We start from the raw sequence: 528,843 nt of genomic DNA, 5'->3' as shown, positions 1-528,843 counted from the left end.
CCATGCCACCCAAGGCTCTGTCCAGCCTGACCTTGAACCTGCCAGGGATGGAGCATTCACAACCTCCTTGGGCACCCATTCCAGTGCCTCAGCACCCTCACAGGAAAGAATTTCTTCCTTATATCCAATCTAAACTTCCCCTGTTTCAGTTTTAACCCATTACCCCTTGTCCTACCACTACAGTCCCTAACGAAGAGTCCCTCCCCAGCATCCCTGTAGCCCCCCTACAGATACTGGAAGGCTGCTACCCTCTTTCCTGGGTAATAAAACCAGCTGAGAAACACTGGAGATAGGAAATGTAACAGGAACCAAATACAAGCAGCAGGGTTCAAGTTTACCCACGTGCAATAAAACACACAAGTAAATGCAAACATTTTTTACATCACTACATTGGAATAAGCTCTCACACTCTGGGCAAACACCAGCTGGGCATCACTCTTCTGCTTTGCACCAGCCCCACCTTGGGCCAATGCCGGTGGCTGCCATTCACCCGGGCTCCATTAGCAACATCTGTACCAGACAGCTGGAGAATTCAAAGATAATTACCTCAGCAGCATCACAGGCATTTGTTATTAACATATTGATTAATTGTATGTAATGTAAACTACACCAAGTGACATTGAAAACTTCAACACTGCCTTTGCTACCGGCACAAAGCAAAAATAAACTGTAAACCCCTCCAAGCCACCCCTGTGCCTGTTCTTAGCTGCACTGTAGAGTTTAGACTGTTAAAATGGCTTTATTTTTCTTTTAAAAGTGATATTTAAGTGTTCTTTTGTAATACTGAATCAGAGATGCTGGAACTGCAGCACTACTGAGGTCAGTGATTTCTTTATAAAGCATGCACTCCCCGAGGCTCTGATTTCTCTTGTTGCATGTGGAACACAGAGCTGTGCCAGCTGATACTGATGGAGAAATACACTGCCCCAGCACACATCAAGTCCCATGTCAATGTTACCATGCAGGGCTCTATGCAGAACCCCCCATCTACTTCCACAGGTGCTATTCCTTCACCAGAGGCACAGCCCAAGATGCAAACACCAGCCTGGCATCATTCTGTTTCCATCGATATCCCAAACTTTCACTTCCCACACTGTATCTGAAACATGAAATTTTTCCCTCCATTCATTTTCATTATCAACCCTTTCATCCTTATGGGGATTTAATTCCCAGCTTGCTCCTGGGCAGCAGGTAGCACTGAGAGCTGTTCAAATGCATTGCAGTGATTTATCCGATAGCCATCTGACTCTCCTTCTCCCCCATTGCAGAGGGACTAGAGCTGAAGGAGAAAGAAAAGCTGTTTCTCACCCACCCAGCTTCACAGCTTCCGAGTCCTGAACTTGGTCCTAGGGGAGAATTACAGTTACCCCGTGAGCAAACTTCCCCTGGTCAGCACTGAAGGTGAAAGCTACACAGCAATAAAAGTACCTCAGATTAATACCCTGTCACCTCCCTCGGCTCTGGTAACTCTCGCATCTCTGCTGAGGGGTCTGGATTCCCACCGGCAGCTCTTGAGCAGCGTTGCACCGGGCACTGTTCAAGCCACTCCACTGATCTCAGAGCTGATTTCCAGCAAGGTTCTAATAATCCATCACTGTAATCCTGCAGGTTGATGAAAGAGAAGAGGCAAAGGGATGGTTCCAGCAGCTTGAGGAGAAGGGGAAAGGTGAGACTTGGCTTTACTCACTCTGCGACAGCAGCAGCTGGGAACGGGTTGGACAGAAAACGTCAAACTTTGGGGCTTTTCAGAGCATTATGTTTTTTAAGGGATTGCTGTGCCTGTGCTGAGAACAGTTCTTTGAAAAGCGTCCCTGTTCAGGGACACTCCTCCAGTGCTTTCTTCCAGGAATTACACCATTTCTGAGGCTCAAAACCAGCAGTTTAGAGGTGATCGCTCAAGGCAGGAGGTTTAAAGATGTTGCAGGTGTTTTACTTAGCAGCTCATTGAATGCCATCTTAGACTATCCCATTCATTAACCCACCGTCAATTCCAGCACCTCTCTCTTAAACCTTCCTAGGGTGACCTCATTGAAATTTTACCCAAAAAGCCAGGGTAAGCAAAGACTTTGGCTTCGCCTTGGGTGGAAGCTGGTGGCAAAACATTTTGGGTCATTTCTCTCCTTCCTCTGCTGGGGAACACATTCACCAAGGGCAGCAGAGCTCCCAGGCACACCAGCCACTTGTCCTCACTGTTGCTGAAGCTCAGGGTTCTCACCAGTAATAATAATGCCCTTTTATCACCCAAAACGTGACCCAGTGCTACAGCACATCACCCATTGCTTCTCCAGCACCCAGAGGAACCCAGCTCTCAATGGCTGCAGTGGAACATCAAAGACATGTCTGCAGTAAGAATGTGAATATCCTCTTTTCTGGCTTGCTCTATTTCCCGGCTGTCCCCTTTACCATTGGATGTTATTAGTCCAGCAGAAGGATTCACTCATTATACACGCAGAGCCTTGGGGAATGAGTTTCAAACATCTACAACAAAGCGAATGCGTCCTTCAGAGCTCGTCTTGAAATCGGCATAATACCATTCAGAATTAAACCAGACCGTGGTTTAATAAATCATCGGATCATGCTTCATGTGCACACTACCTGTCACATATCAAGCTTGGCTGATACCCTGTGGGGCTGAGCACTCAGCCAGACAGGAGCAGCCTTTCAGGTGCAATTAAATCTACTCGTACGTCATTAAATAAGAGATATCCTTGAACAACAAGTGCATCACCATCACTCGGACTGATGGGGTTCACATCATCACTAGACAGCTGGTAAACTCCAGGTTATTTGGCCAGGAGATGAAAACAAAATGCTTTACAATGAATCTTTTCTGCTTATTAGGAGGTGGTCAGTCCTCATATGGTGCTTTGGTAATGAATATAATTGCTGTTCTCTCCTTTACCAGAGCTTATCTCAGGCACAGCCAAGCAGCTGAGTGCACTCACCTTTGAGTATGTCTTTTCAGCAAATCATAACCAGACCAGCAGTGAAGCATGCCCTTGCTGGTTCAAGCTGGGCATTGCTTGTCTTGCGTCAGAACTAGAAAGCATATGTAGTAATAATAACTCAAAAGGAGTAAGCCTCAGAGAGAGGAGGAGAAGGAAGCAGAGCCAGCCCCATAGCATCCTGAGCCTGAGCAGCCAGACCCAGAGCTGCCCCTTGGGCCCGTCTGTGTGTGCACAGACACTTCAGCAGTGTAAAAGTCAGTGCACAGGGGAAAACAGAGCAACTGCATGGCCTGGCATCATCAGCTTGAAACAAATTGTTAAGGGTTCAAAAGCACTTTTGGTCTTTTCTCTCCACAGTGCCCATTACTCAGCCTTGTGCACAGAGACACTGTCAAGCACAACACGGAGCAGCAGCAAAAATAAGGCAGATTCCTGCAATCAACAGAAGAGGCTTCTCACGGCAATCGGCCAGCAAAAGAGAAAACACGGAATAGCAGAGATTGTGAGGCAGGCTGTGCTCATGCAATTTTCAGCTCAAGAGGTTCAGAGGATGTGGACAGCTACGCTAGCTTTTGGGTCCTGTATGAGGAACAAATCAAAGCTTTGAATGCAGTACTACTGCAAACTTGTTTGCTTTAAAGTTCCTGACACTGTCTCAGTTAGCAGAGATGGGGCCGCCTTGAGCCAGGGGGTAACTGCCCTCCCCATCAGTGTGTTTCCCAGCAGAAATCAAAGCTCCCCATAGGATGTTCTATTGGGGTCAGGGAACTTTGATAGCAAAGAACCCCTGAAAACCTGCTCTGAAAGACCCCACATTCCCCACATTTTTAAAGTCAAGAGAGAAAGAGACACAAAAGTGCATAAAGGTTAAAAAAACCCAACCAAATGTCCTGGGTTCAGCAGTAGCAATCATTTTTGTCCTTCTTAGTAGCTGGTGCACTGCTGTGGTTTTGACTTTCGGCCTGGGAACAGTGCTGATAACCCCGATGGTTTTAGTTACTGCTCAGTAATGTTTGGTCTGATCAAGGACTTTGTGAGCCTCATGCTCTGCCAGGGAAGAGGGGAAGCCAGGAGGAAGCAGAGACAGGACACCTGACCCAAACTAGCCATTGGTATTCCATACCACAGCATGTCATGGCCAGTATATAAACTGGGGGCAGTTACCTGGAAGGGTTAGATCGCTGCTCGGTCAAGCTGGGTATCGGTCGGCGGGTGGTGAGCGGTTGTATTCTCTTCCCTTGTTATTTCCCTTATCATTATTATCATTGGTGGCAGCAGCAGTGGTTTGTGTTATACCTTAGTTACTGACTGCTCTTATCTCAACCCATGGGAGTTACATTCTTCTGATGCTCCTCTGCATCCCTCCTGGAGCTGGGGGGAGGAAGAGGGAGGAGTAAGAGAGTAACTGTATTGTTCTGAGTTACCACCAGGCTTAAACCATGACATCAAATAAACAAGAAAACCCCAAAATACACCCCCCACTCCCCCAATAACAGAAAACCAAACCCGCCCCGCACTGATTTCAAACACACTGGTATGGGTCTGGCTGAGCAAACCTTAAATGGGGTTAAATCCTCAACTCATAGAAGTTTTATCTCCCAGGCAGAACAACCTGTATGGGTTGAATCAGTCACTGATACTTTTCTGTATCTCATATTTTCCAGGGTAAACCCAACATTTTCTTCCATGTTCTCATAGTCTTTCTATGGCACTGCTGGAAATTAGAAGTTAGTATGATTATAATCAGGATCTGTCAAGGTATTTATGCCCCTAAGACCTCTTTTATTACCTGGATTTAAGCATATAAAGGTCCAACACTTGACAGTTGTGTTGAGTGACTTCTTTATTAGAAAACCCCCCTAATCCTGTTATTCTTGTGCCTACTTCTATGTGTGGTTCCAGCACTCTGCCTGCAGAGAGTTGAGGTATGTGTTTTATTTAGTTAAGCTTCTAAATATAAGTTATTGCCCTTCCTAGAACTAGGGCAATGCTCAAAAATTTAACCAAAAGACTTTCTGTGCATTAAAATCAGCTCTAAATTCAGTGAAGTTTTGTGCTGTGTGTATCTGCTTCCTATGGGTGCTTTAGTCAGTGAGTTCCCTTCTGGATACTGGAAGAAGCAAATCCCTGTTGCATACTCTTTGGAAAGTTTCGGAGGCCATACCAAAACTGAAGAGTCTTTGTAATGAAACCTCATTGTAAGTCCAAGAATGCAACCATTAGTTGGAAGCCTGAAGAACCAAACCTCTGCCACAAAATAATCGAACAAATTCAATCATCCTAAGAGTCTACTTAACCAAAAAGACAGCAGAAGAACTTCCCAATGTGCCTACAAGGTATGCCTTTCATTTGATCTACTCTGCACTGAGCATAGGTTACCTGTGCCACTGAACTCTCCTCTCCCGCCCAGCGCAAACCAAGATTAGAGCCCCAAAGGGCAGTAAATTCTCCCTAAAGGACACATCTTCCTTATCTCACCAGGAACATGACTCAGTCCTACATCTTCTAGCAAGAAAACCTGTTTTTTCTGATGTGTACTGCCTCAAAGACAAACTTCATCTTCCTTTCAGGTGTATATATACATTAGAATCACTCAGTCAAAGCATTGGTGGAATGTGTGAAACTAAGAAGTCTTTTAAGTTCAGAACAAAGCAGAATCCATGCCCCAAATGTTGTATTTTCCTACTTTTAAGATAATAGACTGAAATTAATGCATGTGTTTCAACAGTGTAAGACAAAATTGATAATTAGAGGCATTAAAAGCTAAAGTTACAACACAACATTAGCAAATCCACTAACATGAAGCACAGCTTCCTTCATCATTTCCAGGCTATCAAACTGATCAAAACAAATGTGGCCCAAGAGACCAATTTTAAGGCCTCCTTTCCTCCCACTCCCCCTGATGGTTGCAATCACTTATGTATTATATCCACCTATTTAGGTGCAGCATCTGCATCTCTGCAAGTTTTTCCTAGTAGTTGTTAGCTACATCTAGTTTAGATCATTAAGAGAAAGCGAGGGAGTGCCTAACGGGTACCCTCACATCTCTGATGCATTTATTGCTGCTTTGATGATGAGACAGGAGAGAATCCTCCAAACTGATTGCTCTTGTGAAATACTCCAATAACACTTCATAGAATCCCAGCCTGGTTTCTGTTGCAAGGGACATTAAAGCTCCTCCAGCTCCAACCCCTGCCACAGGCAGGGACCCCTTCCACTGGAGCAGCTTGCTCCAAGCCCCTGTGTCCAACCTGGCCTTGAGCACTGCCAGGGATGGGGCAGCAGAAAATAAACTGTAAAGGAAGGGCAGGGTTTTTGCTGCCTGGTGCTGTGCTTTGAGCAGGCTTCACACAGCTGACTCAGTTATGTGCTTGCAATGAAAAGCCTCCAAATATCCCCCACCTTTGTTATGTTTGCCATTAATAGTATCCAAGGCTGCACTTTGACTTTCAAACATTTCAGACACAAACAATAGAAATTTTCCAATTAAAAAGCATAATCTCCTGTCAGACAGAGAGCAGTAAGCACGGTGAATAATTTAAAAGCTTTGGGGACATAAAGATTTATTCTATTTCCCAATAAGCCAGAAGCTTTGAGTATTAGTTAAAAATTTTCTAAATAGGAATGGAATCGAGTTGTAAAAGATCCCCCCAAATAATCATTTGTATACTGTTAATAGAGAATCACAGAATAGTTAGGGTTGGAAAGGACCTTAAGATCATCAAGTTCCAACCCCCCTGCCATGGGCAGGGACACCTCACACTAAACCATATCAACCAAGGCCTCGTCCAACCTGGCCTTGAACACTGCCAGGGATGGAGCATTCACAACCTCCCTGGGCAACCCATTCCAGTGCCTCAGCACCCTAACAGGAAAGAATTTCCTCCTTAGATCCAATCTAAACTTCCCCTGTTTCAGTTTTAACCCGTTACCCCTTGTCCTGTCACTAGTTTGAAATGTTTTCATTGTATGAAACAACCTTCCTGTCTCATTTTTCCTATTATAATAAATTGATCAGAATTCATTTTTAATACACTCATTTGGAATTAACTTCCAGATTCAGGATAAAAATTGCAAAACCAGCAAAGTTTTGTGATATTAAATACTAGGGGTTTAAATCTTGAAAATAAGAAATTGAAATGCATAAAGTCTCTTCTTGGAGATCTGACCTTGCAAAACCACCCATCACAGCACTGACCTGCCCACTGTGCCCAAGCACATCAGCATGGAGGGCACCACACAGATGCCATGGGGTTGCTATCCACAGCACCAAAATCCTAGAATCCCAGCCTGGTAGTGCTGGAAGGAACCTTAAAGCTCCTCCAGCTCCAACCCCTGCCATGGGCAGGGACCCCTTCCACTGGAGCAGCTTGCTCCAAGCCCCTGTGTCCAACCTGGTCTTAACAAATATATTCATAAATGGCAACTTGTTCTACTTAAAAACCAAAACTAAAAATAAAGCCTTGTTTCAATCTATTATGTAGCCAAAGGCCTCTATAGGAATTGTCAATCATTTTGTTCAAGTTTTCTTACTGCAGGCTTCTCATTTGCCATCAGTTCTGCGTTATTTCCCAAAGCAAAGATACACTTCTGTGTTTTCTCCATAGGGATGCTCTGTTTATAGCCAATATCATTATTCAGTAGCTCTAAATACAAATGCTTTGTAAAATGCGATTAACTTTCTAGTGCTACATATGCATTAGGATAGTTGGATCCTGCATAAAGTGTGCTGCTTAGCAGCATGTAGCAGTGGCATGTAGCATATAGAGGTAGGTGGTATACAGCAGTAGGCATTATATAACAGTATATAGCATATAGCAGTTTATAGCAGTATGTAGTACATAGCACTATATATTATATATAACATAGAGCAGTTTATAGCAGTATATAATATATATCAGAACTGCTTACAGTGTATAAACAATATGATAGTGTGATTTCAGCTTATTATGAAGAAGAGCCCACATGCATTAGGATACATATACCCTACCACTGGCTTAGGGATATGTTTGCTATCTAAGCTGTCACAGCTCATCAGCACAGTGGTACTTGGTGTTCTCGCACGGAGTCTTTCCGGAGTAGGTCAACAGACACATGAGCTCAGTGGTAGTGAATACAAATCAGCTTTTCTCACCTTAGATGTTTTTGGCACTTCCAGCACATCCTTAAAGGTGCTATAACAGAAACTACACAAACCCTTTTTGTCTAAAGGTAATTTAAATGGGGCAAAAAAAAAAAGGTGAGTGCGGAAAGAGACCAATGGATGTGTGTGAAAAGCCATTCTCAAGAGTGTGGTGGGAGGAAGCATCCCTCCTCCTCCTCCCTGCTCTGTGCATGGGCAGCCAGCATCAAACCCAGCAGCATGTCAGCAGGTCCCAGGGGATCTGTTCCCATGCAGGTATCCCCAGCCCTCCTTCCTCAGCCTGGGGGCAGAGGGAAGGTGCTGGGATGAAGATAATTCCTTCTGTAGTGATCACAGCACTTCTCCTCCCAGCCCAGCCTTTGCTCTATGAGCAGCTGCGCTTTGTATGCCAAAGCACTGCAAGGTGTTTCCTCGTCTCACCATTGCAGCGTGGGCTTTTCTTGGTGTCTGAGGAAGCAAATGGAAGAAGGATGAATTAGAAGAGGGTTTGGGGACACACCGACAGGTACTGCAAACTTTTTGTTGTCTTATAAGCAGCAGCTGGTGCACAGATCACTTCTTTCAGAACAACTTCTGGGAACTGAGATAGGGACAGCACCTCCAGCTTCGAGACAACTGGATCTCACAGATTCTCCAATCCAAGCTGTGTTAAAGTCAAAGCCCCGCTCCAGCTTTCTTGAGGGCCTTGTTAGGTACTTGAAGACTGTTATAAGGTGTCCCCAGATCCAAAGGATGCAGCACTGCTGCTTCAGGAGGGTTTCAGCTCACGTTTGGCTTTGCTGAGTCCATCCTCCTTGCAAGGTCCTTTTATTTAGACTTATTAACCCCTAAACCTCCTCAGCCCTTACTGAAGAGATGGTGGAGAGTTCTGACAGTCTTCCTTAGCCAGGGACACATGTTCCTGCTGGTGTTCTCCTGCAATCAGGGATATTACTCCTTCTCAGGTGCTGTCAAGAGGTGTTTTCTATCCAGTGACAGTCACCCATTAACAACACACTGTGTAGCTCCAACAAAGGACAACACCCCTGGTGAGGCATCCCAATGGCCTTCTGCATGGCTCAGTCACAACCAGGGCATCCCTGGGCAGCTGAGTGCATCTGTCACCACATCTGACTGCACTGCCGCAGTGTGCTTCCATGTGTGGGATGGTCACCTTAAAGTAATTACTCCGGTCAGCAACAGAGGTGAGCCTTCCACCTCCCCACAAGCAGAGTGAATGGGTCTTTACAGAGCTGCTGCCTCTGGAATAAGGGTTACAGAGTGCCTGTTCCCTAGAGAAAAGCCCTGCTTTATGGGAAAGCGAAGTCCCCGCTTAGGGGCTATTTAATGAAGGCAGACAGAGTACAAAAGGCACAGGCGAGAGAGAAGGCGGATGCAGCTCTCCCAGTTTGGGGAGTGATGCTACAAGCGTAGCACTTCTTTCGCACAATATTTCCCACTCATCTTTGTCATTAGTGTTGGCTGGATGCCAGCTCCCAAGGCTTTGCAGCTTTGCAGTAGTTGGATGTGTGTGATTGTGGAAGTGATAGGACTTAAAACTCACAGGCCTTGCCTGAACACACACATCCATGGGCTGTGCTGTCTATCTGGGTTTAATCAAATGAAAAAATGCTGCTATTCACTAAGAAAATTATGTGTGTTTTCTTACTCTAGCATGTAGTTTTGTTGCAATGCCACACTTAAACAACAGTGTGACGGTAATGGAGAAAGCTTAATAGAGCTGAACTTGCACTTTGGACAAATAAAATGGATGTCTTTTCTTAGAGGCCCAGAAGGCACCATGCTTTCTCCTATCCAGGTTCCCTTCCCCTTCCTCTCATTGCTGGTTTTCTCTGTACTTGGTTGTTCACAGAATCCCAGCCTGGTTTGGGTTGGAAGGGACCTTAAAGCTCCTCCAGCTCCAAAGCCTGCCCAACACTAGAGCATTCATTGCTGTTTAATAATGAAAGAGGCACCCCTGCCCAAGGAAGGTTATAAACTTCCTCATAGTCTGATTATTATGGGTTTAACTAATTTTTCACTGCCTGAACTGCTTAGAATCCAGAATTTATGTTCACAAATCCAAAGTCTTTGTGGGCAGGAAAGCTTTTTCCTTTTATGTTTTCCCTTGGGAATTGACTTTCCCTGCACAGCAGCAGGATGCCTTTTTCACGTGAAGATCCCCATAAAGGTGTGCTCGTGCCCTGTGCATTTCAGTGGCAGAGCTTTTACCTGCGAGGCCATCAGGAGAGGAGAGGAGAGGAGGGACTGAGGCTCCATGTGTCCTGGTGCTGGCCCTCACAGCCATCAGGGAAGCTGCCTCTTTTGAAGGTTTGGTGGACGTACACAGGTACTCCAAATGCTTGTGTGCACAAAGCATCCCTCAGCCTCTGTTCACGTGCTCATTTCTGTATCTCTGATCCAAGAGGTTGCTGCTCGCGGCCTCTCAGGGCATCATCAGGGTGTGAAGCTGGTGCTACATGCAGGGGAGGTATGGAGGACCACACGTCGATCTGCTCTCAGAGAACACTGCTCAAGAAAGCTGCTAACACAGCCTGTTTTCTGCTCAAGTGAGCAAAATATCCTCAGAGGAGAAGTTTGTTAGCTTGAAAATAGCAAAGTTTTATGCATGGTGTCGTTCACTTGAAGCTCCACTGAGCTGAAATTGCCTGACCTTTTGATCTTCTGCAAGTAAATGAACAGCCCCGGGGAAGTCTGCAAGTGCTGCACCTCCAGTGGAGGAGGACCGGGTGCCTGAAGGACCTGAGGAATTAAAGCTGCTTGGTTTTGTTTTCATGTTGCGGATGAACACGGATAGTATCATATAGTTCAAACGCTGACTGAAAAACCCCAAAATATATTTGTACAAAGGTTCAAAGAGGAGTTACCTTTGCAAATATTGCCCACCACAGCCCTGCCCTTGGGGCTTGCTCCACTACTCCCAAGCCCTGCATCACTGTCATGCAGAGTGCTGCCTCTGCAAAATGTTGAGGATGTATTTAAACCCCACAAAGGAGCCAAGTCTTGATGGATAGGCTTTGAAAAGTCATTAAGGTAAGAGATAGAAAGATGAAGCTGGTTTGAACCAAGCAGCACATGAATGGCGTGGTCACTACGTGACCTGTCAGTGAAGCGAGGGAGAGCCTGGTGGGGGTTTAGATGGAGAGACTACAGCAGCGTACCTGAACCATTGTATGAATTGGCCATAATTGGTTGGATACATCCCAAATGGCCAATCTCCTCCATTCTGCAAGGCAGGCAATTCCTATGAACATTGTTCAGCTATTAATCAAGACACGAAGGGGGGGATTTATTTTGTTTTTAGCCATCACATCCACTTTGATAAACCATCTAGCAGAGCATGATCCTGTTTGCAGAGTGATGACACAGGAGGATCTCTCTCCTTCCTAGGAGATTTCTTTAAAGAAGGAGTTGTCCAAGTGCTCCTGCTTCTCCTGCAGACATACACCAGGATGAAGGAGACTTTTGCAGACTTCTTGAGGTTAAACCCATGGTGCATGTTCATCAAGTTTCTCATTTATGGCCTAAAGGGGCTAAAATTTGGATAGTGCAAAGATTCTTTCCCAATCAAAATAGAGGATATGAGTTTCAGTCATTAGCAGGGGTCAAAGCTGTTGGAAAGCCTGTCATTTCCACCTTCTGCTAGGAGTTTCAGAAAATGCATTGTGAAACAAGGAATTGTGAATGAATATTAATAACATAATTATTTAAAACCTAACCTGGGAAAACCGGCTGTGAATAAAGCCATGACTGGGGGAAACAAGACCTCCAGCTCTCAGAAAGACAAGCAAGAAGATAATGAAGCAGGACCCTGCAAATGGCAGGGGGTTGGAACTGGGTGATCTTTCAGGTCCCTTCCAACCCAAACCAGTCTATGACCTGCACAGCCTTTTGCCTGTGGGTGCTGAAGGTGAAAACAGATGCGTGCTACCCCCGACAGCTCGGCAAAGCCCTTGTGCTGCAGCTACCACAAGCGGGTGGAGGAGTGACCTTGCAAAGGAGACAGCTTCCCTCCTGAGAAATGCACTCGTATATTCACACCAGGGATAGCTCGTCCCTTGGGAATGGTGGTCTGTTCCCATAAGAACATCACAGCTCTTGGGAATACCACATGGGTCTCATTTTCTTGCTCCAAGCTGGTATCCCCACCTGTCAGATGAGTGCACTACACTGAGCGCCAGTGGGATCCCGTGCTGGAGCTCCTGCTGACCCAGAACATTGTAAGATCCCTGCTCATGCCTTCATGATTTAAGCATCCCTGTGATATTTTTCCTGTATTCCCGAAACACGGAACGCTTGCAGACATTGTTTGTGAACACACTTGCTACTGAAACACTGAAATCCACACCCACGTGGTGCTTCCTGACAACAGCTTTATGGATCGAAACTACCCAAGAATAAATGAAATGGCCCAAGTCGGTCATGGCACGATGCACAACAACAACTTCCATTGCTCCAGGTAAGCAGAATGGAAGGCACAGGTTCAACACTGCATCCATTGGACAATGCTATCAAGGCTTATCATCCTTCCCACTGGAAAACAGGTCCACCCCAAAGTGGAAGTGGATCAGAGAAAATCCAAGTCATCCAGATACACAGATCTGGCTTACACCACATGCTCTCTTAAAAAGGAAAAGCACAACAGGAGTATTAAACCAGTATCTTGTGAATACTGTTATCCTCTCATTGGCTCTTCACATCAAACCTGTGGAAAGAGCTTCCTCCATCTATGTGGATGGGCCAAGAGGAAGGAGAGGTGGAGAGAGTGAAAAACTGGTCTGAAACCACAAGAGAAGAAATCACAGGGAAAGCAAATGCAAGGCAGATTTTACCCTCCCTTTTGCAATCGTTCTCCCTTTCCCTCTCCCTGCCTTATGAATATGCACACAGAGCCTTTCAAAATCAGCCAAGACACTTTGGTGTTTGGTACTGGTTTCTCCTTCTAGTTATTTAAATTATAAACAGGGCTATCGATGCTAAACCTGAAGTGCTAAAATTATTACATGCAATGCATGGCCAACTCGGAAATTCTGAAGTTAATTTAAAGCATCACTTTTAAGAACAGGAGGCCTTGTACTAATAGATCCATGTTGGCCATATTGTGGGGAGAATTACTGATATGTGTATAACTTCTACATGCAAGTAAACTAAAATTATCATCATATTGATTCAGTAGCAACTGCTCTGGTAAGGACTAGTCTAAATGACCAATAAATCACAAAGCCTACGAAGCAGAAAGGGAGAAACATAAACGAATATTTGGCTGTTATCTGCCATCTCCCATTGTCCTGGTTTAACTTGCTGAACTTCTTTTTAAACAGAAGGAACCAGTAGCACGTTTGTTTTCCAGTCACCAAAGCATTAAGCAACATATTGCCAACCCTGCTTTGGCGACTGGCCACAGAGATGTAACATCGCATCCTCCTGCCTGGCTTTGGACTTGGCTTGGCATCAAAGCTCACTCTTGCATTCCAGAAAGTGCTCTTCTGGGCTTCGCCCTATCCTCTACTAATGTCTCTCCCTAGCAGCTCCAGGACAGTTTTCCCCTCAAGTACCTGGACAATGAAGCAGTTCAGTGCTGGTCCATAAATATTTAATACTTTATATCAGAGTTGGGCTTTCTCCAAAGCAGCATCTGTCGTCTTCAGGGGTTTGCAGCTTGTGCATATGCATTTATGGGGACATCAACCCTCCCACTTGTACAGAGCTGAAAGTAAAGAATAAAACAAATGTTCACAGATCTTTATGTCTGTGAAACCAGAATTTCTCTGAGCTTTAAACCCTGCATAGTTTACTGAATGCCAGAGCTGGAAATTACCCAGCAAGGTCTCTCTTCTGAGCTACTCTGCATAAACTCAGTTCAGTGCTTTAACTGTGTTTCCACAATGTACTGACCTTTTGCTATGGCCTCTTTTTTTCTCCCACTACCCAGAAATAGGTGTTTGTCTTTCACTTCGCACCATGTCTCACACTTCAGGTCTAGCAGGATCCAAGGGAGCTCTACAGGTAGGGGTGATGGAATATGTGCTGCTCTCCAGGAGGGGATGGAAGTGACTGGAGGAGAGAGCGGAGCTCATTCAGGAGCCAGTGATGCAGAGGGGGTGACATTTCCCAGAGCTAATACACTGCTGGAATAAATGGCACGGCTCAGCAGAATTAATCACACACATTAACCCCATTGCTCGCTCACAGAGTACGTGGAGAGTAGTGGATAAGGTGCTCCTACTTGAGAGTGCAGCCAGGAGTGTTTCACTCTCTATGTTCAGCTTCCAGTGGTAGTTACAGAAATGCCACACAAAGGATTTCCTGTTAGATCAAACAGTTCAGTTTTGCCTTAAAGACATTATTCACTTTAACATGTTACTGTCAAATAACAGCCCTGATTCATATACACCTGGTGGTGCATGAGCATGCATACACAGGCACACCAGTCCAATGCACAAGGAAGAGATTAAGTGACACAACATGATCATAGAATAGTTAGGGTTGGAAAGGACCTTAAGATCATCAAGTTCCAACCACCCTGCCATGGGCAGGGACACCTCACACTAAACCATATCACCCAAGGCTCTGTCCAACCTGGCCTTGAACACTGCCAGGGATGGAGCATTCACAACCTCCCTGGGCAACCCATTCCAGTGCCTCACCACCCTCACAGGAAAGAATTTCCTCCTTATATCCAATCTAAACTTCCCCTGTTTCAGTTTTAACCCATTACCCCTTGTCCTGTCACTACAGTCCCTAATGAAGAGTCCCTCCCCAGCATCCCTATAGGCCCCCTTCAGATACTGGAAGGCTGCTCTGAGGTCTCCACGCAGCCTTCTCTTCTCCAGGCTGAACAGCCCCAACTTTCTCAGCCTGTCTTCATATAGGAGGTGCTCCAGCCCCTGATCATTCTCATGGCCTCCTCTGGACTTGTTCCAACAGGTCCATGTCCTTTTTATGTTGAGGACACCAGAACTGCACACAATGCTCCAGGTGAGGTCTCACGAGAGCAGAGCAGAGGGGCAGGATCACCTCCTTCGACCTGCTGGTCACGCTCCTTTTGATGCAGGCCAGGATACGGTTGCTTTCTGGGCTGTGAGTTCAGTAGAACTCACTCAGTTTGGGTTCTCTGTATGCCAGGCAAGAGGCTTCTATAACCAGTATGAACAACATCAGAAGGCCAAACTGTGAGCACAGCACAGTGGGTAATGCTGGAAAGTTGGTGTCCAACCTAAGAAAATTAATTTTGATTTTTCTTAATTTACAGATTAATTTGATTAATAAATGTTATTAATTTCAAGATTAAATCTAAACTTACCTTCAACCAACAAACCCAGCCGTGCTACACTAAAGTGTCCCTGGCTACTGAAAAGCTGAGCAAGCTGGGAAAACAAATACAAGTGCTGCAACCTACAAAAAGTTGGGTTTTTTCCATGCTGCTGCCTCTTCCATTCCCCAGCCTTATTTCTATGCTTAATTAAGCAACCTCGAGAGTTATCCAGAAATAGAAGGAAGCAGCTGAGTTTAGAGACATGGAGGAATGTTTTAGTGTCCTGCTTTTTGCCTCAAAACCAGCTTCAGGTGAAGAAGTAAAGGAGTAGAATACTTAGTTTTTATTCTACACTTACAAACTGCAATTCCATGACGTGGAGCTGCTTCATTCTCTGATTTTAGATCTTCTGTAGCAATGATTTGTTGAAATAGTTTGATTACTGTATTATGCCAATACTACACTCATAGAAGTTTCAATCTCTTTAGACAGAAAGAAGTGCAAAATTACATTAATGGCAAGCATAAGGAAATTTAAACCCTCGGTGTCTCTATTTCATGCTGCTTTCCTGTGGGTTCCTTTAAAACATCTTTCTTTTAACAGCTTGATGCTGCCTCTTTAATGCAGCTTGCTTTTTACAAGGAAAACAGTTGAATACTTGGAGAGAAGAAGGAATAAGCGCTTCCCTCCCACTCCTCCTCCCTCGCTGCTCATAGGGACCACAGACCCCACTGCCTGACGCAGCAGGCACTGGGTGAGCAGCTGCTGCTCCATGTCAGCCCAGCCACCACATCAGTGCTTGGATGGAGCCAAGGCTCTGCCTGGTCAGACTCCTGACCAGCTTTCATCGGCTTTGCCCACCTGAATGCCTTTGTCCCTCTATTTCTCTCCCCTTCTATACACACTGTGCATGCTTTCTGTGAAAGAAGTGTCACCAAATCACAGGATCCCAGCCTGGTTTGGGTTGGAAGGGACCTTAAAGCTCCTCCAGCTCCAACCCCTGCCACAGGCAGGGACCCCTTCCACTGGAGCAGCTTGCTCCAAGCCCCTGTGTCCAACCTGGCCTTGAGCACTGCCAGGGATGGGGCAGCCACAGCTTCTCTGGGCACCCTGTGCCAGTGCCTCAGCACCCTCACAGGGAAGAGCTTCTGCCTAAGAGCTCAGCTCAGTCTCCCCTCGGGCAGGTTCAAGCCATTCCCCTTGGCCTGTCCCTACATTCCAGACCCTGAGGAGCCATTGCTCACTGTGAGGCCCTGCGTCTAGAGCCCAACCAGAGGATCCAGAGGGAAAGAAAGACCTGCAGCACACAATACTGCTGTGACCCGACAGCTCCTCAGCAATGAATTCCACTTCACCGCTTTCCAAAGATAAGTTAGGAAAAAATTCAATAAAACTCATGTTAAGCTAATTCCACGGTGCCGTACAAACAATATCTGGAACAGCCTAATCCTCTTACACCAGGGAGCGGGCTCCTAAAGTAGTTATTTAATAAGATTAAATACCACAGGTCATGAAACTGAATTTATACAACTGTCATGGTTTAATAAACTACGTACCTACAGAGTGGGACAAACTTCTTCCTTGTGGGAGAGAGGATGCCAAGCACAAGACCAGCCCCAGAGCATCCTTCACAACACTCACATAGCACAAACCCTGCTCTCAACTCAAGCCGCTCAAGTGAATAACTGCAAAATAGGATTTAAAGGAGTAGGAAGCCTGCCATGTGAGGAAAGGCTGAGAGAGCTGGGACAGTTCAGCCTGGATAAAAGGCTCCATGAAGACCTTAGCACCATGTTACAGCATTTAAAGTGTGGGTACAAAGAAGACAGAGACTGCCTTTGTACAAGGATTCCCATGGGAAAGGTGGTGGGCACAGGTTACCCCTGGGGAGTTTCCAACAGGACACAAAAGGGGAATTTTTCCCAATGAGAACAACCAGCCATTGGAATAATCTCCCCAGGGAAGTGGTGACTCCCCAACACTGGACACTGTAAAGGCTCAGCTGGACAGGGCACTGGGCCATCTGGTCTAGGTCATGCTGTGCCTAGAAAGATTGGACCAGATGATCCTTGAGGTCCCCATAAAACATGGTATCCTGTGATTCTATGAAGCTTCTCACATTGGACAATTTGCCAAACAATTGAACTTGACAGAATTCCTTGTGAACAGCAGCATTCATGGCTACCGTGCTTATACATCCCATATGAAGATAGGCTGAGAAAGTTGGGACTGTTCAGCCTGGAGAAGAGAAGGCTGAATGGAGACCTCAGAGCAGCCTTCCAGTATCTGAAGGGGGCATATAGGGATGCTGGGGATGGACTCTTCATTAGGGACTGTAGTGACAGGACAAGGGGTAATGGGTTAAAACTGAAACAGGGGAAGTTTAGATTGGATCTAAGGAGGAAATTCTTTCCTGCAAGGGTGGTGAGGCACTGGAATGGGTTGCCCAGGGAGGTTGTGAATGCTCCATCCCTGGCAGTGTTCAAGGCCAGGTTGGATGAGGCCTTGGGTGCCATGGTTTAGTGTGAGGTGTCCCTGCCAATGACAGGGGGATTGGAACTGGATGATCTTAAGGTCCTTTCCAACCCTAACTGTTCTATGATTCTATGGTTCTTCAGCAAAGCAGAGGGAAACTCCACATGGAAATCTCCACGGGAGGCACCCGCCTGCTCTGAACACTCAGGTCTGCTTATGCTGCAAGGCAAAAACAATCAGCTCCCTGGTTTTATGTGCAAAGCAGGACTCTAATAGCTCTGCATACTTACACAGGTACAACAATGAAGACAGCATCTTAACTACCCTCTCTTACACCCCTCCTGCAGTATATTCTAGAGGGATCTGCCATTGGCACCCACAGCTAGAAAGCAGAGCAGGTGCTATAAATACCTCTTCTCCTCCATCCCACAGGAAGATACACTAGAGGAAAAAAGGTTTAATCTGGAAAAACAGACAGCACACAGGAAGGTCACGGCCTGCTAGAAACTGGGAGAGGGGGAAAACACATTTTTGCTCATATGATATGCAGAGGTATTAAGAATAAAAACCTTTATAACTCAGAAAGTGCTGCACAGGGCAAAGCAGTGCATCAAGGGCTGCAATATGGCTGGGGAGGAAGCAACAGTAGGAAACTGAGAAGGAAAACATAGCCACTTATGGAGAAAGTGAGACAGAAATAAGCTGGTTAGAGGAATGGGCAGGACACACGGGATTTCTTCTCACAAGGAATTAGAAACAAATTTAAAAGAAATAAATCCATCAGAGAAGAGAAACAGGCTTGCAGAAGTGTTTCAGGAAAGTAAAACACTTCAAAATCAGAACAAAATCTGCATTGGGCCACAAAAATCAATAATACAGCAATGCAATAGACTCAGCTAGAATGGGGAAGATCCAGGTTTCTGCCTCTGCTCCAAGGCAAGAGGATTCACATCTGTTTTGCATCCCTTGATCAGTAATAGCAGAACAACAGAACTAAAAGGTCTATTTGAACAAGCTGCTCTAGTGGAAGGTCTCCCTGCCCATGGCAGGGGGTTGGAACTTGATGAGTTTTAAGCTCCCATCAACCTAAACCACTCTGGGATTCCATGATTCCAAGTTTTGCCCACCTGCAGTTACTGGGCAGCCCAGCGCTATCGAGTGCCATTGGCTAGGGGAGCCAGCAGCCACACAACTGACAGTATCCTGGGTGCTGCTTTGCTCCATTTCTCACCACTGACTTTTTGTTAAAGCAATACTTCAACAAGAGAGAAAGATACTTATATCAGCTCATGGAAAAGCAAGCCTGCGGTGAAATAAATATCGCTTTGTATCAAAGAGATTCACAATTCCTTTGATAAATCTTATCACAGCAGAGTTTTTCTGCGCTGGAACAACCCCACGAAGGGCTGAAAGCATCATCTAAACACATCTGAACATCTCTGTTTATTTTGCATTCAACAGTGCATGGCACAAGCACAGCGTTGCCCTTAGTCTTTAAAAACAGTATTAAAGGACATTCCCATCTATTTAAATCATGCCTATTTTCATTTTAATTCGTTGCTAAATAACAAGTTCTGTACCACCATCGTGCTGGAATGTGTGACTGCTGGAAATACACTTCAAAGGAAACAAATTAAGGAACCTGGAAATACATCCAGCAGAGCAAGGATGTATTTTAGGTGAAAGTAAACAGAGAACAACGGCAAGTCATCAAAAATATAACAACAAACCAGCCCTTAGTTAAGTGAGCAGAAGGATTGGCCCATGGAGAATGTCTCACTTTACTCTTACAAGGGCTCTTTTAATTCATAAAACAATGCATAAAATATACAGTATTCTTCATTAATTTGAAAAGGATTAATTACATTTTGGGAGGCCTATTTTATTGTACCTGGGGCTTTTGGGAGGTTTGAGCCATCTCAGGGCAAGACAGCTAGGGCACATCCCACAGCATCATCCATCACCCTGGTATGGCTGCCATTCCCAGCAGGAGCCAGGGCTTAGACCTGGACCACCCCACCCCACCACCACCACCTGCAGAACCAGGGCTCAAACTGATACCGGGGGGGTTTAGCTGGAGTTCCAGTGGCAGGGTCAAGGGCAGGATGGACAGTTCTCCCATGGGATGCCTCATTACTAGGGACAGCACTGGTGTGGGGTTTACAGCAGCCCAAGTGGAGTAAAGCGGCAATTTGTTGCTGAATGGTAGCAGTTCTCAAGGAAGACTTTGGAAGGGCACAGGCATGCCAGGAGCTGGGGGAAACAAAGCTTGAGGTACGTAATAACAAGCGTGAGACTGCCTAACCCATCCCTCAGCCAGGAAGCCCCTGCAACAGCTAAACCTTTTCCCTGGAGGTGACATGAACTGGAGACAGGAGGTTCCTTTACTCATGGGGCGGTGACAAACCTGAGCAGCATGAGCCCCCACCTTACAAACTCATATAAGGAATGAAGTCCGAGCTTACTGACTTACCAAAGTTTTCCTTAAACTAAAAACAGTCCTTCTATTACACATTATGAAAGCACATCATCACTATATCAAAGTGGGGCTAGAGAAGAAATGGATCTTGTAGCCTTAAACACATTACTGGAGTGAAAAACACACATGCAAATGTGTCTGGAATTTTAACTTTGCAGAGCAAGCTCAGCACCTCCTTCTCCAAGCGATGCCCGAAGTCCATTACTCTATCAGCTAATACCAACACTGATTTTTAATCACCACCAAAATAATTTAGCTCCTCATGTTTTGCAGCAAATTGAGGCCAGGCTCCTATTTAGCCACGTGCTGTGTTCTGCTTGGATATGGATCATTATTTCTCAAAGAGTGTCTGGAATATTTTCGTTTAGCACTGACTGATCTGGATCACACACCATCATTTGCATTCTCCAAAAGCCACACGGGTCTGGCTTCTAACTCCCATAGACCCAAAAAAAGCATCCCCCTACTCCTTCTGTCTTGGGAGCTGAGTTTTCTCAGCATGCTAGATATCTTCTCATTAGTTGTGTTGGGTTTTATAAGCAGAGTTCAGTTTAACAACAACAAAGCACATTAGTAAAGGCAAAGAAAATAAATCACAAAGTAACTGGATGTAAATATATCCCCAGACTAGCATGATAAATACAAATATATGAAACAAAAATGGGGATCGAAGTGCATGTTCTGACTCATTGCAGTTAAAACATATATCATTCCCACCCCTATTTCTAAGGGGATTCTCCCACAGCTTTGTCTTCCCTTTCAGCAGCTGGATGCCAGGCACCATTCTTTTCACACAATACTGGTCAGTTTGTAACTCCCGATTCAACAGCAAAATGCAATCCCTAAATCTGAAATGTTTCCTATAACAGGAAAGATTTGGGTCTTTTTATTGATATATTTCCAAATGCATCATCTATAAAGAGAAAACCTCAGAAGTGTTCTCAGTGCAGGTAATTTACATATATATTTACCCTCTAGACAATTCCCAGCTTCAACTAAACACAGAGAAATAATTTAGTGTAAGCATTTGAAACTCAAGCCATGCAACAAATCCTATGAATTTAATTCAGCAGTGCTCTAACAAAAAAAGAACTCCATGAGTAATCAAGAGCGTACTTAACCTTTCTCTAAGCAACAGAGAAAAAAAGTTAGTGTGAAATATGTGGCAATCCCCTAAAAATATAACTAGAGGGCAAGTGGTAAGGTATGCTGTAAAAACACAATCAGCACCAAGGAAACAAAAACCTGACAAACCAGAAGGAAAACCTGCTTATGCTCAGTAAGAGCTGATGGATGCCCACAATAAAATGAGATGGAGAATGCAAAACCTCCCTGAAAACCAAAGACAGGGTAGTTCCAGCAGCAAAGAGACAGAGGAAGGAAAACAAAGACAAATCTTTGGGTTTGCTTTCACTTAACATTAAACATTGACTAAAGTACTTGGAAGTGTGCAGGAATCCTGGATGTGCCATGGAGAGAAGAAGCACCTGGCTTTGTACTTGTGACTCAAACGGGGGGGGGACCTACCAATGCTTCTGAAGAGTCAGGATCCTGTTTTACCATGTTAGATCCTTCAGATATATATAAAAAGCATCATGCTTATCTTTCTCCTTCTGACAAGGCAGCCCAGCTCTGAGTCTTGGGAAGAGCAGGCTCATTAGAAAAGAATTAACTCAGCATCTCAGGACAACAGGGAAATGGTTGAAATGGAAAGATGAGCTGTATGGCACAGGAGTGCAGGGAGCTGAAAATCTGCTCATGGGCAGGCACGAGACCAAAGAACCAGACTAAACTAGCACCATTCTTTAACCATAATGATGTCTGGGGTGTGATCGGCTTGGACAGCATCTGATGAAGGGGAGGAATCATCCCATGCCTGGTCCCAGGTGAGGCTGGGCTGTAACCAGCACATGAGACCTGGTAGAAATGAAGGGTGGCTGTTTCCAGCCTTCTGCTGCTTAGGCTACAGTCGGCATGTTCCTTCATTGTGTCAGATAAAATCATCTTCTGCATCTTCAGTTCAATACAGAGTTGTCTGTCAGCTTAAATCACTGACTCCATTCAAGCCACTGAGCTACTGATGCCTATAGATTTTGAGGGAAAGAATAATTGGGAGTGGGAACAATGCAGAAGGTGCCCTGAAGGGAGAAAGTTGTGAGGAACAGCTTCCTCCTGCAGAAGACATGAAGATCTTGTTACGCACAGACTGCAGGGTCCATGAGCTGGCACCGCAATGACAAGGATGCTGCTGGAGCAGGAGCGATGCTCCTCTCCCTGCATGGGCACAGCAGAAGTGCTCTGAAGAGGAATCTCTGCTGCCTCCCAAATAGCAGAGAATAAAAAGTTAAAGTCACCTGAGAATGCACAAAGATTTCCCAGCTGTGCAAAGCATTCTCCTACCTCCTGTATCGCTGCTCCTGCTGAGGCCACCCACTGCAATTGGCTTTGACCCCTGCTGACAGCCTGAGCTGCTCCATCTGCTGAGGTACGAGGCAGAGCTGAATCAGGCTTGGGAGTTTTTCTGCAGATCTGAATTTGGTTCAAGCAGTTTTGGGAGCTTAGATAGAAAAATATATCTCTACTTGCTGAAGCCTCAGAAGTTTTTGTTTCTCAAAGGTAACCTGGAGCCAAGGGCAGGTTTCCCAGCACCAGGTCCTACAGGCTTTACTGGCAATTTGGTGCTGTCCCTGCACACAGTTTTAAAATGAAGAAATAATGGAATATTCAGAGCTTAAACTCCTGAACACAAGACTTTGAGTCTACATTTAGAAAATTAAGTGGTTTTATCTCCAGAAGTCCCAAATGATGAATAATTTCTGCCAACTTGCATCTTTCGTAGAAGGGGAGAACTAAGGCATTCTGATATATTTGAGCAAGCTGCTCTAGTGAGAGGTGTCCCTGCCCATGGCAGGGTTGGAGCTGGATGAGCTTTAAGGTCCCCTCCAACCCAAACCAGGCTGGGATTCTATGAGTTGTCAGGTGAAACACAGATTTAATTCAAGGGATCCATGCTACAATACGGTTCCAGGCAGGCACTTTAAGGCAATTACTGCATTTGCTTCCACAATTTCACAGCAAGATCATGGATCTTGTGTATTTAAAGCCTGAACTGGTACATTTAACATATGAAAACTGTCCTGCTCAAAGACACTTCTCCAGCAAATCCAAAGGGCCGACAGCAGAATGCTTCCCTGAGCATCCCGGTTTTGGGGGACCAGAGCCCAGCACTAGAGCAAGTGGGACTGGGCAACAGTGGAAACAGGAATCACAGCCAACCCCTTCCTGAGAGATTCTGCCAGCTTCCCACACAACTGATAGAAGGTTCTACAGTGTCAAGACCTTTAAAAGCAGCTGGCAAAACCACTTAGCTAAAAAAAGGGGGTCTGCATTCAGCTGGGAAGGGCAGTTCTGCTTAGTTTCATGCTAATAACCTCGGGGGGGCTCCAAGGGGTCATTTCCATCTGAAAACTCTTATGGAAAGGTCACAGACCTTATCACAGGGACTGGCCAAGCATAAATACTGACTGTGTTGGGGCAAATAAATCAGTTAACATGACTGGGCATCATGAGGCCAAACACTACCAGCAGCACTGCTTTCCCTCCTCCATTCCCACCATCTCAAAGTACTGTTAGCAGCAGGTCTGACTGACAAAAGGTGCAGAGGCTTTATAAAGTAACACAGGAAACTCAAAAACCCATTTCAATAAGGTCCTCATTTCTGGGAAAGCAGAATAAGCAGAGTAAATCATGTAAGGTTGGAAGCTGGATTTGGAAGTTGAAGTTGGAGCTACTGATCGTTCACGTGACTGTGAAATGATAATTACTGCGGCAATACAGGAAGTAACCAGCTGTTTTTAGTAGTATTAAAATCCAAACTAAAACCATAGATGCAGGTATAGGCTCCATATTTAAAAATAAATATATTAAATCCCAGGGCAAAATGTGACCTCTCACTTTTCTCATTTCCAAGCCAAAAGGTATGAAAAACACCCAAAGTGTAGTTCTGCTCAAGGTTATGTGTTCAGTACTCCATGCCCTCACAAACCCATAGCCAGAACCAGTTAGGGAGTGGGTCTTTTCCCACTTTTTCACTATTCCATCATTTTATCTGCTTGATCTCATTTCTCTTCCTGATTCCCTTCTCGATGGTGATGCTCTTGATTACTCAAGTTGTTCATCAAAACCAGAAAAGCAACTTTTTGCCACTCAGATGGGTGATACAAATTATGGTGGTCTTCAGACATAAAGGATCTCCAATTTGTCCTTTACTGGTAAATTGTAACTCTCATGTAGATACAACTTTAACATGTGAGCCCAATATCTCAGTTTAGATCCTTGTCTTTTCTTAACTTACAAAGTCTGTGGGTTTAGTCCATTTTTAAATTAAGGCAATTCAACAAGTGTCTTAACAATTCTGTGACACCTTTAGCTGTATTTTATATGTATTTTATATATCACGATATTTAAGCAAATAATGTAAGACAAATGATAAATAATAAAATCCGTAGATGAAAACATCAGGAATTTTACTGCTTAAACAGAAAAGCTGAGAATTCCATGCCTAAAACGTAATTTCAATTACAATGAAATGAAGTGGATATAAACCCAGCAGTGTTACTGCACTTATTTACATCTCAGTTACTATAAAACATGCAGTGCAGCTCCGAAGGAGAATTAGCATTCAAGCTCTAACCTGGTAACCCTATCAGTGGGATGAAATCTAATAGGAAAATTGAATCTCTAAAATTATTAACATTATGACACAAAACCCAGGTAATTTCAAGTCAGCATTCACCGGGCTGCTGCCTGGTTTACTCATTATTCCATGGAGAAGAAAACCAGTGCTTCATCTTACCTCAACAACGCTGTAACAATCAGTCACGTCTTGATCGAGTCAAATACTCCAGCATATGCTTGTTTACTCCAGGCGAAAAAAGACTGAATTTCTTCTTATTGCCTGGAAATGGCTTGGTTTTCCTCATCTTCCTTATCTTCACAGCAACTGTATTGCAAGGCTCTTCAAGGAGCATCATAGGGAGGATGCTGAGGATAAAAATTAAACCCTTACAAGAAAGATCATTTGATGGATTGTAAGGAAGCAAGGACAGGAGCATCAAAAATTGGGGAGTTGATTGTTAGTGTTACTTGACTGGATTTTCAGAGCTTACCAGCTCTCTTGTATAGTCATATAAGATCCAAGACAGATGCATTCCCTTTAAATGCTTGGATGTAGACACACTTATTTGCATAGAAATCCCCAATATTTGCATGGAAATCCCTAATTCTGGTTATTCATTATTATTTCTCTAACAAGTTAAAAGAAATACCTCAGGAGGAGGGGACTTTCCCAATAAGGGAAAACACAAAACTTGTAAGAGTTCCTCTTACGAGAAATGTGTATAAAATTAAGTCAGTATAATGAGATAAATAGTTTCTAAGATAGGAAATAATTCTGAGCATTACTTTAACACTCCACAGGGCAGCCTCATTATAACTCAGGATGCCAGTACTGTCATGGAGTAATGGAGTAATTGAACCATAGAATCCCAGATTGGTTTGTGTTGGAAGAGACCTTAAAGCCCGTCCAGTTCCAACCCCCTGCCATGGGCAGGGACAACTTCCACCAGGTTGCTCTGTAAAATCCTTCAGACTTGCAAAGAACCAACGGGAAAAATTAGGGGCAAAAAAGGAAACTGTAAGATTAGCTCTTTCCCTAAGCAGTTCAACCCACAGGAAAACCAGCACGGAACAGTCTACACAGCAGAAGCCAGAGAAATAAACCCAGAAACTCCTCAGCCTCTTGTTAATAACCACAGAAACCAAGCAAACTGCTTTGCAAATCCAATTTGCTGCTTAGTTTCTGTCTGTACAGACTGCAGGAGCAGGCAGACAGCAAACATTCTGGCACACATTGAGACAAGCAGGATTTCCAAGTGCATTCCCAGAAGGATGCTGCCATTTGTCATCGTTTCATCAGGCGGTGGAAGCGGCACAGCTGCTGGTGCGGCTCACACAGAGGGCTCTCCCAGCGCAGCGCGCCAGTTTGCAGGGACACTGGGGATGAGGTCTCAGCCTACCTGAGACATTAACATAACCAAAGTCTTGCCCTCTATTCCTTAACAGCAGTTGGGCTGCACAACCTCCTACGGCAAACTCCGTGCACACCACATTGCACCTCATTATTCTCTTTAAGCAAGAAAAGGCTCTAGAGACAAAGAATCAAGTTAAAAATACCAAGCTAGGGGTCAAACCTCCATCTGGCCTGAATCTATGTGGCTGCTTTGATTTCCTCTGATCCATGTGGATTTGGGCCAGTGGAGGATCTGACCTTTCAACCATGAGCCACCAGCCATCTTCCTACATGAGAAGGCATATCATCACTGGGTCTCCAGGCACAGACCTCCTAAGCCCTGGGCTTCCCCTGGGGCTGAAGGAGCTCAATATAAATCAACTGTATGTGTAAGGAGGAAGGAAGAACTTGGATTTCAGTTTTGGAAACCAAAGGCAGGATCCAGCATAGGTTACGTGAGATTCAAGCATCAGAATCATAGCACCACAGAATGGTTGGGCTTGGAAAGGAGCTTAAGATCATCTGGTTCCAACACCCAACAGTCATCTGAGAAGACCGTGGCAATGGCATACAGGGTATACTGAAAATACCAAGGAGGTTGATCATTCAGGGTCTTCATATGCAGTTTAACCACTGAATATGTTGTGCTTTCAGTCCTACTGCACTCTGGCTATAGCCAACTTGCCCAAAATCTCATTATACAGATTCAGATTTAAACCATTTGAAGCAATAAGCACAAGGTGTGCTCTGGCCAAAGCTGTGGGTGGTTCTAAAGAAAGCTTTAAAGAAAAAGCTTTCTCAAAGAATGTAAAAGCTAAGGAATTGAGAAATCAGGGTTTGTATTAGGGGCAAAAGACAAAAGACAGTCTCAAATACTAGGTATAGACTGAATATCCTTTAATGTCAATACTAAATTACTAAACAGTAACTGAAACACCAGCAAATTATTCTTAACCTGAGCCACTTCTGTTTACACTGAGGTGTGTCAGAAGATTTAAGCTACAATGGTCTATACAAGTACAAAGAAATATAGAGAAAATATAACTCAGTCTGGTATTTGTGTCTCCACTTTGATGCGTTTTGATCTCTCAGCCTTTCAGATTTTATCTCTACAAATTTCTCCTAATCCTTGAAAAGCAACAATTAAAATCCAGCCATTAAAAGAAACAGTGATTATGGGAAAAAAAAAACAGAAAAGTCCAGGGACAAAGAACTTTCACAGACTGTCCAGAGCGGAGGTGAGATGACATCTGACAGGAGATTTCTTTTTACCTAAATACATGCAGATCTTGAGTGGCGTATAAACAGAAATGTGCTGAACCCAAAGCCTGGAGGTGGGATGGTTTGGGGTTTATTTGGGTTTTTTTTTTGAGAGTCATCCCTTTATGCAATATTGCTATTTCTTTGCCGTTAAAAGGCAGCTTTGGGCTGCTTTGCTGCCATGCCAACACTGCTTGGAAGCACAGATTATGATTGAACAGAAAACAGGAACACCCAGAAGCTGCCACCAGTCAAACCAGCACCGACTTTCTGTGTCAGTGGTCATTTTTGGCGTGTTATTCCCAGGCATCTTTTTGGGATATAATTCCTTCAGAGCAGAGAAGCACACAGCTGGTCTTTCTTCAGACCCAGTGCTGCATGATCACCTCCATCATTTCATAGGATCACAAACTAGTTTGTGTTACAAGAGACCTTAAAGCTCCTCCAGCTCCAACCCCTGCCATGAGCAGGGATACCTTCCACTAGAGCAGCTTGCTCCAAAGCCCGTCCAGCCTGGCCATCACCTCCATCTTCATGTCACAGTGTCGATATCCAGGTGGCACTGAGTGGATACAGGTCTGCAGCAGACAGACACACGGCATCCCATAGCACACTCCAGAAGCAGCACCAGAAATTTCTCACAACACTGGCTGGTCAGGCAAAGACCAGCCCTAGCCTTCAGAAAGAGTCAGAGACCAACTTCGGTGGCCTCTTGCCTAGGAAGCACCATTCCATTAATGCTTCCTAATCTTGACTACAAGCCATTCCTTGCCTGAACTGTTCTCTTTGCAAGTGCCAAGCAAACTCCTGAGCAAAGCAGAAGTTGGAGGAGCCAGTCTTGACATGGCACTGCAAGAACTGGCGATGAGCATTCAGGATCCTCTGCCCTTCCTGAAGCAACACAAACTGAACGCACGTGTTAGTGCTGCAGTAAGTGACGTTGTCTTCAGAGTTATACTTCCAACAGAAGCATAATAAATAATATTCTGCCACAGCTATTGTGACCCAGAAAACTAAACATGAATCACAGCATCAGAAATCAGCACACAAAAGCAGCGGCTCAGGGGACAGGTATATGGTAAGTCTACTTCTTAGAGCAAGGTTAAAATAAATCCAGTGTTTTCCAGTGGTGCAATACATCACACTGACAAGATAGGTGAAAATACCATAAATAAAATGGATTTTATCATCTTGTATCAGTCTCCTGTGGATAATATTGGTTATTTCAAGAATACATCCTCCAATATCAAATATAATTCAGCAGTAAAATGGACTTTAGTTGCTCAAGCCAAGCAACGAAGCAGGGAGATGCTACACTGCACTTTTGCTAATGAATTAATAGATCCATATGCAATCTGTGCTTTAAGAAGTGGATGCTCCCAGCCCAGTCCCCATCTTGGTGCCCCATTGAATAAATTGTGACAGCAGAACAGATGCTATTTGCTTAATGATAGAGGCTTTCATTTCTGAAGATGAATTAGAAATCATTGTTTACCTTTTCAGCAGAAACTGCTCATTTTCTAACTCCAGAAGCCTGAACGCTCATTGCTATTGTTTGCATTGGGGGTTATCCTCAACCACATTCCCACTTATAAAACTGGAACTTCTGCTAAATTGCAGACTTTAACCAATACTTTGCTTTTAATTACTTTCAAAACTGTTCACTGCCTGACAGCACGGGTGCACTCCTCACTGTGTGATACATTTATTTACTCCACTGTGCTTTTGGAGCTCACTGAATGTTTATAATTAGGTTGTGTAACCATGCGAACCTTCAGCTGGTGTTGGCTGGTTTTAAAGCAGTTTTGTTCTGTGTTTTGAAAGAAGGAAGAGCTACAACACACCATGAAAAATATGCAGCAGACTTTGTATTTCCAGTGGAAAAAAAAAAAAAAGAATCCCACTTGACAATTATAATTGTGCTATTTTAAATGCCGCTTAGGTGCAAAGCAGAGTGATGTTTCCCATTGCAATGCAAATGGCAGCAGTGACATTCAATCAGCTCCAAAGCCATTGCCAGAGGTTTCATGCCCTGGGCCTACACCAGCTCTCACAGGGGGCACATCCAAGTGGGAAGTTCTGCTCCGAAACATGAGCTGCTGGAGCAGGCTCTCAGATGCTGCAGGCTTTAGGGGTCTGCTTGTGCATTTACATGCAATGGGAAAGTTCTGAGCTGGATGTGCAGCTCTAAGCACTTTGGCAATAGAATCAGACTGGTTTGGGTAAGAAAGGACCTTAAAGCTCCTCCAGTTCCAGCTCCCTGCTATGGGCAGGCACATCTTCCACTAGAACAAGTTGCACCAAGCCCCATCCAACCTAGCCTTGAACACTGCCAGGGATGGGGCAGCCACAGCCTCTCTGGGCACCCTGTGCCAGCTTTATTGCATTAAATAACCTGCACATGCTGCCTCCAAAAGCACTCAAAATGTGCAAGTCCCAAACAGTTTTCAGGTCTTCTGGAACTGTGACAGAGCCGGTGGCAGGGAGAGATCTTCCCTTGGGAAGCAGGACCAAGATCACCTGAAGCAGAGTCCTTCCGAGGCATCTTCCTCCTGGGTAATGGTGGTGATGACTGGTGATGCAATGTGCCAACCCCGAGTCCTGTATCACAGCACAGGGATGGAGCTATTGCTGCTTTCACCTACTGAGGCTGCACTGGGTAAAGCTTGTATCGGGTGCTGCATAAATCACTGCCACTTTCTGAGCCCTGAAGGACAAAGGGATTTCAAACATTTAGGTGGCTCTTGGCTGCTGCCACGCTCAGCAGTGGCATTGACACTTGCTGTGGAGACAGTCCTTGAGGATCAGGCTAATGTTAGCTTCTATCGAGCTCCTGAAGTCACAGTGATTTAAAATAGACAATCTCTTTTCACTTCAGTAGTTTCTAATCCAGAATTAAGAGTTTGTTTGGAGGCTTTTTCTTTTCATTGTCATGAAAAGATGATTTTTAAATTGTTCTCTGTGCTTTCTGCACTAAGAACTAGCATTTGGTGTCAGGTTTAACCATCTGTTAACACACACAGGACTGCAAGATTCTCCCTCACATCACCCACAAACAGAGCCTCCACCCCATAACGTGATGAAGTTACCTCCACCCAAGTGTTCCCAGTCACATCTCCACACATCTTGTTAATCCTCCATGTGCATTTTCTGGTAAGCACTGAGAAGCTGTGTGAGCTTCCCTTAGAACAATGACAAAGATTGAACATGGGCCATATGACACGTCTCTGTGGAAGCTTTGTCATCCTCCCGTGCTTCTGTTGCAGTTGTAGCTGGAAAGTTATGCAAATATGAGAGTTTTCTGTTCAGACTCAAATAGTAATCAGGCAATATCAGATGCATTATTAATTAATAATTCCTCTATTTTTTTTCCCTTCCCCAAAACAAACACACAAATTTCCATTTTCTTTCCCTTCAGAAGTTTTCAGTCAAAACCAAATCAACACAAACTGCAGGCTCTGCATTGGTATCATTGGCGAAAAGGGAACAGGAGGCAGATAAAGGTGCAGACACCTTCAACCCCAACCCTCTGCTCTCAGGAAGGATCTTGATTTTCCTTGGAGATACAGATTTGTACCTCTTGCCTCTTACGACAGTTACTGCATTTAACATCCTCACATGAATGCCATGGCCAAAGACTGACATATCAAACCTGAGACTGCCCCATCCCTGGCAGTGCTCAAGACCAGGTTGGACACAGGGGCTTGGAGCAAGCTGCTCCAGTGGAAGGGGTCCCTGCCCGTGGCAGGGGTTGGAGCTGGAGGAGCTTTAAGGTCCCTTCCAACCCAAACCATTTTAGGATTCTATGATGTGATACTCCAACACAAGCTGTGGAGGAATCAGGATTTACCCCAATGCACCCAGCAGCAGATGGGAAGATTCTGTACAGAATCCAAGTAACTTTGGGAATGTCTCCGTGAAGAGGTTTAGCTCCTCAGAGATCCCTGCAGCAGGCAAATAGTGGAGCTCAGACGCGATGGGGAAGTTCTGCTGCTGGGGGCAGCCCAAGGTGTCCTCATGCTGCAAAGACTTGTAGGAACAGGGGAAATGAGACGCAATTTCTGCCAGCCTGCGTGTCCCTCGGTGTTAGGAGGCAGCACAGCATAGTGCAGATCATCTTTATTCCCTTCTGAGATTTAAATAGGTCAATTCCCTCACTCAGTGTCATGCAGGAAATTGTACATCCCCACAGTCGCACTTCAGAATGTATAATCAGCCCATTTATGTATTATCATTACAGAGCAACAGCAAACTAGAGATTGATATGTACCTCAGCTTACCCACACACTCTTGTGCTATAATGCCTCTAAGTTATTCCAATATTCAGCTCTTTGCTTTATATCACTGCATTTCAAACATACAGAATAGAAATTGGATTAAATAATGTGCTGAAGAGAATACTTTGAGACTATGCAATATACGCTGTGCTTGGCAGCATACAGGACGCACGTGTCAAGATGAATTACTAAAGCTCAGGAGTTAAAGTACTCAGGCATGATAAGAGAAAATATGACACACTGATGGCTTCCAAACACCGCTCATAAAAACAGTGATTTTAGCAAAGCACAAGTAGCAACATATTCCCTTAACAAAAATAATGAATCAGGGAAGGGAGAGAAGTAGATGGTAGAAGGAGAAGTGAGAATATCTCCACAAGTCACTCAGTCTAGGACAATAACCCACTCCTTCGTTTCTGTGTCTGTAGCATCCATCCAAATTAGTTGCTGATGCACAAGTCTGTCACAGGCTGCAAGCCTGGCAGGAAGGACTGGAACATTATGTTAATGCAACACGAGCTGCGAATACTGAACCCAAACAAACAAACAAAGGAACCAGAAGACAGAGCTTTGGCACCACAGAGGCTGTCGTGCATGGGAACAGCAATAAACTGCCAAGTAAAAGGAAAGATGCGTCTGATCCTGATGTGTAGGAAATCACCCATGGCTGTGTAAAGGTGGAATCGGCCCTCGGGGGATGCACGGGTGCATCTGTCCAGGAAAGCTCACAGAGCTTTGTGTGCAGGGTAGTCCAGGTCTCTCTATCTGCTTCCATGAACTGGCACTGGTAAAACACACCTTAAAGTAAAAAGAGCATTAAGGTGAAGACATAAGTCAGAGTCAGTTGTCAGGGTGTCATACAAGGGATCAGCTACAGCCTGAGAGAGCTGGGCTGGGTCAGCCTGGAGAAGAGAAGGCTCCTGAAGGGGAGACCTGAGAGCAGCTCCAGTGCCTAAAGGGGCTGCAGGAAACCTGGAGAGGGGCTTGGGACAAGGGCCTGTAGGGACAGGCCAAGGGGAATGGCTTGAACCTGCCCGAGGGGAGACTGAGCTGAGCTCTTAGGCAGAAGCTCTTCCCTGTGAGGGTGCTGAGGCGCTGGCACAGGGTGCCCAGAGAAGCTGTGGCTGCCCCATCCCTGGCAGTGCTCAAGGCCAGGTTGGACACAGGGGCTTGGAGCAAGCTGCTCCAGTGGAAGGGGTCCCTGCCTGTGGCAGGGGTTGGAGCTGGAGGAGCTTTAAGGTCCCTTTCAACACAAACCAGGCTGGGATTCTGTGATACTAAAGAATAAAACAAACTGATGAGAATAAAGAGAGTAACGAAGCCAGCCTGCGCTGTGATTTCCTTTTATGGATCTAAGAGCAATACCTGGATAAAACACCAGTCCTGAAAGGACCAAGGTCAGAAGACATCCAATCCTATAGCAAATAAAGGAGGTACTGAAGCAGGAAACACTGGAACAAAAGAGCACAGACTTCAGAGCCTGCTGCACCCTTACCAAGCAGGAGGATGCAAACATGCCTCAGCTCTTCTTCCTTTATATTTTTGGGACTGGCCCATGCCACTGCCACATGAAAGCATTGACAAGGGAAGCGCATTCCAGGAGAGTGAGTCTACATGAGGAATACTTTGGCATGTTTTTCCTGCAGGCAGTTTGCTCAAAGCCAGTGAGCTGCAGTCACTGCGCTGCCAAAGCTTGGTTCTTATTGATTGCAATGGCAGCCAGGGGAAGGCACAAGAAACTTTGAGGTGACAGGGCTATCTGGGCTGAACACCCCAGCAGAGTCCCTGCACATCCCAGAGCCCAACCACAGCTCCTGATACAGTGGGGATGTTGCTGGAAAAGACATGGCCTGCCTGGATGGGTTTGGGCAGTGGGGTTCAGCACCCCCTGTCAATAACACAGCACTACTGAAGTCACTACAGGAGAGACACTGAGGGGCTGGAGCGAGGCTAGAGCAGGGCAATGGAGCTGGTGCAGGGCCTGGAGCACAGGGGTGATGGGGAAGGGCTGAGGGACCTGGGGGGTTCAGTCTGGAGAAGAGAAGGCTCAGGGGGGACCTGATGGCTGCCTCCAACTGCCTGACAGGAGGATGGAGCCAGGAGGGGCTGGGCTCTGCTCCCAAGGAACAAGGGATGGGACAAGAGGAACCGGCCTCAAGCTGCACCAGGGCAGGTTTAGATGGAGCTGAGGAACAATTCCTGCCCCAGAGGGTGCTCAGGCATTGGAACAGGCTGCCCAGGGCAGGGCTGCAGGCACCGTCCCTGCGAGTGTTCACACCCCGTGGAGACGAGGCCTCAGTGCCATGGGTTAGGGGTGGCCTGGGCAGTGCTGGGAATGGTTGGACTGGAGGAGCTTGAAGCTCTTTTCCAATGGTGCTGATTCTGTGCTTTTTATCCTCTTCCTGTAAATATTTTTCCTGCGGTGCTCCTGGGGATCTCACAGCTTCCCCTGTGCTCTGCGCTCCCCGCTGCTGTCCTCCTCGGCACTCCACAGATGCACATGAAATTTCAGTAAACTGTGAAATGAACTGTCATTCAGCAGAGCCAAGCTCTGAATAATGTGCGCTTACCAATACATATTGCCATCAGCTTCTGAAGCACAAAGTCCTCATCAAAATTGGGAGGTCTTTCAGAAAGCTTAACTGTAGAACAGGTTTTTAAAGGTACAGGGTTGATTTTGCCCCTCTTTGCCAAGGAGGGACATCCGTAAGAGCAAAGTTAAATCCTTTCCACTGATCCTAAGAGGAAGGAAATGAGAATGTTAAGCCCTACTAAAAGGATCCGGATGAGCTACCACGTTACAGTTTTTATTCTTAAGTGATATTTTTCCTAACCGAATGAAATTAGGATGCTTAAGCACTGCGTACCAGTGATCCTGATTAGTTGTATGTCTTGAGGGATGTCTGAAGGATTCAGATAACCAGCGCTTGGTATTACATTTAATTTCTATGTGAATTTTGGATTCAGGGGAAACATATGAATTTCAGATTATCCAGACTTGGATAACAAGGTTTCATGTATTCAAAGCTTGTCTACATTAAGAAGTTGCCCAAGAGCTGTTCTGCATTTTATGCGCAACACATCAGCAAACGAAAGAAAGATTTAGAGAGACGTTAATAATGCTGGGAAGTAAGAAAAAGAGCACCTATAGTGAAGCACATTTTGTATGTGATTCAGAAACAAGCACATTAACCTCCTGCATGAAAGTGCTTCACGATCCCTCTCTAACTGGATTCAGACTGGAGCCACTCCAGACCCTCTTGCACCAGCAGGGGTTTTACTCAGAGGTAACCAGCTCACTTGAACAAGAGGCAGTGAGGAGCCTTTATGGGGGAGATGCTGTAGCTGTACTTTATTTCTTGCACGTTCACATGTGCAGTGAGACTTCTGAAGGACCTAAATGGCCATAAAGCCTCAGCTGTGTTCAGTGCTTTGGAGAAGGCTGCCCTTGATAAACACATACGGCCAGTGCAGCCAAATGACAGGGATCCACAAGAAAATGCCCCAAAATCTACTTACAGTTGCTACCACTACTACATGGGGAATATCAAAGAGCAGCTACTGAAAGCAGATGATTTCTGACTTCTGAAATACTGACATCCTGTTATAAAGAACATTAGATAGCTCAAAGAATTTAAGAATACACAGCTATTGAATTATGGTGCCAAAAGACAAAGACTAAATGAGCAGAACCAGGCTGATTCACACAAGCTTTACTGTTGTACCCCAAACGTGACACCAGGCAGAGGGGGACACAGCACTCAACCAGGACCTCACTGTGCCATCAGTGGTGGCAGAGCTGCTCGGGAGAGTTTCCAAAGCTCCGTGCAAAAGCTTTTATATCAGTTTATTTAGCCTGAGATAAAACCAGTCTGAGTACTGAGGAAGACAGCTGTCACCTGAGCTGGCCAACTGCCCCCCGAAGCTGCTCTCTGGAGTCTTTACTTTTAAGAGAAGGAAAAACAAACACTGCAGAAGCCAGCGAGCCCCAGCTTCAGCCCAGGGGTGGTAACAAGTGCTGGCTGTCAGTGCATGTGGAAGATTCACTCATGAGGGTGCTGAGGCGCTGGCACAGGGTGCCCAGAGAAGCTGTGGCTGCCCCATCCCTGGCAGTGCTCAAGGCCAGGTTGGACACAGGGGCGTGGAGCAAGCTGCTCCAGTGGAAGGGGTCCCTGCCAGTGGCAGGGGTTGGAGCTGGAGGAGCTTTAAGGTCCGTTCCAACACAAACCAGTCGGATATTCCATGATTTCCCCCCTCCCAAAGTTTGCCAATCTTTGGATACAGTTTCCAAGGCATATTAAGAGTAAGCACTTCCATACTTTTGAAAAATAAGAGGTTAAAGATACTTTTTTTCCAGCATTTATTTACCCCAAGTGATCCCAGCTGTTGACATTCTGTCTCTATATTAGATGCTCTCACTTCTCGCCATCAAGCAAATGTGCCATCTTCAGCACAGTCATTTCCTCTTACTCCATCACCCTAGCAAAGATCCTGCAGGACAAATAAACTCTGCTTGGCTCTGTTAAAACTCCTTGGTCCCCAGGGCAGGCTGGAGCACACACCTGACTCTCAAATGCTCATACTAGAGAGCCTGCGAGCCTGCATCCCTGCACTTCCTTAAACAGCAGGAAAAGGGGATTCTAAATATTACATTAATTTCTCATTTAAATAAATAGAAAGAGGGTTAAAAACTGGAGTAATTGCAGTAGCACAGGGTGGAGGCTGAGCTTGAGCAACGGAAAAGTTGACCATCACTAAGAGCTAAAGCCTCAAATAGCTGTTTGCTCTGTGACAGCTGTGCTGCCCAAGGATCAGCACACCAGATGGGAAGAGGCAGATGCTGGAAGCCTTGCAAGTAGGCAACAGGGAAAACGCAAAGGGGAAGAAAGGTTGTCAATATTAAAGGAACATCAAACCTTCCTTGAGCACTGACACCAGGTGATCACAACGGAACAGCCAAACAATCCCCTGCCAGGGAAGCAGCAGCAATAAAGGTGAGACAGCAGCAGGAGTTATTGATTCCCGGCTGGTTGGAACAGCACAGGCTGCAGATGTATCCAAAGGCAGAGAAGGAACTCTGAGACCCAGCGAACAGCAGAAGTACCTACACATGGCTGTTCTCCAGCATCATGTCTCAGCGATGGTCAGCTCACTCCTCCAAAACACTGACAGACACAGCTCCCTGCACTGCTTTTCCTCAAATGCTTCCGCGCTTCTTTACTTCTTTCCATTTGTTTCAATGAAATGGTGATGGTAAAAGTGCACCAGCAGCAGCAAAGATTACCTGAGTTTTACCAGTCAGTTACTACAGGAAGGTGGCAAGTTTATAGGAGATATAAAGAGGAGGAGATTTTATATCTTTCTGGGCTAAAAGAATAAAACCTCAAAGTTTGATCCCATTCTTGCAAGCAGCCAGGAAAGGAAACTTCTGAAGCTATAGCAGCAAGCTGAATTCAGTCAGGGAGGTGGGTAACACCGAGTGTCTGCACCCCAGGAGCAGGGGGATGCAGATGGTGACAGCCCACCACCCTTTCCTCAGCCTCAAACCCACCTCCTGCCCCTGTCAAGGTACCTACATAAAACATTCTCCTTCTGCTCTGCACCGAGGTGTGACTTCTTTGGCCAGTCCAATTTGAGGTATTTTATCAAACAAAAGTATTATCCTTGCCCCTTATATATCCAAACTGCTGCTGTTCTGGCAGCAGCTGAGACATCAACAACATCTCACTGATGAGCCAAAGCCAATGCAGGCCCAAAGACTTCAGCCTAGAGGGGGTAAATTGACAGCAGGATTTGTCCCTTGTGCCATAGGGACTTTTTATATTATTTGGCACTGTACTTCAATAGTCTTATTTTCTTTGAACCCCAGCCTGGTTTGTATTGGAAGGGGCCTTAAAGCTCACCCAGGACTAACCCCTGCCACAGGCAGGGACACCTTCCACTAGAGCAGCTTGCTCCAAGCCTGTCACCACATGGCCCTGCAAAAAGTCCTTCTCAATAGATTGAGTCTTATTCCTTCGTTTAGGGTAAAATTAAGATGAAGGCAGACATGGGCTTACAAACTCAGGAGATGAGAGGAGCTGGGTTTATAGATCAGCGCTGCACCTCCCTGAAACAACAACGGCCTGTTGCTGTTTGCACCAAACGTGCTTCTGACAAAGTGAATGAAAGCAAATGCCTGCAAGGGGCAGTTAAACCCCATCCCACAGAGCCAGCAGACTACAGGCTGTTACTGTCCACCGAGTTAGTCAACACTGCAGAAAAGAAACCTCACCAAGAGAAATACTACCATGAAGGACACATAGAGAAGGACACATGCAAGAAGCTGCCTTGAGATAAGTGTTCTGACACTAAAGCACTTCAAACACTTATCCTTCACTTCTAAAACTTTTCTCCTCTAAGAAACGAGTTTCCTGATGGAAATCCCAATGTGCCCTGTTATTTCAAGCCACCTCACTGCCTAATGCAGACATAGCAAGGGCACAGCTATACCAGCAAGATTCATGATGCTGTCAGGGAAGCACTGGTTCAGAGCAGGCTCAGCACTATCAGCACACCCTGATGTGGGAACACTTGCGATAGTGTATTGTAGACAGCATGAAAATCCAGTCTGGAACTACCCTTGACACCTCTAGTGCCTAAGGTCCATCCCAAAGATATTAGCATCTGCTGGATTACTGTATGAAAGAAATCAACTCCCACTGACTTGAAAAACCTGTATATCCTCCTCCATATGAAACATGGAATGTAGTATGTCACACAATCATCACCCAATATTTTGTGTTGGAAGGGACCTTAAAGCTCATCCAGCTCCAAGCCCTGCCATGCAGGCTCCAGAGCAGAGCCGCTCCAGCCCTCGCAGCATAGTCATGGCCTTGCCTGGGCTCGCTCCAGCAGCCCCAAATCCCACATGTCCTGTCAAACGTGGTCAGTGTTTCCTTCATGGAAACTGTGTTCTCCAAGACCTGTCCCCTCAGACAGCCTCCAGGCTCCAGAGATTCCCAACAGGAGCCCAGTCCTACCCTGCTGCAGCAGCACAAGGACAATTTTAGCTCAGAATACATTAAGGACTCAAGATAATATACTGCTTCTGGGGAGAAAACTCATAAATGTGTTTTAACATTATTTAGGTAGCAAAAAGGAACAAACACAAGCAAAACCAGAGAGGCATGATTAATACAGAAATTGCTCATGAGTCAGCTCAGTTTACTGGTTTTTCCAGTGTCACATGCATTGAGCACTGCATCATTGTGGCATGCAGCAAGCATTATATCTTCCACAATTTTAGGAGCCAGAGGAATATTTAATGTAGGCCTTTAGCACACAGCCAAGCTCAAGCAATCTGAAAAGCAGCAATGCCTCTGTTATCAGTCAGGGGGCACAGTCCTGGAGAGGAGAGACACGGCCTTGGTTTCCTGGGCTGTAGAACACCAAACGGGGGACCAGAGCCAAGAAACTCTTCTTGCATTCATCACAAGTTTCTACTGTCTCAGACAAAGAAAGGCTCCACAAGAAAAAGGTAATTTAGGTCAGTCAGAGGAATGTACATTAAAACCACAGAGATGGGATCCAGAAGCCTGGGTCCAAAAGCCAAAGTCTAAATGAAATGCTTGAGGAAGTATTATTTACACCCAGTGTTTTGAGAGCAGCAAAACATTGCTCTAAAATGATGTTTCTAACCCCGTTTGATAAACCGGGTATACAAAGAATAAATTTATAGTTAGCTCCACGAAGGCTGTCAAAAGCCACAGCATTTATTTGCAGGAAAGAGGAACAATGTTTTGACTTCTCTTGAGCAACCTTTCAGGAAGGGGAGCTTTCGGTGACTTAAATGCACAAAGAAATGCCACATTAGTCAAAGGTCTATTTCCTCACTGCAACAGGAGCATTATTTTGCTGCGACCTCCAAAAGGCCTCTATTTTTCAGCTTGGATTGAACCAAATGTGAAGTTCAAGCCACCACCAGCCTTTGCTGTTGTGTCTAAGCAGCATTTCAAATGATGCTTATTCTCTTGAGAAATTACGTGACTCGCTTCCTGGTATCCTGCAATTACAGGTTTACCTGCGTTAGGATGGCACAAAGCACCTCATGGAAAGGGGATGATTCTCCTTCGTGAAAATGCTCCATCCCTGGCAGCGTTCAAGGCCAGGTTGGACAGAGCCTTGGGTGGTATGGTTTAGTGTGAGGTGTCCCTGCCCATGGCAGGGGGGTTGGAACTGGATGAGCTTAAGGTCCTTTCCAACCCTAACTATTCTGTGATTCTATAAAATCAGTTAAGGAGATAATATAGAAACAAAGAAAGCAAAGCAGGATGCATCCATGGTAGCCAAAGACAGTGTTACATGAACAAGTTCATAGAATCATGGAACAGTTTGGGTTAGAAGAGACCCTCAAAGGTCATTTAGTCCAACCTCCTGCAATGAGCAGGGACATTGTGAACCATTTAAGACAGAATTTAAGGAACCAAGCCTTCAAAGGCCACCAAGGGCTACCCCCACTGAACAGCAAGCCCCCCCCCCTTCAAAGAGCACCTGCCAAGCAAAGCTCTTTAGAACGAATAGAGGTGCTTTTCCTGCCTTACAGTTTTGAGTTTTCTTTGGTCAGACCAGAGCCTCACTGCGGGTCTTGCTCAGAAATCACTCACTAGTACGAGAATAGAAATCACCTGCCTGGAGACAGACCCCTCATTGTGTAACCTCTGCCACAGGGACCTGGCAGTTTTGTCTGCTGCTCCCCAGGAGCATCCCCATGCAGCAGCTCCCATTCCCTTTCCCATTACAGCACACACAGAGGTAAAGGCAACAGCCTCATCATCTACTGTGTTAGACCTGAAAGCACCTAAACCTGCCCCAAGGCAATGCACCCACACTCTGGGGCTCATCACAGGAGCACAGCACAAAGGACGCAGCTGTGAAGGACTCCTACAGCTGTTATGTCTATTTTTCTGTTTCTTTAGCTTTTGGGGATATGGATGCATTTGTTAAGACAAAAAGCTGTATTTTTTTATAGCTCCTGATGGGTTAATTTGGTGGGATGTTATCTTCCTTGTTAGACTTATTTTTTTAGACAAGACCTGAGATACCTCAGCTCTATTTTGTGTCTCTAGCAATGAATAGGCTCTACATGGTTGTGCAGCAGGTCTGCAAGCAGCATCTATTTCCATCCCCAGTCCATCACTGCCACTTTCTTTCAAGCCCTTTCCTCCACCTCCTCTTTATGACTGTAATCGTGTGATAAGTACGTGGTGCATTGTTGCTGCATTTCAGTGAGAGATTGAAGACCTATTTCTTGCTGGAAGCACACATCCACACCTACACGTAACCTCCCTTCCAGAAGAATAAATCCTCTCTTACCTGAAAAGCACAAGCCTTTTCCTTCCCTTCTTTTTCCATTTTTCACTTAAACAATTACCTCAGGTCGTTCAGCTGAAGTTAAATCTAGCTCACATGGGGGTGACCAGGCTGCAAACCCACTCTCCCAGAGTGATGTGATCAGCAGTAGCGAATGGGTGAATTAGCATCTGATGAGCTGTGCTAACGTGAATTACAGCCTGTATCTGTGTCGCAGCACATCCCTATTTCAGGCTCAGCAGGGCTCCAGCTTCAGCCTCCGTTCCTGGTGGGTGGGTTGACTCAAGTTTAGATGGAGGTTTTCAACTACAGGCAAGAGTTCAGCAGCAGCAACAGAGATTGTTTTAAATGAAGTCTTTGGAAAGACTTTAATTTTACCTTTCAAATGTTGACTGAGAAAATACCCTTGTGATTTAGAAGCCTTAGCACTTACCAGTAGAGCTTGATAATTTATCTTCAGTAATGGCCCACCCCACTGTTCTAGTTTCTGCTCAGGTAATGTGTTTATTGCAGCCTGTGAAGTGCTATGATTTATGTTATGGCTCTAGTACTAATAGATATGGATGAATGGGAACCAGAGCAAGACACCGATGTGATCTAAACAGCGCTGTCTACAGCCATCCCTCATTTGGATGCTATAGAGGGTTTAGCTGCTCCAATGCCATTGTTTTCAAACTAATGTTTCTTTGAGTTCTTCTGCCCCTTGGAATCTACTATAAAATGAATTTTTATGCTCTTGCAAACTCAGACTTCTCACAAGCCCCTGCTGGGTGCTGGTGAAGACACAGCATCCCTGAAGGGATACTGGCAGACATAGCATCTTTGGAAGAAGCAGAAGTGAAGGGAGATGTACTGGTTTCACATCCAATATTTATCAGAGCTCAGAAAATCTGTTGGCTGAGAAACCAAGGCTGGTAGACAAGCCCGGTGTTGCTCTTTTCGCTGTCCTCAACAGCAAGAAAGAACGGTGGTGCCATCAAATATCTATAAAAAGAAAAGATGGAGAGGTTTGAACTGAGCAGCAGATGCTTTGGCGTGTGAAAGTGTCTAGAGGGTCTTTAATGGAGAGTAAATTTTACCGGGGTCATTCAGAAGACTGGCTATTCACAGCACTTGGTTGTGAAAGAGGCAGGTACAGGCCTCCTTACTTTTCCTGCTTTAGAAGTAGGACTCAGACGTGAGTTTCACAAATAACCTGAGTTTTCCAGGATGGAGCCATGCTGCATCGTTCACAGCCATTTTGCAGGGTGGCATTTGCAAGTCAATGCTTTCCCACCGCAGCAATCCCACATCTGCCTGCACAAAACATGACACCACCAGAAAGCCATGAGGTGCCAGCAGCCATCCCAGAGCTGGGGATGGTTTAGCAGGGAAATGGTAGTGCTGCAGCTCTGCTTAGGAAGCCCCATTTGATTCTTGCCCACTGAAGGACTGAATAATTGATAAGGAAGGAAACTTCTTTAACACAGCACGACTTCATCAGGTGATTGTACAAAATAGCTCAGGCTCCATTCCTTTGTCTCCTGACATTTGCTTTTTGTACTACACAGCATTCCTGCTCTTCACACGCAATCTCTCGGCACTGGCAAAGGCGCAATACGACTGATGCAGAGCATAAATCAAAATAAACTAATCCCAGCAAACATCCAAAATAAGACTATTTGCCACCTTTTTATGTCTGACAACTTCTACCGCCACCATGCAGTAAAACAAAATGCATTATGCAACATGCTTAAGTTTAAGTAGTACTAAGAGGGCTCTGTGCAAAGACAGTAAGTAATGAACTCAACTATCAACAAACTTGCAACATCTAAACTCATGGGGGTGATAGAAGCTGAAAAGCATTTGGCTCCACTTCAGTGAAGACTCATTTTATACCCTTTAGTAGTAAAACTCATGAGCAAGAAATAAACTCAATTCCCAGCTCAGGACCATGCAGGCCAGAGGGGTGCACACAAATTCATAGTTTTTAGGGAATACAAAGCTTATGGTAGAAGCTTACAGAGCAGTAAAAGGAGTAAGGTCATTCTTTGTACAGGGAGCACAAAGGCTTGCCTTCTGTCTTCCCACATTACAGAATATTTCATTTCAATAGAAGGTTCAAGGAGACCACTTTGAGGATAGGGCAGGCTGACCACTTGGGGACATGCTTCTTAAGTATACTTAGGTACCAGAAAGCAGCATTCTCATCTGTTAAGAGTTAGCTTTAAATACACTCCTCAAGACTGTGTGCAGCATCTACCGCCATATTTTCAGTACTGTAAATGTATTTCACATGTAAAAGGACCCAAATACCCAAACTCCCTGTCCTGTTCCCCATTGCAGGAATATTTCCTCCTGCTGTTTCCCCTTAGTCCAAGGGACTCTGAGGTCTTTCCCACAGCAGGACAGGTCAGGGGTCCCCTTCCCAGCAGCCAGCAGTTGCCAAATCAGGCAGCTCAAGAGTGAGAGGTGTTGAGTTGAAGCTACTCGGGCAGAAGAGATCTAAAGTCTGTTTTTCCGTGTTTCATCTCGGCAATTTACCACCAAACAGCTTTACAATGAAGAGGATGAACTGAAGGGAAATAAGCACCACATCCTGTAGTGGGATCATGTGCTCTGGGTCTGATCTTGCAGGGTTTGATGGAATATGCTTCGAGAATAGCTAATGATCAAGCCTGATGGGTAAGATCCTCCCTGCTGCAGCCCTCTGTTCAAAGTACCACTTCAGGAGCTGGGGGAAGAAAGCAAAGGCAATAGGGACACCTCTGCAGCCTGTTGCAGCTGGTTCTATGTACTAGCTAAGCAGATGCTTTCAGAATACATGTGTGTGCTCAGTCACAGGGACTCAAGTTGGAGCTTGCTCTCACAGTCAGACTGATAGCCTGAATTTCTCTGCAAGGGTCCTTTCCTTTTGGAAATCTGCTGTTCTCCAGGAATGGGCATCGTAAAACTCGAGTAGAGCAATAAGTGGGTAAAGGGAAAGATCCCATTTGCATACATTGGCTGCATTATTTAACTCAATCAATGCTTCACCTTTATGACTATTCCAAGTTTTTTAATCGTCTCTATGTACTCCAGTAATCTTTCCACAGAAAAAATAGTCTCCTCATACACCAGTTAATGTCAAAACAAGGTGCTCACAAACGTAGGCTTGCTGCCTGTTGAAAGCAGTAACAGATGTCCTCTGATCATTATTTGTTGCACAGATGAACCGGCTACTGACAGGTTCTAACTCACAGATGCGTTAGTTTGATGCTTCCATTTTGTTTGGAAATACTTCTGTTGGCCAAGTGCAGCAAGACTTGATTTTGCAAAACAGATGGAGATTATCCTGCTGATCACTGATTCTTAGTCATAGCTCAGAATATTTACTCTGCTGCTCCTCTAAAGCATATTCATGCAAAACACCACCACTAAAACCCTCTTACAGTAAAATGTAGTAAAAGTTTGATGTTAACCCTTAAGAACTCCTAAGGAATTGATGGATAAAACTGATTTTTACTCCTATTAGTCCAATTCGGTGTTGTAGTTGACATGACACAAAAAGATGCACATTTACTCCGAGATAAATGCTTGTAGTGAAGGCATAGCTCATAGAGAGCACCAGGCAGACTGAAATCTGCCCATACTCCTTTATTAGCTATGAGCGCAGAAGGGAGCAAGAGAGATTTTGATGGTAGGAAAGTGTGTGCTCAACACAGGCAGCAGAAGTGACTCGTACATGCTCCGTGCTCTGCCTTCAGGACCTTCTCTCAAGATCATCCATTTTAATACCCAAAGCCCTCTTGAGGGCTAGAGCCACCTGAGCATACTTAGGAAAACATTGCATTTTGCCCTGAAAAGCTGAAAGAACAGAGCAATCACTATAGGAAACAGAAGCAAGGGGAAGCACTAAGATCAATAGGCAAAAGTAAGATGATTGCAGTGTCATGTAGGCCTGGAGTCTGTCAAACGCAGTTCTAGCGAACCCACATTGCTTAAGAAAACATTTCTGTGTAAAATGATGGTGCCCCAGGAGCAATAGGAAACAATCAATGATCAGTAGTAGGAAAAAAAACATGTTCTTAATAATTGTACCTTCACACTGTACTGCAGAATGAGGCACAGAAACATAGCTGTTGCCTGGACAAATATGAGATGCATGAATAAGGATCAGCAGGAGACTCAGCACTCCAGGAGAATGACTGGGGAAGGCACTTCCTGGGCATGGCAATATCTTTGTGGAAGGGTAGCTGGAACACGTTTTATGTTGATTCATAAATGTGTCATTTTCTGGATGGAGGCTGCAAAATGTGAAGAAAGGTGGCACTGGAATGCATACTGGGAGTATGGGAGACAGAGCAGGGAAAGCCAAGGAGAACAGCAGAATTCAGTTCAGAAGAACAGGATCTAGCCCTGAGGAATGATAGAGGGACAGGGGGAAAGAGACATTAGACCCTATAGCATGGTAGACCAGAGATGGAATAAATCCAGAGGAAGAGGAGGGGTTGTGTAACACTTGTATGAGGCAGAAGGGAGCGATGTGAAACAAACCCTAAACAAACATCTCCCAGCTGCTTTTAAAGGTTTGTTAACAAGGATGTGCACATGAAATTACCCCTCGGCCAATGACTGCAAAGTCTGTTAGGAAGGATGAAGGCAAAGAGAGGCAGGAGAAACAAGAACAGCTCTGGCTATACGGCCTCTTTTCCAGCCATCCGCAGCCCATGTTGCATGGAGTTCACCTCTTCCCCCGTTTCACCCTATGCTCTGCAACCTGCTGGAAACCCCACTTAAAATTCTGCTCCAACCTCTGCTAGTACAGCCCCTGCAGTCTTCTGAAACTCGACTACAAATTAAACCAGCTGCATGGAGAAGACAAATTCCGCTCGACTCCAGTAAAAGCTCCACATGACAAACCTCGTATCCTGCCCTGTAAAATAGTGATTGCCCAAGTAATTGAGTTTCCCTGATGGCCCAGGCTAAAACACATAGCCAAAACTCTGCCAGTCTCTTAGAAAGGGGACAAACAGGATGAGCTTCTTGTAAAGAAAGCAAGAGACGCCCTGACAGGGACTCAACTGAGCTTCAGACATCATGATGGCATGGCAAGGACCCCTGCCCAGGTGCCTTCCTAGCGGCTATGGAAGTTCATGCTTAGGGGAGGGATGGCTGCTAAAACACCTCTGCAAGCTCTGCATCTGGTTATTTTTGGACAAGTAAGCTTGCAGTAAGAAGAATAAATCAGACCAGGAGCAACTGTCAGAATTATGCCAGTTCCAAAGCTAATTAAAGTGAGACAAAGTCTGGTTGCTCAGGATATCCCAGCTATTGCTTTGTAACCGGCTTTCCAACAGTTCACCATAAAGCCAACAGGATTAGACTTCAAATAACTCTGGGTATTTCAGATGTCTTTACACCAGCTGTTGCCTGTTTCCCTAGAAAAAGGAGTCTGTACTCACCAGCAAAGGAGTTGGAACTTGCCTTCATTTTGGCTGCTGCTGCTTATTCCAGCTTCATTTCCATTTTCAAAGAAACAGCCTCAAAAGCACTGTAGAAACTCACGGGGCCATGTTGCAGGTCACGTACAGACTCTGGATTGATGCAGTTTCACTCAGTAAACTCTGGGTTTACATCAAGCCATTGCAATCTCGAGGTGGTCCAGATTTGCTCCTAGTTAGGACCAAGCTCATACAAGCCTCAAACAATCCTGGCTGGATTTTCAAGCCACAGTGAAATGCAGGAGGGGGATTTAGCCTGGGGTACCATCAGTACAAAGTTATGCAGGGTTTTGCATTGGATGAGTTCAGCCAAAACCCCCGCTTCAGTCACATCCAAATTGAAAACGTTGTGCACCATCTCCTCTGTAGATTAATCACCTTGGCAGAGCCCAAAGTGGGTTTTGTAAGCCAGAAAGAGCAGCCCAGCCTGAGCAATACCCAGCTGCTTTCCTTTATTCCACACAATTTTAAGAAAACAATGGATACATTCCCTCAGGAATAGACTTGGATGCAGCTCATGGCTTTTAAGCAAGATTTGTGAAGGACGGCAACAAACTGCATCTCAGAGCTCTGTATTCAACACCTCAAAGTCACTCCACTTGAAATCATATCTCCCCAGGACCTTCACAACTGTGCTACTGGTGAGAACTGGCTGTCTCAGGGAACTGGGATTTAACCAAGTGCACAAAGCTCTGCTATTTTGACTACAACCACTTTCACTCGGATGATGTTTTTGTACCAGCCACCCAGCTCAGCACAGCCTGGTCAGCAGTGCTTTCAGTATCGTGTCCTTGCTTATTCTGCACTTATTTCCTTCTGTTTGTGTTTCGTGCTAGTTTTAAGCCTGTCGCTATGTTCCTGAGCAGACAGAGTTTGAACTTTGATCCATTATGCTACACCTCCTTATGGTCCTCACCACTGTGTATTTAGGGCTGTGCTGAATGTCTGACCCATTTTGATTTTTGCAGACCTACCCTTTTTCTTTTGCTACCCATGGTAGCGCATCCTTTGTTGCTTCCACTGTATGAACTGAGAGAAAAACAGGATTTCAGATCAGAACACTGTCTGAGCAGAGACCCCTTCTTTCCAGCCATCAGCGATACATAACTTTGCTCTTACTCAGCTGATGAAGAACACTCCATTCACAGAAAATAGTCTTACAATCAACTTTACTCACCAGCTGTCTTGTCTCAGATAAAGTGTTTTTTTCTGTAGGGTATGAGTCTTACAGTGCTGCTATCAGAGAGCAAGAACACTGTTAAGACAATGCAAGAAGCCTCAGATCAATTGTGTGGGATGTATGATAAAGGAAACAATGAGCTGAAGCACCCAGGAGCTGTGAACTCCACTCAAGCTCAAGCACACAATTACAGTGCATTGCTCACCATGGTAGTCTGCTGCACAAGCAGAAGTCTGGGGGCTTCAGAAGCCATGTCCTCAGCTGACCCCTTAGATTACCAACAGGTCTTATCACACTGTGGAGAGTGTCTGCAGTGATTTAATTGAAGCACTTGGTGCTCACAGATTCACCATTGTGTGACTTTGTTTACTCTGGTGGTTTTCAAGGTCACTCAAATCAATACGTTAAAGTTTAATATTAATGTCCTTGTATGATCCGAGTGATAGAACTCAATCAAAATACTGCATTTATTGTAGATTCGTTGTTCAAACTGGGAGGAACATTTGAAATAAATCCATAACATTACCATATGCTCTCTATATATCAAATAGGGTGTTTTTTGTTTAAAACTTCAATAACTGAAAACGCACTCACATCATCAACATTTCATTGTGCTCCACCTTTTCTCCCTCACCACGTACTATATTTCCAGCAGCCCTCAAAATGATTAGGCATCTATTTATAGTTTCACTATGTTAAAACTTGACTATAGAGGAGAAAACCAGAAAGCAAATACTACAGAGACGCCACTTCTTAACCCTCTTCCACTAAAAAAGCATAACCAGTCTATGGTAGCCTCATAACTTGTTTCTCACATGGATCAGAACTGATGAGCGTGCAGACTGGAAACATCATTCCACAACAGACCAAGTGTTATTTAGTCATCAGCCAAATAAGAACAGCTTGACCAGGCTACAGGGGAAAAAAGGCAAAAGGGTAAGAGACAGATATGAGCTTGATAAGATCGACTAGGAAAGGGGATATACTCACTAACCTAAAAACCATAAACCACACAAACTGTTTGCAAGGCACCAATGTGATCTTGGACAAGACTGCAGCACATACTGTAAAAATCCTAGAAACATTGATTTCTAATAATAGCTAGGTAAAGAGAGAAAATAGAGCAGAATTGAAGTGCCTGATGGGGTTTTATTCAGGTTGAACGGGGCTTGGAGCAAGCTGCTCTAGTGAAAGGTGTCCCTGCCCGTGGCAAGGGTTGGAACTGGGTCATCTTGAAGGTCCCTTCCAACCCAAACCAGTCTGTGATTAGTGTATAGTATTTTTAGAGCACTGTAGTGCTAAATAAAAACTCAGAAGCATCAGCTCTAGCTATACAAGACGTGCATGGCCTTTCTTGTGTGCCTTGGAGACCCAGGCATTTTGTAAGGGGACAAAAATCAAGCTGACTTTCCCCTAAATAGGAATGGATTGTTGAGCCTATCCAGTCACCTTAAATTTACAGAAATGTAAGCAAGAAAGACATGGACCTAAGAAGTTTGCTTGACAGAAGTGAACTGCATAACAAGTGCAGTGCTCTTAAGCAGAAAGGTTACAGTGACCTACTTGGTCAATCACAAAGGAAGGAAACAGGATTCTGCCCATCCAGAGCATCGAGCATTTGCTAGAATGCTCTCAGGGAGAACAAGGGGTGGGCAACGACTTAAACATAGCCATAAGCTAATAAATGGCAACATAAGCAGCAGGAGCAGTCAATACCCTTGTGCTTGGGTAACATGGCAAAGAACAATGTGCACAACGGCTAGAATAAGCTATGCAAAGCAGCCACAGGGAACTCTGAAGCTTCCAGCAGCACAGCCTTCCCAGAACCCCACTTTGCTTGCATGAAGGCACATTAATGAATAGAAGAAAAACTGGTTTGATTTTGAAACAGTTAAGAAATGAGCATTTCTAATTGGGGATTCTTCTTTTATTGTGCAGCTTTGCAGCCTCATTTTGGAGTATCTGGTCAAACACCAATTAACAGTAAAATGAAGAGCTGTTAACTTGGCCACTGTCTAATAAAACAGGCAGATATTCAACATGGAAATTACTCCACTCGGGCATGAAAGGAGGTCTGACATATGGAAGGGGAGGGAAAAGCTACAAATAAATAAATACAAACTGAGAGCAATGATATCAGTGGTCTGGGCATGTGCTCAGGGTGGCAGGAGACATCCCTCACCCTCCTCTGCCATCCTGTGTGCTTCTGGAAGACACCACTCTTGTCTGAAGCACAGACTGAATCAACAGCACTGTCTCACTTGGTTTGCATCTCTCCAGTCAAACAGTCTCAGCAGGCTTTTTCCTTGTGCAGCACATAACTCAGTGTGGTTTTCCCCCTTTTCCACATCACATGCCTTTCTCCCAAGCCTTACAAGTGCTGTAAACACCCCCTGGCATGTGTGAAGTACAGCTGCTGCAGCTCAGATCAAGCTGACAGTCACAGGCGCTCGCACAGCAAGGTCACGTCTCCCTCAGCTGCAGCCTCTTTCTACCCTGTGCATCCAAGTCACAGAGCAGCTTTCTGAAAGGTTTTCAAGGCTTTGGTACCCAAAACAGTTTCTGGCTCACACACATCTCTGAATACTTCCCTTTATCACACAGGGCTTTTTGATGCATAGAGACTTACCCATCCCTCCAAGCTGCTCCTTAGATCACCCAGCACAGACCACAGCAGTGTAAACAGTACACACCAGCTAAAGACCAAGGTCTTCTCCTTCTGGAAGGCCCCATACAGCACATTCTTCATTCAGCAGAGCTGTGCACGGGGCAACAACCTCAGAAGAAGCAGAACATCTTCCTTAAGGACAGCACTCCTTTGCAAGGCCTGGTTAGGAAGAAGGCTCTGTACACAGATCATCAGCCCTACTGAGACCACCTTCCTAGTGTAAGGATGAGCTTGCTCCACTCCTTTTAAATAGTGACCTTAAGTCTGCATTTACTCCAGCTGGAACTTCCTGCATCCACTTACTATTCCCAGCCCTCAATTCTGTATTTACTCCAGCTGGGTTTTCCTGGATCCGCTTGATATTCCCCGGTGTCACTAACAAACTGGTGCAGTCACTGAGCCTCAGGTTATTTTGCTGCAGGAGTCGGTGAAAGAAACTGTGGAGGCAGAACTTGGTTATTGAAGCAGGGATTTTCCCATTAAACAAAAGCACAGGGAGGAAATTAGGAAGGGATTTTTGCCCCTTCAATTAGATGTGGAAAGAAGAGCTGTGCTGCTGTATGCTCTGTACTCCTGCCGCTCCTAGCATGAAAGGGAAAACAAGAACTACTGAAAGTAAAGGTGTTCTAGTGTCTGAAGCATTCCCCTTGCAGTGACCTTGGCATGAGGAGATCTGTGTAGAAAACATCTTCTGGGATGGAATCTCTACATTTTACCTGCAACACAGGAAACACCTGTGTGCTGATTCAAATCAAGTTAGAGTCAGATTTTGAAGCCAAAATCTGCTAAAACAAATCCTCATAAGCTTCATTTAACACTTTTATTTACAGTTTACAATGCTGACACACAACGATGCACTGATGAAAACAAAATGCTTTAAGAGAAGACAATAACAAATGAAGAGAGTTTAGAGAATAATCTTCACTCAGGGTTTCCTCTAACCTCTAAACCGTACAAACTAACTTCACAATCTCTGTGGCCATAGAAACCTTGAGCCACTGACGCCATAGCGACAGAAAAATCTACTCACGGTTTATCAGCAACTTCACAAAGTAAAAAAAAAAAAAAAAAAAAAAAAAATTGCACAATTTTAAAGCTTTAAAATGCAAATATATTTCTTTTTCTTTAAATTTTCAGAGTTTTGGAAAAGTGCCAAAATATTTTGTTCTTAAAAAATTGTTAAATTCCTTCATAGAATTATGTAACGTTGACTTCAGTAAAGATTTAATCAATTTGAAAACTGGTTTCTATTTACTGCATCTACATCTTTACTGTGAAGTTTGTCCTCTCTAAATCCATAGAAACTGGAACTTCATGATGGGTACAAAAGAATGGGGGTAAACAAGATAAGAATTAGAGACTGATGCAGACATTATGGCTCCTTCTGGCTTCACAAGTGAAGTCCCCCCATTTCTCCAACATTTGAGCTCTACTGCAAACAAAAAAATTGGAAATATAATCTTGTTTTGCATTCTTTGGGCTTAGTTATGGAAATATTATGTTTCTATTAAGAAAGCAAGCCGGTGGTGTATATCTTTCATCACTTATCACAAATGTGATTTGAGCAACAAAGCCATTATCCAGCTGTTTGCTGGCATTTCTGTTTTACCCTTAATGTCTTATATTTGATCTAGAGCATGAAAAACAAGATGTATCACACAGCATCAGTCCCCAGGGGCTCAGGTAACATCCTTCCCTCCCAGCACTGACATGGGCAGTGACCTGTGGGTGCGGAACGGGTGTTGAGGTGATGCTGCCCTCACCATGTTCTGCAGCATCAGAGCAGGTCGGGCTCCCAGTGTGGAGAGGGCTTTAACAGGAAGAAAGCTCCATCTCTCCTACCCAGGCAATGCAATGCTTTGGAGTGAAGACATATTCCTTCCTGCAAGGTTTGAAGTGAGGACCAGTAATTCAATAGCTGCAGCCTTCAAAGTGCTCATACAAGCACTTTTGGTGCCTCGCCTCCCCAGGCACCTCCCCAGGCAGCCAGGCTGAGCGCCTTGGTAAGAACATTGAACTACAAAAGAAGTGAAGCAAACTCAAAGTGATCCAACCGGGACATTTTGCTTCATTTAATGGATTTTTTACATCTTGTTTTGGAGCACGCAGGTTTCTGCACAGAGGTACCACAGAGAATGCAACAGAGGCAAACCCTGCCCTTCAGCCAGCGGTATCCAGCACAGAGCTGTCACCCCTGGACAAGGTGGGCAAGGAGCATCTCTGGATTCAAGTGGGAGCAACCTGAACCAGCGTCACTGTGTGCGGCGGCTTCAGATGCTCAGCAAGCACAGGGACTGCTGAGTGGGTCAGGTTTTGTCCCCAGTGGGTGCTGAGCTCTCAGGGGCAGATGCAGATGTTGCCCCTCTCCCAGGCATTGATCCTGAAAGCACCAGCTCTGCAAGAAAGCAGATGTTTTAGGAGAAGTTTGAGCAGAAAGAAAGCATTCAGCTAGGGCAAATACCTGAATATCTCTCAAAGAGCTCAGAGATGCTTTATTCTATTCTTTCTGAGCCTTTAGCAGGAATATAGAGCAAAATACACCTACTTCCCTTCTTAGATGTCTGGAATATGAGTTGCATGTAGAGTGAAATGGAATTGCTTTGTAAAATGATCGCCTTGGCATTGTTTCATTACACCCACTGTCTGCATTCAGTTTTCATTTCAGTCCCCAGACAGTTCCCAACACTGAGGGCTTGGCTGCTGTGGATACCTGGGGCCAGCTCTTGCCTTGCTTCACCGTGTGAAGTTAATGGGTGAGATGAACACACTGTGAGGCCATAGCACTGCCATGGTGGACATCACACAGCATCTTCCCTGCACTAGCTCTCCTCTGAGACCATGGTGCAGGGGGACACATGGTCAGTGGGAATGGGACCAACTGGAAAACAGGATATCAGGTAAGCCAGCTCCCAGGAAGAAACTGGGACACACACACCCCACAGTGGTGGTACCGAAGAGGGATGTGAGTAACTTCAGGTGGTTTCCAACGCAGAAAGCTTCCCGATTCCTGTGGTACAGCTTGTCACCTCCCAGCTTATATTCTCTGGTCTCTGTTAAGCACCATTAGGGTTAGAAATAATAACCCATTGCTCAGTTTAGCACAGTGTCTTTGATACACATCCATGAAGTCGAGTCAATTTGTACCACAGGAGTTTTAAGGGATGCTACAGTGAGGCAATAAAAAAAACCTCCTCTCTCCTGGTGTAATTTAAAGTATACCTTTTATTTTGCCTGACAACAGCTCTCTTCTATCGGTTTGAGTTTACTTTTTAATTATGTACATTGCTTTTCTTCATGTGAAACTCCAGATGAGAAATATGTATCTCATTATATTTTACGTTATTCAATTGACCTAAACACAAAGGCATTTTTCTTGAATACTGAAAGCTCATGTACCTTTTTAATTAAAGCTTAAAAAGCTTTTAATTAAAACAATAAATCAAAGACAGCAGGGTCTATCCAAATTGTTTTCTGGTCTGGGTGTATTCTTCCTTTTGCGATGGGGTTGACCTGAAAGGCAGCAAACCAGGTGTAAATGGGTTTCACAATTAACGGGTACAGTACAATACTATTCCACACAACAAACCAAGGAGCAGATTTGAAATAGTGCAGCTGTGACCTGCTTGGGATTACTTCAGACCCTCTACAGCCTTTTTCCTATGATTGCCCCTAAATATGCACCCATGGCAGCAATGAAGCCTTGGATCGCTGGCAAATCTTCTCACACTTTGTCTTCCATTCTAGCCCAAACCTTCCCTGCTCAGTGTAGGGACTAAACTTAACTTTCTGCTGTCACTTTGTTGTCTCTTCTTCAGAGCCAGAGTTATGCAGTCAAGAGGCCGTTATGGCCTCCTGGCCCGTATCCCCCCTATCCAGCCCATACATACCTAAGCAGAGGTCTGCAGGGGCATCAAGGCATGAGATGGATGTGGAGCTTCTCAGCAGTATCAAAACAGCATGTGTACCCAGAGGAGCTATTATTCTGAATGTAGGCAGCACTCACATTCTCACAGATGGATAGAATGGTTTGGCTTGGAAGGGACAGTAAAAAACTTTCAGTTCCAACCTCAGTTTGGGTTACTGCATTTCTTTGTGAATCTTGGTTTAGTTCAGAAACTCATTAGAAATATGCCTAGTATATCAGAAAACAATGCATCATGCACTAAAGTTGGGTAAGATACTTTTTGCCCCAAATCTATAATTATTTTTCAAGGTCTATAAATTCAATGCATTCTAAATAGCCACAACTCTGAACAGCCAAGACCTGTGCTTGTAGAACCAAGACCTTTTCAATTATAATTTCTGAAGTAACAAGATGATCTAATGAATTATTCCCTTGACTGGGGATAAATGATCAGTTGATCTTCATCAGCTGATGATGGTGAGGATGCTGAGGCGCTGGCACAGGGTGCCCAGAGAAGCTGTGGCTGCCCCATCCCTGGCAGTGCTCAAGGCCAGGTTGGACACAGGGGCTTGGAGCAAGCTGCTCCAGTGGAAGGGGTCCCTGCCTGTGGCAGGGGTTGGAGCTGGAGGAGCTTTGAGCTCCCTTCCAACACAAACCAGACTGGGATTCTATAAAACCCATGTCTTCTTAAGCGATATGAAAACCTTTTCCATTTTTGACATTGTTTCTTGCACACACTGAGTGTTGCAACCACTGAAGTCCCCAGCTGCATCTTCAGTACTGAGGCAGTAAATGTTACCCTTGTCACACTCCCCAAGATATATTATGATGCACTGGTATTTTTAGAGAACTATTTTCAGGAGTGTCCAATGAACTTGCAAATGGACAGAGGAAAAATCACTTGCAGAGGAAAATTCACTTGCACATGACAGATAATCAAACGTGCATTCTCCAAGTGGCACCACACACCAACTGGGACAGATAGAAAGGAAACTGCTTCAGAAAGCAGCAAACGGGGAGGGGGAAACAAGCTGGTGGGAGATGGGGGTTCCCTTGCTTCTTGTTCCCGATCTCAGTGGTAATGTTTAATGGTCACCTGCACGTACATAACGTGCTCAGCTCTCCCGATTAGCCTGTGCTGCCCAGTAAGCTCCCCATTCTGGAAATCTCATGCAATTCAAGGATATATGAAAAGGAAAACTGCAAAAGAGCAAAGGCTGGGTGACTTCAAGGAGAAACAAAATCTCCCAATAAAGCTGGCAGTAAATGCAAACTACTTGCCTAAAACTATGGAGTAGTAAAGCGCAAACACCTGGCTCTTGCCAAGTGCAATCCTTCTCCCCAGAGGTCAAGTGAATGAAACCCCAGAGCCAAGGCACTGCTGGTGGAACCCTCCCCTAAGTGTTACCCTGCTATGAGCCTGCTTTTTCCCTGTCTTTTTTGGATCTTGGTCTATAGCTCCTCTCCTTTGGGTTTCTTTATCCACCTCTGTTTACTGTCACATTAACTAGTTTGTAGGAGGGACACCCTCATGTTTCCCTCTTTGTAGCTGCAAGTTAAACCCATCATTTGTGTGGAGACCTCATAGCAGCCTTTCAGTGTCTGAAGGGGACCTACAGGGATGCTGGGGATGGACTCTTCATTAGGGACTGTAGTGACAGGACAAGGGGTAATGGGTTAAAACTTAAACAGGGAAAATTTAGATTGGATATAAGGAGGAAATTCTTTCCTGTTAGGGTGGTGAGGCACTGGAATGGGTTGCCCAAGGAGGGTGTGGAATGCTCCATGCCTGGCAGTGCTCAAGGCCCGGTTGGACACAGGGGCTTGGAGCAAGCTGCTCTAGTGGAAGGTGTCCCTGCCCATGGCAGGGGTTTGAGCTGGAGGACTTTAAGGTCCCTCCCAAGTTTCCCTTGTGTTTCCTACCTGAGGCAAACTGCAAATGCCCTGAGAAACGTTTATCTCATAATCAGCTGCAGTCACCCGGATGATGTACAACAGTGACATGTGTCATGAGAAAAGCTAGTTAATGTTGGTGATCTAATTTCATATTGATAAGTTATTTGTACTCATCGCCAGCTTTCGTGTTGGTGACCAGATGAGGTGTATTTAAATGTAATGTTCCATACAAAACATGAGAGAATTCCTACAGCTGCCAGTATTTCATTCTTTATGTGACCAAAGCAAAACTCGCTGGACTGTGAACAGTGATTTGCAGAAAAGGGTTAAATGGCCTAAGAGAATCTGAATTGGTGCAATGATCCCATACATCTTCCTTTGGGGCAGGAATGTCCCTGTTTGGTCCTTTCCCACCCACCCCCAGAACACTCCACGCTGATGATGCAACAAAGCTGATCAACCCAACCTCTGCACCAGCTTCTTGAACCAGTTTCTCAGCCACAAATGGGACATCAGGGTAAGGAATGGGAGATGGCTTCCCCCTGAGGGATGCTGGCTGCAGATGTTGGCACCTCTGAACCTGGAGAGCCCAAGCTGCTGTTGTTCAGGACAGACCTTTACCTGAGGACAGACAAAAGCTCTGAACTTTGAAAGTTAAAGAAATAGAAGTCAAAAAACACATGAAGGTGATGGTTTAAAACAATCCCTTTGGAGTTTGTTGCAGCTGGTGACAGGACAGGGAACATGCTGAGTGGGCAGGACTCCATAGACCCCTATAGGCAGGGTCTGGTGGTTGATAGAAACTTCCAGGGCAGGACCAGTTTAAGCAATGCCATCAGTGTTTTCCAATAAAAGATCTGTATTAACTGAGTGTTCCTGATGGTTTCGCTTAACTGCCTTGTTTCAACACAAAACAGGAGCCTAAGGTCTGAGTTCAAACCAGCTCCTTCCATACAAACGCTTGTTTTCACCTTCTGTGGATGAGCCACATCCCCTCACGGAGGGCAGACACAAACCTGCAGGTACCATCTGTGCTGGGAAACGTGCATGGGATTCCCAGGATGCTCAGGAAGACGATCACAGCTACTGCTCAGTGTGTTTGAACACCACGAGGGCAAACAGAGCGCAGGGTGGCCCTGGGCAGATCCTCACCTCTCCTCTGTTGCTCTTCCCCACTTCACTGAAGTTCCTCACTGTAGAGGAGCGTATCCGCTCCTCACAGGACGGAGGCATGAAGGAGAGATCACAGCTCTGAAAACCAATCTGATTTTTCTGGTTGAACTATTGAAGATGCCTCAGCCTGATTCAAAACCCACTGACATTAACTGGGTTATTTCCTCTGACTGCAGCACTCTACAAGATGAAACCTCGCCTCAAGGGAGAAGCGGTCTTTGTAGGAGCCTTTTGCAGGGAAATTCTAGTGATCTTACAATGCTTCTCATGCAGGAGCCAGTCTCCAGGAGGCAAACCCTCTGCTTCAGCTCAAAATATGCCTCTGTTGTTTTTCCAAGAACCTGTTTTCATCTGTAGTGAAAATAACAACCACGTTACTGTGATGGCTTATGTGTTTAAAAAAATCAGTGTGCAACCACTAAGCAGAGCACCAGAACATTCTTGGAAGTAATGAAATATGCCTTTTATCCACTACTGGTAAAGAAACAGCAGCATTTTAATCTCAACTAAGAGAAAAGGTGAATACCTTGATCAGAGGGGAGCAATAAATCAGCGGGAGGTTGTTAATGATAATGGTCCTCAACCTTTACTTATCGTGGAGGAACCCAGAATGTTTCCTCTTGCAGGAACAGTGATGGAAGTTTAAGTGACTGAGCAGCAGAAGAGGGAGGATGAGCCAGTTTGCTGGTTGGAAGGAGTTTTTGTGCATGGTGCTACTTGGCTTTTCCAGCTGTTTCCAGCCCATTGTTCATGCTTCACAACAAGACAGGGCTGTGCTGGTGGGGGCAGCACCCATGGGCGCTGGGCAAAGCCTACATGCACTGTCCAGTGTCACAGGACTCTTCTTGGGTGATTCACCCAATGCTACACATCACTTTGCTACCATCAAGACAGTTTCCACTGATATCTAACCATTTTATATCATGGCAGGAATGTAGAGGGAAGAGTTGTTACCATAATGTGACCAAAGGAGAGGAAAAAGATTAAGCCCATCTATTCTACACAGTATTTTGCAATTTATTCTGCTTTTGAATACCTCTTACAATTCCAGATTATATTGTGTGGTCTCCAAAACACAAAGCCAAAACCAAAGTCTGCAGATAGTTTCAGAAGCTGAGGCATTTGTCAGTTATTGGCAGTATCCATATTGCCACCAGCTCTTCTGCTCAGAATGATCCATCAGGATTCTTTGTCTTAAACCAGCTATTTATTTGCTCTTTTTAACGTTTACAGATGGCTTTTCCCCCTTTGCATGTATTTTCTGTGAAGCTACATTTCTTCCTCAGAATAATCTGAGAGGGGAAAAAAAAATCAATGTTTAGTTCTCTGGCAAAGAATTAGGCAGGCAATATTTTCCCAGCAACAGTTATCTCATCTAAAGCACAAAACTCACAGAAGACTTAAAATGACTGGATCACATTTAGAAAGGTAAATGGCAAGCAAAAGAGGGATCCTATTGGAAATAGAAAAAATATTGGTGGATAGCTAATTTTTATTCAGTCTTGAATGGAGAAGATGTCAAAGCTTCTAAAGAATTCAAGGACAAGTTTTTCATAGGCATCTGTGATAAATAAGAAGCACAGCCAGCTCATGTTGAGACACAAACTGCCATTACCCTAATTGAAGGCATTTAGCTCCTGAAGTGAATCTCTGCCGACTGTATTCATCATGCCCATGGCACGATGTCTATTATTTTTGCTTTTAACGTTCAGTACACTTTTTCATGTGTCAAACATATGGAAAATTTATTTCTTCAAGAGCGTGAGAGACAAATAATGCCTGCAAAGCAAATAAATGTCATTCAGCTGTTGCAGACTGTCCCTGGTTGGAGGTGGTAGGAGGCAGGCTCAGACTCAGACATACGTTTCACCCACTTCCTTAAGAAGGATAATGAAAGAAAATCTGCAAAGTGCCAATAGCACGACTAAATGCATTTTTAACTATGCAATTGCCTTTTAAAGGGATTTAAATCTCATTCCCACCTGTTACTGAGCAGCTAATAGCTTTCCTCTGAGTGAAACCAAAATGCTCAGAATTTGTTTCTTCCTAACTTGCTAACAGTGACAGTAATGTCACTGGTTTCTGCAAAGGCATTGGATCTGCTCACTTACATCAACGGGATGGTCACTGCTCACTTGCAAGGGATAAAATAGGATCCATAACCTCAAACCCAGTTCACTATCCAAAGGAAGAACTGCTCAGGCTGCCAGAGCAGCCTGCCTTTGTATGAACTTCTCAAAACCCCCTGTAGCTGGGAGTCCCAGTGCTCTAAATGCCCACAGAAACATGTCTCTAATCTACACATGCTGAGGGATCACATAAACCCATGTGGAATTTTAACCTCTTTCATGATATGAATGGAGCTGTACAGCCACGATCAGTCTTTGTGATGCATCGCTCCGTGGCTATGTGAAGCCTTGGTTCCAGGTCTCAGTGCAAAGCCAACTGAACTTTCTACTTTGCTTTTTCTGGCAGCAGTTTGTTGGTTGGCTGTGTCATTGGCTTGTTAGGGTTTTATCCAAAATGCTTTTGATAAATGAAACCAGGGAAAATAAAGCATCTGCAACCAGACTGGAGCTGAGGAACAATTCCTGCCCCAGAGGGTGCTCAGGCATTGGAACAGGCTGCCCAGGGCAGGGCTGCAGGCACCATCCCTGCAAGTGTTCACACCCCGTGGAGATGAGGCCTCAGTGCCATGGGGCAGTGGTGGCCTGGGCAGTGCTGGGGTAAGGGTTGGACTGGATGGGCTGGAAGCTCTTTCCCAACTGGATTGATTCCGTGATTCTATGACTATGGATGAGCCGCATGGGCAGGTGAAGCCCAGCCACACACAGGAATTGCTCATGAGCCTTTAAAAGGTTGTTGTATAATTCACTGTGCTACAAGATGTGGTTAAGCAGCTGTTTTAGATGCCTTCCACTTTTTTAATTTTCCTTTGCTTCCTTGTATTTGAACAATGAAATGTGAACAAGATAAATTTATGGAGAAAAAAAACCCACATTTCTCTATCTACGCAATGAAGAAACAAGTATTTTAAACTCTCATTTTCCTGCTAAATTGTAAAAGCAGTGTTATCTGCTTCATGTTTGCGTGTTTTCCACTTGGGTGAATTCTTCATTCTGTTCCTAGAAACAGCAGATTCAGTACAGGAAGGGAGCTGTAAATATAGCAATTGTAGACTTTTTTTTCCTAATTGCTTTTCCAGCACATTGAATGCCTGCAAAGAGCAGGAGGGTACCAAGCATCTGTCTCAGCCTGTTCGCAAGACAGTGACCCCAAAGCAGCATTTGCATCCAGCACCAAGCTGACACCCTCCCAGGAAGAGTTTCCATTCAGAACTTTCATAAATGAAAAAACCCTGATTTCATCCATCTCTTCAAATTCGAATTCTGACCTCTCTGGTGTTTAAACATCCTTGAGCAGCATCTCCTTTGGAAATCCAGCAAAAATGGGTCCGCTCTTCCTGTAACCTGAGCCATCACCTCATTTAATCATATACTCACACATAAAATTCAATCTTTGCCACAGAAGTAAAAATCTTATCTTCTGATGTCTTGTTCTTTGAAAACACTATCAGGGCAATGAAAATTCAGTTGTAAGTGCAAAATATTCTTAACCCATAGAAGAAAGGTTTTAACTTTTTATTGCCATAATGACAGGACTAAAATGCTGGTGTAAAATCTCTCACTGGCTTCACATCACCTCTTTTACAGCATTAAAAATGTATTAAAACAGAGTTGTTACTGCCTTGTAATACTTGCTCTTGCTGTCAGTCCTGGTTTTTGTGATCACAAGATCAAAGACAATCGTCAGGAAGCAGAAGGTTTAGTATCAGATTTGCAATATGCCTCTTGAAGCTGCCTACCCACAGCAGACAGGCAGAAGCCGATGCAGTGAAGCACCATGTTTGCCATCACTGCTGCCCTGATTATGAAAGCATATTTTTGATTAGCTTCATTAGATTTGAACAAAAGTCAATAGAATTTCTAAATTGACGTTTTCCATTTAACTGTACTGGGGGTTTCATCTCAGAGCGATGACATTTTCCTTTCCAACATCTAATTGGATTTCACAGAAATCCTGCAGCTACTTTTGGCCACTTTCCATTTTGTGATTGTTTAGCTTTATTGGCAACTAGATTAATTTGTCCTACCCATTTAAAACAGTCTGCTTCTGAGGAAGTCCCTGTTGACCCATGCATTCCCAAAAGCATGTTCACTATGACCCACGCGCTCGCAAAAGCATTGATCCCTCACAGTTTTTCTGTCTTGGACATGATTATAGATGCCTTTGAGTTATAGAGCAGATTCCTGATTATTTTAACTTTGTCTTTGCATTCTCAGTGTAACCTTGGCATTGTCAGCTTGGTATTTAGACAAATTAGGCTTTAGTACAACAAGCAACATGTCATTAATAACCATGGAAAGAATTACAAATACAAATACAGCACTGAAAATTGCTAGACTGAGATGGTCAAAAGCTTTGCCACTTACTCTTGGGCTCCCACAAACTTTTTCTCTACTCAGGAGCAGGAAATATCTTACGATTCTTTTTGGTTGGATGGATGTGTTTAATACTTCTGTTACCTGACCAGGAAGTTGAGGCCAGTATTACATCTTTTCCATCTTAACACAAAAAGAGAACTGAGGAAGACAAATCATGTTTCTCAGGAGATAATATACAGGGTGTTTTATCTAAACAGTGAGAGCACTCATCAAAGTGAAATTTAAAAAATCACAGAAATCTCATTTTTTAACAGGAGATTCTCAATGACTTCTCAGCTGACTCTTTGAGTCAGAAAAAATGACCCAATGCCTGATTACTTGGCTATTCCCCAGAGTGGTGATGGTGAACAGTAACTCTAGTACCTGGTTCCTTTCTCTTTCAATACCTCTACAGTCACAGGTGAGTACCCTCACCCTGATTTGCAGAACTCCCGTGAAACCCTTCAGCATCACAGCTCTGAAAACCCATCTCCATCAGCATCAGCTCTACCTGGCACAAATGCCTTTCATGAGCCCAAAGGGGCCTCCCATAAATCCCATATCCCTAACTGCTATCAGTATCTCATGCTTCACAAAGACCCGTCTGATCAGGGGTAAGTGCTTTAGGTATTTTAATTTACTCTGGTTAGTAATAAAGCTGCCGTGTGTTTATACTCTTGTTCTTAACAGCCAACATATCAAAACCAAACCCATAAACAGACCATCCTGATGCTTATCTTGTGATGCAGTGCCATAAAGAGAAGATTGGGCACTTGTTATTCTACGTTTATACCTATTTGCATTTAGATCACTTAAAAGTTGGGAGCATATAAAAGAAAACTGGAAGGTTTCTTCATCTCTTTTTGTTCATTTACATCAGAAAATCTGCATATCAATGCTAAATCAGATCTGAACATGTGTTTTCTGGAGAGACGGTATTAAAGCATACTTCTTAATGCTAATTGCTACCACTGGCATTAATTTGTGATTGCATATGTCGGAATTAGACCAAGTACATGACCTATAGCTCCAGTTTCTCTATGGTGTCATGGGCAGATGAATACAAAACGTGACTTTCTCTAACAAAATTCCTTTCTCCAAACAGATACTGCTACAATCACCATTGTTAGAAAAACTCGTCAGCAAGAAATGAGAGGAAATATGGAGGACAACTCTGCTTTATGGGTTGGCAGTAGGTTCTAGAAATACCATATCTTAGATCACCAAAGATCAACTGTATCTGAAGAGTAGACTTACTTTCTTTACTTTCTGTGCTTTAGGTTTCAAAATGTTCATGGTTTTAGCAGTAAGGTGTGGAAAACCACGAAGCTATTGTTCTGCTAATGATTAGTGCCAACCAGCAGTTTCTCTTTGCCCCTGACTCTTTCAGATATATCTCATCATTAACAACCCACCATGAGAAAAAGCCTTTCAGTTAGTTTGGATGTACACTTATCACTGCTTCACAGGCATCACTATATATATGCGTTAAAAGAATTGAAATAGCATTTATGCCTTTACGTTAGCACAAAAGAGGCAGCAAACGTTTGACTATTAATCTGCTTTTCCTTTCCCCTGAACAAAGGCTGAGATAAAGTGTGTGGCTCCGCTTAATTTAGTATGCAAAATCTTTCCTTTTCCTTTCTTACGATCACAATAGTACATTTTATTGACTCAAATTAATTAATAAGGCTTCTGAAGAACAAACAGAGCAAGGCACAACCTCCACTCAGAAGGACTTCAGAGGCAAGGTCTCCATGATGTTGGTGGCTGAGCCCCCACCACACACAGCCAGAGCCAGCACCTATTTGCCCCCAGCACACTCTCCTGGTGCCCTTCCTTTCAGGAATCTTTCACCATCATATTTCAGGTTTAAATCTGAATTAAATTCAGTTTTAAACTTCCTAACCCGAGCTGTTCATTGATGCACTATGGCTTGTGCTCCCTTGGCGCTCAGTAGCTTGATGTGCTGTATTAACTTCTCACCAGCTATCAGTCCTGTCCCCTGTCCAGAACAATATACTTTGAGATTGGCAACATTTAGAAGAGATTTAAAAAGCTCTGGCACATACGGCACAAAACCACTGCAAGTCCAGTGTCTGAATAAAAATTATCCCACAAAGGACAAGAAAAAGGAAGCTACTTTATTTTTCAGTTAGGATTTATTTCCCTGAAAGAAAAATGGTGCCAGAGTCATTAGTGAGAACAGTGCTAGAATGTAAAATATGTTTGCATAGAGACTACATTTCCCTTAGTGCAGATCTTACTTCTTGCTTTCAGAGGACTTTAAAGGAACTTTTGCAGATGGATGAACTATTTATTAGCGATAGTCAATGTGCGAATCTGCGACAGCTGGGCTTTGAGGGGCAAAAACCCACATCACAAAATGGCACCAAATACAACTGTGAACAGAGCTTTTAAAAAATGCTTTATGAGTGGTGCTTGAAATGAAGATATAACAAAGACGAACTTATACCATAGAGACAAAGGAGCTGGGAAAGGTGATTGGAATTAGAGGTTATGACTCTGCAACAGGCAAAGAGAGCAAACTCTGTGTTCTTCCTGTTGTAGATACATGGTATGACACCTTTATCATTATACAGGAAAATCAAAGAAGGCACCATCCAAAGAAAGGGAAATTTCAGTGATGCTGGAAGGAAATATTCCAAATATTTCACAGGCCTTTAATAACAATAATTATTCTAATAAAAAAAGCCCACAGATTATATTTATCCACACATGCTGTGGTTTCCTACCTGTTTCTGTATATTTATTTTATTTATTACATATTTGAGTTTGATAACACAGTTTCCAAAGGAATTTTGAAAATTAGTCTCCCTTCTTCCCCTTCTCCTCTCCTGCAGCTGGCTCTATGGCTTTTCCTAATGAACGTTTCAAGTGGGAATGAACTGTCTGGATTCTTACACCATGCATAAGGGCTATCTGTGCTAGGATGCACAAGGACAATGGTGGGGTTTTGCAGTCTGCTTTGCTTAAAGGCCAGGTAATTCTATGATTTTAAAATGTGACATTAAACAAACGCATGTTACAAAAGGAAAGCTCTCAAAAAATGAGGTGATGCAAGAACCGAGGTTGCTTTGAGTGCGAACATTATAACTGGATCTTGCAGCTTACCACCAGATGTTTGGCCTCCCTCACTGCCCCTCCGGCATCTCCCTCATGCAGAGGATTCACTTACCAAACCCAGCTTTTTATTGACCTGATATTTCCCATTTTCAGGTAGATACCCAGCCTGAGACACTGAGATCCAACTTGCAGAACTGCTGGTTTGCAGCTAGAGCTCTCTCTTATTGGGTGGAAACAGCATGAATAGGGTTCAATTCATCAAAGGGAAGTGCAAAGGGTTGCCTCTACAGAGGCATAACAAACCACAGAATCCCAGCCTGGTTTGTGCTGGAAGGGACCTTAAAGCTCCTCCAGCTCCAACCCCTGCCACAGGCAGGGACCCCTTCCACTGGAGCAGCTTGCTCCAAGCCCCTGTGTCCAACCTGGCCTTGAGCACTGCCAGGGATGGGGCATCATGACTGTGTTGAACCATCATTGTGTTGAATTCCATCAATACAATTGATTACATTACAGAGGAATTACTCTTTAAAAAGTTATTCTGCAGGAAAGGCTCTGGACAGCACAGACAATGGCAAAGTGAAGACAAAATCCCAAACACCACCCTAAAGCACATAGGGGGATAAAAGCAACCCAGCATGGCTCATTGGGCAAGGTACATTGCAAGAGGATGTATTGTACCCAAACCAAGCACCAAACCAGCCAGGACTGGGGAAAGCAATGCCTACTGGGAAAGAGAAAGAAGCAGGCTGGAGAAATAGAGATATGCATGGTGACAGTCTTCAAACATGTAAAGGAAATGGAAATAGCCTGGTTTTCCTCTTCCCCTTAATGGATTAAACTGAAGCAAGGAGCATAGAAGTCAGACATTAAGCACTTGAATAAATCAGCTCAGAAAGTCATAAAATCTCCATCATTAAGGGTTAGGCATTTATCCTACCTGGATATCCTGGATTTTATCCTATCCACTGCAAGGGGAATTACTGCATGACTTGATATCCCTTCCAGTGCTATATTTAACCATTTCTGTAATTAAATATGGAAGTAATTAATAGTGCCAGGTAGTCTGAAGAAACAGCTATGAGGCATGTCAGATTTGGCAAAATTAATAGATACTTTTGTGCTTAATCTTTCTGTACCTTAATTTTCCATTTAAAAACATGGGCAATGCCTTCTCCTCTCACAGGAGTGTTGGGAAGAAAACTAATTAACTTTGTGAAGCATTCTAGCACGAGCAGGAACAGCACTATAGGAGATCCCATGGAGAAACTTATTATTCTGGCTATACAGGAGGGTGTAATTAGTGTGCATAAGGATGTGCTGCATCAGGCAGTGAGCAGCATGGACAGTGTATCCGTCTCTATGTAATTAAAGGGTAAATCATCACAAATACAAGAATATATTAAGTCAAGAATGCTTCTCCCAAGCCTCGAGGACTTCATTTTCCAGCCTTAGCAGTTACTCTGCAATGTTACAGATGCATGATGAGAAATGACCCCATCGTGTGTCCAACAGCGCTAAATCCATTTGACTCCAGATTCCCACAGAGACCTCAAAACCTTCCCAGGGGCCCTGTCCACAGTGATAACCAAGTGCAAAGGATCCAGTATCATGCAGCACCTCATGACATAAAGCAGGAAGAGGGTTACTGCTCCTTTGGGCCTTCATACAGACAAATACAACCTGTTTCAGGGCACAACACAGCTGTACACAGAGTACTTCACATGTACAAAATCATCACACATTTGCGTACAAGAGAGGTGTGTTCTGCTGGGAAAGATCCAGAACTGAGCTGTGAGCACCAGAGCAGATTTTGAGGGATATTGCCTAAACTACACCAGATAAACTAGCCTTACTGGCTGTATGCACAGTGCACGTGTCCGTGCAAAGGTAGATATGTAGAGATTCATTTTGCAATTACTTGACAAAGTGTTTTCCTGTTATCCTAGTGAAGAAATGTTCATTTATAACCCACACAAAGACCAAGACAGCTGTTTCCAGAGACTTTGTATTTTCACTTACCTCTGGAGCATGGGAAGCCCCCGGTACAGCTCAGCAACTGAAAATCAGCGCAGGAATACAAGCGAAAGCTCCCACCTACAGGTGTGGTTTTATTTAGTTATCTTCTTTTAGCAGTGGTCAAAGCTTTATATTTTAATGTTTTCCTTCACAGGGAGTCAAGCTCCATCGATTATTGCAGATCTAGGAATTACTCTTTGAAATTAGGGAAATCACCTCAACTTTTATTAATTAGTATCCCGGGGTGCTCTGCATGCAGGTTTTCCTACTGACATCAAGTTTCTCATGTTCTTTGGGAAAATGTTCCTCCCTATATACAAACAAAGGTACCAATGGAAAGTGCAGACTCAGCTTGCCCTAGCTGGGCTGTTTAATGCTGATTTCTCCTCCACAAAAGTTTAATTTACCCACAAAGCATGAGAGCTTCTGCCTATGCAAGCACTGCAGAGAAAATCTTCACTGTACAGCCCCGAGGGGTAATGCCACACAGGCAACTTAAACTCAATTAACTCTAAATCAAACCATTTCCTACCCCAAATGGAACTGTAATGGAGTTATTTCTATTTGGCCAACATTAAACACATTATTGTGAAATGCTGACTCAGCTCCCAGAGTCATAGAATAGAAGCACAGACTCAACTGGGTTGGAAGAGCCCTCCAAGCTCATCCAGTCCAACCCTTACCCCAGCACTGCCCAGGCCACCCCTAACCCATGGCACTGAGGCCTCGTCTCCATGGGGTGTGAACATGTGCAGGGCTGGTGCCTGCAGCCCTGCCCTGGGCAGCCTGTTCCAATGCCTGAGCACCCTCTGGGGCAGGAATTGTTCCTCAGCTCCATCTAAACCTGCCCTGGTGCAGCTTGAAGCCGGTTCCTCTTGTCCCATCCCTTGTTCCTTGGGAGCAGAGCCCAGCCCCTCCTGGCTCCATCCTCCTGTCAGTTAGAAGAGCTCAGATCCATTATGACTGCGATCAACAAGAGCTGCACTGTTTGCACTGTGCGGGGCAAAACAATCATTCTGGGGAGAGGAACAGGAATTGGTAGGAAGCAAAGACATGCCCGTTACTCAGGGCAGCAATTAAGGCTGTGATGCTGAAAGCGATGGAGGTGGCTGAGGGTCCTGCACAGAGCCAGCGAGCTGCTCAGCGGCCAAGAGACCTCTGCAAACATGGATCTTGCACCTCCCGGCTCAATGGAGGGGTCAGCTGCTGTGCTCTGCTCACGTTACCTTCTCTGGGCTCACCAGCAGCACGAGATCTCTGCTGGGAATCCTGCCTCAGATCAAGGCTGGTCACATCTCTCTGGGCTGACCACATCTGAACTCTGTTCATATGGGTCCGCTCCTCCCTGTAAAGAGCAGTGTTTCCCAGGGATTCCCAAACCACCGCCCTTTCCTTTGGCCTTACTAAATCCTGAAAATTCCAATTACATTTTGCATACAGCATCCCAATGGCAAACACACATCACTGTTGCCAAGCAGAGATAAAATGTGGTCACCCAGATAACAGCATGTTGTCTTCACTTGCCATCGGAGGACACTGCGTGTCAAAATCATCAATGCTAATGATAATAATTTCATCTTAACTGACATTTTTCATGCACAGATCACAAGCTGGGGTTTGGGAACTGCAGGCTCAGAGCCCCACAGCAGCTCAGCACAGCCACGGCTGCTCCAGCTCACTGCTTCCCTTTCTATTTTATCAAATTTACTTTCTTTGTTCTGCAATGTCACAGGTTAAGTACACTGAACTAAAACAGGCTATTTTGAGACACTTGTGTTCTGCACCACAGCAAGGAAAAATCCTGCTCCAGGCTACCTTGCATCCACATCTCCACCTCCTGAGCAAATCAGGAGAGATAGCATCACCCCCACAGCCAGTTCTAGCCTGCAGAGAGAAACCTCCCTCATCCCTCAGGCACGGCACGGATCCCCATGTGCTCATGCAATGGGCAGGAGGGAAAGCAGCCTCCCCAGGGCTCCAAAGTTACACTTAATACCATGATTTCTTACTGTAAAATACCGACTAATAAATGCAGATCACTAAAAAAGCCAGGAAAGCTTAGAAGGAAGGAGCAACGAAGACCCCTGCAGCAGCCTCACCCTCATTCAGGCCAAGAACATCACAGATGCTCCCATTGCTATTTTCCATTTTGCAGCCCCACAGGCAATGTCTTCTTGCTTCAAGAGACCAAGTCAGAACTGATTACCATGTTCAGGCAGCTTTGCAGCACTTGGTGTGGAGGACCACATCCTGAAGGAGCTTTCCACAGCCAGGTGCTTTGCTCAGAGCAGTTCTTGCAGTTCCAGCACAGGGGCCAAGGATGCTCAGGGGCTTCCCTGCAAAAAACCCAAACAACTTTCCAGGTGTTTTCCAAGAAAAACTGTATCAGTAATGGTATAAAACTTACTGAGATTTTTCCCAAAAGAAAGATCTCAGAAATAGATTTTCCAATATTACTGGCAGTGGGAGAGATTTCGAGGCTGAGGAATTAGTGCAGATACAGCGCCTCAGAAGGATAAATGGATACAAGATGATTTAGGGCCGTTCTGGATCTATTGATGTTTACTGAACCTGTGTGTACAGATCATCACCGGGGACGGCTCTAAGCCAGTGCCAACAGTGAGATATACACCCTCATCAAATATCACCTTATGAGATTAAGCACTGAGCGAGACCAACTGAACACTAATTCAAGCATGCAGGACATAGCTTCAGAAACAACAGTTCCTGAACATTCGGGGTCTCTTGCCCCAACTTCAGTTATAAATAACAGGAAAGAAGAATAACCCTGAGTGAATTTTAACTGATGCACCCTTGCTATGATACAGAAATAACTCCCCTCACTCTCCACAGCCATGCATCTCAGGTACTTGCAGTGAGACAATTACTGGTCCTAGAAAACACCTTCATTTTCATGGTGTATTTCAAGAATTTACCTCACTTTTGTTATCTTTCAGCATTGCACTGGTACTGGGGATGTTTGCTAGCCAGGCATAGAATCATAGAATAGTTAGGGTTGGAAAGGACCTTAAGATCATCAAGTTCCAACCCCCCTGCCATGGGCAGGGACACCTCACACTAAACCATATCACCCAAGGCCTCGTCCAACCTGGCCTTGAACACTGCCAGGGATGGAGCATTCACAACCTCCCTGGGCAACCCATTCCAGTGCCTCACCACCCTAACAGGAAAGAATTTCCTCCTTAGATCCAATCTAAACTTCCCCTGTTTCAGTTTTAACCCATTACCCCTTGTCCTATCACTACAGTCCCTAATGAAGAGTCCCTCCCCAGCATCCCTATAGGCCCCCTTCAGATACTGGAAGGCTGCTATGAGGTCTCCACGCAGCCTTCTCTTCTCCAGGCTGAACAGCCCCAACTTTCTCAGCATCCGGATGTGCTGCCCTGCTCCAGAGAGCCCCACAGCAGAGGCTGCCGCTCTCTTGTCCCTCTCCCTGTAATTTCCTTCAGGGATCACGTATCTTAGGCTGTACATTTCTAGGTGCCCTGCAGAGGGGGCAGGTTTGGACTCTCAGGTTTTGCTAGAGGTGGTTTGAAATGTGTTGCTCCTGCTCTACAGTTATAGCAAAGAAGAGTTGAGGCATGAGAGGTGCAGACATAGAATTCTTCCTTAGTGAAGAGAACATGCATCCTTGCTTCAGCTCCCTGTGCAGTGCTCTTAGGTGCAAGACAAAACAACTGTGTTAAATCTCAATGAATAACGCATAATGAAATGAAAGAGAATACAACAAAGTAAACGGGAGGTTCCTGAATGTGTGGTTTTGTTCACCCAGAATACTGGAGGGATGCAGAGACCACAAAGCTGAACTGTGAAACGTACACATAGAAGCAGGGTGAGGTTTTAACGTCTGCGCTGATCAGTAGCACATGGAGCCCAGCATAACAGGAGAAACCAAAACCAGCTCCTTGCTTGAGTCAAGTCCTCAGCTGAGCCCCCCAGCTGTGTTGGGAACCCTTTGCCACCCACACAGAGGCTACAAACCTCTTTTTAGGAGCTGGTGTTGTGCTTGGGGAAGGAAAAGCGGTTGTTGCATCAAAATCGAGACTCTGAAAGCACAGGGATGCGTTTATTGAAACAGAACAAATGTGCCTTGCTTTGCCTGTGGCTTGTTTGGGTAGAACCTGAAGTGAGAAATGAAGCTGGGGGTTAGATTGGGTTTATTAATTTCAAGTTCTTTAAGTTTCCTGGAGAAGGACTTTCCTAAGGAAGAGTGATCTGTTGATTTGCTTTTATCGATTCCATTTCCTGTTATGCTGCACAAAGAAAATATGAACTTGTTACACAAAGGAAAATAACATCCCATTTGGCTACAGCTGAAACTGAAGGGAAATGGTGTTTTCTACCCCTGAGCCTGGCAGCCCAGCAGGCTGAGCTGCCCCACAGTGAGGACTCCCTAGCAAGGTCACAGTGTGCACCCACTGGTACCCACAGAGCAGCAGGGCATCAGCACATACTGAATGAGTTAGAGAAAGAAACAGGACCTTTCAGCACTACAGAAGGTTGACCATTGCTCCCATCATGGGCTCTGCGTACCTGGATGAGGTGGGACCTGAGGTTCAGGCTCTGGCAGATTGCCAGCAGGGCCTTGGGGATGAAAATCCCATTCCTGTATGGAAAACCTCTTATCTGCAGCCATACCACAGATTCCATCCTCCTACTTTAGTATACACCAGCACCAGAGACCTGCTACATGTGGTAAGGGAAGTCCCTGGGTATGAATCAGGTCTGGGCTATCCTGTAGCTAAGTCATTCCCTCATCACTCAGCTTCTCTTTCATAGGAAAAAAGGAAAGAAGAGAAAAAAAGCTAAAAATTCAATATTTAAAGCTAGTTTGAGCATTAATCTCAAGCATCATTGCTTCCTAATGCTGCTTAAAACACGCCATAAAATCTCTTTTGGTACTTGGCCCACACCATGTTGCATCTGTCCTGGCCACCCAGGCTTCCCCTGCTTGTGCTTTGAGATCCCCTCACTGCTCATGTAGTGGATCACAAAGGAAGGTGGATCAAATGGATTATTGAATCCAGCCAACCAGATAGATCAGATTCTCCCAGCAACTCCATAACTTTGTGCCAGAAAGAGCAGAAATTAAACTACACAATACAGTTTGTATCATACAACTGCACCCAATGGAAGCCCCAGAGCAGGGTCTTTTCCATACTTCTTATAGAAGTGAGATTTCTTTTACTTGTTTTTACTTTACTTTGCTTTTACTTTATATTTGATGTAGACTTCTTTCATAGAAAGATTTGGTGAAAAGTTCTAATCTGATTCTATGGAACAGGTGAAAATACAAATGATACTGTCATTATATTCAAGAAGACATTTAGGTAGGAGTAAAACTGTTCTACAGCCAGAAGAAAACTTAGTAAATAAAGCCAGTTAAAATTTCAGATCCAGTACCTTCTACTGCCCTCTTTTCTCTCACTTTGTTGCCTTTTCTTTGTCCTTTTAGAACCCTAGCACTGTCTGCAAGTCATACACTGGCCACGGGTTTCCATGATTCCCTGCGGTCTATCGCCTCCAAGAGACAAAGCACATCTGACACCCTCACCCTTCCTGGCGCTGCTGCTTCTCTGCGAGCAGCTGCTCCCTCATCCCACTGGCATGCTCTGAAGCAGCAGCACCCATCACTCCTGTGGGCAGCAGCAGCACCAGGGATGGGACCCTCCACCTCTCTCAGCCCCTCTCTCAGCCAGCTGCGCTCCCAAATCCCTGCCTACATTACACATAAACCATGGAGAACGGTAAAGATGTCACCAAAAGCGGCTGGCTTCTGTAAGAGCCCTGCAGAGCATAATACAGTCAATCACATTGGTTTAAGTTACTGGGACACAAGAGGAAACGTGTGGGTACTCTGCAACTTTTAGACATTCATATATAGCTTCAAAACACGCAGGCCTCTCAAACATAAGGCTGAAAGTTCAAATTGAAGGCAAGGTCACACTTGCAGCACTCTCATTACCTGGACAGACAGGTAAGAGCTGGGTGTACGGGAAAGCTCAAGCTATTCTGGTCATCTGAACACAAGCTGTGGGGTTCATAAAGCAGGTTCCAGAAGTGGACACTGATAATTCACTGCAGATCACTACCTTGGTGTTCACTGCCAGAATATAAGGGGTGAGCTCTTAAATCCATCAAAAATCCTTCGGGAAAACTAAGCAGGTTATTAAATGCCAAGTTTGCTGGGGTTTCTGTGTACTTGCTCATATAAAACATCCATCTCAAACTAAGCCCTTATGCTCCAGAGGAGCCAGTCGAGCATCTTCCAAGGGTATTTTGCTACTGATTTATACCCTTGCAAAACCTCATGCCAAAACACTGGTACCTGACAGTGTGTGCTGGCTTCTGCAGGGACCCCTAAATCAGCCAGGAAAACCCAAATGCATGGACAAAGCATTTAGAGACTGCTTGTACTGAACTACACAGTCATTAAGAAGTCAGGTAACCAAGCTCCTCCTCACAGAGGAAGGGCAGCAAATCAAGATCTTCACAGCCAAGTTCCCTCAAGCCGACAGAATTCATCTTGTCCCTGGTTCCCAAGGGCACTGCCCGTGCTGGGGGGCACCAGCCAGGGCAGCAGCTTGTGCCCGGGAGCTGCAGCATCCCTGCTGAGGGAGGCCTACAGGAGAGAAGGGGGGGTGAAACAAAGGGGAAAACTCTGTGCCAAAACTCAGCGGTAAGAAGGTGTTTGTCTTCTATCTGTACTCTTAAAAGTGCAAAGGCAGCGCTTCCCAGGTGGATTTCAGTTTACATGCTTACATAGAAACACTGACATGTTCTGCAATGCAAAGGTTACGGGAACACTGAGCTCAGAAAAAGGAGATTATCTAAACCAGTACTACCTGGATAAACAATCGCAGAGCAGCACATGGGGTAAATTCAGACAAACTCATCCCATACCGTACCCACATGCTGCGTTTCACAGAGCCAGTGAGGCTGCTCTTCCCTTCTGGCCTCTCCTGAGTGCTGTGGAAAGGAGATGAAAGGGGGAGGAACTGGGGAAGGTGGCCAAGTACCCCCAGCCCTGCTGAGTGAGCTCCATCACCCAAACGGCTGCCCTCCACACCTTCCCCTCCTACCCAAGCAGCATCCCCTGCTCTTAATGTCAGACAAGAACAGTTCTCATGCAAGCAGATGGCTGGAACTGGTGATTCTTTGCACATTTGTGAGGGGTTGTGGAGGCTCAGGTGATCCCTTAGACAAATACTAAACTGCCCATTGAGCTCTAGCAGTTTTCAGGGTGATAGGTGCAGCAAGGAGCTGCATTATGTTTTATTAAAGCCTGTTGAAAAGTTCATGGGCTCGCTTCTGAATGAGGCTTTTCTCCCCCCTAAGTACACTCATTGCTTCTCCTGAGCACAGCCTGTCACTTGTGTAATATGTGCAGATAGAAAGGATGCTTTATAGGTCATCTTATTTGTTGCATCATTAATATAACAAAATAGTGCAAATGACTAAATGCACTCACAGGGCTGAACAATAAGGAATCCCAAAAGCATCTCTAATTAAATAGGAGTTTCTTTAGAGATTTAAGTGGTGGGGTTTGCTTATTAGAGAAGCTCTTGTTAGAAAGCAAGTAATGCCCTAAAATAAAGTGTCTCCACTTTTCAATGGAGGCTGTTTAGGCTGAGATTTCTAATGGAATATTTTCAGTGTGTTTTATCCCAGACTGGTTTGGGCTGGAAGGGACCTTAAAGCTCCTCCAGTTCCAACCCCTGCCACGGGCAGGGACCCCTTCCAATAGGGACATGGGGGGGGTCACTGAAGCAAGGTCATGGGGAGCTTCTCATTGACCAACACCCCAGGCCCTTCTCCTCAGGCTGCCCCATCCAGTCTCCCCCAGCCTGTGCTTCTGCTCGGATTGCCTCAACCCAGGGCCAGGACCTTGCATTGGCCTGGTTGAACCCCATGAGGTTCACACGGTCCCACCTCTCCAGCCCGTCCAGGTCCCTCTGGACCTTTTAGGGTAGGAACAAGAGCAGTTGGCACTGAAGTGTGCACATCAGACACCCCAAAGCTCCTGCCTACACCCCCAGCAGTGCAGCAGAAGCTTTGCTGGACAAAGCTGGGCTCGAAACCCCAACCAGGAGATGCTGCCCCAGCCCTCTTCACAGGTCCCAGCCAGCCCAGTATGGGCTTTCCATGCACCATTTCCATACCTGGACACCTTTCCACAGCCTGGAAGCTCAAGCTGTTCAAATAACTGAGCTCATACAAGCAGTACAAAATGAAAGCTGTTCACTGCATCATGCAGCAAACAGGAGCAGGTTTAGTCCTCCATTGGATCCCATGTTATCTTTGGGTCCAGGATTTCCATAACCTCAGATTTTCAAAGTTGCTGATGTTTTCCTTAATCCTCTTATCACTGCCTGGAAGTCGTCTCTGCTTTTGCAGTTATGGTAGCATTTGCCCCTCTTGCAGCACTGTGCATCCCTTGTTGTGTAAAATACTGCAGGATATTTCCCCAAACCCTTTGGAGAACGTCAGCACTTAGGTATGAACCTGGTTTCACATGGCTGCTCCTGTATCAGTTAGCCAGCACCTTCACTCTTGTAGTACACAGTGTAAAAAGCCATTAAATTCAATAACCAACTTTCAAGAACCATTGGACTCGTTCCAGGATTCATGGACTCTTTGGCAGCCACCCCAGCAAACTGGGGGAATAAAGAGCAGGAATGCTAAGCAGCCAGGGCACCTCAGCTTCCCTTCAGCATTCACAACAGTCGCTGTGAACCTCTCTTCATTTTGCTTATTTGCTCCTTTTATGCTCAGGGTGCCTTATTTCTAGGAAACTGAAAATACCTGCACCAATAAGGTTCTCTATAATGGCCTCCAGCAGGAAGGGGAAGCAGAATAAAGTAACCCTAAAGCAGGAATAGCTCTGAAATAATAATATTTATGATGGGAATATATGGTTTTGTTTTACCAGGATTGCCACAGGCACAAACAGGAAGGTTTCTCTCTGCATTTACCTATGCTGAGCTGGAAACAGGCACCTATGTGTCATGGGGAAGATGTTTACTGCTCTCCTCTTTGGCATTTGCTGGGTGGAAATGTGGCTGCAATGTGCTCCTCTCCCTCCTGGTTCCATCAGGAACCCCAAGGTGTTTCCATTAACGTTAATCAAACATAAAGACCAGGGGCTGGATTTCAGTTGTTTGCCTGTCATGTAAATGAAACACCTCCTCATGGTACAATTACGTGCTAAGTGCAGGGGTTTATGTCTGGCAGCAGCTCAGGGCAGCACTGCTGGGGTTTCTCTAATCAGAATGCGTGGTCGCTAAGTGGGATTTCATTTAAACAAGGACCATCATCCCGCTTTCCTCTCCCAGGAGGCGAGTCTGTGATCCTGGTCTCGCACCCATCAAAACCAGGCAGAATCTAAATTGGGTTGCTGAGTGGATGCCATCACGATGCAGCCCACAGGGACTGGTTATTTCTCAGGATTAATACACTCACCTTAACGCAATGGTGGCTTTGTCTCCGGGGCGAGGCTTTCATTGCAGGCTGGAGTGATGGGACAGAAAGGTTAAAAATCCTTAAGCTCCAACTCATGACTACAAATGAGCTTCAATTGGAAACAGTTTTTCTCCATGTAACAGATTTGGTTGGAACACATTCATTAGTGAAACAGTTCTGTTGCATTAACGCTTCCCTGATCACACACATGGGATTTAAGCTGCCTCCATCCTCTGTTCCTGCCAGTGCTCAACAGGCTGCCTCAAAACAAAGATTATTATAAAGTTCTGCTGATACTGGTCCAAAAGGTGATGTGACTCTGTCCTGGGTTCAGCAGTAGCAGTCATTTTTCTCCTTCTTAGTACCTGGTGCAGTGCTGTGGTTTTGACTTTCAGCCTGGGAGCAGCAATGATAACACCGATGGTTTTAGTTACTGCTCAGTAATGTTTGGTCTGACCAAGGACTTTGTGAGCCTCATGCTCTGCCAGGGAGGAGGGGAAGCCGGGAGGAAGCAGAGACAGGACACCTGACCCAAACTGACCAAAGAGGTATTCCATACCACAGCATGTCATGGCCAGGATGTAAACTGGGGGCAGTTAACCAGGAGGGTTAGATCAGTGCTCGGTCAGGCTGGGTATCAGTCAGCGGGTGGTGAGCGGTTGTATTCTCTTCCCTTGTTATTTCCCTTATCATCATTATCATTGGTGGCAGCAGCAGTGGTTTGTGTTATACCTTAGTTACTGGGCTGTTCTTATCTCAACCCGTGGGAGTTGCATTCTTCCGATGCTCCTCCGCATCCCTCCTGGAGCTGGGTGGAGGAAGGGGGGCAGTGAGAGAACGACTGCATCATTCTGAATTACTGACTGGACTTAAACCACGACAGACTCAATTCACATCCCCTCAGGAGCTCCCATTGGCAGCAACCAGAGCCGTTAATTGCACCTGAGTGACCTTCAGGACCACAAAATCCCTTCATCCCCTCCCAGTCCCACACTGGTAGAAAGTGGAGCCCAGAAAAGAGCACACAGCACCTGGAAGAGACGTGGTGGCTGGAGCAACCTGGCCTCCAGTTATTAATAGCACAGCCATTAGCAAAAAGCAAATACCACTCTACAAAGGCTCAGGTACAGACCCCCAGTCTTGACTTCTGACAATATACGCTGCTCAGCTCTTGGTTAAACTAGAAATGGGTTACATTCTCTGTCTTTGAAAATGTCATACTCTGTGTGTGCATGGCTGAATACTGACAGCAGAGACCCACTGGCAGTGAGCAGGAGCTCCAAAGGAGGCTTTCAACACCACCACAAAGTATCTGTCATCAACAATTTCCCCACAAAATACTTATTACACTTATTCATCGGAGTGAACATCTTCATAGAAACACATCAGCTCAGTGAAGCTTTTGCTTGAAAACGGCTCTCGAGCCATAGCAGGATTTCTGACTCCAAGTCCGTGCTTTCACCTGCCCACCAGCAGTCCCATGGGACTGAGATTTCCCACCCTATTCCAAGTTCTGTTCCACATGGTACATCCCACTGTTCCCAAAGCCTGGGTGTGCAATTGCTGGTCACCATCCAATCTTCCCACTACCCAAACCAAAACTGCCCCTTTCCCATTTTCCAGGGGTCTAATCCCCACCAGAAAACCACTTCTAATCCTATTTGAAAGGGAAAGGGAAACAGCCCAAGCTGGATAAGGTTTTCACTCAGCTGTATCAGGCTTGTTGGTCAAGACCACTCCTTTTTACAAAGGGCTTCAGTCTCTGTCACAGCAGTTTTATGTCCTTGAAATTCCATTGACATCAGTGAAATAGTGGGTAAAGGTGTGAACTGTGAGTGACCCTATAATCAGTCACGAGGTGGGCAGCTCAAACTCCCTCAATGCCTGCATTACACTCTTCACATTCTTTAAATTATTACTTTTCCAGCAAAAACTCAGGCTAGTGTAAGGTCAGAGAGTGCACAACCACTGCGTAGCACACCACCACCCGGGTCAGGCTTCAGAGCAATTCCTATGTTCCACACAGTGTGGTGCCCATAATGGGAATTAAATGTTATGGCATGGGCTAACATCTCTCTGAGCCCGATCTCTGATGCACATCAACCCCTCACTGAGAGGCACACGAGAACCCTACATCAGAGCCTACCAAAACACACCCTTAGAAACCTCTTGGCTTCATGGCCTTCAACAACAGTGTGCACATAAAACAAATACTACTTAAGGAACAGCATCTCTCATATCTGGGTTGGAGGGGAAAAATAGCAACGAGGCACTCAGCAGTGTTCCTGTGTGAAAGCGCAGAAAGGGGAGACTCAGCACTGGTATCTTGAACTGGTATCTTTCTATTAGTGCATTGCAATGACAGTTTAGGGTTTATTTGAGCCCTGAAGGAGCTCAGAACAATCTCTTCTCTATACACTTCGAGTTAGAGGCACTTGAAAGCACGTATCTGAATCTCCAAAACGGGATTCATTTACCTTAGCAGAGAGGTTGGAGCTGGATGAGCTTTAAGGTCCCTTCCAACACAAACCAGGCTGGGGTTCTATGAAAATGGCCTTATGCTCCCCCTCCATGGCAAGTTATGCAAGTGGCACTGAATCAACTCTTGGGCTGGTGAAACCCCATTGCTCCATGCACAGCACCACACGCCTCATCCCTTTATATATATAGATAGCAATTTACAGGGTGAAAATAAAACCTGGCTTTGCTGATTCACAGAGATGGGAACAGAACAATTCCTGGTTTTCCTGTAAGGGAAAGTCCACAGAGCTCAGAAAAGCCCAGGGACATTTGTGCACATCACCCACCACCTCCTACCTCTGCCCCATGGAGAGGGACAGGGAAGGTGCCTTTACCACATAGCTCACCTTTCATAGAGAAAATCCAGGTGAGCTTTGATTTGAGCATGGGCAGTACCATGCTCAGTACCATGAAGATGGGTACTTGACTGCTTGCAGGGGCAGGAAAAGGAGTTTCCCAGCCTGCATAAGGGCTGTAGCAAACCCACCATCTTTCTGTGGCAGTGGCCAAATTCCCACAAACTCCCCCTTTTGGGGGGATGCCCAGAGATGGTGTGGGAAAAAAGCATCCATGTGCCCCAGGCAGAGGAAATGTTTCAACCAGATATGAACTCCACATCTTGGTTAAGAGTCAGCAGCTGAGCAGTAAAAGGATTAGTGAGACATAAGCATAGGAAAACTCCAGAGGGTTTGTTGAGGGGTTTTTAAACAGTTCTTAAGCTCAGAATTTCCCTTTCATTGATTTGTTTCTTTACTTGAAATGCTGTGAAAGACAAAAAAATACGACAACGTTTGTTGTTTTGCTTCTGCCAGAAACTAAATGGATTCTATCTGGGGCCAGTCTAAACCATGGCTTAATTTCACTGGGTTTATATTTGGAGAGAAAAGCAGGAACAACCAGAGCATCTCTTGGCCACACGTAGGGGGTCAGGATCGGGACCACCACAGACCCCTCTGGTCCCTGAGGGCTGCTCTCTGCTTCCAGCTGTGCAGAAGCACCCACTCAGAGCAGGAATCAATGACCTGCCAGCCTTTATGTAAATGCTGCAGTCAGAACACAGCGACTCCTGATGCAAAGCAAGAGAGTGCTGACACACTGCGGTAATTCAGGAGCCACTCCTTGCCATAACAGCTCATTATTACAACTTTTTTGTTAGCCAAGTGCCAGCTGTATTTATTTTCATTACATTGATTTATATTTCTAATAAAACACTGAACATTAATTACATAAAACTCTGGATGTCTGTTGGGGACCTACCCTCTTCTCCTTTAAGTCAATAAGCAGCACATTCAATAGCAGCCTGAAGCTTTGGGGAGGAATAATCAAGTTTTAAACATCCCATAAACCCAGATCTCCAAGCACAGTGTCAGCTTTTCAATACGCTTTGCTTCTGACCGGATTCATTTCTTACTTTCTGCTAAGTGAAACCAAAGAGCTGCTTTGTAATGGAATAGTCAATATCATCAAGGGGAAGCAGCAGCCTCTGTGATGGTTACAGCTTTGGTGCCTTGCTCTCCAGAAAGCCCTGTGTCTGTGTGTACACCTGCACGTGAGCGCCTACACCTCCGTTCCCAATCCATCTTTAGCAGGTGATAAGCCCCTTCTCGCTCTTCCTATTTTACTGTGCTCTTTAGCTGTCATAACTTGGCTCCTTCATGGTGATACATTCAGGTTCTTATTAAATCTATTCATCTATTCCACCTTTCAACAGCATAATATGCAAAAGCGGAGATCAAGTATATAGGAGATGTCTTTTTGTCATAAATCTGTAATACGAGAATAATGTAGTCTCAGAAAGGGAGAGGACATATACTGAAATGTCAGACATGAGAGATTAAAAATGCAGAGCCTCAGTTAAATAACAGCCTTCACATTTGCATCTGCAAGATAAATAAGGTGTTTAACTTTATTTAAGATGAATGCTCCTGGCCTCCCTCGCTGAGCATTGAGGAAGTATCTCCATTAGTGAACTTCATGATGCTCACACAGTCTCTTCCTGAATTAGGACCAAATTGGAAGTTTATAATGTAACTTCAGATAGTTTTTTACATGTAGTCCTGACAATGAAGGTACTGAAGCCTTGTCCTTATGCTTGCTAGAGGCTGCAGCTCTGGAAAACCTGGCTTTCACCTGGGTTTACGCTCACACCAGGTGGCAGAAGCTGCAGCCTCTCTCAGGTGCGATGCTCTCCTCCAAGACGAGGTGCAGCCTCATCCTCACTCTGCCCACGGTTCAGGGCTGAGAAAGCTGCGAGGTGGGAAGGGGCTTGCTCAGGCTGCTCTTACCTGTACCAAAGAGCCACACTGGAGTAATACCAGTGAAAACCAAACCCAATTAAACCCTTGCTTCTTACTATCACTTGACTTCCGTTGGCACCCTTGCACCTATTTCGTGGTGTTTCCATGCTCAGAAGTCTAAGCAGGACTGATGGCCTAAAAGCACCATCATAAAAGTTACAGTTTCTCACAGACTTTATGCAATCCCAGCCTGGTTTGTGTGGGAAGGGAGCTCAAAGCTCACCCAGCTCCAACCCCTGCCACGGGCAGGGACCCCTTCCACTGGAGCAGCTTGCTCCAAGCCCCTGTGTCCAACCTGGCCTTGAGCACTGCCAGGGATGGGGCAGCCACAGCTTCTCTGGGCACCCTGTGCCAGCGCCTCAGCACCCTCACAGGGAAGAGCTTCTGCCTAAGAGCTCAGCTCAGTCTCCCCTCGGGCAGGTTCAAGCCATTCCCCTTGGCCTGTCCCTACAGGCCCTTGTCCCAAGCCCCTCTCCAGGTTTCCTGCAGCCCCTTTAGGCACTGGAGCTGCTCTCAGGTCTCCCCTTCAGGAGCCTTCTCTTCTCCAGGCTGCCCCAGCCCAGCTCTCTCAGCCTGGCTCCAGAGCAGAGCTGCTCCAGCCCTTGCAGCAGCTCCATGGCCTCCTCCAGATAAAAGGAACCTCCAAAAAAGCCTCCAGGTTTTTATCTCACTGAAGTCAGCAGGTTCATCCTGGATAATGAACCTCTCCCAGGTAATGAATGAATGCCAATGAGCAGCAAGCAGGCCATTTGTTCAGGATTAATAAGGGGAATTAAATGCCTGTTGGTGTATTGATGGGCAAAGCCAATAGAGGTCTTGTCAGGGAGCAGCTTGTCTGGGCAGGCAGAGCAGGGGCTGTGGAGCAGGATCCAAGTGCTGCTCCAGAGCAGAGCAGCAGACAGGGTGAGGGCTCTCAGTGCCTCCCAATGGGCATCTGCACATTAGCTTTACAAAATAAAACAGAAGGAAGGAAACCCCAAGAAGCTGCACAAAGAAAGGGAAATTCAGAGCTTGATGAAGCTTGGGAAACGCATCCAGAGCTTTGGGGAAGAGCTTCTTCTGGAAGGGGTTTTGAGCTACATGGCAAAAGCTCTGGGGTTTGATCCCCACTGATACAGAAAAACAAGGGCAGATTTTCTGGAAGCAGTTGCAGTGATCTCACAACCTCCTAACACCATGGAAGGTTTTCCTTCTCATTTCAGGCAAGAAAGCCCAGATCTCCTTTGCCATTTACTTCTTTCTCAGTTTCTGTACTAGATATGACCTTGATAGCTGCTGATGGATCCTGTAGTGTGCCAATTCCAGAAAGCAGCAGAGAAAAACAAAATATTCCCAAGTTCTGCTCCATCTTTGTCACTTGTAAATCACAGAACCCCAGCCTGGTTTGTGTTGGAAGGGACCTTAAAGCTCACCCAGCTCCAACCCCTGCCACGGGCAGGGACCCCTTCCACTGGAGCAGCTAGCTCCAAGCCCCTGTGTCCAACCTGGCCTTGAACACTGCCAGGGATGGGGTATCTATGTATTTTACACCAAGCTTCGTTTCTGTCCATTATATACATTCACTAAATGTCTGATCTATACAACTAAATGAATCGTGGCATAAAAACATGCATTTAATCAACAAGCACATCACTTCTGGTTTCACTGTCGTTTTTCATGTGCATATGTTTGATCTGGCTGAGAGGCACAAAAGGTGAAAGAATAACTTTTATAAAGCATTTCTTTAGAAGAGCTGGATGCAGGTTTCAGAGGCTGGTTTGTCAGATCCCAAGAGGCTCCTCACAGCCTTTTCCTTCGGAAAACTAAACCTGGAAATTTGTATTTCTATTTCCAAGAAAGCTAAAGATGCTTCTTATTGCTTACCCAGCCCCTCCTTCTCTTTCAATGGAACCTAAGTACATGCCGGCAACCTCCCATGCAGCCCGAGCAGCAGCAGAAGGAGCAATCCCAGGGGATAAGGGACATCGGTGGGCAGATGCTCCCGTCCGCTTTGCACTGTGTGTCCATAGCAGACATCTGGACCTCCCAGAGCAACTGCTAAGAGAGGGGAAACAGAGAGAACGCAATTTTTCATACCACAGCCTTATCCTGGTGCCCTCTGCTCCTGCTTGGGTGCATCATTAGAGCTTTGTCTGTCACTTAAAGAGAAACACTCAACCCTTTTGCTTAATCTTAAATTAAGATCCAATGTTTACGGATATTCGGTGTAAATACAGCGCTGGAATATGTCTGTGCTCAGAAACCTTTTGTTCTCAAACTCCTGACAATTAAAATGTGCTAATGACATGCAGATTGTTACAGATTTTCCATGCTGATTTTATGTTGATGGGAGTTTAAATATGCACCGAGCTATCAACCAGAGCCAAGGGGGGGGATGCTCACACATCGTAACCGCAGTAACTCGGCTGGTTTCTGATTCTGACATGCCTCCAGTAGAAGTCAGAGCAGCTCTGAACACCCATCACTTGTCTGAATGGAAGCACATTACAAAGCCAAGATGTTTTATTAAAAGACAAGAGGGGCAAAACCAAAACAAAGACTAATTCCAGAAGATAGCCAGAGCTGCAGAGGGACCTTACACTTGCAGCTCTCCTCATTCCCTATGGCTCCACAAAAGGTTCAAACATACAGTAGAAAAGTAAGAACAAAAGTGGATGCATGAGTTCTCCCAGCCCTGGGACTCAATAGACCATATGCTGCATGGATAATGGGGGGTGTTTTACTTAATAAGTTATTTCTCAAGTAACTGGCATTCAACAAGTTCTGACTGTAAAGCAGCAAAAGGAAATTTCAAGGGTAAGCTTTGACAAATAATTCATTACTGGGTCATTCACAGGCCCTATTTGATCATTTCAAGTTGTACATTTCCTTCTTTAAATGAATGAATTCAATTGAAAAAAATACCTTTTGGGGTTAACAGAGAGAATTTTTAGTCCAGAAACCAAGACTAACGCCACTGGGAGCTATGGGCAGACAGCTCTGCCTGTAACGTGTAGAGACAGTGTCCAGGATAAGAAGATAAACAGGGAGAGATGAAAATCTGGGTGCACAGGGAAAGGGTGAGCAGCCACCAGAACTCACAAGTGGGTCCCTGGCCCCGTAGTGGCCGTACCCCTTCTGATTGGTGTCCAGGGACTGAACACACCATGATCCTGCTCAGAAGTGATGTGTCAAGCCTTGGAATCAGCTACTCCAGAGAGGTGGCTTGAAACCAGAAGAGAACACGTCTAACAATGACATGAAAGTTGCAGAATGTGTATAAAAACACTGAGGATTTTGCACAGAAATCAACTTACCTTAATTTTGTCATTATGACTTTTTCCAACAGGTTTTTATCACCTTCCTATTTCTTACATGTAATTTCATTACAGACTTTTCCCAAATTTGCTTCCTTTACAAACACAAGCCAGACCTCTCCTTATAAACCTCTTTGTCCCTCAGGAAAGATGCATGAGCTTTAAACAGGAAGATTTCAAGTGCCAAGTGCAACTTGTAGCACGTCCACAGCTTTCATTTGAAAAGCTATACCCAGCAAGACACCGCATACGTGGGTGCGATCATACCCATCAGTGCCCTGGGTGTGCTTTTTGACTTAATGTGGTTTAAGCTGCATTTGTCTGTTAGGGCAGAAACTCAGCCTGTTTAATTATGAGCAGCTACGTCTTGGTGAGCTTTGCGAGGAAGGGAGCAATGAGGAGCATGTCCCCTGCTGCTCCATTACACCGCTGGCACTGGGGAGCATTCACTGCTCAGCTCACACTGGAAATAACTCCTGAGACACACAACTCTCCCCAGCAAATACACCAATCCCCAGGCTGAAATGTGCCTGTAACCATCACTGGCACTACCTGCTCGTCCTGCTTGCAGTTTCTCAACTGCTAAATTACAGCACTTCTATTCCTGAGGAAATCCTCTCTTTTGTACAGTGCTCGCCAGCCCTCGTGCTCTGCAGTACGATGAAACAGCTGAACAGTTCACCTCAGGCAAGCCGCATGTACCCTGTTGGTGTGTGTTTTATCTCCATTCTGATCCTTTTTAGCAGGAAATTGGACCAACCCTCCCAGAAATGGTAATTTTCCTCATGTCACTTTTTACTGCTCAAGAATCTTTTTTCCTGCAGGCAAGAATGGATCAGAAACAGCGGCACCTGATTTCAAACACTTTCATTCTTAGATGAATAACTCTTTACTCTGAACCAACCTCATCTGTTCCTACCGAAACCACAACTAAACCACAGGTTATTCATTCAGACCCTCACTGTGGATTCTGCTCCTTCAGTTTCTATATAGCGTAGGTTAAAAGCAGAGCAACCGCACTGTCTGTGCAGCTGGGAGCAACTTGGGATGGAAACCTCAATGTGCAGCCCTGCAGAGCAGCAGGTGAAGCTGGAGTCTCACTCTCTCACATGCACACACCTCAATCACCCTCCGTAAGAATAAACTCCAAACTTGCAAGTTTTGTCCCACTTTGCTCCATCTCTATGCGCTTCACTGCTCCAGGGTGATGTTGATACAAAACCATGTCATTGCATTGCTAGTAAGGAGCTGAGCCCTTTAGGGGAAAGCCTTTATTTTGCCAAAACCAACCCAAATACTGGTTTACAAAAGCAATCACTATGCAAGAAAAGGCAAAGGAGCTGCTGGAGCCCATACCCTGCTGCAATGACCATGCACAGCTTACCAGGCAAAGGGGGAACAGAGAGTGATACTGGCCATCATTTCTTCTACTTGAGGGAGGGGACAAGCACACACACGGCACCACTGGAAAATGCTTTTGGGGTAGCTCAAACATTACTGGAGCCTGGCTTTGGACTTAATACTTACAGTCATTATATACTTCTTTATATAATTGAAACCCATGAGACTGCTAATCAGTATGTTAATCTTCACTGCCTGCAAAACAGACAGCCCCCATCCTTCAGAGAGAACTGATCTGTCAAAATAAATCCTCAGCCAACCTGCGCAACGATGAGTCAGAGCAAAGGAGGAAGAACCGAGGGAAGAGATGTACAGGGGAGACCTCGTAACAGTTTTCCAGCGCCTAAAGAGGGGCTCCAGGAAACCTGGGGAGGGGCTTGGGACAAGGGCCTGTAGGGACAGGGCAAGGGGAATGGCTTGAACCTGCCCGAGGGGAGACTGAGCTGAGCTCTTAGGCAGAAGCTCTTCCCTGTGAGGGTGCTGAGGCGCTGGCAGAGGGTGCCCAGAGAAGCTGTGGCTGCCCCATCCCTGGCAGTGCTCAAGGCCAGGTTGGACACAGGGGCTTGGAGCAAGCTGCTCCAGTGGAAGGGGTCCCTGGGTTGGATCTGGATGAGTTTTAAGGTCCCTTCCAACCCAAACCAGGCTGGGGTTCTAGGAAGAGCCCCCTGGCTTGGTCGGCAGCTGCTGCCAGACCTCACATAATTGAAACCCCTTTCTAGAGAGCAGCCAGGAAATAAAAAGTGTTACACAAAGAGGCGGGAGGGAATAAATGAAAAATTGCCATGCTTCAGGATCTGATGGCACACAGAAAATGACTTTGAGAAGTGCTTGCAGTTGAACTGATTACGAAGCAATTTGTTTCCCTAATTATTTGTAAATAATAAATGGCTAAATACCTCTTTTTATAATAAAGCAGCTAATCCTCAGTGTGCTCCGCTTGATTTGTGCATCAACAGATTTGTTTGAAGCAGTGTGGCAATGTTTTACTCTCAATAAATAATTTTACACATACTGTCTCCTTCAAAGATAAAATCCAAAGCCATCAAGGGAAGAAACAACCAATAATGTAGGTCACTGAGGATAATGGATTATATGGGCTGGGACCTGACCCAGCAGTGGGACTGACTGCTCTCCTTTTTGTTTTACACCAGGTTTCCCATTAGCTGCTGTGCCCTCTCGAGCAGTTGCTCACACTGTTTGACAGAGAAAGTTCCTCCTCTTCCTCTGCAGGATGCTGGCCTGAGCATGAGTGGTCCTTGTCCCCAAGCAGGTCATTCTCTACATCCTCAGAGAGACCCAGTGCTTCCCCCCAGACTACACAACGTGCAATGCTGCATCCTAATGGAGGGTTGGTGCAAGACAGTAATGGACAGAAGCAGCAGCTTTAAGCAGAAATCTCTTTCTAGCAATTGATGCACTGAGATTTTATGGATATAGAAGTTCCCTCAATGGTGGTGTTACAGTTTACAAGCTACAAGCTCCCTGTTAAATCTCCATGAACAGGAGGATTCTGTTAGGGGACTTGGAATAGGAAAGGAAATCTGTGTCCTGTCTGTGGGTTTACTCGTGCCCAGACATGATGGACAGGAGAAAAATGGCTTTGCAGGGTCCAAGATGCTGGTGAATTACACAGCTTAGTTCCAGCTATTGCTACAAATACTTATCACTAGGTCTGTACCAAAAATACCAGCAAAAGCACATCAGCATTTGACTTGCATTGCCCAGAATATGTTGCAGGGGTCAGGTATCACCCTGTGACATTTCAGTATTACAGGGAGGAGAGGCCTGAAAATGTAAGATATGGAATTAAAATAGAGGAAGGCCATCCAAGCACGTCTCAGAAAACAAATAGGAGCTGTTTTCTAACACAGACACTTCATTTGAGCAGTATTGTCCAGAAAAGAGTCCATATTATGAAAAATCTCTCTGATACATTTCCAGATTTACTAGATGGGGATCTTTGAAAAGCCTTAACTCTGCTAGATTTGCTCCTTGGTTGCTACTAATCATTTTGATAGTTGCGAGCCTGCGGTAGGGTCACATAAAACTGAATGAGAAAACAAGAGATTGAGTCATACCTGCAGTCCATAAAGCAGGTTCTACACCCACAGAGATAGCAGAATGCCCAATGTGAATATATGTTCTCAAAGAAAGCAGCTCCCAATTTGCTTTTAAATTGTCAGGATTACAGTTCCATCTGAAAACTTGGTATCTTTATTTGGGGGCGTATTTTGCCCGTCAGGGAAGAAAACTGATGTCTCTGAGTGAGGAACAAAATGAGCTCTGGGTTAAGAACTGGAAAACTGGGTTTGAAAGGTCACATCAAACCACACCAGAAGGTTTTAAGTCTGAATGATGAGTTTAACTGATTCATTCATTTCAACCTGCACGCTAACCCAGCATTGCATCTGATATAACAGCTACCCACTCACCCCTATGACCAGCAGAACCTGCTTCCTGGTTGGTTTCTAACATCAATATTATTTGTGGCATCTTCCAACTAATGTAAAACTGAATATGAATTCTAACACTTAGGGAGGGAAAAAATAGACTTATGTGGAATTCCGACTGGCTGCCAAAATCTGTTTCAATGGGAGCATGCAAGTTTAATGAGGGGTTTGTGATAGCTGGAAGCTTGGAGCTCTAAGCAAGCTTGAATTTTAATTTTCAGTTATTCAACAACAGAGCTAGGCACACATTAACAACAACGCGATTCCTCCTGACATCCCAGCCCTGCAGAACACAAATGGGAGATTAATGGGGACGTGAAGTGACAGAATGGGAAGTGAGAGAAGTCAAAGTGCTATTTTTCATTGCAAAAAGGTGGATTCAAGGTTTCAAAGCACAGGAGATGCAAGGATACTTAAAGTTGGGTATCCAGCCTTTCCCATCAGTGAGTCTGTAAAGCCACAGCAATAATGACAAGCTGCCTAGGATAGACATTGAGGGAAACCTTAGTCATGTGGAGCTACTGTGCCTTGATGCACAGAAAGAAGAAAGCTAGGTTCGAGCCAGCACTGGGAGCTGGGATGGGATAGGGGAATGGGGCCATGGGGTGCTCATCACCCACAGTCTGCGTCACGGAATCAGCCAGGTTGGAAAAGACCTTTAAGACCATCAAGTCCAACCATGCCCCAGCACTCCCAAATCCAGCACTAACCCATTAAATTAAACCAAAACACCCAACAGCTCACAAAAATGGCCCAGTGCAAGTCTTACATCGAAAATGGAATGGATTAATGAGATTTTCCTCTGGTCTAATACGGGGTGAAGCTGAACTCCTGCATGAGCCACCCTATTCCAGGTACCTTCCAGGATGCTCCAAAGGTCCTGCTTTTGAGATGGGAAGATTTGATCATTTCCAGGGCAGACCAGCAGATAAGAAGCAACAGTTCTCAGCAGCACTTCACAAGTTCCCCAAGCTAAACCTCCCGAGGAGAGCTGCTATATTTAGACCTGTATCTCGATGTATGTATAATTAAGTGCCTTACTACATTATTCAAAGAAATAGGCAAATTAGGTTTATGTGCAGTGCATTTTTTAGGCTCTAATTTGAAAAACATGGTTGGGAAAATTCATAGTGGGCTACAGCTGTTCCAGGGTGGAAATCAGCCAACCCATAACCTGCAACAAAGTGCACCAAAATAACTACAGGAGTTATTACAGCCTCTGTATTTGCACACAGCTTGAACTAAAAGGATACCAGGACACAGAAGGAATAACTAGTGTGCCATTCACAGTATTAATAGTACTTTAAAGTTGCTTCTCCTCATATCAGTTTGGTTTAGCATAAGAATCACCAAATAATCTAATAACTATGTGCAGAATTAGTTCTAGTGGGTACTGTGTCATATGCAAATAAAGCCTGCTAGTGGCGTTTCAGTGATAGCATCCAAACTAATGATATTTATTCTTCATAGAAACATCCACTGAACATTACTGGGCAAAATGGGATTTCATAAGAAAGGCAAAAAAAAAACCCTCTGTGTTTTCTTCCTTGTTCAGTATGCAACAAATACCTGCAGGAATATGTTACTGAGAATTCGATGTGCAGCCACGCAGAGTAGACTTCCATTACCAGTTGTACCATTACCCACTAATCCAAAACTGACACCGATTTTGCTGGAGTATTTGCAGAATTGTGTTTTACATCCCATGATTGGAAAAAATGCATATTACAATTTCTTTCTTCTATTTTCTGCTCATAGCAAGTGAGGAAGCCTTTCCAATTCAATAAAAAGCTCGTTTGTCACATTCTTTTTCAATTATCCCTGCCCCTTTATTTTCCATATTTAATCCATTTCTGAAATGTATTGCTTCCCATTAGCTCGAAATCTGTGCCTGCTTACCCCAGGACTAATCCTGATCCCATCCGTGCAACACACAGGAAAGTGAGCAGCAACAGTTGCCTAGTCCAGTCCTCTTCCATTACCCACACATTCTTCATGCTGGGACACTGAGCCACAGGGACACTAGCAATCCAAACTGCAAAAGCATCAGCCACAGGAGCAGGTCCCGCACATCCAAACCTACCTTCCCAAATCTGAGTGTTTCCCACATTGTGTCATGGAAAAGGCATAAAACCCCTGTTCACAGCCCCTGCTTTGCTTTGGACAAACAGAGATGCACTTTATTACTCCATGGACAAGGAATGACCCAAAGGCACAGGTTTGCTAAAAGCAAAGTACTGTTCGTGGTGCAGATCTCTCTGGTGGCTTATGTCACAACATGTCACAACACCCAGGGGACAGAAGAAGTGAGAAAACCCCAGGGAATGCCCCCCTCATACTGCAGAGGAGCAGTTTTCTGCTGAAAGCATGGAGAGGGAGGAAGGATTCTTGGAAGCATCAGCAAAAGCAAAGGATAATGACAAGAGCAAACAGAGTACCAGGCTGACAATAATACGTTATAGGGCTGTTAAGACTATTGTAACTCCACAGGAAAAGATAATGACCTGTGATTTATTCTCAGGACCTTGGAACCATTATACATCTATTTTCTTCACTACATTTTGTCTGTACTGAATGTTTTTTTCTCACTTCAGCAGAAGAGAAAGTAAGGAGCACTGCGAGAGTATCTGTTATCTGAGACAGCAACATTGCCTTTTGATTTCACAGTTGGATATTCAGGCTTCTCATAGTAAAGAGCGGGTTAGCCCTCGGTACGGGGCAATCTGTGGGGTCTGCAGCAAGGTGGTGACCCGGGAGAAGCAATGGGACAGTGCCCAGTGCTGTCCTCTGCCACCAGCCTCTGCATGGCAGAAATCACTGCCACCATCTCAGCGCAGGCTGAGGAGCTGATGGTGCTTTTGGGAAGAGGGAGGAGGAGGTGCTAAGCAGCTTCCTACCCCACAAACTGGCTAATTTTACATATAGATATAGAATTTGGAAACAAGTTTCCCCATTTTTTCCTGTCATCAGCTTTTTATCTGTAAAACACTGATTTTCAACCTAAAATAATAAATCTCAATTATTTTTTAATTACACCAGGTCATTTTAATACAGTGTGTGGTTTCTTACTCCTCCGTGTGCCTATTGGCCAGAATTACTCCATCTAAGCAAGGTCACCTCATCCCTGAGGGTTTGACTGCAGGGATACGTCACACACCTACCTTGCACACACGTCAGTCATTGGGAAATAGGGGGTTTATCACAAGGAGAAGTTGGCACTGTACATTCCTTCTCTCTACTGGGCTTATGCAGAAAATGGGAAAGTAGCATTTCAGGGTTTCCAAAATATTTGGTAGCTTTGAATGGAGAATGTCCTTTGCATGCAAAGCATCGTAACTAACACAAAATCAGGCAGCTTATCTGTAGGTTGTTGAGGGGGAAATAACATCAACAGGAAGCTATAAATGTTTTCATTTTTTGTATATCCTGTCTGCTATCAAATGGCATCTAAAAAAACAGGCTTAGCCTTTTAAGTGGCTCTAGTGCTAAGTAAAGAGTCTCATCTACATCCACAGAATCAGAGAATGGTTTGTGTTGGAAGGGACCTCAAAGCTCCTCCAGCTCCAACCCTTGCCATGGCAGGGACACCTTCCACTGGAGCAGCTTGCTCCAAGCCCCTGTGTCCAACCTGGCCTCCATGTTTTACTGTTATTAAATTTAAGTAGCTCTTCTTTTTTCTCTCCATTTCCTTGCATTTTCTTCCTCCTCCTTACTGCAGACCAGCAAGACTTAACCTGCAAAACCTGTGTCTCTCCATGTGTGCTTGTGTGACATTGCCTGTGAGATCAACAGACAAAAGGTACAGTCGTGTCTCATGTAAATGGACACAACACTCTTTATAGAAGCCACAAGCAGAAAATTATTGTGGGACCACCCACCTGCTGGTCAAAACCTGGGCTAGAAAATAGCTTTTTTTTCATGTTCTTCCAGGAGTTCTTCCCAAAAAAGCTCAGTACAAAGCTCTTTATGCAAATTAATTCTAATAGCTTCATGGAATCTTCTGTTCAAGCTGTAATACTTCACATTACACAAATCTTGCCACAAAGGAGATAATAGGCATGGGATATATCGAATTACTAGATGAAGTTCTTATCTGTTCCTTTACATTACTTCAGTGGGTCTGAAGTGACAAGTCCTGGTTATTAAAACCATGGCAAATTGCCTGTGATTAGCAAGGAAACCAATACATTATCCTAATATGATTATCTCCTCCATCTGAAGCCCATGACAATCACTAACAACTGTCCCCAGAACAAGCTCTCTGCACACCAGTTATTCACAATTCTGTGGAGAACATCGAGCTAGTAATGAAATGATAATTAAAGTACATCCTGTTCAGCACGGCGCTGTGCCTGGGTACGCTCTGCTGCAGCTCTCTGGTGGGATGCAGGAGGAATTCCAGGTCTCTCCTGAAGAAAAACCGTTTCTTCATCGGGGGGACCAAGTATGGAATAGCAGTGAAGTTAGTTATAATTGCCAGCATCTCCCAGGTTCTGTAGTACAACGATAAACATCCAGAGACCGCCAATGTGAAACTCCTCCTAGGGCTATCCTCTACTGGAAGCAGAGCAGACCAGCACACAGGGGTTAAGATGCCCAGGTAACAAAACCCCATTTAAGAAATGTCTATGAAAAGTGATCATTCTGGTTTTTGGTTATGCCAAGTAGGTTTAAAAACCAACTCAAAATTCAGATCTTGCTCTCCCATCCTTTGGAATAACCCCCACAAAAACCAAGCAACCCGAAATGCTCCCCAGCAAAGTTCTAGGAAAGGGAACACAGTGCAGTCTTCACCATGTACCTCCTGCAGCCTACAATGGTTTTAAGCAGATATTCCACAAAGAATGCTTCATCTTAAACAGCTAAAACCAAACAATTGTTATTACACTGAGGGAAGGGGTATTCTACAACCAGGTCTGCTGAGGGGTATTACAGGCAGCAGTAAGATAAGTGCTTTACAGAAGCACTGGAAGTGTTTTTGCAGTGGTTGTTGGAATGGGAATCCTGCATCTCTTGGCACCAAACATACAACAGAGTATTTTCCCAATAATCTGAACTCAAAGGTAGAAATGGGAACTGCAGAGAGGTGAAAGCAGACAGCCTCAGATCCCATTGGCCATTGAGGTGTGAAAGCCATCAGTTTAGCTGAAGCACAAGCACTGGTTTGTTTTTAACTAGTAGAGTCAAAGCTCCTGCAGAGAACATGTTACCCTGACAGATTTGGTTTCCCTGCAATCAAACCAGCCTAAAAAGCAGTCTCAACGTTCCTTTAATGGGCTTCCTTTAATATATATAGACCAAAGTATTATAATTGTAGTTATTAATTAGGCATTCCCTGTGTACAGCTCATCTTTGTATTTGACTCATTTCCTGAGGGTATCTTCATCAAAGCACCTGCTGACATGACTCAAGAATTAACATGCAAAACCAATCTGCATGTTCTAGCCACACACCCCATCTCCCGTTCTGAGTAATTACAACTTAAATCAATCAGCACAAATCCATAGCTCACTCTAGTACACCAGCGTTACATTAACATGGAAATCGATGCTTTCACATGCAAATCAATGACGAAGTGGTTAGTGACCATTTGTATTCAGAAGCATCAGATTTCAACCAGCACACTGACACCAGAGTGAAGGTGTCCACCATCAGTCGTTAAAGAATAAACAAGACAGAGGATTCCAGTAAAAACAAACAGAACCCAAGCACAACCCCTAGAGGATAATACTCTATCCCCTGTAAGTGCCATCCAGCAGCGCATTACTGAGCCAAAGTGCTGAGTAACCTTTGGAATCCAAGTAGCAATTATTCAGAGTAAATGATCCAAAGAACGGAACCAATATTGATTAAAAAAATCTAACACGTTTTATAGCTTTATTTCTGTGTCTCGATGCCAAAGCTGCTCTTTATTGCAATGCCTTGCTGATTACCTGGAACCTGTGGTTTAGAAACATTCCTCTCCTGATAGAAGCTCATAATGTTTAGTTATTATAACAGAATCAACCACAAGGGAGGTCATGATACTATATTTATATATATATGTATTTATATATTATATGCCCTTGAGCACTGCCAGGGATGGGGCAGCCACAGCTTCTCTGGGCACCCTGTGCCAGCGCCTCAGCACCCTCACAGGGAAGAGCTTCTGCCTAAGAGCTCAGCTCAGTCTCCCCTCGGGCAGGTTCAAGCCATTCCCTTCTCCCACAGGCACAGGCAGCCCAGTGAGCACCAGTGAGGCTGCTGGTGCTACCACCATCATCCCTGCTACTGTGAAGACATCCACCCTTAACGTGTGCCTTAACTGTAGGATCCCTTCTCAAAAAGCGGCCTCTGGGCAGGGAAGGGGGAGATGAAAGCCTGAATCAACCTGGGCTCAAAATTAGGCAAGATGTTGGGAAAAAAAGTAATCACAGTACCAAGAAAAGGCTAATGGCAACTTCTATATTAGCTCTTCATCGACGCTCAACATTTCTGCCATAAGCAAGGGTGTCTTCCTATCTTCGGCTGTAGTCATGGGGTTATTTTCTATTTGAAGGAATTTGTTTCCTCTCTGACCTGAGATGAAAACCTTAAATCTTTGTTTTTAAGCACCCAGCCTGGTAAAAACTCATTTTGCATTTGCAAAGTGACTATTTTCCTACACATAAAACGCCTCGAAAGGCAGAGGTCAGGCATCAGGTGAGCTTCACCTGCCCTTCAACCAGCCCGGGGGGGTTTGTTCCGCTCAGTTTGCCTGAGTAACACCCTCCAGGCATGGGTTGAAGGAGAAACCTGCTGAAAGGCCTAACTGCTCTCTGGTGCCTTCAATCCTGCCTTTGATGGCTTTCTAGTGGCAGCTGGCACCAACACTGCAAAAGCTACGAACTCTTAGTGCTGCGTGGTCTGGTGCTCCTTTATCCCAGATGATAAAGCCTGCTCCTGCAGTAAAATACAGCTCTTTTTCCTGCTCCAGCAGCAGAAAGGGTTTGAATCCAACAGGAAAGCGGACAACAGCAATGCCTTTAATGGAGGAAACAGCCTTTTGCTGCTTGAGCATGAAGGGCACCAGCAGAGGACATGGGGACATGACACTTCCACAGGGCACAAGGTGCTCAGAGGTGTCCCAGCAGTGGAGAGCAGAGGAGCCCATGGTTGCTGCACACAAAGCAAACTCCTCCTGCTCCTCTGAATTTTAATCTATCCCCCAAACCTCTGTACCGTGGCCTATTATGATCTTAACTTTCTGGAATTAGAATTAAACACAGCTCTTCACAGTTTTTTCCCCCAGCTCAGATAATATCTTATCTCCCTCAAGCAAATGCCAGGAGCAGCAGTCCCCATCACCCCAGCATCAGTACTCACAGCCCAAGTAACCCCAGGTGATGCCAGTGCATGGTCTTCCAAACAGCCAGCCATAATGTCCTGCTTCATTGCCTAATGAAAAATCCAGGTTTATCACCATCTGCAGCTGCTATTCCCAATCTCTCCTTATTTCCAGCCTGTTCAAAGCCTCCATTTCCATCTCCCCAGTGTGAGCTTCACTTCCTCAGTCCTGCTTCTTCCACTTGGTTCTCCTTGGAGTGATGCAATCAACCTTTTTACTGCTTCTCAAACCTTCTACTTTATCCCCCCTCTTATTCTTCACCTACATCCGCATATGCTAATCCCTGTGCTGCAAAAAGGCAGTGATTTTAGCCCAACACCATGTGCTAACCCTGCAGATCTGAACACCGCCTCCCAAGGACACCCCATGCTGCAGGTTCCACCCTCCATTTCCAGCAAGAAGGAGAGTTTTGGCCCCAAACATCTGCTTATGGCTCCCACCAGCCTCAAAATCCTCTGGCACTGAAGCAATAGCACCCTCTGCTCCCGTTAGCACATCTGTAAGTGATGGAAGCCATTTGAACGCCATAAGGCCTTGTGTCCTAATCCTACCTTCTCAAATTAGTTCCATTTGTTAAATAATGATCCTTTGTTTTCACACTAATTCTCCAGGCTCTAAAATAAGGTTCCTGTGTGGGTAAGTTCTTTTCTTCAGAAAAGCACATCCCTAAATTCAGTACTTCCTGTGCTGCTTTGTTCATCTCCCCTTCTTGGAGTGGTGTAACCAATTGTTCAGTTCTTGGCTTATTCTTCAGTTATTCTTCTGTTTTTAAGGACTTGCATAAATGCTTAAGGTTGGATCCTGCTTAGGCACAAAGCACACGATGCGTTGCAGAAAGACCCCTGTAAAATTAGCAGCTCACACAAGAGAAACAAACACAGCACGGCAAGCCCAGGGTTCAAATCAGAACATAAACCTAGAAAAAATATGAGCTTTAAATGGGTTTTTGAAAAGGGCAGGTTTTGAACTGGCAGTCGGCGTGCTGGAGTGAGGAAATTGCGTGCTCTCGCTGTGAGCATCACCTGCCAAAGGCAAACACTGAATTTCCCCTTTTTTTAACCAAGATAATGTTTTCCTCCACTCAGTAGTTTAATGCCAGCTCTGAAAGCTGAAGAGTCAGGAGGTTTTTTACAAGTTGCTCCTGAAAAAAAGACCAACTGGTATCATGCAATGTGTTTGGTGCCGTTTCAGGATACAGATTTAATAATACCCAGAGAACAGAAAGAGCCAGATTGGCCCCAGATTTTCTGTGAATCACAGAACCCAGCCTGGTTTGGGTTGGAAGGGACCTTAAAGCTCCTCCAGCTCCAACCCCTGCCATGGGCAGGGACCCCTCACACTATCACAGTATGTCAGAGATTGGAAGGGGCCTCAAAAGCTCGTCCAGTCCAATCCCCCTGCCGGAGCAGGAACACCTAGGTAAGGTTACACAGGAACGTGTCCAGGCGGGTTTTGAATGTCTCCAGAGAAGGAGACTCCACAACCTCCCTGGGCAGCCTGTTCCAGTGTTCTGTCACCCTCACTGAGAAGAAGTTTCTTCTCAAGTTTAAGTGGAACCTCTTGTGTTCCAGTTTGCACCCATTGCCCCTTGTCCTATCATTGTTTGCCACTGAGAAGAGCCTGGCTCCATCCTCGTGACACTCCCCCTTTATATATTTATATACACTAATAAGGTCACCCCTCAATCTCCTCTTCTCCAAACTATAGAGACCCAGCTCCCTCAGTCTTTCCTCATAAGGGAGATGCTCCACTCCCTTAATTATCTTAGTTGCCCTTCACTGGACTCTCTCCAGCAGGTCCCTGTCCTTCTTAAATTGAGGGGCCCAGAACTACTGGAGCAGCTTGCTCCAAGCCCCTGTGTCCAACCTGGCCTTGAGCACTGCCAGGGATGGGGCAGCCACAGCTTCTCTGGGCACCCTGTGCCAGCGCCTCAGCACCCTCACAGGGAAGATCTTCTGCCTAAGAGCCCAGCTCAGTCTCCCCTCAGGCAGGTCAAAGCCATTCCCCTTGGCCTGTCCCTTGCAAGCTTCCTTGCCTACCCGTGGTCAGTCACCTCCACAGAGAGGTGTCTCCACCATGGAAGTTGCAAAAAGCTGCAGCAAGAGCCAGACATGGATCATAGAACCATAGAATGGTTTGGGCTGGAAAGGACCTTAAGATCATCCAGTTCTAACCCCCCTGCCATGGATACCCAGCTCAAGTTAAACACAGGGGCCCTCAATGTCCAGCAGCTGTTATTACCCAGCAAAGCTGCTCCCAGCTGATCTCAGCACTATTGACCTCAATGGCTTTACCGGTACTGAAATTAAAGCTGGGTCCAGTGCTAGGCAACCCATCCTTTGCAGCCTTAAAGGAGAGCATTCACCCCCCCCAGCACGTTGGCAGGTGATGATTAAAAGCAGACATGGCCCAGACCAAGATTTCAGCATTACTGGCTTCATCCTACCTGCTATAAACACCCCCCTACTCCTTCCCACCTCTTTTGACCTTCCTAATTATTCACCTGATTTTGGTATTCCAAAGCAGTGAGAATCAGTTAGTGTTGGTAGGACTCCCTCTGAGCAGAACATCTCATGCATGCACAGCTTGCATTATCAGGGGAGGTCACGAGTCTGGAAGAGGGGGCAGCAGGACCTGCCCCGGCTACTGGTCAGGACATTTGGCTATCTTCACCCTTCGTTATGTGTGCACTTATTGAGGGTCTTGGGGGGGGGGGGGAAGTAGAAAGATGTTAAAAACTGGTGCACTGCGATGAATGTAAAGCAGAATCCCAGTAAGGAGCCATGGTGCTGGGAAGAGCAGACATACCATGCTGTCCCCTGGAAGACATGCACATCCTGCAATAGCAAAGATTGAACTGAAAAGAGATTTCAGGAATTAAAATAAGGAAAAGGAACCCCTTCCAATTCAAAATGTACACAATCTGATCTGATCCCCACCAACCACCACCTGACAAAGGAAGAGGGGGTTTAAGCTATCTTCAAAGAAGTCAGTTGTCTACAGCTTCTCCAGCCTTTTTCTCCTTTTGCTTCCTTAAATTCACATCATTCCATATGGTGACACAAAACTGACCAATTGTGTTCCTTTGGAGACGTCTCCTATGCAGAAATAATTAAACCCCATCATAATCTCTATTTACAGACCTTACTAATGCAAAAGCCAAACAAGCTTAACTCCAAAACCATCAGTATCAGGTCTCCAATGTCCCTTTGTTCCTTGCTGATTCACATGCCTGTGCTCACACAGGCACCAAAGTATCTGTGACAGAGACGAGGAACTGAAGTTCTTGGAAAGCCCTTGGAAAGTACAAACTCTCTCCTGTATTTCATGTTTTCTTCTTGCAACTAAAGGAAAATCCGGGAAGAAGGGTTCACCCCATTCCAGGCTAGGGGCCTACGCTCAAATTCAGGAGGCAACTTGGGGTATGCTTGATTCATCCCTATTAGAAAGCCAGCTTAAAACGTGCTTGCCCAGGTTCCCAAGGATAAGTTTCCTAAGGTGCCAATGTGCGAATACAGCTCTCCAGGCAGTCTGTAGCTCTGCACTGCTCGTAGCTGACTCCTCACTTCACTGCTTTCTTTCACTGTGCACAAACCCACCCAAGGAATTGTCACCTTTAGCAGATGAGTGAGCCCAGCTTGAAGCAAGCTCAGACACCAGGCAGGGGCTATGACAGAAGCTCTGCAGTGAAGCACCATGCAAGATAAAGCCGTATTTGAACAGTTTTATCCAGAAATAATTTCTATTCCCCCTCCTTATGTCTCCTTCAAAATAATAGTCCAGAGGAGGCCACGAGGATGGTGAGGGACTGGAGCACCTCCCATATGAAGATCGGCTGAGAAAGTTGGGGCTGTTCAGCCTGGAGAAGAGAAGGCTGTGTGGAGACCTCAGAGCAGCTTCCAGTGTCTGAAGGGGGCCTATAGGGATGCTGGGGATGAACTCTTCATTAGGGACTGTAGTGACAGGACAAGGGGTAATTGGTTAAAACTGAAACAGGGGAAGCTTAGACTGGACATAAGGAGGAAATTCTTTCCTGTTAGGGTGGGTAGGCACTGAAATGGGTTGTCCAGGGAGGTTGTGAATGCTCCATCCCTGGCAGTGTTCAAGGCCAGGCTGGACAGAGCCTTGGGTGAGATGGTTTAGAGCGAGGTGTCCCTGCCCATGGCAGGGGGGTTGGAACTGGATGATCTCAAGGTCCTTCCCAACCCTAACTATTCTACGATTCTATTCTATGATTCTGTTTATCCATTGTTCAGACTGAACTGTGCAAATCCAACAGCCCAGTTGGGGCTGACTTAGGTGTTGCTCACATGACAACCATAAAAGATGAATCTTTGAAGGAAGGGCTGCGAGTCAACTGTGACACGTGAGAGCTTGACGGAAACAGGACAGCTACCGGAGCTCCAAAGGATGCCAGCTTGGGAAAACAAGGAAATTAAGGGGGAAAAGGTTAAACCGCCCTTAACAGGTTATTAACTTGATTCTAATATTCCTGAAATTCCTTAAGGATGACTTCTTGAAGGTTTTGGGGAATTTCACCTCCGCTCCCTCTGTCTGATCCAGTGCTGGCTATACATTTAATCAACATGCTTTTTCATGTGTTCAGAACTACATCGGTTATGCCACATCTGCATTTTATTCCATGACTGAAATTGTTTGATAGGATCAGCTTTATTAGCTTACCTTTGCTACTTCAGAATTAGATTTGTTTTCCGTATACTGTCCTGGAGAGTGCTCTGAAATAGATTAACTTAAACGTTGAAAGGGACATCTTTGTACAATTCTCTTGTTGCTTTGGTCTGTTTGGATACTTTTAATCCATAAATGAAGCATCTTAAGTATTCTGCAAATCAATCCCGCTATCCGCTATGAAGATAAGGGCACCAAGCTTCCACATTCTACCCTGGAAATCAATCCACCAGCTGGGCAGAAATCCATTTCTAAAAGCCACAGCAAAACCTCCAAGACTGTCGTCCATTTAATCTCCCACCCTTATCCACAGAGAACAGCCACGGTAGCACTCCTGACCACGTCTTCTTCTCATTCTTCACTGCACAAAGCTGTGATTTCAGCTCTAACCTCTCTTTGTGAATCAACGATCTTCTGTAATATTTCTGAGTTATTTTTGCTGCAGGTTGAAAGACGTCTTCATTTTTTTGTTGATACAGCTCTCAATATGCTCATTGGCATTTACAGTACAAAAAGCCAGTGGGAAAATTAGATGTGCTTTAAATTAGGCGACACTGACTGGTATTGAGGGGGTTTGCTCTTAAACAGCAGCCACACTGGCTCCAGATGGTTCAATAACAGCTCAGAGCCAAGAGTGTGTGCTCCTGTCAGCACTTGGGCTCTGCACCACACAGAAGGAGATGTCCTATGGCATTCCCTTCCAGTGACATGACTAGGGAATTTAAGTACAGCTTTAAACAAGTGATGCAACCCTGGTTAGGGCAACTGTCACCCAGACTGCGGCCCCTCTGCTCTTCACTCCCCTGAGCAAGGAAGCTATCCCAGTGTGCTCAGACAGGGTGGGCTTGTTTGGTTTCCTTCCCTATTCAAGCATTGTTGTCACACTACACCTGAGGTTTTATGGGGGGTTTGGGTTGCTGCTGGTTTGGGGTTTCCTCCAGAAGTGACTCCCCAGTGACACAAAGAAACTCCAGGATTATTCAGGCAGGAGTCTGAAATAAAACTGTGCATTTAGACCTCAGAGCAGCTTCCAGTATCTGAAGGGGGCCTATAGGGATGCTGGGGATGGACTCTTCATTAGGGACTGTAGTGATAGGACAAGGGGTAATGGGTTAAAACTGAAACAGGGGAAGTTTAGATTGGATCTAAGGAGGAAATTCTTTCCTGTGAGGGTGTGAGGCACTGGAATGGGTTGCCCAGGGAGGTTGTGAATGCTCCATCCCTGGCAGTGTTCAAGGCCAGGTTGGACAAGGCCTTGGGTGAGATGGTTTAGTCTGAGGTGTCCCTGCCCATGGAAGGGGTTGGAACTGGATGATCTTAAGGTCCTTTCCAACCCTAACTATTCTATGATTCTGTTCTATGATTCTATTTATCCATTGTTCAGACTGAACTGTGCAAATCCAACAGCCCAGTTGGGGCTGATTTAGGTGTTGCTCACATGACAACCATAAAAGATGAATCTTTGAAGGAAGGGCTGCGAGTCAACTGTGACACGTGAGAGTTTGACGGGAACAGGACAGCTACCGGAGCTCCAAAGGATGCCAGCTTGGGAAAACAAGGAAATTAAGGGGGAAAAGGTTAAACCGCCCTTAACAGGTTATTAACTTGTATCAGTTTTACATGTAGAGCTACAGCTCCAGACCTGCAGGAGTACCTGCGGTGTCAAAGCCCTGTTACACTGCAGCACTGTGAGCACACTGTCAGCCCAGTGAAGCGACTGCTCTCAAAGCAAACGAGCAGTCCATTGACCCCTCAAGCGGTCAAGACAAAACTGAAGGCCAGAAGTACCCCGGCAGCAGCAGGCGAGCACTCAGAGCTTCTGCTCGCAATGGGAGCGCAGCCCTGAAGGTCACCGCAGAGCTTCACTGCAGCAGAACAAGGGCTGCACCGGCGTGCTGAAAACGTCCCAGGAACCCAAAGGTTTTGCCTTTATGCTCACTTAACTTTCTCTTACGACCACATATATCTGCTCCGCTGCTTCACTGCGATACACCAGGACTGCTGTAATTTGGGTTAAAAGAAATAGGGCCATTATCTCCCCATCCTGAAAGCATTTTCACACATGCTGATTTTTCCCCTCTCAAGCTGTGCTGTGCTGGCTGTTTCAAGGGGAATAGTTGTGACACTAAAGTTAGCTCAGAGCTCCAGAAGGTGTCTAAAACACAGAGCAAGGAAAACGCACAGAGACAGCACCAGTGACACTTCCACATCAGTCTATGGTCTGACAGTCATGGAATCATCAGTTTGTGTTGGGAGGGAGCTCAAAGCTCCTCCAGCTCCATCACCTTCCACTGGAGCAGCTTGCTCCAAGCCCCTGTGTCCAACCTGGCCTTGAGCACTGCCAGGGATGGGGCAGCCACAGCTTCTCTGGGCACCCTGTGCCAGCGCCTCAGCACCCTCACAGGGAAGAGCTTCTGCCTAAGAGCTCAGCTCAGTCTCCCCTCGGGCAGCATAAAACAAAGGGGAAATAGCTGCTTCTACATAGCCCTTTTCTCTGAATTAAGCTGGTCTCAGGCTGCTGCCCATACGCTCAGCAGTGGTTGGCAGCAGACACCAGAGCTGCCCACAGCTTGGGGCAGAGCATCCCATTCCCAGAAGCCACCACCCGCCTAACTCACACCCATCCCACTGGGCAGGAGGCTTGGGACAGCTCATGTGGGCTGTCACCCCCCAGTGTGCTCACACTCCATACCGGCATCATCAAGCAGGGGCTGAGTATCCTCCTGTGCATGCTCATGTGGGTACGGCCTGGGTTGAAGGGGAAGCCTTTACTCAAGAGGGGCTCTGGACCCGTTCATTTTACAGCCACAGACTTGCAGCTGCAGCTCTGTAGGTATTCACTGGCTGTGGTCTGTATCCCTGGATTAATCTAGTCACTAAGCAAACATTAAATGTATGAAAGTATTATACATACATAAGGAATTATATACAAGGAATTTAAGGCTGTATATAAGGAATTTAAGGCTGATCCCAATTCCCCACCAGCTGAGTCACCCAGGCTCAACAAAGCAGTCTCACACAGTTCTTTTGCCCCAGGGAGTATATAGTAAAGCTTCCCAAAGCAAAAGGTGTCTAAATCACCTCACTGCAACACACAGCCCAGAGCTTACTGCATTTCTGTATGTCTTCCCATAAGAAAGAATCTATTTCGGACCCAAGATTCCCCATATCATAGGCAAGACCTTCCAGTACTCAGCATCTCCTTCAGCCTCTTTATATGAGAAAAGCCAGATGTAGGGCACTTTAATGAGTTTCCTCTGGAAACACATCCTTGCAGCCCACACAACTGCCTGCTATTTCAGGAAAAAGAGTATTTTGTGCTTTCTCCCTACCATTAAAACATTCAGTTTCATGCTTCAGTTTCAGAGACATCCACCTCCTCTTCCGCACCATGCAGGGCTCTGGCCCTGACAGGTAACTCTGCCCATTGGGGTTGTGATTCCCAAGTCCATTTGGTGGACATGGACACTATTTCATGGAGGTGAGGAAGGATGCCATGCAACCACTGCATGCAAATGCTCAAAGGAATGATGGCCGTTTCAATCTGATCAACAAAAGCAAAACTGTGAATTAATGATTTGTAAGTTTAAAACTGAAATACGAGGGGCGAGCGTAAGGAAGATACTGCGTGTGCTTCATAAAAGTAGCAACACAAATCCTGGTTTACATCAGGAATACATAGCACTATTCCTGCTATTGAAGTGTATTAAATCCTGGTTTCTTGCCACAGGTATGATCATGCCCTTACCCATAGCTTGGGACTTTTAACACCCATTTCTTGCCCATGCTCAGGTCCCTTGGGTTTAGCAGGAGGGATGGCAATCTGTATGTCCATGTCCTCCTCCCCACCATGGAAAACGCACCTGAGGATCTGAGCTGAGCCTGGCACTCAGATACCTGCATGCTGCCCCTGCAGCTCAGCCCAGCTTAAACACTGATCTGTGCCAGTGATAGAGCAGCATCAGTTATGGGTTGCCAGGGTAAAGGGAACTGGATCAGGAGTTACAGCCACCTCCACCTGCAAGTGCCTCCTGGTACAAACAACAGCAGCATCCCTGGTGCCTCTCTGCAGCCACAGCTCCAGCCAGCACCATGCTCCCCCAGGAGCCCAGTGAGGGGCTCCAGAAGTCATCCTGCATGGGTCTGAGGGGCCAGCAGGGAGAGGCAGGGACCTCCCTCCCAGCAGAAGAGGCTGGGTTCTATTTAATGTCTTACACTGCCACCATCTGAGAGCTTCTTCGTTAGGAATCTCAACTGGTGCCTGTCCCGTGCTGCCCATCCATTCCCCAAGGTGCTGAGGAGATTCAGGCTGAGGCAATAAAGAAGCAAATACAGACAGGAAGAAGAGCAAAGGAGAAGCAGAAGGGACACGTTAAATCAGAGCTTCCAAATGCCCTTCATGTCTCACTGTAGTTATTCCCTGCACAAGTTATTAGAAATGGACAGATATAAATAACCTTTTTATTGACTTTACGTGGCTGTAACAGTGGTTCCTGTCTAATGCCAGTTAAACCCACAAGAGTTCACCCCCAAAAACCCATTCACAGAACCCAGAAGCCTCCCTGTGCAAAGGGAATAGTGGTGCTGGCTGCTACACAGCCCATGTGGGTGTCGAGACAGGATTTAGCACAGGTTCTCCTGAGAACAGGACTCACAGGGGAGCATGTGGTAGGGTATAAAAATCTGAGCCACTCAACAAGAGTTATCCCTGGCAAAGGCAGCTGAGAACCTGCAGCAAAAGGGGGATGAGGCAGGCGATGCTCTCTTCAGAATGAGAGGAGCTGACTCCGTCCTTTCAAGACACAAGGATGCTCTTGCCTTTGTCTCTTGTTTCAGTCTTGGAAAACATTCAACCAGCTCCTGCAGCAAGTCAGATGAGACTGCTTCTCTCAGTCTGTGTTAGGGAGCCTGCTGCTGGAGCCTCAGCTAATCTGAACACAGGAATTACAGAGCAAAAACCAAGGAGGGTGGAATTTGGAATTCAGGCTGCTCCGACCTAGTACTGAACCAACTGATGGTATCAGTCAGCAGCACTTGGGAGCTTCCAGTGTTAAGAGCTGCAGAAGCACAACCTGCACCGGCAGGATTCACCCCAGAGCCCTGGAACACACCTTGGGAAAACACCCTGGCATGAAATCACTGCAGATGAACCATCAGTGAGGCTCTGTCCAGCTGAGATAACCCCTGTCAGCACCAGCATCAGCACAGGCAGAGATCAGAGCTTTGCCCCACCGATAAAGGTGGTCGCCCTCCCCAGCAACCCGTCACTGGTCCAGCAAACACTGCACCAGAGTTCCTGGTTTTGCCCTAGCGCTGACATCTTTCATTTAGGAGTCACGGGTTGATTACCAATGTCACCTTAATTTCCCTTTTGCACAACAAACCTCTCTTGCGTTGGGACATTTCCAGACTGCTTTCATTAAATATGAATGCAAATGGATTCATTCAGATTCATTATTTGTCATTCATGATCCTACCACTGCCATGGAAGCTACAGAGACCTTCATCTACTCATTTCTTGTTAGGTACTGCCTGAGCAAAGGCAGCTACTTGATCTTCCAGTACACTTCCTTACCTTCTATAAAACACACACATGAAAAGACATTATCCAACCCTATTTTATGTTTAGCAGGAAGACATCCATGCTGCGGGAAGGGCTGAGTTACCAACCTGCCTTCTCAGTATAAAGGAGGAATTAAACCTTCCTTCCTGGCAATCCCTTGAAAGTTGCTTTTCAGAGGAATTCCAGGCAGCAGATGCCACAGGGACCCTTTCCACAACTCAGGAACTCCATCACAAGGGCTCCTTCCTCTGATCTTAAAAGCCACCTGGCCTAGATACTCACTTATTCTACTAAATCCCAGCTCACTGCCTTCCAACCCCAGTTTCAAACCATGCCCTTAGAGGAGGGAAGTGCCAAGCAAACAGCCACATGGGCTACCCCTATTTAACAGGCTTTCCACCAGTCTAAATGCTTCTTAAAGCAGGTAGGTGCCCAACCAGGGCCCACTGGCCACAGTCTGATGTGCTGCTGCTACCGGATTGATCCATCCAGGTTTGTCCCATATACTGGGAAATACCAATATATTACACCAATTTGATTATATACTATAGCAAAGCTGCAAAGGCAGCATTCAGGATAATGCTGAAATTCAGGACAGGATTAAATATGAACAGAATTGGTGAAAATAATCTACTTTCTCTAAGGGGCCAGGGGACATTTGAACTTTGGATGGAGACAAGGAACAAGGGAACCCCAAGGAGAATGGCACATTTCTGCACTGAAACCCTCCCAAGGATTAATGAAGCCACCACAACAGAAGCTGCAGCATTAACATGACTGGCATGATAAAATACGACTCCAGCTTATGACATGTTCAATCCCTCATTTAATTTTTATAGGAGTTGATTAAGATGCCTTCTCTTGAATTTTACACTGTTTGCTACAAAACATTACCATTTTCTTCAAAATCTATCGAGACAGACAAACCACATGCTTGCCAAGCCATTAAATAAATAGCATTAAATCAACACCACCCAGGGTCCCCAAATGCAAGTCATTTCCATGTATATTGATTTTATTTCCATTTGCTGCAATAAAAGTTTTGTCTCCAAGCAAGAAAAAAAAAAAAGACAAGAAATACAGCTATTTTGTCAAACTGCTTTGGTTTTAATTCTTGAAGCAATGTGCTTCGGCATCACTACACAGGGCAGCCCTGCCCTAAGTGCTTCCAAATAGGCATGATTCAAAACACCCAAGTGAACTTTGCTATGTACAGAGAGATGCTCAGTGGGTACCGGCCAGGGCGACAGCAGGCAAGCAATGGAGAAGCTACAGCAAGCAGCAATCGGCACCAATGAGACACTGCTCTTCGTGCTAACACATATAGAATCATAGAACAGTTGGGGTTGGAAAGAACCTTAAGATGATCCAGTTCCAACCCCCTGCCATGGGCAGGGACATGCAGGACATCTCCAAAATACTCCAAGGCTTTGCAAAAGGATTGCAGCAACACGGGACAGCAGGGCTGCAGAGCATTGTGCTGTCTGGGATAGCTTCACATCAAGATACCCAGCACAGAGACAGCCCCAGTACCCATGGTCCAGGCTGGGGGGGTGGGACAAGAACCAGCGCATCACAGCCCATCACTGCTTACCTGCAGCTCTGGGATGGAAAAAGGAACCCTGAGGAAGACTTGGGGTGCTGGGTGAGGAGAAGCTCCCCATGACCTGGCTTCAGTGAACGGTTGAGCCCAGAACCCCCCCCGTGTGCTGGGTGCACCCCCAGAGCGTGAGCAGCAGCTCAGGGAGGGGATCCTGCCCCTCTGCTGTGCTATGGGGAGACCTTAGAGCAGCTCCAGTGCCTAAAGGGGCTGCAGGAAACCTGGAGAGGGGCTTGGGACAAGGGCCTGTAGGGACAGGCCAAGGGGAATGGCTTGAACCTGCCAGAGGGGAGACTGAGCTGAGCTCTTAGGCAGAAGCTCTTCCCTGTGAGGGTGCTGAGGCGCTGGCACAGGGTGCCCAGAGAAGCTGTGGCTGCCCCATCCCTGGCAGTGCTCAAGGCCTGGTTGGACACAGGGGCTTGGAGCAAGCTGCTCCAGTGGAAGGGGTCCCTGCCTGTGGCAGGGGTTGGAGCTGGAGGAGCTTTAAGGTCTCTCCCAATACAAACCAGTCAGGGACTCCATGACCAAATTTGCCCATTCTCCCAGGGATCTCTCCACAGAAGTCTGTCTCAGTTTCTCACATTTCTATTCACTGTTCTTGAAGATTTTGTCCTAATTTCTTTAGAAATAGACCTTAAATGCTTGGAGACATTACAATTCTCTCAGGAGCCTTCATTAATACAACTTCTATTACAGTTCTTGTTGCCACAGTCTGTCTTCAATAAGGACGAGGTAAATTTCAGGCTAAGCAAGTTATAAGTATCCCAGTTCTGAGTGACGACACACAAAGCACTGCCTTCAGAATAAGGAAGAAACCAAGGCCTCATGGTCACATTTTTGTCCCTCTTTGCACAGCTGTGAGGAAAGCCCCAAGATGAGCACATCTTAGTCCTTGCAAAGCCTGAAGACAACAGGTTTCTCCTTTCAAATCATATAAAGGGAGCCACCTCATTAATGTACATCCCGAATGCGTATTTGCCCATCACCACTTCCATTCTGAAGTCAGTTGTTGGCTGGTAATTCCAGTTAGGATGATCTCGGATGAAAACCTTCTACAAGGGCCCTTTGTGGCAGGGTCTGAATTAGTCTGTCTCCTGCCAGCACAATACAAGGCTGCTCCCTTTACAATCCATACTAATCACTTTTGGTTCAGCTGCACCGAGGTACAGTTGGAACACAGCACAGCCTACTGCACAGAACCCACATTACCCGATACTCTCCAGGAGTTCTGCACAATTAGACCCATCTGTTCTCTATTCCTGAGCTTCACAAGCCAAAGGCTTGCACTTGCTTCTTGAGAACAAGAGGAGTCTGCAAAGCCGCTGCTTTGGAGAGCCATCGGATGCCCTCGTATTGAACCCACTCAATGCACATGCAGGAAAGGCTGTGGCCAGGTCCCAGCCCATCCGTTAAAAATCCACTTCCCTGCAGACTTCCACCTCTCCACATTCACCATCACATTACACAGGCTGTTTGGAAGTTATCGGTCACAAAGCAGAGCAGAGCAGTATCTCGCACTCCTGTTTTCATACTCACAGCATCCTGAGAGGCTCCAATGACCAGTGCAGGTTCCAGGCACAGCTCTCGCTGGGCTTCTCCATCTCCTGGTGTCCCCAGGCTCATGCCACCTCCCTGCCCCACCATGGGGCTGCCCAGAGCTCCCTCACACCACTGGGAGGCCAGAGGGGCTTCAGCTCCATCTGTTCCAGCCCTGCATCCAACCCCTTGAGGCTGCTTTCTGCCCCCTCACCCCATTGCCCTGCACCAAACCTGACCCTGACCTGATAATGCTGCCCCCAGTGCAAACCTCACTTGTTTATAGGCTGTGCCCAGGGGCAGGGCTTGTAAAGGCACCTGCCCGCAATCACATCCTCTGGCAGCCTGACCCTGCTGAATTCGGCCCCAAACACAGCTCAGCTGCAGGCTGAGCACTGTGCAGTGGAGCCCGTGCTGGGAGGATAAGCAGGTTTATAGCATGAGTGGCAACAGATCAGCAGCACGGATGAGGGGATGCCGAGAGATTTTTAACTTCTTACCTGTTCATAGACCTGTACAAGAGATTATATTAAATCCCAAGATCATGTCAATAACCGCTTCTAACGGTATCCAAGCCCCCACTAAATCTAGGTGAGCAGACACTGCCTCTCCTGAACCCAGCAGTATGTCCAGATGCCTTTTCTATGGCACATATGAGCGAACTGCTGCTACTTCCCACAGCAGCTCTTTGTTTTCCACCCATCGTCACTGTGCTCTGATCACAAATTTCTAGGAATAGCCTCATTTGACAAGGTGCCAGAAAGTTCCCTGTTCCTCCCAGTGTAGCAGCCCGGGTGCTTTACAAGCTCTCTTCCTTAGCTCCCTTTCCCGGGCTGTCAAAGGAGGATCCTGTAGCTCTGACGAGCAGCTTCTGACCAGGCAAGAAGGGATGACCCTAAAACGCACCGTGCACAAAGCCCTTACACTGCATCACCTTCCCAAGGGATGCAGGGAGGGCTGGGGGGGCAGGGGTTTTGTGTGAGTGAGAAAGAGGGGAATGAAGAGAAAATCTCATTAGTTCTGTACCTGTTAAAGCAAAGCCAGCGATGTATCATGATGCACAGCCCTGTCAGCAACAAAGGGAAACGCTCTATTTAAAATCTGGAAAACCTTGGCCAGAAAGTGGAAAAGTCAGAAAGAGCAGAAGGTTCAGGATGTAGGAGCCATAGGACATCCCACCCTACCCTCACCCTACTGTGTGCATGGAGGTGGTGCTGTGCCAGGAGCTCCAAACCCCTGCCCAAAGCCACAATGCCCTGGTGGGGCAGAGTTCTTACCCTGGACTCTTCCCCCTGGTAAAGAGCATCACAGGATCACCCAGTGGTTTGCATTGGAAGGGACCTTAAAGCTCCTCCAGCTCCAACCCCTGCCATGGGCAGGGACACCTTCCACCAGGGCAGCTTGGTCCAAAATGCCCGGTCTCCACCCCCAAAGCCAAGAGCACCCAGGCAGGGCAGGGTGAGGCCAACACAACAGCTCGGGGCAGGGGATCAAAAGAAATCTTGTTGTAAGACATGGATTTGAATCTACAGTGCAGGGAAGGATGGGTGCAGCTTCCCGACCCTTCCCAAAAGCACGTGGCACATTTGAAATGCAAACGGTTGTACCCTGCAGCCCTGCTGACCGCAGCTCAGCGCTGTTCCATCCAGCAGTGCCCTGCCTGGGTGTACTGAACAGAGACAACGACACCGCCTCCTTTCTGTTCCCATTAACCTCTAGCTTAGAAGCAAGATGACAGCCTAGTGCTATGACAGAGAATGGGATAGGAGAGCCTTTAGGAAAGATGGAATACCATTTTCCTTGGCCTTGGTATAACCCCCGTGCGTGGCACACGCTGAGCTGTTTGGGCCACTTAATGAACCAGGCAAGGAGCTCAGATACAAGCCAAAAAAGAAGCAAAACTTGCTTTTTTTCTGGTATCATGTTAAAAAGAGCACGTTATTTATGAAAGGAGATGAGGGATTTTTAGGAACACTCACCAGGCTTGCCTCCTGACCTGCATAACGTATATGTTTCTATATTTATGTAGCTCTGATCTTCCAAGAATCCAAACCTTCCTGAAGCACATGGGATATATCCTGTTTGCACAACGCATGTGTTGCTATTCTCCATCTCCCACAAGTGGAAACTTAGGTGTAAGATGGTAAACCCCATTCCATTACCGAGCAGCAGCTCTGTTTGTAGAGGACAATTTGTGGTTTAGCATTTGTCAGCACTTGTCAGACGCTGACACCTCCTCATAGGGCTCTTTTTCTTCCTCCTTAATGAGCAATAACCCATGTTGGGGTCCTAAATGCTTTGAGCCGCCCCGGAGCGAAGGCCGGTGCAGTCAACTCCATCCCCTGGGGAGGAAGGCATGGGACATGTTTTATCACCCCATTTATGTCACAGCCATCAGGAGGAATTACCCAGAGGGACATGGCCACCTCATCAGTCATTGACTTCCTCTCCATCTGCCAGCTCAGCAATTTCTCTGGTTTATTTTCTCATTCATACCACTGGTGAGGAATATTATACAGCCCTTTCATCCATCCTGGCACTCACCAGCATCTGCTAATGGCTCTTTTGAGACCATTCAAAGGGAACAGGGTTTCAGGTCCCGTAAATGCTCCCCATTGATGTGCCAGTAGCTCCTTTCTGTGCTGGGTAGCACCTTTTTCATCCCATGGTGACACCAGCTGAATGTGCTATTGCTCCTTTGGGGAGCCCCAAAGCACTCACAAAGAGCTGGCATGGGAAAGCTCATGATCCATTGCTCCATGAAGTCTCAATGGCTGAAGAAGAGCATCCCAATGCCCCACGTAGCCATAAAATCATAGAGCTAATAATGGCTCTGGAGTTCTCTAATGCTGAAATACAAACACACCTATGGGGAGAGGAGATAATCTGAGACCATCTACAGTCACAGTTCACAGTTTTCATAGTTCATAATGTTTGAGAGAAGAAATAATCATCCATCCCATAGGGCGTTTTGATAACCAAACCTTTCTTGTCTCTGCAGACCCTGAATGCAACTGTCCCTCAGGCATGCACTGCAGCTTCTCTGCCCTCCTTGCAGTCAAATGCAGCCTAGGCTCTTGCTGCCTCTGCCCTTGGAGCTTCAGTTCTTGCTTCAAATGAACCCAAACTGGAAGATGACAAAGTGCTCATACTCTGCTGATGGATGTCTCAGCCCCTTTAGCGTGCTTCTCCTTCTGAAACAGTGTATTTGTTGAACCTGCAGATTCATTTTCCCATTTTCCCTCCCATTTACTTTTCAAGCCCACTCCCTCCAACCAGCAGCTAAAGCATCTAGGATTTTCTTTCTCTGTAAGGAGTTTTCCAGCTGCATTACCTGAGATTCTGCCCTAGTGAGCTGCCAGAACAAGCTGTTGTGATGAACCTTGACTTCTTTACGGATGGTCTTCCATGTCCTAACTCACAGCTCTGATGGAAAATGTAAGGATGGGGCAGCCACAGCTTCTCTGGGCACCCTGTGCCAGCGCCTCAGCACCCTCACAGGGAAGAGCTTCTGCCTAAGAGCTCAGCTCAGTCTCCCCTCCGGCAGCTGTGAACCTGTACTTACCTATAAACTAAATATACAGAGTGGTTTACTAATAGGACGACTGAACAATCTCATCATCCAGATTGACCTCAGTGCTGAAAGAACTGATAATTCCTGGTAACTAAATCTCTGCGCACCTACTCTTGGGGTAGGGCTCCTGGAGGCAATGAGCTGGGCGATAGGAGCAGGACAGCAGAGCAGTGAACAAGGAAAAATGTGTCTCAATGTGACTGAAATGAGGCATTTTACAGAACAATTCCCTTCACAGTGTGCTTTTTTATTATCGTTATTATGTGTGGCTCAAACATCGAATGGAAAGAGGTCGTTTCCTCCTGGAGCGGCTGTTCCCAGGGAGACAGAAAACACCGGTTCACCTCCTGGGAATACTTTCCAGAATGAAGGCAACCCAGTGAATAAACTGAGTTAAAGCCAAGGGGACGTATACAAAACCAGGACCTGAAACAGCTCTTTTGCTGTTGTTACTTACGGCTGCTATCGTGTCTGTAAAGCACACGAGTTTTCCAAGGCACAAAAAGATCACACTTGACAGGACACCCACCAACAGCAGTCATACTGCCTTTTCCTTGTCTTTTCCTTAGGTTTTCCATCTGGCTGTGTTTCACAGGAAATTATCCATTGCTCCCCTCCCTGCTTAGCCTCATCCTTCCCACCAGGATCATTTGCTTCCAAGGCAAGCTTTGCCCAGAGTTCAGATCACTTCATCACTCTAAGGAGGAGAAAGTTCTTCCTGACAGCAGGGAAGGGAGCACTTTGCCAAGGTAGTAACAGGAAAATAAATGTGTGTGGTTGTAGGGAAGGGAAAAGCAGAGGAGTCAGCACTCCAGGGCTCCATTGAAACCACAGCCTCTGTGCACATCACCAAGCACTTCATCTGCCTTATTTAGTTTCCCCATCTGCAAAATGGGAATAGTGGCCTCACAGGATTGTCCTGGATCTTCATTAATTAATACACGACCAAAGAATCTTTTAATCTCAAGTCACATTTAATTACTAAACACATAAATATAGGAGAAATAAAAGTCAGATGTTAGTAGGACAAGGAACTGAAAGGGGCTCTGAATCCCTTAAATCAGCCCATCTTCTCAGTGGGATTATACAGATCTGAGCCATTCCCCACAGATGTTTTCTACCCCTTCCTGTAGCAAAGCTGCAGCCCCACAGCCTCCATGGGAATCTGCTCTTAAATCCAGCAGAAAACGTTTATCCATCCGAAGAGCTGTGATTTCAGCATCCCGTTTCCGCTGGGCCCTGAGTGCATGCGGATAACGGCTCAGGGCTTTGTTCTTGCAATCTGCTTTTACATAATTAAAGACTTCTCATGTCTCTCCTTGGGATTCTTGTCTCCAGCCTGAACAACGCTGGGGCTGGAGTTTCCTCCTCATTAGCATGTACAAGTGTTTTCTTGGGAGCCAGCTAGAATAATCCCGCTCTCCTGCATCACTGCCTGCAGTATTAAGGGAGGTGTGAGAGGGAGAATTACACTCACAGTATTCCACAAGCTCTTGCAGGGTTAAGCCCTCCCTGGGGTGAACAGTCTTGTGAGACACACAGTAAATACTATCGGGATTAGTATCAAAATGCTTCTCAACTTTGAAAGCTGACACTAGTCCAAAGCAGTCACAACCACGCTGGCTTGGTTAAGTCTCTGGGTTTAAATGAGCCCCGTCTCATAGGAGATGATTGCTCGGAGTGAGGTTATGTCCAAACGTTCCTTGCTTATGAGAGGAATCAGTTTAAAATCTGAATAAACAGATGTGGTCCCTCTTAAGTATAGGATATTTGTGGTCCTGTTACATCCCTGAGAGACTGGATCTTATGAGACAGTGATCCATGGGGTCTGGATAAACTCTTTAAAGGAGGAGGATGAAGGAGGAGCTTTCTTCCTCTGCTGTCACTGTTTAAGTTGGTGCTTGCTTTCTTTCATTAGACAGAAACCCCATATGGGTAAATACACAGATTAACAAAACAATCAGGCTTCCAAAAGAGAACCACAAGCTGACAATAACTAGATTCTATAGGGGGGTCATGAGGAGGAAGCCCAACCACCTGCAAAGCTCTCTGGGGACCTGAGTTCTGTCTGCTGTAACCTAGCTGGGTCTCTTTTAAAGCCCTGCCCTTACTCTGAGAAATGCCCATGTGTGTATGAGGAGATCCAAGAACAACAATAACTGGAATTATCTGTTTCAGGGTCCTGAATTCCTGACATTTATAAACTTACTTGGCTTCTTTTTAGCTCCTCAAGCACATGGAGCTTAAATTGACAGCAACCTAAGGCCATGCAACAGTGAGCAGTAGGCAAGCAGCAACAAAGACACTTGACTTTTAGAGCAGAGATTAATCTATGTTCTCCTTAGCTGGAAATCACCTCGCTGGCCCATTTTCTATGGCTGTTTTTTCACTGCTCTATTGTCTTTTTCAGAGGATATAAGAGTCTTTCCTCATTACTCTAAGAATTCTTGCAATATATCGATCTGGAGCCACTAGGAATAAACCCTTACTTGAATGAATGCCCGTTCCCCTGGGACAGCAGCAAAGAGAAGGCTTTGTCATATAACAAATTGGAGAATAAAGCCAATTTCTTAACTTCTGATTTAGCACATGTTGGTAGACGGGTGCTCAGTGTTATCTCCCTTCTATAGAGCTTTCATTTGCTTTCAAAACACTTAGTGGTGGAACATGAAAGAAATGAAAATGGAACATATGCAAAAGAAAATGACACTCAGTTAGACATCCCTTCCATGCATTTATTTGCATAATTACTTCACCCCGTTGTGAAATGCCTGCTCAGCAGAGCTTCCCCAAATAAAGAGCAAAACCACCCCTACAAACCTCCCCAGGGAAGAGGAACCGAGCCCGGTCCCATTGGAGAGGTTTGGTTTTCCTCATTAGTTAAAATCCAGCATTTGCTCAAGTTTTCCAAGCACACTTTGAAACCCTTTGCTGTTCCCTTTGGAGGCACGGAGCCAGGGACGCGGCACCTGCACTTCCCAGCAGGCAGAGGAGAGAAGCAACACATAAAACGAGTCTCCTGACTGCTTCCAACATGAAATAGATGGCACGTTATCCTGGATCCCCTTTACACACACACCACAGCTCTGGCCATCTTCTGGGTGCTTTGGCTTCTCCACTGCAACCACCTGCCCAGGACCTTCCTTTTCACCATCTCGGACAGAACTTAACGTACTGAGGAGATGTGCTGGTTTCTGCTGAGATAGAGTTGGTTTCCTGTACCAGCTACCAGGAAGGAAGGGAACTCTATCCCAGCTGAAACCAGGACAACAGTGAGCACATACAGAAACCTCGTCGCTCCAACCCTCAGGATTTCAAATCACTGCCATTTTTCAGAAGATGCACCTAGAATAGAATGGAATCACCAGAAAAAGAGAGGTTTTGAACTGAGCTGTCTCCTGAACACCAGAACTGTTCCTGCTGCTCACCCGGGCTACAGCCACTTGCCCCCAGCTCCAGCATTACACTGGGTGTCCAATGGACAACCCCTGAAGGGACCTGAAGGTACTGTTCAACAGTGACACTTGAACTGACACCATCATACAAGGGCCTGTGGGGACAGGCCAAGGGGAATGGCTTGAACCTGCCCGAGGGGAGACTGAGCTGAGCTCTTAGGCAGAAGCTCTTCCCTGTGAGGGTGCTGAGGCGCTGGCACAGGGTGCCCAGAGAAGCTGTGGCTGCCCCATCCCTGGCAGTGCTCAAGGCCAGGTTGGACACAGGGGCTTGGAGCAAGCTGCTCCAGTGGAAGGGGTCCCTGCCCGTGGCAGGGGCTGGAGCTGGAGGAGCTTTAAGGTCCCTTCCAACACAAACCAGGCTGGGGTTCTGGGATTCTATGATTAAAGCTGAGTGTGAAAATCTGCACTGTAATATTGCCCTAACACCGATGCTTCACAGTCCTCTAATATTCAGTCTCATAAGATGCTTCCTCCTTATGTAGTCCCACAAGTGAAAAAGCATCCTCCTCCTCAGGAAATGTGAGGACCAGTGGTTCCTGTTGTACTGTATAAAGCGTTGTTAATAGCACTGCAGTTTGCTGTAAGCAAATGACTCATCAGAAGCTGCTGCCTGAACACATGAAGAAAGAGATCTACTCTGGTGAGCAGAAAGGATGCGTCCCCTTCTGCTAACCCAGGGTGTCTCTGGTACCAGGAACCAAGGTTGGGGTGTGCAAACTAAGGGGAAACCAAGGGCAGGGCTGTGTCCAAATGATCCATAGAACACTCGTGCCTCTGCACATCTAAGGCTGCAGATCCCAGAAACTGCATTTCCAGTGAGGCTGGGAGTCATTTCTGACCTAACCTGCCTCCAGCAAGACTCATACCTGGTGGTTTGGTGCAGGTATGGATGGAGAATAACATCAGAAAACCTTCAAACCTCTTCTTTACAACCCTGTTACCCAGAAATGTGCTTCTTGCTTGAAACACTGCTTTTCAATCTCTGCTCAAAGCCTCAGCCTTTATTTCTCTTCAGTTCCCTGAGACTGAGCATTTCTGCTGTCCATTTAAACAGGCATCACACCCCTGCGACAGGCTGAAGCCTGACCTGCGATGTGCTAGCTCTGGGGCTCAAATGAACAAGTACTTTCAGCTTCACACAGGTTTGTCCAAATGCTCAGTGCTGCTTTTTACCATTTAGTATTCATTTTACAAACAGGACTATTGCTTATTAAGGCAAACCTTCCTTCACTGACATTTTTGGGGTTCGGGGGGGGGGGTGTTTCCATGCAGGAAAAAAGACCCACAAAAGCATAGAATCAGAGTGGTTTGGGTTGAAGGGAGCTTAAAGCTCCTCCAGCTCCAACCCCTGCCACAGGCAGGGACCCCTTCCACTGGAGCAGCTTGCTCCAAGCCCCTGTGTCCAACCTGGCCTTGAGCACTGCCAGGGATGGGGCAGCCACAGCTTCTCTGGGCACCCTGTGCCAGCGCCTCAGCACCCTCACAGGGAAGAGCTTCTGCCTAAGAGCTCAGCTCAGTCTCCCCTGTTCATGTCATCACTACAGGCCATCAGGTGCTGCAGGTACCTTGGGATCAGTTTAAGTGTGGGTCTGTAGCCGCTGTCTGACCAGGGCTGGGAGCTGCTTTGCGTTCAGACCCACATTTCATTTTCAGTGTCAGTACTAGAGCTAACAAGCAGGTTTGAACAGCTGAGAAACACCCTACTGCCCATAAGATAAAGGGGCTGCATGGTGAGGCACCCCTCTGCATGGCATGTATTAAATACAGGAGAGCCTGTGTGAGCACAGAAAAGCACCAGTTCATTGTGAGGCCAGGGAGCACTGGGGCAGGCTGCCCAGGGAGGCTGTGGGATGCCAGCCTTGGAGATGCTCAGCTCCCCTGGACCTGCTGGGATCCCCAGCCATGGGGTCTGCATCAATGCGAGCACTGACATTGGGCTTACACAGGAGGGTCCCCTTCCAAGGCAAACGCAGGTAACCCTGTGAGTGCAGCATCTGATTGAGAAACAAACCCACGGAGGGCTCGAGCTGGAGGAAACATTCCCACTTTAATTACCCCCAAAATGGGGCAGTCACACTCCCACTGACGTGCTTTTTTCAGCTCTTTTATCAACCCCAGTTAGTCACCTATTTTTGTCATCAGGATGTACAAGCAACACTGGAGGTGCAAAGTGGATGGGCAGGGATGTATAATTTATACAACAACAAGGAAGATAAAAAGGGAGTGCTCAAAGCAAGGAGAAACCAGGCTGTGCTCCTCTCACCAACCACCTTTTCCATCCCCCCCTCCCCGTGTGTAACAGAGGTCCTGCATCTTCTGTAATAAATAGAAGATGGGGAAGGAGAAAGATGGAGCTGTCATTTCAGTGCACTGCAGAACTGGGACTGCAGGGGGGGAGAGGGCTCTGCGTGGAGAGAGATAAAGTCAGAATGAAGCACAGCCTGGCATCTCGATGAGCCGTTCCCTTTGCTCAGCCTGGAAAAGGGATCAGCAGGAAGGGAGGAACTGAAACTCTTGTGATGTTTGTTGTGAAGCTGATGGAAGAGGTGACAAAAATATTTGTGTGATGTTAAAAGGAGGAGCCCTGGCAAGCTGCTGCTGACTGACAGCACACCCTGAGCGAGCTGCACTGATGATACATGAGGACAGCACTGCCCCACAAAGGGCTGCATTACACTGTTCTGTGCACCCGCGGCATTTGGGTTCTGTACTGAGAGCTGTTTGCCCATCTCCTCAGCAATGTGAGACCTCTCTCGAGCTCAGGGCTAACAGCGCATTGGGTTGTGCTGGAGACACAAGGAAATGTTGTTTCAGCTCCTCAGACATGTCAGAAGCAATATAAGATCCAACTATCGCTGCGTGGTGTCACTTCCATCACTCAGAGATGACCTCAGAGCACTGCGTGCTGAGGCTCGTGCCAGCACAGGCATGGGAATGGAAAGGAGATGCTCAACAGCAGCAGCGGTGAGCAGAGACTCATGGAATCCTGGAATGGTTTGGGTTAGAAGGGACCTTAAAGCTCCTCCAGCTCCAACCCCTGCCACAGGCAGGGACCCCTTCCACTGGAGCAGCTTGCTCCAAGCCCCTGTGTCCAACCTGGCCTTGAGCACTGCCAGGGATGGGGCAGCCACAGCTTCTCTGGGCACCCTGTGCCAGCGCCTCAGCACCCTCACAGGGAAGAGCTTCTGCCTAAGAGCTCAGCTCAGTCTCCCCTCGGGCAGGTTTGATCCATTCCCCTTGCCCTGTCCCTACATCCCTTGTCCCAAGCTCCTCTCCAGGTTTCCTGCAGCCCCTTTAGGCACTGGAAGTCTTCAGCCTTGATGTCCTGATGGAGCCAAAGCTCAGGGGTTATCCTCATAGCTCAGGATCAAACACTGAGACACCTCAAGGCCAGGTTGGACACAGGGGCTTGGAGCAAGCTGCTCCAGTGGAAGGGGTCCCTGCCCGTGGCAGGGGCTGGAGCTGGAGGAGCTTTAAGGCCCCTTCCAATGCAAACCAGGCTGGGACCCTCAGGATGTTTTTTCCATCACTCAGGCAGGGTTATCCCCCCCGAGGCACTCTCTGCCTGAGTCACCTCTCCCACTTTTCACAAGTGCCAGGATGGAGGGACACTGTGAACAGCAGTGCCTTGCAGCTGATACACCGACATGCACCAGCCTTTAACCCACCTGCTGCGGGCCCACAAAGCAACAGGAAGCTGTCTTCCAGGCAAGCAGTCCTCTGACTGCTGGGAGACTTCTGGTTTAAGGAATGGTCAGCAGGAGATGGGTGAATTTTCCCTGGCACAGTGCAAGCCTCACCGGTGCCATGGAGGCTTGAACAGCATCAAAGAGAAGGCTGCGGGGAGACCTCAGAGCAGCCTTCCAGTATCTGAAGGGGGCCTATAGGGATGCTGGGGAGGGACTCTTCATTAGGGACTGTAGTGACAGGACAAGGGGTAATGGGTTAAAACTGAAACAGGGGAAGTTTAGATTGGATCTAAGGAGGAAATTCTTTCCTGTTAGGGTGGTGAGGCACTGGAATGGGTTGCCCAGGGAGGCTGTGAATGCTCCATCCCTGGCAGTGTTCAAGGCCAGGTTGGACGAGGCCTTGGGTGCAATGGTTTAGTGTGAGGTGTCCCTGCCCATGGCAGGGGGGTTGGAACTCGATGATCTTAAGGTCCTTTCCAACCCGAACTATTCTATGATTCTATGACCATGATCATGCTGATCATGAGCCTGCACCACCTCTGCAGCCACATAAATCCTTATTTCAGTAAAGAAACCTGTTCCTGATGCCCTTCCCCAGCCCTGGTTGGTGACTGAGCCAGGCCTGAGCCCATCACCTCTGCACTCCTTCAGCCCTCTCTTATCGTTTTCTCTTAGTTCAGCCCACACCAGCATTTCAGTTAATAACTGAGATTAGGAACCCATATTCCCTGCATATACAGTGTTCTCACCAGTGCCTGTTTTCAACACCTTCTGCCCTGTTTCAGGTGTCCTTGCACTCCTCTCCCGGTTTGCTGAAGCCTTCTCTGCGGATCCCATTAGACTCAGAAGCCACGAGCACCAGTTGCATGCTTCAACTGTGCCTCACTTGAGTCCCGCACCTCAGATTCTAACCATGAACCCCCTGAAGCTGAAATTGATTTTTTTAAGTTATAAATCACACAAAACATGGGTTCAATTGGATGGGCAAGAGAACATTTGCAATGATGACCGAAATAAATAGTGTTTATAAGTAACCTCCCTGTACAAGCAATGCCTTTGAAGCAAATAGGCTGAATGGAATAACATGAACAAAAAGCATTTCTATATTTATTTCTTCATTTCTATCATTTCCAATGTGAAGAAGGGATTATTTTACTTCTGATCTCATAAAATCCAGGTGGGGAGAGGCTTTGTGACTTGTTCCATACCACACACAGTTAACAGCAGCCTGGAACTGAGCAGAACTGCAGTTCTCCCCCTGCAAGACTTGTCCTTCCCCTACTATTAGGTTTCTGCTATGGAAATTGGAGCCCCACCTTCATGAACAAAAAGCTGTTACCAAATCAGTGAAGTCTGCCTCTGGTTCCTGAGGAGAACAAGAGCCCTGGTCTTCAGATGCTGCTCTGGGGGAGGTCACAGCAAAGGCTGAAAACAACAGTTTGTGAAGTACAGAAGCAGATGCAATGGGGTGATGTGAAAAGACAGAATGCTATCATTAACGGGATAGGGAAAGCAGGAATACATCCTGGAGAGGTGGGAATTCCTCTTACCCACTGTGAACATGGCTCTGGAGCCATCTCCTCCATGGTCTTCCCAGAACAGGGGTTAGTGCCTGGCTGTCCATGCTGGGTGCTCCTGGGTGCCTGCAGTACCTGTAAAAGAATAAAACCATCCTTCCCCAAGTAAAATAATTAAGAGCTGTTAATTACCCATTGCAACGATCCATCCTGGCCACCCCTGAGGTTAACTGCACTCAACACTGATGCGATTACACTGAGCAGGGTCAGGAGCCTCAGGGCACCAGTGTTTGAGGAATTACATTAGGAGAAAGGAGAAAGAGGAAATCCTGCTCCCTTTGAAACTGCATCCCACAGCCTGGCTGCACGATGAGCTCTGGAAAGGTGCAGTGGTATGTATATGTATTTATACATATATATGTATTCTATATATATATACACATATATATAATATACATATATACATATACATACAGCTATGTGTATATATACATATAAATGCAATATCTATATGTATATATACAAGTGTATATGTGCATGCATCTAAATATATATACATATATATGTATATATACACACATATATATGTGTATGTAGACACTGATTTTTTATATATATGTCTATATATTCTGTATGTATACATAATTAATATAACTCCGAGTATATATATTCTGTATGTATCTATCTCGTTCTGTATACAGTATAATTCTGTATATAGGATTATAACAACTATACATCAACAGATACATGCTCCGCTTTGGTCTAATCATAGGCAGGGGGTACTGCTCAGTATTCCCAACACAGAGGTACCAAACAGGCGGACAACAGCTCCGAGCTTTGCTCTGGGTTTCCCTTTGCAGGTGGGAGACATGAATATTCCAGCTGGGCTCCCCTGGGCGCTGCAGGACATCGCTGACAGGGATGTACCCGACTTGGCCATTCTCACCCCGTGTCTGCACATCTGGCACAACCACGCCTGGAGCTGCCACATCCCCGCACACCCCTCATTCACACCGCTTTAGTCATGACTTTAATCATAGAATCATAGAATAGTTAGGGTTGGAAAGGACCTTAAGATCATCCAGTTCCAACCCCCCTGCCATGGGCAGGGACACCTCACACTAAACCATGGCACCCAAGGCCTCGTCCAACCTGGCCTTGAACACTGCCAGGGATGGAGCATTCACAGCCTCCCTGGGCAACCCATTCAAGTGCCTCACCACCCTAACAGGAAAGAATTTCCTCCTTATATCCAATCTAAACTTCCCCTGTTTCAGTTTTAACCCATTACCCTTTGTCCTGTCACTACAGTCCCTAATGAAGAGTCCCTCCCCAGTATCCCTATAGGCCCCCTTCAGATACTGGAAGGCTGCTGTGAGGTCTCCCCGCAGCCTTCTCTTCTCCAGGCTGAACAACCCCAACTTTCTCAGCCTATCTCCATACAGGAGGTGCTCCAGTCCCCTCACCATCCTCATGGCCTCCTCTGGACTTGTTCCAACAGCTCCATGTCCTTTTTATGTTGAGGACACCAGAACTGTACACAATGCTCCAAACTGACAAATACCCCATTTCTGAGGCTGATGACGCAAAGCTCCTCAGAGAAGGGAACCCCTTTCCATCCGCACCCGAGCCTTTGTTACACAGAACAGTGTGACCGCAGCACTTACCCCTTTCACTCACCTGTAAAGCAGCGCAGGGCCCAGATGTCAGTGACAGCTCTGCCGGGGCCGGAGCCCGGCCATGCTGCCCCGAGGTCAGCTGGAGGCTGGCAGTGGAGCTGAGCGAAACCATGCTTCTGGTTCATGGGCTCCAGTTCGTTTCCCACAGCGGGTCCGAGCAGGCACGGGCAGCCCCGCACTGTCTGCAAGGCCACGTCGGGCCAGCAACAGACACCCCTGGCACTGGAACATCCATCTGCTCCCATGGAGGAAAGCTCGGTTTTGCCGCAGCTCCCAGGTAAGGTCCTGCGAGCTCTGAAGCACCAAAACCAGACAAAGAACACACTTGGAGAAGGATCCCAAAGCAGATCTGGCTGCTCACAGCACCCACAGAGCTGGGATGCAGAGGAATGGCTTGAACCTGCCCGAGGGGAGACTGAGCTGAGCTCTTAGGCAGAAGCTCTTCCCTGTGAGGGTGCTGAGGCGCTGGCACAGGGTGCCCAGAGAAGCTGTGGCTGCCCCATCCCTGGCAGTGCTCAAGGCCAGGTTGGACACAGGGGCTTGGAGCAAGCTGCTCCAGTGGAAGGGGTCCCTGCCCATGGAAGGGGTTGGAGCTGGATGAGTTTTAAGCTCCCTTCCAGCACAAACCATTCTACACTCCTTGATGCTGACCTACCCTTGTCTGGAAGGGAAAACTAACCCAAGCAGCTCTGGTTGCACAAAGCATATTAGCCCTCAGGAACCAATTAGGTTCTTCATTACTGATGAAAAGAATAAGAAGAGAAAGTTCCATAGTAATCAAGGCAGTGAAGAAGGCCCTAGTTCACTAATTCAGCCGGCTGTTACAAGTGAGATCTTGCCTAGATTGTGATTTATGAAGGATGGCTCTTATAAATTTGAAATACTTCTTCAAAGAAAAATTAAACTCAAGACCTAACAGGAAATGTAACCACCATTTGTCTCATCTGCAGTGACCAGATGGAACAATTACTTTGCTATTTAGGCAATTCTGAACATTTTGGACATTTCCATTCCAACACTGGTCTTCAAAGGTCAAGCAAGTATATCATAATAACAGTAACAACTCTTCCTTGTGGGTAAAGACAGCGAGTGGACCTCAGCTGTCTTGTACAGTCTCTTCCTTACTGTTGTTAAGACGAGACGACAGCACATGCCTCTTTCCAGACAGTTTTCTTATACAAATTAAATATTGCTGCCCACAGTTTGAACATACTCAAACTGAGACACAGAGAGAAGGAAATAAGTTATCCCCGATGCCAGTGAGTCCATGGCAAGCAAATTCCTTTATATCATGTTTACATCATCCCACCCAACACCATTTCTGTGCTCAGCAACATCTATATATTGGCACATAAGAGAACATAACACTGAGGTCATCACAGCTAGGAATGGTTACAGTACCTGCGGATTCACTGAACAAACCTACCACATCATGTGGAGGGATGCTGCAAACTCCTCTAACCAGCATACTTCAGCTCTTCATTCACTTTAGATTACTAAAGCATGCTGAGATAGTGTTTTTATAGTTAATTCCTGTTGCAAAGACACATTATTACACTTTGGCTCTACCAAACACAACAAAATACAACAATTTGCTGTTCTCAAAATACCAAAAGTTTTATCTTGAAATAAAAGATTGAATTTTCAAGTGAAATAACACACATTAGTGCAAAACAATATAGAGCATCAGATGTCAGCACTCTCATTGTGTTAGACTGAGAGGTGATGTCAATGGGGCATCAAATGCAAGCGCCTGCTCTTGATGCTCATTAGAATTACTGAGCAAAGCCACCCCAACAGCATCTCAATCACCACCAGATCTCCCTTGCATCCCTGCCCACAGAAAACAAGGCTGGGCTCCCCCTGGTACCTGTGGTGAAGCACAGTGACCAGACACAAGAAGAATTATCCATGAACTAGCCTGGAGCAAACAGGCATGGCAAGCCTCCAACGCCTGAAGGACAGTGAATAAGGAATAATCCTGGTGGGTCTGTGCCTTGGTGTGTGCAAGCTGCAGACTGAAACCACAAGAGAACCCTTGCAAGGAACTGTCTGCATCGGTTGCTGCTGGCAAAGATAGATGGCTGTGATAACCATGGTGAATTGAGGCTGAAATTATGAATACATGAGGTTTTATGTGAGACAACAAACGTGTCACTGCTTACACACGGCTCAAGGAGCACTGCTGTACTCCTTCAAATCACCCGCAGCTCCACAAATGGGTCCTTCATGCACCTCTGCCTCTTGGTAACGTTTTGCCCAATGCAAATGCTTTTGCACCTGAAGAGCCCCCAGAATTCCACACTGGAATCTGGTTTGGAGCCAAACATTATTGAGAAGTATTTGAACCCCTTCTCTTGTTTGGCAAAGCCATTCTCCAGGAAAAAAACACAGTATTTGGCAAAACTTTTCAATCCTCCTCTGCAAGATGTCCCTGCTGAGGCTGCAGAGCTGAACACGAGTACAACCGTGGGGAGATTTGTTTCTGACTTCCTAAACGTGTACACAGCTGAGGAAGAAATTGCAGTGCTTGCTGACACGGGAGCTGGAGCCACGGTTTACATGCAAATACAGCCTGGATACTGTCGGACAATACCAATGCAGCCCTGGACTGAGGAAAGTAGATAAACACGGATCAGCGTGATGCGATAGTCCTCCTTCAGCACAGGTCTGTTGTGCTCTGTGGCTCCTCACTGGTGACCTAGAGGGTTAAAGCACTGCCCGGGTCCACCATGGGCACTGCATTGGGCCTCTCTGCACTGCTTTATGTGTCTTTACTGAACAGAGTCCTGAAATTCATCAATACCCAGGAGACAGGTATCCTTCACACCTGACAGCCATCTCTTTGCTACTTTACCACTGCCTTCTCACTGTAATTACCTGGCAGGGACCAACTTGGGAACCAGCATTTATGATGTTTTGCCTTCACGTTGCTCAATCCTCCCGTGCTTAAAACCAGAGCCGCCCTCTTCTCCCCAGTTAGAGGAATGAGCATCAGCTTAGAAGCAGCAGAAGTTATCCCCCGCTGCCTTGCAAGGACAACACAGCCCAAGACCACCATTGACTCCGAGCAATCTACAAATGAGTGTGCTGTGTCCCCAGCCAGAGAGGTGATGCAAGGTACAGGTGTGTGCTGGGGTACTGACACTGGCACACTGCACAGCCAAAGCAACACCTGTGTGCTTCTTAAGTTGGTCTTTAACACTGTTTGTGTCATCTGTGGTCAGTAGAAGTCTCCCTCTGCTATGCAAGACACAGACACTTCGTCACCCGGCTTCTGGCTATATGAATCTTCATACAATCACAGAGTGGGATTCCAGTGTTCTGTGACTGGGGTTTTCCACCAGCAGGGTGCCAGGAACGCTTGGACTCAGCATGGAGTCTGGAAGTTAAGACAGAGATGTGGGTTATTCTGTTTATCCAAAGCACTGATGTATTCCTGCACGATAAACAGCTCCTGGAAAGCGCTACTGTTTGTCTTTCTTGCCATTTATCAGAAGAGAATAGTTTACTGTTCTGGTAGAAGGCACAGGTAAGTATCTCTTCAGGAGGAAGGAAAATAAGCTTAGTGCTAAGGCAAATAGAAAGTATTGATCTACCTTCAGGTACTGCAGCTGAAAATCTCTTGCAAAATGTATCTTCACTTACCCTACAGAGCAGTGCCCTTTGTCTTTCACCGACTGATGCTCTGTAGTGGGAAGTTTAACCTTGAACACAGCAAAGGGGAAAAAGCCAGCAACAAACAAAACCTTACCTGAACATCAACTAAACTGCCACCACAGAGTATTCAGGCACCACAAAGATACAGCTGGAGTGAGATTCCTCTGTCCCTGCTGGTGTGGGACCCTGGCCCCACAGGCTCCCCCAAGTAATAGAACCATAGAATCACAGAGTGGTTTGTGTTGAAGGGACCTCAAAGCTCCTCCAGCTCCAACCCCTGCCACAGGCAGGGACCCCTTCCACTGGTGCAGCTTGCTCCAAGCCCCTGTGTCCAACCTGGCCTTGAGCACTGCCAGGGATGGGGCAGCCACAGCTTCTCTGGGCACCCTGTGCCAGCGCCTCAGCACCCTCACAGGGAAGAGCTTCTGCCTAAGAGCTCAGCTCAGTCTCCCCTCGGGCAGGTTCAAGCCATTCCCCTTGGCCTGTCCCTACAGGCCCTTGTCCCAAGCCCCTCTCCAGGTTTCCTGCAGCCATTTTAGGCACTGGAGCTGCTCTCAGGTCTCCCCTTCAGGAGCCTTCTCTTCTCCAGGCTGCCCCAGCCCAGCTCTCTCAGCCTGGTTCCTTTGCCTGTCTTGGTGAGACAATGCCATGAGCCTCCAACTCATCTAGAATTTAGCCAAGATGAAACTGGAAGGAAAATGAAGGCATTTGAACACACTGGCTGTGCTGGCAGCAGCAGCATCTCTCCAACGCGCCCCAACACCTTGTCCTGTGGGGGATGGAGATGGCCGAAGCTCTGCAGAGCCACATGTGACACACACAGGGCAGTGACCAAAGGAAACCAGAGCGGCACAATCACAGCCCTGCAACCTCAGCTCCTACTTAAGCAAATTTTCCATCAGAGCCCAAAGCAGGCAATCAACTCCAATTTAAACCCACGCTTGACAAGCTTCCTGTTTATTACAGAGCTCCTGATCTGGGATGGGATTTTCAGGCCAGCTTCTTTGTGTCTCCTCTCTGCTTTTATTACGAGTAAGCCTGTGCCATAATGTTATTTTTCCTACTCTCCTGCCACCGACAGCACATCCATCATTCTTCATAATTGCATCTAACAAATATCGATTTTGTCTCCAAAAGAGTATAAACAGAAATATTAAAGTGCTTTTGCAGAAGGCAGAAACACTGGTGGAAAGCACACTGAAACAGAGCGAGGAGGATGAAGCCCACGTCTTGTTGTGACAGAGCATATGGCTGCCAAAGAGCACTACCGATTTACACTGGCTTGAGAAGGGATTGGGCTGAATTGGGCAACCAAGCTCTGTGCCAAGAAGATGCTGTTGGTACAAGTGGAAGCTTCAGCCCATTCAGTCTCCAGCATAATTGTGTCCAATCATTTTCCCAGCACTCCCTAAATGGGAGGAAATAACTGAAGTTTAGACTCAGAAAACTATTAGGGCTGATTAAATGCATTGCTGGGCTGCATCTGCTGTGAGGCTGCTGCTGGGCACTGACCAGGCTGCCCAGTACAGAGGCAGTGTTCCCGGAAAGGGCATCTTGTCCCGGCAAAGAGGCATCCTGGAGGCACTCGGCATCCCACACATCTCCACAGCCACCACCCTGCTATGATACTGCTGCTGCCCTCTCATTCTTCCTTAGGCTCTAAACTTGTGCCTTTAGGTTGATGTTTGCTTCAGTATCTGCATATCACAGTATCACAGTATCACAGTATGTTAGAGATTGGAAGGGACCTCAAAAGATCATCTAGTCCAATCCCCCTGCCGGAGCAGGAACACCTAGATAAGGTTACACAGGAACGTGTCCAGGCGGGTTTTGAATGTCTCCAAAGAAGGAGATTCCACAACCTCCCTGGGCAGCCTGGTCCAGTGTTCTGTCACCCTCACTGAGAAGAAGTTTCTTCTCAGGTTTACGTGGAACCTCTTGTGCTCCAATTTGTACCCATTGCCCCTTGTCCTTTCATTGTTTGCCACTGAGAAGAGCCTGGCTCCATCCTCGTGACACTCCCCCTTTATATATTTATATACACTAATAAGGTCACCCCTTAATCTCCTCTTCTCCAAACTATAGAGACCCAGCTCCCTCAGTCTTTCCTCATAAGGGAGATGCTCCACTCCCTTAATCATCTTAGTTGCCCTGCACTGGACTCTCTCCAGCAGGTCCCTGTCCTTTTAAACTGAGGGGCCCAGAACTGGACACATATTCCAGATGAGGTCTACCAGGGCAGAGTAGAGGGGAAGGAGGACCTCTCTACCTACTAACCACCCCCCTTCTAATACTCCCAGGATGCCATTGGCCTTCTTGGCCACAAGGGCACAGTGTCGGCTCATGGTCACCCTGTCGTCCACCAGGACCCCCAGGTCCCTCTCCCCTACACTGCTCTCTAACAGGTCGTTCCCAACCTATACTGGAACCTGGGGTTGTTCCTGCCCAGATGCAGGACTCTACACTTTCCCTTGTTATATTTCATCAAGTTATTCCCCGCCCAGCTCTCCAGCCTGTCCAGGTCCCTCTGGATGGCAGCACAGCCTTCTGGCGTGTCGCCCCTCCCAGTGTCATCAGCAAACTTGCTGATAGTACACTCAATTCCCTCATCTAAATCGTTGATGAATATATTAAATATACTGGTCCCAGTACCGACCCTTGAGGCACTCCACTAGATACAGGCCTCCAACTAGACTCCGCCCCATAGACTACAACTCTCTGGCTTCTCTCCTTCAGCCAGTTCACAGTCCACCTCACTACCGATATCCAGACCACACTTCCTCAATTTAGCGCAGGATGCTGTGGGAGACCGTGTCAAAGCTTTGCTGAAGTCAGGTAGACCACATCACCGCTCTCCATCATCCATCCACCGGTTATTTCTCATAAAAGGCTAAGATTGGTCAAGCAGACTTTTGGTGGTGTGTTTTTTTGAGGGCTCTAGCAGCTCTGCTCTGGAGACAGGCTGAGAGAGTTTGGGCACTGGTGGGCAGCTCAGCGCTGCACGGACACACCGTGGTTTTCCAGTGTCAGATGCATAGGGTCCAACAGCACTCTGTGTTTATGCTCACTTTGTGCCTGATTAACCACAAAATCTCTTGTTAAAATAGATTAATTAATCCTGGAAGGCTTATAAATAACTTCTTTATTCTTTGTTTCACAAAACCCACCTCTCAAGTGATGGAGGTAACCCGAACAGTGGAGATGATGGGGTGACATCCCCCCAAACTGGTTGCCAGGCTCAGCTCCTGACTGAAAAGTGGGTATCAGGTTGGGTTAAAAGGGTGCTTTTTAATGGAGGAATATCAGTATTTCTTTTACTTGGGTACTCAAGGTCCCATTATTCAGCACTTCCCCTGTGCAGTTTGGAGGTGAAGGTGCAAGAAAACAGACAATAAAGCATTTGCTGCCCTCAGCCCTGCAGGAACAGCATCCACGGGGCTGTGTGCAGCCCGAGCTGTGTCTGTGCTGCAGCCCCTCCAGCTCCTCCGTCCCCAGCTGAAGGGGCTGCAGCTATCTGGTTCCCTCAGTGTCCTCACCAGCAGCAGTCCTGGGCTTTTCTGGGAAGAGGATGTGCTCAGGAATGTGATATCCCCCCACCCCTGCCTGGCTTCCTCCCAGTGACCTTCACTGACTCAGGAGCTGCTGTGTCAGACAGTGATCAGCTTTCAAATGCTGTTTGCTCAGAGTAACTTTTGTCTTTTGACTGACTTCTGTTGAATTCCTTGTTTAACCTTCTGTTAATGTGCATTTGTTTCGTGGTGAGAATCTCATTCTAACATTCACATTTAGTTATTATTACCTTACTGTATTCGGATTCGTAGAATCACAGGATGGTTTCTGTGGGAAGGGACCTTAAAGCTCACCCAGCTCCAACCCCTGCCATGGGCAGGGACCCCTTCCACTGGAGCAGCTTGCTCCAATCCCCATCCAACCTGGCCTTGAACAGTGGCTTTGTGATCATCACTGCCTTCCCCATAACACAATTCACACGTCCTCACTCCCTTACCCCAAATGCTGTTCTGAGGAGAACTGGATACTTGTGAAGAATCAGGAAGGAGAGTAGCAGAAACCCCGATTTTAACTAACACTATATGTCAAATACAGAAGTGGGTCCCTGAGTCTCCACCTATATCATTTGAGGTATCCATCACTTTTAAGAGCCTTTATTCCCTTCAGGTATCATCTACTGCTTTTTTAAATGACACTTGTCCATAACGAACATAAACCAGAGCTACTGCCCAGGTTAATGGTAATGTCTTCACATTGGTGAAGAGCATCAATAACAACTCTCTAACGTGTACAGCTGTAGAGGCATTAAGCAGTTACCACAACCCTGTTTGTCACTAACCACAGTAATTAAATGTACAGCTGACACTTACTATAGCAAATGCAATACCTGGTTATGTGTAAAGGCAGAACTTGGAGCAAGCAGTCTGCTAGGGAAGTGCTACCAGCCCTGTTTGCCCTGTTCAGGTGCTGCACACGGATCCTTTGGCAGCTCTTTCAGCTGGAACCTCTCCCCTTCACAGCCAGTGTCACAACAAAGCAGTTCTCTGCTGCCTGCTCTGGGTGAGCTGCTCTGGAGCCACCAAAAGCTTCATCAATTGGGTGATGGTTCCCCTGCTGCAGCACCTTTCCTTCAAATCCCTGCCTGTGCACTGCTTCAGCTGTGCTTTAAACAGATACAGGACAGAGCATCAGAGGCAGTGCACAAGCAAGGGGAAAATCCCACACAACCCTTTGAGAGACACCTTTGCTCTGCAGTCTGGCAGCACTGAAACACACGGAGCATCCCTGACCCCTGCAGTTGGTGTTCAGGGCATCAGCACCTCATAAATTGCATAGGATTATAAGCAGCAGATAGCACACCCCAGAGCTGGAGGTCCCCATCACTGGGGGGGGTGGGAGGGGGGGGGTGATGTCTGGGACAGTCTAATTTCCCTGTTTCATTTCCATATCCCTCTCAGAGACATGGCAATGAACCATTAGTTATGGCACAGCACCAGTGCAGGCTCTGCACCAAGCCCCTGGTTTGGCTGCTGACACAGCCCTACCTGCAGCCTCTGCTGCTGCCATCCCTCACGTACAGATCCATCCCAGAAGGCTCCTCAGTGTTTCTCCCCGGTTACCCTCTACATCGTTAAGAAAATACTAATATAATGTGTCTCTCTGGGATGTGCTAACTCAGCGCCAGCACTGCTTAATGCTCTATGACCTTAAGTGATAAAGAAGAGTTTAAGTGGTAATGCAGGGTTAAAACTCCACATCTAGCATAAACCAAAGGGCTGTTTCTTGTTTCTGTGCTAAAAGAGAGCCAGGAGTGAATGTATGTATTTTTCTGGGTACAAAGTCTCCCCAGGTTCATTTTCCTTATCCAATACCTCTGCTTCAGCACCCCCAACCTCTCGCTCTCTCCTCTGATTTGTCTCTTGCATTTCCTCTCCTGTTCCGCTCCCAGTTCTTTCTTAATTCCTCCTATGGAAGCATTCACAGTTGCAGAAAGTCAGGTCCTCATCTGCCCATCAGAGAACAGTTTCCAGTTCCAATGTGTGACACTGAAAGGAAAAAAGCTGCTTTCACAATCTATATTAAAGCTTTTATCCCATTAATATTTCATTACAGACACATGGGAGAGCCAAGTCATTCCTGGGTAGTTTCACCCTAAACAGCTGAAGCCAGCTCCTTCAGCTCAAATTCTCCGTTTTTAATAAGAAGTCTTTGCAAGTTACTAATTAGAACAATCATTTCAGGCACTGGTTTTGCCTCAATTGGATTGTTCCTCTTATTGCTTTTTGCAGAGTGATGAACAAATATTAAAACCATTCCAGCTCCCTGGCACTTGCTCTGCCTGAGCAGGGCTTTGGAAAAGGCAATCTGCCCGTGGTCACCAAGCTTACAAACTGCAGACAGGCTCTGCTCTTTATTACAAAGCTGATAATGAGTTTTGATAATGAAGCTGAGCAGGGGGAACTGGACAGGGATTTTCGTCTCACTGGAGCAGCGGGTACCAACACCCAGAGCCAGGGATGCCCACAGCCACCCCAGCACTCAGCACTGCACCTGGGTGAGCAGCAAACCCAGGTTCACACATCATGGAAACATCCCCATTATTGCCTGTCTATGTTCCCATTACTAGCAACTCCTTCTTCCCAAAGGAAACAAATTGCAGCTACAGGTTTACAGTGTATGTGCCAAAACCTGGAGGTACCGTATCTGCCTGTGTGTTGTTACAGGACTGCAGGAAGGAGGGGGAAACAGCTTCATCCAAGGTGTTTCCCTAGGAATGCTTCGTGAGCACAGTCTCCACTTACACCAATTTGGGTTTTTCTCAGCAAGAAGCAGAGTCCCTTTTGAGGAAATGTCCTGCAAAGGAACAGTTAAACCTCCCAAGCGATGCACTAAGGTGCTAGTGGAAACAAAGGAGGTATTGAAGGGGCAGGATGGCAAACCAGGAAAGGGAACATCACAGAATCCCAGCCTGGTTTCTGTTGGAAGAGACCTTAAAGCCCCTCCAGCTCCAACCCCTGCCACAGGCAGGGACCCCTTCCACTGGAGCAGCTTGCTCCAAGCCCCTGTGTCCAACCTGGCCTTGAGCACTGCCAGGGATGGGGCAGCCACAGCTTCTCTGGGCACCCTGTGCCAGCGCCTCAGCACCCTCACAGGGAAGAGCTTCTGCCTAAGAGCTCAGCTCAGTCTCCCCTCGGGCAGGTTCAAGCCATTCCCCTTGGCCTGTCCCTACAGGCCCTTGTCCCAAGCCCCTCTCCAGGTTTCCTGCAGCCCCTTTATGCACTGGAGCTGCTCTCAGGTCTCCCCTTCAGGAGCCTTCTCTTCTCCAGGCTGCCCCAGCTCAGCTCTCTCAGCCTGGCTCCAGAGCAGAGCTGCTCCAGCCCTCGCAGCAGCTCCATGGCCTCCTCTGGCCTCGCTCCAACAGCTCCACGTCCCTCTGGTCCTGCTGCCCCAGAGCTGGATCAGGGCTGCAGGGGGGTCTCCCCAGAGCTCAGCAGAGGGACAGGATCCCCTGCCTACCTGGTGGCCATCAGCTGCTGAGCTGTTCTGCCATTAGATCTATTACTTACATTTGTAACAGCAATGCATTTCCCAGGAAGAGCTGTCTGCACACTGTGCCAGGAATGCTCCACAGACCTCAGAGTTGGCGAGACAAATACTTTGGGACAAGACATTCACAGCAAATTGATTCATCCAGTCAATACTTAGCGTTGAAGGGTCAATCACCAGTGCATGGCCTGTCGCTATTAAGAATAAGCCCAATGCTAAACTCATCATTCAGTTCAGTTTCTCCTGGAGCAACAAGTCCTCCATATCGCTGCAGACCAGACACTTCCCATTCAATAGTTAATTACTGGAGTAAGCACCCAATTTATTGCAGCCAGCTTGGAAGAAAAATGCTGAACTGACGCAGTTTAAGTGAGATTAACACAGGGCTACCTACAGCTACCTGCACAGACCTGCGGAACAGAGACGTTCTCCATAACAGCCTCCAAGAGAAGAAATGGAGGGTCAAATCCCCAATAATTTGGAGCTGGACTAGATGACCTTTGAAGGTCCCTTCCAACCCAAACTATTCATAGAGTCATAGAATAGTTAGGGTTGGAAAGGACCTTAAGATCACCCAGTTCCAACCCCCCTGCCATGGGCAGGAACACCTCGCCCTAAACCATCTCACCCAAGGCCTCGTCCAACCTGGCCTTGAACACTGCCAGGGATGGAGCATTCACAGCCTCCCTGGGCAACCCATTCCAGTGCCTCACCACCCTGACAGGAAAGAATTTTCTCCTTATATCCAATCTAAACTTCCCCTGTTTCAGTTTTAACCCATTACCCCTTGTCCTATCACTACAGTCCCTAATGAAGTCTTAATCCTCTCAAGACCTCCTGGAGAGAGGCTTTGGACAAGGGCCTGTAGGGACAGGACAAGAGGGAATGGCTTTAACCTGACATTGTGGGCACTCGGCAAGTCATTGCCACGTATCAATGTAATGACTGTACTTTTATTTTTGCTTTAATTTCATATCCACATTGGGAAGGGTTATGCTTTGGAATGCAGCTTCTCAAGACAGCATTTGAGTATGTTATGGTAATCTTCATTCTAATGTCTCCATGTGAGCAAATGTCCTCACAACTGGCTGAATATGGCAAATTGCAGGTTGGAGTCACCTCCCAGCATGAGCTGGGTTAACCCAGGCACCATCACCTGGAAGCTGGTGGCAGGAGCTGCAGAACATACCGTTATCCTGTGGGATGAGCCTCCCTCATTCAGGTCACACAAGGAAAAAAGGAGACATGGCAGGTGTCAAGAAGAGAAAAGGTATCTGAGTGCAAGATGTCCTAGGGATCTGTCATCTGTCCTCTCTGTGGTGCCTTTTGGTCCTGTAGTCATTAATCCATCACTTCTCTCACTGAATTAGAAGATAGCAATCACATATTCCTCCTTACTGAGTACGAAAATGAATCCTTAACCTTTAACTTCTGATGGAGCGTTTCCATACAAACCCCTTTTCCTCTATTAGCATTCTACCCACTGCCTCGGAGGGTGTGAGCACTTGAAAATGGGTTCAGAGACATTTCCCCGTGTTTTACACATTCTCCACTTTAAAGAAAGATGAGGAAGCGTGACCTGGAGAAGCCACTCCATTATGATAAATCTCCGTGATATCATAACCATTAAATACAAATTCCTGCTTGGGCCTGTTTTCCTTCATGTGTGGAAGCCGCTACCGAGAGCTCCCGAAAGTTTAAACAGTTTTCATTAGAAAACGCGGTGATACAAGGCTGGCATCACAGGAACAATAGTGCCACCAAGTGGCTTCCATCGCAGGGGAACAAGTGAGTGAGTTCATACCTTTCATATAAACCTGCATTGGGTTCGGGTGGGAAGGACCCTAAAGCTCACCCATTCCCAGCCCCTGCCACGGGCAGGGACCCCTTCCACTGGAGCAGCTTGCTCCAAGCCCCTGTGTCCAACCTGGCCTTGAGCACTGCCAGGGATGGGGCAGCCACAGCTTCTCTGGGCACCCTGTGCCAGCGCCTCAGCACCCTCACAGGGAAGAGCTTCTGCCTAAGAGCTCAGCTCAGTCTCCCCTCGGGCAGGTTCAAGCCATTCCCCTTGGCCTGTCCCTGCAGGCCCTTGTAGTGATGCATGCTACATGTAGTTTTGATAGAAAGCCATAGAAAAACACATATAGCCACTTCAGTTAAGGAGATATATATACATATATTTACTTTTCCCCCAGTTTCTAGAAGGTTGTTCATCTGTTACTTATATTTTTAAGCACCATGAGTTTGAAAACACTGTAGAAATTAAAAGGTGCTTGAGAAGCTTTCCCCATCTCAACCATTGTCTTTCTCCATAAACAGAAAGGCATTGCAAGTCAGGTCATCACATGCTGCAGAACACGTCCCAGTGCTGCTTCCCTGCTTTTGGGTACAGAACATCTTGAGCCTTCACAACTCTGAGTTTACAGACACTGCCAAGTTCAGAGATAGGGAATGGAAGTAGCTGAAACTAATCCAAGAGTAGAGTGAACCCCAAACTCCTGCTTGTGCCCCTCTGGATCTTTAACCAACAAACGCACTTAAAGTCATTCCTGCTCTGCAAACACTGGAAACAAGTGGATTCACCAGTGTGAAGCACTGTGTTGCTTTCAGAAGGGCACAATGTCTCCCAGCAGGGACAACATCCTGGCCAGCATTTAAGTGCAAAGAAAGCAAAAGGCAGATTTTAAGTGCAGGTTCTTCACAAAGCCCTGCTGTGCTTTGCTGCCAGCAGCACGGGCAGCCCCTCTGAGTAAAGCAAGCTCAGCAAGAAACCCCAAATTCTCACCTGAGGTTGGTTCATAAAAATGCATCACCAACAGAAGGACACAAGCAGAAACAGGGAATGTTTGCTTGGGCTGACATAGGAATGATCCATGGATTTCCCACTTCAGGCAGCCCACCACAGACTGCCTTTTTATCACACCAGTTAGTACCCATAAGGGGGCTTCTGCACCATCCGGCAGCACCAACCCCCAGAGACCAGCTTCCTTCTCCATAAATGCAAGGGGTGAACTGCCTCCTTGCTCCTGCTTTTCATGAGCACGTTCCTATTTGTGCAGAGTGGGATGAGTGATGAACATACGACTGCTAAAGAGGATTGCTTTGGAGACAAGCTGGCACTTCAAGGGATGTTTTGTTCTGTGCCCCTCTACAACTTCCTTGTTTAATACCCTTGACCTCTGCTTTGATTATTTCATGATTTGTTTTGTTGATCCTCGGTTCTCTGCCTCTGTGAAAACAAGACAGGTTCATACTCCGGATTTCAAGTGCTGTTTCAGAGCTGGTCAAGTTCCTTCATCCTTGCTTAATCCTGTGATGAGACAGGATCAAATATTACTGTCCACAAAGAAAAGCTTTTTGTAACCCAGGAGGATTCTGTGCCAGAATAGAGACCACTCTACCATGAATGCCCCTGTATACCCCAGGCTTCAGGGGAAGGGATGGAGAGAAGGAGCCATTCCCAGAGGCACAGTCCCAGGCCCCAGCACAACTGCGGCTGTTTCCAGGCAGGGAAAACCACTTTAATCCCTGTTACATCTCATTAAACCCCACACTCCCTGCCCTCAACCACAGGAATAGCTTCAGGAGTAAACTTCAGTGCTTGAAAACTTTCCACTTCCTAAGAGCAGCATCTTTCCCTGCAAGCAGAGGTGGCTGAGAAAACGGAATGGCTGAAGTGCAGAAAATGCTTCAGCAACTAAAATGCCTTGTTTCTGTATGATCCACAAACTGCCTAGTGAGCCCTCCCTGCAGTCCTGCCGTCAGGGCCCACAGGAGCCGCTCCAGCCGATGGGACTCCCGTGCTGCAGTGATGACTCCAGGACAGCAGAGAGCACTACTGCACACAGAAATCAGCATCCGCGTTCCATGAGCATCGGGTACGCACCACGAGACAGTGGAAAAGCGCAGCAGCAAACGAGACAAACCATTCTCATCTTTTACAAGAGCTAAAAACATGCAATAGCTCAGCACCTGTGTCAATTATGCCATATAAACATATATATATATTGCAACCATTAAAGGTGCTACTTTAGGAAAACCACTGTATATTTGAATATTCCATAGCCTAAGGGCTGAACTTCCCACAAGAACTTTATTTAGTGTTAAGACTTACCCTAATGGTTGGTTCCAGAGCAGACAGGAGAAGATGCTTGGGTACAGGAAGCTTTGCATCACCAAATGTCCTAACACTGCTAAAGGAATCCAGGAGATCCCAGTCAAACGGGTCACTAACATCTGTATTAAAATAAAGTACAGCACTTCAAAGGGGAGAAAAAGACATTAAAATACTGCAGGGGTTTTAAATCTGCTGGGTGGATAATAGCATATTGTTATGAGGTTTAATTGCAGGCTAATTAGTCCAAAAGAAATCAAACCACAAGCCTTATAACTGCAGTCAGTATTTACAACTCCCTGGTCCCAGCTGCAGACAACACCTGATGCAAGCTTCCCAGCCCGCAGGGTTAGCCAAATCCCCCTTATCAGTGTAAACATCCAACCTGTGAATGACACATCATTCCCACTGACAGCATTCCTGCCCCCCGGGTAGTGCAAGATAAGCTTTGGGAACACGCTGTCCATCATGTCTTTAGCCTAAACAGCATTAAATGGATACAAACCACCCAAACAATGCCTGATGAGGATGAATCCATTGTCACTACCTCCTCATTCCCAGCAGCCAGCTTCATTTTCTGTCTGATTGCACAGAAGTGCCGGGATGCAGCATCTATCCCCGTTACTGTCAGCTCACACAGCAGTTGGAATACAGTCACCAGAGCCTGAATCCTCAGGACAAGGACGAGTGTAAATCTCCATAACCCAGTAATGGGAAGAGCCAGGGGAGAGTGAAAGTGCCTGCAGCAATGCGTGCAAGGTCACAACACCCAGAGGGAACTTCAGATCCTCTCAGTCCTCAATAGCAACAACCAGCAAATCCACAATCCAGGAACCTCTTCCTTGTCCAACAGCATGCTCTGAGGTCTCACCCAGGCCAGTTCAGGTCTCACCCAGTTCTGACCATCCTGGTGTGCCCGGACTTTCTCTGCTGTCTCATCCATACCTGTTGTCCCCAGGAATCTCTCTGGCTACTTCTGCTAATGAGCAGAAATGAATTTTGCTCCCACCTTATCATTGCCACATCTCAGCGTGCTTCTGTTGACACATAACTAAAAGGCAAAGGGCTGGAGTGGAAGAGAGATAGAGACAGGAGATACAGCCACCTCCATAGATGCTGCTAAGCCATTTCCAGGGAGGCAGCTTCAGAAAGGGACACCAAACTCACCCAGTCCTGCAAAACAACAAGCTATCAACAGCCAAGGTGGGAGAAGGCAGCTTTTTCAACCCCATCAGTTTGCCTCTCGGACAAGAGTAGTAACTTGTGATTTGCCCCATCCCTGGCAGTGCTCAAGGCCAGGTTGCACACAGGGGCTTGGAGCAAGCTGCTCCAGTGGAAGGGGTCCCTGCTTGTGGCAGAGGGTTGGAAGTGGATGAGCTGTAAGGTCCCTCCAATCCAAACCAGTCTGGGATTCTATGATTAACCCTGCTCCTGAACCAAAGCACATGAGCAGAGCACCCCAAGGGTTTATTGTAGCACTGCTGCTGGCGCATGCACTTCCTGCAGGAACTCACAACAGATGTAGAAGGACTTGTTAATCTTGTTTATTTTTAAGCCATGTCTATATGGCCCTTCAGTCTTTCCACCCTCCTGCAATCATCCACTGCAATCAGTGTAGTAAGAGATAGTAGATATCTCAGAATAGAAAAGCAGCATCAAGGCAAAAATGCCATTTGCTTCATTCATGTGTCTCACCAGACACAGGTCTTTTGAAGTGCTTCTCTTTGCAGCCTGCTCCTTTGTCCAAATAAATAAATAGGTGTTTCCCTACCTTGAGTGCTTACAGGAGAATTCAAGCATTTCATTTCAAAGGCAAGTGTTTCTTTTTGTTTTCACATCCACACCACTTCTACGCAGGAAGAAATACCTCAGAGCTGAGTAAGTCCTACACCCGGCCTGATGCGCTGCCCTGGCGATGTGGGGTGATGACTGACTCCTTCAAGCCAGGAAGAGGAGCCTCCATGCCACACCTCACTACACACCCGACCCAGGCCTTCGTCCTGACAGGTTTGTAACTTCTCTGGTGGAAACTGCACAAGTTGCAATTAAAAGCTGGGTGAGGCTGGACAAACCCAAGCTGGTTGGAATGATGCTGGAGTTTCAGTTGAAGCTGCACGGAGCGGAGCAGTGAGCTGGGTGGGAATCAGGCTTTGACATTTAGCAGTGTCACAGAATGAGAATCTTGCTACCCCAGAGGTGACTAATTCACGGCTGTGTCTGACATCTTCTTCTCCAGCTTGTGAATTCAACAGTTTTTTCTTTAATCCAGGAGAAGCAGAGGGTTGAGCAATCCCATTCAAACCAAATAATACACGTTCCCTTCAAAAGTAACTTGAAAATGAGTATTTCAGCAAATGTTCATAGTCCATCAGCTGCATAGGTCTTAAAAGAGCATCAAGGGCCATCTCCACATGGGTAGCACCAACGATCCCCAAAACAAAGCCTGTTTGGATCAGAGCCCCCATGTGCTGGGGAAGCCATCTGCTCAACTGCCAGTAGACCACATCAGAGAACACAGCGAGTGACAGAGCAGAGATCATCTGGTTTTCTCTTCATTGACAGGTTGAGGGAGGGGATCCTGTCCCTCTGCTTCTCTCTTGGGAGACGCCCCCTGCAGCCCTGACCCAGCTCTGGGGCAGCAGCACCAGGGGGACGTGGAGCTGTTGGAGCGAGGCCAGAGGAGGCCATGGAGATGCTGCGAGGGCTGGAGCAGCTCTGCTCTGGAGCCAGGCTGAGAGAGCTGGGCTGGGGCAGCCTGGAGAAGAGAAGGCTCCTGAAGGGGAGACCTGAGAGCAGCTCCAGTGCCTAAAGGGGCTGCAGGAAACCTGGAGAGGGGCTTGGGACAAGGGCCTGTAGGGACAGGCCAAGGGGAATGGCTGTTCCCCTTGGGAAAGGAATGGACAGCACCCTGTGATATTGAGGATTTGGAAACACAATGAGCAAGCCCTGAAGCAAAACAGCAGAGACTGGCTGTGGGCAGGACAAAGCAAAGAACCACTTATGTCAAAGGAAATGATCTTCCAGTTAACTGAGATGAACCCAATGTGAAGTAAGTCAGGACTCCTAGCTTTCATGGAAATCAACCACACAACCCCCCGTGGTGCTCAGTAACAAGGACTGTGCATGGGAAGGGTGCACATGGAAGGGCTTTCAAGAACTTTGCCTCCCGGCAGGGAAAACACAGACAAGAAGCAGCAGTTTGGGGTTGCTCTGCTTGTCTGCTCTGACAGAAGAAAACTGAACTGCAGGAACAGATTTACACCTGCATAGAACACACTATCTGAACCCCTCTGGGTGGGAAAGGATCTGGGGGTGGAGAGCCTGGCTGAACATGAGCTTGTGCCCAGGCAGCCAAGGATTCCACCAGCATCCTGGCCTGTACCAGCACCAGTGCGGCAGCAGGGCCAGGGCAGGGATTGTCCTTGTGTGCTGGAGACTGGTGGGGCTGCACCTCGAATCCTGTGTTCAGCTCTGGGCCCCTCACTGCAAGAGAGACATTGAGGGGCTGGAGTGGGGCCAGAGAAGTGAATGGAGCTGGTGCAGGGCCTGGAGCCCAAGAGTGATGGGGAAGGGCTGAGGGACCTGGGGGGTTCAGTCTGGAGAAGAGAAGGCTCAGGGGGGACCTTATCACTCTCAAGAAAAACTCTCCAGAGTTAATCCTGGCTACCTCCAACTCCTGTTTCATGGAAGAGGGAGTCACTGCACAAAACAATCCCTGCCTTGGTCCCAAGTAACATGCAAAACCATTTTGAAATTCACACCAATGCAGTTTAGTAGATAACTCTTGAGGCTCCTCAACCAGGCATCTGAAGTGACTGGTCCCAAGATCCTTTCCAAGTAGAAACATTTCTGACATTACTGAAGAAGGGGTTTATGCAGAAGTGTTCACAGAGTGCTGAGAAGTTTTTGTTTAGCTCAAGATCTTTCCTTATGATGCCAGAGAGCAGTGACTGGCTCGCAGCATGAAAAACACAATAACCCAGACATTTTCTCCAGTTGGATGGTGATTCAGCTATCACAGAGTTTCTTTCGTTTCTATTTTGGGGAAAAAAAAAATCACTGCTTTCAGCTCTCTAAAGCTGACATTCCCAAGGTACATTCATCATGAGTGCCAGCTGCAGCAAATGTCTCTGCTGCTCTTCCCTTCTCCTCACATTCTTTCCTCTCTAAACAGCCGTGTGAAACGCCTGCCAGTGCCAGTGGAAGGTGGGCAGGACACTAAGCAGGGCACATGCTGAGCTGTAAACAGAGAGCAAGGCATGTGCCATCATCCCTTCCCTTCCCTCACACGGAAGCTATCTGTAACACACCAAAGCAATGGGCACCAGCAGCCAGGCTGGTGCCACATACAGAGGCTGTGCTGCTGCTTCCTGGAAGAGCTGCCCTTGCTGAAGCAGTGATCAGCAGGGCCAGGCTGGTGGCTGCGAGGTGTCACAGGGACTTCAGCACAGGACATGCAGTGTGGTGGCAGCAGGGAAGGAACGGTGCTGCTGAGGTGTGGTGCTTGGAGAAGCTGGGAGCCAGAGAACCACAGGGTTAGGACATAAGGCTGGACATGAAGAAAGGGAATTACGTATGGAGGGGCGAGGATGCCAGGGCACTGTGGTGCAGAGAGAGTCCAAATGTGGCAATACCACAGAGCCAGGGGGTCTGTAGCTCAGGCTTTGCAACAGGCATCCACATATGAGGGGTGGGGGCAAAGACAGCACGGGCAGCAAAGCACCCTAATTAAACAGGAAAACCCAAGGTTAAGAACTGAACACCAGAACATGTTTATATACCATACAGATGAACACAGCATATACAGGTAGGATGACCAAATAGGGGGCTAACAAGTGCTCTAGTGGAAGGTGTCTCTGCCAGTGGCAGGTAGTTGGAACTGGATGAGCTTTAAGGTCCCTTCCAACCCAAACCAGGCTGGGATTGTATGAACAAGGTGACCCACCAACCTGTAAACCACAGACTTTCTCTGAAGTTTGGTAGACTGTCAAAAATCCATGGGGAAAAATATATATCTGTTGCTCATCTCACCTAAGAATAATCATGCTTTATGGCAGTCAGCCCATGACACGTATCTATGAGGGAAATCTGGTTCCCTATGCTAATAAACACTATTCCCAGGGCTTGCCCTATGTTTTTGAACAGGTAACTTGAGCATGCTTTGTTTCCAAAGCAAAAGCAGCAGAAGACACCCACCAAACCCCCAGCAGCACGCAAGGCTTTATTTAATCACAACCAGATAATGGGAAACGGGACAAGAAGCAACTGCTGCCGAGTTGGCAGCAACACTTCACACAGCATATGTCAGGGGGCACGAAGCAGCTGCCTGGGCAGGATGCTATTTTGGGAGCTCACTTGGAAACATGGCTCTCAGTCACTTTTCTTGCTCAGCAAGAGCAAAACGTCACTTACTGCCAAATGCAAGTCCTGAATCCATGACACCCAACCACACAACTGGGAACAGCCCCATAGACACGCTGTGCTTCAATTCTGAGAACTGGACAATAGTGCTGCACACGCCCATGGAACTGCTTGTGCCAGAGCCTGCCCCAGGGCATGGACAGCCAGGCCTGGAACACTTTCCAGCAATCCCATACAATCCAACACAAAATTCCAGGTAGAAGCAAGTGTGTGGAGTAGTATTTTAAGCAAGTCCCACGCAAGGGTCAGACAACTGTCAACAGGTCTATAAATGCACAACACCCAACAAATCACAGGGCTCCATCTATTCCAACCAACACGTTCTATTGAATTTGAGTTCCCAACTTTAGAGAGCTTGTAAAAACAAATGGAGCTGAGCTCTTAGGCAGAAGCTCTTCCCTGTGAGGGTGCTGAGGCGCTGGCACAGGGTGCCCAGAGAAGCTGTGGCTGCCCCATCCCTGGCAGTGCTCAAGGCCAGGTTGGACACAGGGGCTTGGAGCAAGCTGCTCCAGTGGAAGGGGTCCCTGCCCGTGGCAGGGGTTGGAGCTGGAGGAGCTCTGAGGTCCCTTCCAACACAAATTGTTGTGATTCATTTTAGTTAACCTATCCTTTGGATATAATCAATAAGAATGGTGCATTCTGCATATAAATTCAACTTATTAAAAACACAAGCACTTCATAAGAATATAACAGCACTTTAAAACAGATTCTGCTCATAAAACCACATCCATCAGAAAGTGAACAAATGCTTGACCCATTTCAAGAGGCTAACTTAGCTATTAGCCATTTTAACTTCAGTTTTCAATTAACAGGACATCCTCAGAACCGTTTACCCGTGTCAACACTTGAATTCTCTCTCAGGTCACACAAACTCATTAATTCACATGAGTTTACGGCATACAAAGGCATCCAGTTCACTGCAAACACACACATTAGTGCAGAAAAAAGTGAAAATAAAAACAACCACCAAACCCCCCCCCTACACACACCAAACCACTAAGGTAGGAATGGAGACTGAACACACATCATAGACTCCAGCCATTTGGGTTTTACTGATTATTGGAATTTTACCATTACACAGCTCACCATGACAGCAACACGACACAAGCAGAAAAGCTGGTAGGAAAGTCAAGAATCCACTGATTTTATTTAACTTTTAAATTGATGTTTCTTGTTTCAGCGTTCCTAGAAGCTCAGTCACAGACCTGATTCATGACCAGCAGCTGTCATCAAGACTTAGGCAGACTCAGGCCAACAGGGTGACATAAACCCTCCCCTCAGTTCCGCAGCGGAATGAAGCCAGGGTTTGGTTCAGTCATAAGCTTTCAAGGCACCAGTCCTGGTCTGCTGCTGAACTACACCTATTCTGCTCACAGTGTGCATGAATTGAATGGGTTTATTTCAGTGTTTCTAATTCAAAGCAATAAAGACACCTTCAAAAATAAAAACTTCCAGATTGAATTCCTTTAAAAATCAAATTAATCCTGTTTGGATTTCCATTACTAAGATACTCTGCACTGTTTAACACAAAAGTTACAGGTAGCCACAGAATGAGGACACGTACAACATCAATTTTATATATGGATATAGCTGGCTGCTCACTATGGGCTGAAGGAGCAAGTCAAATCAGAAAATGACCAGCTTTCAACAGACACATGGAAGCTTTTCTACGCACAGAACTTTCTCTGTGCGTTCTCTTTGACAAACAGAGACTAGATACTGAATAAAATGAAACTAATACGTGCCTTAAAAAATTACTGCCCTATACCTACAAAGAAGACACAGCCAAAAGACTAAGCTGAAAATACTTTCATTTAGATTCTTAAATACGTATTACACTGTATAAGGAATAAGCAACACCGATCAAGTAGCGAATTCATACATGATCACAGACACCATACCAAGCAATTAAATGAAGAAAACTAAAGTCAAATGCATTTCTGTATCTGAAGTGATGGGAAGAGGCTGCCAGCCAGAGTAGAAATGCCCTGAGAGGAACCCTACTGAACTGGGGCACATCTCAGACCTGAGCCCTTCTGCAGAGAGATCCTGAAGCATCTGCAGGTGACCTTCAGGTCAGTAAGAGAGGCAGTCTCACGGAAGGGCACATTATTGAGTGCCATTTATCACTAACAAGACTCTCTTTGTAAGGAAGAAGATAACTTCTTTTCTCAATTGCACTCAAGATCACAACTAACCAAGTCTGTTCATCAGCCACTTGGTTTCTATCTCCTACAACGAACCTGATTTAGGAAGCACACCTAAGGTTTAAGACACAACAACATAGACCTGTTACCTTCCTAAGCACTTAGCACTTCCCTAGAGTTAAAACATTCCCATTATACCATCTTCTGAGGGACTCAGATGTTAAAAATAAAACAACACAGAGGTTTGGGGGGGGGGGGGGGGATGGATAAATTTTTGCTTTCTTTTTGCTCTTTGGGATTTAGGGGCAAAAGTTTCATTTTTACAGCTTTCAGTATCTGCACCTACTTTGAAAAAAAAACGAAGAAAAAAATAAATTATAAGAGACCAAAACTGAGCAAAGCCTCAGTAACACAGCCCACAAAGGAGGGGGAGGCTCTTCCCTGTGAGGGTGCTGAGGCGCTGGCACAGGGTGCCCAGAGAAGCTGTGGCTGCCCCATCCCTGGCAGTGCTCAAGGCCAGGTTGGACACAGGGGCTTGGAGCAAGCTGCTCCAGTGGAAGGGGTCCCTGCCTGTGGCAGGGGTTGGAGTTGGAAGCGCTTTGAGGTCCCTTCCAACCCAAACCAGGCTGGGGTTCTGTGATCTCCGCTGACAGATGATGGGGATATGGGGATGGATGGATGGATGGATGGATGGATGGGATGGATGGATGGATGGATGGATGGATGGATGGATGGATGGATGGATGGATGGATGGATGGATGGGATGGATGGATGGATGGATGCTTCCTGAACACGGGGCTCAACCGGCCCCAGCGCCCAGGTGCGCACAGTTACACCGTTAGGAGCCAGACGCATCACCTCTGATCCCACCGCAGCCCTCTGAGCACCGGGGCTTCAAAAACCCGGCAGGGGACAGACCCCAGGGGCTGCCCGTCTGTGCCTCGCTGCTTCTGCTCCCCCTGACCCTCCGCGGGCCCCCGGGAGCCCAGGGAGAGCACAAATAAGAATCACGCTCATTTTGTCAGGCAGCCGCACAATTGAACGTCCGGGGGGTGAGAGCGGAGGAAGTAAAAGCAACGCAGGAGGCGCATGAACAGGGCAGTCCCCACGGCTATGGCAGCCCCGGCCCGCCGCGCCCCCTCACGTCAAGGTGCGTTCGTAACGGTGAGTTCGGAGCCCCGCTCTCGCTTCCTTCCTTCCTGCCGCCGCCCGGGGAGAGCGGACCTCCTCCCTCTGCTCCTCTTGCTCCTCCGCCCGCCCTGCGAGCGCCGGCCCAGCCTCGCCGGGAGCGCTTTGCCCCGGTGCCGAGCGGGCCGGGCCGGACCGGGCCCCGCCGCCTCCGCCGCTGAGGGGAGCCGGGGCGATGACGTCACCGGATCAGGCCGGCCGGCAATGGGCGCCATTTTGAAACCCCGAAGCCTCCCGCGGCGGCAGCTCCGTGCGGCGGCTGCGACCCGCTCCTGGCCGGCGCCTGCCCCCGCGGCCCCCCCGCCTCCGCCGCACCGGCACTGCGCGACATGGCAGGTGAGGCCCCGCGGCCCCGCTGCGGCTCGGGCTGCGGCTCGCCCGGCGGGCGGAGGGCGCTGCGGGACCGGCGCGGCAGGCCGCACCGCACCGCGCGGCCCCGGGAGGCGGGGAGGGGCGGCGGGGGGAGCATGGCGGGGAGCGGGCCTGCCCCGCGGGGCTTCGGGTCGGGTCGGGCCGCGGCTGGGGGCCGAGGCCTTGTGGCCTACGCTGGGCCGGGCCGTGCGGCGGAGGAGCGGGCCCCGCCGGGGAAGGGGCTGGGCCCGGGGCTCCGCGGGGCGCCCCGTCCCTCACAGGCCTCTCTTCCCGCCTCAGGGGTGGCAGGAGGTGGAGGCGTCGGCGGCAGCAACGACTTCCAGTGGTGCTTCTCCCAGGTGAAGGGGGCGATCGACGAGGACGTGGCGGAAGGTAAGGGGAGGGCCGGGCCGGGCCGCGGGCTCCCTGAGGCGCCGGTGGCTCCCGCCCGCCGGAGCCACCACCACCCTGTTTTCCTCTCCCAACATCGGTGTCAGGCCCGCGCTGAGGGAGCCGGGGCTGGGAAGGGCAGAGCGGCGGCAGCATCTCCTCGGTCCGTGCCCCAGGCTCGGAGGACGGGTGTGTTGCAATGACTAAGCTACTGCCTGAGCTCCTAGTGCAGCGTGCTGCTCTTTGCAGGAGAGCATAATAGAGAAGACACGGTGGCTTCCTCCAGTTGTTTAGTGCTAATCACTAGGGAGAAAAAGGTAATGACAGTGATAAAACACAGCGGGGAGGGGGAAGCATGAATGGAGACTGTCAGGCTTGTCAAGTTTTCCTCTGACGCAAAGAGAGCAGCAGAGAGCATGTAGGTTTGTCATTTGGGCTTCGTTTAAAAAGCAGAGTTTAAAGGTTTCCTGCAGCTGTGAAGAGATTTCAGTCCCACTCGTTACATTTGGAGCTATAAATAGCCGTGTTTCAGTAGGGAAAATGGGCACACCTTTGCATGGCTCTGAAACTTTCTAAGCACAGCATGCTTTGCAGTGATAGAAGCTAAGGAGAATATTTCAACTGGGCAAAACCTTTTTCTGTAGTGTGTAGAAACAACATGAAGTTTTTGCTCAGTTTTGATGAGAGTTCGTTTTTTTCTCCCTACATTTTCAGTGTTCAGGCTGTTCATGTTGGCAACACTGTTTAGGTTTTATTTAGAAAAGAGGGTGTGAAGTATGTGTGTGAAACAATTCTGTGCTGTTTACTTGATTTTACAGCATTAACTGAAATAGCTGCATGTATTAAGTGAAGCAGCTTGCAGTGCCAGTGTGTGGTTTGGGTTTGTGCTTTACTGGATGCAGTATTTTTCCTAACTGGCTACTACAGGGGAATTATGCTGACACTGTTTTCATTTTCATGCCACTTGTTTGGCATTCCATTCAAAAGAGTAGCTATGGGAGGAATGGACTTGAAAGCTGCTTGAGAAACAAGTGCTCAGGCTGCGATGTTGCTCTCTTCCCTTTTTCCTCTAAATACATGTTTTAGCTTCTGCTGTGGTTCTGAAGTTCCCAGAATTCTTATGAAAATGGATTGAAGTGGCTTTTATGAGTTTCCCAAGTGGTCCTTTTTTTTTTTTTTTAGGATTTGGCATCTATGTGACTGAAAATTCTCCCTGTTGCAAAAAGTATACTCCTATGAGCACCTTATTCCTAAAGTATACTCCTATGAGCACCTTATTCCTATGAGCATTTCACAGTGACATGTAGAGCTGCCCAGTTTTGAAACACCACCTTGTCCTAAACCCAATTTAATTGTTTAAGTGTGTAACAGGACTGTTCAAAGAAGAGTTTGTATTGCTGATGTGACACACCACTAAGGCACAGTGGTTAGTTAGAGAGAGGAAAACTGTGGTTTGAGTAACTAGGAGTGGTAGAGGGAATAGTGATGACAACACTGAACGCTTTTACCCTGGTTTTTCCCAGGGTAAAGTTCCCAGATGCATGTTATTAATGTGACTTCTCCTGGAGTGAGGGCTTCAGACTGTGTGTGATGCTGCTACATGTGGGGATTTTCATTTTCTCCATAGAACAACTAATATAATTTCTCAGCACCTGGTTTTGCACTATTCGTAGAGTTTGGTTTTCCTACTGCTAAACAAGGACTACTTGCAGCTTTTTGGACTCATGGTCTGTTTTGGTTTGTGGACTTCCCCCGTTAGGTTTGGTATTTTTTTGCCTTGAAATTGGAATTAAATAAAGTTGCAATATGTTTGCTAATAATTGCCTGAATTTGATTGAGCAGTATGCAGTAAGAGTACAATTACATTTGTAGTATTTTGTCCCCAGTTAAAGAACTATTTACTCATTACCATCTTCTAAAACATCTTTAAACCATCTTTTACCAAACTGCACATCTAAATGTATGTGATGGGCGACTGTTGCCTTGCTGGGAATATTGCATAAAACCCTGGGAGTTTCCTGTAAGACTTTGTGATGGTGAAAACTTACAATTTCTGTAAACAACTGTTTTCCTCTTTTTTGTGAAAAAGCAGCTCTGTAGATGCAGTCTGAAAAAAGACAGGTACCTGTCAGATGTATTAAATGCAGGCTTTTTGCAGACTGTTCTACAGTCAGTAGGTGAAATGACAAAGCCTGATAGTCAAGCATCTTAACCCAAAGTCACTTCTGTTGAAAGTGTAATTCTAGGATATCTTTATATTCAGTAGTTGTTTCTCACATGTATTGCTTTGATACACATGCCAGTATGGATATGCCAGATCCCTGCAGTTGGATGTGCTGCTGCCATCTTCATACCCAGGATTTTTTTACTAGGTTGCTAATCTATATATCACTTTGTCTCCTCCCTGTCTTCTGTGTATTCCCTTTCTGTGCTGAGTAATCTTTGAATCTGTACAGTGCTCTGTTTAAAGAAATAGAACAGTGTTTATGTGCCCAGTCTGGCCACCTCAAGCAGAGCAGGGATGATACACCAGTTACTGAAATACAGAGTTTTCTAATGCAGGACAGTTGAATTGGATTCAAGGAGGAGGAATGGGGAGTAAAACAGATGCTGAATGAAAGAGTTGATATTGAGACCATTTAATTTAAAAGTGTGTGGCAATTCTGTTGTTAGTGTAAAACCATGTGTCTACAAAACCCCTATTGACCGCCTGTGAAACTTGTTATTCCTGGATTACTTTTCTTGGTGGAAAGTACCTTTCTAAATGCAGGAATATTTTTAAATTATTATTATTTTTTTTTTACTGATCCTGCTGCCTGAGACCTCATCAGTTTTGAGATTTCAGTGTTTTGTTTTGTATGTTCAAAACTGCTCTGGGTGGTTGGTTTAGGTTTTTGTTTTGTTTTTTTTAGCAAGCAAAATCTAGTACAGTTTATTAAATAGTTTACAGATATTCCTAATTTCCTTGGGCCAGATGTGCATATAATCCAGGAGCACTTCTGGATGTAATTAACAATGTATTTATATATATAGAGAGAGAGAGAGAGAGAGAGTGGCACTCTTAAGTCTTCCTGAGTCAGTTGTGCCAGTGACAGGCTGGAACTGCTGGGCAGAATGTCTGCTCTTTGTCAGACTGGGAGCCAGTGTGCTGTGGAGTTCATTGTGGGTTTCCCATTGTGGACACTGGGGTTTCTTTGGGGTTTCAAAGCAGTCAGTGCGGGGTTTGGGATTGAGATGAACTATTCCCTTCACTAAATGCTGGTTAGATGTATTTTCCTGTTCCAGACACAAGCAGCTTTAAGGGTATGGTGACTCCACTAAATGAAACAGGTACTGCTTTCCTCTTAGAGCTGCATCAGCTTAAGCTTCACCTGCTTAAAGTGTGGGTTTTGAAACCTTCTTATGAAGCAGCTGAGTGTAAAGCCTGGTTCTGCACGTGAATGCTGTATACCACGCCCTTTGGTAGTAGACAGGGGCTCCTTGGAAGCTCCAATCCATTAACTTCAGGATGTACCTTTGTGAAGTATTGCACACGGGCAAAACTTCTGTTCTTCACAATAAATTGTCACTGACTTTCAGGAAACCTGCCTTGGATTTTCTACTTGTTCAGAAGCTTCATATTTCCATTTAAATATCAAAAATAAGTACTATTGGGGTTTTATAGAAGGTCTTCAAATAGTAATAGGTATAGACAGCACTGATAAAGATACCTGGTTGTCATCAAGTGAACAATTTCTTTGGTTCTCCTTCTAAAACTTGTTACAGTGCTAAGAAATCCAGCTCAGGAGCTTGTCAGAGCACAAGCAGGAAAGAAACCCACAATTAATATATTGGACTCTAATCCTGTAACTGTTCTCAAGTCTGGATACAAGGGATTTAAAAACACTTAGTGTTAAATCATCTTTATAAGTCAGTGGTTCAAAACTGTTCTGCTGTGGGGCTCAGGAATTTAACTGGCCTGTTCTTGCTGGTTTTAAAGGAAATGCTGGCACAATTTCAGGCTTAAACTGTTCCAGAAGAGGCACAGCTATCTGACACGTGTTTAAAACTGCATGGAAGGAGTGACAGAACTGGGTGATGGCTTTTAAGATTTGTTTTCTGTAAGAACTGGAAAATATGGTAATAATGGCTCTATCATTAGGCCATGCGTGTGGTCTCTTTTCATTGTAAGTAATGGGCTGTAGCTGAAGATGGAACTGGACAGAAGGTGGGTGTTTAAGCTGTGTTCTGGTTTGTTTTTTTCCCCTGAAAAGCAGTGTTCTGTCACAAACAAGACCTGAGGTACCTGCTCTTGCCCTCCCTAAAGCATGCGCTGCTCCCCAGTAGCAGTGCGCTTTACCTTGATCCTCTGACAGTTCACCACATCCCCACTGCCCAGAGGACTGTTGTGAGCATTCTGAAGAGCCCCCATTCCCAGCAGGGACCAAAGATTTTGAAAGTTTCCTTCATCTTCCCTGCTTTGTGTATGTTGTATGTGGTGATCTGCAGGATATAGCTGATACCGGCTCTGGGAAAGGTTTTTGATGGTGTTTAATTTGTAGGATCACAGAGTGTTTTTTGTTGGAAGAGAACTTAAAGCTCCTCCAGCTCCAACCCCTGCCACGTCAGGGACCCCTTCCACTGGAGCAGCTTTCTCCAAGCCCCTGTGTCCAACCTGGCCTTGAGCACTGCCAGGGATGGGGCAGCCACAGCTTCTCTGGGCACTCTGTGCCAGCGCCTCAGCACCCTCACAGGGAAGAGCTTCTGCCTAAGAGCTCAGCTCAGTCTCCCCTCGGGCAGGTTCAAGCCATTCCCCTTGGCCTGCCCCTTCAGGCCCTTGTCCAAAGCCCCTCTTGAGGTTTCACAACGTCTCCTTGATCCAACAGCTCCACATCTCTCTTGTGCTGTTGCCCCAGAACAGATCAGGACTGCAGAGGGGATCTCCCCAGAGCACAGGAGAGGGGAGAATCTTCTCCCTGACCTGCTGTGCACACTCTGGAGCTGGAGCCTAGCACATGAGGGGGGTTCTGGGCTCAAACGCACACTGAAGCTGGGCCATATTACTGTGCAGGCAGGTTTGACCTGTATGCATGTTGTATGTTGGTTTCCTGTTGATGAAAGTTATCTTAATGTTTCAGGTAGACTGCTTTAATCTCAAGTCATTGTACAAGCCATGAACCAAGAATTTGTCTTCACCCTTTATTCTACAACACACTATTACCTAAACATGTTGTTCTCTGCCAGTAGTATTTAATAATAAGTGTTCTTTTGAATTCCAGTCCTGCCAGACAGCATTAAAACCAGGGTGTTAGCCACCTGAAAGTAAATTGCACTCGCTTACTGTCTTACAGTCACCATCTCTGGAGGCATCTAAAAGCTGTGTAGATGCGGCACTTAAGGACATGGATTAGTGGTGTGGTTGGCAGTGCTGGGTTAATGGCTGCACTTGATCTTAAAGGTCTTTTCCAAACTATATGATTCTGTGATTCTGTTCATATGTTAATGTATAATATGTAGGTTTACTCTATATAATCAACTCTGGAGACTAAAATGTGTTGTGTGTGAGGAATACAACATTGGTGGACTTTTGGAAGCTTCTAGCTCGTAATTGTTAGACTGCTAATAGTGAGAAAGCCCAGATGTATGGGTGAGTAGTTATGCTTTAAAAGACAAAGCTACAGGTGATCTTTAGGCTTCATAGAAGTGGTCATTTGGGGTTTTTGTGGAGAAGAGACTCTGCCCTGCAGCCATCACACAGGGAATTCAAATCTGGGATCTTTACCATGGTATCATAGAATCATAGAATATTTAGGGTTGGAAAGGATCATCAAGTTCCAACCCCCCTGCCATAGGCAGGGACACCTTGGTTTTGATTCCTTGTTTTCCCTGACGCATGCACACCATGAGTTACTGGACCTGCATGGGCAGGAGGAGGAGCCTGAATGCAAGTAGAAAAATGTTTAGCTTATCTGTGCTTTTTTCAAGGGAACCAGGAAGTTTACAGCTGAGGTGGAGACCTCAAAGGCAGTCAGAAGTGATTCATAAATGCCTCAATTCACAGTTGAAGTTCACTCATAGCTTTTGCACCTAGCATCTTTTTCCTGACTTAGATGCATAACAAAGTTAGCACAGTCTGGTCAGAAAAGCACAAGGGTATAGGGTTGTGGGCATTATTAAGGGGAGAACGTTCTCAGTACCTGGGGAAGATGGCAAGTGGAATATTAAAGAACAGAGAAGAAAATCCTTTCAAAGACTAAGCCAGAACCGGCTGCAGGAGAAGGCAAACTGCTAGATGTAGCTGGATGATAGTTTAACGTGTGAAGCTGCAGGAGTGTGTATCACTCCGAGTGAGTGATAAACAGTTCGGGTAAGCAGTGAGTATTACACAGTTGTGGGGTGGGAAAGCAAAATACAACACACTGAGTAGCGGGAGTACAGAAGTTAGTGCAAGTCTTTGCAGCCATGTGTTACTGTGTGCAGAGTGAAAGCTGCTGCTGTTTGTCTCTGCAGTGCCAGCAGGTTGTGGTACCTGTTGATACAGTTCCACATGAGCTGTCACTATTGTGCCATTTGTGGAGTATTTTAACATCTGGGGGAAAAGCTTAAAACTGACAAACTGTTAAGTAAAGAAAAGGCAGCACTGCCAGTGGAAGAAAAGGTATTTACCCACCATGTTAAGACTTCTATTAACTCCCGTTAAAGTACAATAAAAAGCATGACAAGGAGCTACATAGAAGCAAACCTAACAGAATCACATCAATTCATTAAATATACTTCCAGTAGCAAAAAGCTCGTTGGAATTGCTATTCCAGAGGGGGGGAAAATAATACTGAGGCAGTGGGTTTGAACCCAGAATGCTGGACTGTGTCATGAATATTAAAAATAGCCTCCACAGTTGCTTATTGCTTGTAAGAAAAGGCACAGAAAGCTTTGGCAAGCGTGAAAGTAATGTTCATTACTACTTTCTTTTCTTGCTGCTGCTTTGCCCTTTCTTTGTACTAACATCAAACTGTGTATGTTAAACTAGGTGAAGATGGGGGAATTTAAAATATAATTCAGAGGACACTCCCAGCACCAGTTCATGATCTGGTGCCATTGAAAAGGAAGTGCAGATTGAGCTCCACGAGGGAATTGAGCTAGTTCTCCTTTGGGAGAGGCAAACTCCTGTTGTTGAGCCAGCTGAACAAGCGCTTGGTGTGGGGTGACTGCTGGGCAGCCTGGGGAGGACAGGGAACAGCTTTGGGGACAGGGCTTGGGGGCGGTTTGACACCTTCCGTTGCTGCTTTCCTGCCCGCTTTCAGGAGCCTGGGTGCTCCTCCCGCTGAAGTGCCGAGTGGCTTCGCTGCAGGCAGCCTCCGGGACGCGCAGGGCTGGCAGCCCGGCCGCAGGAGGGCTCTTGTGTGCAGTTCGCTGTGGCACAGCAGCGGCTGCGCTGGCTGCGACCGGCTCCTGCTGCTGCTGTGCTGGGCAGGCAGCTCAGTGCCCAGCGAGTGCCCTTGGTTGACCTTAGATCTGCTCGATAATTCAGATTCGCTCAAGAAGCAGGGTTATTTCGGGCTCTGTTAAACTCTGGCGGGTACTTAAAGGTAGTTCTTTGGCCCACAGCACAAGAGGGATGTGAAGCTTTTGGAGCAAGTCCAGAAGAGGCCATGGAGATGCTGCGAGGGCTGGAGCAGCTCTACTCTGGAGCCAGGCTGAGAGAGCTGGGCTGGGGCAGCCTGAAGAAGAGAAGGCTCCTGAAGGGGAGACCTGAGAGCAGCTCCAGTGCCTAAAGGGGCTGCAGGAAACCTGGAGAGGGGCTTGGGACAAGGGCCTGTAGGGACAGGCCAAGGGGAATGGCTTGAACCTGCCCGAGGGGAGACTGAGCTGAGCTCTTAGGCAGAAGCTCTTCCCTGTGAGGGTGCTGAGGCGCTGGCACAGGGTGCCCAGAGAAGCTGTGGCTGCCCCATCCCTGGCAGTGCTCAAGGCCAGGTTGGACACAGGGGCTTGGAGGAAGCTGCTCCAGTGGAAGGGGTCCCTGCCTGTGGCAGGGGTTGGAGCTGGATGAGCTTTAAGATCCCTTCCAACACACAAGGCTGGGATTCTGTGATCCCAGATCCTGATGTCCTGGCTGATTTAAGAGCACAGTAATTGCCGCTTTACCCGCTTCTGCACTCTCAGCTTGCTTCCCATCAGCTGTAGGAGGCTATGCGATGTCTCCTGCAGCTTTTTCCAGCCCTAGAATAAAACCCTCTGTAGAATAAGAGTGTGTCAGAGGGAAAGGTGTGTCACCTTTGATCTCCTGTGACAGGCACAGAAGTGTTCATTCTAAGTTTAGTTTCCACTGGCAGTCTCCCTTACAGTTCATGCCAGCTGCCTGGCTCTTGTCCAGATCCAGTCATCTCCAAGCATGGGCCTCCTCAGGGAGTTTCACAGTCCTTCGTTCCTTTGCTGGATCTCTAGGACACATCATGGGAAAAGGTGCTGTGTGTTAAAGTATTTTCCAAAGGGAGGGGTGGGACCAGGTTTCTGATACGTGTTGTTCTGTCAGTGTGTGTGCTGAATGTGAAGCAGTGTATTGCCCATTACCTGTTTGGAAAATGAAGCTAAAATCCCCTGGGAGTTGGATCTACCTCCTTTAGGTGGTGTTCCCCAACAGTGACTGTCTTGACTTCCCTGTTCATCAGTTGTCTGAGGAGTGGGCTTTTGACAGAAGGCTGTGAATAGTTTAGAAGAATGAGAGGGAAGCTGATGCTGTTCACATGTAGTTAGTGCCAGTCCTGAGCATGAGCTGCAGCTGCCCGTTCATCTGGGTGAGCTGTGCAGCAGTGATGCTTTCCAGGGTTTGGAGTTTAACCCAGGCAGCAATGTGCAGCCACCTGAGAGAGGAAGAGTTCACAGGTGTGATTTTTAAGCATCTAATTTAGGTGTTCTGGATCTCTTGGCATTCTTCAATACATAAAGAGAGCACAGGCATCAATATTGGTGTCAGAAGCACCCAGTGTGAATCCTTTGTGGGGTTAAGTTAGTTTGCAGGTCTAACCTTGCTCTCATCTCTGAATCCTAACAAACGGTGGTCTCTGTCCCCCTTCACTCCCCATTATAACAAGCTCAGGAAGCTTTGGAGGTTAGAACCTTAACAGCATTCTGGCAGGCATTTTGTGATAGAGGGAGATGATGGTGATGCTAAAAGGTTTAGAGCACTTGTACTCAATTTTGGAGCACGTGTGAAGACAGTCTCCTGAATCACTGAGGATGGTTTCCACTACATTGTTATAAAGGTGGATGGATGTTTGTAGCTTTCTCCTGTGTTGGGAGGATGTTTACTGCCCATGGAAGTGCTTTTGAAGTTGAGATTGTAGAGAGCCATAATTTACTTGTCCTTTAATATACCAGCTTTGAAGACAGCTAGGAGTTCCCTGCTCTGTAGCTAGACTAACTACAGTAGAAGTCCTTTCCAAAAGTGAGACTAAACATTTGTCATGACTGGAAAGCAATATTACCAGGTGAATATCTTACTGTAAAGCCATAGTTACTGCTGCTCTCCATAGTTTACAGGAGGGAAGTTCCCTTGCTACTTGCAGAACAGAGTTCTGGCCAAAGTGGAGCAGAAACGGAGGGGAAGTTGAACAGACCTTTGCTTCTGGACAATCAGAATCACAGATGTCTTGCATATGAGAGGAGTGCAGTGAGATGCTGTGTGTAAGCCAATGTGACAGTAGTTTGTCTTCTCTCACCCTTATGTACATGTCAGTGCAAGTTACTTTGTTAATATAGAGAAAAGGCTGGAATAAGGAAGGCTCCAGAGGACCTTACATCAGTTCCAGGTGCTTAAATGGGCTATAAGAAACCTGGAGAGGGGCTTGGGACAAGGGGCTGCAGGGACAGAACAAGGGAATAGCTTTAACCTGCCAGGGGGGAGACTGAGCTGAGCTCTTAGGCAGAAGCTCTTCCCTGTGAGGGTGCTGAGGCGCTGGCACAGGGTGCCCAGAGAAGCTGTGGCTGCCCCATCCCTGGCAGTGCTCAAGGCCAGGTTGGACACAGGGGCTTGGAGCAAGCTGCTCCAGTGGAAGGGGTCCCTGCCTGTGGCAGGGGTTGGGAATGTGTGAGCTTTGAGGTCCCTTCCAGCACAAAGCAGTCTGGGGTTCTATGATCATCCTGTTCTTTATCAAAATGGAATCTTTTCATAACCTTTGAAAGAAAGATGATTATAAAATCAGATGTGTCCAGAAGCAGGTTAATAATGTGGTTGGGAAGGCTGGGATACAGCTATAGAAGGTTGTTACTTGTTTATTTTTAATATTTATTTTTAATCTGAGAAGGTAAATCATTAACTTTATGCACTAGGAAAAACTTCACAGGCATCTGTTAATAAAAGATGAAATATGGATTATATATTGGGAAAACTGCTTAGACTTCTAATTGCCTTCCTCAAAAGAGTGGTGGCTTATTGAAAGGAATTTAAGAGAGAAGCAGTTTTCATCTACTCTCCAATTGCAAACTCTGAAACTAACTGGTATCATATAGTTCAGATCTTGCAGTTTCTCTGCCTGCATCATCCAGTGAAGCGCTTGGCTGGCCACGAGAACCAGCCCAGATGAGCGTGTCGGGGATGAATGTTTACTCACCATCTGATGCTGAGAGCTGTGTTGGTTTTGTTACCATGGGCTTGAAGCCTGACAGACGTTTACAGCCCCTTATCTCTCTCCCTTGGCTAGAGATTGTTAAGGGCAGTTATTTCTTTACTGCCACCTCCAGAGATTTATTGTGGTGAGCAGTGGTGAACCAACACTGGTGGTTTCCAGGGTTCAGTCCCAAGGGCACCTGACTCAGTTTGAACTAGAGGTGCTGCTCTCTTTTCCTTCACTCTCCCATTCCTTCAGGTGCAGTGAGCCTTGCCTCTTTGTGGTGTTATGTGCTGGTGCTTCTGCAGACTTGGTTTGGGAAGCTCAGCTGGAAGCACTTCCTTTCTTTCTTCCTTCATCCCACCCCTTCAGCAGAGGTGGATTCCCAACTCACGTTCCTGAACTAACTACATGAGTACTCAGCGTGAGGAAAGGCAGGTATGCCTCGGCCTCAGTGGGAGCAGTGCATGTGCAGTGCTGCTCCAAAGCACTACCAGTATCACAGGTGAACTGCTTCCCACAGGATTTATACCTGGGTCTGCACAGACTTCCCATCTCTGTTACGTGCTTCATCATTTACTGGCAACAGATAGAATACAGAGTCTGGATTCCTAAAACAATATGCCTTTTCTTTCATGATTGAAGGCCCTCAAAAGCTTAAACTGAGAAATGAAGAACTGCTTTAGATTATAAACCTAAATCTAAAAGTGTTGTTAGGCTCTGCAACATGGCTCAGTGTCTGGATATGATGATGTAAATGAAGGAGTTCTGTTGTTGCTTTAATACAAATAGTAATTTTGTGTTCAAGTCTTAAAACATCTTGCTTTGCTTCCCACATTACAGTGCTGTTTGTTTCTGTTCTGTTTACAGCTGATATTATTTCAACAGTTGAATTTAATTACTCTGGTGATCTTCTTGCAACAGGAGACAAAGGTGGCAGAGTGGTTATATTTCAAAGGGAACAAGAGGTCAGTGACTTGAAAAACAAAAGTGCTGTTACTCCACTGTTCTTGTGTTGCACTGTCTCACTTCATCTTTCCATGCTGTGAAGTTTCAGTGTTTGATGGCTTTCTCAGAAAACCCCAAGTTTAGCCAAATTGGTAAATATCTGCCCCATGCTGAACTTGGGAGGTTGATTTGTGGTGGTTAAACCACCCTCCACCCAAAAAAGAGTCCTCAAAATCCAAGGGAGTTCTTCACATCCATATCTACTGTGCTCTGTATCATGTTGCAGAATTGCCTCTGGACTTTCCTCTGAACTTTATACTTGGCAGGCTGATCTAAGGCAGGTTGAGAGAGCTGTCTTGTTCAGCCTGGGGCAGGGGAGACCTTAGAGCAGCTCCAGTGCCTAAAGGGGCTACAGGAAGCCTGGAGAGGGGCTTTGGACAAGGGCCTGTAGGGACAGGCCAAGGAGAATGGCTTGAACCTGCCCGAGGGGAGACTGAGCTGAGCTCTTAGACAGAAGCTCTTCCCTGTGAGGGTGCTGAGGCACTGGCACAGGGTGCCCAGAGAAGCTGTGGCTGCCCCATCCCTGGCATTGCTCAAGGCCAGGTTGGACACAGGGGCTTGGAGCAAGCTGCTTCAGTGGAAGGGGTCCCTGCCCATGGCAGGGGTTGGGAGTAGATAAGTGTTAAGGTCCCTTCCAACCCAAACCGTTTTATTCTGTAAAATTACAATGCTTTGAAGATAATGAAGGAAAAGTTTATGAATAAGGATACAAGTTAAGCTGCAAGAACAGCAGGGTGGTCTGATTAAAAACCTGAAGAATTAATCTGATATATTTCAGGATTTTATGAATCAAAACCAGTGGGAACAGCTTCTTGAGGAAATGCTCAAGCATTTTCAGTTCCGAGAGGGGAAGCCTCCTCCTGCAGTGGCACACTCTTGGCTGGCTCCTCGCAGTGCTGCTCAGTTGTGTGATAGCACTGTAGCCTCTGCTGCCCGTTCATCCCTGCAGAGCCATCTCTGAGCTTTTTATGTCCAGAGAAATAATGTGTATTGGAAAAGTGCACTAAATACTGAAAAATACTTGTTGTGCTTTGCCATGTCTGGGAGAAATCTGGAATTGTGTTCTTTAAACAGTTAATGTTCCACATAGATATTTTCACCTCTGCTCACCCACCAAAGAACCTGTTTATCCTTTCTTTTGAAGAACTCATGAGAATTTGAGCCTGTGGTTTGCTTTAAGCTTTTCCTGGGTCACAAATACCAAAACTGATCCTGGGATTTTAATTCAGCTCATTTGTGCATGAATTACACTGATTTTTTAGATGCTCCCAGTTTTTTTCCATCCGAATCCTGCTTCTTTTTGTGTGGCTCAGCTGATGCTCAGTATACTGCAGTATCCAGTATTACATATCCAGTAGCTCAGCTTCCAGTATATTGCATTTCATGCTCACTGTGATACTGTTTATAACCCCTTTTACCAAAGGTGACTTACTGTTTTACTGTGAGGATTTGAGAGGTAGTGACATGAAAAATCTGCTGAAACACTGTCCTGCTGCACCTAGACAGCTCATGGCTGATGGATCAGTTAGTCTGCTCTAGACACTGAACCAAGGCACAGAGAGGTCAAGGTCAGAAGTGTCCACCTGCTCAGGATCTCTGTCTTGATGTGCGTTAAGAGTGGAGCTATTACTGGTTGGCTTTCAGCTGTTCTGTAAGTCAGAACCCAGCTGGGGGGAAAAAACACCACCCATCAGACTGTTTACCCAGGAATATTCAGGTGTTCTCTGGAGCACATGCAGACTGTAGGGAAGAGTTGGGTGTAAGTGTCATATCTCTTGGCATGTGTAAAGCTACGTAAGTCATGGAGTGGAGGAATAGATCTCAAGTGAGTAAATAAAACCTTACAACCAATATTTTTCAACAGTGTGGACATTAACTAGGCCAATTTGGTTACCAGCAACTTAGGGTGGTTATAAAATTCCCCATACACTATGATTCGGGAAGGTGGGCTGAACTCTTGTACATCAAGCCCTGAACTCACATCACTCCTGTTCCAAGCAGCTGGTGATTCCAACCAAATGTGTGAGTAAAGAGCGAGACCACTGCCCAGTGCCACAGCTTGCTCAAAGCTTGGGTGGCTGTAAATGATGCAGAGTGATACTGAGCAGGGTTAGCTGGGAGCATCCTATCCAACATTTGGAAGAGTGACAAGTAAGGAATAATAATGTCAGGTCCCAGCATTAACTAAAACTCCATACTTGTGAGACAGTGCAGGAAAACCTCTCACTGAAGTAACCTTACCCAAGTCACTGTGTTGGAGCACAGGCTGGTCTGGTGGTCTCTAGGGCTGTGAGTCCCACTGTGTTTTCTGCCACCAGTCAGGGTGCAGGGTGGGCTTTCCTGCTCGCCTGCCTGCCTGCCTCTGCAGAGGATTGATCTGCTACTTCTCCAGCCTGTGATTTCCAGCTGTGTCTGGGGAGCTTGTTTTCAGGAGTTCTGGGCTCTGCAGCTCTCCAAATGTAAATCAGCATCTCTCATTAACCCAGTTGAAATCCTGATAACCAACTGTCCCAACTCTGATTCTGCAAATCTGTGGATGCTTGTGACTCTGATCTCTGTTCCTTGCCACCACATGAGGATCATACAAAGTGGTCTTCTAGTTCTGTGAGAGAAAAAGTCAATGTGTTTGTGATCATGTTTGTGAAACCATGATGAGCACTATAGAATGGCTTAGATAAAAATGTACTAATTCCAGCCTTCATGGTTTTTTGACAAACAAAAAAAGGTTGTCAAAGCTCAATTCTAAACCTTGATACCACTTCCGGGCACAGCAGGCTTTAAAAGGAGTAGGAGAGGAGGTAGATCTAGTGATCCCATTGATCTTGCTGTGCCTTCAGCACGATAACTTCTATAGAAACCATATTCAATTACTCCGTGTCTTGTGTCCTTTTACATTGATTTCCTGTTCTGGAAACCCACTTTATGTCCATATTGTGGTGATTTACAGGAATGAGTAAAAAGAGAAGGATAGGAATAGAGATTAAGTGAGGAGCAGAAACTAATGACATGGAGTTGGTGGTGTGGGACTTAATGTTATTTCTCTGCTCCAGCTCTGCTGAAACTGCCTGGGAGAGGTGGAGTAGCCTTAAATCCTTCCAGGCAAGCACAGGGACTCCTTTGTGGCCAGCATGCCTTGGAATGGGCTGTGTTCTATGAGTACACGTGTTAATATATAAAGAGATGCTTTTAAGTCTGTGTGCACTCTATTGATGCTAAACTAAGTACAGTATCACAGAGTAAAAATGTAAATTCAAAATCTATTGTAAAAGTTTCTACTTGACAATTTGTAGTCACGAGTTTGTATGTGCAGTTCCTAATGAACTCGTGACACTGCTTGCAGCTGATGTTACTGTTTCCTTGCAGAATAAAAGCCGTCCTCATTCCAGGGGCGAATACAATGTTTACAGCACCTTCCAGAGTCATGAACCTGAGTTTGACTACTTGAAAAGTCTAGAAATTGAGGAAAAAATCAATAAAATTAGGTGGTTACCACAACAGAATGCTGCTCACTTCCTGCTCTCTACAAATGGTAAGGACACGTCATTTCTGCGCAGAGGACTTCATCATTCGAATGTTCTCTTGCTGGAGGGAGAGTGTCTGCAGGTTTTGGGTTGGTTTAATGTCTTCTCTGTATGGTATGTTTTGTTTGTAATGCTCTAAGTACTAATGTATGAACGTAGAAATGAGGAAGCAGCAAGAGACAGTTCCAGAGCTGCTTTCTGGGGACAGACAGGCCGTGCTGTCACTTTACATACCCTGTTACCCTGCTGTGTAGTTCTTATATAGATGGGTTCCTGTGTGTGCGGAGCTGTAGCAGAAGTCTGGATTTGACTTCATCCTAATTTTGAAATGTAATTTTTTGGGATCCCTGGTGAATTTTTAACAGTTACATTTGAAACAGAAGCACTGTGGTTACAGTCTTTTTGTTTTCTAAATGCCAAAACATCACATGTGCTTTGGAGAGCAACTGTTTGAAAGACAACGGTCACTCAAGGAGGAAGTTTATACCATGTTCACTGTGTGCTTGTAATTTCTGCACAGCTTTCATGTATTCTAGGTTGGGAATGACAAGTTTTTATGCATTTCAGGGCTGTTTCTGTGTTTTTCCCAGTGTTTTAGCAGTGGTTCTTACATATTGGGTTGGTTTCATTTTGATGCACCGTGAAGCAAGCTGTAAATGTGAATGAAGAACTAGGGACATGGTTTAGTGGTGGCCTTGGCAATGCTAGGTTAATGGCTGGACTTGATCTTAAAGGATCTCTTCCAACCTAAATGATTCTATGGAAAAAGTTGCTGTTACTTTCAAAGACATACGCTGATTCCTAAGAGTCTGGATCATTTTTTGCCTTGTGCTTAAATGACTCTATAAGTGTGGATATCCTGCCTGCTATATGAAACTGTAAAAGCAGGAATGACTGTTGTCTGCTGCAATTTGAAACTGAGATAGCCTTAACTTTGATAATGATTTCCATGTACTGGTTCTGCTGAGCAACATAGCTGAAGGCACAGAGTACCTGGGGGGGGGGGCCCCCCCCCCTGTGTTACCTTGGTGTTAAAGGACCCCATCTGGGCCCTTCCTGTTGCACGCAGGGGAAACCAACACAGACAGCTAACAGCCACTGCTGCCTCTGTGGTTTAGTGATTTTATTTGACTTAAATTCATTCTCAAGCACGTGAACTTTTGTTTTCAGATAAAACTATTAAATTATGGAAAATAAGTGAAAGGGATAAAAGAGCCGAAGGTTATAATTTAAAAGATGAAGATGGAAGACTGCGGGATCCCTTCAGAATCACAGCACTGCGGGTACGTGTCTGCTTGCTGACTGTCAGTATCTTTCTTCATGTAATTCTCTACCTTTGTACTACCAAAGTGCTCAGCTGCAGTGTGGAGATTAAAAATGGTTTGGTAGGGGTCACTGAAAACACGTATTAAAAATGGAGACACTTTGGTATATATGTATGTAGTTATTAAATAAGGTTCCTCTGGAAAACTTGAGGCAAACTTCTATTATAATATTGTATTATTGGCTTCCCAATAGTTTGTTGGGTTTTGGTTTTTTTCTTGGGGCATTTTAGCCTGTTGAAAATGGATTGAAATTTAAGCTGTTTTTAAAATGAAAATACTTTATGTTAGAGAAGCCTTTGTCCACCTCAGTATATTAGAATTATAGAAGACAATGCTGATTTATTGACAGCAATGAAATATAACAAAATGTTGTTACTCAAGCCTGAGAACACAGCATTTTGGGGTATCTCTGGAGCTGCCCTACTCTGTGCTCAGTTCATAGCCAGCATGGGCTCATTCTGCTGTGCTCTTAATAGTCTGATGTCTCAGTGCAACACAAGGGAAAGTGCAGAGACTGCACATTGATTTCAGACTCTGACTTACCCTCCTGACCACAGCCAGTCAGCAGAGGATAGTGCCATAGTGTCTGTGCTGGTATGAAGGACCCAGTGCCCAGGTTAACCTGTACATCTTCCCCAGGGGTTCCTCTGAAGCTGGTATGTAGGGCTCTCTTCTTGGGGGCCCTTGTGAATTGGGGAAGAATTTGGCTCTGGTTATATTGATAGTTCTTTCCCCTCAGTATTACTGAGATTTAACAACTTGGGTCTTTTTTTCTGTAAGGACAAGACTCCAGTGTAAGCAGGGTGCTGAGTGTTCTGTGGTAAGGTAGAAGGGGGTTGTGTTAGAGGCAAGTTCTGAGCATTTGGAAAACCTAATATGTATTTGAAGGATCCTGACATTTCCACTTGCACAGTGATGCAGAGGTAGGGTTGGTGCTCCAAACTTGGGATCCCTCAAAGCAGGAGCTCAAGCAGTGAAATTGTGTGGGGTTGAGGGTGGTTCTTGTGTAGGTGGTGGTTGTTGCCATAAATAGGAATTGAACTGAGGCTCTCCCTACTTTCCAAGCCAATGCCACTGCTGACCATGCCAGGAACGCTTGTGTGATGAGACAGGAGACTTACCTAATAAAAGTAATGGATTAATTTTAACCATTCTGGCTTGATGTAAACAGACTGAGATACAAACATGGTGAAAGCAATTGGCAAGCTCTTGAGTTCATTTGCTTCTTGTTCTGGGAATACAGATTGTCTTGAACACTGTCATAAGTGTTTTTTCTTGGTTAGATGATGTAATTTGGTGTTCCATGAAATTCCATGTACTGGAACAGCTTAGGATGTCCTTGAGCAACCTTCACTTGCGGGTCAGTGAGAAGGAGCTAGAGGGAAGCTTAGTCCACTTGACCCTGGCAGCAGAGCTGCTTGTGACAGGGCATCTGGGTGTTCCTAAAGCTGTTCAGGAGCACAGTGGGGTGTTGTTTGCAAACTGTTCTTCCCAGTTTCACACCCCTCTAAGATGCAGGGGGCGTTTAAAGTGCTTGTTTCAAATGAACATGATCTCAAATGTCATAATAAACATCCACCACTGCCCTGTGGGACGAGGTACAAAGCTGCTGTATTTGACAGATAACTCCTACTGCACTCCGTGTCTGAGGTGATGTGTTGGCAGCAGCAAAGTCATCATTCATGGGCTGCTTTATTGCTTTCATGCTCAGTGGGTTTCAGAAGTGTTTATAGTCACTAAATCAAAACAGGAATCAGTGGTGTGCAATTAATTAATTGCCATCAACATTTATCAACACCCCTATGGTGTTCCCAGGGCTCAGTATCAAGCCTGGTTCTGTTAATACCTTTATCAGCTATCTGGATGTGGGGATTTGAGTGCCCCCTCAGTCAGCTTGCAGATGACAGCCAGGTTGTGCTAGGAGTCTTAGTTTGCTTGTGGGTATCAGAGCTCTACAGAGGAATAGGGACAGGATGGATCAATGGGACAAAGCCAATTGAACTTAAGCAGTGCACAGTGCTGCGTTCTCTACCCAGGCCACAATAACCATACAGTCTTGGGGCAGAGTGGCTGGAAAGCTGCTCATGGAAAAGGACGTGGGGGTGCTGATTGACAGAGCTGAACATGAGCAGCTTGTGCCCAGGCAGCCAAGAAGCCAAATATATCCTGGCTTGTATTAGCAGCAGTGCGGCAGCAGGGCCAGGGCAGGGATTGTCCTTCTGTGATGGGGACTGGTGAGGCCGCACCTCAAATCCTGTGTTCAGGTCTGGGCCTCTCACTACAAGAGAGACATTGAGGGGCTGGAACAGGGCCAGAGAAGGGAATGGAGCTGGAGCAGGGCCTGGAGCCCAAGAGTGATGAGGAAGGGCTGAGGGACCTGGGGGGTTCAGTCTGGAGAAGGCTCAGGGGGGACCTGATGGCTGCCTCCAACTGCCTGAGAGGAGGATGGAGCCAGGAGGGGCTGGGCTCTGCTCCCAAGGAACAAGGGATGGGACAAGAGGAACCGGCCTCAAGCTGCACCAGGGCAGGTTTAGATGGAGCTGAGGAACAATTCCTGCCCCAGAGGGTGCTCAGGCATTGGAACAGGCTGCCCAGGGCAGGGCTGCAGGCAGCATCCCTGCAAGTGTTCACACCCCGTGGGGACGAGGCCTCAGTGCCATGGGTTAGGGGTGGCCTGGGCAGTGCTGGGTTAATGATAGGACTCTACAGTCTTAAAAGTGTTTTCAAACCTAAATGATGCTGATTGTAATTAAGATCTTCTGAATCAGAAACCAGGTTTATGCCAAAACTGACTGTTCGTTTTCATGTTTCAGGTGCCAATCTTGAAACCCATGGACCTAATGGTAGAAGCAAGTCCCAGAAGGATATTTGCAAATGCACATACTTATCACATAAACTCTATTTCAGTAAATAGTGATCATGAAACGTACCTTTCTGCAGATGACCTAAGAATTAACCTATGGCATTTAGAAATTACAGATAGAAGTTTTAGTATCCTTTCTTTTTGTTTTCTATGGACACTGGGGCAATTCGAAATCGAGTGTGTTTAAGAGAATCACTTTAATTTTACTCATCAGAGTAGGTGTTTGAATCTAGGGATTAAAATAGAGGATTTGGAAGTCTGGAGTTTAATATGGTGAAAGCAGGCTTTAGGATGCTCTCATTCTTTCTGAGTGCAAGCATCATTGCAGTGGAAAACTGCCAGTACAATTGTCATTAATAGATTGATTTGTAAAGAGAAATGGAGGAATTAAGGAAGCATCCTTTATCTGTGGAATTCGGTTGACTTAAGAGTGGAAAGATATGAAAAGCAGCTCCTTTGTTACTTTAGATGTTCCTTTCCAGAGTCTGGTGTCTCTTTAACTGACACTTCTCTGAAATTTCAGGGGGGTTCCATGTAGATGATACCATTAACTGCAGAAGTAACTTCCAAACCTCTTTGCAAGGCTGTGTGTGCCCAGCCCAGGATGTTCTCCTCTCACAAGCCTGCACTGAGGTAGAAGTTGCAGAAATACTGAGTGTTCAGTAGGTCACATGTGAGTTTTCCAAAGCTTTTGGTAAAGAGAAAGAATGTGTTCAGTAGGAAGCATTAAGAAGGAGGCTTGGGAGGAGTCTGGAATTATATCCACCATCTATTAACGTTGACTTGGAACATCTAGACTTTATCTACTTTATCTACTCAAGTCACTGTGTGTAGATGGCACATGGTGGAAATTAAGATCTCGCCCTGGTTTTCTCCATTGTACTTCAGCATTTTTCAGTAGTCACCTGCCAGAAGCTGTCTGAATGTGAACTTGCCTTTACAAACCCCCTCCAGATATTGTAGATATTAAGCCTGCTAACATGGAGGAGCTGACAGAGGTGATAACTGCTGCAGAGTTCCACCCTCACCACTGTAACGTGTTCGTGTACAGCAGCAGCAAAGGAACCATCCGCCTCTGTGACATGCGGTCCTCAGCACTCTGCGACAGGCACTCCAAGTGTAAGTTGGGATGGGTCTTAGCTCCTGGGTTTCTTGCTTCTGTTTCATGCAAGATAGAGCGTGTAGGTGTTCTGCTTGTAAATGACCGTGCCAAGTTCTGCTTTTTGGTAAAGAGCATACAAGGTAAGGGTGGTAGTTTTGTAGAATGGAACATTTTAATTGTCTTGTTCTAGGCCATCACCAAGCAGAAGTGTAGCATGAGACAATTGACCATCTGACTCTGCTCCTGTTTACCCATTTATGCATCATAAAGTGATGGGAACAAGTGCTTTTGGCACCAGTGAGACCTGTCTTCTGTCCAGACTCAGTCTTGGTGCTTCTCAAAGGTATCTGCTTATCAAATGCCAGTTCAGGGCAGTTTATTCACCTTTGTGCATTAGGAACTGGGCTGATGCTGCCAGAATCCATTTACTTTGTGACATTTGTAGCTCTTAGCATAGAATTAATTCCTAAGGCCACATGCTGCACTTGAAATAAGTTTTGCTCTAGTCTGCTGAGCCACTTAAACTTCCATGGGAAAGGAAAGCTTTTGTATTGAAGCCATGAGGATAACTGCCTGTGCCTTGCACACAGCCTTTTGTTCGCAACTGTAGTGGTTGTGGTTTAGCCAGTATCACTAGCCCTATGGGGTGACCTGCCATACTGACACTTGCAGGTAAGCTCTCTACAGTGCAGATGAGGTTTTCCTGCTGGTGGAAGGACATATTTGTGCATTGAGAAATGCAGACTGTGAGGCCACTCCATGTATTCGAGTTAGAGTTGCATTCAGTTACTTGGAAGCACTTTGGTTTTTAACTGTTTGTGACTGAATAACATCCTGCTAAAAGGGATCCATTCAAAATTTAAATAGCTCTTGTGTCCTGAAACACTGACCTCAGCGACTGACTCCTCAGTTTAAATATGCATTTCTTTATCTGCTTTTAAAAGCATACAAACTGCATTTCAAGTGTAGATACTAATAGTTGAGCAGGTTGCATTGTACAGCTGTTGTTCAGATCTGAGGTAGGTTGTACAGGAGTCTCAGTGCATGGATCATGCATTAAGGTACTGTGTTTGGGGTGCTGAGGCTTTCACCAGCTCACATTCAGTGTGATTTGTAGCTCAGTTGTAATGTTCACTGCACCCGTGTGTGGGTGTTTTAGCTCTTCCCTCTGATGGACTTGTAAGACCCATGAGTTGTCATTTGCTGATGCGGTGCTCCACGTGGGAATCTTGGAGATGGGCATCTAGCATCTGATGACTCAAAAAGACATTATTCCTAAAGAGTGTTTACCAGCACCTGTCTTTAAGAAGCAGGCAGAATGCTGATGTAAAGCTTCGCAAGCACTGCAGGCGCCTGAGGCTGTGAAGGTTGGTGTTGGTTTCATTGTCGCTGTGTCTTCTGTCTGCAGTTTTTGAAGAGCCCGAGGATCCTAGCAGCAGATCATTTTTTTCAGAGATAATATCCTCGATATCTGATGTTAAATTCAGTCACAGCGGCCGATACATGATGACAAGAGACTATCTGTCAGTCAAGGTGTGGGACCTCAACATGGAGAACAGGCCTGTAGAGACATACCAAGTATGGTGGTCACCTTTTCTTCAATACCCTTCTTTCCCCTTTCTTTCTCTTTCTTTATGTCTAACACCAACTTCAATGTTCCCAAAGGTCCATGAGTACCTTCGGAGCAAGCTGTGTTCCCTCTATGAAAATGACTGCATCTTTGACAAGTTCGAGTGCTGCTGGAACGGTTCTGATAGGTAAGTTCAGGGCTTTGGTTTGGGATGTTGTTTTCCCTTAGCATCAGGGATTTGGTTTCCAGTCTGGAAAGCCATAAGCAGGACTTTCAGGTTGTAATGAAACAGCTATGGCAATATGAGCTGCTGTTAAAATGCTTTCAAATGACATAGATGAGACCATGGCAGGTCTTGATCTTGTGTCTGGATGCTTTGTGTTGGCTTCCCTTGGGCATTCTCACTTTGATGAAGATTGAGTAAATCTGAAACACCTAAACCAGGGACCTGTCTGCAGCCAAAGCTTGCAGGCTCTTCAGTGAACAGGTATCAGGGTTGATCAGGGTGGTAACAGGATCAGGCTGTGAAACAAGCTTTGTCCTAAACCTATCCACTGTTGGAGAGTAGGAGATCCACCACATAGATTAGATGGGGAGAGTGATTGGGGAAATCAAATCTCAAAGCTGTGCACAGGGGTCAGCAAAGAAAGTGACGCCTTCCTCCTGCATTGCTGCTGCAGAGGCAGGTGGGATTGCTACATGCTGCTTAAGTACCGATTCCCTAAGTGAAGAGCATGAAAGAGAAACCGGGAGAGGGGCTTGGGACAAGGGCCTGTAGGGACAGGCCAAGGGGAATGGCTTGAACCTGCCCGAGGGGAGACTGAGCTGAGCTCTTAGGCAGAAGCTCTTCCCTGTGAGGGTGCTGAGGCGCTGGCACAGGGTGCCCAGAGAAGCTGTGGCTGCCCCATCCCTGGCAGTGCTCGAGGCCAGGCTGGATGGTGGGGGGAGAATGACCAGAGGAACACCCAAGGGAAAAAGCAGTGGCGTGGAGGCAGTGCTGAAATGCAGATGGAGCAGAGCAGCGGTGATCATCAGGGAGGGGAAGAGTGTGATGGCCCATCCTGGTCATGAGCTGGGGCTGCACTCACCTTGCAAGCGTGAGGGAGGAGACTGGGGTTGATGCTGTGTCTGGCAGCCAGTGAGATGTGCCTTCCCTCTGCCCCGAACAGCGCTATCATGACTGGGTCCTACAACAACTTCTTCAGGATGTTCGACCGCAACACGCGCCGGGACGTCACCCTGGAGGCCTCCCGCGAGAGCAGCAAGCCCCGCGCCGTGCTGAAGCCGCGCAAGGTCTGCACGGGGGGCAAGAGGAAGAAGGACGAGATCAGCGTTGACAGTCTGGACTTCAACAAGAAGATCCTGCACACAGCGTGGCATCCCATGGAGAACATCATTGCTGTAGCTGCCACCAATAACTTGTATATATTCCAGGACAAAATTAACTAGAGATGACTTCCCCGAGGACGGAGCCGTCGTCTCACATAGTTACGCTCAGTTGTTTATCTGTAAAAGAGAAGGCCTTGTTGTCCTACCAGTGAAGAACATTGATGCACTTACTTCCCTTTAGCTCCAGGAGAGGATCTGGCCAGGTTTGGAGTCATGGATGTTCTGCTGTTGGGGTAGGGAGTGTCAGCCACAGCTTTCCAGGTGGAACCCTCAGAGGCAGAATGGATGGACAGTGCCCACAAAGGCCAGCGCTCAAACCCAGTGTATTTATTGAAGTCTGAGCCTTCCTTTCCAGTTGATAGACCAAAAATCTAACACCCAAGAAGGAAACTTGTCATGACAGTGTAATTTCTTCTCTCTCACGCTCTCTCTGCTGTAATATTTGGGCCTTTCAGAACATATATTGTGCTTAATGCCTGTGAACATTCCTCCTCTGGCCTTTTCGGGGCTTAGGTGGTTTTACCTTGGAGCACTTAGGTAGGTCTTGAGTTGGGTTCGTAGAAAGGTTTCCATGACTATTTACTCAGCACCTGTATCTCTAACCACACCTTCTGGTGTCAACCACTTAATAAAATAACAAGCTATAAAAAGTGTTTTTAAATCTGAAGGTATGTATCCAGTCCTCTTATTTTTTTCTATTGCATGTCCTGAGATTGTGCAGAATTAGTCTGAGGGGCAGGTTTGACAGGGTTTGCCCCCAAAACAGTGATTTTTGGCAGACTAATCCAGATGTTTTTGTGTAGTATCTCAAGGTTCCAAGGTTAGAGTTCCCACAAAGCTGTTGTTCAGTTCAAATTGCACTGGTTTCCTTGTCAAGTGCTCTCTGTACCAAGTAGGAGACTCAGAGGTCGGTATAAAGATGTCCACAGCCTTAACAGAAAGAGACCAGAAGGGAAAACCAAACGTGGAGCACTATTTCTTCTTTGAAGATAACAAATTGAGTTCATTGGCTGCATCTCAACGTTTGCTAGAGCCAAACCTCATGTGCATTACGGTTTTTAACCTTTATAGTCTTTGTCAGGAAGAGTTTATTTTAACTACTTGGCTTAATATATTGTATTCCTGTTGCAGTTCCAGGCCCAAACCCGACCCCTCTCGTGGCTGTGCCCAGCACTGGGGCACCCTGTGGCTCTGACACCCCAATGGCAGGAGGCACCAAGGCCACGGGTGGGTGTTGCTGTGGCTGCTGGGATCCTGCTCTCCCCTCCTGTTCTTAAGCCTTAGGTACTTTTGTTTTCTCCAAAGAGGCCTAAAATGCATCAACCTTCTCCTTGCCCTCGGGCAGGCTGGGTGAGGGCTCCTGCCGCCGCTGCAGCACGTGTGGGTAGCATCGAGTAGGTAGAGATGACGCTGGGAATGTGCCTGCACATTGGGAATGGATGTGAGACCCCAGCTCCCTGGAGGCAACAGCTCCAGCGTGGTTTGTGCTCCGCTTCCTTAAAACCAGGCTCTGCACACGCCACCGTGTCTCTGTGGAGGGCTGAGCGTCTGAAAGGCTCTGACTCAAACCAACCTTACTGTGTACATTGGTTGTGACACTACTGGAGGCTGCTGGGCCGGGCTGGCTGATGTGTTCAGGTGAGCCTGTTCCTGCCGTGCTGGCCGAGCCGCGCTGGGGCCGTACAAAATGTTCAGTTCTTTTGACCAAAAAGTTTAATAAATTTTAACTGTTTACCTGGCCTCGCTCTGTGTGTTCAGCCTGAGGGGACAGGGAGGAACTGCTGCCCTGGGGGGGTGAGGCGCTGGCACAGGGAGCCCAGAGAAGCTGGGGCTGCCCCATCCCTGGCAGTGCTCAAGGCCAGGTTGGACACAGGGGCTTGGAGCAAGCTGCTCCAGTGGAAGGGGTCCCTGCCCGTGGCAGGGGTTGGAGCTGGAGGAGCTTTGAGGGTTGGTTGTTCCGCCAGCACAAAGGGGGTTTGAGTGCTCTCTGTCTTGGAGCAGTTCTGTTAGTGCTGTTTCTGATCTATTTGTTCAGCAAATTAAGTGGAATACAACAAAAAGGAAATGATGAAATCTTCTGTTACATAAAACATGATTTCCTTGTGCCACTTCCAATTAAACAGTTCTTGTCAATTCATGACATTTTTAGCAGTTCTTTTTCTCTAAGCCCAGATTTTATTGTAAATTGATAATATTATTGTTTTTTCAGGTATTTGCCCCAAATAGCCCTTGGGCTCAGGGCTGGTTCAGGAGCATTGGACTGCTCATATGTGCAGTGCCCTCAGTGGTGACTTTCAGGGAGGGATGGTCTTATGGGGTGATGGGGGGATCCTGGCACTGGGATACATGGAGTAAGAGGGGAGGATCCATCACCCTGTGGCTGTTCCTGGGGGTGAGGTAAGCTCAGGCCTGGGCTGGTGCTGAAGTGATGGGGACACTGGTGGTTTGTTGGTGATGAATCCATAGTGCCACATGGGCTGGGGCTTGAGTGGTGCATCTGGGGGGGGTCTGTAAACCTGGTGGAGGCTTGGCTTCTGCTCCACTTCTGCTTTCAGTGCTCGGTCCCAGCTGCTGGTGGGATGCTCACCGGGGTCTGTCTGGGTGCTCAGTCCTGCCCTGGTCTCTTCTGTGTTTGAGGAGCAAGAACAGAGAAGGAACAGAGGCGCTTCCTCCGGTCACAGCAGGAGCATCACAGTGAGTATTCCCTCGGTGGGAGTCTAAGATGCCTTTAACAATGTCTGGGGTGGTTTCTCTTTAAACACCAGTGATGGACGGAGAGCCCAGGGACCGTCCAGCGCAGCCCCTGGGCCAGTGGACACAAGGACCCCACACACATAGGACAACGGTGAGGCCCTTGGACCAATGAACCAGAGCCCAGCCCTCCATCTGCTGTAACCCCAGGGACAGGGGTGAGCTGTGGGGTACATTGCTGGGGTTGTAGCAGTATTCAAAGAGAATCTTTTTATGTTCATTTGGATGCAGTGGTATAAAAACCCCCACCAATCTTAGTTCAAAGGGGGGGAGCAGCTGATCGAATTGTAATTCTGATACCAACATTTTCAATGACATTTTAGTGAAACTCTGAGGTTGAGCTCCAGCTGTAGTCAGATTGAAGTGTGTCCAATTCCATACCTAAACCTGGAGAGGGGCTTGGGACAAGGGCCTGTAGGGACAGGCCAAGGGGAATGGCTTGAACCTGCCCGAAGGGAGACTGAGCTGAGCTCTTAGGCAGAAGCTCTTCCCTGTGAGGGTGCTGAGGCGCTGGCACAGGGTGCCCAGAGAAGCTGTGGCTGCCCCATCCCTGGCAGTGCTCAAGGCCAGGTTGGACACAGGGGCTTGGAGCAAGCTGCTCCAGTGGAAGGGGTCCCTGCCCGTCGCAGGGGTTGGAGCTGGAGGAGCTTTGAGGTCCCCTTCAACCCAAACCATTTGTGATTTGATGACTTCACATGTGGGATCTATCCTTCAGGAATGAAGATAATTCTATAAACCCATTTCATTGCACAAAGAGTAAAGAAACCCCAAACAGATCCTGCCCCTGCTGTAAAATGTGCACAATTAAACTCCCATGAGAAAGGATTCACTCCTCCTGCATGTAGCACCCACAGCAGCAGGATGTGGACTCATGGTGCAGCACAGAAGAAGGAGTCAGTTCTGCTGAGTAAGGACAAAAATAAGAGTAGAAAGCAAACTGTCTGTGAACTGATGGCTGGAGTAGGGCACACAGTTGTGAGTTCAGCGAGTTTCCGTTCACTGAGTGACTTCTGCACCCAACTCAACCACGTTCAAGAGGAGCAGTGAAGTTGTTTCCCAAAGAAACTTCTTAGTTGTCAGTCCCAGCAGTAACCAGTGAGAGACTGCAGAGAGCCCCGTGAGCCGCCTCCAACGATCACCAGAGAAAAAGGCATGCCAGACCCGAGTCCACAAGGAACCTTTTTATTTAAATATATAAAACATGGTATTTGGCAAACATTCATCTTCTCATTAAATAAGGTAAAATCACTGGGAGGCATTCCCTCATAAAAACAATGAGCAAGTGACCCTCGGAAATCTATACAAGGCTGGGGCAGTATCAGCTGCTAATTCAGTATTTTACAGGTGAAAAGGCTGCGAAGCGATGGCCTGTGAGTAGATACAACAGGAGAACTTGAAGCACTTGGCGAGTTAGATCAATGCCTTCGCAAAGCAGCTACTTCTTACAGGCACCGGAGTCCACACTAACTCAGGCTGTTGTGTGCCCTGCTCAACAGTAAAAACTGGTGGAGCTTTACTCTCTCAGCACTGCTCCCAGCTGACAGTGTCCCCCCACTGCTCATAGCCCACAGCGAAAGAGCCCACCACAATCTGCCTCGAGTGAGGCTCAAGCTTCCCTGTGACACACGAGGCCACGCACCGTGCGGGGCTCATCCCTTATCGTCGCCATGGCAGCAGCAGTGACCAATACTCACATCTACAAAGCACAAAAGCAGCCACGGGATGAACACTCGGAATCACTACGGCTACACTGGAGCAGGGCTGGCTTTAAACATGGAGTTGTTCTGGTTTGCAAAGATACTGCACTACAAAGCAATGCAACGGACATGAATGCATCGGAACATGCTCTGGGAATGGCTGCAGGAGATGTCGGCGCCGGTGTCCCTGTTACCCTTACTAAACCAGGAGCGCAGCAGAACGGGTGTACATGGGTCATGGAGTCACGGCTCGCTCCACATCCCTGCCTTTCCCTCCTGCATTCCCAGGCTCGGCTCCGGAACCAGGCTTGAGGCGCCTCTAGAACGCGCTGCTGGAAGCTGTGGTCGTCAGGCGCCGCCCGATGTACACCCTGAGGAGGGAGAGCACACGGTCAGTGAGTGCTGTGCTGCCAGAGGCACCTGCAGCACGTCAGGAACACTCTCTTCCATCAGGATACAAGTCCCGCCATTCCCAGCAGGAGCAGCAGCTGTAATCAAGTAGGCAAACCAAGTGACTGCTCCAGGACTCGATTTCCAGTCACCGGTGACTCTCTGCCCACCCCTGGCTTATTCTATGGAGAAGTGTTTATTCCTCATCTTTAGACAGAGGGAATCGGGGTCAGAATTGGGCCTTGGGGAAAAACAGGTTAAAATATACCGTAGCACTGACCCCAGTCCAATGGCGAGCAAGTGGGAAAGCAGCAGAGATGGGAGGAAAACCTTGAGGAATTCTGCTGAGAATATCCCCCCTTTCTTCATCACACTGGTGTTCCTCATGCTCAGGGTGGCCGTGCGCCTGGGGTGCTTGAAGAGGAACTCCCTGGTTCGAGGAAGGGAACAGTGACAGCATTAAGGGATGTGTGTCTAGAGCAGGGGAAGGAAAAGCTGCATCTAAGCTGACCCAGAGGCCCAGAGCACTCACTTTGGGGGGATGTTCTCTGGCCTGCTGGACCAATCCCAAATCCAATCCGCATTCTTCTTCAGGAGCCTTTCCACTTCCCTTCTCCTTTCAAGGAAATCTTCTTCAGACTAGAACAAAGAACCACTGTCAAACAACTCAGAACTGGGAAAGGTGGGAAGCTGGTACTGCAAAACAAAGGTCTTGTTCTGTCTCTACGGCCACACGCCACACTGGCTCTGGAGCTCACCTCTCCCATCTCTGCCCACTGGGGACTCCATCACCTCCATGGAAGTGTTTAGATCCACAGGAGAAGAGGGAGATCTTTCTTTAGAGCAGGATCAGAGAATCCGGGAATGGTTTGGAAAGGACCTTAAAGCTCCTCCAGCTCCAACCCCTGCCACGGGCAGGGACCCCTTCCACTGGAGCAGCTTGCTCCAAGCCCCTGTGTCCAACCTGGCCTTGAACGGGGCCAGTGTTTAAGGATGTGCATTGAAAATATCCCATAGCCTTATCTGCTTAGTAAAGACTGCTCTGGAAATAAAACATCAGAGCTGTGCATTTAATCCTTCCATCCAGGATCTGAAAGTGTCCCAGCACACACATCTGACTGGCACTTGGCACAAGCAGCTTAGTGCCTGCATGCAGAACTGGATGGATGTCACTGCTCTGACAGCCCTGGATCAGGCTCAAGTGAAACCAGTCCCAGTGTGGGGCCAGTGCTGGGCACGCAGCAGCGAGGTGAGCCCGGGTCCCTCTGCAGAACCCCCTCAAACAGCAGGGACTTTGTTTGCAAGTGAATCACAGCATAAACACTGAGTAAGAACACAGCTTCTTGTTTAATACAAGGGCATTCAATGGAGCCAAGGCTTGAGGTAAAAATAGCATCTGAGCACAGAATGTGAATAGCTGTATCTGCACTCAGACACCCTGGAGATGGAAATGGGACAGTGCAGGCAACTGCAGCTCTGAGGGGTTTTGAGCTTTCCCCTACTGGTCCTCAAAGTCTAGGTAATGACCATGAGACACAGGAAGGGGTTTCTGGAAACACAAAATTACTGTTTTCCAGTACTGTGCTTTGCTAACCTCAAGGCTGTAACTCCTTCAGCTGGGTCCCTGGAGGAGCTGGGGAGACGATGCAGGGTTTCACATCAAGGAAGAGGCAACTGGACCAAGCAGAGTTCGTGTCGCTTTGAGAACTGATCACATCTATGCACTACTGATGCAACTCCATGGAGCTGGAGCTCCACAAGGCTAACTACTGACAGTGAGCTTGTTTTAAAAACAAGTGGGCAGGAAAAGATAACCCATAAACTACCAGAGAGCACCAAGGCCATCACGGAGAGCTCAAGATGACAACACACACTGTCCACTCATCTACATGACACAAGAGCAATGGGAAAACGGAGGTGAGGGAAGAAGTCTTTCCTTGTTTAAACTCAGATGTGAGGGTCCTGACAGCACTGCCCACTGGAGCACAAGGCCCTCAGTGCTGGTAACATTTGCAAGGTTATCACACGCTGCTACTTCTTTTCATGCAGAGGCTCCAAGTGAAATACAATCCTGATTCCCAGTTGCTGACTGGTAACCCTGTGGGAATCAGTCACAGGCATGGAATATACTTCAGTTTAATGAGAAAATACCATCTCTGTGCATAACAGTGCAGGGAGAGACTTACATAAGCTAGCACAGCAGGTCTTTGGAAGAGCAGAGACATTTGCAACTTTTAATACTTCACTCCCCAAAATGTTTTGTGAGTTTTGTCCTATTAGAGCCGATTAATTACAGTGAAAATGTAGGATTTTAGGCTGCCATCATACAGTAAGTTATGGATTGCTAAACCAAGGTTAACATACAGCATCCTCTTTCCCTACTCCTCTCAGAGATATTTATCCATTTTCTTTGCAAGCATGTAAATGTGCTAAAATGAAATTAGAAGGAACAGAGGAGAGAGAGGAAGCTTCTGAAGCTCTGATGGTCACTACAGAACAATGCCTGCACCTACCCTAGTGATGTGTTTCCTACACATCTCAATGCAAACCTCTGTTGTCTCCCATCTGTTGGACTCGCATCACAACCCACCCAGTGAGCAGAGCAGAGTAACCTCTGCTCCACCATAGATGAGAGCACTTAAATCCTTCTGGAAAATCCCAGTTACAGGTAAAAAGATAACCCATGCAAGTCACATACAAACACACAAGGCCTGATTCTGCAAAGATTACTGAGTTACTGTATTATTTAAACTCCACATTAGCAGCTTCACCTCTTACTGCCTAATGCTGGGTTTCAAACAAGAGTAAGGAATCCTTTCTCCCAGAGCAGGATGAGGTTTTTACCTGAAAGCTGTTCTTTTCTCCACTGCTGTGACTCTCTATTTCCAAAGCTCTGTGACTGTCCTGAGGTGTCTGGGAACGAGGAGGGCTTGAGAAAGGGAAGCACAAGGAAGAAAACTCATTAGTTTTTGATGACAGTTTATGGTATGCACTGCAAGCTCATCAGTGGAGCTCACCTGCACCCTAAGAGCTACAGAGCCCTGACCAGAACCTGAGAGACTGCTCAATCAGCAGGGGATATAATCCAGCCACTGTATGCAATTCATCTCTGATTCTCTAGCACTCTGCCAGGCACAGAGCTGTTCTCAGCAGAGCAGAGATGCCCAGAGGCTGGAGGGTTTGACTTGGGTTACTTACTAATAACAACAGACAGCAAATAACAAAGGAGATTGGGTTTGGTTTGAATTCAGCTGTCCAGGTAAGAGTAGGGAGTTGTGCATCCCACCGTCTATTCTGAGACCTGTAGCTCCCTCCCCTCCCTTCTTTCATTTAAACCAACTTTAGGGTGAAGACTTCACAGCCACCAAAATCCAATGAATGAATTTGTAACACGGACTGACATCCTGCACCAGACCTGAGTTGGTTTGTAGTGTTGTACTCATGTTTTGTATCTATATTGTAAACTTTATCTAGGTTACATATGAAGATCGGCTGAGAAAGTTGGGGCTGTTCAGCCTGGAGAAGAAAAGGCTGCGTGGAGACCTCATAGCAGCCTTCCAGTATCTGAAGGGGGCCTATAGGGATGCTGGGGAGGGACTCTTCATTAGGGACTGTAGTGACAGGACAAGGGGTAATGGGTTAAAACTGAAACAGGGGAAGTTTAGATTGGATCTAAGGAGGAAATTCTTTCCTGTTAGGGTGGTGAGGCACTGGAATGGGTTGCCCAGGGAGGTTGTGAATGCTCCATCCCTGGCAGTGTTCAAGGCCAGGTTGGACGAGGCCTTGGGTGATATGGTTTAGAGCAAGGTGTCCCTGCCCATGGCAGGGGGGTTGGAACTTGATGATCTTAAGGTCCTTTCCAACCCTAACTATTCTATGATTCTATGATTCTACAACTCTTCAGCAAGTGCATAGGAATTATTAGCTGATGTACCTCATTACAAAACACAAGCTGCTCTTCACCCTTGCTCTTACAGTCCTGCTCCAGGCAGCAGTGTGAGCAGCACTGTGCTCTTAAGGACAGCTCTGACACTGCCTGCACAAGGTGTGTTCCTTTAGCACAGCAGCTTCCAACTGCTCTGAGTATTTAATTTACTGGAACACGGCTGCTGCTTGTACATTAGCAGTACACCCATTGCTCAGCTGCTGGACACCTCTATGGGGGTACAGCAAAACCCCAAGGGGGCATCCTCATGAGCTGTGAGAAGCCTGAGTCCTCTCCCCTGTAAATTCCTTCTGGTTTCAGGACAGGCTCTAACGCAAGTGCTGCTCTAGTACTTAAATACCAACCTTTTCAATGCAAAGTTTTCCTGCTTCTCCCTCTTTGCACTTGTGTATATGCATGTGCACATGGAAATACACACGTGTATGTAAGCATTTCTCTCTCTACTTCTTGTGCATAAAAATGGCTCTGTGTAGTAGTGACCTTCTCTTTGCTTACAACAGAGCACTCTGGTTACCTGTCACAGTGTGAGCTTTCTCTTGAGCTGCTTCTTCCAGATTCGTGTTGAGCATCAAGGAGTATTTTCTCCATGTCACCGTTGTGAATGGAAATGGAGGCTGGCACTTGCTCCTGGCTCCCCGTGCTGACACTGCTCCCATTGCCGCTGCCGTTGCTGCTGAAGTGCAGTTCCACCCAGGAACCTGTTTGGCACAGTTGAAAACAGAACAATCAACCAAGTGCTTATGGATATGAGCCATGTGAACTCTGCCGCTGAGCCTCCCCAGCGCGCTGCTGCAGCACAACCTGCACAAGTACTAATGCTGGCACCTCTGCTCATGAACATGCTGGGATGCCAAAGGGCGACCAAAACCCCCACAGGGCTGAAGAGCTGGTGAGCACAGCCAGTGCCCTGCTGCTGCTGCGGAGCCTCTGGCTGGAGAGATGGTTAATTCTGATTGTTCAACAAGGGTGGCAGCCAAACAAAATAATCTCAAGGACTTTCTGCCCCACGCTTATTTGTTCATTTACTGAGCCTATCTGAGGCCCCAGCAGCCAGCAGCCCGGCTTTGTTTGGCTTTTGCAGTAAGCGTTTTCAGTGTCACTGTTAAGCAAGAGAGGATATGTGGCAAGGGCCGGATCATGTGTTTGCTCCTCACAGTATATTTACCACAGACAGTCGGTCACATGCTGCGTGCTGAACAACAACTCCCTCCTGGGCTGGCAGCACCCAAGGCACCGCAGGACCTGCGGCTGTTGCCTCAGTTACACAGCAGCTCAAGGCTCAGCTAATCTCTGACAGTGCAAGTCACCTCTGGACCGTGTCTGTGTGTGTAAACAGCAGCAGACAGAGGTATTGTGCCCATCCCATGGCAATACAGCAGTGAGTTCCCAGGCAATACAGCAATGAGTACAGGAGGGAGGGCAGGTGAAAGCCCTGCTTTCCGGTGAGCGCAGCAGAAAGCATGTGTGAGGCATGAGCAGGGAAAGGGAGAGACAGATCACGGTGTTTCTAAGGAAGAGAGGCTGGGGCAGAGCCTGGGAGGTCAGCAAAGACAACAGCAGGAGCAATAACACAGCAGTTTTGAAGGTATGCACAGAGGAGAAGCCAGGGCAGAGCCCTAGTGTGAAACAGAAACACCAAATCATGATGCTCCTTCCGTGGAGGGCCTGAAGATGCACTATTCTGTGATTCATAAATGAAATGAAGCCAGCAAAACACCAAACTGCTCAATCTGTGTTACAGGAGAGACACTGGTGTACTAATATACAGGTGACCCCAAAGCCCCTTGGACGGAAACGTGCTGGTCACCCAGCTCTGAAGGGTGGCTAGCTTCTGTTACTGATGGCTGCTTGGCTGGTTTGGTTGGGTTGTGTTTTCCCCTCCCTGTGACTGTGTGCTGTGTGCAAGGTATGTGTTTATACCCACACAAACTCTTTCCTGCCCTTTCCCCCCAAACTTCTGAAAGCACAAGCTGTTTCCAAGGGATGAGCACAACCCCTGCAGCTCAACTGAAGGCAGCATCCACCCTGTGAGTACCAGAGTACCTCTCCCCACTGCTCAGCACGTCCACCTCAGTTTCTCCCCTCTGCTTGTGAGAGCAGAGCACTCAGTGTTGGGGCACGGCTCTGCAACTCTCTGTGTGTGGCCAGAAGCTATTTTCTCCTGTGCAGACGTGTGACATCCGCGGCACGCTCGGGTTTCAACAGCATCAACACAACTGCTCCACACAACAACCACCACCTATGGAAACCGTGCTGGATACAGCGCAGGGAGTGTACAACAAAGCACGGGGGAGGTTAACTGTAACTGGGATCACACTGTATCACAGCATCACAGAGTGCTTTGGGTTCAAGGGACATTGAAGATCATCCAGTTCCAACCCCCTGCCATCTGGATGTGTGTACCCATGTCCTTTCCTTTCTTTTGGACACTTCAGAGAGTGAGGCTGTGCTGGCACACCAGGAATGGGCTGGTTTATTACCAGTTACAGATAAAAGAGCCCATATATTTATGGAGATGGAAATATAAACAGATAAACCCATGTAACGTGGCAGTACAGACTGAGCGGAGAGGAAGGGTTTCGAAAGGAGCAATCTTATGATATTCCAGCCCAGGAGACATCTGTGGGAGGCCAGATTAGCACTGAAGTACCCAGTCAGCGTTAAAGTACTCGATCAGCTCTGCACCACTTAATTTCTTAAGATACAGCTTTCAAAACTGGCAAAATTCCACCGAAAGACAAGAATGTCTCCTCAAACTGCTGAAGCCACCCCTGTAAATCACAGTTTCATCGAAGCCCAGCCTGGTTTGTGCTGGAAGGGACCTCAAAGCTCCTCCAGCTCCAACCCCTGCCACTGGAGCAGCTTGCTCCAAGCCCCTGTGTCCAACCTGGCCTTGAGCACTGCCAGGGATGGGGCAGCCACAGCTTCTCTGGGCACCCTGTGCCAGCGCCTCAGCACCCTCACAGGGAAGAGCTTCTGCCTAAGAGCTCAGCTCAGCCTTTAACACACCACTGCGCTCAGATCCTTCACCTGACACCTAAACCCGCTTCAGACTCTCTACACTCCGGTCAGTGCCGCTGACCCCGATGTCTCCTCAAAGGCACATCCCCACGGGACACAGACGGTTTCTCCTGGCGGGGAGGGTGACACTCACCACAGCGCACAGAGCTCACCAGCAGCGATGTGCACCCAGCCCCGCTTCAGCTCAGCCGCACAACCGAGACCCTGCAGCGCCCCGAGACCCGGGCTCCCTCCGCCTGCCTGCCAGCCCTGTGCGCGCTCTACCGGGCCGGGCCCGCCAGGCCCTGGGCGCGGCGGCCCAGTGTCCGCCGGGACCCACGGCCCAGCAGCAAGCCCAGTGCCCCCCGCTGCCGCCAGCCGCTGCACTGAGGCCTCCCCGCGCACAGCGGCCAGGCGGGGACCGGGACCGCCCGGCCCCAGGCCCATGCAGGCAGCGGCACCGCCCGTGCCTGGGGCAGGCCCATGGCGGCGGCCCCACCGCTCACCTCAGCACCGGCGGCCCCAGGCCCGGCTCCCCCCGAGCGGCCGCAGCCCTTACCCTGCAGGTTCTCCTCCTGCGGGCTCACCCGCGACATGGCGCGGCCACAGCAGGAACGCACTGACCGCTGCGCCCCGCTCCTGCCCACAGCGCCTTGACGTCAGCCACCGCCCCGCCGCTCCCATTGGCCAGCGCGGCGGGGCGGGGCGGGGCCTCCGGCGCTGCCCCAGGGCCGCAGCCGTGCCGGAGCCGGGGGACATCGGGAGCGGGCCCGGGTACGGGACGGCCCGAGCTGGGTACGCGGTGACCGCACAGCTCCTTCCCTTCCCAGCCCGTCCCCAGCCCGTCCCCAGCCCGTTCCCAGCCCGTTCCCAGCCCTTGCCAGCACAGCGTGACCGCCACACTCACCCCGTGCGCGTCCCCGCGCTGCCCGCGACTGCTCGCGGCGCTTCCCCCTGAGGGTGCGGGGCCGGGGGAGCGGAGAAACGGGCTCTGGCGGTGGGAGCCCGGGTGGTGCCGCCGGAGCGGGCTCTGGGAGCGCCCCCGGCTAGGAGGTGACTGAGTGTGCCCCTGGTGCGGTGCTGGGCACAGTGACGGGGGTCTCACATTGGGCACTGCGCTGGGAAGGTCGTGCTGCGCTCCGCAAGCAGGCATTGACCGACTGCTGGGAGTTTATGAACCCAAGTAATTACAATTGCAGTTTATTCGGCCAGAGGCCAGGTAAAGGGTTATTTACTTAATGAGAGCAGGCAGGCGTTTTATCCAGGCTGAGGCTGTGTCCATTGGTGTAGTAGAGCTTTCTGTAGTACACAGTCGTGGAGCCCAAGTAACATCATGTTTCATTAAATCCCAGCCTGGTTTGGGTTGAAGGGACCTCAAAGCTCCTCCAGCTCCAGCCCCTACCATAAGCAGGGACCCCTTCCACTGGAGCAGCTTGCTCCAAGCCCCTGTGTCCAACCTGACCTTGAGCACTGCCAGGGATGGGGCAGCCACAGCTTCTCTGGGCACCCTGTGCCAGCGCCTCAGCACCCTCACAGGGAAGAGCTTCCTTATATCCAATCTAAACTTCCTCTGTTTCAGTTTTAACCCATTACCCCTTGTCCTATCACTACAGCCCCTGATGAAGGGTCCCTCCCCAGCATCCTTGTAGCCCTTTTCAGATACTGGAAGCTGCTCTGAGGTCTCCACGCAGCCTTCTCTTCTCCAGGCTGAACAGCCCCAACTTTCTCAGCCTGTCTTTATATGGGAGGTGCTCTAGCCCCTGAGCATCCTCGTGGCCTCCTCTGAACTTGTTCCAACAGTTCCATGTCCTTTTTATGTTGAGGACACCAGAACTGCACACAATGCTCCAAGTGAGGTCTCACAAGAGCAGAATAAAGGGGCAGGATCACCTCCTTTGACTGCTGGTCACGCTCCTTTCGATGCAGCCCAGGATACGGTTGGTTTCTGCGCACACTGGAGCCGCTCATGTTCAGTTTCTCACCCACCAACACGTTCTTCGGTTTATGGTTTTTATGTCTTAGTCTTTAATGTGTGTTTACTCCGTCCCCATGTGCCAGGCCCGAGGCCGCTCTCAGCCGCGGCTCTGGAAGCGGACCGGAGCCTGCCCCGCTTTGGTGCTGGTCCCGTGGCTCTCTGCTGCCCTCTGCTGCCCACCAGTCCCGCCCGAGGGCCCCGCTGCGCACGGGCACCCAGGCGGCCTCACCGCGGGAGGAGCGCGTCAGCATCGCAGGGATGCGGTGGTCTCCTCCTCGTGTGCGCAGGGAACAGAGAGCTCAGCTGCATTGACTCTCATGCGGGTGGACGGGTCGGGAGGGAGGAGGGAGTCACCAAAGTGCCTGTGACCTGATGATGCCATCACTTTTCAGTCTTCCCCACTGTCCTGGGTTCAGCAGTAGCAGTCATTTTTCTCTTTCTTGGTAGCTGGTGCAGTGCTGTGGTTTGACTTTCAGCTGGGAACAGAGCTGATAACAATGATGTTTTGGTTTGGCCAAGGACTTTGTGAGCCTCCTGCTCTGCCAGGGAGAGGGGAAGCTGGGAGGAAGCAGAGACAGGACACCTGACCCAAACTGACCAAAGAGGTATTCCATACCACAGCACGTCATGCCCTGGAGGGAACTGGGAGTTACCCAGAAGGGCTAGGTGGACTGCAGGGTTGGAGGAGGTATCAGTCGGTGCTTGGTCGGGCTGGGGGGGCGAGTTATCGGTTGGCTGGTGATGGGGTGTTGTATTCTCTTCCCTTGTTATTTCCTTTATCGTGACTATTATTGGTGGTAGCAGTAGTGATTTGTGTTATACCTTAGTTACTAAACTGTTCTTATCTCAACCCGTGGGAGCTGCATTCTTTCTGATTCTCCTCTCTGTCCCTCCAGGAACAGGGGGAGGGCAAGAAGGGGGGGGAGTGAGTGCACAAGCTGTCTGGCTGGGGTTAAACCACGACACCCACAAACCTCCAAACACCTACATGGAGATTTACAGCACTGGACACCCCCCATCCCCAGGCCTGAAGAGCAAGGCGCTCCACTCTGGGAGCCAGTAGTTTCTCCACCATACTCCCCAGGGCAGAACCGTGCTGTGACCATGTCTCCTGGTAGCACAAAACCCCTGCAAGTATTTTATGTTCTGGTGCTGTGCAAACCCTGAGCATACCCTATGTGTATTCACCATGGGCTGCTGCCTGTTTCAGCAGCACAAGGGGACCGTCGTTTCCAAAGTGATTTCCTCTGTTATGGGTTTCTGGCAGCATCAGGATACAGGAGGAATCCGGGAAAACATCAATCTCTATTCGGGTTTCCTGATGAAGTCCAGGGAAGCAGAGAGGAGTGACCCACATTTTCCCCTCTGCAGGATGCACTTCATGAGAAGGCAGCTGTGTGGGAAGGTAAGAAAGACAAAATATTGTCATTTCAGGCCCACTGTGGTGGGAATATCAAGCTTGTGTCCAGTGTTTGAGGCTGCCTGCAGGTCCTTAGTTCATTCAGTTGCCCCTGTGTGCTGAGTGAAGCAAAGGCAGACGTGTAAGAGGGAACTTGGAGCAGTGTTAACCTGCTGCTGCTAACCCAGACAGGCTGTTCAGGGACTCCAGCAATGGTCTGCAATGAGGAGGTGCAGTTTGGGGCCAACTCTTCTAAAGCAGGGACTTTGCTCATACCGATACCTGGCAGTGCTCCCTTACCCTAAGCGCACAGTGAAGGGTGCTGGGCAGGGAGGCATGGCTGGGTGCTCACCAGCACAGCCCCGGAGGCTGAGTCCCACTGGGCCTGTTTCACTCAAATCACTTTCACCACCTCCTAGGAGGGGAAACTGAGTTATTTGGAGACACAGGAACAGCTTTGGTACCTGGGGCAGGCTTTGTTTCCCAGCAGGGAAGCACCAGGGAAGGGCGCAGTGTTAACCCCTGAACGCTCGATTATGATTTTACAGTGTGTGCTACCCCAACCACCACAGACCGGGGTGTGTGTGTGTGTGTGTGTGTGTGTGTGTGTGTGTGAGTGAAGTGCTGGGAAGGGATGGTTTAGGGCAATGAGCTCTGAGTGTGCTCAGTTTAAGTTAATGGTTAAAACATCACTGAGGGGCTGGAGCGGGGCCAGAGCAGGGCAATGGAGCTGGAGCAGGGCCTGGAGCCCAAGAGTGATGGGGAAGGGCTGAGGGACCTGGGGGGTTCAGTGTGGAGAAGAGAAGGCTCAGGGGGGACCTGATGGCTGCCTCCAACTGCCTGACAGGAGGATGGAGCCAGGAGGGGCTGGGCTCTGCTCCCAAGGAACAAGGGATGGGACAAGAGGAACCGGCCTCAAGCTGCACCAGGGCAGGTTTAGATGGAGCTGAGGAACAATTCCTGCCCCAGAGGGTGCTCAGGCATTGGAACAGGCTGCCCAGGGCAGGGCTGCAGGCACCGGCCCTGCAAGGGTTCACACCCCGTGGAGACGAGGCCTCAGTGCCATGGGGCAGTGGTGGCCTGGGCAGTGCTGGGGTAAGGGTTGGGCTGGAGGAGCTTGGAGGGCTTTTTCAACCCACTTCATTCTGTGATCCTACGCTAATTTCATGGGTAGTTATAATAAATACATGTCATCATGGCTTGACTTCGCGAACGAAGATTTGGGAAGGGCATTTACCCACGCTTACTACAAGCGCGCTGATGACTAAGAAGGCCAATGTGGGATAGGCAAATCCGGCTACAAAAAGCACAGCAGAAGGTCTCCTTGGGTGGAACAGGTGGGACACGATTCTTCCTGCGTTGTCTTTTCTCCTCGAGACTAGTTCTTCGTGAACTCTCAAAGGAGTCAGCGGCATTATGTATGGTGTGCCTCCAAGTCTCCCGATTGGAGGCCAAGGTGGACCACTGATGGTAGTCAATATGGCCAAGGCTAAGGTATTGTTTCAGGGAGTCCTTGTATCTCTTCTTTGGGGCACCTCTCAAATAAATACATGTAAGTGCCTGACATGCAGTGTCTGTGCTCAGGAGCTAGGATACACTGTTCAGTGACCCTGCTGGGCCCTGGGTGCACTGGCAGCCCCAGCCCTGAACACCCTCCCTCAGGCCCCCTCCCAGCCACCCTCTGCCCTGGTGAAGCCCATCCCTGGGCCTTTGCTCCTATTCAGAGCTGTGCTCCTGGCTCTGCTCCTGGAGGATTTGGATCTTCTGATGTGCTTTAGGGACATGTTTCTGCCTGGTGATGGCCGTGCATGTGTTATCAATCTAAGTCAAAGTCAATCTGTACCAACTTTGTAACAGAGACAGTGTGAGATGGGTGCAACCAGAGGGCACTCTCAGGATTGATTTGGAAGACTGTGCCTGCGTCACTTGGATGGTGGCATCACGGCACAGCACAAGGGATGAAGCTCATTGCTTTCATAGAATCACAGAACCCCAGCCTGGTTTGCGTTGAAGGGACCTCAAAGCTCCTCCAGCTCCAACCCCTGCCACAGGCAGGGACCCCTTCCACTGGAGCAGCTTGCTCCAAGCCCCTGTGTCCAGCCTGGCCTTGAGCACTGCCAGGGATGGGGCAGCCACAGCTTCTCTGGGCACCCTGTGCCAGCGCCTCAGCACCCTCACAGGGAAGAGCTTCTGCCTAAGAGCTCAGCTCAGTCTCCCCTCGGGCAGGTTCAAGCCATTCCCCTTGGTCTGTCACCTCCCTCCGTGCCTCCCTGTCTCTCCAGCATGGTTCTGCTGTTGAACGCTGTGCGGGGCACAGGGCCCCAAAGCTGCTGAAATCTGAGCACTGCCTGGTTTCATCTGGTTTTTCAGTGCCAGCAGTGGCATAGTCATTAACCTTCCTGCAGCCTCTGCGCATCAGACCAGAACGTGTGCTTTTATGCTGTGCTTTTCTTGGGCTGCTGTTCATTAACCACCACACTGCTCTCGGATGCTCATTCCTGAGCTGTTCATACTTACTCAGGCTGTTGACATGAGGAGATCAAATACACACTGAGTCTCTTGGTTTGGCTTCTTTACAGCTGAGAGTTAAAACCCATAACAATCTTGACACCGGGAATGTAATGGTCTGATTCAAAATACAGGCTGAAGAAGGAAGGGAATTAGGGGTTAGGTCTGCACATGGTCATCACACCAGTTCAAGCAAGCGTATTTCTGAAGTGGTTTAAATGGGGAGAGTCTAATGTGCACAGTCTGACACTGGCTTACACTAGCTTGGATGGGGCTCAGACCCCTGGGCACAAGGGGTTCGGTGGTGCTGGGGAGCCCGAGCTGCTCCGAGCCTCTGAGCTGCCTCTGGGATGGGCGGACCTGAGGCAGAGCCTGGCTCTGCAGCACAGCTCAGCTCCCGAGCACCCCGAATGTCACCAGTCCTGAAAGCTGCTGGTGGGGAGCCTGGGTCTGTGCACTGCTGCTGCCAGCCCTGCAGTCAGGGACCTGATGGGATCAGGCTGCAATGGGACAGGCATCTTACTTGTAATGAAAGAAGCAGAGAGGAGTGGGGGACAAAGATCCTCTTGCAGGTGAAATAAACCCAGGACTTGGGTGCAGAAGTGTCTTTTATCTGGGCAGTCTTGTTACTTTTTGGTGAGATTTCATTTCTTCAACTTATGGGCATGCATCACTATTTCTTGCATGTTGCCATCTCTTTTGTACATGCTAGCTCTTTCTCACAGCAGTTTCTGATGGCCCAGTGACATACATCTGGTCATTAGTATTGTTCATTCCTCACAGAGCCATCTGCTGGCTTTGCAGCCTGGGCAGGAACAGGAAATGGAACTCACTGTAAGTAGGACTTCATTGATTTTAGATGTTCAAACAGATACTCTACCAGTAGGACTCAGAAACAGCATTCTCTCAGTTGTAAAAGATGCTCGTGGAACCAGGGTTGACATTAGAAACACAGATTGGAGCTCACCTGGCAGGTAAGTGAAGGAGGAAGTGTCCTCAGGGCACCTTTTAGCTGGTGGTACCCCCCAGGTGTCCTCATCCTACTCCAGAGGATGAGGTGGGGGGCAGCCCCCTGCAGCTCAGCATCTGGGGCACGTGTGGCAATCTACAGCTCCTGCCCCCCACATGCTCTTCAGCAGAGCACTGTCCCTGGCTATCAGAGCATCACTCACTTCCCTGGCCCTCCACATCGCATTTCTTGACTGCGGTTTCAGTTTGTTCCATTTGGAGAGTAAAGGGAGCACCAAGCTGCTTGTGGTGTAACTGCCGCAATGGCAGGGCTTGGCTGTGTGCTGGTGCAGTGCCTTTCACAGCTACCGCTGGTGAGCCCTGAGGAAGAGGCTGAGGGAAGATCTGTGCCAGCTCCTGTGCAGTCACCTGCCTCACCTGCTGCTCCGTGCTGCACGTACACTGAAAAGGGCTGACGCCAGGATGTTCAGAACAAACCCAGGCTGGGGATGGACTCTTCATTAGGGACTGTAGTGACAGGACAAGGGGTAATGGGTTAAAACTGAAACAGGGGAAGTTTAGATTGGATCTAAGGAGGAAATTCTTTCCTGTTAGGGTGGTGAGGCACTGGAATGGGTGCCCAGGGAGGCTGTGAATGCTCCATCCCTGGCAGTGTTCAAGGCCAGGTTGGACGAGGCCTTGGGTGATATGGTTTAGAGCGAGGTGTCCCTGCCCATGGCAGGGGGGTTGGAACTCCATGATCTTAAGGTCCTTTCCAACCCTAACTATTCTATGATTCTGTGATTCTCTGCTTCTCAGCCTCTAAATCGGGAGTGCTGAGCACTTCAGTGGGGATCAGGCAAGTGCAGCATAAAGATGTTTACAGCTCTTGTTTACTTGCTGTGCTGGGGTTCCAAAGTTCATTAACATCTTAGTTCTGCATGACCAAGCAGTGCGCAGTGGAGTGCTCTGCAGGAGTGCACCCTGCAGTGGGTACAGCTCAGGGCGTGGAAATTGCCAGAAGGATGCCGGTTCCCTGCTCTTGCCAGCTGAAAAACAACCCCCCTTTGTGGGGGTGATGTAAAGCACCGATGGGCTCTTGCTTTGTGTCACTTACAACAGTGCCATCAGTGTTCCTTGTTCTACAAACTGCCACAAAACACTGGGATTCAGCTCCAGCAGCAGAGAACAGAGCTGTTTATCCAGTGGTTCTACAGCGAGTGTTTGTGCATCCCCAGTGGGACTGCAGCCAGCCCTGGCGCTGAGGGACGGGGCTCCGGGGTTCACCTGGAACCGGCTGGGCTCTGTGTGGTCTGGGGAGTGCAGTGAGCCCGAGCGGGAGCAGCAGCTCGGGGGGGGGATCCTGCCCCTCTGCTGTGCTCTGTGGGACCCCCCTGCAGCCCTGATCCAGGCCTGGGGCAGCAGCACCGGAGGGGCTTCAACCCAGAGCACTCTGTGATTGAGTGATGCTGTGAGAGGATCTGATTTAAAGCGCTGGTGTGCGCAGGAGCAAGGGAAATGCAGAGGGGTTGTCCGAGCTGAGACATTTATGGAGGGGGCAGCCCCCTTTGCCTGGGTCGGGCACGAGCCCCAGTGCCTCTGTGTGTGCAGGTTGAGGCGCTGACCCTGCAGGGGCTCTGCAGACCAGCTGGCTGCAGTGGGGTGCCCCAGGCGCAGGAAGTTTGGGATAAGCAGCCAGGGCTGGGGCTTAGGAGAACCCATCCCTGGAGCCGGTGTCCGCAGTGCGGGTGGGCAGAAATAAGGCAACGTTTGAGTCTGTGGCTTTGATTGCAACCCCACAGATCCTGCTCTGGCAGCCTCCTGTCAGGAGCCTTGCTGTCAGGTTTGTCCTTCTGGGGGTTCCTATGAAGTAAACAGAAACCTTGTCCTCATGGTTCTCTGCAAGTGCCACCACGTGTACCTCTGTCAAAGGGCAGCGGGCACATGAACTCCAGGAGCTGGTGACCACAGCAAGAGGAGCAGGTTTCCAGGAACATGGTCAGAAGTCACACACGTTTCTTGGCTTTGCATTGAGGTGTGCACAGAGCCACAGGCTCTGGGCTTTGGGAAAGCCAGGGATTTAAATGGAAAGCTCCAGGTACTGAGGTATTGTTTCAGGTGGTCCATGGAATGAGCCACAAAACTGGCGAGACACAGCAAGCTGGGGTTAAAGACATGCTTTCATCTCCAGTCATACCTTACAGGAGTGTGTAAAGACACCTCCCTTTTTGCCACCATATTCCCACTCCCACGTAATTCCAGAGCATGGGTTTCAACCAGTAATGACATTCCTGGGAAGCTCCAGTGCCAGGCTCTGCACTTACATATTTAAGGAGTCTATAAAATATGGACCCATTGGAGTGGGGCCGGAGTTGGCCATGGAGCTGCTGCGAGGGCTGGAGCAGCTCTGCTCTGGAGCCAGGCTGAGAGAGCTGGGCTGGGGCAGCCTGGAGAAGAGAAGGCTCCTGAAGGGGAGACCTGAGAGCAGCTCCAGTGCCTAAAGGGGCTGCGGGAAACCTGGAGAGGGGCTTGGGACAAGGGCCTGTAGGGACAGGCCAAGGGGAATGGCTTGAACCTGCCCGAGGGGAGACTGAGCTGAGCTCTTAGGCAGAAGCTCTTCCCTGTGAGGGTGCTGAGGCGCTGGCACAGGGTGCCCAGAGAAGCTGTGGCTGCCCCATCCCTGGCAGTGCTCAAGGCCAGGTTGGACACAGGGGCTTGGAGCAAGCTGCTCCAGTGGAAGGGGTCCCTGCCTGTGGCAGGGGTTGGAGCTGGAGGAGCTTTGAGGTCCCTTCCAGCCCAAACCAGGCTGGGGTTCTGTGATCCTATAGCCTGGTCCCATCTCCTTCGCTAGGAGCCAGTGGAAGCTGGTTCTGAATCTGAGCATCCCCCAGCAGCTCCCTGCCCGTTCCGTTCCGGTAACGCAGCCGCTGCCCCGGGAGGAGCTGGGCTCATCTCAGCCCGTGCTGGAAGCCGGCGCTGGGCTCCGGACGGCGGCTGCGGGCAGCGGGTGCCGGAGCTGAGCCTGCGCTGCCGGGGCGCTGCCGTGTCCCGCACACCCGGCTCGCGGCGCGGGGAGGGCGCGGTGGCTGCCGGGGCCCCCGCGCTCTCTGCAGTGACCCTGCAATGGCTGAGGGGTGGCTGCGGGCCCGCGCCCGGAGCCCTGAGCTCCTCCTGCCCGCCCGCAGCAGCGCTCCCCCAGCAGCACCCGGCGGCCGCAGCCTCCCCTCGCCCGGGCTGCTCTGAGGGCGCCCGCGGCTCGCCCTGCTCCCGCTTGCCTTCACTGCCTCCCCTCTTCCGTCGCTGCCCTCTGGATCCTCCCCTGCACCGAGGACCCGTCTCTCATCGGCTCCGCTCGCCAGAGGATGGGGATGGAGAGCACGAGCTCCCGCAGCGGGGATGGATTATGATGATTCCGTAGCCTTCTGCAGCAGGAATAGTAAAACCCCTTCTAGCTCTGCGTGCCAGGAGCAGCCTGCAGGTTTGCAATGAAGTGCCCTGCACCCGAGGAATGCTGCTGTCCGCAGGCAGTGCAGACAAGCAGTGTGCGTCACGCCGGAGCCTGCCGCTGAGGTTAGTTCTACGTGTGTCTGTGCATCTGAATATGTACATAATGTGTGTTATATGTCTGCGTGTTACACATGCATTGTCTGCTGCCTAAGGGCTTTGTATAATCCATTTCCAACTGTCCTGATTTGCATCCTCTGTTTGGGTTTCTCCCTTAGCCCCCAGCTCCTCCTTGGGGTGGTTAATAGCCCCAGCTCTGCTGTGCTGCAGCTTTGCTTTAGGATGCAGGAGCCTGGGGAAGGGAATGGCTCTGCCTTTCCTTGGGTACGTGGGCTGCAATTCCTGCTCCATTTATTCATCAGGATCTTCATAGTCTTGTCATGCGTGATGGAGTTAAATGTCAGGGCCTGAGCTGCTGACAGATCCCTGCAGCTGTAGGTGTTGCTGTTTCAGTGTAATACAAGTTATGCTCAATTACTGGGATGAATAATCTGGTTTCTGTGCCCACCGAGTAACTGATTTGGACGTTTCCTGTTTGCTGCGCTCCAGTGCACAGTGTGTGTGTGCAGGGCACGCAGTGCTGCTTAACCTGTTAGATCAGAACAGAGCCCATCTCCCCGGCTGCTCGCTGCCTCGGGGGTTGGAAGTGTCAGTTCTGTCACCAGGGTTCATTTCCCTTTGGTTAATGCGGCTGCACCTCTCCTGACACTGCTTCAAACGCAGACAGGAATTAGGGAACAAGTACACTGGGTCTGACTTCTCTCTGTTGTTTCTCGCACCATGATGCTGCCAGAGAAACGTGTATAGCATCAAGTAATAACTTCCTGGCAGGAGACTGCTGTCAGTGCGGGCTGGCAGCTGACACAGAGCATCCTTGAGCTGCCACCTATCCTGTCCTGCTCTGGGTGTTTAAGTGCATGGCAGGGGCTTAAATATGCTCCAAAATGTAGGGGAGACTGTCTTAATACTTTACTTTTGCAGTGGGCTGCATCTGGTTTGCATTGGCTCCTGTTAGCTCCCTGAGCAGTGACTGCTTGCCCGTCACCTGGAACAGCAGCTGGTAGCAGTTTAGGGTCTGTAGTGGTGAATTAAAGGGCAGATGACACTGGTGCGAGGGTACAAGAACACCTTGACCAGAGGAAGCTGCATTTGTCTCTTGAGCCCCAGTGAAATAATAGCAGCCCATGTTAGAATGTGCTCAGGGCCCATTGGATGGCTGGAGGAGAACCAGCCTCGAGTGTCTCTGTGGAGCTGTGCCTCTAAATCCTTCCTTACTGCATGCTGTGCAAGTGAGGGCTGTCAGCACCTCCCACGTGCTGAGGCTTCAGTTCCCAAGTGTGCTGTCAAAGGATAAAAATGGGCTTCACTTTCCCTTCTTTATCCCCCACAAATGCATCTCTGCAGTGTTACCTCTGCTGTGCATGGCTCAGATTCACTCTGTGTCAGCACATGAATGCTAACCAGTGAAGGCCTTTAAATATGTTCTTTTTAAACAGATCCCATTACACTATGTGTCTTCTAAGTTTGCCGCCTTCCGCAGTGCAGCTCTTCGTGTGCAATCGCCAGCAGAGGGAAAAACACAGGAAAAGAAGGTTCTAAAAGTGTTCCCCAAACCAGCTGCCTGGGCTGTGGGATCTGGCACACTCATCCTCACTGGTTGTGATGCTCTGACAGCATGCAGTCATTGAAAGACACATAACAGCATTTGTACTAATGCATGGTATGGTGAAAGCAGCCAAATAGTAGCCAGTGCTTCAGACTTCCAAATTAAACCACTCCCGAGATCCTGTCTCTGACCACAGCTGCATTTACCTGCGTGCAAACGCAATGGAGAGCTTCCTTGTCCCTAGAGCATCGAGTGTTGGCTTTATCGGTGGCAAAACATGAACCAGTCTCTACCAGTCACCTCCCCTCCAGATGTAGCTCCCTGATTCTCCTTTGGCAGTGCCAGCTCTGCAGTCAGATACATCCAAACCCCCCGAGACCTCTGGGATCAGCACAGTTCCGTAGCAATCATTCCAATGGCTGGTGACATCCCTGTGGGGTTTTCACAGCCTCCTCCCTTCCATGCAAAGCCACAGACTGCTGTCTCCAGGAACACGGGACCAGGGAGTTGTTATTGCGATGAGGCAGAATCAAGATGCAGGTTCAGTAAATGCCATCTGTGGCTTCCTGCATCCTCCAGCGTGACCCTGCCCTCTGTACTCCACAGAAACAGAGCAGTGCCTGAGGAGACAGAGGGCAGAAAGGCTTGAGAAGTGTCTGAGCACGTTTGTTTCCTCAAGCAGGCAGGAAGCAGCATGGTGTGGAGCATGGTGGGTGTCTCCAGGCCCAACAGGTACCTTGTGCTGCTTTCTGAGCTATTCACTGATGCCTTGGTCATTTAACCGTGCAAGGTCACATACAAATGGGGACCTTATTTTTGACGGAGCTCAGATGAAATCAAGAGCCAGTTTAAGATGCAGAATGTGCTTGCTGTCCTTCCAAGCAATGGTTCTGGGTTCTTGTGGTCCCTGTGCCTGGCTCCAGGCTGAGGTGCTGTTTCAGAGCACTGGCCTGGCTGCTCGTGGGGCTGGCTACGGGCTCCCAAGGGAGCTGATGCATCCTGAGCCTTCCCATCACTGGGGTGAGATGTACCAGGACTGCAACCTGCACATGGTCTGCAGAGCTGCTGCCCAAGTGGTGCTGGGTATTGTACGAGACTGGTGTTGTCACAGTGCACAGTCAGAGTTCATTCCATTGGAAGTAGCTTAGCATTTACTGTGGAGTGAACTGGTGGTGGTGGGAGACTGCTGGGGTGGGAGATGCAGCTCTGCCTGGACATTGATCTGGGGCAGTCCTGGGTCCTCTATTTCATAGAACCCCAGCCTGGTTTGGGTTGAAGGGAGCTCAAAGCTCCTCCAGCTCCAACCCCTGCCACGGGCAGGGACCCCTTCCACTGGAGCAGCTTGCTCCAAGCCCCTGTGTCCAACCTGGCCTTGAGCACTGCCAGGGATGGGGCAGCCACAGCTTCTCTGGGCACCCTGTGCCAGCGCCTCAGCACCCTCACAGGGAAGAGCTTCTGCCTAAGAGCTCAGCTCAGTCTCCCCTCGGGCAGGTTCAAGCCATTCCCCTTGGCCTGTCCCTACAGGCCCTTGTCCCAAGCCCCTCTCCAGGTTTCCTGCAGCCCCTTCAGGCACTGGAGCTGCTCTCAGGTCTCCCCTTCAGGAGCCTTCTCTTCTCCAGGCTGCCCCAGCCCAGCTCTCTCAGCCTGGCTCCAGAGCAGAGCTGCTCCAGCCCTCGCAGCATCTCCATGGCCTCCTCTGAACTCGCTCCAACAGCTCCACGTCCTTCTCCTCACCCAGCACCCCAAGTCCTTCTCCTCAGGCTGCTCCATCCAGTCACCCCCAGCCTGTGTTTGTGCTGGGATTGCCCCTACCCCGGGGCAGGACTTTGCCCTCAGCCTGGTTGAACTCCATGAGGTTCACATGGTCCCACCTCTTCAGCCTGTCCAGGCCCCTCTTCCCACCCTTTGAAAGTCATTACTGATGTTATGGATTGGGCTTGGCCTTTCAATACCAGAAAGACTTCTCGTTGTGCTGACTGCTCTGGTTTGTCTTGCATGACCCTTAGTTGCATAATAGATGTGTGCCCTGGCACCTCCCGTGGGTGAAGGACAGTGTAACTGAACTCCAGATGGCACATACCGTATTTGACTGGGTGTAAATCTGAAACAAGCTCTGTCTTAATGGGGTTTGACTAAAAACCAAACTGCACTCAAGAGGCCTGGTTCTGGTGCCACTGAGTCAATGTTGGCCATGGTGCTGACTTCAGGGAGTCAGGGTGTGCCCAGAGGAAGAACTCTGTTGAAGTGCCTGAAGATGTGCTACTCTGCACCGATTCCCATTCTCCTCCGAGGAGTTTTCTCCATTGTGCCTTCTAATTAAGTCTATAGTAAAATATTGACTTGATTCATGTGATAGTGGATTGCTTTTTGAGCTGCTCCATCACAAACAAAATCTAACCACAGTTTACAGTTAGAATGTGTCCAGTTTGGACAAGGACAGTGCTTTTAAAGCAAATCTCTTGATAGTTACCACGTGCTCTCTGGTTTGCATGATGGTATGGCCTCAGCACCCACCATCTGCATTCCTTTTGGATACCACTAGATCAGAAGGGGTTTTCCAATGAGTAACCATACCACAGGATAAGATGTCAAAGTTACATCAGAAAGTCCCACAGGGTTGGCTTTTTGTAGATACAGGGCTCATTCCTGTAGGCGATATTCTCTTAGCCTACCTGAAAAGAAATACTGACACAGAAAGTTAATGAGGATCTTGAAGGCAGAATAGAAACCCAATGTAAGCATCCAAAGCACACACTGTGCTCTGCCTCAAAAGCTCAGGTTCAGATTTCCATATCAGCAGGAATAAACATTCCCTAAATACAGTTAATGTGGTGATGTCTGTGTGTTAAAATAGAGAGTAAATCAGAGCAGAGCCTCTGTCCCCCTGGGGAGCTGGAAGTTCAGAGTCAGGAGGCCATCCGAGTGCTGGGTCCATAGCAGTCAGTGCCCACTGTGACTGATGAGGCAGTTTGTCTTGTCCTTGGCAAGATAAAATGATTTATCCCAACATTTTGTTATTGGGGCAGCAGCACCAGAGGGACGTGGAGCTGCTGGAGCGAGGCCAGAGGAGGCCATGGAGCTGCTGCGAGGGCTGGAGCAGCTCTGCTCTGGAGCCAGGCTGAGAGAGCTGGGCTGGGGCAGCCTGGAGAAGAGAAGGCTCCTGAAGGGGAGACCTGAGAGCAGCTCCAGTGCCTAAAGGGGCTGCAGGAAAGCTGGAGAGGGGCTTGGGACAAGGGCCTGTAGGGACAGGCCAAGGGGAATGGCTTGAACCTGCCCGAGGGGAGACTGAGCTGAGCTCTTAGGCAGAAGCTCTTCCCTGTGAGGGTGCTGAGGCGCTGGCACAGGGTGCCCAGAGAAGCTGTGGCTGCCCCATCCCTGGCAGTGCTCAAGGCCAGGTTGGACACAGGGGCTTGGAGCAAGCTGCTCCAGTGGAAGGGGTCCCTGCCCGTGGCAGGGGTTGGAGCTGGAGGAGCTTTGAGCTCCCTTCAACCCAAACCAGGCTGGGGTTCTGTGAATATCATAATTGCTTTGTGCATGCCAGGTATTGAGCTGATTATCCTGCCAGGATTCCTTGAGAAACATCGGGTGGGAAAGCCAGTTACATGTCTAGTTCTTTTCAATTGAAGATGGTGGGAGCACCTGTGAATATCTAAGGGGGGATGAGCAGAACAGGCAGCATGTGGCTGTGAGCACACAGGTACCGGGAGCGGCAGCACTCTGTGCTCAGCTCTTCCAGCCATTTCCCTGTCTGGAGAACCGGGTGACAGATGCACTGCACTGAAGCTCCCTGGCAGGGAACACGATGTGGCAATGAGTCACTTTGTGCTGCTGGGGCCTGTGCCATGTTCGCTGAGGTTGCAAGGTCTCTAGTTCGCATTCACACACAGTCGAAGGAAGCTACAGGCAAAGGAAACGTTTGCATGCAGTTAGTAAGGGTCCTGGTTTGGGCTGGGATAGAGTTAATTCTCCCCCTAGCAGCTGGTGCAGTGCAGTGTTTCGGCTTCACTCGGGAACAGTGCTGATAACACACCGAGGGTTTAGTGTGCTGAGTTGTGTTTACACTAAATCAAGGACTTTCCAGTCTCATCCTTGCCAATGAGGAGGGGCACGGGAAGCCGGGAGGAAGCAGGGCCAGGACACCTGACCCAAACTGGCCAAAGAGGTATTCCATCCCACAGCATGTCATGCCCAGTACACAAACTGGGGGGAGTTAACCGGAAGGCCCAGATTGCTCCTCAGATCGGGCCGGGTACCAGTCAGCAGGTGGTGAGCAATTGTGTTGGGCATCACTTGTGTTTATTTGGTTTATTGGGGTTTATTCCTCTCTTTTCCCTTCTTGCTGTGGTTACTATTATTATATTTACTTTATTTCACCCACTACACTGTTCTTACCTCAACCCTGGGTTTCACCTTTCCCAGCCCTCCCCGTCCCACTGGGGGGTGAGCAAACCCGGTTTAAACCACGCCGGTCCCTCCTGGCACCCAGCGCGGGGCCCGAAGGGTTGAGATACCGACGGCTCTGCCCGCACACGCTCGTTCCGTGCCGCGGCTGCGCTAGGGCTGCAGCCGGTGCTCGGGATGTGGGTGCAGCCGCTGTCGGAGCTGCTGCGCTGGCTGCTGGCCTGGCGGCACGCCGCGCCCAACCTGCTCTACGTGTTCCCGCTGGCGCTGTTCCTGTCCTCGGGGCCCTGCGGCCGGGTCCTCATCCTGGTGTACTTGGTGGTGCTGGGTTACGGCGCGATGGAGGCGGCGCTGGCGGAGCTCACCTGGGCCGTGTGCGCGGCGCTGCTGCCGGTGCCGTCACCCATGGACCTCGCCTCGGGAGCCATCTGTTGGGAGCTGTAGCGAACTGCAGTGCCCGCGGGGAGCCGGCCCATGGACACCTCCTCCCGCGGCTGCCCGGCCCCAGCGCAGCACGGAAGGAGAGCTCGGAACGTGGCAATGGCCCCGGCGTGCTGGCACCAGCTTGGTCCTGATGCTGGCAGCCAGCGCGTTCATGAACTTGGTTCACATCTTGTTTAGGCTTAAGCAGCGATTTGCAGCTATTGTAACCCCTGTGAGGGGCACTGCAGACACTGCAACCCCTGCGAGAGTCGCTGCAGCCACTGCAACCCCTGCGAGAGGCACTGCAGACACTGCAACCCCTGCGAGAGGCACTGCAGACACTGCAACCCCTGCGAGAGGCACTGCAACCCCTGCGAGAGGCACTGCAGCCGCTCCAACCCCTGTGAGAGGCACTGCATCCACTGCAACCCCTGCGAGAGGCACTGCAGACACTGCAACCCCTGTGAGAGGCGCTGCAGCCACTGCAACCCCTGCAAGAGGCCCTGCAGCTGCTCCAACCCCTGTGAGAGGCGCTGCAGCCACTGCAACCCCCACAGCAAGCACTGTGGCTACTCAACCCCCTGCCACAGGCACTGTGGGTACTCCAAGCCCCCTGACGGGCATTGCAAGAACTCCGACCCCAGCGGCAGGCACTGCAGCTGCTCCAGTTCCCGCTCCAGGCACTCCAGCTGTGGCAGCAGGAGCTGCAGCTACTCCAGCCCCAGTGACAAACACCGTGGCTCCTCAACCCCGAGTGCCAGGCACTGCAGCGATGGGTGCTGTGGCCGACCTAGAGGCACCTCTGTCCCGCTGCTGGGCCACTGGGGCAGCAGTCAGGAGCTAGAGGGGAGGGGAGCCAAGCGGCTGGGATCCCTTGCTAGGGAAAGGCTCCTTGACAAGGCTGGGAGAGGGACACAAGCCCTCAGCCCCTGGAGGCGACTGCTGTGAGCCGTGAGGGAAGGGTATCCCTGCAGGGAGCACACACACATCACCCAGGCGAGCGGGCCATGGGGGAGAGAGGTATCCAGTACCTGGGGGAACTGGCGCTGCTAGAGATGGTTTATCCTGACCCGAAGAGCACGCAGTTACCCACAGAGGAAGGCCCATGCACACAGTGCATGTGGTGAACCAGGGCGCACCGTCACCATATGCTAGCGCACTGCCTGCAGTGAGCTGGAGACACAGAACAGAACTAGCAGTGCATGAGGAGGCTCGCTGGCTCCTGCCATATAAAGGTGTTCTCTCTTCCTCCTTCATCTCGGCAGTGGGGGAACTGTCCCTGGAGTTCCAGCAGCTCAAAGAGGATCATTCCTACTCCCCACCCACACAGAGCCAACCTCAGCTGTTAGCAGTAAGCATCCTTTCGCTCAGGACAGAGAATGGGGAGGGTACCCCCCATGGGGTGCAGCCCCGGGTGTGCTGGACCGCGTGGATCGGGTGGCCGGGCACGTGTCACAGAGGAGTCAGACACATCGCTGAGGAGACCGAAGCGGCAGTTCCTGTACTGATAAACCAACAGTGATTGTGACAGTGGTTTGATGGGATTTAATGTCAGAGGTCACTGGGTTATGGACTTCATACGGGATGGGGTTAGACAGAGCTGTCAGGGGGAGCCTCCCCTTGAGCCATGAGGTTCAGAGTCCCCCTCCCTTCCTAAGCTCCTCAGGGGGCAGTTCAGGTGTGAGTGGATCCTCTCCTAGTCCCAGACTTGCTTGGTGGTTTATGTGTAAAGTATTATATATATACATGCACAGTGAATCCTTTAGATCACTTAGCTGAGACTCCAAGGGTTAGATGCTATTAGTCACTGTCACGGAGGCCCACAAAGCTCACTTAGGTAGTTTACAAGCCCCAGAGGAATCTTATTCACAACCTTAATTCATTTAATACTTAGACAACTTTAGTCAATTACCACTTGTGGATGCTGAGTGCAATCAAACACTGCGTGCCTGACTTACCTCTGGTTTAAAGGGAATCCACCTAACCCACGGTTCCCTCGCCAGTCAGGATGAGGGCTCTCGACCCAAGGAGTTACCTCAGGCAGCATCCCAGCCCCAGGGGAGAGTCCTCAACCCCAGACCCGCTGCTCCAAGGAGGATCAGCTCAACCCCTGCCTTTGACATGGCCCTGGTTGTGCCCTGCTTGGTCAAATAACAGGGTCTGGAAACCCCTGGCTTTCGAGTGTGGGTCCAGCAGCAGCCACTTGTGTCTCTCGCTCTGCCATTTGAAGCTGGGGAGCAGCAGAGACAGGACCCCAGACCTGAACCATCCAAATGGATATTCCATACCAGAGGAGTCCATGCTCGGTAACTGGGGGTGTTGGCTGTGAGCAACTGATCCCTGCGGGTGCTGAGCAGTTGTGTTGGGCATCACTTGGGTTTCCCCCTCTCTTCATTATCATTATGATTGTTAGTAGCAGTAGTGGTAGTATTGTTATTATTCTATTTGCATTTATTCCAGTCATTAAACTGTTCTTATCTCACCCCATGGGTTTGACCTTTTCCCAGTTCTCCTCACCCTACCAGTGCAGAGGGAGCAGGAGCTCCATGGTGCTTTGTTGCCAGCTGGGGTTAAACCATGACATAAAGTAAAACTGCAGAGGGTCTTAAAGGAAAACCTATTCGCTGGCTCTATAGGGAGAATTGCTAAATGTAATTACTGTACACAACCTTGACAGTCAAGATCAATCCGTTTCATCCCAGATAATGTGTGCAGTTAAAGCCCTGTCCCTCCGGTGAAAGCAGTTGGGGGATTTCTAGTGTTGTGACTGGATGCTGAGCTGACTGGGTACCACACTGATGGGTCCCAGCTTGTTACTGCAGAAGCCGTGCATCTTACCGGTTGTCTCTGGAGGAAGCAGGATGGGTTTGGGTTTGCTACCAGCCTCCTGGTGCTCCCAGCAGGACGCTGGCTTGAGAAGGGCAGCACCCAGAGCACTGCAGGAGACTTCCCTTGGCTCCAGTGGGTTCCTGAGGGTGCTGAGCCTGCAGGGCTGAGGCAGCCTTGGCACAGCAGGGTGCAGGCTCTGTTATTTATGCTGCTCGCAGGAGGGTTCGCTGTACGCTTTGGCACCTCCACCTTTTCCTTGTGCCTCCTTTCCCCCCCATGTCCCACGCGTGCTGTTCTCAGGTGCTGTTTGGGGTTGCCTGTGGATGCGCAGGGGAGGCTCCCTGCACTCCTTGCCCTGCTCTGCTCCTGGGCTTTCACCTTTGGCTCGTTTCCTGCTCTATAACATGTACTCTCATTCACCCAGTTCCAGCAGCTGTGGAACAGCTCAAGTAACCACGGGTTAGGTGCTGAGAAAGCCTTGTCCACATGAAAAGGCATAGGGAAGGCTGAGTTTCACATCCCAAGACCCCGGATCACAGCATGTCACAGCACAGTTAGAGAAGAATCAAAGCAAGCTTTGGGGACAAAAGGAGGGATTATGCTTTAGTTTTCTCTGCTTCCCCTAAGCTTTCCTGAACATGTAACTTATGAATTCACAGGGACAAAACCATCCCTGCCAAAGCTCTGGACTTTGCTGGTTTGCAGGCTTGTAGTGGAAGGGGAATCTCCTTATGTTTCCCTTCCCTTAGGATGCACTCAAGCTCAGCAGGAGTTAAATCCCAGTTATGTGCTCCCAGGTGTCCTCAATACACTGTCAATGAGCCCAGCAGGCTCAGAAGGGCTGACCCGGTTTTAGGCAGAGCCCCACAGGGCTGCTGGAGGAGCTTTGTCAGGTGGCTCTTCCTGAGCAGAGGCAGGTTTGCTGCTTTCTTTGGCTTGGGGTATGTGTTTCCCTCCCCTCTTAGTAAAACGTTGGTGTGTTGCTTAAGTCTGGCTTGGTAAAGTTTTATAACCACAAACTAAGCAAAACCAGTGGAGAAGCAACCCCCCTCCCCGAGAATGGGGTATGGCACAGATGTGAAGAGGAATGGAAAACTGAGGAATGCTTCACATGGCCCCGGAGTGTATCCTGTGCATGAAGTAAGTGGTGGGTAAGGGTGTCTGAACTGGCTGAGATGGGCAAAGCAGAGAGCACAGAGGATGGGGAGAGTGACTGAGTTTGGTGTCAGACTTACCACTAGGAGTAATTGTAACCAAATACTGGTATTTCCAGCAGGATGTTGGCTCACTCATGACAAGGAGCAGGGAAATACAGCTACACCCTTCCCCTTGACATTTGTTTAGGGTGTTTTGGTTGGTTTATTATTAATTATTATTTATTATTATGTTTGTTCAAATGGGAAATCTGAGCTGGAGGAGTGTGGGAAATGATTGAATCCAGCAGTGCCTGGTAACCAGCAGGATGGCAGTAGATGGCCAGGCTCAGCTTGGTATTAACAGAGATCGTTGAATCCCAGCCTGGTTTGTGTTAGAAGGGACCTTAAAACTCCTCCAGCTCCAACCCCTGCCACGGGCAGGGACCCCTTCCACTGGAGCAGCTTGCTCCAAGCCCCTGTGTCCAACCTGGCCTTGAGCACTGCCAGGGATGGGGCAGCCACAGCTTCTCTGGGCACCCTGTGCCAGCGCCTCAGCACCCTCACAGGGAAGAGCCTCTTCCCTCTCTCTAGTCTGGATCTCCCCTCTCTTAGTTTACAGCCATTGCCTGTTATTTAGGATGGGCCACTCTCACTAGTAACTAAAACGAATTTGACAGAGTAGTGCAGGTGTAGCCATCAATCTGTGATTAGACAAACCCCACTGTTAATGTTGGTAACTTGGTTTTGACGGAGGTGGCGCATCCAAACCCATGGGAGAGGTGAACAAAAGCCTTGGTACACCCCAGGCAGCTGAGTGAGCTCTGCTGCTGTGTGCTGTGAGGCTTGGGAAAGGACTTGTGAAAACTGGGGGGAATATAGGCATAAAAGTTTCTGTCCCTCCTTTACATGCAAAATACATTCACCACTGCCCTTCTGTTCCTGGTCTGTGCTGTGAACACAGCTTCCCTGTGTGAGAGCCCCAGGAGCGTGCTGAGGTGATGCTGTCCCCGATGCACTGGCCAGTGTGGGTGCAAGGACCTTGTGCTGGGCTGATGCCCTGCTCAGGCATCGCCTGTGCTGCTGCAGCCGGGAGAGCTGGGGCTCCAGGCAGTCTGGGGTTTGCTGCGGAGGAGGAAACGGTCGGTGTCAAAATCCTCTTTTCTCTTTGCCCTTCGTTATCACCATCTCTGTCTGGCACTAGGGAGGCATGTACGGCAAGGGATGCAGCAGGCCTTGGGGACGGGGCTGGCCTTGCAGCATGGCTTGTGGTTGCTCGCCAAGGGCTCCAGCCAGCTCTCACGAGGAGCATCAGGAGTGGGGAGCAAACAGTCTTCATGGCCCACGGTCCAGTCTCTTTCCTGGATGGGAGATGGGAGTTTTCTGTGAGCATGGAGTTCACATGAAGGAAAACCATGGAAGAAATCTCTTCCATCAGCTAAAGCCCTGGGCTGGAGAGCCCAGGTTACTGGACAGGAGCACACTCACACCAGCACTGTGTGCTTTACAGGAGTCTGAAGTGGCTCCCAACAAGTGAGATGCTCATTCGTTGCCATTGCTCTAGTGATTGGTACTGGCAAGGGGCTGGGCATCATCACCAGGGCTGGTTCAGTTGTCCATCTAACAGTGACTGCTTTCAACCTGCTTGATGCTGCCAGAAGTGTTTGCATGTATGTTACTGTAAGAGCAGTCTGTGAGGGGGGAAAGTTGCTGATTAACTCAGGGTTATGAATAAACATGTGGAAGTACAGAAAAATAGCTGCTTCTGCTAAAAATATCATTACTGTCGCTAAAAAGGAAGCCACTCGACTGCATCTGACACTGAAGACTCTTAGACAGGCATGAGTATTTTTCCTGTGCTTGTATTTCTGTGTCAATCAACAAGCAGTGGTATCAGGGAGCGTTAGTCAGCTCAGGAGTAGATGTACCTCCTGGGAAGGAATGTCTGCGCCAAAATAGATGTACATGGGAATGTGCCAATTGTGAGTGAAAGATGGGGAGAAAAAGGCTTTATCTGAGCAATAGATGCAGCTTTGGGACAGAGCTTGAGGAGGTTCCTGTGCACCAGTGCTAACTGAAGCCACATAATTCAGTCACTAATAAGAACCACCCTGGAAACTGTGAAATACATGCTCCTGCCTCCAGCCAGCCTTCGGGCTCAATGCCTCAGCCTCTCATTTGCCTTAGGATCCATTATCTCTTCATCACTTCTTTCAACCCTGTACTAGGAACTCAGGTGTGATCTAAGGGCACTGGAAATACCTTCTGTCTGCTGATCACAGCTTCAAACCCTGTGTTGCAGTCCCTGTGTTACTCGCAGCTCCAAGTTCATCCTGTAATGTATGGCTATAGCAGTCCCAGAGGTGGGGCCAGTGTTATCATAGCCACAGACCAGTTTGGATTGAAGAGACCTTAAAGCTCCTCCAGCTCCAACCCCTGCCACAGGCAGGGACCCCTTCCACTGGAGCAGCTTGCTCCAAGCCCCTGTGTCCAACCTGGCCTTGAGCACTGCCAGGGATGGGGCAGCCACAGCTTCTCTGGGCACCCTGTGCCAGCGCCTCACTTTCCCGGGTAACTCAGGGTAAGGAAGGACATTCCCAGTGGCCACCATGGCATGCTCCAGCATGGGTATCTCCAGCCCGGTGCTGGGCTGTGCCTGCTCCAGCTGCTGAGGATGTGCCTGCATTGGGTGCTTAGCGCAGTCACCGGCAGGATGGGCCATGCTCCGGTCCTGGCATCCTCGCTGTCCCCACTGTGCCTTAGCACTGCAGCCACCCAGCAGCTCTTCCTGCTGGGGGAGCTGAGCACGTAACTGACAATTACAGAGCTAATTGTGAGCAGAGCAGCTAGGTGCTTCAGTTTGTGTATCAGAACCCACTTCTGGGTGCATAAGCAAACACACGGAGGGCTCGAGTCCCCAGCGGTACCAGGGAAGGTTTCACCCTTTGAGCTTCCTGTAATAATAACCCCTAGTGCTTGGGCCATATGCAGAGGTTTGCACTGGGGATGAGCTGTGCGCTCCAGATTGCTGTGGGTGATTTGTTAAGTAAAGCCATAACAATAAACAATTAATATATAATTTATATAGATGCATACACAGAGCTGTGTGTGAGGCTCTCTATGAAGAGTATCAACCCTTTAGGAAAAGGGGAGTCAAGCTGTACAAAAGAAGAACTAATTTTTCCTCACAAAGATTTGTTCCTCACTATGATCAACACTAAGGAGCTGAAATGTTTCATCTTGTTCAGAGCAGTCAGCACTGGTTCACCCTAAGGATCTAGACATACACGTCAGTTATGTTCACTGATGAAATGGAGATGTTTCCTCACCTGGCAAGGAGCACAGTGAACCCCTTCCCCATGGTGTGTGAGGTGATCTCATGCAGAACCTTGAGTGCTCTTCTAAAAACAGGCAGTTTTGTGTATCGGTGACTTGTCATCAAACTCAGCTTCAGTTCCCTAGCTCAAGGGTGTCACTCTGAACCTCATTTCATACATGCTTAGTTCATATTAATGTGACTCAGCCTTCTAAAGTAACATAAGTGCAAGCTTAGGGCCCCACGTTTTCATGGGGTTTTGGATTCCAGGCACCAACTTCATTAACTTGGAGCCAAAATTTTGAGCCCTGATGTTCTTTATGGCCAAAATCAGTGTCATTGTCTCTAAATTGAGGCCGTCACTGATGCAGGTGGGATGAGGAGCAGTTATTTGTTATAAGAATGCAGTGACTCCATGACTGGGGTGGTTTCATGCGGAAGGTGAAACCAGGTTCTGGATTTGGGTCCTGTTCTGCCTGTCTCTAAAGTCTGTGTTAAACAGCAGAAGTAAGAAGAAGAGGAAAACCTGAATGGCCCAAACTTGCCCCTGGAGATCAGGGTATCGCTGCATTTCTTCTGCAACTCGTAACAGCTCTAGGTCATTGTCTGCCAAAACTGCCGTTGTGCAGTAACTCATGCGGATGTTCTGTCACTCCTCTGAAGAGGAGCAGGAGGGAGCTCCGAGCCAAAGCCGGGTGTAAAATACCACATTTGGGATGGTTACAGCACCTCGCCAAGAAGCCTGATTTGGATTCGGAGATACTTGTAATATTCTCCCTGGGATACAGGGGTATTTGGGTACAAATAGATTGTACCACATCTGTTTGAAGATGAAGCAGGAAGATTTATTTCTAGCATTTGCTGCTAAGAGATGATAAATGACAAAGCAGAACAAAATTCATGGGTTCCTTCTCTATGGCACTAGCAGGAAAAGGCACATCTGCATCCTGCTGGAAGCGGCAGCTTTCCTCTGCTCCCCCTGGAATCAGCCAGCTGGGGCCAGCAGTGTGGGGCACGGAGGGATCCGATCCTCACCCTGCCTGGGTTTAGGGGATTTGTGGTGTTCCTTTAGAACGGAAGTGCAGTGCAAGCCCATGTAGCTTGTTCCCTGCCTTGGGATCCAGTGGGCATGGAGACATGCTGGGGTCAGGTTGGAGTTTTGGCTGGATTCTTTGATATCTGGGTTTCCATGGAGGCATGGCCTATACCAGCACACAGCAATCCATTGGCTTAGTTGAGGCACCAGCCCACTGACACATCCCAGACATGTTCTTCTTATTGGGATGCTTCTCCCTTTAAGCCCCCCCCGGCACAATACAAACCCATGGCTCGACCCAAAGGAAGCAAATTATTAAAATAGGGCTTTTAAACTCTAGGGTTTAATTAAATGTAAGTAATCCAGTGCTGAGGCGCTGGCACAGGGTGCCCAGAGAAGCTGTGGCTGCCCCATCCCTGGCAGTGCTCAAGGCCAGGTTGGACACAGGGGCTTGGAGCAAGCTGCTCCAGTGGAAGGGGTCCCTGCCCGTGGCAGGGGTTGGAGCTGGAGGAGCTTTGAGGTCCCTTCCAACCCAAACCAGGCTGGGGTTCTGTGATGGCTGAAATGACTGAGGAATAAATCCACCACAGAAACTCTCTGCCAGCACAGTAGTTGCTGATGCCACTGTGGAATGCTGGCACACTGCGGGTGCTGCCACTTGCTCCTTCGGCCCTTGGAGATCTTGCTGTAAATCACGTTTACTGACCTGCAGCAGAGTTGTGCCTTTCTGCTTAACCAAAACCAGGCTCTGAGAGGAGGCAGCAGCAGCAGCAGCAGGGCTGCAGTCACTGTCTGCTGCACAGCAGGCAGGGGATGGTCTGAAACACAGCCGAGCACGTCCAGGGCTCCATAGCAACTGCAGCAGCTCCCTACGGGAGGGATTGGAGTGCTCTGCTGGGCTGGGTGTAAAGCTGCTGCGTGGGTAAGTTGCTCCTGAGTGTGTTTGTGTGTAAGATCCCTCTGGCTGCAGGCCCGTTTGCCAGTAAAGTCATCTTCACATCCGGGTGGGATGGGAAGATCCAACTGGATGTCACTGCAAACGGACCCTGCAAGCCCTGCCCAGCCCCGCAGAGCCCATCATGGGGCTGCCTCTGCCGAGAGGTAGAGTGGGTACAGAGGAGGCCATGGAGCTGCTGCGAGGGCTGGAGCAGCTCTGCTCTGGAGCCAGGCTGAGAGAGCTGGGCTGGGGCAGCCTGGAGAAGAGAAGGCTCCTGAAGGGGAGACCTGAGAGCAGCTCCAGTGCCTAAAGGGGCTGCAGGAAACCTGGAGAGGGGCTTGGGACAAGGGATGTAGGGACAGGCCAAGGGGAATGGCTTGAACCTGCCCGAGGGGAGACTGAGCTGAGCTCTTAGGCAGAAGCTCTTCCCTGTGAGGGTGCTGAGGCGCTGGCACAGGGTGCCCAGAGAAGCTGTGGCTGCCCCATCCCTGGCAGTGCTCAAGGCCAGGTTGGACACAGGGGCTTGGAGCAAGCTGCTCCAGTGGAAGGGGTCCCTGCCTGTGGCAGGGGGTGGAAGATCTCCATTTATAGCTGCAGAGGTGTCAGAATCATGCACTCACCTCTCCCGTGCCTGCTGCTGAGTACCTGCTCCTCAGCACCTGATGGTCAGGTGTTTTGTAACCCTGAGGGCTTTACTGAATCCCCTGGGATATGCAGGGGATGACCGGGATGCCGCTGTGGTAGCAGTGGAACAAAAGAAGCAAATCCTGGCTGTAAATGACAGCTGCAGCCTTGCTTCTAATTAAAGAACTGCAGGGAAACCCTCTCTGTAGTTCAAGTACCTGCCTGCTGCCTTGCCACGGGGTGAGCCCACAAGCACTCGATGCTTCTGCAAGTGAACTTCCAGCTTTCCTTCTCCATAAGCGTTCATCTGAACAGTTCCTCGCGATTTGAAGTTCCAAGGGCTGGGTCTTGGAGTGGACAGAGAAAGGGCTCCCACAGAGCTGGGGCTGCAGCATCCCTGACCCCGTGGGCACGTTCCCATGACCCTGTGCTGAGCCTTGTCCATGGCTGTGTCTCCTGCCTGCTGCACCCTGAGCACAACAGGGCAGTACCTCAGGCCTTTGCTTTCCCTCCTGAGCTTCTTTGTGTGAGTTCTTGGCAAACAGGGTTTGTAGTGGCAGTGGCAGCGTCTCAGGTCTTTGTTGTAAAAGGAAAGAGTGAAAAAGCATTGAGAAATAGCGAGGGGGGGGGGGGCAGTCAGTTCTGTGTTATCTGGTGTAGTGGGGAACTGGGACATCTTGGATTAGGAAAATAATCTTGTAGGATTGATGGAGTGGTGCTGGGAGGACCCAGGGTGCTGCTGTGGGCTCACAGGAGCTCTGTGCATCCCCTTCAGGTACATCCTCATGGCAGGGACCAGTGACAGAGGGGAGCCCAGGTATAAGATGGTGGCTGTTGGGTTTGTGTCTGGACCTGATGCATGGTTGGAGCTGCAGACAGTGCATTGCACCTGAGTGTGTGTTACCTAATGAGAGCCACGGAGGCTGCTGAGGTTAGTGTCAAACACTGGTGTTTACATTGGAACAGGCTTGGGATTCCAAGATGTTGAGGAGCTTTTCTGTTCCTGAGCGGCTGGAGTTCAGTCTCTTAACAGCGAGAGCCGGGTTAGTGCAGCCAGGGCACTGCACCCTGTACCTGCAGCTTTAGGTGGGCTCAGCCGAGCAGAGAGCAGCCCCAGCCTCTGCCCTGAAATCCTGCATGGAGATTTCCATGCGCAGCTTCTCCATGGTGTTTATGGTGTGAGCAGAGGGAGGCAGGAGCCTCGGTCCATGAGCAGGGCTGCGGCTGGGGTGAAGCTGGGCTGGGCTCTTTCCCCGTGCACCCCATGGCCCTGGCTGCTTCTCCCTCCACCAGCCCGCCGGGTCCTCGGGCAGGCGCTGCGCTCCCTGCGAGCCCGCAGGGCTGGGGGTGCCCGCCTGGGAGCAGCCGGGCCCCGAGGCTCGTAGCAGGACCCCTCCTTTTGGCTCAGGCACGGCGCGGACAGGGGCTGGGACCATTTCCTTCTCGCTCAGCCCGGCTACCGTGCAGGCTCGCGTTTGATGTTTTCCCCCTAAAGAAACCGTTTCCTGTTGCCGTCATGTAAGCAGATGGGGAGGGTTCAGTGGAAATACCTCAGGAGAGGCTGGCAGAGGAGTGGATCCGGGAAGCAGATCCTCCCCGTAACGCTGGCACGGCTTGGTAAGTTCCATCTGGAGCATGGGAAGCGGCTCCCTTTGCTGAGTCACAGCCCCTCGGAGCTGGAGCTGGGACAAGCCGGAGGCGCCGCGCCGCTGGAGGTGAGGCTGCCCGGAGCCCTGCCCCGGCGCGCTTCTCCCCTGGAAGGATGCTCAGATCCCGTTAAAGTACATTGGGAGCCGAATTCCAGCCGTGGCAGCGGGTGCTGGCGTTCCTGTGCTGCAGCGCTCGGGCTGCGTGGATTCGCTAAGGCAAGTGCAGGCAGCTCACGGTGACAGGTCCCTGCCCTCGGGATGCAGCCCCTTCCCGCATCCCCTGGCACGGGTGGGGAGCACAAGGGACGCAGCACGGGAAAGGGGTGCCGGTGTGTACGGGAACTCTGCCTGCCCCCCTCTTGCAGATCAGGGGATGCGGTGGTGAGGAGCGGTCGCATTCCCCCTCCACTGCTCCTGTGCACCCTGCAGCAAAGCAGCCACCGATTCCCTGGTAGAGCAGCCTCCCAGCGTCTGCTGCGCATCTCCCTCGCATTCCTGGAGCTCGGCACCCCTCAGGCCTGGTGCTTCTCCACGCTCTGCCCTGCTGTTCATTTGCTGGAGTTGTAGCAGCTCTGTTTGTGCTCGCTCCAGTACCGTGTTTCAGTGGTTCAGATGCACAGGTAAAGGTTGCTGTTGGAAGCGTTGTTGTCATCTGGAGTCTGCAGAATTGGTGTCAAATCATAGAGTCATGGAAGCTCTTCCCTGTGAGGGTGCTGAGGCGCTGGCACAGGGTGCCCAGAGAAGCTGTGGCTGCCCCATCCCTGGCAGTGCTCAAGGCCAGGTTGGACACAGGGGCTTGGAGCAAGCTGCTCCAGTGGAAGGGGTCCCTGCCCGTGGCAGGGGTTGGAGATGGAGGAGCTTTAAGGTCCCTTCCAGCACAAACCAGGCTGGGGTTCTGTGATCTTTGGGGCTGTGACTTGGTGCTGCAGGAGCCTTGGCCCAGCTCAGTCTTCCATCCCCAGCACAGGATGCTGCAAGCGGAGCTGATGGCCCCAGGGGTAGGAGCTGGGGTCTCACCCGGATGAGCACAGCTCAGGAAGCGGCAGGGATGTGCTGGGCTCTGTTTCACAGTCAGTAGAACAGGGAGGCCACTGGCCCTGCCCTTGTGCCTCAGCCCTGGGTTCCTTCCTTGCCCAAGCAGATCTGCTTCAAGCCAGCCTACGCAGGCTGTGCCCTGGTGCACTCGCTTTTGCACAAGATAAGAGAAGAAACCATGGGATTTCAATACAGAAATTGAAACCAAGGAAACCAGAAGGGCTGACATTCTCCTTAAAGGAAGGGTAAAGACACATTGCTGTTTCAGTCCTGACACTGATGCAGGTTGTGCACAGAAAGTCTGTATCTGAACAGGGGATACATTGCTGCTGTGCGGGGAGGAGGTGAGGTGACCCACTGCGTTGTACTGGGAGCCACGGCCTCTGCGAGTTCATCACACTCATTTTGTAGCTGCGTATTGCTGTTGAGATGTATTTCCTGGCCTGTTCTTTAAGCAGCTGATCGGTTTTGGCAACAACAAAGGCAAAGGGTGCAGATGGGGCCCAGAGGAGCTGCCCACCACCCGAGCAGTGCCTTGGAGGGGTGCATGGAGCTGGGGTGGATGGCTCTGCACAGTGCCTGTGCCACAGGGTGCACCCTCCTCCCCCTTCCCTGGGGCTGGGCCACTCGTAATACAGCAATATGTGTTTTCTTGTGCCCCCAAGGGGGCATTTTGTCACTGGTTTCAGGAGGAGCAGGATTGTGATTGTAATTATATTGCAGGAGCAAATGGTTGTCAAGGGAAAAATATGGTCTTGGGTGCAGGGCATGTGTTCTTTATGACCATGTAAATATGTTCTGGTTCTTTCCTAACTATAGCCTGATGCAGGGCAATGCTGAGGCCAACTCCTGAGCCTGATGTGGTACTCATAGGTTCCTTCTGTCAAACCAAAATTGCCTTAAAATACCTGTAAGCTGTGTCCATGTTCACATTCCCTTCTCCATCATGGAGCTCCATGGCCCAGAAGTGCAATGTGCATCCAAACTACGCTTGGGTCCAACATGTGAGACTCCAGTACAAATGTTTTGAAACTCTCTGCTGAGCACTGCCACTTGTTTGAGTCTGGATGGGGAGCTCTGGGGTGATGTCAGTGCTGGTTGGAAGCCAGAAAAGCAGCTGATCCAACCCAACTGCTGCTGGGATGCTCCTGTGCTGCTGGGCAGCACCAGGGAGAGGTACCATGATGGTTTTCCTGTGGATGATTTAACTGAGTACAAGTTTAAAAGCCAGTGTAGCCACATTAGCTCCATAATGCACACTCGGTGAGAGCTGAGATTGAGGTGAGGCATCACCAGAAACAAGGGCAATGTCACCCATCTCCTCATCACACTGTGGTTAGACTGGGAGGCTCCACAGCCCTATTTATAACCCATAATAAGGCAGAATATTACCCTGCATGGGCTCCATGGACTGAGTCAGGTGGGTCAGAGGGGTGAGCATCCATCCATGTGCATTGGCTGGCCTTCACCATGGTGTGTGAGGAGCAGAACTCGGAGTGTAATGATCCCCTGATGGAAGCACTGGTGAGGCTGCAGAGGGAGGAGCTCCTCCATGGGCTGTGTGTGCAGAGTTAGTTACTGGAGATCTCTTGACTATGTAGGGAGAGTGCTTTAAAGAACTGAAGCAGTGTGAAAGCTTAATTATACATCCAGAGCTGTGCAGAAATGATAGTTTACTGTGAGAAAAGAAGCTGGATCTTACTAATTATATGTGGCTGAAAATAGACTGAAATTGCAGCCAGTTTTACTATAAGCCTCTTAAAAACCCCTCAAACAAACCCAAACAAACAACACTCCTGCCCCAAACAGCAGCAGCCCCTGTGAACTACAAAGCCAGGCTGCATCATTTTAATGCAATGTATTTTACTTCTTTTGGCATCCTTCCACAGCCCAAATATGTAAGAGTCAGAACAGACTGGAGAAGCCAGGATCCCTGACCACTCTCCCTTCTAGGGCTGCTGTAGGTGCTACACATGCTAGTTAAACAGCTCTCTACCACATCCTGCTCCACTGATTCCCGCAGGTCACCTCGGAGGGTTGGCGTTGCAGGATGTCTAACCACATGCCAGCCCTGGGGATGCTCTGGAGCCTCATTTGTAAAGGGTTTGTGTATTCAAAGCAAGGGCTGCAGGGTGAAGGGGTTCTGCTCTGGGCAAACCTGGAGCCATCTGCAGCCAAACCTGGTGAGGTGCTGCTCTGGTTGCTGACGCAAGGGGACCGCTAGCAGAGTTGGTGTGACACCTTGTCCGATCGCTGTTGCCGGTCACGCTGGGGCTGGATGCTGCTGGTTCTGCCACTGTCACCCTGCACTTCCTGACTCTGCTCTCCTCCCCCACTGAGTCTGGCTTGTGGTGGTTTGAACCAGGGGCAGCAGAAGGATGGGGAGCTGCTGATGTGTGATACACAGTGGAACATCCATCTTTCTACTGGAAGCACCATGTTGCTATCATCTACCAGTGCCACACAGGGCGGCTTCCTGTTCTTGCATTAGTGTGAACAAGTAAATGAAACATCCTTATTTCCTACACAATATCAGTCATTTGCTAACTGCTTGACTGAGGGCTCTTCACAAAATCACAGGTCCCCGGTCTTTTATTACCTGGTCACAACAATTATGTTTCCTGTAGACGAAGGTGAATGTCATAATGAATACCTACCACTCATCTCTCTGCAAGGTTATGATGCTTTTCAGCTTATCTCCCATCTCCTGCTATTACAATCTAATGTCTTATTTACCTAGCTGCATACACAACAGATGTCCTCAGTGATGACTTGGTCTTTCCTTCTAAATCTCTGTTTGCAGGATATGTCAAATTGTATTTTTAAGCATAGATTATCTTGTACTTTCCCATACTGAAATGCGTGTTGCTTAGTTACCTATTTTTCTAGTTTGAGGTTATTGTTTTATTTTGTCTTCCTTTTTCTTGCTTTATATTCCCCTCCCATCCTATTGACCTAAATACTCCTCTCTTATCAGCAGATTTGTGTATCTTACACTTCCCTGCTTTTTCACAGGTCTCCAGCAGAGCATCACACGCTGTCAGCCCCAGCGCTGGTCCTTGGAGCTCACAGCCATGAGTCTCCTCGTTGTAGCAGTAATTCCTCTTCTGTTCCTATCCCCCATCTGTGATTCGAGTTTCTCACACATCAAGTTACTACATCTGCTTAAGCAGTTAATGACACAGGCGTCCAAGCCTTCGGCTGTAGTCTGTGAAGCTGAGATTCAGATGTACCTTCAGTTAGGTGCAAGGTCTCCCTGAGGACACGTCCGCTACCCAAACACTGCTCATGCTTCAGGCCTGGAAGTCCTTTGCTTCGGGCACGTAGGTGCCTGTGCAGATGGCCACCAGAGCTTCGGCATGGCAGCTCAGGCATGGATGGCTCCTATGGCTTTGATGATCCATGTGTATTTGCACACTTGTACAGATTGGTAACTGTTAGGTACATTCGCAAAGGAAGATAATAGTTTAGGATGTTGGGTGTGACAGGGTTTTGCAGTTTTGCTGTAACCATTGTTTGGGTTTTGGTTTGTATTCCCCAAGATACCCAGCTGACAGCAAATGCCAAGAAAGTTTTAGTTGAGTCAATTTAACACCATATTTTCTCCTGTTGTTTAACTTGTATGTCTGCTTAGATAGGAGTGTGAGCTGCTGTTGAAGAACAACTGGCGGCTGTTCCTTGTTGATCTAGTACCTCCTCCACATGTTTATCCTATGATTGTGTGCATGTTTTTTCCATGACTCTCCAAGTTCAGAGTGGATATAGATGTATGTGAAGCTGCTTACTGATCTGCTTTCACGGAGCTTCCCAATTCCACAAGCTACTGTGAAGTGAATGCAGGTAAGGAGGAAGTTCTTTATTGTAAGGGTGGTGAGGCACTGGAATGGGTTGCCCAAGGAGGTCTTGAATGCTCCATCCCCAGCAGTTCAAGACTGGGGCGAACAGATCCTTGGGTGCCATGGTTTAGTGTGAGGTGTCCCTGCCCATGGCAGGGGGTTGGAACTGGATGATCTTAAGCTCCTTTCCAGCTCTAACTCTTCTATGATTCTATGATTTTCTGTTAAAGCAGTAACACACTCGGGTTACCCAGGAGCAGCTACAGCTGTTGCTGGTTTGTGGTGGAAGGGACCTTAAAGCTCCTCCAGTTCCAAACCCCTGCCACGGGCAGGGACCCCTTCCACGAGCAGCTTGCTCCAAGCCCCTGTGTCCAACCTGGCCTTGAGCACTGCCAGGGATGGGGCAGCCACAGCTTCTCTGGGCACCCTGTGCCAGCACCCTCGTGGTGAAGCATTTCTTCCTCGTAGCTAACCTAAACCTCCTCTCATAGATTCAGAATGAGGGACTTGGCCACAGAAGTGAACTCCAGCAAGTAAACTGTGGTGACCCTGTAAGAGAGCACGAGCAGAAGCCGCTGCTGAGGTTCCCCTTTTCCCCATGTACGTATCCTGAGGTTGTCCCAGTTTTGTCCCTCAGCAGAACCAGCAAACTGACCTGGGCCTCAGCAATGCTGGTGTGCTCTGATGCCGGTGCTGCTGTGGTCCCAGCAGTGCCTTGGCCTTCGGGACCTCACGCCTGGGAGCAGCAAACATCGGGGGAGCTTTCAGAGCCGCTGCTCAGCTCTGGTGAGCCACAGGAGGCTCCTGTGGCTGCACTTCTGCTGCTGGGGGCTGGGGGGTTTGCACAGGGATTTGTGTGTTGGTCCCTGAGTGGCTTTTGTAGGCGGGTGGAGGCCACATGGTGCTGTTGGGGATTTAATCATCTGCCTGTGTTTGTCATTCCTGGTGGCAGGAGGCTCCGTAACGTGCATTAACTCCTATTAACTCTCATCACATGCACACACACTTGCTTTGGGTGGGCCAAGGAGGCCTATAGGGATGCTGGGGATGGACTCTTCATTAGGGACTGTAGTGACAGGACAAGGGGTAATGGGTTAAAACTGAAACAGGGGAAGTTCAGATTGGATCTAAGGAGGAAATTCTTTCCTGTTAGGGTGCTGAGGCACTGGAATGGGTTGCCCAGGGAGGTTGTGAATGCTCCATCCCTGGCAGTGTTCAAGGCCAGGTTGGATGAGGCCTTGGTGATATGGTTTAGTGTGAGGTGTCCCTGCCCATGGCAGGGGGGTTGGAACTGGATGATCTTAAGGTCCTTTCCAACCCTAACTATTCTATGATTCTATGATTCTGTATTCTGAGCTGCTCATCCCAATGACTTTTATAGTTCAGAAACTATTCCAGGTGTGTTCATCTTCAATGTGATGCTTATTGCACATAGTGTAGCGTTAGGAGGGTCAGTTTATGTTATGCTTGTAAGCATATAACTGGGATTATATCTTCAGTATGCTCATGTGCACAAACTGAATGAGGTTTTGCATCAGCTGTCTTCTGGTTGTTGGTCTTGTTAAGGAAAGTTCTAGGATCTTGTGTTGGAAATAGAATCATAGAATCATAGCATATGCTTTTTCCAGAGGAACTGATGCTCTGAGTGTTGAAGTGAGGTTGAAACAACCTTCCCCTCTTATTCCCTTCAAACACGAAATATTTCAGAGCAGGTCTGGTTTTGCCATGGTGCATGGAAGTCCTAAACCCTCTTACTGAGCTGGTCTGTGAAACTAAAGAGAAATGGGTGCCTGCCAAGCAAATTGACTGCAGCATCTCAAATCAAATCAGCTTTAAAAGACCAGATTATAGCTTAAACGTTCCCAGCCATGTACATCTGGTTAATGCAGAGGCACCTATGACAGCATCACCTTGGCAAGGTCAGCAGGAGCTGCATGGCCTCAGCGTGTCAGGACCTGGTTTGTGCCATGGCATTTCTCACCCCTCACTCTGTACTTCCCTCTGTGCCTCAGGTGTTTGCTTCCAAACTTGTTGCTGTTCCTCTCCTGTGAGAAGTGTGAGCTTTGTCCCTGCAGGGTTCGTGGGTATCTTATTTCTGTTTCACTACCTGGGAGCGCATTCTGGTTTTAGGATGCAGTCAGTCAGCTTCAGGGGCTGGGCTGCTTTGGCTTTAAAATCTTTTTTAAAACAGATCTTTTCTTTATAGTGACAAATACATGTACTTAACCAGATAGAGATGGGTATTTTTTCACCTTTCTGTGTAAATACTGGGTATTCCAAGAGCTCCTACGCATTATAGGATGTTGTGCTGGTTCACAGAATCATAGAGTCACAGACTGGCTTGTATTGGAAGGGACCTCAAAGCTCCTCCAGCTCCAACCCCTGCCATGGGCAGGGACCCCTTCCACTGGAGCAGCTTGCTCCAAGCCCCTGTGTCCAACCTGGCCTTGAGCACTGCCAGGGATGGGGAATGCATTTTTAGTTTAACCTTTAATTTCTCCTTAGAAGAACACAAAGATAGTCAATCTGTTCCGAGTTATGTCAGCAGAATGCCAAACTAGCCATTTAGAATTAGCAATGTCCTTGAAGAGATAGAGGGCAGAAAGCACCATTTCTGAAATTAGAAGCAAAACTGCAATAACCAATAACAGCAGGCAGTGCAGGCAGCAGGACTGCTTCACAGCGCAAGTGTCAGTGGGGTCCTTCCCTATGGACCTCAGTGCTCAGGCTGTGATGTACAGGAGCACACCTCGGTTCTGCTCTCCAAGCTGGCAGCCCATCATCCTGAGCACAGTTTGGCTAATCAGGATGGGCCTCTGTTTGCCAGAAGCAAATGCAAGAAAGTAAAGTATCAGAGAAAGGTGAATTCCCTCATGTTTGGTACAGCCATGGCTGAACAGGAATTTGCTTCCAGGTGTAAAATTGTGTCAAGGTGGTAGTATTTGTCACACATTTTTCATCTGGAATACCTATCGCCAGGACTGAGTACGGTCCTTACAGCTTTATAGACTGCTCTTCTTCAGAGCGCTGAGCCAGCTCTGCTCTGCTCTGCTCATTCTCCTTGACTCCTTCTCAGTTCTTTCCTAACGCTCCAGCCGCACTTGCCCTGGAGCTGAGTGGGCACATCCCCTCTGCCCTGTGCCCATGTGCAGCGCAAGGGTGCCATCCCTCTGCCCTAGGAGCTGGAGGAGATTCCTTGGGAGAGAGCAGTGTCCCCTCCAGCTGCACCAGGGCAGGGTTAGATGGAGCTGAGGAACAATTCCTGCCCCAGAGGGTGCTCAGGCATTGGAACAGGCTGCCCAGGGCAGGGCTGCAGGCACCGGCCCTACAAGGGTTCACACCCCATGGAGAAGAGGCCTCAGTGCCATGGGGCAGGGGTGGCCTGGGCAGTGCTGGGGTAAGGGTTGGACTGGGTGAGCTTGAAGGGCTTTTCCAACCTGATTGCTTCTGTGATGTTGTGATTTCTATGCCAGTGGAATCGAGGGAAGAGCCTGGTGTCAGGGAGCTGTGGGTGAGGCTGTGAGGGGACACGGCTGTGCCCAACTGCATCGCTCTTCTCCGGCATCCCTGTTCATAGAACCATAGAGTGGTTTGTGTTGAAAGGGACCTTAAAGCTCATCCAGTTCCAACCCCTGGCACGGGCAGGGACGCCTTCCTTGCAGAGATGCATTATTTCTAGAGATGTACTGGAGCTTTTGGCTCCCATGAATTTGGCCAACAACATTTTGTCCTTTCTGTCCACCCCTTTTCTGCTTGCTCAACGTTTCCATGCTCTCTCTTACCATGTGTCTTACTCAGTGTGTAACTTGCAATGTGCAGAATCAATGAGCTGGGTGGTTCTCATGGTGTCAATGAGGTGTGAGGGGACAGCTCCCGCGCTGGTTACTGGGGATCATGGAAACTGGGAACACCTACACACACTGAGGTGTGCGGTGGTTCCTACTAGCAGTGCTCCTGTGCCCCTGGGGTGCCCATGGTACATGGAGTAGTAATTCTGATGTTTAAAGACACAGCAAACAAAGGTTTCTGTTACTCTGTAGCCAAGTTTATAAGCAAATTAGAGCAATTTCACTTGTTTCTTTTTCTCACTGCGTCGCGTCCATTGTAACTTTGAACAGAGACCTTGCAAGGCCAGGTTGGACGGGGCTTCAGGGGTGACTCCTGGCTTATCCCATGGGTAAGGTCAGGTCCTGGTGGGACCCCAGTTTTGTGTGACTTCATGCTCAGTAGATTCACTGCTGTAGCTGCCTCAGGGCCTCGGGAAGCTCCAGGTCTACCGGGTGACCTCCTGTTGCTGTAGTGCTGCTGGACCTCAGAACCGCTGCTCTGCCTCACAAAACCCTTGGCTTTTTAACCAGAACCGACCACAGCAACCCTCTACTTCTGTCTTTTGTGTCAGGGTTGAACTTCAGCCTCTCGTGTGTGTGTCTGCAGCCCTTGCCTTTCAGAAGACAGAATCTCCCACTGTTGTCTCCCAGTTTGCCATGAGAGATTGTACAGGTACCTGGATGGTCACCAGTAATGAACCAGCACTGCTCTGGCTGGGTCCTGCGGAGCTCCGTTATGTTGAATTGCCAGCTTCCTTCAGGAAGGCATCTGAGGCAGAGTCTGTAACCCCCAGAGCACAGCATCATCTCCAGAACTGGTTTCTATTTCCCTTCCATATTCTCTGATGTTATCATCTGATAGAAACCCCTGTACCTAAAATAACTCCAGCTGATGGTGTGCAATGCATAGACATGACCATTGGTTCATTATGGTTTTCCCACCCTCGTTCCAGCTCTCATCTAGTGCTGCCCACTCCAGATGCCTGATACTGAGCACTAAATCAGAAGTGCTGGTGATGTGATATTTGACCAGCTTCTGTTTCTGAATTTATTTGTCACCTCTACATTGATCTCTCTTGGCTTTATCTTCTCTAGCAACGTTCCTGCCAGGACCTTGACCAGTGGCACGTTGCCTCTTCAGTTACTGCAATGCAAAAGGTCTCCCTTTCACTGGAATTTACATAAAACTCTCTTGGTCTTCCCCAGGGCCCATCTCCCCACCTGAGATCACACTGCAGGGCTCCCACTCGATTCCATGAGATCTGGGACACCCAGCGCCCCCGGACTGCCCTCCTCAAGCAGATGTTAATGGGAGAGGAATGGTGCTGATCCCCGTGCTGCTGCCGTCGGTGGGTACCGCAGCTGGACCCTGGTATTGTAGATATTCATTTATAACCACTATAAGTCTCTAGCAAGTCTATTGGGTTGATCGTAGTTTTGTTTTCCGTCTAAATCAGTTATGGATCAAGGGACCTGCTTGCTATTAACTAGAGATGGGGCAGAGATGGGCTGAAATTAGGGAAGGGAGTCTCACCAACTGTCAAGAAAAGGTTGTTTAAACAGGGGTATTTAGTAATGAAAAGTCAGGTTTGACATAATCTGATCCTCTTTTTGAGGGGCTGAAGGAGCAGCTTTTCATTAGAGCTTGGTGGCACCTAACAACTTGTAACTGTTGTCATTTGGGAGATTTATTGACTTCCTACTCAAACTCTTGTCTGTTGATGTTGAATCACAGAACCCCATCCTGGTTTGCGTTGGAAGGGACCTTAAAGCTCCTCCAGTTCCAACCCCTGCCACAAGCAGGGACCCCTTCCACTGGAGCAGCTTGCTCCAAGCCCCTGTGTCCAACCTGGCCTTGAGCACTGCCAGGGATGGGGCAGCCACAGCTTCTCTGGGCACCCTGTGCCAGCGCCTCAGCACCCTCACAGGGATGTAATTTTTTTGCCTCCACTTAGACCAATTGCACACATCTACTGGGAAGTACCTGGTTTGGACAACCTGGCCAAAGACAGGTTCCCCCTCCCAGAGCATCTCTCCACGCTGTCCAGTCCCTAAAGCTGAGCTTGATGCGGATGAGTCACTCTGAAATGAGTGTTAGTTGTGAACTGTCACCAGCAGTGCTTGCGTTCCCACCCTGGAGTCTGTTATTTTCAAGCTCATTTATGAATTGATTAAATCCAATGATTGAAAATCTTTCATAGCAGTGTTCAGTTAAATATTGCCTTCTCCTCTCCCAGTCCAGCTGTGTTGCGTGTTCGTGCAGAAAAGGGGTGGGGAGGTAGCGTTAAACAGTTATTATAGGATGTTAATAACATGCTTTCAATGTTTCCATAAAGTGCTTTTGGATCATACGGTGCCATCTGTGTTCCAGCTGATTGTGGGTAATTACACAGGCATGGATTCCTTGGGAAATGGATGGCATTACCCAAACAGTTTGTTTGCCATCAGCATAATGGAATGACACAATATTAACTGAGGGAATTAAGTCTGAAGTGCATTCCTCACTAATAATCCTCAAATCAGTGGAATTATTCACTGGAGCTGCTCTGGTTTAACTGAGAACTCGGATACATATCCTACTGTAATGTTATTGCAATAACTCCAGTGGATTCTTGAACCTTGAGTGTTGTGGAGTGTCTGAAAAGGAAGAAAAATCAGCTTCCTACATAGCAACAGCTGTTTCTGATTAATTATTTCACTCTCTGCCATTGAGAGATGTGAAAGCTAAATGGGTGTCCTGCTTTGAGATGCACATGTTGATGTAGCAGCAGTTCTGTCTTCCAGCAATGAAATTCAATTACTCTCCTCTTTTTCACTCTAAACCAGTGACTGTTCACATCATTGACACCCGGCTGTGCTCTGCATTTAAAGACCCAACTAAGTGTGTAAAATTTATGGTGAAGTATCAGCGGATGGGATGTAGATGTGTGTGTGTGATGCACCCAGTCACCTCTGCAACAGGAATCTACGTGCACCATGCCTGTAGCTTACAGGGTGCCGGGTTTTGCTTGTAGCCATGATCCACCCAGCAAAGGGTTAAAGCTCACCACGTCTACGGATTAATGTTTGAGGAGAAATTGAGGTCAGTCAGGGTTTGACATGTGTCCGTTAAAGCTGTTGTTGGAATTGATATAATCCCAAGGAAAACTTTGACTGGACTTCATCTGCAGAGACACGATACTGCGCGCTGGGGCTTGGGGACGGGTGTTACTATCTTTGATTCAGATCAGATACTATCTCATCAAAGAACAGTTTAGGAACCTATTTCTCACTGGAAACGTTGGCTGGATGTTTTTCCCCTTATGGAAACAGATCTGCTCTAAACCAGCCAACTGTTGGTAAAGGAGTGTGTTCACTTTGCAGCATGGGCAGCCCACGAGGGGTGTGCTGGCATATGGTAGTGCGGGGTGTTCTGTTTAGAGTGGGGATCTCCACAGATGACAACATTTCCCAGTGAGTGTGGCTCTTGACTAAAAACAGGGCCCCAAACACAAGTCTTTAGCATCCTTAATGGGTGTCCTGCATGCCCAGGCTTTGCTTACACCGGTGGCTTCTCCTGGGTTTGATGGGAAGCGTTGTTCTGAACCTGGAATGTTCCCAGCAAAAGCATGGTCAGGACAGTTGGATGTGCTCCTTTGGAATTTGGGTTGAGTTACCCACAGCTGGGTTTATTAAAAAACCCAGAGTGGTTCATCAAATTAGTCCCAGTTTAACCATGGTCTGAAATAGGAGCCAGCAGCTTTCACGGTGCTGTATTGTGCATCTGAAGCGTTCAGAGTCTGTAGGAATAGTGTTTGGCTGAAGTGATGTTTTGCTTTAACTATTGGCACTCTGGGCAGGGTTTATTGGTTTATTTTGCAGTGCAGCGAAACACTGATGTCAGAAGCTGCCACCTAAAAACCACATTTCCCAGTTAGCCTGGATGGCTGATCGCAAGTCAGGAGGCACAGCGTGAGGAGCCCTGCTCAAGGCAGCTCATGCTGCATTATTGATGCTGTTTTCAATACATAATATCTTCTCCCAGATTCAACAATGTGCTCTGTTAGGGTGAGGTGGTTTAGAGATGCCCCTTCTACATAACTCATTGGAAAAAAGCAAAAAGGGACAAAAAAGGTGATACTACAGCAGCAGGATGCCTGCTTTGTAGGAGGTGGCTTCCCTGTGTGCCTCACTTTCAGACTGACATTTGTCCCCCTGTGCGCAGATGGGTTTTCCACGTGCAGGTGTGCGCCAGCAGCCACCACCGTCCCTTTCATGAGTACAAGTGACTGCTTTCATGGTTCCCAACAATGCTGTTTGTCCCATTGCATGCACAGAAGCTTGTGGCTGTCACTGGCGAGCTGCCTAACTCTGCCCAGCCTCATTCCCCATTGTTATCCCTGGGAACAACAACCCAAGTGTATGCCAAATGGAGCGATGACCCCAAACTGGGTAGATCCCTTTGTGGTGTGCAGGACACTGAGTGCAGGGAGGGTCTCTGTGTCTATCACCAGGTCTGAGAATAAAACCATTGCTTTAGGGATTTCCCTGCAATCCACACAGCAGCCTGAGAATTCCCTGCTCTCCATGGTGTGTCCAGGGATGTGATTAAATCCACACTGTTCCCATCCACTGCCTCCCAGGAAAGCAGCTCTGGGCCTGCACTTCTCCTTGTGTGTCTCTGATAACACTTTTGCCTTTTGGTTCACTTGTATCAGTCCCTTAGTTTTAATTTCTATAAGCAAAGAAACAACAATTCGTGTAGCCGTTTGTCAAAAATAATCCTTCTGGTTGAGATTATGCTCACAAATCCCTGTCTGGTTCAAATTACTTTGGCATTCATATGTAAGCAGCTAAAAGTCTGTCTTGTGCTGCTGCTCAGCTTCTCAACTCTTGGAATAACGTGGCTCTGCCCGCTGCATCTCTCAGCAGAGCACATCATTTAAGTAACTAACTGTAACGTGCACAGCTCCATTCACTGCAATGGGAGAATTCAGTGCCTGTGGCCACAGCCTGCCCCATTTTTGCTCTATAAAGCAAGAGGTTTTCTAAGACCCCCATTGTAGGTCACTGATTGCATTGTCTTACACAAAGAAGCAAGGACCTTAAATGCAAAGAATATCCACTCCTGTTTATAGGTTTTCAGGCAATGTCTGTAAAATGTTATTCATTCTCTGTCTTCAACCAACCAAACGCATTTCTTTTTATGGAAACTTCAAGGCTGCAGAGTCAGTAATCAGGCTGAGGATTAAGGCTGTTCATACTACCTTCATTTGGTCAACTAATACCAGGAATTTTACATTTTCCCTACTTTTTGCTCCAAGTCCCAAACTCCCACTGTGACCCAGTGTAGATCGGCAGTGACTGCTTGTCCTGCTCTATTCCCTCGCTCAGCAGCCTTGCCTGCTTGTTCCCAAACCCCAGCCACTTGCCTTGGATGCTTTCAGCCCTCTCCTGTCTTCATATCCCATTGATGTATCCCGCAAGGCAGCTGCCTCCCTCTGTTCTTTTCTCTGCAATGGCTGTAAAGTTTTGCTGTTAGAATTCAAATCAGGCTGCTCCATTATTGTTATTACACTTGTCTTACTGTTATATTGATATTTTACTATTATTATTTACTGTTATTTTATATTACCATTTACTGATATTTTACTATTCCTATTTACTGTTATTTTACTATTGTTATGTATTCTCTTATCACAGCTGCCCTGAGCTGTTAAGCCTCTTTAGTCCTGCTTGGACAGGGAATAGAGCTGCTCTGTGGTGGTGTTGACTGCGAGTCATGACGAATAAACCAATGCACTGAAGGTCATCACGTCCAGAAAGATCATTATCCACAATAATAAGGTCAGTATTAACAAACTTGGAAATGTTACAAATTTAGCTTTTTTTTTGGTGTATTTTTATAGTATAACTGCAATAGCTCTTTAAAATAAGGATTAATTTCAAACTAGCAAAGTAGTGCTAGTTCCAAAGGAATCCCAGTACGTTTGTGGGCTGAGAAGCATGTAATCTGTTCAGGGAATAGTTTTATTTGAGCAAGTCAGTGATCTGCAGTGAAACATTTTTCATTAGATTTTATACCCCTGTAAACTTGCATATTGCTGTAAAATTCCCAGTGCTCTCCGCTGTGAAACAACAAAACTGTGTTGTCCTCGTCCTCATCTCACAAGCTGGCCCAAGTCTTGTCTGAGAACCTGGTTGAAAGACGGAGCCTTTATACTACTGGAGTTCACACTCCCCCATTACTGCAGCTTTTAGAATCATCCACTTCTCTGAATATGACTTTGATCCTTCTCTTTGCTGACGGTGTTTCCCCATTTGCCACTTCCATGTGTGTGTATCCTGTGAGGAGCTACCTGCTCCTCAAGGGCTTTCTGTGAGGGCTTCAGTCCTGTTCGGAGTTCTCATAGTCTGTTTTTAACTAAGCTTGTGCACTGAGTCAGCTGTGCCAGGAGCAGGGGAATGTTTCTGTGCTGGTGACCTTTTGAATAGGAGTGAACTGGGCTGTCCCAGCCACAGGCTGCTTCCTCAGACTGAAAACTCGCATGGGGTAATGGTGAAGGAGCTTGGGCAGCAGCGTGGGGGCTGTCCTTCCATAGCGCTTGGGCAGAGCTGTGTGGTTATAAGAGATATCCTGCCAAAAGGACACAAAGTGTGAAAGAAATGAGGAAGGAGGCAATGGAGCTGCTGCGAGGGCTGGAGCAGCTCTGCTCTGGAGCCAGGCTGAGAGAGCTGGGCTGGGGCAGCCTGGAGAAGAGAAGGCTCCTGAAGGGGAGACCTGAGAGCAGCTCCAGTGCCTAAAGGGGCTGCAGGAAAGCTGGAGAGGGACTTGGGACAAGGGCCTATAGGGACAGGCCAAGGGGAATGGCTTGAACCTGCCCGAGGGGAGACTGAGCTGAGCTCTTAGGCAAAAGCTCTTCCCTGTGAGGGTGCTGAGGCGCTGGCACAGGGTGCCCAGAGAAGCTGTGGCTGCCCCATCCCTGGCAGTGCTCAAGGCCAGGTTGGACACAGGGGCTTGGAGCAAGCTGCTCCAGTGGAAGGGGTCCCTGCCCGTGGCAGGGGTTGGAGCTGGAGGAGCTTTAAGGTCCCTTCCAACCCAAACCAGGGATTCTGTGATTCTTTGCAGCACTGGAGAACCCACCCCCATTTTGAGAGCTGAGCAGAGAACACTTCTGTTCCACTGCTCCAGAGCTAAACAAAGCCTCCAGGCACAGCCCAGGCTTTGTCACTGTCCTCAGGTTCCTATGAAGTTAAAGCTGCTCGCACTGTTGGTGAGCACTGAGTCAAGTACTGCTCAAGAGGAAGGGTTCTCAGTGACCTGCGCTGGTGTGCTCCACACAGAGCACTCGTGCAGGATGTTAAGGGCCTGTCTGTCTGCATCAATGTAAGGAGCAGCCCAGACGCAGCAAGGACAGCCGGTGGTACTGTCGGTCACATCCACCTCTGTGCAGACAGCTCTCAGGTCCCAGGGCTTTAATTTGACTTGACAAGGAAGTTAATCATTTATTTTTACATAGAACTCACAGAGACTTTCCTGAACCAGGGGCTGGATGTGGCATAGAGATGGCATTGACATTAAAAAGTGTCTTTCTCCCTGCTTTCATCCGTCTTTGTCTCAGATTGCAGCCTCTTTGGAGTGGGTTTTGTCTTGCTCTGAGGCTCCCTTTGCCTGACAGCTGCATTAAGCTTGAATATCTTTTTTGCAAGGAAATGAGTTTTCAATAACTCACACTCACCTTTTCCTCTCAACAGTATTGATTAGAAAGGGCCTTTGGGGTTCATTGACAATACAATGTACAAACTTGGCACAGCCCCTGCAGACTTTAATGGCTGTTACCCATTCCAGACCGCTGCTGTCCATCTGCGGGCAAAGCCTCTGTTGGGGAACTCTGGAATAAAAACACATGCACGTGGATTTTAGTACTGTAATTCATATTCTGTGTTCTGCTGACAGATCTGAAGCTGTCCTGTAAGTTGTGTATGTTGTGTCGTTTATGAATGTGTTGGGATTAATGGGAAGCATAGAGTGCAAACTATGTTACTATAGGAATTCTATGAAGATGGGCCCACTTTGCCTGGTTTTCCGCTGTTTAATAGAATGGATTGTCTCAGTTTTGTTTGCTTAGGTTTGACATTGTTACCGGGCTTGGATAAACCTGCATAGATTTTAAGTGCTGGTTTGATGATGCACCTCACATCCTGTGTGGAAAGCTCCTTCTGCTGTTGGGCAGTCCCTGTTCCTGCTGTAGCTTCCTTTTCTTTACTTCTATTGCTTGCATCATGAATAACTGAGTATCTGTAAGAAACCAAACACTGTTTTTCTTAAGGCTCTTGTTTTTAAAGCACATAGAAGTGTTCTGCCCATCCTGAGAGCAATCTGAGTTGTTGCTGTCTCCAAGCCATGACGGTTCCAGGGGATGGTGCTCGGACATCCTTTCCCAGCATCCACCTCCTCTGCGCTCTGGGAACTCCAGTGCAAATGAGGGGACAGAAAACGTTTGTACTTTGTGATCTAAATGCTTTGCTCTGTAGAGGTGTAACAACAAATAACATCCCCCTGAGTGGGTCTAGTCCTTGCTGAACCCAGGGGAGAGCTGCTTGATCTGGCTGCGGCGTACCTCCTGCTGTCTACAGCTGCCTTGTGTCCCATGGTGTGCTGGGTGGGTGCTGCTCCCCCTGCCCACCCCGGTGCTGACAGTGGCTGTGTCATCTCCCTCCTTGCAGGCAAGGAAGAAAATGTAGAGGGCCGGAGGCGAGGCCGAAAGCCCGGAGCGAGCGCTGGGCCCCGCGGCATCACCATGTCCAAGAAGGGCCCCAGCGGCCGAGCCCGGGGGGAGAAGCCGGATGCCCTGGCTGCACTGCAGGCTGCCAATGAGGAGCTCAGGGCCAAGCTCACCGACATCCAGATAGAGCTCCAGCAGGAAAAGAGTAAGGTGTGCATCCTTCCTTTCCTTCCTTTAAAGCACAGCCACTGTCCTCAGCGCTGACCACTGTTTGCCTCACTCATCGCTGACTGTGCACGACTTCAACAAGAGCCCTGAGGGCAGCACCGTGACCCAGCCTCTGCAGGAAACACAAGGGCAGCCCCTGTGCTGGAGATGTTTAAACTGTTCTCCTTGTATTTAGAACATACCTATTGTAGAATCAGAGACTGGGTTGGAAGGGACCTCAAAGCTCCTCCAGCTCCAACCCCTGCCACGGGCAGGGACCCCTTCCACTGGAGCAGCTTGCTCCAAGCCCCTGTGTCCAACCTGGCCTTGAGCACTGCCAGGGATGGGGCAGCCACAGCTTCTCTGGGCACCCTGTGCCAGCGCCTCAGCACCCTCACAGGGAAGAGCTTCTGCCTAAGAGCTCAGCTCAGTCTCCCCTCGGGCAGGTTCAAGCCATCCCTCCTATGGCACAAAAGAACACTGGAAGTGTGGTGATGCAGTGACGTGGCTGGCGGTGGGAGAGGCGAGTGGTGAGGATGAGCAGGACGGGTGCTGTGCTTCCTCCCACCATGCAGGGAGAAACGAAGTTGAAATATCACAAAGCTAAATGCCAGCAAAAGGTCTGGAAACCCAAACATCTGCTCGGAGCAGATGGGAGGATCACATGGGGGCTGAAAGCTGTCCTCCTCCTTTGCTTCCCTCGCTACAACTTCCTCTAGTAAATATTTGCCTGTTCCTGAGGGTGGCTCCAGGGAGGGCTTTGAGTGCAATTTGTGTTAGTCACAAATTCTCTTTGCTCATTCATCTCCACATTTACACTGATTTCCCTTGGATTTTATGCTCAAAATCCTTCAATCTGGCTGCTTACAACTTCCAGATGTGCGGCCACAGGCCTCAGCTCTGCCTCCTGCTCCCATCACCAGCGTCCCAGGAGCCACTGCTTCACCTTGAGCTTTGAGAATGGAGGCTTTTGCTGCTCCAGCCTCTGCCTTGAGAGCTTTCAGCCCCTTCCAATGAGGGCATGAAGAGTTTGTTTGCCTTTCCCTCATCGCCTGAATTAGTTTCTACTGATCAACTTTGGGTTTTTTGTGGTTCCAGGATGTTAGTAGCGACATGCATTATCTCTGCATTTTTCCATGTATTTGCATCATTGTTAGGCAGTGTAGAATGTGATTCCAATTTTTAAGGAAGCTTATTACATGTGTCTATATATATATATGTATACACAAAATAACAAAATAGAACATCTATTAAGCCTTTTGTTGTGAAGCAACATTTTCAGTTTTAAGCATGAGGACCCTGTTTTCCTTCTCTGCTCTCCCCTGCCACTTCTTATCGTGGCTTCCTTGCAGTTTATGGTGTGGTTCTCATTCAAATGCCATTTGGGTCTTCTGTGGTCAGGTAGTTGGTTCTTTGTACTGAATAATTCATTGCTTAAAAAGCACTTGGTGAAGTGCAGGTTGTGGATTCACAGAGCTTTCTGTGTCATGCATACGTGTGTGCTCACGGTGCAGTTTGGATCCATGTGCTTGGGCATGCTGAAATAACAGCTTAAAACCTCATTTCTCATGGATTCTTTTGGGATGTGCTGTGAGAGCTTCTGCAGATACCCAGCTGAAGAAGAAAGTGAGGACTTGGACTTACCCACAAGAGGCAGGCTAATTCCTAAATGCGTGTTATCTTACACACACATCTGCTTCTAACACCTACCCTACATGTGTATTAGCCTGCTTCCTGAGCAGACACTTCCTGTCGTGTCTGATTCAGGTGGTCGGTTCATCCAGGCTTTGCTTCATGCATAGATTTATGCTACTTATTTCTATTGTATTAAGTCAATGTTTTTAGGGCACGGAATTGAGCAAATTAACTCGTCGATAAGATTGCAAGGGATGTTTTTATGTTGTGGTTTAACGGAGATGCTAAAATCAGCATTGGTGCCTTGACTGTCATCCTCAAATCAATAATTTGCAATGTGATGATGACACATTTTTGCTTCTCTTTTTCTAAACACGCAAATATTTCTGCTTATGCTGCTTCCTGGTGAAGGAAAGGTCTTTTCTGCAAATTTGCCAGCACTTTTTTTTCTCATTTTTTCCTTATTTTCACAAATTTCCTTTTCCTTAGAAAAATTATTGAAGTTCTCCATAATGCCACGGTTTTGTTTCCCCCCCCCCCCCACAATTTGGTTCTTCAGCGCTCTGTTTGTGAGGCAAGCATAGGCATATTCTTAGCAAGGAAACCTAATTGTGTCAACTGAGGAAGAAAAAGGCATCTTTACTGAACAGCATTGACTGGAATATGTATTCCAAATAAACACTTCAGTAATTACATGAAACGTAAGAAACAGCCACTTCTTAATTCTAGCACTGAATTGTGTGCGCAGGCTGTCTGATAGATGTTACAGGGCAGAAAGGACAGCAAACAGGCATGCACTCCCTGCCCAGGACACCCTGCCCTAAAGAGAAGGTCAAGCCTGCAGCCTTGTCCATGCTGTGGCAAACACATGTGGGAGATGTAGAATCACTTCTTCAACCCTGAGACCTTCTGCCCGCGTTGGTGAGTGTGTTACTGAAGATCCTCACAAGGTACCCACCAAACCTTGAGGCCAGTGAGAGCCGCAGCAGCTACTGAGAGTGTTTGCATTGACTGTCAGAAACCTTTTCCCTGGGAAGATGCTTTACAGGGTTTGTAGCATGTATTCGCTTCACACAAAAGGCATCAAGAGAGGCAATTGCTCTTTCCTAAGCCTACAGCATGGAGGCCCTGCGGCAGAGCTCAGAGTTCAACCTGGAGCCTCCTTAGAAAAGGGATCTTTATATGTAATAAAGTGTTGGATCATAAAGGATGAACAAAATGCCAGATGTGTCAGTCAGCTTGTGGTGATACTGACCCACTGGGTTGAGCCCTCACGCTACCTGCAACACTGAGGTCTGATGTTGTGAAGTGATCTGTGCCACTTTTAAATACCGCTGTGATCTGTGGTAATCATGTTTTGATTCTTCCTTCTAGGTCAGCAAGTTGGAAAGGGAGAAAAACCAGGAAGTGAAGCAGATCAAAGAGCACGAGCAGCATAAAAGCACAGTGGTGGTAACGGAGCTCAAAGTCAAGCTTCATGAAGATAAAATGAAGGAGCTCCAAGCTGTTCGAGAAACGCTTCTGAGGCAGCACGAGGCTGAACTGCTGAGAGTGATCAAAATCAAAGACAATGAAATCCAGAGGCTGCAGACGCTCCTCAACGCCGTGCGCGACGGGGCTCCCGACAAGGTGAAGACGGTGCTGCTGTCCGAGGCCAAGGAGGAGGCCAAGAAGGGCTTCGAAGTTGAGAAAATAAAAATGCAGCAGGAAATTTCGGAGCTGAAGGGGGCCAAGAAACAAGTGGAAGAGGCTTTGACCATGGTCATCCAGGCGGACAAGATTAAAGCAGCGGAGATCAGGAGTGTGTACCACCTGCACCAAGAGGAGATCAGCAGAATCAAGAGGGAGTGTGAGAGAGAAATCCGGAGGCTGGTACGTGCTGTATCTGCATCTCTGTGTGTCCTGCTGTTACGGCGTTGATAGTAAATGAAGGTTGAGTGCTGGATGCAGATGAGTGGGTGATGGGCATTCAGACTCTGGAGCTTTCTTTACGTCTGGTTTATATTCACTAATAGAGATGTCAACATGTCCTTTGAAAACTACCAGGATGTTTTCTAAGGAGCTTTTCCAGTCACGTAAGTGCCTGTTAATGTTCATATTTCAGTGGCCAGGAAGAGGCCTTGGGTTAGGGGAAGTCTACAGAACAGTTATGTTTATGGGCCTATGCCTCTGTTTCCCCCCTATTTGTTCCTTGCTGTTTCCCCTTGATCCCTCCCTTTCCTTGCCCTTGCTAGTTCCCATAAACATCCCATAATGAGCTTTACACAAGCCCAAAATGCCTTTTCTTCTGCACCTCATAGTGAGTCCTATACCCTGTAGGTAATGAGCCCCTTCACTCAGCAAGGCGTGCAAGAAGGGGCTCCTCTCTCTGACCCACCTTGGTGGCTTTCCCCTGGAGCTGGTGCTCCTCACCCATCACTGTTCATCTGGTCCTCAGGGGGTCTTTGTGCTGATCAGCCTTCAATCACCCAATTGAACCCCTTGAGTCTCAGGTGCAACAGGATGAGTCTCAAAGGCAATAATAGGTACGTGCTTATGGCTTCGCAGTATTCCTCCAATGCCTTTGGAGACTGGTTGGAGAGGTTAAACTGGATCATGGTGCTTGGAAAAGGGGGTTGCTTCTATGGACAGGAGGGAGCTCCCTCAAGAGGGAAGGCTTTGCATGAGAGCCTGGCAGGCCACCAATGTTTCCTGGGCTTTGGGATGATTTCTTCTTCACTTCCATTCCAGACTCACAGTCTTGTGAGTGCACAGCTGATGTGCAGGACCATGTCCCTTCACTGTTGCTGCCTTTCCCAAGGGCATGGGAACAACTGGATCACCCATGTTCTTGTGATGCACGTTTTGGGTCTCTTCTCAGTATTTATTTGATGTCACCATCTTTCTGTGTTTGCCACGATTTTTATAGAGTTCAGTGTTTCAGTATAAAATCAGCCACGTCTCTTCAAAGTCATTATATTTGGCTATGATCCAAATCCGTTCAGAACCTCCTGCCGTAGGGGTGGTGCAGTGTTGTCTGTGTCTGGATGAACCTGCTCGAGAGAGTCCAGAGCTGTGCATGGAGATGCTGCGAGGGCTGGAGCAGCTCTGCTCTGGAGCCAGGCTGAGAGAGCTGGGCTGGGGCAGCCTGGAGAAGAGAAGGCTCCTGAAGGGGAGACCTGAGAGCAGCTCCAGTGCCTAAAGGGGCTGCAGGAAACCTGGAGAGGGGCTTGGGACAAGGGCCTGTAGGGACAGGCCAAGGGGAATGGCTTGAACCTGCCCGAGGGGAGACTGAGCTGAGCTCTTAGGCAGAAGCTCTTCCCTGTGAGGGTGCTGAGGCGCTGGCACAGGGTGCCCAGAGAAGCTGTGGCTGCCCCATCCCTGGCAGTGCTCAAGGCCAGGTTGGACACAGGGGCTTGGAGCAAGCTGCTCCAGTGGAAGGGGTCCCTGCCCGTGGCAGGGGTTGGAGCTGGAGGAGCTTTAAGGTCCCTCCCAACACAAACCATTTCATGGTGATAACGAAGCGCAGTGACTGCTCAGCTCCGTTAGTCCATGGGGTGCTATGTACCTTTATTTAGCCGCCCATTCTCTCAGACTTTAGGTTAAAAGATTTTTTCACCATATAGATTATTTTATTTTTATCAAGAGGATATTAAAATACTTTATAACCAACTGATCTATTGATACTGCATCAGCATCCTGCAGGGTAAGTACTTCCTACTCTAAATAGGCATTGCCAGCAGCATTGATTTAATACCTCGGTGTGAAGGGACGGCTAATGTACATCCTAAATAAACTTGCTGTGTTCCCTGGGAAGTCCATGCTAATGGCCTCTAATGGAGAAGCTCTAAACCAAATGTGTTCTTAGTTAGAAGGAAGTGGCTTGACATTGTGCTTTCTAAATTGCCTTTAAAAATAAAACTTTTTAATTCCTGCTTGAAAGAATCCGATTATCCAGCTGTAGTAATTAAATTCCATTGTTTTACCAAGCCCTGAGTGCTTCCTGAATGACTTCAAGTACTCTCAACTCCATTGACTTGCCATAATTGCTTTCAATGGGAGCTGTTGGCTCCTGTACCTTGAGGGTGTTGTGGGAGAAAGGCTGGTGCCACCTCATCTCCTAAAAGCCCTGCTCTCTGTGACTATGAGGCTGTTCTCAAGCACACCATGACTGAAAACCAGGGCTTGTTTCCCTGTATAAGGTAGGAGCCATCAGTAACTGAGGTCCCTGAGCCTCCCCAGGGCTGCAGTGACATAGAGACACAGAACAGCCCACCATGGGCAGGTCTCTGCAGCCCACAGAGTAGTGGGGATTGTACCTCTGGGTAACGGCCATGGCACCCATCCAGCCTCGAATGATGAATGGATTCCCATTGGGAGTTTAAAAGCTCTGATTCATGTACCATGCATTGTTAGTCATTGTAATCGAGGGCGAAGTAACCTTTGAGGAAATTCTAACTTCATGCTTGTGAAAATTCTGCCTTACTTGTTCAGTCAGAACAGAGCAGGACAAGTTGTACTCACTCAGTCATGTTTGGCTTTGCAACGATATGCACAGCTCACACTCCCAAGGGAACCAGTTTTCAGAAGCAAAAGCCTTTAGTCATGTGGCAGAGGGAATTGTGGGGCTCTTTATAGCTGGAATGGGGCAGCAGATCATGATTTCACCTGCCTCACTTAACATTCCTACACTTAACAGCTGAACACTGCAGCTCCCTCAGTGTTGCAGCAGTGACGTCAGTGGAATGTGGAGGTTTGCAGATGGTAGCAAGGGCCCAAGCCCTGTCCATCAGTGCCGGTCCTTTCACCCTGGAGAAGAGAAGCTCCTGAAGGGGAGACCTGAGAGCAGCTCCAGTGCCTAAAGGGGCTGCAGGAAAGCTGGAGAGGGGCTTGGGACAAGGCCCTGTAGGGACAGGCCAAGGGGAATGGCTTGAACCTGCCCGAGGGGAGCTGAGCTCTTGGGCAGAAGTTAGGTGAGGGTGCCCTTAGCAGTGGGTGATGCTCCTGCAAGGACACCCTATTCCCAGCACTGGGTGTGTGGACCAGTCAGCACTGGTGGGCCAGGAGGGATCCCACTGGTCCCACGCCACCGGTCCTGCAGGATGAGACCAGGCTGTGCCACAGCCTGGTGGGATGTGACCATGGACCATCATCTCCTGCTGCCAGTGGCAAGTTGTTCCTTGGCCTTTTGTTTTCCTATTGTTCCTAATGCAAGGAGGAAATGTGCTGAACCATGTTTGCCAGTGAAATGCTTCCTTCCATTTTGCTCCTTCCACAGTATTTCTGCTGGATAATGGGCTGCTGCCATCATTGTTTTGCATATTTGATGAATGTAAATGTAATCTTATGAAAGAAAATTGTTGTTGCCTTTGTTTTTTATGAAGATTATGTTTAGGGTTTTTTTCTGGGAAGTGAAATGCTGTGAAATGTTTTGTGTTTTCTCCAGTTTCCTTTTTCCTCCTAATTTAAAGCATTGCCTATGTTGTAACACGTCTTTGTTTTCATGTGAATAGGGATCAACTATCCAATATTCTGCTTATTCTGAGCAAATAACCATTTGATGATGTGTTAACTTTTCATCTACCCATCCCTTTAGATTCCTGCCTGATCAGATATTTAGCAGAAACACCTCAGGAGGCATTTCTGTTTCATTCAAAGCTAGTAGACCGTTGCCTTAATGGAAATGGTTGAAAGCACCTTTAGATGGCACCCAAAGTACATTTGATTTGCTCTGTCTTACTAAAGGAATCTCTATTTTGCTTAACAGTCTCCATGCAGGCGCTGACGAGTTGTCCCACGGTGTCTTCTGGCAGAGGCTGGCTTTGCCCCCCAGGACCCTGTGGGATCTCTCTGGGCTTGTAGCTCAGTTCTCCCTTCCCGCAGCTACCAGAAGGCAGGACCTTGGGAGCAGCACATGACTCTCAGCCATGGCTGGAGCAGGATGATGCGGCCACCCCTCTGCGCCAGCAGCCTCCCTGCTGTGCCATGGAGGGATGTCATGTCCCGACCCACTGCATCCTCTCCTGGGGAATTTATCCCATAGATGTGCACTGCAGTCACCCCTCTGTCCAAACACATGCCATGGAAGTACTTTCCCAGTACCCCTGCTGGGGGTGTGTAAACCACCACCATTCACTTCTCCCCTGGGTGTTTGCGCACCATTGGAACACGATACCTTGAGAGGTCTATTAATGCACAGTGTCATTTTTTGCAGGTTTGCAGGCAAAGCTAGCAAAGAAAAGTACCAAACGCAGCTCTCACAAGGCAAAAGGCCCTTACCTCAAGCAGGCCACGTTTTAAAACTGCTCATTTCAGTGAAACATGTAAAGTCTCAAAAACCTATGGCAAAAATCTTATGCATTTATGGTGTCTGAAACCAGATCAACAGACATTTTACAGGCTGTGAATGACTTCTTTCTTCCTTAGGATCATTATCTGCCAGCACGGTGGCAGCCCTGTGGTGTGAGTGGTCATATATAATGCATACATGTGCACTCCAGAGGGAGGAGCCTGGGGTTCTGTTGCAGTGCCGTGTATCAGCATGGGCACGGAAGAAGGTGCGGGGCTGTGTTGGGTGATTTTCCATTACTGGGCAGGGCACTGACTGTCCAACCTGCCCCATGTCCAACCTGCCCAGCTGTGCCCCATGTGCCTGAGCTGCAGCACAAGCCCTGTGCTCCAGGCTGGTGAACTGGGGTGGGCTCCATGGAGATGGGGGCTTTAACCCTGCGGTAGCATCTGGAAACATCCAAGTGTGCTCCCCCTTGGAAATATCCCCGCAGCACTGGGGAATGCCGCATGCCCCATCCCACGGTGGTGAGCTGGTGAGAGCAGCAGGCAAAGAGGGCAGAGGAGCACTGGGGACAGCTGGACCTTTGTCATTTAAGCACTTAATGGCTTTGTATAGTGTGTATCATGCATAAGAAAAACCTGTCCTGGGAAGGGGATAATGAAGCAAATTGCTCACATGGGGGACTTCGGGGAGAAGAATTAAAGAACTGCCATTCTGTCTCTATGTTTAAAATGAAAAGGATGTTCAGGTTTTGATGTTTTTCAGTCAAAATTATTATTCCAAAGTTTCAAAAGGTGGTGTCTGAGCAAAATGTTGCAAAATGGTTAAAATGTCTGAGTGAACTGCTCCAAATTGTGATATCAGTATTGCAGCTTAATTTCTTTAAAGATACTCTGAAATGCTACTAAGGGCATGGGTTACTTCCCAGTCATCTTAATGAACTATTCCTGCTGAGAAGAGACTTTATCCTGGGTAGCCCCCAGGAGAAGAGCAATATTCCGGAGTTGTTGAAGTGATTCATCTCATACATGCTATTTGCAAGCGATGCTGTTGTATTTTCCATGTGGAGGGCTGTTGGCACCGGGCACCTCCTGTCTGGCTGTGCTCGGGGTCATCAGATGCTGTGTTGTTGTCAGCCGCTGCCTCGTGTGATTGTGTTCTGTTCTCCTTGTAGATGGAGGAGATTAAGTTTAAGGACAGAGCAGTCTACGTGCTGGAGAGAGAGTTAGGGGTGCAAGCCGGGCATGCTCAGAGACTGCAGCTCCAAAAGGAGGCTTTAGATGAACAACTTTCCCAGATCAAAGAGGCCGATCGGCATCTGAGCAGCCCCAAGCGGGAACTTCCTTATCCAAGTGGTGCAGGAGACGCTTCAGACCATTCGGGAAGCCCCGTAAGCACTTTCACGTGGTTTCACCTACACGAGCGAGCAGACACAGCGCAAAAGGGCACAAAGCGACAATCTTGATGAGCGCACCTCGAGCAACAGCTTTCCCATAGCTGTGCAGGGAGACCCTGGGGCACCCGTCGGTCAAGATCTGAAACGAAACCTTGTTATGGGAGAGCTTTTGCTTGTCTGTCGTTGTGTTTTCCGGTTGGTTTGGTTTTGTTAGCAGGGGGAATCGTTCTGTTCTCTCTTCCTCACTGTACCATACTGCTGCCACCTGCCTGAGCCCCACAGTTTGACACAACTTTGCTAACAAATGATGCAAATGCATTTCTAACAAGTGATGTATGTGTGCTAGCTTCCGGAGCTGCTAACAAGGAGTTTGAGAGCAGATGTACAAGGCCAGTTGACAAGGGGAACTGGGGGAAGGCAATTGGTGCACAAGAGCCTCTAGTTCAGGGTTCCATGCAACAAAGTGCTCTTGCTCTCACCAGCAAGGGAATCCAACACCCATTCACCTGTCCTCTCCTAATTCTCTTCTATAACAAAGTATCCAAACATGAGTTTTTAGTCGCCCTTTCACAATGGCTTGTTTAACGTAACTACAGCACCTTCCTGCTTCTGCCTTACTTTGCTCACATGCCCCCAACCAGTTGACTGACCTCATACATCTGACGTGTGCAGATTTCCTTCATTGCTGATTCTCATCAAGATTTCTTTTGCGACAGCCTTAGTTTCTCTCAGTAGAAGCATAAAGACATAGACAGGAGCAAACCAACCTGGTTTATTCTTTGTCTCAAGCCTCTCCTGCACCTGTTGAATGAGGAACCAAGACCTCCCTAAAGAGCCACCACCGCTGTGGACACTAATTTGTTTCTTTCAATTTGAACTCCACTTCTGCCAAACATGAGAACAAGCCCTAGAGAAGGGGAAGGTCTGTTCCATTCCCGAATAGATGTAACTTCTCTGATTCTGAACGAGAACACATCTACCTATATTCCTACTCACTTATAACTTGATGTAAGCATTTTCACTCAGATAAAGTGGCTTTATGAATTACCCTTTAGAGCCCCATAAGGCCACAGCTTTATGGATGAAGAGCCTGTGCAATGGTAGAATTGCCTGGATTTTCCCTGCTTGTACCCCATCATTTTTAATACCTTTTCCTTACAAAAGGTCCTCAGAGTGGGTGATGAGTCTGAAGCTCTCAGTTCAACAGTGGCATGCACTGGAAACACTGCCTCATATTGAATGTTTTCTTTTCTCTTTCCATGTTTACCATTTATTACATTGTATTTGCATATACATACTTCTGCATTTGCATACTTTGTTCCATTATTCCCACCTTTCCATTGGTCTCATCCTGCAGCTCTTGGGGGCCAGTTAGGTTACGTAGGTTACACTCTGCCCTGCAATGTTTTGGAATGTTTGGATTCGGGATAAGATAAAGTTTGAGCTTTGAAAACCATTGGCTTTGCGTGTGCACTTCTGAGCAGTTATTTGCAGTTGATCTTTGTTTTAGGAACAGCAGTTGGATGAAAAGGATGCCCGGCGGTTCCAACTGAAAATCGCGGAGCTGAGTGCCATCATCAGGAAGCTGGAGGACCGGAACGCGCTGCTCTCAGAGGAGAGGAACGAGCTGGTGAGTGCAGCGGTGGCTGCTCATGAGTGTGCTGCTGTGCCTGTGCCTGGCCCACAGAACACCAGGGTATTTTCTGCTGGGCTCTTTGGAAATCACTGCAGGAGCAGCTGCCTCCTCTCCGTGCTCTTTGGATGCTGGAGAGGGACTCTTTGTCAGGAACTGTAGTGACAGGACAAGGGGTGCTGGGTTCAAACTGAAACAGGGGAAGTTCAGGTTAGGTATAAGGAATAAGTTCTTCCCTGTGAGGGTGGTGAGGCACTCGCACAGGTTGCCCAAAGAAGTGCTAAGTGCTCCATCCCTAGAAGGGTTCAAGGCAGGGTTGGGCAGAGCCTTGGGTGACATGGATTAGGGTGAGGTGTCCCTGTGACCTGGGGGTTGGAACTGGATGATCTTAAGGTCCTTTTCAACCCAGTCCATTCCGTGATTCTAAGATTCTGTTATTTGGTGCTGTGCCACACCACACTCATAGAATCACAGGATGGTTTGGGGTTGGAAAGGACCTTCAGGATCATCTGGTTCCAACCCCCTGTCATGGGCAGGGATACTTCATCCTTGCTTCCATAACAAGGAATTTTTAGGGTGGCATCAGCTGGAGTTATTTTTATCTATTTTCAAAGAGAAATGCATTCCCCACATGATGCACTCATTGCAAAGACTGAATAGCTCATGAAGGAGGAACAACCTGCTTCCCAATGGAAAATACCAAGAGGTTTTGATCAGTTCTGCTTTGCACTGGGAGGAAACACTGCTAGTGCAACAGATAAAGAAAATGATGAATGTATCTGGTGAAAAACGGCAGCCCCAGAGGTGTAAAATCTCTTTATCTTTCAGTTAAAACGTCTGCGAGAAGCTGAGAGTCAGTATAAGCCCATTCTGGACAAAAACAAGCGCCTTAGCAGGAAGAATGATGAACTGTCACATGCCTTACGTCGAATGGAAAACAAGCTAAAATTTGTGACACAAGAGAACATTGCAATGGTAAGTGTGGTGCACTGGGAGCAGCAGGTTGGTTGCTGCTCACAGGGCTGGGGAAGTCAGGCAACATCCCAAATTTGCAAGTCCAGCAGAGAAGCTGCCCCTTCCCGGAGGTGCTGTGGTGCTCTGTGGGGCGCTGCTGAGTGGTTTGTGGCTTGAGCGTTTCGTTTTACATAAAATGTTCTGGTTTAGCTTTAAAAACAACCAGTGATGAAGTCAAGAAGCTGCATGAGCTTTGTGCACTCTGCTCAGTCAGTGCTGCTCAGCTCCCACCTGAGCACAGGTCACCCCACCTCGCCTCTGACTTCAGTGCCAAACCTCCTCCTCATCCCTAAGACATTTGCCCTTGTGAATCCTCCCTGTTTTCCCAGTTAGATATTGCTAGTGGGTGATAGCTGGTAGCTACAGAGGCAACACTGGTCCCAGCTCTGAATTCCTCCTCCTGTGGGACTCACAGTGCCCGGCAGCATGGAAGCACACGTGCAGCCAGGCTGCTGCTATCCCCCTCTTTGGCAGGCAGGTTTGATGGCCCATGTCCTGCTGCTTGCTCAGCAAAAGGGCAACAGGGCAGCTGCCAGAGCTGCCATCAGGTTGGATGCATCTCTAGCTGTCAAGGGAAGGGCTGTGCACTGGCCTTTGGCAATTCCTCCTGAGCATTTCTCTTCTGCCATGTGGTTGTGTTTTTAGAGGCAAAGAGCTGGGACAATAAGGAGACCAAGCTCTTTGAATGACCTTGACCAGGAAGAAAGGGAAGTTGATTTCCTGAGACTACAAGTTCTTGAACAGCAAAATATCATTGATGAGCTCTCCAAGGTAAGATGTAATGCTGCTGCTCCCCTGCGAGTTCAGCTGGGGCTGCAGCAGAACAGGAGGCCTATGCAAGGGAAGCATGGGGCTCCATGGGCTGACGTCACAGCTTGGTCGGTGGGGCATGGTAGGCATCTCCATGATGAACATAAGTTATATGTAGTATGGTATTTGGGAAGAATCCCTTCAGTCTACATGGCCTTTGCATGACAGAACCATTGCAGCATGTCCAGGAGATATGGATATAGAGGGAACGTCAGAGCTGCTTTATCTGGAGATAGCATCAGGGCTAAAGACTGCTGTGTATGAGGGGGTGTTCTGCAAGGCTGTGCGTGGGGTTTTGTTTCTGTGTTAGCATGTTTGCAAAAAGAACATACTGAAATCCTAATGCTCAATGCTCCTCAAGAAAATAAAACCTTTTTTATTTAAGGCTGTGCACTTACTGACGCTATTTCATCCTTTTTCATTAGACACTGGAAACTGCTGGCTATGTGAAGAGTGTCATGGTAAGAATGATGTTAACTTCGTCCTCACCTTTGCATGAAAGCCTTCAGAGTGTGATAATATTTGTTAGCACTTACATCCCTGTTAACAAGTTAGCACAGTGCTTTTCTCAGCATAGATGTTGTCAAAGGCCATAGCAGCAAAGCTTGTGTTGCAAGCAAAACAGTATTTGATTTTCTGCTGTCACTGCTGCGGATGTCAGGATTTGCCATTGGGCTGATGGTGGTGGCACATTAGCAATGTCCCACACTGTCATCGCATCCTTTTGCCACATGGTTAAAAGGAAAGAGTACAAGGGTTTCCTGTTAGAGGTTTTAAAGCAGTCCGTGAGTCTATGGTTCTATTTTGAGGCAGTGGCCAGCACTGATGGTATCATTTCTTGACTGCTAGTACTGACATAGTTAAACAGCAGCTCTCTAAACAGCTAACATATGTATCTGATTCTTTCAGGAGCGTGATAAACTGTTGAGGTATAGGAAGCAACGGAAGAAAATGACAAGAATTCCTAAGGTGAGGAAAAAGGCTTCTATTAAGGCGTGTTGATGGGCACGGGCATGCTGGCTTCCTGGGGTGCTCCATGCACCTCGGAGCCACAAGGGGGGATGTTGTCCTCAAGGGTCTGCAGACAGGTCATGGCCTTGAATTTGGTCACACAGTTCAAGGGCATTCATAGCCTGGTTGGGATGTTCAGAGGAGAGCTGCTGGGGACAGAGGGACTGTTTGCATTGCACACTGTGAGCATCTGCATGTGCTGCCTTTACCAGAGCAGTCCCGCGGGAGCCCAGTGCTGTGTGAGTGTGTTCAGATGAGACAGATTTCATGAATTAACACATCTCCAAACGATGCTCTAATGGCACTGCCTGGAAGCACGTGTAGGCTGTAAATAATTCATGTCAGAGGTTAGTAACATGCAGAACTCGCTGGTTACAAGAAGCATCAGGCAGAGCTCAAGGAAACAGAAAACACTGGTTAATGAACACTTGGCAGGATGTTGATATAAATGTTAACTCTGTAACAGCATTGTAAGGTCTAATATCAGGGACCTGAGAGCAAGCTGTGTTCTATGTATGAAGAACCAGCTAATAGATCTATAAATAACAAATTGTGGCCAATGTGAGATAACTCCTCCTGCCATCCTGCAAACGGCAAGCAGGCCTTTGAAAGAGCTACGTTTCGTCTCCTTCAAGAGTCATCCACTGCAAATTAAAACAAGCAGCCAAAATCTAGAAATGCTTTTGTAAATAGGCACTGAAAAATATCTTTGGAACTGTGTTTGCAGCACTGTCTTTGGCTTTCAGTCAGTTAATGGTAAATCTGTCTTTACCACCACTACCCTCCTTCCTTCAAACAGAAGGCAGCTTGGAGTAGGAAACTGGATCTCTTCAGACTGTACAATCATAGAATCATAGAATAGTTAGGGTTGGAAAGGACCTTAAGATCATCCAGTTCCAACCCCCCTGCCATGGGCAGAGACACCTCACACTAAACCATGGCACCCAAGGCTCTGTCCAACCTGGCCTTGAACACTGCCAGGGATGGAGCATTCACAACCTCCCTGGGCACCCATTCCAGTGCCTCACTACCCTAACAGGAAAGAATTTCCTCCTTAGATCCAATCTAAACTTCCCCTGTTTAAGTTTGAACCTGTTACCTCTTGTCCTACCACTACAGTCCCTAATGAAGAGTCTATCCCCAGCATCCCTATAGGCCCCCTTCAGATACTGGAAGGCTGCTATGAGGTCTCCACGCAGCCTTCTCTTCTCCAGGCTGAACAGCCCCAGCTTTCTCAGCCTGTCTTCATATGGGAGGTGCTCCAGCCCCTGATCATCCTCGTGGCCTCCCCTGGACTTGTTCTAACAGTTCCATGTCCTTTTTATGTTGAGGACACCAGAACTGCACACAATGCTCCAAGTGAGGTCTCATGAGAACAAAGGGGCAGGATCACCTCCTTCGACCTGCTGGTCACACTCCTTTTGATGCAGCCCAGGATACGGTTGCTTTCTGGGCTGCAAGCGCACACTGAAGCCGGCTCATGTTCATTTTCTCATTGCCCAGCACCCCCAAGTCCTTCCCCTTGGGCTGCTCTGAATCTCTTCTCTGCCCAGCCTGTAGCTGTGCCTGGGATTGCTCCGTCCCACTGCTGTGGTCAGCTTCCCATCTCCCAGGAGAAGAGTTTGGCAAATCTAACTTGCCATGTGACAGTTGCAGTAATGGCAGGAGGGACACTGGAGGTGGCAATAGTCTAGCAAAACCACTTCAGTGCACAGCTCCCTCCCGACATGGAGGTGCACACCCAAAGCGAACAGAGTGCTCTGAGCTAGAGCAAGCTGGAGGAAAATGCCTTAGAAGGAGGCAGGGAGCTGAGGTTCCTCCCAAGGGGGGGTGTTCAGAGCCAACAGGGGCGCAGGGTTTGGCTGCGTGTCCAAAGCTGCCACTGTGCCCCGATGCCCTGGGGCTGGCGCTGCCGGTGGCACCGCTGCGGTCAGTGACATCTTCTCTCTGCCAGAAGCCGGTTGTGGAGACGTTCTTTGGCTACGATGAAGAAGCTTCCTTGGAGTCTGATGGTTCCTCTATCTCGTACCAAACTGACCGCACAGATCAAACCCCTTGCACGCCTGAGGATGACTTGGAAGAGGTACCCATCAAAACCCCATGGTGTCTGTGTTGAAACCTCTCTGCTAGTTTTCAATGCCATTCCTGCTCTGTTACACCCCTCATCTGTCCCCTCGGACCAGAAAATGAAAACTTGATGTTCCATTTAATATTGTGCATGTTGGTTAATATCCCTCAAGTCTCCAGTAATTTCACAACTCTTAACCAAGCTCTAAATATTAGATCCTAAGAATACTACCTGTAGAATGGATTTATAGGTTAGAGGTCTAAAGTGACTGAGCCGTTGGACAGCCCTGGGAAGATCTGTTCACACTGAGGTTTACTGCAGGTTTGTGCACGCGTAGTTTGGTTCGGGTCCTTCTGTTTGTGATGTGAGCTCAGCCCGGAGCACAGCCTTGGGCTCTGAGGTTTGTGTTGCTGGAGGAGAGGTTACAGCCCCTCAAACCGCTGTCTCCAGAGGAAGGGCTGTCCCTCCTACTGAGGTGGTGTCTTCTGGGGAGGCTCTGAATGCAGAGTGCAGAGGTGATACACGTTAAAGTTACTATTCCTGGTATCTTACAGGGCTCCCCTACACACGTGTTCCCAAGTGCATGTCAGATCCCTGCTCTGTTCCATGTCTCTGGGCTCAACAAGAATCTTGTCATGGACAAAAACCCCTGATAATGACTCTTGATGGTTATTATATTGTATTTATACTCAGCCTTATTACGGTGGCTGCCTGTGGTTCTTCATCTGCCATTTCCCCTGCTCCATGCCTTGTCAGGAGATCTGTTAAAAGGGAGCCTAAAGAATTCTGCTCTCCCTCATAAAAGATACATGGCTGGTTGTGGGGTCTGCGCCGCACTGCAGGAGACCTGAGTGTATTTCTATCTTGATCTCTCATTCCTGTATTGGCGTGTTCCCTGTTGAACAGTACAAAGTGTCTGCATGCAGCCAGCAGTGTAATTGCTTTCATGTCAAACGCAATATTCTGGTCAGCCTGATACGAACTCATTCAGTGCTGGGTACTGTAAGGAGAGTGAAGAAGAATGAAGGGTTCTTTTCATGTCAATGTCATCATTGCTGCAAGTATTAACTCTGGATCAGTGTTTTAATGCTTGAGTGAGGCTGTCGGGCTCGGCTTGGGAAAGCTTGGAAACCTTTTGGTTTTTTGCAAAAGTTGTGTTTTCATCTTTAAATGTGATGACTTTTCCTGCTACAGTAATAAAGGGTGATTCAGTAATTAGTATGGGACATGGATGGCAAGCTTTTACCATGGCAGGAGAAAATATCTCTTTTATTTCCAATATTGCATTTTCTTTATGTAAGGGTGTGCAAGAGATGTTTATGGGACAAAAGCGATGCGGTCTGCAGGCACATAACTGAGATCAGCACTGTGCTTCCTGAACTGCATCAGAATTCTGTCATTTTTTAGAGAAAGCAAATATTTTTACTGTCATTGCAGAAAAAAGGCAACAAACCCAGTGCATCCTTGGCTTTCATTCCAGGGCATGGCCAAGGAAGAGACAGAACTGCGGTTTCGGCAGCTGACGATGGAGTACCAGGCTCTGCAACGAGCATACGCCCTATTGCAAGAACAGGTCGGAGGAACATTGGATGCAGAACGAGAAGTTAAGGTCTAAATGGCTTATATTACATGAAAATAAAGGATTGTCATTGTATGGGGGTTTCCACTTGCACTTGCTCCTTTGTTTTATGTTTGTTGGGCAGGACACAGCCAGGCTGGGTGCTGATGGGCGCTGCGGGGTCTCTATCTCCATCCAGCCCATCCAGCCTGCAGGGCTGGTCTGCTGGAGGAACCACTGTTACTATGCTTTTGTCTCTTCGCCTCTGATCAGTCTAAGAGAAAATCAGAGAGAATTTTTTATGGGAAAACTTTAAAATTAAGCTCCTCTATAAAACCCTAGGCCATCTATCTTCAATATATAATGCTTGGTGTTGAATTCCTTCTGGGTTCTGTGAGATTCCTCAAAAAATGTTTAGAAAGCTTATATCTGTGATTCTTTTTCTTATTTCAATTGCAAAGTGTCCTGTGCTTTTCTGCCTGCCTATCTGCCTCATACAGCCCATGTGGATGCACACACCTGGCATAAAATCGTTGAGTCCAAGACTGGTTTGGGTTGGAAGGGACCTTAAAGCTCCTCCAGCTCCAACCCTTGCCACGGGCAGGGACCCCTTCCACTGGAGCAGCTTGCTCCAAGCCCCTGTGTGCAACCTGGCCTTGAGCACTGCCAGGGATGGGGCAGCCACAGCTTCTCTGGGCACCCTGTGCCAGCGCCTCAGCACCCTCACAGGGAAGAGCTTCTGCCTAAGAGCTCAGCTCAGTCTCCCCTCGGGCAGGTTCAAGCCATTCCCCTTGGCCTGTCCCTACAGGCCCTTGTCCCAAGCCCCTCTCTGACAGCCAAACTCCTCCAGCTCAGTGCTGTGTCTGCAATAGTATTTCACCCTTCCTAGCTCTGTAACTAGTCTGGTTTTCTTCCACTGAATAATTCAATGAATTAACTGCTAATTTCATCACAGTCTCCAGTGGTGAGCACCTCTCAGCCATCCAGATTTAGCAGCATCCCGTGTCTCCCAGCAGCCTTCCTCTTTGGCCATCATGGATAGTCTCACTCTTGAGGCCCCAGTGCATTGAAACTGACATTCTGATAAGCACACGCTCTGCTCTGAAGTTTTAGTTACTGTACAGGTAAAGAAAATCATCAGGAAACAAGACATGCCTGACCTGAAAAGTGCCTTGATTTCACTTTTTCCATAATGAGACAAAAAGAGAGCAATGCAGGTAATGCAAGCAGATCAGATCATGTTCATTCTAACAAGACAAATAGCAGATAAGTGGTTTGAGGAAAGAAAGTTTTCTATAAAGCAACCTTTAATGAATAGAACAGCTAATAGTAATCATATTTATTGTCCAGAAAACAGCTGTAGGAAGGTGGTGTGTATTTAAATAAGCATGAAGCTGTAAGTATGGTAAATAATTGCACACAATGCAATAAGAGCATCAGATAGGGCACGACATGCATGCAGAGCAACACAGTTGGCCAGTTTGTAATGTTATATGTGTAGGGGCTGTTCTGAGCTTCTTAACTTATCAAAAGTTAAAGGAAACAAGTGTGCCCAGAGCTGTGGCATTGTCATTTTAATGTGTTTTCATGGAGAAATGAACCTTCGCATGACACTGCCTTTCTTAAAAGCCCTGTTCTAGGTTAGGGAGGGCTGATGAGTGCAGGCTGCTATAGCCAGCTGGGAGAGGCCACTCACATTTTGCTGCCCTGATGGGATGCTGCTTATGTCCATCCTGAGGTCAGGCTCAAACCTCTTACCCTGTCTTGGAGACTTCTTTCTATGACGAATGACTCCAGTGCTTTGCTGCAAACTGATTCTGGCACAGAACTTTAAACCCCATTGGTTAAAAGTATTTGATGTTTTCAGCATTTTCTGTCCCCGTGTTGGCTTTGGTCTGTTACAGAAAGTTTGGCTGATGGTTTTGTGTCTTCTCCCCTCATATCCCACAGACACGTGAGCAGCTCCAAGCAGAAATACACCGCTCGCAGGCTCAGATCCAGGACCTGGAGAAGGCCCTCGCGGAGCAGGGGCAGGTAACGCCTGTGGCCGAGCCCCTGATACGTAATGTCCTGGGGGTTGTGGACTTTATATATTCATCTAAGAAATCAGTTTAAAAACAAGGTTTATTTTGCCTAATAATCAGGAATACGTAACTTATTTTCAGTGTAGTAGAAATTCAATAGTTAGAAATACCCCTTTTAATGCAAACTAATATTTTAACCTAAAAGAGGTTCTCAGTCACTGGAGTGTTTCTATTCCATTTGTATACTTCAAACTGTTAAAATAATGGAAAAGTTCAGCTTAGGAAGTTCTTTTTGGAAATAATGGAATTACAGTTTCATATGCACCATTATTCTGTCCATCTCCTCCATCTGCATGATTTACTGCAGTACTTGCTGCTGTGTTTGTGCTACCCATTGCCAGCTTCACCTGCAACATTGGTCATTTCTTTCCCAAGGACATGAAGTGGATTGAGGAGAAGCAAGCGCTGTATAGAAGAAACCAGGAACTGGTAGAAAAGGTATTCAATGGTTCTAGTTATATTATTCAAATAATATTTGCAGTTTAAGGGATGCAGAAGGTGCAATATTTTAAACTGTACCACACAGCTCTGATGGAAATAATTAGTGTATAATAAGATGATATGTATAAACCTGCCAGGAGAAGGAGTTTCTGGCCTTCCCTGTTGTCCCTTACATGTTTTCTGGCCACCCCTGTTAGCCCATGCAATGTCCATGTCACTAAGGAGCCCCCATTCTCCACCACTGGTGCCACATGCCCCTGCTCACACTGATCCCATGTTTCCCTGGCATGATCTCAAGTGACACTGCAGGCAGTGCTAACCACGGGCTCCTTGTTTTGCAGATAAAGCAGATGGAAGCTGAGGAAGCTCGCTTGAAACACGATGTCCAGGACGCAAAGGATCAGAACGAGCTCCTGGAGTTCAGGATCTTGGAGCTTGAAGTGAGCACGTGTTGCAGCCGTGGTCCTGCCCTGGTTTGTGTGAGCTCTGGCTGGGGGCACTCGCCCATATGTACTGTAAAGAGTTATATTGCCCTGAATGTGAGCAAAGGGTCTGGGACAAAGTGCTAATGAAGGAGGAAAAACATCCCGAACACCCAGGGATCAATGCCAGTGCTCTAGATAGGTTGTTCTGGCAATCTGGCTACTTAAATAATTTAACTTCCAGTAGATTGGCTCATGATGTGGATACACATTTACCGTACTCCATCTGTCCTGAAAATGCAGAGATAAAACCTGCACAGATCATACATGGGAGAGAGAAAGAAAAAGCAACTTTTGTTTTCATTGCCGAAATCCATGGCTCTGTTTCACCTCTTGCTAAAGATGCAGAGGAGGAACCATGTGCCCCAGGTTGCTAAAGTTACTCCACTGAGCCTTCTGTTTTCTGCTGCATTATCCAACCTGTACAAGCTGAATCTATAAGCTCTTGGAAACTGTATTTAAATTCTCCAAAGAGAGATTAACAAAGCAGACACTAGTAAGGGAGATGTAAACACTAGATTGTATTAGATGTAAGTGTATAGAATCATGGAATCACAGGTTGGTTTGTGTTGGAAGGGACCTCAAAGCTCCTCCAGCTGCAACCCCTGCCACAGGCAGGGACCCCTTCCACTGGAGCAGCTTGCTCCAAGCCCCTGTGTCCAACCTGGCCCTGAGCACTGCCAGGGATGGGGCAGCCACAGCTTCTCTGGGCACCCTGTGCCAGCGCCTCAGCACCCTCACAGGGAAGAGCTTCTTCTTTTGTTCAGTATTTGTTCAAATATATAATGTAGTCAAATGATAGGGAAGTGGTCATGGTTGGTGTCCATTGAAGCAGCATGGTGGGAAAATGTGAGCACTGTTAATATTACATTGATAATATATGGCTGATCCCCTGTGCAGTGAGATGAGGTCTCCATCACAAAGCACAGGGTCTGGCTGAAGGATGCCTCTGGTTCCTGGCTCTTAGTGCCAGCAGACCCAGGGTGCAGAGGGAAGGGTCTGCGTGCTCTGTGCACCTGAAATAAAGCCACCCTGTGACAGTGTGGCTTCGTGATGGGCTCCGTTAGAGCAGCCCTTTCCACACCGTGTTCCTCAGGCTCTCTGTGATCGAGGAGGTACCACCGTGGGTATAACCAAGCAACTCTTGTCATTGCAGGAGCGGGAGCGGCGATCGCCTGCCATCAACTTCCACCACGGCCCCTTTACAGAGGGGAAAAGCCCTCTCCAGGTGTACTGCGAGGCAGAAGGTGTAACAGTAAGGGATCCTCCTGTCGTGTTTTCCTCCCCTCAGTGAAGCCAGGCGCTCTGTTCTGACTCCTGCTTTTCCCTTTCTCTCTTGTTAGGACATAGTAGTAGCAGAGCTGATGAAAAAGTTGGACATTTTAGGGGATAACGCCGTAAGTGTATGTTCCTTTAATAAATTGTGCATGCTTTGGTCAGTGTTAGTCCTCCTGTGAAGCTAGCAAAGCCTCCTTGGGTTGCTGCTGCGCATCCTGTCCTGCAGCCGAAGCACGGGGCTGTGAGCTCAGCATTCCCTGGCTCTTCACGGGGTGGTTGCAGGCTCCTGGCAGTGCCATGCGGGATCCTGGTGTCACAGCATTGCTCTGAGTGTTCCAATGGCTTGGAAAAGATTTTGCATTGGGTTCAGTTTCTTCTGGCCACCGTCCCCACAGGCTCCTTTGTTGCTTTGCCTCTGGTTTGCTTTGCTTTGCTTTGGCATCCTAGCAGCTCCGTGTTCTGCTTTTGCCTAAGCCCCATAAACCTTTGGTAGCAACCAGGATATTAAACAAAAAGCTACAACAGCAGCATGAGAAGCAGCAGCAAATAATAAGGAATTTGAAAGCATTTCTCCTTTAGCCAATGGAAGTGAGTAATTACACATACAGTTAGGCATTTAAAGGTGCATAAGCCCTTGTGTATTTGTTCCCGGCACTCCTATCTGTAAGCAAAGGCACAGAGCCCATGGCTGCGCAAGCAGAGGGGAGCAGAGCCCTTGGCCACTGCAGGGAGACCCCACCACTGGCTCTGCAGAAAGCCATCAGCTCCCTAATCATGGGAATGACAGCTCGTGGCTCTCTGGATCGGGACAAATGTGGCTGCAGACCAGAGGGATTCCTTCCTCCTGGGGTGCTTATGGTCAAAGACCAAAGTTTGGATCACATACAGAACTCCGTACTTGAGTGTTTTAAAACAGCAGCAAAACCTGGATGGAAAAGCTGACATCTTCACAGGTGCTTTCCAAACTCATGGCTTTGCCCCATAAAATAAGGATTGTGTCTTAATGTACTGTGCATGGAATGAACTCACGGACTGACAACTGCATCCCTTCTGAAAGGCACACTGTGCTAAGCTTGGTCTTGTCTTGTGTAACTGTGTTTATTCCCTGTTGGCTAGAAACAGGCCCAGTGTCACCTGGTTTTTTGGTAAACGAGAGAATTTTGGAAGAATTAACTCTATATATGATAGGATTCAACCCAAAGAGTTACACTTGTTTTTACAATGATGTTACAACACTAATTTTCCCAGTTTCTTGTTCCTTGAACATTATTTAATTTCATATTTATTTAATACAGCAGTGCCCAAGTAGTGGATTTATAGCAAGACACTGGGATTTGTTGTAATTCTATTCTGCTTTTGGTGCAGAATCTGACCAATGAAGAGCAAGTAGTTGTCATACAAGCAAGGACCGTCCTCACGCTGGCTGAAAAGGTAAGAACAGCACATCAAAACCAAACTCATTGCTAAATACATGTTGTGAGAGCACCTGGCAGCCCCAGAGCAGCTCACCTGGAGGCACGTGTGAGGTGGGGGATGGCTTCATCACCAAATGCTGTGGTTCTTTATGTGGAATTAAGACTAGTTTTTGTCAAAATGAGGGTGACATTCAGGCAATACAGCCAAACATTGCTTAGATTTAAGTGTTATTTAATTAACAAAATGATGTTAGAAGGTAAATGGCTTTGAAATAGTGCTTTTCTTCCCTCAATGTATATAATAGAAAATAAAAAGTAAGAATACAGTAAGTTTTCCTCTTTTATTTAGTGAATTTAAGTGAGTAGTTGCCGTGTGTGCTGATAGCTCCTAAAGTCACAGTCAGCACTGAATACGAGGCGTGCTGCCTCTGCCACGTGGGCTTAATCCCCTGCTCTCTGTTTTGTGCAGTGGCTACAGCAGATAGAAGTGACAGAGTCTGCGCTGCAGCAGAAGATGCTGGACCTTGAGAATGAAAAGGTACCAAGGGAAGGAACCTCGGGAGAAGCAGCAGAAGAGCATCACAGTAGATGCCATTGCACTGATGCCTCTTCCCCTGTCCCCAGGAGCTGTTCAGCAAGCAGAAGGGTTACCTGGATGATGAGCTCGACTTCAGGAAACAGTCCCTGGACCAAGCTCACAAGGTGAGGAAAACCAGCTCAATGATGGCATCTTGGTTAACTTCCCTTGTGTAATACGTGTGGTCTGCTCCCTATAGAAAAGCTCTGCTCTGGACAGCACTGCACATAGAGTAACCCAAGAACTAAACAAGCTCAGTTTTAAACAAACCCCTCTGTGCTCTGCACTAACAATGAATTCCTTATGGACAGAGTTCCTTGTGTTTGGGTGGACCTTACAGGATTAGAACATTAACTCATGAAACCCAAGTTCTAATGTAGCAGAGGTTTCAGAAAATGACTGGCAAGAAAATGATGCTTTCAGTAAGTTCTCTTTCCCCTCCAAATTAGAGCTGTTAGGCTGGACATCTTAGGTTCCAGCCTCTGTAACCAGAACAGCTGGAGGCATTGTGTGATGCTGCACACTTGAAATGAAACTGCTTTTAGGCCAGGTTCATCATTAGCTGATCCTAAGCCATTTCAACCATATCAAAGAATCCTGGTATGGTTTGGGTTGGAAGAGATCTTGTAGTTCCAGCCCCCTGCCATGGGCAGGGACCACCATCTCCTCAGTCATCTGCTGTCTTGTTTCCTTCAATTAGAGAAAAGGTCAATCCGTACTCATGAAAGACACACATTTGCATATCAATGTATCTCATTCTGTGGGTTCCATTTAAATCTCAAACACAGTTATGCTTTCTGAGAAGCAATATTTATGCTTCTCATTCTGGATCCGTCCTCTATTTTGATCACAAACCATCTGGGGGAGCTTGTACTCAATACATTTTCTGTCTGTAAGGATGATTTTCAAGACTGATTTGCCACAAGCTGAGCTATAGCTGGAGCTGGAGCCGGTGTCTGTGCACAGCATCTCCATGGCCTCCTCTGGCCTCCCTCCAACAGCTCCACGTCCCTCTGGTGCTGCTGCCCCAGAGCTGGGTCAGGGCTGCAGGGGGGTCTCACAGAGCACAGCAGAGGGGCAGGATCCCCTCCCTGTGCTGCTGCTCACGCTCTGGGGTGCACCCAGCACACGGGGGGGGTTCTGGGCTCAAGTGCAAACTGAAGCCGGGCCATGGGGAGTCATGTTGGGTGATGCTGGCTCACGTTGAGGCATCACACCATGTCTGCAGGCGAAGCAATGGGCTTCACTCCCGGGCATAAAAGCAGCCTGAAAGCAGGAAGGAAGCTTTGTTCTGCCCTGAATTCAGAGTGGTGAAAGCTCCTTTGATTTGTTTAATTTGTTTCACTTCCATGTTTTCTTTGTGCCCCTTGGGATGAGGAGCTGCTAATGATCCCCACTAACTGCAGCCAACAGGATTACCAGCCATAACCACTGAGCTTCTTGCATGGTTTTCACTCCCTTGGCTGCTGGTGGGGGATTCTGCTCTGAGAAACACTTGGCTCACACACAGACTCCTGCTGCTGCTGCTGCTGCTGCTCTGGAGGCTGTGAATTCCCCCACACTCTTCTTCCTTCACAAGCCAGTGTAATCTCAGAGCACAGCAGTTGTTTAACTGAGGCTTGGGGCCCAACAGAAACCCATGTTTCAAACAGCAGCATTTTGTTGAGGCAGTGCTGGTTAGCAAGGATGTTGGTGGTGGTTTTGAAAGTGAAAGCAGAGTCTTCTCCTGAGATCGGATCTCATCTTCTCACAGAGAAACCATGGTTGCTGTCCATCGGTTAGCATCAGTACCCAGAACTTCTGCCATGATACTGTTATTCTTGTAAATGCTCCTATTCTTTGGTCTGGCTGCCTCAGGTGGGAAAACTTAATGGTTTTTAACTGAGCTGAGTTCTCACTCCAGACATCAACAGCATCGTCAAACAGCCCATGTGGAGGTACAACCCACACTAGTGCAGCAGCCTCCTGAGGCCATGGAGAGCCCTGCAAGGTTCAGCCTGCACCATCGCAGTCCCCTTCTGAGGCCATGGAGAGCCCTGCAAGGTTCAGCCTGCACCATCGCAGTCCCCTTCTGAGGCCATGGAGAGCCCTGCAAGGTTCAGCCTGCACCATCGCAGTCCCCTCCTGAGGCCATGGAGAGCCCTGCAAGGTTCAGTCTGCACCATCACAGTCCCCTTCTGAGGCCATGGAGAGCCCTGCAAGGTTCAGCCTGCACCATCGCAGTCCCCTTCTGAGGCCATGGAGAGCCCTGCAAGGTTCAGCCATGGAGAGCCCTGCAAGGTTCACCCTGCACCATCGCAGTCCCCTCCTGAGGCCATGGAGAGCCCTGCAAGGTTCACCCTGCACCATCGCAGTCCCCTCCTGAGGCCATGGAGAGCCCTGCAAGGTTCAGCCTGCACCATCGCAGTCCCCTCCTGAGGCCATGGAGAGCCCTGCAAGGTTCAGCCTGCACCATCGCAGTCCCCTTCTGAGGCCATGGAGAGCCCTGCAAGGTTCAGCCTGCACCATCGCAGTCCCCTTCTGAGGCCATGGAGAGCCCTGCAAGGTTCAGCCATGGAGAGCCCTGCAAGGTTCAGCCTGCACCATCGCAGTCCCCTCCTGAGGCCATGGAGAGCCCTGCAAGGTTCACCCTGCACCATCGCAGTCCCCTTCTGAGGCCATGGAGAGCTCTGCAAGGTTCACCCTGCACCATCGCAGTCCCCTCCTGAGGCCATGGAGAGCCCTGCAAGGTTCAGCCTGCACCATCGCAGTCCCCTTCTGAGGCCATGGAGAGCCCTGCAAGGTTCAGCCTGCACCATCGCAGTCCCCTCCTGAGGCCATGGAGAGCCCTGCAAGGTTCAGTCTGCACCATCACAGTCCCCTTCTGAGGCCATGGAGAGCCCTGCAAGGTTCAGCCTGCACCATCGCAGTCCCCTTCTGAGGCCATGGAGAGCCCTGCAAGGTTCAGCCTGCACCATCGCAGTCCCCTTCTGAGGCCATGGAGAGCCCTGCAAGGTTCAGCCTGCACCACTTGTGTACCTCGGTACATCTGGGGGGCACATCTGGAGGGCACATCTGTCTGTGAGCAGCAGCCATTTTCTGATGCAGTAAAATCTCTGCAGCCTGAGACTGCAGGAACAGAGCCCAGCTTCCAGATACATTTTTCATGAGCATAAAGCCTCTCGGAGCTGACGGCTCTGCCAGGGAGGGCTGGAAACACACAGCAGGCATTGTAAGCTCATTGGTACCAAATGCTGCAAGCACACAGCAGGGAGCTGTTGCGTTCTGGCAGGAGCTGGTGCTGCCCTGTCCTCTGCTGCTGCAAACAGAAAACTGAGAGACGGAACACTGCATTTAAATACCTGCAACTCGCAAAATGAGGCCTCAGAACCATTGTTCCTTTTCCATTTTCATGGAATCATAGAATGGTTTGGGTTGGAAGAGAACTTAAAGCTCCTCCAGCTCCAACCCCTGCCATGGGCAGGGACCCCTTCCACTGGAGCAGCTTGCTCCAAGCCCCTGTGTCCAACCTGGCCTTGAACACTGCCAGGGAAGTGTCCCCTTTTCCTTTTACACTTTTCCCTTCCCCTTTTTCTCTTTTCAATTTTTCTCTTGTCCTTTTACCTTTTCCTTTTGACTTTTTCTCCTTTCCCCTTTTTTCTTGCCCCTTCTGCCTTCTTGTTTTATTTTTCCTCTTGCCGTTCCTCCCTGTGGCCATCTCCCGTCTCCATAAAGGAGGCATTGACACCCATACGTTTGTGGAGAGGCAGACTCGGCTGGGCACAGGGGCCACCCCAGGTCCAGTGCTGCTCAGAGCACGGGATCAAAGCATCCTGAAGTATTTCCCCCATGTACTGAGCTTTCCCCACTGTCTGGCAGGAAGCTGAGCTCCCAGCCCCTCCACCGTTCCCATTCCCTTACCAGGGCAGGGTGTTCAGTTCCTCACAAGCAGGCGCGGTGAAGCTCACAGCCTCGTGTTGTTTTTGATCAGCAAATTCTGGAATTAGAAGCCATGCTCTATGATGCCCTGCAGCAAGAAGCTGGAGCCAAAATCTCCGAACTCCTTTCAGAAGAAGAGAAGGAGAAGCTGAAGAGCGCCGTGGAGCAATGGAAGCGGCAGGTGATGAGCGAGCTCCGGGAGAGGGATGCCCAGATCCTGCGGGAAAGGATGGAGCTCATCCAGCACGCACAGCAGGTAGGCAGTGGTGCCGGGGTGGGGTGAGACCTGGGGTGGGATGGTCCCTCAGGTGGAACGTAATGAGCTGGGGAGCACCAGCCTCTCCTTAGAGCTGTACCAGAACTGGCTGCTCTGGGTCAGGTTCTGCTTTCCCTTGGATCTGGTCCCTGCAAACAGGGCCCTTTGGTTTTCCCAAAGTGTCACTTGTGGTGACAGTCACAGAGCACTCATCTACAGCTTAAAGCCCAATCTGGTGTTCTAGAAGCACAGCACATACAATTTGTATCTCCCAAACTAATGCATCTTCTGGGTACGTGTGTATTTGGTTGGTTAATAAATATTTCTTTATTTGACATCTGACAGAGAATTAAAGAGCTAGAAGAAAGAATTGAAGGCCAAAAAAGACAAATAAAAGAGTTAGAGGAAAAGGTAAGGTAATGCAGACAAAGTTCCTGTATGTGCACATGACCATCTGTTAACTTCACCTTGGCTAAGGGAACGGTCTCAGTTTGTGTGTGCCAGTGCAGTGAGTTCATGTGAGAGCACCAGGAAACCATCTCGCATTGGCATCAGTCCCCTGAGAGGAGAGGTTACCAGCTGAAACTGAGTCTTTCCTTCTGCTGTCCTTCAGGACAGTTGGAGCACAGGACACAGCAGGGATGGGGGGTCCAGCCGCCCTGGGAGGGGAGCACCAGGGAGCAGAGGCTGAGGCCAGCACGTGCCCTGGTGGAGGACCTGGGACTTCTCCCTCCCATCCCCAGCATTGCTCCTGTGGCTGCACTGGCCGGGCTTCCCCAGGGAGAACCATAGAATGGTCCTAGAGTGGTTTGGGTTGGGAGAGACCTTAAAGCTCCTCCATTCCCAACCCCTGCCCCAGGCAGGGACCCCTTCCACTGGAGCAGCTTGCTCCAAGCCCCTGTGTCCAACCTGGCCTTGAGCACTGCCAGGGATGGGGCAGCCACAGCTTCTCTGGGCACCCTGTACCAGCGCCTCAGCACCCTCACAGGGAAGAGCTTCTGCCTAAGAGCTCAGCTCAGTCTCCCCTCGGGCAGGTTCAAGCCATTCCCCTTGGCCTGTCCCTACAGGCCCTTGTCCCAAGCCCCTCTCCAGCTTTCCTGCAGCCCCTTTAGGCACTGGAGCTGCTCTAAGGTCTCCCCTTCAGGAGCCTTCTTCTTCAGGCTAACAGGTTCTCTGTCCTCACCTGCAGCCGCAGCAGTCACTGTCACCATCATTACTGTCATCGAGCTTTCTGCAGTCAAGCCATAACTGTTAAATTTTACCCTAAAATTACACTCATCTGAAACCATCCATTTCTCATGAAATTGCCATGGGAGAACCTGTTCAGGTACAACAGGGCTGAGCTGGGCACTCACCTGACACTAGACCCATCCTTAGCACTGTTGGCTTGGGGTTGTTTTGAGGTACCACAAGAGTTCAGCTGATTCTCTCCCTCCCCGTTTCTCCTGAGCCCTTGGCTGTGCCTGGGACAGAGGATGCCTCTCATCACTGTGAGGGCCCTGGGGGCTCCGAGCTTCCTTCACACTTCATTTCAACCGGGTTGTGTTGCGCTCTGTCTGTAAGCACAGCTTGTTTCTCAGCTGAGCACACTGTAAACCCTTAACCTCTTTCTTCTCTTCCATTTTCTCCTCTCTTCCCTCCCCTTTTCAGTTTCTGTTTTTGTTTTTATTCTTCTCTTTAGCTTTCATTCTTTGGTCATAGCCCTTCAGGCCAGCCGCAGAAGGTAAGCCTCGGACCACCTCCCGTCTGCCCTCTTCTTGTAAAGCTTCCCCTTGCTACTCAGGCTGCTCTGGCAGTACTGGGGGTTCTGGGTGCCCAGATAGCCCCAACATGGCAATCTCTAAAGCCTGTAGAACATGTGAAACCTGGGCCCCGCAAGCTGAAACTTGTCCAACAGAATTCCCTTCTCCAGAAGGAAGGGCAGGGAGGGATTAAAACCCAGCAGGCTGAAAAGCAAGGAAGCTTCTAGCAAAGCAGGATGAACCCCAGCCTGTGCTGACTACATCAGGGGGGTTTCCAGCTGATCCTTACTGGAATCCATGGAAATCTGCTGCCCTTCTCCCTGCATGGCTCACAGCCAGGCTGAACCTCTCGCATTGCCTTGTCCTGCTTCAGGCTGAGCTACCAGAATGCTTGGGGGCAAAATGTGTCACCTATAAATGTTTCTCCAAGCACCATGCCATAGGGCCCTAGGTTTGCCTAAATATCCCTTTTCCCCAGGTAAATAGGAGATAAATTGACAATTCATTTGTGCTTCCAGAGATGGCACCACATCATGGGTGGCGTCGAGGGGAATGTTCCCCATTAGCCATCAATGTCAACAGAAAATAACACAGACCCTTTGCTATCAGTTAGAAACATAGAATCAGAATAGTTAGGGTTGGAAAGGACCTTAAGATCATCCAGTTCCAACCCCCCTGCCTCACACTAAACCATCTCACCCAAGGCTTCGTCCAACCTGGTCTTGAACGCCACCAGGGATGGAGCATTCACAACCTCCCTGAGCAACCTATTCCAGTGCAACTATTCCATTGTACAATTCAAATGGATAATCACAGATATAGCCCTTACAGGAATTTCCTGCATGTCATTTTTAGAATCATAGAATCATAGAATAGTTAGGGTTGGAAAGGACCTTAAGATCATCAAGTTCCAACCCCCTGCCATGGGCAGGGACACCTCGCTCTAAACCATATCACCCAAGGCCTCGTCCAACCTGGCCTTGAACACTGCCAGGGATGGAGCATTCACAACCTCCCTGGACAACCCATTCCAGTGCCTCACCCAGCTCTCCTGGTCTTTGATCCATGTTTCTGTATCTTGTCTTGTTTCAGCCTGCTGAGGAGGCTACAATTACTTCTGCTGTTACTAGCAGGAAGACAGCATTGGTTACCGAGGCAGAAAGAGAGACTTTGCCACTCCAAACCCCACAAACATCTCTCCTCTTTTGCTACTGGCGGTGGGAGGTGCAGCCTCTCTGGGCCTTGCAGACTGAAGCTGCACTGGGGTACGTGGCCAGTCCTGCACAGGGCACGTCTGCCCCACTGAAACCTGAGTGAGCATCCTGAAGAGCCAGAACCACAGCGACAAAGAAAGCCAACCCCTCCGCTGGCTCTGCTGCTCGAGGAGCTCTCCGCTTTACGCAAGGAGTGCTATTCTGATTCAGATAAACTGAATTCATTTGGTTCCCTGCTGAGCAGGCAGTAAATTGCTTCTCTGGAGAAGTGACCGTGTCCTGGTTTATGTGTCATGCATTTATATTCGTTATTCAGTCAGTTCAGAGTCTGTCTTGGAAGAAGATTTTAGGAGTAACTCATGAGAAGAGAAACGCAAGTGGAAATGAAGTGTTTCATTCCAAGGTATTTCTTCATAACACAGGGTATGTCCCATGGTTTGCTGCATATCCCACCAGCCCAGTTCTAGGGAAGAACGGGAAGCTGTGTTCAGGAAATCCAGCTGTAGGATTCTGCTGTTTTCAGTAGCCCATGGCCCGCAGCACGATGAAAAATGGCACAATAAACTGCAGTGTGCTGTCCCGGAGGGATTAACAAGGTTTAACATCGTCCCAGCAAAAGGCTTGACGTGGACAAGAGTGAAGGTAAACCCCATGATCCTGACCCACACGCTCTGCGCTGGGGGAGGCAGCGAGAGGGAGCACATCACCACTGTGACACTGGGGAGCACAGGTACCACAAAGCCCCAGCCCAGGCAGCTGCTGCAGGAGCCGGGAAGGGAAATGGACCCTCTGGAAAAACAAGTGAAGGAGGGACAACCCAGAAGAAATCCCACAGTGCGATTCACCCCATGGGAACCGCGGCCGAGTGCCCAAGCCTGGGGCTGCTGGGGAAGGCCAAGGTGAAGCTCCCGTCTGCACCGTTCCCTGGATGTGCAGCAATGAAGCTCCCCAGGGCACAGGATGGTGAAGGAACTGCCCAGCCCTTGGAAGCACGAGGCAGGAAGGAAACCCAGAGCTCCCAACAGGTAGGATGGATTGATAACTGAAACCTGTGTGTTATAGGGTTATAGGCACCATGTACCTTCCTTTACATGGCTGGTAGCCTCTTGCTCAGGTTAAGATGCTTCTGATGAAGCTTTAGTCTTTATCTAAACATTTTTTATTTATCTCTGGTTTACTTCAGTAATTTAGGTGTTGAATTTCAGTATGATATAATCACAAATGCTGCTTCATGGGTTTAGACCCCTGGTCACACTTAACAAAAGGTTAGTAGGGAGGCAGTGAAATACACTGCAGGATTTATGTGAGCAGTCCTGCTGCTTTAGAAACAGGCATTTTAATGGCTTCATTTACATGGAAATACTTTTCATTTTGGATTGGAAAGGCAAACAGCATTCAGAAAAGTATTTTAATTCACAATTTCACTTCCTTCTTTTCCTAATCTATGCTGTAATGAGTTACTTGGCAGGAAAACATGGGGACAGCAGCCCTCCTGGTATGTGCAGTGCTCCCACTGGGTGGGAGTTCAGGGCACCAACTGTATGGAAGCAGAAAGGAGACTGGAACCAGTGCGTGCTCAGGACACCGAGCTGCTGCTTGGTGGGTTGTGCTGTTTTCAGCAGTTCTAGGACACTGCTTTAGGCCATTGCCTTAGTTACTTTAGTGTGTCCTCAAGTCGTATGGGAGACTGGGGGCTCCCAGGGGTAGGCAGCACCTATGTATTTCCAAATAAGTAAGGTGTCAGTTAAACTGAGAGACATTCTTCTTGATCTTTGTTTTTTTCCAGTTATCTCAGTCACATTTCAAACATTTATTATAACTCAGTGTGATAACGGCCGCATCAGGTCTGCGTGCAGAGGCCCCTTTCAACACTGACAATACCGTCATTCGAGAGAAATAACATCTGAAACATGCGACGCCCAGCTTTGCATAAGGAGAATCTGTACTTGAGGCATGAGCTTGTTCATAAGTGTACATATACAAATATGTAACGGGTGGGTGTCAGGATGATGGAGCTAGGCTTTTTTCAGTGATGTCAGTGCTAGGACAAGGGGCAATGGGTGTAAACTGGAGCATAGAAGGTTCCACGTTAACATCAGGAAGAACTTCTTCACTGTGAGAGTGACAGAGCACTGGAACAGGTTGCCCAGGGGGGTTGTGGAGTCTCCCACATTGGAGATATTCAAGGCCCGCCTGGACAAGTTCCTGTGTGATGTACTCTGGGTTACCCTGCTCTTGCAGGGGGGTTGGACCAGATGATCTCTCGAGGTCCCTTCCAACCCTTGGGATTCTGGGATTCTGTGATATACTTCAGCAGCATGTGTCTAAGCGGATATTTAGCCAAATCTAACTGAGCATTGGGAGTTTACATAAAGTCATCGTTCCCAATATCTGATCTAAATCTAATAATCCTTAAATATTCCCTCCATGAAGATGGATTGCATTGGGGTGATGATCCAGTTTGATTTGTGACTGTAAATGTTTTCTATTGGCAATAGAAAGCAGTACTATATTTACAACCTTAATTAAACCTTCAATCTTAATTAAAACACTGAAAGTATGACTATTCAAAGAAGATTACATTCCTCTTTTCAGCAACAGAAGGATGGAGACAAGCTCCTGTCAGGAGGGCTGCCGTGTTTGCCTGCTCCCATGGAACAGTATTTCCTGCTGCAGCAGCAATTGGAAATACCAATGGCAAATGTTCAGATCCTGATCTTTGGCACTGGATCACCAGTGTGAGTGCAGTGGGCAGGTGGCATTCCCCTGGCAAGTGTCCACGCAGGTCCTGTGGGTCACCCCCTTCTGCTCTCGTGCTGGGTCTGTCCACGGGGCTGTCTGCTGCAGAGAGAATTACTGTTCTTTAAATCACTTTGTGCATTGGCTCCATGATCAAATGGTTCTGTTTCACCCGATTACTTCAGTGCTCAGAAGAGGTTGGGGGTTTTTTTAGGTCAGCAGCACACTTTGCCAGAAACGATGCACAAGGGAGATGATGAGTTACTGCAGCTCAAATTTGCCTGTAAGTGCTCCATCAGCCGCCTTCTGTATATAGAGAGTCACAGAGTGGTTCAGGCAGGAAGAAACCTTAAAGCTCACCCAGCTCCAACCCCTGCCATGGGCAGGGACCCCTTCCACTGGAGCAGCTTGCTCCAAGCCCCGTGTGTCCAACCTGGCCTTGAGTATGTATACGTATATATATCTCTTCATGCATTTTGAAAGGGGTTGTAAATGCTTTTGCTCACAGCAGTATACAGAGATCAGGCTAATGAGCTACATGCTTAGAATACTAACTGGCAAGTCTGTGCTGTGCAGGGTGACCCAACACGTCTTGGTTCAAAGTGAACTGAGCAGGCGGAATTCAAGCCATGAGGATGACTCCAATTGAGGGAGCATCATTCCCGGGAGGATGTAAAGGACAGGACTCAGTGGCTGCTCATTTTCACTGCACTGTAAATCTTGTGTAATGTTGTTAATCTCCGTAAAGAGCAGAACTCGGCTCAGTGAAAATGAAGTGATTTCCAGCAGATTAGTAACTGTCAATTTATATGAAAGCATTGGGTGTCTTGCTCCCAATATTTCTCCTTTAATCTTGCAGGGGTTGGTGCAGACTGAGGTGCGTGGAACTGACAATGTCAGTCTGAATTTAGAGCTGAGCTGAGCTGGATGTCCTGGGGCGGGAAGAACAGCATCACTGGTGCTGACGGATGGCTCCAGCACAGGGAAGGTTCCAGGCATGTCTGGGGAAGCTCCTTCATTGTGGAGAGGTCTTGGGTTGTAAAGAGGCTGCTGCTTGCTGTTGGCTGAATCCCACAGGAACACACTGAGTAGATCTGCTGAGGTTTTCCTGCTTTATTACAGCAGCATCTTCTCGTCGTCCTTCCTAGGCAAGCTAAGAAAGGGCAGGTACCTGGGACAGTCCTTTCCTTTATCCTCTCTACCACAGAATAATAGAGTGATTTGGGTTTAAGGGACCTTAAAGATCATCCCGTTCCAACCCTGCTGGACACAGGACTGCAGGGGCAGGTGCAGCCCAGCACTTCCAGGCCATCAGAAACCCCAGATAAACTTCCCCCAGGAAAGGAGAACTCAGACCTGTGATTGCCTCCTGCAGATGTGTAGAGGCAGATGTAGGAGATTTTGTTCTGTCAGTGGCTTTTCTGATGAGATTGCCCCAATGGCCAGTTTCCTTCTTGTTGTAAACAAGAACACACCCGAGGGATACAGCAAATTGATGAAATGAGGATCAGAATGGCTGTCAGGGAGATACCAGCTTGTGTTAGCAGTGCTGTCACGGCCATGAAGGTAAGAGGGCTGTAAAATATTCACACATCATCAAATCAGAGCAACCTTCTCATATGAGAAGAGTGACCATAGAATCCTAAAGGCTGTAAATGTATAGTTTATCCTGTTTCTGAGGGTGTTAATTGTAGCCAAGCTGCCTAAAACCTGCTGGGGAAGGTCAGTAGGCAGGAGCGGGGTGTTTCAGCTGGATCAGGCAGCAGCATCAGCCTGCAGGAGCCAGGGCTCCTCATCAGGGCTGTGATGGAGGCTGACGTCTGGCCCTGACCGCTCGCCCTTGGCTGCCTTTCCCCCCGGAGCAGCCGGAGCCACGGTCTGGGTGTCAGCCTGTGTTTTCCACATTAGATCCGCATTTACAGCTTGACTGGATGCCCCCAGCTTGGAAACCCTCCCCTTTAAATGTCCTGTGAGAGTGCTGCAGCTGATCCCTATCTGAGACCTGGAGATCCGTAACAAGAAACGATGCTTGTGAGCAGCCAGGTTCTGGACAGATTGCAATGGGTTTATTATCTTCCTGTCTTTCAGAGCTGTGTCCGTTATTCACAGAACCCCAGCCTGGTTTGGGTTGGAAGGGACCTTAAAGCTCCTCCAGCTCCAACCCCTGCCACGGGCAGGGACCTCTTCCACTGGAGCAGCTTGCTCCAAGCCCCTGTGTCCAACCTGGCCTTGAGCACTGCCAGGGATGGGGCAGCCACAGCTTCTCTGGGCACCCTGTGCCAGCGCCTCAGCACCCTCCCAGGGAAGAGCTTGTGCCTAGGAGATGTGGGTTACCGGTGGATGATGTGCTGGCTGCGGAGGTAGTCGAGGGCCAGCGCCATCTCACAGATGTACAGCTTGACCGTGTCCTCGGTGAACTGCACGTTCTGCTGCAGGTGGTAGCGCAGGTCACCGCCGAGGAGCAGGTCCACCACCATGAACATGTCCTCCTCGTCCTGTGTCCAGCCTGGCTTTGTCTGCAGTTGCAGGAGTCCCCAGATACAGCCCCTGGAGATGCTCTCAGTTAAAGGCTCTGTTTCCCAATGGAAATCTTCAGCCCTGCCAGCTCCAACAGCATCAGGGACTCAGCCATAAACACAGTGCTCTACGTTACACATAGATCTCTGTGAGGGTCATGTGCTGATAAAGCTTTTAAATCCTCACTATTGAAGATACAGAAGACAAATACTTTAAATTCTTTCACTGGAAAGCAAATTGCTGCTATTTATCATTTCTGGGTATGTAACCAATAGTGACATCTCGTATCTATAACACCACGTACACATATTTTATAGCTATCACACCATGTTTTCTAACACCATAATGACTGCCTTCTTATAGGTTTGTCTTTTTATAAACCATTCTAATGTCATTTACCAACTACATGTAAATCTATTGCAAATTCACTCATAAGCGTTCTTTACCCAAGTGAAATACCCCCATAATTAGGGGGTGAGAGCAGCAATTACAGACAACGAGGTTTCTAAAGGGCGAAACAAGCAGTGCAGAATCAGCCAGTGTTCTAAAAGCAGTGCCTGATTAATACAGATAAATTTAACCTGATCTGGTGGGAGTACAAGAGCCAAGGCCGAGCTGCCACGTGCTGCTCTTCAGATGGGAAGGGGGCTGTCAAATAGCTTTAATTATAAGTCTTCTTGTCATTCTCTGTTACACACTGCTTTGGAATCCAGCCTGACAGGAAAATGCTATAGACTTCTATTAATGTATATATATGTGTGTGTGTGTGTGTGTGGAGAATGAATAGTATCCAGATTATTCCCAAAAGACTTTATTCCAAATAATTAATTTGTAGTGGAATTAGCCTTTTAAAATGCTGCTGTTAAGCATCAAAGGATCAGCTCTATTGAGCTCTGTAGCAGAAGATGATGGTGGATCTATGTCAAGCTCCTCCTATGGTCATTAAGAGGGGATGAGAAAGGGGGAATGGCTTGAACCTGCCCGAGGGGAGACTGAGCTGAGCTCTTAGGCAGAAGCTCTTCCCTGTGAGGGTGCTGAGGCGCTGGCACAGGGTGCCCAGAGAAGCTGTGGCTGCCCCATCCCTGGCAGTGCTCAAGGCCAGGTTGGACACAGGGGCTTGGAGCAAGCTGCTCCAGTGGAAGGGGTCCCTGCCCGTGGCAGGGGTTGGGACTGGGTGAGCTTTGAGTTCCCTTCAACACAAACCAGGCTGGGATTCTATAAGTGGGCCATAAATTTACCCATGCTTGTGGATCTAGTGGGAGAGGAGGGGAAGATCCAGAGGAGGCCAAGCCTGGCCCATTTTCCTCAACATGAATATGGAATTCCAGCCCTCCATTCCCAGCGGGCAGGCAGTGAAGCACAGGTCACCTCCTGGTAACATTCACCACACTGTTAGGGCGCTCAAGCAAGTATTATTTCCCATTTTCAGTCAGTTTAAACTTGCCCCCATGCTTCAACTGATTCTTAACCCTGCTTACCGTATGCAGGGAAAGCTGCTGTGGGTATTCATGTAGCAGGTGCGCTGCCTTTGTGGTTGGTTTAGTCGCTTCTTTGTTGTTCCCTGGACATTCCTTAGGTTCTTCCCAATAATTATAAGAGATGCACACCCAGGTTTCCCTCTGGGCCATATGGTAACTCATGCTGCTGTCACAGGTCAGTGCTGGCCATGAGGCAGATGGTCCACGGCTGAGCATCACCGGGATGGCCTCATTCAATCCCATCCTCACTCTATACTGGGGGCACGCGACTGGCGCAGGCACAGGGAATGGGATTTACAGCTCAGGTGGTGGATTTAAACACAGGCCCAGCAAATCTCCCTAGTACCAGTTAGAAATAAGGAAACAGATACAGAAATAGATAGACAGAGAGATAGAGATAGATAGGGATATATATATCCTTTCATTGCAGCCTTGGCAAGAGTCTGTGCATATAATAACAGGCAGCTAATGGAGGAAATAATTCCTTCTCCCTATGAAATGTTAATCATAATCTTTGATGAATTGCATCTCCAGACTGCTGTCTTGCAGTGAAGCTGCAGTTTTCCCCAGCAGTGAATGCTCAGCATATTCCAGCTCCATCCATTACCATTTTCAATGCTGCTTTTGTCCCATTTTTCCAGCTTTCTGAAACAAAATGAATCTCTCCAACAGCTGCTGGCGTGGTGAGAGGATAACTGTGCTCCTGTTAAATTAACCAGCTTCAGCCCTGCGGGCAGTGCCGGGCAGCACTGAAGTGATGTGCAGTGGCAGTGGATGTGACCTGCACTGAACGTGCAGCACCATGCTTTGTCTCTGTGCAAACTCGTGGTGACTCCTCACCCTGCCCGCTGCTGCCTTCTTGGTGAAGTGGCACCTTTAACATCCACTGTGATTCACTCTCCATCCCTCCAAGCTCAGTGTCTTTTTAGGAATTGCCTATTAATATTCTGGAGGTTTTGTTTTCCCCATGTGAGCAGCGTGATCCCTGGCTCAAGGATGCTGGGGAAGGGAAAGAAGAGCTGCAGGAGCCATGGGCTGGGCAGTGGAAGGGCTGGAGAGGGGTAATTCATCCCTGCACAGTGCAGGGGGCTGAGCTGGGGAAGGGGGTCCATGAGCTGTGGGTGAGGTTTGAGGAGAAGGGATAGGGAATGGGGGTCTCTCCCTTCCTAGTCATCGGCTGAACTATTCTGCTTTCCCTGTATTTGCCCTAAAAGTTCCCCTTCCCTCCAGTGCTGGTCTTGTAGCAAAGTGGGAGACAGAAAACAATGGAGAATGGCCCAAGTACAGAGCACACAGAGCACAGGAGGGGACAGAGCAGCCTGAAGGAAGATACCCTTTCCACCCTTTCTACCCCATCCATCCTTTCCACCACTTCCACCCAAGTGCAGGACATCCTCCCATGCTGCCTCTCTCTCCTCAGTGAGGAGGCGGGATCTGGCTCCATGGGTTATAAACTTGTTCTCTCCACAGCACAGCTCCTTCCTCTGTCTGTTACACCGAGGCTGGTCATCAGGGTCAGCTATCCCTTTCACTGCAATGGCAGAATGAGCCGTGCCCCTCCTGGTAAATGATAACCAGCAAACACATCATCTGATTGCTGTTTGCTGGCCACAGTGCAGAGGTGGCCATGTCTCAGCATGTTGCAAGTCACTCCTTGTGCCCTCACTCTCTTTTGGGGTCATCCACTTCAGTCGGTAATACCCATATCCTGGGAATCCTCCTGCACCTGTGGATGCTCCGAAGGGGAACCTGCGAGTGATGCTCAGGAAAGACACCTCAGAATCTGCATGAAGATGGATGGGGCACGTTTTAAATTCCATAGAACCATGGAATCCCAGACTGGTTTGGGTTGGAAGGGACCTTGAAGCTCCTCTAGTTCCAACCCCTGCCATGGGCAGGGACACCTTCCAATAGGGACATCGGGGGGGGTTCTGGGCTCAAGCACACACTGAAGCCGGGTCATGGGGAGCTTCTCCTCACCCAGCACCCCAAGCCCCTCTCCTCAGGCTGCTCCATCCAGTCTCCCCCAGCCTGTGTTTGTGCTGGGATTGCCCAGACAAGGGGCAGGACCTTGCACTTGGCCTGGGTGAACTCCCTGATGTCCATTACCATCACAATGGCCTGAGTGTTACATGAATACTCTTAGGGGAGCGCTGCTTCGGAAGGAATAATGCTATAATGTATGGGGCAGCCTATAGTAAATATGCATTTAACATTCAATAAATCATCTATTTCTTTTCAGGGAAACCCCAGCAGCTGGTAAGTCTACTGCAGCTGTAGGCTTAGCTGAGAGCTGCCTCACACACAGCAACCCCATGGAATGGATACTCAGCACTGGGACTAAAACCCACATGTTACAGAGCTGAAGTTAACCCTTGTGTTTCTTTCTCCTGTAGGTGCCTGCACCCCTCCCAAACCTTGTGTTGAGTTTACACAGCTATGAAGAAAGTCCCTGGATATTGAAATTCCACAGACTCTCCAGGCCTTGTACATCCATCATCTGTTTCGAAGCGGACCCTGTGGAGAGCTGAGGGAGCTGAACTACAGACACGTAAGAAAATGAGGTGCTCAGAGGAGCGACCTGTTCGTACCGAAGCATTACAGCATTTTAAGGCAAAGGTGATGGATTTTGATACTGGTACCTGGCTGCTTTATAAAGGTGATTTAACAGATTCCAATTCTATCGGATATAAATACCAGTATTGGGATTATGTGATGAGCTGCAGTTTCACTTCTGCATCTCATGCTTAAAATGTGTGTATTTGGGGTTCTACTTAAGTACTTAATGTCTTCAAATACTTCATTGGAAGACCTGCAGACAGCAGCTGAGGGAACCCCTGCAGGCTCAGGCATCACTGTCCTCTCACTGGGAATCCAGAGGAAAGCTCTGGGTCGGCATCCGTCAGCCCCAGAGAGCTCAGGATGGGAGCTGCTGCAGGCAGATGGAGGGATGGGGATGGGGAACAGGGGGAGCGAGGGGGGTTGGAAGTGGCTTGGAGCCATTTCATTCCCCTTCACCCAGACCATGCTGTCACACATTGTGTATGGGCATCTAGGAGTTCCCTTCCATTCTCCCATAGTTACTTTCTTAACCATGCTTTTTTGGATTAAAAAGCTATCTGCACAGGACGTGTAAATAAGGGATTGTGCTTGTGTATATGTTCATATTTATATGTAAAAAATTGTGTACATAGGAAAGAAAAGAAGAGGCTCAAAGAATGTTTCCAAAACTGTTCCTTACAAAGGCAGAGACAGGAAATGTGCATAAACGTGCTCCTTAATTTCAGCATAGGGGTTTTGCTCTGTTTTCAGTCACTCTGCATTTGCTCCCACTGGGCTTTTGTAGGATGAGTCTGTACAATGAGACTGTGACCGTGGCTGGAGCTGCTCTGCAGACGGGGCCACCCTTGGCCCCTGGGATGAGCTGTGGCTGTGTCACATTTCATTTGTGTTTTCTTGCACTGGGTCTTGTGCGTCTTTCACAGACCGAGGTCCCAGAGCCACAGCACCAGAGGTGGATGCTTACCTGATGTGGGGCTCTTTCCTGCAGCCCCCCATCCCTCGGTGCAGGTAAACAGCGGGGAGAGGAGGGGTGTGCAGCCACTCTCAGGCCATCAAGGAGGCAGCAGCAAGTCCAGAGCTACCAACTGCTCCAGTTGTCCCCATAAGCATCTTTGCAAGCTCTCCAGTGCCCTTCAGAGCAACAAGACAGAGGACAGGTAAAGCAAGCGCATCCTGGGGCATCACTGGCACAGCACCACTGCTCCACTTCCCCTCAGGACTGTGAGGAAGGAGCGTGTCCGTGACCAGCCCAGGCCCACAGAGCTGCTGGAGGAGCAGGGATGCAGGAGGGCATGTGCTGCCCGGTCCCGCAGGCAAGCTATGGACCGACACCCACTGGGACCACAGCACGTGGTTCAGGCCTGTTCCTACTCAAGCTGTCGGAGGACTGTGGCATCACTTCAAGCCCCCTGCTCCAGTGCTATCTGTAGCCTTCAGTGTATCCCCGAGTGCCTTACACAGCTTGTGAACACAGCTCCTGACCTGAAGGGGAAATGCACCGGGGGGCCCGGTGCTGGCTCCCACCACATCCCCAGTGCTGCTGCTGTGGGGACCGGTTCGGTTTAGCCTCAGGAAACCGCGTTGTGAGTAAGTGTTGAACCCTGCATCTCTGATCGTTCTTTAGAGACAGGAACTGTCCTAAACTTATGCAAATTGTAAACCAGAGAAAACATCCCCCCCCCCTGCCCCCCGCCAGGCCGGCTGCCGGGCTCCTGCTCCCCAACAGACCCAACAGCCGTGTTAACACCCACTGACGGTTGGACCCCATGATCTTAAAGGTCTTTTCCAACCCGGTTGATTCTGTACCCCAAGTACGTGGTGTGTGCTCAGTGCTGAGGCAGCTGACAGGGCTGGAGCGATCGATTACAGAATTTTACACATATTTTTGTATCGTGATTCATATGATATATATCGAGAGACTTTCTATTCATTTGTAAAATACATAAATTATTGTAAACTTTTAATAAAAAGAGCTGTTTTAAACCTTCAGGTTGGATGAATTGTTTATTTCTTCGGTTGCCAGCAGGAGCCCTTTGGTTGGTTGCAGTCACTTTGCTGATGGCTTTTTATAACACTGCCAGTTTTTAACCATTTCTTAGGTTTTACCTTAAAGACTGAGACAGGAATAAACGCGTCCCTGCGGAGCGATGGGACCCGCCTCCCGCCAAGCCCGGTGCTCACTCATCCCACTCCATCAGCGCTGGATCGCGGGTGGGTTGAAGCCGTCTGGAGCTGACCCAGGGGACGGAGGGGCCGGGCGGGCTGCGGCGGGGACTCCCGCGGACCCCCCTGACTGCGGGGACCTCTCCCGAGGAGCCCCCTAGAGGCTCCCCCTCCCCCCTCGCACCCTGGAATTCCGCCTCCCGTTCCCGGGACACCCCCCTCGAAGACCCCTTCCCAGGGGCCTCCCTTCATTCCCGGGGATCCCTCCTTGTCCCTGGGGACCCCCCCCCCGGCTCTCCCGGGAGTTCCCCCTCGGGATTTCCCCCTTACACTAGGACCCCCCCCCCGTTGGCGCTGTCTCTGCCACCACGCGTGGTGGGCACTGCCGAGCGGGGCGGGGGCCGGGCTCGGTCCCGGGCTGCTTTAAACGCTCTTTGCTCCCTCCCCAGGCTGCAGCAGCGGCACCGGCTCCGTTCCCGCTCCCGTTGCCGGTCCCGCCGCAGCCATGCCGGGCCGGGAGGCAGCGCTCCCCGCCTGCTTCGCGGGGCTGGGCACGGGCAGCCCGCGCCCGCGGCAGAAGCGCGGGGGGATGTTCTGCAGCGTGGAGGACGCCTTCGACAACAAGACTCTGGACTTCGCCTCGCTCGGTGCCTCCGGACCCGGGACACCCTCGGCCAGGACCCGCCGCGACCTCGACCCCGGCCCCGGCCCCGGCCCCGCCGCGCCGGCCCCGGCGGAGCTGCCCGCCCGCTGCCCGCAGGTAAGGGAGGGACGCGCCGGTCCCGGAGCCCCGCGGGGAGCAGCCGCCTTCGCCCCTTCTCCGCTCGGCGGGGCCGCAGCCGCCCTGTCCCAGACCCCTCCGGAGGGTGCGCAGCGGCCGCGTCCCGTCCAACCTCAGCCCGCGCCCGGTGAACGGACCGGGCCGGGGAGCGGTTTCCTGCAGGGGAGGGTCCGGGGGCCCCCACTTCTCCGTCGGGGAGCACAGGGTTCACCGGCCCCCGCGGGACCGGCTCCGCTCCGCCCCGCGCCCTTCCCCGACGGCGGCTTTGTCTGTGCGCCGGGAGCGCGGCCCCGGGACGGCGGCGGGGGGCGCGCACGCACGCGGGGCCGTGCATACACGCGGTCACAAACACACGCTCGCACCGCACACAAACAGCAGCACGCACCGGGAGGATGGCGCAGCAGGGCAAGAAGAGCGTTCCCCGCGGCACGGTGAGGGGCTCCCTGGCGTGGGGTGCGGGTTGAGAGGGGGCGGGATCCCGGGGGCTGCGGGTCCCGGTGCCGCTCCCGCTCCCGCTCCGGTGGGTCCTGGGGCCCGAGTCGCTCCCGGCCGGAGGTTATGGAGCAGGGCAGTTCCCCCCGCCCGTGGGGCCGGACACGCGGGGAGCTCTGCGGGGGGGTCGGGAGTTTCTCGGGCTCGCCCGCGGTCGGGGCAGCCCCGCGGGCCCCGTCGCTCCCTTCACCGGCCGCGGCCCGGTCGGAGCTCGGCGGCTCCGGTGCTTTGTCCGCTGCTGGCGGGGCCGCCCCGCGGGGACAAAGGCAGGCGCGACCCTCACCGTGGCTGCGGGGCTGCCCCGCCGCTTCCCTGCGTCCCGTTCGGGAGCTGGGGTGGGAAACGTGTTTCGGAGAGACTCTTCTGCGGAGCGGGCTGCGGGGTTCGCACACGACATCTCCCTGCCTTGTCCCTTGCCTTGCTCCCTGCCCGGCGGCCGGTCGGATCCCAGCCCGGTCCGTACGGTCACGGCGCCCGCCCTGGCGCCGGTTCCGCTCAGCAGGAGCAGGGGAGAATCCCTGGCCAGCCCTGCTCGTGTTCATTCAGTATTTCATCCTCCCGTTGTGCTGCCTCGGGGCTGAGTTCCCTGAAAACATCCCGCGGCGGCCACGAGCGCGTTAATGGGTGACCGCGTTAGACAGAGTGAGGGGGGAGGATGGGGGTGAGAATGAGGGTGAGGATGAGGATGGTGAAGGGGTGAGGATAAGGATGGGGATGAGAAGAGTGTGAAGATGAGGGGAGGGGCCGTCGGGCTCTCCCGCGGGGCAGCCAACACTGAGGCTTCTGTGATTGATTTTACAGGACAAGGGGAAACAATAAAGGTGCAATAAAGATGCCACGTGCTCCTGCATCCCTCCTGTCTCTGTGCTGGGGCCCTGCTCTTTGTGTTGCTTGCTGTAGCCTGGGCAATAGTTTTTCAGCAGCACCAGTGAGCAGGAGATGAATCCTCATCTGTCAGGCTGCAGTTCCACATCTGCATCACTGCCTGTGCTTTCTGGTTAAGGATTCTGCAGATCTGACAACTGTACCGGAGGCTTGCTTTGAAGTAGGGAAGTCCTGGAGGCATTTTCTGCCTCTGAGGAGACTGTGAGAACTGATGGGTGCAAATAAACTACCGGGTTAATAAGATGCACTTGAAAGTCTGTAACTGGAGCAGGTTGAGGAGGTGCGTGCCTGACTGAGCTGAACCTCCAGCTTGCATGATTGAAGGGTTAAATACCAAGTCTGAGGGTTAATGAAAGCTCAGAATGAGTAAAGTGGCATCTAAATAAAGTGATCTCTAAAAACTGTGGGTTTCTTCCCTTTAGAGTGACCAACTTCTGATCAAAGGAGGAAAAATTGTCAACGATGATCAGTCATTTTATGCTGACATCTATGTGGAAGATGGCTTAATAAAGTAAGTTAAAAATTCATATTGGGTAATGTAATTTCTAAGTGTGGTGCAGTGCCGGGGTATCTGAGAGAGGTTCTTTTCTGTCCCTTTCCTCTTGGAAATATGTTCCCTTTTTGAAACACAAGGACAGCTTCCAATAGATGGGGCTTGGAGCAAGCTGCTCTAGTGGAAGGTGTCCCTGCCCGTGGCAGGGGTTGGAACTGGGTGAACTTTAAGGTCCCTCCCAACCCACACCATTCTGTTGTTGCAAGTTAACAGGAGATTTTAATGCCGTTTTCAGACAGATTGGGGAAAACCTGATGGTTCCTGGTGATGTGAAGACCATCGATGCCTATGGCCAGCTGGTGCTGCCGGGGGGGATAGACGTGCACACCCGGCTGCAGACACCCGTCATGGGGCTCACCCCTGCCGATGACTTCTACCAAGGGACGCGAGCGGCCCTGGCAGGAGGCACCACGATGATCAGTAAGATGCAGCAGCATCCCAGCCAAGTAGAATGTGGTTTGGTGAAATACCTTGGGCCTTTATCCCTGTGGAGAGGATTTACCCTCATAGAAATGTTCATTTTTGCTGTAGAAATGAAAGTGCTGCAGAGCCAATTAAAATGCCTTGAGTACCTTTCAGCACCTCCTTCCATTGCTACACACATGCATTAATCACAGACTCACAGGCTTGCTTGGGTTGGAAAGGATATTAAAAAGCATCCAGGTCCAGCTCTGTGCCGTATACAGCTGCTCCTGCTTCAGCTCATAAGAGAATAAGATGGAATAAAACCTTAAAGGCCCTTTAATACATTTTTAATAGCTTTAGAATTGTGTTTTTGTAAGTTTCTCATCTCTGTGAGCATGGGTTCCATCTTTATGTTAATGTAAAATACTTCTGATTTCTGTTTTGCTCATGTTCTGGTCCCAAGGCCCACTGTAGTAACTGTCTCAGCAAATCCTGATGACAGGTCCATGCCCATCTCATGGCCAGTACTGCAGGGAATAGGAGCAACAGACAAGAGAAGGGCAGTAACTGATGGGCTCTGGGTGACTGCACATGGGAGCTGCCCATGTACATTGGTGTGCAAGGACACGCTGTGGTCACTGGCTGCTCTCGAATGCTGTGCTGGGCGGGCTCTGTAAGCAACAGGCACAATAATGCCCATAACTCGGTGGTGGTTCGCTCCACTTGTTTCACTTACCCGGGAAATGGATCATCCTTCATCTTCAGCCCATGCACCAGTGCACAGTGCCTCCTTCCACACACCCTGCCCCAGCGCAACGGTGCTGCTGGTGCCCGGGCTGTGTCCCTGGCCCCACTAACGCTGTGCAGTGTCTCCCCAGTTGACCACGTCTGCCCGGACGCTGGGACCGGCCTCGTGGCTGCCTACGAGCGGTGGCGCGGGAGCGCGGGGAGCCAGGCCTGCTGCGACTACTCGGTGCACATGGACATCCCGCGCTGGCACGAGAGCCTGCGCGAGGAGCTGGAGGCGCTCGTGAAGGACAAGGGTGAGTGAGGATCACAGAACCCCAGCCTGCGGTGGGGGGGAAGGGACCCTAAAGCTCACCCAGCCCCAACCCCTGCCGCGGGCAGGGACCCTTCCACTGGAGCAGCTTGCTCCAAGCCCCATGTATTGAAATAGGAATGTTCAAGACAGGGCTTGTAGAGCAAACCTAAGCTGTAGGCTTTCCGCAGAGATTTCCTTTGTAATTCCTGCACATCCCGATGTCCCTGCTGGACAAGCCTTACTGGAAGGCAGGCCATGGGGCAGGAATTCATGCATTTCATTAATACTTCCTTGCTTGGACCTACATTTGCTTTCAGCTATGATTCTATGCCAGTGCAGAGCTAAATGACTTCAGTATAATTCGCAGGCAAGGGCTTCATTGGTCAGTTAACATAGAGATCCACAGTGAATTTCCCATTAAAAGGAGTGGCTGAAGTCATGGAGCTGCTCCAAGCATATGCCGGGTATTTTTCATGTGTACATTCATGTGAAATACATACAGCTTATTTGTAATCTGACTGTCATTTGGGACTAGTTGTTGCCTCTCTCCATATAAAGTACAGTAGCAACTCCGTAGCTTTGGCTCAGTGCTTCCTGGATCATCCTTATGTTAGGAGTGATAGAATCAGATTGCCAGGCACTATGCAAAGTACTGCCCAGCTGTTTCTGTAGCTAAATAGAAGGGCACTAAATGTCAGTGCTCTAATGTTAGTCTCGTGCTGCAGTTTAGCTTTAGCACTAATGCACTGATTCTAAGGCAGTTACTGGAAAGAGGTTGAGGGTAAACCACAAATTGAAGCCACCACATTGTGACTGGGAGCAATGCGTTTGGTTCTGTGCATTCAGAGCGGCTCAGGGAAGGCACCTAGAACCAGAAATGGGCTGGGGGCTTCTGGCTGTTGGTTCAGGTGCATCCAGAGGTTGGGGTGTGTTGTCTGTTGGGGCCTCCAGGCTTTGGGGGTCAGTTCTTGGGGGGACATTTCCCATTCCAGCCCTTACCTGTGCTTTGCTTTGGGTCTAACCCGAGCCAGCACGAGCCCCGAGTTTGAACTTGGCCAGTATGGGGTTCTGTGTTCTCAGCTGGGACAATAAATACAATAATAACCCAATAAATGCCCTTTTCTTCTCTGCAGGTGTGAACTCCTTCCTGGTGTTTATGGCCTACAAAGACAAACTTCAGTGCACCGATGCCCAGGTAACGCAGCCGGCGCCTGGTGAACGTCCCCCCTCACACCCAGAGCATACGCACGGATGGGGCTGGCGCTGGGTAACCCCTGTCTCTTGGCAGATGTACGAGATATTCTGCATTATCCGGGACCTGGGGGCCATTGCCCAAGTGCACGCTGAAAACGGAGACATCATCGATGAGGTACAGGCTTCAGATTGCTTTACATGAGAGGAGTATTTGATCTAAGAGCATCTGATCTAAGGCAGTGTGCTGATGCGAGCAGATGGGCTGTGGTGCCTGGGGGCACTGGAGCAGTGCTGCCTTGCTTTTAGCCTTCAGTTGGTGCTGGTAATTCCATAGGGATCACTCCAGGTGAGGGGAGCAGCAGCCTGCTGTGACCCTGGGATGTCACCCGTGGTGGCAGGATCGGGGCTCCTGCTAAAACCAGCGGCACCTTCCCTGCTCCTCACACCCACTTGGGTTTCAGCACAGAAATCCTTACAAGGGCTGTTCAGGGGTTCCAAGAAGTGTGTTTGGGGGCTTCTGAAAGGATGACTGAGTGCGTGAGTGATGCCTAGCACGGTATCTGTCTTGGTTGGAAGAGCGGAGTACTTGAGAGAGTGAGGAGTAATGTGCATTGCACGTGGCAATACTTATCTCCACAGATGGCACTCAGGAACTCCCTTGGTACTGGGGCTTTGTCCATATTCGTTCTTTTCCTTTTCACCTTTAGAAAAGAATTGAATGACACAAGGAAGAATTGGACCTTTTCGCTTATGGTCATGCAAACGTTCACTCTGGTGTGGGAGGAGAGTTTAAAATGGAGGCAGAATCCCAATCCTTCAAATGGGCTTATTGGAACAAACAGGATAGAGGCTAATTCCCACCTCCCTGGGGTTTTACCTGAGAAACCTTCTTTTCAGCTGGCTATCAAACACAACATGATCCCAAGCAGTTCAGGGTCTCCAGAAGTATTTCCTTAAGTTGCCAGTGTGATAATGCTTGAGCCCTGGGGACAAACTCAGAGGATATTCCATGCTTCTATGGTATGATATCTGCAACAGGAATACAGAGAACTAAACAGCCTCTGAGAGCAGGATCCTTGAGAGATCTGGTCCATAGTGTTGAGTAACATCCTTGCCTCTAATGCTAGCTAAGTGGGAGCACTGCATGACACAGAACATGACAGAAAGGAGTAGGGATGAGGAGTGTGTTGGACATCTGCTTTTGAACACCATGTGGATGATGTGGGTGCAGCCTGGAGTTCATTGCAGGGTCTGTCACCAGGAGGGGAATGTGTGTGGCCACAGCTGCATGGGTTCAGCCGGCGAGGCTCTGGATAGGTGGCACTTGCTGTGCCTCGCTGATGGTCTCATGTACCGGGCACCCATCCCTGCGTCCTCCCTGGGCTCCTCCAAGCAGCCTTAGGTGCAGGGAAACACTGATTCCTTCCCTGTAGCCATGCATCCCCCCTGCACAGCCTCAGAGTAAGCAGCTCGGGGTTTACCGTCCTCTTCCTCCGGAGCTGTAGCTGGGTTTGTGGAGCGGGGAAGGTCTGAAGGTGCTGTTGGGACACAGCAGTTCCCAGCACAGAGATGCTCCCATAGGAAGCAGCTGCAGCAGTTTGTGGAGTGCCACAGGTACAAACGGTACCAGCTCCTCTAGCCGTGACCCCCATCACCCTTCAGGTGCTCCCGAGCACGGTGCTCTCTGCCCCGCACTGCTTCAGCCGGGCTCTTCCTGTCCCTCACTGCTCTCCCGTTCACCTTCCTCCACCAGGAGCAGAAGAGGCTGCTGGAACTGGGGATCACGGGGCCGGAAGGGCACGTCCTCAGCCGCCCCGAGGAGGTAACGCCCCAGCCCTGCAGCAGCCCAGCCCCACGGTTTGCCCTTTGGTACCAGACCTCCCTGGGCTCTGTGTCCGCAGGTGGAAGCGGAGGCAGTGTACCGGGCCATTACCATCGCCAAACAGGCCAACTGCCCCTTGTACGTCACCAAAGTCATGAGCAAAGGGGCAGCGGATGTCTTGGCTCAAGCAAAGAGGAAAGGTAAGGCACTATTTCATATCAGGGAGCTGGAACTGGATGGCCTTTGAGCTCCCTTCCAACCCAAGCAGTCTGTGAGTCTGTCTGCACACTAACTGGGCCTCTTTAAATAGGTCCAGGGATACCGGTCTGGCTGCAAGGTTTGAGAACTCGTTATCACCCAAGCTCTCTCACTCTGTAAGGGCGCTAGAAGTTGGTGTTGGTTTTCCTTTAGAGTGTGCCAGAGTGAATTGCTGTGGGCTGCAGAGGTGTGAGGAGAGGTGCTGGAAGCTCTGACACCCCCATCTCTATAGGCACAGCTGAAAAAGGGAAATAATTCACTTACATTCATCTGCCATGAACTGAACGAAAAATGCATCTGGAGCAAGCTCCAAATTGAGGCTGGGGGTGGAGTGGGAAGAGCGGGAAGCAATCCTGCAGGGAGCAAGGCAGTGCCCAGGGACAGGAGGGGGAGCACAGCCATCCCTACCCACAGGGATGCTGCTTTGATTTAAAGGAGGCTCAATGCTTTGTAGGCTTCAATGAGTGCTTGGTCTAAGGAGCAAACATTCGGATTCAAAACATGTTTTGACAGCGTGTCCCAGTTAGCTGAGATAATCTAGAGGATTAAGGTGAATTTAAAAAGCTGCAGCACTGGGAACACTGAAGATCAGTGAAACGTCTTGTGTTGTTAACCCAGTGTCTGTGCTGTGTGCAAAGAGGCTGCAGGGCACGATGTGCCATCCCTGGGGACATTCAAGGTCAGACTGGATGGGGTTCTGGGCAAGCTGCTCTAGTGGAAAGTGTCCCTGCCCATGGCAGGGAGTCAGAACTGAATGAGCTTTAAGGTCCCTTCAACCCAAGTCTGGGATTCCATGGCACACAGCGTGTGTGCATCATGAACTGCTGCTCTGCAGGCACGGTTGTCTATGGAGAGCCCATCACCGCCAGCCTGGGCACCGACGGCTCACACTACTGGAGTAAAAACTGGGCCAAAGCCGCAGCCTTTGTCACGTCTCCCCCCATCAGCCCTGACCCCAGCACACCGGAGCATCTCTCCTCACTCCTGTCCTGGTGAGTTCCGTGTCGGTGAGGGTGCCTGAGGACATGTGCAGGGTTCAAGGCCAGGCTGGACAGGGCTTGGAGAGGCCTGGTCTAGTGGGAGGTGTCCCTGCCTGTGGCAGGGGTTGGAATGGATGCTGGCAGGGTTAGTGCTTTGGGCACCTCCTCTGACCTCCTCCACTGTGCTTTGCCTAGCGGGGACCTGCAGGTGGCCGGCAGCGCTCACTGCACCTTCAGCACTGCGCAGAAGGCTGTGGGGAAGGACAACTTCACCCTCATCCCCGAGGGCACCAACGGCGTCGAGGAGCGGATGTCCATCATCTGGGAGAAGTGTGTGGTAGGTACCGAGGCAAGGCTGGCTCCTGGAAGGCTGTGGACGGGGTGCACGTGAGCCGTGCTGTGCCAGGTGATGCTGTGTCCTCATTAAATCAGAGCAGCCAGGAGGTGGGACACTGTCTAGACTGGCACTGCAGAGGAGCTCGCTAATGAGAGAAGATGTGATACTCGAACGCCTTCAGTGTCTTCAAAGGCTTCGGTGCGCATCACCCCCCTGCTCTCGCTCGCAGTCACAAGGGAAGGTCTCTCCAGCACATTCTCTAAGGGCAAGATGCAATGTTCCTCTGCCTGGGGCTTGCAGGAGGCCTGGGGAGGACAATGGGGATGCGGTGCCTCTCCCTTGGTGGCCATGGCCCCACTGGTGGGGACAGGCTCTGGTGGCACCTCCGTGTCTGCTGGGCAATGGAGCAGATCTGTGGTACATCAGTGTCTGGCTGCTGGGATCAGGTCCTGTGTCCCTGTACACTGATGCACCCTGCCCTCCCGAGAAGCATTACCAGGAGGCTCTGGCTGTATGCATGCAGGAATTCTAGGAGCTTCAGAACCAGTCCACCCCAAACCCTCCATCTTAGGTAGGCTTTGTTCAAAGACAAATAGAGTTTATCTTAGGATAATAAATAAAGAGGATAAATAGCACTGTTCAGGCTCGCTTTCAGTCTTTCTTCACTGAAATATCCTTAAGCATCTCTAGTGCAGGTGAGATCCCTGTACAGGCAGCTGGAGCCCACCAGGAAGGTCTTGTTTTTCAGAGTCCGTGGAAAATAAACCCCATCTATGGAATGATTTAGCCCCCAGGGACAAGGCTCAGCCCTTTCCCTTGTGATTGCAGCCCTGTTGCAGTGAGCACCCTTGCACCTCATGGACATGCGGCTGGATCTTGCGATCTCATCTCCTGGAGCCCCATTCCTCGTGGTGGGAGAGCGCAGGTCCAGGCACAGTGATGGTTCCTCCCTTCTCCTCCCCAGGTCTCGGGGAAGATGGACGAGAACGGGTTTGTAGCGGTGACCAGTACCAATGCTGCCAAGATCTTCAACTGCTACCCCCGGAAGGGGCGCATCGCCCTGGGCGCTGACGCGGACTTGGTGCTGTGGAACCCCAAGGCCACGAGGATCATCTCAGCAAAAACCCACAACCTGGTGACACGTTTTAAACAGCACTTGCTGAGCTGGTTTCAGGGGCAGAACTGAGCAGTGCAGCAGTGTATTGCTTCAGGTCAGGGATCACAGAACCATGGAACAGTTTGGGTTGGAAGGGAAGGCTCCAACTATAAAGGGTTTACCCGGTACAGTACCCAAAGGGTATTTCAACTTGCTTGTGTTTGTACAAGTGAATGCAAGGCTTTTCACACCTTGAACAGCTCCCCACTTGCTGAGTGGTCTGATCTTCCTGACTGCTTCCCTGGGAGGGTGCTGAGGCCTGGCACAGGGTGCCCAGAGAAGCTGTGGCTGCCCCATCCCTGGCAGTGCTCAAGGCCAGGTTGGACACAGGGGCTTGGAGCAAGCTGCTCCAGTGGAAGGGGTCCCTGCCCGTGGCAGGGGTTGGAGCTGGAGTAGCTTTGAGCTCCCTTCCAACCCAAACCAGGCTGGGGTTCTGTGATCGTTTGAAGTATGAAGGGTTAGTTAAGTACAACTGATTGTGCATAAGGAGCAATGTACAAAAACTGGGGGTATAACTGGTCATACTGGCACCTTCTCAAATCCTAACCCCATGGAATATCTTGGTTTGCTTTTTTCCAGAACGTGGAGTACAACATATTTGAAGGCACAGAGTGCCATGGGGCTCCTACCGTGGTCATAAGTCAGGGCAGAGTTGTTCTTGAGGATGGGAACCTGTGTGTCACGCAGGGCTCAGGCCGCTTCATCCCCAGAAAGACGTTCCCTGATTTTGTTTATAAAAGGATAAAGGCAAGGAACAGGGTAAGGAGAATTTTACTTGCCGTGATCCTGTACTTCCGTTGCAGTCTCTGCATTACTGAGGTGCAGTCGCTGTTGTGGCGGGTCTGCTGATGGGATAGGCAGCAGAAACAAGAGTGTTATTAATGGTTTCTTTCTAGGCCTTGGAAATCTGTGATGTGTCATGTAACTGCCTTGGTGTGTGGCTTGGCATGTTAATCACAGTATCACAGTATGTTAGAGATTGGAAGGGACCTCAAAAGCTCATCCAGTCCAATCCCCCTGCCGGAGCAGGAACACCTAGATAAGGTTACACAGGAACGTGTCCAGGCGGGTCTTGAATGTCTCCAAAGAAGGAGACTCCACAACCTCCCTGGGCAGCCTGTTCCAGTGTTCCGTCACCCTCACTGAGAAGAAGTTTCTTCTCAGGTTTAAGTGGAACCTCTTGTGTTCCAGTTTGTACCCATTACCCCTTGTCCTATCATTGTTTGCCACTGAGAAGAGCCTGGCTCCATCCTCGTGACACTCCCCCTTTATATATTTATATACACTAATAAGGTCACCCCTTAATCTCCTCTTCTCCAAACTATAGAGATCCAGCTCCCTCATCAATCAGTGACACTGATGTGAATATGATAGCTGGTATTGCCCTGGCTGGGGCATGTGTCTGTGGTCCCCCTGGACCTCTGCCAGCATCCTCCTGTTGGCTTTGATGGTGGGAGCGCTGCTGGGTGCCTCGTCCTGCCTGGGCTTCCCAAAGCCCCTCAGTAAGGGGCTGAGCGCAGAGGGAAGGACAAGAGGTCGTTACCCATGAGTTGGGGCTGGTTCTTGTTCAACACAAGCCTTACCCTCCGCTACCCCTCTTGCAGTTGGCTGAGATCCACGGCGTCCCGCGCGGGCTCTATGATGGGCCGGTCCATGAGGTCCTCACCAGCACCAGAGCCGTGGCCCCCACGTCAGCAGCCAGGATGACACCGTGTGCGGGCAAAGCCCCAGCCCCTGCCGTGCGCAACCTGCACCAGTCGGGGTTCAGCCTCTCAGGTAGGGCGGGCACCCCCGGAGCCGGGGCTGGTTTGTGGGGGGTCACTCCTCCGGTTTGTGTGCGCAGCAGGGCAGGGCTGAGGAGTGCACACTGCAGTTCTGTGCCGTAACAAACAGGTCGTGCTGTTGCAGCAGCCCAGGGGCTAGATGCAGCACAGGAACCTTTACTGTACATGGGCAGTGCAAAGGTGAATGTCTGTCATGAAGCCCGGTGAGGGGCTGTGAGATGGTTGTGAGTACAGGGGCCATGGAGGGTGGAGGCTGCAGTGATGGAGAGCAGGATGAGATGAAGGTGAGGGTCTCACCAGTGTCCTGCCTGGGTCAATGGGGGTGCTGATGTGGCTATTGCAGGGGTAAGGACTTCAGCCCTGGCTGCATCCCGTGCAAGTCATGGGTTAGAAGTGGTTGGGGTTGTAGCCAAAAAAATGCATTTACAGAAACCAGAATTTAATTTCTTTCGACTTTCTGCATAAGCAGGCAGCAACTCATAGAACCATGGAACAGTTTGGGCTGGAAGGAACCTTAAAGCTCCTCCAGCTCCAACCCCGGCCACAGGCAGGGACCCCTTCCACTGGAGCAGCTTGCTCCAAGCCCCTGTGTCCAACCTGGCCTTGAGCACTGCCAGGGATGGGGCAGCCACAGCTTCTCTGGGCACCCTGTGCCAGCGCCTCAGCACCCTCACAGGGAAGAGCTTCTGCCTAATATTGAGCTCCATTCAGCTCAGCATCCTGCAGAGATCTCCCCGGTGCCCTTAGAGGCCTTGGAAACCAGTGTGCTTTGCCACAAAATGACTTTATTAATGTTTTCTTAGCTGGTTGAAATCAGATGGATCACATACTGTTTAATAAATGTACAGGGTCCCCCATTTTGTTATATAGAATCTGTTCACACAGGAATGCATTCACAGTGTTTTCCAGAGAGAAGCAATGAAAGATGTTCAGGCAAGTAATGACATTCCAAACTGTGCTATGGTAACGCAGTGTCCACAGTGCAGTACAGCGAAGGGCCGGGTGTTTCCAGCAGGGAAGTGCATTGTGGTTGTGCCCCCCTGCCCATGCTCTCCTGTCCCGCAGGGTCGCAGGCTGACGACCACATCGCGCGCCGCACGGCTCAGAAGATCATGGCCCCGCCGGGGGGACGCTCCAACATCACCTCCCTGTCCTGACGGGTGCTGGGGCCGCGCTCTCCCCCCCGTGCCACCACGCTGGGCGCTGCCGGGGTGTCCCCGTGTCCAGTGGGCAGGGGGCGGTGGGTCCCTGGAGCGGGGGGTGACAAGTGAGGCTCCGCCGGCTGCCCCAGCCCTCCCTGTAGGTAGAACTGAGCATAGAGAAACCCCAGAGGTAGCGCTCCCATCCCGAGCCCTCCCGCCTCTTTCCTCACTAGCTCCTCGAAAAGCCTCCCCTGTGCATGCAGGCACCAGGTGTGCACTTGGCAGCATGCTCAGTGTGCTGCCTTGGGGCCATCCCAGCCTGGCGTGGGTGGAAGGGACCTCAAAGCTCCTCCAGCTCCAACCCCTGCCACAGGCAGGGACCCCTTCCACTGGAGCAGCTTGCTCCAAGCCCCTGTGTCCAACCTGGCCTTGAGCACTGCCAGGGATGCAGTGATGGTGCGTTCTGGCTGGAACAGGCTCCTTTTCTGGTAGCAGCAGCTGCCCTTTGTAGTCAAAGGACTTTTAACCAATAAGCACTTCTGACTCTATGGATTTATTACGTACCTGGAGTGCCCATGTCCAGCGTGGCTGTGTGTGATGGCACTGTCCATCTGTGCCTGCGTTGTCACAGGCTTGGCACGGTGGGTGCTGGGCCCTGCGCCGTGGCCGATGTGCTGCTGAGCTGCAGCCTTGCTCCTAGGCTCATTTTTTAAAGACTGTTTATAGTGTTTTTCAAGCACCCAGTCCTAGCCCCAGTAACCAGCTCAGCTGAAGGCCAGCTGCACAGGACAGACTCTTTTATAAAGGTTCTTGTAGCCTGTTGATTCTGTTTAAAGCATATACAGTTAGGGTGAACCTCTCCACACAGCTATGCATGTACCTCTGGCGAACGGCTCGCCTGGCGTTCTGCTCCTTGCCTTCAATAAAGTTTGTTGGAAACCATGAACTGGTGGAAGTGGTCGATCCACCCGAGCTGAGTTTTGTGTTTCCTTCCTTTGGGTTTTTACACAGGAGGGTTTGTGACATCAAACCCCATGAGTTCATGGCTTGTAGGTTGCTGCACTCCCCCTTGCCAGTGGAAAGAGGTTTGTTATTAGCCATGTGGGAATACCGCAGAATCCCAGCCTTTTGCTGAGTCCCAGCATGCTTGCAGGGGGCTGCTGCATTGGATTTGGTGTCACACAACAGCCTTTGGGTTGCCAATAAAGCTGAAATGCCACTAGGGTGGATGCTTTCCTCCATCAGATTAATGCCAGTACTGATGCCTGCGGGACGGGGATGCAGTAAGAGATGCTGTAACGTGCCTGTGGGATGCAGATTTCCCCCCAGCAGTGTTGTGCTGTGGTTTCCAGCTCGCTCTGAAAGCAGGGAACAAGAAAGGGAACGAAGGAGTTGTGGAAACATGAGCAAGCATCTGCTCCGAAGGTGGAAGCTGAAATCGCAGCGTTTGGCAGCTCTGGATACACTAACCCACAAGGTAAACACAGATAAATGCACCTGAGCTCACACATTTAAACCAGGAGGGGATGTTATTGTGGTGGTCTGATCTGACCTACATCTCATTGTTTAATGCAATGACCTGCAGTGATTTCTGCATCAGATGTCGGAATGCATCTGTTCATGTATTTTATATGTCATTTTAAACAAGTTAGTTAATGTCAGCTGTTGGTTTTCTGGGTTTGGCACCAAGACTATTGAACACTCATTTATTTTCTTTCCAAGTGGAGTTTTTAAAGTGGAAACTACACAGGGAAAGATTAAAGCTAACAGTTTGCTGGCAGTGACCTCTCAACCTCCCAGACACCCATTGGGTGACAGGGATACCCCAGCCACCCCAGCTTGGGAGCACTTAGCAAGGGAATTGGATGAACTTTGTCCTGGAAATATCCCTTTTCCAGCAGTCAGTTCCTCAGTGGAAGGTACCTGGGCAGCTGGGTAACTTCAACCCTTGCCATTCAAGGGCTGTGTGTGGGGAACACCCTCACCCTGTTACCTCCTCCTGTGCAAGGGGTGAGTGCTGGTGCTCTGTGCTCCATGTGCCCTTGGGGACACCGAGAGGGGTCACACCAGAGGCACCAGATCCCACTGGGCACGGCCAGGGCATGGGGCTGCCACCCACCAGCAAAGGGCTCTGCAGAGAGAGACAAGTGAAGGCTCAGGTACGAGTTTGTCTCTTTCCTTCTTTAGAAGTCAGGAAGAGCCTTTGTAGATGTAGAGCATCACTGAGCTGCTTTCCGCCCCTCAGGTAAAGCAAGCCAGCACATTGCACCAACAGCCTCAATAAATAATTCCGAGTACTGACAAGGGATGAAAGAGGAAAACCAGAGACCTCCCCAAGCTCCCCGGGGCCGTTTTTATCTCATTTCAGATGCAAACCTCAGGGCTGGGCAGTGAAATACTGGAGGCAGTGAGCTGCAGCTGTGGTGTGCTCAGCAGGGTCAGGGTCTCTCACTGACACCAGAAAGTGGGACACTGTACAATGCCTGGGTTCAGTGTTCCCCCTTTTAATGCCTGTTTTGCAGGTTCTAAGGTGTCTCACAGATCCACAGAACCATCGAATCGCAGCCTGGTTTGGGTTGGAAGGGACCTTAAAGCTCCTCCAGCTCCACCCCCTGCCATGGCAGGGACCCCTTCCACTGGAGCAGCTTGCTCCAAGCCCCTGTGTCCAACCTGGCCTTGGAGGTAATTAAAGCATTCACTTCCTGCAAGATCCAACGTTTTTCCTCTGCAGATCAATGACCCAGAAGTGACAACAAGGAGCTGGCAATGTTAAAAACACACATTTATTACTCCACATACGCAATGGCTCCTTGCACTGTCTGCAGAAACACAAACCTGTCGTAACTCAACTGTTCCGTGACATGGTAAAACCCTCATGCAATAAAAGTACAGAAATGTATTAACATAAAATACAGAGATCTCTTTTACATAGAGTTCCACTGAAATAATTCAAACCCTACCAAGGCATCAGGATTTCGGCACTGTCCATTGTCAGGTTCATATTATTGGCCTTTTTCCTATGGTTTTATTACTCACTTTTTGGCAAGGCAGAGTAAGAAAGACTTGGCAACAGAAGAAATGTCAGGACGTGATCTGGCATTTGCTTTCTATGCAAAATCCTCAGTGGAGTCTGTGGAATTCAATAGACACACTTAAAAATCTGCAACTGCAAAACTTCCTAATACAACAGAGAGAAAGGAACAATCTTATGGCAAGGAATTGAAGGAGAATAATTTATAGGTGACGTCGACTTCTCACAGCGGATAATGGCACACTCTGTATAAATCTGTCATACAAAAAATACATGTATTTAAATACCTGTATACAGAGAATTATTGTGTTCTGGTTGTAGTGGAGGTGTAAACCAGAGCTGCTACCGACTCCTCCAAGCTCTGCGCGATGGGGTTTGGTGCCAGGAGGGTTTCAAGACTTCACAGCGAGTTCTGCTCACATCTGGAGCTGCACAGGACAGCAGGTCACCGCCAGCACAGCGCAGGGGGGAGGCTCCTGCCCCACACAGGACGTGGATGGGGTTTGCATCCCAGGGCACAGCCCCAGAAGGAGCTGTGGGATGCGCGGTGCTGATCTCGAGCAGCATGGGCTGGTGATGGGGCACAGCGATGGGGACACGGCACAAAGGCACCCAGAGGCACAGTGGGGATGAAGGACACGCTGTGTTGAAACCCACGAGGAGGGTCTGACAAGGAAGCAAACGTGAAGCTGTTTCCATCATTTTTCTGTTTTCCAGCCACTCTTTGCTTCTCATTTCTTCTCCAGGGGCTTGGCATGAGCGGGCATCAGTAAAGCCTGATCCCGATGGGCACTCCCGGCGTTACACCCATGCACTATCGAAGATCAGGAGTACTGCAGTTGTGTTATACTCATGGTGTCCTTGCTCCTCAGCACAATAATCCCAGAGGTCTGTGTCCTGTCGCTTTTCTCTGTGCTTAAGGGTTAGAAGCAGACTGAGGCAGAAGCAGTGTCCTGGGAGATGCGCTGCTGGATTTCAGTGGCACTTCCCGGATTGTTTCCCCTGGGAAGGAGCAATTCCCTGGTGTCTCCCAGCAGCTCTCCCTGCCTCTGCCAATGCTGCTGAGGATATTCTGCATGATTTAGCCAGGAAGAGCAGTGCTAAAAGGGAACAGAAATGACTGACATGGAGAGGGTTTGGGGTGAGAAACAGCCATTTCAGAAGGGAGCCAGCTCCTCCCTACATATATCAGCCTCGACCTCAAGGGCCAGTTGTCACTTGTCCTAAAAGGGATGAAAATGTATCATTAGACATGTCCTACCAAACTGGCTTGTACATCTCTTCTGGCCTGAGAGCTTCTGGCTGAACAGGATCTGTGTGCACCTCATATACGTGGTGGTTTGGTCAAAACCCAAGTGATGCTCCTTGTCGTACCGATACTCCATACTTCTGTCCTTATTTACAGGTATGATATACAGTGCAATGGAGTTTGCTGCCAAACCTTATCCATAGTGACGGAGCAGATCACCTGTCATTTATAATTCCTGAAGAAATACATGCTTTGACCCTCGTTCTGCTCCTTTTGGCAACCCCTGCCACAGGCAGGGACCCCTTCCACTGGAGCAGCTTGCTCCAAGCCCCTGTGTCCAACCTGGCCTTGAGCACTGCCAGGGATGGGGCAGCCACAGCTTCTCTGGGCACCCTGTGCCAGCGCCTCAGCACCCTCACAGGGAAGAGCTTCTGCCTAAGAGCTCAGCTCAGTCTCCCCTCGGGCAGGTTCAAGCCATTCCCCTTGGCCTGGCCCTACAGGCCCTTGTCCCAAACCTCTTTTTATAAGAAAGCAGAGGAGCGAGGAGCAGGCTGTTCCCCAGGAGCAGGGGCTGCCCACCAGCAGCAAATGGGGCAGAGCACATGGCCCATCCACAGGCACACACAGGTGCTCTGATGTGCAGAAGAAGGTAACTGGGTGATGAGGGTAATGGAGTTACCCAGTAATCAGACTGGAAATGACTCAGGGCAGGGAGGGCAGGTCCCCTAGCGCAGCCCGGATCAGGGGATAGTGTTCATCTGAGAGCTGTTCCCTGCAGCCTGTCATTAACACAGCTCCTCAAGAGGCATGGGGTGTCCCTGTGCAAGGACCCACAGCAGCACCCACAGGGTGACCGTGATCACTGTCCAGGCCGAGGGTCGGGATGCTCATCACATCCAACAGCATCCTCCTGGCTCTGTCCCTAACATAACTGTGCAATAGGAGGCAGAGCTTTGGCTTCCCTCCTCGGAGCCATGCTTGCACACCCAGCACCTCCTGGACAGACTCCTCTGGGAACCTGGTTCTGCACAATTTGAGCCATGCACTAATTTCCACATAAAACTGTGGAAAAGAAACGCATCGTGTCATGTTTCATATAAACTGTCTTGTACCAGCTTCCCTTTTTTATTCACAGAAACAAAAAAACACATCAAAAATTGTCCTGAAATAGTCTGCATCTGTTAAAAACATCTTGTACCCATTTCTGCACCAGGAATAGGCGGTGAGGATGCAAAGCTGCACCCTGCTAACCTGGCAGCACAGGGATGTTGGCAGTGTGACGGTGAGTGCAGCCCTGTCGCAACCCTGCGCATCACCAGGGTGCAGCAGAACCCACCCCTCGTCTTCAGCAGCAGCAACCAAAAGCCATTCTACAGAGTAAGCAACTAGTGAAGGCTTCTGAAACAAGAAGAAAGGCAACAGCCACAACCGGAGCAAGGTAAGAGCTCCTGTCGTATTAAGAAGCTAAAACGGGAATTGTAAATTATATACAGTACTTGTAGTTTACACTGGAAAGAAAGTAAATCGAAGGGTGAAAGAAGATATTCCCATCATTCTTAACTGAGCAGCATTGCAAGGCCACCACTTTGCTCCAATAAAACCTGAGCCTGTGGTAAACAGCATCCTCCAAGAGAGGTCTGTTCCTACCGCCCCTCACCGCTCGTGAAGAAATCAAACATTCAGGTACATCCTGCACCTCACCTGCACGTTACATCCTGCACCTCACCTGCATGTTGCATCCTGCACATTACATCCTGCACCTCACCTGCACGTTACATCCTGCACCTCACCTGTGTGTTACATCCTGCACCTCACCTGCACGTTGCATCCTGCACGCTCCACCCTGCCCAAACCCCTGCAGAACTCATGGAGAGCACAAACACCGCTGTTTGCCCCAAGGTGGGGAAGAAACTCTGAGAGATGACAAGGACAGGGACGTGCCTGGGACATCCTGATGCTGCCAGGCCCACCAGCTCAAGGCTCCCAGGAGGCTGGTGCCACCCGCCACAGCCCGGAGAGGTGCTGGTGCTGCACACGGAGGGCTGCTGCTCCCCACGGCCACCTTTGCCAACAGGGAATGCCAATGGAAAACTGACACCCCCCATTTGGCCTCCTCCACACCCGCTCGGCGCCTTCCCTGGCTGTACCCCAGGATGTGACTCCCTTTCTTGCCATGTCACTGTACCAAAACCATGTGCAGAGCAGCAGGTCAGCAAGCTGATGCTGAGAAAGGACACGTGAAGAAGCTGCTCTGCCTCCTGCGACACGTTGCATAGCAGTATCCATTCCCACGGCAGGCAGCCCCTGTGCCCACTGGTGATCCATAACTGCAGGGTGCAGCTCTGTGAGAACCGTCTCTGTTGCTACAGCTTTGCAAGACCCATGTGGGTGCTGCGGGGTGTCGGGGACACCCTGTGGTGCTCAGCACGACCTGAGGATGCTCCTGGCGGGGCGCAGGATGCTGCAGCCTAGCTGCTGCCCGCCGCGGAGCACACGGAGCTGCACATGGTCAGGTTGGAGGTCTCTGCCTCGGCCTCTGTCTCGGCTTCATCCGTGGTCTCAGGGGGCAACAGGGACTCGCTTGGCTGCTCTTGGCTCCTCTTTAGCCTGCGTGGAGACAGGAAGCAGGCGTTACACAGAGCGCAGCAGGGGGGTGAATGGGGTCTGCAGTGCTGAGCGTGCCCCTGCTCCTCGAGAGGTGCCCGCAGCACACCCGTGCTGAACAGCAGGAGCACAGAGCACAGACATGGGCATGACAGGGACTGAGGGACCAGCAAAACCCACTGGAACCTCTGCAGCCCTCCACAGCGCCCTGCAAGGCTTCAGCCCACCCGGACCTCAGCACAGGCTCCCTGCCCTCCACCACCTCCTCCGTGAGGCTCCCTCTTGCTTTACTTCTGAACTCAACGCTCCCCAGGCAGTGTGCTGCCCTGGGCAGCCTGTTCCAGTGCCTGAGCACCCTCTGGGGCAGGAATTGTTCCTCAGCTCCATCTAACCCTGCCCTGGTGCAGCTTGAGGCCGGTTCCTCTTGTCCCATCCCTTGTTCCTTGGGAGCAGAGCCCAGCCCCTCCTGGCTCCATCCTCCTGGCAGGCAGTTGGAGGGAGCCTTCTCCTAAAGCAGGATGGGTGAGCAGGTGCAATGGGGGAACTGAAGCAGTGTCCTGTACCTGTGTTAAATCCAGCAGTCTCCCTGCAGCATGTTTTATTCAATGGCAGGGATTAATAATCCCTGATCTTTTCTCCCTTTTTGGTCAGAACTTGCATACAGAGGCATCAGCTGAGCTCCTTGGCTCACATCAGTCACCCAGGGCTGAGCTGGCAGCAAGAAGCTCCCAGCCATGAGGCACCAGCACTCTGATTCCAAAGGAAAGTCAGGAAAAAGAGTTGTTTTTCCTTAGCAAATAAAAGATGCAGACTCACTTCTCTCTGTTGAAGATGACAAAGTCTTGCTGGATAGCTTCAAGGCATTCTTGGAGATAGTCATTTTCCTGGTGAAGAAAAACAATACAGGCATGAGCAGTTCCATCTGCACCTCAGAGGGCTGCACACTGGCTTGCACAGCCCACCCCTCCTAGTCTCTGCCTTCATTTTACCTCCTGCATCACCTCTGCCAAGGTGCAGAGACCTGCTCTGAAGCTGCTGCTGCACCCCAGCTCCAACCACTGCAGGGGTGCCCATCTCCCGCACAGACAGCATCTTCCCATGGTGCCCATTCCTGCACCCCCAGACATGGCCACGTCTGGGGCCCTGCTGGCCGCGGGTCCTGGCAGGCAAAGCACCCTCACCCCTCCTGGCAGCCACCCCTGCCACACGTGTTTGCAGATTTGCTTAGTCTGAGTTCTTCTCCTCCCTCACTTCCCCATTGCTCCTTCACCCGTTTCCAGTCAGTGCCATTGATCGGAGCGCTGGCTCCCGCTGCACAGGAGGGGATGGAGCTGGCAGTTCCTTGGTGCAGACAAGGAGACAGGCAAAATCCCACCCGGCAGTGCCTGCTGCTCTCAGACCTCGCTGCGGGAGCAGCGTGTGTTCCCTCAGCCTGGGGTCTGCACTGCGCAGGGAGCAGGGCTGGTGACGTGTGATGCCCTCACAGTCCCCACACACACTGCCCACAGCAGCTGCTTTCTGCAGGACCGGAACCTGCTCCTACTCCTGGGATGTGTCTGCTCTGTGAAACTGGGATTCGGGTGTTTGCCTCCTCAGTGCATCACGATTCCCACAGTGAAATCAATGCACCGCGTCTCCAGCTTCATCCCTGGCTCATGTCGCGACAGCAAACAGGAGCAGTGACCCAAACCTGGAGTGGATGTCCTGCATGGCCACCATCAGCGCTTGGTAAACTACTGCCAGGTAACACCACCAGCACCAGTCACGGGCACTGGGGAGTGCCTCTTGGCAAGGTGCAGACCACATGGATGTGGTTCTTTATCTCCTCTCTTGATCAGTGTGCCCAGAGCTGCTGCTTTTATTTCCAAAACACAAATTACTGTGTTTCGGAGTACAGATTGTCAGACTCATGTAAAAGGAACATTTGGTTGGCAGAAATACTCCATTGGCAAATGTTTTTATCAAAATCAATCTCATTTACTTTGTTGTCGCAGTAACTGGAATCATAGAATCCCAGACTGGTTTGGGCTGGAAGGCACCTTAAAGCTCATCCAGTTCCAACCCCTGTGGGCAGGGACACCTTCCACTAGAGCAGCTTGCTCCAAGCCCCATCCAGCCTGCCCTTAGCTCCTGCTCTACACCCCAAAGTGAGCCTCAGCCCTTTCCCCAGGAAGCACTTACAGACTGTGAGCTGTCCTTGCTGTTATCCCTTGACTTGTTCTTCGCAAGCCTCTTCTTCTTCTTGTGCAAGGGCCTGGACTCCAGGATCATCTCCTCCAGCTCGAAGGTGGGGTCGCAGTGCAGGCGGCCCTTCTGCTGGGACACAGGACATGACACAGGCATCAGGCACTGCAGAGACACTTGCAGCAAACACAAACGACTTCTCCATCACAGACCTCTGCTGAACGCAGCAGTTCCAAACCAACAAGAAGACGCAGACACAGACACAGACGGCTCCTACTCACGTTGGGGACGAAGCCCGGCTCCACTTGCTTCCTGCAGACGTCGCTCCAGACCACACCGGACAGATATGCCGAGGCCTGGATGTCGGCCAGGCAGGAAAAGCGATGCTCAGGGTTCACTGTCAGCAGCTGGGGAGAGAAAAGCATTCCTGTCAGAGGAGAGTGATGAGGAGCCCACCAGCATCCTGCCTTTGGGATGACTCGGGTGGCTCAGCCATGTGGGAACCTTTCTGTCACAGGCAATAGGGAAATCACTGTAGGGAAAGATAGGACTAGAAACATATTCTGGAGGTTGTGAAACAACTCTGGCACCATGAGCTCCTGGACCAGCATGGCTTTGCTCCTTCCTGTGCCTACCTATGGTGCACAGCCCTCCACCAGTGTCCAGAGCTCAAGAGCACAATCCTCCCCATGCCAGCAACAGACCTTGCAGAGCCAGGCTGAGAGAGCTGGGCTGGGTCAGTCTGGAGAAGAGAAGGCTCCTGAAGGGGAGACCTGAGAGCAGCTCCAGTGCCTAAAGGGGCTGCAGGAAAGCTGGAGAGGGGCTTGGGACAAGGGATGTAGGGACAGGCCAAGGGGAATGGCTTGAACCTGCCCGAGGGGAGACTGAGCTGAGCTCTTAGGCAGAAGCTCTTCCCTGTGAGGGTGCTGAGGCGCTGGCACAGGGTGCCCAGAGAAGCTGTGGCTGCCCCATCCCTGGCAGTGCTCAAGGCCAGGTTGGACACAGGGGCTTGGAGCAAGCTGCTCCAGTGGAAGGGGTCCCTGCCCTGGCAGGGGTTGGGAATGGGTGAGCTTTAAGGCCCCTTCCAACACAAACCAGGCTGGGGTTCTGTGATTCTGCAATGATGGGCAGCCCAGCAGATGGCAATGTCAACCTGCTGAATGCTCTGCAGCAGCCAGCACTGACAGCATCAGAACATTGCTTCTCATTGAAACAAAAACTGTATGTAGTGTCCACCCAACACTGACTTACATCCGTGTTACTTGTCTGCTCACCATGAAGTGAGGGTATCCTTTTAATAACACACTACTCAGCTACAAAGAAGCCAAACCACAGCCTCCACACCAAGTCAACAACCTTGTCACACAGCAGTAGAAGGAAAGCAGCAAACTGTCCCCTCTGCAGGGACACCCCAGGCTGGTCTCACAACTCAACCCAAAGCAGACCCTTTGGCTGGCAGAACTGGTGAGAGGAGCAGTGAACACAGCCAGGGCAGCCTCACAGGGCTGTTTGTACCAATGCTGCTGCCTCTGCAGGTTACAATGGTCACAGAGGGGATGCTGAAAGGGCACAGCTCCAGCCCAGGCAGCAATTTGATCATCACACCAAAATCAGCCTTTCTCCTTCCCTTGCCATCAAAGACAATGCGTCTTATTGCAGGGATAACAAACAAGCAAAATACAAGATTAACCTGTGCTTAAGCCTGAACAAAGTCATTACAATCAGTCCTATTTCAATTTTACATTATTTATCGATGTGCTGAAAACGTTCCAGCCAGTCCCACGTGCTGCAGCTAACGTGGGGTGTAAGCCACGCCAGCAGGACTGTTACCTTCCGCAGCAGAGCAACCATCTCTTTTGACCAGGCAGATGAGTACTGCACGCTCACAGTGCTGAAGAGCTGCACTAAAGACTCCACGGGGTTGTTGGAGTGGATGTCGTACGGCCTCTGGGGGGGAAAGAAGAAAGATGAGAAGAAATCCCCTCTCCTTGGTGGCCCATCAGTGTTGTTCAGCAGTCGGGGAGCCCTACCCAGCCCCGCAGCAGCTCGTATGCCATGATTCCCAGTGACCACCAGTCGACCTCGAAGGAGTAGCCCGTCCCGCCGCTCAGGAAGGAATGGAAGATCTCCGGGGCTGGATAGAAAGGGCAAAATGCAACAGGTTACGTGCTGGCTTCAGTCTGTGTGTGGGTCAGTATTCACACAAGGCAGTATGGAATCCTTAGGGTTATCTTGATGCACTACTACTGCTTGTGGGGAGGGTTTGCAAGAGGAGTGAGAGCCCTCCCAGCTGAGGGATGGCAGGAACCTGCACCCATCAGGATGCACTGAGACCCAGCACAGGGTGGGATGGGGAGGGTGTGCTGATGCTGACAGCGATTCATTCACTTGTCAAGGCTCAGGCTCACTGAATGACTAGGGCACATGCATTAACATGCTGAATTCATTCAGTGCCTTTGTTACAGGCAGGCACTGTCAGGCATGCGGTGAATGCTCCTGAAGTGTAAAATATAGATGGAAAGAACAGCTATTTCTTACCCATGTATGGCTTTGTTCCAGCTAATGCAGTTGCTCTTTCACCGTCCCTAATTATTGTTGCAATATTAAAATCTGTTAAATGTGCATGACCTTAAACAGAGACAGATTTTAAGAAGGAATTAATCGCAGTGGCAATGGGGTCAGAATACATTTGCTTTATAAGCTGCTGCCCTCGGCAGTGTGGCACAGGCACAGGCACAGGCAGGTCAGGGTCAGGCACCACTCAACAGCCATAACTGGTCCTGAAGCATTCTCGGGCTGTGGAAGTTTCATGGGTGCTAGCGTTGGGTCTGGATTTTAAACCAAACCAGCAGCCCACACCAGCTGCAGCACTTGCCCAGATTGCTCTAGCCAGAACCTACAGTCAAAGACAACAACAGGGAACCCCTATACTAAGCTATTGCCTTATCGTTTTTATTGCAGATCAATTGTCTCATTGATTAAGACCCTAGCACTGGTGTTGATGAAAGCCATTGAACCACGAGCACCCCAAAGGCGCAGAGCTAAAAGCAGTGCCTCTCTGTACAGACCGCAGCAGCTCTGGACATGCCAGCTGAATGAAATCACAGCAATGCTTCCCAAACCACAGGGCTGTGTGCAGGAATCACTAAGGGATTTTGGGAAGTGCCGGAACAGCTTCTCTCTGCTTCCACCTTCTCTGCCATCAGGACTGACAGCTGACATTCAGAGTGGGTCATCCTTTTCAGGCCGGCCTGGTATGCACAAACCCATTCACTCACCCTTCTGCTCTCCATCTACAAGGCAGTTATGAAAGTGGTGTGTAAATGTGAAAATCGATGAATCGCCCTTACATTTCCTTTTCCCTTTCTGTTTGGGCTTTATGCCCTGCATTATCTTCCAATTAACTTCTGTGCAAGCTTTAGTTTTGACTAGGGTTTACGGTAAAACTTGGCTGGTTTGGGTCCTGCTGTCCTGAGAGGTTGTGTCTTTTAGATCTACCACTGGACCAGAGATCACTATAGCATCTGCTGTGGTGTTTCACCTGCATTGGCCACTGGGACTATTACCAGTAGATGCTCCCATCAAGATTCCTGCGCTCATTCCAGCTGGCTCAGCCCAGATGCATCCCCCCAGGAACACATCAAGACTAAAAGTGCATGTGCAGATCACACACTAAAACCCACCAAAGCCCATCCTCGTGCTTTGAGCCCTCCCGTGATGCCAGGCACTGCAGCTCTGGCACAGTGAGCTGTGCACTGAGCACAAGGAGAGAGGAGGTCAAGTGTGGGCAGACAGAGGTGGGCGTAACAAGGAGGGGGCTGCTCTTGGTGGATCTGCCCTGGCATCACAGGTATGTTCAACCCCTCACTGATCAATCAGAAGGAATGGTGCTTTTTCCACTCTTTTCCCAGATAAAAAGACACACAGTATTAAAGACTGCAAAGAATCTGTGCCTTGAATGAAGCAGGCAGGAAAGCAAGGCTGAGAGATCCTACCTTGCTCATCGAGGAGGATGTTGTCTGGTTTTACATCCCTGGGAAAAGAAGCAGGGATAGAGCAGGGTGAAATCTCAGATCAAGGATGAACTCAACATCAGGAAACCTTTTTTACCTACCAAAAATTAAGAGCAACTTAAACAAAAATAGCCAAACATGAGCTAAATCCCTTTAGGATGGACTGGAAATACACTTTTCCGAGGGAACTGGGCAAAAAAGTAGGAGCATGGGACTTGTTCAGGCATCATTTCCAAGAAAAATTAATAACACAACACTGGGCCTATTTCTGTGAAGCCCTTGATCAGACTGAAGCCTGCACTGAGAGGTGCCTTCAGCCCCCAGCAAAGTGCCAGGCTTCATCAAGGCCACAGGGGAGCAGGACCAGCAGTGGAGGGTGCCCAGGACCTGCACTGCCAGTGCGGCTTAGTGCCACCAGTTCCATGACTTGGGAGCCCCAGTAGCATTAAGCAAAGGCAGCATCATAGATTTCACAGAACCACAGAGTGGTTTGTGCTGAAGGGACCTTAAAGCTCCTCCAGCTCCAACCCCTGCCACGGGCAGGGACCCCTTCCACTGGAGCAGCTTGCTCCAAGCCCCTGTGTCCAACCTGGCCTTGAGCACTGCCAGGGATGGGGCAGCCACAGCTTCTCTGGGCACCCTGTGCCAGCGCCTCAGCACCCTCCCAGGGAAGAGCTTGTGCCTAGGAGATGTGGGTTACCGGTGGATGATGTGCTGGCTGCGGAGGTAGTCGAGGGCCAGCGCCATCTCACAGATGTACAGCTTGACCGTGTCCTCGGTGAACTGCACGTTCTGCTGCAGGTGGTAGCGCAGGTCACCGCCGAGGAGCAGGTCCACCACCATGAACATGTCCTCCTCGTCCTGGAAGGAGTACCTGCGGGACCGGCGGCTGTGAGCCAGCGGGCTGAGCCTCACCACTAAACCACATCATGCTTTTGCCTCTCCTCGGTACACAGCTCCTGTGAACACTGCAAACAGCCCCACCACGAGCATATGCTGTTTACAGCTTCCTAATGGAGCAAGCCCAACTCCAGATGCTGTCTTGGTTTTTAGCCTGTTGCTACCCTAAGCAGTGCTGCTTCCAAGGGGTGGGAATCCCAATGAACTTCCCCTGCTTGCTCATCACCTCCCAGCTGATGCTGTGTGACCCCAGCAGCAGGCAGAGCTCCGGGCTTTGCTAGCCAGTCAGTTCAGAAAAACTTCCCATTTTCTATTGTGAACAATCCAATAATGCTACTTAAAATATCCCTGCCTCTCCTGAGAATGGATTGGGAAACACAACTGCTAATTTAACCAGGGAAAAACAGAAAAGGAGATTTATATTTACTGTCGAGTAAAACGCCTCCCTAGATGTGCGGTGATCCATCCCACAGGAGACTGACAGCAGTGGGGATACACCACAAAACAAGGCCCAATTGTTATATTTGGTGACAGCGTTTCTAAGGAGAGAGTATGTGGGATTGCATAATACTTATGAATCACACGCTTCTGCTCTCATCTTCAACGTAGGTTTATTCCGAAAGTACGAGCTGAAAGGGAAGGATCTGCTACAGGAGCAAGTTTTCCCAAAGAATTTCATTATTTGTTGGAAAAATGCTACCTTCAATGGCTAAAATGTTGAAAAAACAAATATAAACTTACTTGGCTCTTCTGGAGCAATGGATTGACAAAAAGAATGTCAAGTAGGTATCACTCTGGGTATAAAGCCTTCTGAATTTCGGAATACTGATTTGATGGCGTGTGCACTGGCAAAACCCATCCCTGTTACTGAGTAATGTGGTAAGGCCTAATTGTGGAAAACCTCCTCAAATCAGGCTGATTTAACAAACAGCTTGAGCTGGCAATGCTCTTGAAACGCACCCTGTCCAGTCACAGTGCAAATGAGATGAGGAGATCTCCTTGCCTTCCCCACAACCACCAGTCCCCTGCACTAGCATCCCTCCGTCTCCATCTGCGGAGCTGCCCTTGCAGTGCTGGTGTAGACTCAGACAGGGCCAGGACAGCTTTAACCCCCCCAAGCTCAGCCCTACCCCAGGAACTCCACTGAGCACACTCGCTATGGGTGCGAGCAGTGATTCATGAGTATTACACAACCCCACATACTCGCTCCTTAGAAATGCTCTCACCAAATATAACAACTGAGCCTTGTTTTGTGGTGCATCCCCACTGCTGTCAGTCTCCTGTGGGATGGATCTGCTTATTTAAACCCCCAGTCAATCTCTGCAAGTCTGAGTCCTTTGCAGGGACCACATGCTGTGTGAAACACTGGATATTTTGTGTAATTTTGTGTTCATTAAAGTTATGAATCATCACCTCTACAACTGCTGGTTTCTTTGGCTTTTCACACTGTTATTTGCTCCAGGAACTGGCCCCACACACTGTCGGATCCGACACAGACTCTCAGCATCTCCACGCACATCAGAGGGACCATCTCTTTAACCAGGAGCATTGTACTGCCTGGGGCACCTTAGTGGGACTCAGCATAGCAGCACAGCATGTACAAAATGGTTTAGGGTTCGGTGGGCAGTGGGGTCCCTTCAAAGGGACCTGACAGCAGCATTTGCAAGAGGCTGTGAAAAACACCCCAACGCACGCACAGGGGTTGGATGGAAAAGGAGAAGCTGAGCTGCTCTGAAATGTTTGGTTCCCTAACATTTGGGGACATCCCGTGCTGTTTCCTGAACACATCCCATTACCATGGACTTGCACTGCAGCAGCTCACTGGGATGCTCCCATGGATGCCCGTGACCACAGAAGGACGGCCAGAACATGGCTCTGTGAGCACTGGAGGGCAGGGGGAAGGAGCTGCTCACCAGAGGTTCACCAGGAAGACGTGCTCGATCTCCTGCAGGATTTCCAGCTCCCTGAAGACGTTGCGAACCTCGTCCCTCTCGATGCACTGCTGCTTGTTCATGTACTTCATGGCGTACATCTTCTCGGTGTCTCTCTTCTGCACAATACACACCTCAAGGGGTGCAGGAGGGGAAGGAAAAAGAGATCTAGTGAGATGTTCTGTATCCTCATTTGCTGCTTTACTGGGCTGAGACCCACACCACTTCTATTCGCTACCCAGTATTCCCAATCTCTGGGCTGGGAAGTGGAATCTACAGATAGAAGCATCCCTGCTCCAAGTGCAGTGCCCATGCACTGCTGATTTGGGCTCCATTACACCCAGGCTGTTTCTAACTGCTCTGTTATGCAGGAGATTCCTCTAGATGTGGCAGCCAGCTCCAGGAGAGCTTTCCAGCAGGGACTGTGCCTGGGAGCTGTGGAGAGAGCTCTGTGCTCGCTGCCTCTCACCGGAGACCAGCTTCAGGCAGCAGTGGGGCTCCTCTCCCAGCCTCAACTCCATCCTGCTCCCATTGCCGGCTGCCAGCCCCCATCTCCTGCACACAGAGCGGTGCTTGGAAAGGTCAAAACAATCCCCTCTGCTTCAGCAGTCATTACCATGCAGATTTGTTAACAGCAAGGACCACAACCACCATGCCCCTGCAGATGTGGCAGTGCTTGTCCTTGCAGGACACAGACCTCCCTGCATGGGGCTCCACAGAATCCCAGCCTGGTCCAAAGGGACCTTAAAGCTCACCCAGCTCCAACCCTTGCCACGGGCAGGGACCCCTTCCACTGGAGCAGCTTGCTCCAAGCCCCTGTGTCCAACCTGGCCTTGAGCACTGCCAGGGATGGGGCAGCCACAGCTTCTCTGGGCACCCTGTGCCAGCGCCTCAGCACCCTCACAGGGAAGAGCTTCTGCCTAAGAGCTCAGCTCAGTCTCCCCTCGGGCAGGTTCAAGCCATTTGCAGGGTTGCAACCTGCTGTGCTCCCAGCCCAGGCTTGCAGCCTCCAATGGTACCTATGCACTGGGAACAGGGATATGCTCGCAGCCATTCCCACACCAGCACACAGAGCCAGGCCACCAGCAGCCGTCAGTTCCTGATCCACTGGGATAACCCAGTACAATCCAGCACAAGTCCACCACCCTGCAGCCTTGGGTGCCCTCCCTTGGTTCTTCTAATCCTAATGACACCCTAATTCCCAAGGTAACCAGTTTTAAATGAACTAATGAGTTCTCAAGGTAACCATTTTTAAGGGAACTCATGACACTTCCCATCATGTAATCATTCATGTACATGTACATGAACATGAACAAAACGTGTACATAGTAAGAGGAAATCCTGCCTGACCAATTTGGTGACCTTCTATGATGGGGCTACAGAACTGATGGACAGGGGTAGAGCAGTTGATGTCATCTACCTGGATTTGTGTAAAGTGTTCGACACTGTCCCACACGACAGCCTTGTCTCTAAATTAGAGAGACATCAATTTGATAGGAGGACCGCTCAGTGGATAAAGAACTGGCTGGATGGCCACACACAAAGAGTGTCTGAAGGGGGCTATAGGGATGCTGGGGATGGACTCTTCATTAGGGACTGTAGTGACAGGACAAGGGGTAATGGGTTCAAACTGAAACAGGGGAAGTTTAGATTGGATCTAAGGAGGAAATTCTTTCCTGTTAGGGTGGTGAGGCACTGGAATGGGTTGCCCAGGGAGGCTGTGAATGCTCCATCCCTGGCAGTGTTCAAGGCCAGGTTGGACGAGGCCTTGGGTAATATGGTTTAGAGCGAGGTGTCCCTGCCCATGGCAGGGGGGTTGGAACTCCATGATCTTAAGGTCCTTTCCAACCCTAACTATTCTATGATTCTATGTACACATATACATGAAGGATACGTGTATACATGTACATGTATACATTTGTGTAATCATTTCATTCCACGCAATCATTGTGCAATCATTAATCAATCAATCCATCAGTCTGTCCTCTGTTATCAGTCAGGCTCTTGTTTACAATGCACTGGACATGTTTCTTTTGCAAAACAATTAGTTTGGCATTTTGGTCACCGAGCCTTCATGGGAGGGTGGCCTGGGGATGCTGCTGGCAGCTCCTCAGAGCAGGTCACATCCACACAGCACCGGAGCAAGCACAGGGGGCCTCTGCAAGCACTGCAGACAGACAGGAGCCACAGAACTCTCCTGCACATCCCGACTGCTGCCATTAATAGCCATTTGCAAGTGCTAATGGTGCACGATATCATAGCATCAAGGACACACTGCAGCAGGGAGGTGACACGGTAATAGGTGGTTATCATTAGCCTGATGAAAACATCCCAATTAGCGACAGGCACTGAAATTAGGGGGTATTTTGCAGTTGTCATTACAATTATGGGAAGTTCTGGGCTGAGGTGACTCCACACACACCTCAGAGCCCACCTTAAAGGGTCAATTTATGGGCAGCTTGACCAGAGGAGTCTCACCCTGAGAGCTGTGTCCAGCCCCTCTGGCTACAGGGTGAGAATGGGTGTCCCCAGCCCCGTGCCCATGAGAAATCAAAGCCCATCAACTGCAGTGCTGCGGACTGCTCACAATAGCAAACAGGAGGTAACCGCCTGCTCTGTGCAAACAATGATCATGAACTACCTACAGACCCCAGCGGGATCCAACCCCTGCCACAGCAGGCTCTAAACTGGTTCTACATTTAACAAACCAGGCAAAAATAACTGCATAAATTCTTCAAGCAGAAAAGACCTAACAATAGCCTTCTGAAACATAAAATCTTAGAATCCCGGCCTGGTTTGTGTTGAAACGGACCTTAAAGCTCCTCCAGCTCCAACCCCTGCCACAGGCAGGGACCCCTTCCACTGGAGCAGCTTGCTCCAAGCCCCTGTGTCCAACCTGGCCTCAGCACCTGAAAACATGGGCATTGCTATAGAATTTCTCTAAAAGCACATCTCTGAACATCAGCCACCAGGCACTGGTACCATCGTTCCCTGATGTCAGCTCATCCCACATGATGGCCAGAAGCTCACGGATCTCTACGTGTTTCATTCCTTTTTCTTTAGACTGTCACTTGCAGTATCGTACCAGCTATTGCACTTGAGGTTTATGTCATTTGCTGCTTGTTTCTCTGCAGGGAGAGTGGGAACCTAGCACAATACATGAGTAAACGATGAAAACTTCTTGTGCTCTGTAATCACCATAAACAGTTTTCTGACCCAGCACAGCATCACCCACATACAGAGCAATGCCCCTGTCAGGTGCTCTGGAGAAGAGCACCAGTGTGGGTGTTGATGGCGATGGCCTTCCTCCAGCCAAGACCCACAGAGCTCAGGGTGGGGGGAAGCTGCCCTCTGACATTAGGACTGGTGTTGGTGCTGCCCCAGCCAGGCCCAGCCGCTGAGGTCCTTTGCCACAGGAACCCTTCCTAAAATGTCCCTGGTGACAGCAGCACGCCTCGCCCCCCGAAACAGCAGTGCCCCAACATGAGTCTTCTCTGTCTTGCGCTTCTCCACTCGCGCATCTGTTCCTGGGCAAGGAACAAACATCCGCCTGGCAGCAAGTCAACAGTGGGGTTTAAACTGAATCCGTTTTCAATCAGATCCACAATGTGAAGCAAGGCAAGAGAGCAGAAAGAGCCTACTTTGTCCTCACCCTGCATAATGCAGGGCCTCGGAGCACAAAGGACATCGCAGTGGTTAAATACAGCCATTAGAAAAGACTGTCTGTAATGGTGCCAGATCTGCGCAGCAGAAGGCAGGCATCAGCTGGTCCTGTATTGCTCAAGACGTGACACATAAAAGATTTAATAGAGTCCCAGATACCCTGAACATTCAGCTGCTGCCAAATGGTTTGTATACAGCTGCCTTTGCTTTTATTGCATTAAAGGCATAAAGGGTTTGGAGCCTGCGTCTGTGATGCAGGACATGAGATGAGCATTTACCATCTCCAAGTTTGATTTCACTTGGTGGGGCCCCAGGGGATGGCAATGCCTCCATTGTCACCTCACTGGCAGCTTCTCACCTGAGCAGGGGACAGCCTGGGTCTTCACTCAACAGGAGCGATCTCAAGGAGATAGCCCCAGCTCTCTCATTCATTTAGAGGTGCTGTTAAAATAGTAACAGGCGGGGAAAGCTGACTCCTGGCTCTGAAATCCCTTTCTGTAAGGCCAGAGTTAGCATTAAGAAACACAGAACAGGAACAGGAGCGTTCAAAGCTGCCTCAACGCTTCCTGCAGGGCTGGGGTTTGGGTGGCTTCTGGTGCCCAGGGCACTCAGTCATTACGTGCGTTTTGGAAGCAGTTTTTGTTCTTGCTGACTGACGATGCTTCCCCAGTCACCTACATTTCTGCTGCTCTGTACAGTTTTGGGTCCAACTTGCTCTCTCTTAGGCTGCCTTTGCCTTTTCTCCTTTAGAAACGAAAGAACATTTTTCCTGCTGATTCTGAAGGAATCCAGCGGGCTGAAATCCCACTCAGATGAAAGGTCATCTAATCATTTAATAGCATGTCCTCACTTATCTCAAACTAATTATACAGGGGCAGCACCATTTGCCTGGGCTCGAACAAAAGCGAGCGGTTTGCACTCCGGGCAGCATCTGCAGAGCTGATAAATACTTGAGCTTGTTTGATCTGGGCTGCACCAAGATTATTTTTCCCTGCTGCAAATGCAGATGTCACCTTAAACTGAGGCACCGCGGCCCTGTCCCCTGCAGGACATCGCCGTCACTCCTGATGCAAACACCACAGCTGGGTTCGAGAGACCTTCCTTCTGCTCTGCACCACGAGCAGGAGTCTCTCAATGGCTTCTGCCTTTCCCAGACAAGACAAATGCTCTGTAATCCCCACAGGCACAGACACTTCCCTGGCTCCGGCTGGACCCATCATCAGGTTTCACCATACAAAGCTGGATTCACTTCTTTGTTTTTAGAGTTGAGTCAAGGCTTAGCATCAGCAAGCACTACACAGCCTCATCAAACACCTTAATCCTACACGACAGTGAGCCACAGCTGAGCACCGCTCTAGCTTGTAAGAATACTCATTTGGGGTGGTTGCACCTTGCCCATGTGTGATTCCTCCTCCATCGACTTCCCATGGGTATTTATATCAGGCCTCCCAATTCCCCCAACCTCACCCACTAAGCCAAGAAATAAACCCCCTCACTTCTCTGAGGGTTTCATCCTTTACAAAGCAGCAGTGTCTGATCATCTGGAGGGAAATTCCAGTCCCACAGCCTTTAAAGAAGACTCGGAGAGGACTTCAGTTGGCAATGAGCACTGCAATGGGCAGAGCGATGCCCATGTGAAGGGCAGTGGGACAGTGGTCACTGCTGGGACCCCAGTGCTCTGCTGTGGGACAGCGGTGCTGCACCAGGAGCTGCAGACTGAATCTTGCCCATTGTATTAAAGCAACCACAATCGGTTTGCAGCCGCTCTCAGGCATGCACCAAACAGATCTTTTTTACAGCTGTTCTGGAGAGAAACCAACGGCCTCTGACACAGCCACGGTGCCAAGGCTGCACAGGATGCAGCATCAGCTACCCTGTTGTTTAAAAGCAATCTTTATCTCATTCTGTATTATGATGGCATTGATGGTAATTGAAATACAATCCCTGCCTGGTAATTAACATCTGTACAATTAACACTTGTAATTAAACAGATAATATTAACTTGTTCCACAGTTCTCATAAACATTAAGGATAAAGCCCACTAATCACAATTTTTTTAGGCATAGCCAAGGCAGCAAAGCTGGAAGCTGCCTCCAAATGCAATTGAAGTATCAGGGATTCCTGAATCATGGTGAGCGGCTGGCTGAAGCTCTGCTGGAAGCATCCACCTGCTTCCCATGGGTCTGCCCATGACTTCTGTGTCCCGCCAGGAAGGACCCTAGGACCAAGGCCATGCCTGCACACTCCAGAGGAGCCCAGGAGCCAGGGGGCACAAAGGGGATGGTGACTCTGCCATGGCCATGAGCCACCAGCATGCTCCCCTGAGGGCCACCAGTGACTGGAAGTGGCCTGTGCCAAAACCATCCCCTGCCTTCCCTTGGGGACACCCCACGGTCAAAAACCCCTTTAAACCCTGGCATTACCGTGCCAGTTCCCAGCTACTGCCTTGTGGCAGCCCACGGCAAACAGCACCTCCTACAAAGCCACAAGAGCGTGTGAGTTATGGGCAGTATCAGGAGTGAACTGCTGACAGCCTCCACCAAAAAATCACCTCAAATTCACCAAATCAGGTTTATCTCATCAAAAGCATTCTCAAAACGGCAACAGCCCTGTTTGCTCTGACAAAGGCAGGGACCTGGCAGCTGGGTCCTGGGCATCAGACGGCGCTGCCCAGCTCTGCTGATGCTCTCCTCCTCTCCCAGAACCAGAAAGGAGCAAACAAGGAAAGGCAGGCAGACAGACGTGCTCTCGAGCATGGCTGTAAGCGCAGCTATGGACAGCACGACACTGTGTGCCTTGGGCAGGATGATTCATGATCACAAAGTAGATCGATGATTACCAGATACACAGGACAGTAAAATCTGGTCTAAGGGGCAAAGGCTGGGCTGAAGCCCACAGATACACAGGAGCAGCTCCCTGCAAGAACAGACCCAGAACAGGCACCCAGTATCTCAAGGATGCTGGTCCCCTGAAGGTGTTCCACCTCCACGGCTGCTGACCCAGAGCCTGGCTCGATGAGCACAAGAGGAAATGATGAAGGCAGTGGGCACTGCAGGAGTCGGTGCAGCCCCTCACCACCCCCTCAGGGCTGCGCTGGTGGAGATGCAGTATTTCAGAACTGTCCCTGGAAGAGCTCCTCTGGGGATGCCATTGGCTCGGTGCCCAACAGGCCCGGTGGAATCCCAAGGGATCCCACAGCACCTTGCTGTGAGCTGGGGAGGCTGCGCTCCAGGGACAGAGGTGAAGTCCTGGGAGCAGGACTATGGCATCACACAGCTTACCCATGGCACTTACCCCATGCTCAGCGGGACACGTTGCTATAATACTGTCTGATCCTGAATACAAACATCCTTTGAAACAATCAGAAATCCTATTGCTTGATTATGCAGCTTATTTAACCACTACTTTGCTCTGGGAACAGTTTTGACAGCAGTGTTCTGGCAGTGTTTTTCCCAGCGATTATCTCCAGCACACAAAGACCCATTTACAAGAATGGGACATCTGCAGCTCTGCTCCCAGCTCCATTCTCCCACATTATCCACGTGGATGAGCCGGGCTGGGTGACACAAACACACGGGCACTGCTGGCCGTGCTGGTCGCGCTCCTCCACCTCCCCACGTCTGTCCAGCTCCAACCATGCTACATCACTCAGAATAACAGCAGTATTTAATAACTGAATAACAACAAGGATTTGAACCTGAAGTTCCCCTCCAGATGCAAAGGTCAAAACCAGAACCTATCAATCTACTCCAGTATAAACCACATCAGAAGTTGTAAAGTGGCAGTGAATGGAAAATCACTGCAAACCTCAGGATACATGTTCCAAGTATAAGGTAACCAGCCCCCCCCAAAATGCCTTCACATCTTCAAGAGCCAGTTTTGTTTTCTACTCCAAACCCCTCGCCACGTTTCACCCCTTCAGGTGATTTTTCCATGGAGTCTTACTTTACTTGTTCCCTGCCGAAAAGTTGTGCTTTATGACGAGATGGATGAAGCACCGGTTTGTCAGAGCACCATAAATCATTAAACTCTCCTTAATTCCGCACTGCTGTTTGCTGCAGCCAAGTTGTAGCAGCAGCTGATGAAACTTTTATTCATAGCAAGCCTGGTGGTGTCAACACTTCCATTAAAAACCCCTTTCCGTTGCTTATGCTAGAGACAAAAACCTCTTCTGAACCAAAATAAAACCTGCTGGTGGAGATCACACCTCCGCGTGCCGTACATCAGTAACTGCAACTCTGGGGTCTTGGGAATGTGTTTGTGTTCTCACCTCGTGCAGATCTGCAAACCCAACAGAGCCGTATGGATTTATATCATCTACAGACGTGGCCGTTTGTGCACCAGGAAAGTAACCCACGTCTCGTGGCTCCAGCTGGGAGCGTGCTCGGAACACGTGCAAAACTAGGACTGCTCTTTCTTCACGTCTTCTTTCCACACTGAGCCTTATTTCTGTCTTGCTGTTGACATAAATGGCACAGAACCAGCACACAGAGACTATGTCAGGAAAAGCTCTCCTCGGTGGCACCTGCACACAGCATGCAGGGAGCTGAGCTCTTCTGCTTGGTGTCTATCATGGAATACCTCCCAATTCTCCTGCAAGAATCCAGGAAAGGGGTGCAGAATGTAGACTATGTGCTCTGAATCCTATGATTTAAAGCAATTTGAGGTAGTTCAAATGGAGCACTTCCTTTTACTGCCATGCTGGGAAAAGGGCATCTCATCAGACATTAAGCAGATGTTTCTGTAATTGAATTCTGGCTATGGGTGATTAGTTGACTTGCAGCTCTGAAAAACTGGGTAGACTTCTTTACCTCAGGAGAGACATAGATCAAATAAACAAGAAAAAACTAAAGAAGTGACAGCATATAAACCTAAGGTACAAAAAAGAGCATTTTTCCTTACTTCTGTTTGTCCTTGCTCACCCCCTCTCCCCCTTGCAGACCAGATACAGTTCCATCATTTGATATAGATTACAGTCAGTCAGATATAGGACCATAGACTCACAGGATGGTTTGGGTTGGAAGGGACCTCAAAGCTCCTCCAGCTCCAACCCCTGCCACGGGCAGGGACCCCTTCCACTGGAGCAGCTTGCTCCAAGCCCCTGTGTCCAACCTGGCCTTGAGCACTGCCAGGGATGGGGCAGCCACAGCTTCTCTGGGCACCCTGTGCCAGCGCCTCAGCACCCTCACAGGGAAGAACTGGTTCCTAATGCTGAATATCTCAAATTCTGATGTCTTTAGTAGATTTCAAAACAAAAAATGTGGGCATTTTGGGCCATCCTCTGGTCACGGTCCTGAGCACGCCTTTGATGTGGCATCAGATGGACACAGAGCAGCAGAGCCTCATTGTGGGGGGTTTGGGGTGGCTGGGAGCTGGTTCCCACTGTAGGGGTGGCTGTGCTGGGGTGGGGAGGAGGACAGGCAGGGAGATGAGTTCTGGAGCTGTCATGCTTCCTACAGAAAGGCTGTTCGGCATCTCAGCTCTTGTGCAGCTCTAAACACGTGCTCAGAGCTCTGCTGGGCTCTTCTGCCTTTAATAACATTTAGAGAACGATGAGGACTCAGACCACGCTCAATCCACCACGACCCTCCATCTTCTTCCTCTTGGATGGATCCAAGCCTGGATCCACCATTTGCTCCAGCTCAGCAGTACTCAGATGAACATGAGGGTCTGAATCCCTGTGAACAACTACAATTAACAAGGCTTTTGTGAACAAAATGGGGAAAGTGCATCTTCCTACTGCTGACCTACACTTGGAGTCTTGTATTTGGAGTCATCTTTCATTACAGCCATGATGACATTCTGTGATGCTCTGTACACTGCTCAAGGAGACCAACAAAATAGGGGTTTTAGTTACATATTTGATAAAACTTGGGAACAGAGAGAAATTGAATTGTTCCCCAGGAAGGATGGAGGGCTTTATTAAATCTCAGACTGTAAATGAATGTTGAAGCTTTCCCTGATCCTAAGGCAAGAACAGTCAGTGTGCTATTTCAAACAACCTCATCACTCATCCTGAACCCGTGCTGCTGAGAGCCTTGTCCATGACCTCTTCATCTGTGCTGCTGCACGACCTGCCCCCAGGCACACAGCTCCTATCCATGCTCAAGTAACTAGATAGAGGTGTAACTTTTCAGCTAAGAAGGAAGGGGGGTGCTCGTGTTTGACAGCACAAAACCTGCAGGAGGAATTACTGCTCCCTGCAGCCAAACACTTCACTTTCCATCGGCAGAAGCTCGCTTCATTGCACTCAAGGGGTTACCACCAAACTGCATCTCCTCCAGTAAAGGTCTGGTACTGAAAGACTGTGTTTTTTAGGCCAGGTATTGCAAAGGAAACATAAGAGCTTGCACACCACAGACATTTGTGCCTAAGACCAGCAAAGGGGGAAGTGACTCCCAGCATCAAGGCGAGCAAAGCTCCCTGCAGCGCATTAAAACCAGCTATTACAGAGCTCTGGCACCCTCCCAAAGGCTGACACCAGCCACTGGGGCTGCAGTCAGAACTCACAACACCTGTAACAACTGACATTGACAGCAAGAACCTCTGTGGTCATGCCATGCACGCTGCACACAGCATTCATTTCTCCACCTACCCCAGCACCACAGTCCAGGTTTGGTTCCAGTACCTTAGCTGAATGGAAGTTTGGTCACACTGTAGTCAATCTGTTCACATTCACTTTTCAATATTGGGGTAAAATCCCTAGTACGTCTCCCTTGGGAAAAGGGGCAGCTCAAACCTAGACCTTGTAGCACCTGACCAGACATAGCTTTATTTTCTTTGTCCTACACACCCAACACTCAACCAAAGCATTTGGAGGCCACCAACAGAGACCTATCTATATCTATACTAAGGCACTATCACAGTACACAAACAGCAGAAGTGTCTGTAAGAAAATAGCATCTTGGAAGTGGGATGATGAATGACAAGTTGTGGTTAAGACCAGCACAACTCCCCTAACTACAGTGGATGAATTCCATTGTGACCACTGTTGACCCTTCCTCTAGAAAGCGAATGTTACAGCCGCTCCGCAAGGAGATGTCTCTTCCAGCTCCACCGTCAATCCCCACACATGCAGGAACTCAAGGTACAAAATACATGGAGTCTCTTCTCCCCAGTGCATCTCTTACAATTCTCCTAACGCTGAGTTCCTGCTCCTGCTGGCTGGAAAGAGCAATGTCTCCTGGAAGAGAAAGCTGCAGAGGCTGCAGGGGCGATGGAGGCACCTTCCAGATGGGGGTGCAGGGGCTCTGCATGGACATCCCGCCTGCTCCTCTCTCCCCCATCAGCGCAGCCGCCCTGCCGGCTGAGCCAAGCAGATGGCTCACAGCAGACGAGGGGCTGCCCCCACGCTGTTCCCAAGGAGCCACAGCACTGTTCACAAGTCTATCAAACCTACCGATCAGTGCTCAATTACATCACATGAACAAATGTGCTTCGAGCATTCAAGAGCAAAGAGGATCTTCCTACTGCAGCTCTCCTATTAGGCATCTACAGAGCTTTGACACTTCCACTTATCAATGCTGCTGAGTTACTCACCATGCCTCAAGTGGCCCGTCATCATGCATGTCTCCATGAATATCAGGCAGCACTTGCTGAGCTGAGTCATTGCTGTGACTTCAGCCTGGCCTCCCAAGTAGAGCCAGCAGCCACCCCATCCAGCCCAGCAGGACCAATGGCAAGCACATCCCTCCACAGCAAACTGCTCTCCCAGAATTAATGGCACAGGGCACTGGGAAGGGGCGGATCAGTATAAGAGCACATCACTGCAACTGAGCAGCAGTGCTTGACCAGGGCTTCAATTCTGCCTCAGTCCTGAAGGCATCACCTAGAAGAAGAGCTGCTGCCCAGAAAAGACTCCAGGTAGAGTACTCTGCCCAGGAATAGCCTTGTGCATCTTATTCCCCCTGATAAGACAAAAGATTATAGCAGAGGGCTAAAATCTGGTTTTAGAATCATAGAATCCCAGCCTGCTTTGTGTTGGAAGGGACATTAAAGCTCATCCAGTTCCAACTCCTGCCATGGGCAGGGACGCTTTCCACTAGAGCAGCTTTCTCCAAGCCCTGTGTCCAACCTGGCCTTGAACACTTCCAGGGATGGGGCAGCCATCAGTCCCTAATGAAGAGTCCCTCTCCAGCATCCTTGCAGCCCCCTTCAGAGACTGGAAGCTGCTCTGAGGTCTCCACGCAGATTCTCTTCTCCAGGCTGAACAGCCCCAGTGTTCTCAGCCTGTCTTCATACAGGAGGTGCTCACAGCCTCCTCTGGACTTGCTCCAACAGCTCCATGCCCTTACACTGAGGACATCAGAACTGCATCCAGTGCTGCAAATGGGGTCTCACGAGAGCAGAGACCATCTTATGTGAGTGCTCTCCCCAAATGAATTTCCCTGCTGAGGAAATAAGGCAGGACAGGGCAGAGCTGGAGCTTTGGGATGTCACCGGATGCACAGAGCTGGATGAGGGGTGGCCAAACAAAGCTCCCACAGCCTGGCTAACTGGTGCTTGTCAGAACGGCAGCTCGGGGGAATGCGGTGGCTGTGATTTCATCTCAGCACAGCCTGGTTTAAGCGCAGCAGCTGCTGAAGGAGCAGGTCTGTGTTTTACACTGCGCTGCCCTTTCTTCAGAGGACTTTTTAGCAGTTACTTTTCAGAAGCATTTATAGATCAGAAGTAATGGCGCAGCACAGCAACCCCTCTGCAGCTCTGAGGGAACACAGGAACAGGAGGATTCTTGATGGAGTTTTTACATAAATAGTAACTGAAAAGGAGGTGAGAGTGAAAAGCAGAGACACAAAAGGCTTCTGTGCAACAAACACTCTCTCTTTCCTTTCTTTTCCTTCTTAACACACCCCTCATGCGTTAACAGTGCAGCTTTCCTGAGGGAGGCAGAATTCCTGATCTTACAGCAAAAATAGAGTTTATCCCAACAGTGATGGGTCAGTAGCCCAGCTCAAACCAGGAACAAGTCAGCAAGAATAAAAAGAAACAAAACACTTAGAAGAGCACATCTGCAAGCGTCAAAGCGATATTATAATGAAGGTTTTCTTTCAGAGAGCAAAGTGTCCGCTTTGTGTGAAAAAGGAAAGCACTAAATTTGGACTTCCTCAGTGTTTTCATTCCTAATCTTTTCATTTATGAGACTACTGAAACTGTAGTTTCATCAGGGCTGTACCTGCTGGCCCCTCAGTGCCTCAACAGCCCCAACACCACAGCACCAGGGCTGCATGAGAATCAGTGCAAAGACAGGGGAGGAAAGCACTGTTTGGGCACTCAGAGGCACTGAAAATCACATCCTATTACTTATGCTGCTCACAAAACTTGCTCATTATTTCACAGCCATTTTCCTTGCCCGTGACAGGCTGAGCAGCTTGACCTTTCCTTCTGCCCATTCTTCCCTGTCTCCCCAGTGCCGAGAGCAGTATTTAGCAGGAAGATACAGCAACAGAGACCAAAGAAACTCCAAGAGCAGGTAATGACAGAACAGAACAGAGCCGAGCCATGAGAATTAGTCATTTCTGTCTCATCCCCCCAGATCCATCAATCTTGGGCAGAGAATGAAACGAGAAGCAAAGTCATAGAATCATAGGATCAACCAGGTTGGAAAAGACCTCTAAGCTCATCAAGTCCAACTGTTCCCCATCACTGACACACATGGTTGAGCCCTGCACCCCTGGCACAGCACAGCAAGCTCCTCTCAGTCTGCACCAGCATCCTTCTGCTCCTCTGAATGAATGCATTGTCAGGGAGCAGCCAGGCAAATAGCAAGCTTCTGAGTAACTGGAGAGAGCAGCAGCAATTTGCCACTTGTTACTGGCACCCTTTGTGCAACAGCTACGCATTCCTGGTTTCCATCAATGTCTCCTAATGCAGTAGGTGTTCTATATAACACCCAGCCATTTTTCAGGAAGCTTTTCCCAGCCAGAGAATGAAATACTCATGGAAACACCCAGCATGCTGCAGTTTACAGTCATGGTTATTTCCTGACCACCAAACTCTGCAGCTGTGCCACACGTGAACAGAAATGAGAAGGTGCATAAACCAGCACAGAGGCCTCTGCAGACCCAGGTGGCTGGTGTGCAGCTCGGGGCAGACAGACACTGGGCAACGCGGTGGTCATGGAGGCAGGAGACTCCATCCCCAACAAGAAATGCACTCCCATGCTCTCCCCAGCCCTCCACACAACCCTTCTGATCCACAACAACCAGCTTTTCCACATCCTCTTCCTGCCCCTCTCCAGAGTCCATCAACACAGTTCACTGGGAAACAAGGCAAAGCACTACCTAATTCTGAGCTTTCTGACTGGGAAAGAGGGAACGACAAGGGAGAAGGCAGGCAGGAAGACTGGGAGGAATAAAAGCACATCCTGTGCTCATCAGTGGGAAAGAGCCTCTCTGGTAAGCCTGGCTCAGAAGATGCTGTCCGTGGCAGGTCTGGCCTCGGTGCTGCACATGGCCGGTGCAATGGCACAGGCGGCCAGTCTCTGGGACAGAATGGTGTCAAATCTATCATAACAATCGCCTCTATTGTCAATTGTGTGCCAGCTGCATCAGTTTCTGCTTGTGTTTCTCATGTTCCTTTTATCTTCACTATTAAGACACAGAAAATCTCAGTTGCCCTTTCCTGGCTTTGGCGCAGCCCCTGTATCCACCCCAGGAAAACCAGAACAGACCCGTACCCAGAACAGCTCTATGGGTACATGTCTGCATTACCATTATATGACTGCAGTTACCATGAGATTCCCTGCCTGTGGCAGGGGCTGGAACCGGATGAGCTTTAAGGTCCCTTCCAACACAAACCAGGCTGGGATAATGGGATTCTGTGATTCAGATTTGTTTTACATGGTGCACAGACACATCAATGGGAAGTCATGAACTTCAGACTTCTTTAACCCACAGGAAGAAACACACCATGTGAGAAAAAGGAGAGTCTCCTTCTGCAAACATCACTGAATTATAATTATAGAGGAACAAAAGGGGTGCACCCCCTAATGCTCCGGATAAACCTAGGCAGTATTTACTTCAATAAACTATTATAAAAGCTCTTAGAGAACATTTGCTGTATCATGCTGATAGAGTCATCGTTTCATAAGAACAAAGGTCACTGTTTCTTATCCTTTATGACGTTAAGTGGCTTGTAATTGGATTGTCCAACCATGAGCATTAACACAACATCCCAAACTCATAAACTGCAGTTTCCAAGGACCTGTAGATGATGCTGACAACCAACGTCACTTCCATTTGATTGCTGCCAAGTCCTGGATCTGATGCTGAAACACCCCTGCTCCCGGGTCAGTTAGCTAGCTTGAGGGCTGCTGGTTGATGGCCTCAGAGCCAAGGAAAGATCAAATGCTGGTCATATTAAAGCACCAAGGAAGTTGTAATTAACACTAGCAAAGTGGGGTGCATTGGTTTTACTCTAAATTGAGACTTCTTTCTGTCGGCTATGCAGAGCAGCAGCCGGTGCTGGCTGCCCAGCAGGCACCAAGCATGGGTAAGCCATGGGTAAGGCACAGCCTCTGGTGTTGACACAGTTGAACTGGGTCTCTTGAGGGTAATGCTAGAAAAACAATGATCAGGTTTCCCATTATTAATCTGACCGAGTGCCAAAATATTCTGCTGTTTGTCCTCACAGATGATGAGAGATTATGGAACTCAGTAACACGTTTAGGCCAGGTTTCCTGCAGCAAGCTGCTCTAGTGGAAGCTGTCCCTGCCCATGGCACTGGATGAGCTTTAAGGTCCCTTCAACAAAAGGCAGTTTGGGATTCTGTGGTCCTCGGTTGCCGCAGCACCCAGCCCACCCTGCCCTCTCCTCCTGATGCTGCTTTCCTTGTGAGAGTCCACAGAGTCCTGCAGGACCTGGAGATGCTGCTGCACCATCTCCTCCTCCCCTCAAAGACCTCAGCTCTGTGCTTCATTATCCTGTAATTAGACTGGCCCTTCTGAACACGAGTGCCAGTGTCTGATTTAGAGACATCTGCCACTCAGCAGACAGCATATGTGAATCCACAGAAAGGTCTCCTTCATCAAAGCCCCAGCAATGAGACTGCGTTGTGCCTTAGGGGTGGAGTGTTGGGGGGGATTTTGTTGTTGGAATACTGGAAAAACTCACATGTAAGAGGCAGGGAGAACCCGAGCAGGGACCAGCTCTTTAGCCTTGGTGCACACACGGGAATGCATGTGAGAAAGCATTTCTGCTGACACAAGCCACAGGAAGCTTTCACTGCAGTGCTGGGCTTGTGGTTCACCTCAGGCCAGTGCTTCTGCCTGCAGACAGAGAGGAGCCCTGCAGCGATGCAGAGAGCTCACATCCCACAAAGGCAGGTAATGCATGTCCATCCATCCATCACAGCTGCCACCGCCTGCTTCTCCATCCCAGTGCCCTGAGCACCAGGGCAGGGCTGGTCAGCTCTGAGGCTCCTCCTGCAGCACCCTTTGTGATGCTTCCCCTGGCATTTACAAGCTGTTGTACAGCCAAAGAGCAGTGACAGCAGAGAATGGAAAACAAAAGTAGTTCTACCTTCAGACCCAGGACACACAGCGTGGGGTCTGTCTGGAAGAAGAGGACCACAAACAAGAGCAAAAAGTCCAACCGAGTGTAGGCAGAGAGAACGGGGTAAAGGGAAAGCAGGCAAAGAATATGGCAGAGATGTCCTAGAGGGTCCAGCCTGAGGCTCTGACCTGAGAGCTAGGATGGCTTAGTCATAGAATCACAGGATGGTTTGGGTGGAAGGGACCTTAAAGCTCACCCAGTCCCAACCAGACACCTTCCACTAGAGCAGCTTGATCCAAGCCCCGTTCAGCTTGGCCTTGAGCATTGCCAGGGATGAGGCAGCAACAACTAAATGTACATTTGCAATAGTCACAAGTAATTGGAAAACCACCTTGTTTGCAAACATGAGAACACTCTGGACATTCCATCACAGGGACTTCACCGCCACTCTCATTGAGGGCGGCTGGAGACAGCGATGGGACTCTGAGGGGGCTTTGTGCAGGAAAGGGACCATGCCCCAGGGGAAGCTCAGGCTGTGTCCGGCTCGCAGGACTGAGCTGCGCTCACTGGGGAGCTGTTTGCCTATGCGGTAGCAGCACTGCATCGTTTTACTCCCCAGAGCAAACAAGAGCTCCACAGTCTTCACACAAACACATGTTGGTGACAGTGTCTTACGGGTTGGCTGTCTCAGCTTCCTCCCAGCACCGACCTTCCCGCAGACTGCAGGAGGAAAGGAGCACATGCGCCTGTGCTGGGTGGGTTCAGGGCTGAGAAAGCCCTGAGGAAGGGTGCAGGGCCTGGGGAAGGCTGGGCTGCCTCAGACAACACTAACTCCTTGACTGCCTTCAGGAATGACCGGATCCACAGATCCCGGCTTTGCGGAGCGGAGCAAGCAGAGCAAACAGCAACGGCATGGACAGCAATGGACCTGCTCGAGAGAGCCCAGAGGAGGCCACGGGGAAGAGAAGGCTCCTGAAGGGGAGACCTGAGAGCAGCTCCAGTGCCTAAAGGGGCTGCAGGAAACCTGGAGAGGGTCACATCCACCAGGCCCATGGAACCCCGCACCACTGACACAGCAACACTGCCTGGCTGCCAGCCTCCAGTCTGCAGGGCTTGGGTTAATGCTGCACTTACAAACACAGACATCCCTTTCCCTTCTCATTCCATGAGAGCTTTTTTAAAAACAAAAATAAATATAAAATTTTATAAACTTGAAGAGCATTTTATCCTTCCTGTTTGCTTTTTACTTCATTTTGTGCAGTTCAGAGGCAGTAATGGAAGGAAAAACCCCAAAACAGTTCGTCTGGAAGTGGATACCAGAGGCAGGCAGTACTGCCACCCCAGGGGTCAATAAAATCAAACAATGAAAGTAATACAGGGGAAAGAAAGTGGGCAACAGGATCACCCAGCACCCCTTGTTCTTCCCTCTTCCATCACTCACCACCATCACAACTCCTAGTGACAGTTTAGCATGCCCCAACTATGACACACCGATAGTGCTGGCACATCCCGAGGTGTCACCACTGGAGCTGTGACAATCCGAATCACTGCATCCCCTGGGGAAGCTGGGACCGGAGCTGTGTCCATGCACTGCCTGCCCCGCTGCTGGGGTGGAACGGGGATGTCACAGCCGGACCTGCTCCCCCTGCAGCCCAGGGCTGCGGTGCTCCGAGGAGCAGGATCAGCACAGGAGGGATCCAGCTGCCAGCCGTGCTGGGGCTTCAGGAACCGAACATCGGAGTCTGCTTTCCCAACACAACAGTGCCATCGGTCTCTTTCCCTCACACTCACCCCTATGGGCCTATAGCAGCGTTGGCTGCTTTGAGCCAGACCTGTCAGGGGGATGGACATCTCAGAGGTGTACGAGTTCCGCTTGTGAAAATCCATCAGACAACACAAAAACAAAGACCCAGAAGGGGGGAAAGGCTCCACCATTAATTACACTGCATTATTAGACACCAGGGAGTCCCCACGAATCCATCACACCGAATCAGGCTCCACTGCCACGCATGAGTTAGTGGAGACAAGCTTTGTTCTGGCAACAAGACATGAGATCCTCTCGGTGCTGGTGCACTTAGAGAGCAAAAGATGACTTGACAAGAGAAAACAACAGAGCTTCAAGAGGAGTAAAGCGGCACTGTGCCCAACAGCTCTGTGAGCACAAGGCAGAGCACGTCTACAGAGTGTGTGGGAGCCACCAAATGAAAACATCTTCTGGGCTGTTTTGTAGTAGATGAAGGAGAGGCTGGTTCATAGAACCCCAGCCTGGGTTGGGTTGGAAGGGACCTCAAAGCTCCTCCAGCTCCAACCCCTGCCACGGGCAGGGACCCCTTCCACTGGAGCAGCTTGCTCCAAGCCCCTGTGTCCAACCTGGCCTTGAGCACTGCCGGGGATGGGGCAGCCACAGCTTCTCTGGGCACCCTGTGCCAGCGCCTCAGCACCCTCACAGGGAAGAGCTTCTGCCTAAGAGCTCAGCTCAGTCTCCCCTCGGGCAGGTTCAAGCCATTCCCCTTGCCCTGGCCCTACAGGTCCTTGTCCCAAGCCCCTCTCCAGCTTTCCTGCAGCCCCTTTAGGCACTGGAGCTGCTCTCAGGTCTCCCCTTCAGGAGCCTTCTCTTCTCCAGGCTGCCCCAGCCCAGCTCCCTGTTTCCCTGGGCTGTGCATGAAGCCCTGCACTGTGCTCCTCAATTCCCATGTGCTGCTGGCACCAGCAGTGAGCTCGCCCAGTCCCCATGGCCCGGGATGGGGAAGGAGCTGGGTGAGCAGGGCCCTGTGCTTGTGGCTCCGGAGGAGTCTCAGTGCTCCAGGACAGCATGGGGACCCTGTGAGGAGGCTTCAGCAAAGCACACAGGAGATGCCCCCGACACAAGAGGCAGTGAGGCAGTGGCCAGGCTGCAGGAGCCCAGGGTCTGAGAACAAGCAGCACATTGAAACACCACAGCTCGAAGCCAGGCTCCCGCTTCCTCCAAGCCTCCTGACGGCCGGGAACCAGTGGGCTCCATGAGTCTGAAGGGCCAGAGCCCGCTGAGCAATACATGAGAGCCTGTGTAGTGAGCAGGGCAGCCGGGGACACAGAGCAAAGCCACCCCCTCAAAGCACAGCTCCTGGCGCTGCCACGGGTGCGTGCCCCTCGGCAGCCTCCCCATCACCCTCTGCACCATATCCCACCCGTGCATGGAGCCCGGCAGGGGTGGCCTCGGGCCATCAGTGGGGCTCGGGTGGAGGAAGGTGCTTCCACACTGCTCTAGTGTCCACAGCCTCCGGCTGCTGGAGTGTGTCCCACCTCCCGCCCCACAGCGTGACTCACCCACAGGGAATGACAAACCCCGGCAGTCTCTAATGCACATGTTAATAAGGCACTGGGTATATAATTGTAACAGAGGTGGGCAGCGCTTTACTATAAATCCCCGCCTTATGAAGCCTGATCCCGCAGCAACCCCAAACAGGTCCCTGCGGGGGTGCGCAGCGCCGTGTCCCAAGGCTCCCTCCACCTCAAGTCAGGGCTCACGCTGCCTCTCGACATCATTCAGCAGCATCCTGTGCTCTGCAGCTGCACTGCTGCTGCCCCCAGCCCAGGCCCCCCACAGGGCAGCACTGCTGGACCATGCTTGTTCTCCGCCATTGTCCCCCGTGGCTTTTGCCAGTGGCAGCTCAGCAACAGCCAAGGAAGGAAGAGCATCAGTAAGCAGTACCCAGGGGGTTGTGTTGGAGGGAGCACCACCCTCCCTGTGCTCCGCGATCGCGATCTGCACACACCCGCTGGCAGAGAAGGCTTTGGGCAGGAGCCCTCCCAGGCAGGGAGCTGCTCCTGTGCCTTGCACTATGGTGAAACACATCCCCCACATCACCACTGCCTGCTCCTGCAGCCCCACAGCGCCCTGGGCACCCCCGGGAGCCCGCAGGATGGTGCAAGGCCTTTCCTCCATCCAGGCTTCATCCTGAACCTCACCCAGGCAGGGCTGGGTGGGCAAACAGCAGAGGCTGCAGACCCAGGGGCACCCCTCGCCTGGCTGCCCCCTCTCAGCTGCCCACACTGCTCTTGGCAAAGCAAACCCAGGTTCAGCTCTGGAGCCTCCTGACCTCAGCGCAGGTCCTGCTGCTGCCATCGGAACCAGGGCTGGGGCTGCCACCAGTGTGTGAAGGAGTGACAGGGCCCATGTCCAGCGAGGATGTGTCTGGGACCCTGCCTGTGCTCTCACAGACCCTCGGCCTCACACGGGCTCCAGCGCAGCAATGGAAAACACAGGGCAGAAAATACCTGAGATATCAAAGGATGATGTGTCTGGCCTTCCTTACAACATTTATACAGCTGGGGAAAAGGCTCAAGCTGTGCTGCCAAAGAGGGGCTCTGCTGACAACGGACTCCAAGGGAATTGTATTTGCAGTGTATGTGCAGGGCAGGCATGTCTGACCTTTGCAGAATGGATTAAGGCTTTCAGCACCCAGCCTGGGCTGTGTGAGCGACTCAGGCAGCACACCCAGACATCAGAGTGCTTGTGCAGAGCAAACCCAGCCAAGCATGAGATAGGGAAGGGCCATGAGCATCCGCCCCGGGAGCAGGGGCAGCTCCACTGCCTGCAATGCTGAGCTGAGCTGAGCTGAGCTGACTGCAGCCCTGCCCTGGGCAGCCTGCTCCAATGCCTGAGCACCCTCTGGGGCAGGAATTGTTCCTCAGCTCCATCTAAACCTGCCCTGGTGCAGCTTGAGGCCGGTTCCTCTTGTCCCATCCCTTGTTCCTTGGGAGCAGAGCCCAGCCCCTCCTGGCTCCATCCTCCTGTCAGGCAGTTGGAGGCAGCCATCAGGTCCCCCCTGAGCCTTCTCCAGACTGAACCCCCCAGGTCCCTCAGCCCTTCCCCATCACTCTTGAGCTCCAGTCCATACCTGACTACCATCAAACCCTCTTTGGTTGCCTTGAACCTTCCAGGTCCTACTAAAACTTCACAAATTACTTAAAATTAAAAAAAGACCAAGATGTTACTGAAAGCAACACACACACATGCACACACATACACACATGCACACATGCACACACATACACACACGCACACATGCACACACATACACACACGCACACACGCACACAAACACACACACACACACACACATGCACACAAACACACACACACACTGGCCGCATGGGCCCACCGACCCTGAGACACGTTTGTTTGCTCTGGAAAACACCCCATTGCTGCTCATTCCAGCCCCCACCCACTGGCTGCATCCCCTATTTCCAACAGTATAAACCACTTCACAGCACGGAAGTGGCAATAATGATTTCCCATAACCTTATCCAGTTCTTTAGCCCTTGGAAAAGGTGGCTTTGGCTGATTTGAGGGAGAATCAGAGGGAAACCCAAGTGGGAGGAGGATTACAGGAGCGAACACTCTTGGGCTGCATCCTGGTCCAAAGGGAGGAAGACTGCAGCCAGGAGAGCTCAGATTTTAGGAAGGGAGATGTCAGCATTCTTGCAATGCAATCAGTGCCTTCCTTTCCCAGGATTCCCATGTCTCACGAAGCATAATGCAGCTCAGAGTGTGGCTCCCGTTACAACAGGGGATCACAAATTGCATCACATTCTGGAACCTATGTTCTAGGGACAGGCCAAGGGGAATGGCTTGAACCTGCCCGAGGGGAGACTGAGCTGAGCTCTTAGGCAGAAGCTCTTCCCTGTGAGGGTGCTGAGGCGCTGGCACAGGGTGCCCAGAGAAGCTGTGGCTGCCCCATCCCTGGCAGTGCTCAAGGCCAGGTTGGACACAGGGGCTTGGAGCAAGCTGCTTCAGTGGAAGGGGTCCCTGGGTTGGAGCTGGGTGAGCTTTGAGGTCCCTTCAACACAAACCAGGCTGGGATTCTATGAGCCCTCTCTTTGCTGCTCCTTGGGTAACAGCAACAGCAAGTGAAAGCCTCAGTAACTGCTGCTGCTTGACAAGGAGTCTGCTACAGGACAAATGCAATGCTCCTATGAAAATATTGAAGATCAAATAATATTACCTCTAATATGGATGGAAAATATTACCCATTTGGCAATTTGAGTAAACATGGAATTAAACATGACGTTCATTTGATTAATAGTATCTTCAGTTGATTAAACCCATCTCTCGGAAACAGAAATGGGTTTGGTTTTGCAGACCTGCCAGAGCCACAGCTCCAGGCTCCCCAGCCTCTTCAAAAGCAATTCCTGAGTTTCTGTTTCCTTCCTGTGGCAGGGTTCCTGTGCTGAGGAGCACACAGCCTGTCCCAAGTAGAAAGCAAATGCCTTGCCCAAAGCTTCCCAGCAGTGTTGGTGCTGCCTCCCATCACCACGAGATCACACAGCACACCAGGCCTCCCAGGTCACTCACTGCACAGTGAGGCCTGCATCCCCGCTTGGAGAAGGATGGGACATCGGCTCCTGAACTCCTTCCTCACTGTGGGCAGATGGTGCTTGAATCAACCAAAGCAACCAAATCACTCATACATTTCAAACACCAGTTTCCAGGTAGGAAGATCTACATTTTCTGTAATTAAATGCGAGTTGTAAATGACTTTGTAAATGCAAAAAGCTTTTCTTAGCATCAAAGGAAATTTAGCATATTGACATAATTATCCAGAAAGATGACAGATGAATCACTGCAGCATTTTGTTGAAAGTGTATATACAATTCTGATGCCTGATAGACTGCTATGTGCCAGACTTAACCTTTCTTTAGCATAAACAGAGAAGGAAGCAGCCATGAGGAGCAGCTCTCTTCAAAGCCAAAAAGGCCCTGCCCTGGGACAGGAATATCTTTTTCCCCGTTTCATGTTCTGAGCAGAATTAATTTTCCATCCCCAAGTGCTGCTGCTCAACAGAAGAAATCCTCTTTGGCAAGTTTACATTCAGAACTATGAGTATTCGCATATGAGCTCCCAAAGTACTGTTGGCTGCTATTCTGTAGTAAGGTTTTGATTTAGGTTTGGGTCCTCAGTGATGAGCAGAAGTCACAAAACCCTGAGAGATCCTATCCTGCCCAGGGCTGTCTGGGGAGACCTTCCTCTGCTATTTGCCTTTTATCTTTACAGCACTACCCTACGGAAGGGTCTGAGCTTGTATTTACCCATTCTGCATCATCTATTATAACCCCAGGAACCCCACAGAGCTCCGCTGCCAGCTTTTGCCTTTTCTGTCTCAACAGCCATGGCTGCAAACAGGGGTGACTGTGCAAACCCTCCTCCTCGTGCCTCGCACACTGCCCAGGTTCCATGTCCATCAGCCCTGGCAGTCCCACACGGACTCACAACAAAGCCAGGCAGGAATTAGCACGGGAGAGCGTGCCACAAGCGCATCAGAACACTGTAAAAGATACCTCGGTGCTCGGCAGTGAACTGAGGCTGTGACAAAACATCTTCACCAGCCAGCAGGGCTAAGGACAGCGCTGGGACTAACAGCATCCACTCGCTCGACTCTGAAAGCTGGACTCTACCTCATCAACACTGCGGCTGGACTGTGTGCTGGTGCTGTTCCTCACGACTGATGTATCTAAAACGAGGGTTTCAGAGCTTCTGCCTAAGAGCTCAGCTCAGTCTCCCCTCAGGCAGGTTCAAGTCATTCCCCTTGGCCTGTCCCTACAGGCCCTTGTCCCAAGCCCCTCTCCAGCTTTCCTGCAGCCCCTTTAGGCACTGGAGCTGCTCTCAGGTCTCCCCTTCAGGAGCCTTCTCTTCTCCAGGCTGCCCCAGCCCAGCTCTCTCAGCCTGGCTCCAGAGCAGAGGTGATTTCAGAACAAACTGATCTCTGACTCACGCAGTGAAACCTCCAACTGAAGCGCCTTCACTCCTCCCTCGCTGTTCCGCTGACCCAGCACATCACATCCCAGGTGAAACATTCTCCACAAGGAAACGACACCACAGCACCGGTGCAATGAAGTCGCACGCACACGCAAGGACACAGCACATGCACACGCACACGCACATGCACACACTGACCTCGGTGCTCGCACACCAAGCAAATGGTGTAAAACGCCACGACAGAAGCAGCAAAGAGGGGCCGAGTGAGAGTCACTGAAAAAGCATGTAAGAGAGGCCTAGAGCTAGGAAACTGAGCAGTAACAGATTTCCAGAGCTCTCCAGCTTTTTGATCATCACCTCCCACCTTCTCCCACACGCTTGGCAAGAAACCCTTGTTAAAAATAAACAACAAAACCTCTCCGCATAACTCATTTCTGATGGGGAAAACAGCCCAGGGCTTCCGAGAACCCTCCAGAGCACATCGTGCCAGCTCACTCCGTCCCCCAGCACAGCTCCCTACACCCTCCTGACTTACTGGCCCCCTCACAAGCCATCAGCCCTCCCAGGGAGCAGAGAACACGCTGAGTGTGTGCTGTGAAATGGCCCCAGCTGTGCTGTAGTTCCAAATACACCTGTTTCACCAAGATGCCAAGAAATGAAGCAGTGCCAAACGGCAGCAAGGTGTTTCCTGAACACATTTTTCCTGTGTTTACTGAGCAGCCATGATCCAGCAGTGAAAGTGGCCTATTTCAGCACTGTTCCTGTATGCAACAGCAGGCATCTGATACAACACACAAGCAAACTGAGGACCAAGGGTCCAAGCCTACCTTGCCAAAGCTTCCCTTCCCAATCGCCCGGAGAATCTGGAAGTGGTCAAAGTTCACTACAAGGTAAAGAAAAAAGAATTGACATTTGTAAATGCTTTACTGCGAAGAGCTTACGTTCAGAAAGAAGACAAGGAGACGACTAAAGAGCGTTGGTCAAGCTTCAAGTCACCGCCTCCTGGGGAAGATGATGGCCAGCAGCTGGTTTGCTTTCAAATCTCTTTACCTGCTTGCAGTAGCTAGAAAAGAGGTTAAATTGGATTATTAAAGAAGTGGTTTAGCACAAGTTAAAATGCAGCTTTGGCCTGTGTTGATACAGGAGGAGTCTCACAGCTATGCCATGAGCACATGAGCCAACTCAGAGCATGGCCGAGAGCAGAACACAAGCGCCCGGATCCATACAGCTTCACACTCAACATCCCAGGGGTCTGGCACTGGAGCATTCCAAAGGACACCAATTAGAGGATGACAAGACAATTAGCAATGAAGAGAGGTCAGTGCAGCTCTAACACTCCAGTTAGTGCCGTGATCAGCAGCGCTGCAAATGAAATTACTTTTACTAAACTATTGCTGTGATCTAATCTAATCTGAGTCCTCTGTAAATAAAAAAGATATAACCATAGAATCCCAGCCTGGTTTGTGCTGGAAGGGACCTCAAAGCTCCTCCAGCTCCAACCCCTGCCACGGGCAGGGACCCCTTCCACTGGAGCAGCTTGCTCCAAGCCCCTGTGTCCAACCTGGCCTTGAGCACTGCCAGGGATGGGGCAGCCACAGCTTCTCTGGGCACCCTGTGCCAGCGCCTCAGCACCCTCACAGTAAAAATGCAGGTCTGTTTATAGAACTAATGAAATAATCCTCATTGGCACACAGGGGGTGCCTCACAGACAAAGAAACAATCAGATACCCTCACAAAAGCCAGTGTACAGGACACACCATTACCCCCATTTTACAAATTGCCTCTTTCTGTCTCAGTTCCTTGATGCCCTCAGAGCTCAGGAAGCTGCACGCTGCAAACAGAGCCCCCTATGGGACTGGCTGCACCGCGCTCCCAAAGAGGCCATCGGTGTTGAGGAGGAGCTCACCAGCTGCACCCTGCTCCGCGCCACCCATCATCCTCGGCATTCCCACCACAAGATCCGGACATGCAAGGGGACCCTCAGCATTTCCTCCCCAGAAGGCTGGATGAAGAGAAATGCTGGGCACGGGTTTGGGGACCTGCAGCAAGAATGAAGCGTGAGGTGTTCAACAGCGAGCACCGAACCCGTGTTTGACTGGCAGCAGAGCCCAGGATCACACAGGAAGAGCGGGAGCACAGAATTCACCATAAATATTCCAAATCCCACTCCCAGATCTTAAATAAGTGCACATCTGTCATCTCTGAGGATGAATCAAAAGCTCACGCATGCCCGTGGAGTTCCTATTACCCTTTTGTGCTAGGCTGATATCCAAAATATTGTTATTGTCGCTTTTGTGGGACATTTTCTGCAGGAGAACTCGGAAAACTTTGCCAAATTAATTGAAAACAGAGCCTGGGCCAGCTCTTAGCACATATCTGCCTGCGCTCCTAGCCCACTCCACACTCCACAAGTGATGCTGAAGGGCAGATGCACCATCTCCTCCCCAACAATGCTGCAGGAGACTCCATGGAAGATTCATTGGAGAAACCAATGTTGCCCCATCCTGACAGCCCCTGTGCCTCCAAAGGGCTCAGCTACATGGGTGGCGTCTTCCCTTATCACACCCCTTCTCTCCCTCTGCTCCTGTCTACTCTGCTCTGGTGAGACCCCATTGGCAGCACTGCAGTTCTGGTGTCCTCAGCACCAGAGGGACGTGGAGCTGTTGGAGCAAGTCCAGAAGAGGCCATGGAGCTGCTGCGAGGGCTGGAGCAGCTCTGCTCTGGAGCCAGGCTGAGAGAGCTGGGCTGGGGCAGCCTGGAGAAGAGAAGGCTCCTGAAGGGGAGACCTGAGAGCAGCTCCAGTGCCTAAAGGGGCTGCAGGAAACCTGGAGACGGGCTTGGGACAAGGGCCTGTAGGGACAGGGCAAGGGGAATGGCTTGAACCTGCCCGAGGGGAGACTGAGCTGAGCTCTTAGGCAGAAGCTCTTCCCTGTGAGGGTGCTGAGGCGCTGGCACAGGGTGCCCAGAGAAGCTGTGGCTGCCCCATCCCTGGCAGTGCTCAAGGCCAGGTTGGACACAGGGGCTTGGAAATTTAAGGTCCTTTCCAACTCAAACCATTCTATGATTCTATGATTTTACCGAGGTTTTCCCTACCACCCCTCTTAGAGAGCCTGTATTGATTGCAGCAATGCAAAGCTGCGACTGCATTGTGTTCATATTCTCTCTCAGATCCAAACCGCTCTCACACAGTACACAATGGCAAAGCATCTGGGGCAACAGACCCAGGCTTCTTCACGTGCTCACAAATCAATTAACTGAGCTCTGTCACTCGGAACCACTCAAAGAGGAAACCCAGCCCAGTGACAGCGCTCTCCTGGCAGTGAAACCCTTGGGAGCACTCATGCTCTGCGGTCGCTCCGGGAGGATGGGTCCTGACAGCTCCTCAGTACAATGTTTGGAATATTGTGTAAAAAAAGCACTGCCACTAAGAAAACAAACCCCAAAGTGTCATTGCCATGTCTCCATGGCTACCACTGCTCTAGAAAGCATGCTCCAGGCAGCAGGCAAGAAATCCAGATATGAAAAGTCACCTTGAACCTGTCAGTGAAGATGTCACTTCCAGTAAGTTAAATCCAGGGTTCTGCCCGTGTCAGAAACAGGCACTGGCTGCTTTCAGTTTCATTATTTTCTCAGGAACTTGTGAGCAATCCCATTAAAGCAGCAAACCTCAGCACTTGGGGAAGTTGATCACAGCAGCAGCAAGTTGCTTTTGTGTTCGGCACACTGGATTTCTACAGATGACAACGTACCACTACAGAACATGTGATGATCACAGAGACAGGAACGTGAACGAGCCTGGAACAGCTACCTGTGATCCGAGGCCGCGCTCCCTGAGAGCTGACAGGACAAAGCTGCCCTTCACCCGCTGCTGCAGGAGCTGATGATGTGGGGGTGCCTGGTCCTGAGGCACAGGCACCCCTGGACTCATGACACTCGCTCCCAGCAGTAGAAGATGAGGCGGTCAAGGCCCCAGCCTGCCAGGGTTTAAGAGGCGTTTGGACAATGGCCTTAGTAACATAGAATCATAGAATAGTTAGGGTTGGAAAGGACCTTAAAATCATCAAGCTCCAACCCCCTGCCATGGGCAGGGGCACATGCTTTAACCTGGTCAGCCCTGAAGGACTGGATGACCATTGGAGGTCTCTTCTAACTCCAACTGGAATATTCTATCCTGTTCTACTTTGCTTCTATCCTATTCTACCTTATCTTAGCCTAGTCTATTCTGCTCTATTCTGTTCCTATTCCACCCTATACTTAGTGACATGGTTTAGTGGCGCCTTGGCAGCCCCAGGGCAACAGCTGGACTTGATCTTACAGGTCTTTTTCAACCTGGCTGATTCTACGATCCGATCCTATCCTATCCTAAACCCACCTGCAACGTGCAGACACAAGGGATTGTAGCACCACAGCACAGGACACTGACTTCTTGGTCATACCCCAACCCGATGCCATGCGCTGTGTGTACCCGATGGGTGCTTCGTTAGCTCCTTGTGACAAAACTACACTAATGACTCCTATTGACTCCTTTAACACTTGTTATCAATATGGCACCTCTGCAGGTAAGTGGGGCTGCTGGACAAACGATGGTATTTGCCATGAGAGAAACACGCCTCTTCCTGAACCTCCCCAGCACCAAGTGACCAGCCATGAACCACAGACAGAGATGAACACCATGACCTGGATTTGCTCGGTTTGGTGTGTTCTTGCCCTCCATCTCCAGCACTGCATGACAAGCAGGGGCAGGGTTTCACGTGCCAGTGGGACCTTAGCAAACCTCACGCAGCCCAGTCCAGCCCACTTCACAAGAGAGGGCCAGGTGCTGCACTGGCATCCCTGTAATTAAGACGTCATTGTAGTCACAAAATGTACTCTGGGATAAAGCCTCTATTCTCCAGTGAAATAAAGGGAATGAAGAACATGTTTCTCTGCAAATATTCTTTCTACAGAAGGACGCCTCAACGTGAGATGCAAAAAAATGAGGGTTTTGTCTTCACTATCTCGAATTTGCGAGTGTTTTCATTTTTTTTTGCTGTTTATTCTGCATTTCTATACAAGATACCTAAAAGTATGGCAAGACAAAAGTACCATGAAACTTCAGATACACAGTGGACACCCAGTGAGGGCTCAAACTCAGGACTTGGTATCAGTGTTCAACAGCAGGAAAACAATGGGTGCAGTTAGTAAACCTGCTGTCCACTCTCATCAGATCTTGGGAAAACAGAGAATTAAAAGTCATGTTTCAAGGATTAAGTCAACCTTTCACTATTTATCTGCACATCTTCCAGCATTAGGGATAAAAAAAGGGAAGTTTTAACTCCAAGAATGACTTTCTACAATGGTGAAGACCTAATAAATTCTTTCTTGAGCCTTGTAACAGCAAATCTGTAGGGCTAGTACAACAAGATCAGCTTCCTCTTTCTATCAACGTATTTCTATACACTGGCATAATTAATAACATTTGTCAACCTATTACATTACTGCAGTTTAGCTTGGGAAGAAAGCACCATGGTAATTGATGTTGAAGCATTAATGTGGCCACGGTAACCACAAGTTCAATGCCACAGAATGCCCAGAGCTTCAGCTCACAGAAAAGAGAGCTCCAGCTGAGCCTGAGGATCACCATCAGCATCGACCCCAGCCGGGAGGAGCGGCCGCTTCGGCACGTGTCTGGTGGTGCCTGGCCAGGAGCTCTTCCCTATGAGGGTGCTGAGGTGCTGGCACAGGGTGCCCAGAGAAGCTGTGGCTGCCCCATCCCTGGCAGTGCTCAAGGCCAGGTTGGACACAGGGGCTTGGAGCAAGCTGCTCCAGTGGAAGGGGTCCCTGCCCGTGGCAGGGGTTGGGACTGGAGGAGCTTTGAGGTCCCTCCCAACACAAACCAGGCTGGGATCCTGTGATCCAAAGATTTGACAGAGAGAAGAAGCAAAGAGCAATGGGGATCGGTATCAGCAGTGCTTTCCAAGCCCGGAACCCTCTGAGTACAAGGCATCCATTTTCCTCTAAGTGGAAGGCTCCATACGGCACAGGAAACCACCGCTTTCCTTTCCATCACTGCAAAAGCACAAGCAATATGTTCTGTCTCCAGCACCTCGCGCTGATCTGTTTTGCCTATTCATATCCACAGGGAAGATTATGGGTGAGAAAAATGGCAATACGGTAGAATGTGAGTGACAGGAAGCTCAAGTGAGCATTAACTACCCAGGAATTCAGGGAATGCTGGTAGATAATGAAAGAAATTAAAGGTACAGTATAAGCCCTTTCGAAACTAAGAATTCAAACATACTATTAGGCAGCAACTCTGAAGTTGTGTAAAAACAGCAAGTTATTGTATGATTAAAAATGAATCTCTGCAACTCAGTAAGGAATCAAATACACCACACAAAGCAACTGCAAAGGCATTTTAGGATGACTGAGGGTTATTGATGCTGGGTACAAAAATGTTTGCATTGGCCAGAAACCATTCCTAATCAGTACAAAACTAGTGCCTGTATTGGTGAGGAACCCTTGCAGAGGAGTGCAAGCTTACTGCATTCATCTGCTTCTCCATCACGGAGGCACTAGAGGAAAACAGCCCCTCGCCCCCGTGTTCTGTGCTGTACAAATGCTGTTTGTGTTGCTCCTTTGCAGTAACAACCAAAGGGGTTATTCATTAACCCCTGGCTGAGCTCTCCCTCGGTGCGGATTAGCGAGCAGTAAATGAGTTCATGGTGGCCAAAAGCAGAGCAGACAGCACGTGCTTTACACACGCAGGCTGAGGGCACACCAGGCTGTCTGCATCCACCCCACACCTCCATGGCCATTGCCCTCAGCTCAGGGTCAGACGTGCTCTCAAGGGCCGGCTGCAGGAGGGCAGCACACGCCTGTTGTGCTCACCAGAGCCCTGCACATCCGAAACGAGGGACTGAGGCCCCAAGGCCAGCCCTGACAGGGTTTTGCTCCGCTGTGCTCCCACATGCCTGGCTCTAGTGTTTCTAGAAGGGCACTGCCTCCCCCCAGAACTCCCTGGGGAAATGGCCCATTTTATGGGGTAGCGCTTGCTGAGCATTGCACAGGGGTGGTGCTGAAGAGGCAGATGTTCTACAGGAGTCATCCCACTGCCCATGTAAACGCCCGGCGCTGATCCCTCATGCTGGTGCTCCCAAACCTTCCCACCATGCTCCGATGCTTGGCTCACAGCATGGGCAGCCTGCAGAGCAGGTTTCATTACAAGGCGGCAGAGCCAAGGTTCGATGCCCATCATCCCGTGGAGGACAGAGCACGTCATGGGCCAGCACTGGGACCTCAGCTACTGACCATGAGCCAGGGTGGGGTGGGCACTGACACCCAGCACCAGGGGCTCAGCCGGGGTGGCCATGGGGCTAAACTGAGGCTGAAGCTCATGGACCACCACATCCCCTACCAGCTGCTCGGATGAGGGGAGGAGGCGGGTGCCAACAGAGCCATAGAACCCCAGCCTGGTTTGGGTTGGAAGGGACCTCAAAGCTCCTCCAGCTCCAACCCCTGCCACGGGCAGGGACCCCTTCCGCTGGAGCAGCTTGCTCCAAGCCCCTGTGTCCAACCTGGCCTTGAGCACTGCCAGGGATGGGGCAGCCACAGCTTCTCTGGGCACCCTGTGCCAGCGCCTCAGCACCCTCACAGGGAAGAGCTTCTGCCTAAGATATCCCTGGACTTCCATCAGCCAACCCTCCTCCTGAGCCCAGGCCAGCCCCCAAGCTGGGCTTGCCTGGTGGGCTTCGACAGGACAGGAGCTGGGGACATGGACTGTAACAGTAGACAGAAATAGAGGCCACAGTGCTCTTTGGTCCATGGGAGCAGGGTCACACCTTGGAACGGTGCAGCCATGGCCGCACTCACTCCCATTAACTGATGGGTTACAACATCTCAGCACTGGGGGCTCTCCATGCCAACTTCATGCCATGGACCATGCTCTCCTTCCCCACAGCACCAGGGAGGGGAGGACAAGGAAGGCTCAAGCAGGGTGTCCTGCCCTTCAGTGTCACTCCTCCCCTAGGACCCCAAGCCCACACAACCAGGTTCTCACAGACCAATTCAGCCAGAGGGCAAACACTGCCACTGAAATGTGCTACAATGCTCTTTGCGTGAAGACACGGCATTCAGGGCATTCTGCACTAGAAAATAAACCTCATTAAATAGCAGATTCGGTTCCCATCATTTCTCAAGCTGACAGATCGGATGTCTGCTCCAACCTTTACTTGTTTTGTTGCTTTCCCCCACTTCTACAGCTCAGAAAATTTTATTTCAAGTAACTAAGATTGATTTACCAACAAAAATAACGTCCTTCGAGCACATTTATAGTAGCATAACATTAACAACAAACATCTGCTAAATGTTACTTAATGCCTTGGCAGCATATGTTACAAACGGTACATGGATGACTGAAGGTGCATTACAAATCTTCAGGCTGTACCGTGTGCAGAGCTAGGCTGTGGCAAACAGAAACCCCAAACTGAGCACAAAGCCCCCTAGTAAAGCTGAACACTGTTAGGCAAACGCATTCCAACAAAAGCTGTAAATGTGGCTGTGAATTCCCCTCCCCCGTGCAATGCCATTGCAGTACAGTGCACAGGGAGGTGGGAAGAGCTCTCTTTTCTGCAGGGCTTTCAAAGCTGACCTCGTCAGGACTTCCCTGCACAATAAAACCTCCTTTGCATTTTAATCCTAAAAGGTAAAAAGAGTAAAGAGCTGCACAACCTGAAATGCTTGACCCCAAAGTTTTCATTTCTCTTCTGAAAAATGTGAATTTCGGGTACAATACCCCCAAAACTGGTGCTTTTCACAACTTCCCACTTTCACCTTTGAACCTTGAGAAACGTTTCAAGTGTTCTCAAAATCTTGGCTAAAACAAAGCTGGGGCATCTTGGCCATTTCCATCTCAAACCAGAACCTGCCCGAGGGGAGACTGAGCTGAGCTCTTAGGCAGAAGCTCTTCCCTGTGAGGGTGCTGAGGCGCTGGCACAGGGTGCCCAGAGAAGCTGTGGCTGCCTCATCCCTGGCAGTGCTCAAGGCCAGGTTGGACACAGGGGCTTGGAGCAAGCTGCTCCAGTGGAAGGGGTCCCTGCCCGTGGCAGGGGTTGGAGCTGGAGGAGCTTTGAGGTCCCTTCAACACAAACCAGGCTGGGGTTCTGTGATGTTGCTCAGCACAACAGAAAAGCCTGGGGTTTGTCAGCCTCGGTTCGCTTCCATCCAAGGGAATCATGGCCATGTTTTATGCATGTGCCACACATTTTGGCTCTGCAGTGGTAAGCTTTGCTGAGCAATCCCAGCTTAAACACAGTTACGGAATTCTCACTGGAAGATGCAGAAACTGTTAGCAATTAGAAATATAATCCAGCCAGTAAAGAAATCCAGTTTCCAGGAAGAACCTTATTACTACTATAGTGAGCCAGCTCCAATCCTCCAAGTTTTTGAGGAGGCAGCTACTAACTCCAGGTGAGCCAGAAATCCACAAGGACTCATGCAATGAAGAAGAGAGCATGAGGAAAAAGAAAAGAATGAAGCATTTTAGAAGACTGTAATAAAATTGAGGATGGAGGAGTTCAAGAACCATCCCAATATTAAATAAAAGATACAGGAGACAGAGCTTTTAAAAGCCCAAGAAATTAATTTAATTAGGAATTCCTTTGATGCAGGATTTTTCCCCTTGCGGTGCTGTGTGCCCAGCCCTTGGGACGCAGCTCATCATTTCACATCTTTAAACAGAACTCCACATAAATGCTTTCTACGCACCCAGCCAAGAGGGTTTTCATGTTGCAGCAGTGCGTTCAGAGCAACTCTCCCTTAGCTCTTGTTTCTAAAGGTCCCCTTACCCCAGCAGCCACACCAGTGCCCATTAAGGTTTCCAAGCAGGATGGTGCTGGCCACGTTGTGCTCCCACTGCCGCAGCAGCTGACACGATGACCTGAGCTTCCTCACATCCTCCTCCTCAGACCCACCACCTCATGAAAGATGGATCCTGCAGCATCGCTCAGCCTCCCCCCTTGGGAGGAAAACCCACTGCTCCCTTGAGCGCTGCCTGAGCTGTGAAATATTTAAGCCCATGCAGTGCTGCTTGATGAGCTCTGAAAACGAGGACAAGCCATGAGCCTTGCAGCTAGGAGTATGCAAAACCCTATTGAGGATGTGTCTAAAGACCTGCCAGAGCACAGGCGTTGCTGTGATTTCTGTCCTGAGGACACCACTGGAGCCTTTGTCATAGAATCATAGAATAGGTAGGGTAGGAAAGCACCTTAAGACCATCCAGTCCCAACCCCTCTGCCATGGGCAGGGACACCTTGCTCTAAACCATATTACCCAAGGCCTCGTCCAACTTGGCCAGCACGTGAAGGGTCCCACAACCAGGAGGACCAGAACCAGTCACCCTATGGCAACCTCTTCAATAGCAATTTTCCTGTTTGTTTCTTCTCTTGGCAGCCACTCCATCATGAGCTGGGATGGATGAGGCTCCAAGAAAGGTGGGGAAAGATCAACACCAGAAGCCCATGGTGTACAGGCTGTAATTATCACAGGGGGCGCCCACATGCTACTGTGCTCTACCTTATCCTGGGTGTATCACAGACTCACAGCTTGGTTTGTATTGGAAGGGACCTTAAAGCTCACCCAGCTCCAACCCCTGCCACGGGCAGGGACCCCTTCCACTGGAGCAGCTTGCTCCAAGCCCCTGTGTCCAACCTGGCCTTGAGCACTGCCAGGGATGGGGCAGCCACAGCTTCTCTGGGCACCCTGTGCCAGCGCCTCAGCACCCTCACAGGGAAGAGCTTCTGCCTAAGAGCTCAGCTCAGTCTCCCCTCGGGCAGGTTCAAGCCATTCCCCTTGCCCTGTCCCTACAGGCCCTTGTCCCAAGCCCCTCTCCAGGTTTCCTGCAGCCCCTTTAGGCACTGGAGCAGGGAGCTCCCGTGTAGCAGGAACAGAGCACCCAGCCGGAAGCGTTCCTGGGCTTCTCATTAACATGAGCAGGAGAACACTGAGGGTCGATCGCTGCTGCTCGGTGCTGAAGCTGTTCCGTCAGCCCAACTGAACTGCCCTGTCTGACATGTCCAGGCAGGGCAGCAATGACAGGCAGCAGTGCAGGGCCCTTGCTCCGGGCTGCACCCTGGGGCTCAGTGTGCTGTGAGAGCGGTTCCAGCTCTACCCCGTGCATGCCAATAAAACGTACATTAAGTGAGTTAAGATCAGGATGAGCTGTGGCTCTTGGCACGGTGCTGCAGCATTAACCATTTTTCAGAGCTGTCTAATATAAGAAGAATAGATTTTTTCCACATTTATGGCAAAGCAATGGTTTCATTGAGTGTCCTGAACTTGCAGTGTCATAAATAGATGGTTTGTGTCAGAAATAAGGTCTGCTTCTTTTCATGAACTCGTCTCACCCGTGGCTCTGACTGTACAGAGAAGCCATGAAATGAGAAGTTAATTCTTTAAGTCTTTTCAATCCCCAGTTTAAACAGTGACAAAGCCACATGTGAGAGCCTGACACTACAGACTGCTTCAGATCCTCGGGTCTGTGATTCACCTTTCTCCTGAGGACGAGCACAAGCCTAAACCCTTACCTTCTATCAGCAGTGATATTCATGGGATGCAAGCGGTCCGTCCTGCCCTCCCGCACAGAACACGCCTGGCTCCAAGCACACCCTCCCCTCCGTGCTCTAGCTTCTCCTCTGTGTTAATCACTTGAAAGTTGCTAAATTATTCACCGCTCATAGAATACATTTTCATTGCCTGGAGCTGGCAGTGGGGAACGACTTAGAGAAACAGGTCACCCTCATCCCATGGAACCAACATCCACCTCATCTGTGAACTGTTTAACGGCTGGGGGACCTGTGGGGTTCAGTCTGGAGAAGAGAAGGCTCAGGGGGGACCTGATGGCTGCCTCCAACTGCCTGCCAGGAGGATGGAGCCAGGAGGGGCTGGGCTCTGCTCCCAAGGAACAAGGGATGGGACAAGAGGAACCGGCCTCAAGCTGCACCAGGGCAGGTTTAGATGGAGCTGAGGAACAATTCCTGCCCCAGAGGGTGCTCAGGCATTGGAACAGGCTGCCCAGGGCAGGGCTGCAGGCACCGGCCCTGCAAGGGTTCACACCCCGTGGAGACGAGGCCTCAGTGCCATGGGTTAGGGGTGGCCTGGGCAGTGCCGGGGTAAGGGCTGGGCTGGAGGAGCTTGAAGGGCTTTTCCAATGGTGCTGATTCTGTGATTCCATGTGCTCCCCCCACCCTGTATGCCCTTCTCGCACTGCTCCATCATGCTGAACCCACCATCTCCACAGTGTGCCCTGCCTCCACATCTGTAACAAACCACACACAACACAATTAATAGACCAGCATTTGCCTGCTGTTCCCACAGACCATGAGCAAAGCCTTAATGATAACTGCAAAGGACCCGATCCAAGCTTTCCAGCACCACTACTCCAGCTGGAGAAAGCTCCCCGCTGCCTGGAGCCCAAGCCCACCACCAGCCTTGGCCACAAGGTTCCTCCTGTACCTTGAGCAGGAGCAGGCTGAGGTTTTTCTGTTCCTTTCCTTTACCTACACGCCTCCACAATAAACAGACTTGAACACACATTTAAAATAGCAAATTAAAGAAGGAATCTTTTGCTGGCACATTGAATTTTCTGTTTTTACACATTTCCAAATTAAATGCAATTTGCTAAGGACTGTTCCGCAGCAAGCTGTTAGCCATAATATGCCCAGGCTGCTGTCTATTGGGTCCACATCAATTTTCCTCGCTGGAAGGCACAGAACAAGGACCCTGCTTGAGCGTTCTGCTCCTGCGATGCTCTGCACCAGTGGAGGTGGCACTTGCCAGCATTTCATTACATGGAAATCACTCCGGTACCACCAGCCTCTGGGAGACGGGATTCAGCTGGGAGGAAACAAGCAGCACACGAAGGCAGAGTACAAAGCAAGGCATCTTTAACACACCATCACTGGAACTGGTGCTGAAGCAAGCTGTAAGCTCAGCACGCAGCCAGGGGAGGAAAGGAAACCTCACTGGGCAGGTCAGAGAAGGATGGGGGACCGCAGTACCGCATAGATGAGCTGAGGACACGGAGAGCCACCAGCCCTGTGCTCTATTCCCGGCTCCTTCTCTGGTCCAAAGGGAACTGAACTGACTCCCTCTTTGTGCTGCTTGCTGCAAAGCCCATTCTGCTGCACAGAGCAGGCCTTGCTTGCCCTGTGTCACACACACAGCACAGCAGTGTCCAGTTCACAACAGAACCCGGGCAGAGGTGTCAGAGCAGAATGAAGCACACTGGGCAGCTCAGCTTGCTGCCTGCAGGGCACTGCTTGCAGCTTGAGATGGATAAACAGCAGGGATAATGGAAGGGGTACATGGACCACTGTTTGGGAATGCTAAGGTCCAATCTCACACCCAGACATAAGGCTGGTGGAGAATCCATGGCACAACCAGGTCCTTCAGCACTTGGTGATGGGATCCTGTTTGTGGGTCACAGCAAGATGCTGATCACGGAGTGAAACCTCCCTGGCACACGGAGCGGAACAATTCCCACACTGTTTTGTTCCCATAGCAGGTCAAAGTGATCGTTACCAACCGAGGAAAGCCAGTGCTAATAATAGTACTGCTCACAACGCACTCAAGGCTTCAGTTCAGACTGACAGGAACATAGAACCACAGAGTGGTTCGGGTTGGAAGGGACCTTAAAGCTCCCCCAGCTCCAACCCCTGCCACGGGCAGGGACCCCTTCCACTGGAGCAGCTTGCTCCAAGCCCCTGTGTCCAACCTGGCCTTGAGCACTGCCAGGGATGGGGCAGCCACAGCTTCTCCGGGCACCCTGTGCCAGCGCCTCAGCACCCTCACAGGGAAGAGCTTCTGCCTAAGAGCTCAGCTCAGTCTCCCCTCGGGCAGGTTCAAGCCATTCCCCTTGGCCTGTCCCTACAGGCCCTTGTCCCAAGCCCCTCTCCAGCTTTCCTGCAGCCCCTTTAGGCACTGGAGCTGCTCTCAGGTCTCCCCTTCAGGAGCCTTCTCTTCTCCAGGCTGCCCCAGCCCAGCTCTCTCAGCCTGGCTCCAGAGCAGAGCCGCCCCAGCCCTCGCAGCAGCTCCGTGGCCCTCCAATGTTGAGCTCAACAGCAAAGAGCTGATGCTGCTTCCTGCTGACTTTTAATACTTGTGTATGGGGAAACACAGATTTCACAGTGGAACAGCACAAACTCTAATGCACAGGGGATTAGCTTTGAACTTAATTATGTGCAGTCAGGTGGCACTTGGTATTCTGCTTCCTTAGCTGAACCCAGCCACACACATTTAATGGTTTCAGTGCGCGCACACTGATGGAGCTAATGAGGACTCCTGGAGGGCTGAGCTCAGCACCGGCAGTGTTGGCTGAACTGAAAACAGCGCTCAGAAGGCAGCCTGCACAGCAGAGGCTGTGAGACAGCGGGCTCCTGCCAACCTGCACCGACCAGCGGCGCTGGCTGGGGGAACGAGAACATCCCCACAGGTAAATGCTGAGCACTGCATCTCCCAGGGCTTCACCATCGACTCCGGCTTCAGGAGGCCCCAACCAGGAACCAAACTATAACTTTGCTCACGTGCTTTGAACTGGATTATGCAAAAGCTACATTAAATAAAAGGGTCGTTTAAAAATAAAAGCATTAAACCAAATGAATTCCTCCACCTGTGACTTGGTATGAGCATGAGAAGGGCACAGTGCTGGGTCAGGTCAGACATTAGCTCATCTCTCCTCAACCCAACCCTGTGCCTTACCATGGTTTGCTCCCAGCAGGTCGGTTTGGTGCTGAGCTCGCACTGGTGCTGTGCTGTGGCACACACTGGCCATGCTGCCAATGGGCTCCAGAGCCTGCAGAGCCGACCGACCTCCTGCGCGCCTACCAGGAGCTGCTGGTGGTGAGGAGCTGATGGAGCAGGGAGCTGTGGGACAACATCTGCCAGACGGAGGCACTGAGAAAGGCAAGGCAGGGCCTGGTGCTCTCCAGAGCTGGTGAAGTGGTTTGTTACAGCACCGGCCTGCACCACCATGGTGCTAAAATGCACACTGGGGAACGCTGGTGGGAAATGCTGGGGCATTGCTGACCTGCCTTGAGCGCCTGCAGAAAGAGACCCTCCAAACCGTTACACCTGCACCAAGGTGTTACTGACTAACGGCATGACGCCAAACACAGGGTTTCCTTCTGTCAGCTCCCAGGAGTGACAATATTCAGCAATACATTACAAATGCTTTTCTATAACCTGTCTTTTTAAAACACATCAACTTATTCAATAACACCTTTGTTCAGTCTGCTCACTGCAGCTATTTCAGTGCTGTCTGACCTGTCAGAGCGAAAATGAAACTGGAGGAGAACTGCTCACATCAGGAAACCCAAGTTCCAGTCTTTTCCTATGAACAGAGCACCAGTTTTACACTAGCATCATGCACTCACAGAGGCTGGGTAAGAGCCAGACACAGAGCAGTCGCTCAGTCCGGAGGCAGCACGCCGTTTCCCAAGCCTTTCAAAGCATCCCCATGAGAGCTGTTACCTGGGCAGCAGTGGGGAGAGGGCCCAGCAAGCACAGAACTGCTGCCCGCCCGCAGCGAGCAGGGCTGTGTCCAAGGCCCTTTGCTGCAGCACCACGGTGATGGGAGCAGAACCAGAATTGAGTTTTCCAGCAGGAAAAGCCCAGCTCTGGTTTCTGATGAGCTGTGCTGCACACGGTGCAGATGGACGTGCCTGGACTGACCCATCACCACTGCCACACGCACCGCAGACAGACACTGAATGAATCACAGCACGGTTTGGGCTGGACGGACCTTAAAGCTCACCCAGTTCCAGCCCCTGCCACGGCCCCGCTCCCGTCCGGTGGAGGCTCCTCCCTGTGCAGGAGCCACGGGCGCTATTTGGGGGTGTCCGGTCCCACTTCGCAGGTCCGCAGACCCACACGGCAGGAGCGCGTCCCTCCCTGCCTGCAGCACGGAGCGCTCCGGGCAGCGGGGGGGGCTGTGCGCACCCACTGCAGCACTGCCCAGCGCTGCAAGGAGCCCAGGCACCGCTGCCAGGGGCAGCGCGGGGACACCCAGCGGGTCCCCAGGACCAGTCTGACACCGCCCTTCCGCCTGCCGGCCCTCAGCTCCAGGCAGGCTTCCCTGCGGGATAACGCTGAGCAGAACACGGGTCGGGTCCTGCGGAGCTGGTGCCTCCTGCCAGCGCAGGGGCATTTCCACCCTCTCACACGCAGGCACAAAGAGAGCAGAGAGCGTCAAGACCAAACCCTGCTAACAGGCAGCTCCTTGTCATGATTTCTGTGCTGCTGTTAAAGGACTCGCTGTACCTCCTCCAGGCCCTGAACTTGGCTTCAGACTGCGGAAATCCATGCGTTAAGAACACACCAGCTCCTCTTCCTGGAAAACCTAAATCCTGTGTTTCCATCATGTCTCAAAGCACAGAATTCACAGCATATAAAATCCTCAGATGAGGTGACCACAGAATCACACACAAAAGGAAACACAGATTTAGCCAGATCCAAACACCGAAGCACCCTCCCTCATCTTCCCCATTCCCCTACCTGCACTTTATCCCCCTCTCCTGTTTTATTTCACTTAGGAATTCACTTGCTTTCCTCCCACTCAAGGGCTGTAACAAACTGGCTCTCAGCTCCTGCTGGAAACACACCCATCAGGATGCATTAATGCATGTAAAACCCTCTCCGCTTTCGCACACCAGCAAGGGAGAGCTGGATTTCAAAGTCTGAGGTCAGTACCTTGGTGCTCGCACAGAAACAGCTCTGTCGCAGCCGGTGACACCATCCCAGCGCTGCTGCAGAGCCAGCCAGACTGCTCGTGGCTACGTTAGCCCCTCTCTGAGGCTCACTCCTGCTAACCACAGGGGTGCTCCCTGCAGTGGCTGGTCTGGTATCCAACGTGCCCAGAGCTGCCAGGAGCAGAGCTCAGCGAGCTGCAGAGACAAAAGCAGGACAGTGTCACTGCCCATTACCAGTAACACCAAGCTGGGGGGTTCGAGCACCACAAACACTGCTGAGATAACGAAATAACCTGTGAATGCCAACGGACTGCAATATAGGGACACTTCCAGTGCTCAGGATATAACATATAATAAAATACATAGGATATATAGTGTTACTTTAACAGAGAGATGAATGTTAGCACTGGCTATTGGGAAACTGACCCACAGTCAGGATACCCACTGTATTTTGTGGATCATATTATACCTATTATATGGGTTATATTATAGGTAGACTGAGCTGAGCTCTTAGGCAGAAGCTCTTCCCTGTGAGGGTGCTGAGGCGCTGGCACAGGGTGCCCAGAGAAGCTGTGGCTGCCCCATCCCTGGCAGTGCTCAAGGCCAGGTTGGACACAGGGGCTTGGAGCAAGCTGCTCCAGTGGAAGGGGTCCCTGCCCGTGGCAGGGGTTGGAGCTGGAGGAGCTTTAAGGTCCCTTCCAACACAAACCAGGCTGGGGTTCTGTGAGTTTCAGCCAGGAATCACTGCTCCTCATTCAGAACATGACTCAGAACAGTGGTTCTCACTACTGTCCATGACAGGAGGAAATGGAAAAGCCCCAGTGTCCAGGAAGATGCTGCCTCATGTGCCAGGCAGAGCTAAGACCCCTGGTGATGACAGACTACCAGCAACAGGAGGCCAGCAAAGGGGAGCACTCCCCTCTGTCCAGGAGCTGGAAACAAGTCCATTCCCAAGTGGTGAAACCCCTGACACCACCCGCCCCATGCAACAGGCTGGAGCAGTAAGGTGATGGTTATCTACCAGGGTGCTGCCCAAAGGAACAAGCAGCACAGAGATGATGGCCATCAGCATCGCCATGGATCACCATGGACTGATGCCAGCTGCTGCGCCCATGGGGAGCAAAGCCGCACCGCCACCATGGTGCCTGGCACCAGTGAGCACAGCGAGGACATGGTCACCCAGCAGGACCCCCTGTCCTCAGCCCAGCTCCCGCAGTGCCCGGGGGGAAGATCCTGCTGAGCTGAAGATGGAGCAGGAGGAAAACGCACTCGGTGTAACATTGACAAACACAAGTAACTCGAGCCATCTGGAGCTGACGGCCTCCGGTTGTATGTCACTGTGATTTATCCTCCGGATAATCCATCTGCTGATGCACTGGATTTACAGCAGCTCCTTACACGAGGCTGTTCCTCTGCAGCAGCCACAACCTGCACACTTTCATTCAAACACTCAGAGCCCCACAAGCAGGCAAAGGGAAACCCTCCCCCTGCAGACTGTGCCTCCGCATCCCTGTCCCAGCACGGCCCAGCTCTCATCGTAGCAAACCAGGCAGCACTGGAGATTCTGTGTGTTCACCAGTACCCCACAGCTTCCTCACCCTCAGCACGGGAGGCAGGAGCCCTGTTTGCCTGCTGGAGAAAGCAGCCACACTGAGGCGTAACCAGGGAATAACCCAAACCCAGCACATAACCGATGCCCAAAGCACCAAAGCAAAGTAAATGTGTGATGGGATGATACCCTGTGAAATATCCACTCAAAGCACCAGTGCTGTCCTGACTTTGCTCAAACCAGTGCAGATTCCCCCCCAGGAAAAACATGGGGGGCTCAGTCCTAAAAGAGAGGATCCAAACCGCTGGGGGGTAACGTGGTGCTATTTGCACCACTGAAATCGCCTCCTCTGAGGGAAGGTGAACGCGCTCTCCCATCCCCTGTAACACAAATCCCCCTTTTTTCCCCCACATCTGTGGTGCATCCCATGCACCTGCTGCATCACAAATCACAGAATAGTTAGGGTTGGAAAGGACCTTAAGATCATCCAGTTCCAACCCCCCTGCCATGGGCAGGGACACCTCACACTAAACCAGGTCACCCAAGGCCTCGTCCAACCTGGGCTTGAACACTGCCAGGGATGGAGCATTCACAGCCTCCCTGGGCAACCCATTCCAGTGCCTCACCACCCTAACAGTAGGTGAACAGCATTGAGATTATTTAGATTTTTCCTTAATTATCAAATTCAAACAAATTCTGATAAACAATGCAGTCAATTGGAGAAAACCAAAACCTTCCCTCTCCCTCAGCCTCCGTTTTCATTCCTGACATCTTGAGCACTTCCCAGTTAGATTTAATGAACAGAAAGTGTTCTCTCCTTCTTCCCTAAAGGCAAATACTACTTTCCTACCTCCTGGGGAAAGAAACTGCTCAAAATCTGCTTCCCTTTGGTGAAGAAAGAGAGAGGAAGACAGAATGTTTCCTAAATTAGCGTAATAGTATCCAGAAATAGTCAAAAAGCCATTATAATGGATATATATATCTCCATAGAACAGGCAATACGTATATCACACCATAACTGAACACTGGGAGTATAGAATTCCTTGCCAGAGGAGGCGGCAAGTCTTGTGCTCGTGGTATGAATGGAGTGGAACTGGCTTGGAGCAAGCTGCTCTAGTGAAGGTGTCGCTGCCCATGGCAGGGGTTGGAACTGGGTGAGCTTTAAGGTCCCTTCTGACTCAGACTGCTCTGTGAGTCTCTATATTCTTACTGGGAAACCCATGAGAACACACCCTGGGTTATCCCTTCCACCTTGCAAATCCTTACCTGATCACGGCCTCTTTCCAGAGCTGGGAGGGGGAAATAACTTGTGCATTTCCAGAATTCCATGGTTTCTCTCACCTTTTGCCTCCCCTTAGCCCGGTGCTATCCCAGGAGGTGTTCCTGATGTCAGCCCCCAGCCACACTGCACTCACCCCAACACAGAACAACACCTATCATGCTGGCAGTCACCACAAACCATGCTGAGAGTGAATCCTGCCTGTCCCCTTCTGCTACCCCTCATGTGCTCCACCATCATCCACCCTCCCCGCTGCACGATCAGAAGCTTAAAGTGAGTTTGGAGAGAAGCAGATGCATGCCATTGAGCCAGATTGTGGCCTCCGCCCTGCCCCGAGCACAGGAGAACTGATGCTTCTCCTCTTTCACAACCAGACCCAACCACACATCAGCGGTGATGCTCCGGTTGCATGGGTCTGCTCTTGATGGCACATCTGCCCTGCAGAAGAGCCCATCTCACCCGGCCCAGAGAAGGACAGATGCCACCCAGCACCCCACAGCACAACCCCTAAGCCTGGTTTTGTAAGCAGTGGGGATGTCTGGCTACCTGCTTGGGGTTTATACACAGCTCCTCCTCAGTGTGACCTGGAGCAGACCATGCATTCCCCCTCAGAGAAGGGTGACCAGCAGAGGCTGTACCCACCTCTGCACACACAGACCCCAGGGTGCTCCCCAAGTACCTGGGGACCAGGGTTTAGAAGCTCTATGCAGCTCTGTATCTGCCCATGGTGGCATTTTAATAAGTGTGTAATTTACAATATTGAACAAAATATGGAATAAATACCACTTGTCACTATCCAGTGCTACAACATCCCTTAAGCCTGTAATTACTTACAAAAGCCTTTTACTACTCTACAGATCTCCCACAGATTTTTCCCTAAGTCAGTTCAGGCTGAATCTGAAGGCTGTCATCTGAGAAGATGTGAATTATTCCAACCTATTTACCCCTTCAGTTAGATCTATCCTAGGATGAGGAGAAGCCAAAAAACATGTGGCTGCCCCATCCCTGGCAGTGCTCAAGGCCAGGTTGGACACAGGGGCTTGGAGCAAGCTGCTCCAGTGGAAGGGGTCCCTGCCCATGGCAGGGCTTGGAGCTGGATCAGCTTTAAGGTCCTTCCCACCCAAACCAGGCTGGGGTTCTGTGATTTCCAACTCTTCTCCAGCTGTGCAAGCCTATGTCCTGCATGGTAACAAAGGTGGAGCCGTAGGGATGATGGGATGCTGTCCACAGGTGTCAAACTAGCTCTGCATACTCCTTGTAATGGGTTTGAGTTTGTATCTTTAAACATAAGCTGGTTTGTCATGTCTTTTGGGCAAGAAGTACTAAAAATGCATTAATGCCTTGTTCTATTAACAAAGAAACTATGGCAACACACACATAGTTGCCAAGAGAATTACTGAAACAAGGTTTAATAGTTAATAAGCAGCCAGATGATGTCAGACTCATCCATTAAGATCAGTTTATATCTGCCTATTAGAACTTAATGTCCCAGCAAGTTGGCTTGGCCAGGATTAAATAGTCTTCCTTTTAGCCCAATTACCACTAATAAAACCAATTTTCTAAAGAATAGGGTAGTGTTATCCAAACCGTGGCCAGACCAGGCCTCTGTTCCATGGCACAACTATTGCTGCCTTTTGTTAAGGAGCAGTTCTCTAGGTGTCAGAGATGTGAATCACGATGTGTGTTATAGGGATGGAAACTGAGCACTTGCTCCCAGCACACCCTGTCCAGCACATGGGGGGCAATCAGAGGCTTTGCTACATCACTGTTTGTGCCAGTGCACACTGGCACAGGGAGTCTGTCGCCCAATGCTGTGGAAGACATGAAGCAACATATGCCTCACCATCAACAGAACCCAATGGCTTTGGTCAGCATCACCTCAAGACCAGTGGAAGGAGCGTGGTACACATTAAACACTAAATAACTGAAAAAATATCAACAGGTTATCTGTCAGTGCAAAACCACCACAAATCTGTGCCAGTGAATCACTGACTCCCTATTATTGGGCTATTGGAATTGTGATTACTTGAATTTCAGAATCAGATGAGGTTTCTACCAGGAGAAGAGTTTTCCAAACACAGAGAGGGACGACCCTTACACTGAAAGGGCTCGTTTCTGGTTGGGTAGCGTAGAAGTCAAAGTACATCAAAATGGAGATGAGAGGGGTTGAGGCCATGGATCAAGCCCATAGGAAGCAGCTATTTCACCACATCCCCTGGTGCCCAGTAGGCACCGCAGGCATTGCTCCAGCTCCCCAGGGGAAGCACAAGACGGCCCTGGAGTGCTGTGAGGTTAAGGAACATCACCGGGCGGGTGATCCTGGCACGCTCTACAGAGGGAGAAGCCAGGCTCTGACCAGGGCTCTGCCTGCACACATGAGTTCTCCACACAGGAGGTCCCCAAGGATGATGGAGCACTGCCTGCGGAGCTGTGCCAGGCTCCGGAGCGGCGCTGGCTGCCCAAGCACTGGGGAGCCTTCCACAGCATCCAACCACCACTTCCTTCCTGTTGGGTAAATGAGCTACTGCTTGTCCTGCTGCTGATGGAGGCAAAGGCGTCTGCTCCCTCCCTCTGGCACCATCCTCCTGTCCCAGACCCAAGTCCCTCACCCAGGCTCCATGGTGGGAGGCCCTGGCCACTGGCAGTGGTTGACCTCCAGTCCCTCCCAGGCAGCACAGTGTCAGGGCTCCTGTGTGGGTGAAGCCCCCACCAGCTCCAGCACAGCTTCTTTTCTTGCAGAGCTGCTCCCTGACCAGTTTCCTCCAAATCACTCATGGCTCTGCTGCTGCTGTCATCACCGGAGACACCCCATCTGCATGAGCATCCCATCAGACAACCTGACACCTCACTTCATCTCTGGCGTGCTCTATTCTTAGCAGCTCTCAGCTCACTGATCCTTTAAATCATCTTTGACCTACTCCATCTTCCACAGCTTGCTTTCAGCTTAGTCTTCAGCACTGCTTCCCCTGAAATCAATCTTAAAACTGTCAGTACTTTCAGAATAGTAAGAAGGAAAGATGGGATGTTACCTCTGACAACTTCTATCCCTGTCTTGATTACATCTGACTCTGCTCCCCTTATGCTCAATGCAAAATCAAAGTCCTCTGGCAAAAAACTCCTCCACCTCTTAAAGCTTTTTGCACCATCCATGGAATCACGGGATCACAGTGTGGCTTGTTTTGAAAGGGACCTTAAAGCTCCTCCAGGTCCAACCCCTGCCACAGGCAGGGACCCCTTCCACTGGAGCAGCTTGCTCCAAGCCCCTGTGTCCAACCTGGCCTTGAGCACTGCCAGGGATGGGGCAGCCACAGCTTCTCTGGGCACCCTGTGCCAGCGCCTCAGCCCCCTCATCACCACCTTTAATTGTGTCACCAGTCAGAAGCCTCCATTCAGTGTCCGAACTCCAGCCCAGCCAACGGCAGCTCTGCACAGTCAGAACAGGAGATACCGGGGTGGAACAAGCACCAGATTCCCTGACAGCCCCTGGGATGAGCCATCACCACCCAGGGCACTGCTGGGAGCAGATCCCAGAGCCCAGGTGGCTCAGCCCCATTTTGACCAATTTCAGTGCATCTGGCAACCATCCGGTAACGCTGGTAACTGGAGGAGAGCTGCAGAACCAGTGCCTCCTGCGGAGGAGGGCTGAGAGGTCACCACGAGCCGTGGTGGTGCAGAACAGACAGCACATGCAGCTATGCATTAGACCGGGGTGGACCTCACCACCCCAGTGTGTGTGGGCAGCCCCAGTGTTCCAGGAACACCAAGTGCGTGATTTCATGGAATTCTGCCTGCGTTAGCATCCACTCCATAAACAGCTTTAAAAACCTCAGCTCCTCGTGTGAACAGCACAGGAGGGATACGGAAACGTTCTCTTCTCGATGAAGTGAACAGCTCAGTAACACACAGCAGATGGGCCGTATTTGGATCCATCTTAACTACAATATGCACATTTGGATACACAGCAGTGCAGCTGTCCATTGCCCCCACGCAGAGGGGGCTGCTCATGGAATAAGCAGAAACCAGGCGGCTGTGGAAGGAGAGCAGAAGGTGACAGCACAGCTTCAACACCAACAGGGTGAATGACAACAGCTCTGCAAGAGCCTCACGCCGTTCCTGCACATGGAAATCAGAACAGGGTCCTGCAAACCCTCCTGGAGCAAAGATAGCACCTCCTGACAGCAGTGCCCTGGAGGGGGTACGACTGTTCACCCACCTCCTGCTCAAAGAAAGGGCTGTCAGTTAGGACAGGTTGCTTTTCCTGTGCGTATTTTGCTCCACCAACCCACAGTAGCTACAAAAATAAGCAATAATTAAGTTGCAACTCCATCTATTGTCATTATTTATGATAAATTATGGATTACTCTATTGTGGACACTCAATACATTCAGAAGGCTGCTAAATAAATACACTAACATTCCTAACTCCCCGACCCAATGCCCACATTAGTCAGTAACGAGAGTCCTGCATGACTCGAGCAAGGCCAGCAGCAGGCTGCACTTGGTGGATTTAGGTCCTGTTGGGAGTAGGCGTAGAAAGGAGCATAAATCTAAACTAGGGATGAGATGACTCAGGCGAGACCGTTAGAATGAGGCAGGCGATAAAAATACCCAGAAGACATAAGGCACATCTCCACAACACTCCTTTGGTTCCAGAGCAGCCCGGCTGGGCCGTTCCCCCTCGCCCGCTGGATAACCAGACCCCACAGTGAGAGGTACCGGGGCAGCAGCACCAGAGGGACGTGGAGCTGATGGAGCGAGGCCAGAGGAGGCCATGGAGCTGCTGCGAGGGCTGGAGCAGCTCTGCTCTGGAGCCAGGCTGAGAGAGCTGGGCTGGGGCAGCCTGGAGAAGAGAAGGCTCCTGAAGGGGAGACCTGAGAGCAGCTCCAGTGCCTAAAGGGGCTGCAGGAAAGCTGGAGGAGCTGGAGCACCGGTGGGAGGAAGCGCAGACCCGCAGCCAGGCTGGTGCCTTGGTACCCCCAGGAAACCCACCCAGCTCCACCAGCCTCACCCGGGCTGGGAACAAGCTCATCCTGTGGCTGTCACTTCATGCCCAGCAAAGGTGCGCAGAACACTAACGGGAATGCTCCTCACCTACCAAGTTAAACCCCTCCAAGGAGAGGCTTCAGTTTCTGCTAGGTTCCAGCCCTGCAGCACAACATGCTGCTTGTATCTGATTATTTTACAAAGTGCATTTTTGTTTGGAACCGGGAGATTTGCCTCTTTGGGAAGCCAGGATTTTCCTCCCGTTATTGCCATAAGTAATGGGCACTCATTTAATTAAACACTCTCTGAAATTGGCTAAGAATCTCCAGAAACCAGTTCTCGCCTGAATCACCTCCTGGAGAGGCTTCCTGACAAGATGTAGTGGAGAGAGTGGCCCTCACCGGGAATGGAGAGTTCCCAGAGCCCAGCCAGGAGCACAGGCTGCTCCCCATGGTGCTCCACAGGGGATCTGCAGTGTGGTCAGTGTCAAACCTCCCTCGATCATGCTGGAGCCCCAGAGCACTGCCCAGAAATGAAATCACACCCTTAATTCATCCTCATCTCCATCACTGGCCAGGCTGAGCGAGGGGAAATGGAAAGTGCCACCCCAGAGCTTTGGGAATCCCTGTTCTTCGTTCACAGTGTGTCAAGCACCTCAAACGCAGTGATGTTTGACAGATGTGGATACTGTGATTCCCTGTTAACTCATTACGAAATGCAAAGTCATTGCCAGTTTACCCCCACAAGACATGCTACAGCTGCTTTCTTATCGACACAATAGGCTCAGGCTTTCCATTTCAAACAGATCCTTCAGGGACAAGAAGTGATTAGCAGGAAAATGAGGCCTTTTTCATGGTGCCATTGAGGATACCCACTGTTTTGAACAGAGAACTCACTCCAAGACTTAACTACTTGCAGCATTCTCCTATAGCAGCCGAAGGTGCTCACTCTAAATGAGGACACAGAAGCATTTTGCTCTCTTCCTTGTGTTTCAGTTTCCTTTGCTCGCTTCCCAAAGGCTCACCCAGGCACTCCCAGTGACTGCACAGCCTCTGCTGCTCCCTTGCAGGCCACAGCAGTTTGGGCTGGCTGGCTTCAGCTGCAGCGTGGCAGCGGATCTCTAATAACCATATCTCGCATTAGCAGAACATCTTTGTTTACGCCAAACACAGCACATAACATTCAGCAGTATATGAGGAAGAAGGAGCGTAATTAAATCTGCACTGGAGCTGTCAAAACAAACAAGCAGCATTCACTTTGCTCATTTGCTGATATAGATGTGCAGTGGAACAGGGAAATGGGTGTGTTGGGCGGTGGATGGCAGCGGATGGAGCAAACCCCCCTCACTCTCACCAGAGGAGCTTTCCTCTTACCTGCTTTGTAATTAGCTACTTGCAATGAGCAGGACCCAAGTGGCCTCAGCAGAGTGCCTCTGAACGGCTCCTCACCACCCCCCACACACAGGGTGGTTGTACACAGTACAGGCTGGTCCCGGCTGGGCTGCTGGGTCCAAGGGTCCCCAGCACCAAACCCACCACTGGTGAGGCACCACTGCATGTGCTGCACGTACTGCACGTATTGCATCCACAGCATGCACAACACCCACTGCACCCATGCAGCTGCTGGACACACACAGACAATAAGAACCACAGGGGATTTGTGCGTGTCACCCCATTCAGGGCACACTGACCCTGTAATGCCACCTAAGGCGACCCAGACCACAAAGCTTGGTCCCTGTGCTGGTGGAAGAGCTTCGTTGCCAGAGGCACTAACAGAGAGGGATGAGTTTAAACTAAAACTAAGTCTAAAAGCAGCAGAAGCTGCAGGCAGCAGAAGACCCAGGCACGGTTTTCGCACTCCATCCATTTCTTCACCCCCTTCATTTCCCAGGGCACAGTCCCACGGTGCACCCACAGTGACACCCCTTCATCCTCCCGGTGCTGAGTGTGAGGAGCACAAACCCACCATGGAGCACAGCCTGGCCTGGGAGGTCCAAACCCAGCTCAGCGGGGGCTTCCTCCGCAGGCTAACAGGTCCCTTCCTCATGGACCCCATCTCACCAGTCAAACCAGCCACCTGCAACACCTGGTACTCACACACTGGCAGAGGCCAACTGTAACCAAGGGGCACTCGGGACCGAGGACAAGCCCACATGAACAGAAGAGGCTCATCCTGCAGAGCAGCGCTGCAGACCATCGCTGGCACCACCCAGCAAACACCTCTGTGTGGCCAGAGAAAGGGAACAGTTAAGAGCTCATCTGCGGGCTGGTGCATCCCCAGCATCCAACACCATCCTTGGAAGCACTTGTAGGAAGGAACTCATGTATGTGGGGCATAGACTTGGCTTGGGCTCACAGCTACCAAATGTTGCTGTACCAAGACCTACTTCTGCGATACACTCAGCACTAGATGTGCTGTATGTTAGTACACAGGGAACTTGCAAGCACTGGGGCTTCCCAAAAAGGCTTAAAAACCAAGCCTGGAGAACAGAGCTGCTGCATAGGGAATCTGATCTTGGATCTATCAGAGCAACCCTAACCACACTCCCGGCGGCAGCAGCTCCAATTGAGGAACAAGCTGAGGGGTATCTGAGGGCCCTGAGGAGATGCTGTTCACTTGGTTATGTCCATATCCTAGGGAGGAGAATCACTTTTCTTTTTCCAAATGTACCAGGTGAACCAAGGAAGCTGTGAATGTCCCATCATCCCTGGCAGTGCTCAAGGGGCTTGGAGCAAGCTGCTCCAGTGGAAGGGGTCCCTGCCCGTGGCAGGGGTTGGAGCTGGGTGAGCTTTGAGTCCTTTCCAACCCAAACCAGGCTGGGATTCTACATTTATGGCAATGTAAGTCATTACTTACATGTGATGATTACTCCTGACTGCAGTCACGGATCTGACCTTTTCCCTGTCCAGTGAGAAGGGTGTTGCTGGTGGCAGAGAAGAGGCAAGAGACAGCTCCGGGCAGCGTGGCGCTTGTATCCGCATTGTCCCAGGGCAATCTTGTAAACCATGTACATGGATTGACAACAGCCTGGACATTCATGAAGCCTCCTCGGTGAGTGCCAACCCGGCTCTGTTGCAAGATCTGCTGTATCTGCTCCTGACAAGGCAGCAGCCCCATAGCCATCCCATCTCCCGCTGCAGACACCACTTGCTGCTCCCCTCCCCTTTTGGTTTATCCAAAACTACTGAAAATGTCTGGATTTTGCTTAAAACCAGAGCCAGCTGCCCCGCGCAGGGGAGTCCTGCCTGCAGTGCCAAAGCCACACATATATGGAATCCAGGCTTGAGTAAGGAGCCATCCAAAGAGCACCAAGCTGGATGGGTACGGCCATACCGGGCCCGCTCCCCGCATCCCTCCCTGCCATAAATGCCAGTTTATTCTTGCTATTCTTTATGCCCTGTGACATTAGCAGAGTAAATTTAGAAACAACAGACTCTTTATATAGCAACAGCCAACCTGTGGACAGCAGTGCCCTGAGACTGCAGAACACATCCTCCACTCCTGGTTTCTTAAGGGCTGTCAGGTTGTATTACCACTGCCAGGCTGACGAGCGAAGGGAGCAATTGGGACGCTCACTTCTGCCAGGACGTGTGCTGAAGGGCAGGAGCTGCTCCTGCCCGGCCAGCCCAGGCTGCTCAGTTACCCCTGGTAGCTCCTGGTACAGCCATACATGCAGATGGGTGTCTGGGTGGCTCAGAGACCTGATCCTGAGCAGGAACTGTGTGGAAAGTGAAGGAGTGGTGCTGTCTGGTTAAGAAAAATGAGAACAAATATGTTTCCATGGATTCTTAAGGGATGGGAAGGGTTGTGGTGGAGCTCTGATGAATGGAGAGGGAAAGCCCTGCTCCCAGCACTGACCAGCCAGGAGCAGAGGCTGACAAGGGGTTCCTGGCCTCAGCTCTGAGCATCCCCAGCACCAAGCACAGGAGTGGTGGGTCCACACCAGACCTCCCCGTTGCTATGGAAATACAGCTAATAATGAGCAGCAAGAGTAATAGTGGAGATGCACCAGTTGCTAACGTGGAATCCAGTGCGCTGCACTGCGCTGCGCTGCAACAACAGCCCAACTCCTCACACACAACCACACAAATGTGTCTTAGGGCAATGGAGCCATTCTGGAGAAAGGGAAAAACCTGATGCTTTATGTTCAAAGGTCAGGGAAACAGCTTACAAGAATATTCCAAGTAGACAGGCTGTTGCTAATCCCTTGGAAAGGCCCTGACACCGTACTTTGGGGGATTTAGAACAGTAATTAATAGGAACATTTGCAATATTAATCACCAACAAAGCTCTTCCAAGAAAGTGAGCCACATTAAATCCAGTAGCTGTGGATAACTCAAGTCCTCAGACCCGGTGTGTTCTTTCTGTGTACCTACAGCAAGCAACAAAGGCTGCTCAAAGCAGAAAAGGAGCCACCTCCTCCTTGATTAAGTCCGTGTTTTATGCAGGAGCAAACACTGAGGCATTGTGAAGGAATAACCAGGCTCAGGCAGCAACTGCTGTGCAGTTGATCACACGCGGGCAGAAGTCCCTGCGTTCTGGGGGTTAATCCCTGTTTGCAAGGTGGGAGTTGATCCCCTGGAAGTCCCGTGCCAGGCGCACCCAGGCTGGACACAGAGCAGAGCATTCCCGATGTCCCTGCAGAGCACCCCAGGGATTCATGCTCCCTGCGGGCACATGGAGCATCACCCTGCCATGGAGCACTGCGCTCGGAGGCGGGCAGGAGTCCTGTCCTCAGGGAGCCAGCTGCATCCAAACAGCAGCTACTTCTTGTGCTCCCTCATGTCTATTGCAGGGCAGCTTCCTTCCTGCAGGAACCGTCTCCCTGCTCAGTTGTCTCCCATTCCACTGCTCTTACCATGACACAGCTACACGAGTGCCGTTGTGCTGGTGGCTCTCCAGCCACCCCGCAGGGCTTTCATCCAGCACTGCCTCATTCTCCCACCCTTTATTACACTCAATGAGGGCACCAAGCACTCAGGTTTCAGGTGAGAACAAGACAGACTTGAGCATTACCATTGTTATTTACATTACAAGCGAGCCTTTAAGAGGTCTGAGACTGCAAAAACAGGTCTTTAGGGGAGCAAACTTCATTATTCAGTATCATGCCTTCTACCATTTATGTTTCCTGGTTATCCCTGCTTTTCCCCCATAACTCCAGAAACGTTCTGGTTTCCTGCGGGCTCTGTGTGTAACAGAACTCTTTGTAACCACGAGTCTGCAGGAATATTTTCTACAATCAGCTGCTTCTGGGTTTGGATCAAAAGAGGCTTTTACTACTTGCCACACCAGCAAATTCACTGTGGGCCATGAAACAGAGCCTTGTTCCTCCTGCTATTCCACTGTGGCTGGTGACAACTATTGGAACACAGGGAAAACCAACCCCCAAAAGCTGCTCACGCACAGAAGGGTCAGTCAGTCTGCTCTCCTACCACAGTGCTGAGCCTGTGGGGTTACAAGCACAAACATCCGGCTTCCACATGAGGCAAGCAGACACGAACCCAGCAGCAGCTCAGTTACAGCTACACTTCACTCATTGCTCATCATCTGCAGTGTCCGAGAGGCATTTCATCTGCCAGAGCTGCAGTGGGGGAGACGCTTCGAAATGAAAGGCAGTTTTCTTGCTGCTTAACACATATAAAGCACTGCTGCATAGACCCCAGTTAGAGCATTTAAGGGGGTCTCTGCTACAGCATTCCATTCCAGTTGCGTACCATAAAAAAAAACAACAAAAAGGAAGAACCTCCTAGAAGGGCGGGTGGTCACAGTCAGCTGGATTCACCTCCTGGCTACTGGATGGACTAGCACCATGGAAATACAGCTGGTGTCTGGTTTGGCTGGTGGTTTCTTTTAACAGGTCATGTTAATGACAGTCCTGGCACCAGCCATGAATCCCCCCATGGCAGGAATCTGCTTCACAGGAGGGTCACCTCGATGCAGCCCGAGATGCCATAGATGCCACATCTATGGCTGCACAGAGCACCCACAACAATGGATACCCTCAGGGCACGGGGATCCAAAGGAGCATCCTCGACAGACAGCATTAACAGAGGGTATGTGCTAACCTGCAGCAGCATAAAGCCTCCTCTCCTCCAGCAGGCAGCACTTATCCCGCTGTTTAAAAGCCCACAAGTCCCTTGTTTACTCGCATGGCGATGCGCGCGGTATCTGCATGTGTGTACATCGCACTTGGAGTTCATTTCCACGTTCCCAGCTGAGGCAGCTTTCCCTGCGACAGCCCTGTCAACACTGCCATGATGGCTTGAAAACAAACTGGATCCGCTTCCCCAGAGCAGCCACCGGTGGGTTTGCTCCAGGACGCTATTTTAGGCGCACGGTCCTATCTTTGTCCCGGCGGCTCATGAGCAGCCAACGCGCTCCCAAAATACCTTCCTCTGGGATCAATGGATGTGCCACTCCTCAGAGCTGCTGCAGCATTTCAGTCATAGGAACATAGAATCCCAGACTGGTTTGGGTTGGAAGGGACCTCAATGCTCCTCCAGTTCCAACCCCTGCCACGGGCAGGGACCCCTTCCACTGGAGCAGCTTGCTCCAAGCCCCTGTGTCCAACCTGGCCTTGAGCACTGCCAGGGATGGGGCAGCCACAGCTTCTCTGGGCAAGCTGAGGTCCCCGGTGTCCCTGTGACTGCCGGTGTTCCCATGGTCCTGAGCTCTGCCACGTGTCAGGCACTGGGTGATGGAAGGGGCTTGGTTTTGCAAAGAAGGGAAAATGAAGACCAAGGCAGTATAAATGAGTGTCTGTTGGTCACATAGGCTTGCCACGGACATAAATCTGGTAAGGAAAGAGCCACCTGAAGATCTTGGTGCCAAGCAAGGCTTGGCCCCAGGCAGGAGCAGTGATCCCCTCAATGCCCCCTGTTCTTTATTTTGGAGGTGTCAGAAGGGATGTACCCCTTGGACAGACCCCATCGACACACACGAGCACCGTGGGGAACGTGCCTGCCTGCCCTGAACCCGCCGGAGCGCTCCATGGATCATAGGATCATGGAACAGTCAGGGTTGGAGTGACCATAACTCAACACCTGGAGAGCAGACCCGAGCCCGCAGTGGGCCGTCAGGCAGCATTAGCCACCAAGTTTCCCCCCGCCGGGTGCCGCGGCCGCCTCGCTGCCTGCTTGTGCCCACGCTGGTTTGCCCATGGCAATAAAGACTCCCACAGCCACAGCAAGAGAGAGGAGAGGCAGCAAAGGAAAATTGCCATGGCGGGGAAGAGGAGGATGAGGCCTTCGGGGAGAGGAGGAGGTGAGGAGGGGGCACCCTTGGAGATGCTGAACCAAGTACATGGGAAAATACAAACCATGCCAGAGGAGACTGCAACTTCCCAAGCGGCACCGAGGGGCCAACAGGGACTGGATTGTGTGCCGATGCTACTCCCCATTTGGATAAACAAGCAATTCACTCTAGTTAACAGAAACCTGTCATTTTATACCTAATTTCACACACTGATCTTTCTATCAGAAAGCCATGTAGAAAAATACACCACATGCTGAAAATAATCATTAATCAATGGCTGAGTTCCCCTCGGACCTGCTTGTTTTGACACTTGCCTGCAGTTTTGCTGCAGTTTTCCTGCTGTGGCATTTAATGGGCAATAAAAAACAATTTAACACAATGAACAGCGAATGTAAGTGTCCCCCGGCCCCCGCACCCACCACCACCAGGCGCCACACCGGCACTGAGCCCTTGCCTGGCACTGGTTTACAAGCTGTCGGTACCACAGGTCACTGTTACGGTGCTGTCCTCCCAGTAACTGATCACTGAAAGCAGGGTCCGGATTGCCAGTGGGTCTGAAGAATGAGTTAGCACAGCCAAAAGATGGAGAGCCATGACCAGCTGGGGCTGGGGCAGCTCTGCTCTGGAGCCAGGCTGAGAGAGCTGGGCTGGGGCAGCCTGGAGAAGAGAAGGCTCCTGAAGGGGAGACCTGAGAGCAGCTCCAGTGCCTAAAGGGGCTGCAGGAAAGCTGGAGAGGGGCTTGGGCCAAGGGCCTGTAGGGACAGGGCAAGGGGAATGGCTTGAACCTGCCTGAGGGGAGACTGAGCTGAGCTCTTAGGCAGAAGCTCTTCCCTGTGAGGGTGCTGAGGCGCTGGCACAGGGTGCCCAGAGAAGCTGTGGCTGCCCCATCCCTGGCAGTGCTCAAGGCCAGGTTGGACACAGGGGCTTGGAGCAAGCTGCTCCAGTGGAAGGGGTCCCTGCCCGTGGCAGGGGTTGGCACTGGCTGAGCTTTAAGGTCCCTTCAACCCAAACCATTCTATGACTCTATGATGTCTGAGCAGAGCAGCACAGCATCACCATCAGCAGCCTCCTGTGAGCCTCTCTTTGCCCATCAGCTCCATTCAGAAGCTCTGTCTGTGTTTCCCATCCAGCTATGCCTGAGCCTCAGGAGTCTCCAGCTACTTCCCAGTACCAGCACTAAGCAGTACTGGTGCTGCAGGGCCAAGCCAGGCACACACACACCGGGGAGGAAGCCCCAGCCAACACCTGCCCCCAGCTCCCTGCTCTGGCTGCTCCATCCATATCGCTTCCCAGTGCAGGGGTTCATTCCTCCAGCAGCGCTCTCTGGGGAGCCCAGAGCACTGTGCTGAGCCCATAGCAACAGCTCAGCCCCACGCTGGCTCCCCCGGTAGTGCCTGCTGCCGGTTAAAGGTGCAGCCAAGTATGAAAGGGAATGAACACATCAAGGTCAGGCCCTGCAGGCACTGGAGCCGCCGTGCTCTGGGCATCACCAGAGCCACCAGCCAGTCTGATTGAGCAGGAACGATGGGGAAGATCCCAGGCGTTATGGAGACACACGCCCGGCACCGGCTGGAGTGTGTCATCCCTGCACCAAGGACCTGCCGAGCGCTCTCTGTGCTGGAGGAGTCACGAATCGAGGGCAGGTCAGGGTTTGAGCAAGTCGAGAACAACAAGGTTTGAATATGAAATTATAGGGACTGCTTGAACGTGTACGAATGATTCATGTGATTACCACATGCAGCATCGAGCCTTTAAAGTGCAAATTATTTGGGACCAAGCCTTAGCCGTATTTTCCATGAGGCATAAACCACCCCCTCCAACAGAGCAAACAATCCAAGTCCAACATATATCATTTTCTGTGCTTCCCTCTTTCTGGGCTTGCCTGCCAGGGTCCATTAAGAGTGGGAAACCTGTAAAGCATAAAGCCAGTGTGCAGTATGCGGCTTTCCCGGGGATTATATGGCACTTGTTTTACAAGGTGGTTTAAAAAGGGTCTTTCACAAGAGGTGTAATAACCTTCTGACAACAAAACCACACTGACTCATGGAGGTAATGATGTGTGCAGCCACCATCAGGGCAGTGACAGCAAGAGATTTACCTGCTGATGGCTGTGCCTCCATAGCTGGGGAGGGAGGGCTGCAACCAGCACACTCCACCACACCATAGCCACGGATACACATCCAACCACACCGCAGCCACGGATACACATCCAACCGCACCGCAGCCACGGATACACATCCAACCACACCGCAGCCACAGATGCACATCCAACCGCACCGCAGCCACGGATACACATCCAACCACACCGCAGCCACGGATACACATCCAACCGCACTACAGCCACGGATACACATCCAACCACACCGCAGCCACGGATACACATCCAACCACACCGCAGCCACGGATACACATCCAACCGCACCGCAGCCACGGATACACATCCAACCGCACCGCAGCCACAGATGCACATCCAACCGCACCGCAGCCACGGATACGCATCCAACCGCACCGCAGCCACGGATACACATCCAACCACACCGCAGCCACGGATACACATCCAACCGCACCGCAGCCACGGATACACATCCAACCGCACCGCAGCCACGGATACACATCCAACCACACCGCAGCCACGGATACACATCCAACCGCACTACAGCCACGGATACACATCCAACCACACCGCAGCCACGGATACACATCCAACCACACCGCAGCCACGGATACACATCCAACCGCACCGCAGCCACGGATACACATCCAACCGCACCGCAGCCACAGATGCACATCCAACCGCACCGCAGCCACGGATACGCATCCAACCACACCGCAGCCACGGATACACATCCAACCGCACCGCAGCCACAGATACACATCCAACCGCACCGCAGCCACAGATACACATCCAACCGCACCGCAGCCACGGATACACATCCAACCGCACCACAGCCACGGATACACATCCAACCACACCGCAGCCACAGATGCACATCCAACCGCACCACAGTCACGGATACACATCCAACCGCACCACAGTCACGGATACACATCCAACCGCACCACAGCCACGGATACACATCCAACCGCACCACAGCCACGGATACACATCCAACCACACCGCAGCCACAGATGCACATCCAACCACACCGCAGCCACAGATACACATCCAACCGCACCACAGCCACGGATACACATCCAACCGCACCACAGCCACGGATACACATCCAACCACACCGCAGCCACGGATACACATCCAACCACACCGCAGCCACAGATGCACATCCAACCGCACCACAGTCACGGATACACATCCAACCGCACCACAGCCACGGATACACATCCAACCACACCGCAGCCACAGATGCACATCCAACCACACCGCAGCCACGGATACACATCCAACCGCACCACAGCCACAGATACACATCCAACCACACCGCAGCCACAGATACACATCCAACCACACCGCAGCCACAGATACACATCCAACCACACCGCAGCCACGGATACACATCCAACCACACCGCAGCCACGGATACACATCCAACCGCACCGCAGCCACGGATACACATCCAACCGCACCGCAGCCACGGATACACATCCAACCGCACCGCAGCCACGGATACACATCCAACCGCACCACAGCCACGGATACACATCCAACCGCACCGCAGCCACGGATACACATCCAACCACACCGCAGCCACAGATGCACATCCAACCACACCGCAGCCACAGATACACATCCAACCACACCGCAGCCACAGATACACATCCAACCACACCGCAGCCACAGATACACATCCAACCGCACCGCAGCCACGGATGCACATCCAACCACACCGCAGCCACGGATACACATCCAACCGCACCGCAGCCACGGATACACATCCAACCACACCGCAGCCACAGATACACATCCAACCACACCGCAGCCACAGATACACATCCAACCACACCGCAGCCACAGATACACATCCAACCACACCGCAGCCACAGATGCACATCCAACCACACCGCAGCCACAGATGCACATCCAACCGCACCACAGCCACGGATACACATCCAACCGCACTACAGCCACAGATACACATCCAATCACACCACCGTGAATGCACGTCCAACCACACCGCAGCCACACGCTGTGCTCGAGCAGGTTTCACTTCTCAGGCGCACTCAGTGTGTGCCTGCAGCGTGCACTGACAGGCAGGGTCTCACGCTCAGCACATGTGCCATCCAGTGCCTCAGAAGGGGGTTTCTGCACCTCAGGTAGCACAGAAGTGGCAGTAGCAATGAAAAGCTATCTGCAAGGCAAAGGAAAACGTGTTTGAGCCAACACACAGAGGCTCCTGAGCTGCGCAGGCACCGTGCTGCTGCCGATGCGGTCAGTGGCAAACAGACCTGGCAGGACCCCGACTGCCCCCGACACTCCTGGCTGATTAACTGACATCTGATGCAGGCGCTTTCCAGCACTACAGTTTGCTCTGGTTTAACCACTGTAATTAGCATTCACTGCAGCACCTCGGGTTTACCTGATCCTCTGGAGAGCTGCTTGCTCAGAGGAACCTGAGCTTCAGCCCAAGCCCCTTCAATCCATCAGTGTACTCGGCCACTAGACCTGAAAGCACGTGGCAATTCTTCAAGTGACCATGAAAGGGGACCCACATGAGTACTTCTCCACGTGCCCTTATACTGAATATCCCACCTATACACCAGCAACTTTAAATGCCAGTGCTAGGAAGCGTCTCAGCTGTTAAGCTCTGAAACGCTGTGATAGTTTCTTTTCAATGCAAGTTTCTTTTCAGTTTCTACAGAGTTTTCTTATTCCCCACCATTCCCCCATCCCACGTATCTGAAGCTGCCTCTCAACCCACAGGACACAGCTCTTAGCCTGAATCTGAACCAGTGATGCCAGCTTTTGTTCACTGTGAGTTTGGGGTTGGTTGGGTGGGTGCTGGAGGGTGAAGGTGTTTTCTGGTCAGGGAGTTAACCCAAAATGCAGACAGGACTTTTCCTGAGCAAAGGCAGATGTATTTTCCCTTGTACAGGCCATGCAGAAACAGGGGACCCAAAGCAACGCACCAGTATCACAGAGCCACGCTGCCACACCTATGCTCTTACCCTCACTGCTCTGCTCCATCCCAGAGCTACTCAGTGCAAGTTCTCCAGTGCTCCAACACGCTCTAACTGGTGTATTACCCCTGTATGCAATCCCCTGCCTCTTCAGTCAGCTAGGCTGTAAGGAAAGGAAAACCCTGGACAGTAAGGTAACTTTCTGTGTTGGAACAGCCTCTTGCAGGTGAACCTGAAAGCACCATCAGCTCAGGAGCCCCCAGCCCTCAGCTGGTGCCACTGGAAACAAACCAGTGCATTATCTGGAACAATAAAGAAAACGAGCTGTCAGCCCAGCTGTAACACCTTACACTGCTGGCTAAGTTAATCACAGAGCATGGCCAGCGCTCAGCCTGGGAGGGCCTGGTGCACACAGCCAAAGCAGCCAGCACTGAATTCAGAGCATCCCTCAGTGCCTGCCGCCCTTTGCTGGGCCCAGGTGGTGGAAAAGCTGCTGAGCCCCAGGCTCGCTGTGAATTAGCACATCCCATTCACCCACTGGCACCTCTCACCGCTCGCTCGGAGCACCGGTTCCCACACGCCAAAAGCGCTTTCAATTTTCCATAACTGTCACCTAAAGCACTTTAATTCCTGGCGCACAGTGGGAGGGGAAGAGGACACTGACATTCATCTTCCCTTCTTAGGAGAAGCCACTCGCGAGCTGCCCCGCTTCTCCCGATTTCAGGAGATAAATGTCAAAGCAAAGGCTGGCCATCGCTGCTGCTCCCCTGCTGCACTCCCATCTACACACAGCACACCCAGCACCGTGGCCTCACTGGTGTGCACACCCCTGCCCTCCCATCGCTACTGCACCGTGCCCCATGTTACTTATCTACAACTTCAAGACTTGTCACAGAATCCCAGCCTGGGTTGGGTTGAAGGAACCTTAAAGCTCACCCAGCTCCAACCCCTGCCACGGGCAGGGACCCCTTCCACTGGAGCAGCTTGCTCCAAGCCCCTGTGTCCAACCTGGCCTTGAGCACTGCCAGGGATGGGGCAGCCACAGCTTCTCTGGGCACCCTGTGCCAGCGCCTCAGCACCCTCACAGGGAAGAGCTTCTGCCTAAGAGCTCAGCTCAGTCTCCCCTCGGGCAGGTTCAAGCCATTCCCCTTGGCCTGTCATTTTACCCTGATCTCTCTCTAGAGCTCCCATGCATGCACCTTGCTCATACCCCATTGCTGTGCTGGCAGCACCTCCCTGCGCACCAGCAGAGGCAGGTATGGAGCTTCCTGGGGGAAGAGGCCAAGTGAGAGGAGGGCAGAGGAGCCTGCACAGCCCCGCACAGCCCCGCAGCTCCACCACAGAGCCCATCTGCAGCTCTGGTAATGGTGAACTTGTACACGGCAAACAGCAACAGAAACATGAAAACCCCACAAGGGCTGGAAAGAACAACGGAATGCTGGAACCATGGAATTACCAGTGCTTATGCAGACTCCGTGCTATGAGAGGAGGTTTGGCTTTGTAAACAGCTGTAAATGAGATGATTTAAATATATGTTCTCAAGCTGACACAAGTGGAGTACAAGCAAGGTCTCAGGCCAGCGATAGCAGCGACTTTCCATAATTTTCAGTGTTCAAGGGGAGAGAGACGTTTTGTCCCCCTTCGCCAGCATGATCCGGAGCAGTTTGTGTCCACATTTCTTTCAGCACTATTGAGAACAGACCCCGGCCTCCAGCGTGCTGAGTGACAGCAGGTTACTGATTATTTCTGAAGGAGAAATGCAGCCAGCAACACCAGTGCTGCCCATGGTGCCCCTCACATCCATGACCTGCGGTCGCTGAGCTCTCTGGGCTTGAGAGAGGCCTGCTCCTGCATCACACAACACACTGAAAAGCTTTACAGGCACAGAAGTTTTTAATGCTCAGATTGGACCAGGAGCATCGCCTGTGCTGGGTCCATGCACAGCGAGAGCCTGCCCCTTGGGCAAAGCACCCACAAATTGCTACATATGGAGGGGAAGGCAGATGCAAAGCAGCCCCAAAGCACCGCTGACAACACTAAACACAGTGGTTCTGACACCTCCTTGTGATTCCCACTCCCTCCTCTCCCCGCTCACTTGCTTAGCTGCCACTTGGATAATAGAGAAAGGCTTTTTTCTCTTGTTTTTAAATAACAGGGAAAGGCATCTGTGCTCCCAGCCCACAGCCACACAGGAGCCTGCCTAGGAAAAAAGTCTGCTTTATGATCTGATCAGTGATTGCTTTAGTAAGTGATGTGCAGAGCATGGGAGCTGAACACATCTGTGTGCAGCCCTACACAGGCAGTATTTGGGATGTGATAACCGCCTCACTGTGTGTTATTCCACAGCTTTCCAGTCAAAAGGAACGCTTCCTTCAAACTCAGTGCCCACAGCTCCAGGCTGGAGCCCCTGCTCTGCCAAGGCGGGGAGCGCAGTGCTCACAGCAGCAGGGACCCTGCTGCAGGGCAGCACCCGCACCGGGCTGGGCTGGCTGCCCAACAAGGAGCAGCACAAGGTTTAGGACACTCGGCACCTTTGGAGGGGGACAGAACCCCCTCCTGGTCCCTGGGTCAGGGTCAGTGGCCCTGTCCTGGCAGTGCAGTGGGGTGTCCCCAGACCCGGGGCAGACCTGGCTGGGTCAGTGGTAAGGGATGCACAAGGTCAGGGTTTGCCCCCTATCTCTGACAGCCTGACAGCATGCCCCGGTTTCACTGCAGGCTCCAACCCTCAGAACAAACAATCATGGGGAACAGTCCTGATTTGAGAAACCATCACCTAGTGCTGAGGAGGAGCTGGGCATCGCGCTCCCGTCGGATGGGAAAGAGGAACAGTGTCAGCACATTCAGTCTGCGATGACTGACTTCTTCACTTGAGCGTGGAGCGCTCCTGACGAGACGTGGATCTGAGCATCCTCCCTCAACTGCGGCTGGAGGCCCCCAGAGCCCGGCATCAGGACGACACCGTGCAAGAGGCAGGGTTGGCACCAGCGCAGCGCATCAGTGAACCCCGGCTCTGCTCGCTGCTGGCGGGGGACAGAGGGCTGCATGCACCGGGGTCTGTGTCACCCCCTCCTGCCCCGGGTCAGTGTCACCCCCTCCTGCCCCCGGTCAGTGTCACCCCCTCCTGCCCCCGGTCAGTGTCACCCCCTCCTGCCCCGGGTCTCTGTCACCCCCTCCTGCCCCGGGTCTCTGTCACCCCCTCCTGCCCCGGGTCTCTGTCACCCCCTCCTGCCCGCACGCCGCTTGCAGTGGATCAGGGATTATTTTAAGCACATTTCCCCAGGTTCTGCAGCTTCTCGCCCGTTTCCATGGGGACGGGCGCTGTGTGCTGCTGCCGGGGCTCTCCAGCCTCTCGCGGGCTCTGCGAGGGTGAGGATGAGGAGGAGGCAGAGCGGGGACTGTCCCTCCAGTGATGCCCAGGCTGCAGGAGTCCCTGGGCCCAGCACATCCAAAAGAGCCACACAATCACAGGATGGTTTGTGTTGGAAGGGACCTTAAAGCTCACCCAGCTCCAACCCCTGCCACAGGCAGGGACCCCTTCCACTGCCCGGCCAGCAAAGCATCCCCAAGACACGTATCAGTTTTCTTGTTTTGCCACAGAAACCTGTTTTTACACAACAGCATTTCTCAGCACGGAAACCCGCAGCAGGGGTCAGAGTGCCTCTTCTATTATACCCACATCAGCCAGTACATCATGCCACAGGGCAGACTGACCACCGTGCTGGATGGTGCCCCATGGCCAATGAAACCAGCATGGCCCCAAGCAAGTAGAGAGCACACATCCGCCCCATGGCTGCAAAGCCCAGTGTCCTGCCAGGATGGGAAGCCCTCGCCCCACTTCTCCCACACCCTTGCAGCTGGGGTTTGCTCCTCAAACCCATCTGGTGCCTCTCCCAGTATGAGTTGAGCCATCAGTTTTCCAACGGGGGTCATTCCCTAGGGGGGGAGGCAAAGCCACCCATGGTCACTTCACCTGAGCCAAAGGTGGTCCAAGGGCTGGGCAGTGGATGAGGAAAGGCTGAGAGAGCTGAGACAGTTCAGCTGGAGAAGAGAAGGCTCAGGGAGACCTCAGCACCAGGTGCCAGCATTTAAAGTGTGTGTACAAAGAAGACAGAGACTGCCTTTGCACAAGGATTCCCATGGGAAAGGTGATGGGCACAGGTTACTCCTGGGGAGATTCCAACCGGACACAAAAGGGGAATTTTTCCCAATGAGAACAACCAGCCATGGGAATAATCTCCCCAGGGAAGTGGTGACTCCCCAGTACTGGACACTGTAAAGGTTTGGCTGGACAGGGTGCTGGGACATCCAGTCCCGGTCATGCTGTGCCTGCAGAGGTTGGAGCAGATGATCCCCAAGGTCCCTTCAGCCTGGGATTCAGGATTCTGTGAATAACTGACCCCAAGTCCACACCTGGAGTCACTGGGTCACTGGAGCCCGTGGGCTGTAAATCTGGGAACTTGCTTTCAAAAGCTGATGCTGATGCAAGCGGAACGCACTTGACCCCCTTGCAAAGAGACATGCACACGATGGCAGGGGCAGGGAGGGCATGGGTAACAGAGGGATCCAGACAAAATACGGATCACGACACAAGCAATGGGGCTGCAGCACTGAAACCTCGGGAACTGGCTGGAAACCTCCCCCAGCACCAGGAAAGGGGCAGGAAGGCCTGGAGCACTCACCTTGGTGTGAGCAAAGGAAGGAGCCCTCAGCAGAAGGCGCAGATGGCTTTACATACTCCCATGGGTATTTACATACACTCTTTTAGTAAGCAGCTTGCATTCAGAAGCCACAACCAAAAGGCATGCTTGAAATTCTCTTTAGCTTGAATTTCCTCTTATCGCTGCATATAAAGATACAGCAGGCTCTGGTTTTCCCCTCTCTCGCATAACACAACTGTGGGCAATGCTCATAGCACCAAGTGTGTTCTATTTCCTATCACTCAGCCCTGGTTCCAAGTCCTAGCAACTCTGCTAAACTTTGTGTTTTAATATCTGCGTTGAAACACCCCCGTTGGCTTCACAATAAGGAGATTTTCCCACTTAGCATAAAAACAAAAGCACAAATAAACTGCAGGGGATGTCCATAACGCTTCCCAGAGAGATAACGGGAAATAACTTCTGCCCAGATGAAAATCAAGCCCCAAGATCACTGAGCCGAGACATCACAATGCCCTGAGCCTACCATGGGGAGAGGATGGTCCTCAGCAGCAGAGAGGCAGTGGGCACCCAACTGGGCCTTGTTTGGTGATGGTGGACAAGTGCCCTGACTGTGCAAGAATCATACGGAACCCCATAATCCCAGCCTGGTTTGTGTTGAAGGCACCTTAAAGCTCACCCAGCTCCAACCCCTGCCATGGGCAGGGACCCCTTCCACTGGAGCAGCTTGCTCCAAGCCCCTGTGTCCAACCTGGCCTTGAGCACTGCCAGGGATGGGGCAGCCACAGCTTCTCTGGGCACCCTGTGCCAGCGCCTCAGCACCCTCACAGGGAAGAGCTTCTGCCTAAGAGCTCAGCTCAGTCTCCCCTCGGGCAGGTTCAAGCCATTCCCCTTGGCCTGTCCCTACAGGCCCTTGTCCCAAGCCCCTCTCCAGGGTAAGAGGGATGAATACTGAGGGTGAATACTGTGCCTTGGTTTACTGCTCACTAGAATAAATGTTAACCTTCTACTTCCATACACCCTGTCATAATTAGCAGCATTAACCATTGGATTTTGACAGTCAGGCTCCTTCCAGGATACCCATCACTTGAAGCCACCCATAGGTAAGATTTCAGGCACTAACCTCTCCTTTCGATCCCTTTTTTTTTTTGTTTTTATTTATTTCATGTTAAATTGCCATCACTAGTAATTCTTCCACATTATGTCACACACAAAACCAAAGTACTAGCTGGCTTCTCTATATAAGTTACCGGAATGCCTTAAAAGATCTCCATAGCAACCTTGCCGTGACAGTAAATAGGAGTTCACCAGAACAACACAGTAATTGCTCTGAGCACACACTAAGAAGCCACCGCAAAAAAGCAGGCAATATTAAGTAAGTAAAGTCCTAATAAGTCTCCACAACTGCAGGAACTGCTTGAAAAGACCTTATGGGATGTTATCAGGTTTTGCTCAGTGGTCATCCACCTGCAGAGCTCCATTCCCTGTACTGGCTGTATTTCGGCTTGGTTCATAGATTTACTTGTGTTGAAGGCACCTCAAAGCTCCTCCAGCTCCAACCCCTGCCACGGGCAGGGACCCCTTCCACTGGAGCAGCTTGCTCCAAGCCCCTGTGTCCAACCTGGCCTTGAGCACTGCCAGGGATGGGGCAGCCACAGCTTCTCTGGGCACCCTGTGCCAGCGCCTCAGCACCCTCACAGGGAAGAGCTTCTGCCTAAGAGCTCAGCTCAGTCTCCCCTCGGGCAGGTTCAAGCCATTCCCCTTGGCCTGTCCCTACAGGCCCTTGTCCCAAGCCCCTCTCCAGCTTTCCTGCAGCCCCTTTAGGCACTGGAGCTGCTCTCAGGTCTCCCCTTCAGGAGCCTTCTCTTCTCCAGGCTGCCCCAGCCCAGCTCTCTCAGCCTGGCTCCAGAGCAGAGGTGATTTCAGAACAAACTGATCTCTGACTCACGCAGTGAAACCTCCAACTGAAGCGCCTTCACTCCTCCCTCGCTGTTCCGCTGACCCAGCACATCACATCCCAGGTGAAACATTCTCCACTTGGAGCACAAAACCACAGTCGCTCTGAGCAGCACTGCACACACACCACAGTCACCCCGACCCGACCCCACCACCCCGCTGCTGTTCTGAGGGCTGTTTCCCTACACCTCCTAGTACGAGACACAAGGGCTAACAGCGCAGTGTTAGGTTCTGAGCTGCCAGTTAACACTTGTTGGCGATACCGACTCGCTGCTTATCTAGGGAAAGCAGCCCCAGTTTCACTCCCCTTCAGCAGCACAGGCTCGGGTTTGGCCGCCCCTCACCAAGGGGACGCCGGCAGAGCCAGGGCTCACAGAAACGAGAACATCACCAGCCTCGAAGACTGAGATTAACGCACAGGACTCCAAGATTAACATATGTAACTCCAAGTTTACCCGGTGCAAAACCCCACCACCCCGAGCACCCAGGGGTTTAGCCAGCGCTCAGTGGGTGCCCAGGGCCAGCACAGCATGCTCTGTGTGCCGGGATTGCTCCCGGCGGTCCAGCACCCATCCAGCATCCACCACGCCCGAGGCTTCCCGCACCCGCAGTCCAAGCTTCCCTCCCCTGCTCCTCTGAAATAGCACCCTGCAGCCCAGGAGTCTCGTGCAGCCGTGGCACTACAACAAAGCCGAGGCAGCCCCCCCGCAGTGACACGCACTGCTTGGAGCTGAGACCAGCTCCGCTTGATGTTTGTGTTAAAAACACACATTTCCCTGCACAGGTGGAAACTTCACTGCTAAACCCTCCCCTCGCTGCCCGCTCCCCCGTTACCCGGTATCACAAGACCGGCTCCAGGGGCCTCCGCTCCCTGCGCCCGACGGGCAAACCCGCACCGGGACAGGACCCGCGGACCTCGGGCTCCTTCCTACTGCGCTGCGGGGACCCACCGAGCCGAGTGGAGCGGGGCTCAACAGGTCCGGGAATGGGCATCCGGGAAGGGGCTCAGCATCCCGGGAATGGGCACAATGGGACATCCAGCAGCCGGATAGAGCACCCTGAGGCAACCTGGGGCATGCCGGAGCTGGGCATTCGGGGGCTCGGCATTCGGGGGCTCAGCATTCCGGGGCATCCCGGTACTGGGTACACGACCCGAGACAGGGGCGGGCAACCCGGGGCACGCCGGAGCTCAGCATGCCGGAGCACGGCTCGCCACCCCGGAGCTCGCCATCCCGGAGCTCGCCACCCCGGAGCAGGGCTCGCCTTCCCGGCCCGCACTCACCGTCCTCCCGCTCGTCGAAGACCGGTCTCTTGGAGGAGGAGGCGCTCGCTCCCATCCTCTTCTTCCACTTGCCCCAGTGAAACATCGGGGCGAGGCGGTTGGCATCCCCTGCGCCGCTGCCCTGCGCCGCTGCCGCCGCCGCCGCCCTCAGCCGCCCGCCCGCATCGCAGCGCCCGGCGCCGCCGCCTCCCGAGCCCTGCCCGCGGGGGCCGCCACAGCGCGGCGGAGCCGGGAGCGCGGAGCCAGGCGGGCGGCGGGAGCCGGCGGCCGCAGCGCCGGGGGGCGGGAGCGGGGCGGGGCGGGGCGGGGCGGGGCGGGGCCGGGCAGGGCCGCCCTGGGCCGCCCTCGGCGCAGCGCCCCCGGCGGCGGGAAGGCAGCGGCACCGCCCGCAGGTGCGGCCGGGGCGGGGCGGGGCGGGGACTGCCCCGGGGGTGGATCCGGGCCCCGGAGCTCCGCGGCCGCGCTGGGACCGCTCAGGTGTGAGAGAGCTGCGGGTAAAGGCGGGCACTGCGGGAAGGGGCAGAGCTGCGACCTGCGCTGGGCTGCAGCGCACGGGGGGAGAACAGCGGGGTCAGGGAGGGGATCCTGCCCCTCTGCTCTGCTCTGGGGAGACCCCCCTGCAGCCCTGACCCAGCCCAGGGGCAGCAGCACAGGAGGGACGTGGAGCTGTTGGAGCGAGGCCAGAGGAGGCCATGGAGATGCTGCGAGGGCTGGAGCAGCTCTGCTCTGGAGCCAGGCTGAGAGAGCTGGGCTGGGGCAGCCTGGAGAAGAGAAGGCTCCTGAAGGGGAGACCTTAGAGCAGCTCCAGTGCCTAAAGGGGCTGCAGGAAAGCTGGAGAGGGGCTTGGGACAAGGGCCTGTAGGGACAGGCCAAGGGGAATGGCTTGAACCTGCCCGAGGGGAGACTGAGCTGAGCTCTTAGGCAGAAGCTCTTCCCTGTGAGGGTGCTGAGGCGCTGGCACAGGGTGCCCAGAGAAGCTGTGGCTGCCCCATCCCTGGCAGTGCTCAAGGCCAGGTTGGACACAGGGGCTTGGAGCAAGCTGCTCCAGTGGAAGGGGTCCCACCCCATGACAGGGAATTGCAGCTGGAGGAGCTTTGAGGTCCCTTCCAACCCAAACCAGATCGGGATTCTGTGATTTGAGGAAAGGCACAGAGTTACAGCATGGCCCAGCCTCTAACCACATTGGGTTTGGTTCTGAAAGCACAAATAGTTCATCCTAAATCTGTCAGGAGCACTCACTACCAATCTTTGATCTTACTAATGTGAAGGCAGCTGTGTTGATTTTTATTCAGCTATTGTAATAAACTAAGGACTTGATTTAAATTAGTGGGTAGCTTGGAAAGTCAGTGTTTCTCTTGTACAGATGTTCCACTGCGTTTCAGAAGCTTCCTCACTTAGAGATCTTTACTGAAGAAGTCATGGAGGATGTTGTGATACAGAGAATAAAAGCCTAAAGCTGGTCGTTTAGGCCTGAAATCACAGAATCCCATACTGGTTTCTGCTGAAAGAGACCTTAAAGCGCATCCAGTTCCAATCCCTGCCATGGGCAGGGACACCTTCCACTAGACCATAAACTACTGGGCTTGTGGGGTCACCTTCCAGGAGGCAGGAGAGGTGGGCAGTGAAGTCTATGGCTGCTGGTTCTGCCACGTGCAGTGTGCATACACAAGAGGAACACATCAGAACTGTCCAGTGACTGTTCAGCCATTGTTTTGTCTCTGTGACACCCTCAGGAAAGGGCTTGCACAATTCTGAGGCGATGCTCCCTGGGTTTTAATTTAAACCTTAGGCTCTTTTCTCCATGGAACAGTTTGAAAAGGATATCTTGGTTATTGCGCTCTTCACGCAAATTTTGCTCAGATTTAGTCATTATTTAAGAGCCTGGAAGTTGGGAAAGGATCTCAGGTGGAGGCTATAATTCACGAACAGTTTTCCAAAGGCAAAGAATAGTTCTTAAAGGATATTTCTGTGAGAAATCAGAAGAGTCACTCTCAGATAAGAAGCCAACACTTCTGTAGGAGGCAGTAAGTGTTGCTTCGTACAGGGGCAGGTTTAGTTTCCAACACGCTGCAAATGGCTGAGCTCTCAGCTTCCACTCCCCCCTTCTGCCTTTGCAAAGTATGAAAGAGGCCGTTAACCGTTGCTGTCCATCTGTCACTCCGGGTTGTTTCTCTTATTCCCTCTAAGATTCCGACAAGCGAAATCCACAGCACAGAATCATAGTCTTGTTCCAAGAAGCCTGCAGAATGTGGTGTAGGGAAAAAGAGTGGGAAAAGAGGATGTGATTGTCCTCATGCCAGCCCACCACATTTCTTGATGCCTTTGCCTGTGGAATGGCAGAAGTGACATCAACAAGGGCATCACCAGCAGAGACAAAGATGTCATTGTCCCACTCGACACCTGCTTTCATCACCATAAATCAGGATCAAGTTGCCTGGTATCAGTGAAGTCACCCTGAATAAAGCCAGTGTAACCAGAAACAGACCTGCCTGAAGCAGCATTACATTCTTTAGGGTATCTGTGCTCAGTGAGCTGATGAAAATGAAAACCATGACCAATTATCACAAAACTGCAGAGCCATGTAAGACACTCCTGATTTAGGGACAGAAACAAGGGGGCCAATATACCATGATATTACACTCCTCTTAAAAGCCCTTTACTGAAAATAATGGCTATAATTGCAACATGCTCAAGATGATGAAAAGAATATTACCGTAATCCTTAAAATTCACATGCTTCTCCATCAAGGAGAAAGCCAACAGAGAAAAGCCTATGTTTATTTTAAGCAGTCCCTCTGAAAGAACACATCATTCTTTCAATAAACATTACATAAGGGAGAAATGTCACATATTTGCCTATAATTAGTGTTTCTGTAAGTAGTGCCAACTCTATTTTTAAAGATGCTCATAGTAATCACTGTGATCCAGCTGCCTCAGGGCCTTTTGACTCCACCCCAGTTAACCAATAACCTCCTCCATCAGGTCCCTCTGCAGCAGCATACACACAATGCCTGCTGGGCAGCCCTAAAGCTGGCAGCAGGAGGGTAACAGCACCCTTCAGGGCAGAGCAGGGCTCCTCTCATCCCCAGTGCCAGCTGCAGTGCAGGGTTTACAAGGCTATTAGCAGCAGGTGCTCAAACCTCCAGTGATGCAAGTGCTGCCTCCTGCCTTCTCTACCCTCTTCTTCACAGAATCATAGAATAGTTAGGGTTGGAAAGGACCTCAAGATCATCCAGTTCCAACCCCCCTGCCATGAGCAGGGACACCTCGCTCTAAACCATCTCACCCAAGGCCTCGTCCAACCTGGCCTTGAACACTGCCAGGGATGGAGCATTCACAACCTCCCTGGGCAACCCATTCCAGTGCCTCACCACCCTCACAGGAAAGAATTTCCTCCTTAGATCCAATCTAAACTTCCCCTGTTTCAGTTTTAACCCATTACCCCTTGTCCTACCACTACAGTCCCTAATGAAGAGTCCATCCCCAGCATCCCTATAGGCCCCCTTCAGATACTGGAAGGCTGCTCTGAGGTCTCCACACAGCCTTCTCTTCTCCAGGCTGAACAGCCCCAATTTTCTCAGCCTATCTTCAAATGGGAGGTGCTCCAGTCCCCTGATCATTCTTCCTCCTAAGCTGGCAGGTAAGTCTGTCCTAATTCATTTGCGTGGGTCGGTTTAGCCTTTTACAGCCTAAATTAGATATCCTGCTTGATTTGCTCTATTCTGCAATGGTTTCTGTTGATTTGTTTCTGGTGCTGTTTGAGCAATTCAGCCCTGAATTTATAGTGACTTCTGCCTCCTTTTGTTTACATGTCTGTTCACTTTCCTGCTTATGTTATTTATTTATTTAGGTTAACCAAATGTTTCATTAGGAAATTAGGAACATATGTTAGTATATTTTCATAAGACGCACTCTTAGAGTAAAATCAGTTTGTTCACTTATGGGAGTATTAAAAGCCTTATAATGGTACAGAGAGTGGTTTTATATAGAAAGCAATGACATTTCTGGTATTATTTAACAGCTCTTACTTTAGAAAGATGAGGAATAACTTTGCTTCCTAACTTACCTGAAGTCAAATGGAGTTAAACTGGTGTAACGCAGGTGCCTGCTAACCTGAACCAGTAGTGGGGCAGGGAAGCTGAGCACTCCTCTCTGGAGCTTGGAGTGCATGATCCAACAGTTCCTCTGCGTGAGGGTCTCTGGCACCTTTCATTCAGCCACCCACATCAACCTGCAGTGCTGAGGAGGAGCACTGGTGGCACTGATACGTGCAATAGTCCCTGGTGACAAGTGCTGTCAGCAACCTGAGAACACAGTGACCAACCTGACAGTGGTGTGTGCAGTGGGATGCCATTCTGGCTGCTGCTCTGTGACTGAAACCCAGAACTCCAGCTTGCTAAAAGTAAAATGAACCTGTTTATTGATTGCCAGTCTATTCTTTCTTCTTGCCTTCTCATCAGGATGAAGTCTGCCTAGATACTGTCACGTTGAAGAAGTGGTCTGTGTCACTGTGCTGGTGGTGCCAAGGACTCCAGCTTCATGAGGAGGCCAAACTGGACAATGAGATTTGACAAGCAACGCTGTAAGGCTGTTCTAAGATGATTCCCTAAGTTGGGTATCTTTCCAGATCACTTGCTCTCCGTGAAGTGGCCATGGAACTGTTTCTCTATTACTGTTGTACTAGAGAGTTCTAAACAGAGTGCTGAGATCAAACCCAGCTGAAATAATTCTCTCTTTAATTGAGGGAATGATGTAATTGGTTTCAATCTTAATGTATTATCTTAAATAAAATTATCCGAAGTATCATGGGGTTTGCATAAACAAGTGCCAACAATACTTCAGTACAGCTTCGCCACTGATCCAGTTTTAGCCTTCAGAAACCTTGCCCTCTGGCTCATAAATATTGCCCATAATTAGGATTGAAGCACTTCAGTAGCCTCAAAGAAAATCTGTTCCAGGAAAAGCATAATAACATTACCCCTTGTACCTGCTCTCTCTTACAAGAAGCAGGAACAGCCTTGTGAGTGGGATCTGGGTTTCCAAAGTGCAGATGCGTTCAAGTGAGGGATAGGTGCTTGGTCTTATTGTGCCCAGGTTATGCTGTGCTTTCAGAAGCTCATGGCCCTGTGACAAAGCACATGTGAAGATTTAGGCCTGTTTAGTTCCTCATGTGAGCCAACTGTTCCCGTGAACACAGCAGCACCGCAGGCCCCTGCAGGACAACGGGATTCTCTCTCCAGATTCAGAGACTTGCTATAAGATGGAGGTTCCAAGGCTCAGGGGGCTCCTGGCTGCATGGCCTGTGCGGGTCAGGAGCTCCTGAGTGATGGATTGTTCAACCAAGACAAGGTGGGAACAATTCTAAACCCAGTGGAATCAAAGCTTTGCACTAATGCAGCATCTCTGGCAGCTCGAGATGCTCCAGCCTCCAGCTGTGCTTGCTACAGAGGGCACTCCGTGGACATGGCATCTAACAAGAACATCACCTGTTTGCCCCAAAATGCTATTGCCAAGGCTGTGTGGTTTGTGTTTTGCCATGTGGCAGTTCCAGCAGTCAGCAAGATCCTTTTTCCTACAGAGTGCAATGTGCATTTGAGGTTACACACTGTAATAAACTGGGTCAGTTTCTCTTCTACAAATAAATAATAATTCCGTAAGGAAACAGTTTCTAAAGAAATTCCTCTAAAATAGCTTTCTTTTCTCATTTACTTTAATAAGCAGGGTATAAGCCAGGAAAAAAAAAAAAAAAAAAATCATTATCTAAATTCTAAAATTAGTTTTGTGTATTTAAAACCCTTCCAGTGCTGCTGATCACACTTGGTCAGGTCACTGGGAACGTCATTATCTGGGTTTGTGAGATTAAGCACTCCTCGTGTCTCAGTAATGGGTTTCTACCATCTTGCTAATTAAGAACGTGTTTTATTTCAGCTGGTGTGACCCCTGGCTACTCTCAGTGTTATTCACCCCACTGTGCAGAGCCTCTGCGGGGCCGCGGCTGCTCCAGCGACGGCGCTGATGGCGCTGCCATGCGGGGATGGTTTCCCTGGGAGGGCTGGGTCACTCCTTGTGCTGCGGATGTGCCCCCAAACCTGGCAGCAGAGCCGGGGTGAGGGGATGGTGGGTGCGGGCTGGGGTGAGGGGATGGTGGGTGCGGGCTGGGGTGAGGGGATGGTGGGTGCGGGCTGGGGTGAGGGGATGGTGGGTGCGGGCTGGGGTGAGGAGATGGTGGGTGCGGGCTCCGGACCCACGGGGGGGTTTGGGCTGGGTGAGGGGATGGTGGGTGCGGGCTGGGGTGAGGGGATGGTGGGTGCGGGCTGGGGTGAGGGGATGGTGGGTGCGGGCTGGGGTGAAGGGATGGTGGGTGCGGGCTGGGGTGAGGGGATGGTGGGTGCGGGTTGGGCTGAGGGGATGGTGGGTGCGGGCTGGGCTGAGGGGATGGTGGGTGCGGGCTGGGCTGAGGGGATGGTGGGTGCGGGCTCCGGAACCACGGGGGGGTTTGGGTTGGGTGAGGGGATGGTGGGTGCGGGCTGGGGTGAGGAGATGGTGGGTGCGGGCTCCGGACCCACGGAGGGGTTTGGGTTGGAAGGGCCTTCAGAGCTCACGCAGCTCCAGCCCCCATTGCCTGGGCTGGGGACGCCTCCCTGCCCCGCCAGGTTCCTGCCCGAGGGAGCGGACACCACGGCCCCGAGGGGCGATGCTCGCGGTGCCGCTCAGCGCGCCCCTGCCCCGCTGTCCCCGGAGGCCCCGCGCTGTGCCCGTGCCCGTGCCCATGCCCGGTGCGGCGGCGCTGCCCGGTGCCGCGGAGACGCGGCCGGGCGATGGAACGGCCTGAGCGGGGACGGGGATGGGGACGGGGACGGGGACCGGGACCGCGCCTGCGCCCGGAGCCGGCCCTGCCCCGGCCCGGGGTGCCGCCTGCTGGCTGCGGAGCGGCGGAGGGCGCCCAGGGACGGCTGCAGGCGGAGCTGGGAGCAGCACGGACGCAGCTGCCGCCGGCTCGGGGCGCCGGGGCCTGCGGGAGCCCCGGCTGAGGAGCGGCCGAGCGCTGCTCCGTGGGGACGCGGCTCCCATGTCCTCGGCACGGGCGGGTGCTGTGCGGCTGCGCTGGGGACGGCTCTGACCCATCGCGGGTGACAGAGCCGAGACCGTGGTGGCACCTGCATCCTTCAGCGCCTTGCACACCTGCCAGGGGAAGGGGTCCCTGCCCGTGGCAGGGGGTGGAACTGGAGGAGCTTCGAGGTCCCCTTAACACAAACCAGGCTGGGATTCTGTGCCGATTCTGTGATTCACTGTGTATGTGTGTGTCAGTGCTTCTCCCAAGGTTGCATACGACACAGTGTGTGGCAATGTGGCCCCAAAGCCTGGCTGGAGATACTTGTTATTTCCTGTGACTTCACATGCCTATTATCTGGGGACTGGGCTCTGCTCCCAAGGAACAAGGGATGGGACAAGAGGAACCGGCCTCAAGCTGCACCAGGGCAGGTTTAGATGGAGCTGAGGAACAATTCCTGCCCCAGAGGGTGCTCAGGCATTGGAACAGGCTGCCCAGGGCAGGGCTGCAGGCACCGGCCCTGCAAGTGTTCACACCCCGTGGGGACGAGGCCTCAGTGCCATGGGGCAGTGGTGGCCTGGGCAGTGCTGGGGAACACTTCATGGGTCTTTCCCAACCCAGATGTTTCTGTGATCCTGATGAATCACAGACTCAGACTGGTTTGGGTTGGAAGGGACCTTAAAGCTCCTCCAGCTCCAACCCCTGCCATGGGCAGGGACACCTTCCACTGGAGCAGCTTGCTCCAAGCTCTGTCCAGCCTTGCCTTGAACGCTGCCAGGGATGGGGCATTCACAAGTTCCTTGTATCATTGGTGTAAGTATATACATATATGAAAGTGACCAACTGACTGGTTTGTATCATACACATCAGCGGGGATGATCTGCAAATTAATAATATAAACAGCAAGTTGCTTTGTGTATGCTCCCATTCCAAAATACGTTGTTTTTTCCCAGCTCAGGACTTGCCTTCACCTGGTGCCTTTGGATTCCTGAGCCGGGATTCCAGGCTTGCTGATGGATGGATGACAGCGATTCTGAAGAGCTTTACAGCAGTGGTGACAATCTGGGAGATCAGCATCTGAACAAGAGACGTTCTCCTGTTTCTGATTCATCAGAAGAGATCAGCAAGGCTGCTGAGGAGTCTCTGCTCTCATCTTCAAGCACTCTCAATGTCAGCAGAAAAGAATATTAAGCATCTTACTGAGGAAATGTACAGATTGCCCAACATAAAGGTGAATTAGTTGTTATGAGTAGTTCACCCCTTGATTTAAGTGTAGCACAGTGCAGTTAAGGGCCAGATGAGTGGAAAAGCCACAGGTTCTTAGCTATGATCTTTAATCCTGGGTTCTTTAACAAAAAGTCCTTAAATAAACTGCTCCCTGTGTAATTCATAGTTGTGTATCCTTTAATCCCCTTTAGCAGCGTTCCTTCCACAACAACAGAGAGCAGTTCACAGTTTTCACATGCGATGTCGCATGCCAAGGAACAGCCCCTCTCCTTCTGGATGTAAAACATGTTTCTGGTTTTCGCCCAGTACCTTCATCTGGAAGGAAATGTCATATCCACGCTTCCCGAGGATCTGTTTCAAAAGCTGCCACATCTTGTTTGGCTGGATGTCTGCTATAACGAGATTAAAGCTCTTCCCCCTGGAATCGGTTTCCGCAGGTAAGATCATTGGTCAGACAGATAATGTAATAACAATTGTATTTGTCTTCTATTTCCCCTACTGTAATTTCATTGTAACAGTCAGACTTTCACATGCATTTGTTTGACGTTGGCCTCAGTGCAGGCGAGCGGTAAAGAGGCTTAATTGTGTTTGCTAAAGCCCACATGAACTGAAAGGCCCAATTAATATTACACAGTGGATCTGTACACCCTCTGACCCTTAAAAGGCAAGGCCTGGTTGTCTTCCCACTGAGGTTTTGCCCCAGTTCCATTTTAATTACCTGTAAGTGACTAGTGGTGTGGGTGAGGTGGAAATGGGGGCCACAGTTACAAACCTCGTGTCACTCCTCAGTGACAATGAAGGACAGTTACCTGTTAGTCTGTTTGTGCTGGTTGTCTGCCACGGTGTTACCTGCTGGAAGGGTTATTTGGCTGTCAGTGATTCAGATGGAGCATGCAGGGAGAGAAGTACACCATGTTGCGGTGACCCTGGAAGTGCTCCCACATCACCATGATCACCAAAGCTAACTTCCCACCAGGCTTTTTTCATGTCCTTGGACACTTCCCTGCTCCTCACTCCAGAAGCGGAAGACCACAAACGACAATGCATGGTAATGAACAGCAACAGAGGAATGACTTTCTTACTGGAAGTTAGAATACCAACCCAGTTTACAGCTGTGCTTCTGAAAGCAACCTTTCTGTGTGAGGAGGAGGAGGCAACCCTTGACCAGGATATGTTCCAGCATTTTGAAACCCCCAACAGTTTCATGGCATCTTGTGCCTGAAACAAGGTGCCTAAAGGTATTTGAAGATCTCTTGTTTGTGAATCATGATATATTCAACTTGTGATTACAAAAATACAGTAAACGAAATTTATACCTCTACAAACAGCTAGAAAATGTCAAGTTTAATGATGTTTGCACATCTTCTAAATACAGCTTTCCTGAATTCAATTGGACAGGACTGATACAATTTACAAACTGTATTAGAATGCTGTCATCACCATTGCATGAGTGGTTGAGGTTCTCTGAGATGAAGACATTCTCTGTGTGCATCTTCCTCCAACATAACGTGTCAGTCATCAGTCCCTGCATGTGTCACGCTTTATCTTGTCTGTAGGTTTACACTGACTCCAGGCAGCAGCTCCATAAGAAATATTCACTGAATGTTACTTCCTCACATTTTATCCTTATTTTGTGTGGGGGCATAAGCTGTATTTTAAGATGTTTGCTAATTCTTGGGGTATGCTTTTCTGGAAGCAGCCTGAAGCGTAGTTTTAATCTCAATGAAACACTGCTAGTCTGGGGCCCGATGGGTTGACCATTCAAGCAGTTCATGAGCCTTTCATTGATTTTAATAGCTGTTATGAGTAGAGTGTCTTCAGATCAAACAAAAATGTTGGAAAATGTTGGAAACAGTGTCTGGCCTGGTGTGCACGTAGGGAAAGTGCTGCTCTGATACTCTGCTCTCCACAAATCCCTGTGTGATCTGGATGTGTGGCTGGACAGGGATCAGCCATGGGCATGTACACAGAATCCCAGCCTGGTTTGTGTTGGAAGGGACCTTAAAGCTCCTCCAGCTCCAACCCCTGCCACGGGCAGGGACCCCTTCCACTGGAGCAGCTTGCTCCAAGCCCCTGTGTCCAACCTGGCCTTGAGCACTGCCAGGGATGGGGCAGCCACAGCTTCTCTGGGCACCCTGTGCCAGCGCCTCAGCACCCTCACAGGGAAGAGCTTCTGCCTAAGAGCTCAGCTCAGTCTCCCCTCAGGCAGGTTCAAGCCATTCCCCTCGGCCTGTCCCTCAGGCCCTTGTCCCAAGCCCCTCTCCAGGTTTCCTGCAGCCCCTTTAGGCACTGGAGCTGCTCTAAGCTGTACCAGTCTGCCCTGAGGCAGCAGGGCTGTCCCTGCACACCAGGATGCCTCTAAATGTGGGGCAGTTTGAGTTCAGAGTCTGAAATCACTTTTTCCTCTAAGTGCAGCTGAAGACTCCACTGCAGACAGGCAAACGTGCACCCAGCGCTCGCGTTTCTTGACTGAATTGAGATGTCTTCAAATACTGCCACAAATGTGAATCCGGTGCTGAAAAGCTGCCAGAATGGTTTGGTTTGGTTTGGTTTTCTTCCTGGAGGTAAAGAAATATTGTGACAGACACTACGGAGCTCTCTTCTCGTTTGTTTTGCTGTATTTTAGCAGTAAACAAGTCCAACTGCAGCAGCAGTAAATCAAGCCAGCACCATGCCTATAGAACACCGTCTGAGCCGGTTTGTTGCTGGATATTCAAGGCTGTTTACAAGAGTGCTGTCAAGATGGCAAAATGAAGCAGTCAGAAATGAGGAGATAGGGAAGTGGGGAGTCTGTGTAGTTCCTGTTTCAGAGCTGCCTGGGTGTTAGTGTCTCCCTTCGCATGGATTAGGCATCCCTGCATCCTGAACGTGCAGTGCCCAGAAGTTCCCATCGGAGACCTTCAAACAAGGGTGTATTCAGCAGCTCCAGCATTTCCCTGACAATGCCATTGTTTTTGAGCAGGGGCGTGCTGACATTTTCTCAGAAGCTCAGGATTTGTCTAAATGTTAACAGATTTTCAGCTATATCAAGAAAATATTATCTTGTGTGGGACATAAATGCCATGAATGTCGTACGTGACCCGTGCCAAGCTCCTCGGCTGCACCCAAGAATAGGAACACTGGAGCTTCGCAAAGAAAGAAGCTGATGCAATGAAGTACAAGTAGGGCATATTCCTTTCTAATCTCATTATCAAGAATGGCTGAGTAGTTTTAGCTCAAATTTAGCCTGAGGAATGCACTCAACAACCCAAACAGCTGAAGCTCAGCAAGACGATAAACAACTGGAAATGATGTGTTTATAATTGGAGCAGTCAGTATCAGACTTTAAAGTGATAAGCAGGCTTTGCAGGGGAAGATCAAATGCTAAATATTGAAGTAGTTGCATAATAAATGGGCATAAATGCCAGCTTCAGATGGCTGTTCCAGAAAGCTTTGGGGTGTGCCATTTTCCAGCACTGATGTTAGCCATGGGGAAGTGTGGATTTGCCTGAGGAGCCCTTCCTGTAGTAGGGAACAAAAGCAAGGAAACAATTAAGGAGCAAAACTGTTCTTGTGTTTGTATTTAATTAAATGAACTTTGCTCTTCCAGCCTCTTCTCTGGTTTATTGAAGAGGCAATTGAAAACCTGCTCTTAGAGAGGAATCCCATAAAAGAGCTACCTGCAGAGCTCGGGAAGTGCTCACTCCTGGTTTGAAGATACCAAAGACATTTTTTGGCTCATAGTGTTTAATTCTGTGGTTAGACTTTAAAATACTTTGATACTTATGGAAAGAATGGTTTTAATTTACCACGAGCATGTGCTATGAGACAGGAAAATAAATGACTTATTCATAATGATTGCCTTCACTGATAAGAGGGGAACATTTTATTGTAGTGCTGTAGTCAGAAACGTTCAGTATTGTTTCCTTGAGTAAAACTGAAGTTAAAACCATATCTTGGGTGTTAGACATAGAATCACAGACTCACAGAATGGTTGGAAGGGACCCTTTAGTGATGCAGTCATCGTCTAAGGCCCAGGAGCGTTCCCAAGCACTGTCACACTGTGATTTTAACGAAGCTTTGCTGTTCATAGTGCTGTACAAGTGGGACCTCTCCTGCTCCTTGGGCAGTGCATTAGGAAGCAACCAGGCACATCAGTAAGCGTCCCTGCCCCACAGCCGTGCTGGCCCTGCACATGCAGTACTGACCCCCCTGCTTCCCACCAGCAGTGATCCTGGAGCACTCGGGACTGGTCTCATTTCAAGGCTTCCAGCCCAGGCACCCTCCAGCTCTATGAGGCGCTGCTTGCTTCAGCTGACCGCTCTAGTTCAGAGGCTGCTTCCTCATTCACACACAGTGCCAGCTCTGCGGGGCTGGTTAGCTGTCAGTGGCATCCTGAAGCAGGGCTCGTTCCTGTGGAGTTTATCTCCTGGAAGAATATTTGAAGACGAGCTTTGAACAGGGGATCAAAGCATGCAGGGAAGTGGCCTCAAACTGGTGCGGGACTTGGTGTTCCCTGCAGCTGTGCTGCTGCCCACCCATCTGCTGGGGAGCAATGGCTGGTAGCCCAGGCATGGGAAGGACTGAGGGTGTTCACTGTTCTATTCCTGCTTCACATGAGGGAGCCTGCTACTGCAATAACTCTGCTCTTTCTACCTCAAGCTGAGTGGTAATGCATCAAAAAAGTGCTGTTTGCTGATTTAAACATCCTCGAGTCTCTCAGAGTGAGCCACTGCTATGCTGGCCCTTCTGCAGTAAAACTTGCTTTGTGGGAGCTGTTTTCTGGACAGACCCAAAACCAGGACACTCCTCTGCTGCAGTGCTTTGATCACTGCAGGTTTCCCAGACTGGTGCTGGAATGGGGAATTCCTGCCCTATGTGACATTTCTGCTGGCTCTCCCATGAAGGGTACTGACAAAGAGATGCCAGCGCTCCCGCTGCGCCGGAGGCGTGTTCAAGAGACGGGCACTGGTGCAGAGCCCGGCAGGGGTGTGAGGGCAGCAGTGCCGTGGTGACAGATGGATGGAGGCACAGGGAGAGGCTGCCCGCGGCCGCGCTGCCCAGAGCTCGTGCTGAGGGAGGCAGCGGTACCCTGGCTGTGCAGGGTGGGCCAGGCCAGGCCCCTTGGCACTGCCAGCTCTGCGGAGCGCTGCCAGCACCGTGTGCCTTCAGCAGTCACACACACCCACTGTGGGATGTCTAACAGCATCCTGCATCAGACTCACTGCATTCAGGGAGTCACAGGGTGGCTTGGAAGGGACCTTAAAACTCACCCAGCTCCAACCCCTGCCACAGGCAGGGACCCCTTCCACTGGAGCAGCTTGCTCCAAGCCCCTGTGTCCAACCTGGCCTTGAGCACTGCCAGGGATGGGGCAGCCACAGCTTCTCTGGGCACCCTGTGCCAGCGCCTCAGCACCCTCACAGGGAAGAGCTTCTGCCTAAGAGCTCAGCTCAGTCTCCCCTCGGGCAGGTTCAAGCCATTCCCCTTGGCCTGGCCCTACAGGCCCTTGTCCAAGCCCCTCTCCAGGTTTCCTGGAGCCCCTTTAGGCACTGGAAGACTGCTCAGAGGTCTCCCTGAGCCTTCTCCGTTGAACTAGTGTGATGCTGTCCTACCACATGCCTTTACTTTGGATGGTGTGTTCCCTCGGCAGAGCCTTTACATCCCCTTGTAGTTCTATATACCACAATTGCCCCCATATAGTAGATACAGATAAATGTGTATATGTGTATATATATATGTGTGTGATTTTAGAACTGAGTCCCCTCTGCCCCACAGCAGCTGAGCTGCTTCAGGCATGACTCCTAATGTAGTGGACAGTGTAAGACTTGGTCCAGCACAGGGATTGGGGCCTCAGCAGAGGGTGGGCCATGAAATGGACAGGGCTGCCCTAACCCCAGTTACTGAAGCTGCTCATTTCCCTGCGGTGGAGCTGTGCTGGTCAGGGCTCAGGGCCCCTGCATGTGTCAGCAGCCAGCACTGCAGGGCTCTCCCATCACAGGGAGCTGAGGGGAGAACCAAGCAATCCCCTGGTATGCTGGGAGGAAACCTGGGAGTTGTGCCTGTGACACAGCGAGGGGTTGTGAGGATCCCCTGTGTTTTTACACAACACCCATGTTTTGACAGGATTGCTGCTTCTGACAAAATCGTGTTTCATGAGCTAATTCCCAGCCCACTCCTCCTCCTACCCTTGCCTCTTGCCTTCTTGTCTGCACACTTGCCATCGTAACCTCCTCTATAAGAAACAGAGTAGGAGCTGATGCTGGCAGCATCAGCTCTGGCTTAAATTAGTCTGGCCTGCAGCACCTGCTCCGTGATCCCTTCTCTTGTTGCCAGTAGAACACCCCTTCTGTGATGCTGGTACCATCAATACCAAGCAGAAAGGTTGCAATGTAAACCCAGGTGAGCTGGAGGATGGTCCATGATCGCTGTCTCAGCTGTTAGTCTGCATGCCTAGGGGAGTGCTTTTCATCGAGATCTGGAATGAGTCTGCAGCGCTGGCCTTTGTTCAGTGAACCTGTTGTTCAAAGGTACCTGTCCAAGGCATGAAAGGGCTTTGCAAGGGGAGCAGAAGCCTGAATGGCCCAAACCAGCTTTGGTTCACCTGTGGCTGTTCCTGGAGCATTTCTTCTGGCTCCCCTGGTTATCACATGGCCTGACTTTAATCAGCAAAGGTGAAAATCTCATTGTCAGACCACACGGTTCAGGAAATGATCTCAAACTCGTGTACTGAGCACTGTTGGGCAGTGCTGTGGGGACTTGGGATACAGCTTTTCTATTCCCAGGACTGCCAGTGGCTTGCTGGAGAACTCGTGAGCATTTCCTGGCTTTGGACACACCACAGGGCTGCCCATGCCTCAGTTTGCCCTGCTGTAAAGTGGGCATGAGAAGTGTTACAAAACTGCCCAAGGTGCTAAAGACAGCATTGCATGGGAGCTGCGTGATTTTATGGCTGCACCTACCTTAGAGTTCTTTAGCAGGAGCTAGGAACGATTCTACAGCGTGAGGATCTCAGTGGGTGATGCAGTTTCAAAGGTGAGTAAATGATGGAAAGGCTGTGGAAAGGGAGCGTTGCCCATCCACCATCCATGCGAGTGAAGCACGAGCTGCGGCTGCATGGCCCGTGCAGCTCCCCCACTGCAGTTGGATCATCTTCAAACCCGAGTGGTTTTCAGCAAGATAAAACAACGAAGTCGTTTTTCCAGCCCTGAAGTCATCTGCGTGATTCATTTTGATCATTTCTGTTTAAAAATAGATTTGGTTTCTTCATGCTGAGCGACTTCAAATCTAATTGTATTCCCAAAGAGTTCTTTACAAGGTGCATTTTCAAAGCCATTCCCACTTGTTAGTAATGGAGCTCTTCCATTGCTGTGTTTGTGGTTTATGATTATTTGAAGTCATTTTCTAATCTGTGAATCACGGCTGTATGAGAAGGCATCCTGGTAATTGTAGCTCACTTAGCAAACTTGTGCATGGAGACTCTTAGAACACAGTCACTTTGCTAACCCTCCAAAGCTCAGCATCCCTTGTCACTGGTGCCAGGCTGACAACAGTCAGTCCCATTGTGGAGAGCCCTAGGAATGCTTGTTTGTACAACCATAGAAGCATTTAGGTTGGAAAAGACCTTTAAGCTCATCCAGTCCAAGCATTCCCCAGCATTGCCAAGGCCAGCACTAACCCATGTCATTAAGTGCCACATCTACACAGCTTGTAAATACCCCCAGGGCCATATATGAGCTCTGTGGGTATATTTCTTTACAAAGCCAACAGCAATAATTACACAACAGCATATTTCCTCTCTGTGCAATAAACATGGATTTTCACTTCCAAGCCCTGTTGTTACTCCGTAGCATGATTCAGGCACACAGCACTGCTGGGCTGTTGTACCTTTAGTTTGTAGGCAGGTATTTCCTCCCTTATGCCTTTTGCTTGTTTCTCTTGGCCAGTCTGCCTGCCTGGGATGTTCCTTGGTGTATGAACTGCCTTGCTCTCTGGCACCAGGTAATTCCTCTTTTCCAACCTCTCTCCAGAACTCTCGCCCTTCCATCGGACATTGGCAGGCCCATTCTGCATTGCTCCCTCAGAACCTTAGCTCACAGTAAAGCGGTATGTCTGGTTCCAGCCTATTGTGTGGTATGTGTGTGGGGCACGCAAACTCATCAGTCTTTCCCCAGGGATTGCAGCAAATGATGTCTTCAGTCCCGCTCAGTTCCTCTCTCTCAGCTCAGGTGTACCTTGAGCACAGTTCCAGAGTAACCATTCAGGCTGTTCTGGTGTTCATTGGTCCTCAGTTGGAGTTCAGCTTTAGCGACTTCAAAGTAATAATCCTGCTTAAAATGTGAGAGTTGCAGTTCTAGCTCTGGTCTGTGAGGAAAAGAACAAGCGTTGAGTGGCCTTGAGATCAGGGCTGAGATTGCCTTACCTCTCCAGTAAGGACCTTTGTTGGTGTGGGATGGCAAGATGCAGGTTTTCTTGCACTACTGGTAAGCTACAAGTCAGCTCTTGGCCTGTGGCTGATCAAAAATACAGCTCAACAAGGGGAAATCAGGATGCAGTTGAAGTCAGTTTTAGGTGTGTGTGTTCTCCATTCCGGCGGAACTGGAACAAACCTGCATCCCGTGGTGGTAGCAGGATGGCGCTGTGAGTTCTCTGTGTAGCTGTGTAGCTTTGCATGGAGCACGTTGTACCTGGTAGCTCCTTGATGTGAAGAACCCATTTGTGCCTGAGCTTCAAGGCTCCCTTCCAAGGGCACGGACCCAGAAGGATCCAGCACTGTCCCCATCCTGATGCTTGGAAAACTGCTTTGTGGTCCCCGGAGCCCCCCGAGCTGCTCCGTTGGCTCAGGCTGGGTTGGATTTTCTCAAGTGCACTCTGTGAGTGTTGCAGGAGCTGACATTTCCAGAGCAGGAACGTCAAAGGGTTGTTAATCGCACGGGAACGTTTGTTTTGTAACACTCCTTTCAGCTTTAATTGCTGCTAATTTACAATCAAATGGCTGTGCTTAGTAATGTATTTGTCATTTCCGCAAGTCAGGTTTTCCAGGAGCACTTTAAAAGAGCAAACACGCTATTTCATAGCGTAATGAGCGAAGCGCTTCGGCACCGGCAGAACGTGAAGCAGGCAGCCTGCGGAGAGCGAGCGGATCAGGCTGTGAATGCAGATTGGAAGTGTGACTCCAGTAATGCAATGTGAAACCATCATGAAATCCCGAATCTCGGTGCGGTTTCAGTGCTGCACTCCCTAAATACATCATTATAAACCATGTGTCATGTTAAAATGTCAGGGCGAAATGTGGTTATTACCGTCCTTCTGGAGAGTGGCCCGCTGCTGCTAGAGGGATTGAACAGATTTCAACGGTTGTGTTCTCGGCTGAAGCAAGATCGAGTGAAAGCCTTGCTTAATTCTGCCAGCCCTGATAGGGAGGGAAAAGGGCAAATTCTGGTTTACATCTGGGAAACAGAATTGACAAATATGTATAAACACAACTCATGAGCACGACTCCGATCCTGGCAGGATTCTGTGCGTTTGGTGTTCCCTCGGCAGCAGGTGGAACGTGAGGGATGGCTCCCACCACCCTGGCAGCTCCTCGTCACACGTGTCACCGGTGCTGCACATGTCTTGGTCATGGGGTTGGACTGGATGAGCATGGGGGTACCTTCCAGCTCAACCTACCCCGTGATTCTAGGATTCTATGAGCTAAGCGGGAGGCTGGGCAGTTGATGAGGTGTGTGTGGCCCTTGGGAGGCCAGAGAGTTATCCTCTGTCCATTGTCACCCAGAGGGGCTGGGGGTGAGAAGTGAGGTAGACCCAGTGATTTCAAGAAGTAGAAAATCAGAACAATGCACTAGAAAGTGCAATTCGGGAATAATCTTAGGTAAGGCAGTATCAGCGACACTGTGCATATATAAAAACATTGGGAAACTAAAAATCACTAGACTTGGCCAAATACATAATTTAAGGCGGTATATAGTGTTTGCATGTGCAATAAGGGTCATTATCTTAGAAATCACAGGCACAGTGCTTACCAGTCATTCCCTTTGACTCAATTAATGTGACTGTCACTGCGGTTCATCATCCTCGACATAGAATGGTTTGGGTTGGAAGGGACCTTAAAACTCATCCAGCTCCAACCCCTGCCACAGGCAGGGACAAATTCCACTGGAGCAGCTTCCTCCAAGCTCCTGTGTCCAACCTGGCCTTGAACACTGCAAACTCACCCACCTTGCCAAATGCTCAAAGGTTGGGCCTGATGATCATCAAGGTCCTTTCCAACCTGGGCTGTTCCATGGTTCTGTGTTTGCTAAACCATGACTTTTCCACAGGACACTTGACTTTGCTGACAGCCCTGAATCTGAGACATTGTCTCCTTGAATTTCCTCCTAAAGAGGTCAACAAAAGGGATTAAAACCCATCCTGTCCTTTCTTCAGCATTTTGGGAAGGAAACCTACCCTGCATGGAGCCAGCCACTTCAGGTATGTTGGAGGTGTCTTTGTGTGCACTTACTGTGATTTGTTTTGAGAACAGTGTGAACAAAGCGGTGCTTTCCTGGTGGCTCTTCACTAATGGGTGTCACAGAATCCCAGCCTGGTTTGTGTTGGAAAGGACCTTAAATCTCACCCAGCTCCAACCCCTGCCACAGGCAGGGACCCCTTCCACTGGAGCAGCTTGCTCCAAGCCCCTGTGTCCAACCTGGCCTTGAGCACTGCCAGTACCTGGCTTACAGAATAAATGTTCATCCACACTCCAGGAGTCTGACAGTGTTTTCTGTTCTTTGGTCCTGGGTTTGAGCCCATGTTCCTCAAAGACACAGCTTGCCCTTTATCACACTTCCTCCTTTTTTTGTTCCAGTATCACAGTTATAAATTCACATCAGGAGGGTAAAATTAAGAAGTTGTCAGAAGGGAGGAAAAGATACAACATAATTTGTATTATTTATGGTCTGATAGATTCCAGAAGTCATTAATAATAGAAATACTGGGCATGTTCCCACAGAAGACCTCTTCTCATACTTAAGCTTTCCTGTAATGAAGGCTAATTACCCTGGGTACCATTAGCATCCGACTGGAATTGGTGGTGTTAAAATGTGATATCATTAAAGGGATGCAGTAAATTCAGGGCATGAATGAGCAGCTTGAAGTGCTAAGTAATGTGGTAAGATAGGAAAATGTCAGCTCCAAATACCATGACACTGAAATGAAGTCAAAATACTGATGTAAAGATAATGACTATATATGTTTTGATTATCCTCAGGTCCATGCATGGTGTCATTGAAGGGAATAGTGAGCAGTTCCAGAACCTCACATGATTATTGTCAGGGGTTTAAGACCTTGTTTATTAGTCTTAGTCTGGGACAAATGATATCCCAGTAGTGTGGCTTCATTTGCACTATTTCCCTTCAGATTTCACCATGTGAGCATGACTTGAGAGCCAGCACTGCATTTTTCTATATAGGTAAGTTTTGTCTGCATCATCTGTGCTCAGTGTTTGTATCTTTTCTTCCGTATTAGTGGACTTTTGTCAAGGGCCTGTAGGGACAGGCCAAGGGGAATGGCTTGAACCTGCCCGAGGGGAGACTGAGCTGAGCTCTTAGGCAGAAGCTCTTCCCTGTGAGGGTGCTGAGGCGCTGGCACAGGGTGCCCAGAGAAGCTGTGGCTGCCCCATCCCTGGCAGTGCTCAAGGCCAGGTTGGACACAGGGGCTTGGAGCAAGCTGCTCCAGTGGAAGGGGTCCCTGCCTGTGGCAGGGGTTGGAGCTGGAGGAGCTTTAAGGTCCCTTCCAACACCAGATGTTGGCTGATGCAATGAAAGAGCTCTGGATTTTGCTTCTGAAGATGTGCACTCTGATGCTCACCTGTCTGCCCTTCTCCCTTTCTCCCTCGGTGGGAGGTGAGGCAGTGGTAGCTTTCAGAGCTCTCTTTCTCTCCTGGCCCAGCAATCCAGCACTCATTACAGCTGATCTCTGCTCAGGTAGTGTTGGGGTGAGAGGCTGGTTTGGCAAGCAGCAGAGGGCTGTGTGACAGGGCTGTGGGCTCCTGTGGGCACAGCTGGTTTTCCAAGGTCACTCATGCTTGTTACCTGCTTCCTTTCCATCCAACCATGCAGTGCACTGGGAACACACCACTGGTTTGGTTTGGTTTTTAACTCCCCTTCAGCAGTGCAGTCTTGAACATCACCGGGGCTTGGTTAGGAGCCTTCAAAATAGCAAATCAAAAGCATTTTCCCTGCTGATTTATGTCTGCACAAGGATGTGGGATTGTGCTCTGTTCTGTTCTGCATAGCTCCAACACAGTGGATCAGAATGACAAAACAAGTATAATGCTGCTCTGGAATAGCATTGTAACTTGTGGTGCTTTGTTTAATGTTAGCTTAGATAGTGGTGTATTTAAAGAAGAATAATCCCATGGACTTTAATAGTTAGAATCTGTGGGCATGCACATGAAGTTTGGGAACCTTCTGTGATATGCAGGAGTTTTTTGCTCCCTCCCACATGGCCCATCTGTTCATGTTGGATGCGGGCAGTGTGTAAGAAGTAGTATATACATACTTCATGCAGAGAAGATAACAGAATGTGCCTTGCAAGAATGCTTTCTCTCTAAAATGCGAGAGGAAGATGAAATCCAGGGTGTTTCTTCTCTAGGAGTCAGGGAACCTCCTGAGTCTATGGAACCAAACCTTTGTGCAACTCAGCATCTCCCAACACTGCAGTGGAGGTGAGGAGCTGTGACAGATGTAGCTGTTGCATAGGTACACAGGTAGGTACAGACCTGCCCCAAAAGGTGGAGGAGCTCTCTGCCAGTCACCTATTGCTAAGCTTGGCTCTGCTCTGGGTGCCTGAATGACTTAGACACAAGCCTCCATAACCAATAAGTAGAAGTCACTTTGTATGCAGTGTAGGTACACCCTAGAATTGATCATTGTCATGTAAATATGAAAGATCACTGAGTAAGTTCAGTTGTGTGTGAAGATTAATACCTCTAACAGTATAATAAAGGTAGATTTGTCTAAACTGAGATGCCAGCTGGCATGGAATGCAGGATGTGCTGGAGCTTTCATCACTACTTTGGTTGTTGCCATTGCATCACATTACATATTTGAATTGATTATGTTAAGAGCTATTTCCTGTTTTGACTCACAGATTGCATTTGGGCCCTTGTAGTATGTTAATGATTATTGTATCTGTTTGCTTTGCATTTTCACTTCCTCTGATACATGGAACATATTTTTAACTCCTATTCATCATGCAGAGTACTCTTGTCTTTAATTCAGTCATACACAGTTCATGTAATACTTATTTATACCCAAATCTACACTGGCAGCCTATAAATGCTCCAGAAAAACAAAGTGAGAGAAAAAGTGAGGGCTGTATGCAGCCTAAACTCAGTCCTGTATGCACATGCATTGTGGGACTCTATTTTTACCCTCAGTGCAGAGATCCCAGTGCAAAGCTGGGATTTTCCCCTTTGGTGTCCTACTCTGGTTCAGAGTTCCCTGTCATTCACACATTGACAGGCCACATCTAATCCTTGCTGATGTCTGTGGTAGGCTGCAGATGGATAATGGGCAAGCCCCAGATGGGGTGGCAGATAGGAGAAAGACAACAAGGGACCTGCAGGGAATCAGGCTGTGGACGCTGCTGTGAGCCCGTGATTTGTGCAGGGTGTCGAGGACAAGTGGCTCTTAAGCTCAGTATAAGTCACAGAATCCCAGCCTGGTTTGTGTTGGAAGGGACCTCAAAGCTCCTCCAGCTCCAACCCCTGCCACGGGCAGGGACCCCTTCCACTGGAGCAGCTTGCTCCAAGCCCCTGTGTCCAACCTGGCCTTGAGCACTGCCAGGGATGGGGCAGCCACAGCTTCTCTGGGCACCCTGTGCCAGCGCCTCAGCACCCTCACAGGGAAGAGCTTCTGCCTAAGAGCTCAGCTCAGTCTCCCCTCGGGCAGGTTCAAGCCATTCCCCTTGGCCTGTCCCTACAGGCCCTTGTCCCAAGCCCCTCTCCAGAAACCTCAGGTCAAGTACTGAGCACTTAGCAAAACTGATGGGAGTTGGATCAGCTTCTGCAGGGTAGAGAACTGGTAAGAAGCTGGGTGAAGTTTCCTGAGGTACAAGGTACATGAATTACCCGTGCAAAGGAGGCCCTGCTCTGCTCACATCCATCCGCAGCCTGCTGGTGTCTTACAGAGCACAGATGGCTTCAAACTTTGGGAGAAATCTTTGAGCATAGAATATGTGTTAAAGGAAAAAAAGACCAGCGAGTTCCACTTCTGTTGGATTGATTGACTGGCACCATCTGAGCACTGCGCTGGGCTTAACCCCCGGGAACGGGGATGCGGGACTGCAGCCCTCTCCCTTCAACCCCTGCAGGGGCGCCGCCGGCCGCGGAGCTGAGCCCAGTGAGCTGCTGCAGCGCAGCCGGGGTTTGTCCCAGGGGCGGCCAAGCGAGGAGAGGCGGCGGTTCCGGGGCTGCGGGCAGGAATCACAGGGAGGAGAAGGAGGAGCTGCCTGCTGAGGCCGTGCGGGTGCAGCCCAGGGCACAGCGCAGCACGGGGCAGGCTCCGGCAGAAGGCGCAGCTCTGCCCGCACCCAGCGGCACCGGCCCGTGACTGAACCCCCCCATGCTGGGGAGCACCATGAGGGTCCTGCAAGTGCTGCAGGCTCTGTGCTTCCACTGGGAAATACCGAAGCAGTTCAAGTGCATCCCTGCACGCACTGTGCGGTGGGTGTGTGAGGGGTAAATGCGACTTGTGACAGAAGTACGGAGAGTACGGACCCAACTCTTGTATTTTCTATTATTTTAAATATTAAAACCCACTATCAAACTTTTATATCTTCTCATTTACTTGGTTTTCGATTTTGATAATTGGCCCCTTGAATGTCCAGATTCATTCCCCTGAAATATAGAATTCCATAATACAGAATAACAAAGGGCTGCAGCATCCTGCAGGTACTTTTTCATTTCTAGTATATGCAGTGTGATAAATAACTACGTATAAATACAAGGTAATACATTCAATTCCTTTATGTTTGCATGCAAAGCATCTATCAGATGCTTGCTTTGTCACGTCTTGCAATAACGCAAACTCTATTTGGGAAGTAACTTTTGTGTAAAGGAGAGAATAAACACACGGGAAACGTTCGTAACTTTATTTTATCAATATTTCCCATGATAGCAAGGATTTGTGTCCCCCAATATTCACAAACATTTTTACTGGTGCTTACAAATCGTTTCTCTCAGCAGTTTTCACTAAGCTGGAGCTGACTGGCTTTATTGAAGCATCAGTGACCTGAGGAGGTTTCTCATTTCAGACGGGAACAGAGAAGGGGTTTTGACATTTACGTGGAGTTTGCTTTCTTGCTTTCTCTCTTTCTCTTCATTCTTTTGTGTTCCCTGCCTCCACCTCTCTGATGCCACCCAGGAACACGAAGCACTGGAAGTCAGTAGCAGAAGCCAGGTGCTGAATTAGGGGGGCAGAGGCAGGGGAACGCTCCAGGCATCAGATCCACTGATCTGGGAGCTTCTCCCCTCCTACCTGTGTGCTCCGTGCTCACTGCTGGGCCTGGGACAAGGACATGGGGCACAGTCTGTCTGACTGTGTGCCCCACACCTCAAGTGCTCACAGTTTAGGGGTTTTGGGGGTTTGGAGTATCAACAGGATGGAAAACCTTGCAGAATTTGTGGTTTGTGCTTAGTATTTCCCCTCACAATGCAGCCTCAGGCTTGCAGTGGGTTATGAAGTAATTTATTTGGTAAATTACTTAAAAAAGGCTTTTACTTTCAATACTTTAATGGTTATATGGAAATAGAACAGTGCTGCTCGTAAGCAGGATCACCGGTAGCTAAACCCAGCATTGTGGCTGTGTATGTCCCCATCATTAACTGTGCCTGCTTTTCTTCGTAGCATTCAGTGAGCAACACCAAAGTGTTCATTTGAAAAGGAGCAGAAACCACCCAAAGAGATGCACTTACTGAGCCTCTGCCCTCTGACAGGCCTCTGCAGGTGAAGCGAGCGGAGAAGTGCAGCTCAGCAGCAGAGGAGCTGAAGAAGGAATGAGCTTTATTTGACTAAAGGAAAAACCAAGTATCACAGCATCACTGTCTTCAAAGCTGTGACTTTGCTGCTTAATAATCCCCTCCTCTACTGTCCATAAGGAAAGGATTGCAAGTATCTTTCACTATAAGTGGGAATAGGGAGTGGCTTTCCTTGCAGAGTGCAGTGCCCCAAGGCAGCAGAAAGGTGACTGACCAGGCTTCTTACCTGCTCAGCCACGGAACTCCATGCATTCCTATTCTGTCTGAGAGAAAATAAACCCATTCCAGTTAATCCACACGTTACATTCCATGGAAGCTTAAATTCGACTTCAGCTTTGCTGACAGAAGGCTGCAGCTAGAGGGCAAACTCTGCCTACCACATAATAAAGATGTGAGACATCCAGGGTATAAAAAGCGTGCGGATTGAACACATTTGGCTACAAGCACTCGCTCATCTCTGCGTGCTTCCCCACTTTGTGCCTACACTTGGACTGCTCTTCAGACATCGGGCCACTTACTCCGGGGGAGACCCAAGAAATGAGGCAGCGGTAGCCCTCATTTGGAGCATCTTAACACCTTTTCTCTTTTCTCTCTGGAGCTCTGGAATTCCTCTTACAGAACAAGCGCCCCTCGGTGGCACTCTGGAAGCACCAGCTAGCTGTGCTGTGCAAGGCTGATGCCCTTGATCTGGGGCACAGGAGCTGGACCTCTGCATTACAGTGATTCGGGTTACATCTGGTGAGCTGGGGTTCTTCCTGGGCATTCTGGCACCAGGAGAGGAGCAGAGCCAGGGAATTCTTGTCTCCTGTTCCCTTCCAGCCAGGCAGGGAATGCTGCTGGTCCTAAGAGGTGTACCTAGGTGCTGGTGACAGGGCAGTGAGCCAGGGCTAGTGAGCATGAGCAGGCTTCTCCTGCCAGTTCCTTATCCAGTGTGTGCACAGCATAGAGGGACCATTGGGAACAGGGCTGAGCTTTATCTGCCACAACCTGCCCTTCCTCTGAAGTGTGGCTCTTTTATCCTGCCCCTTACCCACCCCAGGTGAGATGCGGACACAAAGGCGGTGTTTGTTCAGCTTCTCGTTGGCCTCCAGTGTGAGCAGTCCTTAGCTCTGTGGGCAGTTCCAGACAGAATATAGAGGTCAAGGGGCAAATACTGGGCAGACTTAAGGACAGTGCCTGTAACAATGGCAATGAAGGGGATTGACCTGTTTATGTGCCAGAGTGGCAGTACAAGGAGGAGTAGCCTGACACTTGGTACTGAAATGCAGGAGAATCACTTTGGACATTCAGAATGAGAGTAGATATTAATGAATAGATATAATGAGTAGGTATTAATGAGACCTTAACTGATGCACCCTAAAAATACGATGGGTCAGATTATGTGATCCAGTAGAACTATTTGTGGTACAACTGTCTACTACTTCTTTATGTTCACTCAGCTCTACTCATTATTGAAGCTCACCATGTTTAGTCTATAGCCCAGAGATGAGCTGAGTGCTTGCTACCAGTCATTTCATTGCTCTGCATGGCTCTAATTGGGATCTGTGTCCTGCTCTTTCCTGCTATTTCCCTCCACTGAACTGGGAAGTGAGGGTGGGTCTTCACAGTTCTCATCTTTAAGCATTAGCTCATGAAGTTAATGCTTCATGAAGAGGTCCCTGGTGTTCTGTTTCTCTTTGTTAGGAATCAGTATGTCTAATAAGTATCATCTCAAGAGTAATAACGTCGACCTCCTAAAGTGATGGCTTTAGAAGTCTGACACAAATTCACCTTTTCAGCGGTAAAGAAATGCTTTGGGAATGGTGCAGCCAGGCAAAGCTGAGGGAAGAAAGAAGAGAAGCGTTTAGATTCTTACCTACAAAGGCAGATATGGTATAGAGACCAGCAAGGTAGGACATGGGAACCCCAATCCACCAATGGTAGCCTTTGATTTATTTTCCATGTACTCCATGCATTCAAATTGAAAACTTAAAGGGAGGAATGCAGCACTCGAAGCAGCATCCCCTCAGCGATGGCTTTGCTGACCCTATCTCACATTCCCGCGTGGACCGGGGCTCCTGCAGGAGCCCATGTGCAGTGTGGGAGTCACTGATCCTTCACGATGCTGTTGGAAATCTGTGGTGGCTCCAGTAAGCGGCTCTCAGAGGCGTTGGAACAGGAGAGCGTGTGTAGAAATGGGAGTCTGAAATCACCAAACGCCTCCACTGTGCGGTGCAGCCGCTGCCAAACTGACTGGGAAGTCGGCTGGATTTGCTGGTTCCTGCAGGGATTTGTAAACATATGGGTATGGAAGGGCATAGGGGAGGAGGGACCTCGCTTCTGGTTCTTCCTGAGCCTGTGTGAAAGGCCTGAGAAGTTTTCTCTCCAGAGTAACAAAATAGTAAATCTAAAATCCAACCCCTCCTGTCGTGTTGGCTTTGCCATTAGACTCATTCCTCATAGTGCAGCACTGCAAGAGATGAGGTGCTAAAAATGGATGCACACGATCCTTCCAATGCTGTGGTGTGAAAACCAACTGTAGCAAAGACACTGAGTAAGGCAGTTCGAGATGATCCCTGAGGGAGCTTGGGATGCTCAGGGAGCGTTTCTCTTGCTGTGAGGAATTCTTGTGTCTCAGCTTCATGGCTGCTGAACATGCTTCTCCTAACCCTGGAAGCGTAGGAAGATTCCCAATATTCTGTGAGATGTCAGCAGCTTTAAAATGAAAATGAATCCCATCGCTCAGTGGTAACAAGGAATTTGTACAGGTTTAGTGTCACAGTTCATTGGTTCTTCCCTGTGAGGGTGCTGAGGCGCTGGCACAGGGTGCCCAGAGAAGCTGTGGCTGCCCCATCCCTGGCAGTGCTCAAGGCCAGGTTGGACACAGGGGCTTGGAGCAAGCTGCTCCAGTGGAAGGGGTCCCTGCCATGGCAGGGGTTGGAGCTGGAGGAGCTTTGAGGTCCCTTCAGCACAAACAGGCTGGGATTCTGTGATCTTCAGTGCAGTTGTTACCCAGCTCTAGGTTACCACACATTTTAACCTGATTCTTCTAGCCTGTGATTGTTCACTGCTGCCCTTATCGCCCTGGAAGTTAGAGATACATCAATGTAATGCTTCCATCTGTGACAACGTCTTGGCCAGTCCTGCCACAACAGTAAAGCCAAAGCAAAGTTTCTCTGGGGTGCAGGAAGGGGTTTGCAGGGTGGGTTTTATGCGTGCGTGCTGCAGGAGCAGGTTGTGAGAGAAATGTCTCTTTCTGCTCTGATCAGCCAGGGCCACATCTGAATACGGGGTCAGGCTGGATTGGTTTGCACTGGAAACTGGCTCCCTGGGCTTCTGCTGAAGCCCTGGGAGCCTTCCCAATGGATAACAGCTCCCGGGGTGTTCTCTTCTCCCGCTGAGGCTTTGCACTCTGCTTTCTCTGTGCAGGAAGGGCTTTGTTTTGCCAACCCAGCTGGTTATTTTTAGGACCACAGAGATCCAGTTGGCATAGAACAGAACTGAGTTTTGACTGACAAGAGAAGGAACAAGTATGCTTTTACCTGATGCATTTACAGATTTTGCTTCCATGTTCCCACATAAATAAATAGGGGTTGGGTTTGTTCAGCCTGGAGAAGTCTCCAGGGAGACCTTATTACAGCCTTTCAATACTTAAAAGGGGCCTATAAGAAAGGTGGAGAGAGACTTTTCAGCAGGTCCTGCTGCCATAGGCTGAGGGGTGATGGTTTTAAACTAAAAGAGGGAGATTCAGGCTGGATGTGAGGAAGAACTCCTGTACAATGAAGGTGGTAAAACACTGGCATGGGTTGTCCACAGTTAGTGGATGTGCTTTCCCTGGAGACATTCAAGGATGGATGTGGTTTTCAACAACCTGACTTAGTGGAAGACCCAGCTCATTGCAAGGGGTTGGACTTGGTGAGCTTTGAGGCTCTCTTCCAACCCAAACTGTTCTGTGACTCTATGAATGTGGAGAAGGCTGTGCTCCCCCACTGACAGTGCTTGAGTTTCTCCTGTAAATGTCTTCTCTTCTTTAAAAACAAAACAAGCCAAAAGAGCATATTAGGTACATAGAGTGATGCGATGCACATACCCAGTGATGGCAACCCGTGTGTATGGAAGGGATGCTGTGTGGACTGAAGGGGTGTTGATGGCAGATGCTTGCGTGCACACAGGCTGAGCATGGGATGGCTCCATGGGACCACACACCAGCCCTGCACGGCTGCGGCTGCTGCTGCTGCTGCCTGTGCTGGAGCCCTCAACCAACAGCTTTGCACCACGCTCCCACACCTTCAGTCACTGTCTTTGCTTTTCGCTCTCATATGTACAGTATTTCTCTGTTCTCCCATCATCTTGTTAGGAGCAGTTTTCATATCCCTTGAGTATTACAGAGCATACTCCTTTGTTTAACCCTAAATACTCCAGTTCTCACATTGTTCATGCTGGAATGGTGGTTTCCTGTTCTTCAGTAATATGAGATCAAGCTCTCAAGGCAAACACATACCTACCGAGAAAAAAGCGACAGGGCAGAAGCTGGATGATAGACCGTGCTGCATTCCCAGTTACTGCTAATGCAGTATTCTATGTTGAACATATAGCTATACATTCTGGCGTTCCTGCCCCCCCACAGGAGGGTGGGTGCTGCTCTGGGCTGGGGGGGGGGGGTTGTTCTTAAGGCATTAAGAAGCATTTTTAAGTGTCTCACTTTATGGCAGGAGCTTGTGTAAAGCATCACCATTGACCTGCATTTAAACCATTTCAAAGGATTTGGTTTATCTGGTTTTTATTCCCAGGTCTGAGGGAAGCAAGACCCTTGTAAATAAATACAAAATACATACTGCATTTCATCTGTGGATCGTAGAGAAGGGTTTGGAAGGGACCTTAAAGCTCCTCCAGTTCCAACCCCTGCCATGGGCAGGGACACCTTCCACTAGAGCAGTTTGCCCCAAGTTACACTTAACCTGGTTAACACTTAACCAGCTTAGCACCAAGTGGCAGCTTAATTTAAAGCAATAACACACAGAAGTAGAAGATGCAGAGCTGAGTTGTAGGATTCTGACTTCAGCCAGTGTAGCCGCAGCAGTGCTCATGAGCATAGTCACTGTGCTCCACAGCACCGGTGTTACTGTACTAAAACTCAAGGTGCTCCAGCCCAGCCTTCTCACAGCTTTGGGGTTTGATTCCCTGGGCTCTCTATTAAAGCTTTGTACAGCAATGAAAGCCTGTTCCTGCTGTGTGACAAGTGGGAACACACATGGGAACTGTCTTCCCACCCGTGTGTCCCCAGAGCCCAGCAGCCTAGCGCCAGCCACAGTGCTTCCAGTGGTCACTGTGCACCAGCCATCACTGCAGCCTTCACCAGGCTTTGAATTCAATGTGCAACCAGGTTTTAATCGCTGCCATCTCCAGATAATGTGTTACCATTCTATTTTGCTGTAGGTACCCAAAGATGCACCCTATGCACCTGCTAACATCAGTTACCACACCATGAACAAGAGAGCTGAGAAACAGGACCGTACACCTCAGACAGTGGAAGAATGGATGCTGGAAGTAAAGGGTGAAGCTTCAAGGTGAGTGCTGAAGCTGTTGCCATATAATGCAACTGATGACTTCCATTTATTTTGTCATTATGAAAGTATTCATTTCATTTTTGCTATCCTATCAAGTAAAGAAATCTTGCAGCCCAGTAAAGAAGCATTGTGGTTAAAGGAGAAATAAGAGGGCAACTAAATTCCAGGCTTATTAAGCAAAACCCAAAACCTTTTAAAGGAGACTCACTAGTGCTTCAGGACTTGTCCCTGAGCTACATGCATTGGCTTCTTCATGTATAGTGCAACATCCAGCTTCCAGGCATGCTCCTAAAGCAATTCCTAATGTATTAGCAATAATTAGTTTTAATAATAAGCCAATGATGTTATTGTAGCTCTGTATCATCTGAACACAGGGAGTGTGAGCCAGGGGCTGGCCAGAAACTCAGCACCTCTGGTCCTGATGGCCTCACCTTGACAGGCTCAGCCCAGAGCCTGAATTTACACTTGTCTCAGTTGTTTGAGTCTGTCAGCAGGGCTGGAAAATACCTGAAAACGCTTGAAATCATTCCTCTTTCTGAGGGTTTATGTACGAACAGGTTTTAGAGCCTGTAAAATGGGGCTGGGGCTGGTTTTTGAATGTATTCAAACTGAGTTTCAGGGCTTTTTTCTCTTTAGTGTCTTTTAATGTCTATGGGGAAAGCTCGAAATGAGTGCAAGCTGTGCTGGTTTGCTTCACTCTGAACTATCTTTGTATGAGGCTGTAACTGGACCAACTACACAAGTGTGTTCGAGCTGTAATCTCAGAACATAGCTCATAACAGATGCCTGGAAGTCAAGGAAATATTTAATCAGCTTTAAGGGAAAATACACTAGATTACACTGTCTTGTAATATGGAAGAGGGGCAGTTGCGGGTACCAGGGCTATGGCCAGACAGGTCAAGTACAAGTGCAGTGAATCCAGTATTTAGCAGCCACTGTACTTGAGCCCTGCTGTTGCACTGGCTCTCCTCCTGTGTGGATGTCCCTCTGCACTGGAGAGCGCTGCCCCGCAGCACTCCTTTTGTACTTCTGCTGCCCAACATGATCTTACCTCTAAAGCAGGACAGTCAAACAGGCTCAGCCTCCTGCCCTGGGGCACCTCCGTCCCTTCAGATTCCTGTTTTGGCATCATGCTTCCATCGCACCCACTGCTTGTGCTGAACCGGCTCGGCATCCCCCCTTGAATCACTGCACTCCTCTCCTTTTGTCCTTTGCCATTGCACTGCCTCCTTCCCTCAAAGCCTTCCAGATCCCACAGCAGCCGGGCCGAGGACCCATCAAATCCAGTCTGTGGAGCTACCAAACCCTCAGCTCCCCCCAGAGCACCATCGCGCTTCTGCACTGAGGGAGGTGTGGGATGTGGTGTGGCATCAACAACAAACTAATTCCATAGATCCCTGCAAGCGTGCGAGCCAGCGTGGGACAGGGCCAGACCCCCACATGGCACGCACCCCACCGCGTGCACGTGAGCAAAGGCAGGGCCACAGCATGTCCTCATTTTGCTCCCTGTGTCTGGAATCCTTTTGGGCAGAAATGAGCTGTAACACTTGAAACTGGGAACAGAAGGGCCGACGAATACAGAGCAACTGGAATGATGTTACCGTGTTTACTTAGATCCTGCTGGGAAAAGAAGCTGGAGCAGCACATCAAACAGCACACAGCAGCGGTGAAAGCACGGGGGCAGCAGTTAAAAGGAGCTTCCCAAGTGGAAAGGAAGAAAGCAAACCAAGATGCTGAGGCAGTGAGCAGCTGCTCTTTGGAGGCAGGCAGCGGCCCCAGGGCTCTGTGCTGACGGACAATGCTGGTCTGACATTTCCTTAACCTCACAAGAATCCCTGGTACCAAATACTTTAAGCTGTTAAGAATCAAACCGTGTACTTGTGCTGCTGCCAGAAGTGTCTGTGGGGTGCCTGTACCCACGGGCGCTGCGTGAACACGCATGGGCACCTGCAGCACTCTGAGTCTTTCAAAAGCAAAGCCGAGATTCTAAGGTAGAAGACAAACCCCAAGGAAAGCATAAGGGGTGGCCAAGGATTGTTAGAGGCCTCCGTGGGTGAGGGTGATGATGTTAACCACGGGCTGCCCAAGGCAGTCAGTGCAGGTGCTTGATACAGCGGTGAGCTGAAATTCAGTTACCCATTTACAGTTGGGAAGAGCACTCTCAGATCTGCACCTTGAGCCGTCAGGCAGTGTCCTGGCTGGGAACAGAGAACCAGGGCTGGCCTTACAGCTGTACCCTATAATTTATCTGCTTATTGCAACATTAGTCCCAGTTCTTTTGTCTGGACTGAAGCTGCGTGCCCAGTGAGAGTGAGGTCACTTCTCTGGCACTAAGGTGAGTCAGTGCTCTGCCTCTCCTTTGTTTGCTGGCCCATCCCCTGCCCCTTCTGCCTCCTGGGCTGCTCCCTCTGTGGGACGCTCCCAGCTGATGATTTTGTCAGATTCAAACAAGCAAACTGCCCTAGAAACACACTTCCTGTGGGCAGAGCAAGTACAAACCATGGAATCACACCGGTGTGGGCTGAGGGGGCCTCAAAGCTCCTCCAGCTCCAACCCCTGCCACGGGCAGGGACCCCTTCCACTGGAGCAGCTTGCTCCAAGCCCCTGTGTCCAACCTGGCCTTGAGCACTGCCAGGGATGGGGCAGCCACAGCTTCTCTGGGCACCCTGTGCCAGCGCCTCAGCACCCTCACAGGGAAGAGCTTCTGCCTTAGATCTAATGCCATGGCACACGGTGTACCTATTGTGCATTCCAATCAAGCAAGGAATCCCTATCATTAGCGCACAGGAGGAGTGTTGGTGGTACTAAATGTGACAAAGCCTCTACCCAGTAAAGAATTGCATCGTGGTAATAAACAAACCCTCTCTATAGTGCTCCCAGGCTTCACATACTCTGAAGAGGAGCAGCAGTCCATCAGAGCCTGTTCCCTTGCAGCTCCCTCTCAGGCAGCAATGAGAACCTGTGCCTGCCTGGGCTCACCCAGCTCTGAACCGTTCACTGGCCCATGGGCTTCCAGGTCCCGGGCAGTCCTAGCAGTCCTCGAGCAGCAACAGTGGGAATGCGCACACGGCCGTGGCTGTGGGAGCTGGTGACGTGGAGGCCGTGGGTTTCACAGCCTCGGGTTTGCAGGGTCCACACCACTGCACAGCCCCTGCACCTCCTGCACCACTGCACAGCCCCTGCACCTCCTGCACCACTGCACAGCCCCTGCACCTCCTGCACCACTGCACAGCCCCTGCACCTCCTGCACCACTGCACAGCCCCTGCACTGTGGGGAAAAGAATCTCTGATATTGGTGTCATTATTTTATGTTCTGGTTTCCATTTGGCCTCCCAGCCACAGAGCCCCCATGCACTGAAGGCAGAGCCCCCCTGCTGCACCCGACGGCACACTCACTGCACGCAGTGCACAGCGCCTGTCCCCATGCCAGCACACGGTGACCCTGTTCTAAACTTACCCCGGCCTCACACACAGCGGGAGCCGCTCCTTCCTCAAGGGAGGTGTCAGAGCCACCTATGCCATCAGCACCATGGCATGCGGGAGTGGACTCCGCAGGGCTCCAGTGCCCCACACCGTGGCCTCCTGGCACAGGGAGGGTCCCCCTGCTCTCATGGGCGGCACAGGGCTGCGGTTTGGTTCCTTTCCCGTCCCCATTGACAACCTGCCCCTTGGGTTCATGCACCTGAGTCCTGGCGCGGCTCAGCAGGGCCCCGTCCTTGCCGGCTGCTCCCCGGGGCTCAGCCGCTGGCAGCGGCCGTGCCAAGTACACCCGCACAGGCTGCTGTGCACAGAGCCAGCCTTGCAGAACAGAGGAGCTGTTAAGGGCCTGTGAACGTGTTCGGAGGGGTCCTTACCGCCCGAAAAGCATCCGTCAATGGGCGGCAGCTGCGGAACTGGGGTCTGGGTTCAATCACTAGAGCGGAGGGATCTCCAGCCTTTGAAAGGGACCGTTTGTACCCCAGAGCACACACAAGCCACTGCATGGCAAAGGAAATGATGGTTTAAAATCTCTGGTTGCATTTCTATAAAGCAGAATATTGTCATGAGGGCTTGTAAGAGCTTTATGGAGTTTCCATCAAGTTTGTTAGAGTTTTGGGAAACTTCTGAGTGAATGAACATGACTAAATGCAGTGAAAAGTACATGTACACACCAATATGGAGCTGAGAGTATTCACAGATATATTTAGTAGTGATAAGTTTAGTAATACATGTACTGACTGTTTACTGCTTTCAGAATCTGTTGAGCTTTAATGCTTCCAGCTCTTTTATCATCAGTAGCTTCTGTTTTCCTACAAACCAACCTGTGCAACTTCAGACATATGCACTGATTTCTGCTCGTTGTTATACACTCTTATATGTGTACAACATATCCAAATCCATCCTCTGGGTTTTGCTTTGCCTAAATCCAAGGTGAAGATCCACAAACCAAGGCAGCAAACCCAACAGGAGGAGTTTGGGAGTTGTCTCCCTGCCTTCCCAGGAGATTATCCTGACTCACCAAGTGCAAATTCCAAAGAGTTTCCCCAGTCACACGTTCTCATTGCCTGGAATGCTGAAAGCCTGCAGTGGTTGCTCCCTTATCCCTCAGTCTTCCCTTGACCTTGACAATGTTAAACCGCACTGACAGTCCATGTGCTCTCATCAGTAGTGCAGCAGATGTGTGGTAGGTGGGGTGCAGTCTCCTCTGCCTCTCTGCACGTTCTTCTACAGGAGACACAAATCCTGGGAAAACAAGATGCCGAAGTCACCCCCAAGGTTTGTAACTGTGCTGATATGAGGAACTGTGTACTCTCAGCTAGCTCATGTCATGAGTAACACAGCTCCGGCCTTGCACTGGATGTCCCAGTCCAAGCCTGGATTTCATCATGAGTGCTGTGTTTAATGTTGAATCATAACCGGCTTTAGAGCTACTCTTCAGATGCAACCACCTTACAGGAGCTGAACCCGTGCTTAGTGACCTTTGGTACTGCAGAGTCCCGGGAAGGGGTCACTGTGCTGAGCTTCACCAGTACCAGACAGAGCTCTTCCTCCCTCCTTAATGCTGTGTTCCCCTCTGTCCCTGCTCTCTCTGTTGTCCCCTGCCATGCTTGGGCTGTGCCTGGCCCAAGGTATGTTCAGCATCATTGGATTTAATGGGTGCTGCAACGATGGAAACTGCCTTAGTCACTGTAGAATGGATTCGGAGGCAGGTTTTCTGTATCACCATGTGGAGGATGCTTCAAAAAATCCCTTTCCTTTTGATAATCAGCACAGAATTCCCTGTCCTGGTGACCCTGGAACTCTCTATGCCTTCGTGTTGTTCTCAGCATGTTTGCAAGGGTCTGCAGCAAGTCAAGGCTGCCTCAGGGCTACAGCCTGTCCTGTCCTCCAGATGCTGCAACATTGGAAAGATTCCATAATAAATAATACCAAAGTGGGGAGGATTTCTGTTCTTATTTTGCCGTTTAGAGCAATAGAGAAAATAACACATTGTGCTGTTCATCTATTGGCCTTTTTTGGGAAGCCTGTGCCTGAAACCTTCATTAGGCTTCAATGGTTTATGTGTGCGTCTCTGTCTTTGTGTGCAGTGAGAATTCAGCTTTAGCTGACAGCAAAGATACTTCATTAATTCTGTACAAATCCAGCATACCTGAGCCTGTTCAGCCCCCAGGTAACAACGGGATCCTTCTGTAAGAGAACAGTGAAAACCACAGAACCCCAGCCTGGTTTGGGTTGAAGGGACCTTAAAGCCCCTCCAGCTCCAACCCCTGCCACAGGCAGGGACCCCTTCCACTGGAGCAGCTTGCTCCAAGCCCCTGTGTCCAACCTGGCCTTGAGCACTGCCAGGGATGGGGCAGCCACAGCTTCTCTGGGCACCCTGTGCCAGCGCCTCAGCACCCTCACAGGGAAGAGCTTCTGCCTAAGAGCTCAGCTCAGTCTCCCCTCGGGCAGGTTCAAGCCATTCCCCTTGGCCTGTCCCTACAGGCCCTTGTCCAAAGCCCCTCAGCCCCTTTAGGCACTGGAGCTGCTTTAAGGTCACATTATCGGATGAGCTGCTTATCAAAGTGAAGTGGATGCGATCTACCAAAAAGTCACCTTTCAGACACCAGGAGATGAGAGATGATCCAGCACAGCAATGCTGCCTCTGCATAGACCCTGAGGGACACAGGGCCAGCACTTGCTGCACTGTGCAAGTGATCAGCAAAGGCAAGGTTAAGGGAAGGATTTTCTCTACCTTTTTTCTCTCTAAAAGTTACATTTAAGAGATCTGGCTGTTGTTTCACATGGGTTTGGTCTTCACAGCTCTGAAATCCAAAGTGGAAACGGTCCGCAGGGGCTACACAGCTCTCGCTGCCCCATCCCTGGCAGTGCTCAAGGCCAGGTTGGACACAGGGGCTTGGAGCAAGCTGCTCCAGTGGAAGGGGTCCCTGCCCATGGCAGGGGTTGGAGCTGGAGGAGCTTTGAGGTCCGGGCGGGTCCATGGGCTGCTCCCTGTGCTCGGTGCGCGCTGCCCGCACCTGGACCCCTCCGCCCCCCCCGCCGCGCTCCGGGCCCCGTGACGGGTCCGCGGAAGGGGGCGTGGCCTGTTTGCTCCACCCCCTCTGACCCCGCCCCACCCACCAGGCCGGTGCATGGCTGCTGCGCGGCCGCCAGGGGGCGCACTGCCTCCACGGTTTAGCCCCGCCCCTCCCGCACACGTGCTCGTGGCCCCTCCCGGCGGCGCGGGGGGTAGGGGCCTGCCCGCGGCGCGCGGGGGCGGTGCTCTGACGTCACGCACGCACGCACGGCGGCGGTGGCGGGCGCTCCGTGAGGTCATCGCGCGGCGCGGCGCGGCGCGGCCCCGGCGGACCCCGCGGCGGGGGGGGCAGCGGCGGCATGGCCGAGGTGCCGCGGGCGGGAGCGAGCGTGCCGGTGGTGGTGGAGCAGGTGGTGAACGACACCCTGGTGGTGACGCTGAGCCTCGGCGAGCGCCGCTTCACCGGCGTCCTCATCGACTGCACCAAGAAGTACGCACCGGGAGCGGGGGGCGGCGGGAGCGCGGCGGCACCGGGGCGGACCGGAGCGGAGCCCCCGTGCTTCGCCCTTTGTGCGCCCGGGCGGGAACAAAGCGCCCCGGGGTGAGCGGGGCCGGTGCGGCTGCCGGGGCTGTCCCGCTGCCGGCGGAGCTGGGGCGCTGCGAGCCTGGAGCCCGGCGTGGCCGCTGGGCCGGCAGGGGCCGGGAGACCGTGTCCGTGTCCCCGCTGCCCGCCAGGGCCAGGACCCGCGGCCGCCCCGTCCCCTCGCTGCGGGCCCCCGCCGACCTTGTGCCGCGGCGGCCCCGCGCCCTTGGGAGGAGGCTGCGGCCCGGCCCGCACTGGCCCCGCCGTCTCCGGAGCCCTGAGCGGCCCCGCGGGTCCGTCCCGGGGTCCCTGCGGCCTGGTCACCGCGCTGGGGCTGGCGCTGCCGGCCAGGTCACTGCGCCGCTGCCGTGGCCGCAGTCCCCGGGGGTCTGGGGGTCTCTTGGCCCCGTTTCTCGTCCTGCAGTGACTGCAGCAGCCCCGGCTGGTGCCATGGCCGGTGCCGAGGTCCCCCGGGAGGGCCCGTCCTTCGGAAGGACGGGGGGCACTCACACGTGAACGCTTCATCTCGGAACGCTCGACCTCTAACGCACCTCGCTGGTAGGTGCAGCCGCCCCAGGACTGACACCGGACCGGGGGCTCTGCTCCGGGCCGTGCCGAGGCTCAGGGCTTGGTTCCTGTCTGCTCGGGGGCCGCGTTGCCGGCTCGGTGCTGATGGGGTCCCTCCAGCGTGGCTCTGTGCCTCCCCTGAGCAGCAGCGCGAAGCAGGGCTGCCCTTCCTCGTGTACAGGGCTTGGGCAGCTTCACGTGCCGCCTCCCGAAAACTGGAGCCAGATCCTCAGCAGCGCTCAGGCATTGAGCTCCGTTAGAGCCTCTAAACCCGGCCTGGTGTCCAGTTCCAGCCAGCGCGGCGGCACGAGGCATCTCCTCGGCCCGTTCCAACTGCTTCTGCCTTCCAACATTCCGGTTGTCTGCCCCCCTGCTGCCAGCGTGCGCTTCTCATACCTCATCTTCTTCCTCCCTAACCTTTCTCCATGGTTTCTTTTTCCTTCTTTCTTCCCCCTGCGGATCCCAGGAATGACCCAATGGGTATTTCCTGCCAGGCTTTAAGATGCTTCTGGAGCCCTGGATTACTGGTCTCTGCTGGGACAGGAGATGGCCCATGGCTGCCATGTCGGGACAGTGGGATTGTCTCTGAGGTTTGGTTCTTGTTCTGCTGTCATCCCATCAACCAGGGGACCTGCAGCTCAAGCTGGAGGCTGCCTGGACCCACAGTGGGGATGCTGCAGCAGCATCCTCCCCACAGACATGTAGTGGGTCAGGGTGGGCAGATGTTGATGCGGTTTTCCTCAGGGGCAGGAGAGCTGCCCCATCGCCTCCCTCCTGCCCCAGTAACTGGTCTGTACTGGTCAGATTCGTCTGTGGCAGAGGTGAGCCCCAAGGTCACGCAGGGGTGGGATTGATGCTGCTCCCTCTTGTCACCCTAACAGCAGCTGACACCTTTGTGTGGTGTTCCACAGCCCATCGGTACAGCAGCACCGCAGGGGGACAGGGGAGCAGCCTCCACTCAGGGTGCCCCCATGGAACAGGCTCCTCAGGGCTGTGTTTTAATCCTCTCCTCGGCACATCCTGCTCTTCAGAGCCCCAGCAAGGGGACAGTTCTGCTTCCACGAGCCTCTTGCAGACTGGGGGAGCCTCTCCCCTCTCTGGGTGTTCTGCAGACCAGCTGCTGGGGTCACATCCCCCCGTGAGCCTGTGACATGTGGTGGCCAACACGTGGCTGCAGAGCTGTGGCCTCTGCTTGTGGCTGTCAACAGGTACCGTGTGTGCGGTGAGGTCTGGCTGCTGCGAGCATAGTGAGTGTGGGTGAGCTGAAAGCCACCTTCTCCCCTTCTGCAGCCCCGCATTTGGCATGTGGAGGGAGAAGGAATCTCATCCCATGAACAGCAGGATGCAGGAGTCTGTCTGCTCATGGTTCTTGGGTAAAGGTGGAGCTGTGTCCCAAAGGCAGTAGGAATTTGTCAGCTTGGTGCTGAACTTTGAAGGCCCCAAAACTAGTTCAGAAAAGAGGTTTGGCAGAGATATTTTCCCTCCTCCTCCCTATCGTCCTGCTGATAGAGCTGTGACCCTCAATGGCCTGTGCCCTATGTGCTCTGCCTGTACCTGGCAGGCAGCAGTCAGTGCCATGTGGTAGTGCTGTCTCACTGGAGAGCTGGGGCTGTGTGGGACTGGCAGGAGAGGAGCAACCAGAACGTGTTGTTTTACCAGTCCAAAAAGAGGGGAGAACCCCAAAAGAGAGGGCAGTGGGGGGCTGTATGGTGTCTCTCTGTCTTTATTGTGTGTTGTAAGCTGGTTTTACCATTAATGCAGGCTCAGGGCAGAGTGGCTGGAAGCTGCCTGGTGGGAAAGGACCTGGGGGTGTTGGTTGGCTGCACATGAGCAACTTGTGCCCAGGCAGCCAAGAAGCCACCAGGATCCTGGCCTGTACCAGCACCAGTGCGGCAGCAGGGCCAGGGCAGGGATTGTGCCCCTGCACTGGGCACTGGTGAGGCTGCACCTCGAATCCTGTGCTCAGATCTGGGCCCCTCACTGTAAGAGAGACATTGAGGGGCTGGAGCAGGGCCAGAGAAGGGCAATGGAGCTGGTGCAGGGCCTGGAGCACAGGGGTGATGGGGAAGGGCTGAGGGACCTGGGGGGCTCAGTGTGGAGAAGAGAAGGCTCAGGGGGGACCTGATGGCTGCCTCCAACTGCCTGCCAGGAGGATGGAGCCAGGAGGGGCTGGGCTCTGCTCCCAAGGAACAAGGGATGGGACAAGAGGAACCGGCCTCAAGCTGCACCAGGGCAGGTTTAGATGGAGCTGAGGAACAATTCCTGCCCCAGAGGGTGCTCAGGCATTGGAACAGGCTGCCCAGGGCAGGGCTGCAGGCACCGGCCCTGCAAGGGTTCACACCCCGTGGAGACGAGGCCTCAGTGCCATGGGTTAGGGGTGGCCTGGGCAGTGCTGGGAACGGTTGGACTGGAGGAGCTTGAAGCTCTTTTCCAAGCTGTCTGATGCTGTCATCCTGTCGCCCTGCTCCTGCTGCCTGCAGCCCTCTCCTGTTCCTCCAGAGCTGCACAGCACTTCTGCTCAGCGGGAGATTTAAATGCATTTTGGCCGCAGTTACAGTGGTTTTGGTAACAAGATGTGGCAATTTTGTTGCAACTTAAATTAGCTGGTTTTTAACTATAGGTGAGTACAAATCCGAGGTGGTGTCTTCTGCTCCAGACAGAGCTTAGGTTCAGGTAACTTTGTCCATTTGGCTATGGCTGCCCCAGAAAGAGGTGTACAAAGAGGGTGAAATCTCATCCCGCATTATTTCCTGCTTGTCGTATCTGCACATGCAGCAGTGCCTCTGATCCGCCAGCTCAAGCACCTTCATCTTAGCTGGATGGGTTTAGGTCTGCACAATCAATAGTGACAGCAAGTGGAAGAAACACATGAACTGCATCCAGATGTGCAGAAACATCTGGGGGGTGTAGGGAGGCTGGTGAAGCCGCTGTTGTGCTGCTCCTGGAGGTGATGTGGAGCTGATGCTTCTCCCTGTGCTGCTCCTGGAGGTGATGTGGAGCTGATGCTTCTCCCTGTGCTGCTCCTGGAGGTGTGGGTGTCAGCTGAAGTGTTTCATGCTCCGCAGGGGGTGGGAAGGCTCCAGAGCTCAATCCTTTTACCAGGAGCTGCTGCTCAGGAGCATTTTAGTGCATCCCCACCAGGAGCAGGTAATGAGGAGGGAGAGAGGAACCAAAAGCAGCCATGGGTGGTGGTGCTTGTTCGCAGGGTGCTGTGAGTGCTGCAGGGACAAGAGAAGAGGTATCTGTGGTGACTTCCCTGGAGCTCTTGTTCTTCCACCTGCGCCTGAGAACAGGGCCGGGGTGCACCGGGCTGGTGGGGAGGCGAGAGGGAAGGCAGAACTCCCCTCACCTCTGTGCAGAAGTGGCCTGGTAGGTAGGCAGGCAGGCTGGAAACAGGATGATGGCTCAGCAGAACTGCTTTCCTAGCCTTCGGAGGCTCTTCCAGTAGGAAGGGAAAGACCTAGAGAGTCCCTGGCAGCAAGTGTCCATCACCCATGTGCACCCATCAACATCCCAGCACAGCAGGGAACCCATGGCCATGTGTGGTGTGCTGGGGCACCCGCGTGGTACCTGGCGCAGGAGCTGCAGGGGTGTAGCTTCCCCTGCCTGCTCTGTCTGTGCCTGTAGGAGCGCCCAGCGTGGCTGCAGTGCTGCTGGGGGTCCTGAGGGAGTGAGGAAGGAGCTGCGAGCTCCCACTGTGGGGGGTCCCAAGCCACAGAGGGCAGGGTTGGGCTGCGTGGTCAGCACACCTGGCTGCATGTCCCCCATCCCAGCACCTGTGCCATGGCAGTCTCCTGATGGATGCTGCAGTGGGATGCAGGATGCAGTGCTGGGCCACCAGTGTGAGCAGTCCTGCTGCTCCAACGGGATGAGCAGGATTTGTGGAGATCCTTGTCCCTCTGTAGCCATGGTCTTCCAGGACAGAGCCTCTGCCTGGTCCTGAGGAAGCTGCTGCTGCCAAAAATGAATCCTGGTGTGGCCAAATCCATAAAGTAACCAGAATTCATACCCAGAGCTTCGGAAATGACACCACTTTCAGTTGTTTTATGAATGATGCTGACATCTCTGGCTGTACAAACTGTGCTTGCTTCATTGATTGTCATCTGAAAGACACCTACACTCTCGGTTGTCTCTAAAAAACCCTCTTGGAACAAAACAGTTTTGTTCCAAATTCTGTGGTTTCAGCAGTTTAATCCTCTCCGCTCAAACTTGGAGCTTCCCGTTTCAAGTGACCTGGCACCTGAGCAGCAGGTCCTGCGCTCTTGCTCTCTGAATGATGGCGCAGGGCTTTGCAGAGCGCAGGTAACTGTGGTGGGTTTTATTTGGTACCAGCATCAGGCTCAGTGCTGCTTGCTTGGTTTGTGGAGATGTATTTTTAAACTTGGTGGGTGTCTTCATGGAGATGAGGTGAAAGAGATGCAGTCTGTGTTGGACTGAGACAAAGAGGGTGAAGCTGGAGATCAGAGCCACAGTGAGTGGGATCCATGATCCCCATTCTCCTGTTATCTGCTTAAAAAGCCCTGCTCTGGTTTGTGTCTGGTCTCGCATGGATGCTGCTGGGGTGGAGGCACCTCCTTGCCTGTGCCTGGCCAGGTTGGACACAGGGGCTTGGAGCAAGCTGCTCCAGTGGAAGGGGTCCCTGCCCGTGACAGGGGTTGGAGCTGGAGGAGCTTTAAGGTCCTTTCAGACACAAACCTCAGTCTGGGATACTGGGATTTTTAGGGTCCTTCCCACCAGAAAGCAGCGCAGCCTGAGGCAGAGCTGGGCACTGGGTGCTGGTGTGGAGGGAGGAGGCTCCTCTCCATCCTCCTCCTCTCCATCCGCAAACCTGCAGCAGTGACTTGTGCTTCTCTTGGTGAGGGGATGTGTGAGTGAGGGGAAGCCTTCAGCTCCTCTTCAGCACCCTTCTGCTTAAATGGCTGCCGGAGTCCTCTCTGCAACAGCAGCAAGAAACCCCTCCCTTGCTGGAGGAAAGGCCCTTCCTAAGGGCTGGAAAGAAAGTGATGTCCTGGGAGGAGGGCAGTGGGAATGAAGTATCCGAAATGGAGACGCGTGTTGGGTCTGTGCCTGTTCTCCATCTCTGTGCCTTCTTGGGGGCTCACCCATACTGTGGTTTTTGTTACTATAAGTGCTGAGACACCTCCCTGGCCGTGCTCTGTGCAGAGCTCGCAGGGCAGCCAAGCACTGCTGTCCTGAGTCAGTGTTCCAGGGCAGATACTTGTCCAAGTGCTGCGTGAGCACAGTGTCCCTGGTGTCAGGCCAAGGGTGTAAATTCTGGTGCAGAACCCCAGAGACACGAGCCACAGCTCTGAGTTTCAAAGGGTTTGCTGTTGGCAGTGTCTGTGCAAGACACTGTACCCAGGCCTGGCCAGGCTGTGATGAGCCTTGGTGCTGGATAGTAGCACCTCATCCTTAGTCCTGCTGTCTGAGGCAGCAGTGTGTATCCCTTATGTTAACAAATCGGGTGCTGTGTGGCGAGGCCAGGGCAGAGGAGCAGCACTGTGGACCCCAAAGTGCAGGTTACCCACCTGAGCTGAGATGTTCAGGGGTCAAATGAGAAGCTGGAGAATCAGCCGTGCAGGCACAGGTAGGGAGGGCAGTTTCATAGCGCCCAGAAGGTTTGCATGGTCTGCATCACAGCGCTCCTCCTGCTTCACCAGCCCGCTGGCAAAATAGACTTAGAGCAGAACTGTGTGCAGGGTGCTCACGGAAGCAGAGATTTTGATCTCCACACTTCGGGCAGGAGAGCAGAGCCCTTTCCTCAATTGGAAATGCTGTGAGTTTATCGGTGGCAGAATCTGCTGCCTTGTCTTAGATGTCAAGGGAAATAGCAAGGACAGGCCAAGGGGAATGGCTTGAACCTGCCCGAGGGGAGACTGAGCTGAGCTCTTAGGCAGAAGCTCTTCCCTGTGAGGGTGCTGAGGCGCTGGCACAGGGTGCCCAGAGAAGCTGTGGCTGCCCCATCCCTGGCAGTGCTCAAGGCCAGGTTGGACACAGGGGCTTGGAGCAAGCTGCTCCAGTGGAAGGGGTCCCTGCCCGTGTCAGGGGTTTGAGCTGGGTGGGATTTAAGCTCCCTTCCAACCCCATGCAGGCTGGGGTTCTGTGAAGTGTGTGTTCCCAGTATGCTGCAGCTGGGGGAGGGTTGATGGGTTGGTTTGATGGCAGCATGTTTGCTGTGCACAGTGCTCCCAGAGAAGCACCTTTCAAACATCTGACTCCGTGTCTCTTTCCCTCCCTGTCCTCCTCACCCACTCCAGGTCTGGCTTGTTCTGCCTCCCGTCCTCTCTCCCCAAGCCCGAGGACCCTCCTGCGGACGCCTGCTCTAACGGGGTCGCTGCTGGAGCTGCGGTGCCGGGGGTGCCGGAGCCGCTGCCCGCTGCAGAGAAGCCGCCCCCAGGAGCCGGTGATGAGCAAGTGCCGCCGCTGCTGCCCCCGCCCAGCCTCCCCCCGTACCCCCCGTACTTCGAGGGCGCCCCGTTCCCACGGCCGCTGTGGCTGCGGCACACGTACCACCAGTGGGTCCCGCAGCCGCCGCCGCGCACCATCAAGAGGACGAGGCGGCGGCTGTCGCGGAACAGGGACCCGGGCAGGCTCATCATGAGCACCATCAGGCTGCGGCCGCGGCAGGTCCTGTGCGAGAAGTGCAAGAACACCCTGAACCCGGAGGACGCCAGTGCCAGCAGGCAGAACGTCAAAACCAGGAGGAAGCTGAGCATCCAGGACAAGGAGCAGAAGAAGCACGGCGACGCTGACTACATGGAGAAAAGGAACAAAAGGGAGAAGAGAGAGGATGACAAGTTCTCTGGGGAGCTAGTGCATCGAACGCCCGTCATCAAAATATCCTACAGCACTCCACAGGGGAAGGGCGAGGTCGTCAAAATCCCTTCCCGGGTGCACGGCTCGGTGAAACCCTTTTGTGCAGAGCTGACCGTGCAGAACGGAGGGGAGGACCAAGAGGAGACCAGGGACCCCGAACGGTGTCGAGAAACCAAATGTTTCCTGGACAAGTCAGCAGGCAGCCAGCTTGCTTCCATTCCAAAGCTGAAGCTCACACGGCCAGTGCATTCCAGCGCGGATGTCCCGCCCCCAAAGATCCGGCTCAAGCCCCATCGCATCAGTGACGGTCAGAGTGTTTCAATCTACAAGGCAGAACTGATTGATGAAATCAATGTCCTTCAGAACAGCAGGGAGTCCAACCCCGGCGCCTTCTACAATGACGAGTCCACAGACAGAAGTTTAGCTGAGGTGTCTTCAGGGAGTTCAGGTGAAGATGAGGACTTTAAAAGGTTTCCCCAAGGTAAAGATGGACACGATAACTTGGCTTTCCTTATGAATTATCGTAAAAGAAAAGCAGACTCTTCTAGCTTATCGGTGTGTAGTAACGACAGTCTGGACGAGTCCAAGTCTTCCAGTTCAGAGGTAACATCGCCAGAGATGTGTGACTTTCTGCCTGGGGATGATGCATCCGTCTCCTCGTCTTCAAAAGATGAGCGTAAAATGGTGCCGCCGCTGACGGTCCGGCTGCACACCCAGAGCGTGTCCAGGTGCGTCACAGAGGACGGAAGAACTGTTTCAGTGGGGGATATAGTTTGGGGAAAGATTCATGGGTTTCCGTGGTGGCCAGCGCGTGTTCTTGACATAAACCTCAGTCAGAAGGAGAACGGGGAGCCCTCATGGCGAGAAGCTAAAGTGTCCTGGTTTGGGTCTCCAACGACTTCGTTCTTGTCTGTCTCCAAACTCTCTCCTTTCTCTGAGTTTTTCAAACTGAGGTTTAACCGCAAGAAGAAAGGGATGTATCGGAAAGCTATCACAGAGGCTGCCAAGGCAGTGGAGCATCTGACTCCAGAAATCAGAGATCTCTTAACACAGTTTGAGACATAACTTTGCCTCCAGTATCAGGTGAGTGCTCCGGAGCTAATGCTCCCCATGGAAAACCTCCTTGCGTGTTTTAATCTACATTGCACTGTTTGTTTGCGCTCACTTTTCCATAAATCCCGAGGCTGACAGTTATTAAATGCCTGGCTCTTGATTGGTGCTGGTGGTTTCGGAGGGGTTAAGAGCTTTAGTTCAGAACCTTTGAGGGGACCATGGGAGCTGGAACCCAGAGGGTGTACAAAGAAGTGGGCACGCGAGGAAGCAAGCATCAGGGAGCTAATAGAGCCATAGTGATGTATCAGTGCCATTTACAGCTGGATGTGGCAGGTATTGAGGGTGTTTTGTATGGGTCAGAACTAATCCTGTGTGTCTGGAGGGCAAAGAGCTGCTGGACTTTACATTTCTGGGAAATAGCTTTTGGTTCAAAGAACTAAAGCTCTTCCTGGAGCTGAGATTATATTTATCATCCCTTGGTACTGGTGCCCAGCAATTACCCACAGCAGTTGAGGCCCTTGGAGGCCCTGCAGTTTATCTGACCCTCCAATATGACCATATGTATGAAGGGGTAATGGGTTTAAACTGAAACAGGGGAAGTTCAGGTTGGAGATAAGGCACAAGTTCTTCCCTGTGAGGGTGCTGAGGCGCTGGCACAGGGTGCCCAGAGAAGCTGTGGCTGCCCCATCCCTGGCAGTGCTCAAGGCCAGGTTGGACACAGGGGCTTGGAGCAAGCTGCTCCAGTGGAAGGGGTCCCTGCCCGTGGCAGGGGTTGGAGCTGGAGCAGCTTTAAGGTCCCTTCCACCACAAGCAGTGGCTGTGAGTCTATGATATGTATTTCTTATGAAGGCATTTTATGGCTCTCCAGAATGGTCATACCAGAACCCAGCCCTACTGAGGAACCGTTATTCAGTGTTCTCCCAGCACTTGGGGTTTTGTGCCTGAAGTGTCTGTGTGTTGCTGGGGAACAGCCTGGATCATCAAATTAAACCCCTTTGGGCTTCACCTCTTTGTTTAAGGAGAGGCAGACGTGGGAGCTGGTTCTTTGTGAGTGCCTCCACGTGTGCTGCAAGCATGGAGGGGGCTGGGGCTCCCTCTCATCAAACAGTCAAAACTTTGCCCAGGGTGAAAACTTGGTACCTAAACACACAGGATGTGGTGTGAGCGGGAACAGAAGCACATCTGGAGTTCCAGGTGGTGCTGCCTCTACTGCAGTGCTCTTGAAGTCCATGTGGAAAATCCAGCAGCTCGAATGGGATCTGGAAGCATTCCACAACCTTCCAGCCATCACTATCTGGACAAGACCTCATCTGTGATACTGCTGAAAAAAGCGGAGGGATTAACTCCTTTCTGAAAACCATAAGTAATCATTAGGAGTCTTGTTCTCAGAGGTCTTGTTTTATACAGGGGGTTCGTTATGTTGTCCCCCAAATCTTTCTGCTCCTTTTCATGTTTGAAGGGCTGTGTGTACCCAAGCCAGCACTGCTCCTGTGTAGGCTGTTCTTTATCTAAGCAGTGGGACTGTGATCATCAGTGCTCATGTAATCCTGGACGGAAAGAGGACTTTTTTTGTACCCTCTTTCATGGGACTTCACCACTTGCTTGAGTGTAATGAAGGACTTGGCTTGCTCGAGTTACTGCTCCAACTCAGCAAGTCTGGGTGTAAGTGTGGTATATTCATCCTGTGTGCTCAAGGTGTCTGGAAAGCTGGACATTCAAGCGAGTAAAAATGTAACTGCGGCACCAGCATTAAGCTTCATCCTTAATCTTGGCCCTTCGAAGGCAGCTTAACTCTGGGTAAAGACTTCATTATATCAAGAGCATTTGGATTGCACCCAAATTCCTACTAGCTAGATCTGGAGTATAAATAAACCTGATGCCCAGAATGTGCTGTCCTTGCCAGTGGGAGAATCATGGTCAAAATCCATCGCTCCTTTACGGACAGTGCTCTATTTAAAGGAGCAGCAGAGCCTCATCCTTCTGAACTGTCTTGGCTGTGTGTACGTGCAGTTTGGGAAGCAGAGAGGATGCTGTCGCTGTTACTGACGGCTCTGCTGGGCTGGTGTGCCACATCTGGTGGCCTCTGCAGAGGGCAGGGGGGAGCAGCAGCTCGTGCTCGGCAGTCAGATTGGCCGTGCCAGTCAGTCCATGTGGAGTAGGAAAGCGTGTGGCCAAGAGGAGCCCAGAGTCCAGACCGTAAGCTGAAATGGGAGGGTGTTTGCCTGGTCACATGTTAGCCTAAGGAAAACACTGCCTGTTCTTACCAGTAGGACCAGTGCAGATGTGGTGCTGATGGTGAGACCTGGGCACGAGATGCAGGGTGGAAGGCTGTAGGGCAGGGCCTCAAGAAGGAGGAGACCTGGGTTAGTGCAGGCACGGTGGGTATCTGAGCTGTTGGTGCAGAGAAGGGGCAAAGCAGGTCTGTAAACCGGGGGAAAGAAGAACATGTTGAGAATGACAAGAAGAAACTGCTGGGATGGCCTGCACTAGACCAGACCCTTCCTTTCCTCCGTACTCTTCAGCCAAACCTCTGCTGTCCATATGAGTATATATGTACATTTAACACGTCACCATTGCAGTGGCCTCCTTCAGCTGGCTTTCCACAGGTGATGTTCTGCTTTATGAGTGTCTGAGGGAAGCTGCCACCAGTCTGGAGGAACAACTGCAGTTGCTCAAAACTAGAGCAGCAGAACAAAACAACTTCTGTGCTGCATGTGCCGCATGTACATGGGTTCCCAGTGAGACCAGGGTGTCCAGTGTTCAGTACATCACTTACACATCAACTCATTATTTCAGAGACCTGCCCTATACCTCATTCTCTCCATTCAGGAGGATTGAATTTCATCGCTTTCCTTGAATTTCCCTCAGCAGAACTGATATGTTCCCTTCAGTTGCTCATCAGCTGTTTTTTCCTGAAGGATACAGCTTCAGTTTTCACTAAGGCTTGCAGTTCCCAGGTCCCAGGAGCGCCGTGTCACTTGGGCTGCATGTCCAGCCTCGTACCTGTTAACGTGGTTTCTCAGAGCAGACGTCAGACTGGTAACATTGCACATTGCTGCTGTAAAATCCAAGGTGCTGTGCCTTTGCTGGCAGCACCAGGGCTTGTTACTGTTAGCACAGAGCCAGACCAAGAGAGCAGTTAGTAGACAAACATACAAACAATGCAGTTAATTCATGGATGCACACACGTGGAAGCAGCTGGAGCTGGTGTGATCATGTTATGGGTTTAATATTTTGTCCTTATAGTTTTTTGCACAGAAAATACTTTAATTATGGCCCTGTCACTGATGGGTAAAACAAGGCCAGTGCAGGGGCAGCAGGCAGACCAGCGGCCTGGAGCTCAGAATGACTCCTGCTTAGAGCAGTGCCAGGACCAGAATGCCACTGAGCATCCTCTGCTGCCGCTTGTAGCCTGTGCTCATGTGTGATGCTGAGAGCCGCACGCTGCCGGTGCTGCACGCTGGTGAGGGTGCTGGTCCAGCAGGGATGGGGCACTCAGCAGGCCGAGCAAACCCTGCAGCACTGCAGGGCTGTGCTCTGTGCTCCCTGCATGGCTCCTCACCAGATCCCCCTGCCCACAGCCCTGTCATGCACTGAAACCTTCTGGCAAATCTGCTTGTGGATTCTCGTGCACATCTCTGCATGGATCAAGCCTGCAGTCTGTGCATGCATTTGGTTTTGCAGCCTGCAAGATCTTTTATTCCTCCTCCCTTTCTTTATCCCATCTATCCTCAAGCTGTGGAACTGTAACCTGTAACAGAACCATTAGAAGGTTTTGATTTTGCTGCTCTTAGCTTAATAGAGCCTCAGTATCAGTTCCTTTAGCCTTTCATCACCAAAAGCTACTATGTACAGTAAAACCAAAGCCTGTTGCATACTTGCTATATATAGTAAGCTCTAACGTAAAATTTGGAACACCGGGTTATGACTTCACCTCCAAAGTTGTTCAGGGCTCTGTATGTGCATGTAGCCAGTGCTGCTTGCCAGCAGTTTATGAAGCAACATAAATCCCTCTGCTTTTTCCCTTTACCTCTTCTCTTCTGCTCTACCAGGGGCACAAGCGGTGTCTGGCTTCACACAGTGGTATTTGCTGTGGTAGCTCAGGTTGTAAAAACACCTTCCTGCTCACGTGGGGTGTTTCAGCCCGAAGATGGATGCTTGAGATGTTTCTTGGCCTGGTTTCTGGATGGTTCAGTCAACTCACACCAAGCGTCCAATTTAATTACTGCTTCTCAGTCTTCCTCCAAACACTGGGAGTCAGTGTCTCTGCATACTAATGCAAAGCAGGAGAACAAGTCTGAAACAGCCTGCACTGCGTGCTTGGGTGTCTGAGCTCGCCACTGGTGACATCCCACTGCTCTGCCTGATCCCGAAAGCACTCGTCCCTTTGCCTTGGGACTGCTGGGGCTGCGTTTGGAGGCACGGGTCTGTGCTATGGGGCTGTCTCTGCCCTCTGCTACCCCTCTGTGCCTCCGCTCCCTGCCCCAGACCCATTCCAGGCCCGGTGCCATGGGCCATCCACTGCTATTTCTGACTGCAGAGGGGCTGTGCAGATGCCCAGGAATGGGCTCTGGTTATGTGAGCTGCAGCTGCCCAAGGAGATGTGAATCAGCCGCAGGGCTTAGCAGCTCCCCTGGAGGCTGTGCTCTGGACAGAGGGTGTCTGAGCCCATGGGGAGCTGGAGGCAAGGTGGGCTGTGCTGTGCCCGTGGGCAGCAGGGGGGTGCCTGTCCCTCCATGGTGCCACCAGACTGCTTGGGGCCTGTTGGATCCGTGCAGGAGCAGAGGCTGTGCTGGATCTTGGGGTACAGAGGAGTGTGCAGGGGGCCAGGCCCTGCAGAGCAGCCCCATCCGCAGCACTGGCTGCTTCCATGAGGAGGAGACAGCTCTGGGTGAAGAGCCTGGAAGCTTGTTTCTTGAGAGCTTTAGGAAAGAATATCAAAATGGAGTTCCCAGCTTTCCCAGGATGGTGTTTATTTACTTGCTTGGGTTTTCAGCTCAGATGGAGGTGCTTAAACTGCAGCTACAACCCACCTGTGCTCACTGAGCATGGACCTTGGGCAGGGGCTGGGGAAGCCCTTGCTGCGGGGGTCCTCTTGTCAGTGGGTCAGGCTCTAAAGTTTGTCCTAATTCTCTTGCAGTTGAACAGCCTGGAGAAGAGAAGGCTCCTGAAGGGGAGACCTGAGAGCAGCTCCAGTGCCTAAAGGGGCTGCAGGAAACCTGGAGAGGGGCTTGGGACAAGGGCCTGTAGGGCCAGGCCAAGGGGAATGGCTTCAACCTGCCCGAGGGGAGACTGAGCTGAGCTCTTAGGCAGAAGCTCTTCCCTGTGAGGGTGCTGAGGCGCTGGCACAGGGTGCCCAGAGAAGCTGTGGCTGCCCCATCCCTGGCAGTGCTCAAGGCCAGGTTGGACACAGGGGCTTGGAGCAAGCTGCTCCAGTGGAAGGGGTCCCTGCCTGTGGCAGGGGGTGGAGCTGGAGGAGCTTTAAGGTCCCTTCCAACACAAACCAGGCTGGAATGTCCAGCAATGATGATGGAGATGGAGCTTAATACCTTGACTTTCTGGAGTGCAGTCCCTACACCCCAAATCTCCAGCTCTCCAGTCAGTTTTGGGATGCTCTCTTGCTTCTCCTGGTGCCATCTGTGCCCTGGACTGGGAGCATGGTGGGATCCTGACACCTGTCCCTTGTGTCAGGGCTGTGTCTCTTCCCTGCACTAGGGCTGCCGGGCTGGTCCTGATGCCCATGGGCAGCAGGAGGCTCTTTGTGCTGCTGTCCCTATGGATGCAGCATGAAGCAAAGGTCCACATGTGGCTTCACCTGCATGAGTGAATGTGACTCCCCTGGCCTTAGCAGGAGGGTCGCAGATGCTCCCCTGAGCCTTCCCACCTGAGCTCCATCCGCTGCCTGCAGCTCCTGTGTAACCATCTCTGGGGACCATGTCTCTGAAAGGGAGGAGCTGGGCAGGGTTTTAATGAAGGCTTTTTGCCAACAAGTTGATTAATTTGTGCAGGAGTTGCTGCTTTTAACTGCAGGGCAGTTCCTGTTGAACCCGTGTGAGGTTCGGGCTATTGTAGGATCAGACAGAATGGTTTTCTTTATAAAGCGTGTTTCCTGTGTGCTCTCTGCAGCACAAGGAGTGGACTCTAGCAGGGTTACTGGCTTGACTTCCTCATGAATGATGACTTGCTCTGGGTTGACTCATGCCAATGCCCTGAGCCTTCTTCCGTGCAGGAAGCAGAAACCCCTCGATGCCGGATTTTCACAGAGGTGCTCAGGTGATGGAGTGGAGCCCAGGAGAGCAGCCTGGCCAAAGTCACCTGTGCCCTGATGCCTGGGGGCCGGAGCTGGTTCCAGCACCCCATCGATGGGTCAGGGATGGGGTCGCTGTCCTCCTCCTGCAGGAGGGCACCACAGGAAGGAGGGACAGGTTTGTAGCCTCTGCCCCTGCCCTCGCCTGCTGCTGAGCCCAGGCTGCAGGAACAGAGGCCAGGCTCCTGCCTGTCATGGCTCCTCGGGGTGCCCTGGCCCCATCCCTCCCCGGCAGGGATTGCTCCCCCTGGGCTTGCGCTGGGGCTGCCTCCCTGCCCTTCCCGAGGGGAGATGGCTGCAGGAAGAGTGATTGGCAGTGCTGTTAATGGTGTATGAGCAGGAAATACCCCTCAAAGTAAGCTGCTTGGGTGGAGGAGATGAGGAGGCTTCATGGGGCTGTCACTTGCCAGCCTGCCAGGACACACAGGGTAACCAGGGCTTGCTGTGCTCGCAGGGCTGTGGTGGCAAGGGCTCCATGCCACGGCACTCCAGCTTCCCAGAGGTGCAGGAGGTGAGTCCCTGACTCCAGTGTGTGTCCTGGTCTTCACCTGGAGCTGGTCTGGGAGTGCTGGTGGTGGCGGTGCAGCCCTGGATCACCGGCACATGCAGGAAGCCCCTCAGTGCTGCCCTCCTGAAGGCGAAAGGCCCAGGCCTGGGGTGCAACCTGTGCCATGGAGGGGTGCGAAGTATGTCCTGTGCCTTGTCCTGAAGTGTCCAGGCATGAGTTCCCTGAGCGGGGCAGAGCTGGAGCGAGAAGGATCCCCATGCACCAGCATGCTTGGGGTGCTGTAATCCCAGCCTGGTTTGGGTTGAAGGGACCTCAAAGCTCCTCCAGCTCCAACCCCTGCCATGGCAGGGACCCCTTCCACTGGAGCAGCTTGCTCCAAGCCCCTGTGTCCAGCCTGGCCTTGAGCACTGCCAGGGATGGGGCAGTAATCTCAGCAGATCAGTCAGTTTTCTGCATTCTGCCACAGCTGTGAAATCAGAATTTGTGAATGGCTTTATTTGATCCAAAACTTTGGGGGTTTATTATGAATAAGCACTTGGCTTCAGCAGAGCTTCCTTGGCTTTCCTTCTGACATCCAGCTCAGCACATGGGCTGCTGGATCATGCCATTGTCCTGACTCAGTTGGCCTGTTGTGTGTTGGTTACTCATACACGTATGGATGCTGCAGCAGTGTCCTGTTCGATCTCCAGCACGGAGCAGCAGCTTCTGCAGGTTTGTTTTGCAACAGGGAGGTGGGGGTACCGGAGCAGCCAGCGCTCTCTTGCTTCTCCTGGGTGCATGCTGGTTCTGCTCCTGGTTGGTTAGAACAGGCCCTGAGCTCCTGCAGGGGTGGCCTCTGGCGCTGCAGAGCACTGTGTGCCCAGGACGTGCGCCCATCATCCACAGGCAGAGAGGAGGAGGGCAGGAGGTTTGACACTGGGATGTGGCACACCCGTTGTTTAAAGCAGTGTGGGGTTTTGCCATTAGCACCAACTTGCTGCTCCTAGGGAAGAGAATCCCTGATCTTTGTCCCCAGGTCATCTCAGTGGGCAGCCGTGGCTCAGCCGCATTCCTGTCCCAGATCCCCATCCCATCCCTCTGCCCAGGAAGGACAGCATCTGCCCTGGCACAGGCAGAAGCCTTCACTGGGGGTGGTTTGGATTCGTGCTCTTGTGCTGCTTCCTTCCTCCAAGTGTGACAGTCCCGAAGAATAAAACCTGCCTGAGGGCTTGCTGCTCCTCAACAGGGAAATGCACCTTTTCCTGGTCAGACCAAGCATTCCCAAGCTGTAACCTGGCTCTAAAGGGTCAGCTTTCTGCAAAAACTGGAGAGCCATTCTGCCCATGGACCTCACTGAGGTTTAGGTAGGTGCCAGGTAATAAGCTGCAAGTCTGTTGTGTGCTCTTGAAAACCTCACCATCCATTGGAAGGCAAGTGAATAGATTCTTCTGCAAGATCAAGTATAGATTTATGCTCCATCCACTACAGGTGACAGAGCCTTGTTGGGAGTTATCCCAGATTCCTAGGAGCGGGATGGTTCAAGTGCATGAAACCTGGTTGCAGTCCTCCTCTCCAATGTAGGGCATTTGCAGTGCACTGGATCAGCTCTTTAGGTCTCAGCTGTATGGTGATACTGCAGATCCTTCTGGATGCTGAGTCTGGGCAGATCAGTGTTGCTTTGGTTCCATGCCCACAGCAGAGCTGCTGCTGCAGTTTCAGCAGTGCTGGGGGTGTGATCATCTTCCTGTGTTTGCTGTTGTGTTCTTGGCTTTTATTGTGCTCTGTATTTGTAAGTGAGGGGTTTTTAAAGGTCTTTGATCTTTTGCTTCATAGCAGTAATCCTGTTTGTCAGGAACATGGGTTTGAGGCTGCGTGTCCTGTGGCTGGTTTGGCAGGGATGTGGGTTAGGGCTGGTCAGGCTTTTGAACTGGCTCAGACTGATTTAGATGAGAAATTAGCAAGAAGTTCTTTGCCTGAGAACTCTGCCTAAGAGCTCAGCTCAGTCTCCCCTCGGGCAGGTTCAAGCCATTGCCCTTGCCCTGTCCCTACAGGCCCTTGTCCAGACCCCTCTCCAGGTTTCTTGTAGCTCCTTTAGGCACTGAACACTGTTCTAAAGCCTCCCCTGACCCAGGCACCACAGCAGCAGTAGGTGTCTTCAGCCACTGCAGGTGCTTGGAACAGCTTCTGTGCAGTTTGTTCTCAGGGGAGCATAATCCTCTTTCGTAGGTAGTGTTAGAGAAGCAGAGGCAGATGTTCTCCACGTGGTTGTTGTGCAGGGCCGCGTGGCAGATTAACCTGCGGTAACCCACCGCGAACGGGGCTTGGTCCTCAAGGCAGAGACAGAGGATGCGTTATCATCACTGAGCTCCATAGCGTGGCTGGCGTGGAGCAAATTCCTGCTCTCGCTGCGGGTTTGTTCCCTGGACAAAGCTTGTCCTGAAGGTGCTGGTGCTGCCCCGGGAGCCGGAGCCTTCCTGGCTGTGTGTGGAGGACAGGCAGGCCTGAGCCTGGCACGGCTGCCGGCCCTGCGCTCCCTAACCTCTCCCTCTCTCTTTCTTCAAGGTATCCGAAGCCAGAGCGCAGCGGTTCTCCAGAGGGCCACCAGCCTGCGAGGAGCCGGGAGAGGCCGTTGGGTCCGTGCGCGCGGCAGGAGGATGCGGCGCGGTCCCTGTCACACGCTGCTTTCCACCGGGGACGGGCACGGGGACGGGCCCCGGCAAGGAGGCTCTTCTGGTGCGAGGCTGGCGGGAAGGTCTGGAGGATGTCTCACCCTAGCATGAGGATTTGACCAGTCACACGGCAGTGAACTGGGAGAACAGCAAAACCCACAACCCGGAATGTATTTATTACGTCAAAGTTAGCTATTCTTGATAAACCCCCAGATTCTTGCTGCTGCTGCTTATTTTACTTACAGATTTCACACACTCGTTCATTTTAAAGCTACCAAACTTTTCCTCAATACTGTACTCCAAGAAGTGTAATTGGAGCAGGACATGCAATAGAATGAAATCATTGTAGTGTCTTAAGTACCATGGACTCACTTTTGTGTCTATTAAACCTTGGAGGATGTGCAACACGGAACTATGTGGCTGTCATTGCGTGTGTTAAAGCTGCTTCGTGTCATTCACTGCAGAGCTGAGGGAACGGGTATTGTCAGGTAGGTGAACCAAGCTGTCACCAGGTACCCTGGATAGTGTGTCCCAGTGTGTGCTTTCAGTCACCTGGAACCACAGGCTGGAGCCTCCGCTTGCTCTCGTGGCTCCAGTTGGAGAGTGAATTGATGTTCTGAACTCACTTGTGTTCACACCAGGTCAGTGAGTGTCATTCAAGGCCCCTTGAGCACGTGGTGTTGGATAGGAAGGATTTTCATCCTTACACATGACCGGAGGTGGTGAGCAGGCTTTAAAACCAGAAAGCAGCCTGCAGGTTTGGTACCAGCTTTAGAGCACGAATGGATGACAGACTGAAGTGAGCTATGGACAAGCTTTTGGAACTCTTTATCAGTTAATTTCTGGGGCTTGGACAAGCATTTGAAACTGTCTCAGCTCATTTTGGGGGTTTGTGTTAGTTTTGCCTTGGATTCCCTCTGTCTAAAAGCATGAGTGTGTGGTAATCTGCTCTTTCTGATGCTGGAGAAAGCAGCTCCGAGTTGCCCTGCTGGGTGACAGCTTGCCTGCGTGTCAGATGTTGCCTTCAAGCTGCCAGGGTCATTGTGCAGGTTCCTGATTGTTCTTCCTCTGCTGCGGCAAGCACTGTGCTGAGCTCTTGTCCTGTTAAAGGGCGAGCAGGCGGGCAGACATCCAAGCTCGTGTTTTCCTGGTTCATACTGGTTCGTGTTGTGGTCTTTTGCGTGTCAGCAGCAGAGGTCAGAGCTTCCCTTTTCTGTTTAACAACAGCAGAGTTTAACAAGAAGAGTCCAGCACCAAACCCCTTCTGCTGAGTCTCAGTAAGGGCACACAGCGGGTCAGAGCTGTTTCCCAGTTGGAACCCAGTTAGCTGTGGTGTAAGGCACGCAGGCTGCAGTGCAGGGCTGAAGCAGCACATCAGTCTCCCAGGTCCGGCTTTGGCCTCCTCTGCAAACAAATCAATAAGCTTCCTGTTTTCCAAACCCAAGTGTAAAAGGCGGCAGTGTGGGGTGAGGAATGTGCTCTGCACCTTGGGGAAGGCCTCTGTGCAGCCCTTGTTTACCTGGGCACCGCGCTGCCCATCCCAGCTCTGCGGGCCAGGGTGCTCTGTGCACTGAGTGCTCCTGCGCAAACAGCTCTGCCTCTCATAGCCCGGCCCGTCTGTCTTCAGGAGCTCCTCTGGGGCTTGTTCCTAGCATCTTCTTGAGCGAGGCCCAGGGTTACCTGGTGGCCACTGAGGTTTATGGGTTTCTGCTCCCACTGTTCTTTATTGTACAAACCCCTGCCCAAAAGCACTGCCAGGCTCTCTGGCTGTAGCCTTGCAGCAGTCGCCTGAGCGAGGGGCTGTGAGCAGCCCTCTGTCCAGTTCAGAAACAGAACTCGGAGGCAAAGCAGGAATAACTGAGCCCTGTGCTCAGGAAAAGCACTTGGCTGCTCTGGGGAAGGCTCCTGCCTGCCTTGGAAGGGCTGCTCATGGTTGAGGGAGATGCCGGGAGCTACAGGGAGCCCTGTGCTCTCCTGAGGAGGGTCATGGGTGTCACTGCAGTCCCATCAACAGGCATTAGCATCCCTGAGGTCATTGCTGGTGTGAGAGGGAGCTGGTACCCCGCACCCACAGCTGCTGACCTGCCCCTCTGCTGTGCTCTGTGAGACCCCCCTGCAGCCCTGACCCAGCTCTGGGGCAGCAGCACAAGGGAGCTGTTGGAGCGAGGCCAGAGGAAGCCATGGAGATGCTGCAAGGGCTGGAGCAGCTCTGCTCTGGAGCCAGGCTGAGAGAGCTGGGCTGGGGCAGCCTGGAGAAGAGAAGGCTCCTGAAGGGGAGACCTGAGAGCAGCTCCAGTGCCTGGATGATCTTTGAGGCCCTTCCAACCCAAGCCATTCTATGACATGAAATGGACGGAGAAGGTGGGCTCCAGCCCAGCATCTCTCCTCTGAGGCTGGATGTGGTCCCAGCACAGAGCTGTTTAGAGGGGATGCCCAAGAGTTTTTTCTTGCATGGTAGCTTGGCTCTGCAGTGTAACAACCCCCCCCAGCCCCGTGCACATAAATGTGCTCTGCCAGCTGCCCTTACCCTGGATGTGTGACATTCCTGGCATAGCTGGGCCCTGGAGAAAGCAAACAATGGGCTTGCACTGCCTGGGGCTCCGTGCCAGTGCAGAGGTAAGGGCAACATGTGAGCGGTGCCCCTGGGCAGTGCCTGTGTCTGCAGGGGAAGGTCAGAACTGGTTTGCTGCCAGTGCTGGGGACAGACCAAGGAGGAATGGAGGTGGCTGTGCTGGGACCCCAGTTCTGCCTCACCCCTGTGCCCTGTGGCCTGGCACACGCGTGCCTGTTAACAGCAGCTGTGGCAATGCAGCTGCAGTGGGGTTCACACAGCCCGTGAGCCCCCGGTTCTGCTGCTTCACTGAGAGCCACTGCAGAGCTTCAGCTGCCCGAGGGGAGACTGAGCTGAGCTCTTAGGCAGAAGCTCTTCCCTGTGAGGGTGCTGAGGCGCTGGCACAGGGTGCCCAGAGAAGCTGTGGCTGCCCCATCCCTGGCAGTGCTCAAGGCCAGGTTGGACACAGGGGCTTGGAGCAAGCTGCTCCAGTGGAAGGGGTCCCTGCCCTGGCAGGGGTTGGAGCTGGAGGAGCTTTAAGCTCCCTTTGAACCCCAGCTAAGCTGGGATTCTGGGATTCTATGAACAGCAGAAACAGTGCTTGGGAGCCATGAGCATGGGTCCTGCTCTGAGCCAGCGGCTCATGGTGGGTTAAACAGCAGCCACACACAGCATCCCAACAGAGGCACAGCTGTGGGTCTGTGTGTGGGAGCTGAAGCAGTGGCTCCCTTCACCTCTGTGGAAAGGTGATTCCTCAATTTTGGCAGGGCTTAAAGCCAAGATCTCCAGCAAATTGCTTTCTTTTTGCCTCAGCCGTTATTCAGATAGACAAAAACAATTCCTCAGCAGATTGCAGAGCTCAAGGCAAGAGCAGGGCGATGCTTCACTTCTGACCTGCTTTTACAGAGCTGGTGGGGAAGTTTCTGGATGCCCGTTTCTATAAGGGGAAGTTTGAATGGCTTTCACGCTGCCTGGGGAAGAGCCGGTGCTCTCTGGTGCTCTCTGCAGCGGGCGCTGTGCTGGATGTGTGCTGGGACATTGCTCTGTCTGACTGACTCTGAAGGGTTTTCTCCCTCCGCTCCTGCCCCTGCGCTCGGCTCTGGGCACTGGGGCTGCCCCAGCCCATCTCCATTCCCAGGTTCATTCCGGTCTCCGCTGCTCCGCACTGTGGCTTTGGGGGTTTCCCCCTGGTTCCTTCAGCCCGCAGAGCTGGGTCCCGCAGCAAAGCCCTGCAGGAGCCCAGGGTGGCTTTCAGGGCGGTGGTTTTCATTCTGATGTTACCCAAAGCAGGACTGACCCTTTTGTAATGGGGCATTTTGCTAATGCATCGAGTCTGTAGATGAAACATGTGCTTGATGCACGTTCCTCCCCCTTGGTCTCAAGTCTCATGTGCCTTGAGCAGGCTTTCAGGCCCCCCCCAGCCCCTCTGCTCCCTGCTGTCCCCGTCCAGTGCCCCTTGAGCACTGCCCTGACCGTGCTCAGTACCGTGGTGTGCACCCACCCCTTTGGATCATATCTGAGCTGGTGCCTGCAGTAGGTGTCCCTGCACCCAGTGCCTGCAGGAGGTGTCCCTGCACCCAGTGCCTGCAGTAGGTGTCCCTGCACCCAGTGCCCTGCAGGAAGCACCAGGTAGACAGAGGTGGCCCAGCCATGCTGTGTAGCAGTGCCCAGGCAGGGGCCCTGAGCTGAGCCAAGGGGAAGGATGCTCTGCTGAGCTAGCATGGAACTGTGGCACTCAGCGTGGGACACTGAGGCACTGGTGGAGATGGAGCTTTGGTGGAGCCACGTGGAGGGCTCAGACTGACAGTGCAGGAGGTGCAGCAGGGAATGGCAACAGCCTTGGCCAGCATCCCAAAGGATGCGGTGTGCATGGCCCCTGCCATGGGTGATGGCTGGGATGGGGCCGAGCTGTTGCTGATGGACCCAAACTGTTCTTGTTTGATGTCTGGCTGCTGCGGTGGGGATGGGGATGCTTTTGGCGTTGATTCTGTTGATGGCTTTCCTCTGGCCCATCCTCCTGCTCAACAAGGTCATCTGCAGAAACCTGTAATGGTCCTGCATGGTTTGAATTTGCTCACGGGTGTGAGCTAATGCGTGGCTGGAAATCAGGCTTTGCTGGTCGGAGCAAGGCACTGTGTGCTCTGGCTCAGTTGGACCCTATCCCATGGGTTTACTGCAGGAAGTCCTGGTCACGATCATGTGCAAGTGATCAGTGATGCAGTTGGTGCTTGGGTATCACAGGGAGCTTTAACTAAGGATCCTCATGTTGTAGCCTCTCAAACCACATTTACTGAGGCTGTCCCCAGCTGAAGCTCTGCTGCTAGAGGAGCCCAGTGTTTTCCCAGAGCATGGAGGCCTGGCTGGTGCTGGGCAGCTTCAGCAGCTAATCCTGGAGCTCCTCAGTGGCTGCTGATGCAAAGCAGGCTCCCAAAGTGCTCCTGTTGAGAGGAAACTGATGGGATTTGGGTCTGTCCCAGCGGGGAGGGGCAGAGCTGCCTGTGCTCATGTGTGCCGCTCCCCTGAGCCAGTTTTACAGCACAAAGCCCACCTGAGGAGCCCGTGCTGGTTCCTCAAGACAGATCCATGGGTGAACATCAGTTATGTGAAGGTGCTGTTAGATCCAGGAATCCCTCAGTGTAAGTGTGCATTGGATTAGATGGGGTGTGGAGTGAGGGTGATGCCCTGGTGAGAGGGTTCTGAGGAAAATGGGCAATGTTAATCACAGAATCCCAGCCTGGTTTGGGTTGAAGGGACCTCAGAGCTCCTCCAGCTCCAACCCCTGCCACGGGCAGGGACCCCTTCCACTGGAGCAGCTTGCTCCAAGCCCCTGTGTCCAACCTGGCCTTGAGCACTGCCAGGGATGGGGCAGCCACAGCTTCTCTGGGCACCCTGTGCCAGTACCTTACCTTGTGATGTGGAGCTCATGACACCGAACCCGTTTGAGGATAGCTTTACTGGCCTGGTTTCCTCCCATTTCAGTATTTAAGTGTTGCATTCCCGCTCTCCGTCTTTCTCCACATGCAAACCGGGTGATCATCACGTTGGTTCTTGTCTCTTGGCTGCTTTCTGACCGCAGTTGCTCGGTGGGTTCATGTGAGGAACTCTGTGAGATGTTGTTGACACACACGTGGAGCTGGCAGCTCCTCCTGTATCCGTGTGTTCACTGGTGTATGAGGGGCCCCTGGATCCCGGGGGGTTCCCTGCCCAGGGCACCCACAGCCCCGTCCTGCATGGGCATTTCTTGGTGTGACAGTTGCAGCAGTTTGAAGGAACAGGAGTGGGGCCTGGGCAGGAATTGCCTTTGGAAACATCTGGTTCACATCTCTGTCCAGGGCCTCCTGCTCGGAAACATCCTTTAAATTAAGGGCAAGAAGGTTGTTCAGTGTAACACAGGCAGTCCCTGGAGTGGCTTACAGCCGGCTGCAGGAGCTGCACTAGCACAGCTTCACCCTCACACATGGATGCTTGGTGGGAAGGAAACTCCACAGCCCCCGTGTGCAGACCTCTCAGCGAATGGGATTTGTAGCTCCAGTTTGATCTCCTCTGATGCCGCCTGTGCCTCCAGGTTGGGGTACCCCCATAGCAGGCCCCGGGCACCAGCATGTGCGAGGGGATTGCGGGTTGGGTGCCCTGAGCCAGCAGCCCTTCAGCACCTCAGGCCGAGGGATGCTGCAGACGGGTGCTGGCTGCGGGCAGACACAGCGGCAGTGCTGTGTTGATGGGACCAGCGCTGGGGATTGCCCCTCCCCTGGCATCCCCTGCCCCGTGGGGCACAGCTCAGGACTGTGGCTGGGATCGGGTGAGATGTGGCCCTCCCCAGTGTGGGCTGTGCTGGGCACGGGTGCCATGGATGGGGGTGATGGGGAATGCACTGAGGCGGTGAGGTGGAGGTGTGGGAGTCACCATCCCTGCAAGTGCGCACACCCCATGGAGACGAGGCCTCAGTGCCATGGGGCAGGGGTGGCCTGGGCAGTGCTGGGGTGAGGGTTGGACTGGATGGGCTTGAAGGGCTTTTCCAGCCTGGGTGATTCTGTGATTTGATGATTCAGAGGTGAAGATCGTGACCTCCGTCGGGGATGGCTCTGTCAGGCCTGACTCAGACCTTCCCCTGCGCTGCTGCCTGCAGCCTTCACTGGCTCTGCATCAGGCTGTGCTGGGCAGCGCAGGAGCAGCACCAGGCTTCCCAGAGGAGCCGGGTTTGGCTGTGCAGTGCAGTGCAGTGCAGAGGCTGGTGGGATGTGGGACCCCCAGTCCCTGCATGGGGACACCCATCCTGCTCCTGCTCGGGCTGTGGAGATGCTGCACCAGCAGCACTGTGTCTGCAGCAAGAGCAGCTGACATGGAGGTGGTGTCCCCTGCTCCATACAGGCTGCAGGGGGAAGGCTAAAGCTTGGCTTAAGTCACGCTGCTCCTCCATGTGCTCAGCCTTGCTGTTGGCTCTGCCTGGTCCCAACCCCACCTCCTTGGTCTGTGACGGGGACCTGCCGCTGCTCTCACCAGGGGCAGCTTTGTGCCTAAAACTTCACCCTTATTCAAGGTTAAACTGTTCTTCCCATCACAGGTATTAATTATTAGCTGTAATCAATGTGTTCCCCCCCATTACAGATGATGGGATTTAGTTACGATCAGGCAGGTAGATCAGTTGCTCGCACAGCAGTGATGGATGCTCTTTTATGGGTGGCATCACCAGTGTTCCCTTTATTGTGAACCTCCCTGGGAAGCATGGAAAAGTGTTCTGTTGAGAAAAGCATTTTTTATGCAGGGCTTTGGGTTTTTGCCTTTGCTACAAGTCAGCAAACAGAGCTGCTGTTTGCCAGCACTGCCCGTACACAGCATCCGTCACTGCAAAATGGGACCTCTGGGTCTCTGTGGGAGGGAATGAGTGGTTGTGGCCAGCAGTCAGGACTTCCAGTCTTTGGGAATTTGTGGGTACAGTGATAATGCATTTCAGAGGTACTTTCTATCTGGTACAGAAGAGTCCAGACCTGTTTCACCCTGAAATTGTGGAATCACAGAATCCCAGCCTGGGTTGGGTTGGAAGAGACCTTAAAGCTCCTCCAGCTCCAACCCCTTTCACAGGCAGGGACCCCTTCCACTGGAGCAGCTTGCTCCAAGCCCCTGTGTCCAACCTGGCCTTGAGCACTTCCCAGACTCCTGTGTCTGATGGTCTTGAGTGAAGTTGGACCTGGAGGGTGCTGTGGGAAGTGCTCCCAGAGCAGTGGATGAGACCATGTCATAGAATCACAGAATAGTTAGGGTTGGAAAGGACCTTAAGATCATCCAGTTCCAACCCCCCTGCCATGGGCAGGGACACCTCACACTAAACCATTGCACCCAAGGCCTCGTCCAACCTGGCCTTGAACACTGCCAGGGATGGAGCATTCACAACCTCCCTGGACAATCCATTCCAGTGCCTCACTGCCCTCACAGGAAAGAATTCCCTCCTTAGATCCAATCTAAACTTCCCCTGTTTCAGTTTTAACCCATTACCCCTTGTCCTGTCACTACAGTCCCTAATGAAGAGTCCATCCCCAGCATCCCTATAGGCCCCCTTCAGATACTGGAAGGCTGCTATGAGGTCTCCCCGCAGCCTTCTCTTCTCCAGGCTGAACAGCCCCAACTTTCTCAGCCGATCTTCATGTCCCCCTTCTACAGCTCCGATGAACCTCACCGACCCCACCAGCACCTCCCTGTTAAGGGAAGGCCGTGGTGATGGTGGATGGAGGAGAGCCCAGTGAGGCAGGGACCAGCAGGGACAAAGTAGAGGCTGTGAAGTCACGCACCCAAGTGCATGGGAATGGGAAGGGAAGGGAAGGGAAGGGAAGGGAAGGGAAGGGAAGGGAAGGGAAGGGAAGGGGAAGGGAAGGGAAGTGGAAGGGAAGGGGAAGGGAAGGGGAAGGGGAGGGGGAAGGGGAAGGGGAAGGGGAAGGGAAGGGAAGGGGAAGGCTGTTGACCTGCAGTGACCGAAGGTGTGGACTCCGGAGAAACCCAAGTGTGGTCGTGCAGCGGGAGCAGCCAAGGAGCGCATTCCTGACCGATTGTGTTCTCTTCCTGCCCAGTGGCAGCTCTGCAGCTCGCATCCGCTGCCCGGCTGGAAGGAGCACTGCCTCTGGTGCCAGGGCAGGCTCAGCGCCGGGCCCTGCGCCTCGTACCAGAGCAGCCCCAGCAGGGCTGGGTGTGCTCACACCTGCAGCACAGCGCGGCCAGGCTCCGTTACCCCCGCTGAGTGATCTGTCCCGGTGTGATGGGAGAGGAGCAGTGTTAGTGCCTGCCGCAGCAGCTCACCTCCCGTCTCACTCGACTGATCAGAGTACAGCACTGAGTAATCAAATCCCTAATGCACCGCTGCAGAAGTGCTCGAGGAAGGAGAAAGTGCCACTTATGTCAACAGTCTGCAGCAACTTAAAAGCCAGACAGACGCAGGGAGCCCATTACTGCAGCAGTTCAGACCTGCTACTAAAAGGAGATAAATGGTTTGCCTACCAGAAATTTGGGTTTCAGGCATTTTATTTTGGCTTTCTAATTGCATTTCTTAGCTCTTGCTAGCTCAGTTGCAAACACCAGCAATAGCTTGATCACCATTACCTGCAGTTGTCTTGGTCAGAGCATCTCAGATGGGGCTGGCTTGGCTGCTCGAGGTGGGACATGTGGAGCCGATCTCGCTGTACCTGGGTGTTTTCACCCTTCTCTGCCTCCACTCATTTGCCTGGTCCATCCCTGCAGGTGCGGAGCATCCCAAGAGCAGATCCCAGCACATGAAAGGGAGGGGCTTTGGACAAGGGCCTGTAGGGACAGGCCAAGGGGAATGGCTTGAACCTGCCCGAGGGGAGACTGAGCTGAGCTCTTAGGCAGAAGCTCTTCCCTGTGAGGGTGCTGAGGCGCTGGCACAGGGTGCCCAGAGAAGCTGTGGCTGCCCCATCCCTGGCAGTGCTCAAGGCCAGGTTGGACACAGGGGCTTGGAGCAAGCTGCTCCAGTGGAAGGGGTCCCTGCCCGTGGCAGGGGTTGGAGCTGGAGGAGCTTTGAGGTCCCTTCCAACCCCATGCAGGCTGGGGTTCTGTGATTCAGTGTATTTATTGAGCAGCTTTGTAATCTGTTCGAGGCTCCATACATGGTAAGGACAGGACTGAAGGAGAGCAGCAGATCAATGCATTACACTGAAGACCCTTTCAAATAAATCACATTCTTAGGCCCAGCCCTCTCAGAAGAGCCCTTCAGAAGCTCTCCATGTGTGTTCATCCTCTCCACGTGGAGGGGCCGGGCTGGCTCTGTGAGGAGCTGCCTTGCTCAGGAGGCAGGTGATGATGGTCTCTTCGCTTTTCCAGTCTGAACAAACTGGATCCCTTGGAGATTCCTGGGTGCTCCAGACCTTCCCGCTGGAGGGCAAACCAAGCCCAGGCGATGCAGAGGGGACCCTGTGAGTGCTGGGGATCCATGGGCACCAATCCCAGCTGCTGCAGCCCAGAGGTTTTAATGGGACACCCTCGTAGGTGCTGCTGCGGTGTCTTGGGGCAGTGTCGGTGCCAGCGGCACACCCGGCAGGTGAAGCTCCGTGTCTCGGCAGGGTCAGTGGAGCAGCCTCACCCCTCGCCAGCCCGGCTGCAGGGCTTGGCCCGTGTTCCAGAGCAGGAGGGGTGTCCTGGGGCCGGCGCTGCGCCCTGAGCCGAGCTCTGGGTGCCCTCGCCTCGGGGTCGGCGCTGCCTGCGGTGAGGGGCTGTTTCCATGAGGATTCCCATGGCGAGCAGGGCGCTGCTCTGCAGGTGCCACGGACACGGCGATGGGAGAGGCTCGTGTGGAGGCTTCGTTCCTGCCTGCGCTCCGGCTGTGATTCAGGGTGCTTTTATCGCTGGAGCCCTCAGCAGGAGCTAGGCTGGGCAATGCTGTTTGTGCGCTGAGAGCTCCGTCCGTCACCCTCCCATCGGACAGCAACGGGAAGGGCTCTTTCTGAAGCAGGCGTTTCTGCGGGATGGCTCTGCCCCGGGTGCTGGGGCAGCTCGCAGGGGGATGTTGAAGCGAGCAGCAGCAGCAGTGCTGTTGCCAGGGTGTGTTCTGAGGGGTGAGCAGAGGGAGCCCCCCCTTGGTGCGGCGATGCAGGGACCAGCCGCGGTTTGCTGTGGAAGCTGCTGCTCGCAGGGAGGGCTGAGGGGGGTCTCGTTGCACCCCTGGTTTTACCGTGGCACCAGAGCAACTGCACGAGGAGCCCTCTTCCCGCAGGGCTGCAGGTGGGATGTGGCAAACCCAAGCACTGGGGTCAGTTGATCGCGGTCAGCCCATGGCAGAGCAGGGCATGGGGGAGAACTAAATATAGGTGCTGTTGCTTGGTCCGTGTAAGTGATGCTGCAGGATGCTGCTCCCCATGTGCAGCCCTGCCCCGGAGCGGCTCTCGTGCCACCGGCTCTCGCGCAGGGCCAGCAGCCAAGTCCCGCTGGAAGCCATCCAAGGGTGATGGGAGCACGATGGAGCTGCCATAAATCACAGGGGTTAAGTCACGGCTCCTGAAAAGAGCCATCACCTCCAGTAAATCACTGCAAGAAACGGGCTGGAGGCTGCCTGCTTCCCGGCTGCCAGAGCTGCCCTGGGACAGGCTCGGACACGGTCATCTGCAGGGATTCACTGGTGCATGGGCAGGGTGGGCATGGGCAGGGTGGGCTGGCATGGGCAGGGTGGGCATGGGCAGGGTGGGCTGGCATGGGCAGGGTGGGCTGGTTTAGGGTAAACTGGAGATACTCATGGACAATATACATGTATGTGTAGTGTCAGGAGTTCAAAAATGTGTCTGTGGCAGCTGAAGCTTTACCTCAGTCCCCAAACTGTGGAGGTCCCAATCAGAAAACTCTGTTACCTGGAGCACAGTGCTATTTCCATCACCCCTTTTGTCCCCTCCTTCCCCCAGCACACAGTGCAGTGCTGTGGTACTGGTCTGTGTACCGCATTTCTAGCTGGCATGCCCCAAAGTACGGATGCAGGGGCACTGTGATGGACTCAGTGGGCACAGGCTGGTGCAAAGCTGTCACAGTTGAACAGGGAGGAAACGTTCCCTTCCAGCTCCTGCCCGCCTCAGGACTGCTTGCCTGCCGTGAGGTGGGGTGTGCTATCAAGTGAGGCAGATTAAGGCACATAAGCTGCTGCCAGGACATCCTCCTGATGTGCCTTGCCTGGAAATCCTCTTGCTTTGGTATAATCTGGCTCTGTGAGCTCCCAAGGGCTCCTCTGAGCTGTACTGATGGACTCAGCCAGCAACGGGGATGGCTGCTCCCTGCCCTATGGGCACTGTGTCTCTGCTCTCAGTTTTGGCCATGGTGCTGGTCTTGCTTTGGCACGGGCAGTGTGAGGAGGGGAAGGGAAGGGTGGGTGGCTGGTGGGGGTCATGTGGTGCCCATGGGAATGGGGCACTGGGGTGCTTGCCCCTCTCTGGGTGGGAAGATGCACCCCGGGGTGTGCAGCATCGCCCCCCTGGGTGCGCATCAGCCCCGGTTCCTGGCTCGCTGGAGGAGCTCAGGTGTTTTATGGTGTGAGGTGACAGGAAAGGGGTTTCCCCACACACACTCCTGACTTCAGTAACAGCTTGTCCGGAGCAGGAGCTGGCCCCAGCAGAGCCCTTGTGCTACCTCGATAGCACAGTTACTGTGAAACAGGGGGGTCTGCCAGCATCACCCACCCTGAAACCATCAGACACAGACCAGCATCTCCCAGTAGGTGCTTTACTGGTGCTGTGTTTGGAAGCAGAGTGAACTGGTGCGATGGAGTTCATACACTGTAGAGATACATCTAGATAGAAAAGGGAATTGTGCTTGAAAATATGGTTGTTATTTAAGGCTAACATTTAAAATCAGGGAGCAAGTTTGACATGAGATTCTCTGATAACTCAACTGCACTGAATGCTTCCTTACAGCAGGAACATGCTGTCTACCAAGGCCTGTGCTTCTGCTTTGGCTTGGCCCGGAAATCTGGAAACCTTTGCCGGGACGTGTCCAAGGGACAATTCCACTCTTTAGTTCCTTGAGTCAATAAAGGAGAGCTTAATGAAGATTAGAACCGCTGTAAGGGTTGATATCCATTGGAGCTGAATCTGGTAGGTGATGCAGGGCTGACAGTTGATGCATTGGGTGTCCTCTGTGTCAGCACTGATAACCACATTGCTTGGGCTTAAAAAAGGAACTGTGGGAAAACCAAAGACATTTCTACACCTCAGCAACCCAAACATTTACTGTGAACGCAGCCAAGCAGTGGCTCTTGCAAGGGAGGTGGTTTTCCTTTCCAAGCAGGCAGAGCTGCAGTGCCCTCCCTGAAGGCAGTGTGCTGGGCCTGGGGACCTGGGGCTGTCAGTGCATGGCTGTGAGCAGTGCGATGACAGCGGGACGGCAATGGGCACGTGCTTGTTTGGCTTCTGGATGGTGCAACTCCAGGATTCGGATTTCTTTACTTTCTGTCGCTTTTCTTTTTTCCCAGCTTGTTTTATTTCCAGTAATGTTGAGGTTTGGTCTGCCAGGAGCTCAGTGTAAAAACGCATCAGTAATTGTGAGAGGGGTGAAAGCCGAGCAGAAGGGATTTATAGCCACATCGTTTGATCACTTTGCCTTTTGTTAGCACCCATTGTGCTCGGTGCCTTAAAACCAGTTGGGAGGAGCAAGGGTTTTGTGCAGGGTTTGACAGCTCTGAAAGTGCAGCCCAGGGAGAAACAGCTCCTGCAGTGGAGCCCTGCTCGGTCTGTGCTCAGCAAGAGGGGGGTGACAGAGTCACCATTCCTGGTGGAGCGAGGCCAGAGGAGGCCATGGAGAGGCTGCGAGGGCTGGAGCATCTCTGCTCTGGAGCCAGGCTGAGAGAGCTGGGCTGGGGCAGCCTGGAGAAGAGAAGGCTCCTGAAGGGGAGACCTGAGAGCAGCTCCAGCGCCTAAAGGGGCTGCAGGAAACCTGGAGAGGGGCTTGGGACAAGGGCCTGTAGGGACAGGCCAAGGGGAATGGCTTGAACCTGCCCGAGGGGAGACTGAGCTGAGCTCTTAGGCATGGCCCTGGGGTCACTCAGAGCCCCGTGTCCCATGTGTTTGCTTTCACCCTCAGCAGAGCCGAGCGATGGAGACTGGAGCATCAGTGAGTGATGGGGCAGCATGGCAGGCACAGGGCCTGGCTCAGTCCCCACTGCAGAGCCACTGGCCTGGGAGCGGCTTTGTTTTCCCTGCAGGCTCCAGCCACACACAGAAATACCTGTTCTGAATCAGCCTGCGAGAGCTGGGAAAGGAGAGGGGCCACCTTCTGTTTACTTGTGCGTGTATTTACAGGCAGGGTTTGTTTGTCTCCTGGTTTTATCCCGCGCCATAACCACCTTCCTTGTTGCTGTTTTCCATCAGGGGCTATATTTAGCTGTGTGGATGGGATGGCCAAATGCTGTGGTTTGTATTTTCAGTGGCAGCAACAGCTATTTCTAAATGCTGCAGATCTGCTGAGGTGTACGAGAGCACTGAAAGCTTGGGGGGAGCCTCGGGGGACTGCAGACCTTGATCTTCACCAGATAGTTTCCAGGTATGTCTTGCTTAAAGCACATCGATCTGCAGTGAAAGCTTCCCTTGCAGCCTGAAATTAAAGCTCCTGTTCCTCAGCTGGTGGGAGCATGATCCCAGCAGTGCTGTTAGGAAAAACACGGCAGTTCAAAGCACATACCTTCAAAGGACATCAAAAGAAGGGTTTTTCTATCACTAAAAGGCAGAGGAGCCCTCGCTGGGCAGCGCAGGCAGTGTGAGCTGCAGTGCTTGCTTTCCTCATGGTGAATCTCCTATACCAGTAAACAGTGCAAGCAGAGGGGAAGGGCCCCCGGTCCCATACGCTGCGGGGTGTGTGACCGCCCCAGGCTCCCTTCGGGACCTGTGTGTGTGGGTGCGCTCGGCGGGGAGCCCCTGGGTGCTGAGCTGTGGGTGCAGCTCCCACGAAGGGGAACCCATGAACAGCGGGGGGGCAGCTCCAGGGCCCGGCAGAGGGGAGCTCCAGGCTCCAGCCCAGCCGTCTCCTCCAGGCTCCCTCTGGTGAGATCTCAGGTCCTCACCTCGGCATCGCTGCACTCGGACCGCACCATCACCAGCCTCGTGATTGCAGCATCAGACCCCCGCTCAAAGCCCACCCTGGGGCCTGGAAGGGGCCTTGAAACTCACCCAGCCACGGGCACGGACCCCTTCCACTGGAGCAGCTTGCTCCAAGCCCCTGCGTCCAACCTGGCCTTGATACCTAAAGTACTTGTGCTGCCAAGCATTCAGTGCCGGTAGACCCCAAGGGCAGGTTTCGTTATTGGGCTGCAAATACAATAGAGGCAAAAAATGTGCTTTGTGTCCTTGGGGTCGGCCCTGGGCAATAACACCAACAGTGCCCTTGATAGTTCTCTTGCACGTAAATCCAGCACTGAACAGCATTAACCATTGCAGAGGGGAATTTCTGCTGTGTGTGCACGTGGTACCTCAGCTTTCACTGCAGACACAAAGTGAACAGAATTCTCCACATGGCTGGAGATCTTGATAACTATTTTTATTCACAGAGTCTTCATTAGGACCCAGAGAATAAACCGTGTGGTCATTGCGGGGTGCTGATTCCAAGGACAAACCCACTGGATTAAAGGATCAATAACAGAGTATAATGTGGTTTTAGGTAGATTTTTCATGTAAGTGACGACGAGTCACACTGCAGATCCTCCATGCAGTTTTCCAAGGTTTTGGGTTCCTCTGCCTCAGTTAAATTCAGTGCTTGAATTGGAGGACTTTGTGATAATAATGGTAATTAACAGCTGTGTTTTTCAAGAGGCCAAGTACAAATGGGAAGGTCGGTACACGTAGAACCGAGAGCAGACATGTTCTTCTCACAGCATATCGCATCCCTCTGGAGTTCACTTATGTGGAAGACTCAAACAAATAGGGTGGCTAAAATGAAAAGAGGAGCTTTGGCTGGCTCATGTTGTGTCCATTTATAGCATCTGTGGTTATCAGACTCCAGCCAGTTATTAATGGCTTGAACCTGCCCGAGGGGAGACTGAGCTGAGCTCTTAGGCAGAAGCTCTTCCCTGTGAGGGTGCTGAGGCGCTGGCACAGGGTGCCCAGAGAAGCTGTGGCTGCCCCATCCCTGGCAGTGCTCAAGGCCAGGTTGGACACAGGGGCTTTGCTCAGACGATGAGCGGGGGATGGAGCAGCACGGGCAGGGGATGGGGGCAGGACGGGGTGGGGGGAGCTGAGGCTCGTTGTCATCTCGCTTGCTCAGGCAGCTCAGATCTCAGGCTCACTTGGAAGATGCAGCTGATCCCTGGTGAAAGCATAGGTTAAAGAGCAGGGGGAACAGCTGGGATGCTGCTTTTGGGTGTGAGTGAAGAGAGAAGGAGAAAACCCAACTTGGTTATTCCTGGTCACTCAGCTCCAGGTGTTTACTGTCTGGGAACTGCCGTGCTGCTGAGTGCATCCTGGGGCAGGCTCTGCACACGCATGGAGGAAACATCCTCCCCATGTCCTGAGCCTGCTCCTGTGCTGGACACGCTTATTTTTGCTTACTCAGGAAGCAGCTGGAGCCTGAGCAGTGCTTTCCCAGCAGAGGAAGCGATGGCGTGCTGCAGCTCCAGTGAAGTCATTGTTTTTGTTACCAAAAAAGCATGGATTTGCTCTCATTTTCTGTCCGCGGTCCAGCCTGTTCCCTGAGCAGCTCTAAAGATTCCCAACCTGTACATAGGAAATCATAGCTTGTTATGTCTGAAAATCCCTGTGATGCTTCAAAACTCCTTTTGGGAAGGGCGGTTGAGGTGGAACCAAAGCAAATGTGCTCTTCTGGTCCATGGTGTGGCTGCTGCTTTCCATCTAATCCACTGAGTGCGGGATGTCATGTCCCAGAGGAGAAGCACATTCTCCTAGAGGAGAAAACAGGGCAATGCTACAGGGTCAGAGCATTTCTGAGCCTGAAGCAGAGATGTTAAAGTGCAGAATTGCGTTAGTGAGTGCTCCCACCCCATGCAAACACAGCTGCTCACTTGGCATGGCCTCTGCAGCATCCCCAGCTATCATCACTGCCTCCCGTGGCCTTTCCCCTCATGATGCTCAGCCGTGGCTGGCCCAGTGGCTCCAGTGACTCAGGGCTGTTTGCAGTACTGGGGCAGACGTTTGGCTTCCCATTCCCTAGGAAATGCCTTCCCAGGAGCCAGTGAACTGTGTGGGGCTGGCTCCCAGCTGGGCTGGAGCTGTGGAGGGAAGCGCATTGCAAGAGCCTGTAGGGAAGGGTTCCTTAGCACAGCCTCGTCACCTCGATGGAGACCCTCGCTTTAAAGACAGTAATTTAAGGGGTGCTGTTTGAACGGGCTCCTCCCAGCCCCTCCGCTCTTTGGCTCTTGGGTTACATTAGCGCTGTGCTGCTGCTGCCCGGTGCCATGGTGAGGGGCACCCAGGGACACGTGGGAAGTTCCAGCTCTGCGGTCCTTTGGGAAGCTTCGGTCAATAAAAAGGAGGGTTGGGAATTCAGGAACCTCCCGGCCAGGCCAGCCCTGCCCTGCCCTGCCTGCCCCTAAACCAAACAGACTGAGCTCATGCAGCCACGTGGGCACCGAGTCCTTGCCCTTGGTGACATCCCAACATGTTACCGAGCGCTGTAACTGCTGCAGGTCAGGGTGAGAGTCATGAACCTGCCTGAGTTACACAGGCTGCGGGCTCCAAACAGGGACATGTTCCTTGTGCCTCCAGCCAGGAGTGCTCCCGGTGCTCAGGGACTGCTGCTGCTGCATTTGCCCCATGGAATGGATGGAGCCTGCACTCAGCACTTGGCCCGAGCCCGCTGCCACCCTCCCTCAGCCATAGCCGGGGTGCTGGGATTCATTCCAGGCCTCTGGATTTATGCTGGGAGTGTCCTGTGACGTTCCCAGTTCTTTCGGGTGTTATTTCCTCAGCCACCCCTCGCCATTAACAGTTCTTCTTACACGTCACTAAATAATGTGTACTTTATACAGCTGCATTTGGTGATTGGAATTAGCATCCAGCCTGGCCAGCAGAGCAAAGGAAGCTGAGGGTTCTTGGAGAAATTGGTCTCAAAGCCCATCAAAAGCAGCAGAGATGATACTGCTGGAGAAAAGCAGGAATGGGAGTCACCTTTTTGTGCTCAGCTACCCAGTGCTGTGCAGGAAAACCTCCTGCTGAGGACATGGTGTTATTCTCTATTAAATTTGGTGTGACTTTACTGTGAGCATCATCCTGGATGTGTGAGTCTGATGGGGAAGGGCTGAGGGACCTGGGGGGTTCAGTCTGGAGAAGGCTCAGGGGGGACCTGGTGGCTGCCTCCAACTGCCTGACAGGAGGATGGAGCCAGGAGGGGCTGGGCTCTGCTCCCAAGGAACAAGGGATGGGACAAGAGGAACCGGCCTCAAGCTGCACCAGGGCAGGGTTAGATGGAGCTGAGGAACAATTCCTGCCCCAGAGGGTGCTCAGGCATTGGAACAGGCTGCCCAGGGCAGGGCTGCAGGCACCGGCCCTGCACATGTTCACACAAGGCCTCAGTGTCATGGGTTAGGGGTGGCCTGGGCAGTGCTGGGTAAGGGTTGGACTGGAGGAGCTTGAAGCTTTCTGTTTTGTATTTCCTTATCTGAAGTATAGCACCCAAGTTTAAGACTATTGCAGCAAACACAATCCAAGTAACTCATTAGATTGGATCTAAGGAGGAAATTCTTTCCTGTGAGGGCAGTGAGGCACTGGAATGGGTTGCCCAGGGAGGTTGTGAATGCTCCATCCCTGGCAGTGTTCAAGGCTAGGCTGGACAAGGCCTTGGGTAATACGGTTTAGAGCGAGGTGTCCCTGCCCATGGCAGGGGGGTTGGAACTGGATGATCTTAAGGTCCTTTCCAACCCTAACTATTCTATGATTCTATGAAGCTCTTTTCCAGCCTGGTTTGTTCCATGATTCTAGGGGATGGGCACCACAGGGCGGCACAGCCCTGTGCCACACAGTGCCCAACGCACCGGGGCTGCCCCATCAGCAGGACAGCTTCTGAAGCTGCAGCAGCCTTTTAAATGGGCTGGATAAAGTGTGAGGCTGCAAACCACAGCAGAAAGCTGTGGAAAACGGGCTGGCTCTGACCTCTCGCAAGTGGAAGCAGATCTGATGGATTTTACTGCTTTGTGCCGTGGCCAGCTGGGGAAGGAGCCACGGGAATGCTGCTCCAGCATCCGGCCTGGCCCCGGTGCGAGGTAATGCAGTAATGAGCCGCTTGGCTCCACTTCTGTCCTCGGGTAAGCCCCAGGGCTTTTTATTTTGTCTTTCCTGTGGTTCTGTTGAGAGCTTTACTTGGTGTTAAAATTCAGGTTCTGGAGCACATCCGAAATGTCCTGGCAGGCGCCGGAGCCGCTGTTCCTGCAGGCAGGAGCTGCTGGGTAACTGTGGAAAGACCCAGGAACAAGTGGCTGGACTTGACCTCACTTGGAGTATTGTGTGCAGTTCTGGTGTCCTCAACATAAAAAGGACATGGATCTGTTGGAACAAGTCCAGAGGAGGCCACGAGGATGCTCAGGGGACTGGAGCACCTCCTCTATGAAGATAGGCTGAGAAAGTTGGGGCTGTTCAGCCTGGAGAAGAGAAGGCTGCGTGGAGACCTCATAGCAGCCTTCCAGTATCTGAAGGGGGCCTATAGGGATGCTGGGGATGGACTCTTCATTAGGGACTGTAGTGGTAGGACAAGGGGTAATGGGTTAAAACTGAAACAGGGGAAGTTTAGATTGGGTCTAAGGAGGAAATTCTTTCCTGTGAGGGTGGTGAGGCACTGGAATAGGTTGCCCAGGGAGGTTGTGAATGCTCCATCCCTGGCAGTGTTCAAGGCCAGGTTGGATGAGGCCTTGGGTGCCATGGTTTAGTGTGAGGTGTCCCTGCCCATGGCAGGGGGGTTGGAGCTGGAGGAGCTTTGAGGTCCTTTCCAACCCTAACTATTCTGTGATTCTATGACTGCTACGTCCCCAGCGAGAGTCAGATGTTGGTGAGCAGGGAACAGCCTCCCACAGATCTGCTGTGCGCAGAGACTCCTCTGGCCAACACTGTTCTGGGTTCTGTGTACAACGATGGGAACCTGGGGGTCAGAACCTGGATTGCTTTGGAATCTGGGAGGCCAAGAACTGTTCACAGACCCCATAGAAGCTGCAGAGCTGACTCAGGGCTCAGGAGTTAAACCCAAGGGTTGGCTTTGTGCTCTTCATGACCACTTTGTTTCTTCCTGGCTTCCTTCCTCCTCTTCCAGTCAATAATGTAAAGTATTGTGAACATGGAAAAGATGCTGCAGTTCAGCTCGTCTCATCGGTGTTCTCATCTATAGGTACAGAGAACAAGAGGACTGCAAGGAAGGGCCCCAAAGCTCCATTTCTTTGAGATAAATGTTGATTTTAGAGGACTCTCTTGAAAGTTGTTTTTCATAGCTATAAAAAGAATATGGAAATGTTTCCCCTTGGTACAGCTACATCCTTCCCACTAAGGAAGTTACTTCCTTTCCTCTCTGCTGATGAGGAAGTTCTACTCTGGAGCTTCAGCTTTGATGTCTCAGGCAGAGAAAAACCAACTTAGAAACCTGCAGGACAGAGCTAGCACAGCCCCGGTCCAGGGGCCTGGAATTCAGATATTAACCCTCCGGTTCCCTTCATGCTGGCTTCAGGTGGGCTGGGGATATGGCTTATTGTCAGCTAGAACTGTTCCCTGCCCGGAGCCGTGCTGTGCCGTGCTGTGCCATGCTGTGCCGTGCTGTATCATGCTGTGCCATGCTGTGCCATGCTGTGCATGCCATGCTGTGCAGACTGCCAGGCTCCCTTGTTTGAGAGGCTGCGAGCCTGAGGGACAGCCCTGATGAAGATGTGTTTGCTGTGTGTTCCTTCTCCCTGGAAAGCTCAGCTGGAACAGTTCTGCTGGATGCACTGAGGGCTGTTCAGAGCTGAGGGGACCGAGCTGTGCTTTGTTTTCTGAATCAACCCCTTTGTTCCTGCTGCTCTGGCCAAACAGTGCCCCCAGCATCCTGCCTCTGACCCCTGCCCCGTGCCGGTGAGCGCCCCGTGAGTCAGGCAGCAGCAATGCCTGCAGGCTGGGGCAGGACGCGCTGCTCCTGTCCCGTCCAGCTGCGGGGCAGAAACAAACTTCACATCAGCATTTGTGTGCAGCCAGAAACGTCCTCGACAGCCGAGACCCCGACTGGTGCCCAGCGCTGACTGCAGCATCCTGTCCACATCCCCATCGCAGCCACACTGCGAGGACCTGGTGCACATCCCCATCCCAGCCACACTGCGAGGACCTGGTGCACATCCCCATCACAGCCACACTGCGAGGACCTGGTCCACATCCCCATCCCCATCCCAGCCACACTGCGAGGACCTGGTGCACATCCCCATCCCAGCCACACTGCGAGGACCTGGTGCACATCCCCATCACAGCCACACTGCGAGGACCTGGTGCACATCCCCATCCCAGCCACACTGCGAGGACCTGGTCCACATCCCCATCCCCATCCCAGCCACACTGCGAGGACCTGGTGCACATCCCCATCCCAGCCACACTGCGAGGACCTGGTGCACATCCCCATCACAGCCACACTGCGAGGACCTGGTGCACATCCCCATCCCCATCCCAGCCACACTGCGAGGACCTGGTGCACATCCCCATCCCCATCCCAGCCACACTGCAAGGACCTGGTCCACATCCCCATCCCCATCCCAGCCACACTGCAAGGACCTGGTCCACATCCCCATCCCAGCCACACTGCAAGGACCTGGTCCACATCCCCATCCCCATCCCAGCCACACTGCAAGGACCTGGTCCACATCCCCATCCCCATCCCAGCCACACTGCGAGGACCTGGTGCACATCCCCATCCCCATCCCAGCCACACTGCAAGGACCTGGTGCACATCCCCATCCCCATCCCAGCCACACTGCAAGGACCTGGTCCACATCCCCATCCCAGCCACACTGCAAGGACCTGGTCCACATCCCCATCCCAGCCACACTGCAAGGACCTGGTTCACATCCCCATCCCAGCCACACTGCAAGGACCTGGTCCACATCCCCATCCCCATCCCAGCCACACTGCAAGGACCTGGTCCACATCCCCATCCCCATCCCAGCCACACTGCAAGGACCTGGTCCACATCCCCATCCCCATCCCAGCCACACTGCGAGGACCTGGTCCACATCCCCATCCCCATCCCAGCCATACTGCAAGGACCTGGTCCACATCCCCATCCCCATCCCAGCCACACTGCAAGGACCTGGTCCACATCCCCATCCCCATCCCAGCCACACTGCGAGGACCTGGTGCACATCCCCATCCCCATCCCAGCCACACTGCAAGGACCTGGTCCACATCCCCATCCCAGCCACACTGCAAGGACCTGGTTCACATCCCCATCCCAGCCACACTGCAAGGACCTGGTCCACATCCCCATCCCCATCCCAGCCACACTGCAAGGACCTGGTCCACATCCCCATCCCCATCCCAGCCACACTGCAAGGACCTGGTCCACATCCCCATCCCCATCCCAGCCACACTGCGAGGACCTGGTCCACATCCCCATCCCCATCCCAGCCACACTGCAAGGACCTGGTCCACATCCCCATCCCCATCCCAGCCACACTGCAAGGACCTGGTCCACATCCCCATCCCCATCGCAGCCACACTGCGAGGACCTGGTCCACATCCCCATCCCCATCCCAGCCACACTGCAAGGACCTGGTCCACATCCCCATCCCAGCCACACTGCAAGGACCTGGTCCACATCCCCATCCCCATCCCAGCCACACTGCAAGGACCTGGTCCACATCCCCATCCCAGCCACACTGCAAGGACCTGGTCCACATCCCCATCCCAGCCACACTGCAAGGACCTGGTCCACATCCCCATCCCCATCCAGCCACACTGCAAGGACCTGGTCCACATCCCCATCCCCATCCCAGCCACACTGCAAGGACCTGGTCCACATCCCCATCCCCATCCCAGCCACACTGCGAGGACCTGGTGCACATCCCCATCCCCATCCCAGCCACACTGCAAGGACCTGGTCCACATCCCCATCCCAGCCACACTGCAAGGACCTGGTCCACATCCCCATCCCAGCCACACTGCAAGGACCTGGTCCACATCCCCATCCCCATCCCAGCCACACTGCAAGGACCTGGTCCACATCCCCATCCCCATCCCAGCCACACTGCAAGGACCTGGTCCACATCCCCATCCCCATTGCAGCCACACTGCGAGGACCTGGTCCACATCCCCATCCCAGCCACACTTCAAGGACCTGGTGCACATCCCCATCCCAGCCACACTGCAAGGACCTGGTCCACATCCCCATCCCCATTGCAGCCACACTGCAAGGACCTGGTCCACATCCCCATCCCAGCCACACTGCAAGGACCTGGTCCACATCCCCATCCCAGCCATACTGCAAGGACCTGGTCCACATCCCCATCCCAGCCACACTGCAAGGACCTGGTGCACATCCCCATCCCCATCCCAGCCACACTGCAAGGACCTGGTCCACATCCCCATCCCCATCCCAGCCACACTGCAAGGACCTGGTGCACATCCCCATCCCCATCCCAGCCACACTGCAAGGACCTGGTCCACATCCCCATCCCAGCCATACTGCAAGGACCTGGTCCACATCCCCATCCTGGGGCTGACAGGGTCAGCAGGAACCGCAGGAACCAGTGTTCCCGAGCCCAGGAAGGGGCGACGTGTCCAAGGTCTGTGCCTCAGCTCTGTTTTTCCATTTCCTTTCATTAAGCGAAACCTCTGCCCTGTTTATCTGAGCTATAAATAGTGCCCCTGCGCCTGCCTTTGCTCTGGCTGTGCTCAGTAACAGCCACTGGGGTTTGGGTTTTAAACCTGAGTTTTATTTTGCCTGTTGCTCGTGTCAGAAGGGAGCGAAAACCAGATTAAACAAGGAGAGGTTGAAGTGAGAGGTTTATAAATGGGTCTAAAAATAAACCCGTGCGCCTCAAGGCAGCAGGGGCCTGTTGCACACAGAGCAGCGCAGTGCCTTCAGCAGGAACCAGCCCCTTGATTCCTGCTGCTGATAGAGGAACATGTGTCAGTGCCTGGTGAAAGCAGAGCTCAGCTCCGTGTGCGGGGCTGGGAATAGGGTGAATCAGCCATGTCAGTGGCTCTCACCAGTTCTGAGCTGGTTTCCAGCCCGCTCGCAGCACAGCACATCTATCTGTAAGGGCTCTCTCCCAGTTCAGTGCATTCACTGCGTTTAACCCACCAGTAACACAGATACAAGTGTGTTTCCACCCTCCCAGCGCATGGGCTCCCTTTGCTGGGGCAGCAGCAGGGAGCAGCTGCCCTGTGCACTGCCCTGTATCCCTGGGCTCCAGATCTCTGCGTTCCAACTGCCCCAGATGGTGGGAAAACAACCGAGACTGGGACCATGAGCAGCAGCAGAGCCAAAGCTGTGATGGGTCCCCTGCTTCCCCCTCACTGATGCACCCCTCTCCTCACAGAGTGCAAAAGGGCTTATACCTTTGTATCTGCTTGTTTCACCCTCTTGGAGTACAGAAGTGCACCCAAGACACTGGAAAAGCCCAAAGCCGGAGTGTAGCATCCACAGCCTGGCCATGTGCAGCACCCTGTGCTCAGCGCAGGCACCGGGCAGGGCTGTGGGTCTCTGGGGCAGCTCCCAGGAGCAGGAGGGCAGGGGCAGAGCTGCACCTTTGCCCCGGTCATTGTAACCCTGTCTCTGTTCCTGAAGCAGGACATTGCCAGGGGGACTCAGAGCCTGGCTCCTTCACTTGGGCATCGCCCGGCTGCGGGGCAGCGCCTTGCACTGCAGCCTCCTGCAGCCTCAGGCCTGGGATGCTGCGGACCCATGGCTGTGGGCTCACTGTGACACAGGGGTTAGGGGGGGTGCTGGTCCCTGGCAGTCCTGCAGTGCACAGTTCCTGACTGCCTTTAACCCCCTTCGCATGCGAGAGTGAGGGTGCTGAGGCGCTGGCACAGGGTGCCCAGAGAAGCTGTGGCTGCCCCATCCCTGGCAGTGCTCAAGGCCAGGTTGGACACAGGGGCTTGGAGCAAGCTGCTCCAGTGGAAGGGGTCCCTGCCCGTGACAGGGGTTGGAGCTGGAGGAGCTTTGAGGTCCTTTCAACACAAACCAGGGAGGGATTCTGTGGTTCTATGCAACCCCTACAAGCAGGGGTTTGGAAGCTGCTGCCCCATAGAAATCCCCATGTTGTGGCTTTTGTGGTTTCTGATCTGTTTTCTGCCTTGCTGGTCAGCGAGGCCGGGGCTGAGGCAGGACCTGATGCCACCACCGGTGCCCTGCCCTGCCCTGCCAGAACATCTCCAGCCTGGGACACTGCCTGCTCCTGGTGCAGCCGGGGAGGATATGCCTGGGGAGGATGCTTGGGGAGGATGCTTGGGGAGGATGCTTGGGGAGGATGCTTGGGGAGGATGCCTGGGGAGGATGCCTGGGGAGGATGCTTGGGGAGGATGCCTGGGGAGGATGCTCAGCTCCAAGGGCTCTGCCTTCGCCTCGGAGCACCTGGGAGGGCTGGGATGCTGAGAACACCTTCGAGAACGAGGTCACTGAGCAAGAGCTGCCGGGGAGGCGGTGGAAAATCCTGGCTCAGGGAGCCCAAAGCCGATCCCGGAGCAGGAGCTCATGCCTCAGTAGCGCCCAGGAATTCTCGGGGCGGGGGGAGCCGCGGGGACAGGCCCTAATTGCAGCGTGTGTAATTTCCTATGGGGCGTTAGCAATACGTAAGGTGTGGAGTAATGGAAAATGGGGAAAGCTGGCACGCTGGCTTGAAAACCAGCTCAACAAGAAACAGCGCTGAGCTCCTGTCGGGTGTAATTGGGAAATGTCAATTATACACGGCTGGGCCCTAAGAGGATTACTGCCACAGAAAAGCCCTCTTTGTCTGGAACCCCCACTGGCTGATAGTGGAGATATTCCCCTCCCTTCTCTATTGTGTAAACAGCGCTGGTGTATTTGCATTGCCTCTCTCTTGTGAGAACAGACCAGCACTTGCTGGGCATGTGTGTCCCAGCGCTTTAACTGCTTCCGTGCCGGCTCCTCCCTGCTTCTGGAAGTCAAAAGCTCGTTTCGCACATCCCAGCAGCAGAAGGGAGGAGAGACAGGAGAGAGAGCCCACAGGCTCCTGTGTGCTGTGTTTAACGTGCAGCCTCAAGCACACTTGCCATTAGTCACTGTGGGAAGCTTCCAGTTCCCACTTCTGCTTCCAGCAAAAGCAGGGACTGGTTTGCTGCAGGCTCTGCATAAGTCTGTCCCAAACAAAGGCTATCGGTATTTACTGACATTCAGGGACAAAGCGTATCGTGGGGAAATGAGACTGCAAATGTAGCGACGCTTAGGGAAACGGAGGCAGTGTTTCCTGGCTGTATTCCGGGGTCGGGGACTCTAACCCAGCGCGTTGTCCTCTGAACTGTTCCCCTCTGCTGCCAGCTTTTGCTCACATCAGGAGCTGTGCTCACAGATCATGCAACCACAGCACCCCAGCATGTGGGTGCTCTCCTGGAGCTGTCAGCTCGGGGGAGCGGCCCCAAAGGGAACCGCACACTTGTGTGACATGAGCCGTGTCTGATGTGTAAAACCTGATCCTCTGTGAGTGACAGGCTGAGAGTGACGAGTTTTGCCCAGCTCTGGTGTGAAACCCGCCAGCTTTCTCCATGATGTCTGGTTTTCCAGGCACTGTAGATGGGCTGACTTGGCTTTATACTGTCGCTTACATGCTCTGGGGCTAATGCCATGGGTTACTTCAAGGAAAAGGGGAAGACTGGGCATTAAATCCTGTTAAAAGCAAACCCAGCACCCATCCATCCCCTTTGTCGATGGCTGAGCTCGCGAGCAGGTAGACTTGCATTAGCAGGGGTGATCAGACCCGCAGCAGGGACCCCCATCCCTCTCCCAGCCGGCTGGGGGACGCCCTGCCTTAGGCCCTCCATGGAGCTGCCTGGGAAAGGCAGCGCTGGGAAGGGTGCTGCTGGTCTGTGTGCCAGGGCTTGTCCCAGCAGGAGCTCATCCCGGCCCTCGCCTCCCGCCCTGCATCCCGCAGCTCCCTGGCAGAGGCGGGTGAGATGCTCTGCAGGCACCGAGCCCCAGGACGCGGCTGTACCCGGTGCTGGAGGAGGAGAGGGAAGGGAGTGAGCAGATCCTGCAGGGAAGGAGCCCATCCAGGGCCGGGGCCGGGGGTGCCGCTCACCCCAAGCGAGCCGCTCACTGCAGCCCCAGGTGAGAGTTCTCAGGCCTCAGGTTTTCCATGCTAGCACATTTTATGAGTCTCTATTTCCACTCCAAGCTGCAGTTATTAACAGAGCCCCATCAGAAGCAGGCGATGAGATCTCTTGTTTAAATAGGAATAAAATGCTCCTCAATCCCTTCACCTCCGCTGTGTGGTGGGTGTGAAGGAGCAGATGAGCACTGCCCAGGAGGTGGCTGGTGTCCTCCTGCAGCAGCCCTCGGCGCCTGTTGCCTGCGCCTGTACCTCGGGCTCTCTGATGCTCACCAGCAGAGACACTCGGTCCTGTACAGTAGCACCACGGCCGCACGGGAACAGACCACAGACACCTTCACCTGCAGGGGCTGTGTTTTAAATCCATTGCTCTGCTGTGGATCTCGGTGTCTGGCCTGGCGTGGATCTCTTGTATTGTTTGGGGACACCTTGAGTTATCCTGTAACAATTTAAACTACACCTTCAGAGCAGCTCACAACCAACTCAGACACGCTCTGCTTCAAAGTGTGAGTTACCTGTGGCATCATCTCTGTGTCATCAACGAGCAGGTTACATCCCTGTGAACACCGTAACTCCCAGGGCAGCCCAGGAATCCTAACGGCAGGGCCACATTTCCACATGACAAAGTACCAGGGACCTGCTGCTCTGCCAGGGGTGTTAGTGGGGAAGTGTCCTGATCCAAAATGAACCCTTTGCACACACAGGGAGCGGTAAGCATCAGCATTCCCAAGCACCCGAGCCTGCTCCAGTGCCACTGCTGCATCCATCATGCACTGGAGGCTTCCAGTTCCTGCTGCCCCTGTTGCTGACTGGGGGAATTGCGGTGTGCATTTGGAAAACACTGAGTGCTCAGTTTCAATGTCCTTGGTGCATATTGCTTCCAAACGTTCTGTTCACCGAAGGCACCTCAGTGTCACCTTGCTGTGGTTGTGTAACCCCCGTGTCTGTGTTCCAGTGGCCACAGTAAAGAAGCCAGTGCAATGCCTGGAGGAACCGTGCAATGTCCTGCAGCAGGAGCCACGCCTCTGTCCTGCCAGAGCATCCCAGTGGCATCCCAGCAGAGCCCCTGGCAGTGCCTCGGGATGGATGAGAGCATCACCACAAGCCTCCCTTGGGTTGTTCTGCTGCTGGAACCACGCAGAGATCCACCTCACCTTCAGAGATGGACAAACCAACAGAGCTCCAGAGGGCTCAGGGGTAATTCAGGGATGAAGTCTCAAAGTCTGCAGGTAGAACTGAGAGCCAAGGCTCCGAGAGGTGATTCTGCCCCTGAAATCTGCTGGTGCCTGACCAAAGTCTGCCCCAAAACGTAGAGATCACAAATTGTTCCCCAAAGTCAGAAAATGTGTCAGAATTTCATGACTTCAGATAAGCTCTCTGCATCCTGCTTGCTGCTGGCTTTGTGCCGTGGCTTCGACTTACTCATCCATTAGGGAAGTTTACCCCACAAGCATGTGGGCTTGAGACTTAACTTTGAAAACACTGAATAAAAAGACACACGTTTGAGCAGATGTCTGTGTATTGATGCTTCTCTGACACTCGTTGTGAGAAGGAAGAATCGTAAAATCCCACTGGTTTGGGTTGGAAGGGACCTCAAAGCTCCTCCAGCTCCAACCCCTGCCACAGGCAGGGACCCCTTCCACTGGAGCAGCTTGCTCCAAGCCCCTGTGTCCAACCTGGCCTTGAGCACTGCCAGGGATGGGGCAGCCACAGCTTCTCTGGGCACCCTGTGCCAGCGCCTCAGCACCCTCACAGGGAAGAGCTTCTGCCTAAGAGCTCAGCTCAGTCTCCCCTCGGGCAGGTTCAAGCCATTCCCCTTGGCCTGTCCCTACAGGCCCTTGTCCCAAGCCCCTCTCCAGGTTTCCTGCAGCCCCTTTAGGCACTGGAGCTGCTCTCAGGTCTCCCCTTCAGGAGCCTTCTCTTCTCCAGGCTGCCCCAGCCCAGCTCTCTCAGCCTGGCTCCAGAGCAGAGCTGCTCCAGCCCTCACAGCATCCCCATGGCCTCGCTCCAACAGCTCCACATCCCACTTGCGCTGGGCTCACAGTCACACATGGGGTCACTGCCTCTCCATCTGCCCACGTCCTGTGTTTGGAGGAGTCTTGGGAGCACTGGCAGAGCCCGTGCTGTACAACAGCAGCAGACACTCTTTATTACAGCAGGTTTGTGTGTGCCTGCGTGTTCCTACATTTGTAACTCGCTGTGGTTTTACAGAGAACTGTGAGAGTTTCTGGCTGTGGTTATTTTGCAGGTTTAAATGCACCCATTCAGAGCCTGGAGGAAATAACTTGGGGCTTGGGCAGCAGCAGAATGGGACTAAGGCTCGCTGCAGGTCTGCCAGGAGTCCGGCAGTGCTCAGTGGATCTTTCCTCCCTCCATCAGTGGCTCAATGCAGCGATTCAGCCCTGGAAAGAGAAATCACTCGTGGGACCTTCTGCCCTGCCCCCGTGTCTCTCCCCTTGCCAAGGCAACGATCTGCAGCATCAAACGGCAGCCCATGGCTGGGGGCTTGGAAACTGAGGATCTTAAGTTCCTTTCCAACCTTAAGTGTTCTATGATTCTGTGGTTCTGTCAAATCACCCTAAAGCAGAGGCACCCCCTCCTGTGTTGGTTTTCATTACTTCTCTCCTCATGCCCATCCCCAGAAGTTCTCCATCAGAGTCAAGTTTGCTCCAGGCTGCTGAGAGCACTCCTGGGTGTTTTGGTTGCATTTTGTGGACCACTTGGACCTGCAGGGGCCTGGGAATCCTAGGCCAAAACACAGTAGCTATGGGTCTGTTGGGTACCATCTTTCATACTGTGCATGATCCCGGCCGAGGGGAGCCTGGGGCTGCTCAGGGTTCCCTGCTTCCAGGGGCTGTCATTTTCCAAATGCTGAAGAGCAAACCAATTATTGAATGCTGGGCTGCGTCAAAAGCAGTGTGAGCAGCAGGTCATGGAGGTGATCTGCCCCTCTGCTCTGCTCTCCTGAGACCCCACTTGCAGCACTGGGTGCAGTTCTGGTGTCCTCAACATAAAAAGGACATGGATCTGTTGGAACAAGTCCAGAGGAGGCCACGAGGATGCTCAGGGGCTGGAGCACCTCCTGTATGGAGATCGGCTGAGAAAGTTGGGGCTGTTCAGCCTGGAGAAGAGAAGGCTTCGTGGAGACCTCAGAGCAGCCTTCCAGTATCTGAAGGGGGCCTATATGGGTGCTGGGGAGGGACTCTTCATTAGGGACTGTAGTGACAGGACAAGGGGTAATGGGTTCAAACTGAAACAGGGGAAGTTTAGATTGGATCTAAGGAGGAAATTCTTTCCTGTGAGGGTGGTGAGGCACTGGAATGGGTTGCCCAGGGAGGCTGTGAGTGCTCCATACCTGGCAGTGCTCAAGGCCAGGTTGGACACAGGGGCTTGGAGCAAGCTGCTCCAGTGGAAGGGGTCCCTGCCCATGGCAGGGGTTGGAGCTGGAGGAGCTTTGAGGTCCCTTCCAACCCAAACCATTCCGTGATTCTATGATTCTATGACTTACGCTTATGAGACATTAGGGGATGTGATCACTGCCTTGCCTTCCAGGCTGAGCAATAATTGCTTCATGTGACAAATCCTCCCGTGGGATTCCCTTGTGCATTCCATTTGCTGCAGCTGTAGGAAAATTACCGGCATCACAGCAGGGCGGTTTGTCTTGACAGTGTCAAATCCACATCGGGAGCTCTTGGTGCAGCCCCTGGTGGCAGAGCCCTCAGTGCATTCACTTTCACTGGGCCCAGAATGGTCCTTTCCCTCCTGCTCCCCTCCAAGCCCTGGCCTTGCCTGGTTTCCTTAGACCACAGGCATTGTTGATGAGACTGTGCCTGCTGCATCTAACACAGCCTCCAACCCTGGCAGTGCTCAAGGCCAGGTTGGACACAGGGGCTTGGAGCAAGCTGCTCCAGTGGAAGGGGTCCCTGCCCGTGGCAGGGGTTGGAGCTGGAGGAGCTTTGAGGTCCCTTCCAACACAAACCAGGCAGAAGATGATCATAAAAGCCTCTGAGTGCACCAGGAGAGCAAGTGTGGAGCCCCCAAAGTGCAGAGCGATGCCTGCGTGTGCAAATGCCCCATCCCCTCCCTCGCTGCCTGTGCTGATGCAGGGGGAGCTGCCCTGGGGGCAGCGCCGTGGGGACGCGGTGCTGTGGGGCACAGAGCCCGAACTGGTGACACACAGTGCAGGGAAGCGTCTTTCCGGGAGTTAATTAAAGGAAATGTGGAGGCTGTGATATGCAAATGGGGATGAATCAGGGCTAACGAAGGGACAGGTCGGGGCAGGATGAGCGAGTCGGGCCACAGGAGTGTTCCTTGGTGGCTCCATGAAGAGGCTGCTCAGTCCCGTGTCGGAAGCGGCTGTTTCTTGCCTTCACATCAGGTGGTATTGTTGCAGCAAGTGCCATCTACAGAGGGGATTTCCACATGGAAATGCAAACCCCACTGCCTGTGGGGACAGTTCACAGGTGCTCCTCAGCAGTTCCCTTGTTAGCAGCTCTTGATCTTCTAATGGGTATTTGTGAGTGGGTGCCTGTAAGTGATGAACCTCGGTCTGTATGGACCTGATTTCCTACTGATTGCGCTGGAAACCAAAGGATGGTGGAGCAGAGCTCCGGCAATCCCTGCCCCTCAGCCCTGCCAAAGCCCATCCCCGTGCTGAGCACGCAGGGCTGCACCAGCACTGCTGCCAGCTTACCTCATGGCAGGCAGAGAACAGGGGGTTCAGGCACCTGGACCCACGTTTGGCTGGTTTGCTGTGGTTTCTTACATGGAGCCCGAGTATTCCTGCAGCACTGTGTTCCACATGGGTTGTTCTCGTCCTACTGTGCAGCTAATAGACTGTGGAAATCCCCTTATTAGTATGATAGTCGCATACTGCAACAGCTTTGATTCCTGTCTGCTGCCCATTGTAGGTGTGCAGGCTGCAGGGGCGATTTCTGACCCAAAGCACAAACCCCTGCAGGTAAACGCCATCTTTCACTGATGCAGTGATGTCATTAATGGCAAGGTAAAGAGCAGAGTTCTGCAGGAATCCCTTGTGTCCAGTGGCATCTCGGTGCCTCCCCTCCCCTGTCGCTCCGTGCACAGCTAGGAGGTGCGTTTACAGAGGTGGCTGCTTGTGTCTGCCTGCACAGAGCCCTTTGGAGCTCAAGGTGCTGTGCTCCGAGGGGTGATGCTGGTGCCTGCACCAGGGGCTCCCAGAGGCATTGAGCCTCCTCTGGCCTGGCTCCAACAGCTCCAGGTCCCTCTTGTGCTGCTGCCCCAGAGCTGGATCAGGGCTGCAGGGGGGTCTCACAGAGCACAGCAGAGGGGCAGGATCCCCTCCCTGAGCTGCTGCTCACGCTCTGGGGTGCACCCAGCACACGGGGGGGTTCTGGGCTCAAGCGCTCACTGAAGCCGGGTCATGGGGATGTAAAATGTCCCTGTTTATCAACACCATCACACCCAGTGGGGGGGTGGATTCACCTCCATTGCATGAGCAGGGCATTGCACAGCCTGGGGCCTGTCCCAGGAGAGGCGAAACACCACTGGTGGCACTGCACTGGAGCGTGCCCATGGCATGGGCTGTGCCCTGCACTGGGCGAGGAGCTGGCCTGACACCAGCTGACAGAGCAGGCTTTCTGCAGCCAGCAACCTGCACCCTGCATCCTGCATCCTGCATCCTGCATCCTGCCGCACTCCAGGACTGTAGTGGTAGGATGAGGAGTAATGGGTTAAAGCTTAAACAGGGGAAGTTTAGACTGGATCTAAGGAGGAAATTATTTCCTGTGAGGGTGGTGAGGCACTGGAATGGGTTGCCCAGGGAGGTTGTGAATGCTCCATCCCTGGCAGTGTTCAAGGCCAGGTTGGACGAGGCCTTGGGTGATATGGTTTAGAGCGAGGTGTCCCTGCCTCAGGGACAGGGGGGTTGGAACTCCATGATCTTAAGGTCCTTTCCAACCCTAACTATTCTGTGATTCTATGATTCTTGGTACTCTCAAAGAAAGCCATGAGGTGTGCAGGGAGGACAGGATCAGTGTGCAAGGGGGAGGAAAACCAAGCAGGAAACCTGAGCTGGAAACCATGGAAAATCTCGGAGTGTGAGCCGGTTGCTGGGGCGGGCAGGATGCTGCTGCCTCGCTGCAAACCCACCGGCTCCTGTGGCTCGCAGAGAATCCTGCCACAGACTCCTTTCTGTTGGAGGCACCTTAAAGCTCCTCCAGCTCCAACCCCTGCCACGGGCAGGGACCCCTTCCACTGGAGCAGCTTGCTCCAAGCCCCTGTGTCCAACCTGGCCTTGAGCACTGCCAGGGATGGGGCACAGGGTGCTCTGGGGGAGGTTACGTGCCCTGAACAGGTTCCCACCATGCAGGAAGGGCACTCGCACCCGAGGCCATTGCTGCGCACCTCCGGGGTGCCCTCCCCTCGCACGAGGGTGTCACTGCTGGCACCCGAACCCCATGGGAGAGGCAGGCTCCCCCCAGCGCACCCTCGGGAACGTGAACCGCACCAGTGGGAAGGGGAAGCATCGGCTTGTGAACAGGAGCGGTCCCTGCTGCTGTCAGTGCCCAGCTCCTGCCGCTCCTGATCCCTCCCAAGGAGCCGGCAGCGGGAGGTGGTTCCAAAGGACACGGTGCTGGCAGCACCCAGCTGAACCGCAGGTGCGGGTTCTCTGCTGGTGTCCACCCATATTGCCCTGAAATGGACTTTCCCTTGCAGGACTTCGTGGAAGAGAGATGAGAACGAGCTGCTGCTCAGCTGCAGACAGCACACCCTGCATAGGCAAAGTGGCTATTATGAATGAAGCTCCGGCACATTCAGCACTGGAGTGGGTTGGAACACGTCCCCTGGAGTCGTTTCAGCAGGAGGCTGCATCTTCCCCTGAACTGTGCTTCTAAAACGGCATTTTGAACTGGAAGAGTTCAAAGGGGAGTTTGAGGCTGAGGTTCCCGAGCGCCAGGACAAGGGGTGTTTCAGGCTGAGGTTTCCGAGCGCCAGGAGAGCTCATTTGTCAGTTGTCTGAGCTGGGACCTTGTGAAATCACCCCATGGCTCCACTGCTTCCCCAGAACTGGGATAAAATCAGAACAGCAGCATTTCCTGCAGCAAATTCCTCTGTCTGCCTGCATTCATCCCCTGCCGTGTTCAGCTGCTGCCGAAGGCAGGTCCCCACATGCAGCAGAGAAGTAACAGTGAACCTGCCTGGTCTGGTGCGGCTGCACAGGGGAAACTGAGGCAGGAGCAGGGCAGTGTGGTTAGTGCATTGTGCTGGCCACGGCAGTGCCCAGTGCCTCCAGTACCTCCATCACCTCCAGTGCCTCCAGTGCTTCCATCACCTCCAATGCCTCCAGTGCCCCAGCACCTCCAGTGCTTCCATCACCTCCAATGCCCCCAGTGCCCCAGCACCTCCAGTGCTTCCATCACCTCCAATGCCCCCAGTGCCCCAGCACCTCCAGTGCTTCCATCACCTCCAATGCCTCCAGTGCCCCAGCACCTCCAGTGCTTCCATCACCTCCAATGCCTCCAGTGCCCCAGCACCTCCAGTGCTTCCATCACCTCCAATGCCCCCAGTGCCCCAGCACCTCCAGTGCCTCCAGTGCGGAGCTGGCTCAGTGGCCGGCGGGGTGCTGAGGCTGGGGGCACAGACACCCTGCTCACCCCACACGTTGGCGAGGGGATGAGAGGCCCCTTCAGGGGCAGGGCAGGGGTTGGGCACCCCATTTGAAGGCAGGTTTCTGTTCAGCAGCAGGAGCGAGCCAAGGGCCTGGCCTGGGCTCGCAAGAGGCCGATCAGAGCATGGCCAGGGTGGCCTGATGGGACTGGGGAGAGGCAGAAACAGAGCCCAGCTCCCTCCCCATGCCTGTGCTATGGGTCCACAAGCATCTCGCCTTGCTTCCTGACCATTCCGGAGTGTGCACCCGTGGACTGCTCTGCAGCATGACCCATGAGCAGTTCATCTGCAGCTTGAATGAGCTGTGATGCATCACCTGAGCTGCGACGATCCTTAAGGTCCCTCCCATCCGCAGCCATTCTATGATTCCATGGAATACGAAGCTGCTAAACTCTGCAAGGATCTTTCCCTACAATGTTAGTGAGCTGTGAGCAGTGAAAATGGAAGATCAGGATGGCATTTAAATGGGCTCAGCTTCCCCAGGTGCTTTACACAAAGGAGGGGAATGGAACCTGTGGGTGCAGTTACTCATGCCATCACAGTAACACACAATCCCCACAAAAGACCTTCCTGATCTGGGCTGGTACCTGCTCACCAAGTCTGAGACGGGGGATCCCAAAGCTCACCAGAGCACAGGTAAAGGATGTGCATGGAATACGATGTTGTTATGAAGTTCATGCATGCCTTTAGGCTGTTTTACCAGCTCTGGGTTTGTGCCTGGCCCTGAACAGGATGCTTGTGGGGGGGACGCACCCATGGATGTGGCAGAGCCCAGCACAGGGCACAGGGCTCAGCAGAGCCCCTCTTGCCCTTACCCGGGCACAGGGAGCCCCGGGCAGCCCCTCGCCCATGTGGTGGAGCTGCCCTCAGTGCCCGGCGGTGATGCAGGTACTGCAGGTACAATGCATGGGGCAGCCACATCGCCCTGCCCGGTCAGCACGTGCCCAGTGCTCACTGAGAGCTGCTGCCGCACACACAGGCAGGACGTGAACCCATGTGCAGAGGGTCTGGCTGGGAACAGCATCAGCTCCCCTGCAGAGCAGCACTAACGTCCCTCACCAGCCCCACCTGGGCCACCCCCTTCGCCCATGGCCAGGACCCCATTTCAGGGCTGCTGCAGGGTGCTGGGCTCTGCTCATGGGCTCCAGTTGTGCCTAATGCCCATGGGAGGCGGGACTGCCCCAGCTTGTCGGCCCCGAGCCACGGAGGGTAGCTGCAAGGAGCTCTGTGCCCCTCATTGTCACCCAGGTATGGCAAGTGCAGCCCTGCTGGGGCTGCAGTCTGCATCCTGCTGTTCCCATCTGGGAATCTCAGTGTTCCCAAGCTGGTTTGTCCTGTGCTATTGCTGTTGTGTGCATAGAGACAGGCAGAGTTTGCTGCTGGGAGAGTGGCTCCTTGCTTTCAATGTAGGTCACTGCACATAAGGCCTATGTGACTTGGAGCACTGCTCAATCCTTGTGCTGTAAACCTGGGTTTGATGCTTTCAGTAACTGAACTGCCAGGTCCTTCTTTACCCATTACTGCGTTAACTCAGTAACAACAATAACAAATCTGAATATATAAGGTGCAGGGCTTGCATGTTCTGCAAAACCTTACAATAAAAATCCCCTTTAGCTTTCAGGATGTGATGGGGGCAGGTACCTTTTGAGAGAGCTGAAGGTCCCAAGGGAGGCCTTGTGCACCGTGCTTCTGCTTCAGAGCAATGAAGGCTTCCCATGAGACAGCTCAGTGCCCCAGGAACTGAGGCACCTCTGAAGTTCTGAAGGGTCTGTGTGTGCTGTGATTTGGATGAACTGTAACTCATTTATGACTTGGGGAGGGTTGGTGCTGGGTCTCCTCTGTCTGGCTTGTTTCTTAACACTAAACCTGGGTGTGAATGGCTGCACTGATTCCTGAAAATGGCTTAATGACACTGAGACTATGTCCTAAAATAGAAGAGCAAAGAGGCAGGTGCTGAGCTCTGCAGCTTCTCTGGCTGTGTTCATTTCAGCTTTGTTCCTGTGCTTCAGGTTTTCCACTGGAAGACTGGCTTTACCCAGGAGCTACTTTTCAGCTCCAGAACAGCTGTGCTAGTGGCTCCCAGTGTCACTGCTCAGTGCCAGCTCCCTGAGGACAAGCAGGGTCCCCTTTGCACCCTGTCCACTCTTTAGTTGCAGAATGAACACCCGGAGGTGTTGGAGCAGCCGTGCTGCACAGGAGCCTTTGATGGACACAAGCTGGAGAGCTCATCTACCCAGTGCGAGCTGCTGAGGAGATCAGTGATCCATAAGCTTTGTCCTGGGCATCGTGCCACCCTCATGTCGGTGGTGATGTACACTCATGACCGGTCTCTGTGGTGCATCCCTTGTCCTCACCTCTGTGGCATCAGAGGCCAGGCTGCCAGATGTGGGTCATACCACCCTGTGGGGCTGGTCCGGCCAGCCCAGACCAGCACTATTTGCTCTGAGGACTGTGCCCATTGCCTGGGCAGAAGCAGTGCACAGGATGGAAGGGATGGGATCCACAGGGACCTGGGCACATTGGAGAGGTGGGACCATGTGAACCTCGTGGAGCTCACCCAGGCCAAGGACAAGGTCCTGCCCCTGGGTCGGGGCAACCCCAGCACAAACACAGGCTGGGGGAGACTGGATGGAGCAGCCTGAAGAGAAGGACTTGGGGTGCTGGGTGATGGAAGCTCCCCATGACCTGCCTTCAGTGAGTGCTTGGGCCCAGAACCCCCCCGTGTGCTGGGTGCACCCCAGAGCATGAGCAGCAGCCCAGGGAGGGGATCCTGGGCCTCTGCTGTGCTCTGTGAGCCCCCCTGGAGCCCTGATCCAGCCCTGGGGCAGCAGCACAAGAGGGACCTGGAGCTGTTGGAGCGAGGCCAGAGGAGGCCACTGAAATAGTGACAGTGCCCATGGATGGGTAAACTCCTCCTGGGTTTCAGGGATCCCTCCTGAAGCACAGATCAGTGGCTTTCAAGCACATGGTTCCTATTCTTCTATGTCCACTGAATAGTCCCACTCAGTGGCTGATTGCATCTGCCTGTGTCCTGATTGTGGATGGAATCCTGGCATTTTCGCTCTCATCAGGGTATGGAGATGTGCTGGCGGGAGGAAAAGCCCCACAGTCAAACACAGGAAACCCCAAAGCTCCCAGATCTATGAGGAGCTGCTGGTAAATTAGTGCTGGTATCTTGTATGCCAGATCCTGTAAGGAGAGAAGGGAGCGACCCCAGGCTGTGCTTGCACAGCACTGCGAGGAGCCCTGCATCTCTCCTGTGCTTTCTGCTGCTCTTCACCTTGTGAAGCCGTCTGGAACCACGTAACTGTGACCGAGGAGCGAGGCTGCTTGCTGAGGGAGAGCTTGTCTTTCTAAACCGGCTGCACTGTGCCAGGGGAAGGAAGGGTCAGTCCCTGGGATGAAAGCCTGGATCAAACTGTGCTCTCTGTGGTTTGGCATATGTATCAACAGGCCCTTGATCATGAAATGCGTTACAAACTCCTGCAGTCCATCGCTGTTATGGTTTTCCAGAGCTGATCTGGGTCAGTAAGGGGCTTCTGGTGCAGGAAAACATCCTGCTGTGCCTTTCAGGCTGATCAATAGAGGTTTCCAGCCTGCCCTTTCCAGAGCAGAGCTGCTCCAGCCCTCACAGTATCTCTGTGGCCTCCTCTGGACTCGCTCCAGCAGCTCCATGTCCCTCTTGTGTTGAGCCCTCTGCTTTATTCCCCCTTCCTGACAAGCACTGTGCGGGCAGAGCTGGAGTGCAGCACAGGGAGTGGGTGCCAGCACCTTGATGGTGACCCCCTGGGGACCAGCTGGGGCTGCAGCTGCTGTGAGGCACCCATCCCATCTGGAACCATCTGTGTGGCAGGGACAGGAGGCTGTGCCCTGCAGCCTCCTCCCAGGCAGTGGCAGGATTCATCACAGCAGATGTAATTCCAGCTAAACCAGTAATGACTCACGGCTTGGAGCACCCCCTGGGCAAGCAGGCAGGAGAAGGGTGGGAGTCCCCATGGACACCCAGCAGGATGGGTGCTGGTGATGCTCTACCTGTGCCATGCCCCATCCCCTGGTCCTGCTGTGCTGCAGCCCAATGGATTTATCCAGGTCACTTCTGTTTAACCTGGTTGAACCCTGCTGGTGAGGCTCCAGGCTGGGGATGGAGCAGAGCACAGAGGCTTCTCCCCCATGGGGCCGTTCTACCCAGGGACATCAATCACAGCTTTCGGTTCTGGATTTGCTGCCGCTTCACTGCATGGTGATGAATGAAGCCCAGGCAGAGAAAGCCTGTATTAATCTTGCTGCAGCCTGGTGCATTAATATACTAATTATTAACTATTATAAATCCTTTTTATGAGATTCTGAGCAGTAACATCTGTTCTAAAAATACACCAAGAAGGGAAGAAGGCACAAAGACATCGGTGCCAAAGAAGCTGCTTTAATTCCCTAATGCATTTCATGGTGTTAATTTGTGAGGAAGCTGCTTGCTGTGGGTATGAAGCAATTACATTGCAGCTGTGGGCTGAAACTTCAAATTAGGTAACATTTTCCCCCAAATGGCTGCTGTGCATTTGGAGCCCAACCTGCACTGCCTGTCGGGGGCTTGGATCTCCATGTGAAATTAAACACACAAACAAAGAAGAGCCAGGGCATCAGTGCTGGCTGCGTGGCATCAAAGCACAATCAGACTGGCATGTGTGCTTGAAGTGCATGAGTGCAGGTGACAGCTGGGAGCAGGGACAGTGGGGAGAGCCGTGTGCTGGGGTCAGTGATGGTGGGGACAGTGACAGGGGCCATGCAGAGCATCCTGCAGCCACAGTGTGTGTGCCTGCAGCAGTGCTGCAGCACTGAGGCTTCGTGTAAAGCCTGAGGTGACAGCCCCAGCTGCTGGAACTGGGGGGGGAACTGGGCAGGGACAGAAGCTTGGAGGAGGTCTTGGGGAAACCCTGAAAAGAGCTCCCCGGGGCTGGATGGGGTGCGTTAGAGCTCTTACAGCCCCTTGTTTCCTCCCCAGCAGTGGAAACCAGCCTCAAGCAGACAGAGCTGTGCAAACCTCAGCTGGGGATCACAGGATCCCAGCCTGGTTTGGGTTGGAAGGGACCTCAAAGCTCCTCCAGTTCCAACCCCTGGGCAGGGACCCCTTCCACTGGAGCAGGCTGGGATCTGCGTTCAGTCTGAAGCCCAGCATCCTCTTCAGCATTCCTAAAACAAGTGACTAACTCAAGCAATGCCTGGAAAACTGCTGCTGGTCACTGGGCTGGAGGCTGAGGCTCCCCAGTCTCATCACAGCCTCCAGGTTCACAGGCCTGGGGTGTCCCCAAGGGGAGCTCCCTGCACCCCATCCTGCTGCATGACAGAACCTCCTAGCCACAGCAGCAACCCTGCAGGAAAGCAGCTTCCACTTCCTTGTTGTGCCTTTTATTTGCACATCACGTTACTGCTTTGGAAAACACCAGTTCCCTAAAGCGGGAATCCTGCAAGAGGAAAGGGCAGCTTTGCTTCACCTTCTGACTCAGAGGTTTTGAGGAAGACCTTGAAAGCAGAACAAACATTTCCTTTGGCCTTTTCTGCGTTGAAAAGCTCAGCCAATGCATTTCACAATGATTCCTGGCCTGGAGAATTCCTTAGACTGAACCAAACTGCAGCTGAAGTCCAAGCGTGGGCTGCATCCCAACACAGCAGGGCAAGGATGAAGCATTATCCCAGAGGGGTTCTGGGGGGACAAGAGCATCTTCTGCCTTGCAGGGCAGCAGCAGTGGTGCTGCAAGGCACCACCATGCAGGAGGCACCTTCTTCCTGCCCACTGTAATAACTCCAAGGAAACTCCCTGCCTCGATTCCCTGGATTCCCTTCAGGTCTGTTGGGTGAAGAGCTTTTAGCAGATGCATCTGCTTTCATTCAGAAACCATGAAGCAAAGGGCTGTTGGATTCATTGCACTGGAGTGTAACAGGGAATCCTGCATGTACCCACGGGGAGAGGCAGCCACGTGCTGGCACCAGGGAACCATCAAACATCCCTGAGCTGCTCGGAGGCTGGGGTTTCCCTCACAGCAGCAGCAGCACTGCCTCTGGCTGGCGTCTGCTGGCTCTTCTGCACCTTGTCACCCCCATGTGTGAGCGCTCAGCTGGAAGTAAGGACCAGCCTTGGTACCTGCATGGCACATGAAGGGTGCTGCCTCCGAGCAGCACCAGTGCAGCGGAGGCTCCGTAAGCACAGCCCTGATGTGCCATCTCCTTTTGGAGAGCCACTGTTCTGAACCAAATCCCTCTGGCTGCCATTCCCTGGCAGCTAACTAGCTGGTGGCTTCTCTACAGCACACAGCATCAGCTACTCAAAGCCTGATGTGCTCGGTGAGTAACGCTCCCAAAGGACTGAGCTAGAGATGACGCATTTAGTAAAGAGATGGACATCCCTCTCTGGAGCAGGTCCTGGGGCACGGAGCCAACAGACATTTCTACCAGAAGGAAAAAGCTGGGAATAGAGGCCGTGGGCAGTGATCCCTGCAGCGAGTGGCATGGAGCATGCTGCAGCACTGCCACCCATGCTGCAGGGATGTGAACACGCAGTGTGCAGTGCCGCATGGGTGTGAAAGTGCAGTGTGCAGTGCTGCATGGATGGGGACACGCAGTGTGCAGTGCTGCATGGATGGGGACACACAGTGTGCAGTGCTGCATGGATGTGAACACACACTGTGCAGTGCTGCATGGATGGGGACACACAGTGTGCAGCGCTGCATGGATGGGGACATGCAGTGTGCAGTGTTGCATGGATGGGGACATGCAGTGTGCAGTGCTGCATGGATGGGGACATGCAGTGTGCAGTGCTGCATGGGTGTGAACATGCAGTGAGCAGTGCTGCATGGATGTGAACACAGTGTGCAGTGCTGCATGGATGTGAACACGCAGTGAGAAGTGCTGCATGGGTGTGAACACGCAGTGAGCAGTGCTGCATGGGTGTGAACACGGAGTGTGCAGTGCTGCATGGATGGGGACATGCAGTGTGCAGTGCTGCATGGATGGGGACACGCAGTGAGCAGTGCTGCATGGGTGTGAACACACAGTGTGCAGTGCTGCATGGGTGTGAACATGCAGTGTGCAGTGCTGCATGGATGGGGACATGCAGTGTGCAGTGCTGCATGGATGTGAACACACAGTGTGCAGTGCTGCATGGGTGTGAACATGCAGTGTGCAGTGCTGCATGGATGTGAGCACGCAGTGTGCAGTGCTGCATGGATGGGGACACGCAATGTGCAGTGCTGCATTGATGTGCACACGCAGTGTGCAGTGCTGCATGGATGTGAACACGCAGTGTGCAGTGCTGCATGGGTGTGAACATGCAGTGTGCAGTGCTGCATGGATGGGGACGCACAGTGTGCAGTGCCGCATGGATGTGAACACACAGTGTGCAGTGCTGCATGGATGTGAGCACGCAGTGTGCAGTGCTGCATGGATGGGGACACGCAATGTGCAGTGCTGCATTGATGTGCACACGCAGTGTGCAGTGCTGCATGGATGTGAACACGCAGTGTGCAGTGCTGCATGGGTGTGAACACGCAGTGTGCAGTGCTGCATGGATGGGGACGCACAGTGTGCAGTGCTGCATGGATGGGGACACACAATGTGCAGTGCTGCATGGATGGGGACACGCAATGTGCAGTGCTGCATGGATGGGGACACGCAATGTGCAGTGCTGTGCTGGCATAGTCCAGGATGAATGTTGCAGGGCTAACCCTAACCCTAACCCAGTAGAGCAGGCGCAAAGGGGTAGTGGTGCTATCTAGATAGGCACACCTTGACCTGCAGCACTCTGGCAAAGCAGCCAGTTTCCATTTGCTCACCAGCTCTGCAGGCAGCGCTGAGCCCTCCTGCTTGGCAGCACAGGAGCTCCTGCCCTCGGCGTGAGCATGGTGGAGGCTGCATCCCTGGCTCTGCACCTCCAGAACATACATTAAATACTGGGACAGACTGTTCTGCACCCATGGTCCGGCTGCTTTGGCACCAGCACATGTATATGAAGGACAGGGCTGCTCCCAGGGCACATGATGCTGGGATGGGCTGGAGGAGGAATGGCTTGAACCTGCCCGAGGGGAGACTGAGCTGAGCTCTTAGGCAGAAGCTCTTCCCTGTGAGGGTGCTGAGGCGCTGGCACAGGGTGCCCAGAGAAGCTGTGGCTGCCCCATCCCTGGCAGTGCTCAAGGCCAGGTTGGACACAGGGGCTTGGAGCAAGCTGCTCCAGTGGAAGGGGTCCCTGCCATGGCAGGGGTTGGAGCTGGAGGAGCTTTGAGGTCTCTTCCAACCCCATCCAGGCTGGGGTTCTGTGAAGCTCTCTTTCCCAGCAGAGATGAAGAGACGAGCACAAGGTAGTCTGGGCTTTTAATGTTTTCATAATAGTCCCAAAATAGCCTTTTACCTCGTAATAAAACACAATTGCTTGGCAGTGCCCAAAATAGTCTGTTTCCTACTCCACATGCTAGAACTATGTAAGCAACTGAGCCAGGGAGAGATAAAGCCTGCCGTGCACCTCATGATGGACTGGGGATACTGGTGCTCACCTGCACAGCAGCGCACTGATTTCAAGGCCAGTACAAACATGATGTATTTGTACCACCGTCTTTCTGAGGAGTCCCAGTGACATTCCCTCCAGGGAACAGCTGCTTGGAAATTGGGACACAGTTGTCTGTGACCTTTAAATTGCAAGTTCCAGGCTGTGGCTCACCCACAGGTCTTAAAAGCATTATCCCCCTCTTTCAGAGCACAGCCAAAGGGTGGAAAGCAGAGACATGGGACTGACGGGTTCCCCCTGTGTACCCAGCTGAGGGTATCCTGAGGTGAGGGGGTGAATGAGGAGGGTGACTTCATCCCTTGCCATTTGCAGGAACCAGCAGGTCCGTGCTGCCCACCCTGTGGTTGATCTGGGTCCTGCTCCCTTGGGAGCATGGTGCAGGCTGCCCATAAGCTATAGGTTTGTAGTAGCAAGAGTGAAGCTTCTTCCCAACCGGAGAGCCAGGCTGCTGCTCCTAACAGGCCCTCCTGCCCTGCTGCATCCCTACCTTTCCTCCTTGCTCTCTTCCCAGCTCTCTTTCTGCACCTCTGGGCTGTCACTGGTGTGTTTGGCCAGTAGTGCCTAAATCCCTCAGAGAAGCAAAGCTCCCAACACCTTTTGCCTGTCTATTGGTGTGTTCTCGTTTCAGAATTGCTGGTAACATGTTCCACAGCAGCTGGGGGCGACTGGCCAGACAAGAGGTGGTTCATTGCACCAGAATATAGCTCCCTGTGGTTGGGTTCTACTGGCATCCTGAGAGCATGCGAGGAAGGAAGATGCTTCTGAAGTCAGAGCAGCAAAATGCTGCTTCTGTCTCCCAGCAGACTAAATTGAGTGATGCTGCAGGCAGCGGCATCCTCCTGCTTAAGTAAGGAATGGCCGTTAGTGCTGGGCGGGAGGGAAGAGGAGCACTCGGATCGGAGTGGGACCAGGACAGCAGCACCATGTTACCCATCACCTCCGCAGGAAGCAAGCCCCGTGGTGGGCATGGAGACCCTCCTCCAGCTCCGAGCAGGGTCACAGCCACTGTCTGTGATGGGGTGAGTGGTGACGGTCATTGTCAGTCACTGCTCAGCAGGCTGGGGGCTGCTTGGGGGACCTGTGCAGGGAGCAGTGGGGGGCCGGTGGCAATGGCTCCGGTGCTCACCCTGCTCAAGGCTGGGATTTGCCTGATGTGACTTTACCCAGCACCAGAAGGTGGTTACCGGTTACCAACGTCTGAAACGTGCTGAAGGCGGTGCCTGAGCTGCATTTACCAGCTCAGTGCTTCCCCCATGCTGGAGCTCACCAGCGCTTCTGGAGGCTGTGGCAGATCCGGAGCATCCAGTCTGGGCCTGGAGGTAAAACTGGATTCTACATGAGTGCTGGCACCATGATTTTGTCTGCTCTGGTCTCTGAAGCCCCTCAGGAGACCCCGTTTCCTTCAGGCACGAGTCCAGCACCCACAGGGTGCAGCAGACAATTAAAACAGCTGCCACAGGAGGGTGAGGGACTGGAAACCTGCTCATTACGGATCTCCACCCAAGCCACCACCAGGCAGTCTGAAGCAGTTCAGGACAACCACGCTGGGCTGCACAGACCCCTTCCCTGCACACATCCCCACGGCTACCATTATAATTGGTGTGTCCTGTTTTGGGAAACCCAGAGAGACGGAAATAAACTTCAAAGCACTGGAGAGCAGGAATGGTGAGGCTTAAACCCACCGTGGTGTGAACACAGCAGTTTCTGCTGCGAGGACACTGCTGGGGAAGAGGCTGGTGTAGTGCATGGGTGCTGCTGCCACGGGCAGCATGGCACGTGGTCCTCACTTTCTCATCGCTGTGCCTTTGATTTAAGAGCATGTGTGCTATTTGGTGCTCCTGGGGTGCTCAGGACTTCAGTGAAGTTCCAGGTAGGGTTTTGAACAAGAGCAACAATGCAGCTCATGCCCCATACCAGGTTTGGAAGTTCACAAACGCCTTTGTGTGGGCAGTGGGGCTCACGCTGGTTTCAAAGGGGAGCTCAGTGACACCGACACCAGCAGCTCCTGCATGGTTGGAGGCACCCCACGTGCGGCCGGATGGGGGTCACCCAGCACCCGGTACCCGCTGGCCAGGGCACAGCGCTGTGGCCACTAGTGCTGGAGGGGACCAAGGGGGATTCCTGCCACCACATGGAGAGCTCCTGGGCTGTGGTGCTGCTTCCTTCGGGAAGCAGAGTCCTGGGAGCAGCTCCTGCCCCTGACCTGCATTCTAGCTTATGAGGAATTCTCTTCTTGTTCAGATAAGGCTCTTGTTTATCCTGTGTGAATTAAAACACTGCTAAACTCACCCTCTGCAGTGGTGCTACCACTGCCAGCATAATCTCAAATGTCTCCGAAACCCCTTCCTTGAAAGTGGCTGCAGCCCTGCTCCAGCTCTGGGGCAGCAGCACCAGAGGGACGTGGAGCTGTTGGAGCGAGGCCAGAGGAGGCCACGGAGCTGCTGCGAGGGCTGGAGCAGCTCTGCTCTGGAGCCAGGCTGAGAGAGCTGGGCTGGGGCAGCCTGGACAAGAGAAGGCTCCTGAAGGGGAGACCTGAGAGCAGCTCCAGTGCCTAAAGGGGCTGCAGGAAACCTGGAGAGGGGCTTGGGACAAGGGCCTGTAGGGACAGGCCAAGGGGAATGGCTTGAACCTGCCCGAGGGGAGACTGAGCTGAGCTCTTAGGCAGAAGCTCTTCCCTGTGAGGGTGCTGAGGCGCTGGCACAGGGTGCCCAGAGAAGCTGTGGCTGCCCCATCCCTGGCAGTGCTCAAGGCCAGGTTGGACACAGGGGCTTGGAGCAAGCTGCTCCAGTGGAAGGGGTCCCTGCCCATGGCAGGGGTTGGGTCTGGAGGAGCTCTAAGGTCTCTTGCAGGAATCAGCTGCCTGCAAGGTGCTGATCAGGCACAGCCTTCCAGGAAGGTCTAATTGTACAAAAAGGTTATTTATTGCAGTAACACTCCCATTACAGACCAATATAGGAAGGACAAGTCCACAGCTGGAAACAGCCAACACTGCTCAGGTGTTGTGCCAAAGGAGCTGAGCAAACAAAGGTGCAGGACATGGAACCTGGGTCCCGGTAGAGGGATGTGGGAGGCTCGTCCCAGTGTCTCAGCAGATTTGGAAGAGAAGCAGCAGAACTCAGGGTTTTCTCCCTGGCTCTTTGTCCTCTGCTGTTTGTCCCTGTTTCAGGAGCTGGAGCCTCTCCAGCGATGGAAAATCCCTCCCTGCAGCGCAGTGCGCATCACCCTTCTCCAGCCTGTGCTCGCTTCAGCAGCATCCCTCATGGTGCTTCCTAACAGCCCCAGTGATGTGTCGTGGGGGCAGGAACTGCTGCAGAGCCACTGTCTGCTCACCCAGCGAAGAAAGATCCCTGCTTGTGCTAAATGTGAGTGCTAAACCGATATGTACACATGGTGAAACCTTCCTCATGGAAACAGCTCCATCTCATATGAGACAAAATTATCTGGTATAAAAATATCCAGCTTGGGACTCAAAATACCTGCACGGAGTTGTGTGGCCAAAACCCTCCCACTTAATTCTAGATGGCACATTTATTTAATTGCCAGTTTCTCACGTATAAAATGGGAAGGAGACGACTCCCCAGCACTGACAGTGCTGGCTCCAGCAGCCCGCAGGGGCCAGGGTTGGCTGTGAGCCTGCAGGCTCCTGTACCACAGCCCCGAACCCTGACTTCTGCTTCCCATGAGCAGAGCTAACACTGAGCAAACCGGAGCTGCAGCCTGGCCCTTCAGAGCCCCCCGGCTTCCCCCTGCTGCAGAGCTCAGCTCTGAGGGAGCCAGCTCCCTGCCAGCTGCTGGCTGCTGGCTCCCTCCTCCATCAACACGTGTGGCTCTTGTGACTGACACGGCAGCTCCTTGCACGTTAGGGAACAGCTTTGGGATGGAGCTGCGTGCTTGTGAGCCACGTTTTACATCATCGCCGTTGACTCCCCTCATTGCTGAAATAAGTTATTGTGCTGTTGCAATGACTTTTCCTTTAACCTCCTTCCACAGCAATCAATTTGGAACCATCTATCCGAGAAACATCACCTCCGGTCTCCAGTAGCTGTGATCTCCTCCATCCATTACCTGCTATTTCTCACCCAGGTGATTACAGAAGGGAGATGTCTGTCAGTAGCATGTGGTAACAAAGATGTGAACCTGAATGTCTCAGAACCTTCCCATGAAACGTGCTCCTGTTGAAAGCTGGTGTCTGGATGGATGTAGGGCGATGGCAGAAATGCAGAGCTCTCACCCCCGTACAGAGCATGCACGTGCCGGGGCAGCCACACAATGCTTCAAGTTAAATATACCATGTCCTGAAAGCTGCAAATGCAGCTGGAATGGACAGACTTGCCAGAGCCTCTGAACAGCCTACTAAATCAGGAGCAAAGTAACTCCTTACCCAGCTGGGATGTGCTGCATCTCTATATATAGTTTTATGTACGTAGCACTATAAGAGCCCATTGTGATTTATTGACATGGACTAATGAAACCCATTCCTTTGCCCACCAGAGCGTGTGGGGCAGTGAGGGAGGCTGGGAAAGTAACTCCCTTGAAATGAGACCCCATAAAGTACGTTCTGTGAGTGAGCACAGAGCCAGGTCCTGATGGAGTGTGTGTCACCATCAGGGAGAGCTGGCGCAGGCACAGGGTGATGGGGCGCAGGGTGCGCTCTGCCGTGGGACAAGGGGTGCAGGCGGGCAGGAAGCTGGGCACGGGTGGGGCGATGGGAGAAGGGCAGTCCCCGTGGGCAGGGATCAGCTGGAGCTGAAACCCAGCTTTTTAAACCCGGAGCTCAGGCAGCAGAGGGGAGGGAGCGGGCGAGCGCCGGCCCGGGGCTCAGAGGAGCTCAGGCAGGCACCGCGCAGGGCAGTGCCCCGCGGTGACCGCACTGCACTGGCTCCAGAGGTGTCATTTCTGTCTCTAACATTCCCAGTAACATTGCAACACCTCCCAGGGCCCGCAGAGAGGTCACAGCCCCTGCTGCCCGCTCCTGAGAACTGGAATTTTCCACTAACAGGAAAGCTATTTAGGAAAGGCTTTGGTGCAGACTGAGAGAAGAAGTTAAACTTGGACATGGAAAGTATGGATTCAAACACAGCCGGGTAGGGTTTCCTGGTGCACACTGGGCAACATTCACAGGTACACAAGTACCGGAGCGGGACTTACTCAGAACACAACTCAAACTTTGGAAAAGCTGCCTTGAGAGGCAGGTCCGAATTCAAACCTCCCATTGTTTTTCTTCTTTATAAGGGCTTTCTGAAACCTGTGTGAAGGTGGGACCGGGGCTCCAAGTTCAGCAGAGAAAAGGTCAAATGAATACACAGTCATTGGATTCTGCATAATTCTGGGGCAAATAAGCCCCGGATCAATCAGAACTGGACCCTTTCCTACAGACACTTGGGGTGAGACATCCCTGGGAGGAGGAGTTTGTCCCCAGTTGCACCCTCTCCTTTTCTTTTATGGCTGTAATATTTAGTTCCCCCCCAGCTCAAACCCTCAGTCACAAGCCAGAGCTCCCTTTCCATTCAGCCTCACTGCAAACAGACACGCTCCTGCCCCAGCGAAGGAGCCGAGCTGTGCCAATCGCCCTCAGCAGTGACTCCGTGTGAGTGCTTCAGCCACTGCTGCCCACAGCATCTAAAGCCCCACTTAATCTGCAGCAGGGGGAGATGGTCTATTCCTGTGAGCAAGTATGTCCTTAGTTTTGTTGTATTTTCTCTGGGGGATAGCAAGGAGGCTGGGATGGACTCAAAGGGTTCTACGAGGCTTTTTAAAGGAAAAGGAGTGAGAAATTGAACCTCTTGTGTAGTCTGGACTTCAAAGTTTGGGGAAATAAAGGGAAACTAACGCCATCTGAAGGCAGTTCATGCACTCCTGACAGGAACAAGGACCCTTCCACATGTGCGGATGTTGGGGATGCAGCAGTCACCAGACTGGCAGGGTTGGTCCAGCTCAACAATCTGCGCAGCTCCTGCCCCAGAGGCAGCACTGGAGATGGATCTGGCTCCCCCTCTGTGGCCCCTGGCAGGCCTGGCTCAGGGAAGAGGCAACTGTAAGAAGAGCAGATTCCCGGCAGTTTCCTGCTGCTTTATTGCCTCCGGAGCAGTTCAGGGTTGGATGGTTCCCATCCATTCCTCCTGCTCCTGGGATGGGTGCCAGCCGCTCCTCAGACCCTGCTCACGTCTGTGTGTGAAGCACCCACGGCTCCTTCCCCCCCCCAACAACCCCCCAGCTCTGCCAGCAGCGTAACCTGCCCCTTGCTCAAGAGCAAGCAAGAGGGATGGGATGCAAGTGCTCCTCAGTGTGCCAGCAGTGGGGCAGCCCATGCCATGGGGACCAGTGCTGCCTGGTGCTCAGCAGTGGTCCCCATCTCGATGAGCATTGTACCTGGCTCCAAACCACCCATGAGCACCAATTCTGATTTTTCAGGGTCTCTTCATAGACTCACAGCCTGGTTTGGGTTGGAAGGGGCCTTAAAGCTCCTCCAGCTCCAACCCCTGCCACGGGCAGGGACCCCTTCCACTGGAGCAGCTTGCTCCAAGCCCCTGTGTCCAACCTGGCCTTAAAACAAAAGTTCCATAAACTTTGTCTGCCTTTAACTGTGCAGAGGATACCACCATTTGTATTTTACATATAATACCTAATATCATATAAAGCTGATTTTCTGATATTAGGAAAATGACATATATAGCATTTCTGGTTGTATTTTGCTAAAGCCACAGCAGTGATACCATGTGTGACATGACAAAAACTCGGTGTTCAACCTAACCTTGTAGTGAGACGTTATTAATGGTAAATGTGCATTCAGTAGTCTCATGGTGACCTTGAAAATGAGTCTGAAATCTTGTCTGACCAGTTACAGATCTCCAGGCATTTTGCAAGAAGAAATCCATGTTTTTGGTAACTTTAGTTAAAGTATTTCTCACTGTTCTGCACACACAGAATTTACCCAGTGTCATGAAAAGGCCTACACAAACCCCACTGCTCTCAGTGATTTACGAGTAAGTGCTGCATTTACTAATGGCAAATGAAGAAATAAGATTCCCCTTCCAGCTCACTTCAATGTGCAGGTTAAGGAGGCTGCTTCTGGAAGGTGGTTGATGAAGGTGATGGATGCGCCCGCTGTGATGGAGCTCTTCTGTAGAGGAATCCTGGCAAACATTTAATTCTATGATTCATTAAAATGTTGGCCTTGTGAGACATAATCCATAAAAATGATCTATCTGGTAACCATGATGTCAGTGAGCTGAGGCACAGGGTGGGGGAAGCTGGGGTTCCTGAGGGGCACATCACCAGTGCAGGTTAATGCAAGTGGTCCCCGTGTCCCACCAGCCCTGTGGAGCACACGAGGAGCAGCCTTTCCTCCCTTTTATCAGTGCATTGGTTTTTAGCAATGAAGGTTTCTGGTGTTGGGAAGAGCAGAAACAAGCGCTGGGCACACACTTTTCCCACTCAGCTCCATTGAGAGGAGCAGGATGTCCGCCCCCAGCTCTTGGCTCGGCACCGAGCCCCCACTTCAGCCCTTTGTGACCTGACCCCCCCAAACTCTGTGACCCCCACCATGAGTCTCTGTCTTTCCACACCCCCCCTTCCTCTGCAGAAGGTGCATTTTGGCTTCCTGAAGGTCCATTTTGGTCAATGCCTGCAGGACCTTGCCCACACTGCTGCTGGGGATGCCCCCCACAGAACCACGCTGCAGAGCTTCAGGGTAGCCATGGGGGTATTGATCTGCACACGGGAAAGAAGGGGATGGATGGGCAGTGTTGGCAGTGCATGGGGCATGCATGGTATCGATGCTGTGGGAGGCATGGCTGACATGGGAGGCATGGATGTTCATCAGTTCTGGGCCCCTCACCACAAGAGAGACATTGAGGTGCTGGAGTGGGGCCAGAGACGGGGAACAGACCTGGTGCAGGGCCTGGAGCCCAAGAGTGATGGGGAAGGGCTGGGGGACCTGGGGGTTCAGTGTGGGGAAAAGAAGGTGGAGGTGGAAGCTGCTCCAGCCCCGGGGTGCGTCAGACATGCCCGGAGCCAGGCTCTGGTGCCTGCTCCATGTACCTACACCAAAGCAGTCACTAGAGCCACTGAGGGGCACTGCCAGGGACCTCTAATTAGTTTGAAAGGCAGGAACAAAAGAAACCAGTTAAGGACTAATTGAAGGGTTGCCCTGCTTTAGGAGGCCGTGAGCTGGTTTTGAACATGGCAACGAGTTGATCCTTGCATCGGAGAGGGATGTAACAGACCCTGGGTGTACCCATCCACAGGGTACAGAGAACCAACCTCTCCAGCAGCTCCCCAGCCAGCAGCTGCACACCCTTCCCAATAATGACCTCCCTTAGCCAGTAACGACCCCCAGCTGACAGGAGCCTTAAAACCCATCCCCGAGGGGCTGGGCTGGAGGCAGGACTCCACTGTTCTGGGAGCTGTGAACCCAGGTAGGAACCCTTTGTCTGTTTCTGGTCTACCCCATGAAGCAAGCAGTGCTGTCTGTGCACTGAGCTGGGTTTAACTTCATCCTCTGTTGTATGAGATTCAAAGTGCTGTAATTCCTGGGCATGGACGGTCTGCAGAGCCCCCAGCCCTGCAGCTCCTGTGTGCTTGTTCCTGTGGGGCAATGAGTTAAAAACAAGGCTTTGAGGCAGTATGGATGCCTTTGGGTGCTGCTTTACCTTTGCTAACAGGCCCCTGAAGTGCAGCTTGATTTAGCCACCTAAGACGGGTATTATTTTCTCTTCTGCTCACTGGGTCACAGCAGCTGGGTCCCCATTGACGCAGTAGGAGGTGAGGTTGGATGTGGGGCTGCCCCAGCACCCCATGAGCCTGGCAGTGGAGTCCTGGGCTGCAGGTGTAGCAGCAGCTCCTCACGCTGTGGTGCAAGTGCAGCTTTCCCTGAGGGTGGCCAAGCTGCAGAAAATGCACCTATTTGTGCTCGTGATCCCTGTGTCACCTCCTGGGCTCTGCTTCTTGCCATTTCCTACTATGGTGCTTATGGCTCCTCCAAACCCTGGTGTCCTTGTGGACATCAGTAAGATACAGAACACCCGGGGAGAGGAAAAGGCTCAAACCCCCCCCCCCCCCCATCTGCAGACAGGGCTCAGAGATGGAAACTGCAGTAGGGGTGCACTGCGAGCCAAGCGTGAGAGAGAAGAACAGCCGCGGTTCTCCGCAGGGTTTACCGGCGCTGCCGTTACTCCCCTGTGCTGGCGGGGTCAGCCCTGCCGGCCGCCGCGGTGGGTGGCAGCAGGTACGGCTGCCGGTACGGCCGCCTGCACAGCACGCACCCAGGGCGCTCACGGCTGCTCCGAGCCTCGGCCGCGGCGCGGGCGGGCAGGGGATGGCTCCAGCGGGGCGCGCTAGGGCCGTGCCCCTGTGCCCAGCGCTGGGCGGGTCCATGGGCGGGGGCCGGGCTCTGCTCAGCCCCGGGCCTGGCCCCAGCGCCGCCGGTGGAGGCTGCTCTGGGCCGGGGGAGCGGCGGAGCGGGTCCGGGCTGCGCTGCGCTGACGGGCTCCGGGCGGCAGGGGGAGCTCTCGGCGAGCCGGAGCCGCGCCCGCTCCCTCGGCTCCGGGGCTGCCGCTGCTGGGGGAGGCGCCGGGGCTCGCCGTGAGCGCGGGCAGGGCTGAAGCGCTTCTGCCGAAGGAGGCCGGGTCCCCGCGGGGCGGCCTCGGCTTTATCTCCCGGGCGCTCCCAGGCTCGGTGGCGAGGCTCGACCCCAGCCCGGAGCCAAGGACCGCGCCGCCGCTCGCTGCCCCCTTCCCCGGCGGGACGCAAAGCCCCGGGTTGAGATGAGAGCAGGTTAAGTGCAGTACGGTACAGTGCTGGTGACGGGGGGAACATCCCGGGGGAACATAAAACTAAATGGGGGAAACAAACAATAAACCAAGCTCGGCACCTGCAGCAGCATCTGGGTGGGTACCAACCAGAATGCACAGTGTACTTGTCTGCAAGCACAAGCCCTCTTTCCTTGCATTTATTTACTGGGGTTTCCATGCTGCTCATGAAGAAAACGAGGTGAATTGAGCTGTACCAGACCCCAGCAGGACAGCACAGTCTTCCCCCCCCCCCCAGCTGTTTTAAGTTGATAGAAAGCTGAGCTGCAGAGAGGACACAACAGCCATCGCTGCCCAGGATGTGAGCAGAACTGAGCTTTTGGGGATCCTGCCCCAGTGTGTCAAGAACAAGAGGCTCGCCCTGTCCTTAACCAGTTCTGCAAACTTCAATTGTCCATTGCTTTAACTGCTGCTCTTCTTTCAAGGGGGCGTATAAGGATGCTGGGGATGGACTCTTCATGAGGGACTGTACTGACAGGACAAGGGGTAATGGGTTAAAACTGAAACAGGGGAAGTTTAGATTGGATATAAGGAGGAAATTCTTTCCTGTTAGGGTAGTGAGGCACTGGAATGGGTGCCCAAGGAGGTTGTGAATGCTCCATCCCTGGCAGTGTTCAAGGCCAGGTTGGACGAGGCCTTGGGTAATATGGTTTAGAGCGAGGTGTCCCTGCCCATTGCAGGGGGGTTGGAACTGGATGATCTTAAGGTCCTTTCCAACCCTAACTATTCTATGATTCTATGATTCCAAGGCTTTTCCTGCTGTGTACAATCTCAAACCTCTCAAGTGAAAGCTTTCCCTCTGCACAAATCACATCCATCCACCCCAGTGATGCCGTGCAGCTGTGAGGCCCTGTACCATGTGCTAGGTGTGCTGTGAACTTGGACAGGGCTCTTGCTGCCACCTTCATAAGGCTGTGATTTCTGCTGCTATCCCTGCAGTGTTGTGGCTCTTACAGCTGATGACTTACCTGCAGAGGGGCCCTGTTGCTGCTGTTCAGACTAAGAAATCAATGCTGTTCAGTAACAGAAATCGAGAGAAATGACATATAGAATAGAGGAAAGTGCAAACGGAGCATGACTAGCCAAGTACTAGAGAAAACAATGCTGGAAGGGACCTCCTTTCCAGCAGGGAGCCTGTGCCAGTGCCTGCCTCGCTTCATTGCCCTCCTCTTTGTGCCTTTTGCAGATTTCTACTTTCAAGTTAGTTCATTTATGAACTTGCTCCTTCAGATTTTCATATTGTAGAGCAAAACTGGTTTTTGGCCTGAGCTGGACGGTGTTGGATGTGTGTGATGTGCTGGTATTATATTGACTGGGGTGGTGGGCCCTGCAGCTATGTCTTTTCAGTTCAAGATCTTTGTCTCTTGTTTGTCCCTGTTTCCCAGTTTCTGTTGCTAGTGACCATTCCTTGTAGGATGCCAGCACCAAACACTGGTTTTCCCCTGCATTACATCTTCCCAGGGTAATGTGTGTCGTAACCAGGCACAGTGATAACGTGTGTGGGAGCAGGTTTGCATGGCTGGGCTCTCCCACACTGGCACTATGGGCATTGCCCTTATGAGGCTTCAGCACTGCAGTTCGAATTAAGGAGGGCAGGCCCAGGCACCACAGTGACCTTTGCATGTAGGTGCTTTTAATGCCTGTTTTAACACTGCTACAAAGGCAAAGTAGGGAGGAGTGGGAGCCTGAGCATGGGGGAGACAGCTGTGATTGCAGCAGGATTTCAGAGTGCACAGGAGAATCAATTGTCTCATCCCACCATGCAGAAGTGTCCTCCAGAGCATTGATTTCAGTGAGGTTTTGCTCAGTTAGCATTTGTCTCTGGGCAGGTGTTATTTCCTCTTCCCAGGTGCTGGAAACCTGCTTCCCTGACATGGGCTTTGCCTCATGGATCTGTCTCAGTGGTCCCCAGTGCCCTGTCCCTATGGGAGTGCTGTCTCTATGAGAGGTGCTGGGGGTGTTGTCCTTATCTGTGTGCGTTAGGATCTTCTGTCTCCTTCTCCTGGGCATGTCTTGCTGTCCCCTTCCTCCCATCCTCCTCCTTTGCAAAGGTGGCCACCATGTGCATCGTTCCCATGACCAATGCAGCATGGCCAGGGCTGGTGCTGATCACCCCAATGGGAGCATCCTCACATGGGAGCAGCCGTGTGCTCTTGGAGGTGGCTGCAACGCTTCATCATCCCTTAAACTGAGTTTTCAAAGTCTCCATTTGTAGCATCCTGTGTGAGCCCCCACGGATGGGGCTGGAGGAGCACTGTTGGTCCCCTGCACTGATGATGAACATCTCCAGAAGCTGAAGGAGCGGTGCTGGTGGCAGCATGGCTCTGGCAGCGGGGAGGAATTTTCACCATGAGACTCTTCTTGGCATCAAACTGAAGAGGAGAGGTGGGAACTCACTGTGGGAAGCATCAGGGATCTGTTACAGGAACACATTCTCACTTTCTGCTTCATCACGAAGAGGCCAGGCAGCATCCACCACTGGAGCGCTGCCCAGATGTGAAGCCTTCACACAGGGATGGTCTCACCCATCAGGGCTGCTCTGCCAGGATCATGCTTCACTGAGAATGTGCTTTGCCAGGAGGTGACTTTTGGGGCTGGAAGATATTGCAAGGAGCAGAAAGGCCAAGCAGTGCTCAAGCTGGCTGCTGCTAGGTAGGGATTATGGAGATACAGTGCCTGTAGGGAATTCTCTGGAAACAAAAGCATGTGAGCTGAAGCAATGGTGATGAGTGCAGGCAAGACCCAGGCATTCCCAGGAGTGCTTCAGGATTCACAAGTAAAACCCCACATTTGCTGCTGCTGGGAGCTCAGCTTCTGTATTTCAGTCACTTATTTGGCCAGGCTGCTGCCTGTTAAAATACTCCTCAGCCGCTTTGTCCCTGGCTGCTTACCCCTGCCCTTCGGCTCCTGACAGTACAAGGGATGTGCCAGCCGCACCTGGGGAGTGACTCAGCCTAAGGGAAGGCAAGGAAGTTGGTGGTTGTTGGGTTTGTCACTCTTCTGTTAGCACAGTTCCCTGTTCCTCCCTGTGTGTGGCCTGGGAAGGGTGGTGGGAGCAGGGATGCAGCAGTGACCGCAGCCTGGGGCAGGGATGGGGACACGCCTGGAAGCCAGGGATGCTCCTGAGGGATGAGCTGAGGAGCCTGGGAGAACTTGGGTGGAGTGTGAGGGGGAGAGATGGGAAGGGTAAGAGGCAGAGGAGAGGACTCTTGGCTTGGCTGTGCTGGACATGGTGGGATGGTGTCAGGGTGAGCTGCTTGCACCTACACGCAAAGGTCACTGTGGTGCCCTTCTTCTTAGCAAGAATTGCAGCGTTGAAGCCTCATAAGAACAATAGCAAAGTCCTCAGCAGCAAATGGCTCTGCCCTAACTTCTGCTTGAGAAGGCAGGTTTATTTTAACAAAATTTGGGTTTTCTTAGCTAAATTCTGTTATTTCAGAGCTTTATGAAAAGCAAACACAAGCGCCCTTTTGGAGCCACTGTTTATATCACTGCAGCTGTGTTACAGAGCTCTGCTCTTACGGTTTTCAGAACAAGTCTTCCATCCATAGGCTTGCATTCCTGAGAAATGTGTTAGCTTGAAGCCACAGCATCCTCTGGAAACCCTCAGCTCACTTACGAGGATCAAGTGAGTTGTTACCATTTGAAGAACTGTGAGGGAACAAGGGGTGTAAAAGACCTTCTCTGGAGAGAGCTGAGCTGCTGGGGCATTTCAGGCTGAGGCTGCAATGGAACCCAACCTAATTAGACAATTTATAGATTCAGTTACCTGATTTAAATAGGCTGCAGTGTAGGTGCCAAAAAACTATCCCATTTTAGCTCCCCTCCATCAAGTCTCCTGTTTGCAAATTTATCATGCATAAAACCAGCACTGGAGCAGCATTCCAGGTTTGGTTTTCATAGAATCATAAAAGCAAAGAATGGTTTCTGTTGGAAGGGACCTTAAAGCTCACCCAGCTCCAACCCCTGCCCTGAGCACAGACACCTTCCACTGGAGCAGGTTTGGTTTTAAAGTCACCATCACCATGCACCGCAAGCACAGCTGAGCTGTGGTCTCACACAGGTGTTTTCAGGTAGCGAAGCAGTTCGGAAGGTCAACTGCAGCTCCCCTCTGTTTTGGGTGAAGCACCCTAGGGGTCAGCATGGTCTCCCACAGGATTGCCTTAGCTGGCTGTGACATAAAGGTGGCTGACAGGAAACCTGGAGAGGGGCTTGGGACAAGGGCCTGTAGGGACAAGCCAAGGGGAATGGCTTGAACCTGCCCGAGGGGAGACTGAGCTGAGCTCTTAGGCAGAAGCTCTTCCCTGTGAGGGTGCTGAGGCGCTGGCACAGGGTGCCCAGAGAAGCTGTGGCTGCCCCATCCCTGGCAGTGCTCAAGGCCAGGTTGGACACAGGGGCTTGGAGCAAGCTGCTCCAGTGGAAGGGGTCCCTGCCCGAGGCAGGGGTTGGAGCTGGAGGAGCTTTAAGGTCCCTTCCAACCCAAACCATTCAATGATTCTATGGTAATTCTATGGTCTGATATATCCGGTGTGGGTACTTGTAGGTTGTGATCACGTTACCCCCTGGGCTCCTCTTTTAGCTCTGCAGCTGGTCCTTTATGATGTTCGATTCCCCTTCACCTCTTGGTGTCTCTGTTATTTGTGGTTTAAGCCGGTGAACTGGGAAGTCGTACTGGCAATGGGCATTAGATATGGAGTAGTTTAATTTAGAAGTCCTGATGGATATACTTGATATTGGGAGCTTAATGTGCTTTTATATTTAGCACTGATTCTGCGACCGTTCTAATCTTCTTAGTGCAATTGTGTACAACAGGGTCCAATCCATATAATGAGGTGAAACAGGCGGTCTCACTGGGAGAGCAGTCTGGTGCAAATATGAATTATAGGGCTCTCATTACTTAGTAAATGACCCTATTTAAAATCCACCCTTTTCACTGCAGAAGGAGCTGGTAAGGCACTAGCAGAAACATTGCTGAGATGAGAGGAGCAGCCAGAGCCCTCTTCCACTTCTGGAGCGCTAGCAGTGGGCTTGTATGTGTGAGGGGTGTCGCAGGGATGTTGCAGCGTGGCGGGGGTATCACAACCATCCCGCCTCTGGGCCATGCAACAGCTCACGTCTCAGTGCTGTGTAAGCAGGGATTGACAGCGAGCACTGGTGGGGAGATTTACGATAAGCAGCTATTCTGTAATGTAATCTCTACCATGTAAATGCTGTGTAAAAAGCAGCTGACAGCTTGGATTAATTCAGCATTTGGGGAATGAATAGTATTTCCTCTGCATCACCACAGAGAGCCACAGAGCCCTCCTGCAGGCACGTCTGGGTCTGGGACATTTGGATCTACATCCAGTTTGCTTGGCTGGAGATGAAAAGAGAAATACTAGAATGGTTTGGGTGGGAAGGGACCTTAAAGCTCCTCCAGCTCCAACCCCTGCCACGGGCAGGGACCCCTTCCACTGGAGCAGCTTGCTCCAAGCCCCTGTGTCCAACCTGGCCTTGAGCACTGCCAGGGATGGGGCAGCCACAGCTTTTCTGGGCACCCTGTGCCAGCGCCTCAGCACCCTCACAGGGAAGAGCTTCTGCCTAAGAGCTCAGCTCAGTCTCCCCTCGGGCAGGTCCAAGCCATTCCCCTTGGCCTGTCCCTACAGCCCTTGTCCAAAGCGGGGTGGTTGCTGTGAATGCAGTTGAACAGGGCAGCCTGAGCCAAAGTCCAGCAGCATTAGTGAGATGGAAAAGCTGGAGCCTGGGAGCTGGCAGGGGACCCTGGCAGATGGCTCCTCTGCTTTGGGTAGGGCACGTACGAGCAGTGGAGATGCTGCAGTCCCTGGCTCTCCATGGCTGTGTTAGCGCACACCCGCTGCCTGCACAACCAGCGCGCTTCATTTCTGCCCCCACGAGCAACACGAACGGGCGTTTAACGACGCTGTTTGAGCCGGAGCTGCTCTCTGCTGGAGGCAGGGGGAACAACCGTGCGGAGGCGGCGCTGGCTGCTGCTCCGGAGGCAGAGCCGCACTGCGCACTCCTCCTGCCAGCAGCGAGGGCTTCCCATGCAGGGCACTGCCGGGGGCTTACAACTGCTTGTTGCTCTGGTAATCACTCAGCAGTGAGGTGGCAAAGCACAGATAGCGCAGCCCTCGTGGGAGGATGCTGCCCGCTGCCGCGCAGCTTGGAGAACCCTCACGGCAGAGGCGGATGCCTGCTGAGGCATCCCAACGGCAGCGCTGCCAATGAATCGCCCTTCCCAAATGGAGTGATGTGCAGCTCAACCCATGTCAGTAATCCCGACCTGCTGCCGAGGTTTCCCTCTCGGGGGTGCAGTATTGGTAGCTGAGCACTGTAAAAGCCACCTGGTCCGGATCTCCAGTGTTCCCAGCAGACAGGATGAGGCCCTGGCACTGGTGCTCAGGCTTCCCCTGCTGACCCAGCTGCTCTGCCTGAGATGGAGTGTTCACTTTCTTGTTGCATCTGCTTTGAAATGAAAGCCAGAGAGTGGAAGATGATGTTGAAACGTTATGGTGTTTTGCCCTAGATTTTGACAACTTTATGTACTGGCAAAATGAGGCTGTTTTGGCAGGTTACAGAGGCAGTGTGATGGGGCATGGTGAGCAACCCCAGAACTTGACACTGAAGATTATTTCAGCGCTTCTGTGCTAGAAATAAGCACATGATCAAACCCCAAATAAACCCTCAGTCTCTTCTTGCTTTCTTCAGCTTCCATCTAGTCCTGTAAATTGCAGAAAGGAAGGTGGAAAAGAGGGTGGCTGAATTGGAGGAGAAATCCATAGAAATTGCAGTGCAAAGGGCTTAAATACCTGCCTTCAGTCTGAGCTCTGCATTTGGAAGTCCTGGGTGATTGAGAAGATGTGGCATCTAAATAACATCTGGTTTACAGCTATGAGAACTAAAAGAGAGAGGTGTGATGGTGGTGTAAGGTAATGGGTGCGTTAACTCAGGTTTTGCCCATACTAAAAGGATGAGAAGTGACTCAGACCACAGAGTCCATCTCATGCTTTAAGATCACTTAAAAATGCATTTGTTTCTGTTTAGAGTTTGCTATAGCTTAACAGGGATGGATTTGGGTCACCTTTTCCAGTTGTCCCCAAGGCCCAAGAGCTGTAACTTTGCTTTCTAAGCTCACAAGTATTTCCATGGTGTTACAGCGCAGCACCGTGAGCTGAGTGATCAGAGCACCAGTGCTGGTGATGTGCTTCCTGCCAGGAGCACAGACACAGTGAGCTGTGTCTGCCGGCTCACACTGCTGTTTGCCTCCGAGGGCAGCCACATGGGCCGGGCCTCTGCTGGGCTCAGGGTCCTGTCGGGGTCCCTGTGCATGGCTCTGAGAGGGAACGTGTCTGTTTGCTGGGTGTATTTGTGCATGGCAAGAGGCTCTGAGTTACCTGGTGGTCCTGCAGGGAGAATTGAGCTGGGAAGCAGTGTGATAATGTAGAGCTCAAACGAAGCTGCTGTAGTACACCTGGTGCTGCATCCATTGGGATGATGCTGGGGATCATAGACACTAATTAGGTTTTCCAGTTGACCACAGTATGGAAGGTTGGTTGTACATTGTATTCCTTACAAGCCTATTCTCTTAGAGCAGATGAGGTTTTAAAGGAAACAAAAGTGGTGCAATTGCACCATAACCCTTGGGAAAATGTCAAGGCCACCATGTGAACACCCAGGATTGTATGGATGCCCTAAGGAGAGCCTTGCGTGCACAGCTGAACTCCTCTTTTGACAAATGTTATCATATGGGTTTGTTTCACCCTAAATTGCACAGAAGAGCCTGCTTCTGCCACAGTAGCTCTAGTCTGGATTCTCTTCTGAGGGTAACTGGGGCTGGAGGTGGCCTGGGCAGCGAGACCCTTGGTCCCAGCTTCTGCACAGGATAAAGTGAAGCTCCTTTGGAAAGCAGGCAGGGCTTCGGTGCTGCCTTCAGAGCTCGCTTTGCCCTTCCCACAGCTCTGCCTCCCTGGTGTCTGCCTGAACGAGAGGTGCTGGAGGGTCTTAAGAGCTGTTCTGTCGTGGTGCGTGCTGGAGGAGGCTGGAGATGGGGGGGTGCCGAGGGGCAGTCTGCTTGTTTGAAAGGAGAGGGGTCCTGTTGTCATCTGCCATTTGTCACAGTGCTCCCGGCTGTCCCGAGGAGTGACGCTGCTGAGATTGGCTTTGCACGGGGGCTGTGTTCTTTGGGGCACTCTGCAAACAGTCAGCTCTCATTTGTCCAATTTCAGCAACACTTCAAAACTGCTACGTGAAAGCTGCAGTGATGGTGCACTTTGCAACACAAATACTCCTTTTATTCTGAAAAATGCCTTATTGGCTTGGGTTTGAGAGCTTGGTACATGGCAGCCCCCTGGGGAAGACCTGGATTTAGAAAAGACCTTCAATTTCTTGCTGTGTTCTTCAGCCCAAGAAGGAGCTGCCTGTCTGGAGGGGACCAGGCCAGTGGGGCTTGTACCCACTGGTCCCCATAATAGGGACACAGCAAGTAAGTAATAAAAGTAGGCTTAGCACTGAAACACCCAGCTGCTACTTCTAATCTGCAGTGTATTTCTATTGATCCCCTCTAATAGCGCCTGTGGTTATCCAGCACTTGATGGAACTCACAGGGAGGAAGCAATTACTCCCTGAGCAGGGCTCTGTCCCTCCAACCAGCGGGAAGGGGCATTGGCAGGGACGCAGGTGGGTGATGGATGGAAGGCGGCAGTGTGGGTTTGTAGAAGGAAGCAGTTCCTTGTAAATCCACTCAGGGTCTGTGAAGGAGCTGGAGGGAGATGGGGAGGTCTGGTCAGGGGTGGGCACTCAGGGTTTCAGGCAGGTTTCAGTGTTCCTCCAGCCAATGCTTGGAGCTGAGTTCAGTTCCCAGCCCCACCATGGGAAAAGAGAGTTTGTGTTGATGAAAACCAAACGTCCCATTGTGAAAGGGTGGAGAGTGAGGGGCAGCAGCTGCTGACCCAGCGTGGTCATGCAGGTAAAACAGTCACTGACAAACTGCTGAGGGTGGGCAAAAGGGCCAGCAGGTTACATGGGGACTAATGTGTCACAGGGATTGAGACAGTGCGTGCAGAGCATCTGCCGCTGGCCTGGGCAAGAAGTGGCTAAAGAAACATCTACAGCGTCCTCCATGGTCACCTCCATGTTACACTTTCTGTCTCTGTGGACTCCGTGTATTGGGCTGGGTTTGGCTGCTTTGAGGTTTTTCTGGTTTGCTTGTGTTTATTTTCTCCTCGTTTTGGTAGGTGACAGGACCTCAGGGTGTTCTGTGTGCCTGGGAGCCCAGGCACCGTCACATCCAGTTCATTTCTCATCCTTAGCTTAGTCTATCTATAACTTTTCCAATGTGTTAATAGAAAAACATTGAAACAAAGGCCAGTGGGTCAGTCTGCAGCTGATGCAATGCTGTTGTACTGGGAGTGAAGATTTAACCTCTGACTTGGCAGGATTATTTTGCCTGGATAATCACAGAAGGTGTAAGGATGTACTTTGCTGTTTGCTCTTTAATGACCAACTCTCTGATTCAAACCACGAGAAGGAAATGATTCAGTTGTCTCATGGCTATAACCAGTCTCCATCAGTATTTACTGTTCCTTTATCTCGATTTCCAGTAACCCTGATGTACATGACATGCTAGTACTTATCCTCATGCCTTATTCTCTGGGATTTCTTAAACTGTGTTAAGTTTATGCTCAGAAACTTGCTGTCCAGCAACTTGTTCATCCTGCATATGAAGGCAAAAGTCACCTTGTAGCAGCATGGAGGAGGACACGGCAGGGGATGGAAGTAGATGATCTCTGAAGTCCCTTCCAACCCACACCATTCTGTGACTCTATGATTTTCCAGTGCATTCCCTATAACTCCAGCTGATGTCCTGCTTTTGCTCTCCTGCTGGTGAGCAGCCCCTGTTGAATAGCTGAAATCAGTAGTAGTATTTAGAGGTTTCCTACCCAGCTCCCTAATTATTATTGTCAGCCGTTCCCTGCTGGCTTTCAAGAGCCTGGATTTCTGGAGTACCTTTAATCTTTCACTGCAGAATTATTCAGCTAGCTCCTTGAATGCTGCCTTAAAATGCAGCTTCATGGTTTTGCAAACCCAATGAGATGCTCAGATTCTTCCTCTTCCTCACCTGAATTTCTGCCCTCCCTGGCAGGAACGCGATGGGCACAGGATAACTGCAGCAGGAAGGACCTTGCTTTCAGTGTGACATTTCTCTGCACAACTGCTGAGAGTGTGTCTTGCCTCCAGCCAGCCCCAGTTCATCCTTTCCATTTCCCCAGCAGTCTCTCTGGGGGATGTCATAGTATCTCTTATGCTTTTTGCTGGGGGAGGACACGTGTCCTGCACTGTTCATGGAAACCACAAGTGTCACTCCCATAGCAGGAAAGGTGAAAATTGCATTGGATCTGAAAAGCCAGTGTTTGGGTCAGCTCTGTCTTGTGTGCCTGTTGCACTCGCAACAGCACAGGATGCTGGGGTGCCCATTTCATTCCAAGTGCAGCAGAGGGGCTCCAGCAGTGGAGCAGAACCTGCACAGGGAAGGTGAGGTACCAGGTGTATGGGATGTGCTCCCAGCCATCCACAGTCCCAGTGGAGGACTAGGATATTCTCTGTGAACCTTCAAAATGCTGTATTTCATCCCAAAGCACCAGCTCTCTGTCATGTGCCCCACCTGTGGCTTTGTGCCATTCATAGGTGCTGTTACCCTTCCTTCTGCAGCTGTAATGTCTCTGAGCACCGCGATCCCATCATCAGAGCAGTGTCCATCACTGCACCCAGTGTCAGGGTTATCACTGCCATGGGCTGCTCTCTCAGATCAAGTAGCAGCCAAGCAGAGAGCTGTTTGTCATCCCTCAGCTCCTGCCTGTCCCTTTGGCAGCTGAATCCTTACCAGTCCCTCAATGGCTTTTGGAAGGGTGCAGTGGGCAGAAGCAGTGTTTCTGTGGGCTGGGGGAAGGAACAGGCACAGCAGCAGAGCCCTATCAGGGTTAAAACCTCTGCTTTGAGTACAGGAACAGAGATGGGAAACCCAGGAATCCTGGTGAGATCTATCCACGCACATGCCTTTGTCCAGCACTGAGAGCTGCATTCCTCCCTGGGGGATGCTGTCTCTGCCCATTTGGCTCTTGTCCATGTGGCAGAAAACTGTCTGCCACATTTTATTAACTAAAATGGGAATTTACTGATGTTTTGCTGTTGGAACAGATCCCTCAGGGTGCAGGCAGGTGAGTGCTCTGGGGTATTTGTGGTGTGGGGAAGCAGGTGTGGGGCTGGAGAGGTCGGGTCTGCATGTCTGTGTGCACAGGGAGATGCTGCTCACAGCTTCCCAAGCTGCCTGCTCCAATCCTGTGCACTGGTCTGGGAGCCAGGAGCACTGTGTGAAGTGTACTCAGCATCCTGCATCGGGTGAAGAGGGATTGTTGCATTTGAGTCCTGTGGGGAAGGGGCTGAATGGTACGTGCACAGTGATGTGCATTGAAGTGGTTTATCCAGCCATCCCTACCCCACTCTTGCAGTGATTTGAAGCAAGCGTTTGAGCACATTGGTCTTGCTTGTTTATAGAACTGCGTTCCAGTTATGGAGATCTTATTAATACATCTGGTGGGACACCACGTTCAACAGGCACTGTTCACTTTCTGCACGTGGGGCGTTCTGCTCTGGACTCCAGGCTCATTAATTTAGTCAGATTGCAGGGCTGGTTTTAGACTGCACTGCTTTATGAAGCAAAAGTTTCTTTCCTGTTGTCCAGTGCTTCATTTTAAAATGTAAAACGTGTGTGTCAGTAAATCTTGTTGTCTTTTTACATAAAACCTCTGTAGCTGGTGCTTGGAGCTGCTTCCCTGTCATTACTTTGGAAATGTAATCAGCTAATAGGGAACTTATTTCATCCACAGTTCACATAGAACAGTTTGAGCTGGGAGACCTTCACAGCTTGTCTAATCCAACCCCCCTGCAATGAGCAGGGGCATCCTCAACTAGATGAGGTTGCTCAGAACCACATCCAGCCTGGTCAGATGGACGGGGCATCCGCCGTGATTTCACCCAGTCTGACACCTTCTGGACATGACTCCTAGAGGTGCCTGGAGAGACCCTGCCCAGGAGCCCAGGGGGGTCCATGGGCTGTAGCTCACCTGTCTCTTCCTTTCCAGTGCTGGGGACAATCCCCTGTGCTCTGCCTCCCACCTTGGGAGCCCCCAGCTCTCTGGTCTGTGGCTCCTCTTCTGGAGCAGCATCCGTGGCTCAAGATGCACCACTCAACTGTAATCCCTTTGCACAGGGATGCATTATCTAAAGCAGGAAGCTTTTGGCTGTGTGTATTTAAGTATCGTATCTCCTGCTGTGCTTGTGCTGAGTGTTTCTGCCAGAATCACCAACATACCCCATTTGCATAATTGTTTTTAGCCATTAGAAACTTTATCAGGCTCTTAATGATAAGTTTGCTTCTGTGTAATGAGTCTCAAGTCCTTCACTCCTTAAAAGCCTGGAGGATAAGGCCAAAGCCTTACAATAACATTTGTCTGATCCATCCGAGGGTTTGGGGCCCGTCTTGCTCTGGTTTACAGGGACACTGTGTGAAGGCATCTGCGAGGGGACAGTGTCTTCCCCTGCAGCACCAGACAGTCCCAGCTGCAGAGCTGCTGAGAACGGGCGTTGCTCAGGGGTGGCGGGGGTGAAGTGATCTTTTCCATGCGGATTTGATTGCTCTCTGCAGCAGAGGGAGTCCAGGGCTGGGCAGCCACAGCCCCCCTGAGCTCATGCTGGCCCCTCTGCTTTGTGCTGCTTTTCACAGGCTCACGTGGGAGGCACAGGAGGGTTGCAGTGAGGCTCCAGTGCTGGGTGCTCACTTGCAGGCAGCTCTGGTGCCCATGCAGGCTGGTGCAGGTAACACTGTGCTGCACTCACCTCCTGCAGTGCCCCCACTGTCCTCCCTGCCTCCGGTTCCCCCAGGCTCAGCCCGACATGGCCATGACATCAAATCTTATCCATGACATAGACAGTGGGATTGAGTGTGCCTTCAGCAAGCTTGCTGATGACACCAAGCTGTGTGGTTCGGTTGATCCGCTGGAGGGAAGGAATGCCATCCAGAGGGACCTTGACATGCTTGTGAGCTGGGCTGATGCCAACCTCATGGAGTTTAACCATGCCAAATGCAAGGTCCTACACCTGGGTAGCAGCAATCCCAGGCACAGCTACAGGCTGGGCAGAGGAGAGATTCAGAGCAGCCCTGTGGAGAAGGACTTGGGGGTGCTGGTCGATGAGCAAATGAACATGAGCCAGCTTCAGTGTGCGCTTGCAGCCAGAAAGCCAACCGTATCCTGGGCTGCATCAAAAGGAGTGTGACCAGCAGGTCGAAGGAGGTGATCCTGCCCCTCTGCTCTGCTCTCCTGAGCCCTCACCTGGAGCATTGTGTGCAGTTCTGGTGTCCTCAACATACAAAGGACATGGAACTGTTGGAACAAGTCCAGAGGAGGCCACGAGGATGGTGAGGGGACTGGAGCACCTCCCATATGAAGATCAGCTGAGAAAGTTGGGGCTGTTCAGCCTGGAGAAGAGAAGGCTGCGTGGAGACCTCATAGCAGCCTTCCTGTATCTGAAGGGGGCCTATAGGGATGCTGGGAAGAGACTCTTCATTAAGGACAGTAGTGATAGGACAAGGGGTAATGGGTTAAAACTGAAACAGGGGAAGTTTAGATTGGATCTAAGGAGGAAATTCTTTCCTGTTAGGGTGGTGAGGCACTGGAATGGGTTGCCCAGGGAGGATGTGAATGCTCCATCCCTGGCAGTGCTCAAGGCCAGGTTGGACAGAGCCTTAGGTGACATGGTTTAGAGCGAGGTGTCCCTGCCCATGGCAGGGGGTTGGAACTGGATGATCTTAAGGTCCGTTCCAACCCGAACTATTCTGTGATTCTATGATTTTTCCCAGACGGAGCACGGCCACTGCTGGCTGCCAGCAGTGAGCTCTGAGCAGCGCTGGTCTCCTTCAGCGGGACTCTGAAATGCAGCGTTTGTGCAACAGTGATCTGGGCACGCACGAGCTCATGAAGAGCAGAGGATAAACAGCGCTGGGTGGTACAAAGGAGGAACTGGCAGTAAGTCACCCATCACATCAGCCACGCCACCGTGTGCAGTACTGAGCTCGGCTCTAACTCATGTGGGGCTCGGACCGCGGCTGGGGCATCTTCCTCTGGCTGTGAAACAGGAGCAAATGGAGTGGGAGAACAATTCCCAGCTCTCTCCCCAAACCTGGGGCTGAGCACAGACCTCGTGTTGGCTTCTCTGACACCCCCGTGACTCGAGGGAAGCTTTGACCGAGTTTTCCTTTCAAACACGGAATGCTTTTTGCATCACTGTGAAGTGTAGCACAAAGCATAAATCACAGCGTGGTAAGCTGCAAGGACGGGTCATTACTCATCTGAAAAGTATGCTCCTGTTGAAGTCCAGTGGGGATTGTCTCAGCAGAAAACATTCAAGTGATACAAATAACAATGCTGATTCCTTAGATGCAAACATTGATAAAATACCATTTTCCTCTATGTCAATATTGATAAATGTTCCTTGAGAACATTTACACATCCCTATAGTACTAGAGCTTAAAAACAAGAATTAACTTGCATCTAAGAAATTAAGCTGCTTTAATTTATATTTATTGTTTAAAAACAGCCATAAAAAGCTTCTTGTCATAATTTATTCTCAAAATGAGTCTTGCCTTGAGAGTTTCCATAGCTACAGATGTTTCTGATTCTGTAATGTTAGCACATTGACATTTACTGCACAGCAAGAACCTCTAATTGATTTTTCTATGTGGAGAGGAGAAAACAAGTGCTCAGCGATAGGCCTGGTGCTTAATTGCTGCTTCCTGGGGGATGTGGTGATGTAACCATGCACCAAAGGGCTGCCTTGAGTTGAACAACGAACGATGATGCTCATAAATAGTTTGACAAATTGCAAAATAATCACAGAATCCTGGAATCACACTCAGCATCCTCCTCAGTGCTTCATAGAGCCACGGCCTGGTTTGTGCTGGAAGGGACCTCATAGCTCCTCCAGCTCCAACCCCTGCCACGGGCAGGGACCCCTTCCACTGGAGCAGCTTGCTCCAAGCCCCTGTGTCCAACCTGGCCTTGAGCACTGCCAGGGATGGGGCAGCCACAGCTTCTCTGGGCACCCTGTGCCAGCGCCTCAGCACCCTCACAGGGAAGAGCTTCTGCCTAAGAGCTCAGCTCAGTCTCCCCTTGGGCAGGTTCAAGCCATTCCCCTTGGCCTGGCCCTACAGACCCTTATCCCAAGCCCCTCTCCAGGTTCCCTGCAGCCCCTTTAGGCACTGGAGCTGCTCTCAGGTCTCCCCTTCAGGAGCCTTCTCTTCTCCAGGCTGCCCCAGCCCAGCTCTCTCAGCCTGGCTCCAGAGCAGAGCTGCTCCAGCCCTCGCAGCAGCTCCATGGCTCATGGTCTTCCCCACTCTATTCAGCAAGGCTGGGTGTTTGCCAGGCTGGCCTCACCAAGGAGCTCAGGTGGGTAAAGCCAATGGTCTAAACCCAGCATGCAGCATCTTCCACTGACCCAGCTCTGTCTCACTCCGGCTGCTGTCAGCCTTCCCCATGCTCATCCGTCCCCATGGGCTGTCTGCTCCCCATGGCCAGAACAGCCACTCCTGATCACCTGCTGGTATTCATGGAGGGTTCTTCAACTGTCCTGAAGCATCAGGTCTCAAGGAGAAAAGTAGGTTTGGTGTTAACGTTTTAAAATGGTATTTTTGAATGTTTGAGCTAAGGTAGCTACATTGACAACAATATTTATTGTTCTATTTATAAATGCATATAGACATATATAAATGTTTGAGCTAAGTTAGCTGTATTGACAACAATATTGAAGTCATAAATGTGAGATCTGTTTGTATAGTGCGTTATCTTTCACAGTTGCCTTGTTCCATCTTTGTAACCGCAGAAGATGATGACTCACGTTGTGGAGAAACAGCATCAATTCATCCTGAGCAGAGTAAATCCATTCTCCATTTCCCGAACTGGTGGGACTGTCACTCCAGTGAAACGTGTGAAGCCTTTTTTAATGTAATCCCATTTTCTGAAATTGCCTCTCACCGGGATGCTCTGATTCCTTCTTCCCCTCCTGCTTGTTTTCAACTGCTTTTAACCAGGTTTCACTGTGACCACGAGAGAAGTGTCCGGGGGAGACAACAAGGCCGGTTAAAGCTTTAAGGTTGTGGCAAATCAGGAAAGATTAGGAATTCCAGTTTATAGCTCTGAACTCTAATGGTTCGGAGACTTGTAGGAGCACTTCAGTGGGCTGATGTGAAGAGCACCAGGCTCAGCTCCTTGTCTCCTTAAATCAGTTTTCCTTGTTGCCTGCTCCTACCCAGATACAACTTTATTTTTACTGTTTGGGGGAGATTCAGAGCATGAGATAAATCAAATCACAGAAAGAGACACGTCACGGAGATCTGTGGAACCCTTTCTCTTCCCAGACTGCTCGGGGCTGTTCTGGGTTCTGGTGAATGGATCCTGGGGCTCTTGGTGGCTGCAGGGCTGTCAGGTGGGCTCACATCCCAGGCAGTCCACAAACCTTATTCCTATTTAAAGCTTTCCAGATAATGGAAATTCCTTAAGAAAACTGGAATTGCTTAATAAAAGTATTAAAATGTAATGGGAAAAATGTGCAAACTTGAGCTGGACTCGAGGGTACTTTAAAGAACTCAATTACGTTTTTCGCTGAGTGGTGACAGGAGCTTGTTTCCTGCATGGAGAGTTGCCTGGGAGCCCACAGTGCTCGTAAACTCCATGGAGTTGGATATTAACCACAACAGTACAGCCCAACAGAGGGAACCGGGAAGCGGGAATGGGATAAAGGTGTTCTTGTACAGAAGCCCTGCAGGAAATGAAAGGAACAGTGCAAAACACGGCTTCTTTTAGAGCAGAGGTATGTCCTTCCTACAGGGAAATGAGCACAAGAACAAACTTCATCCTGCTTTTCTCCACCTTGAAATACAAGTGAAGGCATCGTGTCGGTGACAGTTGGAGCCCACTGTGAGAGACAAGGAAAGCTCAAGAGGAATATGGAAAGCAGAACAAGGCATTGCGATGGGCATTAAAATGCCCATCTGAGGGGAGTGAAAGGGCTCAGCAGCAGCGAGCCAGCTCTTGAATCACTGCCTGCAGGAAAAGGGAGTGAAACACCTGGAGAGTTGGCAGAGTTCTGGCTGTCAGCATCCTCCTTGAGCACTGCTCCTCTCTGCAGTGGTCCTCAGAGTCTGCTATGGTTTGAAGGAGGCCTCCAGCTGGTGGTTTGTCTTGGAGCACAAAGAGCAGAACAGGTAAGCAATGAACATCCTTGTATCCTGAAATAAGCAGGTGATGGGGACTGAAGTGTTCCACCAGCAGCACTCAGGATTCAGCATCCTGATGGTCCTGTTTGAGAGGTGTGGAGAGCATCAGCAGGGAGAGCAGCATTCCAGTTCCCAGTGGGAAAAGCAGGGAGGGGGAGACAAAGCACAGACAGAACCACCACCTTCACATGGGCATCGCAGGAGGCTGCAGGGACACTTCTGTCAAGGCCAGATGTTGGCACAGGGATATTTTAGACCCCTGCTCCAACAATTGTGTATCTCCAAGCTGAAGCTCTCGATTAAGCAGTAGCAATATTGGCAGTGACAGTGAGGGCTAATCAGGGTTTTCCTTTTCTCCTTGTTTCTGCTTTGCAACTTCCAAGCTTTGTTCATAGCCTGCAGCAATGCAGACCAGGGGCTATCCCATGGGGCAGGAAGGAAGCCCAAGCGAGCCTGGAGAAACTCCAGCCCTAGTCAGCACTGCCACCCGAACCGCAGCAGTGACCTGCCCTGCCAGGAGCACCTCGAGCCAAGGAATGTTCCAGAATGGCCACTTAGGAGCACTCGGTGCAGCACCCGGGCTCTCCCACTGGAATATGGAGGAACTGGGAGCACCCTGCGGATGATGGGCAGCCATTGAGTCACTTGCCAGCAGGAAGGTGCCCAGGTGAGCAGTGCTGGTTTGGTGATGCTCAGTGCTCAGCTTGCACCATCTCCCTTCCCCATCCCTCCCTCTCGCAGCCCCTCAGTGCTCAGGGCTCCCACACGGGAGCAAATGGGCGGTTGGAGGTTTTCCAGCCCCGCTTCCCTGGCTGGCTCGTACCTCAGATGCTCAACCAGTATTTATTTGAATGGGCTGATTGTAGCAGAATTAATTTGTTTTGAAGGCTGAGCCAGAAAGTGTTTGGCAGCTGGAGAGGAAAACGTAAAGCAAACAAACAAAGAAACCCTTAAACCCCACAGCATTGCTTCATTCTCCAGCCTTCAGCACAAAGCACCTTGGAGAAACCGCTAGCTCTGTGGGAGCAGCGAGGCAAGAGTCATTTCACTGCCCAGCCACAGGCATGGGTTTTGTGGTGGCTGTTGCTGGGTCCACAGCACTGAGAGCAGAGCCAAGGAGCCGCGCTGTGCACCCCATGGTACCTGGTAGGAGCTGGGTGCTGAGTGGAAGCACTGCCCGTCCTTTCCCTTTGTGTTAATAACACGGGCAAGACAGGAAGAAGCACGATGAGAGCATTAATCCCCATTCTCCAATGCATCATTTGCCTATAGATGTCAAGTCTCTAAGCGTACAAACAGAAATGTGATATAAGCAAGAGAAAGTGGTGGGAACACAAAGTTTGTTGTTTCCCTTTGGGATGTTTTCTGCACAAATACCAGGGCTGGTGAATTTCCTGCTGCCGTGACTCCTGAAGTTCCCTTGTGCTAAACCAAACCTGCTGTGCCTCATGTGAAGCTTGCAGTTACTGCTTCTGTTTGCTGCAGGGAGTAAAGTGTCCCTGGCCCTGTACAGTGTCTGTTTAAGTGCTTGAGGATGGCCATGCTGTCTGTGGTCATCTCTGCTACAGCCTCAGCGACCCCATCTCCCTGTTCTGCCTCCTGGGCTGTGGTTTCTGGTCATTCTGTGCCTTGTCACTGGGATTTTGAGCTCTGCTTCCCTGCCTTTCCCTGCCCACTGGGCTAGGGGGGGTCACCTGGAGCGAGGACACTGCCAGCCCCACTGCTGAGCACGGACACCTGGAGCGAGGACACGGTGGGACCAGCCATGGTCTGAACCAGTCCCATTGTGCCACATCTTCCCCCGTGGCTCTGCAGCCAGCCCCGCTTCCCAACGCCTCGGAGCTGGGATGTCTCTGGGGGGAAAACCACTGATGCCATAAGGCACTTGCAGCCCTTCCATGCAGGTGAACGCCCCCGAGGATCCGCGCTGAGAATCCCGCTCTGGTTTTCCCTGTGTCCCAGGCCACTGCAGCAGCAGTTCTCAGCAGGAGCGGATGACTCGGGCTGCCCTGGCCCCGCTCTGCGCTGCTCCAGGGAGCTGGTTAAAATTAGCCTGGAATGCGGGGCGGAGGAGCCGGCTCCCAGCGCCCGCAGCCCCCGGCGCCGCCACGCCAGGCCCGGCTCTTCCAAAAAAGGCCAGAACGGGCTGCGGGCAGGATGGGCCCCGCGCGGGGCACGGGAGGGACCAGCCCCAGGCTGGGAACTGAGCCCTGTGGCAGCGCCAGCGGTCAGAGCCTGCACGTCCCGCTGCAGTTCATGTGCTGGGGCAGGGGCTCCCTGTGAGTCTGAGGGTGGGTTCCTGCACGCCGCTGACTGTTGATGGAGGCAAAAAAGGGAGATGAGAGCTGTCAGGTCACTGATTGCCCGGAGGCTGCTGCGGGAAGGAAGGAGCGTGGATGGGGGGAGCACCAAGGCCATGGCAGCCGATGCCAGTGCGCATGGGGCTGAGGAAATGTCCTCTGGAGGATGGTTCAGAGCAAGGCGCTTCAGCCTGCGTAAAACCCAGTGCAAACCGTCGGTTATCACAGCACCGGTGGAGCTAAAAGCAGGGGTTTGGGGCAGGCTGGGAGGAGCCTGGTGGTGTGGGGCCCTGGCAGCTCTGGGTGCTGAGGGCAGGAGGGTTCCCAAGGGGTTCCCAGACCCTGCTGCTTTTGCTTGTTGGAAACTGACCATGAGAGAGGGTGTCCAGCTGTGACTGGGCTTTGTCCGACAGGCACATCCACCCTCCGTGCAGGACACGGCACCCCGTGGGTCCAGCCCCTCTGTGCATCCCTCTGGAGCGGGGCTGCTGCTGAGCAGGTGCCCATGTGCAGAGCCCGTTTTGCTGGGTTTTCCTGGCTGTTTCCAGCAACCAATAATCGGTACTTTGGGAAAACCCCTCTTTTCTCTACAGCAAAGCCTGTGCTGCGCCATGGCCCCAGCACAGCCCCGCTGCTCCCTGTGCACCCACAGCATTGCACAGCACCCCAATGCACACACAATTAAAAGTAAATGGGCCCAGAGTGATTGGTGACCAAGCTCATGACCGAAGCCTGGATCACGCAGTGAATCACTTCATTCCTCTCTTCTCCCTCACCTCTGTTGACAGTTCAGACCATTGAGTGTTCCAGGACCGAGCGGGTCCCACCTCCGTAGCAGCAGCCCAATGAAACACTCCAACACACAGGTACTGCTCTCTTTTTTTGCTCTGTAGCCTGTATTTCTTCATTCCGGGTGTTGAAGTCAATAGCACTCACAAGCAGTGCCCAGCTTTACTATTGCCTTCCTATTTTAAGAGCAGTGGATTGCTGTTAATATGGTTTCTATCAGAGTCAGTTTGTTTCAGTAAGAGGCAGCTTTAGTTACTGGAAGGAGGTGAAAAGCAGCAGTTAAAAGGATGCAGCAAATACAGCAAACGTCAGTCTTGTCCCCAGCAAAACCATTGCCAGCACCTTGGAAACTGTTCAACTGTTCTACAAGGTCTTTAGGTTGTAGTCAAAACAGTGCCTGAATCTGCACATTGCCAAGTCCAAGGTCTGCAGCAGGGCTTCAGCTGAAGAGCAGTCTCCACTGCAGAAAGCAAGGAAGCTTGTTGGACAGCTCGGGAACTGGTGCCAAGAAACGGCATGCCCATTTGTCTCAACAGGAGGTTCCTTACTGCTGCTCAGGGCCTGTGGTATGGGCACGTCTCTGGTTTAAAGGAAAAACATCTCTATCAGGAGAGGACAATAACTCAAATTTGTCTCCAACTCCTGGCTTGTACCAGGGTGGTTCTGTTCTGGTTTATGGAGACCATTAAGATTAGCATTTGCCTTTGCTGGGACGTGGCACAATGTTACATCTCTATGGAAGTGGAAGTTTTCATTAAAGCAATAATAATAACACAACCTGAGAACTCAGCTTTCCCACTTGGGTATCCCCACCTCTCCCTGGAGAAATGCTTCAGACCAAGCATCCCACATGATGAAAAGGTACTCGGAAGAGGTAAGTCCCAGTGAGGTGGTGTCACTTGGAACATCCCATGTTGGTCAGATGTCACTCCCTGGAAAACGTGCCGAGTGGTGAAGAGGGTTAACCCCTGTGAGCGGGTCCCTGCCCTGCCTCATGGGGCTTTCCACCCGGGGAGGGGTGCTGTGCAGGTGCTGGTGTGCCCGAGCCCCTGACAGTCAGAGCCTGCGGGGCTTGGTGGGGATGGAGCTGCAGTGCCTGAGGATGGGGCTGGGCTGCAAAGGATGAATTGGTGAGAAGGGCGCTGAATGTGAGATTAACCTCTGAACCTTGGTACCTGTGAGTTAGAGGCATGACCAGCGCTGGGCACTGGTGAGGCTGCACCTCTAATCCTGTGTTCAGCTCGGGGACCCTCACTGCAAGAGAGACATTGAGGGGCTGGAGTGGGGCCAGAGAAGGGCACGGAGCTGGTGCAGGGCCTGGAGCCCAAGTGTGATGGGGAAGGGCTGAGGGACCTGGGGGGTTCAGTGTGGAGAAGAGAAGGCTCAGGGGGGACCTGATGGCTGCCTCCAACTGCCTGACAGGAGGATGGAGCCAGGAGGGGCTGGGCTCTGCTCCCAAGGAACAAGGGATGGGACAAGAGGAACCGGCCTCAAGCTGCACCAGGGCAGGTTTAGATGGAGCTGAGGAACAATTCCTGCCCCAGAGGGTGCTCAGGCATTGGAACAGGCTGCCCAGGGCAGGGCTGCAGGCACCGGCCCTGCAAGGGTTCACACACTGTGGGGACGAGGTCTCAGTGCCATGGGTTAGGGGTGGCCTGGGCAGTGCTGGGAATGGTTGGACTGGATGAGTTTGAAGCTCTTTTCCAACCTGGTTGATGCTGTGATTCTATGACATAGAAAGTCATTTCTATCTACTGTTTAATTTCTTGGTGACCCATTGCCAGTTCTCCACAGACTTACACTGATGTGTAAAAACATTGTTTTTTTTGTACAGCTCAATTCCTTGAGGCTTACAGTGGTTAAAAAAGGACAACAATGACTGAGGCTTAAACCCATGACACACTGTGAGCCTGAGCATCGGCTGGCTGGAGATACTGGTGATAAATTGCTTTTAGCATCCACGGTTCCTATACTGAAACTAAAATAGACATCACCAATCTCTGACCACCCTGACAGCCCACTGAAATCAGCAAGATCATAGCCATGAGTGAGAACCCCCAGGATTGCTGCAGCTTATCTGGGGTTAATGATTTATATGGTATAATTGTACAGAGAAGCGCAGGGTGTTTGTGTGCCTCCTTTGCTTTGCTGTGTGAAGGTACAAGACTGGAGGAGCTGGAGTCATTAGCAACACATCACAAGAAAATCCCTTGTCTCTTGACTCACACCCAAACGGAGGACGCTTGCTCACTCTCTCAATCCTTTCCCCTTCAAGCACCCCTGGACACTGCTTTGCATCTGGGTTGACATCCGAGACAAAGGAGAATACTTTGTCCAGCAAACAAAGCAACAACCTCTGCTCACAGACTGTGCCCAAGAGCTTCCTTTCACTTCCATTTGCTTTACAAAGTGACAATGTTGTTTAACCATCAATCATCGTGTCAAAGAAACCCACTTTATTCTCCTGCTGATGTAGACAGAAGAATGCTCAGCTTTGTGGTGAGAACACTGCCGAGTTCCCAAAGCAGAGCAGCACGCTGAGTGTCACATGTCGCTTGGCCACACTCTCTGCCTATCGGTGTGGTGCTTGTGAGAGGGGTTCAGATGAGACCCTCCAGGTGCATTCTCAGCCCCCAGCTGAACGCCAGGACAGCAGTGGTGCATGTGGTGGGTGCAGGAGGTACAGCCCCGCTCCTGCTCACCCCAACACCTGCCCGTACCAAGCTGATTTTCAGGCTTTTCTTTACTCCAGGCCAGTATTCCTTATTTCTTTGATACTGCTCCTCTGTGCCCACCTTCCACACATTCGCTTTGCCCTCCTCCTGTTTGATGTTCCCTAAAGCCAACAAAATCACACCAGGGATGGATCTGCCTTGCTTAACCCAGTCCTTCTGCCCACCAAACACCTGCTTTCCTGAGGACCCAGCTGCTTCTCACCAGAAAGCCAGAAGGATGCTCGTGCTCAGCCCTTATGGGTTACCTGCACTTTCCATCCCAGTGGGATCTCTGCTTCAGTGAGATGAGGTCTATGCCTCTGCCTGCTGCCTGCATCAGCCCTCTCTTCTGACATCCCCAGCCACACCAGTCAGCCCAAGAACCTGTCAGATTAACCAGGATTAGGCCTTGCTCTTGAACAGGCTGATCGTTAAGAGACTACTAATTGAGATGTGCTAGTGACTGAAGAGGTGCAACATTTCCTCTTATAACTACAAAACAGCTTCTGAGATGCCCCTAGGGGAAAGACAGTGTAGCACTGATCTTTAGAAATCCAGTGATCTGTCTGCCTTGATAACCCTCAACAAGTGCTAATCTGAGCCGCCTTTTTCTCTACTCTCTGCCATCCCTGTTGCCTTCTTTCCCCTTTAACAATTTCCCTCCATCCGCTCTGTTCCTCTCCCAGAAAGGCTGTGTTGGAAGAGCAGATTTAAACCTTTACACAGGTAGTTGTGACTAAATGTCTGTGAGAATTTACTACCAGTCAGCAGGTTTAGCTCATCTCTTCAAAACCTCTATCTGCATGTGAAATACAGCAGTCATCGTTACAGGCTTGTCCAGCAAGCTGCATGCTTACAGTTTTCTTCTTTCTTAAGTCCATTTCTTGATTTTGTTTTCTGTTTGCTTCCGTTGTTATTTGTGGTCGGCAAAGGCTGATAAAGCTAAAAATCAATCAGTCCCTGAGCAACAGCTCATGGAAGGGCTGGGTTGACTCTGAGATGAGGTACAGAGAACCTTACCTTCAGTATCTGTAGCACCTGGACGTCTGCCCTGGTTCCACCAGGCATTGCGGGAGAAGGGCATCTGCCACACAGGGGGCTTCAGTGTCCCCTCAGTAGAGTGAATGAAGGCATCTGCAGAGTTAGGTCAGAGCAGGGGGTGTAAACTGGCCCCTACAGAGCACCGCTACCAAAGCAATCGGCCTCGTATGGTGGGAAAGCACAGGGCTGCTCCTGGGGGGATCCCTTCCCTCGGTGAAGCCTTTCAGTGCAGGCTGGGGTTTGTGTCTGTTCACCTTTTGGATGATGGGATACAGGAAACCGCTGATGCTGGGGTGAATGTCCATCAGTCGGCCACCTCCTGGAAGAACACACGGCTGAACAGGCAGGGATTGAGGTGGGGATGGGTACGTGCTTATGCATTAAAAACACACACACAGAAAACAGGGACACTGGGAGTCAATGGTTGCTGTGGAAAAGGGCACGGAAATAATCTGCATGACAGCCAGCATCAAAGGCAGCACGTGAGGAGGGAGGTCACTGAAAGCGCAGTCAGACACAGATAAAAGCTTACCTGGGGAATTGGAGAGGAGAGGAGGCAGAAGAGCTCAATCACAGCATGTGGGGACTTGGCTCAGAGTGAAAAGCCCCATGTACTTGGGAAAGGGATGCTGCAAGAGAGCAACTCGCTTCACCTTTTGTCGGGGAAAAGAAGACCTGCACTTGGATCAAAGAGCAAGTCAGTCCATGCAACCTTCCCTTGCCATCTCTGCCACAGCTGTGACAAGAGACTTGGTGACAGTGATGCACCTCTGGGGACTTGCATATCTCCCATGGAATAAAATGCAAGAGCCCGGGATGTGCTATGGGGCGCCTGTGCTCTCCTGGGTGCTTGTCTCAGTGTTTCACCATTCTGAAGGCAACACCTTAATCCCCAGCCTCATACACTGCGCAAAGACTGCATTGGGGCTCACTGCAACACGGGCACTGCACAGCCTCCAGTCGGGCAGGAGCTCGGTGGTGCCACATCCCTGGAAGCTGCAGCACGTGGAGCAATCACTGACACTGGTGGTGCTGCTGCTGCATGTGAAAAATGGGATATGGCCAAGAGGGACAGAACAGTTTGGGTCGGCACTGTGGTACCTCTCACCTGCCAAGCCTGTCAGCAGCAAGGCTGGCTTGCTGGAAAGAGGGACAGAGCTTTTCTGCAGTGAGAACCAAAGCTGTTCAAGAATCCCTGGTTTGTGTGGGTCAGAAGGGAAAGAAGCAGCAGAAAACTGATTTTGTGAGTATTAGCATAGAAGTAGGTGCAGGAAAGAAATTCAGGGCCAGGTTGGACACAGGGGCTTGGAGCAAGCTGCTCCAGTGGAAGGGGTCCCTGCCCGTGGCAGGGGTTGGAGCTGGAGGAGCTTTAAGGTCCCTTCCAACCCAAACCAGTCTGTGAGTCTAAGCCATGGTATCCAAGGCACCAAAGGACAAAGGAGGAGGGGTGCAGTGTAGGAATACTTGAATCTTTTTTGCCAGAACTGTGGGTTGAACTTTCATATTTAAATGTCTTTAATGCGTCTATATAATTAATTTCTAAGTTGGTCACCATGGCAGCATGGCAGACTCACATGAATGAAAATAGACTTTAGCAAGGTGAGACTGGAGAGTAGCTAGATGTTGGTCTGGGATCCACCAGCTCCCAAGAGACTGAGTTCTTCCAACAAGGGCTAATCCAAAGGTGTAAAGCTGTGGTGTGCAGGGCCCTCTCTGCCTCACTGTCTACCTTACTTTTATTATTGCACTGTGCTTCTGCAGCCCTCATAGCCCTCTCTGGCTGGTCAGCATGGGAGATAGAGACTGAATATAGAAGAAATGTCCTTTGTAACTACAGAGACCTCCTGGTGTAACTTCTGTGTCTGAAGACTGTAATACAGGAGGAACTTTGCACCAGCAGTGATTAAAGGGGTCACTCTAAGCCCACAGCTCTGAATGTTCCCAGCCATGGGGCGCAGGGCCGGGCTGGACATCGCACTGCATCCTCCTTCCAAGGACAAAATGCCCACAGCTGGAGCTGGCACCCCGAGGCACAGCTGAGCGAGTGGACATTGACTGAAGCAGTACCAAACAGAGGGAAATGAAATCATCTGTGCCCGGTTGATGATGTTGCAGGAAGCTCTCCAGTGAAAGGAGGTCCATGGTGCTGTGGATTGTGGTACTGACCAGGACAGCAAGGAATTAAATTGCTAAAGAATACCTGGTTTATGTGAGTCAGAAGGAAAAGAAGCAGCAGAAAACTGGTTTTATTTGTGAACATTAGCATAGATGTGAACACCAGCGTGGTTCTCCAACAGAAAAGAAGCCTCAGGTTGTTCCCAGCATCCTGTAGGAAAGCAGCTGGCTGTGCCAACAGAGCCACCCCACAGGGCCATGAGGAGGGGCACCAGGGATCCCCTCTGCACCGATCCCATCCCCACAGTGTGGTGGGAACGGGGCTTCCTCCTGCTCCATGCCTTGACTTGCTCCTTGAAGGAAATCTCTGGTGGAAGGATTTGCATTGACATAAACAGAGCGTGGAAAGGGAAGTTTATGCTAAATGGGAAGAACAGACAGTTTTCCAATTAGGCTGGTTCTGAGCCTTATCTAAGTGAACCAGGCAGGCTTGGCCATCCAGCAGGGTCTGGCAGAGAAGAGCACTGCCACAGGACGTTGAGGATCTCAGTGCTGCACTTAGATAAAACTGATTGAGATCAGTCATCAGGGATTAAATAAATAAACTGCTTTCCTGCTCAGGAGAGAGGCTGTGCCTTCCAGCCATTGGGCTGCAGAGGAAAAATAGCAGCTAAAAAGGAAGGCTGTCAGTCCTTTATCCATGTGTGATCCATGTTGACAGGTAGCAACGCCATTTCTAGGCTATCAAAAATGTGCTTTCTGAGAAAGACGATCTGAAGACCAAAATACTGCAAGTATCATTTCCTTGAGGAAACATCAGTTCCATCAAGGCCAGGTTAGACAGGGCTTGGAGCAATCTGGTCTAGTGGAAAGTGTCCCTGCCGTGGCAGAAACTTCCATGGTCATGGACACAAATTTCCCTCTGATAGAAATTGTCTTTCAGATTCCTAGAAACAAATAAACCATGAAATGAAGGATTACGGTTTCCTTCCTGCCCCGGTGGGGCTGTGTCTGAGCACTCGTGTCTGCAGCATCACCCCAGACTGGACAGGGAAGCAAAGCACAGCCGCGGGGTCACAGGAGCTCATGAGGAGCGTGAATCAGGGGCTGCTCTGAGCGGCTCTGCTGAGCTGTGTGGCACTAACCAAGGGAGCCCCAGCCTCCACGTCAGCACCCGGGGTCCTGCTGGCACACACAGGTGGGAGCTTAAACCAGCAGCAGTGTGCTCTGTGGACCACTCACCCACTGCTCTCTGAGGTGTGCATCCCATCGGAGGAGTAAGAACCCCAGCCTGCTTTGTGTTGGGAGGGACCTTAAAGCCCCTCCAGCTCCAACCCCTGCCACGGGCAGGGACCCCTTCCACTGGAGCAGCTTGCTCCAAGCCCCTGTGTCCAACCTGGCCTTGAGCACTGCCAGGGATGGGGAGTCTGCCAGAGATGAGCAGTCTGCTGAAGGGCTTGGGATTAACAAGGGACAATTTGGACTCCCAAGAGCTGTGGCCGAGCCTCAGCCCGACCAGCAGAAAGAGAAGCACCACAGTACGTATGTTCCAGTTCCTACAGCTATTTTTAATACAGCTTCAGAGACTCACTGTATTATCCTTCCTTTTTAGATCTGCTGCTTTTCTTAATCTCATCTCATTTTCCCTGCCCTCTCTTTATCTTTGGATCAATTTATATCATCCTTTTTATCATGGGCTAATCAGAACACACTTGGTGATTTCAGATAAATGTTGTCATGGTAATTTTCCACTCCATTTAGGTCAAGTCAGGATGAAACCGTTTTTCAAACCTTATCTAGTACCCACCAGCAGTGGCTCCTGTTGAAGCGTCTGCTCCTCTGCTTTTCCAAGTCTACTCGACCTTATGTCAAGTGTCAGCCTCCTTTTGGGGGTTTTCAGGAACCTGGTGCAAGGCAGCCCTGGGAAGGAAGGCCGGGCATCCCTTCTCTCCCTGCACCATGATGGGAGAAGGCTGATGGAGCCCTTCTCTCCCTCCAGTCCCACCAGCACAGCTCTCCTATGATCCCTTTCTGGCCACACTGACTGCATGGGCTCAGCCATGCATTGGGCCCCTGCACAGCTCTTCAGTATCCCAGCAGGTCACAGAGGTGATCCTGCCCCTCTGCTCTGGTCTCTGAGACCCCTTTTGCAGCACTGGGTGCAGTTCTGGTGTCCTCAGCATAAAAAGGACATGGATCTGTTGGAGCAAGTCCAGAGGAGGCCACGAGGATGATCAGGGGCTGGAGCACCTCCTGTATGGAGACAGGCTGAGAAAGTTGGGGCTGTTCAGCCTGGAGAAGAGAAGGCTGCGTGGAGACCTCAGAGCAGCCTTCCAGTATCTGAAGGGGGCCTATAGGGGTGCTGGGGGTGGACTCTTCATTAGGGACTGTGGTGGTAGGACAAGGGGTAATGGGTTAAAACTTAAACAGGGGAAGTTCAGATGAGCTCTTAGGCAGCTCTTCCCTGTGAGGGTGCTGAGGCGCTGGCACAGGGTGCCCAGAGAAGCTGTGGCTGCCCCATCCCTGGCAGTGCTCAAGGCCAGGTTGGACACAGGGGCTTGGAGCAAGCTGCTCCAGTGGAAGGGGTCCCTGCCCGTGGCAGGGGTTGGAGCTGGAGGAGCTTTAAGGTCCCTTCCAACACAAACCAGGCTGGGATTCTGTGATCCTATCCCAAATGAGCCACCTCGGAGTGGGGCTCACCAGGGCCCCAGCACACGGGCAGTGCCTCGAAGTGGCCTTCACAGCACACACAGTGATCATCTGCTCTAACCTGCATGTCCTGGTACCAGCCCCACCACATCCCCTTCTGATGGCCACAGCTGGGGCTCACCCTCTGGGGGTGCCTGGGAGGATGCTGCAGCGGGTGCAGGGGCCGTGGCAGAGCTCGGTGAGGGGTACTCATGTCCCAGCCCCATCTGCGCTGCACAAACCAGGTTTGGGCTGGGCTGTGGCACGTCCGGTGCCTCTGCCTGGCTTCCTCTGCTCTCTGCAGCCAGCAGAGACCTGCCTGGCTTTGCTGAAGCACTTCACGCTGGACGCTGTTATCTTTGGGTGACAAACATTATCTGAGCTTCAGTATTTCCCATAACAATGGTTGTCACCTTCGGGCAAGCCAGCAGGATGTTAACAAGCTTTTCATTTGACAGTGCATGATGTGAAGAACATTCATGTGCCAAATTGTGACACTTCTCTGTGTTACCCTTTCTCTGAGGATGGTCTTGATTGCAGCTTTGAAATGCCAGCACCCTTCCCAGTGCTCCCGCTTCCCTTGCAAAGGTTAAGAACACATTTGTTGTGCTGTTCCTGGCTGTTGGGGAAAGGGCAGGAGATGGGGACGGTGATGAGGGCCCTGGCATGGTGCAGGTCCCAGCTTGGCCACCACAGGCTCCTGAGCCCTACAGTTTATATTGGCCGCTCACATTCAGCTCATGATTCGCTTACATTTGAGGGGTTGTTTTGATTGAATATTGTAGCTATTGGCAAAGACCTGCAGGAGCCGTCTGAGCGTGCGTGCAGAGGGAGGACAGCAGTGCTGGGGGGGAGCATCATTTTAAGGCTCAGAGCAATCAGTGTAGGTCAGCACTGTCATTTGGAAGCGGTGCTGTGGCTGTTGGCCAGGGTGCTCTGAGGGGCAGCGGAGCCAGGGGCCCTCTGCAGAGGATGGCTCTGGCCGAGTCTGCAAGGGGGACGGTCAGACAGCAGAATGCAGTCTGGATGCCAGCGGGGCTTTGGGACAGCTCCTGGTGCCGAGGGGCCCAGGCAGACCCGGTCCCTGCCCCAGGCTGATGCTGTGCACAGGGGAAGGGGAGCAGCTCCGTTTGCACCAGCAGAGCTCCCAGGCGAGTCGGGAGCACGTACAGTGCATTGCTGCGGCATCCAGAAATGGGACCCAAAGGCCTGCTCCCTCTGCACCAGGCAGGCTCCTGGCTGTGAGCATCCCCCGCTGCCTGCTGGAAGGACGAGGCGTTCCTCAGCCTCAGAGCCAGGTTTCTTCAGGCTCTTTGACCTGCCCCGCATCCCTGGCACAGCCCCGCACTGCCGGCTCCCACCGCAGCAGCACAGGAGCAGAGCAGGGCTGGGGCTGGCACAGGGCACAGGCACACACGGGGCTGCTGTCCTGACCACAGCATGAAGAGGGAAACGGGACAGGGGAGGGCTGAAGGAAGCGTGCCTGCGTGGGAGAGGGATGTGAATGCAGCCTGACCTTCACAGTGAAAGGGGGGCATCACAGAGGTGGGACCGCAGCCACCAAACACCCATCGGGGCCGTGATCACCCTGGATGCTTGAGATGTTGGAATTCAGAGATGCTGTCCAAAGGGCTCGTTGTCTAACAGCCTCATTGTCTCTTATGTGAAGGATGAATACCTATGTGAACTCCTCTAGAATGAAATAAGGCCTGTGCTTCCCAGTAGCTTGAAGAGTTTAGGCTCTGCTGATTACACTGCGGATATTGCTGCTTAATAATTAAAGGTGGCAGCACAAACTAGTACCAAGAGTGCTAAAGTCAAAGGGAAGCAAGGGAAATTACTTGGTAATGTATTTATTTGGCTCTAACAGATGTCCAACCTCAGCATAAAGAGATTAATCTGTAATTTCTACTTTCAAAATGAAACTGAAGTAGTAAACAACAGGATGCCTAGGCATTTATTACATGTGTTTCATTGAGTTATCTAAGACACCTCATGACACCTCATTGCCACAAACCCTTTCTCAAGGCCACCAGCCACTACACAAGGAGGTGAGACACTCGTGGCTCATGGTAACTCAGCACCAGCTCAGCCAAGTCCTCAAAGGCCATGCAAAGCTGCTTACAATCCACAGCACTGCCCTTTCTTAAGGGCTTGTTTTAAAACGCCCTTTGACTTCAGTGCCTTCAGAGTGCTTTCAGGTCGTGACTTGGCATTTCTGTCCCTGGTGCTGGCAGCCAGGGCGCACGCAGTGAGTGCTGCGCCGTTAATCTGAGCCCTGACACCTCAATGAGAGCCTTGCAGTGAGACCATAAATGACAAAACAGAAAACCTCCAGGCCAAGTTGTGCCATTGACATCTCGGCTGGCGCTGGATCAGCACTGGGACCACAGGGCAGCTCAGGTGGGAAGGGACCTCATGGGATCCCGAAGCAGCCTGGCTGAGCACTGCCCGGTGCCCATGGGCACCCTCTGCGGGGAGGGTTGCTTGTTTGAGGTGTTTGTGGCATTCCCAGGAAGGCTGCCCTGGCCCCGTTCCATGTGTCCTGCTTTGTCAGAGAACAATGCCACGTTTCCTCATGGCTTTTAGCTCCTCTTGCCACAGGGGTGCCACTGAGAGGGTAGGAAATGCCCGGTGACAAACCTGCCATTGGCTGCAGAAGCAGCTCTATGGAAACACAGCTGCTGCAAGAACTGCTCTCATCAGTTTTGAGCAATGAGGTGTTTGCTTTGTGCTTTCATGGAGGAGGAGGGAACTGTTTGTTGGGGGGGATAAAATCTCTTCTAGGTACAAGTTAGGAAGCAAACAGCCTTAAGAGAAATGAAGTGAGAGTTACCAAGAGTACGGTGCTCTAATTATAATTACATAACTCATATTTCAATTTGATGGGAATATTAAAAGGATTCCTGGGAGAGCTGTGAACAGTCTAAAAGTGCGGCAGCATAAACCCCCAGAAACCTTGCCTTCTTTTAGAGGACATTGCCTTAAAGGGGCAGGTTTAGCTGCAGTCTTTGCAGAAGCGAGATCTCCTCAAAGTCCCCACAAGATAAACTGACTTTCACACCAGAGCTGTCCCCCGTCCAGGCACAATGATGGGGTAATGATGGCTTTACTGCTGTCGAGGCTGGAATGCAGAGCACTGCCAGTGGATGCAATGCATAAATATTTTCAGTGCTTGCCTTATTTGTATAGAATACGAGATGTATTTATAGCCCTTATGAATACGAGATGGATGTGAGCCAAGAGAGAAGCGGGTTTTGCTGGGCAGGAGCACTGGGTGATCTCAGCGGCAGTTTCAGAGGGGCCTGGGGGGCAGGAGCTCTATGGGGCTTTTCCCCTTCAGGTCCTCCTGCTGCTCAGCAGGTCAGGTCCCACAGGCAGTGCAGAGCCAGCATCACAGAAGTAGTTTGTAGAACTGCCTCTCTGAGCTGTGCTTGTGTCTGGGGCTGATGCTGTGTCCATTGCGTGCCTCATACCCCGAGTACACAACACGATGCTGCGCGGGACTTGAGGAGAGTGCCCTGAACCTTGGGTACCCAAAGGACTGTGGCACTGCCGGGTGCAGCCCTTCCTCACCCCATATTCTTGCAGCTCTCCGCCTTTGCAGCAGCCACCGCAGGACCTGGGAAGCAGAGGCCTGGCTGCAGGTGGGATGTGCCCATGGTGGGGCCGGGGGAATGGGAATTGTCCATCAGCTCCGTGTGTGCCTGGAGCAGGCACCTGGAGAAGCCTCAGGGTGAGGTGAGCAGAGGGACAGGGGAGGAGGGTGGTCAGCCTGAGCTCCAGCATCAGCACATGCGCCACAGCTGGTGTGAGGGTGGGATGGTCCCTGAGCACCCTCCTGCCATGGACCCAATGAGCCCTGTGCTCCCCACAGAGCAGCAGTGCCATGGAGCAGGGGATGGAAACAGCCTGGAATGCTGCACGGGCATGCAAGCAGCACAGTGGGATGGGAGCACAGGGGGATGGGGTGTCCCGTGCTGACGGGGCAGAACTGCTGCTTCCCACAGGGAGAAATGTTAAGATGGTCCCATCCCACCTCGCATCCCTCTGTTTACTCAGGAGCCTCCAGCACAAGTTTCCCAGCCTTTCCCCCTCCGAATTCTAAATACAGCCTGTAGGAAACGCTGCCTGTGCTCCCCGGGGGCTGGGGAAGGGATGGACAGAGTGAGGAGGGGTGACAGGGGGTGGCTGGAGGTGGCTCCAACCACCATGGCCCAGCAATGGGGGAGCTGCAGCCCCCCAGCCATGCCCAGCCAGGGCAAGATGCCCTTAGAAGAGCGAGGCAAAAGACACAATGTTAAAGCTGTGTCATTCCTGCTAGGAAATAAAAAATGCCCTTAAGTTCTGGGCTATGGTCATCTCCCACATCCTCAGATGATGCCATTTCTCGATGGGCATTTTGTGGTTTAACTGTTTCATACCCTGGAGCACCTTCTGAAAGGAATTTATTTGGGAATCTTACTTTTCACAGTCGAGGACCCCCATCGGCACCCAGCACCACTGCAGCCACGCTGCCTGCACTGGGCACCCCTACAGGCCCTTGTCCAAAGCCCCCTCCAGGTTTCCTGTACCAAGCAATGGCTTTTCCAACACGGGCATCTGCCAAACTCAAAGTCCTTTTCAAGTTTTCCTTTTCCAAGTTTCCTCTGTTTTCTGTCCCAAGACTGGGAGGCTTGTTTAGCTTCACTCAGAAGCAAGGAAAGACCCCACGCTGGCATATTTGCACCAAGGATGGGTAACTGCAATAAATTCACCACTACCAGCACAAGGAACGCGGCTGCTGTTCCACAGTGCCAGAGGGGACGTGGCCCCTGCCAGATGCTCATGGTGGGAGAGGATCAAACCAGACCAAGGTGGCCTTTGCTGAGCAGGAGGTGACGCTGCTCTGGGGGAGCTGTCTCAGGCTGGTCCCTGCCTGGCTCACAGCAGTACTGTGGTGCTGGAGCAGCTGGGATGCCGCTGGTGGCAGCACCTCTGCTCTGGCAAAGCAGGGCTTGTCCTGGGATCATGGAGCCCCCTGGTCCTGCCAGGCCAGGAGAGCCGGCAGCTATTGCTTAGCACAGAGGGGCAGGTCCCAAGAGCTGAAGAGCACTTTTGCCTGGGAGAATGTGGTTTAGATTAACTATTTTTAGCTGGATCTGGTGGGAGTTGAAGGAGGAGAGTGTCTTCCAGGAGATGCAGAATACCACGCTGTATTGGGCGCCAAAATAGGAGCAGATGCTTCCAATTACACTTAATTCACCTCAATTACAGAAAAAGTCAGAAAGAAATTATAGTTACACTGGGAATATCTTTTTCTGAATTTAAAACTATTTGCCACTGAAGACTGTGTTAAAGAGACACTTGTGATAGCTCTCAGCACTGCTGTGGTCTGTGGCTGCAGGGTGCTGCTGCCGCTACCATGGGCACACAGGTATGGTCTGCCGGGGTTTCACTTCACACCCTGATGTGGGGACAGTTTATCCTGTTTCCTGACAGCTCTGTGGTGGTTTAATACACCCAGGAAAAAGTATTTTGTTAGACTTCCCATAGGGATACAGTCTGGTGCCAGTCTCCAATTGGGCAGTTCCACAAAGCCAACACCAGGTCACCCATCCAGGTGACCAGAGCCTGGGGTTCATTTCTGCCTTACTGGAAGTCACAGTAGAGCTGAACTCCCCCTCGGCCACAGCAAGCAGTGACAGCCTGCAGTACATGCAGAGAGTGGACGATGTTCCAGCATGGCCTCGGGCCTGTGTTTCACCCAGCCGTGTCCAACCACATCCTTCTCCCTCCTGGCTCCCTGTGGTGCCCCGTCGCCAGGCTGCAGCTCCCAGGGGAGGAGCTCACGTTGGCACTGGTTCCGCAGGGCAGCGCAGGGCTCGGATGGCACCTTCCCAGCTGCCAAGTCCTGACTCATTGTTTCCTTTGGCTTTCCTCCGACTGTTCCCTTCGGTTACGTTCCCTATTTATCAGCTGGAGGCAGACACCAAAGCGCAGGCTCCCAGCCGCTCCTCCTGCAGGAGCATGGCGCAGGGTGCCCAAGCTCCATTCCGGCTCTGCCGCCGGCCAGGAGGGACTGGACCTCAGAGGGGGAAAAGTCATTCAGGCAGCACTGGCTCCCTAATTCAGCGTAACCTTCCCACTTCCAAGCCAAGGACAGCTCGACGTTCCCTCTGCATCCCAGGGAGAGGCTACAAAGCCTCAGCTCCGCTCCCAAAGCCACTGCACATCCTGGGGACATGTTGTGCATCACCAAACATTTGGAAAACATTAAACTGATTTTCAAAGCCCTTATTCACTGGTTCCCCCCCTTGAGCCACCATGGCTGAGCCCTGCAGTTGGTGCAGCTCCGCTCTGCCCTCTCTCTGCTCCACTCCCTGCCGAGGCCAGAGGAGGGTGAAGCTTTGGGTGAAGCTGATTTTGTCGCAAGGGATCCCAGAATGAATTCCCACCCAGGCTGTCCCCTTGGTGCCTGGTGGTGAACTGTGGGCACACGCTGCATCTGTGTCCCTTACACCGCTCTGGGCACTGGAACAGTGTGTGAGCAGCCACTGCAGGGTGTGCACGGGGGCACAGGGTGCCAGGGCTCCCTGTGCCTCTGGTTTGGAATGCTGCCTCACACCTCTTTCACGTTCAGATGCAGGAACTGACTGCGCTGGCAATCCATAGCTCTAGCTTTTCCTTTGCTGCAGACCAGCCTTTGGTGGGACTGAAACAAACACTGATGTCCCCAGAGACATCACGTTACTCAAATGTCAGAGGCACTATTGTACTACAGAAAGAGGTACTGTTTGTACCCACAAATCTTCAAGGATTCATGCATAATTTTTTAGCTATTTTCCAAGAAAAATGTGAATGGATGATCATGCTGAGAAGATGCAGTGGGGCAGAGAAACAGCCAGCCACAGAAAAGGCTTCCAAGAGCCTTGTGCCTTGCTTTCTTTCTGCAAGCCGTGGAGCAGCCCAGTTTGTTACAGCTCGGCATCATAAGAGCAGCAATGGCTTCTAGTTCCAGCACGGTTTCTCCTCTCCTCTTCTTGTCTTTTCTCCCATTCCCATTCCTATTCCCATTCCCATGTTGTCTGCTATGGCTGGCACAACGCATGATTTACACCTTGGTGACTGATCACGGGCCACAGGGATTCCTGAGAGGTCACAAGCCAAGAGCTGCTCCTCAGAGGCGATGCTGCAGCCGTGGTCCACGCTCATCACACTGACACCAAACCTCAATTCAAGTTGAAGCACGTAGCTGCAGCATTTATGCTGTGTGCAGGAGGGCAAAATTAGCCTGCCTTTGTCAATACCACTGCTGAATGGGAAACTCCATGACGCAGTATTGCTGACCTTGTACCAAAGCCAAACACAGCATCTCCAGGATCGTGTGAGAGACCTCGGAGCTACAGACTGAAAACAAATCCTCCAAGTTAGAGCTTTTCTCTGAAACATCAACATGAACCTTTCTAGGATAGGAAACAGAGAAGATAACTGTTATCTTTGGAGAGTGCCGAGAGGAGGTCAGGTCCACCTACATATCCCTGTGCAAGCTCCATGGGAGAAGGGGAAGGAAAAGCTGGCTCCCAGACACAGAAAAACATCAACCTTAGCTACCTTTCAACAGCTCTCAGTGTGTCCATGGCTCTGCTATCTGAGCACCCTCCAGTGAGCTAACACACGACCAGGAGCTGCTCTTTGTACTTCCTTCCCTGTTGCTCTTCTCAAAGGGAAATATTATTTATCAAGGCAAAGAAGCCATTGAAAACAATGCCTTGGATGAACTGGGTTTCCTCTCTATGCTTGATTTATTGTCCCTGGATAATGTAATGGGTACAAGCCCTTGCTAGGCTCTCTCTATACTCTGAAGCACTGCCAGCGCTGAAAGGATCATGTAAGCTGTAAAGGCATCCCTTCACCTCAGAATCCTGCAGGTAGAATTGCTCCAAAAAGCAAAAGTTCCTTTCACCTCAAATGGAATTAGCATGAGAGAGATTAAAGGGCTACTTCCCTTTCACTCCTTTGAGATCCCTTTGTGTTCCAGAAGCAGCCTGTGTCTGGTTCCCTGTTGGTGAAATGGATCTTTTGCCCAGCAGTCATGCACAGGGACAGGGGGAGTAAAAGCCAAGCCTAAGCCCCACAGTTCCCGGAGAATTTGGTGGGCTCCATTATCCCTCAAACTGGCCAGAGCTGCCTTTTAACACCATTTTTCAAGCTGACATCAGCTCTTAAAAGTAGCTTTGGATTAGAAAGGAAGGAAGACATCCCAGGACTTGATGTTTCTAATTATGCTCCCAGAGAGCCTTCAAATGACTTTCATGAATTTATACCCAAAGCAGCCAATTCTCCTGCTGCTCACACTGTTTTTATTCTGATACAAATCTAGTCACTCTAATGGGGCTATTACTGTTTTTAACAGGCTTACATAAGAGCAGAATGAGATCTAGTAGGTGGTCTCTATCACAGGTCTCTTCCTGGCTTCCAGCAGCTCCTGAAGGAAGAACACCCAATTAGTGACAAGGAGGCCAAAAAGTCACACATATGGGAGAAGAGGCAGCAGATGCCCAACCAGGGCGCACACTGCAGGCCCCGAGGTGAGACCCAAGAGCTGAGCTGTCCCACATCAAAGGGGTCCCGATGGCTCCTCGGCAGGTCCCAGAGCTGCTCACTGCCAGGGTCACAACGCAGTGTAGAGCTGGGAGCCCCGCACCCAGGGGGGTACCCAAGGGGATGGATAACTGTGTTATTTTGAATGCCAGGTTACTCCTAAGTACTCGCCTGTGTTACTAGTAAGGGACTTGAGCCCCTGAAATGGCTTTCCTTTTGAAAAAGGCCCTTTGCACTTCCCCACATCCACATCTTATCATTACTGTACTGCAGCATGGTACCCACCACAACATGGCGAGTGCCACTAGCTCATGTTTAAGGCTGATGCCACAGCAATACATCTCTGCAAATGAACTGGTGAGGTGTCTATTCTGAGAGCTGCTGGACAAAGGGGAGGAGGAAGAACGCCCTGAAAAGAGCCTGCATCTTGGAGTGGCTCCATTCCTTGTTCTTCCCAGTTACCTGCTCCCATGCCTTAAGGCAGAGGGAAGGAAAGAGCAGTGCCTGCCCCCCATGCTCCGCTTCAACCTCTTCCAGGAGCCACCACCTGAGCTCTGGAGCCAGCAGAGCTTCAGGAACCTGCTCTGCTGCCCACGCTCTCCTCCCGACCCTTTGGAGCAGGGGCTGTGCACAGCTCCCTCTCCAGAGCAGGAGCAAGCCTCTCAAAGCCATTCACAGAGGTTTCCATCTGTTCAGTTTGTTGCTGCTGTGGCATTTGAAGGAGTCTGAGCTGGAAACCCCCCCTGGCAGGGAGCTGCTTTTGCACTTGCCCCTCCCCAGACTGCGCTGGCGGCATGGATCTGGCCAGGCTGTGCTTGTGGGCAAGGATCACACTCTGCTCTGGGACTTGTCTTACTGACAGTGTGAGCCCCAGTTACTGCGCCTGCTCCTAGGGAGAACTCTCCATAAACCAGCTCCAGATGGGGAGAGACAATGAAAAGTTAACCCTTTGGAGGACTGGAAGCTCAGTAGCAGATACGGCATTTCACTTTGGTGTGGTCCCTTGTTCTCTAGCAGTAAACCTGTCTGGAAAGTCCCAATAGGAAGCATTGTACCTGGCGTGTGCTGTGTACCTGGCCAGGAGCTGCCATGGGATGGTGACTCAACTCTCATACCCCCTTGCTGAAATGTGAGTGTACCACTGCGACATTCAGGGTGGGTTCAGCTCAGCTGCTGAAGGAGCAAAGGAATGCACTGCTCAGTGGTGCTGTCATTGTCACCCAGCATGGTGGGGGCATGGAGCAACTGCTGTGGCAAAGGAGGAGTTAACCTGGGTCCTCATTGAGGATCAGCTGTAGGGAATCAGGTGAAAGGGATGCCCTGAGACAGATAGCATCTGCTTAAATGAGGGTGGGCAGAGGGAGATGGAAGCAGAGCTAAAGCCAAAGCTGGGTGGGATGGAGAGCTGGAGCCCATGGTGAGGGGCGCATCAGGCACCACAAGTACCAGAGCTGCTGGGAGGTGAGTGCGGGACCTGATGGCTGCCTACAAGTGCCTGACAGGAGGATGGAGCCAGGAGGGGCTGGGCTCTGCTCCCAAGGAACAAGGGATGGGACAAGAGGAACCGGCCTCAAGCTGCACCAGGGCAGGGTTAGATGGAGCTGAGGACCAATTCCTGCCCCAGAGGGTGCTCAGGCATTGGAACAGGCTGCCCAGGGCAGGGCTGCAGGCACCGGCCCTGCAAGTGCTCACACCCCATGGAGACGAGGCCTCAGTGCCATGGGTTAGGGGTGGCAGGGGCAGTGCTGAGTTAATGGTTGGACTGGAGGAGCTTGAAGGGCTTTTCCAACCTGGGTGATTCTGTACTTCTAAAGCTGGTGCTGCTTCTTATGGAGGTGACTTGTGTCTGTGGCAGGTGACTCTGGGTGGGCTGAAGTGCTCTTGGTCTTGTATTCAGTGTACCCAGAGAAATGTTCCTGATGTATGATGAGGTGTGCCCCTGCTCTTCTGCCCTAACTGCTCATGCGAGTGCTCACCTTGGAACACATACAGAGCATCATAGCATTAGTGTGCCAGTGATGTGTTGCACTAATCCCAAGAGAAGAGTGTTGAGAGCAGCAGAATGCTCTGGAGTCATGTCTCTACTTGGTACCTCATTGAGAACCCTTGTGTCTTGCTGGATCTGGGTATGAAGGGAGGTCATCTCAGTGGCTTTGCTTTTCCTCCCGCCAGCCTGCAAGAGGGACATTTCCATCAGGATCTGACTGCTCAGATGTTGCTTTAAACATAGGAAGCTGTGATGCAAAGGGTGATTTCTTGTTCAGCTCTGCTCCTTGTGCCAAGTGACAAAAAGTAGGAAGGAGGTGAGGCTAAAATTGGTCCCAGCATGGCTCCCCACAGCCAGGGGCTTCATCCTGCAGAGCAGGAAGGAGCAGAGCCTCTTCTCTTTCAGCCTGCAAGGCTGCTGCTATTAACAGCTCAATTTTTATATTAGCCTAAGAATGAGAATTACTCAGCTTTGAAGCTCGAGATGGCATGAAATTAACTATGCTCTTAGAGAGGGTTTTCCTCGGAGTGCAAATGCATTACTGTAATCAGTAACTGTGAAATAGAGGGATCCGAGAGAACGCTCTGGTTCTGTAACTACCAGCCAGTGCCAGGGCCTGGTCTGTGGGAAGTGCTTTGTGTGACACATCAGTTCAAGACATGTCTCTTTTTCTGTGCCATGGAGATAAGTGATGTTTTCAAATGTGCATTTAAAAACCAAGCCACAGAACAAGGGCAACAGCTTCTGGGTGTGATGGTGTCACAGGGTGATCGCTCCTGGTCCTGGGTGAGGGACCCCATGGCTGTGGCACTCCACGGCCAGTGCAATAGCAGCGTTTGCTGAGGGGTCTCGGCACTTCCAAAAGGCCACTCCATCCAGCACGCCTAGGGGCTGTGACATCCGTACCTCAGGCTGCTGCCTTCCAGCCACAAAGCAGCACCCTGTGTACAGCATGCGGTGCACACTCATCTTTCATAGCTGAAAAAGGCTATAGAACACTCCAGGTACTACAGACATGAGCTGTAGCACTCTGTAGTGCTTCTCTGTGCAGTCTCTGGAGCAAAGCTGCTGCCATCAAAGCTCTGGCTTGGAGCTCCAGGCAAAACGCAGTAGGAATTCGCAGTAATTAAGCATTCCCAGCCTTTCAGAAGACACACTGAACACTGGAGCTTTCCCTTCTGATAGCAAGGAAATTGTCCTAATGGCTTGTCAGATCCTTTCAGGAAACAAATATCTGCAGTGGTTTTGCAGTAGTGTGCAGTAAGTGCACCAGAAGTGAAATCAAACTGATTTCTCACCCTGGAGCATTAATATGTAAACCCTCAGCAAAAATTCAAGCCCATGTTGCTGGAGAAGAATGTCTATGGCAAAACTCCCTTGGGCTGTGCTTGATAGATGAAGGTGCTGAGAGCTCTTTAGGAGAAGCTGTGGTGCCCCAGGGCAATGTGAATGGCACTGGTGAGGCAGTGGTGCTGCCGGTAGTGCTGGTGCAGCAGAGCCCTGCAGCCGTGCCCTGACAGGAGGATGGAGCCAGGAGGATCTGGGCTCTGCTCCCAAGGAACAAGGGATGGGACAAGAGGAACCGGCCTCAAGCTGCACCAGGGCAGGTTTAGATGGAGCTGAGGAACAATTCCTGCCCCAGAGGGTGCTCAGGCATTGGAACAGGCTGCCCAGGGCAGGGCTGCAGCCACAGTGCTGGGGGATGGTTGGACTCGAACTTAAAGGTCTTTTCCAAGTGGTTGATTCTATGATTCTATAAAAAGTGTGCCATACACAGGACTCCTGGCTGAGCACAACTGTTGACCTTTGCACACAGGTACAGCATGAATAAAACCCTCGCGTGTAAGACTCCCCCGGTGCGAGTGTTTGCAAACAGGGAACAGTAAGGAAAAGCCAACGCTGACTAATGGAAGTCATTCAGAATTAGAACACGCAGTAGTGAATGCTGGTTGCAGCCGTCTGTTGCCACCCCTGGGGCTTCAATAGCTGACCCCGCTGGTAAGCTACAGTACTTCAGATAAAGGTGCACGATTGAACCTGAGCGGTTCGCTGACATTTGCCGTCAGGGTCACAGCAGTTCTCTCCTGTGGAGGGCTCCTGCTGCGCGGCCGAGGCTCCCTGCGCGCTCCGCCGGGCCGTTAGCGGGGCTCAGCACCGCCGCCGGCAGCGCTGCTCCCCCGGCCGGGCACGGCGGCTCCCGCTCCCGTTCCTGTTCCCGTTCCCGTTCCGTTCCCGTCCGGCCCGGGGCAGCGGGGTCAGGGCGCACTGCGCTGGAATCCTGACGCGGTTTTTCCATGACCGCGCGGGAGGAGGAGCCCCGGGCACGCTCCCTCCGCCTCCCCCCGGCAGCGCCGGGTGCCACCGCCCTCCCGCCGGGCCCGCGGTGCGGGGATGGCTCTGCTGGGGCACGGAGCTGAGCGGGCCCCGCAGTGCGGGGATGGCTCTGCTGAAGCACGGAGCTGTGCGGGGATGGCTCTGCTGAGGCACGGAGCTGTGCGGGCCCCGCAGTGCGGGGATGGCTCTGCTGAGGCGCGGAGCTGTGCGGGCCCCGCGGTGCGGGGATGGCTCTGCTGAGGAACGGAGCTGTGCGGGGATGGCTCTGCTGAGGAACGGAGCTGTGCGGGCCCCGCGGTGCGGGGATGGCTCTGCTGAGGCACGGAGCTGTGCGGGCCCCGCGGTGCGGGGATGGCTCTGCTGAGGAACGGAGCTGTGCGGGCCCCGCGGTGCGGGGATGGCTCTGCTGAGGAACGGAGCTGTGCGGGCCCCACGGTGCGGGGATGGCTCTGCTGAGGAACGGAGCTGTGCGGGCCCCGCGGTGCGGGGATGGCTCTGCTGAGGAACGGAGCTGTGCGGGGATGGCTCTGCTGAGGCACGGAGCTGTGCGGGCCCCGCGGTGCGGGGGGAGCTCCCCTAGCGCCATGCACTGCTGGCTGTCCGCAGCGCGGGGCGGAGCGTGCCCGAGCTCGGTTTCGAAGCCATCCCTCCCATGTGCTGCCTGAGAACAAGGATGCGGCCTGCAGGGCAGCTTTGGGTTCCTTCAGGAGCATTCTGCAGGGGTGCAGCCCTTCCACAGCGTGAACTTACTACTGCTGAAACTACACGCTGGTAATCCCAGTGCTTGCGCTGAGGTGCAGCCCGAAAGCATCCCCAGGACGAATGCATCTCAACTGAATCATAGTACGTGCAATGCATTTAACTGGGCTACTGCTTTCAGCAGTAGTTTTAGAAACAGCGGAATCAAAGCATCTTTCTAAGACTTGTCCCTGTACAGCCACTAATGTTTTGGGACTGCTTCCCTGTTGGTGCTGCTGTGCAGTTAATGAGGGGATTAACTGCTGTCACTTCATTTGCTTCCTGGTGGTAAAAATACATGTTATAAAGCATTTTCTTCTTGTGTGTGGCACTTAAACATCCATATAAATATGGGATATAATAATGCCCAAGTGGGCAAGGCTCTGCTTTGTAAATGCAGTTCCTCCAGAAAGACGGTGACGTTTGTGATGAGCCTCAGCTCCTGCAGGACTTTTTGAAGAGTCTCAAGGCAGTCCTCGCAGTTGTGCCTTCTGCTGTTAATTTAAAGCTTTGCACATATTACCATCAACTGCTCCAGAGGAGCACAGCTACTGATCATGATCTTCATGACATCACATCCTTTAATCTGCTGGTTGTGTAGGCTCTAAGCAAGAGGGCCTTGCAAGAAGAATGCAGGTCCTGAGCTTGGCCTGACAGCAGCTTCTCCAAGAGTGCACAGCATCCTAGGTGGATGGGCCCAGGTGAGACACATCATAGGGTTCATCTCAGCAGAATTATCCTGCAGGCTGATGCCCGTGCTCGGGTACGTTGTGTTGCTGTAGCTCTGGTGAGCAGCAGCCACATGTACAATGGTGGTACCTCTGTCTGTGTCAGAAGAATTGACCCCTCAGAGGTGGATGGGACACTGCTAACTGTTGCTGCAGGCTGGGTGGGAAGTGCTGGGGTGGCCTGTGCCCAAACCCCTCGGAGAAAGACCCTTAGGGGGTGCAGCAGGAAGGCAGCATCCTCTGGACATTCCATGGAGCAGCTCTCACAGTGATTTTTATGTCTCCAAACTGAGGGATTACCCCAGTGTTGGTGACTCAGCCACAGCACAACAGATGCAATAGATGTTGGTGTTCAGTTTGCCTTTAGGAACACAACCTTGGCTGAGAATCTGAAGCCTCAGCAGGTTATGGTTTAGTCCTGGTCGTCTGTTCATGCTATGCTCATTTTCAGTGGTGAACTCATTTATGAATTACGACCCTTCCTCTCCCATCTTCCCACCTAGTACATCAGCCAGGTCAATGTCTGCATCAGGTCTGAACCTCCTTCCCATCTCATCCAAAGTGGAAAATATGCTACAAAATAAAACTGATTGGGCAAAGGCAGCAGAGAAATATGGTCCATTTAACAATAACATTTCTATATAGAATTCCACAGTGTATTGAATCTATTTAATGAGTTTTCTAGATTAAGCTGAAGTCTAGGGAATTTTTATTATAATGCCACATCCCATAAAAATATCTATGGTCCTGTGAGAGCAGACACCATGTTAATCTCTTTCTTTTATGGTAGCTGATTAGGTAATAGGCTTTTTTGCAATGATATTGACACTATTATTGCTTGTGTAATTCAGTTAAAAAGAAGTTCTGTTCCCCGATACCTTCCCCGTCCCAGCCCCAAGATGTGGAGCAAACAGGGTGTGAATGGAAGTGGCTGTGTAATCTGTGGGTATACACTAAATACAGTCCCTGTGTTGAATGGGACAGATGGCATTTACCTTTTTCTACCAACTCACGGGCAGACCGTGCAGGGATGGAGAGACCAGCCTTGCAAGGAGCAGCTTCCACTTTGCCAGCCCACTGCTGGGATGGGCCCAGGACTGGTGGCTCCCTCCAGCATTTGTTTCTGCAGGAGCCATGGGAAGCACATCCTGCGACCTGGCTGCCTTTGGGCCAGTTTTGCCATTCCTGGACACACCCAAGGCAGGGCTGGATGTGGTTCTGTGCTACCTGATCTAGTTGAAGATGTCCCTGCTCATTGCAGGGGGGTGGTCTGGATGACCTCTGAACATCCCTTCCAACCCGGACTATGCTATAATTCAAACCCCCAGGAGGATGCAGAGCCTGCTGCTGCATCCTTACCGTGCTGTCCCATCACTGTGCTCCACCACCAGGGCTGGAGTGAGGCATAGCAGAGATGCAAAAAACCAGGTTTCTGGAAAACCCTAGGAGGAGAGGAAGGAGTGGGTTTGTTGTGCCAGGGACCTGATAGTTTGTCTCAGGCAGTGAAGGGTTGGGAGCCCTGCGGAGGCAGCAGAACTGACCTAGCACATGGACACACACCCAAATTACATCACATTCCTTGCTTAAAAGAAATCCAATTCTGAGAAACTTTAAGTGGTTTAAATTATAAATGAATCACTTCCCTGTGTGGGATCCGATGAACTCGTTGCTTACGACACCGGGAGAGCTGCAGCTACCCGCACACGGCTGCTGAGAAATACCCTGAGGAGGGGCTGAGGCCCCCCCAGTCCCTTCCCGACCTGCTTCTGCCACCGGCAGCAGCCAGACCATGTCCCCAGTGTCCCCTTGGCCATACAAACCCAGTGTAACCACTTCAAATGACCAGGGACGGGTGATCCTCCATATAGTGAAACTGCTGGCTTCTGGGTGATCTTTTTGATAATTTTCATTAGGAAATTGCTTAGCATAAGTCATTAATTCCTTTATCAGAGAATCCCAGAGGGGTTTGGCTTGGAAAGGACCTTAAAGCTCCTCCAGTTCCAGCCCTCTGCCCCCTGTATTTATCATATTGCAAATTTGTGCCTGGCAGAACAAAGGTTTCCCTAAAAGCACAGGGAGGCTGAGCTGTGTTACTTCTATGTCCCTCTACTGAGCTGAGCTCTTAGGCAGAAGCTCTTCCCTGTGAGGGTGCTGAGGCGCTGGCACAGGGTGCCCAGAGAAGCTGTGGCTGCCCCATCCCTGGCAGTGCTCAAGGCCAGGTTGGACACAGGGGCTTGGAGCAAGCTGCTCCAGTGGAAGGGGTCCCTGCCCGGGGCAGGGTTTGGAGCTGGATGAACTTTAAGGTCCCTTCCAACACAAACCAGTCCGGGACTGTAAGACTGTAAAACCCATCTTTTATTCTGCAAGAAGGTTAAAAGCAGCAGTTGCAAACACAGCCGGGGGCAGCAGTTGTTCTGCTCCTACGTTACTATTTAGTTTGGCTTAAGTTTAAGAAGGACAAAATTCTCTGTTAACCTTCATTGGGTGAGTGACAAACACTGAAGGAACAAACCCAAAATGTGTGGGTTCAGTCACACCTCAATTCTTATGGGAAGTCAGTTAAGTTCCCTTTGGAAATGTGTGTGGTATAACAGCACAGTCAGGGATTAAGAACTCACCAGAGATCGATGATGGCTCTGATCCTGCTGTAAGGACACTTGTGGAATGCCGGATAGGGAAAACCAGCAGTCTAATGGCAGGGCTAAGCTTTAATGAAAGACATTATCAGTCAGCAGTGGGAAAGGCCTTCCATTAGACTCCAGGAAATACAGTAATAGACCTATCACTGCCGGTACCCCCCGTTTAGATCCAGATCCCACTGTGGGATACCCATACAGCTGGAAAGCACAGCATCAGTCATCCTTACAGTGCTAATCCAGTGAATGCTTGGCGGGAAATGCCTTCTGAAAGATGGAGATGAAAACCTCACTCTCCTGCCCTTTCTCATTAGCCAGTAGTGAAGCCTACAGAGCATCCCTGTGCACACTGCAGCTGCAGTGGTGCAGGAACAGCAGTGGAAGTGGTTCAGCAGACTTCCCCAGGCAGGGAGCCGCAGTTTGGGGTGAGACAGAGCCTCCAGCTGCACATTCCATCTGTCACCATGAATTCACAGACCCATGGGATGGTTTGTCTTGGAAGGGACCTTAGAGCTCACCCTGCTCCAACCCCTGCCATGGGTAGGGACCCCTTCCAGTAGAGCAGCTTGCTCCAAGCCGCTGTGTCCAACCTGGCCTTGAGCACTGCCAGGGATGGGGCAGCCACAGCTTCTCTGGGCACCCTGTGCCAGTGTCTCCCCAAGCTTCTTTCCTTTTGGAGTGGACATAAAGCCCAGGGAAAATATAGAAGCAAGTGATTACAGAGGTCTGTGAAAGGAAACAGATTTTTAAGGCCTTGGCCTGAAGAGTTGCTGTTCTGGGCTCTTTGAGGTTTCTGCTGCTGCCCGGCCTCCCTGTTGGCAGTAACTGTGGAACTCCAAACTTCACAGTGTAATTTTGAAGTACCCGGGACAGGCATTCACCCTGAACACCAACTGTGCTGGCTTTTGAAGGGCAAACTTAATGATAGTCAGCTATGTCGAAGAAAATGCCTCTGTGTAACTTCTGTGGTCCCTGAGCAGCTGAAAGAAACAGAATCTCACTGCAGATGTTAGTCTGTGCTATCCTTTCTGTTCTTACTCCTACTTTGGCATGATTAGCATAAAACAAATCAGAACAACTTACAATTGGGTCTGATTCAAAGGTGGGCAGAAATAGCTGTCTTGAGGCCAAGTTATAGGGCTATAATAATCAGGATGTGAGTGTCCTGTTCCCTGATCTCCAGACATAACCTGACCATAAGTCCCTTGGCTGCCTCCATCATCCTCAGTTATTTGGTACCTGAAGGCATGCAGTGATGCTCATGCTGCGGAAGAGCTCCATCGTCTCACAAGAGAGATGTACAAGGCCAGGTTGGACGAGGCCTTGGGTAATATGGTTTAGAGCGAGGTGTCCCTGCCCATGGCAGGGGGGTTGGAACTTGATGATCTTAAGGTCCTTTCCAACCCTAACTATTCTGTGATTCTATGAGTGGTGCTGCAGGGTGAACATCACCCACTGCCAGCTGTGGGAACACACGGAGCAGCTCCTGCTGTAACATCTGCCAGCGTGAGGTCCCCCAGCCACGGCAGGGAAAGGCGTCACCACACACCTGCCTGTCCTGGATCCAACAGCTCCTTGAACCCCTTCTGAGGGACAGAGGGTAACAGAGCACCGGTCATCCTGGGAAAGCCTCTGGGGGGGGGGGGGGGAAGCCTTCCCAGGGTGGGTGGAGGAGGAGAAGGAGGAGGCTGAGGACAAGGAGATGGAGGAGAAGGAAGAAGAGAAGGAGATGGAGAAGGAGGAGGGTGCTGGTGGGGACCTGCCACCCCTCTGTGTTACACCAGGACCTGCTTGTCTCCCACTGGCTACTTGCCTACTCTGCAAAAAGCGTGATGCTGAGAGACATGGCTTGGTTTGGGGCTGAAAACCTTGAATCCAGGCTGCAAATGTTTGGTGAGATCCCTTTGTCTTTGGGTGCAGAGCAGAGTCCCCTGTCAGAGCCATGCTACTGCTTCCCAGTTCCAGAGGCTTGACAAGCTGGCACTCACAAGGGCCACCTCTGGTGTCTGGAGAGGACACATGGGAGGAAGAGCTGGCCTGCACTCCTGTGCTTCCTGCTCATTGCATGAACAGCACCCTGGCAGTGCCCTGACACTGCTGGGGAATGGCTTTTACTGGGGTGGGTAACCTTCTCCTTGCCAAGACAGGCAACTGCAGTAGAGCTGAGTGGTGTGTATGGAAAGGGACTGAAAAGTGCCAGCACGGCCATCATGCACAGGCAGCCTCCACTCCACTCATCTGACAGGCGGCACGTGGGACTCATCAGCCTTGAAACCAAAGTCTGCTTGTGATTTTGACCTGTTAACATTTGCCTGTAATCGCAGGTAGACTTGGCCGAGCAGGGTCACTGCCCGCACATGAATCTGCAAGACAGCAGGCGATGCACACACCAAGCAATGGACCAGGGAGGCTGTGGTGCACAAAAGTGCCCATGCTCTTCACTCACAGCTCAGAGGAAACATCACTTCTCCTTGCCATCGAGAGACAGACCACGCAGCACACCTGGGCTGAGCTCTCAACAGCCCCAGTGTTAGTCAGCTGAAGTTTCAGGGCTAACCCCAACGGGTTGCAGCTGCACAGAATCACAGCTGAGCACCTGAAGCACCAATGGTGCTGCAGGGTGTGGAGTTCCACACTCACAAAAGCCATGCAGCTCCCAGGGTCAGGTCTTTGGAACGCGGGGAGGCCTTCAGCAAAGAGCTCTGAGCACAAGTCTCAGACCCTGTAAGGGATAACTGCACTAGGCAATGAAGGGTTTGAGGCCCAGCCAGCCTCTGAGGCTGATGGTATCTGACAGCATCCTGAGGGCACTGACCAGCCCCACAGCACTGCCCCTGCTGCAGACCCAGGTATGCATTTAACACCTCAAATAATCTCTACAACATTTGTGGATGACTTCAGAATTCTGAAATTTGGTTTTTGGACCTTGGGGGTTTCTTTCCTGGGAGTCCAAGTTTCAGGGTGTAAAGCAACGCAAAATGGAGCAATAGGAGTGAAGGTAAGATGCACCATCCATGGCAGCGCTGAAGGCCAGGCTGGACAGAGCTTGGAGCAAGCTGCTCCAGTGGAAGGTGTTCCTGCCCGTGGCAGGGGTTGGAGCTGGAGGAGCTTTGAGGTCCCTTCAACCCAAACCATCCCGTAATTCTGTGGGCTGAGAGGAGCAGCCTGTAGGCTGATCAGACCCACCAGAGTGGGGCTTTTCCCCATCTGGGTCCAGTGGCTGCAGGAACAAAATGAATTTAGGGAGCAGCCATCTGTGTGACCCTTCCACCCTTCAAAGTGTGGACTAGAAAAACCCTGAGACTGCTTCCTGTGAGCTGTGTTGTGGCAGTCTGGAAAGCACAAAGTGGTCCATTTAATCAAGTGCTGGCATAGGCTCACAAAGCCCACTAGGATCCATCTCTGAGAAGAGCAGAGCCCATCCATCAGGGTTATAGAAGAGCTTTCAGGCAGCAAAATGCTCCATTGCATTTAGGGGTTTTAATCTGGTAGCATTTGGGGGTTTTGCTGTTTCACCTGCCAGTATAAAAACCTCTTTGTAAAGATCCTTCCAATGAAAGCATGAGCCAGTTAATGAAGCTGGAAGGGCAGTGATGAAAGCGAGCCAGATGTGATTAGAGAGGACTTGCACAATGGGTGTGTGAGTGTTTCCTGCTCACAGCTAGGGAACCCCTTTCTCCCTGTTCTGGCCCCTCACTGCTGCACCCAAAGGAAAATCTTTGTGTCCTGGGAGTATGTGCAGGGAACAAGATCTCCCACCTTATGGACACAGTGACATGGTACCAGTAAGTGGCAACATCTGCTTTAAAAACATGAATTCCCTGAGCCACTTATGTGTTACCTTGCTCAGGATGGAGATTTAGCAGATTTTATAACCAAAGCCTTCTCTTCTCCAAGCACGGTGCAATTGATACCTTACAAATCCTTTCAAAGGGGGCCTACAAGGATGCTGGAGAGGGACTCTTCATTAAGGATGGTAGCGATAGGAAAGGGGTAATGGGTTCAGACTGAAACAGGGGAAGTTCAGGTTGGAGGTAAGGAAGACGCTCTTCCCTGTGAGGGTGTTGAGGCGCTGGCACAGGGTGCCCAGAGAAGCTGTGGCTGCCCCATCCCTGGCAGTGCTCAAGGCCAGGTTGGACACAGGGGCTTGGAGCAAGCTGCTCCAGTGGAAGGGGTCCCTGCCCGTGGCAGGGGTTGGAACTGGGTGAGCTTTAAGGTCCCTTCCAACCCAAACCAGGGATTCTGTGATTCTGAGGATATCACAGCTGTGAAAGATGTAGGTAAGCACTGCACTACTGTTCAGGTTAAATGTGCCCATGTCCCACTGCCAGCGCTCCAAGCACCCAGCCAGTCCGAGTCTGACCCAGACCGATCAGCCCTGCCCAGCAAGTCCATGTCCCTGCGTGGCAAAGGGCTGGGCTGCAGCAGCACGGACACAGCATGGGCTGTCCTGCAGTAGCAGGAGCCACAGTGGAGCCTACGAGATGAGGCAGAGGATGATCTGATGAGGCTGAGCCCCGGGAAGTGCAGGGTGGAAAAGGGGCATTCATGGTGCTGGCAGGACGGTGGCTTCACATGCCCATGCTGGGGGCTGCAGGACAGGACCAGAGCAGAAGAACACCAAATGCGGTGCTTGTTGTCTAAGAGCTGCCTGGAAATCTGTTTCCTGTTAGCCCTCAGCTCTGCTGCCCGGGGAGCTGCCTGGCCAGAGCTGCCCGGGGAGGCTCACACTGCTTTTCAACTGAAAGAGGTGAATTTGCTTCCAAACATTCACTGGTAGCAAACTCCACAACAGGCAACGTCCATCTCCAGCCCCTACTGAGACCGAAGCTCTCCAGCCCCACCTCATTGACAGGCCCCCTGGGACCCCTGGTGCGTGCCCAGCCCTGCTCCCTATCTGCTGCCTTCCCTTGCCGAGAGCCTGCCTGGGTCCCCTCTGTCTGCACATGGTGCCTGTGTTGGTCTGCACCCTTCAGGAGGCGCATCAGGAGTTCTGGGATATTGCACATCCCTCCTCTGGGCCAATGTCAACCACATTTTCTATGAACCTGCCAGTGAGTAATGTCACACAACTCTGTTATCTCACTTGTGCTTTATTTCAGTGAGAAAAGCTCTGAAAATATTGGTCAAAAAAAGAATAGCTCGAACCCAAAGGACCACTTTTCTGTGGCATCTATGCAAGTAGTGATGTTATTTTCCAAACTGTGTAATGGAAAACCATGGAGCTGCTGATGCTGGGCACTTCTCTGACCCCCAGGCTTATTGCTAATACTCAGCCTCAAAACCATCTTTTCCCTCATTGTGGCAAAACAACTTAGTGAAAACCAACTTGATTCTTGAGACCTTTTGCTCAAACTTGACATTCAAGGCAGGCACCAAGACTGAAAATACTCAGACTACACTGTTGGGCGAGTCAGCTCCCAGGAATCCTTTTGGAAACACTTTACAGAAGATGCTGTATTTCACGTTCCCGTGTTCTCATGTTTGATCCACTCCTCTCCTTGAAGAAGGCACAAGATTCACATGCAGCAGCTCAGTCATGGGTCAGACATTGGTTTATTTAGTGCGGTTGTGACATGTTCATGCTGTAGTACTTCCTCTGCCAAAGAATCTGGCCGAGCACCTCTGGGTTGCAGCGTGGTGATTGTCACCCAGGTTCTTTACAAGTAACTTGTGGTCTGCAGCCACTTCTTATTGTAGTTTCCTGCTCCTGCGCACTGCCAAACCTTCCACCTGGATGCCACATGGCTTGGGATCCCTTTCCAGGCACGTGTGATGCGACACAGCTTCCCCCAGCACACCCTGACTTCCACGTAATCACTGGGGGCTGCAGTTTGTGGGACTGTGCCAAAAACAGAGCACCAAAGGCTCCCCCTGCCCCTCGTTTTCCTTCTCTTGTTTGTGAACATGTCGGGGTGTATCAGGACAAGTGTCTGTGACCAGCCCATTTCCGATACCTCTGAAGGCTGTGTCCTGGTAGGATCACAGTGCCTACAGTGCAACTTGGTGCAACCGCTGTGTTGGGAGTTGCATAAAGCCTTGGAAGAAATTGTCCAAAGGAGTCCAGAAGCATTCAGTGTCGCTGGGCATGAGCAAATCCCACACTGCACCTGCCTGTGTGCCACAGCCCACCGGAGCTCACCACCTATCCCACATAGAAGGCAGAATTCCACAGTTTCAACTTGGGTTTTATTTAATTGTATATTTAATTTGTTTCTTCTAATGCGGAAGGGCAGCGCTCACGATTGAGCAGAGCTTCTGTCGCTCCCCTTGTATCCCTGCACCAGCAAATGTGCCACAAACAGGAGACTACACAGACTGCACCAAGTTCAGCGTCACTGGACATGGCCGTCTCCTCCTGCAGGTGCTGACCTGCTCATGGACCCATGTCTATCTGCAGATGTAATGCACTGCTACAGTGTGGTGAGCAGCACCATAGGACAGTAAGTCCATGCTTCCCTGGGTCAGCAGCACTTGGCAGGTGGGTTTTTTTTCTTGTTGAATGCTGAGAACAATTTTCGTTTTCCTTTACCATCAAATCACAGAATCCCAGTCTGGTTTGTGTTGAAGGGACCTCAAAGGTCCTCCAGTTCCAACCCCTGCCACGGGCAGGGACCCCTTCCACTGGAGCAGCTTGCTGCTGGCCTTGAGCACTGCCAGGGATGGGGCAGCCACAGCTTCTCTGGGCACCCTGTGCCAGCGCCTCAGCACCCTCACAGGGAAGAGCTTCTGCCTAAGAGCTCAGCTCAGTCTCCCCTCGGGCAGGTTCAAGCCATTCCCCTTGCCCTGTCCCTACATCCCTTGTCCCAAGCCCCTCTCCAGCTTTCCTGCAGCCCCTTAGGCACTGGAGCTGCTCTCAGGTCTCCCCTTCAGGAGCCTTCTCTTCTCCAGGCTGCCCCAGCCCAGCTCTCTCAGCCTGGCTCCAGAGCAGAGCTGCTCCAGCCCTCGCAACATCCCCATGGCCTCCACTGGCCTCGCTCCAACAGCTCCACGTCCCTCTTGTGCTGCTGCCCCAGAGCTGGGTCAGGGCTGCAGGGGGGGTCTCCCCA

General features: G+C 50.7%; 6 protein-coding genes and 2 long non-coding RNA genes across 50 annotated transcripts; 6 read left to right on the top strand and 2 right to left on the bottom strand.

Moving 5' to 3' along the window:
• Positions 1–147,007: 147,007 nt before the first annotated feature.
• Positions 147,008–171,599, top strand: PPP2R2D (protein phosphatase 2 regulatory subunit Bdelta). Its single transcript, XM_061376697.1, has 10 exons — positions 147,008–147,166; positions 147,482–147,574; positions 159,025–159,122; positions 162,526–162,691; positions 163,854–163,966; positions 166,822–166,999; positions 167,826–167,990; positions 169,382–169,551; positions 169,639–169,730; positions 170,713–171,599. The coding sequence occupies exons 1-10, from the start codon at positions 147,160–147,162 to the stop codon at positions 170,990–170,992; spliced, it is 1,362 nt and encodes a 453-aa protein (XP_061232681.1). The 5' UTR covers positions 147,008–147,159; the 3' UTR covers positions 170,993–171,599.
• A 3,250-nt stretch (positions 171,600–174,849) lies between these two features.
• On the bottom strand, positions 174,850–412,348 carry BNIP3 (BCL2 interacting protein 3). The gene is made up of 7 exons (XM_061376769.1): positions 412,343–412,348; positions 183,276–183,319; positions 180,231–180,414; positions 178,615–178,699; positions 176,303–176,409; positions 176,051–176,200; positions 174,850–175,751 (listed from the first exon to the last, which is right to left on the bottom strand). The coding sequence occupies exons 2-7, from the start codon at positions 183,310–183,312 to the stop codon at positions 175,700–175,702; spliced, it is 615 nt and encodes a 204-aa protein (XP_061232753.1). The 5' UTR covers positions 183,313–183,319; positions 412,343–412,348; the 3' UTR covers positions 174,850–175,699.
• On the top strand, positions 192,896–259,562 carry JAKMIP3 (Janus kinase and microtubule interacting protein 3). Of its 39 annotated transcripts, none has more exons than XM_061376725.1 (25): positions 192,896–193,116; positions 220,909–221,051; positions 225,385–225,528; positions 228,409–228,617; positions 231,624–232,121; positions 237,695–237,910; positions 239,427–239,546; positions 240,378–240,524; positions 241,209–241,334; positions 241,799–241,834; positions 242,283–242,342; positions 244,339–244,467; positions 245,933–246,061; positions 247,961–248,044; positions 248,470–248,532; positions 248,877–248,975; positions 250,174–250,272; positions 250,361–250,420; positions 251,661–251,726; positions 252,180–252,248; positions 252,335–252,412; positions 256,258–256,461; positions 256,807–256,872; positions 258,143–258,184; positions 259,296–259,562. In XM_061376725.1, the coding sequence occupies exons 4-25, from the start codon at positions 228,483–228,485 to the stop codon at positions 259,518–259,520; spliced, it is 2,751 nt and encodes a 916-aa protein (XP_061232709.1). In that variant the 5' UTR covers positions 192,896–193,116; positions 220,909–221,051; positions 225,385–225,528; positions 228,409–228,482; the 3' UTR covers positions 259,521–259,562. The 39 variants fall into 39 exon arrangements, with proteins under 39 accessions (XP_061232709.1, XP_061232701.1, XP_061232725.1 ...); XM_061376717.1 differs by having other exon boundaries at positions 248,877–249,014; XM_061376741.1 differs by having other exon boundaries at positions 239,436–239,546; positions 250,361–250,414; positions 258,112–258,184; positions 259,296–259,418.
• On the top strand, positions 259,574–270,702 carry LOC133224881 (uncharacterized). Its single transcript, XR_009728964.1, has 2 exons — positions 259,574–260,442; positions 268,548–270,702. It is a non-coding gene; the product is annotated as an uncharacterized LOC133224881 (long non-coding RNA).
• On the top strand, positions 271,332–283,769 carry DPYSL4 (dihydropyrimidinase like 4). 2 transcript variants are annotated; one of them, XM_061376761.1, is made up of 14 exons: positions 271,332–271,636; positions 273,457–273,545; positions 273,823–274,007; positions 274,871–275,035; positions 276,168–276,229; positions 276,323–276,403; positions 277,982–278,050; positions 278,130–278,250; positions 279,144–279,300; positions 279,484–279,625; positions 280,590–280,760; positions 281,361–281,540; positions 282,386–282,557; positions 283,631–283,769. In XM_061376761.1, exons 1-14 carry the CDS (start codon positions 271,382–271,384, stop codon positions 283,720–283,722), a joined length of 1,941 nt encoding a protein of 646 aa, XP_061232745.1. In that variant the 5' UTR covers positions 271,332–271,381; the 3' UTR covers positions 283,723–283,769. The 2 variants fall into 2 exon arrangements, with proteins under 2 accessions (XP_061232745.1, XP_061232747.1); XM_061376763.1 differs by lacking the exon at positions 271,332–271,636 and adding an exon at positions 271,926–272,088.
• STK32C (serine/threonine kinase 32C) lies at positions 289,822–368,402 on the bottom strand. 2 transcript variants are annotated; one of them, XM_061376695.1, is made up of 12 exons: positions 368,263–368,402; positions 324,339–324,394; positions 299,602–299,753; positions 297,489–297,662; positions 296,771–296,808; positions 295,314–295,403; positions 294,806–294,909; positions 294,606–294,722; positions 293,057–293,182; positions 292,773–292,904; positions 291,408–291,475; positions 289,822–290,594 (listed from the first exon to the last, which is right to left on the bottom strand). In XM_061376695.1, exons 1-12 carry the CDS (start codon positions 368,345–368,347, stop codon positions 290,456–290,458), a joined length of 1,281 nt encoding a protein of 426 aa, XP_061232679.1. In that variant the 5' UTR covers positions 368,348–368,402; the 3' UTR covers positions 289,822–290,455. The 2 variants fall into 2 exon arrangements, with proteins under 2 accessions (XP_061232679.1, XP_061232680.1); XM_061376696.1 differs by lacking the exon at positions 324,339–324,394.
• LOC133224880 (uncharacterized) lies at positions 371,882–399,847 on the top strand. Its single transcript, XR_009728963.1, has 8 exons — positions 371,882–371,901; positions 372,722–372,843; positions 376,266–376,543; positions 376,846–376,976; positions 386,839–386,989; positions 394,319–394,412; positions 397,956–398,086; positions 399,701–399,847. It is a non-coding gene; the product is annotated as an uncharacterized LOC133224880 (long non-coding RNA).
• Positions 404,907–437,136, top strand: PWWP2B (PWWP domain containing 2B). Of its 3 annotated transcripts, none has more exons than XM_061376766.1 (3): positions 404,907–405,072; positions 411,990–413,631; positions 436,958–437,136. In XM_061376766.1, the coding sequence occupies exons 1-2, from the start codon at positions 404,942–404,944 to the stop codon at positions 413,611–413,613; spliced, it is 1,755 nt and encodes a 584-aa protein (XP_061232750.1). In that variant the 5' UTR covers positions 404,907–404,941; the 3' UTR covers positions 413,614–413,631; positions 436,958–437,136. The 3 variants fall into 3 exon arrangements, with proteins under 3 accessions (XP_061232750.1, XP_061232748.1, XP_061232749.1); XM_061376764.1 differs by lacking the exon at positions 436,958–437,136 and adding an exon at positions 422,958–423,476; XM_061376765.1 differs by lacking the exon at positions 436,958–437,136 and adding an exon at positions 414,621–415,487.
• The last annotated feature ends 91,707 nt before the right edge of the window (positions 437,137–528,843 follow it).

The sequence above is a fragment of the Neopsephotus bourkii genome, unplaced genomic scaffold (assembly GCF_033783945.1).
Source record: "Neopsephotus bourkii isolate Nb327-2 ecotype Australia unplaced genomic scaffold, CSIRO-AGI_Nbou_v1 NB_1735, whole genome shotgun sequence".
NCBI classification, from domain to species: Eukaryota; Metazoa; Chordata; class Aves; order Psittaciformes; family Psittacidae; genus Neopsephotus; species Neopsephotus bourkii.
Note: the sequence above shows the minus strand (reverse complement) of the source record. Positions and strands in the feature narration are given on the sequence as shown.

Coding starts and splice junctions, on each gene's coding strand:
- PWWP2B (XM_061376766.1), top strand. CDS start 404,942: ATGGCCGAGGTGCCGCGGGCGGGAGCGAGCGTGCCGGTGGTGGTGGAG. Junction 405,073..411,989: donor CTCATCGACTGCACCAAGAA/GTACGCACCGGG, acceptor CACCCACTCCAG/GTCTGGCTTGTTCTGCCTCC.
- JAKMIP3 (XM_061376710.1), top strand. CDS start 228,483: ATGTCCAAGAAGGGCCCCAGCGGCCGAGCCCGGGGGGAGAAGCCGGAT. Junction 249,015..250,173: donor GTGGTCCTGCCCTGGTTTGT/GTGAGCTCTGGC, acceptor TTGTCATTGCAG/GAGCGGGAGCGGCGATCGCC. Junction 250,273..250,360: donor GCGAGGCAGAAGGTGTAACA/GTAAGGGATCCT, acceptor CTCTCTTGTTAG/GACATAGTAGTAGCAGAGCT.
- STK32C (XM_061376695.1), bottom strand. CDS start 368,347: ATGTTTCACTGGGGCAAGTGGAAGAAGAGGATGGGAGCGAGCGCCTCC. Junction 294,910..295,313: donor TGGAACAAAGCCATACATGG/GTAAGAAATAGC, acceptor CTTTCTATCCAG/CCCCGGAGATCTTCCATTCC. Junction 293,183..294,605: donor TGGTTGCTCTGCTGCGGAAG/GTAACAGTCCTG, acceptor TTCTCTCCCCAG/CTGCTGACAGTGAACCCTGA.
- DPYSL4 (XM_061376761.1), top strand. CDS start 271,382: ATGCCGGGCCGGGAGGCAGCGCTCCCCGCCTGCTTCGCGGGGCTGGGC. Junction 273,546..273,822: donor GTGGAAGATGGCTTAATAAA/GTAAGTTAAAAA, acceptor TGCCGTTTTCAG/ACAGATTGGGGAAAACCTGA. Junction 282,558..283,630: donor GTCGGGGTTCAGCCTCTCAG/GTAGGGCGGGCA, acceptor CCTGTCCCGCAG/GGTCGCAGGCTGACGACCAC.
- BNIP3 (XM_061376769.1), bottom strand. CDS start 183,312: ATGTCGCGGGTGAGCCCGCAGGAGGAGAACCTGCAGG. Junction 180,415..183,275: donor GCAGGAGGAGAACCTGCAGG/GTAAGGGCTGCG, acceptor TGTGCCAAACAG/GTTCCTGGGTGGAACTGCAC. Junction 176,410..178,614: donor GAGAAAAGAACAGCTTTCAG/GTAAAAACCTCA, acceptor TCTTTGTTCTAG/TCTGAAGAAGATTTCCTTGA.
- PPP2R2D (XM_061376697.1), top strand. Junction 159,123..162,525: donor TATTTCAAAGGGAACAAGAG/GTCAGTGACTTG, acceptor GTTTCCTTGCAG/AATAAAAGCCGTCCTCATTC. Junction 167,000..167,825: donor AATTACAGATAGAAGTTTTA/GTATCCTTTCTT, acceptor AACCCCCTCCAG/ATATTGTAGATATTAAGCCT.